The 570717-nt window shown below is 44.1% G+C and overlaps 3 protein-coding genes across 6 annotated transcripts; 1 reads left to right on the top strand and 2 right to left on the bottom strand.

The window, feature by feature from the left end:
* Window positions 1–24791: 24791 nt before the first annotated feature.
* On the top strand, window positions 24792–182301 carry PRIMPOL (primase and DNA directed polymerase). Its single transcript, XM_030191501.1, is given in 14 exon segments — window positions 24792–24989; window positions 26133–26317; window positions 56552–56578; window positions 56581–56648; window positions 84382–84520; window positions 114595–114742; window positions 128693–128929; window positions 143762–143924; window positions 148090–148178; window positions 162009–162098; window positions 165335–165443; window positions 168779–168861; window positions 168958–169004; window positions 181227–182301. Coding segments are annotated over 14 exon segments (1716 nt in total). The 5' UTR covers window positions 24792–24982; the 3' UTR covers window positions 181551–182301.
* A 27517-nt stretch (window positions 182302–209818) lies between these two features.
* Window positions 209819–351778, bottom strand: CENPU (centromere protein U). 3 transcript variants are annotated; one of them, XM_030192655.1, is made up of 12 exons: window positions 351744–351778; window positions 341315–341457; window positions 333830–333950; window positions 324390–324483; window positions 314919–315200; window positions 305078–305165; window positions 293074–293194; window positions 270636–270714; window positions 255645–255692; window positions 243355–243416; window positions 224006–224162; window positions 209819–210558 (listed from the first exon to the last, which is right to left on the bottom strand). In XM_030192655.1, exons 1-12 carry the CDS (start codon window positions 351752–351754, stop codon window positions 210415–210417), a joined length of 1350 nt encoding a protein of 449 aa, XP_030048515.1. In that variant the 5' UTR covers window positions 351755–351778; the 3' UTR covers window positions 209819–210414. The 3 variants fall into 3 exon arrangements, with proteins under 3 accessions (XP_030048515.1, XP_030048513.1, XP_030048514.1); XM_030192653.1 differs by lacking the exon at window positions 351744–351778 and adding an exon at window positions 350004–350389; XM_030192654.1 differs by lacking the exon at window positions 351744–351778 and adding an exon at window positions 350004–350389 and having other exon boundaries at window positions 305078–305162.
* Window positions 351779–355626: 3848 nt separating this feature from the next.
* On the bottom strand, window positions 355627–539475 carry LOC115461577 (long-chain-fatty-acid--CoA ligase 1-like). 2 transcript variants are annotated; one of them, XM_030191500.1, is made up of 21 exons: window positions 539379–539475; window positions 508951–509168; window positions 492335–492449; window positions 492093–492157; window positions 488238–488339; window positions 485735–485834; window positions 474290–474468; window positions 461310–461342; window positions 461120–461171; window positions 458794–458867; window positions 454289–454366; window positions 446498–446632; window positions 436414–436548; window positions 414597–414692; window positions 403703–403775; window positions 393248–393336; window positions 390156–390272; window positions 384663–384806; window positions 372877–372978; window positions 372634–372705; window positions 355627–356912 (listed from the first exon to the last, which is right to left on the bottom strand). In XM_030191500.1, exons 2-21 carry the CDS (start codon window positions 509146–509148, stop codon window positions 356769–356771), a joined length of 2103 nt encoding a protein of 700 aa, XP_030047360.1. In that variant the 5' UTR covers window positions 509149–509168; window positions 539379–539475; the 3' UTR covers window positions 355627–356768. The 2 variants fall into 2 exon arrangements, with proteins under 2 accessions (XP_030047360.1, XP_030047359.1); XM_030191499.1 differs by lacking the exon at window positions 454289–454366 and adding an exon at window positions 454411–454488 and having other exon boundaries at window positions 539379–539474.
* Between the last annotated feature and the right edge of the window lie 31242 nt (window positions 539476–570717).

Here is a 570717-nt window from a genome sequence, read left to right as displayed (position 1 = left end):
TCCTCCCCAAGCCGGGAAAGGATGTTGATCTTGTGGGATCTTATAGGCTTATCTCATTGCTAAATGAGGATGTTAAGATTCTGGCGGCGGCCCTGGCGTCTAGACTCAATTCGTTTCTGCCCCTCCTAGTCCACAAAGATCAGGTGAGGTTTGTCCCGGGAAGGTATGCTTCCGCCAATATACTGAAAGTGAGCCGTATTTTGCTAGAGGGGAGTCATAAGTCAGGGGATGCCATCTTGGCCAATCTGGATGCGGAAAAAGTCTTCGATAAGGTGATTTGGGAGTATTTGTTCTGGGTGCTACAGCGATTTGGTATTCGAGGGACATTTTTAGACTAGATTCGTGCACTCTATAGTAACCCCTCAGCTCAGATTATTATCAATGACAGTCAGACTGAGAAGTTTTCATTGCATGGGGGAACCAGGCAGGGTTGCCCGCTATACCCCCTTTTATTTATACTGACTTTGGAGCCTCTTGCAGCGCGGATTCGTCAGGAACCTGCCCTGTCTGCGGTGTCCATGGGGGGTAGGGAGTATTGAATTAATTTGTTTGCGGATGATATGCTCCTAGTGCTAGACAATGCGTCCTCTGGCTTACCGCAAGTTATGGCCATCATACAGCAGTTTGGCGCATTCTCTGGCCTTAGTATAAATTTTGGGAAGTCGGAGGCGTTACCCATCAGTAGTCCTTGTGTGAGCTTCTCTCTGTCCAGGGCCAGGGGAGGTCTCAAGTATCTTGTGGTATACTTGGGGGCGGATTCAGCCTGGGTCTACAAGAAAAATGTCTTGGAAAAGCTAGACGGGATAAAACAATTGTGTCACTGTTGGAAAGACCTCCCTGTAAACTTTCTGGGTCGTGTTGCATTAGTTAAAATGGTCCTCTTGCCTAAAATATTGTATCCTTTGCAAATGCTTCCACTCTGGGTACGTGGGCCAGAGGATCATCTATTTCGAAGCATCATCAGCACCTTTATTTGGCATGCTAAGAGACCTAGGATATCCTTCACTATGTTAACTTTTGGCAAGGCCCAGGGGAGGGTTCGGCTTCCTGATCTGAGGATGTATAATGTTTCAGCGCTTCTGCGTTGGGTGCATGAGATCCATTCGGGAGTCCATTTCTTCGCTCCAGCTGGCTTTTGGGAAAGCTGGAGTGCCCCTTATCATCCTGTTGCAGTGCTCGGTCTTCAACAGCTACGGGGTTTGGCAGTTTTGCAGGGAAACCCTAATTTGGGTGCTCTGAGGCAGGCGTGGGAGTTGTGGCGAGCTCGAGTTGGAGGAGGAGGTAGCCCCTTTTCCACCTTGGTAGGTAATCCCAACGTTCCTGCTGGTTGTGGTTCCCCCGTGTTTAAGCGCTGGGCTGAGAGTTGATGTCGATACTTGGGGCATCTGAGGCAGTTGGGGGGCAAGGACTTCCCATCTTTTGATTAAATCCGACGTGCATGGAGTGTCCCGAATCCTCATTTTTTTGCGTATCTCCAGGTGCGGGACTATGTTCTGACCCTTGAGCGGCGCTGTGGGAGGCCAGTGGTTTTCCAACTTGCGGACCTGTTTTTTTTAAACCTGCCATCCAAATCAAACTGGCTTTCCCAGTGATACCAGTTTATTCAGGATTCCAGTAAGGCCCGTTATTTGGAAAAATTAGCGGGAGAGTGGAGCCAGGATGTGGTGGAATGTGTTTCAGAGGCTCAGCTGGGGGGCTGTATTTGAATGTGTTAGTAAAGTGACACCTAATGCAGCATTGCAAGATATTCAGTTCCGGGTCCTACATAGATTGCACATTACTAAGCAGAGGGGGAAGGCCATGGGGTTGTGGGAGAGTGATTTGTGTGTTAAATGCAAGGCAAGCATTGGCACCTTCCTGCATTCCTTTATGGAATGTCCGGCGTTGTCTGAATTCTGGGTCGGTGCACTGAGAGTCATTGAAGACACTTTCAGGCTTATTTACGAAAGAGAAGGGCGCCCATCTTTCGACACAAATCGGGAGATGGGCGTCCTCTCAGGGTCGCCCAAATCGGCATAATCGAAAGCTTTCCGTTGCGGGGATGACCAAAGTTTCCGGGGCGTGTCGGAGGTGTAGCGAAGGCGGGACTGGGGCGTGCCTAACAGTTGGGCGTCCTTGAGTGATAATGGAAAAAAGAAGGGCGTCCCTGACGAGCACTTGGGCGACTTTACTTGGTCCATATTTCTTACGACCAAGCCTCAAAAAGGTGCCCGAACTGACCAGATGACCACCAGAGGGAATCGGGGATGACCTCCCCTGACTACCCCAGTGGTCACTAACCACCTCCCACCCCAAAAAAAACAACTTTAAAAACTTTTTTGCCAGCCAGAAATGTTATACTCAGGTCCATCGCAGCAGTATGCAGGTCCCGGGGGGGGGGGAGGTATGTGTATATCAGCAGAGGCCTCCCCCCAACAGGGATGGCCAAATTTCAAAGGAGTGGAGGAGCACTGGTCTTGCAATCCAGAGGTGGCCGGTTCAAATCCCACTGCTGCTAATTGTGATCAAAAATCCAAATAAATAAAGGGTGTCAGAGGCATAGCAAAGGCATGGACGTCCTTCTCACAGAAACATCCACATTTTGGACATCCTCAACTCCCGTCGCAGGGACGGAGGCATAGCAAAGGACGTCCTTCACCCATACTCTTAAAAAAAAAAAAGACGTCCCTGATGAGCACTTGGACGTTTTCACCAGGACTTGTATTTTTCTAAGGTTGTAGATGGCAATTTATTTAAGGTTGTAGACGGCTATTATACACACAGCTTCTCTCGTATTAGAAGCCGTCTTTTGCATGCGCAGAGCAGCCATGCATAATGCTTGGCTGCTCTGCACTGGCTTCCCCTCCTTAGGAAGGAAATCATGTGCAAATGAGCTAACAGTGAGCAGCTCATTTGCATGCGATTTCCTTCATGCATGCCTGTTCCTTTCCGAATCGCTAAGGGATCGGTAAGGGAAGGGCTTTTTCCGTTCAGTTAGTGCATCAGTCCACTGCAGTGCCCTCTAGGGTGCCCGGTTGGTGTCCTGGCACGTCAGGGGGACCAGTGCACTACGAATGCTGGCTCCTCCCATGACCAAATGAGTTAATTTGGTCATTTTTGAGATGGGCGTCCTCGGTTTCCACTATCGCCAAAAACCGGGGACGACCATCTCTAAGGTCGACCATCTGAACATTTATGTCAACCATCTCTAATGTCGACCTATATGTTGAGATTTGGGCGTCCCTGACCGTATTATCGAAACGAAAGATGGACACCCATCTTGTTTTGATAATACAGGTTTCCCTGCCCCTTTTCGGGGACGTCATGCGAGGATGCCCTCAGGAAAACTTGGGTGCCCCGTTCGATTATGCCCCTCTTTGAGTTTGTGCATTTGATTGGTCTTACTCGGTAGTGCTGATGGGTAGTGCGGCACACTTGTCACAGAAGGGCCTTGGGGAGGCGCAGTGTAAGTTTGTGTTATTAACGACATTTCTTATCAAAAAAGTGCATTTTACAGTCCTGGGCTGACCAGGCTCCCTCCTCAATAGCTGCCTGGCATGGTTTTATGCAGGAAATGGCAAGCTGGCTGCTTCTCTTAAGTTTTCCGTTTCAGTGGGGCATCGTCAGTACTGAGATATTTGGAGCAGATATGTTTGTATGTATCAGAGACTGCTGCGGGAGACCTACTTCTTTGAGTGTTCGTGTGGTGGGAGGGGAGGTGAGGTGAGGGGATAAAATTAAGAAACTATGAATGAGAGGGGGGGAAGTTGATGTCTGTTTTTGGCACCTAGAAAGATGGGGACGAGTTTGTTAAGTTTGAATTTTGCCTTTGTGCATTCTGTTCTGATTTGTAATGTGCTTTGTTGGAGCGCTTTTGATGCACTTTGTTGTATGCATTTTTGTGATTCTCTGATTCAATAAAGGTATTTTCCAAAAAAATGCTTTGAAACTTTAATCATATAAATTGCAGTAATTGTTTACATAAAAATGAAGTAAATAGTGATCACTTATCTGTGAATCACAGGATCAACACTGAAACAAAAGTGTTCACACTCGACACCCACAAGCCATAGTATAGCTTTTCGGTTCCAAAAACCTGCATCTGGTGTAATTAACCAGATTGCCAGAAGTTCAGCTTAAAAAGCCAACAATTGTTTCTTTTGCTCTTACGGCAAACCACTCCCTACAACAATAAGAACCTCTCACTTTCAGAGGTAAAACACCTTCAACTCAGGGCTCCTTTTACTAAGCGGCGGTAACCGCTCGCTGTACAGGAAGTACCATCGGGCTACCACAGCAACCCGGTGGTACTTCCTACCCCTAGCGCACCATCATTTCCGGCACTACAAAAATAAATAAACCCTTGCCACTAGCTCAGTGGGTGGCGGTAAGGGCTCCCCCCGAAATGGCCATGCAGCAAGTGCTTTATTTGCCGCCTGCCCGGCCATTTCCAGCTGTGGTAAAAGGGGGCCTCGGCAGCCAGCGCCGGCCCCCTTTTGCTGCAGCATGGTAAAAGGGGCCCTCACATCCCGAGTCAAGGAATTTGTTGGTGCAATCAACTTAATATTTAATAATCAGCCTGACTGTGCTCAGAGGGATTTTCAAGTAATTTACAACTTTCTTTATACCCATTCCCTGATGTGTGCCTTTTCACAACTTTGTACCAGAGTTCCTTTGCCAGCTCCTTGCTTCTCACGCTTTCTTGGCTTTGAAACACACTACCCAACAAAGGACACTTAACAGGAATGGCTAAATTTATCTTGTCAATTGACACAATTTAACACACTCGGAACCAAGGCATTTACCCTTCTACAGAGGTCCAATTATTGCTTGTTAATGACTTGTTAACCAATTAAGTTACATGCACATCTCAGGATCTACTTCATTTTCTAAAGATGTCTGGAATGTATTTTTCACTTGGTTGTGTAGGATAGAATGTACAGATACATGGAACGAGCATTGTTCTAATGCATTTTACATCCGGGTCATAAGATAACAAAAGGCAAATATTTCGGAAGGAGATGCACTTTCCTTTCCTATAGAAATGTTAAGGACAGCTGAAAATTATCTCTGGAGGAATTACAAATGATACCTACAATTAAAGCCAAAATGTGGGAGCAAAAGGAAAGAAGCTGGTGAGTTGGTAGTATTACAGCCTGAATAAAAGCTTTGTGTGTGTGTGTGTTTCTACAAACAAGTGGTTCATCGTTAAGTACAGCTCCTTTGGCAATAACTTGTTTAAACAGAGATTGCTTGCTATGTGGAATGTGCAGCAGTGGCATTATTAACGTTATGCTAACATTGCAGGCAAAAGTACCATAGCAGTCAGAGCTTATCTGTTCAGCATAATTCTCTCCCTCCATGCTATGGGGGAAGGGTTTGGAGACCTTCCAACCAGACAATCTCTGTATCAAAGAATAAAATAAAAGAGGCAAAATGGCTTTAATTTCAAGTATGTTTTTTCTATGTATGCAAATTTTCAATCTTTAACCACGTATATACACTTGTACAGAGAATGAGAATACATACTATATAACAAATAAAGAAAATATGTAAATCTTCTTAATTTCCAAAAGGTAAATTCTCAAGTCCAAAACATTAATGCAGATAGGTTGAAGGTTCCTGCAAACCTGAAATGAAGGCACAGGCAATTGACATATTGGAAACTTAAGGGATATTTTCAAGAGTCCACATGGAGTCTTCTAGTCAAAAACTCAATTGAGAAAATATAAAAAATATATGCTTCTAAGGATGGTATTTAATTACATAGTAACATAGTTGATGACAGCAGAAAAAAGACCTGCACGGTCCATCCAGTCTGCCCAACAAGACAACTCATGTGTGCTACTTTTTGTGTATACCCTACTTTGATTTGTACCTATGCTCTTCAGGGCACAGACTGTATAAGTCTGCCCAGCACTATCCCCGCCTCCCACCACCGGCTCTGGCATAGACCGTATAAGTCTGGCCAGCACTATCCCTGTCTCCCACCATCGGCTCTGGCACAGACCGTATAAGTCTGCCCAGCACTATCCCCACCTCCCACCACCGGCTCTGGCATAGACCGTATAAGTCTGCCCAGCATTATTCCTGCCTCCCACCACTGGCTCTGGCACAGACCGTATAAGTCTGCCCAGCACTATCCCTGTCTCCCACCACTGGCTCTGGCACAGACCGTATAAGTCTGCCCAGCACTATCCCTGTCTCCCACCATCGGCTCTGGCACAGACCGTATAAGTCTGCTCAGCACTATCCCTGTCTCCCACCATCGGCTCTGGCACAGACCGTATAAGTCTGCTCAGCACTATCCCCTCCTCCCAACCACCAGCCCCGCCTCCCAACCACTGGCTCTGGCACAGACCATATAAGTCTGCCCAGCACTATCCCCGCTTCCCAACCACCAGTCCCGTCTCCCACCACCGGCTCTGGCACAGACTGTATAAGTCTGCCCAGCACTATCCCTGCCTCCCAACCACCGGCTCTGGCACAGACAATTACACGCTTGCAGGGAAATTTAAAAAAAAACCCAACAACACATGCTCCCAGTTGCAATACTTTTCTTTGACTTTCTTTTAAAACATCCAGAACTACCCAGATTTTTAAATTATAAACCAATCACTGATGATTGTGAAAATATATTCTTAATAGCCATTCTCAGTCTGCAGACGTAGCACATTTTTTTATATATGTTTTGTTTTATGGGCATGGGAAGGATATGAAGGAGGGGCTGGACTTGGGAGTGTGAGGGTAGATTTTGAATGTAAGGGAAGATGCCTGGAGTAGTTTGGATATCATGCAAAATTAAGTAATTTATGGAAGTATAGTTTGTAATCCATAGAGGGGCATAATCAAATGCGAACGCCCATCTCCATGGGCGTTTATCTTCGAGGACGGGTCTGTGAAGGGGCGGGACAGACTGTATTTTCGAAAAAGATGGGAGTCCATCTTTTGTTTCGATAATACGGTTGGTGCCGGGCAAATGCATCGCATTTGGGCGGATTTGAGCTGGGCGGTATCGGTTTTCAGCGATAATGGAAACTGAAGGCGCCCAACTCAAAAACTAACAAATCCAAGGCATTTGGTCACGGGAGGGGCCAGGATTCGTAGTGCACTGGTCCCCCTCACATACCAGGAGACCAACTGGGCACCCTAGGGGGCACTTGTAACAATTAAAAAAAAATTATAATACCTCCCAAGTCCATAGCTCCCTTACCTTGGGTGCTGAGCCCCACAAATCCCACTGCCCACAACTCTACACCATTACCATAGCACTTATGGCTGAAGGGGGGCACCTAGATGTGGGTACAGTGGGTTTTGGGGGCAGTTTGGAGGGCTCCCATTTACCAGCACAAGTGTAACAGGTAGGGGGGATGGGCCTGGGTCCACCTGCCTGAAGTCCACTGCACCCACTAACAACTGCTCCAGGGACCTGCATACTGCTGTGATGGAGCTGGGTATGATATTTGAGGCTGGCATATAGGCTGGAAAAAAAGTTTTTAAAGTTCTTTTTTTTTTGTGGGCGGGGTTAGTGACCACTGGGAGAGTCAGGGGAGATCATCCCCGATTCCCTCCGGTGGTCATATGGGCAGTTGGGTCACTTTTTGGGGACTTGTTCGTAAAAAAAAAAAAGGGTCCAGAAAAATTGACCCAAATTCTCGCTTCTGGCGCCCTTCTTTTTTCCATTATCGGCTGAGCGCGCCCATCTCTCCTCAGCCGATAAACACGCCCCAGTCCCGCCTTCACCACGCCCCCATCAACTTTGTCTGTTCCTGCGACAGACTGCAGTTGGAGGCGCTCAACATTGGCTTTCGATTATACCGATTTGGGCGCCCATGAGAGAAAGGCGCCCATCTCCCGATTTGGGTCGAAATATGGGCATCTTTCTCTTTCGAAAATAAGCCTGTCACCTTTTGTCTTGTCCACAAGGAAGGTGAGCCCTTAAGTCCCGCAAGGCCCCGAAGGACCTCAAAGGACAGCCGTGCAACCCCAAGTCTTCACCCCGCGGCGACCGCCGTTCACCAAGGGTTGAGCCCCAGCTGCAGGCGGTCAACGGGACTTCTGGAACCGCGGGGTTGATGAACTGACCCAGACTGGAACCAGGAGAGAAGAGGGCAGAAGGAAGTGGAGACGTCCAAGAACAGGCAACAGTTCAGGGCAGGCAGCTAACAGCGTAGTCAGAATCAGGCAAAATGTCAAGGCAGGCAGCTAGCAGAGTAACCAGGAACAGTCCCAAAAGTCAAAACCAGAAGCACAAGGAAACCAACTGAGCACAGGAACAAGCGGAGACTGGCCTCGGGAAACAGAACCTGAAGCAATGTCCTATCTCTGGCCCGCTCCTTAAGTACTGTCAGCATTCAACCGCCCAGCCCCCGTAGACATAGCCGGCCAATCAGAACCTGGTTATAGACAGAACCCTTCTGACTGGCTCTGTCCGACCTCCCAGGCGGGACTACACCTTTATCATTTTAGCTGTCTTTCTCTGTACCTTTTATAATTCTGCTATATCTTTTTTGAGATGTGGTGACCAGAATTGCAACAATATTAAAGGTGCAGCTGAACCATGAAGCAAGAGGACTTCTTAACATTCTGTTTGCTTTCTTGACCAACCTTCACACACTGAGCAGATTTCAACATGTTGTCCACAATAATGCCTAGATCAGTTTCCTAGGTGGTAACTGTTAATATGGAACTTTGCATCGTGTAGCTATATAGTTTGGGTTGTTCTTCCCTATGTGCATAACTTTGTAGTTGTCTATATTAAATTGTACCTGCCATTTGGATACCTAGCTTTCCCAGCTTTGCACGGTCTACAATTTCACACAATCTTCTTGTGATTTAATAACTAAATCATTTTGTGTCATCTGCAAATTTGATCACTTCATTTGTTCCCATTTTCAGATTGTTTATAAATCATGCGACCCTCAGGGGGAGGAATGCTGGCTTCGGCCTAACCCCTGGTAAGCCTTTCCTTGGCTAAGAAGTGCCCAGCTCTACCATCGGCTGCCTTTCAGGTGCTGTGGAGGACTTGCAGCTCATCTGCATATCCTTTACAGCCTTCTCCGGGGTGACTCCCAGGTCCTCTCCGACCAACTTAGGGCCTCCGCTCTAGGTGCTGCGCACTGTCTGCATTTTTCTCTTTACATTTATTTTTCTTCCAGTTACTACTTATGGCTCCAGTACACTTTCTCTTCTTGATACTGTCCCTTCCTAATCTGTTTCTCCATCTGAAACCACTGTACACTGCAGGAACACATTGTCCACCCTCTGTATTCATCATCTCACCATCTTTTTTCCTCTTCCTTTTTCTCAGCTCTCAACCTTCAACATTTCCTTCCTTCCATTCATCCATCTTCTTTCTATCTGAGTATATCTCGCCTTCGTCGCTGTCGTCATACCTCTCCCACTCTTCTCTGTACTCTCTTGCTCCTTCTCCTGCTCTCCGCTGGGGACATTAATCCCAATCCTGGTCCTCCACATCAGCTCTCATCCTATTTGTGCAGGTCACACCGTGATATCTCCAATCTAATTTCTGTTTCTCTCCTCCCCCTTCTTCCCTGCCTTTCTCTTGCGCTCTGTGGAATGCCCGCTCTGTCTGTAACAAACTTTCCTACATCCATGACCTCTTTATCTCTCGTACTCTCCATCTGCTTGCCCTAACTGAAACTTGGCTTTACCCTGAAGACTCTGCTTCAGTCGCGGCCCTATGCCATGGAGGTTATCTTTTCTCCCATACTCCTCGCCCGGTTGGCCGCGGAGGTGGTGTCGGGCTACTATTCTCACCCTCTTGTAGATTTCAACCTCTTCTTCTACCTCAGTCTCACTGTTTTTCTTCATTCGAAGTCCACTCCATCCGTCTATTTGCTCCTCTGCCTCTCCGAGTAGCAGTCATTTATCGACCCCCTGATAAGTCCCTTTCTTCCTTTCTCACTGACTTTGATGCCTGGCTTTCCTTCTTTCTTGAACCTTAATCTCCTTCCCTCATTCTTGAGGATTTTAATATTCATGCTAATGATCCCTCTGACTCTTATGCCTCTCAGTTTCTTGCTTTAACATCCTCTTTCAATCTTCAACTGTGCTCCACTGCCCCCACTCACCAGAATGGCCATTGTCTTGATCTTATCCTCTTCTCAAACTGCTCACTCTCCAGTTTCTGTGCCTCAACTCTTCCCCTCTCTGACCATCATCTGATAACTTTCACACTTAAACACCCTCCTCCCCAGTCCCGTCCAATCTTAACCAAAACATTTAGGAATCTTCAGGCTATTGACCCTTCTACTCTGTCCATCAGTGTTTCAAATCTCTTCTCTACCACAATGTTATCCAAGTCTGTCAATGAGGCTGTCTCTTCCTATAATACTATTCTCTCCTCTGCTCTGGATACTCTCGCTCCTCCCATTCCCCGTTCTGTAAAACGTACCAAACCCCAGCCTTGGCTGACCTCTAGAATCCGCTACCTACGTTCCTGTGCCCGCTCTGCCGAACACCTTTGGCTGAAATCCCGTGCCCATGCTGACTTCATACATTTCAAATTCTTGCTGACCTCCTTCCAGTCTGCTCTTTTACTTGCCAAACAGGACTATTACATCCAGTTGACAAATTCTCTTGGCTCAAACCCTCGACGTCCCTTTGCCACACTGAACTCTCTCCTCAAAGTGCCTTCACCTCCAACACCCCCTTCACTTTCCCCCCCAGACTCTGGCTGAGTAGTTTCATGATAAGGTTCACAAGATTAAACTTGAATTCTCAACCAGGTCTGCTCCACCTCTCCTTCCCTTAGTCCATTCTCTCAACCCTCCAACCCCTGCCTCCTTTTCTTCCTTTTCTGAAATCACCGAAGAGGAAACTACACATCTTCTTTCCTCCTCGAAACTACCTACCTGTTCCTCTGATCCTATTCCCACTCATCTACTTAACACTATCTCTCCTACTGTCATCCCTTTTATCTGTCATATCCCCAGATACTATGCTAGAAGAGCACCTCCCCTTCATCCCCAATCCCCCATATCTTAACATCTTCATGCATCCCAGAATCCAATCACACAAAATATCATACATACACAAACCTGTATCACCACCACCAGCCCAAATTTATACAGACCCAAAAACTGCCCCTCCCCTCCAAAGAAACATACTAAGCAATTGAAACTACATTGTCCTCTGCACATTAAAGTCAGAAAGCACAGCCAAACTCTGGCTAGAACAAAAAAAAGAAGCAGGTTGCAGTCCAGCAAGAGAGACCGTTGGCAAAGATACTAATGTACGTTCGCAGTCACCTGACAAAGAAGCCAGTTCACCACTTAGTCTTCTGTGCTAGGGTGGCTAAGGCCTGCCCGAAACAGCGGAGCACAGCAAGGACAGGAGTCCAGAAAAAAACAAACCCCCAAAGCAACAGTAGGGCTGCAGAGAACTACAGCAGCATTGACATCATGCCCCTGTGCACTGAAACAACATCCACCTCCCAGACAATACAACATAAAATCCGATACAAAGCCACAGCAGTCAAACTCCCCACATTGAAGGAAACTAATGGGGATCCATAGAAAGGAAAGAAAAAGGAAAACTATTGCCCCATATTAGGGCAGTCTCACTCCAATGTGGGATAGCTGTCCAAAACCGACTGAAGCGCTACCAGGTCGGCCAAGGTCAGCGATTTGTTATCATGCAGAATTTGTACTTTGGCTGGTTATTGAAGGGCAAACTTGATATCCTGCTGAAATAACTGTGTGCAATAGGGAGACAAAAGCCTCTGCTGCTCCAAGACTTTTAGTGTGCGCTAAAATGTTAGCTCGCCTACAGCGCGGCTTAGTAAACAGGGCCCAAAATATTTATTTTTATTATTTTGACTTATAAAACCCTTGTCCCTGAAACATGCTCAAAACAGAATCCGTTTGTGTATCTAAAATGTAAACTTATACAAAACAGACAAGGTGACGATGTGATTCCATGTCATGTGCCCCAATGAAATGAGAGCTTAATTTTACTTCCAATCTTTATAACACCAGGCTTCCCAAGGCAGATTACAACAACAGTTAAGATGAATCCATCAGTAAACAGGATATCCTCACTGAAATTTGGCCATGTATTACTATATTGTATAGAACAGTGTAGAAAAATGAGCACAAAATACAGCCTTTATTAGTGTTGTTTCCACTAGCTACAATAATTTTTAAGCTGTTTTAATGGCATTCAGTTCTGATTTAATGATATTTATATTTACACTAGTAAAAAAGGCCCGTTTCTCACACAAATGAAAGGGCACTAGCAAGGTTATCATGTAATGGCGATTATGTTTTTAAGGGAACCGTTAGGAGAAATGTTCTGTCATGATAAGTAATAATTGGGAAGGGTGTATAATGAGTAATATGCTCCAGGGGTATGAGTTACGGATTGTTTTATCTATGTTTTTTTTTTTGTTTGAATCTTTCTTTTTTTTTAATGATTTTTATTTATAGTATTTTTTAAAAGATAAACAGACTCCATCCATGTCCAGAATTTCTCCTCTCTTCCCTCCCCTCCATCCATGTGCATCTCCTTCCTGACTTCCCTCCCCTCCATCCATCCATGTCCAGCAACTCTCCATTCTCCCCTGCCCTCTCCTCCATTCACCCATATCCAGCAAATTTCCTCTCTCCCCTGCCCCTTCCATTCATCCATCCATGTCCAGGAACTCTCCATTCTCCCCTGCCCTCTCCTCCATCCACCCATGTCCAGCAACTCTCCATTCTCCCCTGCCCTCTCCTCCGTCCATCCACATCCAGCAAATTTGCTCTCTCCCCTGCCCCCTCTATCCATCCATGTCCAGCAATTCTCCTCTCTCCCCTGCCCCTTCCATTCATCCATCCATGTCCAGCAACTCTCCATTCTCCCCTGCCCTCTCCTCCATCCATCCATATCCAGCAATTCTTCTCTCTCCCCTGCCCTCCCCTCCATCCATCCACGTCCAGCAATTCTCCTCTCTCCCCTGCCCTCCTCTCCTGTCCAGCGATCTCTTCTCTCCCCCTGCCCTCCCCTCCTCTCCAGCGTTCTCTTCTCCCCCTGCCCTCCTCTCCAATTCCAGCCATCTCTTCTCTCCCCCTGCCCTCCCATCCATGTCCAGCAATTCTCCCTGCCCTCCCTCAGCTCCCTGACAGCCCTCCTCTCCGTTCCTTCCCCCCCCTCAAGCGTTTAACTCTTTTACATTCAGGCGCAGCGACGGCAGTGAAGAGGACAACACAGCTTCTCCCTTCCCTCACACAGTGTCCCGCCCTCACAGAAAAAGGAAATGCATCATCGCAGAAGGCGGGACACTGTGTGAGGGAAGGGAGAAGCTGGAGGCGAGCCCGATGTGTTGTCCTCTTCACTGCCGTCGCTGCGCCTAAAAGTAAAAGGGTTAAACACGCACAAGGGGGGAGGAACGGAGAACAGGGCTGTTGATTGGGGATCTGAGGGCGGGAAGGAGCAGAGGGACTGTCCGAGAGCTGCCTGGCTGCAGCACTGCTGCGCCAGGCAGCCCTGTGTTTGGGGAGGGGCAGCAGCCAGGGGAAAGTCACGGTTGGGCTGGGGAGGCTTAGTCTCCCCAAGCCTCTTATACGGGACACCTATGACTGTCCTCCCATCACATTGATGTCCATCAATTCTCCTCTGCCCTGCCCTCCCCCCTCCTCTCGATGGCCCACGATTCTCTCCTCCTGACATCATCTCGCCTCTAGCGTTACCTTCCCTCTCATTGTTCCGCTCTCTGATGTCATCAAGTTTTGACGCGAGGGCGGGGCAATGAGTGGGAATGGATGTTACGAACCCAGGCATCCAGACGTAGAACGTTGGAGGTGCAAATTATTATACAGGATATAGGAAACCTTTCAACTAAATTAAAAAGCTGTAAAAAAATTTCTTTTGTCCTCCATCTTTTAAGGCACTACCTATCCAACTGGAACAGCTTTTGACTGTTTACAGATGGACCATGCATAGGCAGTCCATTATTTCTAATAATCTTTTACTATTGCTTTCAACAGTGTTTTAAATTTTTTTGGGTGAACCAGTGACTCTGCCTACTGCCTTCAATCCATATAATGGGCAAGATAGCCTTGTACCCAAGCAGGTTAGATAAAACAGGAGACAAAGTGACGTCAAAACGTTTCCACTCCCCTGTGCAGCTGTCATCCCCGTACACACAAAACAAAGCATAGGAACATAGAAACATGACGGTAGATAAGGGACAAATGGCCCATCAAGTTTGCCCTTCCTCATTAACCACTAGCTCCTCCTTTTCCTAAGGGATCCCACATGCCTGTCTCACGCTTTCTTAAATTCCGACACAGTCCTCATCTCCACGACCTCCACCGGGAGGCCATTCTACGCATCCACCACTGTGAAGAAACAGTGTGTTTCAAGCATATAAAATGTATTGAATATGTTCCTGCATTATGTTCTGAGGTGTATTTATCCTGTTTGGCCAGCAGATGGTGCATGTTTATGATTAAAGCTGTTACAGAGGACTGACATCTTTCTTTATTTGGCACACAGATAATAGGAAGTGTCTGTAGTGTTGTAATCAATTTTTCTTCATAGACAGTGTGATCATCTAGCCACACAGCTGAAGTGACGTCTGGGTGACGTTACCGACCCGGGCTTTCAATAGCACAGAAAACTCTAAGAGCTCTCTGCGATTGTGCAAGTATTCCCGCCCCTACAATAGTATAAGTAGTGGACACCCGCCCCCCCCGGTCAAATCAGTTTTATTTTGTTCTAGTCATAAAATTTATTTAGTCAGTATTTCTTATTTTCTTTATTTTGACAGCCTTCTTCAGAGATGTCACAGAAACCGGGTTTTAAAAACTGTTCTTTTTGTTCTAAAAAGATGTCAGTCACAGACCCGCATACTCAATGTCTCCGCTGTCTTGGACAGCAGCATGTACCAGCAGATTGTGCTGACTGTCAAAAAAATGTCGGATAAATCTTTGATGATTTGACTCTTAAAATTAAAGGATCTTTCCCGGTCTACCTCTGCCTCTGACATTTCTGCTTCGACTAAAAAGAAGGCAAAGACTAAGTATATAATCAAGCCGGTAGAGCTATCAGCTGTTTCTCTCTCTAATATGCCTGCAGATTCTGTATTTCCCCCTGTTGCTATGCCCAGGGGACAGGATCAGGGTATTCCCGACAGTCAAAATCTGATGCTTCTGTGGGCTCCGATAGTACTGCAGGGACCCAGCAGAGTAACCGGCAAGAAACACAACAACTGTCAGCTGATTCCATCACTGCTCCACTTCGACGGTTGGAGTCAGCGATGTCGACTCAAAGCAATCTCTCGGCACCAAGCCAGCATTAGCTGAGTAACAGCTCAATATCGTCGACTTCATCTACTTCTCAAAGCTGTTCTCCTTTTCCTAGAGGAAGAAAGAGACGTCACTGTTCTTCAGTCTCTAGAAGCAGTGCATCTTTTTTACAGAACAAAAGACGGCATAAGAGTCTTCATAAGAGTAATCGATGCCGTGGATGCTGATCCTCTTGCAGCAGTTACTGGAGATCGAGACGCTTGACTTTGGTTACTGCTCCACCTTTGAATACTAGCTCTTCTTCTCTTCAAGCAGTTCCTGTGCCTTCAGTTTCAGCTCAGAATTCAGTCTCTTCAGATTTTTTCCAATTAATGGCTCAGTTCTTGAAACAGCATATGACAGCTGCACCAGTTACTTCAATGTCTCTTAATGAGGGACAGTCCTCTACTAATCAGCAGACTTCTCTCAGATCCCATTGCACCACTCCATCTAGAAAGAGACCATGGTCAGTCTCTCCTTCCACTTCTCCAATAGTGGAATCACAATCCAGACAAGATGCTAGATCCTGCTCCAGAGTCTCTTCTCCTAACTCACCTAGTTCCATAGGGAAAAAGTCTTGCCTTACAGATTTAAATGCTGATGTTTCTCACAAGGAATCTACAAAGGAGGATTGTGCATATCCTCAATTTCTGCTCAGAATGGTCAAGGCACTTCAGTTACCACACACCTCTCACTCGGCATCTACAGAGCCGGAGAAGAGGTCCGTTTTAAAATATCTCTCTAATGACAAGGAGACAGTAGTTCTCCCAATTGACAACGTATTGCAGGAGCATCATAAACAGATTTGGTCTAACCCATTTACTGTTCGAGCTACAAATCAACTATTAGATAACAGAGTCCAATCTCTTTTAGGTCATGGACTCCACCAACTCCCACACCAGTCTGTGGTAGTGAAATCAGCCATGAGAAAACATAAGACAGGGAAAGAGAGCACGTCTCATCCACTTAATAAAGATCTAAAGTGTATGGATCTTCTGGGAAAGAAATCCTATCAGAATACAATGCTGCAGGCCAGGATAGCAGTACATTCCTTCCACTATGTTCAATACTTATACAGTGATGGATAAGATTGCTAAGTTACAGGAAATGTCAGATCCAACCTCTCTTGCTTCGCTGCCATCTATAATGCAAGGTTTAGAACTTTGTTCCCAGTTTATGATTCGTGCAGCATTTGACAATTATGAAACAGCAGTACGAGGTTCAGCAATTGCCATCTCCACAAGACGTAAGGCTTGGCTACGTTCTTCAGTTCTAGCTGATGATTTATTTGAAAAGGTAGCAGACCTCCCTTGCGTAGGAGATAGCCTGTTTGGTCCCAAAGTGGCAGAGATGATTACATCAGTCAAAGATGAGTTCATGACACTGGATACTTTGGAAGATGATCACTCAAAAAGCTCAAGGGCTGTATATATGCGTCTTCCATATTATCAATCTAAATCACATTTTCAGGGAAGGAGACCTTACTCATCTCAGAAACCTGCCTATTTTAATAAACAACATAGACAACGACAATATGTCCCATCTAAATTTCCTCGTGACAAGAAACAGGTGCGCAGTAGTACCATCCAACAACAGAAGACAAATCCCAGTTTTTGACAAACAAGATCACCTAAGTCTTCCAGTAGGAGGGCGTTTGTCTGTTTTCAGCAATGTGTGGAAAACTGTAACAACAGATTCATGGGTGCTGCAAGTGATACAAAATGGGTATCAAATCAATTTTCTCCATTATTCACTATCCAATTCTCCGATACAATCTGAAACACTAGATTCACAAGCTCTTCTCCTACAAGCAGAAGTACACAGATTGCTTCAGGCTCAAGCTATAGAGCTAGTACCACAAGAGCAAATGGGGAGTGGATTTTATTCCAAGTATTTCCTAATGCCAAAGAAACTATGATGATTTTGAGCCATCCTAGATCTCAGACTCCTCAACAAATTTATCAGAAAGGAACAATTCCGCATGTGTACTCCAGCAAGCATCCTTCCATTTCTGCAGAAGGATGCTTGGCTAGCGTCGTTGGACCTCAGAGACACATATCTACAGATCCCCATACACCCAAGCTCACGTTGGTACCTTCGATTCACACTACGAAGCATTCATTATCAATACAGGGTTCTCCTGCTCGGCCTCACTTCAGCACCCAGAGTCTTTACCAAGTGTGTAATTGTGGTCATAGCCTATCTTCGTCAACAGGTTTGCATTATTTTTTCCTTACCTGGACGACTGGCTCATTGTAGGTCCCACTCAGCAGATCATTCCCACTCAGCAGATCATTCTCTAGACATTGCACAAGACAATCACCCTCCTAACTTCCCTCAGGTTTCTAATAAATTACAAAAAGTCACTTTTGCAACCGACACAGAGTTTGGAATTCATAGGAGTGTGTCTCATCACACCCATTGCCTTGGCACGACTACCTTCATCCAGAATACAGACTCTTATTCAACTGGTACAGAACTTGTTAGACACTCAAATAATGACAGCCAGAACTCTCTTAGTATTGTTGGGTCACATGGCTGCGATTGTCCATGTTATACCACAAGCACGGTTAAGAATGTGTCCTCTTCAGTGCTTTTTAAGAGATCATTGGTCTCAATATCACCAACCGCTATCCACCAATATAACACTGCAACAGTACATCAAACTCCAATTAACATGGTGGACGCATCTACCTCACCTCACAGAGGGAGCACCTTTTCAAACTCCAAAGTCGACAATACTAGTGGCAACAGATGCCTCCTAGAATGGCTGGGGTGCGCATTGTCAGAATCAATCAACTCAAGGGCTCTGGTCGCAGGAAGAGAAGACCTGCAGTATCAATCTTCTGGAGCTCAGAGCAATTCGTCTGTCAGTGCTAGCATTTGCTCACCTCCTTCACAGACAAAATATTCAGATCCAGACAATCAAGTGGCAATGTATTATGTCAACAAACAAGGGGGAATCGGATCCCGTACCTTATGTCAAGAAGCGATCCAACTCTGGGATTTTGTTCTAAAGATGGGATCAGCTATAACAGCCACTTATCTCCCAGGCCATTTAAATTGCGTAGCAGATTCACTCAGCCGCAAATTAAAGCCGCACAAATGGTCTTTGAAGACCATAGTTACTCAACAGCTATTCCAGAAGTGGGGATGCCCTGTAATAGACCTATTTGCGTCCCCTCTGAACAGAAAGTGCCAAAGATATTGCTCAAAGTGGCCCAGTCGCACCAGGGTAGCATCCGGTGCATTCGTCATCAAATGGGACCAGGGACTGATATATGCCTATCCTCCCATTCCTGTCATTGCGAAGTTGCATAAAGTGATCACAGACTCAGCTCGCATGATCCTGATTGCTCCTCACTGGCCAAGACAGTTGTGGTTTCCAATACTTCTGTCTCTTTATCCATACTGCCAGATCTAATTACTCAGAACAAGGGCACACTTCATCATCAAAACCTTCAATCCCTGAAACTTACAGCATGGCTCATTCAAAAAATGTGACCAACTCTAAACTATTTTTGTCACAAGTCCTACAAATCCTTCAGGCAGCACGTAAAGAATCGACCACACGTTCATATGCTTCTAAATGGCACCATTTTGAGCTATGGTGCACAAGGAATTTTCACCATCCATATAGCTGATCTATTTCTACTATTCTTGACTATTTATTGCATCTTTCCGATGCAGGTTTATCATTTCCATCGGTCAAGGTGCATTTAGTGGCCTTATCTGTGTTACATGATCCAGTTGACGAGACCACTCTTATTCGTCATCCAGGAACCAAAAGATTTATGAAGGGCTTACTACATTCTAGGTCTCCAATAAAGACTCCAGTAACTGCATGGGATCTCAATCTTATTTTACATAATCTCATGAGTTCACCATTTGAGCCATTGCAGACTGCGGATTTTAAATATCTCTCATGGAAGATTTTATTTCTGATTGCCATAACCTCTGCCTGGAGGATAGAGGAGATTCAAGCATTGGTGCATTATTCTCCATACCTACAAGTCCTACATGATAAGGTTTTGTTAAGGATACACCCAAACTTTTTACCTAAGGTTGTGTCGCCCTTCCACTTTAATCAGACCATTGTACTGCCTGCATTTCATCCCCCTCCTCACAACTCAGATCATGACAGATTGTTACACACTCTTGACTGTGTTCGAGCTTTTACCATATACAGTGGGGGAAATAAGTATTTGATCCCTTGCTGATTTTGTAAGTTTGCCCACTGACAAAGACATGAGCAGCCCATAATTGAAGGGTAGGTTATTGGTAACAGTGAGAGATAGCACATCACAAATTAAATCCGGAAAATCACATTGTGGAAAGTATATGAATTTATTTGCATTCTGCAGAGGGAAATAAGTATTTGATCCCCCACCAACCAGTAAGAGATCTGGCCCCTACAGACCAGGTAGATGCTCCAAATCAACTCGTTACCTGCATGACAGACAGCTGTCGGCAATGGTCACCTGTATGAAAGACACCTGTCCACAGACTCAGTGAATCAGTCAGACTCTAACCTCTACAAAATGGCCAAGAGCAAGGAGCTGTCTAAGGATGTCAGGGACAAGATCATACACCTGCACAAGGCTGGAATGGGCTACAAAACCATCAGTAAGACGCTGGGCGAGAAGGAGACAACTGTTGGTGCCATAGTAAGAAAATGGAAGAAGTACAAAATGACTGTCAATCGACAAAGATCTGGGGCTCCACGCAAAATCTCACCTCGTGGGGTATCCTTGATCTTGAGGAAGGTTAGAAATCAGCCTACAACTACAAGGGGGGAACTTGTCAATGATCTCAAGGCAGCTGGGACCGCTGTCACCACGAAAACCATTGGTAACACATTACGACATAACGGATTGCAATCCTGCAGTGCCCGCAAGGTCCCCCTGCTCCGGAAGGCACATGTGACGGCCCGTCTGAAGTTTGCCAGTGAACACCTGGATGATGCCGAGAGTGATTGGGAGAAGGTGCTGTGGTCAGATGAGACAAAAATTGAGCTCTTTGGCATGAACTCAACTCGCCGTGTTTGGAGGAAGAGAAATGCTGCCTATGACCCAAAGAACACCGTCCCCACTGTCAAGCATGGAGGTGGAAATGTTATGTTTTGGGGGTGTTTCTCTGCTAAGGGCACAGGACTACTTCACCGCATCAATGGGAGAATGGATGGGGCCATGTACCGTACAATTCTGAGTGACAACCTCCTTCCCTCCGCCAGGGCCTTAAAAATGGGTCGTGGCTGGGTCTTCCAGCACGACAATGACCCAAAACATACAGCCAAGGCAACAAAGGAGTGGCTCAGGAAGAAGCACATTAGGGTCATGGAGTGGCCTAGCCAGTCACCAGACCTTAATCCCATTGAAAACTTATGGAGGGAGCTGAAGCTGCGAGTTGCCAAGCGACAGCCCAGAACTCTTAATGATTTAGAGATGATCTGCAAAGAGGAGTGGACCAAAATTCCTCCTGACATGTGTGCAAACCTCATCATCAACTACAGAAGACGTCTGACCGCTGTGCTTGCCAACAAGGGTTTTGCCACCAAGTATTAGGTCTTGTTTGCCAGAGGGATTAAATACTTATTTCCCTCTGCAGAATGCAAATAAATTCATATACTTTCCACAATGTGATTTTCCGGATTTAATTTGTGATGTGCTATCTCTCACTGTTACCAATAACCTACCCTTCAATTATGGGCTGCTCATGTCTTTGTCAGTGGGCAAACTTACAAAATCAGCAAGGGATCAAATACTTATTTCCCCCACTGTATCTGCAGAGGACAAATTTTTTGAATTGTCCTTCACAGCTTTTTCTTTCAATCCAGTCAGTGCACCAACCCAAAACCAGTAAAGAAATCCACTTTATCTCGCTGGATATCTGACTGCATCTCTTTCTGCTATAAACAGACTTTTCAGTTACCAAGTGAAGACGTTCCTCATGTCACGGCACACCAATCACGAGCTGTGGCAACTTCTTCAGCGTGCTTCTCCGATGGATATCTGCCGAGCTGCAACTTGGACAACCATGCATACTTTTACAAAGCACTATTGTATTGACGATGCATCAGCAGCTGATGCTCTGTTTGGCAGATTGGTTCTGACCTCGTCCTTGTGAGGCACCAACTCACCTCCTCCACCAACTCAGGTAACAGTTGCATACTTTATATTTTACTTCTGTATTTAACTGTTACAATGTTTTCAAGTTTTAGCTTGGGAGTCTTCAGCTGTGTGGCTAGATGATCACACTGTCCATGGAGAAATAAAAGTTGCTTACCTGTAACGGTAGTTCTCCTTGGACAATTGATCATCTAGCCACACAGACCCGCCCTCCCACCCTGAGTTGTTGCCAGCTTGAATATCAACTGATTTGACAGGGGGGCGTGTCCACTACTTATACTATTGTAGGGGCGGGAATACTTGCACATGCGCAGAGAGCTCTTAGAGTTTTCTGTGCTATTGGAAGCCCGGGTTGGTAACGTCACCCAGATGTCACTTCAGCTGTGTGGCTAGATGATCAACTGTCCAAGGAGAACTACTGTTACAGGTAAGCAACTTTTATTTATTTGAAACTTGACTGTTCTAGGCTCTGATTGGCCTGGAGTTTTGAAAATTACCCAGTAGTGCTGACTGTTGCTTCAGTCAGCCTGGAAGAAGAGGGAGACAGAACTGGAAACAGACGTTGTGTCCGTTTCCATTTCTGAATACGTTTCCTTCTCTTTACATACTTACATTGTTCGATCTTATCACCAGTTTGTGTGCCTTCTCCAACACATTTTCAGCATCACAAGGTGTTTTTACCTCCCCCTACAGTCACAGATGGCGTTTTTCACTGGGTCTGTTTACTTTTAGTATATGTGATGCTCATTCCGTTTTTTTAGTCTTCACTTTACAGCCCATGTCTTTCACTTTTGTGCCCCCCCCTAAGATAAGTTTGTATTTCACTTTCTTTACACATTTTCCACTTTACAGTCCACGTCTTTCATCTTTGTGCCGCCTCCATAGCCACAATTCATGTCCTTCACTGACTTTGCAGGCCATGGAATATGAATGTCACGTTTTATTTTTATCCATTACTTACAATCCATGCCCCTCACTATTTTGTCACCTCTAGCATATGCTTCACTTCATAGTCTACATTCTTTCCTCTCTATTTTTCCTAGCCATACTTCTTGCACCTCTTCCATTACAGTTTTAATACACCTAGCACACATCACATGCTCTACTATTTGAAGCGCTTTCATTGTCTTTCACCACATACTGTACCACTATTTCTTTTCAGACCACAACGGTTTTTAAAGATTTATTTCAGAAGATGTTATCCATAAGGATTCTTTATACACTTTTACCGAGGTTAGTCCTCATACTACTTTTCATACATTTATATATACACCCATGCTTTTGAACATATATACATTCTCAAACTTATTTCTTTATATCTAATTGATTCTTTCCTTAAGAACATCATCTATATATCTTTTTAGTCCTTTCCAAACAATGTTACACATTAGCTTGTTCTTGTTAACCTTTCTTGCTAATATATTTTTTAACTGAATGTCTGATCCTGTAGTCTTTTTTCCTTTGTTATATTTCCTGATGTCCACATTTATTTATTTATTTATTGCATTTGTACCCCACATTTTCCCACTTTTGTAAATGTGTTTTTAATAATTGTTTAATCTGATAGCCTATTTTATAATTTTATTATTATTGTATGACTTTATATCTATTTATTTATTTATTTTATAGCATTTATACACCGCTCTTTCCCGCTTGATAGCAGGTTCAGTGCGGCTTACAAAGTATGGTACAAAGTATCACAGAGATAGCACAAAGTATGGTACAAAGTTTCACAGAGTTAACATGGTTAAATAGAGTAGGACGATAGTAAGAGATGTGGGGAAAGGATTGGAGTGTGGGTAACATAGAGGCATATTTTCAAAGCACAACCTTCCAAAGTTCCATAGGTTTCTATGGAACTTTGGAAGGCTAAGTGCTTTGAAAATGACCAAGATAGTAACATAGTAGATGACGGCAGAAAAAGACCTGCAAGGTCCATCCAGTCTGCCCAACAAGATAAACTCATATGTGCTAGTTTTGGTGTATACCTTACCTTGATTTGTACCTGTCTTTTTCAGGGCACAGACCATATAAGTCCGCCCAGTACTATCCCCGCCTCCCAACCACCAGCCCCGCCTCCCACTACCGGCTCTGTTATCCAATCTCGGTTAAGCTCCTGAGGATCCATTTCTTCTGAACCGGATTCCTTTATGTTTATCCCACACATGTTTGAATTCCGTTACTGTTTTCATCTCCACCACCTCCCGCGGGAGGGCATTCCAAGCATTCACCACTCTCTCTGTGAAAAAATACTTCCTGACATTTTTCTTGAGTCTGCCCCCCTTCAATCTCATTTCATATCCTCTCGTTCTACTGCCTTCGTATCTCCGGAAAAGGTTCGTTTGCGGATTAATACCTTTCAAATATTTGAACGTCTGTATCATATCACCCCTGTTTCTCCTTTCCTCCAGGGTATACATGTTCAGGTCAGCAAGTCTCTCCTCATACGTCTTGTAACGCAAATCCCATACCATCCTCGGAGCTTTTCTTTGCACCGCTTCAATTCTTTTTACATCCTTAGCAAGATAGTAGTACTAGTGGTGTGGATTACTACTATTTAGATGTCTATTTTTGTAAATGTTTTAATTCGTACTCAAGATGTTTATATGTGTCTCTCAATGTATTTGTGCAGACTCCTGAAGAAGGCACTTCCGGTGGGGAAAAATGGTACCGTGTTGAGTCATCTCTTAATAAATGTTACATCTACGTTGAATGTCCTTGGTCTGTTTCTTGAAGAGCCTGTTTTTGTTCCTATTCTTCTCCAAAAAGAGAATAATCCATTTGTGTATCTAACAAGTCAAATTCTATAAAACAGATGAAAATGTGATTCCATGTGCAGGAGAGTTTAATTTTACTTCAATTTAATTTCAATATATTCCATCTTTATAACACCAGGCTTCCCATGGCAGATTACAACAGTTAAGATGAATCCATCAGGAAATAGGATAGCCTCATTTTTCCCCTCTGTATTGTACAGAACAGTGTAGAAAAATGTGCACACAACAGAAGAGTTTATAACTGCTTTTGCTACAATATTTTTTACGCTGTTTTGGTGATATTCAATTTTGATTTAATGATATTGATATCTAGATATGGGAAGTTTTCAAATAAATTAAAAAGCTGTCCAATAAGTTAAAAAACAAAACCCTTTTCTCCTCCAGCTTTTAAGGCACTGCCTATCCAACTGAAACAGCTTTACACTTGTTACAGACGGACCACGCACAGGCAGTCCCTTATTTCTAACAATCGTTTGCTATTGTTTTGAATAACGTTTGCTATTGTTTTGGGTGTACTTTAAAAACGCTGCAAGCTCCGCCTACTGGCTTCAGCTCGTACAGTGGACTAGATAGGCTCTTCTGTTTTAAAGAACCTCCTTGCTCGTACTGTTTTCTGTTCTCAATCTAACCTCCTTGAACTCCCCAGTAGCAAGTTGGCTTTCCTGTTCCTCTGTACTGCAGTCCTTCTGGGCTCGACTATTCATTTGAACCTCGCGCACGCCGCAGGGATACAACCGACGGGGACCAAGCCGGCAGAGGAGTATGAAGCGTCGATGTGCAGTTGGTTGCTCCGCCTCTTCCCGCGATGGAGGGTGAGTATACGGTGAGGGAGAGGGAGGCAGCCGGAAAGCAGATCTGGCTTTTACACCGTCCTCCCCCCCCCCCCCCCATCTGTGTGTGCTGTGGGTGTTGCAGCACGCCGTGCTGTAGGGCAAAAAAAAAAGCGGTAGGCATAGGCAGCACAGAACTCTGCGCGGGAAAATCTGAATTCTATCTATTCAGTGTGGCTCCTAGTCCATATTTCCCCTGTTTTAGAGACCTTTTCCAAACAACAATTCAGTTACCCAGCCCCCACTGCCCTCTTCAACTGGACAAATTTGTATGTCATCATCAAACGGTAATAAGCGCAGCCTTATTCTTTCAACACATCGCACAGGTCTTGTATTCAGATTAAATAGCGCAGTGGAGCGCAGAAATCCTTGTGGAACTCCCCTTGACAGGTCCCACCTCAAGAGCTGTTTCCTCTACCCTTTTTCAGATCTGGCTGATACTTTTTCCTATTACCTCGCTGGGGGTGGGGGGGTAGAGCCCAAGATGGGGGGCACTGTTTAGCCGCCCTTCCCAGCCGCCACATTGAACCCCCCTGCCGGCCTGCCGACCTGCCGACGACCCCCTTGAACCCCCCCTCTCGCCACCAACCCTCCCCCGCCGTCGCATCAGATACCTTTTTTGCTGGCGGGGGTCCCCGAACCCTGCCAGTGCCAGCCGAAGAGAGTCTTCTTCAGCGTCGGAGTAGCGCCTTCGTTCAACAAAGTTCCTGGTGCGATCAGCTGTTTCGACGCCTAGGCAGGAACTTTGTTGAACAAAGGCGCTACTCCGGCTGGACCCCCACCAGCAAAAAAGGTATCTGATGCGGCGGCGACTGCGGGGGAGGTTTGGTGGCAGGAGGGGGTTTCAAGGGGATCGTCGGCAGGGAGGCCATATCCAGAAAAGAAGAATAAGGATTGTACATGTTTTAATAAGGCACATAATATATTTTGCTACAGTGAATGATCAGCATATGACCTCCTTTATGCCTCTGTTCAGAACCCAAGAAACCAGTTTTCAAATTTCAGGAAAGCAAATAAGAATTTCACACTATGCTGAATAGCTATTTACCACCATCACAATACCAATGAACTCCTAAAATATGTTCAAATAATTTCCAAAGAAATGATCATTTGTTTGTGTTTTAGAACAAAAGAAAAGAAAATGGGAAACGAAACTGAAACAGGTCGAAGAATTAGCATTGCAGTATGAAAGAAAACCACTCTGCACAGTTTACAAACCAAGGTTATCCAATTCACAGCATCCATCTTCTGTATGGAGGCTCTTCTATCGTCAAACTCAAGCTTTCAGCTTTGCCAGAAGCTGTAAAGAGGTGAGGTGGTGCAGTGTTTAGACACTTTCAGTGATTCTTTTCCTCAATAATTCTACAATTGATATATTCAAAACGTCAGCTGCTGTTTTGATAAGATGCATATGTTTGTTTACAATGTGGCTTGCCTTGTCCCTGGTTTCATTGACACTATAAAACTCTGAATAAATGTAGAATGTTATTTTTTACAGTTCTCTATATTCTATTTGGTTACAAGTTACAGGTATTGGAGGTACCTTGTGCTTATTCATGGCCTTTTACAATTTTCAGTGGGAACTCAAAACGTTACATGGTACTCTTTAAAGGACACTAGTTGTGCATCTGTCATCTCTCTCTCTCTCTCTCTGGTTATCTCAGCACTTCTAGCTGAATCTTTTAGAAACAGATCTTTTCTACTCTCCTGTTTTAAATTCTTCTTAGGCAAGCAATTTATGTTCATTACACATTTAACGTTTTATACTTATTTTACTTGTGTTTTGCATGTTTGTTTTATTACCATTATTTGGTTTTATTTCATAGACTCCTGAAGAAGGCGCCTGTAGCGCCGAAACACGGCTGTGTTGAGTCGAGTGTATATTTAAATAGAGATTGTTCCTAACCTACGTCGCCTACTGGTGTTGTTCAAGAGCCGCCTACTCCTACTCCCCCTTTCCTTAAATTCTTCTTAGGATCAGGTTCACTAAGCTTTTGTTTTTGATTCAGAATTTAAGGTGAAGCTGAAAACCTATTATTGTCAGAAGGCTTTTATGGTTAATTTACCTGAGAGTGTGTCCTGTGACAAGTCTGGAAAGGTTTGTATCTTCTTACCCCTTTCTCTCCTCCCTAATACCTTTTTACCTCTCTCTTTCCTTTTACTCTCAATTTATAGTAATGTATGACTGCATTCTTTTCTATCATTTTGTGGCGTCTCTTTCACATGTATTTTTTTTAATTGATGTTTGTTAGCTGCTTTGGCCTTGGTTGAAGTAAAGGCGGTATATCATATTCTTTATAAACATAAATATAAATGTAAACTTAAGGTAACCATGATTCTACTAGATATACTGCCTTTGGCAAAAAGGGACTCACTTGCATGTAATTCCTCTTATCATCATGTGGGTTACCAAATGGCTCCATCATGTCACTTAGTACAATTGCAGGCCTTTCCTCCCCCCTTCTGTTTTAGAAGATACAAATGAGTACCATTGACAGGCCTGCGGAAGGGTGGGGGGGGGGGGGGGCAAGTTCCCTGGGCCTAGCCTCCAAGTTTGACACTGTCATGGAAACATTTGCCAACAAAAAAGCTCACAAAATATACCTTTACTAGAATACAACCTCAACCTTTCTTCAGATATGTAAGTAGCTTGTCTAAGTATTCTATATAATTATTACAAAGTATCAAAAGTAAAGTTTTGATAATATTTACAATTTAACTGTGACTCATGGTGTGGTGGGGAGGGAGGACCTTAAGATTGTTTGCCCCGGGCCGAGCTTTGTCTCTTGGCGGTCCTAATCCGATGCTGTGTACATGTGCTGTGTAGACCCATCCTTCCTCACTCAATCATTTGTCTCCCATAGGCTAGACCACATTATTTTTCTTCACTCTTTCAACATATGCAAATTTTAGTGTTCTTTTCTATTGATTTGTTGGTCAGTTTCATGAATGGGTTGTATTTTTCAAAAACTCATTACACCAAATGAGACACCTGTCAAAGGTCCAATGTGTATTTTGGTCCAGGAACTAATTCTAAAGCTATAGTTGAAAACAAATGAAATTACATAATTTAAGAGGTCCTTTTACCAAGTTTCGGGAAAAGTTGGCCTTAGTGAATTTTTCCTGCGAGCTAAGACCATTTTTCCTGCAGCTGGAAAATAGCCAATTTTTCTTACGGGCTCACATGCTAATCAGTTATTGCACAGTAATATAGCTGCACTAACTGATCAGTACAGAAATGCCACTCTGTGAAAAATAATACTTTAGTTCATGGTTTGCACATGCAACTCTCAGGATTAAACTCTCCTCAGGATGCCTAAGTGTGTCCTTAGGTAAGCCATTTTAAGCTGAAGTAAGCTTGTGCTAGCTCTTACCGCAGCTTAGTAAAAGGAGCCCTAAGTGTGAATGAAAACTCTATAAACTATCTTTAAGTTTAAAATCTTCTTTCTTTAAACAGAGATTCAAACCAAGCTTTTTTTTTTTTAATGTCTTTGGCTGTCATGCCATGTCGGCAACTCTGGTTGCAGCATTACATAAGAACATAAGAGTAGCCATACTGGGTCAGACCAATGGTCAATCTAGCCCAGTATCCTGTTTTCCAAACAGTGGCCAAGTCCCAAATCGTGGCAACACCCCATACTACAAATCCCAGGGCAAGCAGTTGCTTCCCATGTCTGCCTCAATAGCAGACTATTCCTCCAGGAATTTGTCCAAACCTTTTTTTTAAACCCAGATACGCTAACCGCTGTTGCCACCTCCTACAGCAAAGAGTTCCAGAGCTTAACTATTTGTTGAGTGAAAAAATATTGCCTCCTATTTGTTTTAAAACTATTTCCATGTGACTTCCTCAAGTGTCCCCTAGTCTTTGTACTTTTGGAATGAGTAAAAAATTGATTTACTTCTATTTGTTCTACACCACTCAGGATTTTGTAGACCTCAATCATATCTCCCCTCATCTGTCTCTTTTCCAAGCTGAAGAGCCCTAACCTCTTTAGCATTTTCTCATACGAGAAGAGTTCCATCCCCTTTATCATATTGGTCGCTCTTCTTTGAACCTTTCTGATTCCACTATATCTTGTTTGAGAAACGGTGACCAGAACTGAATGCAATACTTAAGCATTATAGTGTTTTCGGTCTTATTCACCATCCCTTTCTAATAATTCCTAGCATCCTATTTGCTTTTTTGTCTGTTGCCACACACTGAGCAGAAGATTTCAGCGTATTATCTATAACGACACCCAGATCTTTTTCTTGAGCGCTGACCCCCCCCCATGGTAGACCCTAGCTGCAGGTAACTCTGATTTGGATTATTCTTTCCAATGTGCATCACCTTGCATTTGTCCACATTAAATTTCATCTGCCATTTGGACGCCCAGTCTTCCAATTTCCTAAGGTCTTCCTGCAATATTTCACCGTATGCACGTGTTTTAACAACCTTGCAGAGAAGGATGATGAAAATGATAAAGGGGATGGGACAACTTCCCTATGAGGAAAGGCTAAAGTGGCTAGGGCTCTTCAGCTCGGAGAAAAGGCGGCTGAGAGGAGATATGATAGAGGCCTATAAAATAATGAGTGGAGATGTGAAGCGTCTGTTTACGCTTTCCAAAAATACTAGGACTAGGGGGCATGCGATGAAGCTACAATGTAGTAAATTTGAAATGAATCGGAGAAAATGTTTCTTCACTCAACGTGTAATTAAAATCTGGAATTCATTGCCAGAGAATGTGGTAAAGGCGGTTAGCTTAGCGGAGTTTAAAAAAGGTTTGGACGGCTTCCTAAAGGAAAAGTCCGTAGACATTATTAAATGGACTTAAGGAAAATCCATTATTTCTGGGATAAGCAGTATAAAATGTTTTGTACTTTTTTGGGATCTTGCCAGATATTTGTGACCTGGATTAGCCACTGTTGGAAACAGGATGCTGGGCTTGATGGACCTTTGGTCTTTCCCAGTATGGCAATACTTATGTACTTTGTATCATCTGCAAAGTTGATCACCTCACTTATCGTTCTGATTTCCATATCATTTATAAATATGTTAAATAGTGCAGATCCTTGCAACACTCCACTGTTTACCCTCTTCCATTGAGAGAAATGACCATTTAACCCTACCCTCTGTTTTCTGTCAGATAACCAATTCCTAATCCACACCAGAACCTTGCCTCCTATCCCATGACTCTTTTTAATTTTCTCAGAAGTCTCATGAGGAACTTTATCAAAAGCTTTCTGAAAAACTAGATACACTACATCAACCGGCTCACCTTTAGCCACATGTTTATTCACTTCTTCAAAGAAATGAAGCAAAATGGTGAGGCAAGACTTCCCTCGGCTGAACCCATGCTGATTCTGTCTCATTAAACCATGTTTGTCTGCGTGTTCTGTAATTTTATCTTTCATAATAAGTTTCCACTATTTTGCCTGGCACTGATGTCAGGCTTACCGGTCTGTAATTTCCCAGATCACCCCTAAAACCCTTTAAAAAAATCGGTGTCACATTGGCCACCTTCCAATCCTCAGGTACTACAGACGATTTTATCAACAAGATACATATTACTAACAACAGATCAGCAATTTCATGCTTGAGTTTTTTTGAGTACCTTTTGGATGTATGCCATTCGGTCCAGGTGATTTACTACTCTTTAGTTTGTCAATTTGGCTGAGTACATCTTCTAGGTTCACCGAGATTTCTTTCAGTTCCTCTGCATCATCACCCTTGAAAACCAATTCTGGTACAGGCAGATCTCTTACATCTTCTTCCGTAAAGACAAAAGCAAAGAATTAATTTAGTTTCTCCGCTATGGCCTTGTCCTCCCTGAGCGCCCCTTTTGCTCCTTCGTGATCTAACAGTCCCAATAGATTCCCTTGCAGGTTTTCTACTTCTGATGTACCTGAAAAAGTTGTTACTGTGAGTTTTAGCCTCTGCGACAAGTTTCTTTTCATATTCTCTTTATTAATGCTTTGCATCTGACTTGCCAGTGCTTATGTTGCTTCTTATTTTCTTCATTTGGGTCCTTTTTCCATTCTTTGAAGGACAAGCTTTCGGCTGTAATGCAATGGATGCAGTGTCAGTCACATCTAGTTAAACTGGCCTTTCAGTGCAGGTGTCTATTTGGAGACGATCTCAGTAACTTGGTGAAAGACATGGGGGAAACTAAGCCATTGCAGTTTCTACAGGATTTTCATTTAATGTATTTAAATTTCAATTAGCAGAATGGGAACAGCTGAAGGATGTAGAACAGCAATGGACAAGATGAAAGGAGCTATATGAAAGGCAACTAACCTTTATGTTAGAAAATTACATAAAAGAGGAAAAGAAGGCCACTCTGGTATTCAAATATAGTAGCTGAAAAGATAAGGGTAAGGAGATTAGCCTTTGCATGTTATAAGACAAGACGACTCAGAAAGATGAAGACAGGAGAGAATACCTGAATAAGCAAAGAGAAGCTGGAAAAGCTATCGGGAAAACGAAGCGGCAAATGGTGGAAAAGATAGTTAATACGGTAAAATTGGGGGATAAGATCTTTTACAGATATGTAAGTGACAAGAGGAATTGCCATAATAGCATTGTGAGGCTCAAAGCCGAGGGACAGAAATATATGGTAGATGATGAGGATAAAGCTGAACTGCTTAACAATTATTTTAGCTCTGCGTTTATGGATGAAAGACCCGGGGGGGGGGGGGGGGTAGGGCTACAGAAAACAAAGGTTAAAGGGGATGGATGTATGGTAGACCAAGACCCGTTTACGGAGGACTGTGTTCGTGAGGAGCTAGCCAAACTAAAAGTAGATAGAGTGTAAGCCCGCAGGGGTGCTTTCTGGTGTGCAGTGGCCCTCTAGTGGCTCCTGCCCGGCCTGACCAGCCCTTTGCTTCAGGGAAGAACCTTGAAACAAGACTTCTCTGGAACTCTGGTGACTCTGGCCTCTATGTTTGGGGCTCCCCTTTCCCTCAGGGTGACCTCTTCGTTAATCTCCGGTCCTGGACCGGCCTCCCCGCTGTATCTCCTGGTAACCGACCCCCTTACCAGTTCTTCTGGTGGAGCCCCCTGGTCACCCTCCTCTGGAAGATAGCATGGATTCCTCTGCTTTCAGAAATATGCAAATTAGCTGAGTACATGTAAATTCAGTTTATTAGAACTGTGCTTCAGTCTTGTGGGAACCTTTCTTTCCAACTATTATTCGGTTACCACAAATTCACTCCCTGAGCCCATTTACTGTGGGACACCTGGGTCTCAGGGTATAACAGCCACCACCCCTGGATAGGACCTTCTTTACTCTCATTAACCTTACGGTCCTATCCTCCACCCCACGGCTGTTAGTTCATCTTAAACAATTCACAGTTTCAACATCAATGCTTCAGGGACTTCTCTCACCCCAGGACTTTCAGCCTGCTTATACTTCTCTCACACAATTCCAACATCTGTACTTTGGGGACTTCTTACCCCAGGATTTTCAGCCTGCTTTTCAGTACTTGGGACACAGTCCAGGGACACCCAATCCACCCTCCTCAGTACTTGGGACACACAGTCCTGGGACACACAATCCACCCTCCTCAGTACTTGGGACACACAGTCCAGACTTTTGGTCTCCAGGTTCCCATCTCTTCTCCTTCGGGCAAAACTCCCTCCACTACTGAGAGGAAGCTATTTATGAGATGTCCAATAAACCTCCACACCTCTTGAGACCTCGCCCCTCTGGTTCCAGAAAGATCTGGGCCTAGAAGTCTCTTCTCACTCCCCCAGCTATCTCTCTGGAGCTCCCTCTACTGACCCATGCAAGTCAATACTCATCTAGATCCCTGGAGCTCCCTCTAGTGACCCGAATGGGCATTTTCACGGTTTTCAGTGGGAGAGCGCCCTCTGGCGGCCTCCTCAAGTAAGGGCAGACACTGTGTTTATCACAAGAGTGATGGGGCCAGATGGGATACACCCGAGGGTGCTCAAGAAAATCGGAGAAGTTCTGTCTGTTCCGCTGATGCACCTCTTCAGTGCTTCCTTAGAAACTGGAGTGGTCCCGGTGGACTGGAGAAGGGCGGATATGGTTTCTTTGCACAAGAGTGGAAGTAAGAAGAAGGTTGGGAATTATAAGCCTGTCAGTCTGACCTTGGTGTTGAGTAAGCTAATGGAAACACTTCTATAGAGGAGCATTGTGAGATTTCTTGAACTAAATGGAATGCAGGACCCTAGGCAACATGCCTTCACTAGTGGCAGGTCGTGTCAGACGAATCTGACTGTCTTCTTCGACTGGGTGACCAAACAGTTGGACGCGGGAGGGGCGCTTGATGTGGTATACTTGGATTTCAGCAAAGCCTTTGACATGGTTCCGCACTGGCAACTTATAAATAAATTGTGTGTTCTCGGTATGGGACCTAGAGTAACTGATTGGGTTAAACATTGGTTGAATGGAAGGAGACAGAGGGTAGTGGTAAATGGAGCTTTCTCTGAAGAAAAGGATGTCGTTAGTGGAGTACCGCAGAGATTGGTCCTAGGGCCGGCTCTTTTTAACATCTTTGTGAGCGATATTGTGGAAGGGCTGTCTGGTAAGGTTTGTCTCTTTGCGGATGATACCAAACTCTGCAACAGGGTGGACACCCTAGAGGGCGTGAATGACATGAGGAAGGACCTAGTGAAGCTGGAGGAATGGACCGATATTTGGCAACTAAGGTTTAATCCCAAATAATGCACTTGGGTCGCAAGAATCCGAGGGAATGGTACTGTATAGGGGGTGAAGTGCTTCAGTGTATGAAGGAAGGGCGGGACTTGGGGGTGATTGTGTCTGATGACCTTAAGGCTTCCAAATGGGTAGACAAAGCGACAGTCAAAGCCAGAAGGATGCTTGGGTGCATAAAGAGAGGCATGACCAGCAGGAAAAAGGAGGTGATAGTGCCATTGTATAAGTCTCTAGTGAGGCCCCATTTGGAGTACTGTGTGCAGTTCTGGAGACCGCACCTACGGAAAGATATAAACAGGATGGAGTCAGTCCAGAGGGTGACTACAAAATTAGTAAGCGGTCTTGAATGCAGAAATTATAGGGACAGGCTTATAAACCTCAACATGTATACGCTGGGAGAGAGGAGACATGATAGAGACGTTTAACTACCTCAAGGGAATTTATGTACAGGAAGAGAACCTTTTTCAACTAAAGGAGAGCTCTGGAATGAGGGGGCATATGACGAAGTTAAGAGGGAATAGGCTTAGGAGTAATCTAAGGAAGTACTCTTTCACGGAAAGGGTGGTGGAGGCATGGAATGGCCTCCTGGTGGAGGTTGTGGAGTCGATGACTTTTCCAGAATTTAAAAAGGCATAGGATAAGCATGTGGGATTGCTTAGGAAAAGGTAAGAGTTAGGATTATAGAGGATGGGCGGATTGGATGGGTCATATGGCCTTTATCTGCCGTCATGTTTCTATGTTTCTATATTCTGTTTTTGTCCAAAGCAGAGTACAAAATAACATACATAATAAAACATATTCCATAAGAAAATCAGACCATAGATAAGTCAAAAGCCTCTGGTCATCTGTCTTTGACTTCAGGAGGCTCTTTATCTTGATTTCAAGACAGCAGACGGTACCGGCCTCATCATCAGCGATATGGACAGAAGTCCCATTTTCATGCATGCCAATCTTCCTTTCTTGCGTACAGGAAGTCCTCCTCTCGGTCAGCTGGTGCGCCCAGTGCCTCCCGAGCTTTGCAATAATGCAAGGCTGATTTACTATTCTCTTCCTCTGATGGGAGGATATCTTCAGGAGTTTCGAAAGGAGTGGGCTAAAATCACATCAGACCAGTGAGTTCTGGGTATTCTTATGAAAGGTTACAAGTTGGAGTTTTCCCGCCTGGTCGCTCCTCTTTTCTTGCAGTTTCCTTGTCGAAAGGGAACCAAGGTGGTCAAGATTCAGGCCACTGTAGATTCCTTGTTGGTGCTCTGGGCCATTGTTCCAGTTCCCCAGGCCAAACAGGGACAAGGCAGATACTCTGTCTACTTCATTATCTCAAAGAAGGAAGGCATCTTTCATCCAGTCTTAGATCTCAAAGGTCTAAACTGCTGTCTCCGAGTATCTTGCTTTTGCATGGAGACATGAAAAGCAGTCATAGCCTCTGTTCAAGAAAGAGAATTTCTCACTGCTCTTGATTTCAAGGAGGCATATTTGCATACCGATATGGCTACTGCATCAGAGGTTTCTATGTTTTGCAATCCTGGGGCATCACTTCTAGTTCAGGGTTTTGCCCTTCGGTCTCGCCACAGCTCCAAGAATGTTTATCAAGGTTATAGTTGTGTTAGTGGCTGCTGCCTTCCTTCAGTGCCAGGGAATCAGAATTCACCCATATATCGATGACTGGCTCATTTGTTCATCATCCTGTTTTGGACAGCGTGGCAGTGGTGGACAAAGTTATCGTCTTCTGCAGTCGTTGGTTTGGGTGATCAATTTTGAGAAAAGCAGAGTAACTCCATTGCAGATGTTGGAGTATCTGGACATTCTATTCAACATAGCATGGGAAAGGATCTTCCTCACAGAGTGCAGGAGGTTGAAGCTGTTTGAACAGATTTGCCTTCTCCTCAGTCAAGGCAGGCCCAGGGTCTGGGACTACGTCCAGATTCTGGAGTCAATGACAACAGCGATGGAAGTGGTGCCATGGGCAAGGGCTCATATGCTACCATTACAGGAATCTTCTCAGCCGCTGGTATCCATTGTCACAGAAGTACGATCTTCATCTTCCTTGGATGCTGGTTGCCAGATGGAGTATACAGTGGTGGTTGTCTTCCAGGAATTTGACCGCCGGAGCTCCCTTTCTGATAAAACGGATGCCAGCAAGTCGGGTTGGGTAGCTCATTACAAGTTCTGTCTGGCACAGGGCACCTGGATGGAACTGGAATCTCAGTGGCCAGTAAATCACTTGGAGCTCAGGGAAATGTGGAATGTCTTAAGTGACTTCACTCCCTTTCTTGCTGGGGCTCTGGTCTGAGTTTTCTCCGACATGCGACGGCAATGGCTTATATCAACAAGTAAGGCAGGACCCGCTGCTGTCCGATGGCGGTGGAGGCAACTTTCTTTATGAGTTGGGCAGAGAAATTTTTTTTCTGCACTTAAGCATTGCACGTGGAGGCGGACTTTCTTCACAGGCACTTTTGGACCTGGGAGAGTGGGAACTATCCTGCCAGTGTTTTCAGCTGATAGTGGACCAATGGATTTCTCCACTTCTGGACTTGATGGCGACGAAAAGGAATGCAAAATATTCAGCTATTGGAAAGAATCGGGCTCGATTGGGATCAGTGCCCTACTGCAGCCCTGACCAGACACACACATACGTGTGTCTTCCCTTCTTGGCTCATGGTAGGCCCCATGTTGAAAAGGGTCGCGTTGCACGGGGGTTGAATAATTCTCATAGCCCCAGATTGACCGCAGAGAACGTGGTGTGCGGACCTGATTTGACTGCTGGGCAGGGGTCACATCTGTTTTCCACAGGTACACGGCCTATTGAAGCAAGGTCCGGTGCTCATGGAGGATCCGTGCCCCTCTGGTCTTACAGCTTGACCATTGAAAGGGGCTCAGATTATTCTGATTTGGTCATTGCTATCTTGCTTCAGGCTCGGAAACGCTCTACTCCAAGGTGTATTCGAGGGTGTGGAGGACATTTGAGGCTGGTGTTTTGAGTTTGAACTTTCTCCCTTCTCTGCTCAGATTGCTCATATCATAGCGAACTGCTACCCTGAAGAAGATTTGAAACTTGTGATAGCAGCATTATTAAGCTAAGTACACAGCTTTGAATTGAAGTAATTTACATATAAGTACATAAGTAGTGAACTAGCCCCGATCCAAGATGGCCGCGGTATGATCGGCGTCAGCGGACGCGTTGCAACCTACCTCTAGCAAACGCTGGAACGAGACTCTTGCCTGCCGATTACGATGGGTAAGAGACGGGGGAAGGTCAGGGAGACTCCCTCTCTCCCTGGAAGTAGACCCTCGCTCCAACAGCCGACGCTTGAGCGGTTTGGAATTGCCTCCGGTTCAGAAGTGACTTCTACCCCTGCTGCTGGAGCCAGCGTATCAGAGCTGGCCGACAGTGTTAACGGGGCTTCCTTGAGCCCTGTTTTGCGTGCAGCGCCCCCTCAACCAGGAAGTGAGCGCTTCGTGATGAGTCCTGCTGCTCAAACCCCGTTCGGAGAAGAGAGCATTCAGGGAGGGAACCTACACGAAATTGGAACAAACGCTGCCAGCTTGAGTATTCCAGAGGATAGTTCTGCTCCTGTAGTTTCTACTACACTTGTGAGTATCCTGGAACAAACTGCTAGAGCACCCCAACTGGTTTTTGAGGGAAAAGAAAAACCTGCTGTAGTGACATTAGAGTCACTTTGGGAACTGAATTCTTCCACTCTCAATGCTTTACAGACTTTGATAGCAAAGAATACTGAAAGTATCAAGGTTATAGCCGAAACTGCATTAAAACAGTTACAAATTAATGATTACCAAGCCAAGGAGGTCAAAACTCTATCCGAAAAATTTGCAAAAATGGAACTTGTGGAACAATCTTTGATTAAGGACAGGTGTTTTGCCTCTAAGCGCTTGGAGTATTTGGAGAACCAGTCAAAGAAACTTAACCTGCGTATTATAAACTTTCCAAAATCGCCACTTATTACTTCTGTACAAATGGTTAAGAAATATTTAGTGGAGGTTCTGGGAATGACTGATAGTTCACTACCACCTATTACAAGAGCATATTATTTACAGAGTACTGGTAAAGTACTTGATAACTTAAATCCTACAGGTGGAATGAATCTAACTGAGTTCCTAGAATCTTCTTTGGAGGTGGTCACCCAAAGGTTAACTTTGTTGGTGACATTCGCTCTAGAGATAGATAGAGATGCAGTGCTTAGGCTGTCCTTGAGACATCTTAATTCTTTATTTTTGGGCTCCAAAGTAAGGGTTTTCCCGGATCTTGCCAGGGAAACCCAGAAGAGACGAAAGTTATTCTTACTACTCCGTTCAAGGGTAGTAGCAATTGGTGCAAATTTTCAATTAAAGTTTCCTTGTGTTTGTAGAATTTTATACCAAACAAAACAATTTCAGTTTTTTGAGCCTAGTCAATTGGAGGACTTTTTGAAAAGCAAAGAGGGTGTGATTGTGAGAATTTAGAACCAAATGAAACACTGTATAGCAGCTTGGAGTAGGTCATTCTGAATATGACGCAATCTGTTGATTAATATTTTGATTGAGCTTTGTTAAATTAGCTTATAAATATATATTTTTTCCCTCTTGGGTCAATTACATTTATTTGTGGACGATAGTTATTATACCCCTTTTTTTTCTTAGAATTTTGATTTTGTAAGTAAAGATGATATTATTATTGCATGTATCGTGTTATATTCAAGATTGATTGAATATAGTATAATGGAAAATTTTGAAAAAAAAAAAAAAAAAAATAAGTACATAAGTAGTGCCATACTGGGAAAGACCAAAGGTCCATCTAGCCCAGCATCCTGTCACCGACAGTGGCCAATCCAGGTCAAGGGCACCTGGCACGCTCCCCAAACGTAAAAACATTCCAGACAAGTTATACCTAAAAATGCGGAATTTTTCCAAGTCCATTTAATAGCGGTCTATGGACTTGTCCTTTAGGAATCTATCTAACCCCTTTTTAAACTCCGTCAAGCTAACCGCCCGTACCACGTTCGCCGGCAACGAATTCCAGAGTCTAATTACACGTTGGGTGAAGAAAAATTTTCTCCGATTCGTTTTAAATTTACCACACTGTAGCTTCAACTCATGCCCTCTAGTCCTAGTATTTTTGGATAGCGTGAACAGTCGCTTCACATCCACCCGATCCATTCCACTAATTATTTTATACACTTCTATCATATCTCCCCTCAGCCGTCTCTTCTCCAAGCTGAAAAGCCCTAGCCTTCTCAGCCTCTCTTCATAGGAAAGTCGTCCCATCCCCACTATCATTTTCGTCGCCCTTCGCTGTACCTTTTCCAATTCTACTATATCTTTTTTGAGATACGGAGACCAGTACTGAACACAATACTCCAGGTGCGGTCGCACCATGGAGCGATACAACGGCATTATAACATCCGCACACCTGGACTCCATACCCTTCCTAATAACACCCAACATTCTATTCGCTTTCCTAGCCGCAGCAGCACACTGAGCAGAAGGTTTCAGCGTATCATCGACGACGACACCCAGATCCCTTTCTTGATCCGTAACTCCTAACGCGGAACCTTGCAAGACGTAGCTATAATTCGGGTTCCTCTTACCCACATGCATCACTTTGCACTTGTCAACATTGAACTTCATCTGCCACTTGCACGCCCATTCTCCCAGTCTCGCAAGGTCCTCCTGTAATCGTTCACATTCCTCCTGCGACTTGACAACCCTGAATAATTTTGTGTCATCGGCGAATTTAATTACCTCACTAGTTATTCCCATCTCTAGGTCATTTATAAATACATTAAAAAGCAACGGACCCAGCACAGACCCCTGCGGGACCCCACTAACTACCCTCCTCCACTGAGAATACTGGCCACGCAATCCTACTCTCTGCTTCCTATCTTTCAACCAGTTCTTAATCCATAATAATACCCTACCTCCGATTCCATGACTCTGCAATTTCTTCAGGAGTCTTTCGTGCGGCACTTTGTCAAACGCCTTCTGAAAATCCAGATATACAATATCAACCGGCTCCCCATTGTCCACATGTTTGCTTACCCCCTCAAAAAAATGCATTAGATTGGTGAGGCAAGACTTCCCTTCACTAAATCCGTGCTGACTTTGTCTCATCAGTCCATGTTTTTGTATATGCTCTGCAATTTTATTCTTAATAATAGCCTCCACCATCTTGCCCGGCACCGACGTCAGACTCACCGGTCTATAATTTCCCGGATCTCCTCTGGAACCCTTCTTAAAAATCGGAGTAACATTGGCTACCCTCCAGTCTTCCGGTACTACACTCGATTTTAGGGACAGATTGCATATTTCTAACAGTAGCTCCGCAAGTTCATTTTTTAGTTCTATTAATACTCTGGGATGAATACCATCAGGTCCCGGTGATTTACTACTCTTCAGCTTGCTGAACTGACCCATTACATCCTCCAAGGTTACAGAGAATTTGTTTAGTTTCTCCGACTCCCCCGCTTCAAATATTCTTTCCGGCACCGGTGTCCCCCCCAAATCCTCCTCGGTGAAGACCGAAGCAAAGAATTCATTTAATTTCTCCGCTACGGCTTTGTCCTCCTTGATCGCCCCTTTAACACCATTTTCGTCCAGCGGCCCAACCGACTCTTTGGCCGGTTTCCTGCTTTTAATGTATCTAAAAAAATTTTTACTATGTATTTTTGCTTCCAACGCTAATTTCTTCTCAAAGTCCTTTTTTGCCCTCCTTATCTCCGCTTTGCATTTGGCTTGGCATTCCTTATGATCTATCCTGTTACTTTCAGTTGGTTCTCTTCTCCACTTTCTGAAGGATTGTTTTTTGGCTCTAATTGTTGCAGGAACGGAGGCATGAATTTATGATTGATTTCTCATCTATAGCTTAAACTGGGTTCCCTTAGAGACTAAGAGGCCCAACCTGACATTGGTTATTCTCATATTCCTAGTCAGCTTCATACTACCTGCTAGCTGAACTCTGGCATTCATTAAAGGGGTCAAGGGCCAGTCTTACTTAATGGCATACGGCTATGGTCTGTTATTACTTTCAGGAGGCCAGTCCTACACTTAGCTATAATTAATCAAGGAGAAGAGAGCTGACTAGTCCTGACCTTTTTCACCTATCAGCTTATACATTGAACCAGCCAGAACTATGGCTAAGTCAAACCACATGTTGATCTCTTCACTGCAGCCCTACTCAGAACGTCAGACAGAGAGTTGAACAAACATTCCACACAGAATTATTAATTTACACAGAATACAGCATATTCTAAAGTAAGCATCCTTATAAAACATATTCTAAATATCAAGCACTTCTAAAATAGTATTTCAGCCTATTCCTTAAACTACAATGTGTCATATGTCTGGCTCATGCCTGCTTACAAAGGCTGCTCAGCATGCCTAATAGCATACAAATGTTGAGCTAGCCTTCATTATTCACAAGGGTGAAAGAAATTCCTGTCTCTGACCTTTCTAACCTTTGGCTCAGCCAAGCCAGACATTGAAATAATATGAACCATCTGGCATTTCTTCACTGTACTTGCAAAACTGAGAATTTAAAATAGTTAAACAGAATTAACCCTTCTTATATATATTATGCCCATGGCTGCCTCATTCCCCCCTTTGAGACTAAAATCAGCTTATGCAGAGATAAGTCTCACAACTCAAACTCTGGAGATTATGGTGGTCCTAACTAGGAATAGACTTATGAACCACCATTACCCTACTTGTTAAGGTTCGACGGCATACTGCCGAAGCACATGAGGCCAGGAAACAAAACAAAAACCCTGCTAAAACTAAAACTATTAGGGAAATGCACAAGGGACGTATCCAGGAGGTCAATGACCACCACCAGGAGGTAAGGTCTAATCCTCCTCGGTAATCCTCCACATTAAGGCTGGCCAACTGTAGGACTTTATCCATGGCATGCCTAACTACATGCGTCCTATTTATGACAATAGTACAGCACTCTGAAGAATTTAGCACTGTGCAGAGACCACCTTGGGCTGCAAAGAGATAATCAAGACCCATACGGTTATATCGAGAAACTATACTTAATTCATTAATTTGATCCTGCAATGCATTGACTACCACGTTCAGCTCATGAACTAAAACATGGAGTAGGGACTGAAGTCTCCGGGTAGCCATACCTAGTTCAGTAATACCCGCTACCGGGCCCCCAATTGGAATCCAGGCCGTGGCAGAAAGGGCTACAAGTCTCTTTTTAGTCAGAGGATAAGTAGAGTTAATATACTGAAGGGCTAATTCAATCGCCTCATCCTCTGTGGCAACGGAGGAAGGTAAGGACAAGGCCTCTCGCTTAGAGCGGTGCGGGGATGGTGGTTTGAGAAGAGGAATAACTTTAGGAAAATAATTCAAGGTTACCAATACACAAAAATCATATGTGGGAGGAAGAATCATATGAAGGACATTATCACAGAGCCAGTAATGACCAAGGAGAGGGCGACGAAAGTTCCCAATAAATGTAGGCACAGGATGGAGATTAGGATGCCCATAATGCGAGCCCCTATCCCAGGGGGAACGAAGAAGAAATGGAGACTTTGTACACCATAGGTGCCAATCCCCAATTGTAACAGACCGCTCATATGATGCAACCCCTTCATACCCCGGGGACTTATGAAAGTAGAAAATAGGATGGGACACTATAGTCTTCTCAGTAGTAAGGTTAGGAGCCAGGTAATCACCTTGGTCATAATCTACAGGTATGGTAGTAGGGCACATAGGAGTACCTGGAGAAACTACCCACACAGGTTCCTCCTTTTCTGGAAGAACATTAGTATAGTTACAGGGAATGGGAAGAACAGTTGAGATGTCTCTTGTTAAACAAAACACTCCAGAAGCTGGATAGGGAGACGTAAAAACTGGCCTTAGAGAAGAATCAGAGGGGGAAGTAGCATTATAAAAGGACCACCAAGTATAATCCTGGCTCCAAGGGCCTGAACTCGAAAAGTAGGGAGGTATAAGAGCTGGGAGCTGCACAGGGACAGGAACAGCTGGGACATCTGTGGTATAAGGAGAAAATCGGGAACACACAATACAAGGGGAAGTAATCTTTGCCTGGCTAATTAGTTCCTGGACAGAGTGTAACCAAAGGTTGGAACGAGTTGGGGTTTTAGGAACAAGGAGGCAAGGAGTAGAAAACAACAAAAGCATCCAAATTACTAACATTTTCTTTCTTCCTAATCTAAAACAAATACAGCAAACTAATTAAGCAATAATATTTCAACAGTCTGTGCTAATCACAGATTACTCTCATATAATGTTCTCAGTCTTTGAGTTCTTATACCAGTTGGGATAGACCCTCAACTGACAAGGATCAAGCTTTCAAATTCCAAGAAAGCCAGAATCTGGACAGAAAGAGTCTCAGTGTGAAGCCGAAGTTCAGCAGCTCCTGCAGTATGCAGTTGACCCTTCTTTTCAGCTAGTAGATTCTTTGGTTCGGGTCAGGCGCAACTTCAATGGCTCCGCTGGATCACTTTCTGCTCTCCACTGTTTAGGCTCCGTCTGATCCGTGCTGGGCTCAGTCTGGTCAGCAGACTTAATTCGAGACCAATGGACCCATGGAGTAATCCCTGCGACCTTCACAACTGCAGGGGTAGAAAGCAAAACAGTAAAAGGTCCTTTCCATCGGGGCCCCAAAGGCTGGAGCCTCCAGTCTTTCACCCAAACTCTATCCCCTGGCAGGAAGGAATGTACCTGAGCCTGGAAGGGGACAGGGTTTATTTCTCTCACATAAGACTGAAGCTCAGAAATTATCTTGCCCAAGAGGGCTACCTGCTCCTGTACCTGGGCAGACCCTAAAATCCCTATGTCTCCCTTAATTCCCTGCAAAATGGCTGGGGGCTTCCCATACACAATTTCAAAGGGAGAGAGGGCTGTTCCTTTAGTTGGGGTGCATCGGAGGCGGAAGAGGGCTAGTGGCAGTGCCTGTGGCCATTTCAATTGGGTTTCCTGACAAATCTTTGCTAGGCTATTTTTCAAGGTTCTGTTTGCCCGCTCAACCTGCCCTGAACTCTGGGGACGATAGGCACAATGCAATTTCCAGGTAATGCGCAATGCGCGGAACAGGGCCTGAAGTGTAGCTTCAACAAAGGCGGGACCATTATCTGAACCTATGGCAAGGGGCAATCCATACCTGGGGATGACATCCCTAAGGAGGGCTCGAGCTACTTCTGTGGCTTTCTCAGTAACTGTAGGATATGCTTCCACCCACCCAGAAAAGGTACAGACCATAACCAAGAGGTATCGGAGCCTACCGCTCCTGGGCATTTCTGTGAAGTCTATAACTAGGGACTCAAAGGGTGTTAGTCCTCTAGACTGAACTCCTGGTGGAATACGGGGTCCCTGACGGGCATTATTCTGGGCACAGAGAGTACATCGGGCAGAGGCAGTGGCAACCAGACTATCCAATCCTTCCAGCACCACTACTCGACTGAGTAGGCGGGCTAGTGCTGTTTTCCCTAAGTGTGATAGGTCATGAGCTTGAGACACTACAGGCCAAGCTAGGTGGCGTGGCACCAGAACTCTGGTATCAGGGAGATGTAACCAGCCATCAGGTCTCCTTACTGCACCTTCCTCTTGAGCCCATTTCTCTTCCATTTGGGTATACATAGGCGTCCATTCTTGCAGTCGAATTTGGAACAGGGGAGTCACAGTACTTGCTGGGGGTCCTCGAGCAGCTTCCTTGGCCACCCGATCAGCATGGCGGTTCCCTCGGGCCACTGGAGTATCTATTCTTTGGTGTCCCCTACAGTGAATGACAGCTACCTTCTTAGGGGCCCAAACAGCCTCTAACAGCTGAAGTATTTCAGGTCCATACTTAACAGGTTGGCCTGCAGCATTTATGAGTCCCTTTTCCTTATACAAAGCTCCATGAGCATGTAGGGTTGTGAAGGCATACTTAGAATCAGTATAAATGTTGGTCACCAGTCCTGCTGCTAGCTCCAGAGCTCGTATGAGGGCCACAAGTTCTGCTTTCTGGGCTGAAGTTCCTTGGGGCAGGGCTCTTGCTTCTATCACCTTGTCTTCTGTCACCACAGCATAGCCTGCCAATCGCTTGGAGTTCTCCACATAACTGCTTCCATCTGTGAAATAAATTACATCTGGGTCCCTCCACGGAACATCTTTAAGATCTGGTCGACTGGAGTACACTTCATCCATGGTTTGGATACAATCATGATCCGGTGGTCCCTCAGACGCTGGCAAAAGAGTGGCGGGATTGAATGTAGCCACTGTTTCCAGGTGTATCCGTGGATTCTCACACAAGCTAGCTTGGTACTTAACCATGCGGTTATTTGTAAACCAGTGGTTGCCCTTATACTCCATGAGGGTAAGAACTGCGTGGGGGACTTTAACAACCAGTTCTTGCCCCAAGGTCAGCTTATCAGCTTCCTGGACCAGTAAGGCTGTTGCTGCAATGGCCCTCATGCAGGCTGGCCATCCTTTAGCCACTCCATTCAGCTGTTTAGACAGGTATGCAACAGGCCTCTGCCAGGATCCCATCATCTGGGTCAGCACACCCAGAGCAACCCCCTGTCGCTCATGGACATACAGTGAGAAAGGTTTCTCCACATCAGGAAGGCCTAACGCAGGGGCTTGGAGTAGGGCTTTCTTTATGGCAATGAAGGATTGTTGAGCTGTAGGTCCCCATTCAAATGGTTCCTTTTCACCCCCCTTTGTGGTTTGGTAAAGGGGTTTCGCCATCAATGCAAAATTTGGAATCCAAATTCTGCAGAATCCGGCTGCTCCCAGAAATTCCCTAACTTCTCTTCTGGACTTGGGTTGGGGAATTGCAGCAACTGTTTGCTTCCTACTAGCATCCAGTCTCCGACTTCCCTGGGAAATACAGAAGCCCAGATACTTCACTTCTGACTGACAAAGTTGGGCCTTTGAGCGTGAGACCTTATAGCCTGCATCCAAGAGTAGCTCCAGCAATTCTCTGGTAGCCTCAAAACACTCTTCCTGAGTCACTGCTGCAATCAGGAGGTCATCTACATACTGGAGTAAAACTCGCCTGGAAGGCTCAGATTTAAAAGTCTTAAGGTCTTGCCCTAAGGCTGTCCCAAAAATGGTGGGGGAGTTCTTGAACCCCTGTGGCAGGCGGGTCCATGTATACTGAAGCTTCCTTCCTGTTACTGGGTTTTCCCATTGAAAGGCGAAAAGCAGTTGACTGGCGGGGGCCACCCGAATACAAAAGAAGGCATCTTTTAGATCTAGTGTCGTGAAATGGGTAGCTCCAGAAGGTATCAATCCTAGCAGGACATATGGATTAGGCACTACAGGGTGTAATGAGATAGTGGATTTGTTGACCACTCGTAAGTCTTGGACTGGCCGGTAGTCCTCAGTCCCTGGCTTCTGAACTGGCAATAGTGGCGTATTCCATGGAGACTGGCAAGGTCGAATAATTCCATGGGATAACAAACGATTCAGGTGTGCTTGGATCCCTTCCAGAGCCTTTCGGGGAATTGGGTATTGGCGAAGATGGATTGGCCGGGCACTTGGAAGTAAGTCTACATGGACAGGAGGAATATTTCGGGCCAACCCTGGGGATTATCTTCTGCCCATACCCCACTGACCTGAAAGCTGTCTGCCAGGGGTAGGTCAACTTGGCCATGCGACTGATGCAGCCGCCATTCTTCTTCAAGAGGGCAACAGAAACTCAATATACCCTTAGGGCTGGATGTCAGGGGCCGAAAGGAGACTGAAGTCTGGCCATCAGAGTCAAAAGAATTTGGGCCCTAAGCTTGGACAGCAGGTCTCGGCCTAACAAAGGGATGGACAGTCTGGCATATACAGGAATTCATGAGTGACTATGTGTGAGCCTAATTGGCATCTACGGGTTGTCAGGAAGGGCCTCCGGTTCTGCACCCCCGTGGCTCCCACCACTCGGACAGTTTTTCCAGACACAGGCGCTAATCGCTCCGTCACAACAGAATGTTCAGCTCCTGTATCAATCATGAATGGAATTGAGCGGCTCCCTATAGTTAACTTGACCATAGGTTCCTGGGAGCCCAGTTTGTAGGAACCCGGTCTGTCCTATTCGTCCCATTCTGCCATCTCGGCTATCCCGATGATGTCAGATTCAGGAGGCTCATATCTTCCCTCTCGAACTCGGCCTCGGCTTCCTCGATCTCCTGGTCCCCTTCTCAATCCCTGGCGCCTCTGGGGGCATTCATCTTTCCAGTGCCCTCTTTCCTTACAGTAGGCACACTGGTCCCTCTCCAATCTTGGTCTGGGATTCTCCCCCCTTGGCCGGGATTGATTGAAGGAATCTCGGGCCTGGCTGGTGGTTCCGGGGTCCCACTTGGCTTCCCATTAGCTAGAGGTCGACCTCGGTTAAGGGTGGAATTAGTAATGGCTGCCGCTAAAAGGTCGGCCTTCTTCTGCATCTTCCGGTCAGCCTCTCGGCGCACCTCCTGATCTCTATTAATGAAAACCTTGGTTGCGATCTCAATTAGCTGGGTGGTATTCATCCCTGCGAATCCCTCCTGACGCTGCAACTTCTTCCGGATATCTGGCATACTCTGGGCCACTAATGCGCTATTCACCATTCTCTGGTTTTCTAGGGCTTCAGGATCAAATGGGGTGTATGTTCTGTAGGCTTCAATTAGTCGCTCTAAAAAGGCCCCAGGGGATTCAGCTGCCCCTTGGAGAATTTCAGAGACCTTTGCCAGATTAATGGGCCTCTTTATGCCTTTCCTCATACCTTCCAGCAAGTCCCGGCAATAGCCAGACAACAGTTCATAGTGCTGCCCATTATTTGGATCCCAAACTGGAGCTGCGCGAGGAAACCGAGCTCTAACCCATTCCTCTAGGTTCTGTGTCCCCTCGGGGGCACGCGCTCGCGTGATGGCCTCAGCATTTTGCAAAATCTTCCGCCTCTCCTCAGTTGTGAAGAGGGTCAGGAGAAGTTGTTGACAATCAGTCCAGGTTGGGTTATGGGTGGCCATAATGCTAGCCACTAGGTCCACCACTGCCTGAGGCTTTTCAGTATAAGAGGGGTAATGCGTCTTCCAATTCAGGAGATCGGTGGTTGTGAAGGGTACATACTGATAGGCCTGTGCCTGTATAACCTGACCCTCATTATTAGGATCCGGTCGAGTGGTAGTTACCTGTCGGAGTGGCAGAACTCTCGAGGAGGTGGGAATGGAATCTGAGGTAGAGCTAGGAGCTATCCTCCTATCATGCTCAAAAGTGATTGCAGCAGGTCTAACCCATTCAGTGAAGGTATGTTGAACCCCTGAGGGATGGGGGAGGGGTACTCATAGACTGAGAGGTGGTCACAGGTGATTCAGTCCATTGAAAGGAATGCCGGGCCCCTAATGAGTGGGTAGGGGTACTAGAGGGAAAGGCTGGGCTGTCAGGAGTTGAGGAGTCAGGGGGTGGAGCCCAAAGCGGGTCTTCGGAGGTTAACAGGGAAGGATGTGGCAGAGGAGGGTAGAGACTGGCTGAAAAGTCCAACCTAGGATGTGGTGGGGTTCGCACAGTAGGGGAGGAACTATCCGGAGAAGCCTGTACTGGAGAAGCTTGGGCTGGGCGGCGTGGATCTCTAGGGGCGGCACGGAACCCCAACAATGGGCCATAAGGTGGTGGCTCAAGATCTGAGGGGTCATCAGAAAGTATGGGTTTCTCAGACAGGGTAGGGGCGGAAGCCACCGATTGGGTGGTAGGCTTCCTGGGGCTCTTTCCCTCTTCTAATTTAGATTTTCTAATCTTTCTTTGAGCACGACCTAACATGAATTTTACTGGGGAACCCATATAAATTTTCAACCAAGAGGGAGGGTCAGTCACAAGGCTGTCCCAGGAATCTATATAGGGGAGTTGTTCAGAATATTCTGGTTCTCCTACAACTATGCTGTAAACCTTCCGGATTACTTCAATATCTAAGCTGCCACTAGGGGGCCACCCCACTCCCATAGATGGCCACTCAACTTCACACAAGGTTCTTAGAGTACTTGAGCTTAAAGTCTGTCCATAATCATTAATTAAAAATCCTTTCTTGAAGTTCTTAAGCATACAGTCTAGGGGAGTATCAATTTGTCTAGACGATTTCCCTCCCATAATGCTTACAGTTACAACACACAAAAGGGAGGGAGTTTTTGAAAATGCAGTAAGGGGTCCGCACTCTCGAGACACTAGGTAGACAGACAGCAATCGCTTCCTTCCGTCACTGGCCAATTGAACTCGCGTTAATTGGAAACGCAGTTATAAGAAGTCCGCACTCATTTAGCATTCACGCATCACACATTCATTCAATACAAAAAATCCCACCCAACAATTTCAAATTTCTCAGATACAGATAAGCTCAAGCGTTTTCGCTTCTAGTCCCCACGACTAGAAGGTACTAGGGCCTTCGCTGAGAGTTGATCAGGCTCTCCTTCCCTCAATGTTTGAGGGGCTGGTTTACAATTTCCTAGCTAGGACTACAATACAGAATACAGAATACATACCCGGCGAATGTTCTCCAGTCAGTTGGGTGCTGGGATTAATGCAGGATTCATCCCACCGCTGCCACCAAGAATTGTTGCAGGAACGGAGGCATGAATTTATGATTGATTTCTCATCTATAGCTTAAACTGGGTTCCCTTAGAGACTAAGAGGCCCAACCTGACATTGGTTATTCTCATATTCCTAGTCAGCTTCATACTACCTGCTAGCTGAACTCTGGCATTCATTAAAGGGGTCAAGGGCCAGTCTTACTTAATGGCATACGGCTATGGTCTGTTATTACTTTCAGGAGGCCAGTCCTACACTTAGCTATAATTAATCAAGGAGAAGAGAGCTGACTAGTCCTGACCTTTTTCACCTATCAGCTTATACATTGAACCAGCCAGAACTATGGCTAAGTCAAACCACATGTTGATCTCTTCACTGCAGCCCTACTCAGAACGTCAGACAGAGAGTTGAACAAACATTCCACACAGAATTATTAATTTACACAGAATACAGCATATTCTAAAGTAAGCATCCTTATAAAACATATTCTAAATATCAAGCACTTCTAAAATAGTATTTCAGCCTATTCCTTAACTACAATGTGTCATATGTCTGGCTCATGCCTGCTTACAAAGGCTGCTCAGCATGCCTAATAGCATACAAATGTTGAGCTAGCCTTCATTATTCACAAGGGTGAAAGAAATTCCTGTCTCTGACCTTTCTAACCTTTGGCTCAGCCAAGCCAGACATTGAAATAATATGAACCATCTGGCATTTCTTCACTGTACTTGCAAAACTGAGAATTTAAAATAGTTAAACAGAATTAACCCTTCTTATATATATTATGCCCATGGCTGCCTCATAATGATTTCCTTTATCTTACTGTTTAGCCACGCCGGCTGACGTTTAGTCTTTTTTCCCTTTTTTCTAATACGTGGAATATATTTGTCCTGAACCTCCAGGATGGTGTTTTTAAACAGCATCCACGCCTGATGCAAGTTTTTTACTCTGCGAGCTGCTCCTTTCAGTCTTTTTTTCAGCTATTGCATATAAAAAAAGAGAAATGTTCTATATTCTGAAGCTCTACAAAAAATGTTGCTTAAGATGAGATGATTGAATATACAGTGACACATTAGAAGTGATTTAAAACTTTGAGAATTTGTTGTTGCTGGGATTTGTATATTATAGTTCTACTGATAGAAGCAGTCTTCCTCCTCCACCAGCTTGCTGCCCATATTTTTAAAATGATTTTTTAAAATTTTGCCATTGAAAGTTGATTGAGTGGGAGTACTTTCAGGCCTGTAGAGGTAGCAAGTGTGGGAGGAGCATAGTTACTGCTCCTATGTTGTCAGCTGCTCTGGCTTGGTGTGTGTGGGGGGAGGGTTGGAGGATGAGGGTTGGAATGAATAATGGTAGTTGCAAAGGACAGTAGCCACAAACCATGAAGTGTAAGCCAGGTCTCGATGCAAAGACAGCTGCTCCGATGACAAAATAAAGAGAAGCACCAGAGACGACAGGAAGAGAAAAACAAAATGAGCATTCAGACAGCTTGTGTCACTGCATCAGGTGCCCACAGAAGATAATGGAAATGATGCCCAAAGAAGTGGCCCTGAGAGTGTGCAAGCACAGGTTAACAGCAATCTGCTGAAGTTGGAGGGGGGGAGGGGGCAGCCCCTAGCTTGGGGCAGCTTAAGAGCAGGAAGAGCTGGTGGAGGCTACCAGCATTGCTTCTGGGCTGCTCCCATTCATATTAATCTCAGCTGGAGTGGGGACCGTTGATGGGGGTGGTGCTCATTGGGGTCTTGGTGCTGCTGTAATAACGTCTGAAAGCATGCGTGAGCTAGGTGCACGTACATATGTTAATACCAGTGAACCTTCCCTGTGACTTCTGCTTGCATATGCTATAGGAATTGTGCATGAGAAACCCAATTCCTTCCCCATGGACTGCAGTATTAGGGAAGGGAAACTTCCCCTCCTCTTTCCCCTTCTATGCCATTTCCCAAGTATATTGTTAAAACACATATCTGCCCCTTTCAATGAAATGTATTACATCCCTGTGCTAGGTCTCTCTATTCTACACCTGAGATAGCCAGGAAACCAACTCATTCTATAATGAAGCTAGTTTGCCATAGTATAATATTTCTTCTCTGATAAATGCTGTTTCCTTAGCACAGGCAGCAAATGAATCCATCAACTGGTGGGTTGTATCCATCTACCAGCAGATGGAGATAGAGATCACTGACTTAAGTGAGTGGTATTGGGCGACCAGCCCCTCTGTAAGCCAGTATATCTCTATCTCCAGCAGGTGGTGGACATCTCCTTGCCAGCTGCTGGATTCTTCTGCTTGGGACTCCTCCTGGGCTAGTTTTGGCTAGCCAGTTGAGTGTAGGGGCGATTGGCTCTTGTGCCATCCTTGGGGGCATACTTCTTTGGGGGTCCCTACCTCACCCTGTGTCCCCTTGTAATTCCCTGTCTGCCTGATTGCTGTTTCCTTCCTCACTATTTAAAAAAAAAAAAAAAAAAAGAGAAACAGCTTCAGTACTTGTGCTGCAGCTTTTGCTGTTTAAAAAAAGAAAGACCTAAGGGAAGACTATTTTGATCTTGGCTGAAGGGAGCAGGAACACAGACGCTGTGTTTTGATCAGCTGTTCTCTTGTGTTATTCTATTGGCAGATGCTGGGTGAGTGCCTTTAAATTTTTTTTATTGTGGAGAGTGAGTTGGGATGGCAGCTTGAAGCAGCTAAGCGCTGCTCCTGATGCAGTAAAAAGAGATCCGCATTGGGTCTGTGTATGGCAGGCTGTTCTAAGTTGGGGCTGGCTGAGGCGGCTCCCATCGCGGAACCTTCGGTTTCCCGCGCTGCTACGCACGCCATTTTGTCTTCGCCCAACGTGGCTCCTGCCAGTCAGCTGATGGCGGTTTCGTAGCCTTTGTCAGCGGTGGATTCGGAGTGTTTTTCTCCCGCGTCAGCACGTCTGTCTGGGGAAACTTTCGGTGCCTGGGGGATCAGGGGATATGTTCTCCCCAGAATTTGTTCTTTTATTATATCAGGCATATCTTTTAAAGAAGACTTCCTCACTGCCTTCTTCCCAGGGGCCTTTGCCGACGTTAAATCCTTCAGGAGCAGGGTTTGAGCACATTCTCTCCTCAGCTCCTGATTTCTCTTCCTCCTAAGAGAAGAAGAACGGTCTCTGTGTCTGAGGGGGCATCTTTGGGCCCCGGTTCCCCGTTGCCTTCTCTTGCTGCTTTGTCAGGGGATTCTCTCTGCCCTTCTAGGGCAGATGATTTTGAAGAGGGTGATTTGAAGCAGGATGAGCCTGATGACCCCACTGCTGTCCGGGTTTCCATAAGGATGAGCTTACCTCTCTGACTGCTAATGCATTGGCAGCATTAGATATTGCAGATCCGGAACTTCAGGCTTCCTTGGTCAATCTTAAGATGACCAGTACGCTGAAGTCTTCTAAGGCATTTCCAGTTCATGAGGCTATTCAAGAGCTGATCTCAGCTCAGTGGTCCGATCCTGAAGGGACTTTTAAAGTGGCCAAGGTAATGTCTTGCCTTTATCCAGTTGTTTCGGATCAGGCGGACAAGTATGTTCTCCCTACTGTAGATGCTTTGGTAACTGCAGTTACCAAAAAGATGACCCTTCCGGTAGAAGGTGGGGGTAGTGCTCAGGGATATGCAGGACCGTCGCCTTGAGGCCTCTTTGAAATGTTCCTTTGCAGTGTCAGTTTTGACCCTTCAGACATCAATTTGTAGCTCGTATTCAGCCAGGGCATGTCTTAGTTGGCTTCATCAGGCATGACCTGGATGAGGGTCCGAGTTTGCAATCCGTTTCTGCTCTTTTGGAATCAGGATTAGCTTATTTAGCTGATTCTCTTTATGACCTACGTCGCTCGTCAGCTAAGCTTATGGCTCTTTCAGTTTCTTCCTGCCGTTTGTTGTGGTTACGCCATTGGGCAGCCGATTTGGCATCTAAGCAAAGACTTACTCGGCTTCGTTTCTGAGGCAAGCTTCTCTTTGGGGAAGATTTGGAAAAGATTGTTAAAGACTTAGGTGACTCTAAGGGTCAACGCTTGCCAGAGGACAGGGCTCGGTCGACTCTGAGGACTTGTGCGTCTTCTGCTTCTCGGCCTCGTTTTAGAGAGGTTCGGCGTTATTGGCCAGGTCGGTCTTCTGCTAACTTCCAGCGAAACCGCTTCCAGCAGCGTTCTTCCTTTCGGAATGATAAACATCCCGCGGCCTCCTCTACACGCACAGGTGTTTCAGGGCGTCCTTCGCAATGATGGGGTGAAGGTCCACTCTTCAGTTTCAGAGATTGGCGGTCGGCTGACCCTTTTTTACGAAGATTGGGCCAAACTTACTTCAGACCAGTGGGTCTTGGATATTATCAGAGAAGGTTACAAGCTAGAATTTTATTCTCCCATTGGAGACGCTTTTGTGGAATCCTGTTGTGTCTCCATGTCCAAACAGGTAGCAGTCGAAGCCACTATCCGTTCTCTTCTGGAGCTCAGGGCAGTGGTTCCTATTCCGCTTTCTGAAATTCAAACGGGGTTGTTATTCCATTTATTTTGTGGTTCCTCGAAAAGGAGGTTCTTTTCGGCCCATTCTCGATCTCTGCAGGATAAATCAGTTCTTGAGGGTTCAGCATTTTCGCATGGAAACTTTGCGGTCAGTGATAGCTGCGGTTCAGCCAGGAGAATTTCTCACGGCCCTGGATCTCAAGGAGGCATATCTTCATATCCCCATTTGGCAGCAACATTAGCGTTTTCTCCACTTTGCCATTTTAGGACGTCATTTCCAATTCCGAGCACTTCCCTTTGGCCTGGCCACTGCTCCTCGAACGTTCTCCCTTGGCTCTCCAGGGCGCGACACAGTTTGACGTGGTGGCTCCACAGTCTCCACTTGCGGAAGGGAATTTCTCTGGCAGTTCCGCAGTGGATTATAGTAGTCTCAGATGCCAGCCTCTCGGGTTGGGGGGGCTCTTTGTTTACACTGTTATGCCCAGGGGACTTGGTCAGCGACCGAGGTCAGTTGGCCGATCAATCGCCTAGAACTCAGAGCAGTGTTCAGTGCCCTCCTGCGGTTTCAGACCTTGTTGGAGGGGAAGGAGGTTCATGTATTTTCGGAAACACGGCAGCGGTGGCTTATATCAATCGCCAGGGTGGCACTCGGATTTCAGCTTTGGCGACAGAGGCGGATCGACTCCGGTGGGCGGTGGCTCACATTGAGGGTATCAACAATGTACAAGCGAATTTCCTCAGTCAACACACCCTAGATCCAGCGGAGTGGGAGTCATCAGCGGAGGTGTTTCAATTGATCTGTCGGAAGTGGGGGAACTCCAACCATGGACCTCATGGCGACACAGAAAAACTACAAGGTACTCCTTTTCTTCAGCAGAAGGAAGGAACCCAAGTCTGCAGGCCTTGACGCTCTTCAACAATTTTGGCCGGAGAACGCGCTTCTTTATGTGTTTCCTCCTTGGCGTTTGATCGGAACGGCTCTTCTCAGGATTGCTCGACACCTCGGCCGGGTCATTCTGGTGGCTCCAGATTGGCCTTGGCGTCCCTGGTATGCAGATCTGGTGCGGCTCCTAGTGGAGTCACCTTTCCGACTGCCAGTCTTGTCGGATCTTCTTCATCAGGGGCCGATAAACATGGAGGATCCTTACCACTTTGGTCTTACGACCTGGCTATTGAACGGTTATGGTTGATAAAAAAGGGCTATTCTGATGTCATAGCTACTCTTTTGCAAGCTCGTAAGCGGTCCACTTCAACAGCGTATGCCCGTGTTTGGCGCACCTTCGTGGCATGGTGTGAGGCTCGCGCATGGTCTCCCTTTCAGGTGTCTGTGGCTCAGCTCTTTAGCATTTTTGCAAGATGGTCTACAGAAAGGTTTGGCCTATGGCTTGTTTCGGGTTCAGTTGGCAGCCCTAGTGTGTTTTCAGGGGAGGGGTCAGGCTCCTCCTTAGCGGCGCATCCAGATGTGGTACGTTTTTTGCGTGGGGCAGGCTCTTCATCTCCACCCCCCCCCCCCCCCCCCTTTGCGGCAACCTTGTTCATCTTGCAACCTTAATTTGGTTCTTAGGGCGTTGCAAGGCTCTCCTTTTGACCTGTTATGTAGGGCTTCCGATAAAGATCTCACTCTGAAGGTTGTGTTTTTGGTAGCTATTGCTTCAACGAGAAGAATCTCCTAGATTCAAGCCCTTTCATGTCGGGATCCTTTTTTGCAGTTTTCAGAGGCGGGAGTCACGTTGCGAACTTTGCCTTCCTTTTTGCCGAAGGTTGTTTCGGCTTTTCATCTCAATCATCCTCTTTTCCTCCCTCCCTTCCTTCCTTTAGGGTAGAGGATTTTCCTGTGGCTTTTCGGGGTGTTCATCTTTTGGATTTGTGTCGTGTTCTTATTCGCTATTGGCAAATGTCTAATGACTTCCGGAAGACAGATAATTGTTTGTTCTCGTCGTGGCGAGGGCGGCTTCAAAACCGACTATTGTGAAATGGCTTAAGGAAGCTATTTCTTTAGCGTGCTTATTGGCTGGTCGCAGCTTGCCGGAACCTTTATGTGCTCATTCTACTAGAGCGCAGATGACTTCATGGGCGGAGTCTTCGGTCTTGTCCTTACAAGAAATTTGTCGGGCGGCTACTTGGGCCTCTGTTCATTCCTTACCAAGCATTTTAGAGTGGACGTAGCTGCCGAATCTGATGCTGTCTTTTGGTACGGTGGTCTTGTCAGGTGGCGGGGGGGCGACGGTGTCCCGCCCTATCTAGAGACTGCTTTGGTACATCCCACCAGTTGATGGATTCATCTGCTGCCTATGCTAAGGAAGGTAAAATTATGTTCTTGATAATTTTTTTTCCTTTAGCTGCAGCAGATTAATTCCTCCCTATCTTACCGTCGCTTTGTTTCTCTTGTTCATTCTCTGTGTTTGTGTTGTTGTCCTATTTGTTCCAGTTCTTTTGTATTTTGCAGTTTCAAAACACAAGTTTGCAAAATTAGACAGAGTTTCAAATCATATTATTCGAATATACGCTGGTTCTGTTGTTGTTTCTCTTCCTATGGTGAGGAAGGTTTTTCTACTTCATGGGCCTACCTTTGCTTTGTGATGAGCCATATACGTAGCTTACAGAGGGGCTTATCGTCCAATACCACTCACTTAAGTCATGATGTCTATCTCCACCTGCTGGGAGATGGATACAACCCACCAGTTGATGGTTCATCTTGCTGCAGCTAAAGGAAAGAAAAATGATCAGGTAAGAGCATAATTTTAAACCATAAGAAGGACAGTGGGTTGTGGGAAGAACTTCAGTTATATTCAAGAAGTTTGCTATGCAAGAGACTTCTGTAACTATTCCCATACTTGGAATAAATTCATTCATACGCTTTACATTTTGGAAATATTGCTATTATAGTTGATGTGAAAAATACATTGGTGTTTCTTTTTTTTTGGCTTTTGTAAAGGATGTACATGTATTTGCACTGGAAAGGGGAAAAAAAAAGAAGATGGACAAAGAGTTTTACCTTGTGACACATATACGGAACTGTGGTTTTAGTATAAGTAATGTATTCCATTTGAGGTTCTGTTTAAAATACAATTTGTAATCACATAATGCAAATCTGAATAAAAAATTAGGAGTCTAGAGATGAGATAGATGTCTCATTGGTGATTAAAACCCACCACAAGGTTGACCATCCTTTAGGATTACTTAGATTTTCAGCAATTAGTTAAAGGAATTCCTTTCGTGGCCTATAATGCTGATTATCGAGAGTGTCAATTTCAGATTATTCCACAGGGCTTATTTGTTCGGCAACTGCATGCATTTAAATCCAAGATTGTGACTTCTCTTTATTTGTATGAAATATGGGGCAGTGGAGGGAACCTGTTTCAATGCTTTCTGTGCTTGTCTTACAGTTTCATCTTTTGAGGGGAGATGGTCGCAGCATTTGAAATCATTTTCTGGATTCTAGAATCCAGCCTTAATTTGAATGGGGTAGGTGACTTGGGTACCTGGGGTAAAGGTCGTAAATAATTTGTCCCAAGGCTGCCTTGGTGGGGAAAAAATGTATACTTCAACAATGGATTCAGCCTGTAGGCCCCTCTTATTGATAATGGAGGAACCAGCTACACACTTTTATGATGTGGGAAGCTAAGGAGGCACGTCTTACTAGTAAACTTATCAGCATTTTTGGATATTTAGGGGTCCTTATCTCCAGTCCTCTTCATGGATTATAAGCATTATTATAAATAAGCTACAGTTATAAGGTGTTACCAATTTTTTGTTGCTTAGGCTTCTTTGATCTCTGTTACACATCTGGTTACTCTCTAGGCCTGGTGGGGTTGCTTGGGAGGAAGGGGCTAATCAGGCATTGGGTGTGAGGGATCTGACATAGTGGTCGGAGGCAATAAGTTTTAAGGTCTCTGACCAGTTTGGGTAGGTTGGCTTCAGTTGGGGTGGGGGTGTGGGGGTTAAAAATAATGGATGACGGAGTGTCCATTACTATTGTCTGTACACTTGCTACTTCCTTTATTGTACAGCGTATGTGTTGGATGAACTTTCTTATATCTTGTCTTCAATAAAAAATTGAAAAAAATACTACCAGCATAGCTGACTCACGTTAACATATAGTATTTTTCCACACTTGCAGTGCTGGATCAGCCACTAGTCAGATTAGGTGGTTACTTAGAGCAGCAGCTCCTGGGGGCAGTAAGTAGCTTCAATGAAGCAAAACAATTGGTCTTGACAGGAATACAAACTTAAAGAACAATCGGGGTGTACTTTCACACTTTTTTTGTGCGTTTTTCCAGGATTGTTTTAGGAATTGGAGTGAATATACTTCTTAATGTTTAATTAACAAAATATTGGAGGGGGGAGATGGGAAGAACCTAGGGAGCCTACAAGTTAATTGAGGGGACAGAAGGCTAAACATTTGCCTAGGGCACCTAATACCCTTGTACTGGCCTTGAAGAAGTGTATAGCTCTATATTAAAGAGTTGCTTTTTTGCCAGGCAAACTTAATTACAACGCAAAGTTGTTTGCTACGATATTTCGAGGATAATGTGTTAACTTTATATTCTAACTTGTCAAAAGAGCTCCCCTCATGGATTCTACAAGGGGTTCCGAATGTGGCCTGAAGAAGTCCTAGAAATGCAAATTGAACTGCTACTGACCTGAATTAGATGTTAATTAAGGTGTGAGGAACTAGAATATTTGCAAAGGTTACTGAGGGAAATCTGATTACCAAGTTAGCTTCAAAGGGTTTGTTTGAAGCAGTCCCCTTAGAATCAAAACTATACAAAGAGTAAAGGTTCCACATATCTTTCTTCCTGAGAAGTAATGAGAGACGAGGACATTTCTTTGGTAAGAGAGCATTATTTTGCTCTGTGCTTTGGGAACTTAAAGATTGGGGTTTAAAGGAGGAATTGTAGGTTATTGATAGGCAGAATAAAAAAATAAAATAAAAATCTAACTTTATCAACTAGTCTCTATATCCTTTTCCCCCTAGTTATAAAACTTGAACTTTGTACGACAGCATTAACAGCCTCTAACAGGCAAAGCAGAACCTAGTTCAATCTTCATTCCTTAGCATCCCTCCGGACCGGACCAGGATTGGACTGTTGGGGTTGTGCCCGCCTACCAGCAGGTGGAGACTGAGAAAAACTCTGACTCTAGAGAGCCAATAGGAGCCCTGGCCATGTGACCTTAGCCCCAGTATTTTCTCATTCTCTCAGCAGGTAGGAAGTGAGCCCATTAGTCTCTCTCTCTCTCTCTTTTTCTCTATAAGATATTACAGATATATTTATAATACTTCTTCTGTGCCTGGAATCGTAATTAGAGGCTTGACAGGGTTTCTTTTCTTTCTTTGACAGCCTCTGGGGTGTTAAACTCGGGTGTCTCGAGTCCACCCCCCTTCCTCCTCATCTCCCTGGCTTAGCAGGGAAGGGCCGTCCCTTTCTCTGGAAAGGTGTACCGTCTTTGGGAGAGGCAGCCACTTTTAATAGTCAGCTGTTTTTAAAGATTAAATCAAGTAAAAGAAATTAAAAGAATTAATTCATTGAAAGGAATTTAAAGGAAGTATTTTTGCTTTCCCAGGCTTATAACGAGCAGGTAGCTCTTCTGTCTTATTCTGTTTGAAGAGTCTTTATTTTCTTTTCTGGCGGAGCTATTTGAAAAAAAAAAAAAGTGATAAGTCAGCGTCTGTGACTTTAATCGGCGGTTTTTTGTTATCTTAATTATTTTTCCTCTGCTACCCGGCGTTGTTAGCGGCGGTAGTTGTAAAAAAAAAAAAAAAGAGGCGCGAACTGTTAAGCGCGTGCTCGCTCTTGGACGGGTCTGTATAGCTTGGGAGCTGTATTGACGGTTCCTGTTCGGGGCCAGAGGCTAAACCATGTTTTGTGCGGCATCGGAGGTCTATCTGTTTTTCGGCGGCACAGATTCCTGCTTCTTCGTCGGTCCGGTCATTGGTTTTCTCTCCCCCGAACTTTATTCTTCTCATTTTGGGCGCGCTTGGCCGCCATTGTTTTGCTTGCAGCTGCAATTTCCCTTGACACGGCAGCGTTTTTCTGCTTTTACTGTGTTTGGCTGTTTGTGCAATGGAAAGGAGATATTGTTTCTCCGGTAGCTGGGGCAATTGGTAGTATATTTGCCCCGAAATTAATTTTTACATGTATTTTTCAAGCTATTAAAAAAAAAAAAAAAGAAATGCTACGATGCGAATGGCGCTCAATTTGTTTTTCCCTCTGTTTTTTTTCTCCGTCGGGGACTTTTTGGTTGCTAGCAATGTTGTGAATTAAAGTGCAGCTCAGTTGGCGATTTCTTTGTTCTTGGCAAGACTCCGATTCAAAGTGCAGCTCAGTCAGGAATTCTCTGTTTTTGACAATGGGGCGAATTAAATTGTATCTCAGCTCCAAAATAACCATTTTTCTATTCCTTTCCTTTGTGTGTGATGTTTGGAGGAAAGGTCTTCGCTATTGTCTAGCGCAGTTTTTATGGGGGTCCAGTGTACGTCACTCTGTGTCTTTCTCATTTCCTGGTGAATAGGACTACATTTTCTAATAGTCAATTGATTAGTACTTTACAAATCTGGCCATAATATCTTAGTTCCTTTCAAGCATTTCCCTTCATGGCTATGATGTTATACAGTGTTTTAAAGAACGTAACAAACATTTTCTATGGCATAGGCTATCTGGTTCAGGTGCCATGAGGATAGAACTACATTGCCGGATAGTCTATTGTTTGGTACTTTACAATGCTGGATATAAGATCTTAATTCCTTTCAGGAAATTTTCCTCCATGGCTGTGTTCTTATACAGTGTTTTAAGATCTTAACAAACGTTCTCTAGAGCGTAGGCTGTATGGTTCAGATGCCATGTGCAATGAAATACATTGTCTGATACTCAATTGTTGCGTACTTTGCAATTCTGGACATAAGGTCTTACTTCCTTTCAACAATTTTCTTTCATGGCTATGCTTTCTCTTTGGCATAGCAGATGACAGCTGCATAGGCTACAAGGTTCAGATGGTTCTCATATTCTAGGAGACTCAGTCCTGTCTACTGAGCACCCAGTTTTCTCAGTTGCTTTAGAAGGCATGTTTTATTCACGTTTTCTCTACTTTCCAACTGTCTTGGAGTTTCTCATGTGTTATCTTAGTTTTCTTCTAGGATTTACAAGATATATGTCCACTTAGGGAGTAAAGTTATCCGGTCAATTTGCATTTTCTCCCACTTAAGGATATTGGGAGGTCCTCACGCCATCTATTTGTATTTTTGTTTCCTCTATCTATTCAGCCTGGGCACATGGTAAACATTCTGGTTTTGTCCAGTATGACCATCCATAATATCTGCTATCCCTTTCTCTTCCTTACAGATTTTAGGGTCTTGTTTCAAGCTTTCTTGACATCAGGTACAGTCTTGTCTCCTGTGGCACAAATTCACCACCTTTTCCGTAATAGGTATTTTCCAAGTCTGTTCCTTTTCATTTTCATTTTATTCTTCCTCTCTCCAGAGTTTTTTTTCTCTTGGAAGGAGATTCACTCATTTTCTGTGCATTTTTTGCCATAAGGGCATAAGTGTTGCCATAATGGGAAAGGCCAAGAGGCCCCATCCTGTTTTCAGATGGGGTCAATCCAGATTGCAAATACCACATTCATATCTCGTGAGTGTGCGTCTGTTCATCTCTGTACATCTCAGTGAGGAAGGAGGCATGACATGATACGAGGTTTGGGGAGATCCGGTAAAATTAAAGACCAGTGTGTCTCAGTCCATGCTCAACATATGGTGATCCTTTCATTTTCATTCTATACGTCCTCACTCCAGACCTTCCTTTCAATTGGAAGGGGATTCTTTCACTTCCTGTGCATTTTTGCTATTAGTATATGAGTATTGTCATACGGGGAAAGTCTAAGAGTCCATTAAGCCCAGCATCCTGTCCTCAGTTGTGGTCAATCCAGGTTGCAAGTACCACATTCATTTCTTATGGGTGTGGGTCGGTACATCTTAGTACATCTCAGTATAGGAGGAGTAATGTCCACGATACGAGGATGATGAGAAGGTCCTCATTACCAGTTTTCTTGCCCTGCTCTTTGGTCTCACGTCGGCTCCGCGCACTTTTTTCTTAAGTTATGGTCGTAGTAGCAGCGGCGCTCATGAAACAACGTCTCCTCGTTTCATCCTTTCCTAGATGTCTGGTTCATTACAGACAGTCTTATTGGCAGAGTTGTCAGGTCAAGCAACGGGTGGTGCATTTCGGGCACACTCTAGGTTACGGGGTGCATGTAGCCAGGTCTCTCATTTGATCTCTCTTTTGAGCTCTTGTGTGATCTCATTAGATTTCGTAGCATGTCTCTCTTTTTTTCTCTCTTTGTTTAGTCAAGTTGACGCAGACTGTTTTTGTCTTCTCTACAAGCGTCCCACTTTCTGTTTTCTCTGGATGTTCTTGGGCCTTCGGCCATTACCTTTCTCTATTTTGTAGAGTAAAATTTTACTTTCTATTTCCCAAGAAGGAATTTTTTCTTCATTCTCTTTGGAGTCTCGGTAGTCTTTTTTGGCAGCTTTTCACTCCGTCAATTTCGTGACCATTGAAAAAAAAAAAAAAAAACTTTTGGGAGTTCTCAATGGATAGTACCTTAAGGGGAGGTCCCAGTTCTAGAACTACTTCTTTTCGCTCTGACCTTCCATGTGCCTCGCTTACTCTCTTGCTAAAAAGACTTGTCAGCGGCAGAGATAGATGCCCTCTCGTATCCAGATATTTATCTCGGATGGAATTCCCTCCGCTCAGTTGGCCTCTGTATTCTCACTAGTGCAGCACTTGGGTCTGGTGGTTGAGATTGAGCATTCTTCCTGCAAGTATGCCGGGAGCATATACACAGTGAGCAGTTTTTTGATGGCTGCATCTGTGAAAATATATATGTATATTTATAGTTCTACTACATAAGTACATATTTAATTCCACACTGGGAAAAGCTCAAAGGTCCTATCGAGCCCACCTTTCGGTCCACAGCCAATCCAGACCATGAGCACCTGGCTAGATTCCTAAACGTACAAACATTCTATACATGTTATTCCTGGAACTGTGTAGTGTTTTATGGACTTCTATATGTATCTAACAGATGAAAGGTACTAACAAGTGTCTACTGTGATTTATTCCTGTTTTCACTAATTGGGGTCTACGACAAGAGTCTCAGGTGATCTGCTTACAGAGGCAACAGCTACAGATGATTCTTTCTCTCTCATTTGAAATGCGCTCTGAGATATGTTTTCTTCATGTTGGGTAACTGCAGTGGCTGTCAGTTTATTTGGACCTTCAGTCTAGTTTGCAGCAGGGATTTAGGTACCTTCTTCTGCATTCTTGTTTTTACCTATTTAGCTTCTAGTGATCAGGTACTTTCTCACTGACAGGCTTTACATACTTCCAATCTGTTGCTAGGTCAGCAATAGTCTACGATATCTGGAGTATTGTACTTCAGGATCTCGGTTTCCACTTTCTCAGCTGAGGTAGATTCATTGCAGTTTTTTGTTTCCAGGCGGCTCTGCTTCTACCTTTGCCATCTTTCTTTCAGTCGTTTTTTTTTTCTCGAGTCTCTCTGTCCTTTGCGCTGCACTGAACTTTTCAGCTTTTTTGCTTTGTAGTCATTCTATTTAGTTTATTGGCGGTTCTTGGATCGTCAAGCTTTTGGCTTCGTATTCATCCTAGTTTGGGTGTTTTCAGGGACTCTACCGCATTCTCAATGTCTGTCCCTCCCGTAAGATTACTGCTTTGGTACTTCCCAACAGTCCAATCCTGGTCCGGTCCGGAGGGACGCTAAGGATGGAGAAATTAGATCTTACCTGCTAATTTGCTTTCCTTTAGTCCCTCCGGACCGGACCAGGCCCCTCCCATGTTCTATCAACTCTTTAGATTCTTTTATTAAGTTTGGAAGTGGAATGTTTAAAAAAAAAAAAAAACAGATGATACTGTATATATATATATATATATATATATATAAAAAAAAAAAAATGACTTCGCGTGGTCCATACCACTTCTCTGGTGGTTGCTGGTGAGCTCGGTTGCTGGAATATATACAAAACCTTAATGGGTCATACCACTTCTCTGGTGAGAGTTGCTGGTGAGCTCAGTTGCTGGAATATATATAAAACCTTAATGGGTCATACCACTTCTCTGGTGAGAGTTGCTGGTGAGCTCAGTTGCTGGAATATATATATATATAAAACCTTAATAGCACTTCTTTGGTGAGAGTTGCTGGTGAGCTCAGTTGCTGGAATATATATAAAGCCTTGAATATGTTATGCCACTTCTCTGTTGAGAGTTGCTGGTGAGCTCAGTTGATGGAATATATATAAAACCTTAACAGGCATATTTTCAAAGCACTTTGGGAGGCCAAGTTCCATAGGTTTCTATGGAACTTTGGAAGGCTAAGTGCTTTGAAAATATGCCTCTAAGTGAGTCATACTACTTCTCTGGTGAGAGTTGCTGGTGAGCTCTAAAATGAATGGGCCATGCCACTTCTCTGGTGAGAGTTGCTGGCGAGCTCTAAAATGAATGGGCCATGCCACTTCTCTGGTGAGAGTTGCTGGCGAGCTCTAGTACTCGGTTTTGCCGAGGAATTTGTGGCTGCTAGGATTCCATACGGCACAGAAGTTCTTTCTTTCTTTCCTGCTTTGTTATTCAAATACTGAGGCTAAGGTCACATGGCCAGGGTTCCTATTGGCTCTCTAGAGTCAGAGTTTTTCTCAGTCTCCACCTGCTGGTAGGCGGGCACAACCCCAACAGTCCAATCCTGGTCCAGTCCGGAGGGACTAAAGGAAAGCAAATTAGCAGGTAAGATCTAATTTCTCCTTCCTGCTCCCGTCCCCAGGTCCCACCCTAGCACAACTCTTCATTTGTAGTAATTATTCTAATTAGGATAACAAGAGGAGTGTTTTCATTAGACATTTAACTACATGTTCATTAGTTTTAATTACATTTAGTTTCTGGGAAGCAAACACTAAATAGATTACACATTATACCATTTAATCTTAAAGGTTCTTTATATTCATCTTATATCTCTAGTACTTGAAAAAGTTTTAATTAAGCATTATAATATTAAGATGCAGTGAGAGGTGTGCTGTCCAGTCTTTTGCACTGAGTGTCACATGTATGATTATCTCCCAGTTGGTGAGAGGTTGTATGTGTTTGCTCGATGCAAAGAGCTCCTAGCTCTCGGAGAACGAGTCTGTTCTCTTGAGGCTAGAGTAGCAGACTTGGGGGGGGGGGGGGGGCTGAGGGAGCAGAGAGGTACATAGAGGAGGCCTTCAGGGACGTTGTAGAGAAGTCCCACCTCCAGTCTGGCAGCCCCTTTGCTGCCTTGGAGGAGAGCATCACTCTGGTGAAGTTGGAAATAATCCTGTAGCCAGGACCAGCCCACCAAGGGATGCAATATCCACTCGTACCGAGGATGTGTCTCCAGGAGCTTTTGCCCAGGGGGGAAGGGTTAGGACTGCTATTGTAGTTGGTGATTCGATTATTAGGCATGTAGATAGCTGGGTGGCTGGTGGACATGAGGCTTGCCTGGTGACTTGCCTGCCTGTTGTGAAGGTGGCAGAACCCATGTGTCACCTAGATAGGATTTTAGATAGTGCTGGGGAGGAGTTGGCTGTCTTTGTACATGTAGGTACCAATGACATAGGAAAATGTGGGAGGGAGGTCCTGGAAGCCAAATTTAGGCTTCTAGTTAGAAAGCTGAAATCCAGATCCTTCCGGGTAGCATTTTCAGAAATGAATCCAGTTGCACTCGCAAGGCCCAAGAGACAGGCAGAGCTCTGGATTCTCAGTGCTTGGATGAGGCGGTTCAGGGAGGAGGGTTTTAGATTTATTAGGAACTGGGCAACATTCTGGGCAAGGGGGAGCTTATTCCGGAAGGATGGGCTCCACCTTAACCAGGGTGGGACCAGGCTGCTGGCATTGGCGCTTAAAAGGGAGATAGAGCAGCTTTTAAACTAGAAACTGGGGGAAGGCCGACAGTTGCTCAAAAGCGCATGGTTCAGAATAAGGTATCTTTCAAAGATATCACCAAAACGGGGAAGATTGGGCATACCGATAGTGAGGTTGCAATAAAGAGCATAGTAGATCAGATGTCTTTAAATAAAAAGCAGATTTTCAAGATTGTTCAGTATCACTGTCAACTGCTGAGCAAGATGTAAATATTAACAATAAACATAGTTTGAAATGTCTATATGTGATTGCCAGAAGACTAAGAAATAAAATGTGAGAGTTAGAATATATTGTACTAAATGAAAAAATAGATATAATAGGCATTTCTGAGACCTGGTGGAAGGAGGATAACCAATGGGACACTGTCATACCAGAGTACAAATTATATCGCAGTGACAGGTTTGATCGAGGAATAGCTTTGTATGTTAAGGAGGGCCTTGAATCAAATAGACTAAAAATTCTGCAGGACACGAAACATATCTTGGAATCCTTATGGATTGAAATTCCTTGTGTAAATTATTTATTTATTTTGTTACATTTGTATCCCACATTTTCCCAGGGCTGTGGAGTCGGTACAAAAATCCTTCGACTCCGACTCCTCAGTTTATGGTACCTCCGATTCCTCAGTTTTTAATATGTATTTTTTTTGCATGTTGACTGAAAGAGTGCAGCATGCAAGGCTGCATGTTAATGTTTGGGTTTAAAATCTATGTCATTGTGACTTTTTATTTTATTTATTAAAGAAACTATAAATATTCATTAATCCTAAAGTTTAAACAAAAAAACACACATAAAAAAACAAGGTTATGTTTGTTGTTTTTTTTATCAAGTATAAAGTCATCATAGCATTAGCAAGTATAAAAATCTGGAACAACCACATCCTTTGGAAATTCTAGAACAACATCCTTTGGAAATTAGAACAAAATCAAAGTTAACCTACATAAACCAAAAACATTTAGAAAACCTAAAACAACTTATATATTATTTAAACTTGGCATATATAGCTGTTAAACATAATCCAAAATTAACTAATATATTGTTCTTAGAAACAGAATTGCTTCTGCTAGATCCTCCTTCATAGAAGCCCTTAAATCTGATTTGATTATTTTCAGTGCTGAAAACAGTCTTTCAACACTGACTTGGGTGGGTGGCATTGCTGTTACGGTTCTAGCTGCATCACTGACAATCTCTGGATAAACAATGATGGCTTCTTCTTTAGTCAGTTTTGATGAGCGGTCAAACTTTTCCACTTCTTTTAATCCTTTAAAAAACTCTTGCATGAATTTCTTTATATGGACATTTACAGGTTGCTTTTCCATGCTTAACCAACATCGCTTTGCTTTTGAAGCTTCCATTTTGTCCAAATAGGCTTGAAAATTCTCTTCTTCATTTGAAGAGGATGAACCTGAGTTACCATTACCACCAGTATTTATAGCTTTAGCTTCATCCAGTGGTTTATGAGTTTCAGGTAGCAACCCTTTCATGCGAACTGCTATGTCATAGAGTGCCTGTTTTCCTGTAGCAATTTGGTCACTGCTCAACAAAATTCGGCTCATTGGATCAACATAAATAGCAGCTAAGAGAATTTGATTATCCAGCAAGAGCTCCTCTCTCTTCCTCATTGAAGATACAATGCCATCAGCAATTAACCCCCCACTTTTGTAAAGGTTATATATCAAGCCCTTCCATTCCAAGAAGAATTTACCTGGTGTTAAATCTTCATATTGCAGCTTCTTGGTAACAGCAAAAGGGTAAGAAAGTAGCCTTTCTAATTCTGTAACTTGAGCCCACTGGTTTTCTTTTAATGAAACATTTACATTGTCCAGTTCTTCAAGAAAGTCTTTTAGTTCAAGCAAACGCTTTATCATCAAGTAAGTGCTTCCCCAGCGCGTTGCTTGATCCAAAATGGCTCCTTTTCCAGCATGTCTCTTCAGAATAGCATCTGTTTTAGGGATCCTGGCTGCAACAGCTACTTGCCTCAACTTGCTAATTAGTGTAGCCGCATGACGATCCTTCAATCCATCTCTTATTGCTAGTTGCAGAGTATGAACAGCACAACGCATATGTTGAATGGTGGTAAGCTTAGATGCTTCTTCAGCAATATCATCCAAACTTTCACAGCTTTCTTGAATTGCAGAACTGTCATCTTCTGATATTTGTATGCTGCTTTCTTCATCAACTTCCTTCATTTTTTCAATTGTACTTAACATATTTGAAGCATTATCAGTTACAATACATAGAATGTGTTTCTTTTTAATTTCAAACACACCTTCCACTAACTTCTGCAGATACTCACTGGTATGATGTGCCTGAGTGTCCTTTACTCCTAATGTCCGGGTTATTGTTTTTTTGTTTTCATCAGCAAATCTAACATTAATTGCAAAATAATTGACTCTGTGACATGTGCATGCATCCATTTTAATAAAGACAAAACGTCCCTTCAGACTTTTTTTTAGTTCTTCCTTCTTACATTTGGCCTCTTCAGGTATAAGTTTCCTTATACTTTCTCGTTCCAGAGAAACGCCAAGCTTTTTAGCCATTTCTCCATTTAAGCCTAAAAAGTCTGGTTGTGAAAAAAAAGATGGTGGTATACTATTCTTTACTGCCATTTCAATGATGTGGTTTTTGAATTTTTCTGGTGTCATTGTTATAGTAACTTTGTCAGCTGTAAAAAATCTTGATAGTTGTGTCTGGCCTCCAGTAGATTTCTGATCTTTTATTGACCCTGAAGTAGATGGAATGTTTTCATTGCTATCTTTCTCATTCACAGCTTCTAACACTTTAGGATGGAAATGCTGCAAGTATCTTTTTAAATTTGATGCTCTTGTAGGTGCATTTTTTTCATAACCACTGAAACTGCTAATTTTTGCATCACATGCTTTTTCACCATCATCATCTCTCTATATAAAAGGCAACACCAACGTTCTGTGAAGCCTCCAGCCGGAAGTGTGAAGGGGGCGAGATATCCGGTTTCCTTATGAGTGTCTGCCCCTCCCTCTCTGTAACACAGTCAGTGAAGGAAAACAGCAGAGCATGAAATCAAATCGCTGGCTCTGTAACAGTGAAGGACTCAGAGGGGGAGGGGAGAGAGGCCAGAGGGCAGGGACACACACACTCCCACATGCACACAGAAGAAAACATTGCTAGCCCCCGTTTCATTTGCATCAGAAACGGGGCTTTTTTACTAGTTTTCTATAATACATTGACATACATAATGTTTCCCATCTGTTGATATTGTAAAGTGTTCATAAACAGCAGACTTTGTCATGTTTCCTGACATTCTTTTTGCCATTGTGAATGGTGTGCCACTTCCACTAAAATATAAAGCTCTTCTTGCAGAGAGAGAGGAAGTTGGGTGGAGTCTCTCTGCTGCCTTATCTGTGTGTGCTGAATGATCTTCTCTTGGAGCTTAAGTTCACTGTGGGGTCAGAGAGGAGGTGCTCTACAGCAGGTCAGTAAATGCAAAGGGAGACTGAGCAGAGGTGTTATGATTGGGGTCAGAACCCCTCTCAAACTTATCTCTTTCCTGGGGGTCAGCTTCTTAGCTGGCTTCTGTTTCTTTTGTCTGTCCTTTCTGAGCCGGCTCTGTCTCTCTGTGCTGGCAGCTTCCAGCAGCATGGGGTTAATTGTTTCACTTTACTACAGCTGTGTGGGTGGACTGAGTTAGCTCTACCTCTTTTTGAGTGTACTGGCTTCAAGTGCTTCACGGTGTTGCATTGGTGTAGGTTGTGCCTCTATGGGTTTCAGTGTGCTCTCTGGGTCAGTGTGCTGTTGCCTGGGTCTAGGGAGTGTGACATCATCAGGGAGGGCCTTGATAAGGAAGTGGTGGTGTTTCCTTCAGAGCCTTTGCAACGGTGGTGTTTGCTTTAGGTAGGGTGGTGCAGTGTGCACTTCTGACTTTGTGTCTATTTTCCCTGCTTGCTTTTGCTAAGGTCCAGGTTAGTGTTAGTGCAGTGTGCACTGGTGTTTGTGTGTTTAGCTTTCCTGCTTTTCCCTTATTGTTCCCCTGCTTTTCCCTCTTGGTTTTGGAAGCATTGCTGTGTGTAGGACTTTGGAAGCTCTGTTACTGTTAGAAGTACTTCAGGTGTTGTTAGGAACACTACAGATTTTGCTGTTAGAAGTACTCCTGGTGTTTGTGCTATTGGGAGCATTGCAGTCTTTGCTGTTTGGGTTTTGGTGCTGTAGGAAGCACCTTGTTAGTTTGGTGTCTAGCTTGCCAGATTAGTGCTTAGGAAGCACCTTGTTAGTTTTGTGTCTCGCTTGCTAGGGTAGGGCTTAGGAAACTCCTTGTTAGTTTTGTATCTAGCTTGCTAGAGCAGTGCTTAGGTAGCTTGTTAGTTTAGTGTTTAGCTTGTTAGTGTAGAGCTCTGCTTGTAGCTTGGTGCTTAGTAGCACCTGTGTTAGCTTTGTGTTTAGTTCCCTGCTCTGTTAGTTTAGGGCTTAGGAAGTCCCTTGTTGAGCAGGACTTAGGAGCTCCTGTTTAGTATAGAGCTTAGGAAGTCCTTTTGTTAGTGTAGGCCTAGGAGTGCCCTGGTTAGTCCAGTTCCTTGGAGCACTGCTTTCTCTTCTGTTTCCAGTCCTGGTCCCTGTGTCATCCGGTATCCGGTAAGTCCTGCCGGCCACTCGAACCCAAGGGCTCAACCCTTGGGGGGAGTAGTGGCCAATTGCAGGTGAAGCTGTACGGACCAGTCCAGTGTGCTCCAGTCCAGTGTGTTCTGGTCCGGTGTGTGTTCCAGTCTGGTGCGCTCCAGTCCAGTGTGTTCCGGTCCGGTGTGTGTTCCAGTCCTATGTCCTCCAGTTCGGGGGATTGCAGTCCCGTGTTCCAGTCCTGTGTCCTCCAGTCCAGGGGATTCCAGTCCGTGTGTTCCGGCTCGCTGGGCGGTGCCTGCAGTCCCTGCCGGTGTGTTTGCCCAGCGTTGATTGGTGGGTTTTGCCTGCTGCTGTCGCTCCTCGTCAGCAGCCCAAGGGCTCACGTTTGCTCCAGAGCCCGGCCACGCGGGCTCTGAACCTGAGAACCTGACAAGAGGGAAGCTCTCCAGCAAAATAGTTCAGCTGGACTTCACACTAGTGAAACAACTAGGTACTAAGCTTTATTCACAGCAGAGAAGTACTTTATTCAAATGTATGAGGAGTCGGTACATTTTTGCTGACTCCAACTCCGACTCAATGTACCCAAAATTGCTGCCGACTCCACGACTCTGACTCCACAGCCCTGCATTTTCCCACCTATTTGCAGGCGCAGTGTGGCTTACATAGTACCGTAAAGGCATTTGCCAATTCTGGTATGAATAAAATACAGTAATGTTTTGGTAGAGTAAGGTTCCTGTGTAACAGACATATTAGGGAATTGTAGAGAGGAAGAGAATCATAGAGAGGAAGAGTTCTTATATATCCATTACGAGTTTGAAAATTCTACAGGAAGCAAAACACATCTTGGAATCCCTATGGATTGAAATTCCATACGGGGAAAAGGATAGTGATAGGAGTGTATAACTGTCCACCTGGCCCAGATGAAGAGGGATGTAGAAATGTTATCTGAAATTAGGTAGGCTAACAAATTGGGGGAACACAAAAATAATTAGTGATTTCAATTATCCCGATATTGACTGGATAAATGTAACATTAGTGTATACTACAGAGGTAAAATTCCTTGATGGAATCAAGGACTACTTTATGGAGCAGCTGGTTCAGGTGCCAACAAGAGGAGGAACAAATCTATACCTAGTCCTTAATGGAGTGGATGATCTGCTGCAGGAGGTAATGGTGCTGGGGCCTCTTGATAACAATGATCATAACATGATCAGAATTGATATAAGCTCTGGAGTAAGTACAGACAGGAAATCCAATACGTTAGCATTTAACTTTCAAAAAGCAGACTATGATAAAATGAGAAGAACTTTGAAAAAAAAAAAAAAAGAGGTGCAGCTGTGAAGGTCAAAAATTTACATCCGGCGTGGATGCTGTTCAAAAATACCATCCTGGAAGCCCAGGCCAAATATATTCTGTGTTTTAAAAAAGGAGGAAGGAAGACCAAGTTACAGCCGGCATGGTTAAAATTGAGGTGAAGGAAGCTATTAGAGCTAATAGAAAATCCTTCAGAACATGGAAGAAGGATCCAACTGAAAATAATAGGAAACTGCATAAACAATGGCAAGACAAATGCAAAGCACTAATGAGGAAGGCAAAGAGAGACTTTGAAAAGACGATTGCGTTGGAGGCAAAAACGCATAGTAAAAACGTTTTTAGGTATATAGAAACCAGCAAAAGAATTGGTTGGATTGCTTGATGACCAAGGGGTGAAAGGTGCAATCAGGGAAGACAAGGCCATAGCGAAGCGATTAAATGAATTATTTGCTTCGGTCTTCACCAAGGAAGATTTGGGAGAGATACTGGTGCCAGATACGGTATTCAGTGCTGAGCTCTGTAAACCTGGAAGATATGATGGGGCAGTTTGACAAATTGAAGAGTAGCAAATCGTCAGGACCGGATGGTATGCATGCCAGAGTATTGATAGAATTGAAAAATGAACTTGCAGAACTATTGTTAGTAATATGTAATTTATCTTTAAAATCAAGCATGGTACTGGAAGATTGGAGGGTGGCCAATGTAACGTTGACTTTTAAAAAGGGTTCCAGAGGTGATCCGGGAAATTTCAGACCGGTGAGCCTGACCTTGGTGCCGGGCAAAATGGTAAAGAACAAAATTACAGAGCATATTCAAAAGCATGGATTAGTGAGACAAAGCCAACATGGATTTAGTGAAGGGAAATCTTGCCTCATCAATCTATTACATTTCTTTGAAGGGGTGAACAAACATGTGGATAAATGTGAGCTGGTCGATATTGTGTATTTGGATTTTCAAAAGACATTTAGCAAAGTACCTCATGAAAGACTCCAGAGGAAATTGGAAAGTCATGGGGTATGAGGTAGTGTACTATTATGGATTAAAAACTGTTTAAAGGATAGAAAACAGAGTAGGGGTCAATAGTCAGTATTCTCAATGGAGAAGGGTAGATAGTGGGGTTCCGCTGGCATCTGTGTTGGGACCGCTGCTTTTTAAATTATTTATAAATGATCTAGAGATGGGAATGACTAGTGAGGTCATTAAATTTGCTGACGACACAAAGTTATTCAAAGTTGTTAAATCGCAAGAGGATTGTGAAAAATTGGAAGCCGACCTTATGAGACTGGCAGACTGGGCATCCAAATGGCAGATGATGTTTAATGTGAGCAAGTGCAAAGTGATGCATATGGGAAGAGGAACCTGAACTATAGCTATGCTATAGCTATGTGGTGCAAGGTTTCGCGTTAGGAGTCACCGACCAGGAAAAGGATCTAGGAGTCATTGTTGACGATACTTTGAAACCCTCTGCTCAGTGTGCTGCGGCGGCAAAGAAAGCAACTAAAATGTTAAGTATTATTAGGAAAGGAGTGGAAAATAAAAATGAGGATGCTATAATGCCTTTGTATTTCTCAATGGTGCAACCACATCTTGAATACTGTGTGCAATTCTGGCCACCGCATCTCATAAAAGATAGTGGAATTAGAAAAGGTACAGAGAAGGGGACGAAAATGATAAAGGGGATGGGATGACTTCCTTATGAGGAAAGGCTTAACGGCTAGGGCTCTTCAGCTTGGAAAAATGATGCCCGAGGCAGATATGATAGAGGTATATAAAATAATGAGTGGAGTGGAATGGGTAGACGTGAATCACTTGTTTACTCTTTCCAAAAATACTAGGACTAGAGGGCATGCAATGAAGCTACAAAGTAGTGTAGTATAACACAAATCAGAGAAAATATTTCTTCACTCAACGTGTAATTAAACTCTGGAATTCGTTTGGCAGAGAATGTGGTAAAGGCAGTTAGCTTAGCGGGGTTTTGAAAAGGTTTGGATAGCTTCCTAAAAGAAAAGTCCATAAACCATTATTAAAATTGAGTTGGAAAATCCACTGTTTATTTCTAGGATAAGCAGCATAAAATGTATTGTATTGTTTTGAGATCTTGCCAGGTACTTGTGACCTGGATTAGCTTCTGTTGGAAACAGGATACTGGGCTTTAAGGGCCTCTGCTCTGTCTCAGTATGGCCACACGTATGTGCTTATGTACTTAACTAGTTTTGAGGGTTTTTTTTTCTCTTCTGTACAATGCTACAGATTACTGAAAAAGGTGCGAGTAAAATCTAAATAAATAAAATAAATCAAAGGAGCAAGCATCAATGGCATCTCTTGACAGATAAATGGGGGGGGGGGGGGGAGGGGATGGCAAAGGGAACAAGTTAAAGCGATATTTGCACACTTCATACCTACCTTATTACAGACTTTTGTCCATCTTTAAATTATCTATAAACAAGTGTAGAAAGCATGTAGAACATGGCTTATGGAGTTCATTCTAAATCTCTGTGTCTATATAGCTGTGTTGTCTGTGCCTTAGTGGAGAAAGCGGAGGAGGCTGTTTTGTTCTTGGAAGGCTGGGGTTTGCAGGGTTGATGGGCAGTTGTGGGAATAGTTTTGGGAGGCGGGGGAGGGGGTAGTGTTGAGCAGGGTTGTTGTGGGGGTGCATTTGGGGGGTGTGTGGGGGTGAGTAGAAGATAGGGCAGAGGCAATTTGAAAGAAGGAATTTCCTAGCTGCTATGTCTCACTGTATGTATGTAAGAAGCTGGAACTGCTTTTCCTATAGAAATGCATTAAGCCATTTTTTAGGGGGAGGGAGGAGCTTATTTCTGTGGAATCCCTGGTTCAGTCTGGCCCATTTCTGAATATGAAGTGCCTTTTCACTAGTTTTTCTCTTCTTCCAAGTTACACCCATTCTGTTAAATTTTCAGAGAGTATTGTTTTGCCCATTTTGCATAACTATTTCCAACTCCCATTGTCCTTTTATGCATAATAAAGGACTCAGTTTCAGTCACTCTGTTAAAACTACCATAATTATTTGAGAGTACCATTCATAAAAACATACGAATTGCCACATGGGGTCAAACTTGAGGTCCATCACACTTAGGGCCCTGTTTACTAAGCTGCGCTAGAGGCATGTTAATGTTTTTAGCGCATGGCTAAGCATTAGCGGGTGCTAACTGTGTAGACTCCCATAATATTCCTATGGGCGTCTACACGGTTAGCGCGTGCTAATGTTTAGCACACGCTAAGAATGCTAGTGCACTTTAGTAAAGAGGGCCCTTAGTATTCTGTTTCTAGTAGTGGCCAGTTGAGGTCTCGAGTTCCTGGAAAGATCACAGAAAGTAGCTATATTCCATGCTGATAACTCTCACAAATAAGCAGTGGGTTTTCCAAAGTCTACCTTAAAAACATTCTATTGACTTTTCTCCAGGAACTTGTCCAAACCCTTTTTCTTACACTCAGCTACACTAACTACTTTTACCACATATCTTCCCGCCTCTCTTTTTTGAGTTGGTTTCATTAAGCTGTAATCTAGCACTGAGGGGCTCAACACAATGGCAGAAGAGAGGGAAAATTATGCACAGGTCTAGCCAAGCCTTTAGGCTTTTCTACAATTATGAAAAGCCACACTCTATGTTGGTGCTATTGGATGTCCTCACTCATTTGTATTTTTTGGTTGTTTTGCTGGCCAGGGATATTGCATGTAAAGTAAGCATCCCACTTTTAGGAGAAGTGGTATAGTGGTTAGAGCAATGATTTTCAACCTTTTTCTTTTTTTCTTTATTTATTTATGAATTTTTATTGAAACAGCATCTGAACTTACAACATAGACTCCGGCTCTCTAACCTAATACAACATATAGCTTAATTCTTAGCTTTACATTGCCGTTTTCCCCCCATTATCCCCCCTCCCCTCCTCTCCTTTCCCTTCCCAACGGTCCGAGTCACCCCAACTCTTTAGTTCCCCCCTCCCTTGCTCAATAAGTCTTTTACATGCATCCACTCTGGCGCTTCAGAATTATATCTGCCCTTTCGTCTGTCTGTCAGTTTTTTCCAGCTCTAATACAGCTTTAAATGTTTCCATCCAGTTGTGGATTGTCGGCCCTTTGTTCTGCTTCAGTACAATGCTATTGTAGTTTTTGCTGCAGCCAGGCCCATTCTTTTACATCTCTGTTGCCATCTCTGCCCCCTCTGGTTTCCCCACCCCAATAGGCACCACTTAGGATCGCATGGAAATAAGACTTCAAGGACCTTTGACAACTTGTCAGATATTTCCCTCCAGTAAGGTTGTATCTGGTTACATTCCCACCAAATGTGGTAGAAAGTTCCCGTCTCCTTTCCACACCTCCAACATTCATCTGAGGCTCTGGGATACATTTTTAAAACTCTTTCGGGCGTATAGTACCATCTACTCAGTACTTTATATGCATTTTCCTTAATATACACATCGAGGCCTTCTTGACCTCCAAGCATACCCGCCTCCATTCCGCCTCATTTATTCCTTGTTTCATATCCTTTTCCCATGCCTCCATATAGGGAAGTTTCATGAACCCCTGACCCCTTAGGTGGCCATATATTCTGGAGATCCCTTTCCCCACTTATCTATATCCCCCCATACATTTTCAAATACCTCATGTTCCGTTATGTCAGCCCTTGTCCACTTCTCTGTTGTAATGAAGTGTTTAACCTGTAAATATGCTTATAAGTCAGACTCCTGTATCCCATACATTTCTTGTAATTCTCCAAATGTTCTGAGTCTTCCCTCCTCTAGAAAGTCTCAAAATCTAATTAACCCCTTTTGAAACCATGTTTGAAAGACCCCACTCTCCCTTCCCCCCCGGAAACCCTGGCTCTTGTGTGAGCCATGCGTATGTGGATCTATTCCTCGTGCCCCTCAGCTTATTTTTTAACGTTCCCCACACTGTCATTAGATGCGATACAAAGGGGTTCAGCGTTAATCCCTTATATGTCTGTTCTGGAATAGAGGCCCACAACAATCCCTCTAGCTTCCCCTCTTTGATAAGAACTTGCTCCAACCTGCTTACTGGTGACAAGTCCACCTTGCTCCACTCCGCTATTTGCTTTAGTTGTGTTGCCCAATAATACCATTGCACATTTGGCATACCCCTCCCCCACTCTTCGACTTTCCCCCACATGATCCTCCGTGACAGCCTTGCTGGTCTTCCCTCCCACACAAACCCCCCTAATTCCGATTGTAACTTTAATATTTCCGTTTTGGGAACTTGTATCGGCAGTGTCTGAAACAGGAAAATCAGCCTAGGCAAAATATTCATTTTTACCGCCGCTATTCGCCCCCACCATGATATCCAACCTTTCTTCCATCTATTCAAATCTCTTCGCACTTCCCTGAAGAGGGGTATATAATTCAAGGAATATAGATCATTCAAGTCTTTAGGGATCATTATGCCCAAGTATCGGAAACTTTTGTCCGTCACTTTGAAAGGAAAGGCCTGTTTCAATTGTTCAATCTCTAATTCTGTAGTTGTGATCCCCATTATCTCTGATTTGTCATAGTTTACTGAAAAGCCTGCTACCTTCCCAAATACACTAAGTTCCCTTATTATAATGGGCAGCGTTAGTACTGGATTGGAGACATAGAAAAGGATGTCATCAGCGAACAAGGCGATTTTATGTTCTTGTCATCCCAGTCTGACCCCTCTTATATCCCTTAGAGATCTTATTCTCTGGGCTAATGGCTCAATCGATATTGCAAAAAGCAGGGGGGAGAGTGGGCACCCCTGTCGTGTTCCCCTTTTGGATATGAAAATATTCTGAATAGCCCCCATTAACCTTTATTCTGGCCACTGGTGATGTATATATACCCTTCACCCACTCTGTAAATGCCTCTCCCATTCCCATGGCCCTCATTACTTCCCACAGATATTCCCAGTCCACTCTATCAAATGCCTTCTCCGCATCCACCGCAAGAAGCGTCAATGAGTCCCCCCCTTCTTTGTGCTCCCCATGTTATGTTCAAAGTACGGCGAATATTATCTGCTACATGTCTATGGGCTATGAACCCTGATTGGTCTTCGTGAATCAGGTGGAGCATTGCTGTACCCAAGCGGTCCGCCATGACCTTAGCTAGAATTTTAACATCTATATTCAACAGAGATATCGGCCTGTATGTTCCACACACTGCTGGATCTCTCCCTGGTTTTATTAAGACCGAGATCCCTGCTGCTCGCATACTCGGAGGCATGCCGTTTCCCCCAAAGCTTGCATTGCCCATCCTCACTAACAAAGGGGCCAGTTCCTTCCTGAAAATTTTATAGTATTTTCCCATATACCCATATAAACCTGGTGCCTTCCCTACTTTTAACCCTTTAGTGACCTTAAGGACCTCTTGTACTGATATCTCCACTTCCATTTCAGCCCTTTGGGCAGCTGTGACTCTCTGTAAGCCTAGGTCTTGTAAATATTTTTGCATCTCTCCCTGAAAGGCCACCTCTCCTTTAGAATAAAGTTTTGTGGGCTATCTCATCCCCCAAGGTTTTAATTTTTGTAATCGTGTTCCTTATCTGTCTTTGTCGCAAGTTTCTTGCTAGCATAGCCCTCGCTTTATTGCTAAATTCAAAATTTTTTTGTTGCATCTGTCTCCTATTATATTCCATCCTTCTCAGCTGTATTTTTTGTAATTCCGCTCTACATTCCAGCAACTCCATAAGGGTATGTGGATCCCCTTTTTCCTGATGGTGCGCCTCTAGCTGTGTTAGTTTCTGTCTAGTTAGCAATTCGTGTGCCTCCCTTTCCCTCTTGTTTTGAGCCCCCTTTCGTATTAAATGTCCCCTGACTACAGCCTTTAGGGCGTCCCACAGGATTCCCTCTGAGACTTCCCCATTATCATTAAACTTCAAATATTCTTTTATTATATTGCGCACCTCTTGACAATTCTTCTCCTCCTCTATCAGTGTTTCATTTAGCCTCCATACGTTTCCCTGCCCCTCTTTTCCCAGTTCTCCCACTGCTGCCCACACCGGGGCATGGTCTGATGCGTGTATACTTCCAGTTCCTAAATACTTTACTTCCCCCCACAATGATCAACTGCACCATACTGCATTTATCCTAGTGTATATCTGTTGTGAGTGCGAGTAAAAGGAGAAAGTCTTCTGTCCTGGATGTTGTAATCTCCAGACATCTACCATATCTAGCTCTGTCATTAGGGAATTTACCTCTATTTTGCCGTGTTCCTGCAGCACGTCCTGTCGGGTGGTCTATATTTGAGGCCGGGAAATAAGGTCACCCCCCATGATTATCTGTCCCCTCACAAATAAGCTTAAATCTGGCCTTATGGTTTCAAAAAAGGCTCCTTGCCCTCGGGCTGCTCACCGATTTTTCCCTTTAACTGCTAGACATCTACCCTCCCTCCCCTTATACACTTCTTCCTGTACAAATCTCAAGTGTTATTTTACATATATCACCAGCCCCCTCCCCCCCCCCCCCCCGTTTTGCCCCCTTTGGGGTCTGCCAGGGCGAAACTCTCTCCCAATCTTTTATATCTTATCAATGATTCGTCCTGTCTCCTAATGTGGGTTTCCTGTAACATTATCACATCCCACTTCAGTCGTTGTAATTCTTTAAGTATAATGCTCCACTTCCTGGGGTTATTCAGACCATTGACATTCCATGTCCCTACCCGTAATCCCCTCCTTCCCCCCTGCAACCGGTCTAGATCTCTCTTTGCCAGTTCTGTCCCTGAAGAAGTAAGCCCCCGCCAGAGACCCGCCCTCCAATTACAACTCCCCAGTTTCTTCCCCCTGTCTCCAATGTCTCCATCTCTCCCAGTTACCAACAGTCAGTCTTAAGCGGCGTTGTCATCAAAGTATCCCTGTTGTTTTTTCAACCGCTGTTCTCAGTCCACTCCGCTCCCTTCAAGTCCAGAGCGGGACGCCTTCGGGGACCCGCGCCCCTTCGCTCCTCTCTCTTTAATCCATCCCTCTTTGTCTGCCCTTGAGGTTGTTTGCCTCTGCAGATGTTCCGCTTCCATCGCTCCAGGTAGATCTGTGCAGCCCATATCCCTCAATGTCTTCCAGGCCCCCTCTGATGATTGGAGCCTCCGGGTTTTCCTGCCCACTGTGACTTGCATTCCAAATGGGTATAACCATCTATATCTCAGTCCCGCGTTTTGCAAGTATGCAGTTATCTCCTTAAAGTCTCTCCTTCTCTGCAGCGTCTTTCTGGCCAGGTCTTGGAACCCATGAGGATTACAGTTTTTCCATGCAGTCTCGCCCAAGCTCCGGGCTTTTCTCCAGACTGCATCTTTAGTTCCAAACTCGTGGAAGCAGGCCACGATGTCTCTGGGCTGGCCTTCCATCTGGGGACCTAGACTTCGATGTGCCCTATCAATTTTATAGCTTATATGGTTTTGGTTCTCACCTCCATTGTCTCCTGATCCCATTATAAAGTCACATATCTCCTGAACAACTTTTCATTGAGTCTTTTGAATTCCTCCTCCTCTGGGATCCCTTTATGTTTCAACAATTTTTATTGATGAGATAACAGAATTAACAGGCAACAATCTCAGTATATATCCATTTGAAAACAAGACAAACTGAGTACAAGCATGGTGATAATTTCATCATCAAAGTTTTAACATTACTCCCCCCCCTCCAACTTCACCCCCCCCCCCCCCCTTCAGAGTTTATATTTAGCGGTTCTTATTATGGAACATTCATGTAACACAATAACCAATGTAGTACAGATTCAGCAGAGAGCCAATCAGACCTCCTCTGAAGGTCCTATACCCTAAAGCCTCTAGTGTTCCCATATCAATAGCCATAATTACATTATAGAACTTCTCTTCCCTCCGCCCCCTCCCTCCTTCCAATACACTCAGAACTGATAACAGTAACCACACGAATAACTAGTAATAAATTCTGCAAACTCTTCCGCCTAGGGACTTCTTCATTTAACTGATAACGCTCATACTAATACATCATGAATCTAGTTATCTAGGCTGATTCCACACTCTACAGTTCAACCTTCCCCCCCCCCCCCCCCATGCACTCCACATTCAACCACATTCATCCTAATGCGTTCAACACTTGGCTACACGCTCTAGGCGAATGCCTTTTAAATACGCGCCCCAGACTCTAATGAAAAGTTGCCGCCTTTTTGCTGTGTATCGGGCCTTACGCGCCTCCCACAGCATAAGCTCGTGCAATTTATTTCTCCAATACCAGGAGGATGGTGCTTTACCAAGTGACATCTAACTCGACTACTTCAGCCACATGGATAGCTGAATGCGGAGTTCCACAGGGATCCCCCCTCTCACCGAACTTATTCAACCTAATGATGATACTCTTGGCCAAATTATTATCAAACCAAAACCTCAACTCATATATATACGCAGACGATGTAACGATTTACATCTCATTTAAACAAGATTTAAAGGAAATTTCCAATGATATCAACCAAAGCCTACATATCATGCATTCATGGGTGGATGCATTTCAACTGAAACTCAATGCAGAAAAAACCCAATGCCTAATCCTCACCTCTCAACACAACACGAACAAATTCACAACCATTACCACATCAAAACTGAACCTTCCAATATCGGATACCCTAAAAATTCTTGGAGTTACCATTGATCGACACCTAACTCTTGAGAGTCACGCGAAAAATACAACTAAGAAGATGTTCCACTCAATGTGGAAACTAAAAAGAGTAAGACCTTTCTTCCCAAGGACCGTCTTCCGCAGTCTGGTACAATCAATGGTACTCGGTCATCTAGACTACTGCAACGCACTCTATGCTGGCTGCAAGGAGCAAATAATCAAGAAACTTCAGACAGCTCAGAACACAGCAGCTAGACTCGTATTCGGTAAAACAAAATATGAAAGTGCGAAACCCCTACGAGAAAAGCTACACTGGCTCCCACTTAAAGAACACATTACGTTCAAAATATGTACCCTAGCTCACAAAATCATTCACGGAGTTGCCCCAGCCTACATGTCAGACCTGATAGACTTACCACCCAGGAATGCTAAAAAATCATCCCGCACATTCCTCAATTTTTACTTCCCCAACTGTAAAGGTCTAAAATACAAACTAACGCATGCCTCTACCTTTTCCTACTTGAGCACACAATTCTGGAACGCAGAAGACCCATCTCTTTAACAAGGCATACCACAAAGATCAACAAATGTGAACTCCTACAAATATACCCGGAATTGTCTTACAGCATTTGCTTGTCACTCTACTATCTTATTTCATCATTATCATGTTAAACAAGATCCTTATGTAATACTAAATGTATATTCTCTCATACATTTTCAACATTCATGATGTATTGTTAGCCACATTGAGCCTGCAAAGAGGTGGGAAAATATGGGATACAAATGCAATAAATAAATAATAAATAAATATCATTGACCCAGTAATTAAGGATACATTTTTTCCCCAGGATGCAGGATTTACTCAAGAATAATTTCTCTTCCCTTGTCCCTCTGTCCCACACTCCCACCGCACTAAATAATACCTTTTCAAAAGACATATTAATTCAACCCTCTAAGATCCTAGAAAGAAAACGGGAGAGAGCTGACCAGAACATCCGGATGGTCCTACATTGCCAGAGCCCATGCGTTAGCGTTGCAGTCTTCACTCTGCTCTGGGATCCCTTTAAAGCGCAGGTTACATCTGCGGGATCTATTTTCCAGGTCCTCCAACTGAAGTTCTAATTCTTGCTTGTTGCTCGTTTTTTAGGGCCTTCTGTAGACCATGTACCTCCTCCGCCATGGTGTCCACCCTTTCTTCCGTCTCAGCTACGCGGTTGCCAATCTCTTTCATTTCTTCATGCAGTGCTCCCACTGCCATTTGTATGCTTTTCCTGGTTGCTATCGTCTCTTCTTTTAGTTCTTTGAACCATCTGATGAAATTTGTCTTGCCGATATCAGCTTCCTGTTCCGATTGTTCCTCGGGTTCTGGATCTGACTCCGAGTCGCCGCCCGCCATTTTGGCTCCTCGCGACGCCACTCTGGAGCCCGCACTCTTCCCTGTTCCCGACGTTTCAGAGATATTTGAACTTTGCCAGCCGTTTTCTCGCCGCCATACTCTTGGATGCTTATAATTCTGCACTGGAAGTACGCTAGTTTTATTTTTCGGGAGATAAGTCACTTTGTTACTCTGGCTATGTCAGAGCTCCGCTCTCAGGCAGCCATCTCCTAGTGCTGATGTCACTTCCTCTACGGTTTTCAACTGTTTTCATCTCATGGCATACTTACAAGGCGTAAAAATTTGTCAAAGGCACACCATCACTGTAAGGATATATATATTATCATTTAAGAAATGAGTAGTAAGATTGCGTTTAAAGTACAATAATTAAGGGCCTCTTTTTTTTTTTTTTTTACCAAAGTGCGCTAATGATTCCCACGTAGCAATGCCAACAAAGCCCATTCAAAGTGAATAGGCTTGTGCCGGGATTGCTAGTGTAGTTTGGTAAAAGAGGCCCTAAAATTATAAACATTGTGTTATCTTTATAGCCACAAATAGCATGCATTCAAAACCAACAATTTTAAAGCTTCTCACCCATCTACCTCTTTTTCAGGCCCCTTCCCTGCTCACACACACCATCCATATTTACTCCAGCCCCCTCCCTTCACCCACAATCCATCCATCTTTTTTCCAGGCCCTCCCTCCGCACACATAACACCATCCACTTTTTTCAAGCCCTCTCCCTGCATCACACGCCATCCACCGTTTTCTAATCCATCTGCACAAACACACTATCCTCCTTTTTTCTAGCTCCTCTTCTGCATATACACACCATCCACCTTTTTTTCCCAGGCCCCCCTCACTGCACACACACACACATGCATCCGTATTTTGTCCAGCCCCCCTCCCTGCACCCTCACACCATTCACATTTTTGAGGCCTCCCTTCAAATACACACCAACCATCCTTTTCCATCTCCCTTCCCACACACGAACACAGCCCCCTCCTTCACCCACACTCCTATTAGTCCTCATCTGTGACTCAAAACATCAAACACTTACCGCTTTTGTGACAAATCATGGTTAACTGCCACTGCGCAAGTCCTCCCTTCAGTAATTCAGCACTATACTTGCTCTCTGGCCAGGCTGATGCAGCATGGCTGACTCTGACACATGAACGGGCCAACTGCACATGGAGGTCACTGCATGCATGTGCCAGTAGATCAGGTGACCTCTGACATTGCTGGCCCTTGCATGTGTCTTTGAGCCTTGCTGCATCAGTCCGGGCAGAGATCAAGTGCGGCTGTGCTGAATTATTGAAGGGAGGAGGTGTTACTTGGACATCATGAAGGATCCTGGGTTTGTGGGTGGTCTCTGAGAGGCTCATACACTCCCATAGGAGGTGGAGCAGGAAGCGGGCATCCTCTGTGCTAAATTGCAGCTTCCTCCTTGCCTCAGGGCCGCAGTGTTACCCCTGCCCTCAGCACCTGTCCACACCTCTGGCAGTGGCACCAACAATCCCTGCTGCACACCAAGAGGAGTTCCAGCTGCCTGGAGCTGCAAAGAGAAGAAAACAGGGAGTGTACACAACTGCAGAGCCAGGGAAGGGCAAGACAGAGGAGATTCTAGTAGGATCGCCACTCAACTGTGGCACACCTGGAGAGCTGCTGTGGCACATCAGTGTGCCATGGCACACCATTTGAAAAATGCTGGGTTAGAACAATCAGAATCTTGAGCTCAGAATGCCTTGTTCCCTGATTGTGCTCTTTATGACTCTGGGTAAGGTGATCATCTCCCATTGCCTCAGGTACCCACTTAATAATTTGTAAGCAGGATTTATTGTACATGAAAATACTAATACTGTAAACCACTTTGAACATTATTTGAAAAGGCCAGATAAAGCTCCAAATTATTACTGTTTTTACTTTAACATATTAAGTGGCAGCATATTAATGATTGTCTCTTTAAATGCAGAGGGCATCGTAACAATCTCAAGCATTGTTATGAAGTTATTCCTGAAAATTCAGTTTGCAAACTTTATTTTGATTTGGAGTTCTATAAACCAGCTAATCCAGAGGCTGATGGGAAGAAGATGGTTGCAAAACTTATTGAGGTTAGTATAAAATAATTGCAATAAAAACAGAACACATTTTCTGAAGCAATGAATAAATAAATGCAGTCCTACATTATTTGATAATTTTTATTTTTATTTTATTTTTATTTTTTGTTACATTTGTACCCCGCGCTTTCCCACTCATGGCAGGCTCAATGCGGCTTACATATACAGGTACTTATTTGTGACTTGCCCAGAGTCACAAGGAGCTGCCTATGCCTGAAGTGGGAATTGAACTCAGTTCCCCAGGACCAGAGTCCACCACCCTAACCACTAGGCCACTCCTCCAGTAAAAAAAATACGTAGTGCTTCTCAAACTTTCCAACATGACCCCGTTATAACAGCTGAATATTCATGTGACCCCAGATGATGATGAAAACAAAAGAGCAGGTTTTCATCCTCACCCTCTCCCCTCCCCTCCCTAACCCAGCAGTGTTAGCAGTAGTAGAAGAAGACAGCACAGGGGCCATGGGTTTGTGTGTGCTCACAGAACACACTAATCTGCATGGGTTTCCAGTTTAACAGGAAGCCTACCTGTTAGGGGCCAGAACCTCTAAATGTTCCGACTCACAGGCCCCATAATCATTGATACCACTGGGCATAGGTCACAGTGGAAGTTCAGAGAGTGAGAGGAAGTGGACCTGTTTCTGTGACTTCATCCACTGATGATGTGACCCTATTTGGGGTAGTACTGATTAACACTTTAGCATCTCAGAACCTGCTGAAAAGTTACTGGACCCTTTCTTTCCATGGAGAAGGATAATGTGTTTTTCCTTGTCATCAGCAGCAGATGAATCCATTAACTGATGGGTTGTATTCGCCTACCAGCAGGTGGAGATAGAGAACACTGAAAAACCATAGTGCCTCTTGGACGGCTAGCCCCCAACTGCCTTCAGTATTTCTCTATCTCCCAGCAGGTGTGGATGTAGCTTGATCAGCTCCTGGATTTCAGACTGCCTGGGGTGAGTCCTGTGCTTTGCCAGTTGAGCAGGGGTGTTGTGGCTGGTGGTGCCCACTTTGAAGGCATATAGATTCGCCCTTTCCCTGCCTTACTCATTCCCCCCGCCTCCTGGAGTCCCTCTGTTGCTGCCTGCCTCCAACTTTCCTCACAGCGTTAAAAGAAAAAAATGAGAGAGCGCGCTTTTACTGAGTGGCTGTTCTGAGGCTTTTTCCAGTGATTCTGGTTCTGTGAAGCTTGACCGGAGCTCGTTGACTAGGTCCTTTGAGGTGAGAGTGGTGCCTGGCTCCTCCAGGGAGGTCCCACGGACGCCGTTCCGATCGGGGTAAGTTTTGGCGCGAAGCCGCCATTTTATCGCTATATTCCCGTCCTGTTGGGCGATGGCTGCTGAAGGAGTTAAGCGTTGCTCCCATTGTGGTAAACGCAGATCAGCAGCGGGGCTGTGTAAAACGTGCTCCTTAAACGCTCACGCTAGTTTGAGCATGCCGAGTGATGTTTCTTCCTGCTCGATGGAGCTGGCAGCGGGTGCCATTTTGGAAGCGCCGCATGTCTTGACCCTTGCGGTTGCGGAGGAGTCTGAGTGCAGGGGGACGCCTCGTTTAGAGGCTGCCAGAGGAGCTCCTACATCTGTTTCTCCTAATTCGGAGGCGGAGGGTCAGGGTGAGATTTTCTCCCCTAAGTTTGTGCTTTTAATGCATAAGGCTTTTATGCTGAAAAGAGCTCTGCCGCAGGTGTCTGACATTGCATTGCCTCCTGGCTTCCCTCCGGGTGTTGATGCCCCGGGGATGACTTCAGAGGTTATTTCCTCCCCCGAGCGTTGGAAACATGCTAAACATAGATGGGTAAATTCCCCATCTGAAAGTGGCGCATATCCTTCCCCCCCCCCCCGTGGTTGGGCTGTGGAGAGTCTGAGGGATCTGGCAGGCCCTCAAGGACGGATGATCCAGAGGAGGGTGCCTGTTTGCCACTAGATTTGGATGATCCCAATGCGGTCCGGATTTTCCACCGTGACGAGCTGCCAGCTCTCATTACTGACGACTTGCAGGCCCTCTCGATTGATGATCCTGCTGAAGGCGACGCCTCCTCTGTTAATCTTAGGATGGCGAGTACTAAGAAGCCTGCTCGGGCCTTTCCTGTGCATGACTCCATCCAGGAGCTTATTTCAGCTCAATGGTCTGACCCCGATGGGCCTTTGAAAGTGGTCAGGGTTATGTGTCAGCTTTACCCTCTGCGTGAGGAGCAGTTGGCCCCTTTGGGGATGCCTAAAGTGGATGCATTAGTCACGGCGGTGACAAAAAAAGACCACCCTCCCAGTAGAGGGAGGGGTCGCTTTAAAGGACATGCAGGACTGGCGGCTGGAGTCCGTGCTGAAGCGGTCCTTTGAAATTGTGGGCCTTGCTTTGAGGGCGTCTATTTGCAGTTCCTGTGCAGCCCGGGCATGTCTTTTCTGGCTACAGCAGGCGGTGGAACAGCCCGCCGATGGTGCGGGCCCCCTTTCTGAGGTTGCCCCGCGGATGGAGTCGGCCCTGTCATTTTTGGCTGATGCCCTTTATGATCTGGTCAGAGCTTCGGCTAAACAGATGTCTGTGGCGGTGTCCGCCCGCCGCCTTCTTTGGCTACGGCATTGGGCGGCTGACATGGCTTCTAAGCAAAGGCTGGTGAAGGGTCTCCTGTTATTTGGAGAGGAATTGGAGAAGATTGTGAAAGACCTGGGTGAATCTAAACCCCAGCGGTTACCTGAGGATAGGCTGAGGCCGCCTTCCACGGGTTCTGTGTTTACCTTCTCTTCCAGACCTCGCTTCCGTGAAGCTCGCAGGTATCGCCCGGGGCGCTCTACTGGGTTTTCTCAATGTGCCCGTTTTCAGCAGAGTAACTCCTTTCGCTCGGACAAACGTTCCGCAGGGGCCGGTTCAAGGCCAGGAGTTCAGGGGCCTCCTCCACAATGATGGGACACCGGTCCACTCCTCATTGCCTGCAATAGGAGGACGTCTTTCCCTCCTAGAGGAGTGGACCAAGATTACCTCAGATCAGTGGGTCTTGGACCTGATCAGAGAAGGTTACTGACTGGAATTCGGTGCCCTGGTGAGAGACGTGTTTGTGGAGTCCCGATGCGGCACTGCTGTAAAACGGGCAGCGGTAGAGGAGACCTTACAAGTCTTGCCGCACCTTGGAGCGGTGATCCCGGTGCCTCCTGCCAAACGCGGTTGTGCCGCTATTCCATTAATTTTGTCGTGCCTCGAAAAGGTGGGTCTTTCAGACCGATCCTCGACTTACGGAGAGTCAACGAGGCTCTCAGAGTACGACATTTCCGCATGTAAACCCTGCGCTCCGTCATTGCTGCGGTACAGCCAGGAGAGTTTCTCACGTCTCTGGACCTAAAAGAAGCTTATTTGCACATTCCTATCTGGCCTCCACACCAGCGGTTCCTCCGCTTTGCAGTGTTGGGAAAGCATTTCCAGTTGCAGGCCTTGCCTTTCGGCCTAGCCACAGCTCCCCGTACCTTTTCCAAGGTAATGATGGTTGTAGCTGCCTGTCTCAGGCGAGAGGGTATCAGAGTTCACCCTTATCTCGACGACTGGCTCAACAGAGCGGATTCAGCAACCGAAAGTTGTCTTGCCACGGCCAGCGTGGTGACAGTCCTGCAGGCGCTAGGCTGGGTGGTCAATATACCCAAAAGTCACCTGACCCCCTCTCAATCTCTCAAGTATTTGGGGGTCTGGTTTGACACGGCCTCGGGGTTTGTCTTTCTCCCCGACCAAAGGTGGTGCAAGCTTCAGAATCAGGTCCGTCTGCTCCTGCAGATGCCTCGCCTGCGAGCTTTGGACTTTGTCCAGCTACTGGGGTCGATGACGGCCACCTTGGAGGTGATTCCTTGAGCGACAGTGCATATGAGGCCTCTGCAGATTGCCCTGCTTCAACAATGGTCTCCAATGTCCCAGGAATATCAACGCAGACTAACATTGCTCCCTGCGGCCCGGCTCAGTCTGGAGTGGTGGCTCTCCGAAAGGATGATGCGCCAAGGAATGCCTCTTGCGCTTCTTTCTTTGTGCCTGGTGATAACAGATGCCAGCCTTGTCGGCTGGGGAGCGCGTTGCCAGGGAAGCTATGCTCAGGGTCTGTGGACACCCGTGGAAGCGGGGTGGTCCATCAATCACTTGGAACTGAGAGTGATATTTCAGGCTCTAATGGCCTTTCAAAAGACTCTGAAGAGGCTTGCTGTCCGGGTTCTGTCAGACAACACAACAGCGGTGGCATACATAAATTGTCAGGGAGGCACTCAGTGCAGGGCCCTGGCCGCGGAGGCCGCTCAGATTTGCCACTGGGCCGAGCTACACCTGCAGCTTTTGTCGGCTGCCCACATAGCAGGTCAAAGCAACGTGCAAGCTGATTTTCTCAGCAGGCACCAAATCGACCCTGTGGAATGGGAACTGGCAAAAGAAGTTTTTCTTCAGATTTGTGCCAAATGGGGGACTCCCAGAATGGATCTAATGGCGTCAAGTGCAAACGCCAAAGTACCTCGCTTTTTCAGCAGAAGGAGAGATCCTCACTCAGCGGGGTTGGATGCTCTGGCTCAACCCTGGCCCTCGGGCCTCCTGTATGTGTTCCCTCCTTGGCCCTTGATAGGGCGAGTCCTACTGCGGATTCGTCAGCACCGAGGTCTAGTGATTTTCATTGCTCCAGATTGGCCAAGGCATCCGTGGTATGCGGATCTCTGCCGGATGTTGGTGGACGCTCCGGTGCATTTGCCCCTAGTGCCAAACCAGTTGGTTCAGGGTCCGGTGTTTTTGCAGGATCCCTGCCGATTTGGTCTTATGGCCTGGCTATTGAGAGGGTGCAATTGAGAGACAAGGGCTACTCTAACAAGGTCATCTGCACTCTCTTGCAGGCCTGCAAGTGGTCCACCTCCGCAGCTTATGTTCGGATCTGGCACAAATTTGAGGCGTGGGGTGTTTAAAAGGTTATCACACCCACGCGGGCTACAGTCTCGACAGTGCTGGACTTTTTGCAGGAAGGCTTACAAAAAGGCCTGGCTTACAATTCCCTGCGGGTGCAAGTGGCAGCATTATCATGCTATCGAGGGAAAGCCGCTGGCTTGTCCCTGGCTGTTCATCCGGACATTGCCCGAGTTCTCAGAGGGGTGCTTTGGCTCCGTCCTCCGGTCCGGTTGCCCTGTCCGACCTGGAACCTGGGGCTGGTGTTGAAGGCTCTCCAGTGTTCGCCCTTTGAGCCGCTTAAGCGAGCTTCAGAGAAGGATGTGACTCTCAAGACAATCTTTTTGGTGGCCATTACATTGGCTAGACGCGTGTCTGAACTGCAGGCGCTGCCCTGTTGGGACCCCTTTCTGCAGTTCTCGGAGTCCGGAGTGACGGTACATACGGTGCCTTCCTTCCTGCCTAAAGTGGTTTCAGCGTTTCACCTGAACCAGCCGATTTTTCTTCCTTCCTTTTCTAGGGAAGAGTTCCCGGACTCCTTTGGGCAGTTGCCTCTTTTGGATGTCCGCAGAGCGCTGTTGCAGGACTTCTGATCACCTTTTTGTCTTCTTGTCAGGTCCTCGGTGTGGAAATCCAGCGTCTAAGGCCACTATAGCCCGTTGGCTCAAGGAAGTCATTTTTTCTGCTTATCTGCTTTCAGGTTGGTCTCCGCCTGAAGCGTTTAAGGCGCATTCCACGAGAGCAATTTCCTCCTTGTGGGCTGAAACGGGTGCACTCTCTCTTCAAGAGATATGTAGTGCTTCTCAGCTCTTTTGCCTGGCATTACAGGCTGGATGTAGCAGCAAAGCAGGACGCTATTTTTGGAGCTCAAGTATTGGCTCGTGGTGTGGCCTGTTCCCACCCTAAGTAGGGATTGCTTTTGTACATCCCATCAGTTAATGGATTCATCTGCTGCTGATGACAAGGAAGGGAAAATTAGGTTCTTACCTTGGTAATTTTCTTTCCTTTAGTCACAGCAGATGAATCCATGATCCCTCCCTGTCTGACTTTGTTTTTTTGTTCAGATCTTTCATGAAGATATAAATCGCATTGGGAGAAGTTGGAAAACAGTTCTCAGAATTTCTACATGCTGTTCTACTACAGGAGGTTGAGATCGTCCCTCCTTTGTTGCTCCTGTTCTGGGGCGTTTGTTTGCTGTGAGGAAAGTTTGTGTTACTATACCTTTATGGTTCACTATGCTTTGGAAATCTCAAATACTGAAGGCAGTTGGGGGCTAGCCGTCCAAGAGGCACTACGGTTTTTCAGTGTTCTCTATCTCCACCAGCTGGTAGGCGGATACAACCCACCAGTTAATGGATTCATCTGCTGTGACTAAAGGAAAGAAAATTACCTAGGTAAGAACCTAATTTTCCCATATAAAGTTATTATGAGCTTTCTAGAAAGGGTGATTGACAGATGTTAAGTACAGATGATGATTATGAATTATTTGCAATCGAGGATTCAGAAGCCTTCTTGTCATTCTTCTTTTTTTAATAAAAATCTGTCCCTTTGATAGCAAAATTAGTTGAAATCTGTTTTTGTTGATAAAACACAGAACATGAAACAACACTATCCAAGACAAATACTTAGACAAACTTTAAGCCAAACATGTTCCTTCTTTTGAAAGAGCATACCACAAATTTTATGTTTAATGATCACCTTAACCTAACTAAAAAATTAGGTGGGAAGCCTTCAGGCTTATTATTAAAAGAGAAGGGCGCCCATCTTTCGACACAAATCGGGAGATGGGCGTCCTCCCAGGGTCGCCTAAATCGGCATAATCGAAAGCCAATTTTGGGTGTCCCCAACTGCTTTCCGTCGCGGGTACGACCAAAGTTCACGGGGGCGTGTCGGAGGCATAGCGAAGGCGGGACGGGCGTGCCTAACACATGGGCGTCCTCGTCCCATAATGGAAAAAAGAAGGGCGTCCCTGATGAGCACTTGGGACGACTTTACCTGGTCCTGTTTTTCTTACGACCAAGCCTCAAAAAGCTGCCCCAACTGACCAGATGACCACCAGAGGGAATCAGGGATGACCTCCCCTTACTCCCCCAATGGTCACTAACCCCCTCCCACCCTCAAAAAAAACAATTTTAAAAATATTTTGTGCCAGCCTCAGATTTCATACTCTGGTCCATTGCAGCAGTGTGCAGGTCCCTGGAGCAGTTTTAGTGGGTACAGTGCACTTCAGGCAGGCCCAGGCCCATCCCCCCCTACCTGTTACACTTGTGGTGGTAAATGCGAGCCCTTCAAAACCCACCAGAAACCCACTGTGCCCACATCTAGGTGCCTCCCTTCACCCCTAAGGGCTATGGCAGTGGTGTACAGTTGTGGGTAGTGGGTTTTGGGGGGGGCTCAGCACACAAGATAAGGGAGCTATGCACTTGGGAGCAATTTGTGAAGTCCACTGCAGTGCCCCCTAGGTTGCCCAGTTGATGTCCTGGCATGGGAGGGGGACCAGTGCAGTACGAATGCTGGTTCCTCCCACGATTTTTTTTTTGTCTACATTTTTATTAGTTTATAATCGGTCTTCAGGGTTCTTGTTTTGGGCCTAGGGACTTGTGTACTATTTTCAATGCTACATTTTTATATGCTCCATGGCTAGTAAAATGGATGGGGCTAATGTGGGGGTGTGGCTACTATGGGGGTGGAGGGACTTGCTATCTAAACTTTTGTAGACTCTTTAGCAGCTTATGAAGTGTTGGGAAGATAGTGTTTAGTCGGATAAGTACCGAGTTAGCTGGCTATGTTGTCTGGGGTGAAACTTGTACCGAACATACTAGCTAAAAATACCTGTGTGCTTTCATAAAGTTAAGCTGGAGATCTGCACAATGCAAGGCATACCCTCTCTGATGTCCCCCTCCCTGCACCCCTGTCTGCCATACGAGTGGCATCACATTTCACCCCCCCCCCCCATCTCCAATTCCTTCTTGTTTGAGCACTAGCAGGACAGGTCAGAGGGTGCTTTCTGGAGCAGACCTCAAGCAGTGCATCTTTGCAGTACTAGTGCTGTAAGGAAAATAGTTGAGAATTGGGGACACTGCTAAATTTTTTATTTTGCTTCTAATAGGTGTTACCCTTAGGTAAGATAACTCCGGGTTTTTAAAGGGTTTTTATTTTAACCTAAATTTCTTGACTGTTTAGTTGAAAATATACGGTAAGCCAGATTTGTAGTAGGGAAATACTACTACCAGTATTGTGTTCTGCCCTTTGGCAATTGCTTTAGCTCTATGAGTATTCACAAAATGCCTAGACGTGGTAGTAGCACACCTACACAGGCTACAAGTGCATGTGCTTCTTATCTGGACGATTAACTGGTCAAGATCACATCTCGGGAAGGAGCCCAAAGATCCATAGGCAAAATGATACATTTGCTAGCGTTGCTAGGGTTCTTCATAAATTACCCAAAATCTAATTTAAGCTTATCACCTCAGTTGAAATTCATAGGAGCTCCGCTAGACAGTGCTCAGGCGAAAGCCTTCTATTAGAAAGCATTATCAACCTGGTGTTTGTTGTGGGAGACATACAAATGAGTCAGAAGATGTCAGAATGGGGCATGTTGAGAAATAGCACAACGTGGAAGACAGTGCACATGACTCCCTTGGCATATCTCAAAATGAGGCAAGTTCAGTGGACCCTGAGCACTCAGTGGTGTCAGGCCACTGAAAAGCTCTGAGGTATACTCTGTCCTGGTGGATGGATCAAGCCAGTCTGGCAAAAGGAATACCCTTTCGAATTCCTCCAATACTGATTGTCAACACAGATGCACCCAAACTAGGTTGGGAGCCTATATAGACGGGCTTAATACTTAGGGCCTGTGGCCTCCTCATAAGAAACTTTATCAGAAAACTTTTAAGAGCAGTATGGAACATGTTAAATGTGTTTGGAAATTGGTTGGCCAATAAAATAATTGTAGTCCAAACAGGCAAGCAAGTTGCCATGTAGTACATCTATAAAAAAGGAACAAATCTCAATTCCTGTGTTGAACTGTCAGAATGCAGAACTGGGCCATCTCTCATGGGATGGCTCTGACAGCCACTCGCCTGGCAGGAAAGAGCAGTGTTCTGGTGGCTGAACTGAGTCATATGCTCCAACCACACAAGTGGTCTCCAAACTCAGAAGTATCTCAGACGATCTGTTTGTGTGTGGGGTAATGGAGAGGTACTACATTCTGCTCTGTGATAGAGACACATGGCAAATTAGCTTAGGGCACCTTCCTTCAAGATTGGGGGGGGGGGGGGGGGGAGGATCTTCATATGCATGTTGTCCAGTTCCCTGAAGACTCTCATGAAACTCAGGTGGGATCAGGAAATCCCATGATTTTCATAGCCTCCTACTGGCCAAAGCAGGTGTGGTTCCCTCTTCTGGGACTTTCCAAAAGAAGTTCCATTAAACTGGAATATTCCCCATTGCTGATCATGCAGACCAAGGGGATGCTGTTTCCCAGCATCCAAGTCCTTTTTCCTCACAGCTTGGATGTTGAGGTAACCTTGGCTGTCCTGAATCTGCCTGACAGCATATCGCAGGTTGTTCTGGCATCTAGGAGAGATTCTACTAGAAGGTCTTACAGTTTTAGATGGAAGAGGTTTGCACAGTGTGTGGTGGTGGCAAAAAAAGCAAACAGGATGCTAGGAATTATTAAGAAAAGGATGGTAAATAAGACCAAGAATATTATAATGCCTCTGTATTGCTCTATGGTACGATATCACCTTGAGTATTGCGTTCAATTCTGGTCCTATATTGCAAAAAAATATATATATATATTTTTAATAGCAGAATTAGGTTCAAAGAAGAGTGATCAAAATGATAAATAGGATGGACCTTCTTTCATATGAGGAAAGGCTAAAGAGTTTAGGGCGCTTCAGCTTGGAAAAGAGATGGCTGAGAAGGGGAAATGATTGAGGTTTACAAAATCCTGAGTGGCGTAGAATGGGTAAAAGTGAATAGATTTTTCAGTCTTTCAAAAAGTACAAAGACCAGGGGACGCTCAATGAAATTGAGAGAAGAGGACATCTCTGTGGGTAAGTGACATTGTTTTATTCTGAGCTTGGTAACTTAAAGATTAGGATTTAAAAGAGGAATTGTAGGATATTGATAAACACAGAATTTTAAAATAAAAAAGAAAGCTAGCAAACTTTATTAGCTAGTTTCCATACCCTTTTCCCCATAGTTTTAAAACTTGTTTTTTGCCACAGTTTAAAAATTAGGGTTTAAAAGAGGAATTGTTGGATACTGATAAACACAGAATTTTAAAATAAAAAAAAGTAAGCAAACTTTATTAGCTAGTCGCCATACCCTTTTCTCCATAATTTTAAAACTTTATGTTTCTGCCACAGCATTAACAGATAGTCAGTAGAAGGCACAGAAGGTCCTAGTTCAGACCTCATTCCCACCCACCCCTAGCTCAACTCTTCATTTATAGTCAATTATTCTAATTAAGACAACAAGAAGGGAATTTTCAATTTTCATTAGAGTTTTAATTACAATTAGCTTCTAAGAAGCAAACACTAAATAAATTACAAATGACACCAGTCATAAGGATCATTGTATTCATATGATATCCCTAGTACCTTAAGAAGTTTTAATTAAACAACTCTATAATACTAAGATGCAGACAGTACTCCAGCAGCGAGAGGAGTGCTATCCAGTCTTTTGCATTGAGTGTCAGATGTATGATTATCTCCCATTTGGTGAGATGTTATATGTGTGTGCTCGATGCAAAGAGCTCCTAGCTCTCAGAGAACGAGTCCGTTCTCTTGAGGCTAGAGTACTAGACTTGAAGGAGCTGAGGGAGACATAGAGGTACGTAGAGGAGGCCTACAGGGATGTTGTAGAGAAGTCCCACCTCCAAGCTGGCAGCCCCTGTGCTGCCTTGGATGAGGGAGGCCATCCAAAAGGAGAGTGTCACCCTGGTGCAGCTGGAAGTACTCCTGTAATCAGGACCAGCACACCAGGGAATTTAATATCCTCTCATACTGAGGATGTGTCTTTAGCAGCTACTGCCCAGGTTGGAAGGGTGTTGTAGTTGGTGATTCCATTATTAGGCATGTAGATAGCTGGGTGGCTGGTGGACGTGAGGATCGCCTGGTGACTTTACCTGCCTGCTGTGAAGGTGGCAGACCTCGTGCATCACCTGGATAAGATTTTAGATAGTGCTGGGGAAGAGCCGGCTGTCTTGGTACATGTGGGTACCAATGAGATAGGAAAATATGGGAGAGAGGTACTGGAAGCCAAATTTAGGCTCTTAGGTAGAAAGCTCAAATCCAGAACCTCTAGGGTAGCATTTTATGAAGTGTTACCCGTTCCACGCACAGGGCCCAAGAGACAGGCAGAGCTCTGGAGTCTCAATGCGTGGATGAGACGATGGTACAGGGAGTAGGGTTTTAGATTTGTTAGAAACTGGGTAATGTTCTGGGGAAGGGGGAGCCTATTCCAAAAGGATGGGCTCCAACTTAACCAGGGTGGGACCAGGCTGCTGGCATCTGCATTTAAAAAGGAGATAGAACAGCTTTTAAACTAAAAACTGGGAGAAGGCTGACAGTCGCTCAAAAGTGCATGGTTTGGAATAAGGTATCTTTCAAAGATTTCACCAAAACAGGGAAGATAGGGTATCCCGATAGTGAGGTTGCAAAACAGACAATAGGAGATCAGGTGTCACATAAAAATAAAAATCAGACAAAAGGTTGCAAATTAATACTGTCAAGTCCTGAGCATGATGTAAATAGGAACAACAAACATAGTTTGAAATGTCTGCATGTGAATGCCAGAAGCCTAAGAAATAAGATGTGAGAGTTAGAATATATTGTACTAAATGAAAAATTAGATATAATGGGCATCTCTGAGACCTGGTGGAAGGAGGATAACCAGTGGGACACTGTTTTACCGGGGTACAAATTATATTGTAGTGATAGATTGGATCGAATTGGTGGAGGGGTAGCACTGTATGTTAAGGAGGGACTTGAATCAAATATATTGAAAATTCTGCAGGAAGCAAAACATCTTGGAATCCTTATGGATTGAAATTCCATGTACAAAGGGGAAAAGGATAGTGATAGGAGTGTACTACTGTCCACCTAGTCAGGATGAACAGACGGATGTAGAAATGTTATCGGAAAGGGAGGCTAACAAACTGGGCAACACAATAATAATGGGTGATTTCAATTACCCTGATATTGACTGGGTAAATGTAACATCAGGGCATGCTAGGGAGGTAAAATTCCTTGAAGAAATCAAGGACTGCTTTATGGAGCAGCTGGTACAGGAGCCAACAAGAGAAGGAAAAAATCTAGACCTAGTCCTTAGTGGAGTGTAACATAGTAGATGACGGCAGAAAAAGACCTGCACGGTCCATCTAGTCTGCCCACGATAAACTCATATGTGTATACCTTACCTTGATTTGTACCTGTCTTTTTCAGGGCACAGACCGTATAAGTCTGTCCAGCAGTATTTCCCGCCTCCCATCACCGGCTCTGGCACAGACCCCGTATAAGTCTGCCCTCCCCTATCCTAGCCTCTCAACCACCAACCCCTCTTCCCCCCGCCACCCAATTTCAGCTAAGCTTCTGTGGATCCATTCCTTCTGCACAGGATTCCTTTATGCCTATCCCACGCATGTTTGAATTCCGTTACCGTTTTCATGTCCACCACCTCCCGCGGGAGGGCATTCCAAGCGTTCACCACCCTCTCCGTGAAGAAATACTTCCTGACATCTTTCCTGAGTCTGCCCCCCTTCAATCTCATTTCATGTCCTCTCGTTCTACCGCCTTCCCATCTCCGGAAAAAATTCGTTTGCTGATTAATACCTTTCAAATATTTGAACGTCTGTATCATATCACCCCTGTTCCTCCTTTCCTCCAGAGTATACATGTTCAGGTCAGCAAGTCTCTCTTCATACGTCTTGGAACGCAACTCCCTTACCATCCTCGTAGCTTTTCTTTGTACTGCTTCCATTTTTTTAACATCCTTCGCAAGGTACGGCCTCCAAAACTGAACACAATACTCCAGGTGGGGCCTCACCAACGTCTTATACAGGGGCATTAAAACCTCCTTTCTTCTGCTGGTCACACCTCTCTCTATACAGCCTAGCAACCTTCTCGCTACGGCCACTGCCTTGTCGCACTGTTTCATCGCCTTCAGGTCCTCAGATACTATCACCACAAGATCCCTCTCCCCGTCCGTGTCTATCAGGCTCTCCCCACCTAACACATACGCCTCCCTTGGATTTCTACTCCCTAAGTGCATCACTTTGCATTTCTTCGCATTGAATTTTAATTGCCAAATGTTAGACCATTCTTCCAGTTTCTTCAGATCTTTTTTCATGTTTTTCACTCCCTCCGGGGTGTCCACTCTGTTGCAAATCTTGGTGTCATCCGCAAAAAGGCAAACTTTACCTTGTAACCCTTCGGCAATGTCACTCACAAACATATTGAACAGAATGGGCCCCAGCACCAATCCCTGAGGCACTCCACTACTCACCTTTCCCTCCTCCGAGCGAACTCCATTTACCACCACCCTCTGGCGTCTGCCCATCAACCAGTTCCTAATCCAGTTCACCACTTCGGGTCCTATCTTCAGCCCTTCTAGTTTATTCAAGAGCCTCCTGTGGGGAACCATGTCAAAAGCCTTGCTGAAATCTAAGTAGATGACGTCCATAGCACGTCCTTGATTTAATTCTTCTGTCACCCAGTCAAAGAATTCAATGAGATTCGTTTGGCACGATTTCCCTTTGGTGAAACCATGTTGTCTCGGATCTTGCAACTTATTGGCTTCCAGGAAATTCACTATCCTTTCCTTCAGCATGGCTTCCATTACTTTTCCAATAACTGAAGTGAGGCTTACCGGCCTGTAGTTTCCAGCTTCTTCCCTATCACCACTTCTGTGAAGAGGGACCACCTCCACCGTTCTCCAATCCCTCGGAACCTCTCCCGTCTCTAAGGATTTCTTAAACAAATCTTTAAGAGGACCCGCCAGAACCTCTCTGAGCTCCCTCAGTATTCTGGGGTGGATCCCGTCCGGCCCCATGGCTTTGTCCACCTTTAGCTTTCCAAGTTGTTCATATACACTCTCTTCCGTGAACGGTGCTCTATCCACTTCATTCTCAGGTGTACTTTTGCCAGTCCCTCTCAGTCCTTCCCCAGGATTTTCTTCAGTGAAAACAGAACAAAAGTATCTATTTAGCAAATTGGCTTTTTCTTCATCAATTTCTACATAGTGTTTTGCTGTATCTTTTAGTCTCAGAGTGTATGATCTGGTGGGGGAGGTAGTGGTGATGGGGCTGCTTGATAGCAGTAATCATAATATAATCAGATTTGATATTAGCTTTGGAGTAAGTATACACAGGAAATCCAGTGTGTTAGCGTTTAACTTTCAAAAGGAGACTATGATAAAATGAGAAGAACGGTTAAAAAAAAAACTTAGAGGAGCAGCTGCGAGTGTCAGAAATGTACATCAGCCAAGGATGCTGTTTAAAAATACCATCCTGGCTGCCCAGGCCAAATATATCCCGTGTATTAAAAAATGAAGGAGGAAGACCAAACGACAGCCGACACGGTTAAAAAGTGAGGTGAAGGAAGCTATTGGAGCTAAAAGAAAATCCTTTAGAAAATGGAAGAAGGAACCGACTGAAAATAATAAGAAACAGCATAAGGAATGCGAAGTCAAATACAAAACGTTGATAAGGAAGGCAAAGAGGGACTTTGAAAAAAAGATGGCGTTGAAGGCAAAAACACATAGCAAAATTTTTTTTTAGGTATATTAAAAGCAAGAAGCCAGCAAAAGAATTGGTTGGACTGCTACATGACCGAGGGGTAAAAGGGGCAATCAGGGAAGACAAAGCCATAGCGGAGAGATTAAATGAATTCTTTGCTTCGGTCTTCACCGAGGAAGATTTGGGAGAGATACTAGTACCAGAAATAGTATTCAAAGCTGACTAGTCGGAGAAACTGAATGAAATCCCTATAAACCTGGAGGATGTAATTTGACAAATTGAAGAGTAGCAAATCTCCTGGACTGGATGTTATTCATCCCAGAGTATTGATAGAATTGAAAAATGAATTTGCGGAGCCATTGTTAGTAATATGTAATTTATCTTTAAAATCGAGCGTCGTAGCGTAAGATTGGAGGGTGGCCAGTGTAACGCTGATTAAAAAAAAAAAAAAAGGGTCCAGAGGAGATCCGGAAATTATAGACCAGTGAGCTTGATGTCAGTGCCGGGCAAAATGGTAGAGACTATTATAAAGAACAAAATTACTAAACATTTATTCAAAGCATGGATTAATAAGACAAAGCCAACGTGGATTTAGTGACAGGAAATTTTGCCTCACCAATCCATTACATTTCTTTGACGGGGTGAACGAACATGTGGATAAAGGTGAGCAGGTTGATATTGTGTATTTGGATTTTCAAAAGGCATTTGACAAAGTATCTCATGAAAGACTCCAGGGGAAACTGGAGAGTCATGGGTTAGGAGGTAGTGTACTATTGTGGATTAAAAACTGGTAAAAATATAGGAAACAGAGAGTAGGGTTACATGGAGGGGCATAATCGAAAGGTATGCCCAAGTTTTGCTGAGGACGTCCTCGCAAAACTTCCCGATGGAGGGGTGGGGAAACCCGTATTATTGAAACAAGATGGAAGTCTATCTTTTGTTTCGATAATACGGTCGGGGACACCCAAATCTTGAAATTTAGGTTGTCCTTAGAGATGGTCGTCCCTAGACTTGGACGCTTTTGATTTTCGGCGATAATGGAAACCATGGACGGCCATCTCAGAAACGACCAAATGTAAGCCCTTTGGTCATGGGAGGAGCCAGCATTTGTAGTGCACTGGTCCCCCTCACATGCCAGGACACCAACTGGGCACCCTAAGGGGCACTGCAGTGGACTTCAGAAATTGCTCCCAGGTACATAGCTCTCTTACCTTGTGTGCTGAGCCCCCCCCCCCCCCAAACCCACTACCCACAACTGTACACCATTACCATAATCCATATGGGTGAAGGGGGCACCTAGATGTGGGTACAGTGGGTTTCTGGTGGGTTTTGAAGGACTCACATTTACCACCACAAGTGTAACAGGTAGGGGGGGGGGGATGGGCCTGGGTCCGCCTGCCTGAAATGCACTGCACCCACTAAAACTGCTCCAGGGACCTGCATACTGCTGTGATGGACCTGAGTATGACATCTGAGGCTGGCAAAAAATACTTTGAAAGATGTTTTTTGAGGGTGGGAGGGGGTTATTGACCACTGGGAGAGTAAGGGGAGGTCATCCCTGATTCCCTCCAGTGGTCATCTGGTCAGTTCGGGCACCTGTTTGAGGCTTGGGTGTAAGAAAAACAGGACCAGGTAAAGTCGTCCCAAATGCTCATCAGGGACGCCCTTCTTTTTTTCCATTATGGGTTGAGGACGTCCATGTGTTAGGCACGCCCAAGTCTCACCTTCGCTACGCCTCCGACATGCCCCCGTGAACTTTGGTTGTCTCCGCGACGGAAAGCAGTTGGGGAAGCCCAAAATCAGCTTTCGATTATACCGATTTGGGCGACCCTGGGAGAAGGACGCCCATCTTCCGATTTGTGTCGAAAGATGGGCATCCTTTTCTTTCGAAAATGAGCCTGCTGGTCCGTATTCTCAAAGGAGAAGGGTAGATAGTGATGTTCCAGAGAACTGAAAAACAGCCAAACACAATCCAAAGGGTTGTGTAAAATGAATGTGAAGAAATGAGTAAAGTGGGAAATACCCTCAGAAACCAAGGCTCCCGCCAAGGTCTGGTCAACATGACACTATTATCTATAAAAGACTTTGTGCCCGTGATCTAGTTTCTTTCATGGGGTAATATTCCCTGCTTCACTCATTCAAGATTGCCCATATAGGAGCATCATACAAAATTGCCCATAATAGAGCACAAATTTAAAGAGTAACTGAGTAACAAAAACTGTTCAAGCTACAGCATAACATGCATCAACTTAGCTTAATGAATGCTGTCTTGACAACCCCACACTTCAACTGCTGATTTTCAACAGGGCCCAACTCGTTTCACCCATAACAGGGCTTCATCAGGAACCACTCAGTTGGATCATACTATCAGGGGTATCGGTCTCAAGCTGACTAAACTTCTCTTACGACCAACGGGGAGAGTAAGGGGAGGTCATCCCCGATTCTCTCCAGTGGTCATCTGGTCAGTTCGGGCACCTGTTTGAGGCTTGGTTGTAAGAAAAACAGGACCAGGTAAAGTCGTCCAAGTGCTCGTCAGGGACACCCTTCTTTTTTTCCATTATGGGTCGAGGACGTCCATGTGTTAGGCACGCCCAAGTCCCACCTTCGCTACGCCTCCGATATGCCCCCGTGAACTTTGGTTGTCCCCGCGACGGAAAGCAGTTGGGGACGCCCAAAATCAGCTTTCGATTATATCAATTTGGGCGACCCTGTGTGAGAAGGGCGCCCAACTTCTGATTTGTGTCGAAAGATGGGCATCCTTTTCTTTCGAAAATGAGCCTGCTGGTCAGTATTCTCAAAGGAGAAGGGTAGATAGTGATGTTCCCCAGGGGGTCTATGCTTTTTGACATATTTATAAACGAGCTAGAGATGGGAGTAACTAGTGAGGTAATTAAATTTGCTGATGACACAAAGTTATTCAAAGTTGTTAAATCGCGAGAGGATTGTGAAAAATTACAAGAGGACCTTACGAGACTGGGAGACTGGGCGTCTAAATGGCAGATGACGTTTAATGTGAGCAAGTGCAAAGAGGAACCCGAATTATAGCTATGTAATGCAAAGTTCCACGTTAGGAGTCACCAACCAAGAAAGGGATTTAGGCGTCATTGATAAAACGTTGATACCCTCTGCTCCATTGTGCCATGGCATTATTAGGAAAGGAATGGAAAACAAAAATTAGGACAGTATAATGACTTTGTATCGGTCCATGGTGTGACCATACTTCGAATATTGTGTTCAAATCTGGTTGCTGCATCTCAAAAAAGATATAGTGGAATTAGAAAAGGAACAGAGAAGGATGACAAAGATGATAAAGGGGATGGGACGACTTCCCTATGAAGAAGGCTGAAGTGGCTTGAGCTCTTCTGCTTGGAGAAAAGACGACTTAGGGCAGATATGATAGAGGTCTTTAAAATAATGAGTGGAGTGGAATGGGTAGACGTGAATCGTTTGTTTACTCTTTCCAAAAATTCTAGGACTAGGGGGCATGCGATGAAGCTACAAAGTAGTAAATTTAAAATGAATCTGAGAAAATGTTTCTTCACTCAACATGTAATTAAACTCTGGAATTCGTTGCCAGAGAATGTGGTAAAGGCGGTTAGCTTAGTGGGACTTAAAAATAATTTTGGACAGCTTCCTAAAATGACTTGGGGAAAATCCACTGCTTATTTCTGGGATAAGTAGCATAAAATGTACTGAACGTTTTGGGGATCTTGCCAGGTATTTGTGACCTGGATTGGCCACTGTTTGAAACAGAATGCTGGGCTTGATGGACCTTTGGTCTGTCCCAGTGTGACAATACTTATGTACATGGAAATACTTTTATTTTTTTTTTATTAAAAATTAATAATATGGGAAAAAAGGTAATAACTATAGAAATTACAAAAAAAAACCCCTCCAAGAACCAAACAGAAAACAAATAAAATCTCCAAGTCCACATCAAGAGGAACATCCAGATTACATGACTGACGATCAAATAAAACAAAAAATTGTAAAAAAGAAAAACACTTCCACTCTGTCTTTCCCTTACCTTACAGGCATAACTAAACGTAATTCAAATTAGCACCCTATACTCCAGATCTATACTCCAGCCTTCAAACTTGATCTCTAAGTACTGGTTTATTAACCAGAAAGTCTCCAATTGAACAGGATTTCCCCCCCCCCCCCCCCCAAAAAAAAAAAACCACAAAAAACCCATAATGGTTGTTCTTGAAGTCTATCAGGCATTTATAGGGGAATTTCAAGAAAAAACCAGAAACTCAAGCAGATCACCACACTCTTATTTAAGTCTCTGCCACCCTAGTTGCAAAGGACTCAAATACAAATCAGTTCATGGATCCAGCTTCTCATATATAAGTACACAACTCTGGAATGCACTCCCCAAAACCATGAAAACTATGTACGACCACCTCAACTTCCGGAAATCACTAAAGACTTACCTGTTCGAAAAGGCATATCCTAATGACCCAACTTAATTACGTGAATCCAGCAACTCAAAGAAACCCAAACTTGTTATGAACTTATTGAACTTTATATAACCTCCCTCTCTGTTTCCCTAATGTCTATTTCATTTAAAATAACATATCTATTTCATTTAAAATATCATCACTCTATATTTGCCTTATGCAATTGAGTTGGCCTGGAGATGACAGTGAATAACTGTATAGTTTGTCCACAAAAAAGTAAATTCTTTTTTGGAAAATATGCTCCAAGAAATTTTAATTTAAGTTCCTCTGACTGCAGTACTACTAACAATGGCATGCTTACTAATAGTATCCGGAGAAGATTCCAGAAATTTGGATAAATCCAGACTGTCAGGGGAGTTAATCACATCCATCGCACTTTCTTCCTTAAGCTCTTTAGAACCCCTAGGTAAATAATAAATATTAACTACTTCCACTGAATCAGAAACCTGCAAAATATCTTAAAGTGAACAGTCTCAAATTACGTGCACATTGAGAATTCTCAAAAGCCTCTAATTGTAGATATATTAAAAAATTATCTGTGATATTGATGTCAGAACAACTTGAGCTGCTTTACCTAAGAGTCAACCTTTGGCATTGATTGTTCAAGGGTAACTAAATGAGTCTCGTGTTTAGTCAATTTAGAGGACGCATCTACAGAAAATGTAGGGGTCCTTTTACTAATCTGCAGGAAAAAAGGCCCAGTGGCAGCGACGGGGACCATTTCTCCTGAGCACCAGGGCCCTTTTTACCACAGTGGGTAAAAAGCCTCTAAAAAAATGGCCATGTACTAAGATTACTCTTACTGCCCATTGAGGTGGCAGTAAGAGCTCCCATAGTAACCCAGTGGTAACTGGGCAGCAGTTCTTTCAGTTTCATCCGGTATTCCTCCCCGTGTTCCACTTCTTGAGATTTTCTATATTTCTGGAACACTAACTCTTTAGCCTTTATTTTCTCAGTCACTTGCTTGGAGAACCATATCGGTTTCCTTTTTCTCTTGCTTTTATTTACTCTCCTTACATAAAGGTCTGTGGCCCTATTTATTACTTCTTTCAGCCTGGACCACTGTCCTTCCACTTCTTGTACGTCCTTCCAGCCCATCAGCTCCTTCCTCAGGTATTCCCCCATTTTACTAAAGTCAGCACGCTTGAAATCCAGGACTTTGAGTTTAGAGTGGCCGCCCTCCACTTCAGCCTTCATATCAAACCAAACCGTTTGATGGTCACTGCTTCCCAGGTGTGCACCCACTCAGACATTTGACACACTGTCCCCATTTGTGAGCACCAGATCCAGCATCGCTCCCTCCCTCGTGGATTCCGTCACCATTTGTCTGAGCAGAGCACTTTGGAAAGCATCCACGATCTCTCTACTTCTTTCCGATTTTACAGACGGAACCTTCCAATCTACGTCTGGCAGATTGAAATCTCCCATCAACAGAACCTCTTTTTTTCTTTCCTAATTTTTGAATATCTGCGATCAGATCTTTATCTAGTTCCTCTAATTGTGTCAGGGGTCTGTAGACAACACCCACATGGACAGAGGTTCTATCATCTCTTTTTAAGGTGATCCATATCGCTTCTTCCTTTCCCCAGGTCTCTGTCATTTCAGTTGCCGTGATATCATTCTTTACATACAGAGCTACTCCTCCACCTTTTCGACCCTCTCTATCCTTCCTAAATAGATTATAGCCTGGTATGTTTGCATCCCATTCATGGGAACCATTGAGGCACGTCTCCTTGATTGCAACAACATGTAAGTCTGCCTCCAACATCAGGGCTTGAAGGTCATGAACTTTATTGCTTAGACTACGAGCATTTGTGGCCATCGCTTTCCATCTATATTTTCTGGTATGTGTTTCAACATTTGTGAATCTTCAGGGAAGTCACCCTCACAAGGGCCTCCCTTGTGCTTACAGTATGTCTGCGCAATTTCTGTCAATTCTTTAATATCAAATGCATCCATATTTGAGACTGCAGAAAACACTGAAATTTGTACAGGGGCCTGACTTCATTCATTCATTCATTCATTCATTCATGTCTTGAACAATCTATATGTGCAACCTTGGATTTAGAAATGCTCCAGAGAGACTGGAGAGAGAGGCAGAAAAATGGAGGCTAAATGCGTTCGGCAAGGGTTACCAGCATAAAGACCGTGCCTAAGGCTTACACTTTCAAAAAAAAAAAAGAGTACCACCTTTAACAGGGTGGTAGTTTAGATTAGAAATATATTCAATGAGAGGGTTGTTAGAACATTAAAGTTGGTCAGGAATCATTTCCAGTAAACTGTTAGCCTGCATTCACCAAGATTCATACTGACTGGAATAATAGGGAACAAAAGGGGAAAGGGAAATGAGACTGTGGTTTTTGCAACTCCATTCAAAGTGGTTTACATAGTATATACAGGTACATATTTGTACCTGGGGCAATGGGTTAAGTGACTTGCCCAGAGTCACAAGGAGCTGCAGTGGAAAACGTTTACAGTGACAGTATATTTAGTTGGGTTACCAGGGAAAGATGTGTGATGTATTATGAGGGACTGTTTCACTTAGTACCATTTCCAAAACAAGGTTGGAATATCTATTGGTCTTTTCTTAGCAACTCAAACCCATGACACAATTATTGTGACTTTTAATCCACCCTAACAAGCGAGTCTTTTCATTAGTTTACATGTCATCCAGCCTATAAGAGGTTCAGAAAGTCTTTTGATTTTTTTTTTCTCTCACCCTGTCTATAATCCACAATTACAAAGGTGCACAAGGACTTTTGATATAATCTCACCCTGTCTATGCAGCAAAAGTCTACCTAGTTTACAATGCAACAACAAAAAATTAAAGTGTACTTACCCAGCTGGAGATCCCCCTAAGAAACCAAAACGAGCTCCCCAAGATGTAAGAGATCCCCCCAAAGGTCAGATGTCAGCCTGTGGCTTTGTCGGGTTCTGAGTTTCTTTCCTTGGTTCTGGATTCACTTCTTAGGGGCAGGAGGGTTTGTAGCACAATAATACAACACACAAGTTTGGCTTGGCAAAAGGTAGTTTATCTAGAAGTCAGCTTACAGCGTTTAGGGTAGAAAGATAATTCAGCTGTTCTTCGGTGTGTCTCAGGGTCTGTCTGATGCCTTTCAGTGGATGAGAGTCCGTGTGGATGTGGAATGGATACAGGTGGGAGGGGTGTGTGAATGTGTGCTTCTATTTGCCTCTCTCTGGGGTTTTAAATACTGAATTCTTTTTCCACACACTGGCCTAATATTTGGCTTGCTTTGATCCTATGTCTCCTGATTCACCATAGAATTGTGAATTCCTGTGAACTAGCACAGTGGTATATTTTTATTGTTTTCCTATGCAGATTCTGGTTTGTTTTATTGCTCGGAAACACAGGTGTTTGTAGACATCCTTTCTTTCACTGACATTCCCAGGGGATCAGATTATGAGGGGAGGGGGGAATGTCAGAGCTGCTCTCCCAGAGGTCTTAGGTTGATATAGAGTAGGCCCTGAAGCCTCTGTTAGGTTAACTGTTAGGGGCTTGCACAGCATAAGTGAATGCTGACACCTACATCCTTCCTTCCTTCCTTGAGAACTCTGTTCATTAGGTGTGTCACTGTTATCTGTACCTTCTCCTCCAACTCCACACTCTGTTCCTTAAATCTTGCTGCACAGTGTATCTGGAATACACTTCCTGAGTTGGTACCTCATGCTCTGTCCCTGGCCCTTTTTGAGGCTGCTTTTAACTCATCGCTTTTTCACCTGTTCAGTACCCATGTGTTAAATCATTCCCATAATGAATGTAACTCACTAATCCCTTATTCGTCTTGAAAAGATTATAAACTCTGTTGAGAGGATCACGTGATGAGCTGAGGGGAGCAGATGTGACATAGCTCTCCTCTGAGGACTCGCCCGCTCTCCCGCGCCTGGGATACGGGGCCACAGTTCCTAATCACCACCACAAGCGGAGGAGAGTGCAAAGGACTTTATGGACCAATTTGTCACACGTCCAGAGCCAAGCATGCCTCCAAAAAGTGGGAAAAAAGACGAGAAAACTCGTCCTCTGGATAACAAGATGGCCGCGAGCCCGGAACCAGAGAAAGTTTCTACGGAGTTTACTGACACGCAATTACGGCAACTGTCCTTCGTAGTGAAAACTGCAATGGAACCTCAACTTCAACAGCTGCAACAACTCTCGGGTCAACTCACCCCCCTTGAATCGTTACTAGCTGAAACCACGAAACGAACTGGGGAGCTAGAACAGAGGATGTCGGCGGTGGAAGACGAGGAGGCCGGAATGGCGACGCCGTTGACAGAACTTACAAAATTGGTGCAAAAAAATACTCAGCTGGTAGGTGAATTGGAAAATAGATCGAGGAGGGACAATCTGCGGATCATTGGGTTCCCGGAATCCACGCCGGACCATTTACTATCGGAAGTGCTGGAGAAATGGTTAAAAATGGAATTTGCCCTGTCTGATAGTGTGGAGCCATTATGCGCCCATCGGGTGGGGCGTAAGCCGGGCCCAAATCAGCGATCGAGGGTAATAATGATAAAAGTACACAACTACATCCATAAAGTGGAAATTTTACGAGGGTTGCGGCAGAAGCGAGATTCTCTAGCCTTTGAAGGGACACCTGTTAAAATATTCCAGGACTTCTCAGCCGCACTGCAGGAGCGGCGTCGAGCATTTGGGCCTGTATGCAAATCCCTAGCTCTTACAAAACAAAGATTTGCTTTGATATACCCTGCGATTCTAAAAGTGTTTCATCAGGAGAAATGGCAGGTTTGCAGAGCGCCGCAGGAGGTCCCAGCAGATTTACTTCAACCCCCCTCCACCTTGAGGATTTCACATCTTATACTCAGAGAGTTCTGGGTTGATAAAGTGACTTAAAATGTTGAGGTTGTGAGTATAATTCCGGAACTGGCCAGAAATGCTAGTTGTTCTAAGTATCTTTTGTACCAGGGTGGCGGGAGAGTGTGGGGACCACCATCATTGATCTCAGTTAGTTAAAGTTTGGTTCATGGGTAGGAATAGGTTTGATAAGGAATTGGGGCAAATAAGGGGGGTGGACGGGAGGGTTGGGGAGGGGGGTGGGTTGAGATACACGATTTATGCACATTTTGCGGGTGTGATTGGGTCCACACGGGATTGGCATAACTTGGGGTGGCGATCTAGGCCACAGGATCCCTTGGGCGAGGCTGGGCGCCCGAGGAATGGAATTAACTTCTTACCATCTGCATTAGATATTCTATATCCACCCCAAAATTAAGTCCCTTCGCTTTACCATGTGGAACGTAGGGGGCATTTCGACTCCGATTAAAAGGGCGAAAATTCTAGCAGCTCTGAATAGACATAAAACAGATTTTGGTTGTTTACAGGAAACCAAACTCACAGCAGCGGAGCATGCAAAGTTACAACGACAGTGGGTGGGCGAGGTCTATTCATCTGCCTCTGGTGATCGTAAGGGAGGGGTGGCAATATTAATCCGGAAAGGATTGGCGGCTAAGTCAGAGGTAGTCGAATCGGACCAGGGAGGGCAATATATTTTGATTCGGGTGTGGGTACAAGGCAGAGAAATTATGATCCTGGGTTTGTATGGCCCAAATACTTATGATCCTAAATTTCTAGCTCGGTTAACACGATTGTGTATGCCCTACCACTCGAAACAGCTCATGGTGATGGGGGATTTTAATCTGGTGTCCCATCCACAATATGATTGTTCTAATCCACACTCTGCACATAGGGGAGGACCGAGGTCGCACGCTCTCTCCCATTTTATGCAAACACTCAACTTGGTGGATTCATGGCGTGGCCTTCACCCCACTGAGCGAGACTACACTCATGAATCTCGAGCCCATGGGACTTTTTCCCGATTGGATTATATATTAGTCTCTCACTCTATGTTCCCATGGGTGTTGAATGTAGAGATTGGCTCGGAGGAGGTCTCGGACCACTCCCTAGTGTGGATGGATATGGAGTCTCCTGGCTTCTACCAGCAGGCCGGGAAGTGGAGGTTTCCCACCCACCTTTATCAAGACAAAGATTTTAGAGTGCACTTAAATCAGAAGTGGGAAGAATTCTCTCAAAATAATGACCAACATAGAACCCAACCTGGCCTGTTTTGGGCAACTGCTAAAGCAGTGTTGCGAGGCGATATCATAGCCTATGTATCAGCTTATAATAAAAAAATTGCCTCAGCAATCCTGAAATTAGAAAAAGATCTTAAAAGAGCAAAAACACAACATCTTAAATTCCCTACCCCTGCCACTAAGGAACAGCTCCACACAACTCAACTCTTTGTTGCATCAACGAGCCCGACGTTACATGGCATACCAAAAATATAGATTTCAGCGATATGGGGACCGGTCAGGGACCTTTTTAACTAGATTGGTTAAATCCTGGGGCCCGCGAAGTCCGATCGTCACTATTAGGGATAATAAAGGGAACCTCCACAACAAGAGTGAGAAAATAGCGGAAGTTTTTTAAAAAAAATTTTAGCTCTCTTTATGAGTCATCCCAGACCTCGGGCAGCACAGAGATCATCAATTTTTTAGATCAAGTAGGTCTACCGCATTTGACAGAACAGGAAAAGAGCTCCCTCGGGCTTCCAGTCAATCTCAAAGAAATACAAGAAGTAATTAAATCTTTACTCACGGGATCTGCTCCCGGGCCAGATGGATTTTCGGGGGAGTTCTATAAGCTGTTGCCCCCATCTTTCTATCCCAGTATTCATGACTTTTATGAACAGATCATAGAGAATGGTAAATTTCCACCATACTTCAACCAGGCGTACGTTAATTCACAAACCAGATAAACCGGAGGATCAGGCTAATTCTTTTAGAACTATCTCCCTAATTAACGTCGATTTAAAAATCCTGGCCAAAATCATAGCGAATCGGTTATCCAATCTGTTGCCTAGATTGGTGGGGGAGGAGCAGGTAGGCTTTGTAAAATCTAGACAAGCTGCTAGCAATGTTCGAAGGCTGCTACTGGCCATGGCACATAGCCAACATCAGCGGATTCCAACCTGTCTATATTCCCTCGATGCTGAAAAAGCATTTGACAAGCTAGAATGGGAATATATGTTCACCGTGTTAACTCATATGGGATTTGGTGGGTGGTCTCTTGGGGCTATCAGAGCCCTGTATTCTGGACCAGAGGCAGCAGTACTAATCAATGGAATGCAGTCACAAATATTCCCAATAAACAAGGGGACTAGGCAGGAATGTCCTCTCTCCCCATCGCTTTTTATATTAGCCATGGAACCCCTCTTACGAGCAGTCAAACAGTCGGAGGAGATTCCGGGGGTGAGAGTCGGGGGAGAAACAATTAAGGCCTTATCCTTTGCAGATGATCTCCTGATTATCACGACTCAGCCACAGGCTGCATTGGGAAAATTGTTGGATATGATTCAAGAGTTCGGGAGACTATCAGGTTTTACTCTAAATGTGCATAAATCTATAGACCTCAGGGTTTTTCCTACCACAAAGGGCACATGGGAATCGGGCACCCCTCTATCCTGGGCAGAAAATAAAATTAGATACCTTGGCACGTGTATAACCCAGGATATGTCAAGATTATACTATGAGAATGTAACTCCCTTGATGGAAATGACATGTTATAAACTGAGATTATGGACAGATTACCCCCTATCCTTACTGGGCAGAATAGCTTTGTACAACATTCTCCTGGTGCCGAAATGGATTTACACTTTTCAGACATTGCCACTCTTCCTCAAACCAGAAGACGAGAAAAAATTGAATAAACATCTACAAAGCTTCCTATGGAGGAGGAAAAGGGCTCGACTCTCTGTTAATACCTTGTGCGTTCCAGTGGAGCATGGAGGGTTGGGTTTGCTGAGCATTCGCTACCTTACCATAGCTAGTGGCATGCGTCATATATCAGACTGGTTCTGAGCCACTTCGAACTTTTCAGCTACCTCAATAGAAACAATTCTTACTCGGAACACTCATTTCAGTTGTTTGCTTCATGTGGGAAGCGGGCCACTTCCTCCCATACTGACTGATTCACACATTCTACCTACAGCAAAGGCAACATGGAGATGGATCTGTCGCCACCACCAGTTTTCAGCGCGAACGACTCCATTTATGTCAATTTGTGGTAATCCTAAGTTCCCCCCAGGAAACCTTTATCCTGCATTCCTTAGATGGCAGAGACATGGGCTAATCTATTTAGTTCACGTTCTAACGGAGGAGGGTCAGATGCGAACGTTTGAGGAGCTACGAAAACAATTTAAGTTGTTGCCCTCTGATCGTTTCCATTATTACCAGCTGCAACACTATGTTCGGAGCATTCCTTGGGTAACTCTAACTGAAGATGTCTAGGAGGAATTGTCCTCCGCCTTCTCCTTGCAAGCACAAATGAAAGTTCCAATGCGGATGCATCACAGACAAATTAGAGACTCAGTACAGGAACCTAATTTTACAGCATTGGCGGCAAGTTGGAGAGAGGAGTTGGCAGCGCCCGTGTCAAGGGCAACTTTTCAAGACTTTGTTCTGCGCATCAAAAGCACCTCTAGGCTGGTGTCGTATCAAGAGATGGACTATAAGTTTGCAATGCGGATGCATATGCCGCCTCGACGGGCATTCTATGTGGGAGTGTCCCCGGATGGCGCATGTCCTAAATGTTTGGCCCCGGGTGTCTCCTTGGGTCATATGTTTTGGTCCTGTCCGAAGATAATAGCCTTTTGGACTGCTCTTTTACATTACATATCTGAACTGTGGCACTCTACATGGAGGCGTACCCCCCTCCTATTGTTTGGACTTCCGTCTTTGATAGGCCCTCTACCATCAGGGTTTAAGGGATTTGTGCGCCGATCCACAATGAGGCATATTTTCAAAGCACTTTGGGAGGCTAAGTTCCATAGGTTTCTATGGAACTTTGGGAGGCTAAGTGCTTTGAAAATATGCCTCAAAAGCAGCTAAATCAGTCATTTTGAAAGAATGGATTTCACCCAAAAAGCCTACAGTCCAACAATGGCGCAGCAAAATGATTGAATTTATGAAGTTTGAGTGGAGAGTGGCTGGGTCTGATCCGAAATTCCTAGAATCTGCTTTTTTCCGGGTTTGGACTCCATTTTGGCAAACTGTTACCCCGGCGGGGAAAGGACATCTCATGAACATGTGAAATCCCGTGTTAGACCTAGAGTATTTAGTGGTAATCGTGTATCTTCTTTCTCTGGGGGGGGAGGGGGAAGGGGGGAGTTTGGGGAAAAGGGCTCTTAATTCTGTACCCTGTTTTTGCTGTACCATGTTTACTTTGTTGTTCTTGCTTGCACGACTTACAATAAACAGAAATTGAGAGAAGAAGTTTTAACGGAGAGATAGAGAGGGCTCTTCACAGAGCCTCATGTACTGGGAATAAAGGGAAACACTGAAAAGGAGACATGTAAATATATTCTAAGAGCCTCTATACTACTACTGTCTCTGCCTTAATAGTCTCTGTTTACTCTTGCCTATTTTTGAAGTAAATTATTATTGTGGTTCGGAGCACATCAATTGTGTTTTCTGCTTTTATTCTGAGAACTGACAAGCCTGATGCTCAGAAGCAGAGACTGTCTCTTACATGGTTGTGTACAGTGCTGTGTACATCTGGTAGCGCTAGAAATAACTAGTAGTAGGTATCTCAGCATTGTTCTAACCCAGCTTCTTTTGAGTCACTAAACGTCTGTGATTTAAAATTCCTTACTTGGAAGGTCTTATTTTCATTGTTAGTAACTTTGGTACATAGAGTTGGTGAGCGTCAGATTCTAGTGATTGATCCAGCCTACACTAAGTTTTTCAACGTGAGTGGTTCTGCTCACCTATCTGAAGTTTCTTCCTAAGGTGATGTCAGATTTCTGCTTAAATCTGTTGATCATTCTGCCAGTGTTTTACCCTTGGCCTCAAAGGTTGAAAATGCCATGCACACTTTGAATTCCGAAAGAGCTTTTGGAAGTTTATTTGTGACATTTATATCCCACATTATCCCAAACAAGTTTGAGTTCAATGTAGCTTAAGTTGACTAAAGCCCTTAGAACGTCCACTCAGCTTTTTAATTCTTTTGATTCTGATTAAACTGAGCCTACTGTTGTCAAATGCACTTTATTCAGTTGGCTAGCAGAGCACATTTCCTTCACTTCTGCCCAAGCAGACCTGACCCCTAAAAGTCTTGGCAAGGCTCATAATGTGAGCCATGGCTGCATTAGTAACTGACTTGAGGTCAGCCTCCATGGAAGACATTTGTGACATGGATTTCAGTCCATACCGTCCACTATTTGGAAAGGGACTCCTACTGTTACAGTAGGTTTGGCCACTCAGTTCTCTAGAACCTCTTTGGGGATTAGAATTCAACTCTATCCTCTAGGTCCATTTCTTTTTTTCCAACTACCACACACACAAAAAAAGATAGCTTTTAAAATGACTAGGAACCACCAAAGATGGATGTCGTATGCTTATTGCAGCCCTCTTTTTGTTCATCAGTTTCTCTTTTTCTGTTGAAGACAGCCTATTGCTAGGGAATCCCATCTATGAGGACATACTTTGCTTGTCCTTAGAGAAAACCAAGTTTATCTCTAGTAGGTTTTCTCTGTGGAATGCAGGATTCCAGTTGTCACATACCTATCAACCTCCCATAAGAGCTGTTGACTACTCTGTTTTATTAAAGCCTGAGTGATGTCCTGCACTATAGTGCTGAGTGGGAATTTATGCACGTGCACAGTAGGATTTCGCCAAAGCTACCAGACAAATCTCAGCTCAGGAAGCTTCTCCACTTGAGATCTATTGAGTGATGTCACTTACCCATGTGTTAGGTGTTGTAACCTGCTGTCCATGGAGAACTCTTGCTACAGATAAGTAACCTTGTTTTCTTCATATTCTCTTTGTTCCCCTCTACTTGCTCCACTCTTCCCTCCCCTTATTTTTCTTTCTTTCAATCCTAGCCTTTACATATTGCTACTATTTTTGTGAATTATAGCTGTGATACCTTTATTTTTCAGTACATAATTAAGAAACTGGAAGAGATTCATGGAATCAAGTGCTCAGCAGAAGACGTTTTAAATTTAGATTCTAGTACAAATGAAAAATTTAGCCGTCATTTAATATTCCTGCTCCAAAATGCAGCATTTAAAGATAATAATCATGTTGGTAAGTTTTTTTTTTGTTTTTGTTTTTTTCCCTATATATAAATATTTGGAATCTTTTATGGTACAATTATGTATTTTCTAACAATTAAGGGGCTCCTTTTACAAAGTGGTGCTACTGATTAGCGGCACACACTGAATGTAAAGAAGCCCATTCAATTCCCATGGGCTTCTTTGCATTCATCACATGCTAATCGGTAGCATTGCTTTGTAAAAGAAGCCCAAGGTAAATAATTGTGGTGTTATACTTTCCCTTTTATGTATTGTTTATAGACATAAGGGGGGTTGTTTAAATTTAGCTCCAGTTATCTGCAGCAGGGCCCATAGGAACAAAATGGGTCCTGCTGCAGATAACTTGAGCTAAGCTTTAGTAAATAGGGGGGAAGGTGAGGTATTGACTTATGTAGTAAATATGGTCTTATTTTTATATTTTGTACTTTAATGATTTGCTATGTATTTTATTTTACATTTTTGTTATTAATATAATCTATTTGTGATTTATTATGGAAGACATGATATTGTAAGAAGATCTATTGAATGTTTACTAACTTTGGGCTAAGTTTACTAAGCGGCACTATGGGCGTGTTAGCGTTTTTAATGCGTGTAAATGGTGTACGCGTGTTAAACGCTAACGCGCCCATAGAAATGTATAGGCGCGTTGGCATTTAACATGCCTTAAATTTACAGGTGTGTTAAAAACGCTAACACACCTTAGTAAACATACCCCTTTGGTTTTAAAACACCAATTTTTCTTTGGTTTTTTTTTTTATGAGTAAAAGTAGTTCTCCTTTCTGAAAAACTGGCCCCAACTGAACTGAGCAGCCTTTCACTTGGCAAACTTTGGGGGGGGGGGGGGGGGTGAGGAGAAGGTATTACGTGCTCTGTATTGTTCTGTGCTGCTGCTATATTTTACTTTTGTGCTTTCCTCCTTTCTGTTACAGAGACACTGAACTTCATTGGGTCCTCCTCTGAACCTTGCTTCTCAAATCCGTCTTGGGTCTGCCTGTTGCACTGACATGCTGGAAGCATCAAACTTGATTGGGTCCCCCACTGTGCCCAGTTTTTCATTTTGAAAGAATGTGACCAATGTGGCTCATATTTCATTTTCCTCATTTTCTGCCTTGCTTTCGTTTCATGACTAGACATCTCTTTAGAACTCAGCTTTGAACTCTGCCTTTGATTTAATTGCACCTCTTTGCCCTGTCCCTTCAAATATATCATCATTCAAACTTGCGTTTAGTCAAACACCAGACATCACACAGAGCAACAGTGGAGAAAATGTGATTTTTGCCTCTCTGGCCTTTCTTCAAGAACTTGCATTGTCTTTACCAGAAGGAAAAGTCAGACACATAGAGACAATTTTACATCTCAGAAAATTAGTAAAGCTATCAACCATTCCAAAAGGATCATCTTCCCTATTAGTTGACCTGACTTCTTTAAGCAAGAGAGGTTCTGCTGCTGGTGCCCTATCAGCATATGAGGTGGCTCATTTCTTTAGCTCCAAAGTCAAGGCTCTTTGTGACGGTCTCCCTTCTGTATCCACTTCTCATACCCCTGCTGTGCCTTCTCACATCTGGTCCACTTTTAATCTAACACATACTCTTCCCTTCTCCACAATAACTACTTCTCTGGATCCCATTCCTTCCAGTTGGATTCAGCTTACCCATTATGGTCTCATTGCTTTAGCCATCCTTTTATTTAACAATAGCCTGAGTACTGATGGGTTCCTAGCCATTGGAAACAGGCTGTTATCCATTCAATTTTATTCTTTTCCAAGCTACCATGTGTACCGTCCAATCTGTACTCGCCAATTATAACCCAATTTCTAATCTTGGCTTCATCTCTAAAATTGCAGAAAGTGTTTTTAATCAACTCGCTGAACACATCGAAGCATCCAAAGTTATTCATCCTCACCTAGACAATGTCATAGTACAGTAATCTCGATTATGCGATGTAAATGGGACCGACCCATTGTCGGATAAGTGAAAAGCCAGATAATATGGAAAACACTGCTTAAACCCCTCAAACAATGCATAAACAAAGGCATAGAGTTCCCGATTTTCAAAAAAAGTTCTAATTCAAAAATTTGTAATAGAAATAAATGCAATGACTTCACTAGGGGGAGGGGTTGTCTTTCAGATATGTTAGATGGTCAGATTAACAAAGGACGGATAATAGGAGGAGGAGGAGTGACCTAGTGGTTAGAGCACTGGTCTTAAACTAAATAATATTTTAGAGGGGAAGATACCCAATCAACAAATCATACAAAATATACAGGGTTCTCTTCTAAATCATAAGCAAACATGGAGAGTGTTACAGGAGGAAAAGCCTCAAGAAGCTCCTAGATATACTTTACAATCTTACAGGAGCAGGACTTCTTCATCATCAGCAAAAACCTCCTTTATTTACAAAAACAGCCCAAAATCCATTCATAGAACTTAGCTTTGGCTGCCGGGTCTCTTCTCTTCTCTTTCTTCAGACAATCTATTCAAACCGACCTTGATCAACGGTGGCCAGCGTTTCAAATACCTGCTTCAGGATCACAGGCCAGAAGAATTTCAGTTCCGTTCAAACAAGAGACCTCTGCAGCCTCCGTCCGGCTTGTTTGAATGGAATTGAAATTCTTCTGGCCTATGATCCTGAAGCAGGTATTTGAAATGCTGGCCGCTGTTGATTAGACAGTCCTGCGGTCCAGAGACTATGTCCTTTCACTGCTTTTTCTTCAACATAAAATTGCATAAACTTAGTTGACTTTCCAGGGTCTTATTTGCACTTCAAACAGGCAGAATTTTAGTTTCAGCAGCATGCTTTTATATTTGTTACCATTTTTGTGCTTTAAATGTTATTTAAAGTGGAGGTTGTAAAGTTTTATTGTCTGGCCTGTGCTGCAGGAATTCATGTACTTGGTGCATATAGCTGTGCTTGGATCTTCGTCCATTACTATAAAGTTCTTCTGTATGTGACTTTTCATATTTTCTTTAAAAGTAAGATTTAACAGCACTCTTTTATCCTATATAATAATTCTCACCTCCAACGTTCTATCTGTCTTGCTGCCTGTGCCCGTGGCTTTCTTCGGCATTGGTCTGCTAGGTTCCGTACATCAGGCTGATGTCACACGCAGCACTGACCAACCGAACGACAGCAGCACGAGGCCCTGTCCTCGCTGCCACGCCCCTCCCCCAAGGTCGCCGCTGACCCCTCCACCCCCCCAAAGGTCGCCATTGCTCCCCGCTCCACCCCTCCCGAGGTCGCCGCAGCTACTGCTTTCCCCTTCACCCCCCCCCCGAGGTCGCCTCTCTCCCCCTGCTCCCCGCTCCACCCCTCCCGAGGTCGCCACCCCCCTCCGAGGTCGCCGCAGCCACTGCTTCCCCCTTCACACCCCCCCCCCCCCCGAGGTCGCCTCTCTCCCCTGCCCCCCTCCAGCCACCCAGGTTGTCCAGCGAATTCTTCGGGGCAGGCAGGAAAGATCCCCAGTCTTGCCTGCCCGCGGCCGGCGCTGACCCTCCCCCTCTTCCGAATCGCTCTTCAAAATGGCCGCCGAGACTTCAGCTGGAAGTCTCGGTGGCCATTTTGAAGAGCGATCCGGCAACGAGGGAGGGTCAGCGCCAGCAGCGGGCAGGCAAGACTTGGGATCTTTCCTGCCTGCCCCGAAGCATTCACTGGACAACCTGGGTGGCTGGAGGGGGGGCAGGGGAGAGAGGAGAGTCGCTGGACATGGGTGGCTGGAGGGGGGGGGGCAGGGGGAGAGGAGGGTCGCAGGACATGGGTGGCTGGAGGGGGGCAGGGGAGAGTGGAGAGTCACTGGACATGGGTGGCTGGAGGGGGGCAGGGAAGAGAGGAGAGTCGCTGGACATGAGTGGCTGGAGGGGGACAGGGCAGAGAGGAGGGTCGCTGGACATGGGTGGCTGGAGGGAGGGCAGGGGAGAGAGGAGAGTCGTTGGACATGGGTGGTTGGGGGGGCAGGGGAAAGAGGAGGGTCGCTGGACATGGGTGGGTGCTCACAGAGAGTCTGTGTATCGCACACATACTCTCTCACACTCTCTGTCTCACACTCACACTGTCTCAGATACGCAGTCGCACACATTTTCATTCTCACACACACACACACTCTCACAGACACACTCGCAACCAGTCTCACTCTCTGTCACACACACACACTCGCACATTCACTCTCTCTCTCTCTCTCTCTCTCAGTCACTCTCACACACACTCAAACATACACACTCCGAGGGAAAACCTTGCTAGCGCCCGTTTCATTTGTGTCAGAAATGGGCCTTTTTTACTAGTGATCAAATAAATGAAAGATCACTCCATGGTGCACCTTGAATACTGTGTTCAAGTCTGATCACCACATCTCAAAAAACAGATATAGTGGAATTAGAAAACGTACAGAGAAGGGCGATGAAAATGATAAAAGGGATGGGACGACTTCCCTATGAGGAAAGGCTGAAACAGCTTGGGCTCTTCAGCTTCATCATTTTTATTGTTATTCATTGTTATTTATAAGGAATCTTTATTTGTTCATTTGTGATAATAGATCGGACAGTCACACAATCATGGAAGAGTGGTTTTATAATTTTGGATAGTCACATTTCTCCGAGGACAAGCAGGCTCTAATATTCTTACATGTGGGTCGTCGTCCACGATGGCCCAGGAGACGGAAAAACTTCAAGCTGGAGAACCTTTGCGAACATTCCGCCAAGCGGGCCAACCCACCATGCATGCGTGGGCGGCTTCCTGCCCGCGACGCGAACGTGCAGCAGTTAGTTTTCTTTCCTCCGCGGTCCTACACGGTCTGCTTTTTTTCTACCGCTGTAGTTTCGGCTCTGGGAGACGACGACAGTGTTTAGCGCTGTATTCTTTGTTTTTTCTTTTATTCATCGCCTTTTTCCTGTAGTTTTTTCCTTTTCTTAGAATTTTCTTCATCCTTTTTAAGTTTCGTTTATTTTCGTCACGGCCGCTTTTTAGGCCGCTCAGCCGGGTCTTTTTCCCTTTTTTTGTGCCCTCTTGATAGGCATCATCGAGCCTTTTGATTTGCCAATGCTATTTTTCCACCCATGTCATCGAAGACTCCCAGCGGCTTCAAGCGTTGTACTTGCTGCAACTGGACCATCTCGAGCACCGACCCTCACGTTTGGTGTCTTTTTTTGTTATTTTTGTACCCCGCGCTTTCCCACTCATGGCAGGCTGAATGCGGCTTACATGGGGCAATGGAGGGTTAAGTGACTTGCCCAGTCACAAGGAGCTCTTCAGTGTCTAGGGCTCGACTATCTTCCAGTTTCTTGTAAATTGTGTAAGTTAATGAAGAAACGGACCCAAGTGGCTCGGGAGGCTCAGCGTGAGAGACTTATTCCTGACCGGTCCGGTCCGGTCCTTCGACCTCGATACCGAGGGCATCGGCGTCGACGTCGAGGGAAGCAGCGACACTGAGAGCGCAGGTAATGGCTGCCAAGAGACTGCATCGAGCTGGGCACAGTGAGGCATCGAGTGGGTCTCCACCCATCTTGAGTCCTCCTATGCAGGCCCCTGGGACCGACCTTTGTTGGACCCGGACCAGAGGAGGCGTGAGGATTCCACGTCATCCTCATCGGTACCGAGGAGTGTCGATGACGGACGTCCAGTGAAGGTGAAGAAGCACCGTCATCGATCTCCTTCCAGACACGGTACCGAGAGCTCCGGGAAGCATCGGCGCCGGGAGGACCGCTCACTCTCCATTCAGGAGGTGCTGAAGCGTCAGTCATCTGGCGGCAGCCAGGTACCAGCTCTCGAGCCCCAGCAGATTCTGGCACTGACACCTGCACCGGCCCCACAGCCTTTTCCGATGGAAGCTCTCAATGAGTGTAATCGGGCCCTTCTTCCAGAGCTTCTGGAAGGGTTGCTTTGTTAGTCTGCCTCGGTGTCGGGGGTACTTGCGCCTCCCGTACCGATTGTAGAAGAGGCATCTGGGCCATCACTACTATTACTACTACTACTACTATTTAGCATTTCTATAGTGCTACAAGGCGTACGCAGCGCTGCACAAACATAGAAGAAAGACAGTCCCTGCTCAAAGAGCTTACAATCTAATAGACAAAAAAAAAATAAAGTAATCAAATCAATTAATATGAACGGGAAGGAAGAGAGGAGGGTAGGTGGAGGTGAGTGGTTATAAGTGATTACGAGTCAAAAGCAATGTTAAAGAGGTGGGCTTTCAGTCTAGATTTAAAGGTGGCCAAGGATGGGGCAAGACGTAGGGGCTCTGGAAGTTTATTCCAGGTGTAGGGTGCAGCGAGACAGAAGGCACGAAGTCTGGAGTTGGCAGTAGTGGAGAAGGGAACAGATAAGAAGGATTTATCCATGGAGCGGAGTGCACGGGAAGGGGTGTAGGGAAGGACGAGTGTGGAGAGATACTGGGGAGCAGCAGAGTGAGTACATTTATAGGTTAGTAGAAGAAGTTTGAACAGGATGCGAAAACTGTGAGGAGGTCCCTGCCCTCGGTGTCGCTTGCCACCCGGGTCGACTCCCCCTCGAGGTCGGTGGAGGAAGCTTCATCGGAGTCCAGGCAGGGGTCGACTTCTCGACATCCCCCAAGAGGTCGTTGATCCTCGAAGTCGAGGCAGGTTCGGGCTGCTGTTAGGGAGCTTTTGTCCGATACCGAAGAGGAGCGCTCATGGGGAGAGGAGGAAGACCCCAGGTACTTTTCGTAGGAAGAGTCCTGCGGGCTTCCCTCTGATCCTACTCCACCGATTGAAGTAAGGATGTCTCCACCTGAGAGTCTTACTTTCTCATCCTTTTTGCGGGAAATGTCTAAGGACATTCCATTCCCTATGGAGGTTATGGATGAGCCCAGGGCTGAGATGCTCGAGGTCCTGGATTATCCTTCTCCACCTGCAGAGGTTGCAACGGCCCCCCTGCACAATACACTCAGGGAAGTGCTGATGCGGAATTGGTCTTGCCCTCTCTCAAATCCTGTGGCCCCCAAGAAGTCCGAGTCCCAGTACAGAGTCCATGGAGAGCCTGTAATGGTGAAGGCCCAACTTTCTCACGATTCCATGGTGGTGGACTCTGCTCTCAGAAGAGCCAAGAGTACTAGAGACTATGCCTCGGCACCCCCCAGGCTGAGAATGTAGGACCTTGGATTCTTTTGGGAGGCATACGTATCAGGCCGCAATGCTCGCTGCCAAGATCCAAACATACCAGCTCTACACGAGCATTCACTTACGAACTCGGTGAGGCAACTGTCTAGTTTAGTTGAAGCACTTCCTGCGGAGCTTGCTGAACCTTTTCACCAGGTGGTCAGGCAGCAGAAGGTGTGTTGCAAATTCCTGGCCAGGGGGTTTTATGACACTTTTGATGTAGCATCCCGAGTAGCTCAGTAGATCAGGCGACCCTCAGGGGGAGGAATGCTGGCTTCGGCCTTCGGCCTAACCCCTGGTAAGCCTTCCTCAGCTGAGAGGTGCCCAGCTCTACCACCGGCTGCCTTTCAGGTGCTGTGGAGGACTTGCAGTCATCTGCATATCCTTTACAGCCTTCTCCGGGGTGACTCCCAGGTTTACTCCGATCCACTCAGGGCCTCCGCTCTTGGTGCCGCGGGCCTAACGGCGCGCGGGGCATTTTTCTCTTTACATCTATTTTCTCCCAGTCACTACTGACCTCACCCAATTATACCTAATTCTGAATCACACTATGGCCCCTATACACATTCTCTTCCTTGCCCTGTCCCTTCCTAATCTTTTCCCTCACCCCCTACTTCTCTCCACTACAGGAACTCACTGCCCATCCATCGACTTCATCACCTCACCTTCTCCCCAACCTTCTTCCTCCCTCTTAGCTTTTAATCTTCATCTCTTTCTTCCTTCCATTTTGCCTTCCCCATTCCACCTAAATACCTCTCGCCTTCAACACCTTCATGGCCACACCTCTCCTACTCTCCTCCGCTCTCTTTTACTCCTTCTCTTACTCTCAGCCGGTGACATCAATCCCAATCCTGGCCCTCCTCACCAACTATTATCTCAACTCTACAGATCTCACCATGACCTCTCTAACCTCATCACTATTCCTCTACTATACTACTACTACTATTTAGCATTTCTATAGCGCTACAAGGCATACGCAGAGCTGCACAAACATAGAAGAAAGACAGTCCCTGCTCAAAGAGCTTACAATCTAATAGACAAAAAATAAAGTAAGCAAATCAAATCAATTAATGTGAATGGGAAGGAAGAGAGGGAGGGTAGGTGGAGGCGAGTGGTTACAAGTGGTTACGAGTCAAAAGCAATGTTAAAGAGGTGGGCTTTCAGTCTAGATTTAAAGGTGGCCAAGGATGGGGCAAGACGTAGGGCCTCAGGAAGTTTATTCCAGGCGTAGGGTGCAGCGAGACAGAAGGCGCGAAGTCTGGAGTTGGCAGTAGTGGAGAAAGGAACAGATAAGAAGGATTTATCCATGGAGCGGAGTGCACGGGAAGGGGTGTAGGGAAGGACGAGTGTGGAGAGATACTGGGGAGCAGCAGAGTGAGTACGTTTATAGGTTAGTAGAAGAAGTTTGTACAGGATGTGAAAACGGATAGGGAGCCAGTGAAGGGTCTTGAGGAGAGGGGTAGTATGAGTAAAGCGACCCTGGCGGAAGATGAGACGGGCAGCAGAGTTTTGAACCGACTGGAGAGGGGAGAGGTGACTAAGTGGGAGGCCAGCAAAAAGCAGATTGCAGTAGTCTAAATGAGAGGTGACAAGGGTGTGGATGAGGGTTTTGGTAGAGTGCTCAGAAAGAAAGGGGCGGATTTTACGGATGTTGTAAAGAAAGAAACGACAGGTCTTTGCAATCTGCTGGATATAAGCAGAGAAGGAGAGAGAAGAGTCAAAGATGACCCCAAGGTTTCGAGCTGAGGAGACAGGGAGAATGAGAGAGCCATCAACAGAAATTGAAAACGGGGGGAGCGGGGAGGTGGGTTTGGGGGGGAAAATGAGAAGCTCGGTTTTGGTCATATTTAATTTCAGGTGGCGTTGAGACATCCAGACAGCAATGTCAGACAAGCATGCTGAAACTTTGGTTTGGATGCAAGGTGAGATATCAGGGGTAGAAAGGTAGATTTGGGAATCATCAGCATAGAGATGGTAGGAAAAGCCATGGGATGAGATTAATGAACCAAGGGAAGAAGTGTAGATAGAAAAGAGGAGGGGACCAAGAACAGAACCCTGAGGTACGCCGACAGGCAGAGGGATAGAAGTAGAAGAGGATCCACCAGAGTGAACACTAAAGGTGCGGAGGGAGAGGTAGGAAGAGAACCAGGAAAGGACAGAGCCCTGGAATCCAAGTGAGGACAGGGTATCGAGAAGTATGCTGTGATCGACAGTGTCAAAAGCAGCGGAAAGATCAAGAAGAATGAGGATGGAATATTGACCTCTGGATTTAGCCAGTAATAGGTCATTGGAGACTTTAGTAAGCACAGTTTCGGTTGAGTGGAGAGGGCGAAAACCAGATTGTAGTGGGTCAAGAATAGCATGTGAGGAGAGAAAATCAAGGCAGCGGCGGTGAACAGCACGCTCAAGTAATTTGGAGAGAAAAGGAAGGAGGGAGATAGGTCGGTAATTAGAGGGACAAGTAGGGTCGAGTGAAGGCTTCTTAAGGAGAGGTGTGACCACAGCATGTTTAAAGGCAGCAGGGACAGTCGCAGTGGAAAGTGAGAGGTTGAGAATGTGACAGATAAAAGGAATAAGAGCAGGAGAGATGGCATTAAGAAGGTGGGTGGGAATGGGATCAGAGGAACAGGTGGTACATTTTGAGGAAGAAAGGAGAAGTGTAGTTTTTTCAATAGTAACTTCAGGAAAGGAGGAAAGGGAATGAGGGGAAGGAGAGAGAGGGGAACGGACTAGTGGAGGGAGAGGTGGTGAGGTAGAGAAAGCAAGGTTTATCTTTTGAACCTTGTTGTGAAAGAATTCAGCAAGGGTCTGAGGAGATAATGAAGGGGAAGTTGGGGGAGGGGGCACCTTGAGGAGAGAGTTCAATGTGGTGAAGAGAAGTCGAGGATTAGAGCCAAGAGAGTTGGTCAGTTGGATATAATAATCCTGTTTGGCACATAAAAGAGCAGATTGGAAGGAGGACAGCATGAACTTAAAGTGTAAGAAATCAGCAAGGGCCCGAGATTTCCGCCAGAGGTATTCGGCGGAGCAGGTACAGGAACGTAGGTAGCGGATATTAGAAGTCATCCAAGGTTGGGGTTTTGTACGCCTTACAGGGCGGGTCATCAAAGGTGCAAGAGTGTCTAAGGCAGAGGATTGTTGTAAGAAGAAACAGCCTCGTTGACAGATGTGGATGGTGCCACAGTAGAGAGGAGGTTTGAAACATGGGAGGATAGAGATGAAGGGTCAATATCGTGAAGATTCCTAGATAAATTAGATAAGATAGGACGGGACTGGGAGGGAGGAGATTTAAGTGTGAAAGTTATAAGATGGTGATCAGAGGAGGGAAGATCAGAGGCAAGGAAACTAGAGGGTGAACAGTTGGAGGAGAAGATGAGATCAAGACAGTGACCATTTTGATTAGTGGGGGAGGTGGAGCATAGTTGGAGATTAAAGGAGGACGTTAAAGCGAGTAACTTGGAAATATAAGAGTTGGAAGGATCATTAGCAGGAATATTAAAGTCACCAAGGATGAGAGAGGGGGAGGAAGGATCATGAAAGAAGGCAAGCCAGGCGTCAAAGTCACTGAGAAAGGATGAAAGGGACTTATGAGGGGGACGATAAATGACCGCTATTCGAAGAGGCAGAGGAGAGAAAAGGCGGATAGAGAGGACTTCAAAGGAGGAAAAACAGTGAGATTGAGGTGGAAGAAGGGGTTGTCCATTCCAAATTCCTCAGCCACAAAAAGTGCTGACGACGGATGCATACCTCCTGGGATGGGGAGCTCATGTAGATGGACTTCACACTTAAGGAGTTTGGTCCTTCCAGGAAAAGGGTCTTCAGATCAACCTCCTGGAATTGTGAGTGATCTGGAACGCTCTCAAGGCTTTCAGAGATCGGCTGTCCAACCAGATCATCCTAATTCAGACAGACAGGTTGCTATGTATTACACCAGCAAGCAGGGGAGCACTGGATCTCGCCCTCTGTGTCAAGAGGCTGTCCGGATGTGGCTTTGGACTCACCATCACGATATGTTTCTCCAGGCCACATATCTGGCAGCTGTAAACAACAGTCTGGCTGACAGGTTGAGCAGGATTATGCAACCTCACGAGTGGTCACTGAACATGAACGTTGTCCGCAAAATCTTCCGAGCGTGGGGCACCCCCTCGGTGGAACTTTTTGCCACTCAAACCAATCACAAGGTCCCTCAATTCTGTTCCAGACTTCAGGCACACGACAGACTAGCATCAGATGCCTTTCTCCTACATTGGGGGAACAGGCCTTCTGTATACGTATCCTCCCATACCTCTAGTAGGGAAAACTCTGCTGAAACTCAGGCAAGACCACGGAACCATGATTCTGATTGCACCTTTCTGGCCCCATCAGATCTGGTTTGCTCTTCTTCTGGAGTTGTCCTCCGAGGAACCGTGGAGATTGGAGTGTTTTCCGACCCTCATCACTCAGAACGAGGGGTCGCTTCTACATCCCAACCTCTAGACTCTGACTCTCACGGCCTGGATGTTGAGAACTTAGAAGTTGCCTCTTTAGGCCTTTCAGAGGGTGTCTCCCGAGTCCTGCTTGCTTCCAGAAAAGATTCCATGAAAAAGTGTTATTCTTTTAAATGGAGGAGGTTTGCCGTCTGTTGTGACAGCAAGGCCCTAGATCCCTTTTGTTGTCCTACACAGACCCTGCTTGAATACCTTCTACACTTATCAGAGTCTGGTCTTAAGATCAACTCCGTAAGAGTTCACTTTAGTGCAGTTAGTGCTTACCATCAACGTGTAGAAGGTCAGTCTATCTCTGGACAGCCTTTAGTTGTTCGCTTCATGAGAGGTTTGCTTTTGTCAGAGCCCCCTGTTAAACCTCTACCGGTGTCATGGGATCTCAACGTCGTCCTCACCCAGCTGATGAAAGCTCCTTTTGAGCCACTGAATTCCTGCCATCTGAAGTACTTGACCTGGAAGGTCATTTTCTTGGTGGCTGTTACTTCAGCTCAAAGAGTCAGTGAGCTCCAAGCCTTAGTAGTCCATGCACTTTATATTAAATTTCATCATAACAGAGTAGTCCTCCGCACTCACCCTAAGTTCTTGCAGACAGTCTGCCCAGCTGTTTGTTTCTTTTAATCCCAACAGGATGGAAGTTGCCATTGGAAAACGCACCATCTCCAGTTGGCTAGCAGATTGCATTTCCTTCACTTATGCCCAAGCTGGGCTGACTTTAGAGGGCCATGTCACGGCTCACAATATTAGAGCCATGGCTGCATCAGTAGCTCACTTGAAGTCAGGCTGCAACATGGTCATCGGTCCACACATTCACATCTCACTACTGCCTTCAGCAGGATACCCGATGCAACAGTTGGTTTGGTCAGTCGGTGCTGTAGAATCTGTTCGGGGTTTAGAATCCAACTCCACCCTCCTAGGCCCATTTCTGTTTTGTTCCAGGCTGCACTCTCAATTAGCTGTGTTTCTTTTCAGGTCAATCTAAGTTATGTCCTCGCCATTGCGAGGCCCAATTGACCAATGTTCTTTGTTTTGAGTGAGTCTGGGGGCTAGGGATACCCCACACGTAAGAATATTAGAGCCTGCTTGTCCTCGGAGAAAATGAAGATACATACCCTTAGCAGGTATTCTCCGAGGACAGCAGGCTCAATATTCTTACAACCCTCCCTCCTCCCCGTTGGAGTTGTTCCTTATATGTTTTTGCTTTTTATTGAACTAAGTGCTGCACGTTCGCGTCGCGGGCGGGAAGCTGCCCACGCACGCGCGTTGGGTTGGCCCGCACGGCGGAAAGTTCGCGAAGGTTCTTCAGCTTTGAAGTTTTTCCGTCTCCTGGGCCGTCGCAGGCGACGACCCACATGTAAGAATATTGAGCCTGCTGTCCTCGGAGAATACCTGCTACAGGTATGTATCTTCATTTTATTGTCAATACTTGAATAAACCAGCAATCCAACAATGCTGAAAAATGTTAGTTTGTATATATCTTAGTAAGTCTGGGCAATAAATTAAAGCAAATTGCAAATTTTCTTTTAGAAATATATCAGTGAAGTATGGAAATATGAAATATTTCCTGATATTTTCTTATTTAAGTATGATCTATCATGTTTTTTTGATACAGGTTTTAGCCCTGATTATAATTAAAGCAGGTTGCAGTGAATTATTTGTACAGTAAAAGTTCTGAAGGAAGCCACCTTTTCATTGTTAATGGCCATTAATTTTAATAATTAGATGTCTTTCATTTTAATTCCTTACAAAATTCTTCCATATATCTGAAGCAAGTTGGTTGATACAGAAAATAACGTAAGCGGCAAAGAATCTTTGTGATTGAAGTAGATCTTTACCATTAGACCTTGTTTTATTTGATTATCTGACAAAAATCTGAGTATTAAAATTAATATCCCTAGGAGCAGATTTTAGGTTCCTCCACAGTGTGCAGGAGATATGAATTTGGTGTGCAGTGGCAGGTAATTTAGTGCTAATGAAGGCTGTAGTCTGGAAGGAATGTTCCTGCCCAGTCCTTGGACAGCAGAGATCAGTATGGGCAGTCATCCTGAGTACCTAAAGAAGGAGAAGAAATTGAAATGCAAAATGCCTGTTAGTAGTAACTTAGTTAAAAGGAAAAAATGTACTGTTTCAAATTGTTAGTGCATTCCACTTTGGTTATAGAACAATCTTCTTACATGCAACATTACTGTCCTGAGAGTAATCTCAAACTTGACACTTCCAGTTGTAGCAGACTGGCACATCTGTGATCTCAAAAAAAAGAAACAAAGTGAATTTGAAAAGATTGTTTCAAGTGTTTTTAGCATCTTTATTGAGTTTACTGTTTTAAAAGAAACCCAATTTTTTTGTTGTTGCTTCTAGGTTATTTTATTCATAGTGTTTTACAACCAGCACTTTCCTTAGTCGACAGTAAAACTAATGTGATGCAAGAGAAAGAAGCAGACAGTGCCGCCTTCTCTGCTTTCAGAGAAACACTTGAGACCAGTATCTGCCCAGTAAAGGATAGCAGAAGAATATGGGTGCCTGCGGAGAGCTCTGATCTATCTTTCTTAATAGTAAAAGATGAAGAAGGTGGCAAGAAATTATTTGTAGATTTGGGTATGTATAAGATTGCCAGGGATACTTGTAAACTGGACAGAAAGTCTAACTACATGCTTTTTTTTTTTTCAGAGTTTTTATTGAACATTTTCAAATTGTACCAGAGGTAAAATAAATAAACAAACCAAGAGAACAAGCTGGCTGTTAACACAATATTCTCCGAGGACAAGCAGGCTGCTTGTTCTCACATGTGGGTCGACGTCCGTGTTGGCCCAGGAAGCGGCAAATTTTTGCAAGCAAAAAAGAAAAGTTTTGCCAGTCTTCTGGTGCGCGAACGACTTCCCGCCCGTCATGCGAGCGTGCCCCTTCAGTTTTTTCTTGTCTGCAGACGAGGTGACGGGGGTTTTTTTCTGTGCTTCTCGTAAGGCCCAGGAAAAGAGTCTGACGACTTGAATTCTATTTTTCTTTATTTGTCTTATTTTTTCTTTAAAAAAAACAACAACTCCTGTAGCTAACTCTTAGTTTAGCCCCCTTTTAAAGTTTACTTTCTTTTTCGATGCGGCCGGTTCTCCCTTTCTTTTATGCCCTTTTTCTTTTAGTAGGCACAATAGCGTCTTTTGATTTCGCCGAAGCCGTTTTTCCTTTCATGTCATCGAAGACACCCAGCGGCTTCAAAAGTTGTACTCAGTGCAACTGGACCATCTCAGGTACCGATACCAATGCCCGGTGTATCCAGTGCCTTGGGCCCGACCATAGCCCAGCTGCTTGAAGTCTGTATCTTCGTATGAAGAAACAGACCCAAGCGTCTTGAGAAGCCCAACAAGAAAAGCTTTTTGGGACTTGGTCTGGTCCCTTGACAAAGGCGTCGACATCGAGAGGAGCATCGACGTTGGGAGCTAAGGTAATGGCTGCTGAGAGACCAACTTGCACTGGGAGCAGTGAGGTGTCGAGTGGGTCTCCACCTGCCTCGAGGCCTACTGTTATGCAGGCCCCGCGGGACTGACCTAAATCGGCCCCGGCCCCAAGGAGATGTGAGGATTCCACGTCCTCCTCATTGGTACCGAGGAGTCTCAATGATGGGTGTCGAGCGAAGGCGAAGAAGCACCATCATCGTTCTCCGACACACGGTGCCGGGAGTTCTGGGGCGTCGAGAGGATCGCTCCATCTCTATACAGGAGGTGCTGATGCATCGGTCTTCTAGCAGCCTGGTACCTGCTCCCGAGCCTCGACAGATTCTGACACCACCTGCTCCACCGACCCCGCAGCCTTCTCTGATGGCGGCTCTTGACGAGCGCATGCGGGCCTTGCTTCCACAACTTCTGGAAGGACTGCTATGTCAGTCAGCTTCAGTGTCGGGGGTGCTTGCGCCTTCCATACCATCTGCTGCAGCGGTGGCTTGCACCTTCCGTACCATCTGCTGCAGCGGTGTCTGGCCCTTCTTCTGCGGTGAGGTCCATGGCCCCGGTTCTGCCTAGGCATCGGCGTCGGCTGCCACCCAGATCGACTCCCCTTCGATGTCAGTGGAGGAAACTTCGCGGCAGGCCGAGCAGGCGTTGGCCTCTTGACATAGCCATCGAGGACATCGTTCCTCGGCGTCGAGGCAGGCTCAGTCTCAGAGTACCTTAAGAGAGGTCTTATCCGATACTGAACAGGAGCATTCGTGGGAGTCAGAGGAACATCCCAGGTGCTTTTCTTCTGATGAGTTCTATGGGATTCCTTCTGAACCTTCCCCTCCACCAGAGAGGAGACTATCTCCACCGGAGAGTCTATCCTTTTCCTCTCTTGTCCGGGAAATGGCTACGACTATTCCCTTCCCTGTGGAAGTTGAGGAAGTTCTTCAAATAGTACGGTTAGGTTCTTCAAATAGTACGGTTAGGATACACCCTCAATCTGGAATCCAAACCTCCAAATTGCCCACCAGGAGCTCATTCTTACAGCTCCCAGCACAAACAGGTACTTGCAGACGAGCTCTCAGCCCTTCTAGAGGCCCAAGCGGTCAAACCCGTTCCACCAGGGGAAGAAGGGCTGGGATTCTATTCCAGGTACTTCCTTGTGCAAAAGAAAACAGGGGGGATGCGCCCCATCCTAGACCTAAGGGCCCTGAACAAATTTCTTGTCCGAGAAAAGTTCAGGATGGTTTCCCTGGGCACCCTTCTTCCCATGATTCAGGAAAATGATTGGCTATGCTCTCTGGACTTAAAGGATGCTTACACACACTTCTTGATACTTCCAGCTCACAGAATCTTCGATTTCGGCTGGGAACACAGCACTTTCAGTACCGTGTACTGCTCTTTGGTCTGGCGTCTGCGCCCAGAGTGTTTACTAAGTGTCCAGCGGTAGTCGCAGCATTGCTACGCAGACTGGGAGTGCATGTGTTCCCTTATCTCGACGATTGGCTGGTGAAGAGCACATCGGAGACGGGCGCTCTACAGTCCATGTGAATGACTGTTCAGGTGCTAGAGCTACTGGGGTTCGTGATCAATTACTCCAAGTCCCATCTCATCCCAGTTCAAAAGTTGGAATTTATTGGAGCTCTGTTGAACACGAAGACAGCTCGAGCTTATCTTCCCGAGGCAAGGGCAGACAACCTTCTGTCCCTGGTGCCCATAGTTCGAGAATCTAAACAGATCACGGCTTGGCAGATGTTGCGACTCCTGGGGCACATGCCCTCCATAGTTCATGTAACTCCCATGGCATGTCTACATATGAGATCAGCTCAATGGACCCTAGCTTCCCAATGGTATCAAGCTGTCCACCGACTTCTGGAATTCCCTTCACTTGTGGACAATTTGATCCAATTTGACCTTGGGACATCCATTCCAAATTCCTCAGCCACAAAAAGTGCTGACGACGGATGCATCCCTCCTGGATGCATCCAGGAGACGACAGATACATCCCTCATGTAGATGGGCTTCACACTCAACTCAAGGAGCCTGGTCCTTTCAGGAAAAAGGTCTCCAGATCAACCTCCTGGAGTTACAAGTGATCTGGAATGCTCTAAAGGCTTTCAGAGATCGGCTGTTCAGTCAAATCATCTTGATTCAAACAATCAGGTTGCCATGTATTACACCAACAAACAGGGGGGCACTGGATCTCGCCCTCTGTGTCAGAAAGCCATCCAGATGTGGCTTTGGTTCGTCATCACGGCATGTTTCTCCAAGTCACTTATCTGGCAGGCGTAAACAACAGTCTGGCCGACAGACTGAGCAGGATAATGCAACCTCACGAGTAGTCTCTGAACATGGGCGTAGCCCGCAAGATCTTCCGAGAGTGGGGCACCCCCTCGGTGGATCTTTTTGCCACTCAAATCATTCACAAGGTCCCTCTGTTCTGTTCCAGGCTTCAGGCCCACAACAAACTAGCATCAGATGCCTTTCTCCTACATTGGGGAACAGGCCTTCTGTATGCGTATCCTCCCATACCTCTAGTAGGGAAGAGTTTCACTCAAGCAAGACTGTGGAACCATGATTCTCATTGCTCCCTTCTGGCCGCGTCAGATTTGGTTCCCTCTTCTTCTGGAGTTGTCCTCCAAGGAACCATGGAGATGGGAGTGTTTTCCAACTCTCATCGCCCAGAACGAGGGGTCGCTACTACATCCCAACCCCCAGTCTCTGGCTCTCATGGCTTAGAATTCATCTCCTTGGGTCTTTCAGAGGGTGTCTCCCGAGTCTTGCTTGCTTCCAGGAAAGATTCCACGAAGAGGTGTTACTCTTTCAAATGGAGGAGGTTTGCCGTCTGGTGTGACAGCAAGGCCCTAGATCCTCTTTTTTGTCCTACACAGACACTGCTTGAATACCTTCTGCACTTGTCAGAGTCTGGTCTCAAGACGAACTCCATAAGGGTTCACCTCAGTGCAATTAGTGCTTCTCGGCGTGTAGAGGGTAAGTTTATCTCTGGACAGCCTTTAGTTGTTTGCTTCATGAGAGGTTTGCTTTTGTCAAAGCCCCCAGTCAAACCTCCACCGGTGTCATGGGATCTCAACATCATTCTCACCCAGCTGATGAAATCTCCTTTTGAGCCAGTGAATTCCTGCCGTCTGAAGTACTTGACCTGGAAGGTCATTTTCTTGGTGGTTGTTACTTCAGCTCGTAGGGTCAGTGAGCTTTCAGGCCTTAGTAGTGCATGCACCTTATACCAAGTTTCATCACAACAGAGTAGTCCTCCGCATGCACCCTAAGTTCCTGCCAAAGATGGTGTCGGAGTTCCATCTGAACCAGCAAATTGTCTTGCCAACATTCTCCCCCCGTTCTCATTCTCACCCTGGCAAAAGCAGTTTGCATACCTTGGACTGCAAGAGAGCATTGGCCTTTTACGTGGAGCGGACGAAGCCCTTCATACAGTTCGCCCAATTGTTTCTTTCTTTCGATCCCAACAGGAGGGGAGTCGCCATTGGAAAATGCACTATCTCCTATTGCTAGCAGATTGCATTTCCTTCACTGATGCCCCAGCTGGGCTGATTCTTGAGGGCCATGTCACGGCTCATAATGTTAGAGCCATGACTGCGTTAGTGGCTCACTTGAAGTCAGCTTCCATCGAAGAGATTTGCAAGGCTGCATCGTGGTCATCAATCCACACATTCACATCTCACTACTGCCTTCAGCAGGATACCCGACGCGACAGTCGGTTTGGGCAATCAGTGTTGCAGAATCTGTTCAGGGTTTAGAATCCAACTCCACCCCCCTAGACCCATTTTTGTTCTGTTCCAGGCTGCACTCTCAGTTAGTTGTTTATGGTTTCAGGTCAATCTATGTTATGTTCTCACTGTTGCAAGGCCCAATTGACCAGTGTTCATTGTTTTGAGTGAGCCTGGTTGCTAGGGATACCCCACACGTGAGAACAAGCAGCCTGCTTGTCCTCGGCGAAAGCAAAGATACTTACCTGTAGCAGGTATTCTCCGAGGACAGCAGGCTGATTGTTCTCACAAACCCGCCCACCTCCCCTTTGGAGTTGTTATTAGTTAATTTCTATGCTTTTTGATTTAACTGAAGGGGCACGGTCGCACAACGGGTGGGAAGTTATGCGCGCACGCGCGCTGTTCGCACGCCAGAAGACTCTGGCAAAACTTTTTTTTTTTTTGCTTGCAAAAATTTGCCGCTTCCTGTGCCGATGTGGACGTCGACCCACATGTGAGAACAATCAGCCTGCTGTCCTCTGAGAATACCTGCTACAGGTAAGTATCTTTGCTTTATCTAAAAGGCAGAGTGCATCCCCATGTACCATCACAAATTGAAAGACATAAAGATAATAAGCAGAAAAACTAAAGCAATACGATTATGGACAATTAGAGCAAAAAGAGTCAAGAAGTGCTCAAATGCGCATCATAGAACAAACAGTCGACTGTTTATGAGCAATCAAAGATTCATATTTCTTAATCATACAAACATAATTCCACCATTCAGTGAAGTTTAGAAATGAATTATCTTTCCATTTACAAATGATTATGGGGTCCTTTTACTAAGGTGCACTAAAAAAAATGTGCGTGTTTTGGACGCGCGCAGATCCAATTTTCAGCGCACCTGTAAAAAAAAATGCTTTTTTAATATTTTGGCCGAAAATGGACGTGCGTCAAAATGAAAATTGGCGCTTGTCCATTTTGGGTCTGAGACCTTACCGCCACCCATTGACTTAGCAGTAAGGTCTCGCACATTAACCGGGCGATAATTGTGTATGTGCATACAATGCCTTTTACTGCCCGGTTAGCGCCGCACACCGGAAAAAAAAAATTATTTTCTGGTGCACGGAAAAAATGAAATTACCACCTGGGCCACGCGGTAGCCAGCTAGTAATTCCAAATTGATATGCATTGGGTGCTCATAGGCGCCTATGTAGCTTAGTAAAATGGCCCCTAAATGTGAAGCAATAAAAGTAAAGTATTGGAGTTTATGAGAAGGTTCTGGTAGAAGGATATCTGTTCTGTAAGTAAGTGACAAATCTGGAGGAAGATGAAAAATAGTAATAATTCTAGACAGATAAAATTCCAGTATGTACATACATTTTTGCAATAAACAATCATATGTGAAAGTGTGCCATCTGCAGACTTGACAGGACCAGCAGGTTGTTGTGGAGGACCAGCAGGTTGTTGTGGCCAATCTCATGGGAGTCCAGTAAGCCTGATGCATGATGAAAAAGAGGATTGAGATATAGCTGCAGACTTAGTAGGACGGAGGGTTTAGACCAGAAGTTAGACCAGTTAAAATCTGTGGCGGTGAAATCAAGATCCTGTTCCCACAATGATTCTACTTGAGTGACATAATTATTAGGATAAGTTGTAAGCTTTTTGTACAGAATGGAGGCCTTTTTATGACCAATGGTTAATTCTTGACAGTATGAGGAGAATTCTGAGTGAGTGTATGTGAGAGATGATAAAATTTGTGTGGAGGTGATGTATGAGGAGACCTGTTTCCAAGAAAATGGATGGATTAATGGAACTTTATACAACATAGAAAAAGCATCAGGTGATAAGTTACCCATAAGAAATAGTTGTAACAGAGACATTGGATTTCCATTCATGTTCTTGCTGGCCTAAAAGAGTTGAATCAAACAGACAGCTACTAACTATATGAGTTTAATAGGAAAAAGTTCTAGGGGCCTGATATTCAAAGTTAATTATGTATTCATCAACAGCCAGCAAATATCTAATCAGCCTGTCTGATTTTTTTAAAATATATAGGTAATATCTGGCTGTTTAGATCATTAAGGGGGGGGGGGATTCATCAAGTGGTGTTAGGGCCATAATACACGTTATTTGGCCCTAATGCCGCTTGTCTTAAAATACCGTCAAATAATACAGCAAAATTTAAGTTCCTGCCAAATAATACAGCAAAATTTAAGTTGCCGTAGGTTAGGCAATAAAGAGATGCACAATATGCAAATGCATATTTTGCATCTCATTATTATGGAAATACCCAAATGTGACTTGCAGTGATACACAGTAAGTTGCATTAGGGCCAAAAAAAAGCACAGTAAATTAACCCCAGTTTATATGGAAATCTGACCCCTAGCAGTAGTCACGTGAAACTACCACTACGGGCACCATTTGGAGAGTGATGCTGGATAGGGCAGTCCAAAGAACCCTTGGACCCCCCTGGAACCTCCCCACCATTGTAGCACCAGTGCTGTTACAGGTAAGCCCTGTGGGGATGAAGGCAGGGGGTTCTTGCTCAAGGGGGTTCCAAGGCCAGAGGAGGGGGTCATACTTGGGAATTGGGGGGAGGATTGGGTCACGGCTTTGATAAAATGAGAAGAATTTTGAAAAAACAACTTAGAGGAGCAGCCGCGAAGGTCAAAAATTTACATCAGGCTTGGATGCTGTTCAAAAATACCATCCTGGAAGCCCATGCCAAATATATTCCATGTATTAAAAAAGGAGGAAGGAAGACCAAACAACAGCTGGCATGGTTAAAAAGTGAGGTGAAGGAAGCTATTAGAGCTAAAAGAAAATCCTTCAGAAAATAAGGAACCGACTGAAAATAATAAGAAACAGCATAAGGAATGGCAAGTCAAATGCAAAGCGTTGATAAGGAAGTCAAAGAGAGACTTTGAAAAAAAGATTGTGTTGTAGGCAAAAACATATAGTAAAAAGTTTTTAGGTGTATTAAAAGCAAGAAGCCAGCAAAAGAATCAGTTGGACTGCCAGATGACCGAGGGGTACAAGGAACAATCAGGGAACACAAAGCCATAGTGGAGAGATTAAATGAATTCTTTGCTTCAGTCTTTACTGAGGAAGATTTGGGAGAGAGACCGGTGCCAGAAATTGTATTCAAAGCTGACGAGTCAGAGAACCTGAATGAAATCTCTATAAACCTGGAGAATGTAAAGGCGCAATTTGACAAATTAAAGAGTAGCAAATCTGGACCAGATTGTATTCATCCCCGAGTACAGATAGAATTGAAAAAAAACTTGTGGAACTATTGTTAGTAATATGTAATTTATCTTTAAAATCAAGTGTGGTTCCGGAAGATTGCAAGGTGGCCAGTGTAACGCCGATTTTAAAAAAAGGTTCCAGGGGTGATCCAGGAAATTATAGACCGGTTAGCCTGACGTCAGTGCTGGGGCAGTATGGTAGAGACTGTTTCAGAGCATATTCAGAAGCATGGATTAATGAGACAAAGCCAACATGGATTTAGTGAAGAGAAATCTTGCCTCATCAATCTATTACATTTCTTTGAAGGGGTGAACAAATGTGGATAAAGGTGATCCTGTTGATATTGTGAATCTGGATTTTCAAAAGTTGTTTGACAAAGTACCTCATGAAAGACTTCAGAGGAAATTGGAAAGTCATTGGATAGGAGGTTGTGTCCTATTGTGGATTACAAAGTAAGGTTAAATGGTCGGTATTCTCAATGGAGAAGGGTAGATAGTGGGGTTCCCCAGGGGTCTGTGCTGGGACCGCTGCTTTTTAACATATTTATAAATGATCTAGAGATGGGATTAACTAGTGAGGTAATTAAATTTGCTGACAACACAAAGTTATTCAAAGTTGTTAAATCACAAGAGGATTGTGAGAAATTACAAGAGGACCTTACGAGACTGGGAGACTGGGCATCTAAATGGCAGATGACATTTAATATGAGGAACCCAAATTATAGTTATGTAATGCAAGGTTACACATTAGAAGTCACCGACCGGGAAATGGATCTAGGCATCATCGTTGATGATACGTTGAAACCCTCTGCTCAGTGTGCGGTGACCGCTAAGAAAGCAAATAGAATGTTAGATATTATTAGGAAACGAATGGAAAACAAAAATGAGGATGTTTTAATGCCTTTGTATCGCTCCATGATGCGACAGCACCTCGAATATTGTGTTCAATTCTGGTCACTATATTTCAAGAACGATATAGTGGAATTAGAAAAGGTACAGAGAAGGGCAATGAAAATGATAAAGGGAATGGGACGACTTCCCTGTGAGAAAAGGCTAAAGTGGCTAGGGTTCTTCAGCTTGGAGAAAAGATGGCTGAGGAGTGATATAATAGAGATCTACAAAATAATGAATGGAATGGAACGGGTAGACGTGAATCGCTTGTTTACTCTGTCCAAAAATACTAGGACTAGGGAGCATGCAATGAAGCTAGAAAGTAGTAAATTTAAGACGAATCGGAGAAAATATTTCCTCACTCAACGTGTAATGAAACTCTGGAATTCATTGAGAATGTAGTAAAAGTGGTTATCTTAGCGGGGTTTAAAAAAAGGTTTGGATGGCCTCCTAAAGAAAAAATCCATAGACCATTATTAAAATGGACTTTGGGAAAATCCACTGCTTATTTCTAGAATAAGCAGCTTAAAATGTATTATACTATTTTGGAATCTTGCCAGGTACTTGTAACCTGGATTGTCCACTGTTGGAAACAGGATGCAGGACTTGATGGACCTTTGGTGTGTCCCAGGATGGCAATACTTGTGTACTTATTGTGCCTTTTTATATGGGATTCAGCCTCCTGTGGTACCAGATGAAAGGTGAACCTTTACAGCATGTTGATGAATCTCTCCCTAAATGGCAAGATTTTTGTATATTTATATGTCGTATTAGGAGAGGATTAAGGGTGGGCCAAATATTAATCTGGATAGTTGTGATATTCAGACACTGTCTGAATAAGTTGTAGATTTAATTTAGGCTTACAGATAACAGACCTAAACTAAATGGATAGAGCCGGCATTTCACTGTTTGTTTATCATTGCTATGTAAAGGGATAGTTGCACTGAATATACAGATTATGTTGAATGCCAGTCCTGATGTTTAACATAATGTAGGGGCCCTTGGCAGAGTGGTGGTAAGCCAACATGTGCTTACCGCTCGCTCTTTCGGGACTAACTGGTGGTAGCCCCACTTGAGGACACGTCATTTACGGGGAAAAAGGAACCCCCCCGGAAATGGCTTACACAGCGGTAACCTAATCGGGCAGGTTACCGCCAGGTTAGTGCGGGAGCCCTTGTCGCCTCCGCAATGGGTGACGGTAAGGGCTCCCCATTGCATGACCATTCTCATGCCACATGGCTATGTGTGCCTGGGGTCTTTTTACCTTCTGTGGTATAAAGGGCCCTGGCATGCGGGAAAAATGGCCCCTGCCGCCAGTGCAGGGCTGTTTTCCCCTCAGCTTGGTAAAAAGGCCCCGTAGTGACCACAATAGCTGTAAATTGGTCCAAAATAATATTGGGTTTGGCTATGGAGCTTTTTCTACTACTACTACTACTACTTCTACTACTACTTATCATTTCTATAATGCTACTAGATGTATGTAACACTGTACACAAAACATGTACAGTCCCTGGTTGACAGAGCTTACGATCTATTCAAGACAGACAACAGAACAAATAAGGATTAGGGAGTTATTTATTGTGGGAATGATTAAAACAGATGTGGTTACTGAACAGGTGAATAGGTATTAAACGTTAAAACGCAGCCTCAGAAAGGTGGACTTTTAGTCTAGATTTGAATACTGCTAGAGATTGAGCTTGATGTACTATCTCATGAAGTCTGTTTCAGGCATACTATGCAACAAGATAAAAGGAATGGAATTTGGATTTGGCAGTGGAAGAAACTTACCTGATCAAAGTAGTTCCCAGGGAGGGTTGTAGTGAGAGCTAAGAGAGCTGCAGAATGAATGCAATTGTAAGTCATTAAGAGGAGTTTGAACTGTATACGGAAACAGATAGGGAGCCAAGGGGTCATGTGAGTGTAGCAACACTGGTGGAAGATAAGTCATACAGCAGAATTTTGAACGGATTGAAAGGGAGAGGGGGTTTAGTGAGAGACTTGTAAGATGCAAATTATAGTAATCTAAGTGTGAGCTAATGAGAGTGTGGATAAGGGTTTTGGTAGTGTGTTCCGAAAGGAAGGGACAAATTCTGATGATATAGAGAAAAAAAAATGACAGGTTTTAGCAGTCTGTTGGATATGTGCAGAGAGATGAATCAAAGATGACCCCAACAAGGTTATGAGTCGCCTCTTAAAAATTTGTTTTTAAATAACATTTCTCATAATTCTTTGGTTGCACCTTTGTTGTCTTCAAGTTTTCAGCAATTTAGGAGTAAAGCAGTTTCTTATTTGTAATGGGGGGGTTCCCTATAGAAAGCTGGTTAAATTTGAGAGACAAAGATTTATTATTCCTAACAGGAAATGATGCAAAGTTATCTCACTAAACTACAAAGGTAATGACACTCTGGATTAGCCTTGATATGGCTGTGGTTTGACGATGATGCTTGCTTCAGGAGTCATGCAGTCCATTACTGATATCACACAGATGATTTAGTGAACTGCTTTTCTGTAGTGATCCAAACAACACAACACACACACACACACACACACTCTCTCTCTCTCTCTCTCTGCAATAAACTGTGCTCTCAGCGTGTAGCCTGTTGGCAGTTCTTTCTATCAAATCACAGCCGTGTCCAGTCTAATTCTGTGTGTTACTATCTTTGTAGTTGAGTGGTTTGCATGATTCTCTGTTGGGAATAATACATTTTTACAGCACATGATTCTTCACTTCCATTTTGGTATTTTATCCTCACTATTCTGTTCCCCGGAAGATCTTGTAAGGATAGTTTTCTTCTTCGTCTTCCACTAAATTAGATGCAAAAAGCTTTCAGATCATTCGTGGGCTTTCCACACAACTACTACCTCTTGAGCCTTCTTAGTATAATGCAGGAATCAACTCCCCAGAAAGATAGGTGGGTACGTGCGTTTAATTTACATTATTATAGGTAAGCAGCTTTTCTTTCTATGTTGAAACACAGGATGAATGAGCCGCACAAGTGGGGAATCTCATAAATGAGGGTTGTCTTTTTCATTTAATTTTGGATTCTTAGTGCAGCCCTGGATTGATATATTGGGGGAGGGGGTATTAACTAAAAAGACCTTGTAGAGTTGTTTTTCAAAGTCTGTTGCCTCTTTTGAGACATTTTGAGCAGCATTTTAAAAAGGACATACAAAGTGCAATTGAGAGGTCTAGATTGAGATGTCTCAAGTTGTGTTAGTATTTTAGAACAGGATCTGCCAACGCAGTGCCTGTTAAGAAATACATAGAGGAATAGACACGTATACACACCAGTTAAGTGGGGCCAGAGTATCCATTTCACAAGCATCAACATCCAAAATGTTTAAAATTTTAGATTTGTATATCTTGGCTCTGTTTAGACATGTATGCAACTTATGCATCTAAATTATGTTTATGCATGTGTAAAATGTACATAGGGCTTCTCAAATAAGCACTTTTACATAACCAAGAGGTAGCCAAACTAAAGCCTATAGAACAAAACTGACCTAGGAGACCATATTGTCTGATCCACTGGTCATTAGGAAATGATTAATTAAACTACCATTACCGGTCTGCCAACATAGACTCAAGGTTGTGTCCATTTATAAAATGTGGATAATTTTTGATGTTTGGTAACATGGAGAGGGCAGCCACAGAGTATTATCGTTTCCTGCTTTTGCCACTGTTGTCCTCTACTCTTAACTGTCACTATCAGTCTGAGGTTACTGCTGCTGACTAGATTAGCCTAAGGCTGTTATAACTGCTCTAGTTTTTGTTGCCTGGGGTTTATTTTAGTTTGCATTTCAAAGCCTTTATTAAAAAATATCAGAGACTATCACTGGCTGCGAGGAGCCTAGAAAAGCAGGTTAGACTTCATTTTTAATTTGTTTAGTCTAGGGAGATTATCAGTCCTTTAGGGAAAGGGGATGCGGTTTGATATACCACTGTTCTGTGGTTACAATCAAAGCAGTTTATTTTGTGTCTGGGGCAATAAAGGTCAAGTGACTTGCAGTGGGAAATAACCTTTATTTGTACGATTAATTGTGATTAAAATTTTAATCGAAATGCAGCCCTATACTTAAGGAAAGCAAAACTTCTACCATTGACTAGGCCTAATAATGGAAAAGACCCCCCTATCTGCTTTGCTATACTTGAATATTATTTATTTATTTATTTATTCATTTATTATTTATTTCCTTAGCATCAGCTCCACTGCTCTGAACCATTGGGTGTTATCCCTTCCTACCAGCAGGTAGAGGTAGAGAAAACTGAATTCAGCCAGTGACATCACCAGCATAAGCTATGGTGCTCCCTAGAAAAATCCAGTATTTCTCTACCTTCCACTTGTGGGAGGTTGTGCTTACAGTGCTACTATCCCTGGCCTAGCTCCCTATTCTGCTGGCTGCAGCTGCTCAGCATAGTGGAGCCTAATGGCCACTCTGAGGTCATAGTCTCAGGACCATACTTGGTTGAGGTTGGATCTTGGCTCCAAAGCCCCCAGTCACATTTCTTAATGCCATCTTGGAGTGATTGAGTGTGCGACAGCTTTTATCCCCTGAAGCCACTATGTTGTGGTGAAACTTGGATCCAAGTTGGGACAATGTATACTAATTGATGCCGTTTGTGATCCTGCATCAATCTATATGAAACTGCTCTTGTGAGCGAGTAGCAGAAGCCTGATATGGTAGAACAGTGTTTCAACATATATGTTCTCAGTTTTGAATTAATCTACAATTTCAATTGGGTTTTCAGCTGCCTTTTTGAAATGTTATGGTAGGTGCAATGATAGATGGCAGTGACTGGCAGATGTGAATTTTCACATTTATAGAAGTCACATATAAGTTCTGAGCACAAAAATATTTTATGTAATTAGTTTTTATACCCTGTATGGGTTGGTTGAACATATTTCCTTGGCTATTTGTTATTAAATCTTAGCAATCAGGACAGTGCATTTCTCTGGATCTGTGTACAGTTTTCACTGTCTGTCCCTGGTAAAACTGACTGTGCTGCACAATTATGCAGCATCTGTAATTATTTAAAAGTTTTAGTAGGAAGGTCAACCGGGAATTTAGTCTAAGTATGATATAACCAGTACTTGCTTGACCACTTGGAGGGAGCTAATGTAAGGCTTCAATCAAGTGTACAGGTTAATGCCTATTTTTGACACGTTTAGAATTTTTTGTCCTGTTTTAGAAAAGGATCCAGAATTATCCCTAAAATTCAAATGTTATCTTTTGAATATAATTACAAGTTTTCTAATTTTGAGAATGGCAGTTTCAGTACAGTTATTTTTCTTGCCCATGTCCCTTCTGTTTTTGGAGGCTTAACTTTGTGTGTTTTCCCTCATCCAACTGGAAAGGTCCATGAGATATTTACCCCCCTGTTTACTAAGCCTTGTGCTAATGCTGATATAGCCCATTCAAAAAACAAACAAAATGGACTGTTATGGCACCCTCCACATGTAATCAGCCAATTTGTTGAAAGCACTCATCCAAAAGTAGTTTTTGAAAACATTTAAATGTAAAAGAGCTAAAGTGGTTAAACACTTTTTGCTTGAGGCTTAGCTTTTGCTTCACTCAACGTGTAATTAAACTCTAGAATTTGTTGTCAGAGAATGTGGTAAAGGCAGTTAGCTTAGCGGGGTTTAAAAAGGGTCTGGACAGCTTCCTAAAGGAAAAGTCCATAGACCATTATTAAATTGACTTTGGAAAGTCCACTGCTTATTTCTGGGGTAAGCATCTTAAAATGTATTGAGCTTTTCTGGGATCTTTTCAGGTATTTGTGACCTGGATTGGCCACTGTTGGAAACAGGATACTGGGCTTGATGGACCTTTGGTCTGTCCCGGTGTGGCAATATTTATGTACTTACTGATAAGTAAAGCAACACCAATAGTGCAGAGTTGCCCCTATCCAGAATTTGATAGAAGCACTGTTAGGACAAGTAGAACCATTTCATTTCCATACCCTCTAAAATCACAGCTCTTATAAATCTAACCGTTCTGTAGTAAGTAGAAAGTCTAATCACTGAGCTGCTATCAAATTTTGAAAAATCTTGCTCAGAAAGGATAAATTTGAAATGAGCCTGTAGTTCATAGAGTCATATAAAAACATTTGAAATACAATTTTGTCTCTTCCTGCAGGTGTATATACAAAAAACAGAAACTTCCGTTTATACAAGTCTTCAAAACTTGGGAAGAATGTCTTTCTTGAGATAGCTGAAGATAATAAGTTTGTTCCTAAACCTCAGAAGAATATTTCTCTAGAACAGCAATTTTTCCTTTCTTCCTTTGTCAGCAATATAAGGTAAGAAAAATAACTTCCTAAGGACCCTGCACACTGGACTGTAGATATTAATAAGATTATTTAGTAACACAATAATTTCTCTTACACATACACCTCTAGAATCATGAGAAAAAGTACATCAATGTGGCATTAAGTAGCCAGAATATACTTAAAGTTTATGAGAAATTTATTTACAAGGGTATTGCAGGGATGTTGGTAGCAAGCACTTGGTGGACTGAAACTTCACATGTGGATGGGAACACAAATGTAGCACTTCAGACATTGACGCTCACAGAAGCTTATAGACACAGTGTAAGTAATACAATTCAGATTTGTTTACTGTATAGAATGCAGTTAGAAAGGATACAGTGTAGCCCATGTTGTGGTGTACAGTATGTATTGTATGTGTTCTCAATATGCATCACATACTCCCCTTTCTAGTTTGGATTAATTATGTTTTGACCAGGGGCGAAATCCTCCACAATGTTCTGTTCTCAAATGGTGGTGTCTTCATGTCAGCATTGTCTTCTGGATTCTCTGGTGAAGTCTGAAGATCTGCTTTTATGAATCGTCTTTTTGAAATTTATAACATGACCATGATGAAGCAAACAGCCTGTACAGAAAAAGTGCCATAAAAGAAAACATAAACTAGGGCTGCACGTTAATTACGATAAAAAATGTAATTGTGATTAAATAATCACATGCTGCCTATCTTTTCCCTCCATACCACTCTCCCCCCCCCCCCCCCCCATTCATGGTCCAGCGTATCTTCCTCCACTCCTGGACCTGCACACTGAGCAGAGGGTTGCAACGTATCATCAACGATAACACCTAGATCCCTTTCCTGGTCGGTGAGGTAACTAAATTTGCTGACAACACAAAGTTATTCAAAGGTGTTACCGTATTTTTCGGACTATAAGACGCACCGGACCATAAGACGCACCTAGGTTTTCCTCCCAAATTTGGAGGAAAAAAAAAGTGCATCTTATAGTCCGAAAAATAGTTACAGGCCCCCCTCCCTGTTCCAGGCACCCTCCCTCCGTTACAGGCTCTCTCCCTCCCTCCCTCCGTTACAGGCGTGCACGTCGCTCTTCACTCAGCCTGAGAGAGAGAAGGCTGGCCGAGTGAAGAGCGACGTGCACGCTGAAGCGCTGCTGCTACCACGAGTCACACCAACAAGGTGAGGAGTTTTAAAATTCCAACGGAGGGAGAGAGGGGTGCCTGTAACGGAGGAAGGGAGATGCCTGTAACGGAGGGAGGGAGGTGCCTGTAACGGAGGGAGGGAGGCTACATTCGGACTATAAGACGCACCCCCCATTTTTCTCCCAAATTTGGGAGGAAAAAAGTGCGTCTTATAGTCCTAAAAATACGGTAAATCACAAGAGGATTGTGAAAAATTACAAGAGGACCTTACGAGACTGGGCATTCAAATGGCAGTTGACGTTTAATGTGAGCATGTGCAAAGTGATGCATGTGGGAAAGAGAAACCTGAACCATAGATAGCTACGTAATGCAAGGTTTAATATTAGGAGTCACTGACCAGGAAAGGGATCTAGGTGTCATCGTTGATGATACGTTGCAATCCTCTGCTCAGTGTGCGGCAGCAGCTAAGAAAGCAAACAGAACGTTAGGTATTATTAGGAAAGGAATGGAAAACAAAAATGAGGACATTATAATGCCTTTGTATCGCTTCATGGTGTGACCGCAACTCGAATATTGTATGCAGTTCTGGTCACCGCATCTCAAAAAAGATATGATGGAATTAGAAAAGAAACAGAGAAGGGCGAGAAAAGTGATAAAGGGGGTAGGACTAATTCTCTATGAGGAAAGGCTAAAGTGGCTAGGGCTCTTCAGCTTGGAGAAGAGATGGCTGAGGAGAGATATGATAGAGGTCTATTTAAAAAAATGAGTGAAGTGGAACGGGTAGACGTGACTCAATTATTTACTCTTTCCAAAAATACTAGGTCTAGGGGGCACGCAATGAATCTACAGAGTAGTAAATTTAAATGAATCAGAGAAAATATTTCTTCACTCAACGTGTAATTAAACACTGGAATTCGTTGCCAAAAAATGTAGTAAAGGCAGTTAGCTTAGCGGGATATAAAAAAGGTTTGGATAGTTTCCTAAAAGAAAAGTTCATAAGCCATTTTCAAAATGGACTTAGGGAAAATCCACTGCTTATTTTTAGGATAAACAGCATAAAATGTATTGTACTATTTTGGGATCTTGCCCCAGGTACTTGTGACCTGGATTGTCCACTGTTGGAAACAAGATCCTGGGCTTGATGGACCTTCGGTCTGTCCCAGTATAACAATACTTGTGTACCCCAAAATTAAAGTTAATAATAAATCCATAATTTGGTTGGATTGGTTTAAATTTAGGCATTTGATCGCTTGAACAAATTTTTGACTCTAGTAGGATTATGCCTTTCTCTGTGCTTCAGTTACATTTTTCACTATTTTAATCTAAATTCTTCAAGTGGCTCCAATTAAAACACAGTAGTAAAGACAGTAATATATTGGAAAATGTAACTACATGTTTACCATCTATTATTCAATTTATTCAATGTCTCTTTCACAAAGGTCACATTGCTTCACCGTGAGATAAGATGCTCATTCTTAAGAATAGCTCACATGAATTGAGCATTAATCGTACATGGGAAAGGATTCTCAGTATCATTTATCTAACAAATAATGGATGTACTTCTGGTCCAAATACAATAGGCCTATATCATCAGCCTCTACTATAGAATCTCTGTTCTTCCTTCAAATTACAGCCTTGTGGACTTCTCATAAGAAATCAATAGCTGGTCTTTCCCAAGATAATTTATGATAGTTATGTAAAAAGGAGAAAGGTACTTTCTTACATATTTTCTATCAGTGTGAAAAGGCTAACGATTTTTGGACTCAAATTTGGAATATTATACTGCAAATTTTTAATATTCAAGATCAATTATCAAAAGTAATTGTTTTTGGTTCCTTAGCCTTACATTCATTCTTATCTAAGGAGGACACCAAATTGCTCCATATACTTCTCTCTGTAGCCAAAAAGGCGGACCTTTTAAATTGGAAAAATAACAATTTTTTGAATGTGCACTTCTGGTGGCAAAATATATTACAAATTCATAAGTTTGATCTTACTTAAGTGGACAAATTGAGCCCAGTCGTTAATGTAACAAAAACAGGGTCCAGCTTGGATAATATCAGTCTAACATCTCATAATGACAGCACTATTACTTGACTCATGTATATTTAAGCATCAATTCCATGACAGCAGTATGCAGGTCCCTGGAGCAGTTTTAGTGGGTGGGTGCAGTGCACTTCAGGCAGGCAGACCCAGGCCCACCCCCCCCCCTACCTGTTACACTTGTGGTGGTAAATGTGAGCCTTCCAAAACCCACCCGAAACCCACTGTACCCACATGTAGGTGCCCCCCCTTCACCCCTTAGGGCTATGGTAGTGGTGTACAGTTGTGGGGAGTGGGTTTTGGGCTTTTTTTTGGGGGGGGGGGGGCTCAGCACCCAAGGTAAGAGAGTTATGCACCTGGGAGCAATTTGTGAAGTCCACTGCAGTGCCCCCTAGGGTGCACGGTTGGTGTCCTGGCATGTCAGGGGAACCAGTGCACTACGAATTCTGGTTCCTCCCATGACCAAAGGGCTTGGATTTGGTCGTTTTTGAGATGGGCGTCCTTGGTTTCCATTATTGCCGAAAATCAAGGATGACCGACCATCTCTAAGGTCAACCTAAATGTTGAGATTTGGGCGTCCCTGACCGTATTATCGAAACGAAAGATGGATGCCCATCTTGTTTCGAATAATACGGTTTTCCCCTCCCCTTCGCGGGGCCGGCCTGAGAGGATGCCCTCATGAAAACTTGGACGCCCCGTTCGATTATGCCCCTCCACGTATACAGTTTAATAGTTCTCTTGTTTTTGTATTGTTACAAATATTTTAATAAAACATCTTTGTAAAAAAAAAAAAATAAACACTGGTGCTTAAATTAAGTACTGTCACCATGCCAGCTAAATATTGATCTTAAAATTTCTAAATATAATGAATGAATACCTGAATATTTTAAACATTTTTAATGAGTAATATATTTTTTCACATTTTGATTGATCCTCAAATAACCAGGAAATGTTAGGTGTAGTATCCAACAATGTTATCATCCATCTTCTTTATCATCAGGTTTTCAGATGCATTAAAAATTCTAGCTTCTGATATCCCAGAGAAGGAAAAATCTACTTGTCTAGACCATCAAAAGTGCAAATTTTCAGGTAAGCATTTCCACTAGAAATTAGAACATAGATGCCGATTGGAAATAAAGCCTTAATGAATCAACACCGAAGGGCCCTTTTACTAATTTGAAACTACTGCCCGGCTGCTGCGTGGCCCGGGTGGTAATTTCATTTTTTACGTGCGCAGGAAATTTTCTGCTGCGTAGCGCAGTAATCAGCATTGACGGTATGCTGATGATTACTACCCGTTTAATGTGTGAGACCTTACCGCTAAGTCAGTGGGTGGCGGTAAGGTCTGAGGCCCAAAATGGACATATGACAATGTTCATTTTGCTGCACGTTCATTTTTGGCCCCCCAAAAAAGGCCTTTTTTTGTAGGTGCACTGAAAAATGAACCTGCGCACGTCCTATACATGCGTCTACACCAGTGCAGGCCACTTTTCGGCGCAGCTTAGTAAAAGGACCCCCTAATTGTTAAGAAAACTGTTCTTCAGCAATAAAAAAGTAGATTGAGAGAAAGGGAAACACAGAGGGGGAATTGGAGAGATCAAGAGGGAAGCAGGCTACTAACATTCCTGCTGGCTAGCATTTTTCTCTTGTGGACTCGCTGCTGGTTTTTATTGCTGCTTCTCATTGCTAAGCATTGGCTCCCCATTTTCTTTTGTATTGCTTTCAAAATCCTATTCATTGCCTATCAGCCTATATGCACTGATTCCCCTTCCTTTCGTCTAAGTCATTTGACTCCTTATGCTCCACTGCACAGTCTCCATTCAGCTCGTCAACACCTACTGATTGTTCCCACCCTTTTCTATACTTATATTTTATTTATTTATTTAATTTCTTAGGATTTATTTGCTGCCTTTTTGAAGGAATTCACTCAAGTCAGTGTACAGTGAAAATAAGTCAATTGTCAAATCTTTCACTTTAGTGTTACTGTTCCAGCTCTATGGAATACTATTTCCTTCACAATAAGATCTGAACCTTCTCTTATAAAATGTAAAGCTTTGCTCAATACTAATTACTTTTCTCTGGTTTTCCCACTACCTCAACTTAATTTTCTTCTGCCTCCATTGTTGTCATCATTATCTTACCATAGCAACTCATTCGTCTCCTGTTCCTCTCCCTCCCTTCCCTCACATCGTATCTTTAAATTTTATTTCCTTATGTTTACAAGATGGAATGTGTTTTTGTTCTGATGAGTCATCAATAAAAATATTGAAACATAAATTTTATTTCCTAATTTTATTTGTCTCTCGATTTATTTAAACTTGTGTGTCTTCCCTAAACTAAATTTCTCCCCTTTGACTATATAAGCCGCTTAGATATTTTTATTATTTGTGGTATATCAATTAAAGGTGAAATGTAAAATGAGACTTGACCCTTCTTCTAGTGTGTTGCTAGCCATGCCAGCAATGTGTCCAGTGGACCTTTTTTGTTTCTGTTTTAGAAGTGGTCCAGAGTTATCTCAAATTGGCTGGTTACCTGAACTTAGTTTCCACATTTGCTGATGTTTTTTTCAGTCTCAAGGCATGGGCTGCCCCACTACTGCAAGTTGAGGAGTTTGAGCTTTGGCTTTTCCTTCCAACTTTTTCCGGACGGGGTGAACAATGAGAGGTGGGGAAGTGGAGTTATCAGACTGGCTGAAGAGCTTTGGGAAATCAGAGTATGACATAATTTAACTACAGAGCCCTGAGGAAGAGACCAAGGTTGGACTTTCACAGGTTCTTGTCAGCGTGCACTTTTCTCCTGCAGAAACAGAGGAGGCAATACTTGGTTTTCTAAAGTTATCTTCAGAGGAAACAGATGAATAAAAAGTAGCTACTTTGGCTGAGTGCAGATATTCTTGTACAGCCACAGTCATGTGAGCCACCTTAGTCATTATTCTGTCTATGCAGGTGAACAGATCCACAATTTATTTTCCCGTCAGTCATTCCAACAGTTTCACTAATTAGGTATTTTAAAATTTTCTCTGTTTTGTTTTCTTTTTGGATGCTGTCACTGCATAGGACCCTTTTTTACCTTGACTCTGTAGAGCATTAGAGGCTGTGTATTACCTTGTCAATTTCATTTTTATTTCACCTTTATTTTCCCCCTCTTGCACAATGGGAAATAAGCTAAGATGTTGCCTGGGCCATAAGGCTCCAAAGAATTTAGCTAACATCTTCAACTCAACATCCAAGTCGTAAACCATGTTGGCACATAAAATATGGGTTCCAAAAGACAAGGGAGCTATGGTTGCTAGTAGTTCATCTGCATCAAAGGATTAGTTATATTACACAGAGACAAAAAGAGGTCCAGCAGCAGGGTAATCTTCCTCTTCTTCCCACTCATCCAGGGAAAAGGCTTTCTCTACCGAGTTTATCTTCAAAATGTTTTGCTGCTGGGTATCATGTGGAGGCGCAATAGCTAAGGCACATTCTCCTTAACCTCTTTTAGCACTCAAAGCTGAGAGACTGAAGATAGGAGTTGCAGCCATTTCTGCTCCAAAGCAGCAACAACAACAGTGCCAGGAAATAAGGCCAATCTCTATTGTCAAAATACAAACAGTTTCAAGACATCCATGCCTTAGCATAAAGTTTCTCCCTTCTAAACAGTCGGGAGGATGTCCCCTTTCCTCTTTTCTCACCATTGTAGGCATCTGAAATCTTTGACCAGGAGCTAGACTAGAGAATCCTTGATGTTTCCTCTCATAAGTCAGTTGAGCTGTGTTCTTCACTCCAAGTTTCCCACCCCTGATTGTGGCACCAATAGAAGTAGTCCTTGAGAACCATGCTCTAATGCTGGATGAATTGGCTTTTACTTCTCTAGAGTGAGAGACATCGCAATTTGTTTGAAGCAAGGAAAGGAATGTTGAAATAATCTGTTCTGTTTTTGAAACTGTATCAAGAGCCTTAGCCATGGCTTTGGGAGCATGCAGATTCTCATGGCTGTGAGCATCAGGCCTTTAGAAGGATGTGCATGATGGACTTGAATACGTACTATTCACCAGGGAGAACCTCTTGGGAAAGAAGTTAAAAAACCCCCAAAACAAAACAGTAAATCTGATAAAAGACCATTACTTTAGACCCTCACCATTGCCACTTCAGTTCATGCTCTACAACTAGAAAATACTTAGTTCTTCAACAAGGAAATATTTTTGACAATCTCTGTGGTTTTGTCTCCATCATAATCGAGGGATTATCTAAAAAAAACTGTTTATGTCTCTATTTTCATATCAGGCAGCTTATGGAATTCTTTTCCATCAATGTTAAAGAATGCATCTGGTTTTATTAATTTTAAAAACAGATTAAAAACCTGTCTGTTTTCTAAATTTGTCTTAAGGAACTGAGTCATGGTAGTCATAATTTGGTCAATGTGTGATAATTTATGACAATTTTCTGAGCTTAGGAGTATTAAGTAATATGCAAACTGTCTTTTGTTACATCCTATACTGATATGTAATCTAGTTTTTCTTGGTTGTAACCTGCTTTGAACTCATTTTTGGTATTAGCGGGCTATAATTCAAATAACTAACTGTAAAAGGCCTTGGTAGTGCAACTGTAGAAGCTCAAAGGCAATACCTAGAATAAGGTTTTGACTGGATCAGTCCTCGTGCAAGAGAATCTGGCTGTTGGGGTAAAACTGAGATTTTACATACACCTTTGGCCCCTCATCAACTCAAATAGGTGGGTATGGAGCATGGAGTTGTGATCACTTAGAACATTTACATTCTCATCGGTAAAAAGCTAGATGCAAGAAAACTAGACCTAACAGTAAAGGAAAAAAGCCCAAGAACAATATTACTTAAAATAACAGGGTTTAATTTCAGGGGGGGAAAAAAGCCTAGAACACAGTTCCACCACTTCTTTTCAGACTCCAGAACAGCCAGGGGTGTTCTATATTCTTCTCTTCTACGCAGTCTGCAGAAAAGAGAAGAGGAAGGGAGGGAGTAAACTTGGAGCACAGCAGAGAAAAGTCAGTCTATTCCATGATCAGCCCCCTGTGTTGCAGCTACTTTTCCTGCTCACATCCTCCTCAAGCTCTGCAGTTCTTCTTTTCTGTCTACAAATTAAGCCCTGTTGATAAGTGTCAGTACCATGTGATTATTTTATATTACATGTGGGAAAAGAGAAGATCCTCAAATACCAATAAATGTAATCAGAACAAGAAAATATGACTGAAAGGCACAGAAATTGTCTGAATTGAATTGGGCACCACTGGCCTGATTAAAAAGAATTTCCAAGCATGTACTTATGTTGCTTATATAAATTATGCCTTATGAACTCCATAAGGAGAGTGTTTTTGGAACAAGACAGTTGTTGAGACAAACATTGGCAATAAATCTTGGTGACTGAGATCATCTCTGACATATCCTAGGATAGGAATGAGATTCATTCCAGTCCTGATATGTGCAAAAGTAGCCCATTTTGAGACATTACCCCAAATGGATTCTTCGGATAATAATGGAAAGCTGCAAATTAAGGTTGCTATAAATCCCATCAGATTATCCTTGGAAAGAACTTTTCTATTCCTCTTTTCACAGACTTCTGTTTCTAATTTAGTGTGGTTGAGCCTGTTCCACCACAGGTGTGTATTGATTCCACTTATGTACTTCAGGGGCTCTTTTACTAAGCCACGTAGGCATGTACACATATCAATTTTGAACTACCGCCCAGCTACCACGTGGCTTGGGTGGTAATTTCATTTTTTATGAGCTTCTGCTATGCATGCCGGAAAGGTTTCTGGCATGCAGCACTATCCGGGCAGTAATTGGCATTGTATGTGCGCTGATGATTACTGCCTGGTTAACGCGTGAGACCTTACCGCTAAGTCAATGGGTGGTGGTAAGGTCTCAGGCTCAAAATGGACGTGTGCCAATTTTCATTTGGCCACACGTCCATTTTAGGGCAAAATAAAAGAGGTCTTTTTTGCAGGTGCACTGAAAAATGGACCTGTGTGCGTCCAATATACTCATCTACACCAGCACAGGCCATTTTTCTGCGCACCTTAGTAAAATGACCCTTCAGTAAATGGAGATTCTACCAGGTAGTCTTATGGGTTAAAATGGAGGTCATTTACTCTTTGCATAAGAAAAACAAGACTACCAATCTGGGCATGTAGTAGAGTAAAACCAGGACTGGATCAGGTCCTGATAATTTTGATTCAATTCGTAAACCTAGTCCCAAACAAAAACTGTTCAGCTACTTTCTGGAGGAGTAGCCTAGTGGTTAGTGCAGCGGACTTTGATCCTGGGGAACTGGGTTCAATTCCCACTACAGCTCCTTGTGACTCTGGGCAAGTCACAACCCTCCATTGCCCCTGGTACAAATAAGTACCTGTATATACTATGTAAACTGCTTTGAATGTAGTTGCAAGATCCACAGAAAGGTGGTATGTTTATTTATTGCATTTGTATCCCACATTTTCCCACCTATTTGCAAGCGCAATGTGGCTTACATAATAACCGTGATGGCGATCGCCAATTCCGGTATAACAGATACAGAGTGACAATGTAGAAGGTTTGTGTAGGACAGACACATCAGAGAATAAGGAGGAAGGGTTGAGTTGTGACCAGTTTGAGACTTTACTTCAAGCAGATGATGTTGGGGATTGGTTTTCTTTTTGATATTGCTGATAGTTAATAAGGGGATTTATTGCTTGTCATTAGATCTAATAAAAGGCATTGGTTAGGTGGAAGAATTATTTTATTCATTATTTCCCAGTTTGTTTCCAGATCTTATCTTTGACTCTCCATTAATGTGGGCTAGTATCAGCAGAATTATGATTCCCCCCCCCCCCCCCCCCCACAGTATTATTAGATATGAATTCTTCTTATGATGGTTTCTTTCTTGTTAATGTTGATCATTCCTTATGGTTATAACATAGTAACGTGGTAACATAAGAACATAAGTGTAGCCATACTGGGTCAGACCACTGGTCCATCTAGTCCAGTATCCTGTTTCCAACAGTGGCCAAGGGAGGTTACAAGTACCTATTAGAAACCCAAATCATGGCAACAGTCCATGCTACCAATCTCAGGGCAAGCAGTTGCTTCCCCATGTCTGTCTCAATAGCAGGTACCTGATAAAACCTTTTTTAAACCCAGATACGCTAACCGCTGTTACTACATCCTCTGGCAGTGTTCCAGAGCTTAACTATTCATTGAGTGAAAAAATATTTTCTCCTATTTGTTTTAAAAGTATTTCTATGTAACTTCCTTGAGTATCCCCTAATCTTTGTACTTTTGGTTACACGAAAAAAGTTGATTTACTTCTTCTCGTTTTACACCACTCAGGATTTTGTAGACCTCAATCATATCTCCCCTCATCCATCTCTTTTTCAAGCTGAAGAGACGTGGAGGGGCATAATTGAACGGGGATGCCCATCTCTGAGGACATCCCGGCGAAGGGGCAGGGAAACCGCTATTATCGAAACAAGATGGGTGTCCCATTTCCTTTTCTCCTTTCTGCATCTCTAGGAGTGTGAGTTAAAAACCAAGTCTGCCATGGTTCACCTCCATGTATTTGGCAGTTATCGCTGCAAAGTAGAAGATATCCCCCCCTTTCTACAACCCTGATTTTCCAAATTTATGTAGGTTTGCTTTGACTGCAGCATCCCATTAAGCCAAGCACAATTTCTTGGGACTTCACTCAACTGATAAAATCCCCTTTCAAGCCTCTGGACACCTGCTAATTCAAGAACTTGACCAGGAAAGTCATATTTTTAACGGTGATTAATTCAGTACACAGTGATAGTGAGCTCTAGATCCTTGTGAAATATTTATCTTATACTAAATTTATCATAATAGTAGTGCTGCCCACTCTCCTTAAGTTCTTGCCTAAAGTAATATTGGACTTTCACGTTCATCAGTCAAGTGTTCTATAAACATTTTTCCGAGGCCCCATGTTCACAAATGAACAAACCCTTTCAGAATCTGGATTGCAAAAGAGCTTTTATCTTCTGTCTGGAGTGAGCTCAAATCCTTAGAAAGCCCACCTAGCCTTTTCTTTCTTTTGATGGAAACTGGGCTGGGATTGCTGCAGTAAGTGCATGCAAATCTTTCTTATGAATATTCATTGTGGATATCCTGAAAACCTGACTGGCTGGGGTTCTCCCAGGATAGGTTTGGGAACCACTGCTTGAAAGCTTCCAGTTTTCTATTAATCAATAAATTGTCTTTTATTATAACTACATCGATAGACTCCAATTTTGATTCTCTCACATCGAGATCCTGTACTTTCTTTTCATGATCTCTCAGTTGCACAGCATATGTAGGCTTCCACTCTCTTCAGCAACTCTGATGACTCACAGGTAGGTGTGTCACTTGTGAATTCCTCAACTTATCTTCCGATGTCACTGCAGAACTCTCTGCAGGACAGAGAAGTATTCTTTGCTCCTCTGGACTAAGGGTGGTATCCTGGGCGAAGAGAGGCTCCAGTTCTCCCTTCTTGGGAACCATTCCTAGTGGCACACCACCTGGAGCCATAGTCAGGGCAGAACTCTGCTGACAAAAGGTATCAATTGGACCAGTTGTTTTCGCTGGGGCAACAGTTGCCTTAGCTCTCTGCTGTCAACCTTTCCTTTTTTCCTTCATGGTTAAGTGAAAATAAATTAGTGAGGATTTCAAACTGCCTGCAAACTTACGGTTGCCATCTTGCTCCATTACTGTATTAAATGTAACTATAGTATGTAATTGTTATTTGTACCTGTTCCGTGAGTGCAAAAGAAGCCTTATTTATTTTACATTATTCATTTTGCATTATCTGTTTGTCATTCTATTCTATATTCTCTTGTCTTCACACAATTTTTTTTTAACATAACCTTTGTCTCCTATTGCCTTTGATATGTTTTCATTTTCATTTATAACATGTTTTTAAATTTATATATTTTAAATATTTATCTTAAATAATTCATAGTTAATGATCTGATTCATAATCCTTTACAAGTGTAACCCCTAAGGGGTTAAATTAAATAAATGTGTGTGGTTTTTTTTACCTGGAACGGTGCTGGAGTGGCGATCCTGGGAGGACAAAGGGCGTTCTGGCGGCGGTGCGATACCATGGCGGTGCAGGGGCTGAGAGGCGGTCTGGGGAGAGTGGAGCATCGGAAGCAGCAGCGGAGCGTCGGCACCAGTAAGAAAAACAATAGTCCTTGGGCTTCTCCGGCGGTAGTAATAAGAAAGAAGGATGGAACTTTAAGGTTTTGCTGTGACTGTAGAAGATTAAACGCAGTAAGAATCAAAGACGCATAGCCTCTCCCAAGGATAGATGAATCCTTAGATGCTTTAGGGAAAGCTGTATGGTGTTCATGTTTGGATCTGACCTCTGGATACTTCCAATTAGATATGGACCCTTCTGCTATTCATAAGACAGCAGTAACAACACCTTTTGGATTGTTCGAGTGGATGAGTATGCCTTTTGGCCTATGCAACGCCCCAGCCAGCTTTCAAAGGTTAATGGAGACAGTACTGGAAGAGCATGTTTTCCAGATATTACTCTTGTACCTAGATGACATTTTGGTATATGCCTCTACATTTGAAGAACATCTTCAGAGGTTGGAATTGGTCTTCAGAAGATTAAAACAATGTGAGTTGAAACTTAAACCAGCCAAATGTAAGTTACTTAGTAAAGAAGTGAAGTTCCTTGGCTATGTAATATCGGAGAAAGGAATTGCTACAGATCCAGAAAAGACTAAAGTGTTAGAAAATTAGGCTGTTCCACAAACCAAGTCTGAATTGAGAAATTTCTTAGGGTTTGTTAGCTTCTATAGACGCTTTGTTAAAGACTTTGCTCAATTAGTAGCACCTCTGCATCATCTGACCAGAAAGGCTAAGAAGCATAGAGCCGATGTTCCTTTTGTGTGGGACGAGTCATGTCAAACAGCTTTCTAAAGAATAAAAGAGAGACTTATATCAGCTCCTGTGTTAACGTTCCCTGTGTTTGACACTCCGTTTATATTAACTACCGATGCAAATTTTAAAGGGTTAGGAGCTATTTTAAGTCAAGTACAAAATGGAGAGGAAAGGGTATTAGCTTATGCTAGCAGGGGACTGAGGAAATCTGAGCGGAATGACAAAAACTACTCCACCTTCAAGTTGGAACTCATGGCTTTGAAGTGGGCTGCCACAGAAAAGTACAGAGAATATTTACTTTACAAAAGATTCATAGTGAGGTCTGATCATAACCCCTTGAAATATCTACAGTGAGCAAAAGTACAAGCTGTTGAATAGAGATGGTTAGCCTAGTTGGCAGAATTGGACTTTGCTTCTTCGACTTATATTCTACATCAATCAGAATGTGGATTTGTTATCTAGATTACCATCAGAGGAGGAAATGGGAAAATCAGAAGAAGAACACAATAAATATTTTTGGGATTTCTCCAACAAATTAAAATGTAATTCAGTTACAAACTCCAAGATGGTAGCAAAGGTACAATCCCTGTATACAGATTTGGAAATCATACAGGCACAGAGAGAAGACCCTACATGAGTTCACTGATGCCCTTGAACATAGAATTCAGCCTACTCTGTACCACTCTTCTCCCAAATTTAAGTGTTTGTGGGGACAAAGGAGATATCTAGTTATGAAGAACCGTATCTTATAAAGGCAAATTGAAGACCTGAGAAATAGGGAGCAAGTTTTATCAATTAGTGGTCCCTAAAGTTCATCGTAATGAAGAGACCCAAGTATACCATGATAATAGTAGGCATTTTGGAAGTGAGCTTGTGTTAAAAACTTTAAGGCAGAAATTTTATTGGGCAAAAATGGCTCGTGATGTGGAAGTCTGGATAAAAAAAATGCACACTCTGTACCATGGCTAAAGAATGTTGCCCTAAGGAACATGCTCAAATGTCATGTTTCCGTGTAACTAAACCGTTGGAAGTGGTAGCGGTAGATTACACTGTTGGACAGATATGAAAACATATTAGTGATATGTGACATGTTTTCCCATTTTACAGTGGCTATTCCAGCAAAGAATCAATCTGCGAGAACCATGGCAAAGTGCTTAATTAAACATTGGATTGCTGTGTATGGAGTTCCTGAGCTATACATTCCGATCAGGGATCGTGTTTCGAGGCTGATATCATCAGGAAATGTGCAGATGATAAGACATTCGAAAGTCAAGAACTATACCCTACCACCCAAATGGAAACAGTTGTTGTGAAAGATTCAACAAAACCCTGAGTCAACTAATCAAAACCCTTGCTTCAGAAAAGAAAAGGTGTTGGTCGGATTACCTTTGTGAAATTAAGCAAATATATAACATCACAGTACATGGGTCAACGGGCTATGCGCCAGCTTATCTATTTCTAGGAAGAGAATCCTTGATGCCATCAACCTTGTTTGATATATCAGAAAGTGAGAATGACCTGGATGTGAATGAGCGGATTCTTGAGAGACGGTGACGTATGGAGGAGGCTCAAGTGATAGCAAATTTAACATCTGAGAAGGCCATATTGAAAAACAAGAGAATCCATGACAGGAAAAGCCAAGGCGAAATTCTGGACCCTGGGGATTGGGTTCTAGTTAGGAAGCAAGGTTTTAAAGCTAGACACAAATTTGAGGATGTTTGGAATCCAGTTCTATTTCTTGTAATTACTGCATTTGGGTCAAATGTTTTTAAAATCAGAAATAAGGAGAGGTTGGAAAAAGTCTTACATAGGGATCAACTTAGGAAAATGTCATCAGAATTGGTTACTGATATAGAAAATACTTATAATAATAAGATAACTCAAAAGGCAAACGATACATTTATTGGTTCAACTAATAGTGTGTCTCCAAAGAAAAGTGAGTGGTATATCATCCAAACCACTACTAATGTAGAATCAAAGGTTGCTGACACAGTTGTAACTGCTCCTTCTGGTGCGGGGGAAGAAATCTTCCTCGCGAGCAACCAAAGGGAAGAGACCCACGTTTTTGACAGAAAATTATTGCATGTAATAGTATAATCTTGTTATTATGAGTTTTTCAAACTTTTGGTTGGATGTCTTTGAGTATTAAGATAGTTTATGGAAAATTTAAGTTATAAATTTTAGGGGAAAAATGTTATGTTAAACATTTTTTTATTGAGCCCGCATGAATGTAACCCCTAAGGGGTTAAATGAAATCTTTTTTTTTTTAACCTGGAACAGTGCTGGAGTGGCGATTCTGGGAGGAGAAAGGGCGTTCTGGCTGTGGCGCGGTACCATGGCGGTGCAGGGGCTGAGTGGCGGTCTGTGGAGAGTGGAATTGTTGGCAGCAGTAATGGTGTTTGTGCACCGCTGTGGTGAAGGGGAGAGGCGTTGATAACAGGCTTGAAGAGAGGGTCCGACGTCTGCAGTAGCCAGCGTTTCTTTCTGGGCCGGGGTGGTGCAGAAGAGAGAGGCAGTGCAGGGCCAGAGCAGAGCCACGGCAATAGTGAAGGGGAAGCCCCGGAGAGCTGGGAGCGCTGCGTCGATGTCTGACGTCATCGGGAATGTCAGATGGCCGCACAGCATTCTGGAACAGGATCGCTCAGTTCTTGGGTAGCAGCGCCAGTGCGGAGGTGGGGAAAGCCCTGATTGGCCCTGCGTCTGACGTCAGACACCCGCCCAGACACAGGAAAGTGGGGAATCCCAGCCTTAAAGGAGCCCGCTCATTTTAATGGGCAGAGCTGGTTCCTGAAGAGGAGACAGACTGGCGTGGGACAGAGACAAGTGGGAGAAGTGCTCCGGTGCACTATCCCGGCGTGTTAAATGTTTTAAATTGTAATCGTGCATGTGGTTGGGTGGCACGTGCTATAGAAGTGTCGCGAGGGAGAAGAACGGTGACAGTACGAGCCAGATGCCGGCTCATGGCAGAGCCGTGCAGCGGGCGCATGCAGAACAGAAAAATGAAAATAACATGCTGGGGGTACACAAGGTATGGAAAATGTGTTTAATGTTGTTTAAGAACCGTGTAATTGTGAAATGTTTTAATTTGTTATAAAACTGTGTTTTTGAGCTGTTTTGTGGAGTTTGTGTTAGTGCAGGGGCTCGCATCAGGATATTACATATTAAAAGTTCTAAATTGTATTTTGAGGCAGTTGGAAGGTAGGTTTAATGCTGAATGGATCTGTATTGTTGGTCTCTGGTCAGCTGAGAAAAAAAATCCATTAAAAAAACGGATTGAGGATTTTAGGAGTTTAATGAGTATTGTGACTGTGACTGAATTAATTTAAGAAGCCTTGCAGGTCTTTTAGGCTTCTAGAGGTGTGTCTGAGAGCTGAAGTGAAAAGCTCCTGTTTTAAAGGAAAATAATTTAAAATATCAAATTGTTATTATTAATAGTTTGATTATCTGATGTGGCTTAATCAGCTTATAACATGTCACATTGAGAACTGCCATGCTAAAGTGAGATCTGTGAGAAACAATTAATTGATAAATTGATAAATCTCCACAAAAGCTCAGAGTAAATTACTTTGAAAAAGAAAAGTAATTAAATTGACTTAAATATATATTGGAATTTAGAGCAGCTGTGTGCTATTCTGTGTCAGAGGACTTTAAAGTCTCTGAGTCTTGTATCATAAGCTCAGTAGTTTTATAATTGTAAGAAAATTATATTGAGATTTAAAATCCTTTTGAAAAGTTATTTGTGGATGGGATAGCATAGGGTTAAATAATTATAAATTCTTTTTATGGGGAAAGCTAGATAGGAAAATAATATACGAATTAAGCAAAATTCTTTGGTTGAGGAAACTAGTTAGGGTTCAGGTTTCTTCCCTTTAAGTTCTTAAAGATTAGCGTAGTAGGTACCCCCAGACCTGGTTACTGGTTCCAGTTATCATCACATCTAAGGTACCCAACGATAAAAGAAAGACCAAGACCAGAAGACTTGAAGAAACTGCTAAGTTATTTAATTCAGCTACACAAGTATGTAGAGAACTGAGATACATAAAGAGACTTGCTAAAATATATATATATATATATATATATATATATATATATATATATATATATATATATATATATAATACCTGCTTGATCGATGAGGAACCTGAAGAATAAATAAAACAAAGAATCAATTCCTACAAATTAGAGTAATTTAGAGCAAATTATTGATGTTAAATCGGTGTTAAAATACAAATTTTGTTTATTCAAAGATGATACTTACCTGATAGGTCTTCTATAAGTGTTTAGGAAATCAGTGATTTGGTAGTCTATAGAAGAACAAAAATATTGTTAAATATAGTAAAAATGTAATGTTAAATTAACAGTTTTAAATACATTTATTTTGCTTTAAAGGTAAAGCATCTGCTTAATTGAGTTACTTATTTTGGATTTATTCCTCTCCTATTTTTGAAATAGGACAGCGAAGCTAGTGACAATATTTGGGCCCTTACCTCCGTTTTGATGAAGTATATCTGAGGTATAAATCTGGGTATAGTAGGATATACTTTTCCTCCTTGAAGGTGGGGTCACACATATATGTTTTGATTTCTTTACTACTGATATATGATTTTGTATTAAGCATGATTTAACTTTTATATGTACTTTTATACAGACCTCTGATACAGGCAAGTTTGCTGAAACATGGCCCTTCAATAAAGCTGCTTCCTTTGTTCCACCCTTGGCAGTCTTCATTGTTTTTGCTGTTCTACTCATATAACAAATTTTGACTTTTTGTGTAGAATTGAGACCCCTGGCATTTGTGATTTTCTGTTTGATTGCTCTGTTTTCTTCCATTAGAAGTTGTGTTTTATCCATACTTACAACAGTATGTTCCTTTCTGTATGCTTGCATTTGGAGCATTATGTCCTTTGGGGGATTTTGTGCTATTCTAGCTCATTTGTTTCAGTTTATTGTTGTTTTTAGAGTAGTGGTTGTTAAATGATCACACATTAGGGGTTTCCTAATGGCGACCAAGTAGTTTTTTTTGTTATTTTCTATTACAGCAGTCACTATAGAAGGATATAATTTCTCACCATATCCAGAAATCGATTGTTTTATCCTCTCTCTGGTGAGCAAGGATGGTGTTCAAGGAGGTATGTTCTATTCTGAATCCTATTTCCTCTTTTCTCTTGTTATATATTTTATGTTTCTTGTTTGTGTTTTGCTTTTTGCACAGCAGAAGTCAGCTTAAGGCATCATTCCTTGAGGAGAACTGAATTTTCTCTTAAGGACATACAGGATGCTGCATCCTTACAACTGAGTGATGTCATCCAACAGACTCCACTTATTTATTTATTTATTACACTTGTACCCTGCGCTTTCCCACATACAGCAGGTTCAATGCGGCTTACATACCGAAGAAGAAAAAAAAAAGCATTACAGAGTCCTGACAAACTACAATAACATAACATAACAGCGGTCTGAATTTTATCTTAACAGATAAACAGCAGACTGAGCAAGAATAATTCATAACGCAAATAACATGGGAGTATAGCTTGAACATTGTAAGATAGGATGACTGAGAGCTACAACGGAACGATTTCCCTGACGAAGCCTGAGTAAATAGAATGGTGAAACGGGTTCCGTTGGTCGAAACCATCAAGGAAGATTGAAGATAAGTTGATAGTTTATGTTCAGTCAAAACTGTTGAGAATTTCGATATAAGTATACCGCTTAGGTTGTATGCAGAAGCTCATAGAACTTATTGCCTCAGCTATACCGCTGTTAAAAATATGTAAAGGAAAGAGATAAAAAACAAAAAAGAAATATAAAGAGAAAGAGATATAAGGAAATTGAAGTTTTTTTTGCCAATGAAGAGTGGCTGTTCAGTGAATCTGTTAAGATAAAATTTAAAATTCAGACCGCTGACTGACAGAGGCATTTTCCTTCTTTTAAATCTCATCTCTTATCATACACATAAAATCTGGTTTTGCATGGGGGGAAAATATCAGACGTTCATACATGATGATGTTAACTTTTCTTCTTAAGTTTTGAATAAAAATGATTGAAACATAAAATCTGGTTTTGAATAATGTAAAAGGTTTAATAATAATTGAAAAATCATAAAATTAAATAAAACAATATTAAATAAGTGGAGTCACATAGCATCATTAAGTAACCACTATAGATTGGGATTAATGTTCATTTTTTGAGTGGTTAAGTTCTAGCAGTTTGGAAAGTAATGTCATCCAAAAGAGCCTGGCACAGTGCTGTGAGTAACAAGCTCTAGACTTCTACTTAGTTTCCGGCATGGACTACTGTGCATTTGCAGGGCTTCTGGCATTGACATTGTTGTGCAGAGCACCATAGTTCTTTTTCTCTGGAGTCTTTATATGCTGTCATTTACTAGGTTACTAAGTTAAGTGCTCTTGACCAATCATCCAGATGGGAAAGTGCATAGGTACATGGCAACCAAGGCTATGGGTAGGTGTTTTGTAAAGACTCCTGGAGGGGATTGTAGATCAAATTGCAGGACATGATTCTGAAAGTGCTGCTCCTTTATTATGAATCTGAAATACTTCCTTGGATATAGTTCTGTGAGGGTGTAAGCTTCCTTTAGATCCAGTAAGCACAGTCAGTCTCCTTCTTGAAGTAATGGAACTGTGGTGGCCAGGGAAACGTGTGGAATATTTCTCTTACCAGAAACTTGTTCAAGACCCCGTAGGTCTAGGATGGAATTACCTCTTTTTGGGGCTCAGGAGCTACTTGAGAGTAAAACCGTTTTCTTTCCCTTAGTGGAACAGGTTTGACTATATTGGCCTTCAAGCGGGAGGAGAGATCTTGAAGTTTGACCATGTGGCTCTTAGTGGGAAACATGGCAGGGTTTTCAACAAGCTTAATTTACACTCATTTCTTAGTATGCTAAGAATCCTCAAGTGTAAGGTTTTAGAAGGTTAACAGTTTACATAAATCTTCAGCCTTCAGCTTTTACTAGACTGACATGGATACTGTGATTCTGGCTATGTCCTGGATCCAGTTAAAACTCTGTCCCAGGTTTTGAATGGGTGATTGTCTATTATTTTTGAGCCTTCTGTTGTCTGGGTAAGAGTGAGGTCCCTGTTGCTGTTTTTGGGGTCAAGAGAGCAGAAGTAATATCTCTTCTAAGGATAGAAATTTTTCCTCTGTGCCCTACACAAAAGCCTTCTAGAATCAAAGATAATGGATCTGAGGTGTGGAACAAGTGTCCTTTTATTTGAGCCTCCATCTCCTTAGCCGTGCCACCAAAGAGATTCAGAATTTTATTATTTGTTTATGTTTATTAAAATACTTGATATACCATAATTTCCAGCAGAAGGATCAAAGTGGTGTACAATCAGTTAAAATAACAGATAACAAATAATACAAAAAGAAAGGTAGCGCCAACTGAATAAAGAGAAGCAAGGCACAGAAAGAAAGTTACCTACAATACAAAAATGGGATTCTCATCCATCCCAGAGCTGCCAAACCTCTGGTGAAGACCAAATGCACATTGAACAAATCTCAGAGGGGAGATCATTCCAGAGTTTTGGGCCACAAAATAAAAAGCTGGAGCAGAAATTCTGTGTGGGAATCAGTTGGACTGTTAGATCATCAAAGAGTTAAAGGAGCACTTACAGAGGATAAGACCATAGGAGAGAGACTAAATGAATTATTTGCTTCAGTCTGTTCTGAGGAGGATGTAAAGGAGATGTGCCAGAAATGGTATTTAAGGATGACGTTGTTGAGGAACTGAAAGAAATCTTGGTGAACCTGGAAAATGTAATAAGCCAAATCGATAAATTGAAGAGTGGCAAATCACCTGGACTGGATGATATACACCCCAGGGTACTGAAAGAATTCAAAATGAAATTGCAGATCTACTATTGATAGTCACTGCCCTTAAGATATTTTAATCCACACAGTAAATTAGGGTTTTTCTTTTTCACCAGTGCCTTGAGGTATAATTGATATGTGGATGGTAGGAGAAATATGAAAAGAGAGATGAAGTAAAAAGCATCAAGCTTCAGTATAGGATTTTGAAAAGTCATTCTTCCTCCATCCCTCAAAACAAACCTCTCTAGCCCCAGAAACCACTTTCAAACAGGGGTTCCACTACGCCTATATTCCAACTCTTTACCTTAGCCTAGAACTAGGGTGACCCAGTGGGACAATGCCAGCATGGGAAATCCTGTATATATGTGGTGGTCGATGCTAAAATAGTCTGTAAAAGTCTCAACAGCTCAGTGTCGGGCAGTGTCTGATGACATCTCTCATTAGTAAGGACTTGTATCCTGCTGTTTTTAGTGACTGCCTATTGTAGGTAAGCAGCTTTGCTTTATGTATAATATAATTAATAATTTGTGTTTTCTAGGAATACGTCGATGGAATTATTTTTCCCTTGAAGAACTTCTTGTTTATGATATTTCCAATTATCGTTGGTGTGAAAATATTGGAAGACCACACAAAAGCAATAACATCATGTATGTAACTAATATTTATAAATATGTTTGAGGAAATATACTTAACCTAGGCTTCATTTAATTAAGAATTTGAAGACCTTTCAGTTTATTGAATTATCTATTCGTAAATTTGTTTAATGTTTTGCTTGCTTATTCTGATCAAAATTCAGCAGCATCAGTGTAAGGTGGGTGCAGTATTATTTTAAGTAACTTATTTTACAATACATTTTTCTGATTAATAGGAATATGTAAGATAAATTAATGATATTAAACAGGATTCTTATGGGTTGTGACATTATCAGGCTCATTTTCTAAAGAGATGGACGTCCATCTTTCGACATAAATCGGAACATGGACGTCCATCTCTGTATAATCGAAACCCGATTTTGGACGTCTCCAAATGCAGTCTGTGGCAAGGACATCCAAATTTCAAGGGGGCGTGTCGGAGGCATGGTGAAGGCGGGACTTTGGCGTGCCTAACACTTTGGACGTCTTTGAGCCATAATCGAAAAAAGCAAGGACGTCCTAAAGTAAAACTTGGATGTTTTCACCCGGACATGTTTTTTTAATGAATAAGGCACAAAAAGGTGCTTGAAATGACCAGATGACCACCGTAGGGAATCGGGGATGACCTCCCGTTATTCCCCCAGTGGTCACTAACCTCCTCCCACCCTCAAAAAACATCTTTAAAAGTTTTAGTGGGTTCTACAGTGCACTTCAGACAGGCGGACCGAGGCCCATACCCCCCCCCCCCCCACCTGTTACATTTGTGGAGGAAACAGCGAACCCTCCAAAACCCAGCACAACCCACTATACCCATATATAAGTACATAAGTAATGCCATACTGGGAAAAGACCAAGGGTCCATCGAGCCCAGCATCCTGTCCACGACAGCGGCCAATCCAGGCCAAGGGCACCTGGCAAGCTTCCCAAACGTACAAACATTCTATACATGTTATTCCTGGAATTTTGGAGTTTTCCAAGTCCGTTTAGTAGCGGTTTATGGACTTGTCCTTTAGGAAACCGTCCAACCCCTTTTTAAACTCTGCTAAGCTAACTGCCTTCACCACTTTCTCCGGCAACGAATTCCAGAGTTTAATTACACTTTGGGTGAAGAAAAATTTTCTCTGATTTGTTTTAAATTTACTACACTGTAGTTTCATCGCATGCCCCCTAGTCCTAGTATTTTTGGAAAGTGTGAACAGACGCTTCACATCCACCTGTTCCACTCCACTCATTATTTTATATACCTCTATCATGTCTCCCCTCAGCCGTCTCTTCTCCAAGCTGTATAGCCCTAGCCTCCTTAGTCTTTCTTCATAGGGAAGTCGTCCCATCCCCGCTATCATTTTAGTCGCCCTTCGCTGCACCTTTTCCAATTCTACTATATCTTTCTTGAGATGCGGCGACCAGAATTGAACACAATACTCAAGGTGCGGTCGCACCATGGAGCGATACACCGGCATTATAACATCCTCACACCTGTTTTCCATACCTTTCCTGATAATACCCAACATTCTATTCGCTTTCTTAGCCGCAGCAGCACACTGAGCAGAAGGTTTCAGTGTGTTATCGACGACGACACCCAGATCCCTTTCTTGGTCCGTAACTCCTAACATGGAACCTTGCATGACGTAGCTATAATTCGGGTTCTTTTTTCCCACATGCATCACCTTGCACTTGCTCACATTAAACATCATCTGCCATTTAGCCGCCCAGTCTCCCAGTCTCGTAAGGTCCTCTTGTAATTTTTCACAATCCTGTCGCGATTTAACGACTTTGAATAACTTTGTGTCATCAGCAAATTTAATTACCTCGCTAGTTACTCCCATCTCTAAATCATTTATAAATATATTAAAAAGCAGCGGTCCTAGCACGGACCCCTGAGGAACCCCACTAACTACCCTTCTCCATTGTGAATACTGCCCATTTAACCCCACTCTCTGTTTCCTATCCTTCAACCAGTTTTTAATCCACAATAGGACATTTCCTCCTATCCCATGACCCTCCAATTTCCTCTGTAGCCTTTCATGAGGTACCTTGTCAAACGCCTTTTGAAAATCCAGATACACAATATCAACCGACTCCCCTTTGTCCACATGTTTGTTCACTCCTTCAAAGAATTGAAGTAAATTGGTCAGGCAAGATTTCCCCACACAAAAGCCATGCTGACTTGGTCTCAGTAATCCATGTCCTCGGATGTGCTCTGTAATTTTGTTTTTGATAATAGCCTCTACCATTTTCCCCGGCACCGACATCAGACTCACCGGTCTATAATTTCCCGGATCTCCCCTGGAGCCTTTTTTAAAAATGGGCGTTACATTGGCCACCCTCCAATCTTCCGATACCATGCTCGATTTTAAGGATAAGTTGCATATCACTAGCAGTAGCTCCGCAAGCTCGTTTTTCAGTTCTATCAGTACTCTAGGATGAATACCATCCGGTCCAGGAGATTTGCTACTCTTCAGTTTGCCGAACTGCCCCATTACGTCCTCCAGGTTTACCGTGAAGTCAGTAAGTTTCTCCAACTCGTCCGCTTGAAATACCATTTCCGACACCGGTATCCCACCCAAATCTTCCTCGGTGAAGACCAAAGCAAAGAATTCATTCAGTCTCTCCGCTACGTCTTTGTCTTCCTTGATCGCCCCTTTTACCCCTCGGTCATCCAGCGGCCCAACCGTAAGGGCTATGGTAGTGGTGTACAGTTGTGGGTAGTGGGTTTTGGGTGGCTCAGTACACAAGGTAAGGGAGCTATGTACCTGGGAGCATTTTATGAAGTCCAATGCAGTGCCCCCTAGGGTGCCTGGTTGGTAGCCTGGCATGTCAGGGGAACCAGTGCACTAGAAATGCTGGCGCCTCCCACGACATTTGGTCCATCTGCCATCCTCCGGGCTTCCTGAGGGAGGGGGCAGTTATCAGAAGCCGGTTTCATATTAATCCTAAGTATGTCCAGCAATCCTGACAATGATAGTACAAAATATAGCAAAATAAAATTTAAACAACGGTTCCCGTCTGACAATTTCCATTTCAACTCATCAAATTGCTAGATTAAAATAAGTTAGTTTTAACAGCCTTAAGAAATCCCAAAAGATCATTAATAAATATCACAGAGGGAGGAACCTTGTTCCACAAACAGGTCATAAAATAAGAGTAAGCTCGAGAGCGAGCACACTAACTGAAAGGATCTGGCAGTTCCTTTTCCAAAAGATGGACAAGTAAGCATTAAACTTATGTACATTTTTTTGTAATAAATGCAAACAGAAGTATGAATTGCTAGTTTACACCATGTAAATACAAATGTTTGAGACAATCCTAAAATGTTTCCTTTCATTAACATATGTTTTTTTGATGTGAAGGCTTCTTGTAGATCTGAAAAAGGAAATTTGGTATCAGAAATGTCATGACCCTGTCTGCAAAGCAAATAACTTCAAGTCAAAGTGTAAGACTTTTCCTATGGATAAAATATATATTATTTATAAAAATATCCCACTGCATTTACACACATGATAAAAAACCTTTTTTGTTGTTGTTGTAGGTTTTCCGTTGCCTCCTGACATATGCCTTTCATTCCTATTTAAAGAGGTATGCTGTTTTCCTCCCCCCCTAAAAAAAAAATATTGATGCTAAAGGCCCAATGTAAATACCTTTATTATCTTTAAGAAGTGTAGCAAAAGATTCTAAAGGATAACTTTTCACGGATTCTAATTTGTTTTTTTACATTCTTGCTTTCTGATATGTTACCATCTTTCCATTTTGACATTGTGTTGTGTGCTATGTTCACGTGCTAAAGCCTTAATTTTACTATGAAAATCTTCACCAGAAAGATAAACAACAGTAGCTGAATACACATCATTGATTCAATGTTTGGTATATTAAATAAATAGAAGTTTCAAGTTTATTTGAAGCAGCTTACAAGATAAGATGGGGGAATATGAGAGGCATAGACTAAGACAGAGGACAAACCTGATAAGCAACAGGGAGAGAACAGAAGGCAAAGTTACAATATTACGAAGGAAAGGGCATAGGAGAGAGGGATCAAAAGAAGATCAGAGTGCAAGAATTAATACGTAATGCTGATGGGCTAGAGAAGAGATGGGAGCATCCTTTATGCCTGTGAAGGGAGGGCTTATATTTTTTTAAAGGAAGACTAGGCTCTAATGTCTAGAGGAATGTTAGTCCAAAGAAGCTAGTACGCCAAAGACATGTCTATTAGAATCAAAGTAAATATGTTTTTTTGGCGGACAAGATGGCCGATCAGAGCAGACGTATGAGTTTGAGCTCCTGACTTACCAGATTGTAAGTGGAGAAGTTGGGTTCGTACCCTGTGCTGGTCATGGGGAAACGTTCTGCAATGGTATCAGTGGAAAACAGCGCGGAGGCAATCTCTTTGAGTCCGCCGGGGAACACAATCCCTCCACAACCTGGATGCAGTATGACTGACGGAGAGGGTGGAAGGAACGCCCGAAGTGGAGAAGAACCTACCGCCCCCCAGGAGGCCTCGTCACTGATCTTTCCCCATTTGGAATGGAACAACAGAGGGTTTTGACAACTTCTACCCCCATACCAATGGGAGCTATGTCAGCGCTGCAGGAGGTGAAAAGACCAAATGTGGTGACTTTAGACTCTTTATGGGATGCCATTCAGGGTATGAATTCTCTGCTTTCTCAGGTAACTCATTCCTTTGCTCAAGATATGGATAATTTGAAACAGACTCAAAAACAATTATCAGAGAAATTTCAAACCCAAGAAGGTCAAATGGAATCTTTAAGGACTGAACTTTCTACTCTTCAGAATTTTGCAGGGACTGTAGTTAAGGATAGAGAAATTCTAGCAAGGAAGCTAGAATTCCTTGAAAATCAAGGGAGGAAAAATAACTTGCGGTTTATTAATTTTCCCAAATCGCCTCTAATCCCAGCTATGGATATGCTACGTAAATACTTTAAAGAAATTTTGGGACTCCCAGCAGAGGGATTCCCTCCTATAGTACGAATTCAATACATAACTGAGAGAAAGTTAAATCCTTTGAATCCTCAACCACAACAACCTGAACTTAACAGAGTTTTTAGAAAACTCTGTGGAACTAGTAACAGAAAGGACTACCCTTATAGTTTCTTTTGCACTCGAAATGGATAAGACTAATACTTTCAAACTATACTTTAAACATTTGAATGATAAATTTCTAGGGGAAACTGTCCGAATATTTCCTGATTTAAACAGGGAAACTCAAGCCCGCTGGCGAGAGTTCCTGTGTTTAGAAACAAGAACTCTTGCAATAGGGGGATTATTTAAGTTAGTATTTCCATGTCGTTGTATAATATCCTTGAATTCAGTCAATTATATGTTCATGGAACCTAAGAAATTGAGGGATTTTTTAATTTCCAAAGAAAGTAGTGAAAGATCAACCCAGGATGCCCAATAGAGAGAGAACGTGCTGAGAAGTCTGGCTGTGGGTTTCCTACATGTTTCCGCTCTATTTTCTCTTATAATTTTGTTAAAGATTTTTCCTTGTATCTTGTCCTTAAGTTGTGGTCTAAATGGTATGTAAATTTACTTATGTAAAATCTAAGATTCTAATTTTTTCTTATATTCAACATTTATTATTAATAGATGGAAGTTAAATTAAAATGAAAAAAAAAAGAATCAAGGTGATGATGAGAACAAACAGCCATAAGATTTTGCTGAGAGGAGTGGTGTTTTCTATGGGGAATATAGGATGAGGAGACTAGAAAAAATTGGTGAACCCGTATAGAGGACCTGGTGGGATCTTAAAGGGAGCCCTATGGCCATAGAGAGCCAATGCTCAGATTGAAAAAGTGGGGAGATGTAATATTTGTTTTCATGCTGAAAAGTTGTCTAATAGCTGTATTTTGCACTAACTGCAGTCTTCTCAGCTGTGTAATCTGTAGACCAGGGGTATTCAATGTCGGTCCTCAAGGGCCACAGCCTAGTTGGGTTTTCAGGATTTCCACAATGAATATGCGAGATCTATTTGCATACAGTGGAAGCAGTGCATGGAAATAGATTTCATTCATATTCATTGGAGAAATCCTGAAAACCCAACTGGATTGTGGTCTTTGAGGACTGACATTGAATACCCCTGCTGTACACCATTATATCAGAGCTTTACTATAATCCAGGTGAGAGATAATAAGGGCTAGAAGGAGACTACAGAGAGAGGTAGATTTAAGAATAGAGCAGATGGAGCATATTTGCGTGGATGTGAATTAACATTTAGTGACCACACTGGAGATTTGGATGTGGAATATGAGTACAAGGAGTACAAGATGAAATGTGATCCCAAGTACCTTTCAGATTCTGTAAGGGGAGAGTTGTGTTCCATGTGCACTGGGTGTGGGGGAAACAACAGATGAAGTTTGTAAAGATAAAATAATGGCATCAGCCTTGATTGTATTGAGCTTCATTTCATTTTTCATACAACCCAATCAGCAATCTTGTTCAGATTAGAAGATGGAGGGGCATAATCGAAAGGGGTGCCCAAGTTTTCCTGAGGACGTCCTCGCAGGACATCCCGGCGAAGGGGCGGGGAAACCTGTATTATCGAAACAAGATGGGCGTCCATCTTTCATTTCGATAATACGGTCGGGGACGCCCAAATTGCAAAATTTAGGTCGACTTTAGAGATGGACGTCCCCGATTTTCAGCGATAATGGAAACCGAGGACACCCATCTCATACACGACCAAATCCAAACCCATTGGTCATGGGAGGAGTCAGCATTCGTAGTGCACTGGTCCCCCTGACATGCCAAGACACCAACTGGGCACCCTAGGGGGCACTATAGTGGACTTCAGAAATTGCTCCCAGGTGCATAGGTCCCTTACCTTGTGTGCTGGGCCCTCCAAAAACCCACTCCCCATAACTGTACACCACTACCATAGCCCTTATGGGTGAAGGGGGGCACCTACATGTGGGTACAGTGGGTTTGTGGTGGATTTTGAAGGGCTCACATTTACCACCACAAGTGTGTATCAGGTAGGGGGGGATGGGCCTGGGTCCGCCTGCCTGAAGTGCATTGCACCCACTAAAAGTGCTCCAGGGACCTGCATACTGCTGTCATGGAGCTGGGTATGATATTTGAGGCTGGCATAGAGGCTCGAAAAAATATTTTAAAAAAATTTTGAGGGTGGGAGGGGGTTAGTGACCACTGGGGGAGTAAGGGGAGGTCATCCCCGATTCCCTTTGGTGGTCATCTGGTCATTTAGGGCACATTTTTGTGGCTTGGTCATAAGAAAAAAAGGACCAGGTAAAGTCATCCAAGTGTTCGTCAGGGATGCCCTTCTTTTTTCCATTATTGGTCGAGGTCGCCCATGTGTTAGGCACGCCCCAGACTCACCTTCACTACGCCTCTGACATGCCCCTGTGAACTTTGGTCGTCTCCGCGACGGAAAGTAGTTGATTACGCCCAAAATTGGCTTTCGATTATGCCAATTTGGGCGACCCTGTGAGAAGGATGCCCATCTTGTGATTTGTGTGGAAAAATGGGTGCCCTTCTCTTTTGAAAATAAGCCTGATAGTATCCATAATGAAAGGATAATGTGGAGCAAGGGGAGCATGAATATGAATATCAGTGTAGATGAAAAACATAAAGCCAAGTGTTTTGAGTAAGTAATGCAAGCAGCACAAGTAAAATGTTGAAGAGAATCTGTCCTGGATCAGAACCATAAGGGACCCCAGAAGCAAGAGGCTTGGGTAAAGATGATGTCTGAAATCAGTGTCCTATTAGTAAGAACCAGATCAAAAGCAGCAGGTAAGTTGAGGGAGAACAGGAGTATATCTCTGCCAATATCTAAGATCATCTTAATGTAATTAGTGAGAACAAGAAGAGTCTGTTTAGTTGAGTGATGGGTGTGCAAGCTAGTTTGGCAGGGGTGTAGAGTGTTGGTTTTATCAAGGAAATCTGTGAATTGTGTTGTGACCCATTTTTCAACTACTTTGGATAGAAGTAAGACATTAGAAATGGGACGAAAGTTAGATGGATGAAGGACACAAAATACAAGGGCAACTGGTAAAATCACAGAAAGAATCATGTACCATGGAAAAACAGTTACAAATTTATCAGGAATAAAGATATCACTTCCAGGGAAGGACCAAGAGAGCAGAGCCAAACTGTCACTTCCATATCATCATGCTGATCAATCCATAGACTGGTGGGTTGTGTCCATCTACCAGCAGGTGGAGATAGAGAGCAATCCTTTTGCCTCCCTATATGTGGTCATGTGCTGCCGGAAACTCCTCAGTATGTTCTCTATCTCAGCAGGTGGTGGTCACACACAGCAGCAGCTCTGGCTAGGCCTCCAAGCCTAATTTTTAGGTTTTGTTGAGTTCCTGGGGTTGAGGGCTCTTCTTGAGCAAGTGCAAACCTGGTGGCGCCAGGTCCCTCCTTTTCTCCCCCCTCCCGCTGGCTCCGTTTAAAAAAAAAAAAATTTTGGACGTCCTTAAAGGCGTTTATTTCGACGTTTATTTAAACGTTTATTGCAGCTACTCACTGGGACACCAGGTCGTTACAGCTCGGAGCGAGAAGCAGGTAATTTTTACCTTTTTTATAGCGGGCAGGGGGTTCCCCGATTGATCTCCACGTGGCCTATGGCGTCGGAGGGCGAGGGCGCGAAGAATCGCTCCCCGGACCGCGTGTGCGCTCCTAGCGGGGATGCGGGGGTATTAAAGTCTGATTCGCCCTTGTTGGATGTCAGTTCGGAGGCCGGTCAGTGTCCCGGGTCTTCCTCCGGTGCGGCGGTTTTTCCCGCCATAAACGCCCATCCCCCGCTGCTCGCCTCCGCCATCTTGGCCGGCCACTCTGCTCGGACGGCTTCTTCTTGGGCCGCCCTTGAGCTGGGAGACGTTCATGCCATGGCCGCCCTTGATTTGGGCGACGGCAAAAAAGCGGCTAAAGTTAAGCGCCGTTCTTCCCGCGCGGCTCCTTCGCGGAGTGTCGCGCCGGACGCCATCTTGGATGCGCAGCATGTTTCTCCCCCGCTCTTACGAGTGCCGGTTGAGGGTGCGTCTAGGGCTGTGGCCCAGGCTGCTGAAGTGCACAGTCTGGGGGGTTTCTCCCCCGAGTTTATTTTGCTGCTGCATCAGGCCTTCCTTATGCAGAACGCTGCCCCTTCTCCCTTGTCCGATAAAGGGGTTGAGGCCCCCGGAAGTAAACGCCCTCGGGTAGATTCCCAGGCCTTAGAGGACGCTGTTTCCTCTGATGTAGATGAGGGCAGCGTATCTGAGTTCTCCCAACGGTCCTTTGGGGATTCCTTGGAGGAGACGGATTCCCGCTCGGATGGAGCGGATGACCCCTCTGCAGCACGGATCTTTCGCTCAGAGGATTTGCCCAACCTGTTAATGCAGGCCATGAGCATTTTAAAGATTTCCTCTCCGGAGGACGTCTCTCCCTCAGCCCCTGTTGGCTCCGCCATTATGCTGGGGATGAAGCGCCCGCCTAGAACCTTCCACGTGCATGATGCCATGCACACCTTAATTTCGGCTCAATGGGATGTCCCGGAAGCGAGCCTCAAAGTGGCTAGGGCTATGTCCCGCCTCTATCCTTTGCCTGAAAGTGAACGTGAGGCCTTTCTTTGGCCTACCGTGGATTCTTTAATCACTGCGGTGACTAAGAAAACGGCGTTGCCGGTGGAAGGTGGCACGGCCCTAAAGGACGCCCAAGACAGAAGATTGGAGGCGGCCTTAAGGTCGTCCTTCGAGGCGGCTGCCTTAAGTTTGCAGGCCTCAGTTTGTGGCTCCTACGTGGCCAGGGCGTGCCTGACGATTGTGCAGCGGGCTTCCCCCTCGGATCCTTCCTTGAGGGCTGATTGGCCGGCCCTGGAATCGGGCTTGGCTTATTTGGCAGACTTGCTGTATGATGTCTTGAGAGCCTCGGCTAAAGGTATGGCTCAGACAGTCTCTGCGCGGCGGTGGCTTTGGCTGAAACATTGGTCTGCGGACCACGCCTCTAAGTCCCGCCTGGCTAAGTTGCCTTTTAAAGGCAAGCTGCTCTTTGGGGTCGAGCTGGACAAAATTGTGACTGATCTCGGCACGTCTAAGGGCAAGAAGTTACCAGAGGTCAGGGCTCGGGCCAGTGCTCGCCCCGGTATCTCCAGAGGACGGTTTCAGGAAGCCCGTCGGTACCGCCCCCTCTTCCTTCAAGAGGAACTTCTCCCCCAAGCAGCATTCCTTTCGCAGAGACCGCCGTCCCGGAGGTGTGCCCTCCGGTCCTCCCCCAGGGTCTCGTACCCAATGACGGGGTCCTGGTCCATGGCCCAGTGCAAATTGGAGGACGCCTGTCCTCGTTTCTGGGCGAGTGGACCAGGGTAACTTCAGACGCTTGGGTGCTGGAAGTCATCAGAGACGGCTACAAGCTAGAGTTCTGCCGACCCTTAAGAGACGGGTTTGTACTCTCTCCCTGCAAGTCTCCGGTCAAAGCTGTGGCAGTGCAGCAGACCTTGGACAATCTGATCCGCCTGGGTGCGGTCGTTCCGGTACCAGAAAATCAGCTTGGCAAGGGACGTTACTCCATTTACTTTGTGGTACCAAAGAAAGGAGGTTCTGTACGGCCTATCCTCGACCTCAAAGGGGTCAATCGGGCCTTGAAAGTTCGGCACTTTCGCATGGAGACCCTCCGCTCTGTTATAGCGGCAGTGAAGGCAGGGGAGTTCCTGGCATCCTTGGACATCAAGGAAGCGTACTTGCATATTCCCATCTGGCCTCCTCATCAACGCTTTCTGCGTTTTGCAGTCCTGGGCCGACACTTCCAGTTCAGAGCCCTCCCGTTCGGGTTGGCTACGGCTCCGCGGACCTTCTCCAAAGTAATGGTGGTCATCGCGGCCTTCCTGAGAAAGGAAGGAGTACAAGTCCATCCTTATCTGGACGACTGGTTGATCCGAGCCCCCTCTTATGCAGAGTGCGGCAAAGCTGTGGACCGGGTGATTGCTCTTTTGAGCTCCCTGGGGTGGATCATCAACTGGGAGAAAAGCCAGCTGCGTCCGACTCAGTCCCTGGAGTATCTGGGAGTTCGATTCGACACCCAATTAGGCAGAGTGTTCCTGCCGGACAATTGGATTGTCAAACTTCAGGCTCAGGTGGACCAGTTCCTAGTAGCCTCTCCGCTCCGGGCTTGGGACTATGTGCAGCTGTTGGGCTCTATGACGGCCACGATGGAAGTAGTGCCCTGGGCCAGGGCTCATATGAGACCACTACAACACTCTCTGCTGCAGCGCTGGACTCCGGTGTCTGAGGATTATGCTGTGCGCCTTCCCTTGGACCCAACAGTGCGCAAGGTGCTGAGCTGGTGGCTGCAGACAGACAAGTTGTCTGCAGGGACGCCTCTTGTGACCCCGGAGTGGATTGTCGTCACGACGGACGCCTCTTTGACAGGCTGGGGAGCCCACTGCTTGGGAAGGACAGCGCAGGGGCTCTGGTCTCCTGCAGAGGCAAAGTGGTCTATCAACCTCCTGCAACTCAGAGCCATTCGGTTGGCGCTTTTGGAGTTCCTCCCGGTACTGGCATTGAAGCCAGTACGGGTCCTGTCGGACAATGCCACGGCTGTGGCCTATGTCAACCGCCAGGGAGGTACCAAGAGCGCCCCTCTAGCCAAGGAGGCCATGAATCTATGCCAGTGGGCGGAAGCGAACCTGGAACAGCTGTCAGCGGCCCACATTGCCGGAGTCATGAATGTCAAGGCGGACTTTCTCAGTCGCCATACCTTGGATCCCGGAGAGTGGCAGCTATCTGCTCAGGCGTTCTTGGACATCACGAAGCGCTGGGGCCAGCCGAGCCTAGATCTGATGGCGTCATCGGCCAATTGCCAAGTGCCGCGCTTTTTCAGCAGAGGACGGGACCCTCGATCCCTGGGAGTAGATGCTCTTCTCCAACAGTGGCCGACACAGGAGCTTCTCTATGTGTTCCCGCCCTGGCCCATGTTGGGCAGAGTGCTAGACCGGGTGGCAAAGCATCTGGGCCAGATAATCCTGGTGGGTCCGGACTGGCCCAGACGTCCCTGGTATGCGGACTTGATCAGGCTCTCAGTGGACGATCCTCTGCGGCTGCCAGTGGAGCAGGGCCTGTTGCATCAGGGTCCCGTGGTGATGGAGGATCCCTCCCCCTTTGGTCTTACGGCCTGGCTATTGAGCGGCAGCGTCTGAGAAAGAAGGGCTTCTCAGACAAGGTCATCGCCACTATGCTGGGAGCGAGGAAGCGCTCTACTTCTACTGCTTACGCCAGGGTTTGGCGTACCTTTGCAGCATGGTGTGAAGCAGGCTCACTTTCTCCCTTCACTGCTCCAATTTCTTCAGTGTTGGCGTTCCTGCAGGAAGGTCTGGAGAAAGGCCTGTTGCTCAGTTCCCTTAAAGTCCAGGTAGCGGCTCTGGCTTGCTTCAGGGGCCGCCTGAAGGGCGCTTCCCTGGCTTCGCAGCCAGATGTGGTGCGCTTTCTCAAGGGAGTTAATCACCTGCGCCCTCCTCTGCACTCAGTGGTGCCTGCGTGGAATCTCAACCTGGTGCTAAGAGCCTTGCAGAAGCCGCCTTTTGAACCCTTGTCAAGGGCATCTCTGAAAGACCTGACGTTGAAAGCAGTCTTTTTGGTGGCTATCACTTCAGCCAGAAGAGTTTCCGAGCTCCAGGCACTCTCATGTCGAGAGCCCTTTCTGCAGTTCACTGAGGCAGGAGTGTCTATTCGCACAGTGCCTTCCTTCCTGCCCAAGGTTGTTTCTCGCTTCCATGTGAATCAGCAGCTCTGTCTCCCTTCCTTTCGTAGGGAGGACTACCCAGAGGAATACTCTGCTCTCAAATATCTGGATGTGAGACGAGTCATCATCAGATACTTGGAAGTGACCAATGATTTCCGGAAGTCGGATCATCTGTTTGTCCTGTTTGCAGGTCCTCGTAAGGGTCTGCAGGCTGCTAAGCCTACAGTGGCAAGATGGGTCAAGGAAGCCATTGCAGCAGCTTATGTGGCCGCGGGGAAGGTGCCGCCTATCCAGCTGAAGGCTCACTCCACTAGAGCTCAGGCGGCCTCGATGGCAGAGGCCGGGTCCGTCTCCTTGGAGGAGATTTGCAAGGCGGCAACTTGGGCATCGGCCCATACCTTCTCCAGGCATTACCGCTTGACTGTGGCTGCTTGGGCGGAGGCCCGGTTCGGAGCTTCAGTGTTGCGGTCAGGGATTTCTATGTCCCGTCCTGGGTGAGTACTGCTTCGGTACATCCCACCAGTCTATGGATTGATCAGCATGATGATATGGATGGTAAAATTATGTATCATACCTGATAATTTTCTTTCCATTAATCATAGCTGATCAATCCATAGCCCCTCCCAGATATCTGTATTGTTTATATTCTGGTTGCATTTCAGGTTCAAGTTTAGTCTTCAGTTCCTGTTCAGGAGGACTTCGTGTTCAAGTTTTCAATGGATTCTTCAAGAGTTGAGACGAATTTGTGTTACAGTGAGCTGCTGCATTCCTCTCCCCTCCGTTTTACGGGGCTGGATTGAGACTTAAATTCTGCCGGCGCTCCCTCCCGCTTCGTGCGGCAGTAGGGCAGCTTTGTACCCCTCCCGCTTCGGCGGTGTTAGGGTCAGTCAGCTCCTCCCGCGGTTGCGGTTGCAGGATAAGCCAGATCCTCCCGCATCGGTGGGTGTGGTGTCCCTCCCCCGCTCCGCGGGGATGAGCTGGACGGATTCCCCTCCCCCACTTGTGTGGGGATGAGCTGGGTTAATTCCCCTCCCCCGTTTCGGCGGTGGTGAGCTGGGCAGAGTGTCCCTTTGTGGGTGTAATTCTCTAAGTGCTGAGTCCTGCGGATGGAGCTTGGATATCGACATACTGAGGAGTTTCCAGCAGCACATGACCACATATAGGGAGGCAAAAGGATTGCTCTCTATCTCCACCTGCTGGTAGATAGACACAACCCACCAGTCTATGGATTGATCAGCTATGATTAATGGAAAGAAAATTATCAGGTATGTTACATAATTTTACCTTTCATGGCACACAGCAAGAAAGCCAGGTCAGGAAGGAGAGGAGCGGAGCCATTATAGGAAGCTCCTATCATGTATGATCCCAAGAAGATATTGATGGTCCTTCTCTTAATTGTGATTTGTCTAATTTGTATGAGGAGTATGTATTATTTTACACAAAGACTTAAAAACATAAGTTGAGCCCTATTTCTAGTTTAGAGAACCAGTCAAAATCAAGTTTTAAAATGTTGTATGGCAATAAAGGCAAATAAAAGTATGTATGTATACTGTATATAAGGTGATATTTTCTTTTTTGACTAGTAATGCATTTCTTAGCTAGCTTTCAGGAGCTATACTTCCTCTTTTCAGCTAAAAAAAATAGGTCAGAGTGAAAGGTGATATTAGCCACCTGCCTGGGGTTATCCCGTGGGCACTTAGAGGGTCTATCCCTAGCACAGCTCAGGTCCATCTGCACCTGCTGCTTATGCTCTACACTAGCACCCTCCCCCCACTGACTGGGTCACAATCGCCTCTGGGCGAGTCTCCCGCTCTCAAATTATCTCCAGTGATTTCTAGGTTACTGGGGCCACACTCCCAGTGGTCCCACAGTTCCCAGAAAGCACTCATAGACCCAACACAGACCAGCAGGATTCTTTATTGGTCCAGATAGGCAGAGTCAACAAACTAAGGTTTATTGTCACACTGGAACAATGAACAAAAAAAATGTGCAGTCAGCAAACAATAACAGGTAACTGAAATATGGATCAATTATGACATTAACTAAACATTTGTATACTGTCTCAACAGTACCTGGGAAGATCAGGATATATAACTGTTCACAGAGCCTTAGCAAAGAGATCTGTCTCTCTCTTCTCCCGGGTTAAGACTAAAGCAACAGCCAGTACTACTGGGCAATTTCAAACTCCAGGACAATCAGAGCCTAGTCAACAAGTTTTAAAAGTATACTGCTCATAGTACTGTAGATTCACTTCCTCACTGAGTGAAACTAAAAGAGGGCATGCACTTTACTATAACAGCTTTAACATAAAACATGCACCACCTGCTGGCCAAACTAGAGAAATACACTTCAAGGTTTAATAAAGGCAATTTTACAGGTTAAAACACTCTGTTCTGTCACAACCTGCTAGAAGTAAACAACTATGCTTTTCTCTCATGGCTTTTGTCATAGAAAGGGAAAGGATTCTAGACTTAGTTCATGGCTTTTCTGTAGTTAGTTCAAGGATTAGTTTCTGTTGCATTTAAGCCTCACATTGTTATACACTTACCTCATACTCCTGGGCAGAAATGACTACAACTTTAGGAAGTAGGCACCAATATCTTCTCACTGATGACAATATGATCTTAGGTTAGGGGATTTGGCAATCACTTTTTAGGGACAAAAGAGAACAATCCAGATGTCCTGTGTGCACTGAAACTATAACCCATGTACAAGTGAAAGGTGCCAGTGTTTGTGAATCTTCTAGTTGTGACAGTGATACTGTGTATACATCCATGGTTCTTGTTTAATGTAATGTTAGGCTTTCACCTTAATTAGTTAAAGCAGAACATGAAAAGTCAATACTGTAATCATAAGGAAGTCTATTTATACAATAAGTCACTTTGAGGCCCTTTTACTAAGCTGTGTAAGCATCTACACATGCCAGAATGGGGTTACTGCCCAGCTACCACATGGCTCTTGCAGTAATTTCATTTTTGGCACGCATCTTGGTTAGAGTATTTTGATTTTATTTGTAAACAGCTTTTTAACTTGTGATGTTTTGTTTATATTATTGATTGGATGCTATTAAAAATAACTTCATATATATAAACAGTAATGCAATTTCCTTTAAAGGAAGAAGAAGACTATATGGATATAGCCGGAAGCATTGACGAAAGCAACATTACACACTGTTCTCATCATGCACAGCTACCAGAAAATAAGCCAATGCCTTTACTGAAAGAAGTTACAGAGTATTCTGAAAGTCCGTGCTCAGATAAAGAGTGGATGAATGGAATTGAGGACAAATATTGTCTGGAAGCTGCTGAGGATGCTGAACTGGTAGAAGCTGCAGAGAATGATGTGCTGATGGGGGACTATGGGCCAGAAATATCTGATAAGCTCTTAGGGGAAGCTTTACAAGAATATGAAGCTTCTGAAAGCAAAACACACAAATAGATACAACCACATGGTGTCAAGTACTAGTATCCAAACTTTGTTTTAATAAATGTTTGTGCACACTGGCTTTGATATGTATGAGTCAATCAGAATCTTGTGCATAGTAAAGTCTACAAATCAACATGTAAATATGCTTAAAGAATTACTATTTTAATCAAAACGTAAGTATATGTTAGGGAACAGTCTGTTTAATTTGCTGAATATGAACAAACAATCCATGGTAAAGTTTCTTAAAAATTTTAACTAAATTTTATTGCTTTTTCAGTTTGTTCAAGGTATTACTTTAAGCCATTCAGCGGAGGAATTCTTTTTTTTGTCTTAAATTATTGTGGTTATTCATGACTAAGAAAATTCAATTCTCTTTTCAGTTAAACTATTTACAGATTCATTAAATTTAACACAATACTCAAGTTATTTTATTATTTATCTAAATCTTGGGAGAATATCTTCAAATGTGTTTTTGGAGCTACCATTACAGGAATGATCCTCACCACCCCCAGTGTCAGGGTATGTTGGAGATTGTCTCTGGTTTCACCACCCTGAGTGAATTTCTTCAAAAAGACGGTAAATAAATCCTAATAAATAAATAAATCATCTTGTCTGACTATAAGTGGATGGCTAAATTGTGGGCAAATTATACATGCAGCTGAATAAGGAAGTGGATTCTTAGTTACAGAGTGTGCAGCAAGTTAGTCCATGTGTGATATGAGTGGATAGTCAGTCGCCACAGCCACTAAAGGTTTGGGAGAAGAGTCAGTTTTTCATTTGCTTCCTGAAGTAGCGGTAGTCTTCAGTTAGGCATGGCTTTTCTGGGAAGTGAGTTAGTGTGTGTATGTGGGGGGGGGGGGGGGGGGCTAGATGTTGCATTGTGTGATTTCTTTTGATGAGGGTACAGTTAGGGATGCTCCTTCAGGGGACCTTAAAGGCTTCAAGTCTATCTTATTCTTTAGGTACTCTGACCTATTTCCTTTAAGGGCCTTAAAAATCAGAGAGAGGTTTTTAAATTTGGTTCTGTAAAGTACTGGTAGTCTACCAGTCAAACTTCAGCATTCTGAAGTAATTGGAGCTGGTTCAAATTCTGTGGTCTGACCAAAGTGCATTACAGTAATCTAGCCATGATGCTATTGTGGCATGGATAACTGTGATCAGACTTGTCTTTATGTAGGAAGAGAGTTTTAGTTATTGCGGTAAACAGAAGCAGTTTTTAAAGGTTGCCTGAATTTGTGGGATCAAATGATGAGACCAGCAGTATCCCAAGATTCCTGAGCTCTGATTTTAAAATACGTCAACTGAGAATGATTAGATCCATATCCTGATCATTTTAGAATGATTGTACGTGCTATCATTTTGCCTCAGTTAATGTGTTGTATGTTGGTTTACATTCCTAATTTAGTTGGTAGGCTACAGCTTCTTCAGAAGTTGCAGCAAAGTTGTTACTTAGTTGCTCAAGATATGATCATGCAACTCCTCTGTTGAGGAGTTTGCATTGGTTGCCATTTCGTGCGCAGGTTGAATTTAAGATGGTTTGTATGATATTTAAAATCATGCATGGTTACTGCTTTTTTCCATACTCAATTATTAACGTATCCAGCCTTTCGTGAGAATTTTCGCTTCTACTGTGTTATTGTTTTCTGACATCTAAGAAAGTCTGTTTTAAAAGTTTTAGACAGTTCATTTGGATATCAATTCAGTAAGATTTAGAATTCAATTCCAGAGCAAATTCGCATTCTTTCTGGATATTTTCTGTTTCGTAAAGCATTGAAAACTTATCTGACAAATATTTGAATATGGGATTTATTTTGTTCTTTTGTATATCTCATGTTTTGTAATCAGCTTAGATTTTTTAAGATTGAAGTGAGATATAAATGCATAGAATAGGGAGTTCATAGTTCCCAAAAGGGATTCTTATGTCAAGTACCTGCCTTGCTAGAGTGTAAGGAACTCGGAGAATCTCTTTTTCACGTGGTTCAGGCCAGAGTGGGTTGTTTCATTTTTTGCTGTTAGGCAGTCAGTTTATTCAAAGCTGTGGGTATATATGGCTTCAACAGATATATCATTAGCATAGATAAAGAATTTTGGACCAAATTCTATAAATGGCAACTTATAAATTGGCACCAAAAAAACTGTTTTTAATGCAATTGTATAAACCTCGCCTAAAGTTAGGCATGGTTTATAGACTAAATGTAGTGCCTGTCCCCGTGACTAAAAATTTAGGCGTGACCATTTACACTAACTAAAACCAGGTGTAAATGCTCACGCTTAGTTGTAAGTAGATTAGAACATTTTAAATAAATAAAAATAAAAGACATCAAGTATATTCTATAACAGTGCACGTAATTTTAGGATTACCTATGACATGCCCATCCTATAGCCATGCCCCCTTTTGTGATCTGCACATGCGCACCATTTTACAGAATGTATATAGAAAGTTGTGCACATAAGTTCTAATTAGTGCCGATAATTGCTTGTGAGTAGAAAATTGTCAGCACTGATGAGCTTCTTAAGCAATTAAGTTGTATGTGCACAATGCCTATGCTCACTGATTTGCATACACAGCTTGAGTTATAAAATCCTTAAGTTTGTATTCAACTGAAGCAGTTCAGCTAGAGACAGATATTAAATAAAATAGGTCATTGGTTTCCAAGCCTGTCCTGAGAGCTCATCCATCCAGATTTTCAGGATATTCACAATAAATATTCAGGAGAGAGATTTGTATGCATTGCTTCCACTGCATGCAAATCTCTCATGACTATGCATTGTGGATATCCTGCAAACCCGACTGGCTGGGAAGCCCCCAGGACAAGTTTGGGAACCACTGAAATAGGTGACAATATGGATCCTTGTGGTACCCTGTGCTTTAGTGCCCAAGGTAATGACTGGTGTTCTGCCATCATATTCATGGAACTAGGGTAGATTGTTATGTATATTTAATATGAGTACTATTTACATTCAGTTGTATCGTCTGTGTAATAGATAACACTGTGTACAGGGCTACTATCCTTTTAGTTTGCAGTTTCCTGTGACCTGACTCCTTCTGAGCACGTGTCCCTGCTCCCTGTGTATTGTGGGCATTCCCTGTTGCCTCTTAGTTCTGGGCAAAGGCCAGCCCTCTCTCTTCCCCTAGGGGCTATAGAAGGGAGTCCCAGTCTTCCTAGCATATCTTTGTGATCAGCCGCTATTCTAGGGGCTGATCCCTCTCTTAATCTACTGTGATTCCATTGGACAAGCTCTGGTTTAAGGTGGAGCAAGAAATGTTTCATTTCAATTGCAAGCCATCCATAACCAGTACCAGCAAAAGTCACAAGAATATTGCCAATTTCTAAGCAGAACAAATTCAGTAGATAGCTTGGCACAGAGAGACAGCAAGCCACCAACCTTACATGCCAGGTCAGGTGGCAGAGGCAATTAAAGGCACACCAGCTCAAACAGATCCAGCAGGAGAAAATCAGTCCCAATACTGAACTTCTAAAACTCCCAGCTCTCTAAAATCACATAGGACAAGTCATTCCAGCAGGTCCGCCAGGGGCTCTATTGCATTTAAATTGCAGATGGATGCAGAGACTGCCAAATCATGAGTTCTTTGTAGTTAGCAAAAAGCAGCTTTAAAATTTGAGAAACTCCGACTAGAAGAAGAGGAAAAGAAAGCAGCAGCTGAGGCTGCTGATGCCACAGCGGAAGCCACTGTCGCCACCTCTGAATGCAAGAAGGCAGAGTTAGACATTGCCTTAGAGGTGCTCCAGCAAGAGAAAGAAGCAGCTGCCATCGAGGCCCAAGTTAAAGTACTTGAAGAAGCCACAAGGCAGGATGGTGGGACAGCCAGCTTAGTGACATTATCACAGAAGATTCTGCCCAGCAAACTGCTGCCTATGTGAAGTCTCATACCCTGGCACACAAAAGTGAATAGTTACAGTCTGACTCAGAAGAGTCACCAGATTCTGAGAAGCACGTTCCTCTACATCAGAGTTTTGCTCACCTAAAAGAAGCAAGCCTAAGGCAAAGCACACCACAGAAGCAAGCCACCACCACAGTGATTCACATGCATACGGATGCACTACCATTAGCTCTCGCTCCAGGAAAGCGTACCAAGGGAAATGCTTCATTTTAACCAGAGACTCTAGCACCAACCAGGAACTGGGCTCAGATAAGTTGAGCAGTTAAACCCAGCAAAACATTCTGTGATTACGCAAGAACCACCTGACCAGCCACACTCCAGCCAGCATGCTAGAAACTTGAGAGAGAGAGGTATGACAACATATATGGTTTGTAAAAAGATGGTGAATATGGGTCTTACCCAGTTCAATGACTGCTCTGAAAAGTTTAGAGAGTGGAAATCTAACTTTAAGGATGCCACAGCAATTATGAAGCTCACCCTGAAGCAAGAGATGAATGTGATAATAAAATGGCTGGGACCTGTGTCAGCCACTCATGTAAAGGGACTGCCAGATGCATATTTGCACAACCCCTCCAGAGGTTTGAATGAAGCATGGGAGGGGAGAGATTTGACCAGTGCTATAGCAGACCAGAAGCTATCCAACAGGCACTGATGAAAAGAATAAGAAGTTACCCAAAGGTTATAAATAAGATAATGATAAGTTACAAGAATTAGGGGATCTCCTCCAGGAACTGGAAGCACTCAAAGATCACCCAACCTCCTGGGCGTATGCTATCTGGATATTGCTTGGGGCGGAGGTTTAGCGTGGATGGAAAAGTGCTGCCAAAGTTAAGTACTTTTACTACTACTAAGTACTATATATAAGCTGATGAGCCCTAACCTCTTTAGCTTTTCCTCATATGAGAGGAGTTCCATCCCCTTTATCATTTTGGTTGCTCTTCTCTGAACCTTTTCTAATTCCACTATTAGGCATATTTTCAAAGCACTTAGCCTTCCAAAGTTCCATAGAAACCTATGGAACTTTGGAAGGCTAAGTGCTTTGAAAATATGCCTCTATATCTTTTTGAGATACAGCGACCAAAACTGAACACAATACTCAAGGTAAGGTCGCACCATGGAGCGACACAGAAACATTATAGTACTTTCTATCTTAATCACCATCCCTTTCCTAATAATTCCTAGCATCCTGTTTGCTTTTTTGACAGCCACCACACACTGAGCAGAAGATTTCAGCATATTATCTTGAGGCATGGGGCTCTGTTTGGTTCTGCTGTCTTGATTTCTGCCTTGTCTTGACTGGAGAAGACAACTCAAGTGAGGCTGCACATGCATTGATCTTGAGAAATGGGGCTCTGCTTGGTTTTGTATTTCTGTGCATGCAATTGCTAAATATGGTTTCCCTTGCTTAGTTCCGTACCTGTACTGCCTTTCTGTGGTTTTATGCAACTACTTTCAAAGTGGTTTACATAGTATATACAGGTACTTATTTGTACCTGGGGCAGTGGAGGGTCATAAGGATCTGCAGTGGGAATCAAACCCAGTTCCCCAGGATCAAAGTCCACTGCACTAACCACTAGGCTACTTCTCCATTCCATATGTCATAATGGTGCCATATGGCTGGACAAGGTTTGGTTAAAGTTGTGGACTTGGCATGGTGGCTCGTCCATGAGAACAGCGAGAGAATGAATAGCGGAACATCAGTTGGACTGTATTTTTAATAACAAGAGAAGATAAGTGACATTTAATTGTTTAAGAACCTCGCAAGACAAGTTCCAGGATGATTTGTTTAAAGAACTGGTAACGATTTTAGAATGTGCCATTGGATATTGGTGTTGGAAGGTCTATTTAGTCTTCATGTGAATGAATAGTGATGGATGAATGAATTGTTGGGTTGTATATTGAATAATTATTTGTAATAAAAAAATATATATTTTTCCAAAATATCTAGTGTACTTATTTGTTGGGCTTAGGTTATTTAACTCTTAATTTAGATTGTCCCCAGGTTTGGTAATAATTAAATTTTAACTTCCAGACACCTGAATATTCTTCCAACATGTGAAGATCCCTTCTCATGGTATTCTACTCCCTCCAGGGTGTCCACTGTATTGGCTATCTTTGTGTCATCTGCAAAAAAGGCAAACTTTTCCTTCTAACCCTTCAGCAATGTCTCTCACAAATATATTAAACAGAATCGGGCCCAGCACCAACCCCTGAGGCACCCACTTGTCACTTTCCTTTCCTCCAAGCAGATTCCATTCACCACCACCCTCTGCCACCTGTCAGTCAGCCAGTTTCCAATCCATTTCACTACTTTGGGCCCTGAATTCATCCCTCTCAGCTTATTCAGGAGTCTTCTGTGAGAAACCATATCAAAGGCTTTGCTGAAATCAAAGTAGATTACATCTAGCTCACGTCCTTCATCCAGTTCTTTGGTCACCCAGTCAAAGAAGTCAATCAGATTAGTTTGGCAGGATTTTCCTTTGGTAAAGCCATGTTGCCTTGGATCCTGCAACCGGTTGGCTTCTAGAAAGTCAGCTATCCTTTCCTTCAGCATCGACTCCATTATTTTTCCTACTACCAACGTGAAGCTTACCAGTCTGTAGTTTCCCACTTCTTCCCTGTCTGTGCTTTTGTGAAGAGGGACCACATCAGCTTGTCTCCAATCCAACAGAATCTCTCCCATCTCTAAAGATCCATTGAATAAATCCTTAAGCAGTCCTGCCAGGACTTCTCTGAGCTCTGTCATTACCTTTGAATATATCCCCTCCAGCCCCATAGCTTTGTCCACTGTCAGATTTTCAAGCTGTTTATAAACACTTTCATCCTTGAACAGCACAATATCCAGTCCATTCCCAGAATTTCCGTTGGCAGCCGACTGTGGTCCTTCTCCAGGATTTTCTTCCATGAACACTGAAGAGAAGTATTTGTTTAGCACATTCACTCTGTCCTCATCACTCTCCATATAGCTATTCTCAGCATCTTTCAGTCTTACAACTCAATTTCTATCTTTCTCCTTTTCCCAATATATCTGAAAAAGGTCTTGTCACCTCTTGTTACATCTTTAGCCATTTTATCTGCTTGTGCTTTCGCTAGCTGTTTTTCCCTTCTTTGAGTTTAATCCGGTAATCTTTTTTGTGTTCCTGTTGTTGCGTTCTTCTATATTTCTTGAACGAAGCCTCTTTTTGCTCTTATTTTTTCAGCCGCTTGTTTGGAGAACCATATAGGCTTCATATTTCTCATGTCTTTGTTTACTTTCCTTGTGTAAAGATCAGTTGCCATACTTATAGCAGCTTTCAGCTTGGACTACTGCACTTCCACTTCACCTATGCCTACCCATGCCATTGGCTCCTTATTCAGGTATTCCCCCCATTTTAGCAAAATCAGCACATCTGAAATCCAGTACTTTGCGTTCTGTGCGGCTGCACTCCGCTTTTGCCCTTATATCAAACCATATCGTGTGATTTTCACTGTTGCCTAGGTGGGCACCCATTCGGACATTGGAAACACTGCCTCTATTCAGGAACACTAGATCCAGCGTTGACCCTTCCCTCATGGGTTCCGTCACCATTAATCTGAGCAAGGCACTTTGACAGGCATCCACGATTTCTCTACTTCTTTCCGATTCTGCCAACGGGACATTCCAGTCTACATCAGGCAAGTTCAGATTTTCCAAATATAGTGCCTTTCCTTTCATACCAAGCTTATGAATATCTTCTATCAAATCCTTGTCTAGCTTCTCCATTTGTGCCGGAGGTCTATAGATAACACCCGTGTGGATACAGGTTCCATCTTCTCTTTCTAGGACAATCCATATAGCCTCTTCCTTTCCCCAGGTTTCCTGCATTTCAGCTGCTCTGATATTGTTTTTCACTTATAGCGCTACTTCACCTCTTCAGCCCTCCGTATTTTCCTAAAACAATTATATTCCAGTACGGTCACATCCCATTCATGGAAATCATTGAACCATGTCTCTGTAATAGCAACAATATCCATGTTTTCCTCAAACAGGGCTTGCAAATCTTGAAGCTTTTTACTTAGACTACGGGCATTTATGCTCATTGCTTTCCATGTGCTCTATGAGTTTGGATGGTTTTCTTTATTTATATGACCTTTCCCTGTGCCATCATGTTTTTTTTATTCAGGGAATGACTTTCTGAATTCCCTTGTTTCCTTTTATCCCTCCCTACCCTTTAGTTTAAATGTCTAGAAACATGTCTAAATTTGTCCCCAAGGATGCTTTTTTTCTGGTACAGAAAGATGTAGCCCCTCATTACAGTACAGCCTATCATTTTTCCCATGTACTACCCCATCTTCCTATGTATCTAAAACCTTCCTCTTTACAGCAAGCTTTGAGCCACTTATTGAATTCATCTGTTTTATGTGATCTTTCCTCTCCTATCCCACATGTAAGAATTACTGCAGCAAAAGCTTTTTCCCTCCCCAAGCTTCTGGAATGCTATTTGTGCTCTAAGCTTGCTATTGTTGGCCAGTTCATTTGTCCCTAGATGGATTACAACATCAGTATTAGAATCCTTACTCTCCTTTTGGATCATGTTCAGTATTTGGTTGATACTTCTTATGGCTGAGGATCCTAGAAGGCATTTCAATAGGTTGGGTCCTTTGAACTGTGTTCCTAAGTTAATGCCTCTAATAATAGTCTCCTAGCTGTAAAACTTTTCTGGTTTGTATCAATCTGTCATTGTCTCTGGTTTGCACCAATCTGTCATAGTTTTGGGGATTGTTCACCATGACATCATCCCCCCATTACTACCCAAATACCCACACAACACCCACTCCCTTACAAAGCAACAACATCCTTAGAAACCCTCCAATGTCCAGGATACCACCTTGAATACAAAAGTAAATCCCCGTAACACCAAAACACAGAAAAGAAGACAACTTATCAAAACCCACCCATCACCACTTACCACTGATCCACGTCTATCTGTCCGAATAGGATACATTAATGCAAGATCAGTGGTAAATAAAAGCGAAATCATAACAGATTGGATCACCTCTGAGAACCTAGATCTTCTCTTCATCACAGAAACCTGGATTCGTCAACCAGAAGATCCTATCATAAACGAACTATGTCCTCCGGACTACAAAATATCACACTGGCCTAGGAGAGACAAAAGAGGAGGAATTGCACTCATCTACAGATCATACTTCTCCGCAGAACCCACCTCAGAGACCATCTCAACTCCACTCGAAATTGCCTCTATAAAACTATACAGCCCCATGTTATACAAACATTTAACCTGCATACTGCTCTACAGACCTCCCAATAACTGGAACCATAACCAAACCACATTCATGGACTTTATATCAAATGCATGTGTCAACAACTCCAATATACTACTACTAGGGGACCTAAACCTCCATTTAGAAGACTCCAACTCTGCTCACACCCGGGACTGTTTAGACTTCCTCCAACTATGTGATTTCAACCTTCCTCCAATAGTACCAACTCACAATAAAGGCTACTCACTCGATATCATCACACACATTCTACAGATCAAAACTTCCTCTTATCAGACATCCACTGGGTCGCCTCTCCCTGGTCCGACCACCACAAAGCAACCCTATCTGTACAATGGCGGACAAAAGACCAACCCAAACCACCGGAACCCACAACAATTAAAACCAGAGGACGAATCGAAAAGGATACCTTCTGGCAACTTATCTATGACAACAATTGGTTGATAGACCCAAACTCAAACCACTTCTTCGCAGACTGGGACCTCAGATACAAATTCATTCTAGATGAAATTGCTCCGCTACACTCAAAAACCCTACACACACAAAAAAAAACCTCTCCATGGTTCAATGAGGAACTAAAAATACTAAAAAAAAGAAACCAGAAAACTAGAAAAAACTTGGAGCAAATCAAAAGATGATCTCACCCTGAATGTGTGGAAACAAACACAAAAGAAATACAAGAACGACATCAAACGAGCCAAAAGAACATACTACACAAAACAAATCACAACCACTGGAACAGACATAAAAAAACAATACAAAATCATAAAGAAACTTCTTAACACAAACCCAGTAACAACTTCACCTTCAAACTGTCCATCTGCTGACCAACTGGCCAAATACTTCAACGATAAAATCACCAATCTGTGCAACACAGTTCCCCATAACGATACCAATATAGACACTTTCCTTGACGAACTGGACCCCGACTCTGAAGAGATCCCAGCAGATCGCTACTGGACAAATTTCACCCCCCTCAGCACTAAGGAAATCTCCTCGGCACTATCCAAACTCTCCAAGTCTCACTGCCAGCTGGACCCATGCCCCAATTATCTTATGAAAAATCCCCCAGAACGATTCATTATAGAACTCACCACCCACTTAAACTTCCTACTTCAACAAGGCTCCTTCCCCTCCGAACACGGCACTATTCTTCTTACACCAATACCGAAAAACCCCAAGAAACCAGCGAATGACATCACCAATTATTGACCTGTGGCCTCCATCCCTCTCCTAACCAAACTGATGGAAAATAGAGTGACCTCCCAACTTAACGACTTCATACAAAAGTTCTCCATTTTACATGAATTACAATCAGGTTTTCGACCTGCACACAGCACAGAAACAGTATTACTCACCCTGATATCCAAGTTCAAACAAGAAATTTCAATTGGCAACAAAATACTTCTACAGTTCGATCTATCCAGCGCATTTGACATGGTAGACTACAGTATTCTCACAAAATTACTGGACAAACTAGGGATCGGTGGAAACATCATTAAGTGGATAAAAAGTTTTATCACCACCAGATCATATCAGGTCAAATCAACCTCATCAATATTGCCTGCGTGGTCATCAAAATACGAAGTCCCTCAAGGCTCACCTCTATCCCCGATCCTCTTCAACCTCATGATGATTCCTCTGGCCAAATCCCTATCCAAATCTGGCCTCAACCCCTTCATAAATGCTAATGATGTCACAATATTCACCCCTTTCCAATCAAACCTTACAGAAATCTCGGAGAAAATAATCACTGCCATGAACATCCTAGCATCCTGGGCCAACGCTTTCAAGATGAAAATTAACAAAGAAAAAAACTCAATGTCTAATCCTTTCATCACAACACGCTTCTCTGCCCCCAACCACCCTGACCACCCCCGACGTTACAATCCCAATATCTGACAATTTAAAAATCCTAGGAGTAACATTAGACAACCACCTAACTTTGGATACTGATGCAAAAGCCACGACGAAGAAGATGTTCAGCATAATGTGGGTACTGAAAAGAGTAAAACCATTCCTCCCACAGAAAACTTTCCGCACTCTAGTACAATCCACAGTACTCACCCATGCCGACTACTGCAACAGCATCTTCATCGGTTGCAAAGCCCAAATCATGAAAAAACTTCAAACCGCCCAAAACACAGCAGCCAGACTCATTTTTGGCAAATCACGATTTGAAAGTGCAACACCACTTCGCGAAAAACTTCACTGGCTCCCTATCAAGGAACGCATAAACTTCAAAGCACACACAATGATCCACAAGATCCTCCATGGCGAATCTCCAAGCTACATGTCCAACTTGTTCGATCTCCCAGCCAGAAACGGGTCCAAATCTTCTTGAACATATCTCAATCTTCATCTTCCCAATTGCAAAGGCCTCAAATACAAAACCCACTACGCCTCCTGAAGTTACTATTGAGGAAACTACACTTCTCCTTTCTTCCTCAAAATGTACCACCTATTCCTCTGATCCCATTCCCACCCACCTTCTTAATGCCATCTCTCCTACTCTTACTCCTTTTATCTGTCACATTCTCAACCTCTCACTTTCCACTGCGACTGTCCCTGCTGCCTTTAAACATGCTGTGGTCACACCTCTCCTTAAGAAGCCTTCACTTGACCCTACTTGTCCCTCTAATTACCGACCCATCTCCCTCCTTCCTTTTCTCTCCAAATTACTTGAGCGTGCTGTTCACCACCGCTGCCTTGATTTTCTCTCCTCACATGCTATTCTTGACCCATTACAATCTGGTTTTCGCCCTCTCCACTCAACCGAAACTGCGCTTACTAAAGTCTTCAATGACCTATTACTGGCTAAATCCAGAGGTCAATATTCCATCCTCATTCTTCTTGATCTTTCCGCTGCTTTTGACACTGTCGATCACAGCATACTTCTCGATACCCTGTCCTCACTTGGATTCCAGGGCTCTGTCCTTTCCTGGTTCTCTTCCTACCTCTCCCTCCGCACCTTTAGTGTTCACTCTGGTGGATCCTCTTCTACTTCTATCCCTCTGCCTGTCGGCGTACCTCAGGGTTCTGTTCTTGGTCCCCTCTTTTCTATCTACACTTCTTCCCTTGGTTCATTAATCTCATCCCATGGCTTTTCCTACCATCTCTATTCTGATGACTCCCAAATCTACCTTTCTACCCCTGATATCTCACCTTGCATCCAAACCAAAGTTTCAGCGTGCTTGTCTGACATTGCTGTCTGGATGTCTCAATGCCACCTGAAATTAAATATGACCAAAACCGAGCTTCTCATTTTCCCCCCCCCAACCCACCTCCCCGCTCCCCCCGTTTTCTATTTCTGTTGATGGCTCTCTCATTCTCCCTGTCTCCTCAGCTCGAAACCTTGGGGTCATCTTTGACTCTTCTCTCTCCTTCTCTGCTCATATCCAGCAGACCGCCAAGACCTGTCGTTTCTTCTTTACAACATCCGTAAAATCCGCCCCTTTCTTTCGAGCACTCTACCAAAACCCTCATCCACACCCTTGTCACCTCTCGTTTAGACTACTGCAATCTGCTTCTTGCTGGCCTCCCACTTAGTCACCTCTCCCCTCTCCAGTCGGTTTAAAACTCTGCTGCCCGTCTCATCTTCCGCCAGGGTCGCTTTACTCATACTACCCCTCTCCTCAAGACCCTTCACTGGCTCCCTATCCGTTTTCGCATCCTGTTCAAACTTCTTCTACTAACCTATAAATGTATTCACTCTGCTGCTCCCCAGTATCTCTCCACACTTGTCCTTCCCTACACCCCTTCCCGTGCACTCCGCTCCATGGATAAATCCTTCTTATCTGTTCCCTTCTCCACTACTGCCAACTCCAGACTTCGCGCCTTCTGTCTCGCTGCACCCTACGCCTGGAATAAACTTCCTGAGCCCCTACGTCTTGCCCCATCCTTGGCCACCTTTAAATCTAGACTGAAAGCCCACCTCTTTAACATTGCTTTTGACTCGTAACCACTTGTAACCACTCGCCTCCACCTACCCTCCTCTCTTCCTTCCCGTTCACATTAATCGATTTGATTTGCTTACTTTATTTATTTTTTGTCTATTAGATTGTAAGCTCTTTAAGCAGGGACTGTCTTTCTTCTATGTTTGTGCAGCGCTGCGTATGCCTTGTAGCGCTATAGAAATGCTAAATAGTAGTAGTAGTAGCCTCCAACTTCTCCGTTATAGCCAGCCAACTCTGGAACACCTTACCTCGACACATCCGATCAACCAATGAACACCTACCCTTCCGAAAGCTGCTGAAAACTTACCTCTTCAAACAAGCTTACCCAAACAACCAACTTAATTCTCCACCAGCACTATCCATACTCCTACCCTCTCCCCCACGTCTCTACCTATTGTCCTACTCTTTATACCAGGGTTACCTCTGTGATACTTTGTACCAAACTTTATGTTCTCTACCTCTATGATACTTTGTACCATACTTTATGTTACCTCCGTGATACTTTGTACTATACTTTGGGTCATCTCTGTGATACTTTGTACCATACGTTGTAAACCGCACTGAACCTGCTATCGAGCGGGGTATAAATGCTATAAATAAATAAAATACATTCTATTGCCTCGGGTTCCACATAAGTGCTTCTTTTCTCAGCATCATAATGCACTAATTGAGCAAAGGAATTGTATAAGGGCAAAAGTTGGAATGGTGAATGCCTCTTGTGTCACAGGTCATAACCCACCCCAGCCTACTGTGACTCATCTATTCCTCTGCTGCTTTTTTCTTTGTGAACAAAAGTACAAACCAAGGTTCTGTGGAACTTGCTAAAAAACTTTTTTAAAGGGTATAGATATTTTGTGTGAAAAGGAGAAATCCTCAGAGGCTAGACTCACCCAAGCAGACAGCCTGTTTTAGGCTGTTCCTAGAGGGTGGATGAGTTTCTGTATCATAGAAAATCTGCAGATGTTCAAATGAACACCAGTGAGCCAACACATGCTCCCAATGCAATACAATGATGGCCACAATAATAATGTCTTAATCCTAATAGGGGATATATATATATATAGTAGGAGGTACCTAAAACATTAACAACAAACAGTACTCCTGTTCTGTATAAATTACAAAATCTTTATTAGTGAAAACAAACCAGTGCATTAACAGAATTACCAAAGAGTATCCCTGCAACTCACTCACACTGCCATCCACGCCAGACTTATACCTTGATCACATATGTAAATCCCACAAAGAACATTGAACATAAACCCTAAATTGCAGTTTCTTCAGTCTCTGTGTATCATCAGAGCACAGTCTCAATAAAGACCAGTCAGTGAGCCCTAAAAAAAAAAAAACACAAGGGCACACAAAACCCAGTTCTTAATAATTGTAGCAGATATTGAACATTGCTGATCTTTGTATCCAACAAGTTCACAAGTGAAGAAAGAAAAAAACTCCACTGCAATATAAAGCCACTGTTCTTATCCCTGTGATAAAAAAAACCCACAGAGAAACCCTGGGAATTGCAGAGTCACACAAATCTTCTGTGATTCTCCTGCACACAGTCAAACCTTTCAATTAAAGGCAGCCAAAGAATGCTTCAGGTAAGTGGGAGGCTTCCAGGGATAGGTAAATTAAACCCACATAGTTGGTATACTCCAAAGTTCCCCAATGCGAGACCGCATTTTGTAGCTCTTCCTCAGGGGGAACCACCCCTTATCACCAACGGGACTAACGTCCAGGCAGGGAATCCCAGCCCCACCTCCAAGCTTCCAGCTCATCTGCAATCTGCAAACCTTAAACTGCAATTTATGTTCAATGTTCTTTGTGGGATTTACATATGTGATCAGGGTAGGATGGCAGTGTGAGTGAGTTGCAGGGATACTATTTGGTAATTCTTTTAATGCACTGGTTTGTTTTCACTAATAAAGATTTTATAATTTATATAGAACAGGAGTACTGTTTGTTGTTAACATAATAATAATGTGCCAAACGTGGTACCTATAAAGAAAAACTCTCTATCTATATCCTACAAAATAATAAGAAAAACTTCCCTACTCTTATACATCACATAAACATTCGCATTACACCCCTTATTGAACAATTTTTACTTGTTTCCTTCTTTCTTCTTGTTTGAACACAACATGGATAATGGATACACGTGTCACTGCTTAATCACATAAATATTCCACTGTATTGCCACCATATGAGGCTAATTTCTCCATGTATCCTTTATCTAAACAATGTATATATTTTTTTAAGTAAGGAAGAACTCATATGAAAAATATTCTTAAAGACAATATTGCTGAAGACAATGTTCTTAAAGATAGGCGCACTTAGCTTTGTGCTGCCTAGTGTGTGCACTACACCTGACAGCTGCTATTTGTTCCAGTGTTTGTAATGTCTTCTTCGCCGCTGCTTCCAACATGGATTAGCAGAATCCATCTGTGTCCGACACTGCAGGGTTTCTAGATGACTTTCGTCAGGGACCCGGAATTCAACTGCCTCTTTCTGTATACACCTCGCCACAGTCTTGAAAATCCACCTTTTAACCAGAACATCAAGCAGTTCCTGTTTTTAAGCTCTTATGGTCGGAAGTAACGCAGCATACATAAAACTACATCTGATGTCATCTCTACGCCGGAAATAAACTTTCCAGCAATTTTTACACACTATCAAGAAAGATATACTATAAAGAAGAAACAGAACATCTACTGCCAAGTAATATGTATTGTGATGGCAGTGCTGGTGGTAAATTGGCTGGGAATTAGGCAATCTTGGATGCTTCCTTAATTGTAGCCAATTCCTTCTTCAGGTTGTTAATTTCATCTTTCAAAGCTGATATCTGGAGATAAATGGGGCAAGCTCTGAGGTTCCAGATGGTTTACCTTAGGACTAAATACAACGTGTATTGCATTGAATGAAGGTCATGTTAATGTGTTTCACAAATGTGAACTGTGTTAAGGGATTTAAATGAGTAGAAATTGACTAATATAGTGCTTATTGAGGATACTTGGATCCTGATTTGCCTATATACAGAGAGTTAATGCAGGGGTGGGTAGGAAGGGAATATAAAGTCAGAATGAAGATGGATTTGGAAACTTTTCAGAGGCTAGAACCTCTGCAAGTGAAAAGAAAGGGAAAGTTTTTGCTTTGTTTTTTGTTTATAGGATAGATGTAGGTAAAGTCAGCAGATTATCAAGGAGATATTAAGGGGACACAAGTAAGTCAGAGTGGACACCCGGGAGGGAGTGGAAAACATGAAAAAAGATCTGAAGAAGCTAGAAGAATGGTCTAACGTATGGCAATTAAAATTCAATGCGAAGAAATGCAAAGTGATGCACTTAGGGAGTAGAAATCCAAGGGAGACGTATGTGTTAGGCGGGGAGAGTCTGATAGGCACGGACGGGGAGAGGGATCTTGGGGTAACAGTATCTGAGGACCTGAAGGCGACGAAACAGTGCGACAAGGCGGTGGCTGTAGCTAGAAGATTGCTAGGCTGTATAGAGAGAGGAGTGACCAGCAGAAGAAAGGAGGTTTTAATGCCCCTGTATAAGACGTTGGTGAGGCCCCACCTGGAGTATTGTGTTCAGTTTTGGAGGCCGTATCTTGCGAAGGATGTTAAAAAAATGGAAGCGGTGCAAAGAAAAGCTACGAGGATGGTATGGGATTTGCGTTCCAAGACGTATGAAGAGAGACTTGCTGACCTGAACATGTATACCCTGGAGGAAAGGAGGAACAGGGGCGATATTATACAGACGTTCAAATATTTGAAAGGTATTAATCCGCAAACGAATCTTTTCCGGAGATGGGAAGGCGGTATAACGAGAGGACATGAAATGAGATTGAAGGGGGGGCAGACTCAGGAAAGATGTCAGGAAGTATTTTTTCACGGAGAGGGTGGTGGACACTTGGAATGCCCTCCCGCGGGAGGTGGTGGAGATGAAAACGGTAACGGAGTTCAAACATGCGTGGGATATGCATAAAGGAATCCTGTGCATAAGGAATGGATCCTCAGAAGCTTAGCTGAAATTGGGTGGCGGAGCAGGTGGGGGAAGAGGGGTTGGTGGTTGGGAGGCTAGGATAGGGGAGGGCAGACTTATACGGTCTGTACCAGAGCCGATGATGGGAGGCGGGACTGGTGGTTGGGAGGCGGGAAATACTGCTGGGCAGACTTATACGGTCTGTGCCCTGAAAAGGACAGGTACAAATTCAAGGTAAGGTATACACATATGAGTTTGTCTTGGGCAGACTGGATGGACCATGCAGGTCTTTTTCTGCCGTCATCTACTATGTTACTATGTAAGTGCAGATTCAAATCTATGAATTAACCCCCAAACTACATTCTGAAATTTTAATGCTTAGCTCTCTGGCAGGCACCAATCCAAAGCAAAAGTGGGGAACTAGGTGTACCAAGTCACCAAGGATGATAACAAATCAACACTTTCAGTAGTCGGAGGAGAGTTCTTGAAAATCATGGATAAGAAATTGTACAAGGATGAGTCAAACAGTTGGATAGCTCCTCTACCATTTTGGATGCCCAGATCACGACTCCCTAACAACAGAGAGCAAGCTCTCTCATCTCACTTCATTGCAAAAGACTGTAAAAAAGAAACCAGAGACAAAACAGTACTTTACAACATTCATGCAAAACGTGCTGGATAATGGCGATGCCATTAAAAGACAACGAAGAATGTTGGTATTTCCAATCTTTGGTGTGTATCACCCACAAAAACCAGGCCAGATCAGGATTGTGTTTGATTCCAGTGCTCAATTTCAAGGAATCTCACTCAATAATGTGCTGCTTTCTGGGCCTGACATGATCAAAGTCTAGTAGGAGTCTTGAGTCGTTTCAGAAAGGAACTCATTGCCATAGCAGTGGGTATCCAGCAAATGTTCTATTTCTTTGACATACACTCAATCTACAGAAAAAACCTGAGATTCCTGTGGTACTGTGCATCAACTAGGAGATCATAGAACACAGAATGAGAGTTTACGTCTTTGGTAACAGTCCATCACCAGCAGTGGCTACTTAAGGGTTTAGGAGAGTGGCCCAAGAAGGAGAAAAAGTATGGTGTAGATGCCAAACACTTTGTAGAAAGAGACTTTTATGTAGATGATGGGTTGAAGGCCTTACCTACCATAAAGGAAGCCATTGACTTGTTAAAGAGAACACAAACAATGCCAGCAGAAGCTAATCTAAGACTTCACAAAATCACTTCAAACAGTGCAGAAGTGATGAAAGCATTTCCTACAGAGGATCATGCAAAAGATGTGAAAGATTTAGATCTAAGAGTAGCTTTGGGTTACACTGGGATCTAGAAAGAGATGTCTTTACCTTTCAAGTCTCAACCGAAGAGAAACCCTGTACCCATCGAGGTGTCTTATCCACAGTCAACAGTCTATACGATCCACTGGGAATTGTGTGGAGCAGTGCTGGAAGTAGAGATGATACTAAGTGAAATGGACATTCAAATAGGGCTACATCTACAACCAAACCAGGAGACTTTACATATACATTAGCAACCGAGTTGAGCATATACGAAAGTCAACATGACCAGAACAATGGCATTATATGCCAACTAACCAAAATCCAGCAGATTGTACTACCAGAACTGTGCCAGTGTCCTATCTGATGGAAACCATGTGGTTGTCAGGACCAGAGTTTCTTCTAAAACCTGACCACACATCTCCAGCAATGGAAAACTCCTTTAAACTTACAGACCCGGACTCTGATGCAGAGATCCATCCAGAGATGACCATTCTTACATTGTGTCTGAAAGGAACTTCAGAGCACATCTTTTCTCTTGTTTCTTTCAAGTTGGGTATTGCTTAGAAGAACCATAGTGCACCTTATTCATGTTGTGACTTCATCTCATCAGTCAGCTGGGGAAGACCCAGCATTTGTCACTACTGGCACATCTGTCCAAAGCCTCTCTCAGTGAGGTTATTCAAGCAGAGTACCATTCTACATTGCATACAACAAGAAACGAATGCCTTAGTAAAGGCATGAACCTTCCAAAGAGTAGCCTATTTTTCAAGTTGAACCACTTTATTAGCAAGGAAGACATGCTTAGAATCAGTGGCAAATTCACCCAAGCAGAACTAGAGAAGGGTGAAAAGAATCCTCTAATTGTACCAGGTCAGCACCGTACATCAACATTGCTTGTGCCTCATTAAACATCAAGGAAGACATTTCACAGTGGGAGCTATCAGAGCCACTGGATTATGGATTGTGGGAGCAAAACACAGCATTACCTGTGTAATACACCAGTGTGTCAAATGTCAGACTACGGGGCAAGCATCAAGAACAAAGAATGGCAGATTTGCCAACAGAATGGCTCAGTACAGAACCATCATTCATCTATGTGGGTGTAGACATCTTCGGACTCTGGTCAGTTGTGGTATGACGCACAAGAGGTGACATGTCCAGCATTGGGTTGTGATATTTACATGAGCATCTGAGTTCATATTGAAATTATTGAGTCAATGGACACTTCAAGTTTTATTAATGCCTTGCAAAGATTCCTCTCCATCAGAAGTCCAGCTAAGCAAATACATTCTGTTTGTGGAACCAACTTTGTGGGCGCTTGCAGTGAGTTGAACATTACATCTACTGTATTGAACCATTCTGCTGAAATCTTCTGCCCAGTGTGCGGCAGCAACCAAAAAAGCCAACAAGATGATAGGAATTATTAGAAAAGGGATGCAAAATAAGAACAAGACTATACCTCTGTATGACTACATGGGTCCAACCTCACCTTGGGTATTGTGTTCAATTGTCCCTATATATCAAAAAAGATATTGCGGAATTAGAAAAGGTTCAAAGAAGAACGACCAAAATGATAAAGGGGATTGAACTCCTCCCATATGAGAAAAGGCTAAAGAGGTTAGGGCTCTTCAAGTTGGAAAAGACAGCTGAGGGGGGGATATGATTGAAGTTTATAAAATCCTCAATGATGTAGAAGGGTAAAAGTGAATCAATTTTTCACTCTTTCAAAAATTACAAAGACTAGGGGACACTCAATGAAATTACATGGAAATACTTTTAAAACAAGAGGAAATATTTTTTCATGCAAAGAATATTTAAGCTCTAGAACTCGCTGCCGGAGGATGTGGTAACAGCGGTTAACGTATCTGGGTTTAAAAAAGGTTTGAACAAGTTCCTGGAGGAAAAGCCTATAGTCCGCTATTGAGATAGACATGGGAGAAGCCACTGCTTGCCTTGGGTTTGGTAGCAAGGAATGTTGCTGCTATCTGGGTTTTTGCTAGGTATTTATGACCTGGATTGGCCACTGCTGGAAGCAGATTACTGGGCTAGATGGACCATTGGTCTGATCCAGTATGGCTATTCTTATGTTCTTAAAGGTACCTATGTGACCAAAGGTGTACCTGGATCTTCAATCCTCACTCTTCACTTATGGGGGGAGCATGGGAGTGAATGATTGGAATAGCTTGTCATATCCTTGACACCATGCTGTTGAAAACTGATCACCTTCAAATAACATACAAAACTCTGGCAACCTTTCTTACAGAGGCCACTGCTATCATAAACGCCAGACCCCTGATACCAGTATCTTCAGACCCAGAGTTGCCATTGATTTTAACACTATCCATACTTCTAACATAAAAGACTAATGCCATTCCTTCTCCACCAGATTTCAAAGGTAGCAACATCTACAAGCTTCACTGGCATCAAGTTCATTACCTCTCAGCTATCTTTTGGAAATGTTGTGAGAGAATAACTTCTTACACCGTAATACTGAAATAAGTGGCAGAATAACCAGCCTAACCTACAAGAAGGCGACCTGATGTTGCTGAAAGACAGCCAAGCATAGCGCAACAGTTGGCCATTGAGGTTAATCACTAAAGCCTTTCCAAATGAGGATGGGAAAGTCTGCAAGCTGGACATCAAGACCATGAATCAAGGGACGGTGAAGACCTTCATCTGACCAGTCACCGAAGTGGTACTTCTTTTACATCATGAGGAGACATGAACTCTGTGGACCACTGTCCACTCCGAAGACTCAGAGACATTTCTCTCTTCTTTGTGGTGTTTGTGTTGTCTGTCTCTAGTTTCAGCTTTTGCAAGAAGTCGCCAGAGCAACAGTGAATAGGAGACAAGCAAGAAGTTGCCAAGTTTTAAAATCCAGATATAAGTGGACTTTTACATGCTTATAATGTTTATAGTTTAAGAAGTTAAATAGTGGTATCTACCGATACTAGGTGGGGAGTGTCTGCCCCCTTCATGGAAGCAGGGTACATTTTTATGTATATTTAGTATGAGTACTATTTGTATTCAATTGCATTGTGTGTGTGTTGATAGCACTGTGTACCAGGGCTACTATCCTTATACTTTGTGATTGATTCCTTCTGAGCATGTGTCCCTGCTCCCTGCGTATTGTGGGCATTACCTATTAGCTCTGTGCCAGGGCCATCCCTCTGTTCCCCTGGGGGCTGTAGAAGAGAGTCTCAGACTTCCTAGCATACATTTGTGATCAGCAGCTGTTCTAGGGGCTGATCCCTCTTTTAATGTACTATGATTCCATCAAGATTCTTTACCACTTATTCCCCTTTGAGTATTACAGCTTTTCATCTCAGTTGGGCTGAGGTTCTGGTCATCTCCTTGCTTCTGAGGTAGCTAGATACAGACTCTGTTTGCAGAAGACGACATTCTTTTTCCAAGCAACTGAACAATGAGTTATTTTTGCTTTGTTTTCTATGATTACTACATTAAAAAACAGTTAGATTAAGAATTGGTAGTCTGCTAGTAAAGTTTGTACTTGAGGATGGTTTATGCTGGCTGTTGAAGCTTTGTAACCACACCTTGCCTAGAACAGCACAATGGGGTGAACAGAGCTTGATTGCTGTCTGACAGGATGTGAGCTATACAAATACTGTGCCTGTTTCTGCCAGTAGTGTAAGTATTATATTGTCTACAGTGCTGAAGGCTACTGAGAACTCAAGCAGCATTAGTATTGAGGAAGATCTTCTGTTAACAGGTTTTGTGGAACTGGTCAAGCAGAAATACAAGAACTATCTCTGTTCCATATCCACATCTGAAGCCAGATTGACTTAAGTTTGCTAGCTTCTTTCTTTTAGCCAATCATTAAGATGGATGCAAGTTTTCCCAGAAAAAGTATGGTAGGTACTGTACGGAAGATTTCTAGCTTGTAAAAGGAGCTCTTATTTTGTAGGGGCTGCACAACCACCCTTAGTGCTGTTGGCAGCTGGCTTTCCATAAGAGAATTAACCAATTTTAGTGGACCCTTTAATGAGGCCTTTGCTAGTCAGGTGAAGGGGGAGGCAGAATGTTGGCCTTTCAGTATTTTGAAAAGCCGCCTGTTACCTGATATAATAAGTTCCCGATGTGTATTTTTTTTTTTTTTTTTGGGGGGGGGGGGGGGGGGGGGGGAGGGAAATAAGGAAGTGTTCTTTTTATTAGCAATCAGTGGAATTGCATATAGGTGCTGATGGAGATCCTTAAATTTTCTGGCAAAGAATGTGGCAAAGTCATGCTGGTCAGTTGTGCTGAGAAGGCTGGTTTTCTTTCTGGGGTGGCAGTAAACCATTAACTATTTTGATTGCTTGGTTGAATTTGCAGCCTGTTCAATACAATGAGAGAATTCAAGTTTTTTCGTTATTGGTAAAGCATTGCCACATGTATCCTACAGTTTTGCGTGACCTTTTCTATAGGAAGATTTATGCCATTTCCTTTCCAGTTTACATCCTTGGTGGTTAAGGACTTGTTCTGGGGAGAACCAAAGTGGGTGTTTATAAATAGGATATAGGAACTTCTTTTCTTGGACTGTTTTTTTAAGGCCATTGCTAAGGGTGCATTCCAGATGTCAGCCTTCTCTGACCCTATACTCATCTTTTCACCCACACAGGGGTAGGACAGGGCCTCCAGGAAACTCTCAGCAATCAAACATCTTGTTAATTTCCTTCCAAACTCTGGTATGGCCTTTCTGTATTAGATTGTTCTTTATAGAAAAATTAGAAAATATCTGCTTATGATAGGACTATATCTTGTCATCACCAGCCTCATGTCCCATCTAATCTGTCTAGCAAGAAGGCTACAGTTTTCCATGGAGGAGCAGGTTACCTCTGTTATGCCTTTGTTTAGGGTTGTACCTGTCCCTTCATGCAGGTTCTACCCCTCAATGCCATTTCTGAAATGTGAAAATCATTTGTTTTGATTCCTTCTTTTGCTACATAGGGATGCTCTGTATTTATCCCATGCCTTTTTGAAGTCCATCACTGGTTTTGTTTCCACCATCTCCTCCAAGATGGCATTCCAGGTATCCACACCCTTTCCATGAAAAAGTTTTTCCTAATGCTGCTTTTAAGTTTGTCCTTGAAGCTTCATGTTCTGTACCTCTCCACATTTTTGAAAAGATGTTTGTTTCATTAATACCTTTTACATGTTCAAGGATGCCTACCCCTGACTGCATTATTGGCACTTGAGAATCTTTTTCCCCACACTAGAATAGTCAATTGACAATAACGTGTTCTTGTGCTTTTCTCCTTTACCATGACTGGATTTCTTGAATTGAACTGAGCTTTTAATTGGTGAGAATAGGAATGTCTTGGATGCTCACAACTCCTTCACCCTCTACAGTTTGCCAGGGTCATGATCCCAGTGTTTGTCATGTTAGTGCTGTCTTATTGTGCCTTTGTATATACAGCTGTTCTGACCTCAGCATTTCACAGCCAGGGCTGAGATGTATGACCATTTCCAGTTCACTGCTACTCAATCTGCTTTTGTTAGTTTTATCAGCCTTTTCTGTTCTGGCTGTGAACCATCTTGTTCTTAGTCCACTATCCTGTGTTGCAGTTATCATTTTCTCATTTTTTAGGTTTATATCAACCTCTGCTTGTGTCAGCTTTTGGTCTATTTTGATTACTAACAGGCTTTATTTTTAAAAGAGAAAGACGCCCATTTCGACCCAAATCGGGAGATGGGCGCCCAAATCGGTATAATCGAAAGCCAATTTTGGGCGCCTCCAACTGCAGTCTGTCGCGGGAACGGACAAAGTTGACGGGGGTGTGCTGGAGGCGTGACTGGGGTGTGTTTATCGGCTGAGGAGAGATGGGCGCACTCGACCGATAATGGAGAAAAGAAGGGCGGCAGAAGCGAGAATTTGGGCCACTTTTTTTGGACCCTTTTTTTTTTCACGAACAAGTCCCCAAAAAGTGCCCCAACTGCCCAGATGACCACTGGAGGGAATCGGGGATGACCTCCCCTTACTCCACCAGTGGTCAATAACCCCCTCCCACCAAAAATAATAGAACTTTAAAACCTTTTTTTTTTTTTACAGCCTGTATGCCAGCCTCAGATGTCATACCCAGCTCCATCACAGCAGTATGCAGGTGCCTGGAGCAGTTGTTAGTGGGTGCAGTGGACTTCAGGCAGGTGGACCCAGGCCCATCCCCCCCTACCTGTTACACTTGTGCTGGTAAATGGGAGCCCTCAAAACTGCCCCCAAAACCCACATCTAGGTGCCCCCCCCTTCACCCATAAGTGCTATGGTAATGGTGTAGAGTTCTGGGGAGTGGGTTTTGGGGGGCTCAGCACCCAAGGTAAGGGAGCTATGGACTTGGGAGGTATTTTAATTTTTTTTTGTTACAAGTGCCCCCTAGGGTGCCTGGTTGGTGTCCTGGCATGTGAGGGGGACCAGTGCACTACGAATCCTGGCCCCTCCCACGACCAAATGCCTTGGAGTTGTTCGTTTTTGAGCTGGGCGCCTTCGGTTTCCATTATCGCTGAAAACCGATACTGCCCAGCTCAAATCTGCCCAAATCCGATGCATTTGCCCGGCACCAACTGTATTATCGAAACAAAAGATGGACGCCCATCTTTTTCGAAAATACGGTCTGGCCCGCCTCTTCACGGACCCGTCCTTGGAGATAGACGCCCATGGAGATGGGCATATTCGCGGTTCGATTATGCCCCTCAAAGTAACTCACTATATCTGTGTATTAGCCAGGTTTTACTTTCTGCTAATCTAATTCTTTGAAGAGCTTTTCTCCTTTTTTGTATATTCTGTTACCTTTTCATGTGCTGATTCTTGTTTGTGGGAACGCTTGTCTGAGTTAAAGATATTTGCATCTGGCTATTTGCATCTTACCTATGACCGTATCAATGGATGGGCTTGGCCACACTAAACCAGCATCGCTGCACAAGCATTTGATAGGCCTGCAACAAGTGGGAAAGGGGATGAGTTATGGCAGTCAACATTTTAGGTATTTGGTGATGAGCTTTTTAAAACACTTTATTCAACCTATTCAAGCTAAGTGCTAAGTTTGCAGTTTGATTCTTGTGGTGGTATTGACAAGTGTATCTTGATCAAAAATATTTGTATTTTTCATTTTTCTCTGCTGCTATGTTCTAACTCATAAATAGAAGAAACATTTTTTTTGGTCAAGACAGATCTGTCTATAACCTTACAATAATCAAACTGCAGACTTAGCATTTAGCTTGAATAGGATGGATAAGGAGTTGTACAAAATAGTATTGTATGTGTAACCTTTTTCCTTATTTCACATATTTTCATATTAACTCCATAATCTTTGTACAAGAAACTATAATTAGTAATCAAAGAAAGGATACTTAGTCATACTATTATGGAGCTAACAAAAGCTTATAGCCATGAGATTGATAGTTATAGGAGTAGTAGCTATCAGTGTGACACCATACTACCAAGTTGCCTCTATTTGGAATTCGTTACAGATCCGCGTTTTGTCAAATTATTTAATCTTTCAGAAGACACTTAATGTTTTGTGAACATTTATGATTTAAACATTGGGTTGTAGGTGTGGTTTGTAGCTCTCAGATTGCTTTCTGGTTATCTTGATTTTGTGATCTGCATTGAATTAATTCTGGTATCTACAGACTATAAGCCTTGTATAACACATAACGTACATAAATGTTACATCTCTATCAGTTTAAGAACATAAGCATTGTCATACTAGGACAGACTGAAGATTCATCAAGGCCAGTGCCCTTTTTCCAACAGGTCCTAGTACCTGGAAACATCCCAAAAGAATAAAACAGATTTTATGCTGCTTATCCAAGAAGTAAGCAATGGATTTCCCCAGGTCCATTATAGACTTTTCTTTTAGGAAATGGTCCAAACCTTTTAAACCCTGCTAACTGCTTTGTGTTGGTTACTCCTAATGTGGAATGTTGTTATCATGTAGCTATAAGCTTCTTTGATATTGTTTCCTAATACTGGAAAAACCACAACACTGACTGACTAAGATGAGTTCTGCTTGCATTATAACAAGACATCATTTTATGCATAGTTTTTAGACATGATTTAAATTCTGGACCATTTCTACAACTGTCAATATATCCTTTACATTATGGGATTTAACTTGGCTTTTGATACAGATAAATTTACCCATTTTAGGGTTACCCTTGTATAATTCAAAGGTGTGCAAAATCTATGTACATAGAAATTCTGCAGGCCAGAACAGGCAAGTCCCTGCAGCAAACTGAAAGCAAATACTTCCACCTATTTAACCACTGATGCAGTTCACAAATTTAGCAACGTGGAGGATTTAACATTAACGGCAGTGCTTATCACTCCTCTTCTGGAGATACACCTAATTATTCTGGTTTTCAGTGAATATGCATGAGATAGGTAATCCTGAAAACCCAACTGGCTGGGTGTGCCTCCAAAAGGGTGAGACGTACTGTGTGAGTAGTCTGCCACAACCCCAATCTTGTCATATTAGCTTAGCGAGATTTAAAAAAGGTTTGAAAAGCTTCCTAAAAGTCCATAAGCCATTATTAAAATGGAGTTGGGGAAAATCCACTGCTTATTTCTAGGATAAGCAGCATATAATGTATTGTACTGTTTTGGGATCTTGCCAGGTACTTGTGACCTGGATTGGCCACTGTTGGAAACAGGATACTGGGCTTGTTAGACCTTCCATCTGTCCCAGTATGGCAACACTTGTGTACACCCTCTGACAGAGTGGTCTGGTTGCCAATGTTTGTTAATTCTATTCCAAGTACTGGGAGTTACCCCCTTGCTTTGGCATATATTATGCTGACTCCTATTCCTAAACCAATAGGTGCTGATTTGCCTAAGCCTGAAAATTATAGGCCAGTGGCAAGCATACCATGGCTTGCTAAACTTATTGAATCTGTTGTGAATACTCAATTATGAAGAATTTCAAATTTGCTCAAATAGTCACATATTTCACAATACCATTTCAGCTATCTACATAGTATTTTTGAAACTTTGTTGCTGGAAACGGTAACTGATATCAGACTGGCTCTTAGTAAGGGACAGCAAATGATTTTGCTACAATTTGATATAGCAGCCGCCTTTGATGCAATGAACCACGATCAAGTGTTGAATAGACTTAGTCAGATTAGAGTGAGTGGTAATGTTTTGAAATGGTTTAGTGAGTTTTTACAGAGGAGAATCGATAGTGTAAGAAAGGATTCTAAGGTATCCTTGCAGTGGAATGCAGATTGGGTATCCTGAACACCTGCCTGACTGGGTGTGGATCAAGGACAGAATTGGGAACACACTGGCTTCTTTTGTGCTGGATTGGTCCAAACCTCTCTTCCCAGTCTATAAGACTTGGGTCTACAATATGAAATAACTGAAAGGAAACTCCAAATCCACTCCCTATTAGACCAAGGTCCCACTCCAGGGTGTCCCAGCCAGTCAGGTCTTCAGGATAGCCATAATGAATACGTATGAGAGAGATCTGCAAACAATGGACGCAGTGCATGCAACTTTATCTCATGACTATTCATTGTGGAAATCTTGAAAACTCAACTGGTCTAGTGTGGCCCAAGGACTGGGTTGAGAACCCCTGCCCTAGAGCAGTGGCTAGGCCGTAACAGGTCAGGTTTTCAAGCCATCACTAATACATATTCATTAGCAATAAAATCTGACCTGCTGGTGGCCTTTGTGGACTAAGATTTCTTAGACCTGTTCTAGGGACTCCCAACCAGTAAGGTTTTCAGGCTCTCTCTAATGAATATGCATGAGAAATTTAAATGCCTTCTATCTCCATTATAGGCAAATCTCTCATACATATTCATCAAACACTATTACCACAACTCTAACATATTATAAAATATTTATTCCATATTACAAATATTTCAATAAAATCTTGTAAAAACCCTATACAATTAGTGCTGTTACCCACATGTGGGTAACAGATCTAATTAGCAAGCTCTGATAGGGATGCTCAAGTCCTAGGGCCCCTTCCCTATTTTCAAATGTTCAATGTGGATCTTCTCTTGAAAAATTTAAAGACCCTGATCTTATTAACAAGATCAAACAGTCACCCCCTATTCATATTTTCTTTTTAATTTTTCACTTTGCTTACACCATACCACTGCCACTTGCAGAATTCAAGGACCTTGATATGCTCTGCTGAAAAAAATACTTACAAGAAGCCATCTGTACAGATAATATACAGTAAACTGCCGATCTCAAGCAACTTCAGAAAACTCTTGCAGGTATTAACAGTTTCAGGAAAGGAAGGTCAAACTTGGTTGTAAAACAAAAATAGCTGTAGGCAATAATTTATTGGACTAACAATTGATGCCTAAGCTTTTGAAAATTAGGTTACTTTTTCTTTCACTGAAAGCTTGTCAGATTTTAGGCCAATAAAAAAAAGTATTAGCCTACAATTTATTTGTTGACTTCTATATCCACATATTCATGTGGACTAACAAAGCAATCATGCTATTTTATTTGAAAGACAAATTGTAAAAAGAATGCATTTAAACTTTCTGGATCAGGTTTTCTGATTCTTTCTCCAGGTTAAGCCAGTGCTGAAGCTTTTTGTTGATATTCTGCAAATGTTTTTCAGCTTCCAAAACTGATCTTGCTTCCAAAAGAAGGGCGGGCAGGCTAGAAATTCCATACTGTCAAAAAATAGATATAAAAATATTTATAACATATAACCATTTAGCGATTACCTAAACAAGGTTAATAGCCAAACAAATCCACATCAATGTCACACTACATTCTGAGGCAAATCTCTCTCATGAATACTGAATGAATGCATATCGCCTGAAAACTCCAGGGGCTGGGGGTACCCAAGGACATGTTTGGGTGACTTAACCCTTCATTGCCTCATATACACTTAGATTGTAAACCCTTCAGGGACAGAAAAATAAAATACCTACTGTAACTGAATAACTTGCCTTGAATTATTGAGAAAGAATAGTTAAATATAAATACAAACCAAAAAACAATCCTGCTGGACACTAGTTGGTTGTTCCTGATCATCAAATGGGGTTGAGTAGTGTTAAACCAAAGCTAGAGATACTGAGTATTGTTTTATTGAACATCAGATTGGTTAATCATAAGGAACATTTTGGGGTATGTCTACTAAAGTTTGCTAGTAAGTGGGCTTAGCACTTACTAACGTAGGACTTTCCTGCACATTAAGCCCATTTCTAGCAAGCCCACACAATAGGGCAATTTCCAATATTTCTATTTCAGGTTGTGCACTAATATTCACATTAGCAAGTGTAACCTGAAAAACAATTGACTATTTAGGAGTGGAGGGGCAGCCCAATGCTTAATGCAGTGGGCTGAAATCGTGAGGAACTGGGCTCAATTCCCACTGCAGTTCCTTGTGACCCTCGGCAAGTCATTTAACCCTGCATTGCCCCAGGTACAAAAAACATCTTAGATCATGAGCCCACTAGGGACAGATAAAGTAACTTCATATAAAGCGAATGCTACATACCTGTAGAAGGTATTCTCCGAGGACAGCAGGCTGATTGTTCTCACTGATGGGTGACGTCCAAGGCAGCCCCTCCAATCGGAACACTTTCTAGCAAAGTCCTTTGCTAGTCCTCGCGCGCCGATGCGCACCGCGCATGCGCGGCCGTCTTCCCGCCCGAACTGGCTCGTGCCGGCCAGTCTCATATGTAGCAAGACAAAGAGAGGGAAGACACAACTCCAAAGGGGAGGCGGGCGGGTTGGTGAGAACAATCAGCCTGCTGTCCTCGGAGAATACCTTCTACAGGTATGTAGCATTCGCTTTCTCCGAGGACAAGCAGGCTGCTTGTTCTCACTGATGGGGTATCCCTAGCCCCCAGGCTCACTCAAAACAACAACCATGGTCAATTGGGCCTCACACGGCGAGGACATAACTGAGGTTGACCTAAAAAATTTACCAACTAACTGAGAGTGCAGCCTGGAACAGACAAACATGGGCCTAGGGGGTGGAGTTGGATTCTAAACCCCGAACAGATTCTGAAGCACTGACTGCCCGAACAGACTGTCGCGTCGGGTATCCTGCTGCAGGCAGTAATGAGATGTGAATGTGTGGACAGATGACCACGTCGCAGCTTTGCAAATCTCTTCAATAGTGGCTGACTTCAAGTGGGCTACCGACGCTGCCATGGCTCTAACATTATGAGCCGTGACATGACCCTCCAGAGCCAGCCCAGCCTGGGCGTAAGTGAAGGAAATGCAATCTGCTAGCCAATTGGATATGGTGCGTTTTCCCACAGCCACTCCCCTCCTGTTGGGATCAAAAGAAACAAACAATTGGGCGGACTGTCTGTTGGGCTGTGTCCGCTCCAGATAGAAGGCCAATGCTCTCTTGCAGTCCAATGTGTGCAGCTGACGTTCAGCAGGGCAGGAATGAGGACGGGGAAAGAATGTTGGCAAGACAATTGACTGGTTCAGATGGAACTCCGACACAACCTTTGGCAAGAACTTAGGGTGAGTGCGGAGGACTACTCTGTTGTGATGAAATTTGGTGTAAGGAGCCTGGGCTACCAGGGCCTGAAGCTCACTGACTCTACGAGCTGAAGTAACTGCCACCAAGAAAATGACCTTCCAGGTCAAGTACTTCAGATGGCAGGAGTTCAGTGGCTCAAAATGAGGTTTCATCAGCTGGGTGAGAACGACATTGAGATCCCATGACACTGTAGGAGGCTTGACAGGGGGCTTTGACAAAAGCAAACCTCTCATGAAGCGAACAACTAAAGGCTGTCCTGAGATCGGCTTACCTTCCACACGGTAATGGTATGCACTGATTGCACTAAGGTGAACCCTTACAGAGTTAGTCTTGAGACCAGACTCAGACAAGTGCAGAAGGTATTCAAGCAGGGTCTGTGTAGGACAAGATCGAGGATCTAGGGCCTTGCTGTCACACCAGACGGCAAACCTCCTCCATAGAAAGAAGTAACTCCTCTTAGTGGAATCTTTCCTGGAAGCAAGCAAGATGCGGGAGACACCCTCTGACAGACCCAAAGAGGCAAAGTCTACGCTCTCAACATCCAGGCCGTGAGAGCCAGGGACCGGAGGCTGGGATGCAGAAGCGCCCCTTCGTCCTGCGTGATGAGGGTCGGAAAACACTCCAATCTCCACGGTTCTTCGGAGGACAACTCCAGAAGAAGAGGGAACCAGATCTGACGCGGCCAAAAAGGAGCAATCAGAATCATGGTGCCTCGGTCTTGCTTGAGTTTCAACAAAGTCTTCCCCACCAGAGGAATGGGAGGATAAGCATACAGCAGACCCTCCCCCCAGTCCAGGAGGAATGCATCCGATGCCAGTCTGCCGTGGGCCTGAAGCCTGGAATAGAACTGAGGGACTTTGTGGTTGGCTCGAGATGCGAAGAGATCTACCAAGGGGGTGCCCCACACCTGGAAGATCTGTCACACTACACGGGAACTGAGCGACCACTCGTGAGGTTGCATAATCCTGCTCAACCTGTCGGCCAGACTGTTGTTTACGCCTGCCAGACATGTGGCTTGGAGCACCATGCCGTGACGGCGAGCCCAGAGCCACATGCTGACGGCTTCCTGACACAGGGGGCGAGATCCGGTGCCCCCCTGCTTGTTGACGTAGTACATGGCAACCTGGTTGTCTGTCTGAATTTGGATAATTTGGTGGGACAGCCGATCTCTGAAAGCCTTCAGAGCGTTCCAGATCGCTCGTAACTCCAGAAGATTGATCTGCAGATCGCGTTCCTGGAGGGACCAGCTTCCTTGGGTGTGAAGCCCATCGACATGAGCTCCCCACCCCAGGAGAGACGCATCCATGGTCAGCCCTTTTTGTGGCTGAGGAACTTGAAAAGGACGTCCCAGAGTCAAATTGGACCAAATCGTCCACCAATACAGGGATTTGAGAAAACTCGTGGACAGGTGGATCACGTCTTCTAGATCCCCAGCAGCCTGAAACCACTGGGAAGCAAGGGTCCATTGGGCAGATCTCATGTGAAGGCGGGCCATGGGAGTCACATGAACTGTGGAGGCCATGTGGCCCAGCAATCTCAACATCTGCCGAGCTGTGATCTGCTGGGACGCTCGCACCCGCGAGACGAGGGACAACAAGTTGTTGGCTCTCGTCTCTGGGAGATAGGCGCGAGCCGTCCGAGAGTCCAGCAGAGCTCCTATGAATTCGAGTTTCTGCACTGGGAGAAGATGGGACTTTGGATAATTTGTCACAAACCCCAGTAGCTCCAGGAGGCGAATAGTCATCTGCATGGACTGCAGGGCTCCTGCCTCGGATGTGTTCTTCACCAGCCAATCGTCGAGATATGGGAACACGTGCACCCCCAGCCTGCGAAGTGCCGCTGCTACTACAGCTAAGCACTTTGTGAACACTCTGGGCGCAGAGGCGAGCCCAAAGGGTAGCACACAGTACTGGAAGTGACGTGTGCCCAGCTGAAATCGCAGATACTGTCTGTGAGCTGGCAGTATCGGGATGTGCGTATAGGCGTCCTTCAAGTCCAGAGAGCATAGCCAATCGTTTTCCTGAATCATGGGGAGAAGGGTGCCCAGGGAAAGCATCCTGAACTTTTCTTTGACCAGATATTTGTTCAGGGCCCTTAGGTCTAGGATGGGACGCATCCCCCCTGTTTTCTTTTCCACAAGGAAGTACCTGGAATAGAATCTCAGCCCTTCCTGCCCGGATGGCACGGGCTCGACCGCATTGGCGCTGAGAAGGGCGGAGAGTTCCTCTGCAAGTACCTGCTTGTGCTGGAAGCTGTAAGACTGAGCTCCCGGTGGACAATTTGGAGGTTTTGAGGCCAAATTGAGGGTATATCCTTGCCGGACTATTTGAAGAACCCACTGATCGGAGGTTATGAGAGGCCACCTTTGGTGAAAAGCTTTCAACCTCCCTCCGACTGGCAGGTCGCCCGGCACTGACACTTGGGTGTCGGCTATGCTCTGCTGGAGCCAGTCAAAAGCTCGTCCCTTGCTTTTGCTGGGGAGCCGAGGGGCCTTGCTGAGGCGCACGCTGCTGACGAGAGCGAGCGCGCTGGGGCTTAGCCTGGGCCGCAGGCTGTCGAGGAGGATTGTACCTACGCTTACCAGAAGAGTAGGGAACAGTCTTCCTTCCCCCAAAAAATCTTCTACCTGTAGAGGTAGAGGCTGAAGGCTGCCGGCGGGAGAACTTGTCGAATGCGGTGTCCCGCTGGTGGAGTTGCTCTACCACCTGTTCGACTTTTTCTCCAAAAATATTGTCCGCACGGCAAGGCGAGTCCGCAATCCGCTGCTGGATTCTATTCTCCAGGTCGGAGGCACGCAGCCATGAGAGTCTGCGCATCACCACACCTTGAGCAGCGGCCCTGGACGCAACATCAAAGGTGTCATACACCCCTCTGGCCAGGAATTTTCTGCATGCCTTCAGCTGCCTGACCACCTCCTGAAATGGCTTGGCTTGCTCATGGGGGAGCTTGTCCACCAAGCCCGCCAACTGCCGCACATTGTTCCGCATGTGTATGCTCGTGTAGAGCTGGTACGACTGAATTTTGGCCACGAGCATAGAGGAATGGTAGGCCTTCCTCCCAAAGGAGTCCAAGGTTCTAGAGTCCTTGCCCGGGGGCGCCGAAGCATGCTCCCTAGAACTCTTGGCCTTCTTTAGGGCCAAATCCACAACTCCAGAGTCATGAGGCAACTGAGTGCGCATCAGCTCTGGGTCCCCATGGATTCGGTACTGGGACTCAATCTTCTTGGGAATGTGGGGATTACTTAGCGGCTTGGTCCAGTTCGCCAGCAATGTCTTTTTGAGGACATGATGCATGGGTACTGTGGACGCTTCCTTAGGTGGAGAAGGATAGTCCAGGAGCTCAAACATTTCAGCCCTGGGCTCGTCCTCCACAACCACCGGGAAGGGGATGGCCGTAGACATCTCCCGGACAAAGGAAGCGAAAGACAGACTCTCGGGAGGAGAAAGCTGCCTTTCAGGAGAGGGAGTGGGATCAGAAGGAAGACCCTCAGACTCCTCGTCAGAGAAATATCTGATGTCTTCTTCTTCTTCCCACGAGGCCTCACCATCGGTGTCAGACACAAGTTCACGGACCTGTGTCTGCAACCGTGCCCGGCTCGACTCCGTGGAACCACGGCCACGGTGGGAGCGTTGAGAGGTAGACTCCCTCGCCCGCACCGGCGAAGCTCCCTCCGCCGACGTAGTCGGGGAGCCTTCCTGGGAGGCTACCGCAGTCGGTACTGCACACGGTACCGTTGCCGGAGACCTCACCCCGGGCAATGGGCCAGCCGGCGCCTCACTCGACAGTACCGGAGGCGCAAGCACCCCCGGTACCGGAGGGGTAGGCGCAACAGCTCTCCCAGGATCTCTGGGAGAACGGCCCGGAGGCTCTCGTTCAGAGCGGCTGCAGAAAAAGGCATGGAAGTCGATGCAGGCGTCGATGTCAGAGTCTGTTCCGGGCGTGGAGGCTGTTCCGGGCTGTCCAAAGGGGAGCGCATCGACACCTCTTGAACAGAGGGCGAGCGGTCCTCTCGGTGCCGATGCCTACTGGGTGCCGACTCCCTCGGCGACCCAGAGCTCTCGGTGCCGACACGGTGACGATGCTTCTTTGACTTCTTGGAACGAAGCATGTCACCGGAGCTTCCCGGCACCGACGAGGAGGACGTAGAATCCAGCCGTCTCTTCCTCGGAGCCGAGGCCGAAGGAGGTCGGTCTCGGGGGGGGCTGTACCGCAGGAGCCCTCAGGGTGGGGGGAGACCCACCCGAAGGCTCACCGCCACCAGCAGGGAATGGACAGCCCTCACCTGCACTCCAGACGAAGCACCACCGTCCGACGACATCAGCAGACGAGGAGGTCTCGATACCACCGACGCCGACGCAGCCTTCCGATGTCGCCCCGATGCAGAGGGCCGATGCCTCGATGCAATCGGGGACGAAGATGAAGGTCCAGGCACCGACGACGTCGATGCAGTCGATGCTCCCGGTGCCGATGCCGACGAAGAGCCCGAGAACAAAACGTTCCACTGGGCTAATCTCGCTACCTGTGTCCGCTTTTGTAAAAGGGAACACAGACTACAGGCCTGCGGGCGTTGCCCAGCCCCCAGACACTGAAGACACGACGCGTGCCTGTCAGTGAGCGAGATTACCCGGGCGCACTGGGTGCACTTCTTGAAGCCGCTGGAAGACTTCGATGTCATGGGCGGAAAAATCGCGCCGGCGAGATCAAAACTCGAAATGGCGAAAATGGCACCGCAAAAATAGGGGGAAGAAAAACTTCGACAGAGGCCTAAATAGGGCCTACCCCAACAACGAAAGAAAACTTACCAGGGCAAAGACTGGAAGTATGGGAAGGGAGAAAACCATAAAGGTCTCCTTCTGACACCTTTTTTTTTTTTTTTGTAAAGACAAAGTCGATAAACGACGTGCGAGGTCAACTTTGGGGCGCGAACGGCGAAACACGACCGTACCGAGCGCGGACAAAAGAAGACTGGCCGGCACGAGCCGGTTCGGGCGGGAAGACGGCCGCGCATGCGCGGTGCGCATCGGCGCGCGAGGACTAGCAAAGGACTTTGCTAGAAAGTGTTCCGATTGGAGGGGCTGCCGTGGACGTCACCCATCAGTGAGAACAAGCAGCCTGCTTGTCCTCGGAGAATGTGTACTGCGCTGCATATGTCTAGTAGTGCTATAGAAATGATAAGTAGTAGCACTAAGAGCTCCTGCATTATAGATTCCTTAACCAGTTAGTGCACACTAATTGGAACACACCCATTCTCTCTCAGAAATGCCCCTTCCAGAAAATAAATACTGTACACATAGCACATACAAACACATTAGTTACCACAAAACACTAAAGCACATTGCAGTAATTGTTTTCATACACACTAAGCACACTTAAGGGCATAATACCCTTTAGTAGACATACCTGTATGTGTGATCTTGTACAGGACATGAAATTGGATTCATTGATTTTAACAGAGATTTGGTTAAAAGATAATTAAGGTGTGGATTTAAAGTCCATATATCCACTTGGATTTCATGCTTTGGCTAGCTCTAGGAAAGGGTCTAGAGGGAATGGTATAGCTGTTCGCCGAAGCAAGCAGGCCCACTATAGTCTCGTGTGGGTGATGTCATAATGCAGAGCCTGGTGCAGGTGCTGTCTAGCACACATAGTGTTAAGAATGTGCCTGATGCATGAGTGCGGGTACTACAGTCTCTACTGTAGAGCTGGGAATATGTGTTTTTGCGGTCTCCCTTCACGTAATTTGTTTGCTTTTTCAGTGCCTTCCATGCAGGTTTAGCACTTATTTGCAGTAGTTTTCCTCAGTATTTCCCAAAAAGCAGCTGGACTGCAGGATATATCTGGTCAGGGATACCTATGATACTTTTGACATTGCATCCAGACTCTCTGCCATGGGTGTAGGAATGCTTAGACTCTCATGAGTATGTATTTCTGACCTAGAACCAGTGGTTCAAGAGAAGTTAGTGGACATTCCCTGCTGAGGAGACAATCTTTTTGGGGACAAGGTGGAGGAGGTCGCTGACCTCATTAAGCAGAATACTTACACCATCCATTTCCCTCTCTCAGAAACCTCCAGCTGCAAACTCCTCTAATAGGAGGTTCCTGAGTTGGTTGAACTACAGATCCTACTATTCTTAAAGGCATAGGTATCTGCCACCTTCCTGCTCATCCCAGCCCCAACAGTCCTACCCCTGTCTGCCTAGGACCCAAAAGTCTCAGCCAGCGCCCCAGTCAAAGCAGAGGAGAAGCTTTTGACTGGCTTCAGGAGAGCATAACTGCAGTCAAAGTAACCACCTGGACAACATTCAGGTGGGCGGGAGGCTGACTTTTTTTCCATCAAAGATGACTCATTGTAACTGAGTTCTTCAAATAATCCGTCTCGTTTACACTCTGCATTGGCAACAGAGACCACCAAATTGCCCACCAAGAGCATCATGCATCAGCTCTCAGCACAAGTAGGTACTTTGCAGAGGAAATCTCTGCCCTTCTACTGGCCAATACAGTTGAACCCATGCCATGAAGGAAAGCAGGGAAGGGATTCTATTTCAACTACTTCCTTGTGCCCAAAAAGACAGAGTGATATTGACCCATCCTAGACCTAAGAGCCCTGAAGAAATTACTGGTCAAAGAAAAGGCCAGGATGATTTTTCTGGGCACCTTTCTCAGCATGATTCAGGCAATGCTCTCTGGGCTTCTTTCTGCATATGTAGGTAATCCAACAGTGATAGATTATGAGCCAGTTCAACAGCACGTTTATCCTTGCCAGTCTGGTCATCCATAACATTAATCAGACGATGTCGCACAACAGCCCGATAATGTTTTTTAAAATTGGCTATTATGCCCTGATCCAAAGGTTGGATCAGAGAGGTAGTGTTTGGTGGCAGGAAGACCACCTTGACGTTAGACAGCCTGACATCACTGTGTGCAGCACAATTATCACAAAGCAACAAAATCTGATGCTTTTGTGCCCGCATTCTAGTGTCTAACTTCTTTAGCCACTGCTTCCAAATTTCCCCAGTCATCCATGAATTTGAGTTAGCCTCGTATGACACAGGAAGTCGCTTAACATTCTTGGAGCTACAGGGCTGTTTGCTCTTTCCAATGATGAGTGGTTCCAACTTCTCACTCCCATCCATATTACAGCAAAGGAGGATCATCAGTCGGTCCTTCGACGTTTTACTTCCTGTAGTTTCGGCTTGTTTGAATGGAAGTGTTCCATCAGGAATCGCTCGTCAGTAGAGACCGTTTTCGTCAGCATTGACAATGTCACGAGGTGCAAACTCATTCAAGATGGTAGGAAGAACTGAAACAACCCAATTTTCAGCAACAAAATCATCAGCATCTTGTTTTTTCACCATGCTGTTTCTTGAATTTTATGTTGTTCCTCTCCTTCCATCTTTCCAACCATCCAACAGTGGCTTTGAATTCAGTTAGTCCAAGACTTTCAGCTAGCTGATTAGCTTTCTCCATAAGCAGTGGACCACTGACAGGAAACTGTCTGCTCCTGACTTGAGAAAACCACCGAAGAAGAGCATCTTCTACATCCTCAGCTTTTCCAGCCTGTTTACGTTTTCTGTTTGGATTTGTATTGTTTTGCTAGTCTTCCAGAAGCTGATCTTTCTGCTTCAAGGTATGTGAAATTTGACTGGAATTGACACCATATTCTTTTGCAATAGATGCTTGACTTTGTTTGTTTTCTAATTTTTTAAGAACTTCTATTCGTTCAGCCAGTGTTAAAGTCTTACAGTTGCGCGATGACGACAACTCCAGTGCACACTCTAACAACTTTCTTTCTCTTATTCTGCCTGTGGCAGTTAACCAATGAGATTTCAAGTTTATCGCCCCTTTGTTATGTGCCAATCGGCTTCCATATTCCGTGCGTGCACTTATGTGAAGTCTTTCCAAGCATATAAGCGAATCTTGCACTTATCAGTGGTGCGCTAAACCGAAGTTTGTCCCCATAGAAATTGATGGCGCCAAAAATGGGACCGAAGTACAGCATGCGCTTATCCGACTTGCACTTAAATGGAGTGCACTATATATAGATAGATAATTTGTAATATATTATTTTTTCTTATGTTTTAAGTTTTAGATTTGATATATGATTTGTAATATGTTATTTTGTTTTTCTATGCTATTTTTTTTTTTAATTATGTGCGTTTGCTCCACACCTACCCCCCATTTAGTAAGCCGCACTAGCAGCTGCTGTGTGCTAATACTGACAGCCCATTCACTTTGAATGTAATGTGTCAACATTGCTGTGCAGCTTAGTAAATAAGGAGGTTAGTTAATAGGGAGGTTATAAATTAAATAAAAGATTAGACATTTGGAAGGATAAAGGTGAGCCAATTGATATTGTGTATTGGATTTTCAAAAGGCGTTTGACAAAGTACCTCATGAAAGACTTCAGAAGAGTCATCAGATAGGACTTGGGGAAAATCCACTGCTTATTTCTGGGTTCAGAAAAAAATAAAATAAAAAATAAACCCAAAAAAACAAAACATAATGCTGAGACAGTGCTGTCTTCTACTGTGCGTGAATTTTGGTATTATTTGGATAAAAGTGTATATGCATTTTTGTTTGATCTCTCTTTTCCACACATTCCTTTGAAATGCTAGACCACAACATTCTTTTATGCTGCTTAGGAAGTAAAGTGGTAAAGTATTGAGCTGGTTCGACTTATTTTTAACAAGAAGGTCAAAGAGTGTAGTGGTAGATGGCGTTATGTCTCATAGCTTGCCTCTTCAGTATGGTGTTCTGCAGGAAGCATTGCTTTTGCCTTTTGTTTTTAACCTCTATATGCCCCCACCAGCAGCTGTAATCAAGAGTTTTGGAGTGAAAGTTTAGATTTTTACAGCCTATATTCAGTTATATGCTTCTCAGGGAGGAGAAAAGGATTGGCACATCGAATAAGTGGTTTCTTGTTCGCACACTATCAAAGACTGGACAGCTAGTAATCATCTAAAATTGAATTTGAGCAAGACAGATTTGGGTGCTTCATGTCCAATTTTGGTGTGGGAGGGAAATATCTCAATATCTAAAAGTTATGTTCAGAGGTTGGGGGTAGAATTAGATTCAGGTTTCACTATGGATAATCAAGTGTCCAGAGTAGTTACGAGGAGCTACTTCTTTTTAAGGCAGCTTCATAAAATTCATCAACATTTTGCAGCAACAGTTCATTATCATGCCTGGATTATTGTAATACCATTGCATAACAAGGGCCCTACTTATGTTGCTGAGGAACAAAAAATGCTATGTGAAGCTCTGCTTTGTGCTCGCAAGGGGCATGTTTACTTGCCTGTTCCTCAACTTTGGTTTTAGTTCACGCCAACACAAGTGCCTTTTCTAATTTCATTGCCTTGTTTATGGAATAATCTGCCATCATCCTAGTGAATATCTGATGATCTGGGTAAATTTTTTTAATTATTTATTTTAAATTTCACAATTTAAATACAAGCACTTACATCTTGCAACGGAAAGTCAGAGTAAATATTATTTAAAGAATTCAACATAAAGATATATAACTCTTTCTCAGACCACCTAATTCAAACAACAGAAAAAGAAAATAGAAATAGGGGCGTTAGGAAACATCGGTGGTATATTTTTTAAAAAAGAAATGGAATGACAACAAAGAAGGCCTGGAGATATCCACGTATTAACATAATAAATCCAAGTTTTTACTTCTCAGAATACTAACTGGTAACCTTTTTCATTTGCAAAAATTCTTTCAGTTGCACTGGTTCAAAGAAAACATATTTCTTATCAAGGTAATTTACTAAGCATTTACAAGGATAAGAAAGAAGAAATTTAGCCCCCAAACTTCGTGTCTCTTCTCTAAGTGATAGAAAAGCTTTACGTCTATCCTGAGTGGTTCTCACCACATCAGGGTAGATCCAGATTCTGTCACCAAGAAACATTTTTGTTGAATTTCTGAAAAATATTTTCATTAAGGAGTTCAAGTCTTGTTCAAACACCATCGAGACTAGTAAAGTTTTCCTTTCCAGAGCTATAGTTTCAGTCTGTTCAAGAAAATCAGTCAAATTTTGTAAACCATCAGGTTCTTTCGATTTTTCTCCAAGCTTTAAGTCAGGAAGGTAATATACTTTGCTAAAAGGAGGAATCAGGTCTGGGGAATATTGAAGCACTTCAATCAAATATCTTTTAAACATTGCAGCCGCTGTTAATTCTAAAGCTCTTGGAAAGTTCAGAAGGCGTAGGTTTATACGCCTATTGTAATTTTCGAATTGTTCAATCTTTCGGTGTATCATTAATTTGTCCTTGATAAGCATATCTGTTTTTACTTTTAGGTTAGAGATATCCGTTTGGACAGCTATGTTCACCTTTTCCGAATCTTTCTTAAAAGTCTCAAAGGCAGTAGTCAATAAGTCTAATTTACTCACGATTGGTGCAACTGTTGCTGTGAGTGTTTGTATCGCAGCCCAGATAGATTCTAAGGTTATCGCCTCGTGAGCTTGCTGCTCGATGTTAATAATTTTCCCCAACGTTTCAGTGTGAGCTCCGGCAGAAAGAGTTCCCCTCATGCCAACTTCGGACACTTCCGGGAGATCAAGCTCACTTCTGAGACCAGCTGGGCAAGGCGGAGGATTTAATTCCGGCGAGGACAATGTTGTTGCGCTTCCCTGTGAGAACGGCGTTCCACCCACGTCTCTCACCGCGGGAACACTCGAGCCGGTAAATCGTGGGGTGCTGGTGGCGTACCTGTCGAGCGTCGTCTGACACAGAGCGGCCTCCGGAGCCGCTGCCGGTAAGCTCTTGACCGCTCCTTTCCGCTTAGTGTGCGGCATTTGAAGCAAAAAAGAAAACTGCAGAGCAAGAAAAAAACGTTGCACCACGGAAAAGTTCAGGAGCTAGAGAGGCAACCTCCAGTCAATCCACCATCTTGACACGCCCTCTGATCTGGGTAAATTTAAGAAGGTTCTTAAATTTATTTCCAGTTATATAATATGGTTCTGATGACCGGACATATGTTTGTGTCATAGTATGTTCTAGGTTGGGGTTGCACTGTTTTATTCCTATGGTGATACTGCGACTAAATAGTTTTGTTTTTATGAATATTCTTATGAAACCTGCCCTGAGCTTTTTGGAAGAACAGGCTAAATCATAGGTGAGCAACTTCAGTCCTCAAAGGCCGCAACCCAGTCGAGTTTTCAGGATTTTCTCAATGTATATACATGAGATTTTTTTTTGTATGCACTGCCTCCATTATATGTAAACAGATGTCATGTATATTAATTGGGAAATCTTGAAAACCCCACTGGATTGCGGCCCTCAAGATTGAGGTTGCTCAACCCTGAGTAAAATAATGAAATGAAACAAAAGAACTATTGTGTAGTACCTATTGAGAATGCAATAAACATGACTAAACTAAGTAGTAGAATTAGTATGTAAAACACTGCTTCTCAGCCATTTCCTAGAGGATTACCACAATGAATATACATGATAAATCTGTATATACTAGAAGACCACTGTATGTAAACTCTCCAATTTATGCTTACTTATCTTATAAATATACGGAGAAGGCTGAGTAACACTGTAAGGGATAGGTAGGTGTTAGTACCCAACTGAAAGAACATTATAATGTATAGAGTTACTTCTTCCTTTTCTTCTTTGTTTTGCTCCTTGTAGTTTAAATAGGTTCTCTGCAGCTCCTGCAAATCATGCAAGAACTGTGTTGCATTCCTGAAGGATGACATCTTCTGTTCTAAGTCATTGTATTCTCTTAGCAGCTGCTGCTGCTTCAATTCATTTCTGAAAAAGAACAAATTAAAAAAATGGCATGGATATAGACAGACTATCTTCAAAGTAGATGGAAAAATCAGCTTTCAAAATCATCACCTACAATATTTTAAATTATTATTATTAGCATTTGTATAGCGCTACCAGACGCACACAGCGCTGAACACCTGACATAAAGAGACAGTCCCTGCTCAAAAGAGCTTACAATCTAAATAATACAGAAGACAAGACAGTTACGGGTGAGGGAAGTAATGGGTGAGAAGGAAGGAAGGGACAAGGGGAGGGCAATTGAGTATTGGCTAGGAGCTAAAGGCAGCAGTGAAAAGGTGGGTTTTCAGCATAGATTTGAAAACAGGTAGAGATGGAGCTAGACGTATAGGTCCAGGAAATTTATTCTAGGCATAAGGTGCCACGAGAGAAAAGGAGCGAAGCCTGGAGTTAGCAGTGGAGGAGAAGGGGGACGACAAGAGAGATTTGTCCAGTGAACGGAGTTCACAGGGAGGAATGTAGGGAGAGATGAGAGTGGAGAGGTAATGGGGGGCAGCAGAGTGGATGCATTTAAAGGTCAGTAGAAGAAGTTTAAACTGTATGCAGAATCGGACAGGGAGCCAGTGAAGTGACCTGAGGAGTGGGTTAGTGTGGGTAAAACGATTCTGGCGGAAAATAAGTCGTGCCGCAGAATTTTGGACAGATTGGAGAGGAGAGAGATGGTTGAGTGGAAGACCAGTGAGAAGTAAATTGCAATAGTCCAAGCGAGAGGTGACAAGGGTGTGGACAAGGGTTCTGGTAGCGTATTCAGAAAGGAAGGGACAAATTTTGCTAATGTTGTAGATAAAGAAACGACAGGTTTTGGCGATCTGTTGAATATATGCAGAGAAGGAGAGACAGGAGTCAAAGATGACTCCAAGGTTACGGGCCGAGGAGATAGGGAGGATGTGAGAGCCATTAACAGAGTTAGAGAAAGGGGGAAGAGGGGAGGAGGGTTTAGGGGGGAAAATGAGAAGTTCAGTTTTGGTCATGTTTAGTTTTAGATGGCGTTGAGACATCCAAGCAGCAATGTCGGACAAGCATGCTGAAATTTTGTCCTGGATTGAGGTTGAGATTTCAGGGGTGGAGAGGTAGATCTGAGAGTCATCAGCGTAAAGATGGTATTGAAAGCCATGGGATGAAATCAGACTGGTGCCTAGTTAATGTCACCACATAGAGTCAGGGCAACCTTTTTCCTGTCCTAACTTTTTGCGATCACCTAGCTGGTTAGCGGACTGAATATCACCGCTATCTGCTCCCAGACCACCCCCTAAGATTGCCAGTTAGTGAAAGGCAGATTAGAGGGCATACTCAGTGGCACTGTGCAGTTTAAGTGCTGCTAAATATTACCGGTTGACTGAAACTGCTTTTTCAGTTTTGGCCGACACCAAAACTGCTACCAAAACTGTCTAAACACTTTTGGCTGAAACTGAAGCCGAAACTTATCACCTGGATTCAGCCGAAACCTAAACCTAAAGTTGGTTGTGTAAATATGAACCAATGAGGCCCACTGGGATTGTCAGAGCTGGCAGTCGGCAGCTTTCTGCTAAACCCACAGGAGATGATCACTCTTTGCGTGAAAAAATATTTCTTCCTATTTGTTTTTAAAGTATTTCCATGTAATTTCATTGAGTGTCCCCTGGTCTTTGTACTTTTTTTAAAGAGTGAAAATTCGATTCTCTTTTTCCCATTCTACACCACTCAGGATTTTACAGACCTCAATCATATCCCACCTCAGCCCTCTCTTTTCCAAGCTGAAGAAGCCTACTCTCTTTAGCATTTCCTCATATGGGAGGAGTTCAATCTAACATTTTGGTCGCGCTTCTTTGAACCTTTTCTAATTTCACTATATCTTTTTTGAGATACAGTGACCAGAAATGAACTCAATACTCAAGGTGAGGTCACACCATGGAGCGATACAGAGGCATTATAGTATTCTTGGTCTTATTTACCACCCCTCTCCTAATAATTCCTAGCATCCTGTTGACTTTTTTTGACTGCCGCCACACTGGGTAATAGATCCCGACAACAATGTGACTCTTCTTGTCAAAGCATGATCATAGTAAAATAGTAAATGACAGCAGGTAAAGTTTACCTCTGTGCTCTATCTAGCCTGCCCAATGAAATGGTTAGAGTTGTTAAAAATCACACAAGGCTCATGAGGAGCCCTTACAAGACTGGGCATCCAAATAGCCGGTGAAATTTATTATGAGCAATTACAAAGTGATACACCTAGGGCAGGGGTAGGCAACTCCGGTCCTCAAGAGCCGCAGGCAGGTCAGGTTTTCAGGATATCCACAATGAATATGCAGGAGATAGATTTGCAAGCACTGCCTCCATGGTATGCAAATCTATCTCCTGCATATTTCATTGTGGATATCCTGAAAACCTGACCTGCGGGTCTCGAGGATCGGAGTTGCCTACCCCTGACCTAGGGAAAAGCAACTCAAATTATAGCTACTTGATGCAGCATTCCACAGTCACCAACCTGGAAAAGGATCTAGGTGTCATTATTGTTATATTGAAATACTCTGCTCAGTGTGTAACAGCAGCCAAGAAATCAAATGGTATGTTAAGATTTATTAAGACAAGGAATGGAGAATAAACAGAATATCATAAGGCCTTTGTTTTGCTCCTAGAGGAGGTAGCATCAGTTTCCTATGCACTGGACTGTAAGTTTCTATCTTACAGAAGCTGAAACTCCTTCTTCCTTAGAAATGCATTGGGTCTTTTTTATTCGAGGGTGGGAGGAGGTCTTTTCTCTGGAACCTCCAGTCCTAATTTGGTCCATTTTTAAACTCAATGTGTCTTCTTCCTCATTACAAGTTTTATCCCAATCTGTTAAATTTATTCTGCCTCTAGACACACATTTCTTAACTCCTCTTCTATAATTCTTTCCAACTTCCATTGGAATGGAAAGAAGGACATTCTCCACTAAAAAGTCTATGCAGCTTTTCCTCTCCTTCAGCCCCATTAACTTGGTACTCCTGTAGCAAAATGAGCACTAGTTAACTGGCTGGCATTTGCATTCAATTCTATTATGGTCAAAGTGATATTCCCTTAACCAGTACAGTCAAACTTTATTAAATCAGAGCCATGTTTCTACCATAGCTCTCTTGAAATCCATTTTGCTAGAAACCATCTGCAAAGCATCTGCTTTGCCTTGCTCCATATCTTCATTCCACATCAATGTCTGGACCAGAGACAGTATATTTGGTCAAGCAGTACTGTTTTTGTGATCCATTCAACGCCTGCATTATGTTAACAAGCTGCTCCCCAACATTAGAACAATCATTTAAGATACTGAATCAACACTGACCTTGGGATTCACCCAATTGTATGTCTGATTCAACCCTGCTTATTGACCAAAAAAAAATCAAAGCTGCTTATCTATGATAAGTGTTCTCCACAGACAGCACATTTAATCAGGCATACTATCACACCTGCCTCCCAAGAATTGATTGACAGCTTTAAACTAAGGACATTGAGGACACTGCCATCTGAACTTACTCAAAACATTACAGTACTTTTGATGTTGCACGTACAAAAAGTCATCATAGACTCAAAAACAATGCCTGACAAGAATTGGATTTTCCGTCTTTTTTTCCGTAATAAGGAAAAACCCTTTTGGGTTTTAAAATTTCCTTATTTCCTGATGTCTCGAAAGAGACACGACGGCGGAGGAAACAATTTTTACTCCTCAAACCCGAAATAATACACTTAGGGGGTGCCTTTTTTTTAAGGTACCCCTGCAAGTGTATAGTAAGGCTGGGGGGCAAGAAATATGTATTTACTGAACCTGAACCTCTGTCATCATTAGTTACCTCAGTTAAAACGGAGAAGCATTAGAAAATGTATAACTTCCTAGCAGAAAATGTTATACCTTATAACTAAATTCCTTTGATATATTTTCTCCCTTTAATTACCTTAATCTTGGATCTCCAATTATGGACTTAAGTGTCTTATAATTTTGAAAGCGTAAAGAATTATTTGCCCTTTCTATGTATTTTCCTTGTAACAGTTCCTAGTTAATTGACACTTTCTTAAACAAGAGGTTTCTTGTTCATATTGACTAAATGAATAAATAATAAAATTAAAAAAAAAAAAAAAGAGAAGAGCAAATGTGGTCCTTCTTCACAAAAGTGGCAACAGGGAAGTTGTTGGAAACTACAGGCTGGTAAGCCTCGCTGTGGTGGTTGCAAAAATAATGGAGGCTCTGCTGAAGGAAAGCATAGTGGACTTCCTGAAATCTAATGGGCTGCAAGATCTGAGACGACAGTTTTACCAAGGAAAAATCATGCCAAATGAATGATTGATTTCTCTGACTAGGTGACCAGAGAAATGGATCAAGGACATGTGCTAGATGTAGTCTACCTGGATTTCAGCAAAGCCTTTGACAAAGTTCCTCCATAGAAGGCTCATTAACAAACTTGGTCTGAATTTAGGACCCAGAGTGGTGAACTTTACCAAAGTAATATTTTAACCAATTTTTACTACTTGTACTTAGTTACTTCTGATACTAGCAGTTAAAAGTAAAAGCGGAAGGGAGACCTAAACGATGATTTCTCAGTAAACCAAATGAACTAGCATTTTGCTATTGTAAACCTTGTCACGCAAACAGTGAATAATCTCACCTAAACGCTTGCTGTTGAGGAAGTAGCTGTTCAGTGGAGTTGCCTGTGTTGTTGAATTGGTTACTGGTCTCCAGCCAAACAGAACAGTGATGAATTTGGTCACTTTGAAGCAGAGATGAAGCTGAAACTGGTTGCAATTCTTGGTGAATAGATATACATCTGTACCACAACAGATTGCTGGACAGCCCATGAAAAATTTTACACTGGGGTAACTGTCCACTGGATTGATAGAGCCTTTAGAGAGAGGTCTGCTTGTCTGGTCTTAACACTGAAGAGTTCCCATACATTTGACATTCTACTACTACTACTACTACTACTACTTAGCATTTCTATAGCGCTACAAGGCGTACACAGCGCTGCACAAACATAGAAGAAACACAGTCCCTGCTCAAAGAGCTTACAATCTAATAGACAAAAAATATATAAAGTAAGCAAATCAAATCAATTAATGTGAACGGGAAGGAAGAGAGGAGGGTAGGTGGAGGCGAGTGGTTACAAGTGGTTACGAGCAATGTTAAAGAGGTGGGCTTTCAGTCTAGATTTAAAGGTGGCCAAGGATGGGGCAAGACGTATGGGCTCAGGAAGTTTATTCCAGGCGTAGGGTGCAGCGAGACAGAAGGCGTGAAGTCTGGAGTTGGCAGTAGTGGAGAAGGGAACAGATAAGAAGGATTTATCCATGGAGCGGAGTGCACGGGAAGGGGTGTAGGGAAGGACGAGTGTGGAGAGATACTGGGGAGCAGCAGAGTGAGTATATTTATAGGTTAGTAGAAGAAATTTGAACAGGATGCGAAAACGGATAGGGAGCCAGTGAAGGGTCTTGAGGAGAGGGGTAGTATGAGTAAAGCGACCCTGGTGGAAGATGAGATGGGCAGCAGAGGTTTGAACCGACTGGAGAGGGGAGAGGTGACTAAGTGGGAGGCCAGCAAGAAGCAGATTGCAGTAGTCTAAACGAGAGGTGACAAGGGTGTGGATGAGGGTTTTGGTAGAGTGCTCGGAAAGAAAGGGGCAGATTTTACGGATGTTGTAAAGAAAGAAACGACAGGTCTTGGCAATCTGCTGGATATGAGCAGAGAAGATATTCAAACGCAGTTTGTCATCATATGAAACATTGTTAGAACAGACAGTGATTCTAACTTTGTGAAAGCCTTCTCTGTAATTAGATAGCATGACAATAACAAAGATGAAGATGCAAGTGATGAATCAGACAGCACTACTTCTAATTTGGTTGATAATGACGATGATGATAAAGCATTCTTTTCTATAAGGAAGTCAAATGTTTCAGACAGACTCCCTTGATCTATAACTGCAGACCCAGTCAAAAAGCATCAATAATAATAATGAAGCCTGCCCTGAATTGAAGAATTTTTTATCAGACTGAATAATTCACTTCCTACTTGTGCAGTTGTTGAACACATTTTTAGCAGTGCTGGATTAATGACTCACATGAATGACAATCATTTTCAAAATTTAGTTTTACTAAAACAAAGTGGATTGAATTGTAGATAATAAAGTTGTTGGAATAAAAATGTTAATAATAGTTGCATCCATTGCAGTTGTAGTACTTTGTGCAATCCTGTCCCTAGCCCCTGGGGAGGGGAAAACACTTCAGCCCTAGAGGCTGGAATAAGAGACAATCAGACTTAGATATAGGCGCAACCAGTAAAATTCTTTATTGGTATCTCACTAAGCCAATACAAAATAATTGTTCTCTCTGGAGCAGGTTGTCACCCAGTATCCAGACGCACAGACTGAATAACAAAACTGCTCAGCAAAAACTTTCTTAGCCATCACATATATACTATTGTAAGTTTCGTTTCTCCTAAATCATGTGATTTCTCCTAAACTAATTTATGGTCATATATGGATTTTCCTGTTTCCTTCCATCACACAATATAGTAATATACAACAATGGCAATTTCCTGTATTCTACCATCCTCTCCTACTTGTGTACACATGCACACTTTGTGACAATTGGCAAATTCCTTATCAGTAACACGTGATCGCAGCATGCCAAAAAAACATGTAGCAAGCAAGTAGATATTATAAAACACCTGGTGTTCTTCTATCTGACAGGAACAACTCCTTCGTCCTCAGTCTCTCATCACCACCAAGGTTATATCCAATTGTATCTGCCATATATGGGCCGCATAGCCTCATTTCCTCCCAAGTGTCACCTTGACATGTAACATGTACTTTCCATTTCCTGAGAAAGCACTGTAACTTACATGCACAGCTGCAGGAAGAAACTAAAAATATGCTGAAGACAGCAAGGCTAGGAAAGCTGAGGGCTAGCAGAGCCATATTACAGGCCTAGTACTATATGATAAAGGGGATGGGATTATGTCCCTATGAGGAAAGGCTAAAGTGGCTAGGGCTCTTCAGCTTGGAGAAAAGATGGCTGAGGGGAGATATGATAGAGGTCTATAAAATAAAGAGTGGAGTGGAACGGGTAGACGTGATGCATCTGTTTACTCTTCCCAAAAATACTATAACTAGGGGGCATACGATAAAGCTACAAACTAGTAAATTTAAAATGAATCTGAGAAAATATTTCTTCACTCAACGTGTAATTAAACTCTAGAATTTGTTGCCAAAGAATGTGGTAAAGGCAGTTAGCTTAGCAGAGTTTAAAAAAAAGTTTGAACTACTTCCTAAAGGAAAAGTCTATAGACCATTATTAAAATGGACTTGGGGAAAATCTACTACTTATTTCTGGGATAAGCAGCATAAAATGTTTTGTACTTTTTTGGGATCTTGCCAGGTACTTGTAACCTGGATTGGCCACTGCTGGAAACAGGATGCTGGGCTTGATGGACCTTTGGTCTGTCCCAGTATGGCAATACTTATGTACTATCTCTCATGAGGAATTTTATCAATAGCTTTCTGAAAATGTAGATACACTACATCAACCAGCTCACCTTTATCCACATGTTTATTTGCACCTTCAAAGAAGTGAAGCAAATTGGTGAGGCAAGACTTCCCTTGGCTGAGCCCATGCTGACTCTGTCCCATTAAACCATGTTTGTCTATGTGTTCTGTAATTTTAATCTTTATAATTTCCACTATTTTTTCTGGCACTGACGTGTGGTTTACCGGTCTGTAATTTCCTGGATCATCCCTAGAACCCTTTTTAAAAATCAGCGTCACACTGGCCACCCATTTGAGTCCTTTGAAGGATAATCTTTTGGCTGTAATAGCCTCTTTTACTTCACCTTTTAACCATGCTGGCTGACATTTTCTCTTCTTTCCACCTTTGCAAATACGTAGAATGCATCTGGTCTGGGCTTCTATGTTTGAATATCGTCCACACCTGATTTAGTGTTCTAACCTTAGCAGCCGATCCTTTTTAGTTTCTTTTTAACCATTTTCCTCATTTTATTATAGTCGTCCCTTCTAAAATTAAATGCAGCTACAGTAGATTTCTTTTGTGGGATCATCCCAGATAGTAGCTCAAACTTGATCATGTTATGATCACTGTTTACCAGAGGACCCAACACTGCCACCTCTTGCACTAGGTCATGCACGCCACCAAGGACCAGATCCAAAATGGCTCCCCCTCTTGTTTGTTCCTGGACCAGTTGCTCCAAGAAGCAGTCGTTTTATTACATCTAGAAATTTTATCTCCCTGATGTAACGTTTATCCAGTCATTATTGGGGTAATTAAAATCAACTGAATTATAAGGAATCTGTAGAACTCAATATCACACAATAAGGATTACTTCTACAATAATGTATTCTGTATCTGGAGGTACGTCTTGTATTACTTAATGAAAAAATAGTGGAGAAAAAAAGACCTCAGTATGAATCAGACACACCCCAGTTTGAAAGATAAATCTTCATATACCTTCATCAGTCTAAAAAATACAAAATGCAACTGTCGCACTAATGCAGTTGTTAGGATGATTAAGAAACATATCCCTATGTTGAAAGTTCACCCTTGTTTTCCAAAATTGAGAATTTTGTTTGCATTCCAACTGAATAATAATTTGAAAGATATGTTATCTACATCTGAACCATGGATTCGTGATGAGAGGTGCACAACAGTACAAGGTCATCATAAAGCATACGGATCCTGCACAACGTTTAATATTATGTTGCATTCTAACCAATTTATTGACATGCATACTGGGAAGTCCTATCCTCTTACTGCTCAAACGTCTTGTGTGTCTGAAAATGTTATATAGCTTTTGATATGTCCATGTAATTTATATTATATTGGTCAAACATCTCGTTCCCTGAAGACGCACCTTATAGAACATAGGCACTGTATACATTCCCAAAAGACACATGAACCTTTGGTATCTCACTTTTTGGAGAAACAACATAGGTTTTCAGAAATACAATGCATTGTGCTAGAGCAAGTAAAGGTTACAGAACGGAGAGGTGATATAAAACGTTTACTTAGAGAGGGAACAAAGATGGATCTTTATTTTTCAGGCAGTAATTCCTAAAGGATTAAACATTTCCATTGAATGGAAGGAGTTCCTATAACCTTGTTCTACCGACATGTACGACGCTCTGATGTAATCTTATGACGTGAGGATTTAAAGTTCTCGGCGTCTCTCAGGAAGCCATCCGCCATTTTGTGAAAGGCCAGGAGAGATGGGCAGTGAAAAATTGAGTTTTTGCTTTTTTTGGAAGTGTCCCGTTAAAATTGTTTTTTTTCCACTGAAGCAGCCAAATGAAGGTGGAACAGGGAACCCCTGTTGGGAGTTAGAGATATCGGGACTCTGATAACAGATGGCTGATGGCAGAATTATTGAAAGCTGCATCCAAGATAAGTACATAACCTTAATGAATACCAGCAATAAAGAAGTGGAAAGTCTCTTCTCATTTCTGTATTATTGAGAGGTAGTCTTGTTTCTTGTTTCATGAATTATGCATAAGTAAAAGTGGAGTTTTTTTTTTTTAGACTGATGATTAAAAGGAGCCCTCTTTGTATATGAAGGTATATCTTTCAAATTGGGGTGTCTCTGATTCATACTGAGGTCTTTTTTCTCCACTACTTTTTCATTAAGTAATACAAGACGTACCTCCAGATACAGAATACTTTATTGTAGAGGTAATTAAAATCACCCATTATTTTAGCATTGCCAATTTGCCAGCTTTCCTAATCTCTGTAAACTTTTCTGCATCTGTCTGTTCGCTCTGTCCTGGCGGATGGTATTGTATGGCATTGTGCACATAAATGCACTTAGTCTCTATTCTGTAATGTTAATTTGTGAGTCCTATTGCTTGCAGTTGGGGTGGGGAGCTAAAATTTATGTGCTAACGTTATAGAAAATTGACTTGGTGTAAATGCTTGCACATAAATGCCGACTTGAGCATGTAAAGCGAATGCTACATACCTGTAGAAGGTATTCTCCGAGGACAGCAGGCTGATTGTTCTCACTGATGGGTGACGTCCACGGCAGCCCCTCCAATCGGAATCTTCACTAGCAAAGTCCTTTGCTAGCCCTCGCGCGCCCGCGCGCATGCGCGGCCGTCTTCCCGCCCGAAACCGGCTCGAGCCGGCCAGTCCAGTATGTAGCAAGACAATACTCTTAAGGGAAGACACAACTCCAAAGGGGAGGCGGGCGGGTTTGTGAGAACAATCAGCCTGCTGTCCTCGGAGAATACCTTCTACAGGTATGTAGCATTCGCTTTCTCCGAGGACAAGCAGGCTGCTTGTTCTCACTGATGGGGTATCCCTAGCCCCCAGGCTCACTCAAAACAACAACCATGGTCAATTGGGCCTCGCAACGGCGAGGACATAACAGAGATTGACCTAAAAAATTTTACCAACTAACTGAGAGTGTAGCCTGGAACAGAACAAACAGGGCCCTCGGGGGGTGGAGTTGGATCCTAAAGCCCAAACAGGTTCTGAAGAACTGACTGCCCGAACCGACTGTCGCGTCGGGTATCCTGCTGCAGGCAGTAATGGGATGTGAATGTGTGGACAGAAGCCCACGTCGCAGCTTTGCAAATTTCTTCAATGGAGGCTGACTTCAAGTGGGCTACCGACGCAGCCATGGCTCTAACATTATGAGCCGTGACATGACCCTCAAGAGCCAGCCCCGCCTGGGCGTAAGTGAAGGAAATGCAATCTGCTAGCCAATTGGATATGGTGCGTTTCCCTACAGCCACTCCCCTCCTATTGGGATCAAAAGAAACAAACAATTGGGCGGACTGTCTGTGGGGCTCTGTCCGCTCCAAGTAGAAGGCCAATGCTCTCTTGCAGTCCAATGTGTGCAGCTGACGTTCAGCAGGGCAGGAATGAGGACGGGGAAAGAATGTTGGCAAGACAATTGACTGGTTCAGATGGAACTCCGACACGACCTTTGGCAAGAACTTAGGGTGAGTGCGGAGGACTACTCTGTTATGATGAAATTTGGTGTAAGGGGCCTGGGCTACCAGGGCCTGAAGCTCACTGACTCTACGAGCTGAAGTAACTGCCACCAAGAAAATGACCTTCCAGGTCAAGTACTTCGAATGGCAGGAATTCAGTGGCTCAAACGGAGGTTTCATCAGCTGGGTGAGAACGACATTGAGATCCCATGACACTGTAGGAGGCTTGACAGGGGGCTTTGACAAAAGCAAACCTCTCATGAAGCGAACAACTAAAGGCTGTCCTGAGATCGGCTTACCTTCCACATGGTAATGGTATGCACTGATTGCACTAAGATGAACTCTTACAGAGTTGGTCTTGAGACCAGACTCAGACAAGTGCAGAAGGTATTCAAGCAGGGTCTGTGTAGGACAAGAGCGAGGATCTAGGGCCTTGCTGTCACACCAGACGGCAAACCTCCGCCAATGAAAGAAGTAACTTCTCTTAGTGGAGTCTTTCCTGGAAGCAAGCAAGATGCGGGAGACACCCTCTGGCAGACCCAAAGAGGCAAAATCTACGCCCTCAACATCCAGGCCGTGAGAGCCAGAGACTGGAGGTTGGGATGCAGAAGAGCCCCTTCGTCCTGCGTGATGAGGGTCGGAAAACACTCCAATCTCCACGGTTCTTCGGAGGATAACTCCAGAAGAAGAGGGAACCAGATCTGACGCGGCCAAAAAGGAGCAATCAGGATCATGGTGCCTCGGTCTTGCTTGAGTTTCAACAAAGTCTTCCCCACCAGAGGAATGGGAGGATAAGCATACAGCAGACCCTCCCCCCAGTCCAGGAGGAAGGCATCCGATGCCAGTCTGCCGTGGGCCTGAAGCCTGGAACAGAACTGAGGGACTTTGTGGTTCACTCGAGATGCGAAGAGATCCACCAAGGGGGTGCCCCACGCTTGGAAGATCTGGCGCACCACTTTGGAATTGAGCGACCACTCGTGAGGTTGCATAATCCTGCTCAGTCTGTCGGCCAGACTGTTGTTTACGCCTGCCAGATATGTGGCTTGGAGCACCATGCCGTTCCGGCGAGCCCAGGTCCACATGCTGACGGCTTCCTGACACAGGGGGCGAGATCCGGTGCCCCCCTGCTTGTTTACATAATACATGGCAACCTGGTTGTCTGTCTGAATTTGGATAATTTGGTGGGACAGCCGATCTCTGAAAGCCTTCAGAGCGTTCCAGATCGCTCGTAACTCCAGAAGATTGATCTGTAGATCGCGTTCTTGGAGGGACCAGCTTCCTTGGGTGTGAAGCCCATCGACATGAGCTCCCCATCCCAGGAGAGACGCATCCGTGGTCAGCACTTTTTGTGGCTGAGGAATTTGGAAGGGACGTCCCAGAGTCAAATTGGTCCAAATCGTCCACCAATACAGGGATTCGAGAAAACTCGTGGACAGGTGGATCACGTCCTCTAGTCCCCCAGCGGCCTGATACCACTGGGAGGCTAGGGTCCATTGAGCAGATCTCATGTGAAGGCGGGCCATGGGAGTCACATGAACTGTGGAGGCCATGTGGCCCAGCAATCTCAACATCTGCCGAGCTGTGATCTGCTGGGACGCCCGCACCCGGGAGACGAGGGACAACAAGTTGTTGGCTCTCGTCTCTGGGAGATAGGCGCGAGCCGTCCGAGAATCCAGCAGGGCTCCTATGAATTCGAGGTTCTGCACTGGAAGAAGATGGGACTTTGGGTAATTTATCACAAACCCCAGTAGCTCCAGAAGGCGAATAGTCATCTGCATGGACTGCAGGGCTCCTGCCTCGGATGTGTTCTTCACCAGCCAATCGTCGAGATATGGGAACACGTGCACTCCCAGCCTGCGAAGTGCCGCTGCTACCACAGCTAGGCACTTTGTGAACACCCTGGGCGCAGAGGCGAGCCCAAAGGGTAGCACACAGTACTGGAAGTGGCGGGTGCCCAACTGAAATCGCAGATACTGTCTGTGAGCTGGCAGTATCGGGATGTGTGTATAGGCATCCTTCAAGTCCAGAGAGCATAGCCAATCGTTTTGCTGAATCATGGGGAGAAGGGTGCCCAGGGAAAGCATCCTGAACTTTTCTTTTACGAGATATTTGTTCAGGGCCCTTAGGTCTAGGATGGGACGCATCCCCCCTGTTTTCTTTTCCACAAGGAAGTACCTGGAATAGAATCCCAGCCCTTCTTGCCCGGATGGCACGGGCTCGACCGCATTGGCGCTGAGAAGGGCGGAGAGTTCCTCTGCAAGTACCCTCTTGTGCTGGAAGCTGTAAGACTGAGCTCCCGGTGGACAATTTGGAGGGTTTGATGCCAAATTGAGGGTGTATCCTTGCCGGACTATTTGCAGAACCCACTGATCGGAGGTTATGAGAGGCCACCTTTGGTGAAAAGCTTTCAACCTCCCTCCGACTGGCAGGTCGCCCGGCACGGACACTTGGATGTCGGCTATGCTCTGCTGGAGCCAGTCAAAAGCTCGCCCCTTGCTTTTGCTGGGGAGCCGCGGGGCCTTGCTGAGTCGCACGCTGCTGACGAGAGCGAGCGCGCTGGGGCTTAGCCTGGGCCGCAGGCTGTCGGGAAGGAGGATTGTACCTACGCCTGCCAGAAGAGTAGGGAACAGTCTTCCTTCCCCCGAAAAATCGTCTACCTGTAGAGGTAGAAGCTGAAGGCTTCGGCGGGCGAATTTGTCGAATGCGGTGTCCCGCTGGTGGAGAGACTCTACCACCTGTTCGACTTTTTCGCCAAAAATGTTGTCCGCACGGCAAGGCGAGTCCGCAATCCGCTGCTGGATTCTATTCTCCAGGTCGGCGGCGCGCAGCCATGAGAGCCTGCGCATCACCACACCTTGAGCAGCGGCCCTGGACGCAACATCAAAAGTGTCAAACTCCTCTGGCCAGGAATTTTCTGCACGCCTTCAGCTGCCTGACCACCTCCTGAAAAGGCTTGGCTTGCTCAGGGGGGAAGAGCATCAACCAAGCCCGCCAACTGCCGCACATTGTTCCGCATGTGCATGCTCGTGTAGAGCTGGTAAGACTGGATCTTGGACACGAGCATAGAGGAATGGTAGGCCTTCCTCCCAAAGGAGTCTAAGGTTCTAGCGTCCTTGCCCGGGGGCGCCGAAGCATGTTCCCTAGAACTCTTAGCCTTCTTTAGGGCCAAATCCACAACTCCAGAGTCGTGAGGCAACTGAGTGCCGCATCAGCTCTGGGTCCCCATGGATCCGGTACTGGGACTCGATCTTCTTGGGAATGTGGGGATTACTTAATGGCTTGGTCCAGTTCGCAAGCAATGTCTTTTTCAGGACATGGTGCAAGGGAACGTGGACGCTTCCTTAGGTGGAGAAGGATAGTCCAGGAGCTCAAACATTTCAGCCCTGGGCTCGTCCTCCACAACCACCGGGAAGGGGATGGCCGTAGACATCTCCCGGACAAAGGAAGCAAAAGACAGACTCTCGGGAGGAGAAAGCTGTCTTTCAGGAGAGGGAGTGGGATCAGAAGGAAGACCCTCAGACTCCTCGTCAGAGAAATATCGAGGATCTTCCTCTTCCTCCCACGAGGCCTCACCCTCGGTGTCAGACACAAGTTCACGAACCTGTGTCTGCAACCTCGCCCTGCTCGACTCAGTGGAGCCACGTCCACGATGGGGGCGTCGAGAGGTAGACTCCCTCGCCCGCATCGGCGAAGCTCCCTCCGCCGACGTAGTCGGGGAGCCTTCCTGGGAGGTGGCCGCGGTCGGTACCGCACGCGGTACCGACGTCGGGGACCTCAACCTGGGCGATGGGCCAGCCGGCGCCACGCTCGACGGTACCGGAGGCGCAAGCACCGCCGGTACCGGAGGGGTAGGGCGCAACAGCTCTCCCAGAATCTCTGGGAGAACGGCCCGGAGGCTCTCGTTTAGAGCGGCTGTAGAGAAAGGCTGTGAGGTCGATGCAGGCGTCGACGTCAGTACCTGTTCCGGGCGTGGAGGCTGTACCGGGCTGTCCAGAGCGGAGCGCATCGACACCTCCTGAACAGAGGGTGAGCGGTCCTCTCGGTGCCGATGCCTGCTGGGTGCCGAATCCCTCGGCGACCCAGAGCTCTCGGTGCCGACATGGGGAGGAGACCGGTGTCGATGCTTCTTCGATTTCTTCCGAAGCATGTCACTGGAGCTCCCCGGCACCGACGAGGAGGACGTCGAATCCATCCGTCGCTTCCTCGGGGCCGAGACTGAAGAAGGTCGATCTCGGGGGGGCTGTACCGCAGGAGCCCTCAGGGTAGGAGGAGACCCACCCGAGGGCTCACCGCCAGCAGCAGGGGAATGGACAGCCCTCACCTGCACTCCACCCGATGCACCACCGTCCGACGACATCAGCAGACGAGGTCCTGGTACCACCGACGTCGATGCAGCTATCCGATGTCTCGGCGCCGATGCAGAGGCCCGATGCCTCGATGCACTCGATGCAGGGGCGGCCGAGGAAGATGGTCTGGACGCTGACGACGTCGATGCACTCGAAGATCCCGGTGCCGATGCCGACGAAGAGCCCGAGAACAACACGTTCCACTGGGCTAGTCTCGCTACCTGAGTCCGCCTTTGAAGAAGGGAACACAGACTACAGTTCTGAGGGCGGTGCTCGGCCCCCAGACACTGAAGACACGACGAGTGTCGATCAGTGAGCGAGATAACCCGGGCGCACTGGGTGCACTTCTTGAAGCCGCTGGAAGGCTTCGATGTCATGGGCGGAAAAATCACGCCGGCGAAATCAAAAGCCGAAATGGCGAAAATTGAAGCACCAAAAATTTAGAGGGAGAAAAAATCTCGACCGAGGCCGAAAAGAGGCCTACCCCGACGACGAAAGAAAACTTACCGGGGCAAAAAGCTGGAAGTACGGGGAGGATTGACACGAAACCCGGTCGAAGGGTTTCCGGAGCACTTTCCGACTAACAAAGCTTTCCCGAAGGAAAAAAAACACGCTCAAACAGAATTTGGACGCGCGAGGTCGACTTTCCGGGGCTCGACACGGCGAAAACACGACCGTACCGAGTGCGGACAAAAGAAGACTGGCCGGCTCGAGCCGGTTTCGGGCGGGAAGACGGCCGCGCATGCGCGGTGCGCGCGAGGGCTAGCAAAGGACTTTGCTAGTGAAGATTCCGATTGGAGGGGCTGCCGTGGACGTCACCCATCAGTGAGAACAAGCAGCCTGCTTGTCCTCGGAGAATGGCTGTTCTAAAATACTAGTGTAATTACCATTTTAGAATTTGTGCTTAGTGCAAGATAGTCTGGTGCCTAACTTTGACCATTCTTGAATTGACCTCTATGTGTACACTTTTCCTTTAAAATTTAACCCATAGAAAGTATCCCACACATTTACACCACTATTTAGTGTTCAAAAGTTCTCCTACTTATTTGTGGAAGGGCAATATCGCTAGATAACATAAATCAAATTTTAACCCACTATCGGTTACAGACCCACTAAGACTTTTCAATAAATTATATTGTACTGGAAGGAAAAAGGCCTCAAAGAGCTCTCTAATGTACCATTCTTAGCAGAGCTTAGCAGATTCTACTACTACTACTTATCATTTCTATAGCACTACAAGGCATACGCAGCGCTGTACACTATACACAAAGACAGTCCCTGCTCAAAGAGCTTACAATCTAGATAAGACAGTTAAACAGACAGAACAATTAAGGATAAGGGAATAAAGAGGTGAGGATAAAAGGAGAGGGCAAGTGAGTAGTGGTTAGGAGTCAAAAGCAGTGGTAAAGAGGTGGGCTTTAAGTTTGGACTTGAAGACGGCCAAAGACAGGGCTAAACGTACAGGCTCGGGAAGTCTATTCCAGGCGTGAGGTGCAGCAAGATAAAAAGTGTATCAGCGTACCTGCTAAGCATTAAAACCAAAGAAAATAAGAAAATGTCAAGAACATTTTAATAGGTTCATTTTTTGAACATTAAAATATTAGGAAGGTTTTTTAGGCCGATGATGAAGAAAGGATTAAATGAATCCGCTAAGCTCTGCTAAGAATGGTACATTAGAGAGTTCTTTGAGGCCTTTTTCCTTCCAGTACAATATAATTTATTGAAAAGTCTTAGTGGGTCTGTAACCGATAGTGGGTTAAAATTTGATTTATAATTTATAAAATACACGTGTAAGCACTAACCCCCTGCCTTAGGAATGCCTCCATTCAGGTTAAATAAACTTATGTGCTTACATGTAGTATGTGCACAAGTTCACACACATACAAACCAAGCAATTTTATGATAAGGTTATTTTTATGCATAAAACAGTTTTTATGTATTAGAGCTGTACTGAATAGCATATTTTATTTATTAGGATTTATTTACTGCCTTTTTGAAGGAATTCACTGAAGGCGGTGTACAATAAGAATAAATCAAGCAAGCAAGCAACAGACAATTACAGCAGTAAAAATATTCAAACAACAATACAACGTAGAGCATAGTATACTACTTACAATGTCAACACAATACACAATAGAACATTTTAACTGACAGTGTAGGGTATAAGCAAAGATGGAACATATAGATGGGTAAGAGAATAAGAGGAGTTAGAAAGCAAGGTGACCAATTTAAAGAAAGGTGCACATAAGGTCAGAGAAATGGTTAAATATTATCTCCGCTAGGGTAGGAGTGGATAAACATGCTCTGCTGCAGTATGTGCAGACCGTGTCACTCCTTCTGTGTGTGAGTGAGACTAACAACTTAGTTACTTCTTCCATTAAAGGAAGAAAATGAATAATGGAAAATATTATTCTGCTGAATATGACTAATGGGCATTCAGCTTTAACATAACAAATAATCATCCAAATCATAGTTAGTTGATGCCAAGATTCACCTTGGGAGTCAGTACCCAAGAAGATTATCTAGATGTCATTGTAGACAATATGATGAAATTTTCTACCCAGTGGGTGGCGGTGGCCAAAAAAACAAACACAATGCTAGGAATGATTAGGAAAGGGAAAGAAAATAAGATGAAGAATGCCTCTATCACTTCATGGTGCGACCACACCTTGAGTATTGTGTGCAATTCTGGTCAACATATCTTAAAGAAAGATGTGGAACTCCTCTCATATGTGGAAAGGTTTAAAAGGTTAGGACTCTTCAACTTGGAAAAGAGATGACTGAGGGGAGATATGATAGAGGTCTACAAAATACTTACAAGTGTAGAAGGGGTAAATGTAAATCAATTTTTTGCTCTTTCAAAAAGTACAAAGACTAGGGGACACTCAAGGAAGTTGCATGGTACTACTTTTAAAACAAACAGGAGGAAATATTTTTTCAGTCAATGAATAGTTAAGCTCTGGAACTCACTGCCGGAGGACGTGGTATCATCAGTTAGTATTTCTGGGTTAAGAAAAGGTTTGGACAAGTTCCCGGAGGAAAAGTTCATAGTCTGCTATTGAGATAGAAATGGGGAATTGGAATTCTGTCAGGTACTTGTGACCTGAATTGACCACTGCTGGAAGCAAGATACTGGGCTAGATGGACAACTGGTCTGACCCAATATGTCTGTTCTTAAATAATAAAAGAAGCAACATGAAATCAGAGATCAAGTGTTTTCAATAGGATTTAGCACAGTAGAGCCCTGGATTATTCTTATTTGAATTTAAATCACTAGTTGGCTGAATACAAATGTATTTGGGGCACAATTCAGGGCTGAATCGAACTGAATATTCGGTACTGTCCTATTAGGTACAGAAATGCCTTTTGAAACTACTCTCTTGAAGGGAATTTAATAAAGCATTTTCCATGACTAAAGCTTATTTTACTTATGGAAAATGGACAATATAAACTTGCACAGCCAAATATATGTATACAAGTATGTCCACAGACAAGATCATTCATATTCTTATGTATACCACTAAGACATTCATGGAGGTAGAATCTGGGTTGAATTGCAAGGTATGCGTGTACTTTGTAAGATACATGAACATATTTATACTTCTTTGGAGCAAATATAAATTTGTGTGAGAGAATTTGTGCACTCTTGGAGATAGTTCTAAGAGCAATTTTATAAAGACACTTAAGCACCTTTATAAAATAGACACTTTTGGTATTTCACATAGACACTTTGTTATGAAATTACCCTCTGTATGACTGGGTACATAGAGTACACTGGCCTTCAGTCTTCTTATATTAAAAGAAAAGAAAAGAAAAAGAAAACACCAGTTAATATATTTTCAATCAATTTTTCAGAATATGGAAACTTACACAATTAGTTCTTCTTTCACATCAATCAAACGTCGCCTCTTCTTATTGATTTCTATGTGCATCTATAACAAATAATAAATGCAAGTTGCCTCCTAGTCAGAGAAAGAAGTTACTTAACTATAGCAGGTGTTCTCCATTGACACAAAGATTAAAAAAAAAAGTCTTCAACTAGATAACATCTTTTAATAGAACCCATGCAGAAAAGATTCCATCTCAGAAAAGATTTGGAAGCTTTTGAGTGTTATTACCGTGCATGTGCATGATTTCCTGCCTGGTATTGTGCAGGTCCTCCTAATATATTTAATTGTAAAGGAGAGAATGCCCAGGTGAGATGGGTAGGTAATTAACTTGGCTTTCTCCAAAGACAAGTAGGACAGCAAATCCTTACATCTGGGACTCCCAAGCTGTAGGCTGTCTTCAACATAAAAAGGCAAGAAAACAAAAGGCACTGCCAATGGGCACACAGACTTTGTGGCAACAAGTTCTTTTTAGATTTACAAGCCGTTAAGCCCATTAAAACGGGCAATATTTTTTATTTCTGACATATAATGTAAAATTTGATGAAAGCAATGTGTACTGCTTGAAAGGGTGCGGGGAAAAGTTGGGGGTACAGAGAGAGTATGTGTGTGTGAGAGAGAGAGAGCTGCTAAGAGTCCCTATGACAGTGGAGGGTCATTTGCTCCTCAGCCAGTTGTTTGAGGCAGCAAAGCAGGGCTCGTGCCTGCCCCCCCTCCCCCATACATCTTCCTGTAACCTATATGGGGTATGGTGCGGTATTGTTGGACTTCAATGAGCGACGTGCCTGGGAGTGTGTGTGTGGGAGTGTGTGTGAGTGTGTGTGTGTGTCTCCGAGTTCCAGGCCCTCCTCACTCCCAGTTTTAGAGGCCCCTTCCACCCAGTTTCAGGCCGTCTCCCTCCTTCCGAGTTTGGCGCCCCCCCCCCCCCCCCGAGGTTGCCGCCAGCCCTCTCCATTGAAATCACAGCGCCTCACCTCCGAAAGCGCAGCAGAGAGCTGCAGATCACCTCCCTTCGGGTTTCCTTCGCTCCGTATGCCGCCCCCGTGTGACATAACTTCGGCGAGGGCGGGACACAGGGAGGGAAGGAAGGGCAAAGAGAGGCGATCTGCCGCTGTCTGCTGCGCATTTGGAGGTGAAGCGCTGTAAGTTCAACAGAGAGCCCGGGTGGAGGGGGGCCGGTGGTGACCTCGGGGGGGGGGGGGGGGGGGGGGGGGGGGGAGTGGTAGCGACCTCGGCGGGACAGGGGGGCGATTCCGGCCGGTGGGGCGGTTGGTAACTGGCTTTCTGGCCCCCTTTGTTCGCATTGTAAAAGTGCCGTCCAGGGCTGCAGGCGTAGGAAGTAGGTGAGGTTAGGACTAAGGCCTCTACGTGCTTCATACTGCTTCTAACAATGTAGGGAGAGAACATCTACCATTTCAGAGAGATCTGCATCTAAACGTTGATAAACCATAGAATCCGATAATTGACAATAAACTTTAGACTTATAAGTGGAAATATCTTGTATAACTATGGCCCCCCTTTTGTCAGCTCTTCTGATGACTACAGATAAATCTTTACTCAAAATCGATTATAGCTCAGTATTGCTCTTTGGAAATATTAAAGGGGCACCAGGGAAGTTCTACCTCAAATTCTTCCACGCCATTCAAAATTAGGGATTAACAGTATGTAATAACGGATCAAGAAGACCAGAACAAGTCCAAGTCGATTGCTCCATAACCATAGATCTGTCAATAACATTACACTGGTTACCACTAAAATGTAGTCAAAGTTATAATCTGTGAAAAGGCTTTTCGACATCAAAATGAAACTGGAACTGGTCATGAACCCTAGATAGTATAAAAGACAATCCTTTAGTCAAAACTTGAAATTCAAAATCAGTCAGTGCATGTGAGGAAAGATTCACCACTGTTGATTCCTCTGTTGTTGGGAGCAAATCTTCAGTCTCTGTACATTGCCTCTGGGTGGCCGATTCCTCGATTGCCATGCTCCTCCACGAAATGCATACTCTGAGAAAGTCCTTAGACCCAGAAACTTTACCTTCATCTCCACTACTCAAGCTGTCAGATGAAAATTGGAATCTAGTAGTCTGCTTCCCCTTTGATTGATCAGGATCCTTCCACATCCATGGACAAACAAAGCCAACTTTATAGTCCAGTTCATCCCTATGAAACTTTTTGATCTTTTAAATCCTCAAATCTTTACAAAATTCATCAATCCTATTTTTAAGATCTTGAAATCAAATCTCCAAAATCTACTACCGAGCTTCTCCTCTTTCCCCCTAAACCTGCCTCTCCTCTCCCCCCATTCTCTATTTCGGTAGATAACACTCTCATCCTCCCTGTCCTGTCTGCGCGCAACCTTGGAGTCATCTTTGACTCCGCTCTCTCCTTCTCTGCTCATATTCAGCAGATTGCCAAAACCTGTCGTTTCTCTCTCTATAATATTAACAAAATTCGCCCTTACCTCTCCGAGGACGCTACCAAAACGCTTACCCACACCATTATCACCTCTCGCCTAGACTACTGCAATTTGCTTCTCGCTGGTCTCCCGCTCAGCCATCTATCTCCTCTTCAATCTGTCCAAAACTCTGCTGCGCGTCTTATATTCTGCCAGAGTCGCTATACTCAAGTTAGCCCTCTCCTCAAGTTGCTTCACTGGCTCCCTATCTGCTTCTGCATACGGTTCAAACTTCTCCTTTTGACCTACAAGTGCATCCACTCCGCAGCGCCTCAGTACCTTTCCGCTCTCATCTCTCCCTACACTCCTCCCCGTGAACTCCGTTCGCTGGGTAAATGTCTCCTGTCGTCCCCCTTCTCCCTCGCTGCTAACTCCCGGCTCCGTTCCTTCTATCTCACTGCTCCCTATGCCTGGAATAGACTCCCTGAGCCAGTACGTCAGGTTCAGTCTCTGGCTTTCTTCAAGTCTAGGCTACTGCTTTCGACTCCTAACCATGACTCTCTTACTCAACACCCTCACTTATCACCCCTACCACTGCAATTTCCCCACCCCTAGCAGGGACTGTCTTTTCATGTTAATTTGTACAGCGCTGCGTAAGTCTAGTAGTGCTATAGAAATGTTTAATAGTAGTAGTAGTAGTTATTGAAATGAAAAGTGCTGAATTGAGTGACACTAGACTGTATTAAACAATTTCTGATTCCAACATTATGAAATGGAGTTTTTTTTTGATCAATGATGAAAGTGAGCAGTCCCATAATATGGTCTGTTGGTGAACCCTGCTCTATGTATTGGGGTCGTTTTTCTCCATAATTTTATAAGTTTTGTTCTGAATGTCAGTCTGGTGCCTCATTCAGTACTTGTCTGTCTGTCCTAATTAGGTTGTAAGGCTCTGTCGAGCAGGGACTGTCTCTTCATGTTCATATGTACAGTGCTGCGTACATCTAGTAGCGCTATAGAAATGATAAGTAGCAGCAGTAGTAGTACTTGATATTGGTGGGATTGTTTGATGGTAATTTCTTTGTTTATTCCCATCTGTCTCTCATTATTATTTAGGTAACTGAAATCAAACAACACTTATAAAGGCTAATAACTTATCATACCAAAAACGTTCAAACCAATATATCTAAGTCCACTCACAACAACTGATATTTTAATTGGGAGGAGGAAAAGACTTCAGTGATAACATTGCTTTAAATTTGTTTAGCAACTATTTGCTAAAAAATTTAAAGCAACAGTATCACTGAAGTCTTTTTCTCTTCCCAATTAAAATATCAGTTGTTGTGAGTGGATTTTGATATAGTGGTTTGGTAATTGAAATTACCCATTATTATACTGTTGCCCAATTTGCCAGCTTTCCTCATTTCTGTAAACATTTTTTCATCTGTTTGTTTGTTTTGTCCTGGCATACGGTAGTATAGCCCTACCAGAATACTCTTTCCCTTCACACATGGAATTTCTATCCATAAGGATTCCATGCTGCTATCTGTTTCAAGTAGAATGTTTATTTTGTTTGACTCAATTCCCTCTTTAATATATAGCGTAATCCTTCCAATTTGATCCACTCTATTATTGCAATATAATTTGTACCCTGATAACAATGTCCCATTGATTGTCCTCCTTCTACCAGGTCTCTGAGATGGTAAAATTATGTATCATACCTGATAATTTTCTTTCCATTAATCATAGCTGATCAATCCATAGACTGGTGGGTTGTGTCCATCTACCAGCAGGTGGAGATAGAGAGCAATCCTTTTGCCTCCCTATATGTGGTCATGTGCTGCCAGAAACTCCTCAGTATGTCGATATCCAAGCTCCATCCGCAGGACTCAGCACTTAGAGAATTACACCCACAAAGGGACACTCTGCCCAGCTCACCACCGCCGAAACGGGGGAGGGGAATTAACCCAGCTCATCCCCACACAAGTGGGGGAGGGGAATCCGTCCAGCTCATCCCCGCTGAGCAGGGGAGGGATACCACACCCGCCGATGTGGGGGGATCTGGCTTATCCTGCAACCGCGGGAGGAGCTGACTGACCCTAACACCGCCGAAGCGGGAGGGGTACAAAGCTGCCCTACTGCCGCACGAAGCGGGAGGGAGCGCCGGCAGAATTTAAGTCTCAATCCAGCCCCGTAAAACGGAGGGGAGAGGAATGCAGCAGCTCACTGTAACACAAATTCGTCTCAACTCTTGAAGAATCCATTAAAAAACTTGAACACGAAGTCCTCCTGAACAGGAACTGAAGACTAAACTTGAACCTGAAATGCAACCAGAATATAAACAATACAGATATCTGGGAGGGGCTATGGATTGATCAGCTATGATTAATGGAAAGAAAATTATCAGGTATGATACATAATTTTACCTTCCATATCATCATGCTGATCAATCCATAGACTGGTGGGATGTACCGAAGCAGTACTCACCCAGGGCGGGACATAGAAATCCCTGACCGCAACACTGAAGCTCCGAACCGGGCCTCCGCCCGAGCAGCCACAGTCAAGCGGTAATGCCTGGAGAAGGTATGGGCCGATGCCCAAGTTGCCGCCTTGCAAATCTCTTCCAAGGAGACGGACCCGGCCTCTGCCATCGAGGTCGCCTGAGCTCTAGTGGAGTGAGCCTTCAGCTGGATAGGCGGCACCTTCCCCGCGGCCACATAAGCCGCTGCAATGGCTTCCTTGACCCATCTTGCCACTGTAGGCTTAGCAGCCTGCAGACCCTTACGAGGACCTGCAAACAGGACAAACAGATGATCCGATTTCCGGAAATCATTGGTCACTTCCAAGTATCTGATGATGACTCGTCTCACATCCAGATATTTGAGAGCAGAGTATTCCTCTGGGTAGTCCTCCCTACGAAAGGAAGGGAGACAGAGCTGCTGATTCACATGGAAGCAAGAAACAATCTTGGGCAGGAAGGAAGGCACTGTGCGAATAGTCACTCCTGCCTCAGTGAACTGCAGAAAAGGCTCTCGACATGAGAGTGCCTGGAGCTCGGAAACTCTTCTGGCTGAAGTGATAGCCACCAAAAAGACTGCTTTCAACGTCAGGTCTTTCAGAGATGCCCTCGACAAGGGTTCAAAAGGCGGCTTCTGCAAGGCTCTTAGCACCAGGTTGAGATTCCACGCAGGCACCACTGAGCGCAGAGGAGGGCGCAGGTGATTAACTCCCTTGAGAAAACGTACCACATCTGGCTGCGAAGCCAGGGAAGCACCCTTCAGGCGGCCCCTGAAACAAGCCAGAGCCGCTACCTGGACTTTAAGGGAACTGAGCGACAGGCCTTTCTCCAGACCTTCTTGCAGGAACGCCAGCACTGAAGAAATTGGAGCAGTGAAGGGAGAAAGTGAGCCTGCTTCACACCACGCTGCAAAGGTACGCCAAACCCTGGCGTAAGCAGTAGAAGTAGAGCGCTTCCTCGCTCTCAGCATAGTGGTGATGACTTTGTCTGAGAAGCCCTTCTTCCTCAGACGCTGCCGCTCAATAGCCAGGCCGTAAGACCAAAGGGGGAGGGATCCTCCATCACCACGGGACCCTGATGCAACAGGCCCTGCTCCACTGGCAGCCGCAGAGGGTCGTCCACTGAGAGCCTGATCAAGTCCGCATACCAGGGACGTCTGGGCCAGTCCGGACCCACCAGGATTATCCGGCCCGGATGCTTTGCCACCCGGTCTTGTACCCTGCCCAACATGGGCCAGGGCGGGAACACATAGAGAAGCTCTTGTGTCGGCCACTGTTGGAGAAGAGCATCTACTCCCAGAGATCGAGGGTCCCGTCCTCTGCTGAAAAAGCGCGGCACTTGGCAATTGGCCGATGACGCCATCAGATCTAGGCTCGGCTGGCCCCAGCGCTTCGTGATGTCCAAGAACGCCTGAGCCGATAACTGCCACTCTCCGGGATCCAAGGTATGGCGACTGAGAAAGTCCGCCTTGACATTCATGACTCCGGCAATGTGGGCCGCTGACAGCTGTTCCAGGTTCGCTTCCGCCCACTGGCATAGATTCATGGCTTCCTTGGCTAGAGGGGCGCTCTTGGTACCTCCCTGGCGGTTGACATAGGCCACAGCCGTGGCATTGTCCGACAGGACCCGTACTGGCTTCAACGCCAGTACTAGGAGGAACTCCAAAAGCGCCAACCGAATGGCTCTGAGTTCCAGGAGGTTGATAGACCACTTTGCCTCTGCAGGAGACCAGAGCCCCTGCGCTGTCCTTCCCAAGCAGTGGGCTCCCCAGCCCGTCAAAGAGGCGTCCGTCGTGACGACAATCCACTCCGGGGTCACAAGAGGCATCCCTGCAGACAACTTGTCTGTCTGCAGCCACCAGCTCAGCGCCTTGCGCACTGCTGGGTCCAAGGGAAGGCGCACAGCATAATCCTCCGACACCGGAGTCCAGCGCTGCGGCAGAGAGTGTTGTAGTGGTCTCATATGAGCCCTGGCCCAGGGCACTACTTCCATCGTGGCCGTCATAGAGCTCAACAGCTGCACATAGTCCCAAGCCCGGAGCGGAGAGGCTACTAGGAACTGGTGCACCTGAGCCTGAAGTTTGACAATCCGATTGTCCGGCAGGAACACTCTGCCTAATTGGGTGTCGAATCGAACTCCCAGATACTCCAGGGACTGAGTCGGGCGCAGCTGGCTTTTCTCCCAGTTGATGATCCACCCCAGGGAGCTCAAAAGAGCAATCACCCGGTCCACAGCTTTGCCACACTCTGCATAAGAGGGGGCTCGGATCAACCAGTCGTCCAGATAAGGATGGACTTGTACTCCTTCCTTTCTCAAGAAGGCCGCGATGACCACCATTACTTTGGAGAAGGTCCGCGGAGCCGTAGCCAACCCGAACGGGAGGGCTCTGAACTGGAAGTGTCGGCCCAGGACTGCAAAACGCAGAAAGCGTTGATGAGGAGGCCAGATGGGAATATGCAAGTACGCTTCCTTGATGTCCAAGGATGCCAGGAACTCCCCTGCCTTCACTGCCGCTATAACAGAGCGGAGGGTCTCCATGCGAAAGTGCCGAACTTTCAAGGCCCGATTGACCCCTTTGAGGTCGAGGATAGGCCGTACAGAACCTCCTTTCTTTGGTACCACAAAGTAAATGGAGTAACGTCCCTTGCCAAGCTGATTTTCTGGCACCGGAACGACCACACCCAGGCGGATCAGATTGTCCAAGGTTTGCTGCACTGCCACAGCTTTGACCGGAGACTGCAGGGAGAGAGTACAAACCCGTCTCTTAAGGGTCGGCAGAACTCTAGCTTGTAGCCGTCTCTGATGACTTCCAGCACCCAAGCGTCTGAAGTTACCCTGGTCCACTCGCCCAGAAACGAGGACAGGCGTCCTCCAATTTGCACTGGGCCATGGACCAGGACCCCGTCATTGGGTACGAGACCCTGGGGGAGGACCGGAGGGCGCACCTCCGGGACGGCGGTCTCTGCGAAAGGAATGCTGCTTGGGGGAGAAGTTCCTCTTGAAGGAAGAGGGGGCAGAGGAGCCCGACTTGCCCGGGCGGTACCGACGGGCTTCCTGAAACCGTCCTCTGGAGATACCGGGGCGAGCACTGGCCCGAGCCCTGACCTCTGGTAACCTCTTGCCCTTAGACGTGCCGAGATCGGTCACAATTTTGTCCAGCTCGACCCCAAAGAGCAGCTTGCCTTTAAAAGGCAACTTAGCCAGGCAGGACTTAGAGGCGTGGTCCGCAGACCAATGTTTCAGCCAAAGCCACCGCTGCACAGAGACTGTCTGAGCCATAACTTTAGCCGAGGCTCTCAAGACATCATACAGCAAGTCTGCCAAATAAGCCAAGCCCGATTCCAGGGCCGGCCAATCAGCCCTCAAGGAAGGATCCGAGGGGGAAGTCCGCTGCACAATCGTCAGGCACGCCCTGGCCACGTAGGAGCCACAAACTGAGGCCTGCAAACTTAAGGCAGCCGCCTCGAAGGACGACCTTAAGGCCGCCTCCAATCTTCTGTCTTGGGCGTCCTTTAGGGCCGTGCCACCTTCCACCGGCAACGCTGTTTTCTTAGTCACCGCAGTGATTAAAGAATCCACGGTAGGCCAAAGAAAGGCCTCACGTTCACCTTCAGGCAAAGGATAGAGGCGGGACATAGCCCTAGCCACTTTGAGGCTCGCTTCCGGGACATCCCATTGAGCCGAAATTAAGGTGTGCATGGCATCATGCACGTGGAAGGTTCTAGGCGGGTGCTTCGTCCCCAGCATAATGGCGGAGCCAACAGGGGCTGAGGGAGAGACGTCCTCCGGAGAGGAAATCTTTAAAATGCTCATGGCCTGCATTAACAGGTTGGGCAAATCCTCTGAGCGAAAGATCCGTGCTGCAGAGGGGTCATCCGCTCCATCCGAGCAGGAATCCGTCTCCTCCAAGGAATCCCCAAAGGACCGTTGGGAGAACTCAGATACGCTGCCCTCATCTACATCAGAGGAAACAGCGTCCTCTAAGGCCTGGGAATCCAGCCGAGGGCGTTTACTTCCGGGGGCCTCAACCCCTTTATCAGATAAGGGAGAAGGGGCAGCGTTCTGCATAAGGAAGGCCTGATACAGCAGCAAAATAAACTCGGGGGAGAAACCCCCCAGACTGTGCACTTCAGCAGCCTGGGCCACAGCCCTAGACGCACCCTCAACCGGCGCTCGTAAGAGCGGGGGAGAAACATGCTGCGCATCCAAGATGGCGTCCGGCGCGACACTCCGCGAAGGAGCCGCGCGGGAAGAACGGCGCTTAACTTTAGCCGCTTTTTTGCCGTCGCCCAAATCAAGGGCGGCCCAAGAAGAAGCCGTCCGAGCAGAGTGGCCGGCCAAGATGGCGGAGGCGAGCAGCGGGGGATGGGCGTTTATGGCGGGAAAAAATCGCCGCACCGGAGGAAGACCCGGGACACTGACCGGCCTCCGAACTGACACCCAACAAGGGCGAATCAGACTTTAATACCCCCGCATCCCCGCTAGGAGCGCACACACGGTCCGGGGAGCGATTCTTCGCGCCCTCGCCCTCCGACGCCATAGGCCACGTGGAGATCAATCGGGGAACCCCCTGCCCGCTATAAAAAAGGTAAAAATTACCTGCTTCTCGCTCCGAGCTGTAACGACCTGGTGTCCCAGTGAGTAGCTGCAATAAACGTTTAAATAAACGTCGAAATAAACGCCTTTAAGGACGTCCAAAAAAATTTTTTTTTTTTTTTTTTTTAACGGAGCCAGCGGGAGGGGGGAGAAAAGGAGGGACCTGGCGCCACCAGGTTTGCACTTGCTCAAGAAGAGCCCTCAACCCCAGGCACTCAACAAAATCTAAAAATTAGGCTTGGAGGCCTAGCCAGAGCTGCTGCTGTATGTGACCACCACCTGCTGAGATAGAGAACATACTGAGGAGTTTCCGGCAGCACATGACCACATATAGGGAGGCAAAAGGATTGCTCTCTATCTCCACCTGCTGGTAGATGGACACAACCCACCAGTCTATGGATTGATCAGCATGATGATATGGAAGTCTATTATATCTACCTCTTTAGTGCTATATACTCCAACTCTCCCATTTTATTTTTTAGGCTTCTGTGGTTTCTCTTTGCATCTACAAGCTGCTTAGAAGCTGATGGAAATAATTTGCATCCTTTACTCTGCTCTCCCCTTAAACACTCCTGACTTTTTTTTTCACAATTGTTGAAATCTCTATTCAGATTCCTTAAATAGCCTGTTTCAATAAGATCCTTCAAGGACACTCTGCACCGAACCATGAGCTCCAGGGCAACTGTTGCTTTCCCCACCGTTTTAGTTTATGTTTAAACAATTTTTTATTGAAAGTGACGGAAACAATCAACAACAACATTTCTATGTTTTATGATACAAAAGAGAAATACGCTCTGAGAGATGAATGATGGGAAGGTCTTATTGGCTCTGTGGAAAATTGAAGAATGAAGGAGTCCTGTGTAATGAAAGGTGAAAGTCATGCACATGCACAGTAGTGCCTCTCAAAAACTTCCAGATATTTTATGAGCTAGACTCTTTTTACATGACTCTGTTGGATGTCATCACCTAGGTGTGAAGGCTTACTATCTGGCTTCTCCTATGTTATTAACAATAGCAAATGGCTTCCACAGTAACCAAATTGTATTTTTTTATTTTATTAGTGCTGGCTCACCATTCTCCACACCTAAATTTACAGTACCATTTAGGAGAGGCATGGAGATGGCCAATGACAGTCATCCGTGACTGTTAAAGCTGCAGTTCTCACATTTTTATCCAATATGACCCATTTTAACACTTGAAATCACATGACCGCAAACTATGAACAAAACAAGACAGCACACCACCCACCCCTTCCCTCACCCATCCTATTCTTCCATTTATCCACAGCAAAAAGGCAGTGGCAACAGCAGCACCAAGCAAGGGACCTGCAAGTCTGTCACTTTTCCATTCTAACAGGAGGAGGAGTCAGGACCTATGAACATGCTCCAGCTGCTGTTGGTTGCAGATTGGAGTGCACACCTGAAGAGATGGAACAGCTCTATTTCCTGTACTCCATTCATTGAGTTTGAAACCTTTTTGTGTCACAACCCAGTTAGGGAAGAGATGCACTAAAGATTTTCTCCAAATTAGGCTCTTTCAGTGCTCTTCTTAACCATAAATCTTTCTGTTAATCATCTGGGAACATAAATAGTATTAAGAGAGTTTATGATCAGGTTGAAGGCACTACAAACACCAGATAACTTGATATACCTCTATAATCCAACTCAGTTTTTGTGGTGACAGAATCAAATGGGACCTCAGCTGTGTGTTGCTATTGGGCGATAGCTGAGACTCACCCCTCCCTCCACTGAGTTAGAAATGCTACTTCTGAAGCATCCCTGGCTTAAGGTTACACATCTACCGGATGTATTTTTGTTTATGATTGCACCTCACTTTGGACCTATCTTTTTATATATAGAAAAATAATGGATGAAACATGGGAAATCAAAGATCTAAAAAACAAGAGCAGCACAGTATCAACCAGTGGTCATAGATATAAATAACTTTATTGAGAAAGCAACCTCTGACAGCGGTGTGAATCTATGTTGTCCTAACATTTAGATGCCAAATAAATGCCCAACATGTTTCGGAATATACAATGCCTGCATTAAGGGCACATTAAATGTTGCTTTAAAGACAGGTCACACCTAAACCAAAAATGTTTATACAACATACATTCACACCGCTATCAGAGGTTGCTCTCTCAGAATTATTTATATCTACGGCCACTGGTTGATACTGTGCTGCTCCTCTTGTTGGATCTATGATTCGCTGCAGCTACTCACTGCCTCTCCTTGCTGGTAAATGGGAAATCAAACCCGGGTCTTTTGTACAGCTGTGCTATGGTGTCAGGCCAGCCTCACAATTGCATTTTTGAACAGTGATAGTCCAATTCATTTATTATACTGTATCTATGACAAGACACATGTAACTGATATGCAGTGAGAAAACAGATAAATGAGGTTGCTAGCAATGTTCTTACCAATGAGCTCATGACTGTGACTACTGAACAAACAGAATGCATTTCATTTCACAGGAATTTAACCATTCCTCCGTACACTACCAACTTTATTTACCGACCTCAGACAAATTAGACCATACAGGCTTCAGTTTACAATAAATACAGGCAGAGGCAAACATAGGTGATGGGTTTTTTTTCTAGACAAGTACTAATATTGGATAAACAATACATTAATAATATGGTACCAAACAGACAAATCCATAAGCAGAGTAGTGTATGGATCATTTTAGTATATTTATTTGTGGTCAATTTCCCCAACTAAAAGGAGGAGAAAAAAAAGCAGTTGCCAGATTTCACTACTTACCTTTGCATTTTTCTTTTTCAGGTTTTTTAATCTATGAACATCTTCTGACTATAACAGACAGAAAGGAAACATCAATCGGTGTGACAAATCAAGAAGGAAAATTACAGCAGAAAGGTAAAGGGAAAACAAAATCACCTCATTTCCATTTTCTAGAAGTCAAAAGCTCAATATGTTCTGTGGTGCTCAATAATATTCAGCGATGTATAAACTTTTAGGTATTCACTAAACTGCTATCAAATATGTAGCACTCCAAGTTTTTCCTAGACCATGGTTTATTACATATGAATATTCTACAAGTCTCCAGAATACTAGTGTAATTGGCTATAATAAGTAGTACCTATACCAGGTTTATTAAAAAAAAAAAATAAAGATTGTGTTTTCAAATGAAGTATTATTACAAACTTCATGTCCTTGTCTTGGATCATGGTAAAGTGACGTTACAGTGATTTAGTGAACAGGATATTGTTTGGGGGGGGGGGGGGGGGGGGGAAGAGAGAGCGGCAGACTTATCCGCACTCTAGACCAGGGATTCTCAACCCAGTCCTCGGGACACACCTAGCCAGACTGGTTTTCAGGATACCCACAATGAATACATAAGTATTGCCATACTGGGACAGACCGAAGGTCCATCAAGCCCAGCACCCTTTTTCAAACAGTGGCCAATCCATGTTACAAGTACCTGGCAAGATACCAAAAGAGTACAATAGATTTTATGCTGCTTATCCTAGAAATAAGCAGTGGCTTTTCCCCCAAGTCCATTTTAATATTGGCTTATGGACTTTTCTTTTAGGAAGATTTCCAAACATTTTTAAACCCCGCTAAGCAAACTACTTTTACTACATTCTTTGGCAACAAATTCCAGAGTTTAATTACATGTTGAGTGAAAAAATATTTTCTCAGATTCATTTTAAATTTACTATTTTGTAGCTTCATTGTGTGCCCCCTAGTCCTAGTATTTTTGGAAAAAGTAAACAAGAGATTCATGTCTACCCTTTCCACTCCACTCACTATTTTCACTATCATACCTCCCCTAGATCCCTTTCCTGGTTGGTGACTCCTAATGTGGAACCTTGCATAATATAGCTATAGTTTGGGTTCCTCTTTCAAAAATGCTTCACTTTGCACTTGCTCACATTAAATGTCATCTGCCATTTGGATGCCCAGTCTCGTAAGGTCCTCTTGTAATTTCTCACAATCCTCTAGTGATTTAACAACTTTGAATAACTTTATGTTATCAGCAAATTTAATTACCTCACTAGTTACTCCTATCTCTAGAGCATTTGTAAATATATAAAAAAGCTGCGGTCCCAGCACAGACCCCTGGAGAACCCCACTATCTACTCTTCTTCGCCAAGAATAGTGACCATTTAACCCTACTCTCTGTTTTCTATCTTTTAACCAATTTTTAATCCATAATAGAACACTACCTCCTATCCCAGGACTCTCCAATTTCCTCTGGAGTCTTTCATGAGGTACTTTGTCAAATGCTTTTTGAAAATCCAGATACATAATATCGACCATAATATCCACATGTTGTTCATCCCTTCAAAGAAATGTAATAGATTAGTGAGACAAGATTTCCCTTCACTAAATCCATGTTGGCTTTGCCTCATTAATACACGAGTAAACCTGCATGCATTGCTTCCTTTATATGCAAATCTCTCTCATACATATTCGTTGTGGGTATCCTGAAAACCTGACTGATTGAATGTGTCCAGAGGACTGGGTCGACAACCCCTTCTCTAAACTGTTTAATAAAGCAAGACATCATAGGAGTAAGACAGCTGCTATAAACTGAATGAGAAAATGGTTAAAACTGCAGAACAAGAGAGGATGTTGTAGCAGAAAAAGGTAATAAGAGGTTAGCATTCACAAAGTACAAGAGATTACAGAAAGAGGAAAACAAGCAACAATGACTGAAGAAGCTAAAAGGCACTGGAAAGTAGTCAGAAAGACAAATATGCAAATGGAAGAAAAATAGCTACTATGCAGTGCCCCGCAGGATCAGTTCTTGATCTAGTTCTTTCAACATTTTTTAAATCTAATACAAAACTTGTACACTGCACAAATCCCAGCAGGAGGTTCAAAGAGGTTAACGCCAAAGAAGCCCAAACAATAAAGGGAATTACATAAACATAAAATAAAGATGATAAAAACTAAATAAGAATATTAAAATGTATCAAACAAGAAGATTTTCAACTTCCTAGGCAATCTCATATAATTTAACTCTAATCTGATATTTAAAGAACGGAAAGATTTGCTTCTTTGCAGATGATACCAAAATATGCAACAGGGTAAGACACCATAGGTGTCAATAACATGAGCTCAAAGAACGATCTAGAATATGGCAGCTAAGATTTATTGCTAAAAAATGTAGTCATACATCTGAGATGCAAAACTCCAAGAAACTGACACAGTATAAAGGGTGCAGTGCTTCTACAGTTACAATTAGTTGGCTTATCGCACACTAATAACTATCTGAATTCATAGCAGGTTACAACTAAGAAGCTAGATAAAACAAATCTAGGATGTAACAAAATTGATTTAGAATTATTACAAACCGCAATTACACAAATACTGTATTTCACTTCCTTGCCACATATTATAAAAGAGCAAAGTTTTTAATCCTTTTTTGAAACTTGCATAAGGGCCCTGTTTACTAAGTTACGCTAGCATTTTTAACACTAGAGACACCCATATACTCCTATCGGTGTCTCCAGCACCGCCGAGAGACTGAGCTGGGCCCAGGCAGGGCTGGTCTTAGGCCGAGGTGACCACATAGGGTCTCGCGCTTAAGGGGGCCCCGCGCGTCGCACCTCAACTCCGCCTCCTCCATCCTGCTCCAGCCTCCGGGTGCTGCCTTCAACAGTTCCGTGGCGCTCCGAGTCCCACCACTGGCCGCCACCAGACCCAGCACGGCTCTGTGCCTCTCCGTGGTGTGAGCCTCCTGGTGCCTGACTTCTGCGGCGCGCTCCCAGCGCCACGATGCACTCTCACCCCGTGACCTCCTGACCGCTGATGTGACACGCAGCCCGCCCACCCCCACGACGCGCAGCCCGCTGCGACACAACTTCCTTCCTCAAGGGTGGGCCGCGTTGTAGTGGAGGGCACTTCAGGAAGACCACTCTCCTTCCATTTCCATTGTATGCATCACAGATTCACAGGCATCTGTTTCCATCTTCCAGTAGTTCCAGCACATCCACAGCCTGGTTCTGCTGCACTGGTGGTCTGGTGAGCTAAAGGGAAAATATCAGCAGCAGCAGCCGGTAAGTCCTAATTTCTCAGTGATTTTGACCATGTATAGAAGGAAGAGAGAGAAAGACTGGACCAGGGGGAGAGAGATACTGGGGAAACAGAGGGAAGGAAACAAGAGACCTGCTGGAGCAAAGGGGAGGTGGAAGATGTGGAGAAATGCTGGTCTGGGGGGATTGGTGGCAGGAAGAGACAGACTAGATCAGGAGGAGAGATGCTGGACTATGAGTAAGGGAGCTGGACCAAGGGTGGGGGTACAGGGGGTAGGGAAGAGAGAAGGGAGAAGCTGGACATGGAAAGGAACAGGAACATAGACAGGAACTGCAGACCATGGAAGGGAGCATAGGACAAGCGAAGATATATGGACACTAAAGAGGACAGTTGCTGAATATGGAGGGAGGATAAAGACAGGGACACTGAGACACTGGTGGACAGGGTGAATAAGGAGAGAGAGAGACAGGGGAGAGACCGAAGGATAAAGAGAGAGAGAAAACGCTGAATGGAAGGGGGAGGGAGTGGGAGATATTGGATGGAGGGAAGAAAGAGAGAAACACTGGATGAAAGATCATGAGATAGAGGGGAGAGAGGGGACATGCTGGTTGAAAGGGGGAGACAAAGAGGACATGCTGGATGGAAGAGGGAGAGAGGGGGCATGCTGGATGGAAGATGGGAGAGGTGGGAAAAGCTGGATGTAAGTAGAGATAGAGAAGGGGAGAAGCTGAATGGAGGAGAGGGGACATGCTGGATGGAAGGGGAGGAGTGGGGACATGCTAGATGGAAGGGGGAGCGGGAGACAGAGAAAGGGAAGGGGGAGAGAGGAGACACACTGGTTGGAATGGGAGAGTGGGGGGGCACTGGATGAATGGGGAGAGGGGGATACGCTAGATGGAAGGGGGAAAGAGAAAATGCCTTATTTCCATTTTTTTGCTTTATTTTTATTTGTTAATTTGTAATGTGATTGGAATATGTCATATTTTAAAATTTACATCTGCTATCTTTACATTTGGCATATATTTTAGTGTTGCATTCATTGGATAGTCTGGTTTCTTGGGGTTTGGTTTAATTTCAGAAGTTCTTAAAATCATAATCATCCATGATCCTTACCTGATTAAGAGAGGATGGTTATTTATTTTTATTTTTGTTACATTTGTACCCCGCGCTTTCCCACTCATGGCAGACTCAATGCGGCTTACAGGGGGCAATGGAGGGTTAAGTGACTTGCCCAGAGTCACAAGGAGCTGCCTGTGCCGGGAATTGAACTCAGTTCCTCAGTTCCCCAGGACCAAAGTCCACCACCCTAACCACTAGGCCACTCCTCCTCTGCGTCTATCATGATATTAAATAGTTTGGAGAGAGGGATTGCTACTTCCTCACCTATATTTTTATAAAATCCTGCCCGAAACCATCTGCTCCTGTCGCTTTCATCAAGGGACTGTGCCTGATAACACCCAATAGTTCATCTAGGCCAACTGGCACATTTAAAAGAACGAGGTCAGATGGTTGAATAGAGGGCAGAGTCAAGACATCAAGATACAACTTTGCAGGCAAACCTTCATCCTGCGGTGCCGTGTACAACTGTTAATAATAGGCTGCAAAAATATTGCTAATGTCTCTTTCATCAGTGATTTGTTTACCATTTTTGCCCGATGTGGACCAGCTCTACGGGAAACTAATTTAGCCAACAATTTACAACTTTTATTCCTGTGTTTATATAACTGAAATTTATAATAGACCAATGACTTCTCTGCCCACTGATTCATCAGTTCACTTAAGATAATTTGAGTATCCAAAAGCTGCTTATACACTTGGTTATGTGTGCTTCCAAAACAGTGGCGCAAGATTTGCAACTAATCTCAGTATTTCATGGCTCTAGCCTTTTTGCGATGACCAACATTGCTGATAATCTCGCACCACAGAACCACTATTGCAGCCTCCCGGTAAAGCACCGGATCATTCTCATGGGGGACATATTACGTGTCTTATAATCTTTCCAACATTGTAACTAACGTTCCTGAAATTGGACATCTTTGTACAAATCCAAAGGGAACATCCATCTAGCGAGCCTCGAACCTCCCCGCAGACTCCAGTACATCCAAACCTAAGCATGATTGGAAATTTCATACAGCTCTATCTCTGAGCAGTGAATTTCAGGAAACAGAGAATCGGAGATCAATAAATAATTGATGGAGAACCTGCCGAACATCCACTTACGGGGTCAGCTGGAGGAGGGGGTACCTGGGTATTAATCAAACCTTTGGGTTTAAAAAAGGTTTGGACAGATTCTTGGAGGAAAAGTCCATAGTCTGCTATAGAAGCATACATGGGAAGCAACTTCTTGCCCTGGGATTCGTACTATGGAGTGTTGCTACGATTTGGGTTTCTGCCAGGTACTTGTGACAAGGCTTGGCCACTGTTTGGAAAACAGGATACTGGGCTAGATGGACCATTGGTCTGACCCAGTATGGCTACTCTTATATATTGATATTAGTGTATTTTTAAGAATATGGGTTGAAGAAAATTTAAATACTTTACATATGACTGTACATCTGAGGTATGCTTAGTTATATTGCTGTAAATTAATCCATAAGCATTTGTATTTTTGTCTACATATTTCTATTTTTAGTTCATGGTTACTTATTCTATACCTGGTAAGGGTCTATCCGTGTTCTTTATGTGTGAAAGACCAGGTATTCTGTTAACACTGAATGTCTATGTAGGGCTGATCTGTTCTAATCCGGCTTGTTTAGTTTTCCAATATTGATATTGCATTGTTTACGCTGCTGCCCTTGCTGTGTGACTCCTGGAAGTTAGTGCTATTAAGGTATTGTAGAATTGTTCTTTAGGTCCTAAGGACATTTTTTGTGTTTTATATCACTTTATTATGTGTGGTACTAGTCTTTGGGATGTGATTTTAGATCACGCCTTTCTCAGCAGTAGCTCAAGGCGAGTTACATTCAGATACAAAAGTCAATCCTTCCTTCTTCATGGAAGCTTCACGGCAGCAGGGGGAGCAGATTTCCAATCAGCACACCCAGGAGCAGGAGGACTAGATTTAGGACAGTCAGTCTATTTCCAATATAGCTGATTTATGGAAAAAATTGCTACTCTAAATGTGTTGTGGTTTTGTCTTTAATGGGAACCTATGCACTTACATATTTTTTGGCTACTTGGGGATCTCAGTGTTGCCTCTCTGGTTTGATGGGTTACAGAGTAATAGGGGAATCTGAAAGTACTGGATCTTTTCTTAATTAATATTTTTCCTTTATCCTCCATTGTTATGAGAATTGGAACTACTAATTGTAGTGGACTTGAACTGAATAATTTCGGGGGGGGGGGGGGGGGGGAGGGGTTCATGATAGCATTATGCTTATTTCAATCAGTTTTTCTGTACAAGTTTAGCTTCATTTGTCTTTATTTGAAATTTCATAAATAAAAAAAGTTTCTAAAAATTGAATAATCTTATTAATGGGGTGGAGTTAGGGTGGGGGTGGGGCTAGGGCAGGGGCTAGGATGGGGCCCCACCAAATTGGTCTGCACAGGGCCCCACACTTGCTAACACCGGCCCTGGGCTCAGGGCAAGGCTGCGTCCCCCCAGGATTGCTGCAGCCCCACCCCCAAGGATCGCTCCCCCACCCCTCAATCGCTACTGCTGTCGCCTCCCTCTCCTGCTCCCAAGGCTGCCAACGCCGCAGTTCCCAGTCTTCACCTACCTACCCCTCTGCTCCCTTCTGCCTGCCATTTGACCCCCTTCATTTAAATTAAAAAAAAAAAATCTCTAAAGCAGCAGGCGCAACACCTTCTGTGAAAAGTGGCAGATCGCCTCGGGCAGGCCTTCCCTCACTGTGTCCCGACCTCACGGAAATAGGAAGTTACATCAGAGCAGGGCAGGACACAGTGAGGAAAGGCCCGCCCGAGGCTATCTGCTGCTTTCGCAGAGAAGGCGCTTCGCTGCTGCTTTAGACATTTTCTTTAAATGCAGAGGGTTGGACGACAGACAGAAGGGAGCTGAGGGTAGGCAGATGGAGACGGGACTGCAGCGCCAGCGGCCTGGGAGCAGGAGAGGGCCTGGGGAATTCTGCCCCCCCCCCCGGGTGTCTCTAGTGTTAGCACGCGTATAGCATGGCTTAGTAAACAGGGCTCTAAATGTATGCCTTAATCTAGATGGAAGAAAATTCCATAAATTAGTTGCCTGATATGCAAATAAGCAGGTAAAAAACCTCTGAAGTAATCCCTTGAGGACTAGGAAAAAAAATGAGGATAAACTGCAAGTATTGTAAAACTGTCCTAATATCGATAAACATACGAGATAAATCATATATTGAGGAATTGAACCAAATAAGATCTTAAATAGGAGATAACCTACTTTAAACAACGCCCTAGCATCTATAGGAATAAAATACGGTGGCCGTAGCTAGAAGGTTGTTAGGTTGTATAGAGAGAGGTGTGACCAGCAGAAGAAAGGGGGTGTTGATGCCCCTGTATAAATCGTTGGTGAGGCCCCACCTGGAGTATTGTGTTCAGTTTTGGAGGCCGTATCTTGCTAAGAATGTAAAAAGAATTGAAGCGGTGCAAAGAAAAGCTACGAGAATGGTATGGGATTTGCGTTACAAGACGTATGAGGAGAGACTTGCTGACCTGAACATGTATACTCTGGAGAAAAGGAGAAACAGGGGTGATATGATACAGACGTTCAAATATTTGAAAGGTATTAATCCGCAAACGAACCTTTTCCGGAGATGCGAAGGCGGCAGAACGAGAGGACATGAAATGAGATTGAAGGGGGGCAGACTCAAGAAAAATGTCAGGAAGTATTTTTTCACGGAGAGAGTAGTGGATGCTTGGAATGCCCTCCCGCGGGAGGTGGTGGAAATGAAAATGGTAACGGAATTCAAACATGCGTGGGATAAACATAAAGGAATCCTGTTCAGAAGGAATGGATCCTAAGGAGCTTAGCCGAGATTGGGTGGCAGAGCCGGTGGTGGGAGGCGGGGATGGTGCTGGGCAGACTTATACGGTCTATGCCAGAGCGGGTGGTAGGAGGCGGGACTGGTGGTTGGGAGGTGGGGATGGTGCTGGGCAGACTTATATGGTCTGTACCCTGACAAGGACAGGTACAAATCAAGGTAAGGTATACACAAAAAGTAGCACATATGAGTTTATCTTGCTGGGCAGACTGGATGGACCGTGCAGGTCTTTTTCTGCCGTCATCTACTATGTTACTATGTATATAGGAATAAAATAAAATGTAATCCATGCTGATTTTTTGAGAGAGAAAAATCAAACGTACAGCCACATCCTGAATGGTCTGAATTCTTCTCAATAATATATACAATATTACAATAGTCTAATTTACTAAGCACCAAAGATTGTACCACTAATTTAAATAATCTTCCAACAGATATTTTCAAATACTTCTTAACTTTCTCATAACATAGAAAGAATTTCTAATAAGAGAACTGACCTGATCTTCCATAGTTAATTTATCATCCAGCACAACAGCCAGGATTTAAATTGAATGGTCTAAAGAATAAGATTCTCCATCAATAATAAGATTTGAATCCATAGTTTGGCTCTGCCTAACAGAAATTTTGTTTTCTCTCTGTTTAGCTTAATATAATGGGCAGCCATCCACTTAGTAATGATTGAGAAACAATGAGAAATAGTAATATAAATATCCTTTAAATCAGCAGTATCAGGAAAAAATATAGTTATATCATCTGTATATATATAAGTGGAATAACCTTCCCTTTCCATATATCTGCCCAGAGAAGATATAAGCACATTAAATAGCACTGTCGATAGGGGTGAACCCTGAGGTACACCTGAAGATGGAAACCAACTTTCTGATAACATACCCTGCATCTTAACTCGATAGGATCTAAAAACCAAAAATCCCCTAAACCATGAAAGAACCCTGCCGGTTACACCAAAACCATCAAGAACATAAGTACATAAGTAGTGCCATACTGGGAAAGACCAAAGGTCCATCTAGCCCAGCATCCTGTCACCGACAGTGGCCAATCCAGGTCAAGGGCACCTGGCACGCTCCCCAAACGTAAAAACATTTCAGACAAGTTATACCTAAAAATGCGGAATTTTTCCAAGTCCATTTAATAGCGGTCTATGGACTTGTCCTTTAGGAACCTATCTAACCCCTTTTTAAACTCCGTCAAGCTAACCGCCCGTACCACGTTCTCCGGCAACGAATTCCAGAGTCTAATTACACGTTGGGTGAAGAAAAATTTTCTCCGATTCGTTTTAAATTTACCACACTGTAGCTTCAACTCATGCCCTCTAGTCCTAGTATTTTTGGATAGCGTGAACAGTCGCTTCACATCCACCTGATCCATTCCACTCATTATTTTATACACTTCTATCATATCTCCCCTCAGCCGTCTCTTCTCCAAGCTGAAAAGCCCTAGCCTTCTCAGCCTCTCTTCATAGGAAAGTCGTCCCATCCCCACTATCATTTTCGTCGCCCTTCGCTGTACCTTTTCCAATTCTACTATATCTTTTTTGAGATACGGAGACCAGTACTGAACACAATACTCCAGGTGCGGTCGCACCATGGAGCGATACAACGGCATTATAACATCCGCACACCTGGACTCCATACCCTTCCTAATAAGAAAATTACGTAAAACTTCATGATCAACTAAATCAAATGCCCTGGAAAGATCCAGTTGCATGACAGGGGCTCTATGGCCCTTGCTCATAAGATATCTATTATTATTCATTAGTGTAACCAACAAGGTTTCTGTACTATGTTCAGCACGGAACCCATACTGAGAAATGTGCAATAGCTCAAAATGATCCAAATAAGCTACCAACTGAAAGAAGAACAGAATCTGGGAATGATGATATCAAAGTGGCCTAACAGGTAGAAAAGGTGAGGACAAACCCAGAAGGATGGCTGGATGCATTGGGGGGGCTGGGAAGAAGTGATGGTGCCTCTAACACAGTCTTTGGTGAGACCTCATTTGGAATACTGTGTGCAGTTCTAGAGACCACACCTTCAGAAGGATAAACTGAATGCCCAGAGGGCGCCTACTAAATTTCTCAGTGGTTTTCAGTATAAAGCATATGGGAATAGACTTATAGATCTAAATACGCACACTTTTCCAGAAAGGCAAGAGAGGAGATATGAGAGCTATTTAAATATCTCCAAGATAATAGCAATTCACGAAAGATGGGCCCATTTCATTTGAAAGGAAGTTGGGGAAAGAAGGGGCATAGAATTAAGGTGAAAAGGGATAGTCTCAGGAGTTATCTAAGGAAATAGAGTATTTTTTTTTAAAGAAAAGGGTAATAGTCAGTGCTAGACTGGGAATAAATCTAAATTCAAAAACGCATGGGATCTGGGAAATTATAGACTAGTACCAGGCAAAATGGTAGAGACTATTATAAAGAACCTTCAATGACATGGAGGGGAAAATAGCTATGGCCAAGTCAAATGGCTCGATGGTGACTGAAAAAAGGGACACGCACAAGAAAAATAGAGCCTGACCAAAATTCAGGCCTAACGAGCGTGGTAAAAATAAAGAAAACTTAAAAGTGGGAAAAAACAAACAAAACTATAAAGGAAGGGTGAGGGAATATTTTCTAAAGAAAACGAAACAAAAATCTAGGCAAAATACCCTGAAGGGAAGGCATAAAATGCTCAAAACCAGACTCACACATCAGACACTGTGAGGAGCATGGGACAATGCGTTCTCTTCACTGTGGATGAACAGAGACTGCTGGTGCTGCGCTCTCACAGCAGGTAAGAAGGCACTTGTGTGGTACAGACGCTGCATGTGCTCTTACAGCTGTATTAGCTAATTCAAGCTCCACACCAGGCAACGTGGATGATGTCACCCACATGTGAGAATATGGTCTGCTTGTCCTGGAAAAATAGGAAATTACCCTCATTAACATCCATTTGACTAAATTAGCATGCTATCTGCGCTAATCTTTGGCATACTTGTCCTGTGCTACAGCCTCTGAGCATTCTGCGCACACTAATGTGGATGCTAATTGCCTCTAGCACCTGCGTTTGGTTCTGAGCATCGGCCCATAGGAAAGACATGTCCTGAGTTGATTTAGTTACAGTTAAGTTCAAATCCTGAATTGCCTTCCATATAATATCCAATGTATTTATTTATTTATTTAACAAAACTCTCAGTCTGCCCATCCAACCATCTGAGCATAGCTAATGCATATCAGTTTAGTTAGAAGTAGCAGATAAGTGGACCCCTGAAGAAGGCCTCCTTGGCCGAAACACGGACCGTGTAGGGTCTTAATAAATGAATTTGGCTTTTTTACATCTGTGATTTTAGTTTCGTCACAAAAGAACTACCTTCATCTTCCTTGGACACTGGTTGCCAGATGTTGTACAGTGGTGGCTGTGAACCAGGAATTTGACTGTTGGAGCTTCCTTTCCGATAATACAGTGGGAGGTGGTGATAACAGATACCAGCAAGTCGGGTTGGGGAGCTCATTACAAGTTACATCTGGCACAGGGCACCTGGATAGAAAAGGAGTCTCAGTGGTTGACATGGCGCTCAGTGTAGTGTGGAATGCTTTACTCAACTTTGTTCCATTTCTGGCAGGGGCCTTGGTGTGAGATTTCTCAAACGGTGGTGGCTTATATCAGTAAGCAAGGGTGAGACCTGAAGTCCAATGGTGGTTGAGGTGGTCTCCCTAATGAGTCGAGCAGAGAAAAATCTCTGCTTATCGGGAGCTCATATCACGGGGTCCTTGAATGTAGAAGTGGACTTTCTCAGCAGGCACTCCTTGGACCCAGGGGAATGGGAACTATCCAGCCAGGAAGTTCAGCTGATGGTGGACTGATGGGGTTCTGGACTTGATGGCAACGACAAGGAATGCAAAGTGCCCAGGTCCTTCTGCAGTTGGAAAGAACTTGGCTCAATGGGTTTGATGCCCTACTGTAGCTCTGGCCAGAGGGCACATCTACTGTATGGCTTCCCTCCTTGGTCCATGTTAGGCCATGTGGTAAAAAAGTTGGAAATACACCGAGGTCAAATAATTCTTGGATTCGCCCCAGAGGCCGTGGTATGCAGACCTGATTCGAATGCTGGACAGGGGGGTCCTCTCCATCTTCAGCAGGTATACGGTCTACTGAAGCAAGGCCACACAAAAAACTTCCACAAAAAGTCAAAAGACAAACCAAAGGTGAAAGTCACCAAAAGCACAAATGTCCAAGATCATAAATGAAAGTCAATAGTTTAGTGATAATAACGTCCATAATAGTTATGGTTATGATAATAGTTTAGTGATAATAGTGATAAGAGCTCCCGTGGAGGAGTGGCCTAGTGGTTAGGGTGGTGGACTTTGGTCCTGGGGAACTGAGGAACTGAGTTCGATTCCCGGCACAGGCAGCTCCTTGTGACTCTGGGCAAGTCACTTAACCCTCCATTGCCCGCCGCATTGAGCCTGCCATGAGTGGGAAAAAGTGCGGGGTACAAATGTAACAAAACAAAAAAAAATGTATTCATCCATAATGGTTAAACCTCAATCCAACTAAGATCTGACATGAGCTGTGTTTCGGCGCACAAGCCTTCCTCAGGGGTCCTATATATGTCATGAGTATGGGTAATAGGAAGTCAAAACCAAAATGAGGGCAGTCTAATACCCTACTAGACTGTAGTATACAGCGACGTGCTAATTCAGCATAACCAGAGGCCTGCCTGAGGTTTATGAGATGTTTGTTTAGTCATTGCAAAGTAATGGGTCGAATAATGACTGTCGCCTTGCATGGTGCTTCCTGCGTCTTCTCGACAGGCTGTCCAGAGATGAGAGGTCCACACATGTTTGTTCGTCTGATTAGTGTTAGGTTAGCAAGTTGTTTAAGGTTGTTGTGTTTATTTTGAGTTTCTACTTACTGCTTGTCTACATAAATACTGAGGAGCTGGACGGGATGCCAAGACAGATATATCTCAGCTCAGTTTTCAGTTCTCTATCTCCACTTGTTGTTTTATGGACACAACTATCCTACAGGTTCTGGAATAGTGGTAAGGACTAATAGAATGAAAATTATCAGGTAAGATCTAATTTCTCCATCCTGAAGTCCAGACCAGAATTATTCCATATATTAAAAAAGGCACAATTATAGCTAAATGACAGCCAGCATGGTTAAAAAGTGAAGTGAAGGCTATTAGAGCTAAAAGAACATTCTTCAGAAAACAGAAAAAGAATCCAAATGAAGATAACAGGGAACAGCATAAGAATGGCAAGTTAGATGCAAAGCACTGATAAAGTATAGAAAGAGAATTTGAAAAGAAACTTGTCAGAGTCAAAACATATAATAAAAATTAAGTACATTCAATGCAAGAAGCCGGTATAAGATAATCAGTTGGACCAAGAGCCTGAGAAGACGAAGGAGCCAAATCAGTGGTCTGGTCCCGGGTCCAAGGAGGCTGTTGCGGCAACTCTGACTCCATGGAGGGAAGCAGCCCTCTCGGTGTTGATGCTGGTGTCCTGGAGCTCCTGGCACCATATTTTGAAGAGGCCTGTTGCTGGTGCTTCTTTGCCTCCATTCGATGTCCAACACTGGGGTCTCTCTGTGCCAGTGAAAACAACGGCAAATCCTTGTGCCTCCTTGGTGTTGGGTCCAAAGATGCTCGGCCTGGACAGGTGCCATCACCCCCATTGTTGAAGCAGAGGAGACCTCCTTGGAGCTGGAGCATTCCTAGTGTCTGACAAATCTCTGCAAGCCATAGGGACAGATGCCTCCGATGCCGATTGACCAGACTTGGATGCGCCAAAAATCTCTCACGCAGGGTCTAATGATTTTTTTTTGGTTCTTCTCTGTATTGTAAGAGTTTACAATTAGAGGCCTTATGTTTGGGTCTAAGGCACGGCAATTACCAGTTGTGAGGGGCAGTCACAGAGATGACCTTGCCACACCAAGAACACTTCTTAAAACGACTGAGAGTTTTAAGGGATAATGGAGGAACAGCAGCCAAATTGAAATCAAAAAGCTCAATATGTGTTTTTTATTTGGTGGGGGGGAGGGGGGGGGGGCGGGGAGTTAAAAAAAGTAAAAAAGGAATCGACTGGGAAGCTCAGACCTAAGCTGGCTGTAGAGCTGCAGAAAAGCAAAGAAAACTTAATAAGGCTGACAAACACTACAGGAAGCAAAAAAAAAGAGAAAGCTGAGAAAAAAAGTCAAAGGCAGGGAAGGCCACAAGAAAAAAAAAAAACCCCCATGCTCAAGGCAGCACAAACAAAACGTCCTCTCAGCTCTGCAGTAAGAAAGGAACTGCTAGTCCTGTGAGATTGAGATGGGTGGGAAGGCATGTGCACATGTACGGTCGGTAGTACCAAGGGCTTCTCGAAAACTAGACTACTACTACTCCTAATGATTTCTATAGCTCTACTAGACATACGAAGTGCTGTACACATTATATGCAGGTACTTTCTCTGTCCCTAGAGGGCTCACAATCTAAGTTTTTGTACCTGGGGCAATAGAGGGTTAAGTGACTTGCTCAAAGTCACAGTGGGAATCGAATCCAAATTGCCAGGATCAAAGCCCACTGTACTAACCATTAGGCTACTCCTCCTCTGGGCAGCCTCTAGACCGGGGCTCCTTTGGTAACATCACCCACACATGTTAGTATAGTTATCCTGCTTGTCCTCTGATAAAAGCAACTTACACTGTGATGATTATTTCATAAATTTATATGTAGAATATGTAGAAACATATAAATAAGTTATTATACGACTTATTTTACTTACAGTTCTATTTAGTTGTTTCTTCATAGTTGAGAAGAACAGATCAATTGCTTTCCTGACAGAACTGGATTTTTCTGTCTGTCTGAGAAAAAGATATTGGGTTCAGTATCTTTGTGAAGCAATGATTTTAAAGTGCTCAATTTGTAAAATTCTCTCTCTAGCACATTTCAAAAACTTAAGTGTGCCACTAATTCTATGTAAACAAAAAACAAGACTAATCGCTGCTACATAAGTATGACTAACAGCAATACAGACCCGAACCTTTCTGTTATATGCATAAAGATGGTACTTAACAATTTCTACTAATTGCTTTTCTCCTTTCTTTTTTATTATTTATTATTACTTTTTTGTATATTAAAGAGAGCCCTCAGCAAAAAACCACTTTTTTTAGGCAATACATTTCTTTGCCAGGTGGTATAGCACTTCTTTCATCGGGCAGCTCTTAATTTTCTGTACGTGCTATTGCCTATCTCAATAGTGCTCCAATTCCAAATAATTAAGTCAAAACATGAACTTATCTCTAAAAGGTTTTTTTTTTAAATGCCGCTTCACTCTCCTGAAATGGCTATCTTCGACCGATTGACTGGCTTCCCCTAGAAACTCCCTCCCTTCCTTGAATTATTCCAGAGCATTTCTAGGGGAAGCCAGTCAATCGGTCAAAGATAGCAATTTCAGGAGAGTGAAGCATCCATCTGTCCATATGTCTGTCACAGTAATTTTCTAGAACATGGTGCTAAAAAGCAGTGAAATACCTGTATTTGGATATGAAAATTTGTCTTTGAAACCTCCCCCCCCCCCTTTTTTTTTTTTTTAAATCGAAACTTACCATACAGAGTGCCTCCTCTGTGTAGTCATCTGGCCCTGGTCTCTGGAATAATTCAAGGAAGGGAGGGAGTGTTCGCATGCACTCCATATGTGCCCAGTTCTTGATGCCTTAACTATGGATCCTCAAAATGGGCCTATCCTGTTTCATACAGGAAATAAAAACTCCTTGCAGTGATTGACTGCCAGCAACAGCCCTAGCCATTCCCTGGCTGACTAGGCTAATCCCTGGCTGATTAGGCTATTCCCCTAAGCACTGTTTTTTTTCTGTTTTGTTTTTTTAAACTTACTGAAGCACCAGTTCAGGGGTTTTGCGGAAGGAAGAAGTTGAACCAACTTTGTTTCGATTCCATCTGGTCCAGATCCATTACTATAATTGCCCCTACCTCTGTGTTCCTTGACCAATCATTTCACATGGCCCTTAAAAACTTTTCTTTTCAAGGATGCTCTTAATCATTTCGATAACCCCTAGGAATTTCACCACTGTGGACTCTAGACCGGGAAGGGCTGGCAACTCTGTACAGACAGTACATGACCTTTTTCCCCTCCATCTTCGAATCCTTTTTTCTATTGACAAAATGGAGTTCTTCCCCTCCCCTTCTGCCTCTTTTCCATTTCTTTCTTTCTCCTTTCTCCTTATAGCTTTTAATGCAATCTTTTAAAAATTTGTAAACCACCCTGAAGGCCTCACCATAGGGTGGTATATCAAACTGTTAATAAACTTAAAATTTGAAAGGGCATACGAACACTATTGGGTTGGGGAGGTGCCGCTCCATAGAACTGACTGCTCACCCCAGGCCAAAGACAACAGTAACCCAACCATCCCTACACGTTCAATCCCCAAAACGCCACTGGTGGTGAAGGATCCCTCACAACCTATTAGCCCAGAACACTTTCTGCCAGACTAAACCATGCAGCTTTGTACCTGCTGGAGACAGAGAATACTGGTTCAGTGAAAGCAGCAAAAAATTCTTTATCTCCATGTTCTGGCAAAAGGACACAAACCCCCATGTCAGCACTGGTCTAGGAGGACAACAAGGAACCTAGAAATGTTACAGACACTACTCTTGTTTATCACATTCCAAAGAACCTAAGCTCTCTGCTTTCCCTCTTTCCCCACTTCTCACTCAGTAAAGCCCAGACTCTTGATGATAAATTTGAAATGTTCTATGTAGCTCTTTCCTTTATTTCATAATGTATTCAGCAACTCATGCAATCTCTCAGTTGTGAGTTTTGAAATGCTCCTTTTCCGGAGATGTGAAGGCAGTAGAACGAGAGGACATGAAATGAGATTGAAGGGGGGCAGACTCAAGAAAAATGTCAGGAAGTATTTTTTCACAGAGAGTACTGGATGCTTGGAATGCCCTCCCGCGGGAGGTGGTGGAAATGAAAACGGTAACGGAATTCAAACATGCGTGGGATAAACATAAAGGAATCCTGTTCAGGAATGGATCCTAAGGAGCTTAGCCGAGATTGGGTGGCAGAGTCAGTGGCGGGAGGCGGGGATGGTGCTGGGCAGACTTATACGGTCTGTGCCAGAACCGGTGGTGGGAGGCGGGGCTGGTGGTTGGGAGGCGGGGATAGTGCTGGGCAGACTTATACGGTCTGTGCCCTGAAAAGGACAGGTACAAATCAAGGTAAGGTATACACAAAAAGTAGCACATGAGTTTATCTTTTTGGCAGACTGGATGGACGTGCAGGTCTTTTTCTGCCGTCATCTACTATGTTACTATGTTATCACAATACTCAGCCCAAAGTTTTGAAAGCTTGTAAATAACTTTTCCGGAAAATAAAGTTAGATCAGTTTGGGAGTTTTCTCCCACTATATCATATTCTTCTTAAAGCGAATTATGCTGCCACATAGGAGAGACTATCTTCAGAATACTTTCACACAAGATCCACTATACAAGCTAAACAATAAAAATTTGAAAGAACCCTAAGATCTCCTCCCCACTATCAAGTTAAATGCAACAAAAAGAGTCAAATATACATTCCCTGTTATTATAAACCACATATTATGGTCTTTATTTTAGAAGCACTCTCACTTTTAAATAGCACGTGAATAAATTTGAAGATTGGTACACGTGTACAAAACTTAAGATTGTGAGCCCTCTAGGGACAGAGAAAATGCCTGAATAAAATGCATACAGCACTGCATAAGCCTAGCAGCACTATAGAAATGATTAGTAGTAAAAGGAAAAGTATCTTACCTGATCATTTTATCTTCTTTAATCACAACAGATGGGTCTAGAAATTGAGGGTTATGCCCATTTACCAACAGGTGGAAAAAGAGGGAAACAAACTGAGCTCTGCCTTTTAGGATGGTGAGCATCTAGTTCAGTCACTATTTCACTAACAAAGCAGAAACACACAGATAACAAGAAAAGGGTAAAGGGTAATGGACTAATGGACTTGATATACCATCTTTCTGTGGTACAACCAAAGCAGTTTACATTTTCTATGCAGGTACTTTCTCTGTCCCTGCTGGAATCACAATCTGTTTCTGTACCTGGGACAATGGAGGGTTAAGCAACTTGCCCAGGGTCACAAGGAGCTGCAGTGAGCATTGAACCCAGTTCCCCAGGTTCTCAGCCCACTGCACTACCCATTAGGCTACTCCTCCACAATTCTCCTTCCTCAAACAATGAATTAAAACATTCAACAATTGAAGAACCCCATAGCCAAACTGGAGAAACATTTCTGCATTCATTTGTTATGATTAAAGGAAAGAAAATTAATCAGGTTAAGACAATTTTTTCCTTCCTTAGCATCACCAACAAATAAGTAGGGTGGGAAACAAAAACTACCACCAAAAGAACAGAGGCCCCAAAGGAGGATTCTGACCTAGTTCAAATATCTAGCCTGAATGTTTGGAAAAAATATAAAAAGAAACAAACAACCAAGTAGCCAATCTACAAATGTCATCAAAAGTAGATAGAGCTCTTGTAGAGTGAGCCCTCAACAAACCAGGTGGCTGCTTTCTGGATGAATGTAAGTCAAAGAAATGGTTTCTTTGAGCCAATGAGTGATGGTAGGCTTAGAAGCAGGGGATCCCATATTAGAAACTGCAAATGATGAAAAGATGATCAGAGCAATAGAAATCATTAGTGACCCGAAGATACCTAATCAGAGCCCGGCGAACATCTAGGAATCTCAGAGAGTCATAAAGCGAAGATACTTACCTGTAGCAGGTATTCTCCAAGAACAGCAGGCTGATTGTTCTCACATGTGGGTCGACGTCTGCATCGGCCCAGGAATCAGCACTTTCAAGCAAAATATAAAAAGTTTTGCCAGAATGTTCTGGTGCGCGTGCAGCGATTTCCCACCCGTCGCGTGAACACGTTCCTCAGTTAAATAAAAAAACATAAAAAGAAACAAATAACTCCAAAGGGGAGGTAAGCGGGTTTGTGAGAACAATCAGCCTGCTGTCCTTGGAGAAAGTGAATGCTACATACCTGTAGAAGGTATTCTCCGAGGACAGCAGGCTGATTGTTCTCACTGATGGGTTGACGTCCTCGGCAGCCCCCTCCATCGGAAAGTTTACTAGCAAAGGCCTTTGCTAGTCCTCGCGCGCCCATGCGCACCGCGCATGCGCGGCCGTCTTCCCGCCCGAAACCGGCTCGAGCCGGCCAGTCCAGTATGTAGCAAGACAATACACTTCAAGGGAAGACAACTCCAAAGGGGAGGCGGGCGGGTTTGTGAGAACAATCAGCCTGCTGTCCTCGGAGAATACCTTCTACAGGTATGTAGCATTCGCTTTCTCCGAGGACAAGCAGGCTGCTTGTTCTCACTGATGGGGTATCCCTAGCCCCCAGGCTCACTCAAAACAACAACCATGGTCAATTGGGCCTCGCAACGGCGAGGACATAACTGAGATTGACCTAAAAAATTTACCAACTAACTGAGAGTGCAGCCTGGAACAGAACAAACAGGGCCCTCGGGGGGTGGAGTTGGATCCTAAAGCCCAAACAGGTTCTGAAGAACTGACTGCCCGAACCGACTGTCGCGTCGGGTATCCTGCTGCAGGCAGTAATGAGATGTGAATGTGTGGACAGATGACCACGTTGCAGCTTTGCAAATTTCTTCAATGGAGGCTGACTTCAAGTGGGCTACCGACGCAGCCATGGCTCTAACATTATGAGCCGTGACATGACCCTCAAGAGCCAGCCCCGCCTGGGCGTAAGTGAAGGAAATGCAATCTGCTAGCCAATTGGATATGGTGCGTTTCCCTACAGCCACTCCCCTCCTATTGGGATCAAAAGAAACAAACAATTGGGCGGACTGTCTGTGGGGCTGTGTCCGCTCCAGATAGAAGGCCAATGCTCTCTTGCAGTCCAATGTGTGCAGCTGACGTTCAGCAGGGCAGGAATGAGGACGGGGAAAGAATGTTGGCAAGACAATTGACTGGTTCAGATGGAACTCCGACACGACCTTTGGCAAGAACTTAGGGTGAGTGCGGAGGACTATTCTGTTATGATGAAATTTGGTGTAAGGGGCCTGGGCTACCAGGGCCTGAAGCTCACTGACTCTACGAGCTGAAGTAACTGCCACCAAGAAAATGACCTTCCAGGTCAAGTACTTCAGATGGCAGGAATTCAGTGGCTCAAAAGGAGGTTTCATCAGCTGGGTGAGAACGACATTGAGATCCCATGACACTGTAGGAGGCTTGACAGGGGGCTTTGACAAAAGCAAACCTCTCATGAAGCGAACAACTAAAGGCTGTCCTGAGATCGGCTTACCTTCCACACGGCAATGGTATGCACTGATTGCACTAAGGTGAACCCTTACAGAGTTGGTCTTGAGACCAGACTCAGACAAGTGCAGAAGGTATTCAAGCAGGGTCTGTGTAGGACAAGAGCGAGGATCTAGGGCCTTGCTGTCACACCAGACGGCAAACCTCCTCCAATGGAAGAAGTAACTTCTCTTAGTGGAGTCTTTCCTGGAAGTAAGCAAGATGCGGGAGACACCCTCTGACAGACCCAAAGAGGCAAAGTCTACGCCCTCAACATCCAGGCCGTGAGAGCCAGAGACTGGAGGTTGGGATGCAGAAGCGACCCCTCGTCCTGTGTGATGAGGGTCGGAAAACACTCCAATCTCCACGGTTCTTCGGAGGATAACTCCAGAAGAAGGGGGAACCAGATCTGACGCGGCCAAAAAGGAGCAATCAGAATCATGGTGCCTCGGTCTTGCTTGAGTTTCAACAAAGTCTTCCCCACCAGAGGGATGGGAGGATAAGCATACAGCAGGCCCTCCCCCCAATCCAGGAGAAAGGCATCCGATGCTAGTCTGCCGGAGGCCTGAAGCCTGGAACAGAACTGAGGGACTTTGTGGTTCGCTCGAGATGCGAAGAGATCCACCAAGGGGGTGCCCCACGCTTGGAAGATCTGGCGCACCACTCTGGAGTTGAGCGACCACTCGTGAGGTTGCATAATCCTGCTCAGTCTGTCGGCCAGACTGTTGTTTACGCCAGCCAGATATGTGGCTTGGAGCACCATGCCTTGACGGCGAGCCCAGAGCCACATGCTGACGGCTTCCTGACACAGGGGGCGAGATCCGGTGCCCCCCTGCTTGTTGACATAGTACATGGCAACCTGGTTGTCTGTCTGAATTTGGATAATTTGGTGGGACAGCCGATCTCTGAAAGCCTTCAGAGCGTTCCAGATCGCTTGCAACTCCAGAAGATTGATCTGTAGATCGCGTTCTTGGAGGGACCAACTTCCTTGGGTGTGAAACCCATCGACATGAGCTCCCCATCCCAGGAGAGACGCATCCATGGTCAGCACTTTTTGTGGCTGAGGAATTTGGAAGGGACGTCCCAGAGTCAAATTGGAGCAAATCGTCCACCAATACAGGGATTTGAGAAAACTCGTGGACAGGTGGATCACGTCCTCTAGACCCCCAGCGGCCTGATACCACTGGGAGGCTAGGGTCCATTAAGCAGATCTCATGTGAAGGCGGGCCATGGGAGTCACATGAACTGTGGAGGCCATGTGGCCCAGCAATCTCAACATCTGCCGAGCTGTGATCTGCTGGGACGCACGCACCCGCGAGACGAGGGACAACAAATTGTTGGCTCTCGCCTCTGGGAGATAGGCGCGAGCCGTCCGAGAATCCAGCAGGGCTCCTATGAATTCGAGTTTCTGCACTGGGAGAAGATGGGACTTTGGGTAATTTATCACAAACCCCAGTAGCTCCAGGAGGCGAATAGTCATCTGCATGGACTGCAGGGCTCCTGCCTCGGATGTGTTCTTCACCAGCCAATCGTCGAGATATGGGAACACGTGCACCCCCAGCCTGCGAAGTGCCGCTGCTACCACAGCTAGGCACTTTGTGAACACCCTGGGCGCAGAGGCGAGCCCAAAGGGTAGCACACAGTACTGGAAGTGGCGTGCGCCCAACTGAAATCGCAGATACTGTCTGTGAGCTGGCAGTATCGGGATGTGTGTGTAGGCATCCTTCAAGTCCAGAGAGCATAGCCAATCGTTTTGCTGAATCATGGGGAGAAGGGTGCCCAGGGAAAGCATCCTGAACTTTTCTTTTACGAGATATTTGTTCAGGGCCCTTAGGTCTAGGATGGGACGCATCCCCCCTGTTTTCTTTTCCACAAGGAAGTACCTGGAATAGAATCCCAGCCCTTCTTGCCCGGATGGCACGGGCTCGACCGCATTGGCGCTGAGAAGGGCGGAGAGTTCCTCTACAAATACCTGCTTGTGTTGGAAGCTGTAAGACTGAGCCCTCGGTGGACAATTTGGAGGTTTTGATGCCAAATTGAGGGTGTAACCCTGCCGGACTATTTGGAGAACCCACTGATCGGAGGTTATGAGAGGCCACCTTTGGTGAAAAGCTTTCAACCTCCCCCCGACCGGCAGGTCGCCCGGCACTGACACTTGGATGTCGGCTATGCTCTGCTGGAGCCAGTCAAAAGCTCGCCCCTTGCTTTTGCTGGGGAGCCGCGGGGCCTTGCTGAGGCGCACGCTGCTGACGAGAGCAAGCGCGCTGGGGCTTAGCCTGGGCCGCAGGCTGTCGGGAAGGAGGATTGTACCTACGCTTACCAGAAGCATAGGGACCAGTCTTCCTTCCCCCGAAAAATCGTCTACCTGTAGAGGTAGAGGCTGAAGGCTGCCGGCGGGAGAACTTGTCGAATGCGGTGTCCCGCTGGTGGAGAGACTCTACCACCTGCTCGACTTTCTCCAAAAATGTTGTCCGCACGGCAAGGCAAGTCCGCAATCCGCTGCTGGAGTCTATTCTCCAGGTCGGCGGCACGCAGCCATGAGAGCCTGCGCATCACCACACCTTGAGCAGCGGCCCTGGACGCAACATCAAAAGTGTCATAAACTCCTCTGGCCAGGAATTTTCTGCACGCCTTCAGCTGCCTGACCACCTCCTGAAAAGGCTTGGCTTGCTCAGGGGGAAGAGCATCAACCAAGCCCGCCAACTGCCGCACATTGTTCTGCATGTGTATGCTCGTGTAGAGCTGGTAAGACTGGATCTTGGCCACGAGCATAGAAGAATGGTAGGCCTTCCTCCCAAAGGAGTCCAAGGTTCTAGGGTCTTTACCCGGGGGCGCCGAAGCATGCTCCCTAGAACTCTTAGCCTTCTTTAGGGCCAGATCCACAACTCCAGAGTCATGAGGCAACTGAGTGCGCATCAGCTCTGGGTCCCCATGGATCCGGTACTGGGACTCAATCTTCTTGGGAATGTGGGGATTAGTTAGTGGCTTGGTCCAGTTCGCAAGCAATGTCTTTTTCAGGACATGGTGCAAGGGAACAGTGGACGCTTCCTTAGGTGGAGAAGGATAGTCCAGGAGCTCAAACATTTCAGCCCTGGGCTCGTCCTCCACAACCACCGGGAAGGGGATGGCCGTAGACATCTCCCGGACAAAGGAAGCAAAAGACAGACTCTCGGGAGGAGAAAGCTGTCTCTCAGGAGAGGGAGTGGGATCAGAAGGAAGACCCTCAGACTCCTCGTCAGAGAAATATCTGGGGTCCTCCTCTTCCTCCCACGAGGCCTCACCCTCGGTGTCAGACACAAGTTCACGAACCTGTGTCTGCAACCTCGCCCTGCTCGACTCGGTGGAACCCCGTCCACGGTGGGGGCGTCGAGAGGTAGACTCCCTCGCCCGCATCGGCGAAGCTCCCTCCGCCGACGTAGTCGGGGAGCCTTCCTGGGAGGTGGCCGCGGTCGGCACCGCATGCGGTACCGACGTCGGGGACCTCAACCTGGGCGATGGGCCAGCCGGCGCCACGCTCGACGGTACCGGAGGCGTAAGCACCGCCGGTACCGGAGGGGTAGGGCGCAACAGCTCTCCCAGAATCTCTGGGAGAACGGCCCGGAGGCTCTCGTTTAGAGCGGCTGCAGAGAAAGGCTGAGAGGCCGATGCAGGCGTCGACGTCAGAACCTGTTCCGGGCGAGGAGGCTGTTCCGGGCTGTCCAGAGTGGAGCGCATCGACACCTCCTGAACAGAGGGTGAGCGGTCCTCTCGGTGCCGATGCCTGCTGGGTGCCGAATCCCTCGGCGACCCAGAGCTCTCGGTGCCGACATGGGGAGGAGACCGGTGTCGATGCTTCTTCGACTTCTTCCGAAGCATGTCACTGGAGCTCCCCGGCACCGACGAGGAGGACGTAGAATCCATCCGTCGCTTCCTCGGGGCCGAGACCGAAGAGGGTCGATCCCGGGGGGGCTGTACCGCAGGAGCCCTCAGGGTAGGAGGAGACCCACCCGAAGGCTCACCGCCACCAGCAGGGGAATGGACAGCCCTCACCTGCACTCCTGACGATGCACCTCTGTCCGACGACATCAGCAGACGAAGTCTCGGTACCACCGACGTCGATACAGTCGCCCGATGCCTCGGCGCCGATGCAGAGGTCCGATGCCTCGATGCAGTCGATGGAGCGGCAGCCAAGGAAGATGGTCCGGACGCTGACGACGTCGATGCACTCGATGCCTCCGGTGCCGATGCTGACGAAGAGCCCGAGAACAAAACGTTCCACTGGGCTAATCTCGCTACCTGAGTCCGCCTTTGTAACAGGGAACACAGACTGCAGTTCTGAGGGCGGTGCTGGGCCCCTAGACACTGAAGACACGCAGAGTGCCTATCAGTGAGCGAGATTACCCGGGCGCACTGGGTGCACTTCTTGAAGCCGCTGGAAGGCTTCGATGTCATGGGTGGAAAAATCACGCCGGCGAAATCAAAAGCCGAAATGGCGAAAATTGAAGCACCAAAATTTAGAGGGAGAAAAATCTCGACCGAGGCCAAAAGAGGCCTACCCCGACAACGAAAGAAAACTTACGGGGCAAAAACTGAGAAATACGGGAAGGGCAGAAAACCCGAAAGGGTCTTCCGGAACACTACCGGAGCGCTTCCCGAACTTTTTCAAGGAAAAAAAGGACAAAAACACATCGAAAAGGACGCGCGAGGTCGACTCTCTGGGGCACGAACGGCGTAACACAACCGTACCGAGTGCGGACGAAAGAAGACTGGCCGGCTCGAGCCGGTTTCGGGCGGGAAGACGGCCGCGCATGCGCGGTGCGCATGGGCGCGCGAGGACTAGCAAAGGCCTTTGCTAGTAAACTTTCCGATGGAGGGGGCTGCCGAGGACGTCAACCCATCAGTGAGAACAAGCAGCCTGCTTGGCCTCGGAGAATACCTGCTACAGGTAAGTATCTTCGCTTTCTCCGAGGACAAGCAGGCTGCTTGTTCTCACATGTGGGGTATCCCTAGCAACCAGGCTCACTCAAAACAGTGAACATTGGTCAATTGGGCCTCGCAACGGCGAGGATATAACTTAGATTGACCTGAAACCATAAACTAACTGAGAGTGCAGCCTGGAACAGAACAAAAATGGATCTAGGGGGGTGGAGTTGAATTCTAAACCCCGAACAGATTCTGCAGCATTGACTGCCCAAACCGACTGACCACATTGCAGCCTTGCAAATCTCTTCAATGGAGGCTGACTAAGTGGGCCACTGACGCAGTCATGGCTCTGACATTGTGATCCATGACATGGCCCTCTAGAGTCAACCCAGCTTGGGCATAAGTGAAGGAAATGCAATCTGCTAGCCAATTTGAGATTGTGCATTTTCCTGATGGCGACTCCCCTCCTGTTGGGATCGAAAGAAACAAACAGCTGGGCGGACTTTCTAAAGGGCTTTGTCCGCTCCACGTAAAAGGTCAATGCTCACTTGCAGTCCATGGTGTGCAAACTGCTTTCGCCAGGACGGGTATGAGGACGGGGAAAGAATGTTGGCAAGACAACTGACTGGTTCAGATGGAACTCTGACACCACCTTTGGCAGGAACTTGGGTGCATGCGGAGGACTACTCTGTTGTGATGAAATTTGATATAAGGTGCATGTACTACTAAGGCCTGAAGCTCACTGACCCTACGAGCTGAAGTAACAGCCACCAAGAAAATGACCTTCCAGGTCAAGAACTTCAGATGGCAGGCATTCAGTGGCTCAAAAGGAGCTTTCATCAGCTGGGTGAGAATGACGCTGAGATCCCGGGGGCTTTGACAAAAGCAAACCTCTCATGAAGCAAACAACTAAAGGCTGTCCAGAGATAGGCTTACCCTCTACACAGCAATGATAAGCAATATTTGCACTAAGGTGAACTCTTACGGAGTTAGTCTTGAGACCAGACTCTGACAAGTGTAGAAGGTATTCGAGCAGGGTCTGTGTAGGACAAGAAAGAGGATCTAGGCCCTTGCTGTCACACCAGACGGCAAACCTCCTCCATTTGAAAAAGTAACACTTCTTCGTGGAATCTTTTCTGGAAGCAACCAAGACTCAGGAGACACCCTCTGAAAGACCCAAGGAGATGAATTCTAAGCCATGAGAGCCAGAGACTGGGGGTTGGGATGTAGAAGTGACCCCTCGTTCTGGGCGATGAGCGTTGGAAAACACTCCAATCTCCATGGTTCCTTGGAGGACAACTCCAGAAGAAGAGGGAACCAAATCTGACGCGGCCAGAAGGGAGCAATGAGAATCATGGTTCCGCAGTCTTGCTTGAGTTTCAGCAAAGTCTTCCCTACTAGAGGCATGGGAGGATATGCATACAGAAGGCCTGTCCCCCAATGTAGGAGAAAGGCATCTGACGCTAGTGTGTCATGGGCCTGAAGCCTGGAACAGAACTGAGGGACCTTGTGATTGATCTGAGTGGCAAAAAGATCCACCGAGGGGGTGCCCCACGCTCAGAAGATCTTGTGGACTACGCCCATGTTCAGTGATCACTCGTGAGGTTGCATAATCCTGCTCAACCTGTTGGCCAGACTGTTGTTTACGCCTGCCAGATAAGTGGCTTGGAGAAACATGCCGTGACGACAAGCCCAAAGCCACATCTGGACGGCTTCCTGACACAGAGGGTGAGATCCGGTGCCCCCCTGCTTGTTGGTGTAAAACATGGCAACCTGATTGTCTGTCTGAATTAAGATCACTTGGTTGGACAGCTGATCTCTGAAAGCCTTTAGAGCATTCCAGATCGCTCTTAATTCCAGGAGGTTGATCTGCAGACCTCTTTCCTGAAAGGACCAGGCTCCCTGAGTGTGGAGCCCATCTACATGAGCTCCCTATCCCAGGAGAGATGCATCCGTCGTCAGCACTTTCCGTGGCTGAGGAACTTGGAATGGTCGCTCCATGGTCAAATTGAATCGAATCGTCCACCACTGAAGAGAACTCCGAAAGTCGGTGGACAGTTGGATTACATCCTCTAGATCCCCCGCAGCTTGAAGCCACTGGGAAGCTAGGGTCCATTGAGCTGATCTCATATGTAGACGTGCCATGGGCATGACATGAACTGTGGAGGCTATGTGCCCCAGAAGTCTCAACATCTGCCGAGCCGTGACCTGCTGAGATGCTCGAACCCTGGACACCAGGGACAGAAGGTTGTCCGCCCTTGTCTTGGGAAGATAAGCTTGAGCTGTCTGAGTGTTCAACAGGGCTTCAATAAATTCCAATTTTTGGACTGGGGTGAGATGGGACTTGGGATAATTTATGACAAACCCCAGTAGCTCTAGCACCTGAATAGTCATTCGCATGGACTCCAGAGCACCCTCCTTGGAGGTGCTCTTCACCAGCCAATGGTCGAGATAAGGAAACACGTGCACTCCCAGTCTGCGTAGCGATGCTGCAACTACAGCTAGGCATTTGGTAAATACTCTGGGCACAGACGCCAGGCCAAAAGGCAGTACACGGTACTGAAAGTGCTGTGTTCCCAGCCGAAATCGAAGATACTTTCTGTGAGCTGGAAGTATCGAGATGTGTGTATAAGCATCCTTTAAGTCCACAGAGCATAGCCAATCGTTTTCCTGAATCATGGGAAGAAGGGTGTCTAAGGAAACCATCCTGAACTTTTCTCTGACAAGAAATTTGTTCAGGGCCCTTATGTCTAGGATGGGACGCATCCCCCGTTTTCTTTTGCACAAGGAAGTACCTGGGATAGAATCCCAGCCCTTCTTCCCCTGGTGGAACGGGTTTTGACCGCTTGGGCCTGTAGAAGGGCGGAGAGTTCTTCTGCAAGTACCTGCTTGTGCTGGGAGCTGTAGGACTGAGCTCCCGGTGGGCAATTTGGAGGTTTGGATTCCACATTGAGGGTGTATCCTAACCGGACAATTTGAAGAACCCACCAGTCGGAGGCTATAAGAGGCCACCTTTGGTGAAAAAACATTAACCTTAACCTCCCCCCAACCGGCAAGTCGTCCGGTACGGACACGTTTACAGAGGCTATGCTGAACTGGAGCCAGTCAAAAGCCCGTCCCTTGCTTTTGCTGGGGAGCTGCAGTGGCTTTAGGCACATGCTGTTGACAAGAATGAGCACACTGGGACTGAACCTGGGCAGGCTGCCGAGAAGCAGGAGTGTACCTACGCCTAGCATAGGATTAGGGAGCACTCCTCTTCCCTGCAAAAAATCTCCTAGATGAGGAGGTAGTAACAGAAGACGCCCGGCGGGAGAGAGAATCCATAGCATCACTGTGCTTCTTGAGCTGGTCACCAGATCCTCTACTTTCTCACCAAAAAGGTTATCCATCCGCCATCCGCTGCTGGACCGAATGATCCAGGTCAGAGACACGCAGCCATGAGAGTTCCGCAAGTGGATGCTCGTGAAGAGCTGGTATGTCTGGATTTTGGCAGCGAGCATAGCGGCCTGATACGCCTTCCTCCTGAATTGATTTGCACTTTTCTGACCACTGACAGGTCAGTTATGACCCGTGAACTGCATAAGCTAAAGGCTCTAAAATGCCTGAAAGCTGCATCTTTACTTTCTGCTGAGAGCTGCGAATTCGAGGTCATGCTGATCCAGCAAGGAGCGCTCTTCCCCTCCATGACAGAGTTGGTGCCACTGACTCAGACATCACAAGGACACTAAGAGAATGTACACAGTTTGAAAGCGAAGATGTGTCAAGGTTACTAGACAAAAACAATGATAAGACCTGGGTCCAGGAGAGATTCCTGTAGCAAAACAGCTACTACAATCTCCTGTAAGAGAAACCTTGGACTTGTTATAAGATGCTGTGTTGAGATGGTCCGGTTGCACCGAGTACAACGTTTGAAGCCGCTGGGTGTCTTCGATGACATGGAAGGAAAAATGGCTTCAGCGAAATCAAAAGACGCGATTGTGCCTGTTAAAAAAAAAAAAAGGGCACAAAAGAAGGGAACAACCCGACCGTGTGGCTGGCAAAGGAAACTTTAAAAGGGACAAAAAATATAAAGGAAACTACAGGTACCTTTTTTTTTTTTTTTTTTTTAAACGGTAAATTGTTAAAACATAAGAAAAATAAGGCAAAAAAGCCACGGAACAGACAAAGACTCTTCCCGGGCCTGAGAGGAGCGCAGAAAAAAAAAAAAACCCTCTACTGCACCTCAACATGGAGAAAAGAAAACTGAGAGGCACGCTCACACGCCAGGCAGGAAATCAGTGCGCGCTGCACGCGCGCCAGAAGACTCTGGCAAAACGTTTTATATTTTGCTTGCAAAATGCCGTCCGATTCCCGGGCCGACGCAGACGTCGACCCACATGTGAGAAGAAGCAGCCTGCTTGTCCTCAGAGAAAAATATTTACATAAAACTTGAGAACCCCAAGAAACATGAACTATAACCGATGGAGGAATAAAAATAGAAATGCATTTCCTTTTCTACTGAACACAATGCAAAAACATTTGCTATGCACATTTCCCAAAGCTAACATATTCCATTTAAAACATTCAAAAATGCTTTTTTTTTTTCTACCTTTGTTGTCTGGATGTTTTATTTTTTTTATTATGTTGGTTCCAATTTCCTGTCCGTCTACTAATTCTCCTTCAAGAAGCTGCTGTCCATTTCTCTTTTCTCTTCTCTGCCGCCCGATCTCTCACTACACCTATTTCTAACATACTGATCATTTCTTTTTAGCTCTGTCCTCTTTTTTTCTTTTCCGCCAGTCAATTCAAATTTCACCCTCTTTCTCACCCTTCTCCTCCTTTTTACTTTACAGCTACCTATCAGATTTCCATCTTCTCTCACCCACTAGCTCTACCATTCCCTTTCATCTTTAATCTACTCCCCATTACCATATTTCTATCCTCTGTAATCACTATCCTCTCATCCATTTCCTGCCATCTTCCTCTTGGCCTCTCCCACATGGTTCCCCATTCCCAGCATCTTCCTCCCTCCACTCTTCTAGCACAGTATCTGCTCCCTCTTTCTTTCTTCACTCCCTGCCTAACATCTCCCTGTCTCTTCTCTCATCCCTCCTGCCCTGACCCCCACAGTCCAGCATTTCTCCCTCTTTCCTCACTCCCATTATCCGGCATTTCTCCATCACTCCCATCTGCTCCTGGGTCCAACATCTCCTTCTCTCCCCTCTCCACCCCCTGTGCATCTCTCCCTGTCTCTTATCCAAACCCATGTCCTATATCTCCCCCTCTCTTTCACTGTCCACCACCATCTCTCTCTCCCCCTCCCTTGTACCCCAGATCAGATATCTCTTCTCCCCTTCCATGCAACATTCTCTCCCTTCCTCCATCATGTCCAACACTTCTGCCTCTCTCCCACTGTCCACCATCTCTCTCTCCCCCTCCCTTGTGCCCCAGGTCCAATATCTCTTCCCCCTCCCCCATGCAGCATCTTTCCCTTCCTCCCCTCCACTGTCATGTCAAGCATCTCTCTCTCCCCTTCACCCCTATGTCCAACATTCTCCCTCTCTCACCCTTCCCCCTCCACGTATTTCTCACTTCCCATCCACCCCTATATCTCTCGCCCCATCCCCTCCATACAGCATTTCTCCTTCCCCTGCATTCTCATATACAAGATTTCTTCCTATCTCACCCCTCTCCTCCATGCAGCCTCTCTCACCCCTCTCTCTCCCCCCCCCCCCACGGGAAGCATCTCTCGCCCCGCTCTCCTCTGCCCCGTGCAGCATCTCTCGCCCCTCTCACCCCCGCCCAGGGGAGCATCTCTTGCCCTTCTCACCCCCACCCCAGGGAGCATCTCTTGCCCCTCTCACCCCCACCTGGGGAGCATCTCTCGCCCACCCGGGGAGCATCTCTCGCCCCCTCTCTCCCCCCATGCAGCATCACTTGCCTCTTTCTCCCCCCTTCAGCATCTCTTGCCCCTCTCCCCCACCTCGTGCAGCATCTCTCACCCCTCTCCCCCACCCCGTACAGCATCTGCCTTGAAAACTACTGCCGAAATAACGAAATTTCGTAAATCTCTGAAGACACATCTCTTCAACAAGGCAAAGAGAACCCATAACCCACAAAATACCTACGAATCCACCAGCTTTGACAGTCCAGTCCGCCTTCTATACTATCCTTCCTAAACCTTCCTTATCTTTTCATGTACTTAACCCTGACTTACCTATAATGAATATGCCATAACAAAACTCTGTACACTACCAATCTGACCTCTTGTAATGACTATGATATAACAAAACTCTGTAAGCAACATTGAGCCTGCAAATAGGTGGGAAAATGTGGGATACAAATGCAACAACAACAAAAAAAAAATCTCTCACCCCTCTCCCCCACCTCCATGCAGCATCTCTCACCCCTCAATCCCTACCCCGTGTAGCATCTCTCATCCCTCTCCCCGCCTGGGAAGCATCTCTTGCCCCTATCTCTTCCTCCCCCCCCCCCCCCCGTGCAGCATCTCTTGCCCCCTATGGGTTAGTGGCAGCGAGTCCTACAGGCTGCCTGCTGCTAACCCAGAAATCTCCCCTTTGCCGTGTCCTGCCCAGGCACAAACAGGAAATTGCAACAAAGGGGGCGGGACATGGCAGAGGGGAAACTTCCGGATTACCGACAGGTAGCATGTGGGAATTGCTGCCACAGACCAATAGAAGACAGCTTGCAACTGAACCCAGTCTGCTCCTTCCCACACCAGTGCTGTCATGGGCCAGGGGTGCACCAAAACCTTGGTGTCCCAGCACCATGCATCGAGGAAGACCGATGCTTAAGCTTCTTGGGCTTCCCCGATGCACAGAACTTCGGTCACCTAGTGCCGATGAGGAAGCCACCAAATCTGAGCATCTCCTCGGTGTCAAGTCCAATGTTGACCGGTCCCAGGGCCTGTTAACAGTACCCAGAGTCAAGACAGGTGGAGACCCACTCGATAATGGTGCACTCCCAGGCAACAATCCATAATGTTTGGCAGCAACTCATCACCACCATGGGCCCTGACCTGTGGGGTACCACAGGGATTGATACTGTCACCTATTCTGTTCAGTATCTACCTCACGCCACTAGCTGAGCTGATTCGGTCAATGGATACTTAGTTCTACGTCTACGCGGATGATGTGCAGCTACTCATACCCACTGAACCTGACTTACCTACAGCCCTGTATAAACTGATTACCTGTCTAACATCAATTCAAGAATGGGCTAAACACACAAACTTTGCCTGAACCCAAGTAAGGAACCTTGGAATACAGTTAGATTCAACACTTACTATGATTCCCCAAATCCAAGCAACCTTCAAGAGCTGCTTCTACTATTTGCTGTCTCTCTCCTTACATCGAGAAGGTAAATCTTATCCCAGTTGTGCATGCCATGATAACATCACACAACTAGATTGCTGTAATGCACTCCACTACATCCTGAATACAAAGGGCCTGCACCAGCTCCAACTGATTTAGAATGCTGCAGTAAGAATGCTAATAGAAAGTTGCAAGCGATGTGACCACATCACAGTATTTTTGCAAAAACTTCACTGGTTACCAGTACAATACAAGGCCAAATTTAAAACTAGCTGATCGTCAAGGCCCTCGAAGGAAATGGTCCCAAATACTTGGAATAGGATGATCCTCTACATACCTCCAAGGATACTAAGGTCCTCTCAAGGACTAATCACTATCCACAATCTGTCCAAAAGGCATTACACATAAGTACATAAGTATTGCCATACTGGGAAAGACCAAAGGTCCATCAAGTCCAGCATCCTGTTTCCAACAGTGGCCAATCCAGGTCACAAATACCTGGCAAGATCCCAAAAAAGTACAAAACATTTTATACTGCTTATCCCAGGAATAGTGGATTTTCTCCAAGTCCATTTAATAATGGTCTATGGACTTTTCCTTTAGGAAGCCGTCCAAACCTTTTTTAAACTCCACTAAGCTAACTGCCTTTACCACATTCTCTGGCAACGGATTCCAGAGTTTAATTACACGTTGAGTAAAGATACATTTTTTCCGATTCGTTTTAAATTTACTACATTGTAGCTTCATCGCATGCCCCCTAGTCCTAGTATTTTTGGAAAGCTTAAACAGACGCTTCACATCTATCTGTTTAACTCCACTCATTATTTTATAGACCTCTATCATATCTCCTCTCAGCCGCCTTTTCTCCAAGCTGAAGAGACCTAGCCGCTTTAGCCTTTCCTCATAGGGAAGTCATCCCATCCCCTTTATCATTTTCGTCGCCCTTCTCTGCACCTTTTCTAATTCCACTATATCTTTTATGAGATGCAGCGACCAGAATTGAACACAATATTTGAGGTGCGGTTGCACCATGGAGCGATACAAAGGCATTATAACGTCCTCATTTTTGTTTTCCATTCCTTTCCTAATAATACCTAACATTCTATTTGCTTTCTTAGCCGCAGCAGCACACTGAGCAGAAGGTTTCAACGTATCATCAATGACACCTAGATCCCTTTCTTGGTCCGTGACTCCTAACGTGGAACCTTGCATGGCGTAGCTATAATTCGGGTTCCTTTTTCTCACATGCATCACTTTGCACTTGTTCACATTATGAAGCTGCTAATGCTTGGTCCACTCTACTTAATGAGAATATTCTTAGCTTTTTTAAAAATAACATAGCTACATATCAAAACTATTTCGTTTCAAAATTCTATTCTACTAAGACAGCATTAGGTTTGCTATTAGTATGTCTTATCTTGTATTAATCTGTACCTTGCGTCTTATTTGTAATTCACTTAGAAACACTGATTGGAATTAGTGGAATAGATACCTTTATGCCTTTTATAACTGTATAGCTGTAGGGCTGGCGAGGTGCTGTGGCCCTCCAGGAGACATTTTACAAACATTAAAAGGATACCACAGAATTGGAGACCAGTGGTGTCTTAGCTAGTAATTTTCAAAACTAAAACCAAGTCATGTTCCCAAAAAACCTCCCTCTTATCATCCCAGGATTACATTATCTACATTTTTCATGCAATGTGGGACAACAGCAAAAAGGCCAAAATCCTGGGCAATCTAGAATGTGACAAAGACTCTCCAAACATGCATTGGAGAAACACAAAGGAATCCTGTTTAGAAGGAATGGATCCACGGAATCTCAGAAGAGATTGGGTGGCAACACTGGTAATTGGGAAGCCAAACCTGTGCTGGTCAGACTTCTGCAGTCTACACCCTGATCGTGATTGAATAGATATGGAAGGGCTTGAGTGATACCCGCAAGCAAGCCTTCTCCGCATAGCTCCCACACTCTGGAATGCACTCCCTGAAAGGCTCCACTTGACACAAGACTATCTCTTCATCCAGGCCATTTGCCTGGCGGTCATAAAGAATGTCTGGTAAATAAGCTAAACTTGTCTCCATGGAAGGTAAATCAAAGGAAAGTGAGGAACTGGGGTCCCCCAGGGAATTAGCAATTTGTTGTAACCAACTAAGGCAAGAGCTAGCTGTGTATGAGCAATATATTGAAGCCTAAAGAGATAAAGCAGCAACTTCAAAGGCAAGCTTGAGGGCAGATTTTCCTATCTTGAAAATCCTTAAGGGTAATGCCCCCTTCAACCACAATAGTCATTTTCCTAGTGACTGCTGTCACAAAGCATTGGGTTTTGGCAATTTCAGCTTCTCCAATCCTCTGCAAGAAGAGGGAACAAATGAGGCATAGCCCAAGCCATCGTAAAATAACCTTTTGCATAGCTTTGTACTGTTATAAGAAAAAACACCTTCACACCTAGAAGGTGAATAAAGACTCGGTGTTCAAATCTGGTATGATGTCTAACCTCTTTTTCTTTGCAACAGGATCCAGCTGGAATCAGCAGCAGACTGAGTTTGCTTAACAAATAAGCCTGATAAAGCAGAATAAATATCGGAGAAAAAGGCATGAGAGGCTGAGGAAAAGGGAACAGAAGACTCTGATGGCCGAACAGACCAAAGATCCGATAGCGAATTTTCTGCGGTTATGTGAGACATACAGGAAACCAAAATGGCTACCGTTCCTGTGGTCTCTGAAAAAACTGATATCAGCACCTGAGGAGACCACGGGGAGTCTTCCTCCATGTGAGCTGACCGAGAGCCAGAGGAGCCCATCCAAGAACCCAGCAATTCTGCAGCCATCTAGGAAGATCTAGCACAGCAGACATATTGCCCCCACCACTGCCCTTTGTGCTCCACAGCAGAAGCAGTGCTTAGCTGCCTCTGCCACCATAGGAGTGCTGCAAACTGCCAGGAGCCTGACAAGTGGAGCAAAGTGAAGAAAAAAAAAACCCATTAAAAGCAGTTCTCACCAGCACACAGTAGTACAGGCAACCTTACCCCCGGCAATAAAAGAAGTTGTAGTTTTCCTGATAGAACTGCAACTGCAGTAATCACCTCCACAGTAAAGTAAAAGCTGCTGACATTTGAAGAACAGTTTTCCAAAACTCACTCGGTCCCTTTTTTTTTTTTTTGGCCAGTTTTGAGCTATGTGATTAATTTTGTTCATGGCAAGATTCATGTACTTATTCCTCTGCCAAAACTCATGGACTTAGTGAGCTTTGGTATAGGAATAAGCTACAGTAAGTGAATCTTGCCTTGATGAACAAAACTAATCACACAGCACAAAACTAACAAAAAATGGACTGAGTGAGTTTTGGAAATGTGCTCTTCACTTTTTTTTTTTTTTTTTTGCAAGGAAGGGGGGGGGGGGGGGGGGAGAAACCTGGCACCATCATGTATACTCCAAAAGGGATCAAATTTGGTCTAACACTCCCAATCTCAACTGAACCAGGGAACCCAGAACAGGAGCTAATATCCAGGAATGAGACCAGGAGCTGCTGAGAGCACCGTCCACCACCTGTTGGAGATAAAGGAATATTGATTGCTTACTGTCCTATAAGGCACAGCTCTGTTTGTTTCCCTCCATCTCCAACTGCTGGTAGACTAACATAAACCACAATTTCTAGACTCATCTGCTGTTGATGCTAAGGAAGCCACTTTAGAAAGGGGGCTATTTGGACATGGTGATTCTCAGCATTTTACATTGTCAGGAGTGTGGCTGGGGTTAAAAGAGAGAGTGGCCTAGATGGGCTTACCATAATCAATGTGGATTCCCCAGATTACCAGAGGATTCTATGTAGGAAAAAAATCTAGATGTCAGTATTTATACCTGCCCCCAAGCACCCATAAAGTGCCTGTTCTAAAGACCAGGTGTCAATGCCAAGGTCCAGCTCCCTCTTCCTCACGAATCATTTTCCCAGACATGGAATCCCCCCTCCCATTACAGATGTGAACCACCAATACCTTCCCCATTCTCCAATCCCATCCCCAAACTTACCAGGGGCCCCTGATGTCTAGCTGGAGCAATGCCGGCGAGCCCTAGAAATAATCTCACATTATCACCATTACAAACTGGCAACAAAGACCAGTACTTGGCAAGCTGATCCCTAGTGGTAATACTACAAGATTACAACTAGGGGTCATGGTGACCATTTTTGGAACCCAGGGCTGTCAGCATGCATGAGCAGGCATCACTCCTGCTCTGACTGAACACCAGTGACTCCCAAGCAAGGCCAGGAATGGGATAGGATGGAGGGGGGTCTTCTGTCCAGTGTGGGGCACCTGGGAGAAATCAGAAGTAATTGCCTATTTCAAAAGGCTGCTCCCATGCACATGAAGGGGTGTTGCACATGCATTTTCTGTACTTTTAACTTTTTGGAAATAATCACTCCCCCAGTCATGCACCTATTTAACAAGCGCCTCTTGTAAGATACTGTGGGAATTCTCCATGTTCCAACCTGAACGTCTTATTTCCCATGTCCTTTCTAAAACAGGGCTCTACATTAGTTACCGACTTACATTCATTCAGGAAACTCTGAATTAAAGGAGATTACATATTCAACTGAACCAATAATTGCACCAATTTTATGAAGTGGACACAACCTGTAATTTGCATATATGTACAGAAAAGTGAGATATTTACTTGTAGTTTGTGATTACTGTCTCAAATCTATCCAGGACAACATCCAACTCTGTCAGGTATTTGGAAGATCTCTGTATACCTTCTGGACTCAAAATCGTTGTGTAGGATGAGCCAGCATCATCTAAAATAAGAACAATGGTAGAACACAGTCATGATAAATGTATAGCTTGAAGCATACTCAACAATTAGGGGCCATTTTATTAAGCTGTGGTAAGCAATAACACGTGCTTACTGCATGCTAAAAAGCACTACTACAGAGCGAGTTCAGAAATCCTGCAGTAGTTTTTGGATCAGCTGGCCCTTCCCACATGCTAAAAAATATTAATTCTTTTAGCGCTTGGGGCGTGTTTGGGAGTGGAGAGTAGGCGTGTTCTGTGGTAATCGGTTAGCACAGGTACATCAGGGCATGACTAGTGCGAGAGCCCTTACTGCCTAGAAAATAGGCTTTGGTAAGGGCTCCTGCGATAATGGCCAAGCTCTAATGGGGAAATTAGCGTGTGGCCATTAACTGAGAAAATGGGAAATGTGGCTATTTTACAGCCACACTAAAAGTGGCCTCAGCAGAATTTAGTAAAAGGGCCCCTTAATGTGTTATTCCAGAGTTTAATTACATGTTGAGTGAAGAAATATTTTCTCCGATTTGTTCTAAGTTTATTTATTTGTTACATTTGTATCCCACATTTTCCCACCTATTTGCAGACTCAATGTGGCTTACATAGCACCGTACAGGCGTTCGCCAATATCGGTATGAACAAATACAGAGTTTACTACTTAGTAGCTTCATTGTGTACCCACTAGTCCTTGTATTTCTAGAAAGAGTAAGCAAGTGATTCACATCTACCTGTTCCACTCCACTTGGAATTTTGTAGACCTCTATCATTATTTCCCCATAGCTATCTCTTCTCCAAGCTGAAGAGCCGTAGCCTCTTTAGTCTTTTCTTAAAGGTAAGTTGTCCCATTCCCTTTATCATTTTTGTCGTCCTTCTCTGTACCTTTTCTAATTCCACTATATATATATATTTTTTTGAGATGCGGTGACCAGAATTGCACACAGTATTTGAGGTGCACTATGGAGAAATACAGAGGCATTATAATATTCTCATTTTTGTTTTCCACACCTTTCCTATTAATTCCTAACATTCTATATGCTTTCTTAGCTGCTGCTGCTGCACACTGAGCAGAAGGTTTCAACATATCAATGATGACACCTAAATCCTTTTCCTGGGCAGAGACTCCTAATGTGGAACCTTGCATCATCTAAATATAGTTTGGGTTCCTTTTTCCTACGTGCATCACTTTGCAGCTGTCCATATTAAATGTCAACTGCCATTTATTTAACAAATTTATATTCCGCTCCATCCAAAGTTCTCATAAGGTCCTCTTGCAACTTTTCACAATCCTCTTGTGAATTAACAATTCTGAATAAGTGTCATCAGCAATGTCATCAGCTGAGACCTCATCAATCCAGGCTCCCCGTGGATCCGATATTGGGATTCAGTCTTTTTCGGGATCATGGGATTAGACAACTAAGTGGCTGCCCTAACTATACGAAGTTACACATAAACTTCATATGTACAAAAGACAAAAGATATACTTTCCAAGTGGAGGAGTGGTTAGGGTGGTGGACTCTGGTCCTGGGGAACTGAGTTCGATTCCCACTTCAGGCACAGGCAGCTCCTTGTGACTCTGGGCAAGTCACTTAACCCTCCATTGCCCCAGGTACAAATAAGTATCTGTATATGTAAGCTCGATTGAGCCTGCCATGAGTGGGAAAGCGCAGGGTACAAATGTAACAAAACAAAACAAAAAAAAAGTAACAAAAGTACTGACTTTAAAGCTGAAACAATTGGTGCAACACAAACACCAAGGCTTAGCACTTTTCCCAATTACCAATAGCTTTTGTTTATCAGTTCCTGACATGTTTGAACAGCACAACACAGTCATATGATCCTTTGTTTTCTTTGTGCCAGTGTTGCATGGTTTGCAGCTCAGGAAAAGATCCAGCGTGGCACGCTAAAATAAGCCTGTTTCATCTGTATTTTAGATGTCATCTGTGTAAACTTTCTAAAGCAAGTTTGGCAGTTTAGTGTATTTCCATTGATCAGTACTTACATTTTTGAAGTGATTTAACATTAAAAAACAATAAAATAAACTCACTACACACATAACAGTACTACAGTACTCGCAAACGCACTCACTGCAAGACAGAGCAACAGTAGCTAGGTGTTCACTTCACTTCATCCTCGCTCAGTATAAATGATCACAAGTGTACCATTTGACAGTTACTGATCCAATTAAATGGTATGGTGCCACAAATAAGCAAACCAAATTCTAGTTATATTCAATGTGTTTGTTTTTGTTCTTTAGCCTTTGCCCCAAATACACTGCTGTCTCAAATAACTGGTGACCCTACGAGCCAGAATCCACTGTACATGAAAATAATAAACATAGGGACTGTGAGAATGCTAGATTTTGCCTTCCTGTTCATGTTCTTCAAGCTAACACTTTGATTCAGGAAAGTTTTGTTTTATTCTGTAATCGTGAAATGAGCCTACAAAAGGGCACTGCATGCGCATAAAGAGTGGATGTTTGCGGAATGCTCACAAAAGCGAGAAATACCTTTGGGTTGTCTGCTCCCTTATTCTATACGAGCACACATGGTTTGCTCTATTAAACAAAAATACTGGCATGTTTTGAGTGTTCACACAGACGTTAAGGAGGAACTCAGATTTGCTTATAAGTGGAGTTCTAATGTCGGTGAGATCTTGGCTCATCCAAAATCTGCAGCAGTTGACCCTAGAGCTCACTGTGTGTGGCAATTGTATATATTGTCAATATGCTATACAAACAGACTATTATTCCTGTTAATGAACAGAACTTCTATTTGCAAAATAGAAAGGACTGCATCAGTGAATGCATTGTTTATTGAATAATTTGCCCTTGTAGACTGTATTATATTGGCCAGACCAGATGGACCATCAAATTGCGTACAGGTGAACATTTGAGCAATATAAGACATGGAAGACTTGAAGCACCAATGGTAGCCCATTGAGTGGAAAAAAAAACCCATACAGCACAGGACTTAGGATTTTTAGTTTTATTGCAAATCCACTTCTCATAGGGCAGTAATGTCACAGAAGTCCTTTTGTGTAAGGAACACTGATTTATTTTCTGTTGGGATACTGCGAGACCCAAAGGTCTAAATAAAGAGGTAGAATGGTTGTAAACTGTGCGAGCCATCTGATTTTTCATTGGTAGTACACTATGACATCATCAGCTGTGGCTGGTGGTATTTAAATCTCAGGATTTTTTTGCCAGTTAGTATGGCTGATGATTCTCCACTATGGAAGTTCTGGGGTTCCTCTTTAAGTATGCAGCCAAGTTATTTAGTTTAATTAAGAGTTTTGACTTTATTTTGAAGAAATGCAGAATGCAGCAGCAAGACTCATAGAAGGTTGCAAGCGATATGACCACATCACACCATTTTTGTAAAAACATCATTGGCTACCAGCACAATACAGCACAATACAGGGCTAAATTTAAAATTTTATGTCTGATCTTCAAGGCCCTCAAAGGAAATGGCCCTGAGTACTGCCTGAAAGGCTCCACTTAACACAAGACTATCTCTACTTCAGGAAGCAGGTGAAAGCTTAGCTCTTCAACCAGGCCATTAATGGAAGTAACTAACTAACTTGTTAGTCTCACTCACACACACAAAGAGTGACATGGGCTGCACATACTGCAGCAGGAGATGTTTAGCCACTCCTACCCTAGCTGAGTTAACATTTAACCATCAGTCTGGCCTCATGTGCAACTTTCTTTAAATTAGTAACCTTACTTTCTAACTCTTCTTACTCTCTTACTTATCTATATGTTCCATCTTTGCTTTACCCTTCACTATCAATTAAAATGTTCTATTACGTATTGTGTTGACATTGTTAATAGTATACTAGGCTATATTTTGGATTGTTATTTGAATATTTTTACTGTTGTAACTGCTTATTGCTCATGTTTGATCTATTCTTACTGCACACTGCCTTGAGTGAATTCCTTTAAAAAAGGAAGTAAATAAATCCTAATAAATAAATAAATATATGAGAATGTGGTAGAGACGTGAGCCTGAATATAGTTGAACTAGGAGTGAATTTGAGAATGTTTTAAGATGATTTATAGTTATTTATATTGGTTGTAGTTGTTTCCTCCTGAAGAAGACTTTTGAAACTCAGGACTGGGTAGAGGGAACACGAGGACGTAATATAAGAGAATTATTGGAATTACACATTTGATTTATGATTACAGTTTGTGTATGCATGGTATATTTTGTCTAGACTGAGAACAGACTTTTTTTGATCTTTGGCGAACCTGCAATCTTTAATAGTAGAGTGGTCTATGGAGTGACAACTTTGACACTGGACAATGAAGAGCTATAGAAGGGTGACGCTGCTGGAAAAACCCAGCTCACTGACAAAAAGGTCAGAACAAAAAGGGACTTTTGCACCTAGTGACAGTTGACCTGTTTTTCTGAAATATGAGACATAACATTTGACAGTTGAGATACTGAGGTGATGGAACAGTGCAAAAGGTACAAGTGTATAATAGGAGAGAGCATGCAGTGGAAAATGTGATGATATAGGTCTGATGGAAAAGATGGTTAGAAGCAGTAGTTAGGGGAACTCCAGTGTAATGGTTGAACATCTGAACAGATGCCATGTAAACATATTTTTCAGCCAGTCCTTAGCCAGTATAAATATAACATCAGCAGAAAAAGGGGGTCAGATTTCTCTAACTGGTGGACCAGGTAGCTGCAGTCTACCCCCACCCACCAACTAACCTTTTCTCTTTGCATTTGCCTGGCTTAGCTTTTGGATTTCTAGTCTGTTTTATTCTTGCTTCTATCATAATAAATCAATTGCTTATCCCAGCTTTGTATTATTTACTTTTTATTTCTAAGTAATTTTGGTATAGTAATTGGTAAGTAAGATATTTGTATTCCCCAGTGGATAGGTTTTTACATGTAAGAGAGGGAAGCAGTGTGGCTCCCTGCAGGGGTCTGAACTACTGCCCCTATTGCTCACAGTGTGGTAGCAGAGGATGGTTCATTAGTCTACCCGGATAACCATGCATATAATTCGCCTAGTACTGAACCCAGGTGAATAGTCCAGTCTCCGGCCCACTGGGAAGAAATGGTTTTCTGGACCTCATTAGGTCTGAAGAGTGAATTGACACATAGTAGTGGTTTTCTAGACCTCATTAGGACTGAACAGTGCAACGGCCATTACTGATTTTTGGTTTATAATTTTATTGTTTATGTAATGGTTTTTCCCTGTGTTTCCCCTTCTGTTCCTTTTTATGAAAAGCAGGTTAGAAATTTCTGAAGAAAAATGGTCTAAGGCTACTCACTACCTTACAAATGCATGACTTAATATGCCAGAGAGAGCTAATCCTTCTCTATATCATAAACCTATGATGCTGCCGACAATGATTCTGCCCAAAAGGAGAAGCAGTTAGTGGCCATAGGATATAACATCCCCACATTCAAGTCCCCTAAGGGAAAGAGCAACAAGCAACAACAACAACAACAACAAAAAACCTTCCCTCAGCACCACTGGATCCTACCCCAAAACAACTGTATCCCCCATTTCCAGGGGCAGAAGAATCAGCATAGGTGGTAGCCACAGGAATAATTTTTATTTTTGTTACATTTGTACCCCGCGCTTTTCCCACTCATGGCAGGCTCAATGCGGCAGGCAATGGAGGGTTAAGTGACTTGCCCAGAGTCACAAGGAGCTGCCTGTGCCGGGAATCAAACTCAGTTCCTCAGTTCCCCAGGATCAAAGTCCACCACCCTAACCACTAGGCCACTCCTCCTCCTTTATATACAGCCTTTAAAAAGATGACATTAGGGAAGCAGAGACATGGGTACAGATCAAAAGGGCTTAAGGAGTCCTGGAACAAGAGGAGCAGGAATATAATGGGATTAAAGGTCTGGGAGAAACATGAAAATAAACCAATTCTTAGCTGTTCATTAGTTTTTGCCGCTGCTACAAATGGGGCAGTAGTAAAGTATGCTCCATGGACTTTTACTGGTTTGGAACAGCTACACATAACCTTGCACTTGGGGATATAAAAACACTTTTGGCAAAAATAATTGGCACCAAAACAGATACAATTTTCACCAATACAGTTTTACCCCACGTCACTTTAAATTATCTAAAGATATTAATAGCTGCCCTAACCAAGGAACTCTGTGCACTGTTAAGCTGTTACAAGTATTATAATGTGGCTGCTGCCACCTGGAACGAGAAAGAATTGCAGCTATAAAATAGGTATCCATCCCGGCAACAGTTACTGAGCTCCGTGGTTTTCTCAGGCTCCTTAACTTTTGCAGAGAATGGATTACAAATTACACTTCTATAGTCCTACCTTTACAAATGGAAAATGCCCAGTGCATTTATTCCCTACAGATATTTGTGCTATACAAGAAGTGCTTAAGAGTTTAGAAACTGTCACCCCTTTGGCAGTCCCTGATTACTCCACTCCCTTTTTGCTTTACACTGTGACTGATGCTACAGCTATGTCTGCAGTGTTGGCTCAGAAACACCCAGAAACTGGTAGATAAGTTCCTTTTGGTCAACTACATTGTCCCCCGGAGAGCAGGGTTTTACAGACCGCGAGCGTGTATTGCTGGCAGCTGCTACCGCCTTATAGAAGGTGAAAAGTTTGGTAATGGGTCACCCAATTCAGATTTTCTCACCCCAGGAAGTCCTGGCAGTTTTAAAGTTACCTCGGACTTCTCTGTCACACTCAAGAGTGTCACAAACTACTGCCTTGTTGACACAATCACATGTAACCATGAGCACCTATCTGAAAATAAACCCCGCAGTGGGCTCGATGCCCTTTACCAGAAGTCCCAAATTTGAGAATACTTCCCACAATTGTATTGTGTCACCTCCTTTGGTGTTAGCTATTACAATCCCATTGCAGAAAGATAGAATTTTGTGTATAGATTTACATGATTCTCTTACCTCTTATACAGAACAGTGGGCTTGCAGAGGCTTCTTCTCAGGTACTGGTGTAGTGCTATCTTTAAATATCTCCAGCATCATACCCAATTAAATATTCCAAACTGCCATGGTTAAGTGTAAAGCTCACACTAAACAGACAGACTGGGTGTCCACGCAAAAATTCTTTGTGTGATGCGTTGGCAAAAGAGGCTTGTAATCAAGCCCCCACCACCCCTATAATGTGTGAATTGTCTCTTAGATATGGCACAAACATACAGCAAAAGAAGGCCCTTTCTGTGATTTGCAATTTGATTTCACAGATAAGCTGAAGCCCTGTACAGGAAAAAGTTACCTTCTGTTGTTTGTGTCCATATTCACAATGGCTTGAAGCATTCCCATGTGCATCTGAAACTGCTGCAGTTGTAGTTCATGCTTTAACATCTGAAATTTTTCCTAGGTATGGCTTCCCAGTCTGGATCCACACAGATGATGGCTCACACTTTTGCAATGACCTTGTATCAATATTAACTTAAATTTTTAATTGTTAACATCATTTGTTTACAGGCCCCAAGCAAAGGGGATTGTGGAGAGATATAATGGCATTTTGAAATCAACCCTGTGCACGACTGTTAACTTTTCTGCTTTCTCTTGGTTACAGGCACTGCAACTGGCTCTCTTTTCTGTTTTGCCACAGCCTTCACAAGCAAACTGGATTAACTCCACATCAAATTGTTACTGGACACTTGATCCATTTCCCCAACATCTCCTAGGGGATAGCAACGAGTTCTGATAACCTGTCTCTTTACCCTTCTGCTTTACAGGTTGCATGTGATCTTATCACTGATGCTTTTGAATGCGCTGGTATCTTGTCCTTGGACCCTCCTTTTGTGCAGTATCAGCCTGGCTACTTGATCTACTGGCAGGTCTACCGTCCATAATCCTGGACTAACTCAATTCCTGGGTCCTTCCTCCATTGAAGCAGCCGCCCCTTTTGCTGTCAAGTTGCCCAACACTCTTGTTTGGCATCATCTGTCAGCCATTCGACCTTGCCCTTCAACCACTTTTTTTTTTTTTTTTGGCAATGCCATACTGGGCCAGACCAAAGGTCCATCAAGCCCAGTATCCTGTTTCCAACAGTGGCCAATCCAGGTCACAAGTACCTGGCAAGATCCCAAAAGAGTACAATACATTTTATGCTGCTTATCCTAGAAATAAGCAGTGGATTTTCCCAAGTCCATCTTAATAATGGCTTATGGACTTTTCTTTTAGGAAGATAGCCAAACCTTATTTAAACCCTCTAAGCTAAACCACTTTTACCACATTCTCTGGAAACAAATTCCAATCAAGTTGTTAAACTACAATATCAGTTTTATTTTTCTGATAATCCACTGTACGCCAAAGGCTATGTGAGCAAGGAAATTTTAAAATTGTGGCCATATGCCTGGAGAAAACAGTTTTGGGTTGAGCTGGAAAGTGGACACCATCCTAGGAAAGAACTTAGGAAGCAAGTGTAGAACCCCTTGTGCAGATAGTGAAGGTCACTGGACTAGATCTTGCTGACTGTATACCAAGGTGACTACCACCAAAAACAGACCTTCTAAATCAGGCACTTCAGCTTGCATGAGTCTAGGGAGCTGTCAAGCTCATCTTATTTGGAATGAACTTGTTAGAAATCAGGTCATTGCGAAGTTATTTTCATTTTAAGAAAGCCCTGAAAACTTATGTTTTTAAACAATTTTTATCTGGTTGTTAGATTTATGACTTTTATTGATTGGCACCATTATATCCTATAATGTTTGTTCTTGGTTGTTATTCTCCAGATATTGCTGGATCTCTTAATATGTAATCTGCATAAAACCTGATTGGGTATCTGCGAAATATAAGAATGCATGTAATGTAATGTAACCAGCTGGATCAGAATCATAGTAAGGGCCCAGGGCACTGCCTGTTTTCAACAGAAACAAGCCCTGAATAAATAAAACAACTATGGGCTGTAAAGAGATGACTTTGCCTGCTATACTGTGGTATTAAGCACCAAGAGAGGAATTCTAAACAGGAACACCTATCAGGAGCCTATTCCATGATGAAAACTAAGCAATTACTTTGGTTTATAAAATACTAGTTTAACTTGTAATGCCAGCCATAGAGCTGGTGTAAATGCTGGCACCTAGACTGCTGAAAAACTATGCACCCTGCCCACACTCTAATCATATGTACACATACCTTTAAACTAGGCACCACTCTACCTTAAAGGGTATTCCGTCCCTCATGGTGGATGAGAGACTGTGGGAATGTGGGTATAGAGGGATCATGAGAGCTTATATGACTAGACAACAACTAGCACACATGGACACCAGACTTGATGACAGTTGTGTCAAATGCAACTATGCACCCCATACAATGTACCATGCTTTTTGGGGTTGCCCAAACGTTGGAGCCTTTTGGGGACAAATTCGGGGCTATATGGCTACAATTCTAAGGGGTGCAATAGATGGAACCTGGGACCACTATATCTTAGACACACACAAACAGCTTTTCGTAAACAGGATAAAGGAGCAAGGTTCTGGTGTCGTAAGTTGTGCCTAGTGGCTAGGAAAACTATACTACAAAACTGGGTTTTCCCGGACCCACCAGCCTTTTGGCAATGGAGAAACCAAGTACACTTATTAGCAACTTGGGAGGCCAGAGAGGCGAGGGGATCCCTAAAGAGGAAAAAGAATTTTATGCAAATTTGGAATGGATACATATACAACCTAAGCCCTCAAGGACGTAGTATGCTATTTAACCTATTGTGAAGGGTTATAAGGGCATTGCTGGGGTTCCGGTATCCTTGAGTAACGATTTGATTGAGCTCCCTGGGGGGGGGGAACCAACCGGGACTATAAGAACACAAGCCCCGGGAAGTGAAAAGGGGGGGAGGGGTTAAAGGCTAACTTTGATGACATAGAGCCATCAGCCAATAATGGAAAAAAGAAGAGCGTCCCTGACGAGCACGTGGCCGACTTTACTTGGTCCATTTTTTTCTTGCGACCAAGCCTCAAAAAGGTACCCGAACTGACCAGATGACCACCGGAGGGTATCGGGGGTGACCTCCCCTTACTCCCCCCCAGTGGTCACTAACCCCCTCCCACCCTAAAAAAAAAACAAAAAAAAAAACTTTAAAAATATTTTTTGCCAGCCTCAATTGTCATACCCAGCTCCCTGACAGCAGTATGCAGGTCCCTGGAGCAGTTTTAGTGAGTGCAGTGCACTTCAGGCAGGTGGACCCAGGCCCATCCCCCCCCTACCTGTTACACTTGTGGTGGTAAACGTAAGCCCTTCAAAACCCACCACAAACCCAGTGTACCCACATCTAGGTGCCCCCCTTCACCCCTTATGGTAGTGTTGTACAGTTGTGGGTAGTGGGCTTTGGGGGGCTCAGCACACAGAGACGCCATAGCATCTGTAAAACACCATAAAGGTATTTATCAAGACCATCCGATATTGAGATCGCTTTCGAGTAGTAAGGACCTCTGAAGACTCCTGAGGCAGGCCTGTGGCCGAAACACAGTACTGTCGAGTCTGTGAATAAAGTACTATCTTTTACACTAGTATCCCGTTTCCCTGGAGTCATTGGTCCACTTCCCACTTTCTTTTGACTGTTGTGTTTTCGTGGGAGTTACTGTTCATCCACCTAGCTGGATTATCCCTTCCTAGAGATTAATTTACCCTGAATACAGATTTTTTTTTTTTGCATTTCCTTCCTTTGATTCCTCAACCAAGATAATAAATTTAAATGCTGTTTATGCTTCACTTAGCTTCAAGAAACTGTTAAAAGAATTTTCTACATGACATTGATTTTCAGTGGGAGATTTATCTCTGCGATGTTACTTTCCATAAAATAACACTATTTAAACAGTACATTAAATAAAATAGCCTCTATGTTTACCCTCAATCATATTAATAGCAGCACAAATTGATCTGAACACTGTAGAAACTAAAGTATACACAAAATTGAGAGGTCTGAGAATCACAGTGAAACAGGTAACCATGGAAATCATGCACTAAGGAGCCCATTTACAAAGCTGTGGGAGGGCTAACATGCGGGTAGCGCGTGCTAAATTGGCACTACTGCCAAGGTAGCATGTGCGCCCGGTGGTAATTCCGAGTTTGGTGCGCGCCGAATCCTGCACTAGAAAATATTTTTCTATTTTCTACTGAAGGGGAGGGGGCGTTCCTGGCGGTAATCGGCAGCGCAGCCATGTTGGCGCACGCTGCATGGTTACCACGCGGGTAGTGCGTGAGTCCTTACCGTCAAGTCAATGACTAGGTTTAAGGGCTCAAGCCATAAACAGGCACATGCTAGTTTTAATTTTTGTGCACACCCATTTCCTGGCCCATTAAAAAATGGCCTTTTTCCAAGCCGTGGTAAAAAGAGGCCCAGTGCGTGACACCTACACTCAGGGCCCATGAGAGAGGGGGCGGGGCAAAATTCCAGGAACCTGGCACCAGGGTATCTCTCTCTCTCTCTCTCCTGTCGCGACTCGGGTGATTGCATCCCGACAGGAGCAGGAGAGAGAAAACTTCGGAGCAGGGTCCCCCTTGGAGGCTGGGGAGGTCGGAGGAGCAGACACTGGTCTTCCTCCAGCGCTGCGCTTCACTCTGCCCATTGCTTGCTAAGCAGCTGCTTTTCCTCTCAGGCGCGCATGCTTAGTTTTGAAAATGAGCATGTCCTGAGAGAAAAAGAAGCTGCAGGGGCAGGCAATTAGCAAAGTGAAGAGCAGCGCTAGGGGAAGACCTCTTCTGCTGGCGGGGCCTCAAGAACCTCGCCAGCCAAGGTATTTCAATTGCAGTTGTGGCAGCAATCCAAGTGTGTGTGTGTGTGGGGGGGGGGGGGGGGGGGGTGCCGCGGCCCTGCCCCGGTTCAGTCTCTCTGCGGCCCTGCCACACTACCACAGGCCACTTTTTACTGCCGCTTTGTAAAAGGACCCCTTAGAAAACAAAACAGCATTTATCTGTACCTGTAGAGTCCGATGATTTGTTGCGAGTAGATTTCTTCCTTTTTTTCCCTTTGGACTTGACATTCATTCTTGGACTGGAGCTCTCCTGCTAAGAAACACAAAACGTGTTTATTTTTGGAAGTCCAGCTTCTTCTTGTCCTTTGGGTTTGTAGTTCAATCAGAACCTGATCCTACTAGAGCTATATGCCTTCATATGTGTGACAAGCGGGGAAATTCCCCATTTGTCCAGTTACTATAGCACAAAATGGTGGCTCCCTTCAGAGTTAGTTTTGCACTGTGAAATATTAGTAACAGCAGACAGAGCCTCCCAGAGGCCCAGTAAGCTGAACGAGAGCAAAATTTTTTAGATCTTGACAAAACTGAATACTAGAAACAGAAAGACTGTGCACAGAATTATGCTTTTTTGTGTGTGTGGAACTGAGCAAAATGGCACACAGTATAATAGAGGCCACGGCGACGGCAGTGAACAGGACAACACAGCTTCTCCCTTCCCTCACACAGTGTCCCGCCCTCGCAGAAACAGGAAATGCATCATCGCAGAAGGCAGGACACTTGTAAGGGAAGGGAGAAGCTGGAGGCGAGCCCGATGTGTTGCCCTCTTCACTGCCGTCGCTGCACCTGAAAGTAAAAGGGCTAAACACGCGCAAGGGGGGAGGAACGGAGAGGAGGGCTGTCGAGCTGAGGGCGGGAAGGAGCGGAGGGACCGTCCGAGAGCTGCCTGGCTGCAGCGCTAATGCGCCAGGCAGCCCTGCGTTTGGGGGGGGGGGGGGGAGGGCAGCAGCCAGGGGAAGGTCACGGTTGGGCTGGGGAGGCTTAGCCTCCCCAAGCCTCTTATACGGGGTGCCTATGTCCTCCCATCCCATCCATGTCCACCAAGTCTCCTCTGCCCTGCCCTCCCCTTGATGTCCCGCGATTCTTTCCTCCTGACATCATCTCGCATCCAGCGTTCCCTTCCCCCTCATTGTTCTGCCCTCTGACATCATTACGTTTTGACGCGAGGGTGGGGCAATGAGTGGAAATGGATGTTACGAACCCAGGCATCCAGACGTAGAATGTTGCAGGTGCAAATTATTATATAGGATGTGCATCTTATTTAGCATGTACTACATCTGTTAGCGCACCTCAGTAAAAGGACCACTTTGTGAGATGGCCAGTTCATATATTCCTTCCTATCCTTGACCCCAATGTACCTGAATATACCAACCTTACCCACCCTATTATCATATTATATTTGTTTCCCCTACTGGACTTGGCGATCGCCTTTAAGGTACTATGTAAGCCACATTGAGCCTGCAAATAGGTGGGAAAATGTGGGATACAAATGTAACAAATAAATAAATAAATATGCTATGAATTATTTGGTACATTTTAGAAAACCATGCAAAAGGGACATAGTTCAATCTACACCAAAAGAGATCATCACAAAAAGGTATATCCACATCTACTACAAAGAATGTAGGCATTTCTTGAACACTGCGCTCCCTTTAATTCTTTGCCGATAATCTCTGAAAATATTTAGATGTGTCACTCCCACACCCACGGAAATGACATCTTCAGCAAACTAGCGTGAATTATTCTAGTCAGTCATTGACATTTCTGAAGTGTAATTATGGTACATTTTAAAGTTTCTCACCCCACCTAGCGCTGGTCTTTATATCAAAGGCAAAAGGAGTATATTTTTGCCTTTAGTTTACTACCTCCTGGGATTACATTGGACAAGCTGATACCCTACTACCCTATAGTTTGCTTCCTTGATTTCCCTAATTAATATTCTAATATTTCCGTTATTATTTTAAATGATATATATAGTGCTCAGTGTATGTTGAAGTGCTAAACCACCATGTGTAACGGATCCAGTTTTCAGCGAGAGAACCACAATATTTAAGGAAGCATGTCACGGTTGCACAACGGTAGCCAGCCAGCACCACAAGATTGCACACCAAACTCTACATGTTGACCAATTACTAGAATAATTCACCAGCTATAAGATACAAGATAAGTAACATTTTTATGTGAAGTTCAAGAACTGATAGCAAACAGACTGGTAACATCTTGAATTAGTATTTGATTGTACTACGAGGAGGGTCAGAAAGGGTTTGGTGCAATGATATTAAAATAACTGTTATGCTATAAGCTGGATCCGTTACACACAGTGGTTTAGCACTTCAACTCACACTGAGCACTAAAAATTTTAAATAATATATATATACTAGGAAAAAATGCCCGTTTCTGAGCGGAATGAAACGGACGCTAGCAAGGGGCCCCCTCCCTCCGAGCTACTTGCCTTGTTCGCTGCGTGTGGCGTTTCCGTTTCGGCCCTCGTCGAGTGTCATAGCTCCGCCCTCGACATCATGACATTTTGACGTGAGGGCGGTGCAGACACTCCAGTGCACACCGGATATCTCGGGCGCCTCAACTTCCGTGGAGGCTTCAGAACGTTGGGGTTGCCTTTTATATAGAGAGACTAGTAAAAGAGGCCCGTTTCGTACATGAATGAAACAGGCGCTAGCAAGGTTCCACGCCCCTCCCTACCTCCCTCTCTGTCGTCCGAGTTCCAGCCCCCTCCCCTCTGAGTTCCAGCCCCCCTCCCTCCCTCCGTCTCCTCCGAGTTACAGGCCCCCCTCCCCTTTGAGTTACAGGCCCCCCTTCCCCTTCAAGCTGCAGGACGCCCCCTCCCTCGCTCCACTCCCCTCCAAGTTCCACGCCCCCCTCTCCTCTGAGGTCAACGCCCCCGTGCCTCCCTCCCTCGAAGTGCAAGCAGGACCTGTCCTCTGGCAGCCCGCCTTCCTGCGTGCCGGCTGTAATTTAAAAATTGTTACCTCATGGTCCGGCGTCAGCATTGAAGGCCAGCGGCGCTACAGCCTGCCTTCCCATCTGTCTGAGCTCTGCCTCTGGTCCTGCTCTCATTTCCTGTTTCCGGAAGGGCGAATGGAAGGAGGGAGGGAGGGGGACGTCCTGCAACTCGGAAGGGGAGGGCAGGGGGGAGCCAGACTGCTTAACTGGGAGGGGATGGAGATGGTGGTGCGAACTCGTAGCGCCCATGCTTGAGACGCATCGCGGTTTCCCAGGCAACACGGTGACGTCACCGGAAGGCTTCAGACATTACGAACTGGGCTTCAACTTCCTGGCAGTCAGCTTCAGAACGTTGGAGGTGCAAATTATTATAGTAGATATATATAGATAATGGAGCAATTTGAAATTAATGATTTAAGAAGATAAGGACTGGTATGAATTCATGAATGTTATAATATAAATGGATACCAGATAAAAACAAGTAGAACCCTAATAAATTATATTGAGTTAAAATTTAATGCCAAGAAGTGTAGAATGATGCACTTGGGGTGCAGAAACCCAAAAGAGAAATACTGGATAGGAGCGGAGAGATTAATAAACTCGACTCAGGAGAGAGATCTTGGGGTGTTGCTGTCCGAGGATCTGAAACTTAAGAAACAATGCAACACAAAGACAGCCATGGCCACAAGGATGCTAGGCTGCATACAGAGGGGTATAACCAGCAGAAGTAAGGCGGTGTTGATGCCCCTCTACAAGTAGTTGGTGAGGCCCCACTTGGAATATTGTGTTCAGTTTTGAAGGCCGAATCTTACTAAAGATGTAAAAAGACTGGAAGCGGTGCAAAGAAAAGCTACAAAAATGGTATGGGATTTGTGATGCAAACCGTACAAGGAGAGACTTGCCGACCTGAACATGTATACCTTGGAGGAAAGGAGAAACAGGGGTGACATGATGCAGATGTTCAAATATTTGAGAGGTATAAATCTGAAACAAACCTTTTCTGGGGAAGGCGGTAGAACTAGAGGACATGATTTCAGGTTGAAGGGGGGCAGACTCAGGAGTAATGTCAGGAAGTATTTTTTCACAGAGTGTGGTAGATACATAGATTGCCCTCCCACAGGAGGTGGTGGAGATGAAAATGGTAATGGAATTCAAACGTGTGGGATAAACACAAAGGAATCCTGTTTAGAAGGAATGGATCCACAGAATTTTAGCGGAGATTGGGTGGCACCACCAGTAATTGGGAAGCAAAACCAGTGCTGGGCAGACTTCTACGGTCTGTGCCCTGATTGTGACTGAATAGATATGGATGGGCTGGAGTGTAAATTTTAAGGGGCTTCGACATTAGCTTCAGAACGTTTAGCACAAGAACAGTGCTGGGCAGACTTCTACGGTCTGTACACTGAAAATGGCAAGGATAAATCAAACTCGGGTATATATAAGTATCGCATACCATGTAAAATGAATTTATCTTGTTGGGCAGACTGGATGGACCGTACAGGTCTTTATCTGCCATCATTTACTATGTTACTATATGTTACTATGGGTCACACCAATAGTCCATCTAGCCTAGTATCCTGTTTCCAACAGTGGCCAATCTAGGTCGCAAGTACCTGGCAGAAACCACTCATTCATCACCTTTCAACCACCACTCACCCTATATACTAGTTATCTAAAATGTTTTTAGAAATTTAAATATCAAACCATTATACATGAAAAAAATCCTGCTTCATCACATTGATGAGGCAGACAGTTCATAGCACTCAATAATGTCCACTGCTGTAATATGCTGTAAAACCATCAAGTTGTTTGTAACTACCCTGTAGAGGGCTTGCCCATTCACCCGATACTTGTGAAACCTATACAATGAAAGCCACAGGACAATGTGGTGGTTTGTAAACAGCAGTGCTGACAATTTCTGTGTGCAATAGTTCCTATATGCCAAGGAGGAGCGATGTAATCAGCTGCTGAAAATTGACTAACAAAAGGTCACACAGTGGATGTCGTTATGATGGTTTTACAGCATATTACAGCAGTGGACATTATTGAGTGCTATGAACTGTCTGCCTCATCAATGTGATGAAGCAGGCTTTTTTTCATGTATAATGGTTTGATATTTAAATTTCTAAAGACATTTTAGATAACTAGTATATAGGGTGAGTGGTGGCTGAAAGGTGATGAATGAGTGGTTTAATGTTTAAAGTTAATAGCTGGTATAAGGCATAAGTATTTATAATAAAGAGAAATTTGCATATATAAGTTGGAGTTTAGTGTGGTGTAATGTTTATATACTCCAACTGAATTGGTTCTTCTTCCCCTTTTTTGTAAGATTGTAGACCACCAGGTGTACACCAGAAGCTACAAACAGCCACTCAACCCCTGATTGTGCTAAACTAGGCCCAACGGACACCAGCAGCCAGATCAAACCAGAGCTGCACAGAGATGTCCCTCTACCTGCTAGATAGAGAGAATACTGAGGTTTACTTGGCTGCACAGGTCCACATATAGCAAACCTCGGAGGTTCTATCTCCACCTGCTGATAGAGGGACACAACCTACAAGTGTCTGGATTGATCTGTGGGACACTATGGAAGTTTTGTTGCATGAGGTCTCAGAGAGAATTTAGGTAATCAGCTATGGAGTCCATGTGTTCTGGCGGTAGTGGCGCAAGTGAGGCCTTTATCAGGAGAGATAAGCTCACTTTTAAGTCTTTTAGAAGCTGACTGAGTCAGTGATGCATTTTCAGCTTTTAAGGATCTGTGCACCATAGTTTTAGTGGCATGCAGTAGATCGTTAGAATGAAGAGGACGGCTGTGAGCAAAAATACAACAAACACCAACAGGAGCAGAGGTCCTAAGCAGACATCGTGGAGCTGGCCTTGTGATTCCCCTCTATTTAATTCTTTTTAATTTGGTAATGTACCCTCTGAGGACCCATTTATTACTTTTTAAAATATTTTTCACACCATCTCTAGTAATTTTTCCACTTTTTATTTATGAAGTGTGTACTATGTACAGAGTATACATGAACATAGTGGGGCTCATTTTCAAAGCACTTAGACTTACAAAGTTCCATAGGTTCCTATCAGGCTCATTTTCGAAAGATATGGACATCCATCTTTCCACATAAATCGGCACTTGGACGTCCATCTCTGAGAGATGTCCAAATCAGTATAATCGAAACCCGATTTTGGACGTCTCTTTCGGAAGTCCGTCGCAAGGACGTCCAAATCTGAAGAAGGCGTATCAAAGGCGAGACTTGGGCATTCAAGACTAGGATGTTTTTCAGTCATAATGGAAAAAAGCAGAGACGTCCAAGACTAAAACTTGGACGTTTTCACCCGGACCTGTTTTTATTACGAATAAGGCACAAAAAGGTGCCCGAAATGACCAGATGACCACTGGAGGGAATCGGGGATGACCTCCCGTTACTCCCCCAGTGGTCACTAACCCCCTTCCCACCCTCAAAAAACATGATTAAAAATATTATGTGCCAGTCTCTATGCCAGACTCAGGTCCATGACACCGCATGCAGGTCCCTGGAGCAGTTTTAGTGGGTGCAGTGCACTTCAGACAGGTGGACCCAGGCCCATACCCCTCCTACTTGTTACATTTGTGGAGGAAACAGCGAGCCCTCCAAAACCCACCAGAAACCCTCTGTACCCACATATAGGTAACTCCCTTTTGCCCATAAGGGCTATGGTAGTGGTGTACAGTTGGGAGTAGTGGGTTTGGGGGGGGGGGGGGGGGGGTTGAGCACACAAGGTAAGGGAGCTATGTACCTGGGAGCATTTCATGAAGTCCACTACAGTGCCCCCTAGGGTGCCCGATTGCTGTCCTGGCACGTCAGGGGGACCAGTGTACTACAAATTCTGGCTCCTCCCACGTCCAAATGGCTTGCATTTGGACGTTTTAGACTTGGACGTCTTCGGTTTCGAAAATTGCCAAAAATCAAAGACGTCCAAATCTAAGGACGTCCTTGGTATTTTCGAAACCGAAAATGGATGTCCATCTTTTTTCGAAAATGACCTTTTCCCCGCCTCCAAATTTGGACGTTTTACTAAGACGTCCAGATTCCAACTTAGACATTTCTTTCGAAAATGCCCCTCTATGTAACTTTGTAAGTCTAAGTGCTTTGAAAATACACCTCAGTGTGTACTATGATGCCCCTGTATAAGTCGTTGGTGAGGCCCCACCTAGAGTATTGTGTTCAGTTTTGGAGGCCGTACCTTGCGAAGGATGTAAAAAGAATTGAAGCGGTGCAAATAAAAGCTACGAGAATGGTAAGGGATTTGCGTCACAAGACGTATGAGGAGAGACTTGATGACCTGAACATGTATACTCTGGAAGAAAGGAGAAACAGGGGTGATATGATACAGACGTTCAAATATTTGAAAAGTATTAATCCGCAAACAAACCTTTTCCGGAGGTGCGAAGGAGGTAGAACGAGAGGACATGAAATGAGATTGAAGGGGGGCAGACTCAAGAAAAATGTCAGGAAGTATTTTTTCACGGAGAGAGTAATGGATGCTTGGAATGCCCTCCCGCGGGAGGTGGTGGAAATGAAAACGCTAACAGAATTCAAACACGCGTGGGACAAACATAAAGGAATCCTGTTCAGAAGGAATGGATCCTAAGGAGCTTAGCCGAGATTGGGTGGCAGAGCCGGTGGCGGGAGGTGGGGATAGTGCTGGGCAGACTTATACGGTCTGTGCCAGAGCCGGTGGTGGGAGGAGGGGCTGGTGGTTGGGAGTCGGGGATAGTGCTGGGCAGACTTACACGGTCTGTGCCCTGAAAAGGACAGGTACAAATCAAGGTAAGGTATACACAAAAAGTAGCACATATGAGTTTATCTTGTTGGGCAGACTGGATGGACCATGCAGGTCTTTTTCTGCCGTCATCTACTATGTTACTATATGCTCTTACATACAATTCCACATACATTAAAATGCAAACCGGTCAGTCCCAATGACTGAAATTAAAAGGAAAGAGATCTAATCCATGAATGGTTCCATTTTAAAACATATTTTTTTTTAGCTACTGCTCTTATAAATATGTCCAAGTAAGGGTCATATTTTTGTAGGTATCTTTCTTCTGCAACAAGTATATGAGGTTTTTCTACCATAGCAATTTGTACCTGATAGCCTATCATTAAAAGTCAAAGATTTAAATGGTAAATTGCCAGCTCATGAAACTATTGACTGGTATTTTATTTTGGAAGACTAATTTCACCAACACTAGAAGTTAATGATGGCATGAGTGAAATCTGTGCCCTTGTCATCCTGCTATGCTTGTAATGCTGCTATTGCTATCAAAAAAGTCCCCTGTACAGTAAAGGAAAAAAGGGAAGATAATTAATTCTTATGTCTTAAGTGGCAGGGGATCATGAAACACAGGATACACCAGGGAAAGAAGAATTAAGCTGGCCTGGGGTAGGAGGGGAATGGAGAAGAGGTTACCAGTGCATAGGATGTTGTGCAAGGAAAGAGCTAGCAAATAGAAGAGCCCTGCAAGATGAGCCTACCTGGATTTGCAGGCAATACATAATGGCTCCCAGTAGATCTCAAAAGGGGGAGATCTTAGTGAGACCTAAGGAGTTTAAGGAACCCACCCCTATGAAGAAGAAGTCCCTAAGATACATGAAGAGGACCAAATGTCTGATGATGAATTTAAAGACTTCTCTGATGCAAATAATTTCATAGAACCACAAGCAATGGAAATATGTAAAAAACAGAGGGAATTCCTTTATACAGGAAAGACTCACCTATAACCTTTTGGTTGACAGCTATGGGGTGGGAGGGGAGGGCGGATAGTGCCTAGTGTGTAAAACTATCCCAAGGTCGGAGCTGTCAGGGATCCCAAAACTCTTAGAGCTGGGAGATTCCAAACCAAGGAAGGTAGGTACTAGAGCTTTCCAGATCCTTATTTGCATATGACTTGTGGACTGTTATAATCCCTGGATTACAAGTTGTTGGGAGAGGAATTCAGGGCTAGAACTTACCATATGGACGTCTACAAACTGATCTCTATACAGTGGTTTTGCTGATGTTTGAATTTAAACAGAATTGTTCACCCCGAGTGAACTAGGACCCTTCTGGTTGAACAAAGGACCTTTTTTTTTGGCGGAGTGCAGCATTGTCCTCTGCAATTATTGCATGAACCTTAATTGTTGGCAAAAGACCCATACTTCAACACAAACAGCACATACTAATATCCACCCTGTGACTGCATACACCAAGAATGAGCAAGTGACACACAGTGAAGACAAATGTTTCAAAACATGAAGGCAGATATAAACAGGAAGGAGTCAATCTAGAGAACTGCTACTAAAATGGTTGGTGGTCTTCATTATAAAGTGTACAGGGACAGACAGCGAATATCTTTCAATTGAAAGGAAGCTCTGGATAGGGGTTATTTACAACTGTTAGCAAAATGTTATTTGCTGTAGGGTCCACAAGATAGTATGTATTAACCATCAATAATTGACCATTAGCAATGTGAGATACCTTTTAAAAAAAATGTTAAACCTTTTGTGAGACTATGTTTCATTGTAATCATAGGTCTGGTATTGGTGAAAAAGTATTCCTTCAGCTCCTCAGTAAATAAATTTATCTTATGTAAAACATAATAAAAGCATATTACTGGTACTTAGTGACCCTGTGGTCATTTATGGTTCTATTTTTTTTTTCTTTTGAGGTTTTGAGACATGAAATCCAAAGGTACAAAAAGACCCCAATATAGTATTAATAGAGAGCTAATTTTGATAATAGTTTTATAGTGATTTTGTTAAACATAATTAAAATTAAACAACTGGAACTAGGATTATCACTTTCCTGCACATAGGCACTGAACACCTTTAAGATGATAATGGATTTAGTCATTATTGGTCTAAGTCAGATTTGAGCCAGTGACCTAAAGATGAAAAAAATCTGTATTTCTGCAGCAATTTTTTAACTTAAATTTGACACAGCTACTCTACTTGTATATCTGCTAGTACAGACTTTTTCTGGTAAGAGAAAAAACACACAAAGAAATACCAAAAACAATTACCCCAGTTCCTTCCAGATGCAAGTCCTTCTTAGACAAATGGGATTTCCTCTCCTGGTGTCCATCTTCACTTACAGATGCACCAGTGTCTGCTGGTGTCTCTGAAAGATTTTTAGAATTTGGAGTTGGATCATCTGTGCTCTGCCCAGGATTGCCAGATTCCACAGGCCCATCATTTTTTGATCCAGAGTCCAAAATATTGTCATTACTTCCTGGACCTATGCTTCTAGTTTTCAGTGATGTGAATGGTGATTCTTCTACCTTAGCCTTAGTTTTTCTATGGCTCTAAAACAGATATAGAATAAAATTAAGGCAGCTACTTCTATAAACATCAAAAAATGTACTACCAATGTCATCAGTAAAATTGAAGTGTCAGCCAAGAGGTCAAAAGTTAACAAATCTTTTCTGATGAAACACAAAACTGTTCTTAAGTATACATGTTCCAATCAGTAGGGAAGACACATCAGTGAATATGCCTGACCCACTCCAGACATTACTTCTTCCTTCATGTTTTCCTGGAAGAATTCTGTGGCATACATTTTGCATATATTTTTAAAATTCTTCAAATTATATTTTTGCTCCAGCAATGTTCTCCTGCTATGCTGTGTTTCTAGCTCAAATTAAACTGCTTATAGCTGGTTAGTGTCATGCACTTTTATTCACAACTGCTACCACTTTAAGGTTTAATGGTTTTTATTCAGGATCAAAAAAAATCTAACATACAGCTGAAAAACAAATCTATACAAACGCATCAAGCATTTACATAGCAACGAACAAGCATGACAGAACAATAAGCAAGAACAACTGTCAAAAATAACCCAACACACGATCCTTTTTTATATATACGATAACCCTCCCATTATCTCCCACCCCTCGACCCCATCATCCATTCAATGTTAGCAAATATTCAGAGTCACCCCTCTACCTCCTTCCAACCAATACCTTTGCCTTGTCAGATTTTTAAGTTGCCCAGCGTTTGGACTCTTATAACCCCAGGCCATCTTGGGAAAGATAACATCCAATACTCCAAGTCCTCCCTCCCCTACCCAATCTAAGAACCCCAAAACAATCCTTTCTAGAACTATACCCACTCATGTAACACTCTTAAACGTATTCAGTACAGCACTTCTAGCTTTATAGGAGATAGTATGCAAATAACAGTTCCAGATAGCAATGAAAGCCCTTCGCCCCTTTGGAGAACTCCTTGCAGCCCTCGCCTCCCATAACATGAGAGCAATCAATCTTTCTCCAATTCCAGAATGAGGGAGGCTCTTCATGTACCCAATGCTTGAGTATACACATCTTCCCCAATGCATAAGCCTCACTAAGAAATAAATGGGAATTTTTATCCAAAATAACTGCTACTACTTAAAAAAAAACTGGTTAATGTACAATGCATACTTTTTGGATTATTCCAGGGACAAAGTACTGCTTTAAACATGGACTGCTGCATACAGACATAAGCAGGATAAAAAGCCAAGGGATCTGTGAAATTACCATATTACTAGTTTCAAAGCCATGAGTTAAACAGTTTACCTTACAAATTTGGGAGCCAAGATGGCATCTGTGTGAATCTTACCCTCAGACACACTGTTCTACTGTGGTGTTTCTGCTGGCTTCTGCAGTTCTCTTCCGATCCAGCAATGGGGGGAGAAGAGAAAGGAAAGGACCAGGAACTTCCCTCTGCAACCACCCCGACTATACTGCTGTACCAAATAGAGTTTTTGAGCTCCAGTGATGCCTGCTGCAATTACTTCAGCCCGCTGGAACACCAGAGGCAGTGTTGGTGGAGCTTCATTGAGCCCCATCAAAAAAACAGTGCCCTAGCAACCAGTGGGTGTTTTCACATGAGACAGGCAAAGTTTGGAGACAGCTGAAGGCAGGCTATTCTCCCCTTTGGTAGAGGATACTGCAGTTTCTCCCCCCTTGGAATTTTCATCAAAAGAAAGAGGCGCAAGATCAACGAATTGTGAATGACCAACAGTATGTTAGAGAAATGCTAACACCCAGCATTTAATTGTGGGAGTTGCTGAGGCCTCCTTTTGCTACATTAGAATCTTTGTGGGATGCAATACAGTCCCTTAATGCCTCCATTCACATATCAATTTTTATCTTTATTGGGAACTACTGGGATTCAAGCTCAAGTTTTAGACCAGCACTCCAATAGGCTATGCTCTCTTAAGGTTACAATATTGGCGATGCAGATGGTGAATGAGAGACTTTTATGAAGGGTAAGATAAGATAAGATATTTGGGCCCAATATTCAACCAGCAGTAATCAGCATTTTGCTTACCGTCACTAAACCTGGAAAATTCAATATTGGGCCATGTCTGGGCACCAGCACTGAATTTCCAGGGTTGCGGTGCCAGCGAATGCATAGCCAATTAAGAGTGATATTCAGCACTTAGACTATGACAGGTCCTGTGGATCCTGATCCCACTCCCAAGAGAGATCAGAGTCTGACTCTTCAAAGTACTCCTCTTGGTGGGTACATGGAAGAGTTTGACAAATAGTGGGTCAGCCTTGCATGGAAGAATGTTGAGACAGATGTGTCTCCAAACCTCTGCAAACATCAATGAATGCCTTGGTTGAGTGCGTGCTGTCCCCAACAATAGATGCTGAGCCGATGTGAGAAAATTAAAGTCATGGGATAGGAGGCAAGGTTCTGGTGTGGATTAGGAGTTATTGGACAGAAAACAGAAGGTAGGGTTAAATGATCATTTATTTTAGTAGAGGAAGGTCAACAGTGGAGTGTCGCAGGGATCGGAACTGGGACCGGTGCTATTTAACATATTTACAAATGATATGGAAATCGGAACGAGTGACGTGATTAAATTTGCAGATGATAGCAAACTATTCAAGGTTGTTAAAACACGTGCAGACTGTATATAGTTATCAATCATCCTCCTGATAATTTTGAGGCTTCAAGTAGGTCTAGGTGTGACTCTTGCATCCACACCCGATGTAAATTTTTGACATTTGCAGCTGCTACTCTTTTTTTTTTCCCCCTTTAGTTGGCCACTCTCATTTTATCATAGTTTCCTTTTTGAAAGTTAAATGCCAATGTATGGATTTCTTGTGTACCAACTCCAGAGATTATATCAAATCTGATCATGTTATGATCACTTATCAAGTGGCCCTAGTATCATTACCTCCTGCACCAAATCATGTGCTCCACTAAGGACTAGGTCTAAATTGTTCCCCCTCTTGTTGGTTCCTTAACCAGCTGCTCTATAAAACAGTCCTCAATTTCATCAAGGCATTTTACCTCCCTAGCATGCCCTGATGTTACATTTAAACAGTCAATATCAAGGTAATTGAAAATCACCCATTATGATGTTCCTGTTTGTTAGCCTCCATAACTTCTGATAACATTTCTGCATCTGTCTGTAATCCTGACCAGGATGATGGTAGTACACTCCTATCATTATTCTTTTTCCTTTTACATATGAATTTCTATCCATAGGAATTCCAAGATATGTTTTGTATCCTGCAGAAATTTTAATCTATTCAATTTGAGGTCCTCCTTAACATATAATGCTACTCCCTCCACTAATTCAATCCACCCTATCACTGTGATATAATTTGTACCCTGGTAGGACAGTGTCCCAATGAATTCCTTACTTTGGTTTTTATTGAAGTGTCACGCATCCCACCCGTTTCCAGGAGTCTTCAAACGTCCAGCAGCCTCCCGCGTCTCCTTCCTGGAACTCTACACTTCCTTTTTCTAGCCCTGCATCTGGTACTGACTGATGACATCACATCCTGCCTAGGTATATAAGGAAGTTCCCTATTCTCAATCAGTGCCTCGGAAACAGGCTTCCTGGTGTCCTGGGTGTTCCAGTCCTGCCTTGCTGTAGTGTGCTCCTGCCAGCTGGATCCTGCCCTGCCTTGTGCTGGGTTTTCCTGCTTGCCCATCCCTGACTATACTTGTTTGGCCTGCCTAGTCTTCTGACCTGTTCTGGACTTTTGTCCACAGCTGGCCCTGGCCTTTGTCACTTCCAGCTACTACTGTGTCCTGGACTCTGTCAAGTGTCTTTGTTAGCAGCCATTAGCGAGGACCTATGCTCCACTTGCGTCTCACAGGTGGATCAAATCTCGCTATGGCCCAAGGACTCACTTTCCTCATACCTTGACACGAAGAGGATGTGCCAGAAATGGTTTTCAATGGTGACAACATGGAAGAACTGAAACACATCTCAGTGAACCTGAAGACGTGGAGGGGCATAATCGAACAGGGCGGCCAAGGTTTTGCGAGGACGTCCCAGCAAAGGGGCGGGGAAAACCGTATTATCGAAACAATAACAGTAGGGGACGCCCAAATCTCCACATTTAGGTCGACCTTAGAGATGGTCGACCCCAATTTTCGGCGATAATGGAAACCGAGGATGCCCAGCTCAGAAACGACCCAAGCCATTTGGTTGTGTGAGGAGCCAGCATTAGTGCACTGGTCCCCCTCATATGCCAGGACACCAACCGGGCACCCTAAGGGGCACTGCAGTGGACTTCAGAAAAAGCTTCCAGGTGCATAGCTCCCTTACCTTGGATGCCGAGACCCCCAACCCCCCCCCCTCAAAAAGCCACTCCCCACAACTGTACACCACTACCATAGCCCTAAGGGGTGAAGGGGGGCACCTACATGTGGGTACAGTGGATTTCTGGTGGGTTTTGAAGGGCTCACATTTACCACCACAAGTGTAACAGGTGGGGGGGGGGGGGGGGGGAATGGGCCTGGGTCCGCCCGCCTGAAATGCACTGCACCCACTAAAACTGCTCCAGGGACCTGCCTGCATACTGCTGTCATGGACCTGGGTATAACATTTGAGGCTGGCAAAAAAAGTTTTTAAAGTTTTTTTTTTTTTAGGGTGGGAGGCGGTTGGTGACCACTGGGGGAGTAAGGGGAGGTCATCCCCGATTCCCTCCGGTGATCATCTGGTCAGTTTGGGCACCTTTTTGAGGCCTGGTCGCAAGAAAAAAAGGGACCAAGTAAAGTTGGCCAAGTGCTCGTCAGGGACGCCCTTCTTTTTTCCATTATCGGCCGAGGACGCCTATGTGTTAGGCAGGCCCCTGCCCCACCTTCGCTACGCTGCCGACACGCCCCTGTGAACTTTGGTCGTCCCCGTGACGGAAAGCAGTTGAGGGCGCCCAAAATCGACTTTTGATTATGCCAATTTGGGCGCCCCTGAGAGAAGGATGCCCATCTCCCGATTTGTGTCGGAAGTGGGCGCCCTTCTCTTTCGAAAATAAGCCTGATACTAAGCCACATCAACAAGTTGCATAGTAAATCACCTGGACCAGATGGTATATACCCCAGGATACTGAAAAAACTCAAACATGAAACTACTGATCTATTAGTGATCTGTAACCTATTATTAAAAATCATCCATGGTACTTGAAGATTGGAGACTGGCTAATGTAACACCAATTTTAAAAAAGGGTTCCGAGATGATATGGGAAATTACAGACCGGTAATCCTGATATTAGTGCTAGGCAAAATTATAGAAATTATTATAAAGAATAATCCTTTTCAAAGCCACTATAATACCTATCACTGACAATCTTGATTCTGGGTGTTCTATTTGATGATGCCTTAACCTTCATTCCTCAAATCTCTTTAGTGATGCGCCGAGCCTTTTCTCAACTTAAGCGTATCAGGTCTATTCGGCCATTCCTATTCCCCGATGCAGTGAACTAGTTCGGTTTTATTGCATAGATCAGAGACGCTGCTCCGATCTTTTCCGCTCAACTTCGTTTCGAGTACAATTGAGCGCTATAGCTTCAATTTATTGGTAAGACACACATACTGTATTGTTTTTACATTTGGATAGAATAAATAATCAACATACGGCAGAGAAGACTCCTGATGCAGGCTAGTACAGCCGAAACACAGCTGTGTCGAGTCCCTTTCTCCCTGCTACAGTTTGGCTAATAAAGTTGATTCTTCATTTTTACATCCAAAGTGTCATCTTTTTTATGTAATTTTTGATTTGGATGGATTTATCTTTTAAATACATATTTTATGATTAATTTTAAATTTTGACGTTTTTAATATATATTTTTTATTTTTATATTTTTTTTGGTTTTTTGTTTGTCATCTTCGCTGTTTTGTTTCTTGTCTCATTCTTTTATTATATCACAACGACTACTGCAACTCTCTTCATATAGATCTTCCTCAATGCAAACTATATTGATTACAACTTATACAGAATACAGCTATTAAACTTCCCAAACGTCATAAGAAATATGACCATGTCATGCCCCTCTTGGAAAATGCACATTGGTTATCTATTCCCTATCGTATCAAATTTAAAGTATTTTTTTGGTTTGTAAGATTCGTGCTACAGAGGAACCGGCATTTCTTCACTCATTTCTTCTCCCGTACAAGCCTCAGCATCTTACGCTCTTCTGAAAAACATCTTTTGATTGTTCCACCCCCCCCCCCCCCCCATGCTCTCTCTTCAGTACGAGCCCATCGCTCTCTCTTCTCAGTGCAAACCCCACAGAGTGTCTCCAGATGATCAGACATATGATCGGTTTTTCCGGATGTGCTGGTTTTCTTTTATGAACATTACAATTATTCCTATTGCAAGTTTTCTATTTTAGTGTAAAGGATATAAAAAAATGTAAAATAAAAGTGTGTCCCCTTTAAAAGGGGTTTTACCTGGGTTTAGAGTGTTGGAGGCTCGTGCTGGTGGCTTGAGCTGGGAAGTGGGTTCTAAACCTTACAGTTGGGAGGTGAGTAAGAGCTGGACAGATGTGTAGTTTGAATCTCTGTCCAGTCTAGTAAAGAGATTAACTTTAAACGAATCTCAGGGATTTTCTGAGTTAAATAAGAGTTTTGGAAGTGTGACTGTAGTGAGGTAATCTATTGGAAAAGCCACTCGCGGTTTTAGAAGGCTTTATAGGAGTGATTGATAGGTGAAAGGGGTTGTTTCTGGGAAAGACTTAAAATATTTAATGTAGGTGGGAGGCGATAGAGACAGAAGGACACTGTAAAAAGAAAATAGGGTTTCTTAAAATATGGGGATGCTACCTAGAAAAAATGACACAGAAAGGCCGAAGTCTGGTTGTTAATACCCTATAACTGTGCAATGTTTAATCATAATACTGTGTTGTGTCAGACATGAGTTAATCGAGGGGGGAGGGACCAAGAGGAAGTAGAGGGGGGGGGGGGAGGTTGAGGGAGAAGGGAATGGGGAGTAGGGTAGGTAATTAGGTACGGGACTTTATATTTTCTTGGGGATGTTAGCTGTTCACTCTGTACTACATCAGAATACTGGTTGTTTTATAATTGTACACCTATCAGTTATGAAGTTTCTTTTGTATTGTTATGCTTTAATTATAATAAATCGCTGAAATATAAAAAGTTATAAGGAGGGGAGGGGGGCAGGGGGGGAGAAAATGGGAAAAAAAGTGATTGACGATGTTGAGTATGTTGTTGGAAGGTCGATTTTGTATACTGATCTATGTTGTATGAATAGTCCAAGTTGAATTGTATTATACATATCGTCAATAAAAGTTTAAACATAAAAATATTTAACGTAGCGTGGGACAGCTGGTGCTGCTTTAAAATACCAAATGTCTGTCACACTGAAGATATTAAACCTGTGGGAGATCTGTTGTGAACTTTTGGAAACAGCACTGCTAGAAGTTTACCTTGTGTAAGGGACTTAACAGAGTATTCTTTACAAGTCCTTCTATTTTATAAAAAAAAAAAAAGGGTTTAGGGAATCCCACTTGATCCTGAATTAAAGGATAAATTTTAAAGCCTCTTGCGTGGGTTTATGGGCTTTTAGAGGGACGACAAGAGCTGGGACGTAGTGACAGCTGTAACACTACAGCAAATTAATAGCTCAGACAACAGTAAGGGTCCGTTAAGCTGGTGAGGTTTGCTCCTGTAAATATTGGTCACACTGAGTATAGATGGTTAAAGTGTCAGTTTAAGTGCACATGCACTGCTAAAGTGTAAACAGGGGGTTTTGAAAAACTGGTATAAGTGAAAAACCCTGCATATTCTATAATAAATTACTTTGGGAAGAGAAAAAAATAAATATTTGGTTTAAAATTCTGGGGAGCATTATTGATGGGAGGGACCAGAATAGGGCTGAATGATTATATATTTCTTTATTTGGGGAAGCTAGTTAGGGAAATAAGTTAAATATCATATCAAATGGTAATGGATTTGCTGAATTAGGCAGGGATAGGGTTTTGCCTTTTTGATTTCTTTAAAGCTCAGAGTAGTAGATTCACCAAAATGGACTCCTGCTTCCTGCGGCATCAGTATTAAGGTACCCAACGTAAAGAAAGGCGAAGAAAAGAAGGTTTGCAAGAAAGCGGGAAGAAAATTAAGTGAACTAAGGTTACCATTCAGTACTATACCCAAAACCAACTTACAAGAGAGTAATTTAAGTAAAAAGAACTAGAATAACCACTTACCTGTTTGATAGGTGAGGAACCTGTCTAGAAAATAGGAGCAAAGAATCAATCCTTACAAAATGGAGGGGGTGTTGAACACCATTTGGAGATGAAATGCTAAATTAAATGTTAATGTTTTACCAATGTTCTAAGTGCTAATCTGATTTGGTGGTGAATGGAATTGGTTTACTGAAGGTGCACACATTGTCTGGGATCTAAGGGAAAGAATTTCTGTAAATCGCATGTATTTGTTTTTGTAATGTAGTGCTTATTTGATTGCATTTGATCATTTGCATGTTTACTCATTTATTGCCAATATTGATTGAAATTTTAGGTACAAAATTAACTTGTGCAATAAACTATTCCATTTTAATTCAATATTTAGTGTGCAACATTGTTATTATTGAAATTCTGAACATCAAGGGAAATTCGACTAACATTCAAAGTTGCACACTCTATAGTTTAAAGAATTTCCAAATTTTTCTGTAACATCCAGTCACCCTATTTGCACCTCATCATTTGTAGCAGTTCTACATTAGCCCCTGACGCAGCCCTTTTGGGCGAAACACGGCCTGTGTTGGGCATTATTCTGGTTTCATTAATAAAATCTTTGGATGTCATTAAAAAAAAAAAAGTTTGGACAAGTTCCGGGAGGAAAAGTCCATAGTCTGTTATTGAGATTAACATGGGGGAAGCCACTGCTTGCCCTAGGATTGGTAGCATGGAATGGTGCTACTAATTGGGTTTCTGCCAGGTACTTGTGACCGGGATTGGCCACTGAAGGAAGCAAGATAGTGGGCTAGATGGACCATTGGTCTGACCCGGTATGGCTATTCTTATGTTATATTCTTACCAGGAGAAAAACAACTATTTTCATTTCATTAACTAATATTAAGTAAAGATTACCAAGTTGCAAATTCAGTGAGGTAGCCAAGTTTGGAGTAAGTTATGCTATTGTCAGAATGTAAAAACCAAATAAAATTGTGAAAAATGACATGAATACTTGAGCAAAATCATATAATAAATAGATAGATAGATCAGTGAGCTGATTCAACTTACATTTCTGGCTTCTTGCATAGTAGGCTCAATTAAAGCCTTTCTGCTTAGTTTTCTTTCAGATGTGTCAGATTTTTGCAAGTGTTTACTGATTTTACTGAAAGACAAACACAGACCACTCAGTCACTCTCCAAAACAAAAATATATAGTTCATAGCTGCCTACACTACTTATAAGGATCTCAGTTCTAAGCAAAAAGAATAAACAATTACATGCATAGCTATGGGGCATGCAATTTTCAGAGACTAATACTGCAACCAAAGTACATAGATAAAAATATACATCTATGAAAAGGAGTTTCTGGTTCACAGAAGAAGAAACCCCCTATAGTTTGCTTTCTTTAGAGATGCTACCAAACTTTTCACAAAAAAGGGCCATATAGTGCATTTCAAATCACAAAAGAGGGGCATTGGTGGTAAGGGAGTTTTCTGAACAGGTTGAGGGACCACATCTGATCTGGGGAATGAGGTAGCGACAGGGAGCATGGACACCAAGGACAAGGTATGTAGCACAGTCTATTCTCCTCAACCCTCTCAGTCTCTCAGTATGCTCCCTTTTCCCCTCATTCCACTCTCTTGCACTTTTCTTCTTTTCCCTTCCTTCTGTTTCCTTTTACCCATCCTTTTCACACCTCCACCCTTTTCTTCCAGTTCTGAAGTCTCAGAGCAGGGCACATGCATGCACACATCCCTCTGGGTCCTGTAGCTTCAGAAGCCAAAAGGTATGCACCCCCACCCCCACCCAATGCTCCTTTGGCCATTGCTGCTAATTTACATATGTATCATCCTACAAGGCTGTTTCAATCAGGTGAGAAGGGGTTATTGGATATACCTTCATTTCATGTTGTTAGATTAGATGAATACAGATATCTATGCTTTTAATTGTGGGTCCCAAACTTTGGAACTCTATGTTTTAACTACATATTTCTCAGAATTATATTTTTAAAAAGGCCATTTGAATAGAATTTATATTTTAAAAACTTTTGTTTTATATAAGCATTATGCAAGAATGATTGATTTCTTTTATTGAAAATATTTACATATGTTTATTTTGTCTATATTTTAGTTTGATATTTATTTATACATTTTATGTACGTTTGCTTGTAAGCCACCAAGAATGGCAAAATCATGCAGGATTGAAATCCTACATAATAATTCTCACCACCAACGTTCTAATCGGGAACTGCCTGTGTCCGTGCCTCCTTCTTGAGCTAGGCTCCGTAGCCAGGCTGACGTCACTAACAGCTGATTCCAAGTGGCAGGGAGCGGAGCATCAAACAACGACCCTCCTCTCCCCTGCCCCCCCTCCTGCCACCCTGCAGGGGGGGGAAGGGAGGGTCGCAGGACATGGGTGGCTGATGTCCTGCGACCCTCCCCTCCCCCCCTGCAGCCACCCATGTCCAGCAGCGATCCTCCTCTCCCCCTGCCCCCCTGCAGCCACCCATGTCCAGCGACCCTGCTCTCTCACCTGCCCCTCCTTCATCCACCCATGTTGTGTAATGAATTTTTCGGGGCAGGCAGGAAAGATCTCCAGCCCTGCCTGCCCGCTGCTGGCGCTCCCCCACTGCCAGATCGCTGTTCAAAATGGCCTCCGATACTTACAAGGGTGGCCTCCAAGACTTCAGCACAAGTCTCGGCGGACATTTTCAACAGCGATCCGGCAGCGGGGGAGTGTCAGCGCCAGCAGCGGGCAAGCAGGACCGTGGATCTTTCCTGCCTGCCCCGAAGATTTTGTTACAGGATGAAGGAGGGGCAGGTGAGAGAGCTGGGTCGCTGGACATGGGTGGCTGGGGGGGGCAGGGGGAGAGCAGGGTCGCTGGGCATGGGTGGCTGCAGGGGGGGGGGGGGCCGGGTGAGAGCAGGGTCGTCGTTTGATGCTCCGCTCCCTGCAACACAACAAAACCAAAGCTCGTAATGGACATATAATAACTCTTCCTCTCTACGATTCTCCTCCTCTCTACGATTCTCTAATGTCTGTACACACAAACCTTATTCTACCACAACATTACTGTATTTGTTCATACCGGAATTGGCGAACACCTTTACGGTACTATGTAAGCCACATTGAGCCTGCAAATAGGTAGGAAAATGTGGGACACAAATGTAACAACTAAAAAATAAAAAAAATAGAATAATGCAAAAGACTGGATAGTACTCCTCTCGCTGCTGGACTGCTGACTCCATCTTAGTATTTTTGAGTTTTTCAATAATTTAAAACTTGCTAAAGTATTAAGGATATTAGCCTAATATGAAAATGTCTTTTAGTTTATATGATATATTGTGTGATTTATTTAGTGTTTCCTTCTGAGACAGTAATGAAATGTTTTTAAAACTCTGCGAAGAGCACTCCTTGCTTGTTATCCTAATTACAATAACTGACTATAAATGAAGAGTTGTGCTAGGGGTGGGCAGGATGAAGACTAAACTAGGTCCTACAGTGCCTGCTAGACTGTTAATGGTGTTGTACAAAGTTTTAAAACTAGGGGGAAAAAGAGTATGGAGATTAGTTGATAAAGTTTGCTGTTTTATATTTTTATTCTGCCTATGACTAATCTACAATTCCTCCTTTAAACCCCAATCTTTGTTCCCAAACCAAAATAGTGTTCACTTACCAGAGAAATGCCCTCTTCTATCTGAACTTCTCAGAAATGGTGCAAATTGTGTATTATAAAGACTGAGACAGAACAAGCAACAAAAAACTAGTGACAGGAATACAATCTATCGTATCTAGGGGGCTCTGAAGTCGATCGGAGCAGGGCACAGAGACCATGAAAAAAAGAGAATGTTTGCTTCCCTGTAATTAGGTAAGGTTTCTCTTTCAGACTGCCATTCTTCCATAGTCAGTCATGCAGCTGTGAAGAGAGGGTTTAGAGTGGGCTACAGGCCACAATGTAGCTCTCATGTTCATGGATTTGACAATTTCCATAGTTTGCTGTTTGAAGGAAGGTTAGAAATGCAGACAGTTCTCTTCTTCAAGTTGCTGGCTTGGAGTTACTTCAAGCAATGGAGAGGGGAGGGGGAGGCGAGCTGAACAGGATAGGTATTTGTAAGACTATCTGCTACCACATTTCCTTATTTCCGATCTGACGAAGAAGGGCAACCTTCGAAAGCTAATCAAGAAATGAATTAAGTTATGTCCAATAAAAAAGGTATCATCTTATTTTCTTTTCCATGTTTTATTTTGTTTGATTTCTATTGATAACCTATTTGTAAGACAAAAGGAAAGAAATTAACAGGGGAGTGTTAATTTCACAGACAGTGCTAGATGAGGGTCTGTGTCTTTTTGAAGTAGGAATGTTGAGATTCTCTGATACATATGTATTCATTCAGTAGAACTGATTATTCTATTTATATTTTGTACTTTTATATCTTGAAACAAAATAAAATAGTTTTTAAGTCCATTATCTGATATCTAGCAGGCACTTCTGTTCACTAGAGACATTGATCTGAAGACTATTTCACAAATGCGCCCTTACCGCCTTCGGCAGGAAACGACCTTCAACAATGTACGCCGACACCATCGCCTCCTTCAGACAGAGAGCTATAGTGGCCTTGGAGGCCGCATGTCCCTCCCTGGGCCCCATCAGTACAAAGAGATGATCTGAACAATGGAAATCATTCGACTTCAGCAGATACCGCATAAGGGTTTGCTGAACATCCAACAGTCGCAGCTGTGCGAAGTTGTCCAAAAGTTCTCCTTCCGAAATGAAAGAAGTAAAAGGGGCCAATTGAGATGAAAAGCCAATATAACTTTTGGCAGAAAGGAGGACATTGTTCTCAGGGTAACACCTGACTCTGAAAATTGCAGAAAGGGATCCCGACACAACAATGCTTCTCAGAGACCAGATACATGGACACCACAGCCACCAGGAAAATGGTCTTCAGGGTTAGATCTTTATTGGAAGCCAATCGCAACGGTTCGAATGATGGCTTCTGTAGCACCCGCAACACCAAGTTCAAATTCCAAGACAGACAAGGACAACAAAGCAGCGAACGAAGATGAAGCAAACTTGGAGAAAACATGCCACATCAGGATGAGCCGCCAGGGAAGTATCGGACACTCGCCCCCTGAAACAAGCGATGGCCACGACCTGAACTCTAAGCGAGTTGTACGCCAAACCCTTCTGCAGACCCTCCTGCAAAAAGGTTAACATCTGAGATACCAATGCCCACATGCGCACCATACTTCAAACGCTTACCACACACGAGCATATGCAGTCGTAGTGGAGTGCTTCTGAGCCTGGAGCAACATGGCTATTATCACATCTGAATAGCTCTTTTAAGAGCCAAGCTGTAAAACCAAAGCAGAGGGATCCTCCAGAAGAACTGAACCCTTATATAGCAGATTCGACAACACTGGAAGCCAAAAATGTACCTCCACCAGGAACTACACCAAGTCTGAATACCAAAAGTGATGCAGCCGATCCGGAGCCACCAGAATGACCAGCTCCTGGTGATGAGCGATCCAGTGAAGGACCAGTCTGATCAAGGGCCAGGGAGAAAAGACGTATAAAAGATTGTAAGCTCTTTGAGCAGGGACTGTCTTTCTTCCATGTTTGTGCAGCGCTGCGTATGCCTTGTAGCGCTATAGAAATGCTAAATAGTAGTAGTAGTAGTAGTAGTAGTAGTAGTAGTAGTAGTAAAAGTGACTCTTCCGGTCACGGCTGTAACACGGCATCCAGCCCTGAGGATCCAAGTTCTCTTCTTCTGCTGAAGAGCTTGTCCACCTTGGCATTTGCCCTGGTCGCCATCAGATCAGTCTGCAGAGTCCCCCATGTGCGGCAGATGAGAAGAAAGACTTCCAATACTAGCTTCCATTCCACTGCATTGAAGTGATCGCTGAGAAAATCTGCCGCTATATTGCTCTGACCCGCAATGTGCGCCACCGACAATAGCAGAACGCGGGTCGCCACCCACTCTAGCAGAATGGCCGCCTCTGCAGCCAAGGACCTGCTCTGCATTGCCTCTGGTGGTTGATGTAGGCCACCACTATAGTGTCATCCAAGAGGACCTGGAACACCTGACCCTCTAGCAATCTCTGAAAGGCCATCAAGGCTTTGAACACTACTCACAGCTCCAGCCGATTGGTAGGCCATGCTACTTCCATCAACATCCATCACCTTTGTGCATATCGGTGGAGACAATGAGCCTCCCAACCCAAAAGACCGGTATCTGTAACCACAACCACTCACTACGGCATCCCCTGCTGTAGGTTGGCTTCGCACAGCCACCAGCTCAAGCTGTGTCTTGCCCGTGGAATCCACAGTAGATGGCGATACTCCCAAGAAACCAGAGACCACTTGTCCAATAGCGACTGCTTCAGAGCACGCATGTGGACCCTTGCCCATGGCACCACTTCCAGAGTTTCCTTCAATTGAGCCCAACACCTGCACAAAATCCCAGGTGTGAGGACACAGAACCAACAGCAGCCCGCATATCTGCGACAGAAGTTTGCTCTTCCTGCCCTCTGGCAGGAACACACGGCCCTGTAGTGTGTTGAACTGCACTCCCAGATACTCCAACGTCTGAGAGGGAGTAAGATGACTTTTTGGGTAGTTGATCACCCAGCCCAGGGATTGCAACAGGTCTAGGACCTGTTGGGAACCCAACAACTTTCCTGCTCCGAATCTGCCCTGATCAGCCTAACATCGAGATAAGGATGCACCCCGACACCTTCCCTTTGGAGCAACGCTGCTGCTACCACAGTCACTTTGGAAAAGGTGTGTGGCGCCGTAGCCAGCCCAAAAGCAGAGCCCAGAACTGAAAAGTGCTATCCCAGCACAGCAAAGAAACCACTGATGCGGTGGTCAAATAGGGATGTGCAGATCAGGCCTCTTTTAGGTCCAGCACCATAAGGAATTATCTTGGCTGTACAACAGCCACCACAGATCTCAAGGTTTCCATGCGGCAATTCCGCACCCGCAGCAACTTGTTCACCTTCCAAAGGTTGAGCACTGGTCGGAAGGAATCCCCTTTTGGGGGTACACAAAGTCGAGTACTGACCTGTGCGTACCTCGGATTCCGAACAGGTGCCACAACCCCAATATCCAGTAAGGTGGCATCGAGCGCTTCCCATTTGGTGGCTGTGGTACACAGAGACTCCATAAATTCGAACTTGTAACTGTCTCCGATAAGCTTTTGTATTAAAGTTTGCATGTAGATGTCTAGTATCCTTAAATTTGATTAATTATGTTTTTTTTGATCCGAAGAAAATGCAGGAATTCATAATATCTAAAGAAGGGGGTGGTGGGTTTACCCTGAATGCTCAAACAGGTTAACTAGGCTGAAAATCGCTTGCAAGTGTTTAGAATTCCCCCTCTCTGATTGATTTCTGTTAAAAGTTCCTTAATTTTATTTCCTTGTAACTTGTCTGAGTAATGTGGACAAATTTAGAAGTTTATTTTCCTCACCTTGATTAAAGGGAAAAATTATCTTATTTAATTTTTATCTTTATTTCAATGCATTTATGTAACGTGAATGTAATAATGACACTTATAAATAAATAATTAAAGAAGTTCGAGGACCCACTTGTCCGAAGTGATCCTGACCCATACTTCGGCAAAATGTGCCAGTCCACTTCCTATCTGTAATGAGTGGGCCGGCTTCCCATCATTGCACGGGACGGCCCAGAACACTCTGGCGTGCCATCACCCCGGGGTTTCATTTCTCAGAATGAAACAAAGAGCATGGCTGGAATCTAGGCCACTGAAAGGTGGCCAAAGGCCGGCTGGGACAGTACCGCCAGGCCTCAAAAAACCGAGACATAGAGGGGCTGACCTTGGAAATCGATTTGGGCCTATCCTCTGGAAGCCGCTGGGATTTGGAGTCTCCCAAATCCTTGACTATGTTCTCCAGATCTTCACCAAATAGTTTAGTGAGATGCTGTTTTGATGCCATGTCCACTGAGACCAATGCCGCTGCCATAGCAAGTGCCAAGAGGCCACCACCAGAGCCATCTGTTTGGCAGACGTCCCAACCAGATCATAAGAGGGCTTCAGTCAAATAGGCAAGGCCACTCTCCATACGGGGGTGGGGGGCACGACCAGTAAGGAAGAGATCGACTCCTGTTTCTAGTCTAGTACCTGGTGGAGCCAAGAAAGGAACCCTCTGGCAGCATAAGAGCTGCAAATGGCAGCCTGCAAATCCAGCGCCGACAACTCAAAAGAATGCTTAACAAAGAAGACTCAATCCGCCAGTCTTGCATATCTATCAGTGCTACCCCTCCCTCAACGGGGAGAGTGGTCCGCTTGGTGACTGCCATCACCAGTGCATCAACTTTCGGATGAGCAAAATTGTCAAGGCGAGACTGCCCCACAGGGTTGAGCCAGTCCATAGCCTTCAACACCCTAAGCCTCCCAACTGGATCAGACCACTGGGCCAAGTTCCTGAATGGCCTCGTGCACGGGAAAGGCCTTAGCGGACTTCTTAGTGCTGGCCATTTTCAATTTGACCGCCGTGGCCGATGGAACCTCCAGGTCTGCAATATTCAAAGCTTCCAAGGCGGCCAAAATCAGGGACAACAGCTCAACCCAGTGAAAAATCCAGACTGCCATAAGACCATAGAGCTTGTCTTAGAGGAGCTCACCCTCTTTCACCTCTTCTAAATGCGAAGGCCTAGCAGAATCCCCTGAACCTACATAGAGAGATTTTGGGAGGGGAATGGGGGGAATGGGCCCCCCCCAAGGACCCAATCTCCGATATGGAGGTCAAGCACCTGTGCTTCTGCGCTGGATCTTCCAAATTGGCAAATCAGCAAAGGTTTGCCTCCCCCTCTACCCCACACATTAGCTATGTTGTGAGACAGGCCAAAACACCTTCAGTCACACACCCCTTGGCTCAATTGGCAAGGCCCAGGAGCTCCCCACCACACAGAATCCAGGAACTGAAGGGAATATGTCCACCACCTGATGGAGATAAGAGATATACATATACTGAAGGGCTGGACATCCAGGGTCAATGCCATCATTTCAGTGTTGTCTATCTCCACCTGTTGGTAGGCAGATACAACCCATCAGTTTCTGGATTCATCTGCTGCAGAGGCTAAGGAAGTGCAATCAGCAGCGCTGATTGGCTTGTTAAGCTAATTACACTGCACGCGCAAATCCACGATACAACTGGATTTGCACAAACACAACTTAAGTCGCACTATATAGAATCCAGGGGTGAATGTCTATCAGGTGGCTACTCTCTTTAGTTGGTCATTCTAGACCAAAACTGGCACAGAAAATGCTGCCACAGTAATGCCTTAAAAAAAAAAAAAAGTTTTTCAAAATACAACTCTGAAATGTGACCATTTTCCAAACTCTCTTTCCTAAGATTTTATTTCTGATTTCATGCCAAATGAATCAAAGAAGAAAAAATTGTGGCATGTGCCAACTCACATGATTCTTCATGGGAAGAAATTAAAATAAAAACTAAAAAGTGGTTTTCGTATAAACATGGGAGCACACAGGCATTAAATGTTCACCAGATCTATTTTTGCTGTGAGGAGTAAACTTTTTGGGGTTAGAGGGTTTGGGGAGGTGAATAGATGCTGCATACGTAAAAGGGTCAATAGCATGTGGAGCTCTGGAACTGAGGGCAAAGAATAATAAACCGTATAGATAGGTCTCACTTTCTGTTTCCTCCCATTGGCTTCTTTGAAAAAACCCCCCAAAAAGTTTTGAAGTGTTTCAGAACTGCAAACATGCAGAGGTTCCTAGTTTGACTGCCAAGTTTTGTCAGCCTGGGGCTTTGGGGGTACTTGTGGTAACTCTGAGAGCAATGCCTAGATGGAAAGAAGCAGGGGCTACAGTTGTAAGGTTAAAACGAAAACAGGTCAAGGATGGCTTTCTGCAATGACCTTATTCGAGTAGGTTTCGGCTGGGAGAGGGTTGGGGGCAGAAAATATAAAAAGGAGAAAAGGAATCTGTAGGTAGCATGAATGACAGTTCACAGAGCCAGGTTCCAACTGAGTTGGAGAGAAAGGAGCACAACCGAACTTTTGGATTAAAAAAAAAAAAATCTGCACCAAGGTCAGCCTCTAGTTAAAGTTCAAACCTTTGGAAGTGAATTAAATACACTGGGTCCAATATTCAGCCAGCGGCGGGTACTGCAATTGCTATCTGCCGCTGGCATTAAACCCGGATATCCAATGCCAGGCGTTTCTGGCAACTGGCTTTTAATATCCGGGTTTATTTTGGCTGCTAAAAGGTTAACTGGCTATGCCGATATTCAGCACTAACCAGTTAACTATTTTAGCGGTCAAAGATAGGCCTGCTATTTAGGCGGCCTATTTTGGCCACTCAACATAGTTGATTTGGCACTGAATATCCACACCTAATCGGGATATTCAGCGGGAGATAACCGATTATCTGCAGCTGAATATCTGCAGTTAAGTGCTTAAACGCTATTTAATATCATAATACTGAAGGATATACACACTTTCTTAAATGTAGGATATTACCTGTTCTCAGCTCCTGGCGCTTGAGACCAAGATTTAGATACGATGTTTGGTGACATGTTACACTGTGTACGTTCTCTGTCTTGATGATCATCAACAACAGCAGTGCTGTGCAAAGGATGATCTGTAAAACCAGGACGAATGAAAGGAAAAGTCACAAATCACACTCTACTTTTCAATTGCTCATCTTATTTGCAGTGAAAATAAAGTGAAGAAAGAAAAAACAACAGCTCATTAGTTAAAAAAAAATAATCAGGTGACTATGCCCAGTACTAGACGAACATGCTACAGCCCTGCTGCTTTCTTCCATCCCACTAACAGAACTTTGACTGGAGGAGAGAAACTCTAAAATGGAAGTGGATGGGTTTGTGTGACTGGTGAACACAGAACATCTGTTACAGGTAAACTATTTTGCTTTCTGTAAAAGACAAGAGGTTCACTGTAGTCACATAACTGACTTCCTAGCTAAGGGTTGCCTTCAACAAAATAAAAGAGGGAAATATCAACAAAACTGCTTAGCATATGAGAAAAGCAAGTTTTAGTTAAGCAAAATACCTTTTCTGTTTTTATAATTTTTAAAACATTTCAACTAGACAGACAACTAAAATATAAAGAGCTATGAGAATGAAGGAGCTGAGCTTTATCATTCAGTGAAGCCATGGAAAACACAGTCCAAACCTACCAGGCAACCGAGAGGCCATATCTGAAATAAAGAAAATGACACAAGTAATGTGGAATGAATCCCACTCCACATTCTTGCAAATTTTCTGAAATAGAAACAGAAGATTGTGCAAACAAAATAACCAAAGCCCTGCCAATGCATACATGAGGTAAATCTGGATTCAGGGAACAACACAGAACTGAAAGTGTATTATGTCTCTAATTAGCTAACTTCATTTGATACTTGACCAAGGTGATGTAGAAATTAGACCTTACCTGCTAATTTGCTTTCCTTTAATCCCTCCGGACCGGACCGGCCCAGGTCCCTCCCGTATTCTATATTTCTGTCTATGTTCTTTTGGGTTCAGACGTTCACATGTTCAATTGTTTGCAGACCTATTTTATTTGCTAGTTAGCATATATAATATTAAAAAAAAAAAGGTAGATGTTTACAAATGTTTACTTTAAGGCCATACCGCTGCTCTGGTGAGGGTTGTCGGTGAGCCACTATACTAAGGCCATACCGCTGCTCTGGTGAGAGTTGTTGGTGAGCCTTTGTTTAAGCACGTTTTTACTAGTGCTTCCTGGTTGCTTGAATTCCTTGGGGCACAGGCTGTGTTCTTCTTTCTGCTTTGTTATTCAAATACTGAGGCTAGGATCACATGGCCAGGGCTCCTATTGGCTCTCTAGAGTCACAGTTTTTTCTCAGTCTCCACCTGCTGGAAGGCGAGCCCAACCCATCAGTCCAATCCTGGGCCGGTCCGGAGGGATGCTAAGGAAATTGCTCTTATTGCTTCTCTAGACCTATCAGCAGCGTTCCAACCTCATTGATCACTCTCTTCTAAAGCGCTTAGAGGATATCGGTCTCTCAGGAGTGGTTTATAAACCAGAAGAAAACTGAAAACCCATTGTTTGACAAACTAACTTTTACGTATCCCTTCCCCATTTCTCACTCTCCCCTCCTTACCTTCCCTCTCCACCAATGTAGACCCCTGCTCTGTAAACCACATTGAACCTCTCGTTGGGATCTGCGCGGTATATAAGCAATGGATTAGATTAGATTTATAAATGGTTTCTCTCCTTCTTCCATGATCATGCCTTTTCACTCGGTTTTTCAGGTACATTTTCTACCAATCCCTTGCCTCAGGTGTCCTTCAGGATTCTGTTGTATCCCCTCTAACATTTTCATAAGACCGCTTGCTACTCTCGTTCAATCTCACATTAGTTTTTTTTTATCTACACTGATGTCACCCTTCTAGTCTTCCCTACATCCCCAGTTAAAATTGATTTTCAGCCCCTTCAGAATTGTGTACTTGCACCGACAGATTGGCTCCCCCCCCCCACCACAAACTTGTCCTTAACCCCCCAGGAAACCATTATCTGATGAGTTAAAAGGACACTATCAAGCCTTCAATACCTCTAGTTTTGTTTAACATAGCTGTTCCCTCAGGCACTTCATTTTGTTACTTAGGAATAATACTACATTCCTCGTTATGTTTCCAACAACACATGTCTTTCTGTAGTCAAGGCAGGCTTTGCTGTTCTCCATTCTCTCCTCTTCTTACATAATATCTTGGACCACCCTCTTTATTCGATTACATTGGCTACCCATCCCTTTTCGGAGTCTTTTCATCTCACAATGCCTCCTATTTAGGTAGTCCTCCTTATTTGGCTTCTCTCATGATTCTGTACACCCCCACTGTTTAGTTCTCCCCAGTCTCAAGATAGCCCACTTAGAATCCACAAGACATACTGTAAACTATTTTATTGCTCAATAACTTTGGAATGAACTGCAGCATCATTTGTGATCAGAGCAATCCTTTCCCAAAATTAAGAAGTTGCTTAAAACGTATTTCTTTCAATGGGCATTTGAGTTACAGCCATTGAGTGAATAGCTAATCTCGTTTGAAATGGTTTTAACCACCTACTGTCTCTTCTTGGATGTCTGCGATTGATCCTGTGAACTTACGTCGCTTCTTTCCTATTTTTATTTATTTTTTATTGGTGTTTTATTATTAACTGCTTAGACCTGCATGTCAGTACAAGCAGCATATTAAATATAATAAACAATAAAGATCACCCAAACTTGGCAGCTAAAATGCAAAGCACTGAGAGCCAATTCCATAACAGCACCTGGGAGCCCAGGTTCCATTATTTATTTATTTATAGAATGCTAACATAAGTTGGCATTTGGGTGCCGAAGTTTAGGCACTTTCATTTATGTAATGTAAAAAGCAGCGCATGTTACATTTCAACACATAATTGATAGTATTCTGTAAGTTATACATGTATAGGACCCACCTATTCCCCCATATGCCCCTGCCCACATGGACGCCCCTCACCCTTGTAGTTGTGCACTATGCAGGCTGCATGTTAAGACTGTAGAATACCGCTTAGCATCCAACCAGAATTCACACCCGTAAATGCTAGTACAGTGCACAAATTTAGGTACTAAGATTATAGAATTAGGGGGACAGTGCCTTAGAAAAGTCTTCACACCCTTATACATTTATGTTTTGTGGTAAGGTATTTTTTGTTTGTTTGATTGATTTTTTTTACATTCTGCTGTTTGAAAAGTTCACTTCAAAATGCGTTAAGGTAGGAGTTCCATGTGTACAGAGGAAACATACCAAAACAAATTTCTTCCCTGGTTCTCTCTACACATTTGTTTCCAGGGGTGAATTCTTTAATGGAAAATATCTCCCTCAGAATACCTCACCCAAACTCGCTAACACCATATAGTTCTTTGTGGAATGCTCCAACTTATCCTTATGCCAAACTTGTGCAAAGTAGAAAGTTGCTGTGAGGTAAATATATAATGTCCCATAGCTGTATTAAAGTGCCTGAATGTCAGAAACTCTTCTAATCAAAGCAATAGCTGCTAAAAAGAATGTTTTAAAGTTGAGATTCTTTAAAGTAGCTTTTCAGATGGGCTCAAAGGGAGCTTTCTGGAGCGATTTCAGAACTACATTAAGTTTCCATTTTGGACAAAGCGTGCAAAGCAGAAGACAAAGGTGACCAAACTCCCTTTAAGAAATGGGTCACATTCAGATAAGCTGCCAGGGAAGAGTTCTGCAACTGCCTTCTAAAACAAGCGAGCGCCACCACTTTAACTTTCAAGGATCCAAGCCAAACCTTTTTGAAGCCCAGAATGAAGAAAGACCAGAATTTTGGAAATAGAAAAAGAAAATAGCACTATAGATCCGATGGAACACTAGCTTTCAAACATCCTCCAAACCCTGACATACACTGTGGAAGTCAATCGCTTCCCCGCATGAAGAAGAATAGCGATCATGTCTTGCATCTCAGCCTTGACTACTCAAGAGCCAGGCAGTAAGACCAAAGGTGGATGGATCCTCCATCAGAATGAGACCCTGATGAATAAGAATGTCTTTAAGGTGAGTTTCCAAGTTTATTTAAAAGACTTTCTATCCTGCCTACCAAAACACTGTGAGCAGCTTACAATCTAATATAGGGTAAGGAAACAGAAAGGAAGATTAAAAACACAACAGAAAAGCCAAGTGAGGAGAGGTGGAACTACAAATTTCATAGTAAAGCTGGGGGAAAATATGTAAGGGGAAGGCTATGTAGTCCAGCCTCGCTCCCATAACACTCCACCACGAGAATCAACTACAGGCAGAAGAGATGTTTTCAAATCTATTTATTGTTTCAGGGATGATGTAGATCTAAGATGTTGTGGGAGCTTATTCCATAGCTTGGAACCTTGAACAGATAAGGCTGAACAACAAGTAGTGTCAGAATTTCATGCAATGAGGGGTCAATTAGATGGTTTTGTTGGGATGATCAAAGTGATCTGGTCAGGCAGTAGAGGATCAAGAGTCATGATAGGAATAGAAGTTCGCTGGACTTACGTACTTTATATACAAGTAGTAAGATTTTGTACGTTAAGAAGTGGGAGTGGCAGCCAATGGGCTGCTTTGAAAAGGGGTGTTATATGATCATACTTTCTATGTCCAGTAAAAGGTTTGATGGCAGAAGGCCTCTGGACTGAGGAAGCTTAAGCAGTCAATTGAGGTGGAAACAAACCAGACTGGTACACCAAGGACTCCTCAACCAATCAAAAGCGATGAGAATAGGGTTGGATGCAGAGCAATGCGCTGAAGATGGCCGATCAGGGGTCACAGAGGGAACATCGAGGATACCTTCTCAAGGCCAATGTTGAATCAGTGTCCAAACCCTGCAATCCTGCTTCCTTCCAATGACTGAAGAAGCAGTTGACCTTCACATTTTTTCTGGTTGCCATGATCAGATGGTCCCATCATTGCACAATAAGCTGAAAGGCCAGACTGGACGGTTTCCACTTGACCACATCTAGAAGTATCTGCTGAGAAAGTCTGCCTGAATGTTCTGGAGACCTACTGTGTGAGCCGCTGAGAGACAGACAAGATGCTTCTCTGGCCAACTGACAAGAAGGTGAGACTCAAATTGGAGATGAATGCTCAGAGTCCCTCCTTATTTGTTGACATAAGGAACTCCTAATGTGGAGGCCAAATCAGAATATGAAAGTAAGCCTCTCTGAGGTCCAAATAAGTTAAAACTCTCCTACTCGAACCAAAGCAATTACCAAACATAAGGTTTCCATCTTGAAGTGAGATATTCCGAGAAAAAGATTCAATTTTTTGAAATCCAGAACAGGCCAAAAGTTTCCATCCTTCTTTGGATGACAAAGTAAATAGAATACCTGCCCTGATTGTACTGCTCCAGAGGAAAAAGAGACGATCGCTCCCAGATATGTGCAATGTCTCCTTTACTGTGTCTCTTTTGGCCTGTGAGGTATAAGAGGATTCCAAGAAGAAATCTGCAGCTGGGCAAGACAGTTCTAATTTGTATCCTTCCTTGATGATATCTAAGACCCACTAATTCAATGTTATATTTGTCCATTTCTCCTGCAAGTGAAAGAAGACCTTTCTCTTTCTAGGCAGAATAGACATGTGACCCATCATTGAGAGTTATGTGCAGGGTCATTCCATGCCAAGTAGTCTAAAATTTAAAAAAGTTCCCACCATCATGTTCTCCAAATTTGTTCAAATTTTATCTGTTGCGCGAGTCAGGTGTTAAACGAAGTTTCCCAAAATTTGAGGTCTCTAACTGCAATAGTTGCAGTTAGAGACCTCAAATTTCTGAAAGGTTGTCAGTCCATGAGCGCGCGACATTTACCAAAATGCCATTTTTGAGGTCTAATAAAATCCAAACACATTTATAAGTATGCCTAAAAAATTCAAATCCTGTACAGTTTTTGATGCTAATTCCGATGAAATACATTTTAACATTATGGATGCAAAATCCAGTCAAACAAGTTGACTCAAAGTGTGCATCAAAATTGGTCGCGACTCATCGGAACATATTTGGACCAATATTCAGACCGCAACAACTTCCATGCAAACAAAGATACAGACTTGAAATTTTGAACAAGCATTATGCTTGTACTGGACATAATACTGCCAGATTTGCAACTAATCAGCATCTATAACCGCCCTGCAGGATCTCTTCAAAGTTGGCACTGTCAGCGCAAATGGTAAAATGTACCAAAGTTCAAAGCCAATTTTTTAAAAAACAGTCTACCTGAATCAGCTTGTGAACAGTATCATCTGAAAGAGAAAATTGTGCTCTACAACACTGATATGTTTTTGTTTTGCAATGCCACCATTAAGTAGCATGGTTTTATTAGAGGAAGTTCTTGTCAGAAAAATGTGATTAATTTCTTTGACTAGGTAATCAGAGTTTTGGATCAAGGAAGAGCTAGATATGGTGTACTTAGATTTCAGCACAGCCTTTTACACAATTCCATATATATAATTTGTAAATAAACTGAGCACCCTTGGTATCTGCCATAAAGTGACTTACTGGGCAGCAACAATGGTTAGTGGTAAACAGATCACTTCAAGGAAAAAGGTAATCCAGGAAAAGGTACCGCACTTACCTCTGATGACTTGTTTGCTACCATGCTGAATCTTTACTCAAGCCCTCAGCTGGAGTAAAGATTTGGTGCTACAAGAAAAATAAAATTGCCCTAAAATTTAGTATTTTGTTTAAACATTGGTAGCAATTTAAAATGCAGCTTTCTATATGAAAACGGTAATGGAATTCAAACATGCATGGGATAAACACAAAGGAATCTTGTTTAGAAGGAATGATCTACGGAATCTTAGCGGAGATTGGGTAGCAACGCCAGTAATTGGGAAGCAAAAACCAGTGCTGGGCAGATTTCTACAGTCTAAGCCCTAATCATAACTGAATAGATATGGATGGGCTGGAGTGTAAATTTTAAGGTGCTTCAACGTTAGCTTCAGAACTTTTAACACAAGAACAGTGCTGGGCAGACTTCTACAGTCTGTGAACTGCGAATGGCAAGGACAAATCAAACTCGGGTATACATATAAAGTATCAGATACCATGTAATATGAATTTATCTTGTTGGGCAGACTGAATGGACCATTCAGGTCTTTATCTGCCACATATGTTACTATGTTACATGCCCTTAACACTACCATCTAGTGACTGCTGATTTCCATGTGCAAAGAATTTTGTTGCATCTGCAGTAAGATTACCTTGTGAAAATCAAAAGTAAGCGCTGCTCTACAGGATAGCTTGCTACACTGTCCCCTCAGAGAGAAAATTTCCCACAGACTTATGATAAACTAGGGCTAGAACCCCTGGAAAGTTTTTGGTAAGGCCCACTGTATATTGCCAGTATTAGCTAAGCTTATGCCAGGGGTCCAGAATGTGACACCCAATCTTCTTCTGATATCAGCAGGACACAGAATCCCACCCTAACCCATTCCCAGGAGAGATCATAGAGCTACTCACCATAGAACTCCTCAGGTTCCCCATCCTCTGGAATCCGCAGGATTCTTGAGACATCTGGACTAAGCAGCATTTTTCTAGACTGAGGTGCCTTTCCTGTGTCATTCTGGATACGTGCTGGAATGTGTCTTGCTCCTTTTTGAAGGCTAAAATAAAGTAAAATTGAATTCCAACATTAGATACTTCAAGCTTCTGGTCAAATATGTTGTAGCAATAAGAATGCATATGTGTATAAAATAAAGCCTCTAAGCTAGCCTGATAGCCCAACAGCAGCACACAAACACAGTCTCAGTGTCCTGACTTGAGTGAGGCTTCTTGAGTCTGCAGGGGTTACAGATGTTGCAGAAATAGTATTAGCATACACTAGGAAGGACAGAGTTCCAATCACTGTACAGCATTGACACCTGGCTGAAAGGGCCACTACTTGCTTTATTTACCTAGGAAACCAATTTTGGAGACTACAGTTCTTTTAAATAAAAACCGTAGAAAAGTAGGAAAATATTTAGATATCTTGGGAATTTTAGGAATTAATAGGAAAGGGAATGAAAAACAAACTGAGATTATTATAATGCCTTTGTATTGCTCCATAATTCAACTGCACCTCAAACTGTGTGTGCAAACCTAGTCACCACATCTCAAAAAAGATATAGCAGAATTATAAAAAGTACAGACAAGGACGACAAAAGTGATAAAGGAGATGGGACAACTTCCCTATGAGAAAAGGCTAAACAGGCTAGGTTTCTTAAGCTTGGAGAAGAGATGTCTAAAGAGAGATATGACAGAGGTCTATAAAATATTGAGTGTAGCAGAACAGTAGACATGAATCACTTGTTTACTCTTTCAAAAAATACAAGTACTAGAGGGCATGAAATAAAACCACTAAGTAGTAAATTTAAAACAAACCAGAGAATGTGCTAAAAGCAGTTAGTTTAGAAGGTTTAAAAAAGGTTTGGACAGGTTCCTAAAAGAAAAGTTCATATCTTAAGATGGACTCGACAAAATCCACTGCTTATTGCTGGGAAAAGCAACATAAATGAAAAATGGATTTCTTAGTTGATAATTTTCTTTCCTTTAGTCACAGCAGATGAATCCAGAGACTTGTGGGTTATGACCATCTACCAGTAGGTGGAGATGGAGAACTGTACTGTCTTATAGGATAGGATAGAATGCTCCTTGGTCAGTCAGTATTTCTCATAACAAAGCAGAAGAAAACAGAATTATAACATTTCTCCTTCCCCAAAGGGAAATAAACCAATAACTGCAAGCATGTAAACTGAATACAACAGTCCATCTAAAATACAAAAATGCAGCAACAAGTTCCATCAGAGAGAACTAACCAATAGGAACCACTGGAAAAACAGGGTGGGCCTCTGGATTCATCTGCTGCAACTAAAAGAAAGAAAATTATCAGGTAAGAAATAATTTTTCATTCCTTAGCGTCAGCACAGATGAATCCAAAGACCTGTGGGAAGTAGCAAAGCAGTCCTAAAGTAGGATGAAAACTGAAGCGTCTGCGGATAGCACTGATACTTGAAAAGATGCATCCGGCCGAGAGGAGACATCCAAACAGTAGTGTCTGGAGAAGGTATGCAATGAAGACCATGTCATCACCCTACATATTTCCACCAGGGAGAACAGATGGGCTTCCGCCCAGGAAGTCATGACAGCTTGGGTAGAATGCACCAAGAATCTGGTCGGAAGTGGTTTAACTGCTAGTAAATATGCAGATGCGACAGCCTCCTCTTACCCAGCGAGCTAGTGTGGCTGGAAGCTGCATTACCTTTCCAAAGTTCTGAGCAAAGCACGACCAAATGATCTGGCCAACGGAACAGGCTGGTCACTTCCAAAGAGTGTAGGAGTACATGGCAAACATCAAGGAAGCAGGAAGAAACAAAGGTTGGTTGAGATGAAAGGCAGAAACCACCTTAAGAAGAAAAGATGTGACAGTGCGCCCCATCACTCCTTCAGGAGAAATCCAGAGGATCTTGACAGGACAAAGTCTGGAGTTCCAAAACTCTGCTTGGACTGATACCTGGATGTCTGATTAAAACTAGGCTGCCACGGACGATAGCACCTGGTATCTTTAAAACGAGGGTGAGCCTGACCCAATCAGAAAAAATATTTAGACATGTCTTCAGGATGACGCTGAGTCTTTGAGTCGCCCAGATCTTTCACCAACTTCACTAAGTCCTCACCAAACAACAGCTTGTCCTTAAAAGGAAGCTTAACCAGCCACAGTTTGAAGCTGCATCTGCCGCCCAGTGGCAGAACCACAGCAAACGACAGGCTGTGACCGCCAAAGACATCTGCTTGGTCAATGCCCAAATCAAGTCATATAAGGACTCTGCCAAACATGCAAACCCTGTCTCCACATCTGGCAATTCAGGAGGTTGACTGTCGGACTTCTGGAAGAAATCTGAAATCTGTTGCATCTAGCTAAGGTATGCCTTAGCAGCATACGAGCTGTAGATAGCCACCTGCAGAGAGCGAGAGAACTTCTGAATTGTCAGAGGAAGGCTGCACTGAATCCACCAGTTGAGGCCGAGTTTAGTTTGGAGGGTCCAAGAGAGATAGAGACCAACAGCTGAGAAGGTGATGATATTAAGGATGTATTATGAAAATGATAGCACCCCAGTTCAGAAGGGAATATTAAGAGTTAAGCATTAAAAATTTGAAACTGAGATCATTTTAAGACAGAGCAGGACAGATGCATTTAAACTAGCTACAGATTGCTGACACGTGCTGAATTAACATTTTCAACAAGTTTAAGTAATGAATGTTTTGTTCAGATTCTGGGAAGTCACTAAGAACATGCATGTTTGAAAGGAAATAGGGAAGTAAGAGAGAAATATGCAGATGTCTGAGCATGAAGATGTAATATGGAATAATCTATATATATATAAAAGGCACCTGCAACGTTCCAATGAAGCCTCAAGCCGGAAACTTGAGGCGCCAGAGATATCCAGTTTGGCCTGCAGTCAGTGTACCTCCGCCCTCGCGTCAAAATGCGATGACGTAGAGGGCGGGGAAGGCACAATGCACGAGTTCCACAGATTCAGTGACAGCAGTGGGGAGAGCGCTGCGAACTTTAATCACAAACTCGCAACCAAGTGACTGAGGGACGGAGGGAGGGAGAGGGGGGTGTGGAAATCGGAAGGGAGGGACGGAGGGGGAGTCTGGAACTCGGGAGGAAGGATGGTGGGGGGATTACCTTGCTAGCGCCCATTTCATTTTTATCTGAAACGGGCATTTCTCACTAGTGTAATATATTAGTTCCGTATTTCTATAAATGTTAATGATCTTTATCAAAATAGCTAGCAGCTGTTGACCTTTGCTCTTTAGAATGCTGATAGAAGTTGAATATAATCTAGCTAGTGCATTTTTTTCAAAGTTTGTGTCCCATGATTTGTGATGTAACCAGTTAATTTAGGACAATGCATTATTAATAAAAGAGCAGAGGACCTGAGGGATTTTGAGACCGTTCTGGGTGGCCTCACTGCCTTTATGTGAGACCCTCCGTTCTCTTTCCCAAAGGCCTTTGATCTGTATTTTTTTTTAATTGGTGGTGTGTGTGTTTCTTTCCCTTGGTCTCCTACAGCTTGAAGTAAAAGAGCCAGGTTTTTGTCCTGCCCCAATGGGGTCTTAGGCAAACAAAGGAACCCCTGAAATGGACTGATGTGGATTCTGGCCCATGGAAGAATGTCTAAGATAAAGGCCACTGAACCATAACTTGAACATATTCCTAGACCCCAGGATCTGGTAGGGAAAGTAGAACCTGACATGGGTGTGAATCTATTGCTGATGAGCAACAGGAAGAAATGACTTCCCTAAGCCTATGTCAAATATCAGTCCCAGATACTCCAAGATTTGTGTTGGAAACAACCAACTTTTGGTGAATTGAATACTAATCCTAAGGACTGAAGAAGAGAGCTATCTTGGATGAAACTTGCAGACTCTCTCGATAGGAAGACTCGCAAAATGCCAATCTCGAGGTATAGATGAACCTGCAATCCATCCTTGCAAAAGAAGGCTGCCACTACTATCATGACCTTGAAAAAATGTCCTTGGTGATGGGGCAAGGCTGAATGACATGGTCATTAATTGATAATGTTCTCCAAGGATTGCAAATGAGAATATGAAAGCACGCTTCCTTGAGATCCAGGGAGGTTAGACACTCTCTCTACTGGACAGAAATTATTACACACTGCAATGTTCCCATTCTGACATGTTGAACCTTTAACACTCTGACTCTTTTGAAGTCCAAACTCAGATGGAAGGACGCTCCCTTTTATGGAACTACAAAATAAATAGAATAACTTCCTGTTCCCCAATTGCAACTGGGGGCAGTCTCAACTGTGCCTCAATGAAGAAGGGTTTGCAAGATGGCTTGAACTGCTTGATATCTGGGCTGGATCTTGCATGGAGATTCCAAGAAAAAAATCTGCAGTAAAATTGGAGAACTCCAGTTTGTTACCTTGCTTTAGTATTTCCAAGACACATTGGTCTGAGGTAATTTTGGTCCACTCCTCATGGAACCTGGAGAGGAATCCTGCTATTATGAAACCAGAGGAGTGAACTGAGACTCCATCATTGGAAGACGCAGAAAGCAGTGGTAGACCTACAGTTTGAAGCCAAGTTCTTTCTGTCAGCATGAAAGGTGGCTTGTCTTTGTTGATGTGGGAACCCTGAAAGTTAGATTTGCCTGGCCTGTAACACTTGGCCTCACAAAACCTGAGAGGATTTAAAAGAATCTTTAGAATTGTCCTCTAGCAATCTCTGAGACTTGGAGTTCCCTAGGTCTTTACCCAACTTCTCTAGATCTTCTCCAAACAAAAGTTTGCCTCTAAAAGGTAACTTTCCTAAATGTGACTTAGAAGCCACATCAGCTGTCCAATGCCTAAGCCAGAACTGTCTTCTTGCCAAGAGGGTCAAGAATTGGCTGGTGTGGCTGTGCATTGGAGCTAACTTGTGTGCCCGAGAGCCAGACCTAGATGGGGTAGCAGAATATGGCTGTTTGTACCATTCTGCACTATTGAAGGCAAGCTGCAGTGGGACTTGGACCAGCAACCTCTAGATCTCTGTGCTCAGATTTAGCTGGTTGTTTAACCATTAAGCTATTCTTCTACACTGAAGTAGCTCTGTAACAACTGTTAGCTGCCTAATACAATTAAAAGGTGCAAATTTGCAATTGAAGCATTTAGGGACTCTGACATACAGCTAGTAATGCTGCTCATACAGTGGTGGCTGGAACTAGTATGCAATAGTTTTGGCCAGTGTCAGTGTGCAATATTAGAGAGCAGAGTTGCCGTGGACAACCAACACAGCTAACCTTTGGCACTTTAGCATAGTGTTAGCTGTTCTAGTCATGCAATGAAGTGCTTGTCAAAGCAAGCAGTATGGGAGAATGAAATAAAATATGCCACATTGAAACGGAGCCGAGTTCCACAGCTTCTAATATGATTCACAAACCAGCCTTGAACCTGTGACCTTCAGGCTGAAAGCCAGCCACCTTCCAGAATAAAACTATTTTGTTGTAAACACTGCACCTGGAGAAAATGCCACCATGGCAGCACCGAGGTTCCATGGAGACCAAGAAAGACATGGGAAGAGTATACTGCCTCAGAAAATAAATATGTAACATTTCTCACAGAAACATGGAGCCAACAGCACTAAGACTGACTCTAAACTAAGCTCCATTGTAAAGATGATGAAAAACAGAATACTTGTACTGCCAATAGAAATAGAGTTCTGGTAACAAAAAGAAGATACACAAAAGAAGTGAGGAAAACTTTCAGGATGTTTAAGTAACTGCCCTCTGTGAAAAAAACTGAGGGGACTCAAAGCTCTCTAAATGAAAAGTATCTAAGAATATGAGAACACTAAATAGGCCCTTTCAGAGGACCTAACACACATGGTACACTGCCCTAATGCTGTTCACCGGCTCCCACATTACGAACAGCATTTAACCAACTTTGGAACCATAAGTAAAATAATTCACCACAATGTGGCCTTTTAGTGACTGCTGCCACCAACAAATTCAGTTTAGGCCAACATAGCTTTTCCAGCTCAGGCGTGGAAATGGGGTAAAGACGCGACATAGCCGCCGCCACGCGAAGGGCAATGTCTGGGGTGAGAGACCCACTGAGCAAAAATGACTTCCTGCATAAACTCATGCACTGGAAAAGACTGAAGCGTTATTCTAGTGCTTGCCACTTTAAAATTAGCAGGTGCAGGTGGAACAGGATCAGAATAAATATTAAGAACTTGGAGAACCTTAGGTATAATGGAAGGCAACTCCTCTTTATGAAACACCCACACTGCAGTGGAATCATAAGATTCCTCTGTAAATAGCTCCCATGCAGAAAGGGACTGCCCTGAAATGACTCAGAATAGGGAGACAGGGGAGCAATAAACCCTACTTCTGGAGTGAAACATCTCCTCTTTGGGGCAGGGTCCATCAGTGAAGACTGGGGCAGGGAACAAGCCAGAAAGCTCCAAAGGCTGAGATAAAAAGGATCTGTCAGTTCCCCTACCAGCAGAATGAACTCTGGGGGGTGGGGTCAGAAGACCCCCATCCCTGGAGAAACCCCCAGAGTGGCCGACGTATGTAAGGACCTCTGAAGCAGTGCCAGGTAAAGGAGTCGCTGACAGCGCTGCTCCCAAATCACACCGCTATAAAAAAGGCTGCCGGATCACTTTCAGCCCCATGAGGAGAATGAGCCCACATCGCTCTCACACGGGAAGCTATAGAGGTCTCCCCAAATGGACTAAAGTGGAAGCAATTGCAGTATATGATTACATTTGTTTAGATATACTGGATTACATATTGGCAATAGTGTGTAGGGGGCTTGATAGTGATATGAAAGGCTTGAATGAGTGAGTTCCTTAGATATCAGGATTGTTTAAAGATGTATGTATCTATGTATGTATATGTTATAATGATGATTAAAACATCATTGTGATAAGAATAAAAAACGAGTAAGGTGGTATTGTAGAGTGCATCTTTCAGTATGCCAAAGTGGTTTTACGCTACTATTCTATAAAAGCTTAGTCGCGTCCCAAAGCCATTGAGGCACCAAGTTATAGAATTGCCTCTTTGCTGTGTCAGTGGCTCTTCTGTCCCCAAGAAAGGTGAGGACTTTGTACAACTTCTATAGAAGTCTACCAGTCAGTGCCGTCAACCACACAGAGACAGACTTACCTACCCACAGTGAAAAATGTAGTATAAAAAAGATCATCAACTAAAAAGATGTTTTACTGCATGTGGAAACTGAAAAGGATAAGACCATTCTTCCCAAGATCCGTCTTTCGCAGCTTAGTACAATCCCTCGTACTCAGCCATCTGGATTACTGCAACTCACTATACGCAGGTTGCAAAGAGCAAACACTGAGGAAACTTCAAACGGCCCAAAATACGGCAGCCAGACTCATCTTTGGAAAGCCAAAATATGAAAGTGCAAAACCACTACGAGAGAAACTGCACTGACTTCCACTCAAAGAACGCGTCACTTTTAAAGTATGCACATTAGTCCACAAAATCATTCATGGCGAAGCTCCAGCCTACATGTCTGAGTTAATAGACTTACCACCCAGAAACGCCAAAAGATCATCCCGAACCTTCCTCAACCTCCACTTCCCCAATTGCAAGGGCTTGAAATACAAGACGCTACACGCGTCAACCTTTTCTCACATGAGCACGCAGTTTTGGAATACACTGCCGCGCAACTTAAGAACGATCCACGAGCAAGCTTCCTTCCGCAGATTATTGAAGACCCATCTTTTTGAAAAAATTTACGGAAAGAGCCAAAACACAAAGTCCACACTCACTGTTCACTAATGCATCATACATCCACTTCTGAACTCTCATCCCCCGTAATCTCACATCACTCATACCTTTACTCACAGAGCTATGCATACCATATGTCTTTATGCCTTATTATCGCCCTTTAAGCTCTCATTGTCTCCTTCCAACGTTTGTGTTCCATTGTTACATTCCTTAACGACACTTCGATTGTCTCGCATAACTCTGCACAATGTAATCCATAACCAATTTGTAACAAACTGTATTTCTATCATTCATCTCATATTGTAAGCCACACTGAACCCGCAAAAAGGTGGGAAAATGTGGGATACAAATGCAATAAATAAATAAATCATGGGATTTTCTAATTAACAGAGTGCCTATGACAAACCAATGTTATTTGGAAAGTGACAAAAACCTACAGCAGCACAGTCGTTCTGTAGACTCTAACTTAAGAACAGCAGAGTTCCCCATTAGAGCGTGCAGCAGCATTGGACATCCTAGTTAACTTTCAGGCTCCTTAATCTACCCTCCCTCAGGAAGACATGCATTTAAATATTGTATTTTGGAGTGTATGCGTGCGCTGCGTATGCGAGCAGTGAAGTGATGATAAATAACTGCCACATTAGCATGTGTTTTTATCTAATAGCAGGGACAACTGTTTGAGGTCCTTTTTCCTCCTTTAATTACTTTGTACTAATATTTAATGTATTTTAAATTTTTTTCTTGGGGGGGGGGGGGAGAGGTTGTTATAGTAACCAAATGGCAGAGCAGATTCTAGGCAGGACAGGGAGGAATGGATACAAGGAGGAGAACTAAAGAAAATGTGAGCAAGGAACAAGGTACAGATGTATAGCAGCTAGCAACAGAAGAGACATTTCATTCGTATACCTTGTTGTCTTGCTTCCAAACTTCATTTCTGGGTGGCTAGCTGCAGTCATCGCACTGTTGAAGAACAGCAATCATCACAAAGCGCTCTGATACAGCAGCAGAAAGAACAAAAAGTACACAGGAACTCCAAAGTGAAATACGGAACGCACTGAGTGCAGACTGTGAAGTGGGAGAAATTATTGCAGCAGCACCAGAATGTGGCTTTGAGCCTACAACGAAAAAGGCTATTTGAGTACCAGAATGAGGCTACCATCAAGGCAACACTTTCCCGCCAGCCAGCCTTCTAAACTATTCAAATTCGGGGGGAAACCAGCCTAACTGGCAACAGTGGCCAGATGTGAGAAAATAAAAAATGATTAAAAAAAACCCCAGTCACTCACAGCAGAAGAAGAACACACAGTTTGAAACAGGCGGGCTCCCAGCATGCCCCGCGTTGGCCCAGTTACATCTATGCATGCACGGAAAAAAAAAAAAAAAAGAAGGTCCGAGTAAGGGCGGAGCCGCGGAGATCTTCATCTGACATTAGCGGGTTAGCGCCGCCAGAGACTGTAGGAGGGCGCGGGAGTATACAGTATTCCGTCCTCCTGTCCTGTCCCTCCATCAAAGAGGTTGGATTAACAGGAGAAGACGGCATAGTGTTATCTAGCCGATTATATGGGCTGAAGCCAGTGGGGCAGAGCTTGCCGCCATACAGGTTTGTCCAAAACATTCGCAAACGCCAAATGCTATTGAAAATAATAGCAAACGTTTATTAGAAATAACGGACTGCCTGCGCGTGATCCTTCTGTAAAGTCTAGAGCTGTTCCTTAAAAGGTGGAGGATAAAGGATTTTGATTATTTCGTTTTTTCATTGCCGCAGCCTGAGGGCAACCGGCTTCAACTTTTTTACGTCATATCGGCTCCTGCCCTCCACCACCGCTTATTTATGTTGTTGTATGTAGACAGTGTCACTACATCTACTGTCCCGGTCAGCAGGTAGGTATACGCAGTTGTGTGAGAGCGGACAACCAGGGCGTTCTCGGAGGCACGAGTTATTCAACGGTCCAAAAGCTTCGGTGCTGCGGGAGTTTGCAGATAACCTACCAAGTTTACTCGTCCAAATCTGGAGCAGATATGCTTGCAAGCTCCTGTCTGGAGATGGAGAAATGCGTTTTGTTCTCTCTGTTGGAGTACCAGCAATAAGGCAAAGGAAGTTAGAAAAAATTATACAAAAGGGATTAAGAACATCTGGCTGGCTGGGGCCAACATAACCCTCCAAAAATTTTATAGAATGGGATAAAGGTGGTGTGGTAGCAGTGTTAGTCCACTTTTAAAGGTAATAAATAAATAGAAATAAATAAATAGAATAAATAATAAATAAATAAGTAATAAATAAATAGAAGTAAAACAGAGAAAACAAAATAAGATGGTACCATTTTTATTGGACTAACAATCTTTTGATTAGCTTTCGAACGTAACCCATCTTCAAATCGGAAGTAAGCAAATGTTGACAAACATCAGACTATGTAAATGAAACAAAAACATTCTAATGATAGTCTCACAGGAAGAGGGAGGGGTGGGTTAGGTGAGAAACAGAGAGCTGGATGGATGAGAGTCTGGACTCAGAGATGGATAGTAGATGAGAGTGATAAAGCAGTAGGTTCCATATGGGCTAGGAAACCCAGATCTTTGTTGAGTCCTGTCTACTGTGTCAAGATCATTTTGACGTCAAAGGTCTTACATTCCTTTTAGTATTCTTACCATAAGATCATTGATGCAGTGTTCTGGTTTTGTAAATTTCTGTCCCACAGAGGTTGGCATTGGAATGTTTAATTTTTTTGTTTGTTGCATTTGTATCCCACATTTTCCCACCTATTTGCAGGCTCAGGGTGGCTTACATTTTTCCGTAATGGCGATCGCCGTTTCCTGCATGAAGAAATACAAATTGGTATTGCATTAAAGTTCATAAGTGACAGAGTAGACCGGCCAAGGAAAAAGTGGGCAGGTCAGGCTTGGTGTTTGGGAAGAGTAGGGAGGGTTATGCGGCTGCTGGGACTATGCACTGGCAAGATCCACATAGTTAAGTGGGTGAATTTAGGAGAGCTTTGGCATAATAGCTAGAACCCACATACTTGTATTTTCTTTTAAATTCCCTGAGCATTCTCCTTCCATCTCGTCCCCAAAGCCTGCTAGCATCAAAAACCCCTGGTGCGCCCCCCCCCCCCCCCCAAAAAAATCTTGGTGGACACTCCTGGCCTGCTTCGGGGGGGGGGGGGGGGGGTAAGTTATGCAGTTCCCAACTAATAGTCAGTCAGGGCTCACAACTCTCTTCCTTGTCATCGGAGCAGATGAATCCAGAAACTGATTGGTTATGACCAAGGAGGTTGGATTAAACAGAAGACACGATAAGCCTATCTAACCCATTACACAAGCCAGTTGGTGGAGTTTGCTGCCATATTAGTCTGTCCAAAATATTTGCAAACAGTATTGAAAATAAAACAATAACAAACTTGTGCAGTTTATACAAGGTAGTTTTTGTTTTGCATTCTTTTTGTTAAGGGGGGGGGGGGGGTTGGAAAGGTTTCAAGCAGTCTGTGAAGGGGGAGGGTTATTTCAATATGTTATTTGCAGTGCTGTATTATATTTCAGTGCTATGCTATACGACTTTAGTTTTGCTTATGACAAGATATTTCTTTGAAAAAAAATATATATATCCTCATGCTGCTGCAGCTGCAGCAGCAGCTCAGACAACGGCCCACAGGCCCCTGCGGTCCAGCCAGGCTCGGTGACAGCTATGGCGTGGGCAGCTGCTTGTATTTCTTTCAGATATCCACAGAACTTTAAAATATTTAAGTCCACATAAATGTCCACATAAATATTCACAGAACATAACATTCTTCCCGCAACATTTCCTTGGATTAGCCGACATACCATGACACTATTCAGATTAGCCAGATGCCTACCCCATAGTTGCTCTATGTACATCTGTATGCTGCACAAGTCGACATGTTTCTAACTGACTGAGATAAAACAATGCACAACATGGATGCAGCAGCTGAGAGTTTGTTTTGGACAAACTAAGATGGCAGCTGCTGGGGGAATCAGCTTCAACTTTTTGATGGCATGCCATCTCCTATTAATCCAACCTCCTTAGTTATGATCATCCACCAGGAGGTGCAGCCCTATAATAGGTCAACTGGAGGCAGAGGCCTCATCTGGCACATTAGAGAAAGTGACATCACAAAGACCACCCTCGCCCCCACAGGTAGTCCAACATCTTTTCTTCTTCTCTAACCCCTCCTCCCTTCCACCCCCGCTTTACCTCCATATTAAAAGCTTAAAGTTAACAAATGTTAAATATTAAAAAAAAAAAATACATCATAAAAGGAAATCGGGGGGGGGGGGGGGGGGGTTATTGACAATGCCAGTGGGATTGCTACCTCACATTTGTCTGTCTTGCTTTTTCCACATCACTTTGCTGAATGGCACCTACTACTACTTGACATTTCTAAAGCGCTACTAGGGTTACGCAGCGCTGTACAATTTAACATAGACAGTCCCTGCTCAAAGGAGCTTACAATCTAAAGGACAAATGTACAGTCAGTCAAATAGGGACAGTCTACCAGCACTGACTAGGATTTTTTTTTTTTTTTTTTTTTTTTTAATAGTGAGGGGGTTCACACTGTAACTTGGTTTGACTTCTGAATACAGTTCCTGATATCCCTCCCATTTGCTGGTAGGCTACTTTAGGCCTTGATTACAAGCTTTTGGTTCTTTCAAGAACTACACACTTATTCCCATGACCTCTCCCGTACGGTTTCATAATTTGCCCAGCCATAAAAATTAATACTACTATTGTCCCAAACATCTTGCTACCTCATGTTAGGGTTAACCACCAGGGCTGGTTGAGGTAGGCTTCCCCAACTATATCACACTGCTTGATTTAGCTAGGTATAGGGGAATCATCTTTAAAACAAATGGTTCCACCTCTGTCCATTGTCCAGTTTCTGTAAACTGTCTGCATCTGTGAGGGAGCAAGGGTACTTTGCTTTAGAGAGAGTTATGCAAACCACCTCTTCCATGCTGGAGACTTTCAGCTTATAAACCATCTTGAATCACATGTTTATTTAATCAGTAATATTTTGACCACTTCCATACTGCCAGTATACAAAGCATTTATGGAGGCTCATACTGGAACAAAATTTAAATATATTGAGCCAAATCAAAATTAGTTGTACAATAAAAACAGGTTAGTAAAAACTTGGGGCTCCTTTTATAAAGTGGCACTACCAATTAGCATGCACTGAATGCAAAGCTGTCCATAGGAACTGATTGGGCTTCTTCACACTCAGCATGCTGCTAATTGGTAGTGCTACTTTGTAAAAGGAGCCCTTGGTGTGGAGAACCAAGTATGAAATTTTATATTACAGACTATAGATAACCAGAGAAAAAGCAAGGTAGACAAGTGATCTAGACTGTAGTCTATGCACATTTGTCATCTAAAAATACAAAAGAGCGCACAAGGTACAAACTCACATTTACCCAGGAAATATGATACGATACCTTTAATATGCTGCCAGCAGAATAATTAGCTCACACTGCTTCTGGTTACATATGGATGGAATTCATGGCTGTCTCTAATCTCCTGTGCACAGGGAGGGGGCAATGAAGGATCTGGCCTGCAGAGATTTGCAACTATATCTCCACAGTGCAGAGAGATGAAATACCAGAGCAAAAAGACAAAATAAAACTTTAAAAAATGCTCTAAGGAAGTTCCCCTCAAAAAAAGTGTATAATGCTATTATACTCCTGCTCTGCCCAGCCCAGTGGGGCAGGATCAGACTAGGATGACCAATTGGAACATGTATGCATTCAGAAAAAGAAATGTTTGTCCCTCTGTTACTAACTGATAAAGGCTCAGGTGAAGGTCTCTGGCTGTGGCAGGGGGGATGCAGAGAAAGCAGTGTAAGCATGGGCAGGTCAGATAAGAAAAACAGATGTGAAGCTAAAAGTTGAGGCCTTGGATACCTAGGGGAGAAGCCTCTAGAAAAAACAATTCACAGCCATGTGAGCCCAAAGCAGGTTTGCACTATTTTGCATCAACGGGATGGATCCTTGGTCCTTACACTGCTCATCTATATTAGTATGAACTATTAGACATCAACCTAGAACACAACACATTTTATGCCCTCAGTACTGTCATACTTTACTAATTGTGGATTAAGGCAATGCAATAGGACATACTTTAAATACAGGGCTGGATGTGATCCTTGTATCAGCATTCAGACATTAAAGCCCTCTACATTTCAACACACTTCCCCCTGTAGGAAGGTTACCTTCTAGTTGGATGTTATAACAAACAAGTGGGAAAAGCACACAGAGCATGGCTCATAGAATTCTTTCCAACACCTCTGGCTCTCATGCTTGTAGTGCATAGTCATGTTTCATCTGTGCATGAGACATTAGCTTATATATGAATGTGTGTTGATTCTGTGTCTGACCAGGAGATAACATTTAAATTTGTAATTTACTAGCACTATACCGACTACTTAATAGGTAAATCACTGATGGCACTGCCCTAAGCGTTTTATCAAATAAAGACTTGTAGACGTGGGATTTGTAGATTTAAAAATACATTCAGCCACACATTGAATATACATTTTTATTTTGGTTTCCTTCATTTTTGGAAATTCAGTTCTGGTTTATACACACAGAAAATGTCAAGCGACATTGCAGGATTAACAAATTACAATAAATGTCCCTCAGTAAAACTAACTTTTGTGCACTTTACACAATGATGTTCCTGAGTACATTATATAATTTACAGAAAATTAGTGCAAACCTTGTATTCGTTTTTTAAATTTCCATCTTTCCAAAACAAACAGTAGCAACTCTAAAGGACACCTTACTATAAGATGTTCTTGAAAGAAAGCTTAGGTACTATTGCCCATTTTCCAAATGCATGAGTTAATTGGATACTGCATTTTTTCTCAGTATATCAGTATCCTGTGGCCATGTGTACTTGCTGCTAGTCTCATGAAATAGGCCCCAAAAAGTTTTTGCTACATGAATTGCTCCTGTTTTTCTAAATCTGTCCCACTACACTATTCTGCAGGAGATCACAAAAGGGAGTTGCTGTAATACCAAGTGACAATTTTTTTTAACCAATGCACATAAGTCCAGCATTCCTGTCAATGCATATTTGGAATGAAGCTCGATAGAGCTGGCATGTTAGTGCATTATATCAACCTTAGTGCAGCTCATTTCAGCATGTTTAACATATCCTGTTGCACAGTTATTACCATGCCTGTAAAAGTGAATTTAATGGCTAAGTTTGGAATTTAAAGTTATGCATCCACACAAATTAAACTACATAACTCTGCCTTTGCCAAATCACATGTTTTAGTCTTCGACCACAGCTGAATAAACTTCATTTTTTGTACTATTAAAAGCAACCTCATTTGACTTGTGTAATACATATTGAAGCTGCTAGTACTAATGTGTTTAGCACCTAGAAATTCAAGGTAACAGGCATGAAATATGGAGGAAAACCTTGGCAGGGAGTTCTGAAGTATACAAAAAGCCACCCTTCATGATTTAAGGTTTAATTTTGGAATGATGATCTGCAGCACACACTAGGGCTGTTTTGTGGTTTACAATATTCCTATGACAAGTACATATTCTATGCAGACTTGAAATGCTGTTCAACTTTTTCCTTTACAAACAGTTTGTGGTGGAGTTCCTGAGCTAAAGTCCATGTTATGTGCTGTCCTCTGATGTTCTCCTTTAGGTGTTGGAATTGTTGGCATACAGTTCTTCTATCTCAGACTGGAAAAACTTCCGCAGCTCTGGTCTCTTTGCCTTCATTGTTGGTGTTAATAGGCCATTCTGAACACTGAACATTTCTGGGTGCAAAGCAATGTCTTTGATCTAGTAAAAGACCAGATTCACATATCAAAAATGAGATAAAACACAATTGTATTTCAGTACAAAGATCCAGAGCAACATGAAATGTGAACATTTGGAAACCAGAGAAGCCACAACTAGATAATTCTGTACTAATAACCAAGCTTCATGCTTTCTAGTTTGCCTCAGCATTCCATATTTTGTCTGTTCTATGAATCTTTCATCCTGCTTGTCAGAGAAAATGTAAACGTGTCTAATCGGCTTACTAGGTGATTTTGAAAAAAAATGTTTTAAATCAGCTCTGACCTGACAGCAGAGTTGCTTACCTCAAAGTATTCTATAGATAGAGAAACAACTGTGGTTCAACACAAGCTTATTTACCTCTCGCACATCAGTACTCCTGTGCCCACAGTGGCTATCCCATACCAGTTTACATCCATTTTTAATACTCTATGTAGTGGGACTGAGGGGGTGGGGGGAGGTTTTCCATAGATAGTAGGGAAATGCAGCCACAAACAGTGCCCAAAACAGCATGCAATATGTACTTATAGATGCAAAGTAAGCAAGGAGAAATAGGGTGGCTGTTCATTTGAAGTTTGAAAGAGATTATCTAAATTCACTATCCTGTCTTCACAAAGCACTTTCTGGTGCTTGAGAATGTAGACTGAGGACCAGGTTGTAGCTTTGCAAATGCCCTCAAAGTAGCATGCAGATTAGTCACATGCTTTTGCTAAGTTGATGCATTATGATCCAACCTGGAGAATGAAAGTTGCTATACTATAGCCAAACTGTGCAGTCTGAAACCCAAGTGTGAGCACTTGCTGATGCACTAGGATTCCTTGGGATGAAGAATATTTTAAGATTTCTTAAGATGTTTTCTACCATCAAGATAGCAATGCATGTCTGAAGTACTTCTCCCTCATGAGTGAACTGGGGAACAATACTGGTAAAAATGTAATGAAATTCCACCACCACTCAGGTAGGAAAGAATTGAATATATGTGAGGATAATATACAAAGGCATGAAGTTACACAGTTATTGCAACTAGGAATAGTGTCTTCCAAGTATTTGAGAGGCATCTGTGCTAGTGGTTCAAAGGACAGCTGTCCTAATTTAGTGTCAAGGTTATGGGAAAGGCTGTTTGGCAGAATTATGTTCATGGTTACATGGATACAGGTTTCCTCATGTTTTTTTTAGCTGAAATAGCCGAGTGGAACTGTACCAAAAACCATCCTGAATTAGGTATAAAGAGTATGTTATAATTGGGCTTAACATTAGGGTACAGTAGCTAGTGTCACACCACTTTACAAGCAAGTCCATTTAGAAGGTTCCATGCACTACCTTAATTGTATGCAAATCTAATGCATATACATTTAAGGCAGGGGTCCTCAAATATAGTCCTTGAGGTCCAGAACCTTCCTGGCTTCAGGGTTTCCACAATTAACAAGGTATTTGCATGCAATAGAAGTAGTAAATGCAAATCAATTTCATGTGGAAATCTTCCAAACCAGGCTGGATTTTGGACCTCCAGGACTGGATTTGAGGACCTGTGCATTAATGGTATCTTGAAAATTTGACTGGTTGGGTTATGTTCTGAGGACTGGGCTGAATCCCTGGAGTAGGCCAATGCTGTAGAGCAGTGTTTTTCAACTGATGTGCCGTGGACAGGGGTGGAGTAACTTTAGGCAACCGAGCACTACCTGAGGACCCAGTGTACCAGGGAGCTTAGTGCCCCCCCCCCCCTTCATGAGCCAGCATTTCTCCCACTCTCCTCCCATCCCCTGACCTGGTCTACCTTAAAGTGTCTTCCAAGGATGTTCCCTGGCAGCAGCAGTAATTCACAGCCACTGCTTGCAGCTTGCTCAGAGTCTCTCTTCTGCTGTGACCTGCCCCTTCTGAAAACTTCCCGTTTACATGAAGCAGACCAAACAGAAGAGAAGCTCCAAACAGTGGCTGTGAATTATTGCCGCTGCCCTGGAACCTCCTCGAAGATGTTTGTGGGGGGGGGGGGGGGGAAGGAAAAAAAAATGTTGGGCCTGAGGAAGGGGGAGGGAGTTAGGGAAGAGAGAAGCCATGGACCAGAGGTGTGGAGGGAAGAAAACATGCCGATGTCAGATTACAAGCAAGGGAGGGCAGAGTGAAGAAACTGGGAATGGAGGAACAATGAAGAGAGGTCACAAGAGGTTATCAAGGAGGTAAGTGGGAGGAGGATGTGTGCAGGAAAGTAAAAATGCAGTAATGGGGAGGAAAGAAAAGGGATTAGGAGGCAAGGGAAGGAATGAGACGAGAACTTGGAAAACTAGGGGGTGCAGAGGATATGGAAAGTTGATAGTTGAAAAGTAAATGGAGGACTATGGGGTGAGAAAGTGGTTGAAATCTGCATTGAAAGGCAGAAAAAGGGAGGAAACAGCTAAAACAAAGATCAATGTCAGAGACGGGAATGGAACAAGACGAGAGACGTGAGACATGGACAGCAGCCCCTGGAAAGAGCAGAAGACAGAAAAGCAGAAAAGTTAGGATCAACACTATGGGAAAAATGTCCAAAGGAATTAAAAAGTTTTATTTTGAATTTATTAACTATGTTAGTTTGGAAGTGTACATCACGGATGTCTTTGTATTATGTTCCATATAAGAGGAAAATGTAAATTTTTTAAAAATTTAATTCTGTTTAGCCCATCCTCCCGACAGCGCCCAGAACGGGTTACAGAATTACATTAATATAACAGTACAACATTAAATAAAACCAAATGGTTCCACCCTGAATTTCCATTTCAACTCAAATTGTTAGATTTAAACAAGTTATTAACAGCCTTATGAAATCCCAAAAGATCATTAGATCTCAGGAGGGAGGGATCCTATTCCACAACCAGGTCATAAAATTAAGAGTAAACTCAACAGTGAGCACACTAACTGAAATGATCTGGCAGGAAATAAAAAAAACCTCTCACTGAGAATGTAATGATCACTGACGAATATAAATTGGCAGCTTATTGGAAACTTACCTTGGTACCATGCCATGAAACATTTAAATGCTAAAACCAGAATTCTGAAAAATAGTGTTTGATTGGAAGCCAATGCAAAGAGAACAGACAATATCTCAAACCCAAATGCTTAAAAAGTACAACAGCTGCATTTTGAACACATTGTAGTCTTTTAAACTCTTTATCAGGTAACCCCACAAACAATGCATTCTAATCTATGCATATTACATAAGCATAGAGAAATAGAGCAAAATCTGACTGTAAAATAAGTACAGATCCTGCATTTGACCTAGATAGTAAAATTAAGATACTAACAGAACTATAGTTATCAAAAGTTAGTCCAGCATCTAGCAAAACTCCCAGTCTATGCACTTGGTCTTTCACCACTATATCTGACCCTTCCCATGATAAAGGTGGATGAGAAAACAGAATTACCTCTACAAAGCCATAAGAATTCGGTTTTGGATAAGTTGCAGTTCAATGTGTCCAATTTATGTACCGTGGAACTTAAGAATGGACAAAATCAGAGAAACCCATTTCTCAAAAAGCAAAAAAAAAAAAAAAAGCCAAGCAGTTGTGTTAAAACCACCTTTTCTAGAAACTTTAGAAGGCATACTGATACAGGCCTAAATACGACGCAGATCTGCCAAGTAACATAGGTTTCGAACTATTGTGGTCTTCCATGCCTTAGGTACAATCCCCACTCTAGATTCATTAATCAAAAGGTATAAACAGACTTACACGTTACATCTTTCACAGCCAGTAGTAAAGTTGGAGGACATGGATTAAAAAAAAAAAAAAAAAGTCCAACTTCCTAGATTACTCAACAAAGCTGCCTGAAATTGACCAAAAGTTTTACATTTAGGCCTCTTATGAACAAAAATCAGACTGATCTAGCACTAAACCTCCAATATCTGTAGGTTAAGCCCCTAAATCCAAGATAGAACAAATTTGTCTTCTCATGGAAAAAAAAAATTTCACAAAATTTGACTAAACTAACTATTCGACAAACGTTCTGTACCTTGGGAGGCAATAAAATTCTACTATTTGGGATTTTGTCAGGTATTTGTGACCTGAATGTTCTTATGTTAAGCAAAAATACTCTTCAATCTATTAGGAGTTTTCAACTGAGAAAAATAGACTTCTCATAACACATTTATACTCTGTCTTTTCCAAACACATCTGTCATCAGTAGTTTGTGTCCTGCACCAAATCCTCCCAGTCTTCCTCACCCTTCTTTTTAAGATTCTAAGTTAAACCAGAGAGAGGGAAAACTTATGGGAATTAGATTTAACAGTTTTAATAGAGGCCAGGCATTCATAAAGTTGATGAACAGCTGAATTTCAAGACAATTTCATCAAAAGAAGTTCGAACAGTCAATCAAGTTCTCCTGTAGCCAAGACACACCATGGGCTAAAACCTCGAGATCTACTGAATGATGATTCACTAACAAAGGATTTGGTCTGCACATTAGTTAATTCACTCCCAAAAGATTATGGTAAACCAACAATATGAAGAATCAGATTTAATAAGCTCCGAGAGAAGGATTAGATTTAACAAGCTCCGAGAGAAGACCATTTTTTTTTTGGATAGTGAACATTTTTTGTACTCTACTTTGGTGATTTAAAAGGTTGGAGTTTAAAAGAGGTAAGTTAAGTTTATTGATCAAGACAGAATAAAAAAAAAATTTACTAGTCTTTTTAACTACCCTTTTCCCCATAGTTTCTAAAACTTGAACCACAGCATACAGCTTTAACAGATAGCCTCTAGAAGGCACATGAAGGCCCAAGTTCAGTCTCCATTTATAGTTTTAAACGTAGTCAAATTATTCTAATTAGGGTAACAAGAGGGGAGTTTTCATGGGAGTTTTAATTACATTGAGAAAAAAAAAAACACTAAATAAATCACAACATACCATATAATCTTAAGGTTCTTTATACTCAAATATCCCTAGTACCTTAAGAAGTTTAAACAATACTACTAAGATGCAGACAACAGTCCAGCAGCAAGAGAGGTGCTATCCAGTTTTTTGCATTGTGTCACATGTATGATTATCAGTTGGCAAGAGGTTATGTGTGTGTACTCAATGCAGAGAGCTCCTAGCTCTCAGAGAATGAGTCCATTCTCTTGAGGATGGAGTAGCAGAGTGAGACAGAAGTACATAGAGATCTACAAGGACATTGTAGAGAAGTCCCACTTCCAGTTTTGCAGCACCTGTGCTGCCTTGGCAGAGGGAGGTCTCCTAGAAGGAAAAAAAAATCACCCTGGAAAGTAGAAAGTAATCCTGTACCCAGAACCTGCCCACCAGGGGATACAATATCCTCTCACACCAAGAATGTGTGTCCAGGAGGGAAGGGGTTAGGGACAGCTGTTTGGTGATTTGATCATTAGGCATGTAGATAACTGGATGGGTGGTGGGCATGAGGATCACCTAGTCACTTGCTTGCCTGGTGCGAAGGTGGCAGACCTCACACGTCACATAGGTAAGATTTTAGATAGTGCTGGGAAGGAGCCTGCTGTCTTGGTACATGTGCGTGCCAATGATGAGTACATAAGTAATGCCACACTGGGAAAAGACCAAGAGTCCATCGAGCCCAGTATCGTGTCCACAACAGTGGCCAATCCAGGCCAAGGGCACCTGGCAAGCTTCCCAAACGTACAAACATTCTATACATGTTATTCCTGGAATTGTGGATTTTCCCCAAGTCCATTTAGTAGTGGTTTATGGACTTGTCCTTTAGGAAACAGTCTAACCCCTTTTTAAACTCTGCTAAGCTAACCGCCTTCAACGAATTCCAGAGTTTAATTATGCGTTGGGTGAAGAAACATTTTCCCAGATTTGTTTTAAATTTACTACACTGTAGTTTCATCGCATGCCCCCTAGTCATAGTATTTTTGGAAAGCATGAACAGGCGCTTCACATCCACCTGTTCCACTCCACTCATTTTATACACCTCTATCATGTCTCCCCTCAGCCGTCTCTTCTCCAAGCTGAAAAGCCCTTGCCTCTTTAGTCTTTCATAGGGAAGTCGTCCCATCCCCGCTATCATTTTAGTCGCCCTTCGCTGCACCTTTTCCAATTCCACTATATCTTTGAGATGCGGCGACCAGAATTGAACACAATACTCAAGGTGCGGTCGCACCATGGAGCGATACAACGGTATTATAACATCCTCACCTGTTTTCCATACCTTTCCTAATACCACCCAACATTCTATTCGCTTTCCTAGCTGCAGCAGCACACTGAGCAGAAGGTTTCAGTGTATTATCGACGACGATGACACCCAGATCCCTTTCTTGGTCCGTAACTCCTAACATGGAACCTTGCATGACGTAGCTATAATTTAGGTTCTTTTTCCCACATGCATCACCTTGCACTTGCTCACATTAAATGTGATCTGCCATTTAGCCGCCCTGTATCCCAGTCTCGTAAGGTCCTCTTGTAATTTTTCACAATCCTGTCGCGAGTTAACGACTTTGAATAACTCATCAGCAAATTTAATTACCTCACTAGTCACTCCCATCTCTAAATCTTGTATAAATATATTAAAAAGCAGCGGTCCTAGCACAGACCCCTGAGGAACTTCACTAACTACCCTTCTCCATTGTGAATACTGCCCATTTAACCCTGCTCTGTTTCCTATCCTTCAACCAGTTTTTAATCCACAATAGGACATTTCTGCCTATCCCATGACCCTCCAATTTCCTCTGTAGCCTTTCATGAGGTACCTTGTCAAACGCCTTTTGAAAATCCAGATACACAATATCAACTGGCTCCCCTTTGTCCATATGTTTGTTTACTCCTTCAAAGAATTGAAGTAAATTGGTCAGGCAAGATTTCCCCACACAAAAGCCGTGCTGACTTGGTCTCAGTAATCCATGTCCTTGTATGTGCTCTGTAATTTTGTTTTTGATAATAGCCTCTACCATTTTCCCCGGCACCGACATCAGACTCACCGGTGGAGGAGTGGCCTAGTGGTGGACTTTGGTCCTGGGGAACTGGGTTCGATTCCCACTGCAGGCACAGGCAGCTCCTTGTGACTCTGGGCAAGTCACTTAACCCTCCATTACCCCAGGTACAAATAAGTACCTGTATATAATATGTAAGCCACATTGAGCCTGCCATGAGTGGGAAAGCACGGGGTACAAATATAATAAAAAAAAAATAATTTCCCGGATCTCCCCGGAACCTTTAAAAAAAAAAAATTGGTGTTACATTGGCCACCCTCCAATCTTCCGGTACCACGCTCAATTTTAAGGATAAATTGCATATCACGAACAGTAGCTCCGCAAGCTCATTTTTCAGTTCTATCAGTACTCTAGGATGAATACTGTTCTGTCCCCCCGAAAGCCTCACACTAGTTTATAACATGATCCTAAAATGTGTGTAATGCTTTTACTGTTATTCTCAGTTCTAAGGACTATCATTGCTGCAGAACTGTTACCACTGGTTGTGAGGCTGCCCAGACCTCTTCTCTCTCTCTGCCAAGCTTGGCTGTTTTCCTGCTATCATTTCCTGGTCATTCTCACTATCTCTGTCCTGGGCGGTCAGCCAGGTATGACCTCAAGAGCCGTCCTCTAGGACCACCCCTTGCTACCCGATGGTAGGCTCTGTCCCCATTGGTCTCTATCTGCTCCTCCCTGAGCCTGTGTGAAGCCTCAACACCTCTTTGTCCTTTCAGCCATGAGGCTTTCTGACCACCTAGCCAGAGACATGGAGCATGTACCATCTCATTCCAGACAGTTCTGTCCTGCTGAAACTCCCTGTAACGAACCTGTTTTTTTTTACCTTGAAAATATCTCCTCTCTAATGAGATATTGCACATTCCAGTCACCCAGCTTTGGACCATTTCTACCTGTTCAACTATCTTTCCCCCCCTGCAATATCTCTCTCTTCAGATCTCCACCCCAACAGCTCTCAGATTAAGGAGTCTGTGTCCTGGAGCAGCACCTCTGAACATCTATCTGTGAGTAAATTATCTGTGATTTATTCAATAAAAGAGACTTCAAAAAAATAATGACTTCAGGTGATTTGGAGTATAACCTTGGCACACCAGATATTGGGGCCTCATTATCAAGCCTCAAGAGTCTTGACAAATACCATCCGGTCCAGGAAAATGTGGGAGAGGTTCTGGAAGTCAAATTTAGGCTCTTAGGTAGAAAGCTGAAATCTAAATCCTCCAGGGTAGTATTTTCAGAAATGCTCCCTGTTCCACTTGCAGGATCCAAGAGGCAGGTAGATGACATGCAAGGCTGAGGGATTTAGATTTGTTAGGAACCGACAATTCTGGAAAAGGGAGGAGCCTATTCTGAAAAGGATGGACTCCACCTTACCTGGGATGGAACCAGGCTGCTGGTGCTAACTTGGGGGAAAAAAAAAAAAGTAGTGTTCCGATGGTATACATTGGCATTGTTTAGCAGGTATCTGACATTGCAGTTATGTGTACAGTGTTTTCTAGACAGTTTATAGATAACTTTGTGCCTAATCTTATCCCTGTAATCTGGTAGGTTGCCGCCAGACATGCTCAAAAGGGCTAAGCAAATCCATGTGAGCTACTTCATGGCTGTAGCTTTTGGAGTTAAGTCAGTTGGGTTTAGCATTCTCAGTCCTAAATGTGCGCTGTTAAAGACTTCACAGTCCTCCCTGAGGGTAGAAGCCACTGATGGTGAGTAGTGTCTCAGGAGCTCAAAATGTAGAGGTGTTGATGTGCTGTTGTGGCAGACTCCAAAATGATGCTATGACTGCCAAGCTGCCATTCCTCCATAGTCAGTCATGCAGCAGTAAGTTTAGAACTTGCAAGAGGCCACAGTGTAGCTCATGTTCTAGAATTGTCAATTTCCTTAGTTTGCTGATTTATGGCTACAAGTACAGAGCTGAGCAGGACAGGTATTTGTATGCCAAGGAGAGTAATTGACCTTAAGCACTCCTTGGGTTTCTCTTTCAAGCTGCTGTTCTTCCATAGCCAGTTGCAGTGGTGTAGCCAGACTTGACATTTTGGGTGGGCCCAGAGTTAATATGGGTGGGCACTATGTATATAGGTAGTGGGATACTACAAAATAAGGCCTTAGAATGTACTTGATGATGGATTTCTAAGTAGTCTGCCTAACAGCTGCATCAGCATAAACCACATATATAAACAGAAACCAATATTTTTAAATATAATTACATTTTCCCATATCTTAAAATTGACCAGACATAAGTTTACTACAGTGGCAAACCTCTCAACACACGACAGGATCTTGCAATACAAATACACAGGAAATATGTATTCAAATTCTGGTAGCACCTCAGTAATAGCAATACAAAATCCCTTAACTGTCAGGTACTTTGTGAAGTAACACTAAATCCTGCAAAGAAACTTCTTAGAGCCTATGTTGCAAATCTCAACACCAATTCTGAACACGAATACCAATAACAGTACTTTTATAAATGCAGCAGTGCATATACATAACAGCAATACACTTCCCATTGGAAAAGTCAGACAAGTCAGACTCATACAACCCGACACAAACTACATGCCCGCAGAATCTCACCTTGGTCACATGCAGAGCACATACCAACTCATCAATTACAGAATAGAGGACCATACATTAGCAATTGTCCTGTAGCCTGGCATCAGTTCATCCCTGCCCTTCAGCCTGGCATCAGCTTTTCCCTTCCCTACCCCAACATCCATCTCCATAGCCGAGCATCAGCCCTTCCTTTCTCTACCTTACCCTCTTCCCCATTTATCCCCGTAGCACTGTATCAGCCCATCCCTTCCCAACCATTCATCCCATAGATAAGCCCTACCCTAGCCCCCCACTCCGTCCTTTAGCCTAGCATTAGCCTTGTCCTACCCCCCTACCCATCCTCCCATGGTCTACTACTACTAAACATTTCTAGAGCGCTACTAGGGTTACGCAGCGCTGTACAAATTAACAAATAAGGACTGTCCCTGCTCAGAAGAGCTTACAATCTAAAGGACGAAATGTCAAGTTGGGGTAGTTGAAATTTCCTGAGAAGAGGTGTAGTGATTAGGTGCCGAAGGCGACATTGAAGAGGTGGGCTTTGAGCAATGATTTGAAGATGGGTAGGGAGGGGGCCTGGCATATGGGCTCAGGGAGTTTGTTCCAAGCATGGGGTCTGGGATCTGTTCCCCCCACCATGGACAGCAGCATTAAATGTAAGACTTTTTTTTATGTCCTGGAACTGCAGAGCCCACCTCCACCCAGAAACCTGCCTATATTAAATTAAAATTTTTTAAAAATGTGTAACCAGGGCACTGCAGAGAACATCCCCCCAAAACCCATCAACATGAAAAATACAACCTTTTTTAGACTGTAACCTGAGCATTATAAAAATTTATTGTTGGTGGGCTTTTCACTGCCTAGTGAAAAAAAGGTATATTAAATATACCTTTTTTTGTTTTTGTTTTTTGTTTTACCTAGGCAGTGAAGAGCACACCCCCACCCACCATTACACTGTACACAATGTTAAAATTTAAAAAAATATATATTTTACCTGGCCTGGGCAGCTGGGCTTCGGTGGTGATAGCAGATAGTGGTGCAGACTCAGAGCGCAATCATTGTGCTCTGCTCCATGTGTGCTGTTGTGGGGCCACGGGGGAGTGCTGAGGCCTGGGTGGAATCAACAAAATAAGGCTGATCTTCATTCAGAAGCAGGGCAGAGTGGAGGAACCGCGACCGTGATGGTAGCCGGCACAGTTTCCCCTCCCATGCAACACTGCAGTGCTGTAGTGCATGAGGGGGAGGAGCAAAGCAAAACAGCAGAGTCCAGAAACTTCAGATTAAAACTGAATGGGGACTCGGAGTGAGCGACGGAGTAGCGGCACCGTGTAACAGTACAATGGCTACACTAAAAACAAAATTAGGCAGAGGAGGACCGGACAGCTGCCTGGGTGGGCCTGGCCAGTTGTACAGCAGTGAAAGGAGAGTTAAGGGCGGGTGACAGGCCACAGTGTAGCTCATGGTTCCAAACTGAGATAATTCTCTCTTTATGCAAGTTGCAGGCTTGGAATTACTGCAGGCAATGGAGAGGGGAAGAGGGGGGGAGCTGAGCAGTTCAGGTAATGGGAGACTAATTAACTAAGCACTCATTGGAATGCAGCTAAGAGCAATGCTAACAGTACAGTTTTTAGATCTCTAAACTTGATAATTATCCTTAGATATCTTTATTCTGTTAAAAATGTTGCTTCAATATACTTTCAGCTCTTTCTAAATTCACTTACAGTTTTTGTCAGAAATTTTTTTTTTTTGGTTAAGAATTCACTGCATGCAGACAGAATATACCAAAAGAATTCACTGCATGCAGACAGAATATACCAAAAGACAAGTTTGTCTTTGGCAGCAGTTATCAATGGTCTGTTAATTATGCACAACGTAGAAACCCACTAAGATCAACTTCACTGATATGAGATAGCTCAAATGAAAAATGAAGAAAACAGTTAACGGAGGAAAGATCTCGTAATACTGTGGCAATACCACCACACTATTTTTCATGGTTTTTTTTTAACTGCTCACAGTTAAGTGAATCAATCAAAAAACCTCCCGAAAATGTTTCTTCCACAATTGACTCAAAACTTTGCTCAGTGACAAAAAATCTCATTGGATATTGTCCCAAAACGCATCACAAAGGATTAAACAATGGACTTGTTTGAATAGTGTAGCGTTCATGTGGACTATGGCTCAACCCCAGCTGTAAAGCTCAAATCAGTGTGGTCCCGATGGACCCGTTTCACAATAGTTTCATCAGGAAACCCACTGGTGGTGGCTATAATGCTGATTTGCTTGTGATCCACAGGGGAGCAACCATTTTCCAGCAGCATTATAGCCACCATCAATGGGTTTCCTGATGAAGCTATTGTGAAACAGGTCCATCGGGACCACACTGATTTGAGCTTTACAGCTGGGGTTGAGCCATAGTCCACACTATTCAGATATGTCCATTGTTTAATCCTTAGCGATGTGTTTTTGGGACAATATATAAGATTTTTATCACTGAGCAAAGTTTGAGTCAACAATTGAGCAAAAAAATTAATTTTCAGGAGGTATTTTGATCCATGATTACTTTAACTGTGAGCAATAAAGAATCCATGAAAAGTACGGTGTGCTATTGAAACAATTTATTTTTAATTTGCTGCATTTGTATCCCACATTTTCCCACCTATTTGCAGGCTCAATGTGGCTTACATTATATAGCAATGGCATCACCATTAACAGAGTAAGAGGTTCAGCATATTGTTAATTATGAGATCTTTCCTCCATTAAGAGCGTTGTGTTTTCGTCACTTTTCATTTATCGTGTTAATTATGCAGACAGTGTTTGCTGAGGGTCTGAGTCCCACTGAAGTATCAGCGTCCTAGGAAGAGGGGCTCTGTTGCTTCAATAAAAACTTATTTTACAACTAGTAAAAAAGGCCCGTTTCTGGAGCAAATGAAACGGGCGCTAGCAAGGTTTTCCTCCCCAACCCTCCCTCCCTATCCGTTCATCGTTGTGAAGCCACTGACGCCATTGCTCTGCACCTCGTCAACGCACCTTCCTCACCTTCGTTCTGAAGCCACTGACACCACTGCTACGCCCTCGATGTGTGACGCCACTGCTCCGCCCTCAACGTCATCACATTTGACGCGAGGGCTGGGCCCAGAGACTGATTTCGGTGGCTTCACCACCACGAACCCTTCATTCAGGAAGTGACGTCAGTGTCTTCAGAATGTTGAGGGTGAGTTATTATATAGATGAGATATGAAGTCAGCTAATTCTACCTATATTTTGTACTTAAAAAACAAAACAAAACTTGAAACAAGGTAATTTGTTATTAAAGTCCAGTATCTAATATTTAACAGACATTTCCGTTCACTAGAGACATACAAATGGCTGTGTTTCACGTCCGTGAAATTGTTGAAGTTTTAATGCTGAGGAAGCTTCAGCAGGATTATAAGTTATAGATATGAACTTTAACTCAAGTTGTAGTGATGGTTTCAATTTGCAGTTTCTGTTTCTGATGTCCTTTGTTCCAATTGATGGAAATCTCTGAAGGCTATTTAAGTGGTAGATCCAGCTCATATCACAAGCAAAGATAAAGGGTGCTTGCTTGAAAAATGCAGGGAGGCAAAAAGTTGCATTTACCCAAACAAAACAAATTATATTAACTAAGTGAAGGAAGGAAACTAAATAAAAATAGCACTTGGGACTGGTTCCCCGATGTAGACAGAGCTAAGTATGTAAACTTTGGGCAGTAAATAAGTAAATAGTACATTTAACCTGGAATGTAGGAGCTTGAATCAGAAGGCTGTGTGATAGAAGACAGAAGCTTTTTGTGGCTACTAGGCAATTTGAAAATATTGCCTTTGTTTGCTAATGAACTTGTTGGTTTGGTATCATCTTTTGATGTCTCTTGGGGAAAAAAAAAAAAAAACCTTAAATGGTGTCAAACCATTTCTACTGAAGCAGGTGAGGTTTAAGCATTTGTTTTGTTACAACAGTAATTACAGAATGTGCTTCTTTGGAATGCTAGTCCTGACTCCAGGTGCCCTGAAATGTTGCTTCCCCTCTGTTCGGAATGAACCCCAGGGCTGCAGAGAGTTGCATCTGGTCTGGGCAGCCTCCAGCACAACACCCCTCCCCCCCACCTTTAAACAGGAGGACATGGGCTAGAGCCAGTGTGTTCCTAGCCCTCTGGCATGACAAATGTATTTAGGCCCAGATGCATCAACCAAACGTTAAAAAATAAGAATCGTAAAAGTGCTTAACGATTTTTTAAAAAACGAGGAATGCGTTACAAAAACACTCCAGAAATGTTCGGATCGGTATTGCAAAGTAGGATGTATCACAGAATCGTTAAACCCGTTGTTAATCAGCGCCTAAAGCATGCGCAGAGCAGCCCAAGCGTTATGCTGGCTGCTCTGCGCATGCCACAAAGGCCCAGCTGTCAAAAAAAAAAAAAAAAAAAAAAAAAAACCCAACACGTGTGTTTTGGGAGGGGGCAAAGGCACTAGTCATGAGCGTCCTGTATGGATGCCTTGCCCCCCCCCCCCCCCCCCCGAAAAATCTCCAATTTTAGCAGCCCCGGGCCAGCCCTCCTCCCTTCCTGTATTCTCCCACACTAGCTCCGCCTCCTGCCATGCTCCGGTCCCGTGCCATGCTCCGGTCCCGTGCCCCGCCCCCCCTTTGGTCGTGGCTGCCGCTCCCCCCCCCCTCCAACGACCCCCCCCCTTTGCCTTACCGGCCCGTGCAGCGCCTGTCACCTCTGCTGCACGGGCAAGAACAGCTGATCGGCGAGTCAGAAGGCCTCCTCAGACGTCCCTTCTTTCTTCCTGGGCCCGCCCTCCTCTGACGTAGTTACAGGGGAGGGGAGGGGTGGGGGCAGATGCCTATCCTCAGTCCTGTCCTACCCACTTACCCATAACCCTCTAGTATGGCATCCCCTGCCCCCCTCCCCCCCCCCCCCCCCCCCAAAGCACACGAGCATTAAACAAAACTTTTTTTTTTAATCTCCTGGGCACTGCAGAGCTCATCCCCACCCAGAAACCTACCCACATTAAATATAAAGCTTTTAAATATTATTTTAACTTGGGCACTGCAGAGACCATCCCCACCCAAAAACCCACCAACATAAAAAATACAATGTTTTATGTATTTAATTTTTAAAACTTGGGTATCGAGCCCACCCCCACCCAAAAACATTAAAATTTGTTGGTGGGTTTCTGGGTGGGCTCTTCACTGTATGGGGGGGGGGGGGGAGAGATGGTATATTTAGTGATTAAAAATATACTTTTTTCCCTCTAGGCAGTGAATAACCCACATCCACCAAGCCACCAGCATTACACTGTACATTAAAAACAAGGTTTTCTTTTTTCCATGTGTTAGTTTGCAAAATGGAAGTTGTCTCTTCAATAAAATATATTTAAACATAAAAACAAGGTGTGTGGTGTGTGTTTTACCTGGGCAGTTGGGCCTGAGTTTTCAAAATTTGTGTTCACACGGTGGCAGGTATCTCAGACAGCACTGCAGACTGTGCTGTGCTGTGTGTGCTGGCTAGGTCCTGTGCCTGTTTGGGGCCACAAAGGAGTGCTGAAGTCTTGAGGGCTCTCAACTAAAGTTTAAGTGAGCTCTGCACAGGCCCAACATCTTCTCCAGCCCCTCTAGCACCACACTGCCACTGAAGCTGTTGAGTGCTCTGCTGCTCTCACCCCAATGCCAACGGTCACTCAGGATGCCAGCCTTGCCTTAACCCCCCCCACCTTGGCAGGCCCAGCGCCACAAAAAAATTCTGCCGCCAGTGCTGCAGTACAGCCAGGTCTCCTCCAGCCGAGCTGCAGCACTGGCCGCAGGACATGGGGGTAAGGCAAGGTAGGCATCCTGACCGACGGTCTGCGTTGGGGCGAAAGTAGAGTACTCAACAGCTTCAGTGGTGCAGTGCTAGAGGGGCTGATTTTCCGATCCACAAACAAAATTAGGCTGGTTACTGGCCACAGGTAGTTGAACTAGAGAGGAGAGCTGGGGGGTTTTGCTGCAGACTGCATGTGTGGCTGTGAGCTGAGCCAATGATGTTGGAGAAGTGGCAATTTCCTGAAAGGCTGTGCACTCCCACTGCAGCCTAAGACAGCATCGATTGGAGGATCAGGAGAAACTAGGAGGGCCCTGGCCCACCCCTAGCTATGCCCCTGCATACGAGATTGTTCAAAAAAAAGCTTCAAGTACAAAGAACTGTTGGGGACAGACTATTACAATGAAAAAAGCAGGGCAATACAATTTGGCCTTACCTGCTCAAATGTTTTTAAACCACTCTCTTTTCCCAGCCTCAGTAGGTCTTCTAGAATAGCATTTTTGAGCTCCTGTTGAGACATTTTAAAACAGTACTGTCACATTAATATGCATGCTCACTAATTAAGAATTCACATTTAAAGGTTCCTGCACTCAGGTGCTCTATATGGCTCCCCTTCCCTACCTACTTCAATGAAAAGTGGCAAAGAACATCCAGTGACTTTGTAAAGCCAACATCTTACCTTGTTTTTACACAGCCCTTCAAATGTGCCATTGAATTTCCTCTTTTTGGCCCAACTGGGCAGAACTTCCGGATCTGGTATCACAATGCCCACTAGGAAAGCCTAGAAAGAAGCACGATTGACCATGTTTCAGAACATAAAGTAGAAGTTTATCCAGGAATATCCTATAAGCCCCTTCATTGGGCCTGCTGTGCCTCCTTAACTAGCTCCAAGCCTATCCATGCAAATTTAGACAAGACCCATGGTTGCATGCCTGCCTACCTCCAGCCAAGGTCACAGCCTATGAGCTACAGTCTTCATTATGAGGTCCCATTTGAAGTGTTGCAAGCCTTAGAACTCATACTACTACAGGAGAAGATTTTCTTGTGCGATACAAAAATCATGTGCAGGTGAGTTAAGGCCAAGCGCATGCTTTACAACAGAAAAAAATATGGCCACCTGCTGTGTTTCTTCTATTGTGAATCTAAACAGAGTTTATCCTGGTGAGAGCAGAAGTAGCATTTGTTTCTTGAGGTGGCGGGGACGCCAGAAGAAAAAAAAAAAAAAAAAGTGTGCCTGCTGCTCATTCTCTATCTCCACTCCCTCACTTGCTTCCAGGCTTGCCTGTGGTACTACAGTTTGCTCTACTCATCTCATGAATTCTGCTAAGTACGTGAGATCTAGATTAGCAACTGTTAGAAGCAGGATACTGGGCTAGATGGACCTTTGGTCTGTCCCAATATGGCTAGCCTTATGTTCTTATAATCATTGCTTCAGGTGGTCCCTGTGCTCAGCACAAACTGCAGGCGGCTGCTGCTTCCTCATCAAACGGTGGTGCGCACTAATGCTGTAATTAATTAACCCCCCCCCCCCCAAGTTAAGAAATATTGCACCAATCAGCCTTACTTGTTTACTTTTCTATTGCATTTTACTAGATGTATTTTGATATATGCCATGCCACGCCACGCCACCCCACCCCCTCATACTGAAATGTAGTTCTGAAGTTGACATCTCAGCCCTCAGTGCAGGCAACAGCCACTAACATACCCAATGTAGAAATTTACCCACCCCTGGTAAGAATCCTGTAGGATAGGCAGCATTTAGAAAACACAGGATTTCACTCAATGTATTGCCACCAATTTAAGAAATTTTCTTCCAGTTGCTCATTGACCTGTACTGTACAAGCACATCCTAATAGGACGATTTTGAACCCCTCCCCCCAATTTTAGGTACCAGTGTACTCAACCAATGCCCTATGGCCTCAATTAAATTTGATTTGTGAGGACCTTTATCCCTCCAAGTTTTGAAAACAAAGTTTTCAAGTGTACAGGGTACAGCTGTAACTTTGGCTTCCTAATCTGGCACAAACACATTTGGTTTCTTAAATCCTACCAGACACTCAAATTAGGTTATTTGAGAAATTGTGCTTTGACAGTTGCACTCAATATAGCGTATTCCAATGCTTTAAACCATCACATTGACTATGGGGAAGTTAAGGGAAGTGTAGAATCTGTATAAAATGTTTGTAGCCTTCAACTTCTATTTTTCACGAAAGCCCCATTGGTAATACTTAAATAATCATGACTAGTCTTCAAGTGTCTTCACAGCCTTGTACATAAATTTCATATCCTGCTGTGTATAAAAATTGAATTCAAAATGCATTAGACAGTTTGACCATATACAGTTTGTAGATCAATGAAGCTATGTGAAAGTACTCCAACAAGAAATACTTGGTAAATCTGCTTTTGCACCAGTTAGCCATGAATTGCTTACAGTAAGCAACCACCAACGTTGCACCATCCCACTATGCAGACAGACTACTGAAAAGTGTAGCCCCATCAGTTTGGGATAACAAGATGTACAACTGACCTTTGGAGTGGCATGATCTAGTCAATTTGCTGTTTTGTGTACCCAAAGCACATCAGTTTTTAGAATTAAAGCTTTAGTTTATTGCTTCACATCTACCGAATCCAACATCATTTTCCATATTTAAGTGGATTTATTGGAAAAATCCAAAATGTTATGTGAAACACTACCTCCTATCCCATGACTCTCCAATTTCCTCTGGAGTGTCTCATAAGGTAGTCACATTTGAAAATCCAGACACACAATATTGACCCAGCTCACCTTTATCCACATGTTCGTTCACCCCTTCAAAAGAAATGTAAGATTGGCAAGGCAAGATTTTCCTTCACTAAATCCATGCTTTTGAATATGCCCTGTAATTTTGTTCTTTATAATGGTAATATCATTTTGACCAGCACAGATGTCAGGCTCACTGGTCTATAGTTTCCAGGGCCGTGGGGGGCAAAATTCCTGGGGCCTGGTGCCAGGGTCTCTCTCTCTCCTGCTCCTGATGGGACCCAGGTGATTGTATCCCGACAGGAGCAGGAGAGAGAAAACTCCAGTGTCGGGTCCCACTTGCAGAATGGGGAGGACCTGGAGGACTTGAGAAAAAGCAGCCACAGGGGAAGGCCATGCGGCAGAAGGAAGAAAAGCAGTGCTGGAGGACGAACTCTTCTTCTGGTAGGGCCTTGGGATCCCCGCCAGCCAAGGTACTTAACAGTTACGGCAAGTGGGTGGCAGCAGCGATTGGGGAGCGTGGTGTGGCAACAATCAGTGAGGGAGCCAGGGTGGCGACGACGACAACAATCTGGGGGAGGGGGGGCTGAAAGTTTCCCATCTCCTCTGGAACCTTTTTAAAAAATTGGCATTACATTGGCCACCCTCCAATCCTCCGGTACATAAGTACACAAGTATTACCATACTGGGACAAACCGAAAGTCCATCAAGCCCAGCATCCTGTTTCCAATAGTGGCCAATCCAGGTTACAAGTACCTGGCAAGATCTCAAAACAGTACAGTACATTTTATGCTGCTTATCCTAGAAGCAAGCAGTGAATTTTCCCCAATTCCATTTTAATAATGGACTTTTCCTTTAGAAAGCCATCCAAACCTTTAAACCCCGCTAACTGCTTTTACTACATTCTCTAGCAATGAATTCCAGAGTTTAGTTAAACGCTGAGTGACGACAATTTTCCTCCGATTCGTTTTAAAATGTATTACTTTGTAGCTTGTGTGCCCCCTAGTCCTAGTATTTTTGGAAAGAGTAAACAAGCAATTCGCATCGACCCGTTCCACTCCACTCATTTTATAGACCTCTATCATATCTCCCCTCAGCTATCTTTTCTCCAAGCTGAAGAGCCTTAGCTGCTTCAGCCTTTCCTCATAGGGAAGTCGCCCCATCCCCTTTATCATTTTTGTGGCTCTTCTCTGTACCTTTTCCAGTTCCTCTATATCTTTATTACATTTGTATCCCACATTTTCCCACCAATTTGCAGGCTCAATGTGGCTTACATAGTACCGTAAAAGGAGTACGCCAAGTCCGGTAGAGGAACAAATACAAGATGATGTTGTGGTCGAATAAGGTACGTGTGTTTCAGGCACAATAGGGGTCAAATATAGGTAAGGTTATATAGTGTCCAATACGATCTTTGGTTTTGCTGTGTTGCAGAGTTTAGGCATTTATGTTGGGTCGGTAGGGTATGCCTTTTTGAACAGGTTGGTTTTTAGTGATTTCCTGAAGTTTAGATGGTCGTACATTGTTTTCACAGCTTTTGGTAGTACGTTCCATAGTTGTGTGCTTATATAGGAGAAGCTGGATGCATAGGTTGCTTTGTATTCGAGTCCTTTGCAGTTTGAGTAGTGGAGGTTTAGGTATGTTCGTGATGATCCAGTTCTGTTTCTGGTTGGTAGATCTATGAGGTCTGTCATGTATCCTGGGACTTTGCCATAGATAATCTTGTGGACCAGGGTGCAGATTTTGAAGGTAATATGTTCTTTGATTGGTAGCCAATGTAGTTTTCCTCAGAGGTGTTTGGCACTTCCGAATCGTGTTTTGCCGAATATCAACCTGGTTGCTGTGTTTTGGGCGGTCTGGAGGTTTTGTGAGTTGTTTACATCCTGCATAGATTCCATTGCAGTAGTCTGCATGGCTTAGTACCATTGATAGTATTAGGTTTCAAAATATTTCCCTCGGGAAGAAGGGTTTTATACGTTTAAGTTTCCACATTGAGTGGAACATTTTTTGTAGTGGAGTTTACTTGGCTCTCAAGTGTAAGATTGCGGTCGATTGTAACGCAGAGTATTTTTAGGCTATCTAGGGAGGGTGTGGTCTGGGGTGTTTATGGTTGTGGGTTTGTACTTATTGTGTTGGGATGAGAGGATGAGGCAGTGTGTTTTTTCAGTGTTCAGTTGAAATGAATTTGCCCATGAGTTCATGGTGTTCAGACAGAGCTTGATTTCATTGCTGATTTCTGTCAGTCAGATTGTGTCTGAAGGGGATGTAAATTGTGACATTGTCTGCATAGATGAACTGGTTGAGGCCTTGGCCAGTGGGATCATCATTATGTTGAAGAGTATGGGTGATAATGGTGATCCTTGAGGTACTCTGCAGTCTGCTTTCCAAGGCGGTGATATGTTTGAATTTGATTTTACTTGGTATGTTCTGGTGGTTAGAAAACCCTTGATCCAGCTAATTATATTTCCACTAATCCCAAAGTGGTCTAGGAGTCGTAGTATATTGTAGTTTACCATGTCGAATACGCTCAACATGTCAAATTGGAGGGGAAGTATGCTTTTACCTGTAGCTATTTCGTGCTTGAATTTGGCCAGGAGATGCTGCAACCAGAATTGAACACAATATTCCAGGTGCGGTCGAACCATTGAGCGATACACAGGCATCATAACATGATTGATTTGAGAGATAAATTACATATTACTAATAGTTTCACAAGTTCGTTTTTCAATTCTATCAGTACTCTGGGATGAATACCATTCGGTCCAAAAGATTTGCTACTTCAATTTGTCAAATTGAGGCATTACATCTTCCAGGTTTATAGATTCTATTCAGTTTTTCTGACAACTTTGAATATCATTTCTGGCCCCAATCTCTCCCAAATCTTCCTCAGTGAAGACTAAAGCAAAGAATTTGTCTCTGCTATGGCTTTGTCTTCCCTGAGTGCCCCTTTTACCCCTCGGTCATCTAGCTGTCTGATTCTTTTGCCGGCTTCTTGTTTTAAATATACCCCCCCCCCCAAAAAAAAAAAAAAAAAAAAAAAAAAAAAAATTTAATACGCATTTCTGCCTCAAACACAAGTCCATCTTTGCCTTCCTTATCAGCGCTTTGCATTTGACTTGACATTGCTTATGCTGTTTCTTCAGTTGGATCCTAATTCCATTTTCTGAAGGTTTTTCTTTTAGCTCTAATAGTTCCTTCACCTCACTTTTTAACCATGTTGGCTGTTTGGTCTTCCTTCCTCCTTGAATTAATACACAGAATATATTTGGCATGAGCTTCCAGGATGTCATTTTTGACCAGCATCCGTGCCAGACAAGTTTTTGACCTTCACAGCTGCTCAAGATTTTTTTTTCCACTGTTCTCATAAGAGTAGCCATACTGGGTCAGACCAATGGTCCATCTAGCCCAGTATCCTGTTTTCCAAACAGTGGTCAAGCCAGGTCACAAGTACCTGGAAGAAACCCAAATCATGACAATGCTCATATTACAAATCCCAGGGCAAGCAGTTGCTTCCCATGTGTCAATAGCAGACTACAGACTTTTCTTAAAGGAATTTGTCCAAACCTTTTTTATACACAGATACTCTAACTGCTGTTACCACATCCTCCAGCGAAGAGTTCCAGAGCTTCTATTTGTTGAGTGAAAAGAAAAAAATTCTCTTGTTTTAAAAGTATTTCCATGTAACTTGAGTGTTCCCTAGTCTTTGTACTTTTGAAGTAAAAATCAATTTACTTCTGCAAAATTCTGACTGGTGTAAAACAAGTAGATCTCAATCCTATCTCCCCTCATCTGTCTTTCAAGCTGAAAAGCCCTAACTTCTTTAACCTTTCCTCATACAGGAGTTACATCCCTTTTATCATTTTGGGGACTCTGAGCCTTTTCTAATTCTGCTATATCTTTGAGATTTTCAGTCTTATTCACCATCCCCTTCCTAAATTCCTAGCATTGCGTTTGCTTTTTTTGCCCGCTGCCGGACACTGAGCAGAAGATTTCGGCATTATCTCTTACCAACTACATCTTTCTTGTGTGCTGACTCCCAAGGTGGATCCTAGCATCAGGTAACCGATTCGGATTATTCTTTCCAATGTGCACCACTTTGCATTTGTCCACATTAAATTTCATCTACATATGAATGCCGAGTCTTCCAATTTCTTAAGGTCTGCTACAAAATTTCACAGTTGCACGTTGTTTTAACAACCTTGAATAGTTTTCTATCTGCAAATTTGATCACCTCTCTCGTCGTTTCAATTTCCATATCATTTAAAAATGTTAAATAGTACTGGTCCCAGTACTGATCCCTGTGGCACTCTGTTCACCCTCCTCAATTGAGAGAAACAACCATTTAACCCTACCCTCTGTTTTCTGTACAATAAACCAATTCCTAATCTACACTAGTGCCTTGCCTCCTATCCCATGACTAATTTTCTCAGGAGTCTCATGAGGAACTTTGTTAAAAGCTTTCTGAAAGTCTAGATACACTACAACTGGCTCACCTTTATCCACGTGTATTCACGCCTTTAAAGAAATGAAGCAAATTGGTGAGGCAAGACTTCCCTCGGCTGAACCCATGTCGACTGTCTCATTAAACCAAGTTTGTCTACGTGTACTATAATTTATAATAGTTTCCACTATTTTGCCCGGCACAGATGTCAGGCTTGCTGGTCTAATTTCTCGGATCACCCTTAGATTCCTTTAATAATCAGCGTCACATTGGCCACCCTCCAATCTTCAGGTACTGTGGACGTTTTTAACGACAGGCTACATATTACTATCAGCAATTTCATTCTTGAGTTTTGAGTACCCTTGGCTGTATGCCATCTGGTCCAAGTGATTTACTATTCTTTGTCAGTTTGGCTCAGTACATCTTCCAGGTTCACTGATGTTTTCAGTTCCTCTGCATCACCCTTGAAAACTATTTCTGGTACAGGCAGATCTTTTACAAATTCTGTAAAGACAGAAGCAAAGAATTCATTCAGTTTCTCCAATATGGCCTTGTCCTCCCTGAGTGCCCCTTTTGCTTCTTCGTGATCTAACAGTCCCATGATTCCCTCGCAGGCTCTCTGCTTTTGATGTACCTGAAAAAGAAGTTAGTGAGTTTTAGCCTCTGCGGCAACTTTGTCTTCATATTCTTTTTTTTTTTTTAGCCTTCTTTATTAATGCTTTGCATCCGACTTGCCAGTGCTTATGTTGCCTCTTATTTTCTTCATTTGGGTCCTTTTTCCATTCTTTGAAAGATAGTCTTTTGGCTGTAATGGCCAGCATGGTTAAAAGGTGAAGTAAAAGGCCATTACAGCCAAAAGACTATCTTTCAAAGATAGAAGCTTTCTACCTTTGCAAATACATGGAATGCATCTGGACTGGGCTTCCAAGATGGTATTTTTGAATATGCACACCTAATTTAGTGTCCTAACCTTTGCAGCTGATCCTTTTAGTTTAACCATTTTCCTTATTTTATTACAGTTGCCCTTTTAAAAATTAAATGCAGCTACAGTAGATTTCCTTTGCGGGTTCATCCCAGAGACAGCTCAAACTTGATCATGTTATGATCACTGTTTCCCAGGGGACCCAATACCGCCACCTCTTGCACTATGCCCTGTACACCAAGGACCAGATGCAAAATGGCTCCCCCTCGTCAGTTCCTGGACCAGCTGCTCCAAGAAACAGTCGTTTATTACATATCTCTGGCACTCCCTGCGTATGCCTTGTAGCGCTATAGAAATGCTAAATAGTAGTAGTAGTAATTTAATATTTATCCAGTCAATATTTGGGTAATTGAAATCACCATTATAGCGTTGCCCAATTTGCCAGCTTTCCTAATCTCTAAACATTTCTTCATCTGTTTGCTCTGTCCTGACAGTAGTACAGCACAATACCCCTTCCCTTCACACATGGAATTTCTATGCATAATGATTCTACGCTGCTGTCTCATGCGGAATATTTATAACTATTTGACTCAATTCCCTAACATAGTGCAACCCCCCTCCAATTTGATCCTTATTGCAATACAATTTGCACCTTAACACACAGTCCCAATGATTGTTCTCTTTCCACCAAGTCACAGATGCCTATTAGATCTACCTCATCATTTAGTGCTATATACTCTTAACTCTCCCATCTTATTTTTTAGGCTTCTAGCATTTGTATACAGGCACTTCAAATTGTGTTTTTTTTTCCCCTTATCTACAAGCTGCTTAAAAGTTGAAGGGGATAATGAGCATCCTTTATCCTGCTCTCTCATTAAGTATACCTGGCTTACTTTCAGCAGCATTGAAACCTCTCTACTGGGATTCCCTAAGAGTCTTTTTACAATAGTATCCTTTAAGGATACTCCACACCGAACCATATGCTCCTGGGCGACTGTCTGCTCCCTCCTATTCTAGTTTAAAAGCTGCTCTCTCCCCTCTTTAAAGGTTAGTGCCAGAGCTTGGTTTCATCCCAGTTAAGGTGGAGCCCATCCATTTGCAACAGTCTCCCCCCTCCCCCTTTGTGAAAGTTAAATGCTTTGAGTACCCTTGGATGTATGCCATCTGGCCCATGATTTACTACTCAATTTGGGTTGGTACGTCTTCCAGGTTCACTGAAGTTTTTCAGTTCCTCTGCATCACCCTTGAAAACTATTTCCGGTACAGGCAGATCCCCCACCCTCCCTTTCTCCTTTTTGAAAGTTAAATGCTAGCATATTAGATTTCCTGTGTGTACTTACTCCATAGCTGATCATGTTATGATCAAGTGGCTCCAGCACCATTACCTCCTGTACCAGATCATGTGCTCTACAGACTAGGTCTATAATTTTTTCTTTTGTTGGCTCCTATACCAGCTTCTCCATAAAGCAGTCCTGGATTTTGTCAAGGAATATTACCTCCCTAGCATTCCCTGATGTTACATTTACCCAGTCAATAGCAGGGGAATTGAAATCACCATTATTTTGTTCAGTTTGTTAGCCTCCCTAATTTCTGATAACATTTCTACATCAGTCTTTTCATCCTAGCCAGGTAGATGGTAGTACACTATCAATATCCTTTTCCCCCCTTTATGGAATTTCAATCCAAGATGAAGGGATTCCAAGATGTGTTTTTGCATCCTGCAGAATTTTCAATCTATTTGATTCAAGGCCCTCTAACATACAGTGCTACCCCTCCACCAATTCGATCCACCCTATCACTACGATATAGTTTGTACCCTAGTATCAGTGTCCCACTGGTTAGCCTCCTTCTACCAGGTCTCAGATACCCATATAGCTAATTTTTCATTTAATACAATGTTAACTCCCATCTTATTTCTTAGGCTTCTGGCATTTGCATATAGATATTCCAAACTATGTTAGTTGTTCCTATTTACATGTTGCTTAGTAGCTGAGAATGTTAATTTGCAATCTTTTGTCTGGTTTTTATTTAAGGACACCTGATCTACTATGGTCTCTTTTGCAACCTCACTATCGGGATACCCTAACTTCCCTGTTTTGGCGATACCTTTGAAAGATACCTTATTCCAAACCATGCGCTATTCAATGACTGTCAGCCTTTCCCCAGGTTCTAGTTTAACAGCTGCTCCATCACCTTTTTAAATGCCAATGCCATCAGCCTGGTCCCACCCTGGTTAAGGTGGAGCCCATCCTTCCAGAATAGGCTCCCCCTTCCCCAGAATGTTACACAGTTCCTTACAAATCTAAAAACCCTCCTCCCTACACTATCACCTCTCATCCACACATTGAGACTCCGGAGCTCTGCCTGTCTCTTGGGCCCTGCGTGTGGAACAGGTAGCACTTCAGAAAATTCTACCCTAGAAGTTCTGGATTTCAGCTTTCTACTAACTGTCTTCCAGAACCTCTCCCACATTTTCCTATGTAATTGGTACCCACATGTACCAAGACAGCTGGCTTCCCCCCCCCCCCCCCCAGCACTATCTAAAATCCCACTTGTTACGCAAGAGATCTGCCACCTTTGCACCAGGCAGGCAAGTGACCAAGCAATCCTCACATCCAACCACCCATCTACCTACATGCCTGATACTCAAATCAACTACAACAGTTGTCCTAATCCTTCCTGCGTGGGTAGTAGCTCCTGGAGACATCCTCAGTGTGAGAGGATAATGCATCCGCTGGTGTGCTGGTCCCAGCTACAGGATTACTTCCAGCTGCACTAGGTTGATGCTCTCCTTTTAGAAGATCTCCCTCCTCCAAAGCACCACAGTGGCTGCCAGATTGGAGGTGGGACTTCTCTACAACATCCCTGTGGGCCTCCATGTACCTGTCTCACTCAGCTCCTCTAAGTCTGCTACTCTAGCCTCAAGAGAATGGACTCATTCGCTGAGAGCTAGGAGCTCTTTGCATTGAGCACACATGACATCAACTGGGAGATAATCAAATATGCGACTCATTGCAAAGACTGACTAGCACCCCTCTCACTGCTGGACTACTGTCTGCATCTTAGTATTATAGAGTTGTTTAATACTTAACGCACTAGGGATATCAGATGAATAAAAATAGCCTTATGAATTTTAGTGTTTGCTTCTCAGAAACTAATTAAATGTAATTAAAACTAATGAAAACGCCCCTCTTTAATTAGAAGAGTACAGCAAGGGGTGGGTGGGAATGAGGACCTAACTAGGCCCTACTGTGCCTTCTAGACAATGCTCTGGCAGACAATTCAAGATTTAAAACTATGGGGAAACGGGTATGGAGACTAGCTAATAAAGTTCCTCTATTTTTATTCAAGTACACATACTCCAACTGGCATTGGATGGGAACTGGGTGTGAACCAGCCACAAAGTTTTGTAATGATCTGAATAACCACCAATACAAGTGACTGCTACCTAAACATCCAGCTTCCCAGCTGTTAACATGTGATCAAATGCATTTCCACCAAGACTTTAGATATTTAAAACCTTACAAGATCCCCCTCCTTAATCCAGACCTTGCCCTTCCTGCTTTGACCTCTTATCTTACGTATGCTCTTTTGCTTTAAGTTGCTTTGTTCAGATCATGCAGCACATGTGAGATCACTGTGCTCAGAAGGAAACCCAGAAAAGGAATTAAGGAAGGCATGCTCATCTGGGTCATTGCTGGCTGACCCAGACAGGCAGGATGTGAATGAGGAAGAGGCATTATTTAATTAGGTTGCAAAGTTCCAGAAGCTGAAGTTCATCTCCTAGGCAGAATCAGAATTCCCATTAACATCACTCCTGGATTTGTGCTGATCCGAAGACTTCCAACTTAAGCTGAAGTGACTGAACCAGGATATTGCCGTTATTTGTAGTGGTGATGCGTTATTAGCTGTAAATATATACATTTACTTTTATATATTCAGATATATACATTGCATTTGCTTTTAAAACTTGGGGCCAATTATAAGTAATCTGTATCATCTTCTGAAAACGGTGTGCTTACTCCTTTGCTTGGCATTGTTCCAGGTCAAAAACAAGTTTCCTAGCTCCATCACTAAACTCTTTTCTGGGTGCTATAGCATGCAGTCACTAGAAAAACTACCTCCTAACCCCTCTGCATTATCATGCAGATATGCTATGCCAAGATACATCCAGATGCACAGCATCACTCTCCAATGCCCAAATACTAGGCCTAAGCTTAGCCCGAGACAGCTGCCAACCCTAAGATTTCTTTTAGACTATCTGTAAAGATGGCTTTTGCTTCTGATACTATAATTTGCCACTTTAGTTTTTGTATAAGTTAGCAGGATTATATGCAAGAAAAAAACAAAATCCAACCTAATTACCTGTAAGCTGTCCCCATGAACAAATATCTGAGCCACAGGCTCACTCCTCAAATAAACGTTTTCTATTTTCTCTGGTGCTATGTACTCTCCTTGAGCAAGTTTGAATATATGCTTTTTTCGGTCAATGATCTTCAGAGAACCATTCTGTAAGAAAAGGAATTTATGCATTTTTATAGCAGAGACGTACAACCCCTATGCAAATGTAACTTATGGGGATGGAGGGTACTAAAAGTTTTAGTCAAATCACTACTTCATGTAACCAGAGTGTTATCTGCAAGCAAAGCAATGCTCAGGATCTAGTAGATAAAAAGCTTTCATCTCTAAAAATCCAAGTTATCAACCTCAAGACTAAACCTGGAGATGTAATACAGTAGGTGGTGAATGGTTCACAAGCCACTTATTTCTATCCTGAAAAATGAAAGGCTATACTGAATTACACAGTACTTACTAGTTAATTCCAAGGCAGTGCTGAGTGCATATTCAGCACACAAAACCCACATCTTGAAGCATCAAGCTTTTATCTAGTACCATGGCCAGTACTAGGGATATTAGGTGCTCCAGATAAACGCCAGCCTTGTTCCCCCTTCAGTTTTTACTCCTAGCAACCCAAGCCCCCCCCCCCCAGTACTTTGATCATGAATGCATTTAAACACTATCCTCTCAACTAGAACAATTTGTGTTATCAAAACATCATACTTGAATATTACACTTTGTAAGTGTATACATGAGGGCATCTTCAAGGACAAATGAGCTATTTGAAATATGCCCATTCTTCCTACAGGTGAAAGTTCATGCAGATTGTTATCAAAGTGCAGCCCCACCCCCCCCCTCAACAAAGCTGCTGCCCTATGCTTACACCTGGTTTGCCTAATGGTTGGACCAGCTCTGTCTGGTACACAACCCAAAGAGTTAAGTCCAGAAAACCAAGCATTCAAAAGATTTTATTCTTCCTCCTGCAGACCACAAGCAAAAAATGCTCAATACATAAAAATTCACTGCTTCAGTTCTGTACTTCCTGTGCAAATTTTTCCTGCTCCTTTACTCTCTTCCCTATTTCTGTACCTTATCCCATGCAGAGGGAAGCATGGGTACTTCCATAATTCTTCCTGAATCCCATTGATCCAACTCTGCCTATAGCCTCCCAGAACAGCACTCCCCCCCCCCCCCCCCCCCCCCCCAAAAATAAAAAAATAAAAAGCCAACCACTGCCCAGGATATGGGCGTGTAGCTTGGTAGAAGGCTACATTCACAAGCAGACTATTTGAAGCTTTTCCTCTGGTACCTATACTCATGCTTGGGGGTGAGGGTAGGAGATCACAGAATGTATTGTTACTCTCCTTAAGACAGGATGAGTTAATTCCTTCAAAAAAGTCAGTAAATACTAATAAATAGGGCTAGTTAAAAGTAAAAAGGAGGCACGTACACAAGCTGGTGTACTGGTTCCTGAAGTTATTTCCTACCTGCTTTGGTCCCAGAGCACACTTCCCATCTTACTGGATTATGAACATAAGATGTGCCATTCTACATCCACTGAGCCCAGCATCCTTGCTTGACAGTAGCTAATCTGGGTCACAAGGACCTGGCATATCCCAAATGTTTGATCCACTATTGCTCAATCCCAGGAGTGGAGTAGCCACCTAAGAGCAGTGGGCTGAGAACCAGGGAAGCCAGTTTTAAGACCCACTGCTGCACCTTGTGATCTTCGGCAAGTCACTTAACCTTCATTTATGCTGGACTCCCTGATCTCCCTCCATAAGCTTCAATAGGTACCAAATACTGCTCTTTGTATTCTATACCACACACATTATGACTGTTACTCCTCTTATGAAAGATCATTGGCTTCCTATCAAGTTTCAGATTGTTCATTAAGTTGATACTCACTTTAAAAGGCCTTCCACTTAGGCACCCCTCATTTGGCAAATCTCATTACTCCATACTGTCCACATCTCTTGACCTTCGCTCTGCATCTGAATATCATCTTACCATGCCACCTGTTCATTGTGCTGGTTTGAATTTTACACGTGCCTTCTTTTGTTTGGCCTCTTCTTTGGAACTCTACCGCTTGCCCTGAAAACTGAAATTTCACTCTCTTGCTTCCGCTGTCTCCTTAAGGCCTATTTACACAGGCCTTTCCTTAGTCCCTATTGTTCAGGACTGGTTTTAGTTGACAGGGTCTGACCAGCATCCAGCTGTCTATTCCCCCTCCTGTTTCTTTATCTAAACCCTTTTCTACCCTGGTATGTTCTTTAATGTCTCCTGTTCTATTGGAAATTGGTGTTCCTTTCCTATTTTTTTTTGTTATTGTACACTGCTTTGATTTGTTGTGAAAGGTGGTGTATCAAGTCTAAAACAAACATTGCCTCAGGTTTAAGACAGCACTCTGGGGACAGGAAAAATATCTGCTAGGCTTGAATGTAACGTGCCTTAAACTACTTATATAAGTACATAAGTACTGCCATACTGGGACAGATTGAAAGTCCATCAAGCCTAGTATCCTGTGGCCAATCCAGGTCACAAATACCTGGCAAGATCCCAAAACAGTACAATACATTTTATGCTGCTTATCCTAGAAATGAGCAGTGAATTTTCCTCAAGTCCATTTTATTAATGGTGTATGGACTTTTCCTTTAGGAAGCCATACAAACCTTTTTTTAAACTCCGCTAAGCTAACTGATTTTACTACATTCTCTGGCAATGAATTCCAGAGTTTAGTTAAATGAAGAAATTTTCTTTTAAGTTTACTACTTGTAGCTTCATCACATGCTGCCCCTTCGTCCTAGTATTTTTAGAACGAGTAAAAAAGCAACTCATATCTACCTGCTCCACTCCACTCATTTTTATAGACCCCAGTCATATCTCCCTTCAGCTGTCTTCTCCAAGCTAAAGAGATCTAGCCCTGTGCATCTACTTGGCTGCTGGACTTTACAAAACCCTTCAACACCACTCTGCTAGATGTCTTGAATCACACCCTCTAGAAAAATTCCATAGCTTGAAGTGCAGCATGAAAAACACCTTAGTTTTATGATCATCCTCTTAATCTTTATATACTAACAAATTTAAGTCTAAGGTGTAAACTGTCCTACCCTCATGATTTAAAAACCTTTACTCCAAGCTGATCAGCCTTAGCCTGTTTATCAAGTCACTATTCCACTCTGCATCTTTGTACTTCTGCTGTATTTCTTTGAGATAGGTGACCAGAGGTGAGATGTACCCAAAACTCAAGGTAGTACTAAAGCAGAAGATACTGCCTTCCACATCCACAATGCTCCCCTCCCCTGACACTTTCTAATGCACGTTTGTCCAACCCACAGAACTTGGCCTGCCAAACTTCATTTCCTTGGCCTGCAGAAGCTCTGAGGTTCTGAGGGGATCCCTTCTTCCCTGCTGTGACTGGTCTAACAGCATTGTGCTGGAAGTTGAGGCTGTTCCCAGTTTTGAGACTTGATACTGTGAGACTAGTCTCAACTTCTGGCACAGCACAGCTCAACGTTTAGCCTAGTTGTGGCAGGGAAGCAGGGATACCCTCAGAGAGCTTTACATACTTGTGGCCAGGAGCTAGAGATCTTGTCAGAGGAATTGCTGAAGCCAGGTGAGAGGAATACAAGGTGAAGGTGGTGGTGGTATTAGTAATGAAGGGGAATATAGAAAAGTGTGGAGTGTCAGTATGACATTGGGGAAAGGCAAATGGGGAGACAGAAGTGTTAAAAATTTATATACCCAGTGCAGGCAAAAAGTTGTGGGCCGGTCAGAGGAATTTAGGAAAACTGCCATTTTAGTCATTACTGAGATAGTGGGGCACCCATAGGCGCCTCTGTACAAGAGGCTTGGTAGGTTAAGCCTTTCCAGCCCCTACTGCAACCTTCCTAACCTGCAGACTCACAGCTTCTCCCCCCTGTTGTACCTTTTCCAGGTCCGCACTAACCACCAAGAAAAGAGCAAGACCATGCCTCTTCGCAGTCCTCGCTACTTCCTGTTCTGGAAGTTCAGAGGAGTTGGAAACAGCACAAGAAGCAGTAGTGGTATGGAGGGAGACATGGTTCTGGGCAACATTCTTGGGTATTTGTGCAGATCCATGGGAGGTGCAATGGGAAGGAGGGCAATTGTGCTGTATGAAAGAGGAACCGGTCAATACTGTATAGGAGAAAGAGGCAATGCTGGATGGCAGTGGAGAAGACAGGCAATGGTAAATGTGGGGAGAGAAATGAGGTAAATGGTGAATGCTGCAGATGTGGAGAGAGGCAGAGAGAGGCAATGGTGAATGGCACAGAAGTGAGGGCAAGCTGTAGAAGAGAAAGAAAATGGCCAGACAGCAAATGTAGGGGGGGGGGGGGGGGGGGGGAGCAGGAAGGATGGAAGATTAGTCGACACTTTTTTATAGGACTAAATCTGACTAGCTTTCAGAGGCCAAAACCACCTCCTTCCGGTCTGGACAATATAGTGTTATAGTATATGCTTGTCCTGTCTTAAGGAGGCTCTGGCCTCCAAAAACCAGTGAAAAATGTAATAAAAGTTCAGTAAAAAAATTATCACCTTATTTTCCAGAGTGTGTGAGTGCATGTGTGTTTTGGTCCTCTGAATGTTAAGCTCTGGAGCTTGTTGCTGGAGGATCCGGTATCAGATTAGTGTATTTGGGTTTAAAAAGATTCAGACAAGTTCCTGGTGGAAAAGTCCTTAATGGACATGGGGAAGTCACTGCTTGTCCCATCAGTAGCATGAATCTTGCTATTTGTGATACTGTCAGGTATGTGTGGCCTTAATTGGCCACTATTGTAAGCAGGATACTGGGCTAGATCACAGGCCTGACTTAGTATGGCTATTCTTATGTTAAATATCTTAGACAGCAATAAAGGGTAAGTAGAGGTGGAACAGACAAGATCAGAGTAACAGTAATTTCATAGGTTATAAATTAAAATGTTTCATTTTGGACATAATTTTAACAGGGTGCTAGTGCCTTCATGAAAGTGCAGCAGCACTGGGGAGGGAGCAACAAGTTACATCTGCTGTAAAGCAGATTTGTGCATGTGGAAGTAGGCAGCTACTATACAGACTAAAATTGCCCTACGCCAATTTTCTGCAGCATTACCTAGGCCATGCTGCTGTATACTTATGCCAGGGTAGAGTATGGGCATTCTGACCAAACAGCTAATATCCAGATGCTCTCCATGTGGCCAATATGGTTTAATTTAGGCCATCAAAAGGCTGTCCTGAAACTGCAGTGACTCAGCCACTGTCCATATAGTGATCTGTAGACCCAGTGGCAGTCACTGATCTCCACTTACATTCAGCATCCTTTGTTACCTTGCTAGTGATGCTCAATATACAAAATAGATTTAAATTTAATTGCAGTGGCCAGCATTTAAACATACTGACAGTGGCATATGAACATTGTCCTGTTTGTATATATTAAAGAAATTCAATTTAGTGAAATGGAAATTTGAGCAGGTCTCCCAGTATTTTACATCTGTTAAATATGAAAACAGAGTGTCAACTTACCGGTAACCATTTCCCGATATCACCTGTGTGCAGCCAACCATCTTTATCAAGAGCTTCTGCTGTTTTTTCAGGGTCTTTCCAATAGCCTAAGAATACATTTGGCCCTTTGATGCACACCTGGAATTAAAGGTTAGAGTCAATTAAATATGCGGTAATCTACAGCAGCATCCAAAATTACTTGCTCAAAAGCTTTTCATTTTTAAACATCTTATGGAACTAGAGCATGTGTAGGAAGGCAGCTTCTGCTGAGAAATGGTGGAGGGGGGAAGAGAGGGAGAGTTATTATAATATTAAAGTTTACTGAACACAAAATAGTGTTACTAACATTCAGAATACAACTTCAGTCCTATTTATTCTGCTCCACAGCTGTCATCTTGCAACTTTTTCTTCTGTCACGGTCCAGTTCCAGCTATCACACTGCCTCAGTATAGAATTAGATGCTCAAGCTGCAGTTTCTACAATGTCCACCTCACCATACTGTGTTAATCTCAGGGCCCCAATTCCACACACTCATCTCAAGCAAGTTACTTCAATCTCCATTGCTTAACATGGAAATTGTGAGCCCTCTATTAACGTTCAGGTATGTGGGAAAAAGTGGCCCTATAGTAGGCACTATTCTGTACTGTGAACCTGAATTTCAAGTTACAGACTAAGGCCAATGCCGGCTCATGTTAAGGCACGATGCCTTCATAGGCCCCAAGCCCATTGAACAGTGGAAAGAATGTTGATGACTAGCCAGACAAGGAGGTGAAAAGAACTTTAAAAACCACCTTGTTTACAGAAACTGGGATCTCAGGATCAGAACAAAAATTGCTCTTGGCACCTGTGGCTCTGTTTGGACCTTTAAGCCACAATGGAAAAATCCCAGATTTGTTATTTTGGACAGCAAGGCTCCCTGAAACAAGGAAATGTAAGAAGCCTTTCCTTAAGCATCTCTGGGGGTTATCTGGAGCAGTTCACATGAGAGCTGCCATCCGGGAGGCAGATGACAAACCCGGTACAGACTGCCTATCCCCAGCTTTTGAGTGGGAGAGCCTTTCCATCTGTCAGGTTCAACTCTTTCCTTTGTGCCTTGGGAGTTAAGTGTCCTAATCACTTCAGAACCAGGACTCCAGGTACCCAAATACTCATGCTAATATACCCAAAAAGTATGGTGAAGTACTAAATACACTCTGATTTTCACTGCTTTTACTACAGTCACAATATATATATATATTTTTTTAAATAACCGAGCCTTGCGTCTATCAGTACTTTAAGCTATAAGAAACTGGATCTGCCCTCAGTGGGACGTCATTCTAACCAGAGAATTTTTTCATATTTTTCCACTCACCTGTTCTGTCATTAACACTTTCTTTTTGAACAGATTAACCCTAAACCCCGACAGGTGCTCATAATCTATCATTTCATTTCAATTCTCAAGGCCTCTTGTCCTCCCACTGGGGAACTCAAGGCCTCTTGTCCTCCCACTGGGGAACTCAAGACTAGGAGGGAGAAGCATTGAGCATTTGATCTGTTTGCAGTGTAAGTAGCCCATTTATAGGATCTGACTGAAGTCCAGTGTCCACCCAGCATGCAAACGAAATAGGGGTTCTCAACCCAGTCCTCAGGATAGCTACAATGAATGTGTGTGAATATTCAATACAAGACTGACGGTGTATCCCGAGGACTGGGTTGAGAACCCCTATATTAGAAGATTGCAATTACTGTTAAAGGCCAAAGAAGAGGTTGAGCGAAGACCAATTTCTAACTGTTTCTAAAGTTGAGGAGAAAGGTCTGTTATTTCTTGAAGTCACTACAGTGCACCCTAACTTAGTTGCCATCAAGAGCACTTTAAATATCACTGAGCAGGGAAGACAAAACTGTGCAGTCTACTTATATGGTCCATTAAGTGGTCCCCACAACTTTAGAAAAAAAGTAGGCTAGGTATTGATTTATAAATTTCCAGGATCATATTCCTGTGTATCAAAAGCCCTGCCCAAGTACAAAAAATGACTACCTATCTATCCAGCCACCTTTTTGTTGACAAAAAGCCACCTTAAATGAAATTGTCATCAAAACCTGACCTTTGGCCAGGGGTGTGCTGGTAAATTTTTAACAGGCTCTTTCTCCGGACGTAGCCAGCTCTGCAGTTGAAAGGACCTGGGGTGGCTGGGGGGGGGAGCAACACTTGCCTCGCTCTCCTCCCTCCCTTCGGGCACGCTAGGCATACCTTTGCTGGCAGCCAATAAATGGACTGCCACCACTCCCAACGTCTTGCTCTGAGCAGCATGCTGGAACTTCTCTCATGCTCGAGAAGTCCCAGTCTGCTGCCCAGAGCTGGAAACATGGAGCGGGGAGCAGCAGTCGTCTATTTACTTGGCTGGCAGGGCTCAGCAACCTCACCAGCAAAGTAAAAGATAATTCAGCAGGGGGACCAAGCCCATATTTTGGGAGCCAGTTGTTAAGTAGCCATGGAGGGCCCTACTTTAACAACCGGCTCTCGCGAGCCTGAGAGCGCCTGCTTCAGCACACCACTGCCTTTGGCTCTTACTAGCAGTAATCTGCATTAACCAATTTTTTTTGAGACCCTATTATGTTATGGGTGCAGAGATTAATGTTGACTCAAGTACTACAACTTACATTAAATTGCACAAGTGTACACAGCAAAACAATCACTTAGTCTAACAGTTATGTCATCTACGACACTGTTCCATACGTTGTGTCATCCATGCGATACTTTGTACCATACTTTGTAATCCGCACTGAACCTACTTTATGTAATTATGTCATCTCATTGATACATTGTTTCCAAACCTGTATTACCTCCGTGATACGCTATACCACACTTTGTAAGCCGCACTGGTGTGTACTTCATAGAATAATGCCTAACACTTACACACATAGTAATATAGTAACACAGTAAATGACGGCAGAAAAAGACCTGCACGGTCCATCCAGTCTGCCCAACAACATAAAAACCAATTATTAATGCCAAAGACACAAGTACTAATTTCTATAACCTACTTGAATATTTGGTGTCTATTAGGTGCCAGCTTATAGAATTGCCCTGTTAGTATACATGAACTAGTTACTTCTTACGCATTAAGACTTACCTCACCCTCCCCTTCTGCAGCAAAATAATTCATGTCCTCCACATCAACTAGTTTAATAATATTGCAGGGCAGTGGCGCTCCAACATGACCTGCCAAGATGAAAAATGAATTGAGTAGACATGCATGTCATAGGACAAAGCAACAGTGAAACGGGCACCTTTAAATTTTTCATTCTCTTCCTCCAGGTGAGTTACATTCTATTCCTGTTTAGAAGGGTTGGCATTCTCGGGCCCATCTGTTTTACATTCTTGTTTTTTTGGTATGGTCACTTGCCTTCCCCTCTGTCCCTTTAACCTCCCCTACTGCTCTGATGGACTCTTGAATTGCTAAGCTCAGACAATTTAGGCCTTTGATCTTTTCTCTCACCACTTTGGCCCAGATGCATCAACCATAAAACGTTGAAGTCCGAACCGAATTAAAAAAAACGAACAATGCTCAAAAAACAATTTGCACAAGTTCGGTGCGGATTTAAAAAGTACAATGTATCAAAGCTGTTCAGTAATCGGCCCTTAAATCATGCGCAGAGCAGCCAAGCGTTATGCTGGCTGCTCTGCGCATGCCAGAACCATCAGAACAACAACAACAACAAAACCCCCACAAACACGTGGCTCCCCACTGCATCCCTGAAAAATAAATCTACCTTAAAAAAGGATCGGGAGGGGGCAAAGGCGCTCTTCAGAAGTGTCCTGTATGGACGGCCTTGCCCCCCCCCCCCCCCCCCCCCCCCGATCGCCGCTGTTCCATGCTTCCGCCCTTCACTAAATTAAAAACTGAAAATAAAAGTTAAACTTTAGCAGCGCCGGGCCCCCCTCCCTTCCTGTGTTCATCATCTTCTTTTCCCCAACACTGCTCCGCCTCCCGCCCTCCGCCCCTTGCTCCGCCCCCCCCCCCCCCCCCAGTTCGTCGCCGCCGTTCCCCCCCTCCGCCTTACCGGCCGTGCAGCGCCTCTCACCTTTGTGTGAAGGCGCTGCTCGAGATGAAACAGATCATCACTCCCTTTTGCCTCCACCGACGTCTCTCTCCTTCTTCCTCATATGCACGCCCTCCTCTGACGTAAGTTTCCTACGTCAGAGGAGGGCATGCACAGGAAGAAGGAGAGAGACGTCGGTGGAGGCAGAAGGGAGTGACGATCCGTTGTTTCATCTCGTGCAGCGTCTTCACACAAAGGTGAGAGGCGCTGCATGGCCGGTAAGGCGGATGGGGTCCTTTGGAGGGGGGGGAACGGCGGCAACGAACTCGAGGGGGGGGGGGTGGAGCAGTGCTGGGAAAAGAAGATGAACACAGGAAGGGAGGGGGGCCCGGCGCTGCTAAAGTTTAACTTTTATTTTCAGTTTTTAATTTAGTGAAGGGCGGAAGCGTGGAACAGCGGCGATCTGGGGGGGGGCAAGGCCGTCCATACAGGACGCTTCTGAAGAGCGCCTTTGCCCCCTCCCGATCCTTTAAGGTATGTTAATTTTTTTAGTAATGCAGGGGAAAGCGGGGAGCCAGTGTTTGTGGTGTTTTTATTTTTTTTCTCACTTTTCATGTTTAAACATGCCAGCTTTGATTTTTCTGGTACGGGGGCAGCGGGGAGATGACAGCTCAGGCCTTTACGACTGGTCTGACCACACGTTAAATATGTTGCGGAAAATGATTCGGTGTAATCGTCGGTATTGTTAGTGCATCCCGAATCGCCCACATTACAATGTGGGTTACTCCGTTTTCATTAGCTGCTTGCTTCGTTGGAAAAAGGCCTTTAATGCAATGGTTGGGAATTTCGTTCGTTAAAAGGGTTGTTAGAGGGTCGTTAAGGTTTAGTGCATCTAGCCCTTTGTCTTGCAAAGATGTGGCTCAGGGAAGGGGAAGAATCTTATCTTTATCAAAGCATTCCTCCCAACTTTACAGCATTTAATTCTGCCTGTTGGGATGGCGGTTTGGCAGACTTCCAGCTCACTGTATGTAGTTTCTGAACTTTCTCCTCATAAGTTTACCTACCCTGAAATTTTAGGTCTAAAAGCTAAAAGCCCACCTTTCTGATGCAGCTTTTAACTTCTAACCCTTATTCACTTGTTCAGAACCCTTATTCTCACTTTAATATTTCCTTATCTCTTGCTTGTCCTAATTAGATTGTAAGCTCTGTCGAGCAGGGACTGTCTCTTCATGTTCAAGTGAACAGCGCTGCATACATCTACTAGCGCTATAGAAATAAGTAGTAGTAGGTCTCTGTATATCAGCCCCTTTTTCCTTTACTGTTCTGTTATTTTCCCCCTTCATTCCCAGTCAGCTTGGGATGCTCTTCAATCCCTGGCAGATACTTTTGTGTGCTACAGAGATTTAATTGTTGGCAATTTTAATACTCAAGACATTCCTTCCCATCCACAATCTTCTGGGTTTTCTTGATGCTGACTTGTTCGTTTTCCTACGTGTTCTGCTGACCATACCTTAGATCTAATTTTATTGCAGCAACTTTCTTCACTGTTTCGTACCACCTTGCCTTTTCCATGGGCAAAATCCTTTTCCACTGTTTTCTTGTCCCTCACTTCAAGCTCATGCCAGTTCCTGTCCATGATTATAGCCCTCCTGTTTTCCTTACTGTGATCTAACTACCTTTTACCCCATTTACGTTTCTACCTGATAATTTCATGGATCAGTCTAGCTGATGCACCTGACTGCTGGAACTATGCTCTCTTCCCATTTTATTGTATCCTCTCAATAGTCTTCACATGCAAGTAGTTCTCCTTGCAATCCCTGGTACCACAATGGATTGTTTCTTCAGTGCCAGTCCCACAGGGCTGAGTATACATGGCACAAACCTTGTACCCCTGATTCTAAGGATTTACAAGGCTGCTTATCACTACTCGGTCCAAGTTAAACTTGTTTAAGAGATCTTACTTTGCTAAGCTACTCGCTAAATCCAATCTGTCCAAATCCTTGTTTTCCATTTTTTTCTATTCCATTGGGCCCCTTGTGTAATCAGTGTCTTTACCCAATGTCGATTCTTTAGCTACTTTTTCTAATAAAAAGTTTCTACATTTCAGGCTTCACTACTCCCTCAATCTGCCACTCCTTTGCCATCATCTAATAATTTGCTCTGAGAGAAGACATTTCTCTGCGACTGTCTTGGGCCACCCCCGAGTGTGACATGTATGATACATTCCAGTTGGTGAGAGGTTATACATCTGTACTCAATGTAAAGAGCTCCTAGCTCTCAAAGAACGAATCTTCTCTTGAGGCTAGAGTAGCAGACTTGGAAGATACAAGTACATAGAGACCTACAGGGATGTTGTAGGGAAGTCCCACTTCAAGTCTAGTCACCTCTGTGCTGCTTTGGAGGAAGGAGGTTTCAAGATCACTTTGGTGAAGTAGGAAGTAATCCTGTAGCCAGGATCTGCCCACGACTGGATGCAATATCCTCTCACACAGACTGTCTGCAGGAGCTTCTGCCCAGTAGGGAAGGGCTAGGACAACTATTGTAGTTGGCAATGATTGATCATTAGGCAGGTAGATAGCTAGGTGGGCATAAGGATCACCTGGTCACTTGCCTACCTGGTGCAAAGGTGGCAGACCCTCAGTAGTTCCCAAACCTGGTCCTGGAGGCACCCCAGGCAGTCAGGTTTTCAGGATACCCACAATGAATATTCAAGAGAGATTTGCATGCAAGTCTCATGAATATTCATTGTGGAAATACTGAAAACATGACTGGCTGGGGTGCCTCCAGTATCAGGTTTGGAAACCTCTGCTTTAGATAGTGCTGAGGAGGAACATGCTGCACTGGGTACCAATCACATAGGAAAAATGTGGGAAGAAGGTTCTGGCCAAAATTTAGGCTTCTAGGTAGAAAGCAAATCCAGATCCTCCAGGGTAGCATTTTTGGAAATTCTTCCCCATTCCATGTGCAAGACCAGAGATATGCAGAGCTCTGAGGTCTCAATGCGTGGTTGAGACGACATGCAAGGATGAGGGATTTAGATTTGTTAGGAACTGGACAACATTTGGGGGAAGGGGGGCCTGTTCTGAAAGGATGGACTCCCCCTTAACCAGGATGGAACCAGGCTGCTGGTGCCAACTTAGAGCAGCTTTAAACTATAGGGGGGGGGGGGGGGGAAGTAGTCATCCAGGAATGTATGTTTTGGTGTGGCATATCCTTGAAGGATATTATTGAAAGAGGACATTTAGGGTATCCCAACAGAGAGGTTTCAATAATGGTGAAAAAGCCAGGGGTGTTTAACGAAAGAACAGAGTAAAGGGTGCAAATTATCCTCTGTCAACTTATAGCAGCTTATAAAGTTTGAAATGTTTATATACAAACTAGTATAAAAGGCCCGTTTTGGTAGGCAATGAAACTGGCGCTAGCAAGGTAATCCCCCCCCCCCCCTTGCAGCGTCCTTCCTGTCTCCCCTGCCCCCCCTGCAGCCACCCATCTGGTCTCAGGACCCCCTCCCCACCAACCCTCCTCTACCCCTGCAGCCATGCATGTGCAGCGGCCCTCTCCCCTCATCCCCCTGCAGCCACCCATGTCCAGCAACTCTCCTCTCCCCCTGCAGCTACCCATGTCCAGAGACCCTCCTCTCCCCTTCCCCCTACAGCCACCCATGTCCAACGACCCTCCTCTCCTTTCCCCTTGCCCCCCCTGTAGCAACCCATGTCCAGCGACCCACCTCTCTCCCCTGCCCCCCCTGTCCAGTGACCCTCCTCTCCCCCTGCAGCCACCCATCTGGTCTCAGGACCCCCTTCCCACCTCCCTTTTCCCTGCCCCCCCACAGCCATCCATGTCCAGCGACCCTCCCCTCCCCCTTCGGCGCATTACCCAAACCCCTACCCCCCCCCCCCCCTCAGGCACATCAACCCCCTCGCCACCCGCAGCCGCCAATACTGATGCTCTCCGGCCGCTGCTGCATCTCCTGTTGAGCAGCAGCAGCCGGTACAAAAAAAAAAAAAAAAAAAAAAAAAGAAGATTTTAAACCTGAAACACGGCTCCATAGACAGCCATCTGGCATTGGCTGTCATCTCTGCAGCCGCTCCTCCTCTCCCCTCTGATGTCGCTGCGCTCCTCCGGGGTCTTCCTGCAGGGGCAGTGATGTAGTATTGGCGGCTGCGGGTGGCGAAGGAGTTGATGTGCCTGGGGGGGGGGGGGGGGGTAGGGGCTTTGGTGATGCGCCGGGGGGAGGGTCGGGTGATGTGTAGAGGAGAGGGGGCACTGAGAGCTGATTGGTAGGCAGGAGGAGGAGGGACACACCCAGAGCGTGTTTCCCTACTCCTCCCCCTGCCTGGCTCGCGCTTTTGCAGGGCAGGGGCTTGGGTGTTGCGCCGAGGGGGAGGCACTGACAGCTGTTTCCCAGGCAGGGGAATCAGCTGTCAGTGACATCACTGACGTCAGTGTATTCTAAACTGCCTAGCAGACCACCTCCGAGGGAGCCACGGTACCAGGCACATTAGAACGTTGGAGGTGAGAATTATTATATAGGATGCTAGAAGCCTAAAAAATGAGATGGGCAAGTTAAAGAGTATATAGTATATAATAGGCATCTCAGAGACCTGGTGGAAGGAGGACAATCAATGGGACACTTAAGTGCATCAAGTTTGAGGGGGTATTGCATTATATGTTAGAGGGAATTGAGTCAAACAAAAACATACATGAAAGTGTGGAATCCTTGTGGACAGAAATTCAATGTGTGAAGGAAAGGTGTTTACTGGTAGGGCTGTACTACTGTCTGCCAGGACAGAATGAACAGATGAACAAAATGTTTACAGAAATTAGGAAAGCTGGCAAACTGGGCAACATTATAATAATGGATGATTTCAATTATCCATATGGACTGGATAAATGCTACATCAAGGAGTGTTAGGGAGGTAAAAGTTTTAGACAAAATAAGACTGCTTCTTGGAGTAACTTGTCCAAGAACAGACAATAAGGGGAACTATTTTAGATCTACTCCTTAATGGAATGAAGGCATGGTACGAGAGGTAACTGTGCATGATCAAATTTGACCCGATATCTAGAGTGAAGTCACTAAAGAAATCTACTGTAGTAGCATTCAATTTTTGTAAGGGTGACTGACAAAATGAGGAAAATGGCTAAGAAGCTGAAAGGGTGGGCCACAAAAGGTTAGGATTTTAAATTGGGCATGGGCATTGTTTAAAAATACCATTGTGGAAGCCCAGACTAGATTATTCCACATATTAAAAGGTAGAAAGAAGAGCAAACACAAGTGTGGTTAAAATGAGACATGAAAGAGGCTAGTAGAGCCAAAAGAACATCCTTTAAAGAATGGAAAGGATCCAAATGAAGAAAAGCAACATAAGTAGTGTCAAGCTAGATGCAAAGCACTGATAAAGAAGGCTAAAAGAATATGAATAAAAACTTGCTGCCGAGACACTCATAGTAACTTTCAGGTACATCAGAAGCAGAAAGCCTGCGAGGGAATCCCGTGGGACCGTTAGATCACGAAGGAGTAAGAGGGGCACTCAGGGAGGACAAGGCCATAGCAGAGAGACAATTGATTTTTTGCTTCAGTCTTTACAGAAGATATAAGATCTACCTGTACCAGAAATGGTTTTCTAGGGTGATGCATAGGAACTGAATGACCCTGGAAGATGTACTTAGCCAGATTGACAAATTAAGAGAGTGAAATCACCTGGACTGGTTGGCATACATCCCAGGGTACTGAAAGAATTCAAACATGAAATTGCTGATCTGTAACCAGTTAAAATAATCCGTAGTAAAGATTGGAGGGTAGCCAATCTAATATCGATTTTTAAAAAGGGTTCTGAGGTGACCTGGGAAAGTTATAGACCGGGTAAGAATTACTTCACTGCCAGGGAAAATAGTGGAAGCTATTAAAGAATGAAATTACAGAACACAGACAAACATGGTTTAATGGGACCAAGTCAGCATGGAAGTCTTACCTCACCAATTCGCTTAATTTCTTTGAAGGTGTAAACATTTGGATCAAGGTGAGCCAGTTGTAGTATATAAAGATTTTTAAAAAGCTTTTGACAAAGTTCCTCATGGGAGACTCCTGAGAAAATTTTAAAAGTCACAGGACAGGAAACTGTCTTGGATTAGGAATTGTTAGGGGATAGAAAACAGAGGGTAGGGTTAAACAGCCATTTTTCTCAGTGGAGGGTTAATAGTGTACTGCAGGGATCTGTACTGGGACTGGCGCTGTTTAACATTTATAAATCTGGAAAACTGAACTATGAATGAGGTGATTGCAAGTTTAAAGTTGTCAAAACACATGGATTTTGAAAAATTGCTCTAAGACCTTAGAAAATTGCAAAGGGGCATCCAAACTGCATTTGTCCACATTAAAATTTCATCTGCAAAGTGATGCACATTTGGAAGAATAATCTGAAATCCTAGTTACCTGATGCTAGGATTCACCTTAGGAGTCAGCACTCAAGATAATACACTGAAATCGTCTGCCCAGCGTATAGCAGTGGCCAAAAAAGCACACAGGATGCTAGAAATTATTAGGAACCGGATGCAAAATAAGACCAAGAATATTATGCCTATCACTCTATGGTGTGACCTCACCTTGAGTACTGTGCTGCCATACCTCAAAAGATTAGCAGAATTAGAAAAGGTTCACAGAAGCATAACCAAAGTGATAAAAGATGGAATTCCTCCCATAAAGGCTAAAGTGGTTAGGGCTGGTGGAGGATATATGATTGAGGTCTAAAATTCTGTGTGGTGTAGAACGTGTAGACGTTTAATTTTTCACTCTTTCAAAAGTACAAAGACCAGGGGACACTTGAAATTATATGGAAATAAATTTTAACACAAATAGGACTTTTCCCTCAAAGGATAGTTAAGCTCTGGAACTCACTGCCAGAGGATGTGGTAACAGCGGTCAGGAAAAGTTTAGTCTTATTGAGATGGACATGGGGGATGCCACTGCTTGCCCCAGGATTGGTAGTATGAAATGTTTACTACTAATTGGGTTTCTTCCAGGTACTTGTTAGATTGTCTAGATTGTTAGAAGCAGGATACTGGGCTAGATGGACCATTGGTCTGACCCACTATGGCTATTCTTATGCTATAACAACTCTGTTTCTGATCTCCTTGGTCTTTGTTCAGTTCCACAGCTCAATATTTATTGTTCCATCTTCCATGTGGTTTACTATTTCACTCCTGGACCCTTTCCGTTCTTTGATAAAAATCTTTAGACATGGCATTCTTCTGCTGCTCTTACACTCAGTTTCAGCCTATTGGTTCCGTGCCTGTACTCTGGGGAAAAAAGCAATAGTTAAGCCCTGAAAAACCCTGCATCTGATCCCTCTTCCTGAAGATTACCAACATATCTCAAATCTTACCATGCTTTCCAAGAACAGAGAAAGTTTTATTTAACAATTGTTACAGTTTCTGGACAATCATTTCATCCTACATCAGGATTTTGGGCATTGCCCAGTACTGTAACCACTAACAGCATTGAATAGCTAGTTCCATTCTCTCTTAGATGCCGGTCAGGTTGACCTTCTGTTCTTTGGATCTTTCCGCTGCCTTTGACCTAGTGATCACTACTTCTGGCTCATCTTCATTCTCTGGGAATTTTGGGCACTAAGTGGTTCTCATCATTTCTTTCTCATAGGTGTTTTGCAATGTCTACCTCTTCTACTATGTCTCAACTGTGGTGTATCTCAGGGTTCTAACTTTATCCCCTTTAACATTTGAGCCCCTTAACACTCCTTATTTAGAATTGCAATATCAAAGTTCTCTTATACACAGATATTCTTCTGACTGATCCCATATATGTCCACACCTGATTTATTGCCCTTGCAATTATGTTTACTCACTTACAGATTGGCAGTTACAGGAAGAGATGATTTTCAATCCTTCAAAAGGATGTTGGCTGTCAGGTTTACATTCCTCTGTCTATCCCACTCAATCTTTTAAATATTAAAATTAACCCAGTCACATCTTCAGCATCTTGGAGTCATTTTCGACTGTTTGACCATCAGGTCTCTTAGGTCATCAAAAAGGGCTTTTATTGGATTTGCAGAATTCTAAGTGATTCCTTGATTTCCCTGCACTTCATGCCTTAACAATCGTTATCTACCCACTATGGCATTTCAGGTATTCTCATCACCTACAAACACTTCATAATTCTGCTGTTTGCTTTCTGTGTAATGCCAAAATGTTGGACTCATGTTTGCCCACTACTTTCCCAGTTACACTGGTTGCCTAGTTGTTTCAAATGCTGGTTTAAGGTTCTTTGTCTAACATACAAGGCTTTACATCTGGGTTCACCATTATACCTTTCCTGTGTCACTATCTGTTAGTCCTGTCACCTAGAAACACTCACTACAAATCTACCTGGGACTCAGCATTTTTTTTTTTTTTTTTTTTTTTTTTTTTTTTTTTTAACTTCAATCCCTCTGCAATAGCTTGCCCCCTTATCTCCGGTCAGATTTCCTAAAATTTAAGATCCTTTTAAAGGCCTACATTAAAAAAAAATTTTTTTGAACAAGCATTTGTCTTTCAATTGAACTGGTGGGTCTGCATTACCTCAATAGTTGGTATGTGGGTTGTGAAGCTAGGATCTTATGTTGCTGTATGATTGTTTTAACCTAACCTGTGTATTTTATTTAAACTTAATTTTTTAACCCGTGGTTTTTTTTTTTTAATCTGCATTCCTTTCAACTGTATGATTTTAATTTTATTGTAAGATGTCTTGGCCTGGTTTCAGATTTGGAGACTACCAAATTTGCAACACAGATTGTTAAAGGTGGTCAGTATTTGCCTCAAAACAAAAATTGGCAAATACTTTCAAAAATTTGAAATATTCATATGTGTGTGGACCGATTATGGATTTTTATCCCCTTCAAAAACACATTCTTATTTTATCTTTTATTGTATCTTTGTGTACTATTCCTATTGACTAGTGTTGGTCCTGCATGGATTACAAATCAAGAATCAGAAATAGCACCAAACATCACATTTAGTTGAAAATGCTTATCTGAAGTTGGAATGTTACTGGTGGATTGAAGTTCTATAGAAAGTTGAAAATTAAACATACTGGCCACCACAGACTTTATACCTGATATTCACACAGTTAACTGGATATTGGTGCCAATAGCCAGTTCTCTTCAATGGTGGCTAGCCCTCATCTTAGAGTCAATGATATTCAGACCTGTACCCAAGCAGAGTTGGGGCAGACTTGTTGCCCGATATTCAGTCCCTAACCAGATAACTATCACCAGTAAAGGGGTCCTGGCTCTGTCCAGAGTACCGAGGTGCCCTACACCTGGCTTTTATCCTACATGGATAAATCCTATCAGACCTAAACTGGAAAATCAGGGAAACATCGCTCTAGACGTGCCAAAATATTTATGGAAAAATGCTGACCAAGAAAAAAAAAAAAAAAAAAAGATTCATGTCCCTGGTTTAACACTTAGGGAAATATATATATTATGCCCACTATCAGTTTAAAAGATGAACATTAAATTTTAAAAATAAAGGTATAAAAAGCTTACCTGCTGTCCAATCACCCGGTACACTTATTGTGCTGCCAGCCGAGCTTTCTGTCTGTCCATAACCTTCATAAAACTATTTTTAAAAAATAATGAATTATAGAGGAATACACAAGAGAAAATATTGTAAGATATGACCTCTGTACAGTTCCTTTGATAAATATACCACAGCTCGGTAATACTGTAACATTTGGTGGCTGAAAAATGCAGGACTCTTGCTAAGTGGGAGTAGGTTGGGACTCCCTTTTGACTGCTTTGGCACCCCAATGGTGATGGACTGTTTTCCACAGTTGGGGGGGGGGGGGTGTTTTCACCGCTATATACAAGTAGCACACCACATTGTGGAAGTTTCAGTGGATACTTTTTTTTTGGATTCTCTTGGCATCATGCAGTTCTTTATGCCATTCTTTGTACTGGTATTGTACTAGTGCCAATTGTTTGAAAATCAGCAAACTTTTTTTTTTTTTTTTTTAAAGGACCTTTGTAGAACACCTTATGCAATGTACAACCGTACATTGCTATTTCTATGTGGTTGTGGCTAGACCATCCTATTTACAGGGTCTTTTAAAAAGTATTAGTAAGGAATATCCTCAAAGTACTTTTGCACACTGGTCAACAGTAGATTAGATATGCAATAAAAAAAACCAAAAAACCTTATAACCTTACTTTAGCCACCTTAGTTTTTCCTAAAATTGCACCACCTTATAAAACCCTCCACGATTTTCATAACCCTCAATTTCATGACCATTTATTTTGTTCAAATCTTTAATACCTCTAAGGTAAATCAGTGATTTACAAGACAACATGCTTGCTGTTTTTGTATCATGATCAAACCTATGGCCAAGGAACTTAAGCCACATTTGAACTTGGTTAGGGAGGATTCAACTCCATGGAACTTGGAAAGTGATTTCACAGTATGGAGCAATATTTAAAAAAATTGAAATTAAAAGATAATTCAAGTGGAGCTCAGTCTGTCAAGGTGGCCTGTATCGTGTAAAATGAAGATATCTAAAAGCCAAGTACCTTGACAGATGTGGCAAAACTAAGGTTATTTGGAAACTCCCTATCTTAAGTGCATTCCATCCTTTTTGCTAGGTTACGCTGCAACATAAATGGCCAGGTCAACCAACTACTCTAGTCTCAGCCTCTTTCAACCATATTTTAGATATCCTTTAAATTAATGTGTTTGCTGGTCAGATTATTTTTTAAATATTTACTGATCCAGCATTAACTATCTGCTTTCACTCGCATCAGTATTTCCTCTGATTTCAATTCTTGTGCCCTTTCTTTCCCTTGGTAGGACCATCCGTCTTTGCAGCCTCTCCCGCATATCCTCTGCACCCCTCTTCCCAAATCAGCCTCTAGCATTCTTGCCTCAGTAAGCCCAGAGTATATAATGGTGATTAACTCATCCAAAAAAAAAAAAAAAATCCCTTTAGATACCATGAAAGAGCTTATGTGCCTTAAGGGGTGCACAAAGTTACACTCCTTTGTTAGCATGCTGTAGAACCAGTGCTTTTGCAAGCAGAGATGTCACCTGCTAATGACTTCAGCTTGTGATCTTACCTTACCCCCAGGTATTCTAAAGTGCCCTGTACAATAAGCTGGTTAAAGAATCCCAAAACAACTTAAAACTCTAGACATTTCCTTCACAAGTGAAGGAAATTTTGATATTAATCCAAACACAATAGGTCCTCACCTACTTTATAGTTTTGGCTATGTCCTTCCATTAACTAGGTTCTGCTCTTGTCAGTGGGTTCCCAAGACAATTCATGCCAGGAGGCATGAGAACCCAAGTGTTTTTAGGAATTATAGGTCCTCAGACCCTGAAGCAGATTAGCTGTTACTCCAAGTGGAAACTTCAAGGGACGGAAGACATGTCACTGCAAGTCTCTTAACCCACCCCCCCCCCCCAACACACACACTTCCTCAGTAGCCATGGTCTTCAGTGGGCAAGCTCAATGCTTCCCATCATCAGGCCCTTCTCCCTCAAAGGCTGTCATAGCACGAGGGTGGAGAGGGGTGATAAGTGCAGGAGGCAGGATTCACCATAAGGACCTGCTGAAATACTTGGTTAGAAAGCAAGACCACACTCCCAACAGCTAGATAAATTTAACCAAAAGACAGGATTTATGTACTGTCTTATCTTTCTAGTCTTGTACTCAGGGGTAACTAATCCTCAAGCACAAGAATGCTCCTTCCTGCAGATCATGACAGTTGTAAATGTAGTACAAAGTCAGATCTGAAGAGATTTCAGCTAAGAGGGACAGCAATATGGTACAAGTCAGCTAGGGAAGTATATTTAGAGCATCTCCCATGCTAGAAAGCTCTACTTCTACCACTGTACACAAGGTGGGGCTCAAAGAAAGCATAGCTACAGCCTGAGGCCCACCTATTAGTACCCCATCAGAAGATGGCAGTTTCCAGAAGCTGGTGTTTAGCATCCAGAAGTCTTCTGGTAAGGGAGGGGGTGTAACTGGCCTGAGCCCTAGGGAACTCTTTCCTTCAAGCCAGGAACAGCCTTAATAGCAGGGCAGGATCCAAATAATACATCCTTATTGCCTATTGGCAGAATGAATATTATGAGCTGTGAAAGCTTAAGGATTGGGAGAAGGATGAAGAATGGCCCAATTAAAAGAGGTGTTGGTGAAATCTATTTTATTTTTGTTACATTTGTACCCCGCGCTTTCCCCACTCGTGGCAGGTTCAATGTGGCTTACATGGGGCAATGGAGGGTTAAGTGACTTGCCCAGAGTCATAAGGAGCTGCCTGTACTTGAAGTGGGAATCAAACTCAGTTCCTCAGTTCCCCAGGACCAAAGTCCACCACCCTAACCACTAGGCCACTCCAATCTATGGCAGAGAAGGCAGCAAATGGAAGAGAACCCATGTGGTACTGGTTTTGTACTTTTAAATCTGTCACTATTCTCTCTAGAGCTTATTTAAGGGGCAATTTCTGATTGAGTTTTGATCAGCTAGAGAACTGGGGGCAGGTGAGGGTGTCTAAAGTGTACTGGATGTTATGAAAACGGGAGAGCAGCACATTTGAATGGTCTAGGGGCAAGTGGGCTTGGTACTGAGGATGGGAGACATGCAAGTGGATATGATGTGGTTTGCTAGAATATGGAGTGGTCACATCTGTAGGATTGAGAGTTGCAATTGAAGTTGCTGCATAATGCCTCTCAAATATGAGCTTATAAATCTAAACAGACCAGGACTGATACAGTGGGGGAAATAAGTATTTGATCCCTTGCTGATTTTGTAAGTTTGCCCACTGACAAAGACATGAGCAGCCCATAATTGAAGGGTAGGTTATTGGTAACAGTGAGAGATAGCACATCACAAATTAAATCCGGAAAATCACATTGTGGAAAGTATATGAATTTATTTGCATTCTGCAGAGGGAAATAAGTATTTGATCCCCCACCAACCAGTAAGAGATCTGGCCCCTACAGACCAGGTAGATGCTCCAAATCAACTCGTTACCTGCATGACAGACAGCTGTCGGCAATGGTCACCTGTATGAAAGACACCTGTCCACAGACTCAGTGAATCAGTCAGACTCTAACCTCTACAAAATGGCCAAGAGCAAGGAGCTGTCTAAGGATGTCAGGGACAAGATCATACACCTGCACAAGGCTGGAATGGGCTACAAAACCATCAGTAAGACGCTGGGCGAGAAGGAGACAACTGTTGGTGCCATAGTAAGAAAATGGAAGAAGTACAAAATGACTGTCAATCGACAAAGATCTGGGGCTCCACGCAAAATCTCACCTCGTGGGGTATCCTTGATCATGAGGAAGGTTAGAAATCAGCCTACAACTACAAGGGGGGAACTTGTCAATGATCTCAAGGCAGCTGGGACCACTGTCACCACGAAAACCATTGGTAACACATTACGACATAACGGATTGCAATCCTGCAGTGCCCGCAAGGTCCCCCTGCTCCGGAAGGCACATGTGACGGCCCGTCTGAAGTTTGCCAGTGAACACCTGGATGATGTCGAGAGTGATTGGGAGAAGGTGCTGTGGTCAGATGAGACAAAAATTGAGCTCTTTGGCATGAACTCAACTCGCCGTGTTTGGAGGAAGAGAAATGCTGCCTATGACCCAAAGAACACCGTCCCCACTGTCAAGCATGGAGGTGGAAATGTTATGTTTTGGGGTGTTTCTCTGCTAAGGGCACAGGACTACTTCACCGCATCAATGGGAGAATGGATGGGGCCATGTACCGTACAATTCTGAGTGACAACCTCCTTCCCTCTGCCAGGGCCTTAAAAATGGGTCGTGGCTGGGTCTTCCAGCACGACAATGACCCAAAACATACAGCCAAGGCAACAAAGGAGTGGCTCAGGAAGAAGCACATTAGGGTCATGGAGTGGCCTAGCCAGTCACCAGACCTTAATCCCATTGAAAACTTATGGAGGGAGCTGAAGATGCGAGTTGCCAAGCGACAGCCCAGAACTCTTAATGATTTAGAGATGATCTGCAAAGAGGAGTGGACCAAAATTCCTCCTGACATGTGTGCAAACCTCATCATCAACTACAGAAGACGTCTGACCGCTGTGCTTGCCAACAAGGGTTTTGCCACCAAGTATTAGGTCTTGTTTGCCAGAGGGATTAAATACTTATTTCCCTCTGCAGAATGCAAATAAATTCATATACTTTCCACAATGTGATTTTCCGGATTTAATTTGTGATGTGCTATCTCTCACTGTTACCAATAACCTACCCTTCAATTATGGGCTGCTCATGTCTTTGTCAGTGGGCAAACTTACAAAATCAGCAAGGGATCAAATACTTATTTCCCCCACTGTATGTGCCTAAACAGAAGCCGGGACCCTGGGGCATTAGAACTGAAGTTAGGAAGTTCTGTAGAAAATAATTACCTGGGAGAAACTAGGCCACGAGTTTTAGGACTTTCCAGAGGGGTTCATGTTGGATCTTCATCTAGTCCTACAGGTGAAAGGGAAAATCAGCTAAGTTTGTGCAAAGGCCAGTTTGGTGGCAAAGAAAGTGAGTAGATTATGTACAGTGTTAAAAGGAGTGTGGTGATCTGCTGAATCACTTTTTTAGAATTGGCAAAATCCTCCAGGGTAGCATTTTCAGAAATGCTTTGTTCAATGTGCAGGACCCAAGAGGCAGGCAGAGCTCTGAAGTCTCAATGTGTGGTTGAGACGATGGTGCCGAGATGAGGATTTAGATTTGTTAGGAACTGGGTAACATTCTGTGAAAGGGAGAGCCTCTTCTGGAAGGATGACTCCATTGGGATGAAACCAGGCTGCTGGCGTTAACACTTAAAGATTGTGTGTCAAATGATTTTTTTTTTTTTAATGTGAAGTGTGCTCAGAACCTAGTGCAACCTAGACACAGCAGATAACAGTGAACATTCACCATGGAGCTCCCATCCATCGATGAATAATCCATTCATTGAAGAACTTCAGTCTTACGGATAAGTTGATTTGAGATACAAGTGGGTTTTATACAACATTTGAAGAATATCAGTTGAGACCATAGGTGCTGACTCTGTGGGTGCTCGAGCACCCCCAATATTCCACCCACCGAAAGTTCGTTTCCTCCCTTCGAGTTCCAGACCCCCTCCCTCCAAATTTTTTAAAAGTCATCTATCTTACCTCATCGGGGTTAGGGCAGCAGCAGCGATTAAAAGCATGCAGGCTCGGTGCTTTAGTTCAGCTTTCCCTTCTCCCTGTCTCTCAGCTCTGGTCCCGCCCTTGCAGAAACCGGAAATGAGGGCAGGACCAGATCCGAGAGACAGGGAGAAGGGAAAGCTGAACTAAGAACCGAGCCTGCATGCTTTTGGAGGGAGGGGGCTTGGAACTCGAAGGGCGGGAAGAAGGGAGGGAGGATGACGACCCTGGAACTGAGAAGGAAGGATCCTGGAACTGGGAAGGGGATGAGGGGGAAATGCATCACCTGTTAAAAAAAAAAAAAAAAAAAAAAAAATTCAGCACCCCCCAATCATTTTGAAAAGTTGGCTCCTATGGTTGAGACTGGTTATATCCAGCACCTTTGGGTGCATTTGGTTCAGAAGACTGTTAATGGCCTATTTTCTTTCATCACTCTCTCGTGTGCAATAATGGGAATTGTGGGTGTTACCCACTCAACATTTAAAAAAAAAAAAAAAAAAAAAAAAGAGCAGCTTCTAAACTAAAATTGGGGGGTGGTGAGGAGAGTTGAAAGTTGTCCAGGAGCACATGGTTCAGTGTGGATTATCCTCAAAGGATACTACTAAAACAGAATCTTTAGGGAATCCCAATATCAATAGAGAGGTTTCAATAATGGTGAAAAGAAAGCCAGGAGTGTTTAAGGGGAGAACAGAGTAAAGGATGCAAGTTATCCCCCCTATCAACTAGCAGCTTGTAGATGCTAGGAAAACAAAATTTGAATTGTCTATATACAAATGCTACAAATCCTTTAAAAAGATGGGAGCGTTGGCATATATAGCACTAAATAAAGAGGTAGATACAATAGGTGTCTCAGATGTGGTGACAGGGAAGACAATCAGTGGATCAAATTGGAGGAGGGGCAGTTGCACTTATGTTAAAGAGGGAAATGAGTCAAACAAAATAAACATACATAAAACAGATACCATGGAATCCTTGTGGACAGAAATTCCACGTGTGAATGGAAGGAGTATACTGGTAGGGCTATACTACCATCTGACAGGACAGGACGAACATTAACAAATGTTTATAGAAATTAGGCAAGGGGCGATAGGGAGGTAAAGTTCTTAGATGTAATAAATGACTGCTTCTTGGAGCAACTTGCTCAAGAACAGACAAGAGGGGAGCTATTTTAGATCAAGACCTTAGTGGAATTCAAAGCAATGTATGACAGGTAATGGTGATGGATCCACTGGGAAAAGTGTTCATAACAAAATTTGAGCCAATATCTAGAGTAAAGTCACAAGAAATCTACTGTAGCAGCATTTAGTTTTTCAAAAGGGCAACTACAACAAAATGAGGAAAATGATTAAGAAGCTAAAAGGATTAGCTGCAAAGGCTAGAACTTATCAGGTATGAACGTGGTTTACAAATACCATCGTGGAAGCCCAGATTAGATGTATTCCATAGGTGGAAAGAAGAGCAAATGACAGCCAGCAAGGTTAAAAGGTGACATGAAAGAGGCTATTAGAGCCAAATGAACATCTTTCAAAGAATGGAAAAAGGAACTGAACGACGAAAATAAGCAACATAAGCACTGTGAAGCTAGATGAAAAGCACTGATAAAGAAGGCAAATAAGAAAAACTTGCAGCAGAGACAAACACCTTTTTCAGGTACATCAGAAGCAGAAAGCCTGCAAGGGAATCCATGGGACTATCACAAAGGAGCAAAAGGGACACTCAGGGAGGGCAAAGTCAGAGACTGAACAAATTCTTTGCTTCTGTCTCTACGGAAGACGAAGAAAGTTCTACTTGTCCCAGAAGTGGTAGAAGGGTGGCTATGTGGAAGAACTGAAAGAAATCTCATGAGCCTGGAAGACGTACTGATCCAAAATCAACAAGTTATATCACCTGGACTGGATGGTATACACCCCAGAGTACAGAAAGGAACTCAAAACACAAAATTCCTGATTTGATCTGTAACCTCATTAAAATAGTCTGTAGTACTTGGTTGGAGAGTGGCCAAATTAATGCCAATTTTTAAAAAGTGTTCTGGGGTGATCTGGGAAGTTACAGACCAGTAAGCCAAACTTCAGTGCAAGACAAAAATAGTAGAAAATAAAGGGGAAAAAAGTTACAGAACACAAACATGGCTTAAATGGTACAGAGTCAGAATTGGTTCAGCCAAGGGAAGTCTTACCTCAATTTGCCTTATTTCTTTAAGTAGAGGAGTGTGGTAGCCGTGTTAGTCCACTCTTAAGGTTATCAATAGAAATCAAACAAAATAAAACAGGATACCTTTTTTAATTGGACATAACTTAATACATTTCTTGATTAGCTTTCGAAGGTTGCCCTTCTTCGTCAGATCGGAAATAAGCAAATGTGCTAGCTGACAGTGTATATAAGTGAAAACACTGTCAGCTAGCACATTTGCTTATTTCCGATCTGACGAAGGGCAACCTTCGAAAGCTAATCAAGAAATGTATTAAGTTATGTCCAATAAAAAAGGTATATTTTCTTTTCAATGTTTTATTTTGATTTCTATTGATAACCTTATTTCTTTGAAGGCGAACAAACATGTGGATAAAGGTGAAACGGTTGATGTAGTGTATCTAGATTTTCAGAAAGCTGTTGATAAAGATCTTCATGAGACTCCTGAGAAAATTAAAAAATCATGGGATAGGAAGCAATGTTCATTTGTGGATTAGAAATTGGTTGCTGAATAGAAAGAGGGTACTGTTAAATGGCCATTTTTCTCAATGGAAGAGTGGAGTGCCACAGGGATCTATACTGAGACTGGTGCTGTTTAAGATTTATAAAAAATTTGGTAATCAGAACGACAAGCGAGGTGATTGAATTTGCAAATGACAAACTATTGTCAAAACACAAGCGGATAGTGAAAAATTGCAGAAGACCTCAGGAAACTGGAAGACTAAGAATCTAAAATGGTAGATGAAATTTAATATGGACAAATGCAAAGTGATGCACATTGGGAAGTTACCTGATGCTGGGGTCCACCTTAGGAGTCGGTACTCAGAAACAGATCTAGATGTTCTTGTAGACAATATGCTGAAACCTTCTGCCCAGTGTGTGGCAGCGGTCAAAAAAGCAACAGGATGCTAGGAATTAGGTAAGGGATAGTAAATAAGACCAAGATTATTATAATGCCTCTGTATTGCTCCATGGTGCAACCTTGCCTTGACTATTGCATTTAGTTCTTCTCACCTCTCTCAAAGACATAGTGGAATCAGAAAAGGTTCAAAGTAACCAAAATGATAAAGGGGGATGGAACTCCTACATGAGGAAAGGCTAAAGAGGTTAGGGCTCTTCAGCTTGGAAAGAGGGACTGCTGAGTGGGGATAAGATTAAGGTCTACAAAATCCTGAGTGGTGTAGAATGTGTGAAAGTGAATTGATTTTTCACTCTTTCAAAAAGTACAAAGACCAGGGAACACTCAGTGAAATTACATGGAAATACTTTTTAACACAAGTAGAAGAAATGTTTTCATTCAATGAATGCCTTGGAACCTGTTGAAGGATGTGGTAACAGTGATTAGTGTATCTGTGTTTAGAAAAGGTTTGGATAAACATGGAGGAAGCCACTGCTTGCACTGGGATTGGTAGCATAGAACATTGCTACTATTTGGGTTTCTTTGGCCACTGTTAGAAGCAGGATGCTGCGCTAGAGAGACCATTGGTCTGACCCAGTATGGCTATTCTTATGTGCTGCATAATCTGATATTAGAGAAATAAGACATGCTGGGTTCTCTGGGTTGGAAACAATGCATATATTGAGGGAGGTGGGAGATTACATGCATGCCTTCAACCAGCATGTGCAGTATGATCTTAAACCCTTTGCATAACAGCAAGGAGTATTTGAGATGGTCAGGTAAGGATTTAAGAGCAGCACTGGTGATCCTAATGCAGAGGTTCCCAACACATGGTACATGGTAGCCCACATGTCTCCTACCCTCCTTCCTTCTCCCCCTAGTCCCCCTGGGGGTTACCCTGCAGCCACTTGAGGGTCTATCCCTAGCACAGTTCAGGTCCGCCTGCTGCACATGCTCTACAGTAGCATCCTCTTCCCACCAACTGGAGCACAACCACCTCTGGGTGAAGTCTCCCGCTCTGAAATTATCCCCAGTGATTTCTAGGTTACTGGAGCCACACTCCCAGAAAGCACTCACAGACCCAAACACAGAAACCACCAAGATTCTTTCAGTCCAGGCAGGACTAAAATGTGTTTATTCTCAGAACTTGGAACAGTGGACAAAAAGGTGCAAAATCACAAAAAGTAGCAAGTAACTGAAAAAATGGATCAATTAGAAAACTAAACATTTGCGTACTTCCTAGAAAGTACCTGGGGAGATCAGGATATATATATATATATATATATATATATATATATATATATATATATATATCTCCCTCCTGCTTAAAGTTTGCAAGACAGATGTGTCAAGTTGATTTTAATTCATCATGCTAATTTAACCCACTTTTCCCATTACTCACTGAAGAAACAGTGTGTTTTTAAGATCACTGATCTCCCCAGGTAGTTTCTAGGAAGTATGCACATGTTTAGTTTTCTAAGAGAGAAAGAGAGAATACTAAACATGTGCATACTTCCTAGAAAGTACCTGGGGAGAGCCGTTATCAAATATAACTTTTTTTTTTTACAAGGCTTTAGCAAAGAGCACTCTTCTCCCAGGCTGAAACTGAAGCAACAGCCAGCATCTGCTGTGTAATTTCAAACTTCCGGCCAATCAGAGCCCAGAACAGTCTAGTTTCAAATAAAAAAAAACTGGTTACATCACTACAGGCACTTTCTATTATCTGTGTGCCAACTAAAGGAAAGAAGTCAGCCCCCTGTAACAGCTTTAAGCACAAACATGCACCATCTGCTGGCCAAACAGGAGAAATACACTTCTGACATGTTTAAGACAGGAAAATAGTCAATACATTTTACAGGCTAATTTAAAAAGTGGGTTAAATTAGTATGATGCGTTAAAAATCAACTGACATATCTATCTTGCAAACTTTAGTTAAGCAGGAGGGATTTGTAAAGATGCTGCCAATAAAATGCTTTTAAAATTAAAGTTAGGTAAAATAGCTTACAATATTCCACTTTAATCACACAGCATTTTGCATTTGTCACAAGATCAAGTATTCCTATAGCTTTATGCATGGCCATGATGTGCTGTTCAGGAGATTTAGTGTCAGATATTCATGCCAAGTTCTACGATTAGGGAAAAAAAAAACCTCTGAAGGCAACTCACCTGACATCCAAGAGCTGCTCTCAGGAAAGTCAGCACATTAGCAGAGACCGGAGCTGCTCCAGTTATCATTAGTTTCAGTTTCCCTCCTAGATTCCCCTAAAAGAAAGGAGATGCTTTATTTCATTCAATTTGTCTTTGAAATGCTGTCCTTCTCCCAATATGCGAGGAAGAGTGCAGGTACTAGTGACAGCATCTATAAATATACCTGTGATAAGAATTTTATGATACATATACATATTATATTACACTAGTAAAAAAAGGCCTGTTTCTGAAACCAATGAAACGGGCGCTAGCATGTGGCTTTTTTTGTGTGTGTGTGTATGTGTCACAGAGTTATTTTGTGTGTGAGTGTGTGAGGGTGCGGTGTGTGTGCAGGTTGTTGATGTGTGTCTTTTTTGCTTGGGGTTTGGGGGGATGTGCTGTGCTGTGCTGGCAAAGTGGGTTGGATTGGTGTGTGGCTTTGAGGGTGTGTTTCTGTTGTATTGTGTGTGTGTGGTTTTGTCTGTCAAGGAGGTTTGTGGAGGGGGGGTCTTTCTGTTGGTGAAATGTAAATGTGGTTGTAGGGGGGTCAGCCTTTGCTGAGTTTTTTTTTTTTCCAGATTTTTTTTTTGTGTTGTGATGAGGCAGCAGTGTTTTAGATGGGCGGAAGTTAGAGGAGCACGTTCTTTGTCGGTATTTTTTGGCCGTTTCAGGGCTGCTGTAGGGGAATGCTGGAAGAGAAATGTGCTGTTGGAAGCAGCGCCATCTTTTTCCATTGGGCTGGGGTTCTGGGCATCCTGGAGGTGGGTGACGGCTTGCCTGAGGACGGGGATGGTTGTTTTAAGTTGGTGAAAGGGAGAAGAGCACGGTCTCGGGCCGTCGGGGGGGGGTGATCCGGTATGTTTGGTCCATTTCAGGCCGGCTGCAGGGGAATGCTGGAACATTTATGCGCTGCAGGAATCAGCGCTGTCTTTTTCCGTGTGCTCGGGGAATCCCAGGGGTGGGAGACAGCTTGCCTGAGGCTGGGGATGGTTGGGCACGTCCTTGGCCGCTTCGGCAAAAGGGGAAGAGGAAGGGGGTGGGGAGTTACCTGTAGCCGCCTGAGAAACCATGTATTCTTTGTTTTGTATTAGTTTGCATTTCTGTTGAAGAAAGAGTGGATGCCTTTCGAATGATGGAGGTGGTGCGTCGATGTGCGGTTGTTTCATTAGTTTGGCAGCCAGTCTCCAGCGATTCCTAGGCAAGGAAGGAGTACTCCTCCCCCTTCCTTGGTCGCTGTTTGCTGCTGGCTGGGTCGCGGGTAATCCTTCCAGCTAGGCCGCAGCTTGTCCTGTTCGCCCACGTCCCAGATGGTGATGGGCAAGTTGTTATCCGGCTCCTCTGACTCCATGTCTAGCGATCCCAAATATAGTCTGTGCTATAGGCCCTCTGGCACTCTTCAGTACTGGCAATAGGCAGTTATAAATTTCTCCCCTCCCCCGGTCTATTTTTGCACATACCCACAGCAGGAATATTCTTCTCTCGTTCCAGCAGTGGTTCTTTGCTCTCCTGTGCTGCACAGATAATGAGCCATTCTGCTCCTCCCTTATTGTCACGTAGTTTCCTCTGATTGGTCCGTCTTACATTGCCTAGTGTTGCCTGGGAACGGTGTTGTGATGGTCCTTTGTGTTTCAGAATGTTGAGGGTGTTTTTTCTGATTGGTCCGTCATGCGAGGGCGGGGCAGAGAGACATGGTCAGTGTTGTGGCTTCACCACCATGAATCCATGAACCCTTCAGGAAGTGACTGAGTGACTTCAGAACGTTGTCTTCAGAGCGTTGAGGGTGAGTTTTATTATAGTAGATGTATCTGGGCATATAATGAATCCCTTTGGACTTGTTCTTTGCACTATAGCTGAGGGTGTGGTTCATATACCCTACTGCCTTTGGTTGTGATTGCATATAGGAAAAAGCGATATTGATGTCATATGTATTCATCTCATGTCCACTGAAGTTCCACAAGATTAACAACTTTCACCCCCTTCAAACACAAATATCAATCTTCCAGAACACTAGCAATGTTAAGAGATCAAGAAAACAAAACCCAGATAGCTGTCTTGACAACTCATCTTCCATTCCAGACACAGAACATCCAAGGTTGCCAAATGACTCCATGTCCTCAATAGGCTAATTCAGTCCTGTTTTACCCTACTGCAATTATTGCAAGCCATGTCCTTGAAGGCTACTAGGCTGATTTTCATAGTATGTTCATTGCATATTAAACAATGCCTTACAGGGTCAGACCAAAAGTCCCATCAAGCCCAGAATCCTTTGTGACAGTGGCCAACCCAGATCCTAAGTACCACACAAGTTCCAATCCCAAGTACTCTAAGATTCCAACCCCCATAAAACCTAAATCCAATCTATCCTGCTCATACCCTGGCAGCGACTTTCCAACTCCACATGGCTAATGTCTGAATTTTACCTCCAAGAACTTGCCTTTTAAACCCAACTTTCACCACATCTTTTGGCAAATGGCCTAGTAAATGAGGATAAACAGCTGATTTTACAAGTTCCACCTGTTAGTGCTTGGAGTATCCTAGTCTTAGACCTATTAAATGGTTATTTACATGGAATTACCTGTTTTATAGACCTTCACACCTTCTGTCAGCCATCTCAATGCCAAAAAGCCCTAATCTTTCCTCATGGGGGAGCCATTCCATCCTCTATCACTATCATTGTTCTTTTTTTTTTTTGAGTCTGTCATTGAGATGTGACCCCAACTGAACACAGTACTCAGTGTGGTTGTGGTGATCTTGCAGAACTTACTATCCTAGTTTCAGCATTTTTCCATTCCTAGATATGTTAAATATGAGAGTCCATTATTCCCTATTTTAGCCACTGCCACACTACATCAGTTTCAGCATATTTTCTATGACCCCAGTTTCCCTACTTTGGATTATTTCTCTCTAATATTGATAAATACATGACAACTCATTTAAATTTCATCTGCTATTTAGATAGATGCCCAGTCACCTGGCAGCTCCTGATTGGCTGAACATACGAGATCAGAAAATTAGTCATGGGATAAGTATTGTCTTGTAAACAAGGGACTTAGCACCCAAACACCTCACCCTTGTACATATTCGACCTTCAAAAAAAAAAATGAAGGGAAGGCAAGATGTTCCTTTACTTAATCCTAGTTTGATGTACTCCATTGTTAGGCTTCTTCCCTGGAAGCACTGGGTTTGTGAGCCCTTGGACCACTACCGTGGAGTGGCAGTGGCAGGCAAGGTCACCTTCAAAGCAGAGAAGGGGCAAGGCTGGACTGGAACCCCGGACTGGAGTTCTGCACTGGAACATACAGGACTGGAATCCACTGGACTGGAGCCCGCTGGACAGGAACACACTGGACCTAGGTTTCACCTACCCTTAGCCACTGTTTCCTGAGGGTTGAGCCCTCAGGTTCAGGCAGCCGGCAGGGCTTACAGGAAAACTGGAACCAGCAAGCAGGAACAACAGGAATCAGGATACAGAAGTGCCCCCCAGGCACCTAGGCAAAAGCAAGGCAGACAGGCAAGGAATGTCCGGGTTCCGGCAATAGTCAGGTCAGGCAGCAGGCAGAGAGTAGTCAGATACAGGCAATGGTCAGGTCAAGTAGCAAGACTATGGCTGGAGCTCCAGTAGCAAGGAGTACTGGCAGCGGACAGGACTAGGGCTGAAGCTCCAGAAGCAAAGGAAAACACACACGGGAAAACCAGTAAGCTAAACACAAGAAAACTAGTAAAGCTGTATACAAGCCAACAAGAAAGCTATGCCCAAGCTAACTAGTCACAAGCTAGAAACTCACACTAAGCAAAACATAGGAGAACTAGTAAAGCTGTACACAAGCCAAGAAAAGCTATGCCCAAGCTACTAGTAACAAGCTAGAAACTCACACTGAACTGGACAAGGTAGCAGTGCACAGAGCACAAACATACCAGGGACCTTAGACGATGCAAAGGCTGCAGTCTCTAAGTGATTAATAAAGCCCTTCAACACCTGAGGAGCAGCTGCAGCCATCAGTAAGCAACTACGGAGGCTGTCCAGGCACAAACGAAAGACAAGCCCGGCAGCCTGGAAGAACCGGACTGGGCTAAAGTCTGGAACGGGTAGGAACAGCAAGAAACTATGGCAGCCATAACTGCAAGTTAGTTAAATTTAGGAGCAATTCCAATTGGTGGTCCCAATTAACATGAGTGTCATAGCCAGTATCCCAACACCTACATGTGCATTTTTGCATACCAAGCACAAAAGTGTGCACAGAATTATAGAATTAGGCTGTTAAGCATTTTGTTCTAGTCTTTATACGTTTATTTGTACTCCACATTTTCCCACCTTTAGAGCAGAACATGAAAAAATGGACAAAAACCACACATTAAGTTGTTGCCTACACATACTTTCAATCTGAAAATTCTACAAATACTCAAATGTTAACCAAAAAAAACTTGCTGGCATAAGTTGCACATCCCTTTATACTTGAAGTCCCCATAATCTTTGCACAAAGACAATGGTGCAGTTTTTGCTCACTTATCAAATCACCTCAAGCTATTTTGAGTTAGCTAGGGATTGTCTTTGGTCAAGTCTTACCACAGGTTCTTATGGAACTGGGTGTTTTTTTGCACCTTCACTTCAATATTGCTAAAATTATATATTGTATAGATTGTAACTTCCTCTTGAGTTGTCATTGAGTTCCGACTTTGCTGTTTTGCCTTATTGTAAACTTAGATGTTAACATTTTTTATTCAGTATCCAAAGAACCATACAGCAAAACTGAACAAGGCAAAGTCAAAACAACAAACGATATAACAGTAAACAAGCACCCTAATGCAGGAGGCAAAAAAGCTTACGATTCCAATTTTTGTGAACATGCTACCTTCCATCCTCAGTACCCTTTGGGAATGCAACTTTAACATCTGGATTCTTATGACTCCAGGCCATCTTTGATGTGTGCCCAAGATTTCTTAACTTCCTCCTAACCCCAGGCTGCCCCCCCCCCCCCCCACCCAGGGAGAGAATCCTGTGGCAGCCTATTAGGCGACAACCAAATTGTGATACAATCTGGAATTTATTCTTACATTGTGTGAGTTTGTAGGTAATTCCAAACAGATCAAAAAGCCTTTCGTCTTCTTTGGGTACCATCAGCAGCTTGTACCTCCTATAACATTAAGGCATACAATCTGTTTCTCCAACAAAAAGAGGGTAGCCGATCCTGCAACCAATGATTAAGTATGCACTACTCTTCTCCAATGCATATGCTTTGCTAAGAAATACATAAATAAATAGGAAGCTTGATCAGAATCCCATAAGCTTCCCACTTAGCCAATAGAACTCCCTTCCAGGAAAAAAGATAAATTAAGGCATGAAAAAGTATTATCCCTTTGCTGACACTTGGAACACAACCTGCTTTAGAGGCCTGTAGCTGTGATATATGTTGTATGACATTATGTGGTATTAACTCTTGTGAGTTCGGTGCTAAAAACCTGCTTCGGGATACTTTGTCAATTTGGAAAGTCCACCCCCTCCTAGTCATATCCAAGATCTCTACTCCATGCTTCCTTAAGAGGACCAGAGTCATGTGGCAGGAGAAGAGAGTCCAAAACTTTATGTAACCCAGATACTGAGATCTGTCCAAAAACATCTCTTCTCTAAGCTTCAGACCTAAACCTGTGTTTTAAGGCAGACTGATCCAAGCTGGCGGTAAGCAAAATAGTCCGTGTAAAATGAAGTCTGCTGTAATTCTATAATTCTAAGAGTAGAATTTGCCTTCCTCATTGAGGATATTTCAAGCAAAGTGATTTCCAAGTCTGACCATCTCCGGAACAGTCCAGAGTCCATATCTGGTAGGAAATCACTAACATGAGGATTTTGGTTCCAAAAATACAAAAGCTCTCCAGATAGTTCTCAAGGATTGCAGCAGAATAATGTTGTGGCAATCAATGGCAAACTCCTAGCCTGCGACTGCAGAAGAAAATTTAAATGCCACAGGGCAAACAATGCCTGCTCCTAACATACTGATTTAAATTGATAAAGAAATATCCAGTCTCAAAGATTCCTCAACAGGCTTGGTTGTACCACTAAGACAGGATAAACTGAGACCTCCCTGTGACCAACTGTCAAAGATACTCCATACGCCTTTTTGACTTTCCCATATGTCACCAAAGGATCATTTCAGACTAATAGGTTATGCCCATCTGCCAGCAGATGGAGATATGCACAGCTCATTAGTGCTCTTCTAGGGACATATGCAGACTAGCTCAGCAAGTATTCTCCACCTCCAGCAGGTGGATAGGATGTCCTATGCAGCTCTGACTTGTGGTCTCCTCTCCTAGTGGTTCTACGTCATTCCCTGCTCCCCCACTTCCCTAGCTAATTTTCTTCTACATCTTAAAAAAAAAAAAAAAAAAAAAACCCTACTAGCTATTCTGAGCATTTCGGTCATTTAGGGAAAGATTGGGCTTGACTGTGCCTTTGATTTAAACAGGCTGGCAGTGATTTTTCAGACTACGTAGTACTTTATATACTATGTCCGACCCTCCTGTTCCCATTGTGGCAGTTGACTTTCGCCATCAGCCATGTGTAGTATGTAAAAACTGGCAGATTGTCAGTTCAAATTTGGGGATGGGGACTGCATCTAAAGGAGTGCAGGATAGTGTCAACCACACTGGTTTTGGTGGGCTCATATGCACTAACCACAGTGATGCTACTGCCAGCCATTTTAAATGGAGTCCTCGCTTCGGCATTTCAGGAGCCAATTTCCACAGGTCAGGGGACTGCCTCTACCTTCTTGCCAGAATTTGTTCACCAGGCTTTTGTTTTAAAATGCTCAGTTTGGCAGTCACTCCTTCACACTGTTTCTGAAAAGTGTCTCAGAAGCAGAAGGAAAAAAAATTGTCATTTTGAGGGATTAGAGAGAAGTTTCCCCTAATTCTCCTCAGGATTCAGAGGACAGATTTTTCAGTGGCTTCTGAGTATTCAGTTTCTCAGGACCTCCCAAATTGAAATACCTAGTGCTGAAAGTGGAGACGATCCTACAGTGGCTAGGTTCTTAAATAGGAGTTACCTTTATTAATATCCAAAAAACTAGATTGAGCAACTGGGGAGGAAATATTCAAAACAATCTGCCTCCACAGTTCCTATTATGGCTGGAACTAAAAAGCCCTCTAAACCTTTTGTGAGTCCATGCAAGAACCCCCCCCCCCCCCCCCCCCCGACTCTAGTGTCAAAATGGCAAGGGCAATGACTAAGCTCTACCAACTGTTTATCCTAAAGTAGATGCCCTACCCATGGCAGGTCACCAAACAGACTACTATTCGTGCGAGGCACTGCACTTAAGATGTGCACGATCGCACACATGAATCCTCAAAAAAAATAAAAAAAAACACAAACCTGGCCTTCCAGGTAGTGGCACTAAGTTCAAGCAGCAGTTTGAAGCTCCTTTGTTGCCAGAACTTCTTTAACTTGGGTCCAGCAGTTGTTCACTTGACTCACCCCCTGACATTTTGCCTTCTTTACAGGCAGGAGGATTATCCTGACAGATACTTTGTATGACATCCTCTGAGCTTCGGCCAAATGTATGTCCCTAGCTGTCTCTGCAAAGAGGTGGTTATGGCTCAGACAATGGACAGCTAAGTTGCCAGAGGCAAGCTCCTCTTTGGGGTGGATGTTGAAGATTGTTAAAGATTTGGGGGATGTTCAGTGTCTTCCTGACGACAGGTTAAGTCTCAATTCAGGACAATTATAGAGAAGCCAAATGATACAGACCAGGGAAATCTGGAGCTTCTACTCAGAAGCTGCGTTTCCAACAATCTCAGTCTTACTTTCCTGGAGGAATAATCAATGTCAACCTCTTCTAGACCCTCCACTTCTAACCCCTCACAATGATGGGGCCAAGATTCACTCCTTGTCACACATTACAGGAGTGCATCTATCCTTCTTTTACAAGGAGTGGGCCAACATCACGTCAGACTAATGGGTCTTAGACATCAGTCATAGCTACAAGTAGGAGTTTTGCAGACCAATTGCAGATCTATTCTTCGTCTCACCTTGTATCAAGCCAAGCAAATGTCAGGTGGTACGGGAGATGTCATTGTTACAGCTTGGCACAATTCAGCCTGTCCTGCAAGGGTAAAAAGGAATGGGAAAACTAGTCAATCTATTTTGTTGTGTTAAAGAAAGGATATTCCTTTCATCCTGTCCTAGATCAAGAGAATCAACTGGTCCCTCAAGATACAGCATTTCAGAATGGAAACCCTAAGGTCTGTCGGACACAGTCCAGGAGAGTTTACCTCTCTGGATCTGAAAGAGGTTCATTTCCATATACCAATTTGGCCTCCTCATAAAATGTTCCGCAGGTTTGCAATCCTAGGTAGTCTTTGAATTCACAGCAATGCTGTTTGGCCTAGCAACTGCTCCCCACAACTTTTCCCAAGGTCATAGTAGCAGTAGTTGCTATTTTGCAAACAGAGATACAGGTCCACCCTTACCTGATTAGCTCATTCAGGTTTCATCATATCTGAAGAATCCTTGCAATACCACTACAGTAATCTCCAACTTCTCTAGGTTGGGTGGTGAACCACAGCAAGTCATTTAATACAGATTCATGCAAATATCTAGGTATGCGGTTCAATAAAAGGGAGTTTCTACCTTTCCCGTCAGCAGAAGTTGCTGAATCAGATTGTAAGTCTATCCTTTCCCTGCCCAAGAGCTTGAGTTTATGTTCAAGTTCTTGGCCCAAGGGAGAATACCAGCTTGGCTGCCAATGATCTAAGTTCCATACGAGACCTCTTCAGTCTTCTCTGTTGAGTCGCTGGTCTCTGCAAACTCTTCTTGACCTGAGTTGTCCAAGGTACTAACTTGTCAATTCTCAATGGTGGCTCCATACCAAACATTCAGGTGGGAGTTCCTTTGTACACTCCAAATTGGTGTGTACTCACTTCCAATGCCAGCCTGTTGGGCAGGGGGGGGGGGGGCATTGTCACCAAATAGTGAACAGAGGCATCTTGGTCCACCAAGCTCTGAGAAGTTTGGAAAGCTCTACAGGCCTTTGCCCCTCTTTTGCAAGGCAAACCAGCGAGGACCTTCTTGGATACGACAGTTTCATACATCAACAAGTAGGGGGAACGAACAGTGTCCCTAGCCAGGGAACCTCAGCTTCAATAGACAGAGGTGAACATTCCTCCGATAGCAGCAACCCATACTGCAGATCTCTAAATACTCAGGTAGACTGAGCAGAGCATCTAGATCCAGGGGAATGACAACTCAAAAGCAGCAATTCATCTCATCACAACCCACTGGTGAGCTCCAATTATGAATCTCATGGCATCCAGTTGCAATGTGCAGATAAGACAGCTTCAGTTGTCAGGCATGTAAACACTGTGCGCCTTCAGATAGCACCTCATCAGCAGAAAGAAAGAAAGACTGTTGCAGCAAGGTCCCATTCTCATGGGAGATCCCTCCCCTTTGGTCTTATGGCTTGGCTACTAAGTGGGTGTGGCTAAAGAAAAAAAAAAAAAAAAAAAAAAGTTATTCAGAAGGTTGTCAAAGGAGACTACAATGCCTCCATTTAAAGCTTCTTTACATCACATACTAGATTTCTTACAGGAGGGCTTCAAGAAAGGATTAGCCCTCAATTCCCTTCAATTCTCTCAACGTACAAGTTGTGACCCTGGCATGTATAGAGGCTGTATCCACAATCTCTTGCAGCATATCCAGATATTGTACAATGTTTGAAAGAAGTTAATTCGCAACCTCCTTCAGAAGGTTTGTCCACAAATGGAGTCTCCCTTTAGTTCTCAAAGCACTTCAAGACTGTTTGAGCCTCTCTAAGGTTACCTTTAAAGATTGAGCTGCTAATATGGGGATGGGGGGCAAGATTCCCTGGGCCAAGCCTCCAAGGGGGACCCCCTACTACTACTACTACTTAGCATTTCTATAGCGCTACAAAGCATACGCAGCGCTGTACAAACATAGAAGAAAGACAGTCCCTGCTCAAAGAGCTTACAATCCCAGTGCCAGCAAGGCTTCCAGGCAGGTAAAATATTCTGCTCCCTCAGTCTGTCTCTCCTGCTCGTGACTTGGGTGATTATGTTAACACAATCACCCAGGTCCCAGCACACAGGAACATATGAGAGAGACCAAATGTGGAGCACATGCAGGAAGGTAAGGGGGTGGCTGCAACAGCAGATTGAGTGGGCCACGCACTAGTCAGCACCTAGATGAAAGTCCTCCCCCTTGCATCAGACTTACTGGCTCCTTACCATCCCACATAGGTTTTGGGGTTTTTTTTGGCATAAACATTTTTTGTTGTCAGAGATCTACATAGTTATTTTAAAAGTGAACTTGGGCCTCCGTGACCTTCCTCAAATGTCTTGCCTGAACCAGGCCATCCTCCAGAAGTCTACAGCTATGGACTAGTCTTGATAGTGCCAAAGCCATTTCCACTTTACAGTTAGTTAAATATTCCTTGGTCCATTGTCAGGTTAACACTGGGTAAGGCCATAAAAGCATTTGAATCTGTTTTCAAATAGAGTTCACTACAGAACTTGGCAACTCCCATGTATGAAATGAATGGATGGGAAGGTTTAAAGTCAGCTTGCTTCATTTAGGATTACTTACTCGTCAGCTTAACTATTGTGAGATAAGACAGGTCAGCTCTATTAAGGTAATGGCAATCTTTGGAACCAGAGCTAAATTTGGGTTTAATAAGACAGTATATGAAGCCTTAACTGAGTCAGACCAATGGTCCATCTAGCCCAGTATCCTGTTTTCCAACCAGTGGCCAAGCCAGGTCAAAAGTACCTGGCAGAAACCCAAATTGTGGCAACACCATACTACAAATCCCAGGGCAAGCAGTTGCTTCCCATGTCTGTCTCAGGTCTCTTAGGGCAACCTGAAAACCTTCTAGCCAGTGGGTCAATGCTGTTGGTGTAGACATCTATAGTCAATTCCTCTGTTCTGCAGACATGGCCAAGCCAGCAGAGGCACAACTTTTCTTCCACTGTAAATCAGTATCACTGCTTGACCACTGGTACAGTGAATCATGAGAAGTCTGAAACAATCATGTGCAAGCATTTCATCTGGAATTACAGCTTGACAATGTCTTGATGTCATGGCATTTTTTGTTGTTGTTCCTGTAACCCCAGTTCTGCTCGATATCAGCTCCTGGACCATGGATTCTAGTTACTCCATAATATATTTTCAGACTTGGTTTGATTGGTAACTGAGGTTACCTGTGTCCTGCTCTTAATATCTCCCTGGTAAACTATTGATTCCTTTATTCTATTTCATCCCCTTTTTATTCTATCCTATTAACACAAAACAAAAAAACAACAACTTGTCTTCACTTGCAGAGGGTCTGACCTCTATAAGTTCCTTATCTGTCTGTATCCTATTGCCTATATTACATTGCGATTTTATATTTTTATACTGGTATTGTCAAAGGGATTTTTAGAGAATTGCGCTTTGGGAAGCTTGCCAGGTGCCCTTGACCTGGATTGGCCGCTGTCGGGGACAGGATGCTGGGCTCGATGAGCCTTTGGTCTTTTCCCAGTATGGCATTACTTATGTACTTATGTAATATTTGTGCTAGTGATTTCATCTTTTTATGCTGGAATTGTCTTAAAATGTGTTTTCATTGGAACTGTGTTTTAACCTTTGCCAAGTGTTTTAAACCTGTGACAATCTGGTGACATTGAATCTGGTGTTTTCATTAGAATTGTGTGTTGAATCTACACTGCCAGAGACTTAATTCAATCAATTTTGGTTACATAGCATCTGGTGACTCATAGCTCTGGAGGAGTGGCACATAAGCACCGCCATACTGGGAAAAGACCAAGGGTCCATCAAGCTCAGCATTCTGTCTCTGACAGCAGCCAATCCAGGCTTCAAGAACCCAGCAACACTCCCCCCCCCAAAAAAAAAAAAAAAAAAAAAAACTAATAATGTTCAATGGACTTTTCCTTCAGGAATCTGTCCACACTCCCCTTAAACTCGTAAGGCCAGCCGCTGCCACCACATTCTCCAGCAAGGAGTCCAACTACATGATGAATAAAGAAAAAAAATTTTTGTTTTAAATCTACCATATTCTAGCTTCATCTTGTGTCCCCTGGTTCTATTATTGTTTGAAAGTGTAAAACAAATGCTTCACATCTGTCCGCTCTACTCCGCTCATTATTTTGTAGACTTCTATCATAATCACCCCTCAGCCGCCTTTTCTCCAAGCTGAAGAGCCCTAACCTTCTTAGCCTATCCTCATAGGGAAGTCGTTTCATCCCTTTCATCATTTTCGTCGTCCTTCTCTGCACCTTCTCCAATTCCTTTATATCTTTGAGATGCGGCGACCAGAACTGGACACAATATTTGAGGTGCGGTCGCACCATGGAGCGATACAACGGCATTATAACACCCTCGTGTAAGTTTTCCATCCCTTTCCTAATACTCAACATTCTGTGCACTCTTAGCCGCTGCAGCACACTAAGCAGAAGTTTAACATCTTGTCAACGATGAATCCCAGATCCCTTTCTAGGTCTGTGACTCCTAACCCGGAACCTTGCATGACAACTGTAATTCGGGTTCCTCTTACCCACATGCATCACTTTGCACTTGACATTGAACACATCTGCCACTTGGACGCCCAATCCCCCAGTCTCACGAGGTCCTCCTGTAATCTTTCACACTCCTCCTGCGACTTGATGACCCTGAATAACTAGTGAGGTAATTAAATTCGCAGATGACAGTTACTCCCATCTCCAAGTCATTTATAAATGTTAAAAAGCAGCAGTCCCAGCACAGACCCCTGAAGGACCCCATTAACTACCCTTCTCCATTGAGAATACTGACCATTCAATCCTACTCTCTACTTCCTATCTTTCATCCAGCTCTTAATCCATAGTAATACCCTACCTCCGATCCCATGACTCTCCAGTTTCCTCAGGAGTCTTTCATGAGGCACTTTGTCAAACGCCTTCTGAAAATCTACATACACAATATCCACCAGCTCCCCATTGTCCACATGTTTATTCACCCCCTCAAAAAAATGCAGTATATTGGTGAGGCAAGACTTCCCTTCACTAAATCTGTGCTGTCTCAATCAGCCCGTGTTTTTGTATGTGCTCTGTAACTTTATTCTCAATAGCCTCTACCATTTTGTCTGGTACCGACGTCAAGACTCACTGGTCTATAATTTCCCGGATCTCCTCTGGAACTCAAAAAAAAAAAAATCGGTGTAACATTGGCTACCCTCCAGTCTTCTGGTACCACACCTGATTTTAGGGATAGATTGAATATTACTAACATCCTGGTGATTTACTACTCTTCAGTTTGCAGAACTGACCCATTACATCCTCCAAGATTACAGTGAATTTGTTTCTCCGACTCGCTTGCTTCAAATACCCTTTCCGGCACCAGTATCCCTCCCAATCCTCCTCAGTGAAGACCGAAGCAAAAAATTCATTTAATTTCTCCACTACGGCTTTGTCCTTCCTGATTGCCCCTTTAAACACCACTTTCGTCCAGCGGCCCAACCAATTCTTTAACCGGCTTCCTGCTTTTAATGTATCTAAAAAATATATTTACTATGTTATTTTCGCTTCTAACGCTAACTTTTTTTCAAAGTCCGTTTTAGCCCTACTTATCTCCGCTTTGCATTTGGCTTGGCATTCCTAGGTTTTATCTTATTTTCAGTCAGTTCTCGTCTCAATTTTCTGACGGATTGTTTTTTGGCTTTAATGGCTTCCTTTACCTTGCTGTTTAGTAATGCGTGGAATTTGTTACATTTGTATCCCACCTTTTCCCACTTATTAGTAGGCTCAAAGTGGCTTACATAGTTCCAGAGAGGTGGTTACAGGCTCCGGTGTGAATACAGTATAGGGGTACTATTACAGTGGCAAATACAGTAAAGAAGTATCAGTAAATAGGTTGGGGTGATTCAGACAAAATGTTAGGGTGTGATCATGCGTCGGGGTTGAAAACTTGTCTGTTTCCTGATTAAAATGTCCTGTACCTCTAGGATGGTGTTTTTGAACAGCATCCACGCCTGATGCAAGTTTTTTACCCTGCGAGCTGCTCCTTTTAGTCTTTTCTTCACTGTTTCTCATTTTATTGTAAATCACCTTTTCTAAAGTTAAACGCTAGTGTATTTGATTTCCTAAGTTCACTTCTTTCAATGCCAATTTCAAAACTGATCATATTGTGATAGCTGTTATCAAGCGGCCCTCGCACCGTTACCCCCCGCACTAGATCATGAGCTCCACTAAGGACTAAGTCTACTATTTTTCCTTCTCTTGTCAGCTCCTGAACCAGCTGTTCCATGAAACTGTCCTTGATTTCATCAAGAAATTCTCTCCCTGGCGTGTACAGATGTTACATTAACCCAGTCTATATCCGGATAATTGAAATCACCCATTATATTATTATTACATTGCCCTAATTTCCTTTGACATTGCTGCGTCCGTCTGCTCGTCCTGGCCAGGCAGACGATAGTACACTATCATTTTTTTTTCCCCTTTTCATGTGGAAATTCTATCCACAAAGATTCCAATAGGGGGTTTGTATCCTGCAATATTTGCAGCCTGAGTCAAGGTTCTCATTAATATACAGAGCTACCCCTCCTCCAATCCTATCTACCCTATCACTACAATATAATTTGTAGCCCGGTATGACTGTGTCCCACTGGTTATCTTCCTTCCACCAGGTCTCAGCGATGCCTATATCATCCAATTTTTCATTGTGTGCAATGTATTCCAGCTCTCCCATCTTATGTCTCAGGCTCCTTGCATTTGTGTATAGACATTTCAATGCATGCTTGTTGCTCAGTTTTATATCTCGTTTAATACATGGCATTATTAATATGTTATCTTGTGTCTGGTTATTATTAATTTTACTTAAGGCCATCTGATCCACTAAGGTTTCTTTGACATCCTTACTTAAAAAGAACTTTTTCTTCCCTGTTTGGGTGATATCCTCAAAAGATACCTTATCCTGAACCATGCGCTTTTGAGTGACTGTCGGCCTTCCCCCCCCGTTTCTAGTTTAAAAGCTATTCTAGTTCCTTTTTAAATGTTGACGCCAGCAGCCTGGTCCCACTCTGGTTTAAGGTGAAGCCCATCAGATCGGAATAGGCTCTCCCTTCCCCAGAATGCTGCCCAGTTCCTCACAAATCCAAAAGCCTCATCCCCGCACCATCATCTCATCCACACATTGAGACTCCGGATCTCTGCTTGTCGCTTGGGCCCTGCGCGTGGAACAGGTAGTATTTCAGAAAATGCTACCCTAGAGGATCTGGATTTGAGCTTCCTTCCTAAAAGCCTAAGTTTGGCTTCCAGAACCTCTCTCCCACATTTTCCTACGTCGTCGGTACCCACGTGCACCAAGACAGCTGGCTCCTCCCCAGCACTATCTAAAATCTTTGTCTAGGTGCCGCGTAAGGTCTGCCACCTTCGCAAGCAGCAGGCAAGTCACCAGCCACCCAGCTATCTACAAGCTTGCTTGAGTCTCCAACTACAACAACGGTCCTATCTTTTCCCATCGGCTGTAATCGGAGGCATATCCTCGGTGCGAGAGGATAATACATCCTCTGGTGGGCAGGTCCTGGGTACAGGAGTACTTCCTACTTCATCAGGGCAATGCTCTCCTTCTAGGAGACCTCTCCTCTGAAGTAGCACATCGGCTACCCAGCTGGAGGTGGGACCTCTCTACAGGTCTCATCTATGTACTGTTCTCTCTCTCTCATCTCTGTTCTCTCTCTCTCATCTCTACCAAAGTCTTGTACTCTTATCTCCCAGTTGGTGTGAAGTCATGTGTGTGCCCGGTGCAAACTCTTAGCTCTCAGAGAGCAGGTCTGTTCTCTTGAGGCTAATCATACATGTGACACTCAGTGCAAAAGACTGGGTAGCACCCCTCTCGCTGCTGGACTACCGACTCTCTCTCATTAATATACGAGTATTTCAATATATTAAAACAAGCTACAAAATTAAGGATGTTAGTGTCTTTAGGATTTTAATGATGTATTTTGTTGTTTTGTGATTACTGCTTGGATATACTGAATATATTTAAACTTTGTGGGAGCAGCACTTGCTTATTACCTTAATTAGAACACTGACTATAAATGAAGAGCTGCCTTAGGGGCAAGTGGGCAGAGCAAAACTAGATCCCTCCTGGGGCAATTTTGTTTTGAGCTGGGTAGTAGAACCTAAATTTGCCTTGTGAGCTGGGAGCTACTCTGGGCATTTTCAGACTTGGTTTGATTGGTAACTGAGGTTACCTGTGTCCTAGTCTCATCTACCCCTAGGTAAACTCCCTTTATATAGGGCAATTAAGGGACAAGTATCTTCATTACACTTAGTTGGTCAATCCTAATTGTTATTCCCTCTCATAGTTCACCTTTTCACACTTGTGAATCACATCATTATGACCTTCATTCAGTGCAATATATGTTCTGCTTTAATCCTAAAGGCAAACTATCTGGAACCTTAGAGCTTGTCCTGTCTCCAAATATCAGCCTTGAAAGAAGAGATCAACAAACTCAAGAAGGAATTAACTACAATTAAAGAAGCGTCCAGGATTACTCATTTCCCAGCATTTACCATCACCACTGCCCCAGAGAATAAAACATCAGAGGCATAGATGGGTCACAGTAGGCTCTGGTAGAGTAAGATCTGTGACACTCGCCCTTCCAAGCTTTGCCACGTCAAATTCTTTTGCAGCATTGCATCATTATGTGAAAAAGGAAGTACTGTGGTAGAACCAGGGGCAATGAAAATAGCACAACCCCAGAAACATCCCCCAACTGACAGAATTGTGAAAAGCAGAAAATTATTAATGCTCGGAGACTCCATTATCAGAGGCATTAACTTAGGAGCACAATTCATGGGTTCAAACGTAGTGAAATGTCTTCCAGGATCTTCAGCTACAAGATGTCAAATACTGAAAGTGATCCGAGAAGAGAGCAAGGCTTCTAACGCTGTTGTAATTCACCTGGGGACAAATGACCTGGTCAACAATAGTAAGTTTACAGCACAGAGCGTTCCAGAAGTTTGGGGAGGGACTGAAATCTTTGGTTCGGACTGTGGCTTTTTCTGAATTCCTACATTGGGGAGGGGAGAGGAAAGACTACGCAACAGAGGAAATCAATAAGTGGCTTGAGTCTGTGTAAAGAAGCTTTCAGATACATAGGAGAATGGGGTAATATGTGGAAAAATAACAGGCTGTACTGTAATGATGGGCTACATCTTTCTGTGATGGGAAAAAGGATCCTTGGGGAGAAATTAAGACAGTATGTTTGTAGACATTTAAACCAGAGGGTGGGGGGGTGACAAAATGAAAGAGGGGATTTCAAACTCACAAAGCACATGGAAAGCTATGTGCACAAATGCTTGTAATCTAAGTAAAAAGGTTCAAGCCTGGCAGGCCCTGATGTTTGACGAAAACTTGGATATTGTTATTACGGAGACATGGTTCAATGATTCTCATGAATGGGATGTGACCGTACTGGGCTATATTTTTAGGAAGGATAGAGAGGGCCACAAGAGGTGGAGAAGTGGCTCTGTATGTGAATATCAGAGCAGCTGAAATGCGGGGAACCTGGGGAAAAGCAGCTTTATGGATCGTCCTGGAAAGAGAAGACTGAACCTATATCCACACGGGGTTATCTATAGACCTCCTGGGCAAACGAAGAAGTAGACAAGGATCTGATAGAAGATATTCAAAAAGATTGGTATGAAAGGGGAGGTATTACTGTTGGGAGATTTCAAGTTGTCTGACGTGGATTGGAAGTCCCGTCTGCAGAATCGGAAAGTAGGGAGATTGTGGATGCCTGTAAAAGTGCCTTGCTCAGACAAATGGTGACGGAACCCACGAGAGAAGAGTTGATGCTGGATCTAGTGCTCACTAATGGAGGTTGTTTCTGATATCTGGGTGGGTGCCCACCTATGTAATAGTGATCATCACACTGTATGGTTTGATATAAAGGCAAAGAGAGTGCGGATGCACAAAACTCGGATTTCAGACGTACTGATTTTGATAAAATGGGTGAATACCTGAAGGAGCTGTTGGTGTGGGAAAGAGTAGGAGAAGTGGAAAAACAGTGGTCCAAGCTAAAGGCTGCTATAACTATGGCTAATGATTTTTTTGAGAAAGTAAACAAAAACAAGAGAATCAGGAAGCCTATATGGTTCTCCAAACAAGTAGCTGAAAAAAAAAATGGCAAAAGAGGCTTTGTTCAAGAAATACAAAGAACGCAACGAGGGGATCACGGAAAAGATTATTGGATTAAACAAAGAATCAAAGGAGGGAAATACGGCTATCGAAAGCGCTAGCGGAAGAAAAAATGGCTAAAGATGTAAAGAGGTGACAAGACCTTTCAGATATATTGGAGAAAGAAGAGATAGGAATGGAATTGCGAGACTGAGAATGGCTATGTGGAGAGTGATGGAAGATAAAGCGAACGTGCTAAACAATTATTTCTCTTCAGTGTTCACGGAGGAAAATCCTTGAGAAGGACCGCGGTTGGCTGCCGAGGGAATATCTGGGAATGGAGTGGATACTGCGCCGTTTACGGAAGAAAGTTTATAAACAGCTGGAGAATCTGAAGGTGAACAAAGCTATGGGGCTGGATGGGATACTGAAGCTCAGAGAGGTCCTGGCGGGAACTCAAAGATTTAATAGATCTTTAGAGATGGGAGAGGTTCCATGAGAGTGGAGATGAGTGGATGTGGTCCCTCTTCACAAAAGTGGAGACAGGGAAGAAGTGGGAAAGTACAGACTGGTAAGTCTCACGTCGGTGGTAGGAAAAATAATGGAGTCGCTGCTGAAAGAAAGGATAGTTAACTTTCTAGAAACCGATGGGTTACAGGACCAGAGTCAACATGGCTTTACAAAAGGAAAAGCCTGCCAAACAAATCTTGATTTTTTTGACTGGGTGACCAAAGAACTGGATGAGGGACATACGCTAGATGTAATCTACTTGGACTTCTGCTAAGCCTTTGATACGGTCCCCCCCACAGAAGACTCGTGAATAAGCTGAAAGGGTTGAACTTAGGACCAAAAACGGTGAACTGGATAAGAAACTGGTTGACCAACAGGTGGCAGAGGGTGGTAGTAAATGGAATCTGCTCAGAGGAAAGGAAGGTGAGCAGTGGAATTCCTCAGGGGTCGGTGCTGGGGCCTATTCTGTTTAATATATTTGTGGAAGATATTGCTGAAGGGTTGGAAGGAAAGGTGTGCATTTTTGCGGACGACACGAAAACAGCTAATACAGTGGATACTCTGGAGGGAGTAGAAACGATGAGAAGGGCTCTCAGAACTTTAGAAGAATGGTCGAGGGTCTGGCAGTAAGCGAAACATGCCAGCATGTAGGGAGCCAAGGATAATACACAGTGCTGGAAATCCACCCCCCTTTTTTAGGGATTTGATACCACGGCTGTTTTTAAGTCGCACCACAAGACTGGGACTCCTACAGGATTAACTCATCTACGACCACAACCACTTCAGCATAAGTTAAGTAGAGAGCTCACTATTTTTTTGAAGCTAGGTTATGGTATTAGTAACCACAATGGAAGTTGGATAACAAACCTTATATTCATTAAGACTAACATATGGCATCATTAGATCTGCAGCACCATCAGCACAGGGAGGTTGGAGTGCCATGATGTTGAAATGGGTTATTTGAAGCAGTGTTATACTGCAAGAGAGTCCTGTGGGACACGCCCCAGTTACTGAGCACTATTAGCATATAAAAAAAAGAAAATATATGATCACTTTAACTATAATTTATTTAGGTTTCCGATCAGAAGGTTTTTGTTTGTAGTATTTTCAGTTAAAATTTAATGCCAAGAAGTGTAGAGTGATGCACTTGGGGTGCGGAAACCCAAGAGATACACCGGATAGGAGAGAGACCTTGGGGTTAGAGGATCTGAAGGTGAAGAAACAATGCGACGGCCGTGGCCAGAAAGATGCTAGGCTGTGTAGAGAGGGGGCATAACCAGCAGAAGAAAGGAGGTGTTGATGCCCCTCTACAAGTTGTTGGTGAGGCCCCACGGAGTATTGTGTTCAGTTTTGGAGGCCGTATCTTACTAACGATGTAAAAAGACTGGAAGCAGTGTAATGAAAAGCTACGAAAATGGTATGGGATTTGCATTGCAAACCATACGAGAGACTTGCTGACCTGAACATGTATACCTTGGAGGAAAGGAGAGACGGGGTGATATAATACAGACGTTCAAATATTTGAAAGGTATTAATCCGCAAACGAACCTTTTCCGGAGATGGGAAGGTGGTAGAACTAGAGGACATGAATGGATGGACCATACAGGTCTTTATCTGCCGTCATTTACTATGTTACTATATCAGCCGATACTGCATCACTATATGCCAAGGGTTCTTAACCCAGTTCTCAAGATACCCACAATGAGTATGCATGAGGTTAAGTGTGTAAGGACTAGGTTGAGAACGCCTGCATATGCAGATATGTACCATGGTAATTTAGTAACTGTACTGTTTGAGTAAAAAAAAAGATGCTGCAGAACCAGTTCAAAAATCTGACCTACAATTTACATGTTGGAAACTAGATTGTGTAGGAAAATTTGATTTTTCTGGTGCACAATTTTCTTGTATTCAACAAAGCTGGTGGATTTATCAGGCATGGGAAAAGAAAATCCATGTAACCATATTCTATAAGTATAATTTTGAGAGCAGAATGCTACCATGTTCCATGGAGACATTCGATGGACTTCTTACACAGCTTTCAAGGGAGCCAACTTTTTCACAGTGGGAGATTTAAGGCACACAGACAGCCTGCCCAGAGCTCTACCCAACCCCGCCCACAGTTCCACCCTTGGTACACTCCAATGACAGCACCAGTCACTTCCCCTTCCAGCTGCAAAAGGAGATGCCTTAAAACATTTCCTGCTGCTGCAGGACCAGTCCCATAGCTCATCACAAGTCTGGTCCTGTGGCAGCAGGAGAGATGACTTAAGGTGTCTCCTGCTGCCACTGGAATAGGAATCTGCTCAGCAGATCCTCACTCCCTAGTGGGAGCATGGGAGACTATCTGCTGAAAAGCACAAGACTTGGCAGATCTGTACTGTCAGCAAGAAGTTTATTTTGACATGGGGGTGGTAAGAGCAGAGAATCAATGTCTTAGCTACTAGAAAAGTCAGTAAACTATATTCTCCCTCTTTCCCACTGACCAGAGAGCAGCGCTTCATGTGCGTCTTCTCTGCCAGCTTCAATCTGACATTGCATAGAAATGTAATTTCACAGGATGCATTGCACTATGTTCACATGCCAGACTGAAGCCAAACATGGGAAAAAATATTGTCAGTAGGAAGAACTGGGGAAAGGATCACAATTTGTGTCCTGTGAGGACTGAGTAACTTCAAATGTACCACAAAAAAAAAAAAAAAAAAAAAAAAAAAAAGTTGTGGCATACTGCCTTATATAGTAGCTAGAACATTCATGATCACTCCAACATCTCTTCACCCCCACACTTTTTTTTTTTTTTTTTTTTTACTTTCCTTTACATTGTTCCAGTTTAAAACTTGTTAATTTTGTTTTCCCCAAATTTCAACCCCTTAAAAAGTAGTATCAAGTCAGTGACTGCAACATTCCCTGTCACCCTGTCAAACATCCATACCTTGAAAATTTCTCCACTAGAAATGAGATTCTTGAAAAATGACAGTCACTGTTAGCTAATAGCTCTATTCTGCTTTAATGATGCACTGGTGACATGCCAAATATCTTACATTTTTCATTTGTATCATTTTCCACAAAGCAATACACAGGAATTAGAAATCTAAGATTGAAACATAAGCCACACCACACTACCTGTACTTTACGAAAGACCAGTCTATCCCACAGGCTGTTTCTTCTGACAATGCCATTTTTAAGTTCAGCTTCCTTCTTCCTGTAAGCTAGATTCAAGATCCACCTTTTAAAGGGTGAACTAGCTTGGGCAAATATCTGTTAAAAATAAAAGGTTACATCATGAAAAGAACAAGACATTTGAGCAGTGTGATAGCATCACTTACCACCCTGGACAGGAAAGGGAGTCATTTAGAAAAAGCAAAAATGTGGGCTGTGATTGTCTGGATACTTTTACACTGAAAAATGTCAATCCTCCACCAACCTATTGCAGAGGCCTTGGTCAGGGGCCACATGTGAAGGCTCTTACTGGAACCCTGTAGGCATGAGGTTTTAAATCCAGGCATTAAGTGTCACCATTTTACAAAGACAGGCTTCCTCCAAGGGCTACAAATGGTCTCCAGAGCTTCTCCAGCCTCCAAGTGGAAAATCTGGCTCAGAAATTGTTTTAATTCCTTCACAAGATGCACAGTATTGGCACAGAGCCACCAGGCTGGCCAGTGATTAATTTACTTTATTGAACACAACTGAAAGCCTGCTTGAGAAATCTGTTGGAATGATTAAAAATTTGTAACTCTTGGATTTTTGACTAACAAAGTATGGTCAATTCTCAGCATTCACCGGGGATAGGTTCCTAGAAGATCCTGCAAATACTGAAAATGCAAATATGAAACCACTGATCCTATGGGGAAGGGATAGGTCCTGGAGACCTGTTCACCATACACATTTGCTACCTAGCAACATAAAATTATGCATTAAAAATCAAAAATAGAAGACTACAAAAACATGGCTTAAAGGATGCTTCACAAACATATCGGTGATATCTACGAGAACAAGGAGGCAGTGTTACTTTGCTGAACCCTATCCCAATGCTGCATCTTAAACCTCAAGCATTTTTGCATAATGTACATGGCTGCAAACAGTGAAAAATGTGTTACTCTATTTCACATGAATAAGCAAATCCACAAAATGTGGAACAGATGAACACAGAATTATCTGTATGGTAGGGGGCTTTACAATTCAGAAAACATAAAACATACTATATGTAATTGAGTTGTGTGTTACACTAGCTACCACTCTAGGAGTGATACTGTGAGAAAAGTACAGGCATGGGGGGGGGGGGGGGGGGGGGGGAACCACATTCCTGCCTCATCTCCACTGAGATGGGCATCTGCTGGCGGCATCTTCCAGACAGTGCAATAGTACCCATGCATGCTGAGAGGCCCTATCGCTCAAAGAATCTTCTCCCTCCTCCCTTTTAAGAGTATATTGCATCTAACTGGCCCCTCCCCCTCAGCCTCTGTTGGAACAAAACATGGACACTAGCTTTTATTAAAAAAAAAAAAAAAAGTTTGTATGGAAGAGCCTCATGGCTACAATACCTGTAGGAACAAAACACCTGACACCTTCAGTCTCCCCCACAACTTCAGAAGCAGTCAAAAAGTCTGGCCAACGGTGTTGTGCTCACACAGACACCACAGATGCAGAGCTTGCAGACTGAAGGACTGATTTACTTCCACAAATTGTCATTAAGCTCCTCCCTCCATAGGAGTCAGCTCTGTGTGTGCTTCAGCACTCCCAATATTCAGCAAATGCCTTCATTCTGTCCAAGAAAGGGTAGCTCATGTGTTTAGCACCTGTAAACATTCTGAAGCTCCTATGCCTCAGACAAGGGCCATTAAAAACAAAGCACCTTGGCTAAATGACCTTGTGGCTGAAAATACCAGGTCCTACACTCTCAAGGTGTGGGAGGAGCAAAGCTCTGCTGCCCATAAGCCTAACAAAGAGGTAGACAAGTCAGTGGGCAAACAGTAGGCCTCACATTCCAATTATCTATGCTCTGGTAAGAGACCAACTAGAGGGCTCCCCTCACTAAGCAGGCTACTAGAAGTCAGCCTCTCCTCTTGGTCTTATGCCCTGAACTAGCACTAAACTTCAAGCTGCAGGGAACCTAATGCCATGGTCCTTCCTCAGTGGTTCTCAAACTTGTCCTAGGAGCTCCCCAGCCAGTCAGGTTTGCAGATATCCACAATGAATACCCATGGTGTCTTGTATGCACTACTTTCACTGTATGCAAATCTCATGAATATTCATCGTGGTATAGTAGTGCTGTCCAATTCGCTTCCCCATTTTTTTAACTTGCCACCTGCACTGCATAAAAGCTCAGCTTATCGCACACCCTCCTTCCCATCTTAATCTGTTGTGCCCCTCCCCCACACTAGTGCTGCTGCAGCTTAGACTGAAAAACCAAATACCCAACACTGAAGAAACTAAGGATACCTTATACCAAATCCTTGCTTAAGTTCGGGAAGATTGCAGAGTCTTGGTGGCCCCAGGACAAAAGGAGATTTCCAGTCTGTCCTCAAGGCCATGAGAATACCTACAGACTTGCTAGCATTGAGTTGATCAGATGCTCCAAGATCAGTAACAGATTTATGGAAAATACAGTTCTCATTCAGGCATTTTCCAAATAGCTGGAATTAAATATATTTTTAAGATATGCCTGCACTGGACATAGCCACACAAGACTTCAAATTCCAAGTCCACAAAATCTAGTCCATTTCCTTGGGGGGAGGGGGTGCAAAACCCTTGGGCTATTTCTCCATGTCTTCCTCTGACTTCAAACTTGTTTGCTGCCTTCGCTATCAAGGGTAGATCATTTTTTGTTTATACCTCCAGTACATGGAAGTGAACATTTATACCGACAGTGCCTATACTCTGGAGGTTCTTTGGGCCCAGCTAGTAAAATTTTGACTTCTGCCAATAAACCAACTGAGCACTTGACATATCTATCGTCTACCTCAGGCTATTACCTGCCATTGTTGCTGTCCTCAAGGACAAGGGACACTCAAACTATCCAAGCCCGAGGGACCTTCCGCAAACCCTATCCAAGACCAAGGAAATACCTATGTGGACACAATGGCTATGGAGGTTGCCCTGGGCCCACACCTGGTCCCTGCCTTATCTACTGCATCTACCCAATCTCTACAGTCCCTCACTTTCTGGAACTTAACCAACATTCACAGGCCTCCTTGCAGGACCAGCTGCTGTAGGGTACTGTCTGGTGTTGGTGACTGCTACATTTGTCCATCTCTACTTTACTCTATTGCTCTGTATTTACGCCAATTAACTGATGCCTCTGTAGCCACCATGTGTACTATGTTTAAATCCAGGCATTAAGTGTCACCATTTTACAAAGACAGGCTTCCTCCAAGGGCTATATTCAGAGCACACTTACTTCAGGTGCAACCCTTGCCACTTGTTTCATTGGGGTATCACATTTCTTCTTAGGAAGCTACCAGTCTTAATGCATTATCTAATTGTGAGGATTTAATATTTCCTAATCTAGGGACTGTTAAGACCTTAAAAATTTGTCTTCTAGCATTCAGCACTCCTGAAAGAACAAGCTTCGAATGAGCCAATCATCCAAGTGGACATGAATCCCCTCCTGATGCAAAAGTCACCACTACCATAACCTTGGAAAAGGTTCAGGGAGCCATCGCTAGCCCAAATGACAGCACGTGGAATTTGTAGTGCTTGCCCAGGACAGCAAAAAGCAAGAAGCACCTGTGTGGCAGCCAGATCAGAATGCGGAAGTACACCTCCATGAGGTCCAGGGATGCGAGATTCTCTCCCCCCCCCCCCCCCCCCCAATGAACCACTGCAATGACTGAAATCAGAGTCTCCAAACTAAAGTGGAGAACCTTGGAGGGACCGTTCACCCTTTTGAAATTCTAACTTCCTTTCTTGGGGCCCATAAAATAGATGGAATAATGGTCCCTTTCCCTATCTGGAGCAGAAAGCTGGCTGAAAACGACATTGATCCAGACTCATCTCCCACCTTACCTTCCTCTATCACCTGTCTCTACCTATCTATCCATCCTATTATGTTACACAATTTCCTACTTTACATAACAAAATTCTGTGTTACCTATTACTATGTAAGCCACATTGAGCCTGCTTTTAGTGGGAAAGTGGGACCGGTACAGGAAACAGTAGCACACTCCATGCGGCTATTCCACCCATTGCCACTCAGAGTGGCAGTCATTTACCGCCCCCCCTAATAAATCCCTCTCCTCCTTCCTCACCGACTTTGATGCCCGGCTTTCCGTTTTTCTTGAACCCTCATCTCCGTCCCTCATTCTCGGAGACTTTAACATACACGTTGATGACCTATCCGACCCTCACGCTTCCCAGTTCCTCACTCTAATATCCTCCTTCAACCTCCAACTATGCTCCACCACCCCTACTCACCGAGACGGCCATTGTCTTGACCTCGTCCTCTCCTCTTCTGGCTCTCCCTCCAACTTCAACGCTTCAGCTCTTCCTCTCTCCAATCATCATCTGATCACCTTCACACTTCTTCACCCCCCCTCAGCCCCGTCCAACTATTACCACGACCTCCAGGAATCTGCAGGCTATTGACCCTCCCACCTTATCCTCTAGTATTTCTAATCTCCTCCCCTCCATCATGTCCTCCGAGTCTGTCGACAAGGCCGTCTCCGCTTACAATACCACTCTCTCCTCTGCTCTGGATACCCTCGCACCATCCACCTCCCGTCCCACAAAGCGAACTATTCCTCAGCCTTGGCTGACCCCTTGCATCCGCTACCTTCGTTCCTGCACCCGATCTGCCGAACGCCTCTGGAGGAAATCTCGCACCCATTCAGATTTCCTTCACTACAAATTCATGCTATCCTCCTTCCACTCCTCCCTATTCCTTGCCAAACAGGACTATTACACCCAATTGACCAACTCTCTCAGCTCCAACCCCCGTCGTCTCTTTGCCACCCTTAACTCCCTCCTCAAAGTGCCCCCTGCTCCCACCCCCCCCCCCCCTTGCTCTCTCCTCAATCACTGGCTGATTACTTCCGCGACAAGGTGCAAAAGATCAACCTTGAGTTCACTAGCAAGCCACCTCCGCCTCTTCACCCTTCAACCCTCTCCCTCAACCAACCATCCCAGACCTCTTTCTCCTCCTTTCCTGACATCACCGAGGAGGAAACCGCTCGCCTTCTTTCCTCCTCAAAATGCACCGTTCCTCTGATCCCATCCCCACCAACTTACTTACCACCATCTCTCATACTGTCACCCCCTCCATCTGTCATATCCTCAACCTCTTCTCTCCACGGCAACTGTCCCTGACACCTTCAAGCACGCCGTAGTCACACCCCTCCTCAAAAAACCATCACTTGACCCTACCTGTCCCTCCAACTATCGCCCCATCTCCCTCCTACCCTTCCTCTCCAAAATACTTGAGCATGCCGTTCACAGCCGCTGCATTGATTTTCTCTCCTCTCATGCCATCCTCGATCCACTTCAATCCGGTTTTCGCCCCCTTCACTCGACAGAAACAGCACTCTAAAGTCTGTAATGACCTATTCCTTGCCAAATCCAGAGGCCACTACTCCATCCTCATCCTCCTCGATCTATCCGCTGCTTTTGACACTGTCAATCATGATTTACTCCTTGCCACACTGTCCTCAATTGGGTTCCGAGGCTCTGTCCTCTCCTGGTTCTCCTCCTATCTCTCCCACCGCACCTTCAGAGTTCACTCTCATGGATCTTCCTCCACCCCCATTCCGCTATCTGTTGGTGTTCCCCAGGGATCTGTCCTTGGACCCCTTCTCTTCTCAATCTACACCTCTTCCCTGGGCTCCCTGATCTCATCTCATGGCTTCCAGTATCATCTCTATGCTGATGACACCCAGCTGTATCTCTCCACACCAAACATCACCGCGGAGACCCAGGCAAAGATATCGGCCTGCCTATCCGACATTGCTGCCTGGATGTCCAACCGCCACCTGAATCTGAACATGTCCAAGACCGAGCTCATCGTCTTTCCACCAAAACCCACTTCTCCTCTTCCTCCACTTTCCATCTCAGTTGATAACACCCTCATCCTCCCCGTCTCATCTGCCCGCAACCTCGGAGTCATCTTCAACTCCTCCCTCTCCTTCTCGGCACACATCCAGCAGATAGCCAAGACCTGTCGCTTCTTCCTCTTCAACATCAGCAAAATTCGCCCTTTCCTCTCGGAACACACCACCCAAACTCTCGTCCACGCTCTCATTACCTCCCGACTTGACTACTGCAACTTACTCCTCACTGGACTCCCACTTAGCCATCTATCCCCCCTTCAATCTGTCCAGAACTCTGCTGCACGTCTTATATTCCGCCAGAACCGATCTACTCATATCACCCCTCTCCTCAGGTCACTTCACTGGCTTCCAATCAGATACCGCACACAGTTCAAGCTTCTCCTCCTTACCTACAAATGCATTCAGTCTGCTGCACCTCCACTACCTCTCTACCCTCATCTCCCCTTACGTTCCAGCCCGAAACCTCCGTTCACAGGACAAATCCCTCCTCTCGGTACCCTTCTCCACCACCGCCAACTCCAGGCTCCGCTCATTCTGCCTCGCCTCACCTCACCCTATGCCTGGAACAACCTTCCTGAGCCCTTACGCCAAGCCCCCTCCCTGCCCATCTTCAAGTCTTTGCTCAAAGACTTCAATGCTTCAATGCTGCCTTCGGCACCTAACTCTCACCTCTCAGGAAATCCAGACTGCCCCAATTTGACTACCCCTATTGGACTGACTGTCTTTAGATTGTAAGCTCTTTGAGCAGGGACTGTCCTTTATGTTAAATTGTACAGCGCTGCGTAACCCTAGTAGCGCTTTAGAAATGTTAAATAGTAGTAGTAGTAGAACCTTGGAGGGACCGTTCACCCTTTTGGAATTCTAACTTCCTTTCTTGGGGCCCATAAAATAGATGGAATAATGGTCCCTTTCCCTATCTGGAGCAGAAAGCTGGCTGAAAACGACATTGATCCAGACTCATCTCCCACCTTACCTTCCTCTATCACCTGTCTCTACCTATCTATCCATCCTATTATGTTACACAATTTCCTACTTTACATAACAAAATTCTGTGTTACCTATTACTATGTAAGCCACATTGAGCCTGCTTTTAGTGGGAAAGTGCAGGATACAAATATAAATAAATGAATCATCCCCAGATAGAATAAGGTCTTGGAGCCTATAGGCCACCACTTCAAAACGGTGTTGCACAGGAAGATCAAGGAAAAAAAAAAAGTTGACACGGGGGAAAGAACTAACTTGCAACCACCTCTGAATGCCCATTAGTCTGACACTATCTTGGTTCACTCTGAGAAGTTGGAAAGAAACCCCCTAAAACAGGAGGAAGAGTGAACCAAACCCCATAATTCAGAACTGTGGGCTGTAGGTGTCACTCAGGAGTTGCACTGAGGTGGCCACTTATCTCCATGAAAAGGAGGATGTTGTGCCTAAATTTTGGCTCTTTGAAAAAAAGGCGCTCTGCCAGGCCTATATTGCTTGGCATTCTTGAGACGAGGGCATGACAGGCTGGTGACGAGAGAGAGGCCTATCTTCAGGCAAAATGCTGGCCCTTGCAGTCTGAGACCCTTCACCAGCTTATCAAGGTCCTCCCTGAACAGCAGTTTCCCCTGAAAGGGGGAGTTTGGGTCAGGTGCTGTTGAGACCGCATCTGCCAACCAGTGCTAGAGCCACAAAAAGTCGTGGGCTGCAACTGCCAACATGAGCTGCAATGCCCTGAGCAAGTCTGAGAAAAAAAAATCTGCCCAAGTATTCCAGCTCTGTCTCAAAAACAGGAAACCCCAGAGAAGCCACTGTATCTGCGTCCCAAGTGTTTCAGCACCCGCTGCACCCAGGCTAAACAAGCCTAACCTGTATAAGAACTGTAGATGAGGCCTAGAGAGAAATACGAAATCTCAAAGGAAAGCTTGAGAACAGCTGTCTATCCTGGTGTCCTTGACAGCAATGCCACCTTCCACCAGAAGCATAGTCTTCTCGGTAACCACTGCCATCAGGAGTCCACCTTCAGCAGCTATGTTTTCCTCCCATCAAGCCAAATTATTTCAACTAAACCCATTTAGAAATGTCATCTCATTTTGCCATTATAAGTATCACCTATTTAAAGGTCAGACTCCAAAACCTGAATGAGTGGGAGCCACAATAGATGAGTACATGCTCAACACTCATCAAAAGTGACAACTTGTTTCACATGAGCATGCAGCCCATGACTCGCCTTAATCTTCATCGCCACACAAATTTTTAAACCATAATTGCGCTTATACATTTAACTTCATTATCATTTACTGCTTTAATTGTATGCAAGTAACTTTTTTTGAAAGCATCCTTAGGCAGCGGACCTAGATAAGGATGCGTTCAAAAGTGAAGTTAAACATTTCTTATAAATTACTAAAGCAGTAAAATAATGAAGTTAACGTATGTAGATACAAGTGCAATTATGGGTTTAAAAATCTGTGTGACCAATGAAGATTAAGGCGAGTCATGGGCTGAACACTCATGTAAAACAAGTCATCATGGACGTCACTTTTGATGACTCGAATTATAAGTGCCTACATATACCAAGTTCTTTTGCACCAAGTACTATGGTGCTCCCAGTGGAAAGCAGAGAGCTGAGTGTAGACTGACAGTCATCTTGCTATGGTACTCTCCTCCAGAAGGAACTGCAACAGTATGCCCAAGGTTTGTGCGTGTCCATAAGATTCCAAATTGATGTGAAGCTGTCAGGAGAGGAAAATCTCAGACTACTAGGCCTGGAATGGAGTAGGAAAGGGCAAAAAAAAAAAAAAAGACGTCCTCCATTTTTTTTTTTTTTTTTTAAAAGTCTTTGGAGTGAGAATTGGCCTGCCTTTAGTGTCCTTCGGTTCCTGTGTGTTGGTGCTTCTGATATCCAGTGACTGTTTCCCCGAGGGATCCAGTGTGAAATTTGGGTACCAACTGGTAATTAATCCAGTGAGTCTACTGGGGTCTAGAAAAGGAGAGGTGGTATACCAAAGAGTCCTTAGGAAATCCAGTATATATTCAAGAGGGAATATGAGGGTCAGTTGACTAATCAAACCTACTCTTATTTGCTTAGAATAAGGCAATGAATATGTATGCACTGCCTCCATTCTATGCAGATATCCACAATGAATATGCATGATATATCTTGAAAACCAGACTGGCTTGGAGTTCCCCCAAAGACTAGGTTGAGAACTCTTGGCTTAGAAGCTGTGATCACACAGTGCCAAGTTCAATTTGAAGAAACCATTTCAGTAAATATATATTATTCGGAATTCTGTTCTCCTGTTCAAGTGTTTCCTTAACTTTATTAAAATATACCAGGCCTTGAAGTGCAGCATCCACACCAAGTTTTACAGGTTGTGTGGGCTGGGTCAGCTCCTAGTGCAACATGCAGGAGATAGAAAGGTTTGATTAAACCAATAGGGTAGCCCATAATCACATTTTAAAGTTACTTCAAATTAGGTACCACATTGCTCATGTGGGAGAACTTCTAGTGACAATGTAGACAAGCCTGTTGTGGCTAGTAATTCCAACACGAGGTGATCAAGCACCTTAACATCTGGTGCAAGTTCTGCTAAATAGCTGACAATGTTCTTATGAGTTCAAAGTTAACATGTTAACTAAAAGCAGTCCCCTGGCCCCAATCTGCCTGTTATATTACTTGTCAGTTTGACTTAACTGCCAAAGACACCTCTGCAGTTATCCTATTCTAACAGCTAATGAAGCTTCACAATAAGCCCCCAATAAGCTGCCCCACTGCTAGTGAATAACGATCTTACAATAGGAGTTAGCACGGTCACCACATTTGGCTCCCAAGCTAGCAAGTCATTCATAATACCGCTACTATTATTGTACCTTGTACACCCTGATAATTTTAGATGACCAGTCTACTAATGCATGAGTTATTCTAAATCTTAATTTTCTAAAAATACTTAAGAGGTATAACATACTCCAGCTCCAAGCTGAATCTTTCATTCCTCTCATGAGCAATGAAGTAGTACTTGTATACAAGCAACCACAAATGTTAAAAATGGTGTCCAAGCAGGGTTTGTGCGAAGAGGCACTAGGACCACACCTTCAGAAAGTTAAATGGTACCTGGCATATGTCATAGCAAAGATTCAGATTAACAAAATGGGTAGACCTCATTCTAACAGTTCACTGTAGTGTATACCTTATCATACATCCTGTTCAGCAATCGTGGTACCACAGGCATAATTGTGGGCTTCAAGGTTTTGATGTCATCTGGAAGTGTTTTAATGTCTCCCTGGAAGAACCCTATCCGAGCACCATGGGTCAGTATTGAACACTGTTTAAGAAACAGGAAGAAGGAAATTGAGACATAAGAACTTCATTCTACATCATTTATGTAGTCCTATAGGCAATCTTCAAAAGCCCATTAAATCTTGGAAACTAACCATTCTTGGGCTAACAGCTTACATTACAGGTATCCAACAAGACCCAGACAAGCATCCAAATTGTTCTTCCCCAACATCTGTAAATGAGCATGCTGATTTTGAGGAGTCCATGCATGGACTCCACACAGCCACTTTCTGTGGTACATTTGGATGAGAAGGGCACAAGGCATAACATGTTCTACAAAATCCAAAAGTTCAGAACAAGCATCAAAAAGCTACAGATCTTGAATGTTACAAACAAGACTTCTGTCCTCCCATAGCCTTCCATCTATCAGCTCAGCTATGGCATCTTAACCTTTATTACATTTGCCTAGAATTAACCATTACAAAAATGAGCTCTTAGCAGCATGTTCCATGCCTTAACTGGGTCAGCCTCAACTGCCTGCCACTTCAAAGAAAATGGAGGTGTGTGTGTGTGGTGGTGGGGGGAGGGAGGTTAAGTAAAGTCTGGGCCAATCTAATTGGAACATAAGCATTGCCGTACCAGGACAGACCAAGGTCTATCAAGCCCAATATCATGTTTCCAACAGTGGACAATTCAGGTCATAAGTACCTGGCAAGGTCCTAAAACCGTTAAAAAAAAAAAAAAAAAAGCCAGTAAAACTGATACTGCTTATCTTGGAAGCAATAATTTTCCCCAAGTCTATCTTAATAGCTTATGGATGTCTTTTAAAAATAATCCAAACCTGTGTTTAGTCTCTGGAATTCATTTCCAGGGAATAAGGTAATCACATGTCCGTTTTGTTTTAAGTTTCACTGCCAGCTCTGAACAATCTTTTAGCAATAAGGCTACTAAGTGTGTATCATTGTTTAAGGAGATCTGCTGTTTGTTGGATTTTAAAATTTGTAAGTTGGAGGCAATGGTGGCATGCTGGGCTAGTGTACATAGTGGCATAATAAAGGAGGTTTTGAGAGTCATTCAGCAAGTGTCAAAGATGGACGTTTTGACAGCCAGAGAAAATTTATTGTAGTTTGCAGCAAGTACTAAACATTTTTATAATTTTTTTTTTTTTTTTTTGGGGGGGGGGAAGCAACTTGATGCTATAGCAGCAGAAAACATGTGCTTGCTAAGCTCCTGCCCCCCCCCCCCCACACCCCCCCACCACCATTGCAATTGATAGTACTTTGGCAACTTACTGCAGCCTCAAGCTTTTTTTTCATTCTTTAAATTTGTTGAGCCTATGGACAAATTTTTGGAGTGAATGATCGATCCTAAAACTTGTAAAGTCAGCCCGAGCAGACGCATTTGTGGCCAGCAGGGAGAAGAGAAGATGGTGGCACTTCTGGTGGGAGCAGTCACACAATTTACAGCATCTGCGCTGTTGGACTTGCAACAAGTCATTGAGCAAGCACTGGTCCTGCAATTAGAGACTGTTCTCCCAAATTGCACACTTTGAAACTTTCACGGCAGACATTACCAAGTGTACTACAGAGATAAAATTCCTCGCGTCTGATATGGAAGACACCGCAGGGGCACAGTGACAGAAACAGCAGCGCTAAAAATGCTGATCCAGCAACAAGCGGTAAACTAGAGGACCTAAAAAAACCACTCGTGACAATTTGCATTTCTGGGGGATACCAGAATCAATACCTATGTCTGTCTGCTTTCAGAGTTAGAATCATGGCATGGCTTGGACAAAACTTATCACTGAGGGCCCAGGCCCAGTGAGCCTGGAGCAGGCACACCATTTAGGGAAAAGGCAGACCTAGAATAGAATATTTTATTACTAAGTTCCATAATTACTTGTAGAAAACAGACCTTGAGACAGTAAAAACTCCGCCACGACTCCCTATGCGCTACCCTTTGCTTTACGTCCTTTACCCAGTGGTCCTCAAAAAGTGTTTCACCAAGGGGTCTGGAATGCTTATGATACTTTTGAAGCAGCTCGTGATGTTACTACCACCATCTGTGGAGACTTATCAGATGCCCCCGAAATGTCCTAGCCATTGGTGTGGGGTCTTTCCACTCAGTTTTTCAGGGCAAGAGATGCCTCTATAGCTTTGAGATCCGTACGGCTGAGGTTCCACATGCCTGAATTGACACCCTTCTTGGAACTCAGGTTGTATGCTGATGGCAGATTGACTAATATACGAATTTCTTCCATTCCTTGTGATATCTTGCTCTGGTGACTGATTCACATTCCTATCTACTTCATGGATTGGTTGACGTTCTGAACATTCTGAATTTTGAGGCCCAAATTAGTATAGACAACTATTTGCAGGGTGTTGCCCAGGGGGCATCATAGGCGTGACTAGCTACCTCACCTTTAATGTTTGGATGCAATGTTGGCATTACTAGTTTGGAATTGGGGAGTTGATATGCAGAATTTTGAGGATGTTCCCCCCCCCCCCAGCCCCGCCTGCTTTATCATTGCTGTAGCAGTCGCTCAGTGTGGTACTGCACTGCTTAGATTATGCCTATAGAAATGACTGAGCTCTGGGGGTGGGCACCCTGGGAGCATTTGGTATAAATGTAATTTCACAACTATTTAACCCCACTGGTGATACATGACAGGGAGACAGACCTTGTCAGTGTGGGTGGTCTCCTGGAATGAATCTGGCATCACATCCTCTGTGAAAAGTAAAATTCTAGCACAACTTAGTTACCATGCAGACATCACATGCCTGCAGGAGCCAAAATTAAACAGGTGCATTACTCCTTTGCTCCTAATTGCAGGGCTGGAGTGGAAGTACTCATTCAAAAGTCCTTAATGTGCACTATTGAACCTGTACTTCATGAATATGGTTGCTCTCTCAAAGATCACCTTGCCTGGCACTACATTTCATTTATTGGCAGTGTATGTGTCCAACAAATATGAACATTTTTTTTTTAATAAAAAAAAAAAAAAGACATCCATCTGGGACCCTTCCTTACTAATGATAGTGGAGGATTTTAACTAAGTGATGGATCCTTTGGTGGATCATTCATCAGGAACTGGAGCACACTGCAAAGAAATGGCATGCCCCTGTCAGGCCAGTGTGTTGGGGTACACAATGCTTGGAGGTTGTTAACCCTGGCGAGGGACTACACGCATGTGTCCAAAGTGCATGGTACCCTCTCACGCACCAATTATATATTGCTTTCCACTTCTACAATAAGGTGGTGATCAGCCCCACTATGGTGGTAGACCATATGTTGATTTGGGTCGACCTCTGTGAGCATGGGTAGTAGGAGTGAAACTGCTTGGCATTTCCCCTCATCTTGGTTCCGACCAACACTTGAGTGTACCTCCATGGAGATGTGGGCAGAGTTTGATAAGTTCAATACGATCCATGTGGATTCCCTGGCCCTTTATTGGGAGATGGCAAGACAAGTTTTGAGCGGTGACATCTGTTCTCTCAAGCTCACTGCGTTGCTCAGGGGATAGTCCACCTAGAGTGGAAGTTGACATGTAAAGTGTGCCTATGCATATTCAACCACATCCCATGTTAAAAATTGCTCATGGCAACACAAGCAGCCCTCAACGTTTTGATACATCAATACATAAAAAGTGCTTCATAGAAGATATAGATTTTGTAGAAAATTGATCTGGGAAACTGCTAGTGCATATTACAAAAAAACTGGTCCAGCTCTCGTCTCTCTGGTATGTGGGACTCCCAGGAAGAGTTGCATACGAATTCCTTGGAAATAGTAGATGTCTGTGGGATATTTAAGGATTTTTATATGCCGTGGACTACTACCCCTGGTGTATAGCCCCACCCAGCACATCCCAAGATATACTGGGCAGGGCGCAGCCATTTTGCGGCATCGCAGGAAGAGGAGGGAGGCAGGCTAACCTCCCTCCAACACACAAGGTAGGGGGGACGACCACTGTGGACCTCCAGCCCCCCTGTCGCTGGAGGAGGGAGTTGGTTGGTTGCCCGCCCACTAGGGACCTTTTGCTGGGCGAGTTGGGGGGCTGAGGGGGGGGGGGGGGGGAGGACCAGAGGTCTGCTAGACCTCAGGACCCTGTTGCTCAGGGCAGGGGTAGTTGAGGCCTGGTGGTCCCATGCACCTCCAAGCCTCTGTGACAGGTTTGGGCTTTTGACAGCCCAGACCTGTCAAACAAGTGCGGGAGGATTGTGCTGAGCGTATGCTCAGGCACAATTCTCCCGCACTTCTACCCCATGATCAGAGATAATTGCGTGCTTAAATTTGCACTGGACGTTTGACAAATTTTCCTGTTAATCTGTTTTTTGGCTGAACCTCTCTAAATCTGGGTACTGCCCCTGCAGGACTCAGTTCGCAGGACGTGGGGAGGGGAATTCCTATTACAGTGGGCTAACACTAGCATAAAATACCCTGGAGTTACTATTACCAGAAATCTTAAAGACCTAAATCTCCTCAAATTTACAGCCCCTGTTCACCCAAACCAAAAATACCTTAAACACAAGGCAGGCTTATCTGCTTTCTGTGCTGGGCAGGGTGGCTTTTTGCCATCGCTGAGCGATTCCCATCTGACCATTTTTTTCCCTTTAGGGAACACACATTTCCTAGGTGGTTTGGGGGGGGGGGGGGGGGGGGGGGTAGGTGACATTCTCCCTGTTGTCAATATTGTTCATTTTTTTCCCATGATATCACTATACGCCGAGAATTTTTGTTAATTGTTGCCCCATTTGAAACAAAAAAAAGTTTTTAGATGGATTATGTGTTAATTGAGTATCAGCTTCTACAGCAATGGTTCTGATCAGTAAGCCAGTCTTAGGATAAAACAACTCAAGTATCTGAGCACTTTGAGTGCAAGATTTTATTACAATTGTCAACAGAAGTATGAGCATTGATTAAGCCAATTTTAACTATGGTATTTCAATGAGAACATGGTGAATTTTCCAGTCCAATGTTTTGAGGTTCATATGTCCCCTGAGGTTTATTATGAGGTAGTTGATACAGCAAATCCCGATTTATTAGATGATATGCTACAGAAATGAAAAGCACAATAGCATTGAGGAATGTGACCTACATAAATGGTTAGAGATAATTTAAAACTAACATGTATGATTTAATGAGCGATGAGCAATTCAAAATGACTTATAGGTACAATAGAGAGCATGTGATGAGTGAATATTCTGGTTAGTGTCACAGTTGCCCTGTATCTGTCTCCTGATGAAGCCATCGTGTGAAACAGCAAGGTCCAGGGGCGTAGCTACGGGTGGGCCTGGGTGGGCCCAGGCCCACCCAATTTCAGCCCAGGCCCGCCCAGCGCCAGCCCCCACTGCCGGCCACTGCTGCTTTTCCTGTTGAGCAGCAGGGCCGGCGCTACAAAAAGAAGAAGCGCTAACGGCGCTAAGGACAAGAAATGTTAAAAAAAAAAAAAAAAAAGCGCGGCACCGGCAGGCACTGTCTCGGCAGCCTTGAGGCATTGGCTGCCGGCTCGCAGGCTCCTCCCGCAGACGGGAGCAGCCAATGCCTCAAGGCTGCCGCGCTTTTTTTTTTTTTTTTTTTTAAACATTTCTCGTCCTTAGCGCTTCTTTTTTGTAGCGCTGGCCCTGCTGCTCAACAGGAAAAGCAGCAGTGGCCGGCAATGGGGGCTGGCGCTGGCATGCAGGGCGGGCCTCGTCGAAAAAAAGAGGGGAAAACAGATGGAAGGATGGGGAGAAAGAGGGAAAACAGATGGAAGGATGGGGAGAATGAGGGAAAACAGATGGAAGGATGGCAGAGAATGAGGGAAAACATGGAAGGATGGGGAGAAGAGATAGAAAACGGATGGATGGGGAGAGAGACTCTGGATGGAAGGATGGGGAGAGAAAGGGGAGAGACTGGAAGGATGCAGAGAAAGAAGGGACACTGAACAGAAAAGGGTAGAGTGATACAGAGACACTGGTTAGAAAGAGGAAGAGAGACAGATGGAAGGATCAGGAGAGAGGATAGATGGATGGAAGGATGGGGAGTGAAAGAGGGAAGACGCTGGATGGAAGGGTAGGGAGAAAGGTGACACTGGACGGAAGGATGCAGAAAGAAAGAGGGGAGACTACTGGAAGGATGGGGAGAGAAAGAAGAGAGCTGCTGGATGGAAAAGGAGAGTAGTGAAAGACTGGAGAATAAGAGGAAGGGGCATGGGGAGAACAAGGGTGAGAAAAAGATGAAAAGCCATAAGCAGATGAAGGAAATTAAAGAATGGATAGTAAGAATGAATTAAATCAGGACAGAGAGAGAGGCAGAAAAATATTGAAGAACGCAAAGAAAAAGGAGAGAAAAATGAGAAATGGCCAGGAAACCGTGGCAGAAGAGTTAAGCGAAAACAAAGGAAAGCAGAATCTAGAGACTGGGAGCGACAATGAGAAAAAGTAAATGGCCATACAAGAAAGGTAAAGAAAATAATTTTATTTTTAATTTAGGATAAAGTAATATGGTACCTGTGTTAATGAAGTTTCAGAGACCAATACTTCCTTCCTTAGGTCAGGCGAGGATACTGTAACAGCATTATACTGACCTGAGGCAGGAGGTTTTGGCCTCTGAAAGCTCATTGAAAAGGGTGTTAGGCTATTAAATAAATTTTCTGAAATCTGATGCACTGAAAAGCAGCACTTTACCCTGTGTGACAAATGCATCTGATTAGCGTGACTAAATTTTGCTGGGGGAGGGGGGTAGAGAGAAAATTTTGTGCCCACCCACTTTGGGTTCAGGCCCATCCAAAACTGGCAGTCTGGCTACGCCACTGAAGGTCACTGTAAGGGTATGGGATTGAAAGATCTACAGTTATAATCCAATATGACATTTTGAAGAGGAATTTTGTATACCCTGCATGGGGGAGGTTTTTCAGCCCAATGTTTGAAAGAGTGAGCGGCACTTAAGACACCCTTGTATATATTGTTTAAGAAGGTAGGCTGGCTGCTACTGAGGTCTCTTCCTCCAACCTAAAAAGTTGTTTTGTGAACTTATTTCGTTGAAACCCTGTGGTTGGATATGTGAGGGCCAGTGAAGTCTCCCCTCAGAACCCAGTATAAACACTTGTAGGTGGCAGCTGACTAGCAAATCCCCAAAAAGCTGTGAGCATGTCCTCCTGAGCATCCTCTGGCATTATAGCAGGAAGCAATATCCCTCAAATTCTTCCTACAGATATTAGGTCAGACCATTATCACGGCTTCAAAAAAATAAAATTAAAAAATAAAACAAGCTTTTAATGAATGCCATAGTAAAAAGGTAAGGTTGGCTTTGACGAGTAGTTTGCAGCTTGACTTCCCTTTTCCTTGACCTTCATGACCCCCACTTTCACCTGTCCCATCTATTGAACTGTAGTTTTATTTTCCTTAATTGTAAAACCACATTGATCCTGGTTCTAAAGGCTATTATAAAAAAGTCTTGATATACCAATAGTATGCTTAGATAGCCAAGTCCCTTTGTGTGTGTGTGTGTGGGGGGGGGGTGGGGGGGGTGGGGGGAGAAAGAGAGTCAGCAGCTCAGTGCTACTGGCAAGCAGGGCACCATGAGGTTATTTCAGTCCCAACTACTGGTGTATATGAAGTCATGAAACCTGAACTGCAATGCATGCAGTGCAACACAAATTAGGATGAATTAAACAGGTCAGGCAATGTACAAACACCTGTGGCACTCAGATCCTTCTGCTTACCTCCACCACTCTCTCAAGCATATGAACAAGGGGCAAATAGGAAATGAGTGTGTCACTGGGGTAGATGGGGCATGAGCTCTGTAAAAAACAAAGGAGACAAGCTGAGCAAAGTTGGCTCCTACCTCAACAACTCTCTCAAACATATGGGCCAGAGGCAAGAAAGATATCAGCACATCATCCTTGGTCATTTTAACAACTTTCTGCATGAGAAAAAGAAAAAAAAAGACAAAGGCAAAAGCAAAAGCAAGCAGATGCTGTTAGTCAAGCTGCATTACTGAACCTAGAATACCACTGCTTTTCAGCCCACATATACAGTTTAAAATTACTAAATTGATTTGGAAACACTTGCCTTAAGGGTAGGTTTAAACAGACTACTAGCAGTTAAGTAGTAAAAGGAAAAACCTGGATTCTAAGCAGTGTGACAGGCTATGTGGCCAAACCAAACAAGTCCTGTTATTGGAAGCTGCTGCTGCCATGCTGGGCCAGACAATTAGCAAAGGCCACCACAAAGAGGAAGGGTGAACAGCAAAGCAAAACTCAGATGATAGGGCATGATCATCGAGTGAGAGGGAAGCAGCTAGACATGTCATGGGTGCACAATAGTAGGTAGTGCAAGATGGGAGTAGTCACCCTATCTGCACTTCAAATAACTATTTTGCATCAATGGGACAAGAGGAAGTTGGTAAAGCCTGAATCGGAAAACCACAACAGCACACTAATTTTCTGCAACTACTACAAAGACCCTACCACTATGCTGGCTGGCCCTTACAAGTTAAATATCTACCCTTCCCCACCTCTTCAGTCACCAGTTAACCAGATATATGTATTCATTTGCCTTTCAGTGAGGGGGGGAAGGCGGTCTGCCTCAATTCCTTATACCAAAAAAGCAAGATGAATGACCTTTGCTCTTAACAGCTGCAATATATCAGGCTTGATAACTAGGTAAAAAGGTTTACAAGTTTACAAAGCCTGCTGTGTAACTAATGCATAAGGTATATGTGCCTTAAGCTATCCAGGGCTTTTTTTGTTATGAAGCAATGGCACTAACATGCTCCTGTCAGTCTGACCTGCCATTTACCAAGGCATTGGATAGGCTGCACAGCAGTGTTTAACAAGCAAGCCTCTAGCAGCAGCAGTTCTGACCTGCTCTCTTCCCTATATACCTTTCATCATAACAGGGGCAAACTGTGTTGGCAGCTTAATAGAAAATGGACGGGTAGGATAAGAGATTAGTAACCATGCCCTTTTCACCCCCATGATCCAGAGGGGCAGAGCCTTAGTGACCCCACCCCCAAGGTTGCCCTGTATGAGTACTAGTACCTTTTTTCGTAAAAAGCAGCAGCACTGAAGCTACCAAGCACCAAAGTAGCAACATGCTGGCCTGTCACCACAATCCACTTCCCTCCAGACTGTAGCATAGGTGCCTTTTAAGACAGGCAGCCATGGCATTAAGCACCAATTTGCCACAATCACCCTTCCCGACCCCCTCAAAATAAATTGTATGTTAACACTTCAAAGAAAATGTCTATTGTTAATATCCCTTGTATCTTCCCATCCTGGATTTCTAAAGACACCTCACTAACCTCTTGATAATCTTACCTTACTGGTGGAAAATGTCAGATATCAATCTCAATCTGAAAGCACCAGTTACCAGGCAACTAACCCTTCCTTTAGATCAGCTAAGATTGATTTCTCCCCAGGACTTTCACATCTCAAAGCCATACAGCTGAAGTGGCTCATGTTACTGACCTGGTCTTTTAAAGCTCAGAAAGCTCCAATAGAACTTCCTACGCATGTCCCTGGGCTCATGCTGTACTTCCCACCTCAGGTAAGTCCACGGTTGCGACTAGACCCATGCTGCCTTTCAGTCCCACACAAAATTGTGACCTCTCTCATTCCATTTACTTTTATACATCCTCTATACAGAGCAAGTTTTGATGTCGACATGCATAGACATCATGGAGATCAACCCTATGGACACCAACTGCTTCAGTGCCGATACTGGCCAGTATTCTTTGGTAGTGAGTTTGGAGGTGCCACCAGGACAAGGCTGCAAGGCAAGTTTGTCTTAGAAGTGTTCCACTGTCACATCTATTAGCTTTACGCTGCGCTTGCTCCCGAGGCCAATCTCGCTCTTTACTCACTTTTGATCCTGATCTCCATCTGAGCCGACACTGGCATCAACATAAGCACCACAGAAACAGCTATACTGCTCTTCTAGATGTACAGTGTCATCTAGGTCAGTATGTCTTCCCTTTTAATCGTCACTCTATTTCATAGCAGACAACTGGGACAATCTGATTTTCTAATTTCACCATTCATGATGTACTGTAAGCCAACATTGAGCCTGCAAAGCGGTGGGAAAATGTGGGATACAAATGCAATAAATAAAAATAATTTACTGCAGTTGCTTTCCCAATTCGTTAACTAGCAACAGCACAGTTCTGTACCTGCATTACATGCTCCTAACTCTTAGCAACGAATCTCAGTCACCTCAGTATTCTGTTCATCTCTTCAAGTTCTTAGGCAGTGTCTCATTCAGATTAGTCTATGTCAGGCACTGAGTTGCTTTCCCAATCTTGCACTGCAGTACACAATCATTATGTACAGTGAGCATGCAACATCAACTTGCTGGAGTTATTCCACCAGAGTGAAATATCAACCAGGAAAGATGAACACCCTGGATGACTACTTGACCAGAAACCTTTATCCTCACAAAGCCTTACAAGACCACAATTATACATCTCATTCAGAAAGTGGGGCTTTCCAATGCATCCCCGTCACAACATGACATACCACAGCTTTTGTGCAAGGAGATCCACTGGAAACAGTGTAGTAAGCGACGTGTTTCATAGCTCGGAGTCAAGATCTACTGTATCCATGCCCTCCATTGCAGAAGGCACACACAAAACAAGGCTCACATGTTAATCACACCTTACTGGTGTGACAATCTTGGTAGCCAATAGTTCTGAACACATCTGTCTACCCATGGAGTTCCATCCACAAGTTCTGGATTTGATCACCGAGAACCAATGTTGTCTTCATCCAAACCTTTAGTATCAACCTTGTCTGGCTTATTTATTCTTCCCATTGAACAATGGGATTTTTCCCTTGTATACTGGAGGTTCTCCTTGCCTCTAGGGTAGATTCCACCAACCCCCCCCCCCCCCCCCCAAAAAAAAAAAAACCCTTCTAAATGGCATAGATACATTGTATGATATTCTCATCTGTGGGATGGTCAAGGTTTTAGACTATTAAGCCTCTTGGACAGCAGCTTATTCTCAGTTCAGGCTCATCTTGCTGTGTTTCACAATACAATAGGTAATACTCATCCAACATAATATCATGAAAAGATTTTTCAAAGGCCTTCATCCTTGTTCTCCTATTCAGCCACCTCCAGTGGCATGGAACTTACCTCTGAGCCTTTACCAACTGCTGAGTGTAAATTCCTAACATAGAAAACTTTTCTGGCTGCCATTACTTCAGTTTCATGTATTGGAGAGCTCCAGACATTGGTTTACTATCAACTGTATACCCAAAATTTGCATAAGGTGCTACTTCATAGCCACCCTAAGTTTCTCCCTAAGGTGGTGTCTCCTTTCCATCTCAATAAGGCCATCATACTTTTGTCTTCTCACCTCTTCCACATACGTCCAAATCTCAGATCAAGTTGCATACACTGGACAGTGCTAGAACGTTAATTTACCTAGCATATATTCATTCTGCATATAGAACATTTTTCACTGGGTTTCTCACGTCATCCTCAACCTGTTACTAAGGTAACCATGTCTCACTGGATAGCTGCTTGTGTTCAGTTTTCCCGGACTGTATGCTACATTGAGCATTCCTCATGTAATGGCTCACTGTCTTCAAGCTATGGCCACTACTACACCTAACCTGCAGAGATCTCCGGAGGACATCATAAAAGCAGCAACATGGACATATTTGCATTTTTCATGCAACACTCTTTATAGATGCTGCTTCATCAGTGATTCCCACCTTTAATCAAGCTGTTAGTCTTCCCTATGAAGCATCAACTCTCCTCCTCCAATACCAGGTTATAGTCACAATAATTTCTAAGTTTTATAGCTTGCTTAAAACTCTTACCCATGTTAGCTTGGGTAATTTTGGGCAAGTGTACAGCACTGCGTACGTCTAGTAGCACTATAGAAATGATTAGTAGTAGCAGCTTGGGAGTCTTCAGCCGTGTGACCGAGGAGCTTCAAAAAGCTGGGTCAGTAATGTTATCATGATGTCACTTCAGCTGTGTGGCTATGAGATCTTCAATCTTTGGAGAAATACCGCTACAGGTAACTAATTTATAGCAAACGGAAGCAGGACATGACATGCATGGTTAAACCCATAAAACCAGACATGCATGGTTAAACCCATAAAACCAACTCCCAATAAACGCACAGCAATACATTTTTACCACTGCTGAACACGGCACTTTTTGCTGGTCTAATAGGCCAGAGTGCAGTCATAGGTTTGCATGAAAATGTTACCTCCGTCACTTTCAAAAAAGCTGAACAATCACTGATCACATTTTTATGAGTCATCATTGCTCCTTTGGGGTCTCCTGTAAGATGTAGACATACATTGCAAATAGATGAGAATTAAAACATGGCAACAGAATATAACAAAGGGCTGGATTCAGTTAAGTAGTTACCAGCACTATTCTATAAAGGGCACTCTAGGATGAGTGCTCTTTATAGAACAGCATTGGTCACCAAAATCCACATTCAACTTTGGGCATGAGGACTTACACCAACTGAAGACAGGTGTAAATCCTGGCATGCAGCTTTCTGCAAGGTCCCTGATCCAGGGCTGGCTCAAGCCAATCTGCTGCCTAAGGTGAGGGATGAGATGGTGCCCCCCAGCCCATTGAAGTCCCACCCCCCTTCCACATCAGAGCTACAATCATGGAGTAGGGAGGTTGGGTGTGATAGAAGACAGCAAATTGACAGGTGCCAAGCAATTGAATTTATTACAAAATAATGAAAAAAAACCCACAATATATTATATGCATATAAAACCAAAGTTGAACAACCTAATGGAGGAGTCAAGCCACAAAAAAAAAAAAAAATGTCCAGTTCATTCCACCAGGGTTGAGCCCTCTGGTGCTGGTGGCTGCCAAGACCTAGCTGCACACCTCCAAGGCCTGAGGTGAGAAGCATAAGTACTCAGAAGTCAATTGTAAGTAATTATTCACATGGGTATTCCCAACCAAGAAAAACTGCCAAGACGTACAGAGCAGAAATACAATGCTTCGCTTTACAATTCAAACACAAACTCATGTCAAATCAATGATAGCAACACAAACCATTGCAAGGTTTTGTCTTACAACACACGAGTAAAGAGACCTCAAGAAGCTTACTATACCTTACCAGCAATAAACTCAAACCACCAACCCTACCTATGAAAGATTAGCATTGCAAATGTTCTAGAACACCAGTTTTTGTGTGTGTGTTTTTTTTTTTTTTTTTTTTTTTTTTTAATTAAAATGTAGGTGTGAAGAGCTCGGCAGCAGTGTGTTTTCCAGCCAAAAGAGATTCCTATACAAAACCTATCAATTGACTTATCCCTATTAAACAAGGATCAATAGAACACTCATTCCATGTTCACCATCATTACTGTATCCCCTGCCACCCACACTTACTGCACACCAAGGTTTCCCCCTAGTCTCTTCCTAGATAGTATTCCCCCAGTCACCCCCCCCCCCCCCCCACCACATGTTGCTCCTACCTGGCTCTATGGCTGTAGTCTTCCTGCATTGCCCCAGAATAGATACTGTATTGTTTCTAATAGCCCATTCCTTCGTTTCAGCAAACAAAATCCTGTAAAGTTTAGTCTTAGAGCCAAATTTAGATTCCTCTAGTAATAGCCCACCACTCAGAATGCACAGTGACTTGTATTGCTGTCCACCTTCTCCTTCCTCCCCCCCCCCCCCCCTCCAAATAATTGGATCCCTCTTCAGTTCTGGCACTGGGTTGGTGCAGGACCTTGAGTGTGCAGATACTCAAGTGTTTGTGCAAGTGATCAAAGCCCTGCACCAGCCAAAGTGCCATAAATGGAGAGCTAAAGAAGAGATGCAGTCATTTGGGGGGGGGGGGGGGGCAATGATGTAAATGCGAGGAGCAGGCTGGAGGACAGTAGTGCCTCCAAAAACAGCCTACCCTAGACTTCAGAAAAAAAAAAAACCCTTGTTTTTAATAGCCTGGCCGATTAGAGAATATGGCATGTTCTGACACCATGCTGCTTTGTGGTGTTTTGAGCCATTTGGTGCCTGTATTTGTTCTGAGCTCACCTGAATACTATCAGTATACAGGCACCATGCAATAAAAATCCAGCATGACAAAGCATCACCGGTTCCAGAGCAGTGCTATAATATAGGCACAGCTGGTGAGGAGCCCTATACCTTCCTTCTGTGCAAAGCTGGCAATATAACTCTCCCAACAGTGAAGTGGTGCCAGTATGGTGGGGAGTATCAGTGTGTGCCTCCAGCCCTTGCACTGCCATGAGTGAAGTACATTCTTTGCCAAAACAATCGTGACACAGTAGGGGGAGGGGGGGGGGGGGGGAATACACAGTAGAGCTAGCCCTCAAATCAAACCAGCTTTGGATTTTGTGGTTGTATTGCATAACCATTAAGATTGAGAAACATTTGGTCACATCTTCCTGTCCAGAATACAAATTTGAGGGTCTAAATGGTGTTCTCCTTAAATGACTACAGAACCAGTCTATACAGCCCAAGTTCTTTGTCTAGTCAATTACCAATTGTCAAGGGGGGGGGGGGGGGGGGGGGAGGCATGACATTTCTGCCATGTTTACCTGTTGTTCCACTGGTGAAACAGATAACAGACAGGTCTTCTGTTCTTGGAGGCTGAAACACAGTAGATTAGTGTGTAAAGAACTGCCAGTGATACCAAAAAGGAAAATCACTGCCTAATGAGTCTAACAAGGTGGAAAGTGGTATAGTTTGATTTGAGCTAAAGCATGTATAGCAAATCTCAGCCCTTACCTTAGGATTCTGTAAGTTGTCCTTTCCCAAAACCTAGATTACAGAAGAAAAAAAGAAATATAGAATGAGCACAGAACTATTTTACAGCCAAAATTCTAAACCAAGACAAAGCCAATTAAAAGATTTTCTTCTTTTAAATTTGCCACCTGACTCAAGTCCACTTACAGATTTATTCCGATTGTGTTATATTTATGGCTTTAGAACCAATTTTTCCTAGGAGCAGAATGACAAAATCAGCCAAGTGGTGACCTGAACACCTCTACACTAAATTAATCATCTCTTTAGCCTACTACTACTAATCACTTCTATAGCGCTACAAGGCATACGCAGCGCTGTACACCATACACAAAAAGACAGTCCCTGCTCAAAGAGCTCACAATTTAAATAAGACAGGTAACAGACAGAACAACTAAGAGGTAAGGGGAATTAAAGAGGGGAGAAAAAAGGTACAGGGCAAGTGAGCAGTGGTTAGGAGTGAAAAGCAGCGTCAAAGAGGTGGGCTTTTAGCTTGGACTTGAAAACTGCCAAAGACGGGGCTAGACGTACATGCTCGGCCAAGTCTATTCCAGGCGTAAGGTGCTGCACAGCGAGATAAAAGGAACGGAGTCTGGAATTAGCAGTAGAGAAAGGGACAGACCAGAGTGCTCGAGGTGGGGTGTAGGGAGGGACAAGAGTGGAGAGATACTGGGGAGCAGAGTGAATACACTTATAGGTCAGTAAGAGAAGTTTGAATTGAATGCGGAACCTGATAAGAAGCCAGTGAAGTGACTTGAGAGGGCTAATGTGAGCATAGCGATTTTGGCAGAAAATGAGTCGTGCAGCAGAGTTTTGGACTGATTGAAGAGGAAAGAGATGGCTAAGTGGGAGGCCGGTGAGAAGCAGGTTGCACTAATCTAGGCGAGAGGTGATAAGAGTGTGGATGAGGTTCCGGTAGAGTGGTCAGATATGAAGGGATGGATTTTGCTGATTAAGTTAAAGAGAAAGAAACGACAGGTTTTGGCAATCTGCTGAATGTGAGCAGAGAAGGAAAGAGGAGTCTAAGATGACCCCAAGGTTATGAGCTGATGAGACAGAGAAAGAGTGCCATCTACAGAAACAGAGAAAGGGGGAAGAGGACAGGTGGGTTTAGGGGGGAAAGATAAGCAGCTCAGTCTTGGCCATGTTAAGCGTCAGATGACGTTGAGACATCCAGGCAGCAATATCCGCCTAGCCACTGAAGCTTCCAGTCTCTCCTGTATAGAGGAGAACATTGTATTGCAGAGGCTGGGAGCAGATATTCTATAGATCCAGGGTTAAGAGCATAAATGGCATCATGGCCACACTAAATCCACGCCAAACATTGTGGCATTGGCTTTCAATGTTGCAAAAATATGAGGACCACATCAAAAGAATGTTAGTATTCAAGCCGAGTTTAAAGGTGCATCCGTCTAGAATCATTACAGAATATTAGTATTCAAACCGAGTTTAAAGGTGCATCCATCTAGAATCATTACAGAATATTAGTATTCAAACCGAGTTTAAAGGTGCATCCATCTAGAATCATTAAAGAATATTAAGTGGATAGAGCACCGTTCACGGAAGAGAGTGTGTATCAACAACTTGAAAAGCTAAAAGGTGGACAAAGCCATGGGACCAGATGGGATCCATCCCAGGATATTGAGGGAGCTCAGGGAGGTTCTGGCTGGTCCTCTTAAAGATTTGTTTAATAAATCCTTGCAGACGGGAGAGGTTCCGAGGGACTGGAGAACGGCAGATGTGGTCCCTCTTCACAAAAGTGGTGATAGGGAAGTAGCTGGAAAACTACAGGCCAGTAAGCCTCACTTCAGTTATTGGAAGTGTAATGGAAGCGATGGTGAAGGAAAGGATAGTGAATTTCCTGGAAACCAATAAGTTGCAAGATCCGAGACAACATGGTTTTACCAAAGGAAAATCGTGCCAAACGAATCTCATTGAGTTCTTTGATTGGGTGACAGGAGAATTAAATCAGGGACGAGCTATAGACGTAATCTACTTAGATTTCAGCAAAGCTTTTGACACGGTTCCCCACAGGAGGCTCTTAAATAAACTGGATGGGCTGAAGATAGGACCCGAAGTGGTGAACTGGATTAAGAACTGGTTGACGGACAGACGCCAGAAGGTGGTGGTTAATGGAATTCGCTCGGAGGGAAGGGTGAGTAGTGGAGTGCCTCAAGGACCGGTGCTGGGGCCGATTCTGTTCAATATATTTGTGAGTGACATTCCCGAAGGGTTAGAAGGTAAAGTTTGCCTATTTGCAGTCGATACTAAGATTTGTAACAGAGTGGACACCCGGGAGGGAGTGGAAAACATGAAAGGATCTGCGGAAGCTTGAAGAATGGTCTAAGGTTTGGCAATTAAAATTCAATGCGAAAAAATGCAAAGTGATGCACTTAGGGAAGAGAAATCCACGGGAGACGTTAAGCGGTGAGAGTCTGATAGGTACGGATGGGGAGAGGGATCTTGGGGTGATAGTATCTGAGGATCTGAAGGCGACAAACAGTGTGACAAGGCGGTGGCCGTAGCGAGAAGGTTGCTAGGCTGTATAGAGAGAGGTGTGACCAGCAGAAGAAAGGAGGAGTTGATGCCCCTGTACAAGTCGTTGGTGAGGCCCCACCTGGAGTATTGTGTTCCGTTTTGGAAACCTATCTTGCTAAGGATGTAAAAAGAATTGAAGCGGTGCAAAGGAAAGATACGAGAATGTTATGGGATTTGTGTTACAAGACACATGAGGGGAGACTTGCGGACCTGAACATGTATACTCAAAGTCTGGAGGAAAGGAGAAACAGGGGTGATATGATACAGACGTTCAAATATTTGAAAGGTATTAATCCGCAAATGAATCTTTTCCGGAGATGCGAAGGCGGTAGAATGAGAGGACATGAAATGAGATTGAAGGGGGGCAAACTCAGGAAAAGTGTCAGGAAGTACTTTTTCCACGGAGAGAGTGGTGGATACTTGGTATGCCCTCCCGCGGGAGGTGGTGATGAAAACGGTAACAGAATTCAAACATGCGTGGGATAAACAAAGGAATCCTGTTCAGAAGGAATGTATCCTTGGGAGCTTAGCCGAGTTTAGGTGGCAGAGCCGGTGGTGGGAGGTGGGGCTAGTGCTGGCCAGACTTATACGGTCTGTGCCCTGAAGAGGACAGGTACAAATAAAAGTAGCACATACGAATTTAGCTTGTTGGGCAGACTGGATGGACCGTGCAGGTCTTTTTCTGCCGTCATCTACTATGTTACTATTAAACAAGATTACTTAGGAACCTTACACTTGCCTTAAAAGGCCTAGTGAACTGTACCACTGCAAAGAAACAGGCTGAAGAATAAAAGATGAAATCTCGGTGACTGATGTAGAAGACTGCTTGCTTCTCAGACCTGGACAGGGCTGGAAGACTGATCTCCATCATTACCATTACCAACACCTGTAAAGCTTACAAATTACACACAGAAGTTAGGCTGAATACTGTGGTCCACATCCAAAGGCTACCATTATAGTATACCTGAACTTACCTTGGGCAACTACTGAAAAGTAGTGAGCTAAAAATCTAAAAGGTTGGGACAGGGGTGGAGATTAAGCTTTTCTATTGTAACATGCATAGTTATAAAGTGGCTCAATTTCAACTTTAAGCTGAGTTTCAGGTCATATCTACTCAGGCAAGAATTAGATTCCTTAACACTTCACACCAGTCTTTGGTTTCTGAGAATGTGAAAAAGTCCAATACAGCCAGCCTGAGATGTAGTTTGAATTTATATAAAAGTTTAGGATTCCCTGAAGCTAATATTCTTGAAAGTTGAAGCTGTGATATAGTGGTGTGGAACAGCCCTGTTTCATGTTACTGTGTAGGTCAGGACACTGGTACTTTTGCCTAACTTACTTCCAGACTCATAGGTGTTGGTGATTAAGCTGTTTAGGGAGGATGAAGTGGGTGGACTAGGGTCAGGGTATGTGACAGGAACAGAAAAAAAATCCTTGGATGGGGCAACACATGTCAGCAGTAAAAGATAGTGGAACACAAAAAAGCCCTTCACTGTGAGGCTCTAATTGTTTATGATTATATTACAATTGGATGTTTGCAACATAGCCAATTGTGGATCTTTAGACTGGCAACAACGGTATTGTCAATATCATGTTAAATGAGTCAGTATACATCTTCTCGCATGACAGGCTAATGTATGGTAGTATATCAGACCCAACTTTCCCACAGAAAAATACCAATTGGCTTGGAATAATCCCTTATGTTATAACCCTTGTCCAAGAACCAGTAGACTGTACAAATTGTGAAGAGGGAAAATGTAACCTTGTACTTTTTTTTCGTTTCAATAAGTTTTTATTAAACTAGTCAACAAATCATACACACATTAATATTTGTATTCATTGCCAGACTCGCACGTCGGATAAGCAACCCAAAATAACCCCCTCTATAACCATAAGCTTTCAATAAAGCACCTCAATCGCCAATTTTTTTAGTTTATCTTCCCATCTAACACTTCCCCAACCCGAACAACAAAGTCTGGAACCCCAACACAGATGCAAAGAAACCCCTCAACTTATTCACACCCTTCTGACCAGTTACATTACGCCCCACCTCCTTACCCACCCCCCCCCCTTTGCCCTTTAAGCCAAAGAACTTGCCCTCCAACAGATCCCACCCTCTTTGATGATTCCAAAAACAATCCCTTCTTACAGCTGTTGTCTCTCCAAGTGAAATAGATACCACACCTTCTCCCTCCATTGACCCATACTAGGCAGAAGAGAAGATCTCCAAGAGGCCGCAATCAAACATTTCATTGCCGCTAATCCCCACCTGAACAACTTCTCTTGCCACCACTTCAATTTGGTTGGACAAAGCCCTAATAAGCAAACTTGAGGAGACAAAGGTTTACTTACTTGAAGCACTGCAGAAAGTACCCCACCCACTGATTCCCACACAGAAAATAACCCCTCACATTCCCACCAAACATGCAAAAACGAACCCCGTACCTCCAACAAATATCAGATACCAATGGAAACATTTTATGCAGCCTGTCCGGCGTATAATACCACCGGGTAATTATTTTATATGCGTTCTCCTGAACAAGCACACACACTGAGCTCGCTCACACCCCCCCCCCCCCCCAAATCCTTTCCCAATCCTCCTCAGTACAGGTCTTCCCCAAATCCCTTTCCCAAGCCTGCATAAACTTATGCTTAACCCATTTACATCCCCTCATATACTTATACAAGATCGATATGGGCCTGGGATGTTTCCTCACTAACAACCAAAGGTTCTCCAAGCACTCCCCTTTAATCGGATCTCCCTGTAGCCAACCCTGTTGTATAGCAAAGTGCCTTATTTGCATATAAGCAAAAAAATCCCCTTCAGGTAATCCAAACCTATCCCTAAGACATTCAAAAGAGGCCCATTTCCCCCCTGAAAACCATCCTGAAATCTAACCAATCCCCTTGAGCCCACCTAGTGAAGGTTCTATCCCATTGCCCCACTCTAAACAACCTCCCAATTCAGCGAAGCCAATGTAGAAACCCTGATCCCCCCCTCCCCACCGCTTTCTAGCCACCTGCCAAATTTTGAGCAAATTACTCAAAGGGATTGGCTACCCCTCCTCCCCCCTCCCTTCCTCCCTGTGAATCCCAGAGCAACATACCCAGGGGTTGCAACCCAGAAAGCTCCTGTTCAATTACTACCCCCGCCTTTCCCTGTGCTACATCCCAATCCAAAATTATCCTCAATTGTGCAGCCAGATAATACCATTCTACGTTCGGCTCTGCCCTGCCTCCCTGCTCTAGAGCACCCCACAAGACCTCTCGGCTTATACGGGGCCTTCTCCCTCCCCAAATGAAATTATAAATCATACCTTGAATTTTACTCAGTACCTTTCTATGGATAGGCACTGGCAGGGTCTGAAACAAGAACAGCCTCGGCAAGACATTCATTTTCACCACCGCAAGTTTTCGCCACCAAGACAACCAAAGCCCTCTCCACCTCATCAAATCACCCTTAATCTGCTGCACCACCGGTTCATAATTCACTTTAAACAAATCCTGAACCTCTCTGGGTATCCGAATCCCCAAATATCTAAATTTGTTATTCACCCAACGAATAGAAATATTTCTTGCAACCTAGTTCTCTCTACATCAGAAATATTAACCCCCATTAATTCACTCTTGTCCATATTAATTTTTAATCCCGCTACCCGTCCAAAATCACAGAAGATCTCCATCACTACCCCCAACGTATTCCCCGGATTCCTAAGATACAATAGCACATAGTCTGCAAATAATGCCACCTGATGCTCCAACCCCCCAACCTGCAAACCCTGCACCGCCCTATGTTCCCGAAGACAAATTGCCAAGGGCTCCATATACATCGCAAATAAGGGCGAGAGAGGACACCCCTGGCGAGTTCCCCTCTCAATCTCAAAGAATGAGGTAAATTTATTATTAACCCTTATACACGCCCTTGGTTTTGTGTAAAATGCTGATATCCACGCACTAAAATTTCCCCCCAACCCCATCCGTTGCAACACTTCCTCCAAATACATCCATTTCACCCTATCAAAAGCCTTCTCAGCATCTAATGCTAAAAAGGCCACTTGATCTGTCCTCTGATGGGCTAACCACAATAAATGGATAGTGTGTCGAATATTATCACCCATAGTCCTCCTAGACACAAACCCAGATTGATCATTGTGAACAAGATTCGGTAACACCCGTCTCAGTCTATTAGCCAACACTTTGGCCAAAACTTTTGCGTCCACATTGAGAGAAATGGGCCTATAAGCCCCACACAAAGTGGGGTCCTTCCCAGGTTTCCTCAAAACCGTAATGCCAGCTTCCACCATGGCCTGTGGCAAGTTTTCCCCTTTTAACACCCCATTCCCCACCTGAACTAAAAGATCCACCACTTCCCCCTGAAATAACTTATAAAATTTCCCCAAAAACCCATCCAATCCCGGAGCCTTCCCGTTCAAGTTCTTTATAACCCCTATAACTTCCACTCCCCTAATACCCTCACTCAATTGCCCCTGCTCTGCATCAGTGAGCCTAGGCAACTGAATTCTATCCAAAAAAATGCCCACTCAATCCTTGAAATCCCTCCCTCCTCCCTGTATAACTGCCTATAATAATGAAGAAAACAATCCTGAATTGCCGAATCCGTATAACACTCCCCCATCCCATTTTTCATCTTTTGTACATTCAATCTAATTCTCCTCCCCCTCAAATATCTTGCTAACTTTGCTCCTCCCTTATTAGCAAATTCAAAAAATCCTTGTCTCAGTTTTGCAATCGCAAACTCCACCTCCCTCATCTGCAACCCAGAGAGTTCCTGCCTAACCTTACATAGATCTCACCAAACCCCTGGATCCTGCGACCTTATGTCGATTCTCCAATTCCACTAAACGCCGCCGCAGATCCAAATCTAACCTGGCCCTCTCCCTCCGAGACCACCATTGAACAAAACCCCCCCTAATCACCGCCTTCATTGCATCCCAAGGAGTTCCATCCCTCACTTCTCCAATATCATTAAACTCCTTATATTCCGCAATAGCCTTCCTGACCGCTTCCACTACCTGCATATCCCCCAGCAATGATTCATTCAATCTCCAAAACCCCTTCTTTACTCCCATTAAGGAACCCTCCAAAGTAACCCAAGTTGCTGCATGATCCGATATCTGAATATGCTCTCTGCCTTACGCAGGGCTCCTCACAGATTACGATGCACCCATATACCATCAATACGAGTATACGCATTACTAGCATGCGAATAAAACGTATAATTACGTTGCGATGAATGCATCAGTCGCCAGCTATCAACCACCTCCAATCCACGAAAAAACTTCTTCCAACGCTCTCCTACTTCTACTACAGTAACCACCCCCCAAGGAGTGATCCAACCGCACATTGGGCGTAACATTGAAATCAGCTCCTACCACAACCGACCCCTGCACAAAATCTTGTAGTTCCAAGAGCTTTCGAAAAAAACCCGCCTGACCAAAATTGGGAGCATACACATTAACCAGCGTGATTCCCGTACCTTGCCATTCCCCTCGAACCGCCACACACCTCCCAGTCAAATCCTTAAAAACTGTTTAACCACCCACCCAAACCCCTCCCTCACTAAAATGGCCACCCCCCCCTACCCACCTTCCATCCCTCCCTTGATGGGCTGCCACTAATTCAAATGCCTTCCTATTTAGCATCGGGAGGTCTCGTGGTCGCAAATGAGCCTCTTGGAGAAATACAATATCCCACTTGAGTCTGCCCAATTCTTTAAAAACTATACTTCTCTTCCCCTGATTGTTCAGTCCATTAACATTCCAGGACCCTACTACCATGGACTCTGGCTCAACTCACCCCCCCTCCTCCCTTCTGCCTCCTCATACCCACCCCCCCCACCCTGACCCCCTCTTCCCTCCCATCCACCCACCCCCCCATTCCAACTGACTGACCCATCTCCATTTGAGCCTGCCATCTCGTGAGGAAACAATATCTCCCAAACGGCTCAAAACCCCTCTATCGAGTCATCCTTAACCCCCCCCTCCCCCAAACACACACGCACCCCCAATCAACCTTCACAATCATCCAAAGGCTACCCCACCCCCCTCCCAATCTCCACACGTCACAAACCTTAACTCACCTCCCCTCCCCCCCCCCAAACAAACCAATGCATATACATGAACTTCAAACAGCGCCAATTCTAAAAGCTCCCCAATTGGCTACACCCCCATGTCCATTCTTAATCACCTCATGAAACATTGTCCCTTCAGGTAGCATTCTGGTCGTTTGCGTCCATCAGCCCCCACTGTGCGCCACTGAGAAGCCGATCTCAACTCCTTTCCTTGGGAAGTGGGCTCTCCCATCAGTGGCAGATCTTTACATCCCATCTCCTTCAGAGCCACCCATGCCTCAGATACTGATTTCACTTTCCTTGATTTTCCATCCGACATCCATACTGCAAATGGAAACATCCAGCGATAGCGCAGCCCCCTGCCTTGCATAAATCTCGTGACCTCCTGGAAGGCCCGCCGCTTCTGTAATGTTGCCCATGCCAAATCCTGAAATACGCTGACTTTACAGTTCTGCCATTCCCATGTTTGCTGCTGTCGTGCTTTGACCAATATGCGCTCCTTAGTTGGGAAATCAGCAAAGCAGACAATAATATCTCACAGCACCCTCTCTCATAGGGCCCAGACTCCTATGAGCCCGCTGAATCTGCCACGTGGTGGACTCGTTCTCATCACCAGGCCCCATCACAAAATTACAAAAGTCCTCCACCACCTTAGCACAGTCTCAGGAATACCTTTAAAGCGAAGGTTATTCCTCCTAGACCGGTTCTCAAGCTCTTCCAGCTAATCTTTTACCTCCTGCAGGGCCTCTGCATGCATGGTACAAGTTCCTTTCACTGTAGACAACTCCTCCTGGACCGCCTCTACCGATTCCTCCACAGCCGCTACTCGCGTTCCCAGCTCAGTTTTAATATCACGCAAGGACTTTCACATCGCTCCTGACGCCTGCCATGTCTTCCCGAAGCTCTTTAAGCCACTGCACCAGCTCGTGCTTTGTCACCTCTTCTTCCAGCGCACGTTCTTGCCCGCCCGCGCTCTCCTCTTCTGATTGCACCGCCGCCATGTTCCCGCTCTCCTCCGCCTTGTCCACACTTCCAGCTCCCATTTTCTCCTGCCTGCGTGCCGAAAAGCGGAACTTATCAACTTTCTGGGCGGCATCAGCTCTCTTTCAAGGTATTTTCACAACACAGAGGCTAGAAACGGCGAATCGCTTACTTTATAGTCCTTAATGGAGTTATTCATTCAAGCTGCCATTTGTTCGGATGACGTCACTTCCTCCTGTAACCTTGTACTTATCTAATACTGGTTCACTTAATCCCTTACTACCACACTTTCTCAGCCTATTGTTCCCCAACTTACCTAACGGAGCAAAAACACCCCCAGTATTCAGACCACCAGTCCCTGGGACAATTTTTGAGATCTGTCCAACTCAATTGTTAACCTTTCACTATGTAAGTGTACCTTAACCTCTACCAATGACCTTGACTTTCCAACTTTGATAACAGAATTTATAGTGACTCTAGGTGTACCAAAGGGGGTGCCAGATGAATTCAAGGCCCACAACCAAATTGCTGCAGGTTTTGAATTCTCTGTTTTGGTCCACTATTAACAAGAAGGTTGATTGGATTAACTACATTATAATCAACAGCGCTTCATTAATTACACTCGAGATGCAGTTAAAGGTATTGCTGCTCAATTAGATGCCACATGAACTTGCTGAAAATTCTGGACTGGGTGTATGGACAATTGAAAAAAAAAAAAAACTTTCATAGTATCTAGTTTAATCACAATCAATCATTATTGCTTTATAACCCTGTATCAGAAGTTTAGTGCAACAATTAATTGAAACTGTTTTTAAGTAAGAAAGAACCTATAGGACATAAATATGTACTGTATGAAACACTACACATTAGAACAGAAGAAAGTGTTTAAGAAATGTTACTATAATCACTATAATTACTATAATCACATTTTTGTCACACTTATAGCCCAATACCTGTAAAAAGGTTTGGACATTGTGACTCACACCTACAATCTCCCTACCTAAATTGACGGGAACCTATTAGGGGCTATCCCTTAAGCGGAAAAATGAGAGATCTATTAGTGCTCATGAGGTCATATGGTAATGACAGGTAAGATAGGACAGCCTGCAACCTAAGACAGCATGTGGTCTGGGCACTAAGAAACTTGAGGGAGCCTGATACCAGGGTTCAAGATAAGTGAAGCCCTTATTTACTAAGGCCTTCAAGGGGGGACATGTATATTATGGGTGCAGTTATGAACTATGAAATTATGAACCATGGTTAAGACCTGTAAGAGCTAAGGCTTAATAGAACATATAGGCTGATAGGCCTAAGTATTTGAGTGTCTTAGTTGACCTCTTTGCTGAATCAGAGCTCATGGTCTGCTGGCACCCGAGTAAAATAAACTTAGTTGTGCACCCTAGAGCAGAGTCAAAAGGGGCAAAGGCCATAAATTGTGAGGCCCAGGAATGATCTGATAAGACATTATGTGCAAACTGGCCTGGGAAAGGTGCAATTATGAACAGAAGAATGTGCGATTTAGTGACGTGGATAGATGGTGTGAACAGAAAACAGAATAATCTCTCAGGAAAAATAAGTGCTGAAGTAACGTGAAACACAAGTGTGTAAAAGTAGCCAACTCAGTTCTGTACTTTGGAGTGATAGATACAGAGAGCATGGGTATGCAGCAGTTCTATCCTCCCATGAGAAACTAGCATTTGTATTTGATCTTGCTAAGAAATTAAAGAATTGTCTCATATGCTGGCCCTCCTAGTCTTCTCTCTAAATGGCAGGTGGTTGGTGAGTACTAATTTGACAGGTGATACCAGCAGCCTTACTTTCCTAAAAACAATGTTGTTCCTTGTTACCTCTAAATATTCACACTGAATACACTCAAGGATTTGTGCCAAAAAATGAACAGTGCACCAAAATAAAAAACCCAAATAGAATATTTGCAATATTCTGGAAACAAGTATTTAGCACAGATTTGTAAGCCCTCCAGAGACCAGAAAATACCTGTATCTTAATATAACTCGCTGTTACAATTGAAAGACCTGAACTAAATCAAAATCCACTACTAGGCATACTGAGGTAATATAAAACCATCACTCAGGAAGTATAAAAATTCTACCATGCCGTTAGCTTCCAGGCGTAAAAAAAAAAAAAAAACCGAACTAGACCACACTGTATACTGCAGTGGGTGGAAGATGATCAATATACCTATTGGGAAAACTAAAACTGGATTGATACAGATCAGTCCCACACAGACACTTGATACTAACAGAATATTAGGTCTTTTTCACACAAACTACATCCTCCAATATAAAAGTAACCACAAACTAAAAATAGAATTAGACAAAAATTAAACAACCCTGAGCAGCCATACTCTCTATACAGTGCAAAACCAAATAGAAATGGACATGTCCCTTTCTACTGTGCAAAATAAAGAGATGTAGGTAACTGACTATTCCAATCAGACAGAAAATAAGGCGATGCCTTGTTGAACCAACATTACATTTGACTAGTTTATGGAGGCCAAAAGCTTCTTTTGAGTCAGGACAAGCATACTACTACAGCAGTATCCTGAAGGCTTTGACAAGCTAATCACAAAATGTATTTAGTAAAAAAAAAAAAAAACAAAAAAAAAAAAACCAGCCATATTTAAAAAAGTAAACATGGTGATTACTTAATCCTAATTTTATAAAAAATAAAATTGTACTTTTGCTGTCTGGCCATTTAATTTTCTAATTGTATTGGTCCTGGCTGCTGATTAGCTTTCCTGTCTTAACTCTTTCAAAGAGGCTTGTCCATATGTCCTTTCACCTCCACAACTAACCAACGCCAATAACTAATTGGTTCATTTTGGATTTCTTCCTCTACTTATCCATTCAGATTTTAATTTCTCTCTTTACTGTGTGTCTACCTACAGCTTTTCATCTCTCCCTCACTCTGGCCCTCCCATTTTATTCCCCAGGTTCTATCTTTCCTCTCCCACCAACATCACCTCTCATCTCTACCTGCCATCAAGCATCCCCTCCAGTATCTCCTCTTTCCCTACCCCCACCATTCAGCAACTCATCCCCATGTCATCTAGCATTCCGCCCCCCCCCCCCCCAGGATGCAGCAATGCCCTTCTCAGTCGCCTCTGCTCAATACACTATTCAGCATTGCCCCTGCCCATCTCTTCCTCATCCAGCACTGCCACTATATTCCCTACCTCTGTCTCATTCTGTACAGCTCATAGCTGAGTAAGTTCTACATGGACAGTCTGGCACATGGTATCCTCAGGAAACATGATACAGCTTATGATTAACTAGTTTCTACAACAGGAGAGGACTGCATAATAAGTTATTCATATGGAGACAGGGACTCTTACCTCAAATTCCTTCAGACTGAAAAGTTTCACCCCACAGTTCTTTGCCTGCTCCACAAGATCAGGGTCAAAGGGATCCATGATAACTATGGTATTAAGTGATTTGATGTTTCCCTTTTCCACACTTGTTAGCAAGATTTTGACCTTCTCCAATGCATCGCAAAAAATCAGTTGCAATTCAACTAATAGCAAGGGAAAGGAAGCAGGTTACATAGATGCCATTAACCCAGTAAAAGTGTGCAGTACATTTCTAGTTTTATTTAGGATACCTGTGATGTTTGTCAAGTTGCCCAGAAAAGATTCTCTTTTGCAACACTATTCCTGTTTTGTGCCCATTTCAGTTTATATAGTATAATTCTGTAAAATGAAAGTTCTGCTCTGGAAACTACATTAGACTAGATTCAAGTACAATTGGTCTCATACCCTACTCCTTTCCCAATCCCCATCTGCTGGCATTTGCCATAAGTATTCAGTTTCAATTATACCAGCAGGTAAGAACACAACAGGTCCGACAGGAGATATACCTGTAGCAGGTGTTCTCCAAGGATAGTACGCTGATAAACAATGGGAGCACTGACTGGTGAGTAACATAGAAGCTTCTAGCAGTGTCCCACCACACATACACTGGTGCCTTGCTGCCTGACAGGAGCATGGGTCCTCCAATCAGATGAAAGAGCAAAAAATCAAAATAGCACACAACTAAATTCAACTCCTAGGGGAGGAGGGAGGGTATGAATAATCAGCCTCCTGTCCTTGGAGAACATCTGCTACAGATAAGTATCTGCTCTCTCCAAGGACAAGCAGGCCTTCATATTTCACACCTAGGAATACCTAGCTACCAGGCTCACTGAAAACAAAAGCTAGAAGAACAGAGTCTCAAAACATCAAGACCAAGACGTCAACCAACTTTAAACTATATACATACTCTGCGTAGGTGCAGCCTAGAGCAGAATAAAACGGGGCCTAGGAAGGTGAAATTGGATTCTAGACACCGAACAAATTCTGCAGAACTGCCTGTCAGAACCAAAGACCATGTTGCAGCCTTGCAAATCTCTATGGAGGCTGATCTCAAGTGGGCTATCAACACAGCCATTGCTCCGACTCGGCCTTAAGAATCAGCCCAGCCAGGGCATAAGCAAAAGAGATGCAATCTGCTGTCCAATTTGAAAATGTTTGCCAATGGCCATCCCCATACTGTTGGAAGTCCAAAAGAAACAAAAAGCTGGGTAGACTGTATGGGTTTGAGTCTACTTCAGATAGAAGGCTAAGGCTCACTTGCAGTATAGGGTATGCAGTACACTTCTGCCAACTTTTCCTGAAACACATGCCCATCCTGGCAAACAATTGACTGGTTAAGATGGTAGGTAAGAACTTCAGGTGCAAGCTGAGAACTACTCGTGTTGACGTTTAGTGTACAGTAGACGAGCTACCAAGGCCTAGAGCTGGTGTCCCACCAGAAACAACTTTCCAGGTCAAATACTTGACCTGACAGGAATTTAGGGGCTCAAAAGGAGCATCCATCAGCTGGGTGAGGACAATGTTGAGATCCCATGACATAGGAGGGTTGGTAGGGGGCTTTGTCAAAGCCCTCAGGAAGTGCACCAAAGGTGTATAGAAAGGGACTTTTGACAGTGATAAGCACCAACTGTATTGAGGTGGACTCTTACAAAGTTGGTTTTCAAACCAGACTCAGAGAGGTGTACAAGATACTCAAGCAGTTTGTGTAGGGCAAGTAAAAGAACTAGGGCCTTGCCCTCATACCAGACAGCAAACCTCAAAACTTAGTGGAATCTTTCTTGGAAGCCATCAAGATATGGGCAACAGCCTCAGGCAAGCCCAGGGATTCAAGTTCTACACTCAACATCTAAGCTATGAGAGCTGGGATGCAGAAGGGAACCCTCATTCTGCACGGTGAGGGTCAGAAAGTCCTATCTACATGAGATCTTTAACCCAGGTTGGTTGCATCTGTTAACACCTGACACGTGGAATTTGGGATTGGGGGTCCCAGGTTCAAATTGGGCCTAACTACCCACCAGAGAAGTGCTGAAGACTCTGGGGGCATGCAGAGGACATCCATTACGTTCCCTGTCACCTGAGACCACTGGGAACCTAAAGGTCCAATGGACTGTTCCCAAGTGGAGACATGCCATGAGAAAAGACCTGCACTGTGGAGGCCAAGCAGCCCAATCAATCTCAAAATTTGCTCAAGCTGAGACATGCTGGCTGCTGCGGACCTGTGAGGTTAAGTGTTACTAAGGTATCAGCTCTCACCTGGGGAAGAGGTCTGAGCTTGCACTGTCAAGCAGGCCTCCTATGTATTCCAACTGGTGACCTAGATGGAGATGTGACTTGGGGTGTCAACTACCTCAGCTGCTCCAGCACCTGAATAGTTAGGTACATGGACTGTTGCCCCTTCCTGAGATGCCCTTGACCAGTCTGCTCAGGTAAGGAAACACACTCCCAGCCTGCGTAGATACACTGACTACCAGACAGTGAAAACTCTGGGGCAGATGTCAGGCTAAACAGAAGAATGCAATACTGGAAGTGGCGTTTCCCCACCTGAAATCTGGAAGCCAATAGTTTTCCTGCATCAGAGGGAGAAGGGTGCTCAAGGAATTTTGACCAGAAATTTGTTCAGGCCCTTGTCTAGCATGGGCCAGAATCTCCTCCCCCCCCCCCCCCCTATTTTCTTTGGTACAAGTATCTGGAATAGAAATCTCTTCCCTTCCTCCCCTGGTGGTATGAGTTCAACTGCTTGGGCCTATGATTTCCTCTACAAGTGCTTTCTTGTGCTGAGAGCTAATGAAATATGCTATTGGTGGGCAATTTTGTGGCCCAACACCAATTCAGTGTGTACCCAAGAGACTATTTGAAGAACCCACATGTTTGAGGTTACAGGGGGTAATCTATGTTGATAAAACATGAGCCTCCCTCCAACTGGTATGCTGTCTGGGATGGTTACTTTGAGTGGCTGTACTCTGCAGGAGACGGTCAAAAACCTGTGTTCTGCTTTGACTGGGAAGCTGGCTGGAAATTCTGAAGACAGGGATGCGGGAACCTACGCCTTGAAAGTAATAGGGTCAATGCCTATGCCTGCTTGAAAATCTTGATGCAAATGGAGGATGCCGAGACAGCATGGATGGTGTTTCTTAATGAGGTCAGCAATCTTCTCCACTTTCTCTCAAAACAAGCTGTCCCTTTGGCACAGCACTTCACTAATTTCTTGAACTGCTGGTTTGAAGTCAGACACAGCCAAGAGTGTCTATCTCCACTCATGTCAGTCTGGACACATCAAAAGTATTGTAAGCACCACTGGCCAGATAATGCCTACAACTCCAAATGCTGGGCCAGCTGGTGAAGCTTAACAGTCTGCTCTGGAGAGAGAGAAAATCCAATAGAGTATTGTTTACCAGAGACTACAAGTAAAGGCTCATATATAGAGCTGGTAGGACAGGATGTAGGCAAGCAAGCATCAAGGTCTGAAAAGGTCTTCCTCAAAAATGAATCCAAAGTCCTGGCCTCTCATCCTGGGGGCAGAGGCAGGAGACCAAACTCTTGGTCCATTTGAGAGCAGATTTGAAAATCATGGAGTGGTGCAGCAGTTGTGCCCTCTTGAATCTGGGAGCCTTCTGGATACTGTATTGCATCCTGCTCTGTGGGCCATCTTCCAGCGTGTTCTGCCTGTGCCGTTTGCCACCCAGTTTTGCTGCGGGACAGGGGTCATCACCTATGCTGCCAGTTACCAGCTGCTGGGCATTTGCAGCTGCTTTGCATTGGGAAGTCAACATGGAGTATACTGCACATTGTGGGGGTATTGCTTCCTTCAAGGCCGCCAATTCCAATCATTGGTTACCACCTGCATTCGTGGCCTTGTTCGACAGGATCCGCTTTCCGGTCAGCTGTTTTGACGAAGATCATGAGAGAGGGATCAGTCGCCACTACCTGTCTTGGGGGTCGGCGGCTCAGCTACTACAACCTGTCACAGCGAGTCAAGACCTTTTCACCCTTTGGAGCTCAGTTCAGGCTCTAACTTACTATCTTAAGTGCTTTAACAGCATTTGAGTGGACCATTTTGGACTCCTTATTTCTATTCTTTTATTTCTCTCTTCACTGATGACTTATCTAAATATTGTATTACCACTGGATTGACGTTTGCCTTTTCAGTCTATTGTAAGCCACTTTGAGCCTGCATCCTGTGGGAAAAGGTGGGGTATAAATGTGATAAATATCCACCTTATGTGTGACCTGAGGGGAGCTCCCCAGTTCAACAGTGCATCGGAAATGTAGCGACTCCTTCCTCAGGAGGATCCTAGGCTCCTTCTCCAAACTTAAAAATGAGATGGCTGCTGTTCTCTCAAAAAAAAAAAAAAAAAAAAAGTGAAAGCAAAATATCCACCTGATGTGCTCCGAGAGGGATCCAATGATATTCCATACAACTCCTCTGAGAAGTAATTGCGGATCCTTATCTGAATCTCAAGAGTGGTCCCAGACTCCTCTGTATATTCAGTCTTCTGCACTGACCTCAGCCTATTGAAGTGAGATCTGAGCCCCAAGATACAGCCCTACTCAGACTAGGGAAGGCTTCTTCACTGATGGTCGAGCAGTACTGCATACACAGATACAGGTAGACACCCTGTGGGGCACCAGTGAAGATCTGGCTACTGGCACCAATGGAGTCTGAGGGCAGTGCAATTGTCTTCGATGCCTGAACAGGAGGCCCCTGCAGTAACTGTGCCAGCTCCTCACAGCATGCCCCAGAAAAGCTCATTGAAGGTGGGCAAGGAGGGGGAAGAGGCAGCTTGAGAAGGTGTCTGTGCTGAACTGGCAATGGGGACTGGGCTGCTCGGCAATTTGTGCACTGGCACTGCTGCTTCTTGGGTATTGGGAAATCCAATGTGCCAGTGCTCCTGGCACTGTGCATCTTGGGCTTCACCGGATGCTGAACCTGTGCACACCATATATCAGGTCTCATGCCAAGACAGGTGGAAACCTCCTCAATGCTAGTGTGCTCCCTCAGTGGATGTTGGAAGTCTGAGCAGCCATGGAGGTTTATGCTGCCAATGCCAAAGTTGATGCAACCATTGAGGAGCCAAATAGTTGCTCTTTTGAGCCAGTCACACCCACTGAGTTCTCACCTGCATTTGTGAACAGAGGTCATGATCAGGCCCAAGGCACCTGATGCACCAAGAGTGCAGGTCTGATAGGAGAGAAGAGGAAAAAAAAAAAAAAAAGTTGCCCAATTACACTGGGCACACCTCTTGAAGCCACTGTATCAAAAAACTCAGCCAAATTAAATTGCTCTCAAAAAGCATTCAAACTGAGGCCAGGGCTGCAACCTAAACTGGGAAGCCACACCCCAAAACAAAGAAAAACGTAAGGCCAAGAAACCCTAAGATAAAAAGAGGGAGACTGAAGAAAAGCAAAAATACTTAACTAAAAAGAAAGAATAAACTCAAGGGAAGGTAAAACTGCACAGCATGAGGAAGAGATGACCGTGTCTCCTCAACTCTGCAGAAAAAATAGAGGACCTGCACTCACATGTCAGGCAGGAAGGCACCAGTGCATGCAGTGGGATGATGAGCTTACTTGCTAGTCGGCATCCACACTGGGCTCCAGATGGTATCACCAGATATGAAGGCCTGCTTATCCTTGGAGAAATCTAGGTTACTTATTCCTCCCTGTTTTGCTAATCCCTCCTAGGATTATACTCAGAGGGAATTGTGCAAAGGATTTTGAAAATTCTGCAAGTTCACTATTTGTAGTAACATAGTAAATGACGGCAGATTAAAACCTGTATGGTCCATCTAGTCTGCCCAACAAGATACTCATACATGGTATGTGATAGTGTTTCTGCACAGAATTCCATCATAATGCCTACTGTTTTGGGATCTTGTAAACTGGATTGGCCACTGCTGTAAACAGGATTTGGGTTTGATGGACCTTCGTCTATCCCAATATGGCAACACGTAGCTGAGACCCCCTCCTGCCTTACTAGTTCCTTCATTCTAACTGCAGTTAGAAAACTACCAAGGACCACCACCCCCAAATTCTGTGTGCTCCAAAACGTCTCCCACATACAATAACCCCCACCTCTTATTCTTTCTTCCCATGGCACACAGCCACTAGCATCAACTGCTCTTCTCCCCTTCCTCTGCAGAGATCACACAAGAGCAGAAAGTGAACTGATGCACATCAGGCTGCTTCTCTGCCTTTCTAGAGCCAGCTGTTCATTTGAACCACAGGGCTGTACAGAGTCCTGTGCACATAACAATCAAATCTAATCCAGAGGCAGAGAAGTGGCCCAATGAGCAGTGGTTCACTTTCTGCTCTGGCATGTAATCGGGAGGGGGTGGGGAAGTGAGGAGAGCAGCTGATCCAAATCTGGGCAGAATTCAGCACAAAAAATTTCTGCATTAATAATTCTCTAGGAGTTAGCTAGGTGTGGTGTTATATCAAGTATCAAAGCAAGGGTCAGAGAAAGTAGAATCCTTATTAGTGTTCGAAAAATGGCATTTCCATCTACATAAGTACATAAGTAATGCTACACTGGGAAAAGACCAAGGGTCCATCGAGCCCAGCATCCTGTCCATGACAGCGGCCAATCCAGGGCACCTGACAAGCTTCCCAAACGTACATTCTATACATGTTATTCCTGGAATTGTGGATTTTTCCCAAGTCCATTTAGTAGTGGTTTATGGACTTGTCCTTTAGGAAACAGTCTAACCCCTTTTAAACTCTTGTCAAGCTAACTGCCTTCACCACGTTCTCTGGCAACGAATTAATTATGCGTTGGGTGAAGAAACATTTTCTCCGATTTGTTTTAAATTTACTACACTGTAGTTTTCATCGCATGTCCCCTAGTCCTAGTATTTTTGGAAAGTGTGAACAGGTGCTTCACATCCACCTGTGCCACTCATTTTATATACCACTATCATGTCTCCCCTCAGTCGTCTCTTCTCCAAGCTGAAAAGCCCTAGCCTCCTTAGTCTTTCTTCATAGGGTGTGTAGAGTCTAGAATGCACATGAAAACTCTGGAAGACTAGACACCCTACTAGAATGTCTGGAGAACCCACAGTCACTAATCTAGTGCTCAAGAGTAAATGATAAATCACATATATTCAATATCAAGGCAGAGTCCATTCACCCCACACAAATCCTGATTTCAAGCATGACGACTTTCAGTAAAATGAGGAAGTAGCCAGAGGAGCTTGCAGAGTAGATAAGTGGAAACAAACGGCAGATTAAGGAAAATAAAACCTATAAGTGAGCAAGTGCAAAGCAATTCATGTAGGAAAGACTACTAATCATTTCTATAGCGCTACAGCTACCTGATGCACTAGGAGTCACCACCCAGGAAAGAGACCTAGGTTTCATCGATATGTTGAAACCCTCTGCTTAGTGTGCAGTGGCAGCTAGAAGCAAATAGCATGTTAGGCATCATGAAATGAATGGAAAACAAAACAAGTAATGCCTTTGTATTGGTCTATGGTGTGACTGCGCCTTGAATACCATGTACAATTCTGGTCACTGCATCTCAAAAAGTGATAGAATTGGAACAGAGAAGGGTGGCAAAAGATAAAGGGGATGGGACAGTTTCTCTATGAGGAAAGGCAGAGGCTGAGGGGAAATATTGCCTAAGGTCTATAAAAACTGAGTGGAGAGGTATGGTGAATCACTGTTTACTCTTCCCAAAAATACTAAGTAGTAACTTTAAAACAAATGGAGAAAGTATTTCTTCATGTATAATTAAACTCTGGAATTTGTTGCCAGAGAAGTGGTAAAAGCAGTTAGCTTAGCAGGGTTTAAAAGGTTTGGATAATTTCATAAGGCCATAAGCCACTTGGCAAGATCAAGAGAAACAGGTTTTATCATTTTCCTAGAAATAAGCAGTGGATTTTCCCAGGTACTTGTGACCTGGACTGGCAATTATTGGAAACAGGATACTGGGCTTGGACTTTAGGTCTGTCCCAGTATGACAACGCTTATGTTAGTTATGTTCTCATGGTCTCTAAAAAGGGCAAAAAAAAAAAAGTAGTGTTCATGAAACGCACGAGAGGAAAAAAAAAATCAAGATTAAAAAAATGGCTAAAAATGTAAAGTGAGGTGACCAGACTTCAGGTGTATTGGAGAGGGCAGGTCAGAGGCCGAGCTGTAAAAGGTTTTGAGGACTGATGGGTCGAGAATGAACACTTTAGCAGGTTTTTCTTCAAGGACGAATCCTGGAGAAGAACCAAAGATTTTGACACATGTATGGGACTGGGGCAGATAACCACATTCACAAAAGTGTATATGAAGTAGCAAAGCTAAAGTGAACAAATCCATAGGACTGGATAATATACATCCCCAACATACTGATGAATGCTCAGAAGTTCTGGTGGCTCATCTAAAGGATGTGTTTAGCAGATCCTAGAGACAAGAGGTTCCATGTGAGTGGATAAGGACAGATGTGGTCCCTTTTAATGGAGTGGGAACAGAAAAGGTGGAAAAAACGACATGCCAGTAAGCCTTACACAGTGGTAAATGTGTTGCATAGATGAGTTTTACCAAAGAAAGCCTTCCCAAATTAACCCGATTTCTTTGGGTGACCAGAGCAATGGCTCCCACACCTGGTCCTGGAGGCACTCCAGCCAGAAATTTGCATGCACTGTCTCTACTGTACACAACGCATGAATATTTACTGCCGATATCCTGAAAACTTGACTGGCTGGGTTGCCTCCAGGACCAGGTTTGGCAGCCAATGGGCCAGAGAACTAAATTGGGAGTACACACAATGTTAATTTGTAACACTATCCAAAGCTTTGCTGAAGTCTCAGGCTTATAAATACCAGTCATCCTGGGGATGGGTCAGTAATCTGGATCAGAAACTGGTTGGTTGAGATGGTAGTGGTAAATGGCATCCACAAACGCCCCAGGGCTCAGTCCTGGGACTGAATATTACTTAAGGGGTTAGAGGAAAACCATTGTCTATTCTGCAAATCATATCACTCACAAAGATTCTGTAAATAACATCCCATGTTCACTCACTCCAAGTTGGAAGTGTGGGCTAATGCTTGGTACTTAAGCTTTGATATGAAGAAATGCATTCTGGGTGCACAAGTCCAAAGATGTTACGAGACTAAAACAAACTAAAATGGCCAGAGAATACTAGGCTGCATAGAGGCATAAGGGAGGTGGTGATAAAATGCTCATGGGAAAATAGATGGATTGCTTTATCCTTAGGTAAGAAAGCAAAAAAGTGGTACAGGGTCTGTCAGAAGATAAAGATCTTAAATACATATGCCTTGGAGAAGGAGGTGGTACAGCGATGAAGCATATTATTGTAAAGTGTATTGTCCAAGTAGAAAGGGAAGCTGCTGAACTAGAGGACCTGAAAAAGCTAACTTCAGGAAGCTTCAGAAATGGTGGTAGATGCCTGGAAGGAAATTGTGGGGACAAACTGATGAATTAAAGGCATCTACTATAATAAAAATCACCCTCAACATTCTGAAGTCACTCAGTCACTCCCTGAAGGGTTCGTCAGTTCATGGTGGTGAAGCCACAACACTGACCATGTCTCTGCCCCACCCTCGCATGACAGACCAATCAGAAAAAACACCCTCAACGTTCTGAAACACAAAGGACCATCACAAAACTGTTCCCAGGCAACGCAAGACAGACCTATCAGAGGAAACTATGTTGCAATAAGGGAGGAGCATTCACCAACAGAATGGCACATTATCTGTGCAGCACGGAGAGCACAGAACCACCGCTTGAACTAGAAAAGAACATTCCTGCTGTGGGTATGTGCAAAAATAGATCGGGGGGGGGGGGGGGGGGGGAGGGGGGAATTTTTAAATGCCTAATGCCGGTACTGAAGAGTGCCAGAGGACCTATAGCACAGACTATATTTGGGTTCGCTTGACGTGGAGTCGGTGGAGCCGGAGAACAGCGCGCCCCTCACCATCTGGGACGTGGGTGAACAGGACAAGCTGCGGCCCAGCTGGAAGGATTACCCACGACCCAGCCAGCAGCAAACAGTGACCAAGGAAGGGGGAGGAGTAGGGAAACATGTGGAGCGTACTCCTTCCCTGCCTAGGAATCGCTGGAGACTGGCTGCCAAACTAACGAAACAACCGCACACCAACGCACCACCTCCATCATTCGAAAGGCATCCACTCTTTCTTCAACAGAAATGCAAATACAAAAGAATACCCGGTTTCTCACGCGGCTGCAGGTAACTCCCCACCCCTTCCTCTTCCCCTTTTGCCGAAGCAGCCAAGGACGTGCCCAACCATCCCCAGCCTCAGGCAAGCCGTCTCCCACCTCGGGGATTCCCCGAGCACCCAGAAAAAAAAAAAAAAAAAAAAAAAAGACGGCACTGCTTCCCGCAGCGCATAAAATGTTCCAGCATTCCCCTGCAGCCGGCCTGAAATGGACCGAATATACTGGATCACCCCCCCCGATGGCCCGAGACCATGCTCCTCTCCCTTCCGCCAACTTAAAACAACCATCCCCATCCTCAGGCAAGCCGTCTCCCATCTCCAGGATGCCCAGAATCCCAGCCCAACGGAAAAAGACGCTGCTTCCCACAGCACATTTCTCTTCCAGCGTGCCCCTACAGCAGCCCTGAAACGGCCAAAAAATACTGACAGACCCAGAACGTGCTCCTCTACCTTCCGCCCATCTAAAACACTGCTGCCTCAGCACAACACAAAAAAAACCCGGAAAAAAATCCACTCAGCAAAGGCTGACCCCCCCCCCCCCCCACAACCACATTTACATTTCACCAACAGAAAGACCCCCCCTCCACAAACCCACACACACAATACAACAGAAAACACCCTCAAAGCCACACACCAATCCATCCCACTTTGCCAGCACATCCCCCAACCCCCCCCCCAAGCAAAAAAAAAAAAAGACAGACAACAACCTGCACACACACAAAAGAGCCACATGCTAGCGCCCATTTCATTGGTTTCGGAAACGGGCCTTTTTTTACTAGTTTATAAATACAAGATTCACTATATAGCAATAGCATGGAGATCTAAGCAAGATTTAAATGACCTACTTCACACAAATGCAAAGCAGCAGGTACAACTAGCCACCTTACTGGGCCAACATCCTGCTGGTCTTACCCTGCCATTATGTTACTCTGATTTGTACTTTTATCCCACACAAGTATTTGCTATAACTGGCATTCATGTATCTACAGAGCCATCTTTCTGGTGAAGCTTTCCACCAGGAGTGGCCTAGTGGTTAGGGTGGTGGACTTTGGTCCTGGGGAACTGATTTCGATTCCCACTTCAGGCACAGGCAGCTCCTTGTGACTCTGGGCAAGTCACTTAACCCTCCAATCGCCCCAGGTACACATAAGTACCTGTATATAATATGTAAGCTGCATTGAGCGGGAAAACGCAGGGTACAAATGTAAAAAATAAAAATCATAAAATTGCATAACAAATGGAATACCTTTGTTTATGACATAGTCAATTGCATCTGATCCCAAGGTATCGTAGAGTGGAACAGTCACCATGGAGTAAGTATAGCAGCCCAGCTCAGCAATTATCCACTGTGCAGAGAATATAAGTTCAATATTAGCTCAAACTGCAATTTAAGTTCAGCAACAACTCCTCTGTTCCTCAAAAAGCACTAAAAGGAAGCACTAGCAAATTGAGGGGGGGGGGGGGGACAGAGGGGGAGTGGGACTACTATGGTTCAAAGAGTAATGGAAGAGTACAAATAAAACCACATGCACTAGTATTCAGTAGAGGGCTAAATGAGGCAGCTGAATGCTCAAACTGAGATGCATGCTGTGCATTCACTACAGGCAGGAAAAGTAACATAGCTCTAAGAAAAAAAGATCAGACTTGTAGATTCAGCCTAGTATAGCAATAGGCTGGGAACCACAGAAGCCCGGAATCAATTTTCTAGAACTATCCTTGTTGACCTTTGGCAAGTTATTCGCATTGCCTCAGGTACCCCATTGAGTTTTTGAAGTGTTCGTGTTTAAAACAGTTGACCACTTGATGCCGTATAAGAGTACTTCATACAGACTCAAAGGTAAACTGGGTCTAAGAAACAGGATAACATCCCAGAGAATGTGAAATAAGCAGGAAGTCTGTCCTACAGTTTCACATAAGGCACTTTGATTATTAAAATGAGAGCAGTTATGTTAAAGTTAAGCCAGCTACCATCATACTTATGGCTCAACTTGGAAGGCAGTAAATGTATTTATATCTATATTGCTGGAACATATTACTATACCATTGTTATCCAATGACCATCACTGTAAACACTTCTGTAAGGGCTAATTCATCTGTTGCATCTGCCTTTTTTGGCAGCAAGAGAAGCCATGCCTTTTTTCAGGGTTTGTACCATTGAGATCTAGGTTTTATCTGGCAGCGTGCATACCAATATTAACTCCAGCCTCTAGAAAGTTCGATAATAGGTATACTAACCAACAGGCAGATGCTCAGCAGAACTGCGGCATACTTAGAGTAATGAGCAAGTTAATGCCATGATGAAATCATGGTATTAGCTGCTCACTATATTCTGTGCCTGAGCCAATCATGCACCACTAGGAAAGTTTTGATTTTTTTTTTTTTTTTTTTTTTAAAGAAATGAGACATGCCACAGTTTCCCTTACCTTAACCTTCCCAATTCTAATTAAAAATACCCTGACCTGGCTGAGCATTGCACCCCTTCCCCAACTTTTTAAAAAGGTTTAGTCCAGTGGACCTCCTCCCAGCCCTCTCAAGGTTCTGGTGGTCCAGTGGAACCCCTGGCCTAGTGCCCCCCCCCCCCCCCCCAGATGCACTGGTTGGAGTGCTGCCATTTTAATGACTTGCCAGAGCAGGAAGTAGGCGGCATCCTTCCCTTGTCAAGGAATTGGGGGGGGGGGGGGGAACAGGACAGGCCAGGGGTTCCACTGGACCACCAGGGCCTTTGAGGGCTGGGAGAGGAGAGGTCCACAGGGTTTTGTTTTGTTTTTTTTAAGTCAGGCTGATCCTTAGAAAGGGGGCCACCTAACAGCACAACCAGCCCAGATGCTGCCCTGGACCTGGCGTTTCTGGTGCTAAATGCACCTCAGGTTTTAGGATACTAAATCTGCACTAATGGTGTCGGCATCCCTGCTGCAACCACTATAGCACTGAGTGGTATGCTAATGCCTGTGCTAATCTTATAGTGCGGTGTTAGGTTTTAAGCATTGGCCCATAACTTAAGTTGATTTTTTTAATAGGCAAGCCATCCTGTTCAGATATTAGCTGCTTATGCAATGTGGTGCAAACAGAAGTCTCCCTGATCTTAATGTTTCATTATCTTCCCCTGCCTGTGTGTTGTACAGGTGGTCCAAAAAGTACCAAAAAAACACACCCAGATAGAGTTTATGAACAGAGGAATTGAATTTGAGTCACGTACAACTGTTTAGCTATGCAAGTATACAGAGCAGTTCTTCCCATATTTGTCCTGGGGGAGCCCCAGCCAGTCAGGTTGAGGACATTCATAATATTCATCAGATCAATTTGCATACACTGAGGCATATTTTCAAAGCACTTAGCCTTACAAAGTTCCATAGGCTACTATGGAACTTTGTAAGGCTAAGTATTTTGAAAATGAGCCCCACTGTCTCCTAGGTATTCAAGTCTCATACAATCATTCTGGATATCAAGAAGGTGACTGGCCAGGGTTCCCCCAGAACATGTTTGAGAACCCCAATAGATGTTGGCTGGTTCTCAGCTTTCAGGGACCCTGTAAAGCCTTGGGACATTTTGGTTTGTGAAAAACAACCAGTAGCTGACATATTAAAGGTCCTTTTACTAATTTGTGCTAATGGATTTAGTACATGCTAAATAAAATGGCCATTACATTTAAAGGTGTCTTTAGCATGTGCTAAATCTTGTTAGCTCATCTTAATAAAAAGGACTCCTAAGTGCAGCCCAACTGATCACTGCTCTCCCAATTCAAGACTTACCTCAGGTCTATTCTGTGCAAAGATGCCGATAAGTTGATTGGGTGAAGGTTTGAAGCCTTGCTGGATCAACGCAGAGCCTATGCACTGTGCACGATCTGCAACCTGAAACAGCAACAGGTCCTCTGAAACATGTACCACTGCTACACCACAAGCAATGATATTCAGGATTATATGACACCTAGATTGAGTTTGTGCGTAGAGATTTGTTTGCAACTTAAGTATAAAGCTCCCTTGTGCTGAAATTGGAAAGACCATCTATAAATAGAGAAAATTTAACAGTGATGCAACAGGATAGGTAAAGTCTGATACCTCAGTATTTCTGCTGTTAAGATTCCTGTATGAGTTTTGTACTGTTGACAGCTACCTTGTTCTTAAAGCTCTCAAACCCAGTTTTCTTCAAGTGTTGACATTTTAGAATGGAAGGTCTGAGGCAGTTAAAAAAAAAAAAAGTCCATGTCCTACTTCAGGTTTTGAAGATTTTGCATTCAGTCCATCAGTCCAGATAATTGTCACTGTTAACACATCTGTTTGAAATGGCTTCATTGAAACTTTAGTGTACGGATGCCTTACACTACGTTTGTAATTTAAGAACTAATTTAAAAATTGTTTGAGTGCTCTGTAATGGTTCAGTGCAATGATTAAAACTTGAGGCTTTCTTCTGACCCACTAATGAGCACCAGAGGCATAGCCAGGTTTTGACATCAGGGGGAGTAAACTTGTTAATTAGGTGCTAGTCAGTGTCGGACAGGCGGCAGTGCCAGTATTGTCACTCAGGTGCAGTGACTGTGGCCAGCAATGATTAACATAGGCTGCCTGCTGCATCCCACTTACAAGGAAACTGGAAGTTACATTAGGAGGCGGGAGGTAGCAGAGGTCTCGGGACTGGCCAGAGCAGGCAACCTGTCTTAATTGCAAGTAAAAATATTCAAATTGTGTCCATCGCCTCAGGAACACTCCTTCCACTAGTAGAAACTGTTTAAAATCAGATGGGCTTTTGTTTATGTGGTGACTACAGGATGTGGAGCCCATTAGTCCTGAGCATTTTTATTTTTGGTGACAAGGGTCGCCAAAGGCAGCCCTTGCTCCAGAGCCTACTTTCAAATAGAGCCAGACAGTTCATGAAACAAAACCCTGTAAAAAGGCACTAAAACATACAGAAAACTTACACCATATCAATCCTAATTCACCTATGAAAAGCTAGTACTATAAATATTACACAGAGCCCTAGAACACCAATGCACCTACTACTGGTAAAACAGAACAAGTGAGACTGTTAAACAGTTCTACGCAGAAACTACACCTTGGTCACACACCAAATACAGAAGGGATCACAAATTAGAAATAAAGATAATTGAACTGGGAACCCCAAGAATTCAAACTACAACATAGGCGAAATGAAAACAAGTATTTTCTCTTGTACTGTATTTTCCCAAAGCTAAAATATTCTACCAAATAAATCACTACCTTTGTTGTCTGGATATTTTATTTTTTCAAGTATGTTGGTCCCAGTTTCTTCTTTTCTGTTTTCCTGTCTTCTGCTCTCTTTCCAGTGGGTGCAGTCCATATGTCCTTATTTCCCTCTTATCTATTTCCTCACTTTATCTGTCTGACATTTCCTTTCACTGTTTTCTGTCTCCCCCATCAGATTTTATCTTCTCACTCTTCAGTCCTTCACCTATATTTCACTTACCAGTGAAACGTTCAACAAGTTAAGCCATTAAAAAGCAATGAAATTATTAAGACCAAAAGGCACACAAGGATAAATAGGAAGGCAATACGAGCCATTGTAGAAAGCAATGGCTCCACTATATATTCCACCTGAACAAGTCACAGCCCCAGCAGGAAAACAGAAGGGTAGATGGAAATATTAAACTTAACTGAGCCTTACAGCTCAATCTGCTGCAGCAACAGCAGATGGGAGGGTGACTGGCGGTCACCATTTTTGACCTCCATGATACCATCTCTGGATAGTGGGTATCCAAGACATAGGCTTATGTCTGGACTAGTGTGATTCATTTGACCACAAACTGGCCTCTGTAAGAGGTGTTGTGCTTCCACTGGTTTTGTTATGGTCACTTTTTGTTATTTACCACAAAGGAGAGGCCAAAAGGATGCCAGCGATAGCTGTTTTTGCAGTGCAAGACAATGTGATAACTTCATGGAATCCTTGTCTCAGTTGTAGGGTAATAGATAAATCTTTCTGCCTTAGGGTAATCTGCAAACAGTTCAACCTTTGCGCCCTCCAGTAAGATGAGACCCACTTAGTGAGCTGCTTACAGCACATGCTTTTTGAGGAAAGCAGGTGATTATATTGCATGGGCAATCTGGTGCACTCAAACTGAAATGACTGTTGGTCAAGGCCTGATGTGCTGCTTGCAAAAAAAGATTACCTATCTTTTGCATCAAAGCAGCCACATCCTCATCCTTGGCACTTGCAGGTACACCTTGTGCCTTTTAAAGTTATTCCTTCATGTCTGAAAATCTTGAGGTCCAGACACACCTTTCTGCTAACCATCAGAATGTAGCTTGACATATGTAAAAATAGTAGAGCCACCTAGTCTGGAATGCTTATTGTAGCAAAAGTAAGCTAGTCAGCTGGATGAAGTCACTTCCTCCTCTGCACGGTTAACTCCACGAGAATGTTGGCAATGAGACTGGCTGAGATGGAGAAATTTATGGACAAGTAAAGGTCATCTGGACAGGATGTGATTGGACTAAGTTACAGGAACTAGTGGGATAGGAAGGTAGGGAGTATTCTGGGAGTGGAGATAGACACTGAAGAAACCATGCTGTACACCTGCATTAGTGGGGTCAAGGTGGTTTAAGTGGAGGGTGTATTTGGACAAGGTGAGAAGGTTTTATGTTCTTCAGTATGCAGAGTCACTAGACCATGATTTACATTTATTGGTCTAATCAGTGCAATGTTAAGTTTGTACTGTTTAGAAATAAAACAAACTGTTGAAGTACAGAGGCGCTACATTCCTGCATATAAGAACAAACAAAAGTAATCCTCTTCCACATGTTCCTGTTCTGCTGGTTTATCATCCTCCCTCTTATGCCCTTTGACCCCCATCCTGACATCTCCCAGGTACTCACTTTCCTTCCTGCAATCTGATATCAGGGTAGATGCAGTAGCAACACTGCTTCAGACCCCTGAAAATATTCAAATTTACTAAAAAAAAACAAACAAAAAAAAAACGTATGTGCAGTTGATTTTTTCCAACCATGGTTTGAAGGTCAATGCCAGGTAATACTCATTTGCCTTACCAATAAAATGACAAGTCTAAGCCAATTTAAAACCACTAATACATAACAAAAAATACTTGCCCTGTTTCAGCTCACAATTGTCAGTCCAAATTTCTTCACTTAAAGGATTCCCTTACTGGGCTTCCTGTCCACAGGCACCCATCTATGCATAATGCTTCATAGTCTTGGCAGTGAAAAGGCAAAGTGAAGGAATCTGAAGAGCTTTCACTTATTTGCCCCCAACAGGCTTGAGCTAAAACATAGCCCAGGTGGCTTTTGTCTTATTTTGACTATAATTAAGAAGGCTGTTATTAAATTGGTTTATGGTGTAGGGACTTGAATTCAATACCTGGCCTCTTTTTGCCCTTATTACCAAGGTTGACAACTAGCTTATGACTACAGTGACAAATATATTTGAACTATTTAGTGGAATTTATAAGAAACAGGCCACTCAGTCAAAACAACTTTACAGTAACTTTTTCAAAAGCCACACAATGACAAGATTTTGGTCCTTTTCTACTTGCTTACACCTTGAATCTGTTAAGAACCTTAATTCAAATACCCAGAAAATTTGTGCAGGGCCAGAAAGGTCTGCATGTGGTACATTACCTGTTGGTATGTTATCCATTCATAGGACTTATTTTTCTTCCTAGAACCTAAGCAGGGAGCGTTTTCTATAAAACAAACAAATGTTTGCAGGTAAGAGGCAGACAGTACACAATGGATTTTTGTCAACTATGGCAAGTATTTTGCCATCTGTTCTATTCTGTATTAGTTAAGGTCTCCCCAAACTAGGCCACTAGCACCACTGAAGAATTCTAAAAATTAAAGAGCTCGCACAGGCTACTTACTTGATAAGTTCAGTCCCCTCTGGAAACCCTCATACACTGTTCTTACATCATCGTAGTAGTATACTAACGGCTCATCGTTGGCTAGAAGCGCAGATCTGCGAGCACGTTGGCCACCCTGTCACGAAATCCATAATAGAAATATCCAATTTAGGACTTAAAATGCAAGTTCACTTCAAAACCAGTGACATTACCAAACTGCACACATTTATATTCTGTAGCATTTCTTCCTAATTCTCATGCTGCTTCCAGGTCTAAGTATTAGCATCATCTGCTATGTTAAATATTTCAGAACTATAGGGGGGGAGGGGGTGTTAAGCTGGCTATTTGTAGAATACAATATTTAAAGTTGCCAAAACTCTGGTTAATGTTTTCTGTGTATACTTACCATTGTATCATGGGTTGCACCTGTCACCTGAACCTGCTGTAGGGAGGGGGATCTGTCCTAATCAAACAATGCTAATCCTACCTAAAGCACCACCCTGCCAATGGAGGATAAAGGAACACAGCAGCTGCCTCCAAGCAAAAAGAGTTTAGAGCCTATTTTACTAACCACACATGCACGAGGTAGAAGATATCCTCAAACTCAAAACACTAGTTCATGCTTGCTGCTACTCAACACAGAAATCTATGCATTCTTATCTTCAGAATGTGGTTCAGTGAACTGTGCTACTGTGATGGAAAATATTAAAAATTGCTTTTCAGTCTTGCTTTAATACATTTTTAAAATCCCCTGTCTGACCCAAAAGTGACTTTTCTGGTATATCTCAAAGAACAGGCTGGTATAAGATAAGGCACACTCAAGAACAATGTACGAGAACTCATCTCCAGAACAGGTTGAAATGTCCCTGAAGTCAGCTTGTGCAGAAGGGGGGGGGGGGGGGGGGGGGGGGGGGCAGGTACTCTTGTGGTTCAGTAAATTATTCACCTGGCCTGTGGTTTGTTTTCTTGAACTAAGAGAGTATGACGGCATCCCCATGCATATTTCTGGATAAGTTTTAGCTTAAAAAGGGGGCTTGTTGCGGTGGAACTCTGGGGCTCATTCTGTGGATGGACGCATCATGCAGAAAAAAAAAAAAAAAAAAAAAAAAAAAAAAAACAGACTTGTTCCTGATCTGGACGCTTCAGGCTTTTGCTACAACAGGCCTCCCAGCTGATGAGATAAGGGCCTGAATGATGTAATTCCTGACCAGTGATGTATGTATATAAAATATATTTTACTTTTCTATAGCCTTCCTTTAGTAATGTACTCGATTAAAGCGAATGCTACATACCTGTAGAAAGTATTCTCCGAGGACAGCAGGCTGATTGTTCTCACTGATGGGTGACTCCCACGGCAGCCCCCTCCAATCGGAATCTACACTAGCAAAGGCCTTTGCTAGCCCTCGCGCGCCCATGCACACCGCGAATGCGAAGCCGTCTTCCCGCCCGAACCGGCTCGTGTTCGTCAGTCCCGTATATAGCAAGACAAAGACAAGGTAAAACAACTCCAAAGGGAAGGCGGGCGGGTATGTGAGAACAATCAGCCTGCTGTCCTCGGAGAATACCTTCTACAGGTATGCAGCATTCGCTTTCTCCGAGGACAAGCAGGCTGCTTGTTCTCACTGATGGGGTATCCCTAGCCCCCAGGCTCACTCAAAACAACATGGTCAATTGGGCCTCGCAACGGCGAGGACATAACAGATTGACCTAACAACTTATCCAACTGAGAATGTAGCCTGGAACAGAATAAACATGGGCCTAGGGAGGTGGAGTTGGATTCTAAACCCCAAACAGATTCTGAAGCACTGACTGCCCGAACCGACTGTCGCGTCGGGTATCCTGCTGCAGGCAGTAATGAGATGTGAATGTGTGGACAGATGACCACGTCGCAGCCTTGCAAATCTCTTCAATAGTGGCTGACTTCAAGTGGGCCACTGACACTGCCATGACATGCCCCTCAAGAGCCAGCCCAGCCTGGGCGTAAGTGAAGGAAATGCAATCTGCTAGCCAATTTGAAATGGTGCGTTTCCCCACAGCCACTCCCCTCCTGTTGGGATCAAAAGAAACAATTGGGCGGACTGTCTGTTGGGCTGTGTCCGCTCCAGATAGAAGGCCAATGCTCTTTTGCAGTCCAATGTGTGCAGCTGACGTTCAGCAGGGCAGGAATGCGGACGGGGAAAGAATGTTGGCAAGACAATTGACTGGTTCAGATGGAACTCAGACACTACGTTCGGCAAGAACTTAGGGTGAGTGCGGAGGACTACTCTGTTATGATGAAATTTGGTGTAAGGGGCCTGGGCTACCAGGGCCTGAAGCTCACTGACTCTACGAGCTGAAGTAACTGCCACCAAGAAAATGACCTTCCAGGTCAAGTACTTCAGATGGCAGGAGTTCAGTGGCTCAAAAGGAGGTTTCATCAGCTGGGTGAGAACGACATTGAGATCCCATGACACTGTAGGAGGTTTGACGGGGGGCTTTGACAAAAGCAAACCTCTCATGAAGCGAACAACTAAAGGCTGTCCTGAGATCAGCTTACCTTCCACATGGTAATGGTATGCACGGATTGCGCTAAGGTGAACCCTTACAGAGTTGGTCTTGAGACCAGACTCAGACAAGTGCAGAAGGTATTCAAGCAGGGTCTGTGTAGGACAGGAGCGAGGATCTAAGGCCTTGCTGTCACACCAGATGGCAAACCTCCTCTATAAAAAGTAGTAACTCCTCTTAGTGGAATCTTTTCTGGAAGTAAGCAAGACACAGGAGACACCCTCCGACAGACCCAAAGAGGCAAAGTCTACGCTCTCAACATCCAGGCCGTGAGAGCCAGAGACTGGAGGTTGGGATGCAGAAGCGCCCCTTCGTTCTGGGTAATGAGGGTCGGAAAACACTCCAATCTCCACGGTTCTTCGGAGGACAACTCCAGAAGAAGAGGGAACCAGATCTGACGCGGCCAAAAAAGGAGCAATCAGAATCATGGTGCCTCGGTCTTGCTTGAGTTTCAACAAAGTCTTCCCCACCAGAGGTATGGGAGGATAAGCATACAGCAGGCCTTCCCCCCCCCAATCCAGGAGGAAGGCATCCATGCCAGTTGGCCGTGGGCCTGAAGTCTGGAACAGAACTGAGGGACCTTGTGGTTGGCTCGAGATGCGAAGAGATCTACCAAGGGGGTGCCCCACACCTGTAAGATCCGGCGCACTACTCTGGAGTTGAGCGACCACTCGTGAGGTTGCATAATCCTGCTCAACCTGTCGGCCAGACTGTTGACGCCTGCCAGATGTGGCTTGGAGCAACATGCTGTAACGGCGAGCCCACAGCCACATGCTGACGGCTTCCTGACACAGGGGGCGAGATCCGGTGACCCCCTGCTTGTTGATGTAATACATGGCAACCTGGTTGTCTGTCTGATTTTGGATAATTTGGTGAGACAGCCAATCTCTGAAAGCCGGGAGACGAAGGACAGCAGATTGTTGACCCTTGTCTCCGGAATATAGGCATGAGCCGTCCGAGAATCCAGCAGAGCTCCTATGAATTCGAGTCTCTGTATTGGGAGAAGATGGGACTTTGGGTAATTTATCACAAACCCCAGTAGCTCCAGGAGTCAAAGTCATCTGCATGAACTGTAGAGCTCCTGCCTCGGAATTGTTCTTCACCAGCCAATCGTCGAGATAAGGGAACATGTGCACTCCCAGCCTGCGAAGCGCTGCTGCTACTACAGCCAGGCACTTCGTGAACACTCTGGGCGCAGAGGCAAGCCCAAAGGGTAGCACACAGTACTGGAAGTGACGTGTGCCCAGACGAAATTGCAGATACTGCCTGTGAGCTGGCAATATCGGGATGTGCGTGAAGGCGTCCAAGTCCAGAGAGCATAGCCAATCGTTTTGCTGAATCATGGGGAGAAGGGTGCCCAGGGAAAGCATCCTGAACTTTTTTTGACCAGATATTTGTTCAGGGCCCTTAGGGGGGATGCATCCCATCCTAGACCTGTTTTCTTTTCCACAAGGAAGTACCTGGAATAGAATCCCAGCCCTTCTTGCCCGGATGGCACGGGCTCGACCGCATTGGCGCTGAGAAGGGCGGAGAGTTCCTCTGCAAGTACCTGCTTGTGCTGGAAGCTGTAGGACTGAGCTCCCGGTGGGCAATTTGGAGGCTTCGAGGCCAAATTGAGGGTGTACCCTTGCCGGACTATTTGAAGAACCCAACTGTCAGAGGTTATAAGAGGCCACCTTTGCTGAAAAACTTTCAACCTCCCCCCGACCGGCAGATCGCCCGGCCCTGACACGTTGATGTTGGCTATGCTCTGCTGGAGCCAGTCAAAAGCTCGTCCCCTGTTTTTGCTGGGGAGCCATGGGGCCTTGCTGAGGCGCACGCTGCTGACGAGAGCGAGCGCACTGGGGCTTAGCCTGGGCCGCAGGCTAGCGAGAAGGAGGATTGTACCTACGCTTACCAGAAGAGTAGGGAGCAGCCCTCCGTCCCCCATAAAAACGTCTACCTGATGAGATAGATGAAGGCTGCCGGCGGGAGAATTTGTCAAAAGCGTTATCCCGCTGGTGGAGCTGTTCTACCACCTCTTCGACCTTTTCTCCAAAAATGTCCGCTCGGCAAGGGGAGTCCGCAATCCGCTGCTGGATCCTATTCTCCAGGTCGGAGGCACGCAGCCATGAGAGTCTGCGCATCACCACACCTTGAGCAGCGGCCCTGGACGCAACATCAAAAGGTATCATATACCCCTCTGGCCAGGAAATTTCTGCACGCCTTCAGCTGCCTGACCACCTCCTGAAAAGGCTTGGCTTGCTCAGAAGGGAGCTTGTCCACCAAGCCCGCCAACTGTCGCACATTGTTCCGCATATGGATGCTCGTGTAGAGCTGGTAGGACTGAATCTTGGCTACGAGCATAGAGGAATGATAGGCCTTCCTCCCAAAGGAGTCTAAGGTTCTGGAGTCTCTGCCCGTGGGCGCCGAAGCATGCTCTCTAGAACTCAGCCTTCTTTAGGGCCAGATCCACCACACCAGAGTCGTGAGGCAACTGAGTGCGCATCAGCTCTGGGTCCCCATGGATCCGATACTGGGATTCGATCTTCTTGGGAATGTGGGGATTAGTTAATGGCTTGGTCCAGTTCGCCAGCAATGTCTTTTTTAGGACATGATGCATGGGTACTGTGGACGCTTCTTAGGTGGAGAAGGATAGTCCAAGAGCTCAAACATCTCAGCCCTGGGCTCATCCTCCACGACCACCGGGAAGGGGATGGCCATAGATATCTCCCGGACAAAGGCCGCGAAAGACAGACTCTCGGGAGGAGAAAGCTGCCTTTCAGGGGAGGAAGTGGGGTCAGAAGGAAGGCCATCAGACTCCTCGTCAGAGAAATATCTGATGTCCTCCTCCTCCTCCCACGAGGCCTCACCATCGGTATCAGACAAGTTCACGGACCTGCGTCTGAAGCCGTGCCCAACTCGACTCCGTGGGAACACGGCCACGGTAGGAGCGTCGAGAGGTGGACTCCTTCGCCAGCACCGGTGAAGCTCCCTCCGCCGACGTCATCGGGGAGTCTGCCTGGGAGGCGGCCGTAGCCAGTACCGCAAGCGGTACCGATACCGGAGACCTCACATCGGGCAAAGGGCCAGCTGTCGCCTCACCTGATGGTACTGGTGGCGCAAGCACCCCCGATACCGGAGAAGGGAGCAACAGCTCTCCCAGAATCTCTGGAAGAATGGCCCAGAGACTCTCGTGCAGAGCGGCTGTGGAGAAAGACTGAGAAGCCAATGCAGGCGTCGAAGTCAGAGTCTATTCCGGGCGTGGAGGCGGTTCCGGGCTGTCCAAGGGGGAGTGCATCGACACCTCCTGAATAGAGGGTGAGCTGTCCTCCCGATGCCGACTCCCTCGGCGACCCAGAGCTCTCGGTACCGAGACGGGAAGGAGACCGGTGTCGATGCTTCAACTTCAAGCGAAGCATGTCACCGGAGCTTCCCGGTACCGACTAGGAGCACATAGAATCCAACCATCCCTTCCTTGGGGCTGAGGCCGAAGAAGGTCGATCTCGGGGGGGGGGGGGGGGCTGTACCACAGGGCAGGAGGAGACCCACCCGAAGGCTCACCGCCACCAGCAGGGGAATGGACAGCCCTCACCTGCACTCCAGACGAAGCACCACCGTCCGATGACATCAGCAATAGCGGAGGTCCCGGTACCACCGACGTCGACGCAGCCTTTTGATGTCTCGGTACCGACGATGCAGGAGGTAGAAGCCTTGATGCAGAGGTCGAAGACTTCGATGCTGTCGACGTCGATTCACTCGACGAGTCCCGTGCTGTTGAAGAGCCCGAGAACAATGCGTTCCACTGGGCTAATCTCGCTACCTGAGTTCTCTTTTTCAAAAGAGCACAAAGACTGCAGGCCTGCGGGCGGTGCCCAGCCCAGAGACACTGAAGACACGAAGCGTGCCTATCAGTGAGCGAGATTACCCGGGTGCACTTCTTGAAGCCGCTGGAAGACTTCGATGACATGGGCGGAAAAATCACGCCGGCGAAATCAAAGTTTGCGATGACGAAAGGCACCAAAAAGAAGGGAGAAAACCCGTACCGAGGCCAAATAGGCTGGTCCCGAAAGCAAACTTATGCGGGGAAAAAGCTGGAAACACGGGAAAGGGGTAAAGACCGGATCGGTCTTTTTTTTTATTTTTATTTTTATTTTTTTTAAAGCGAACATCGAAGACGCGCGAGGTCAACTTGAGGGGCACGAAACGGCGGCAAAACATGACCGTCCCGAGCGCGGACAAAAGAAGACTAACATGAGCCAGTTTGGGCGGGAAGACGGTCGCGCATGCGCGGTGCGCGAGGGCTAGCAAAGCCCTTTGCTAGTGAAGATTCCGATCGGAGGGGGCTGCCGTGGGCGTCACCCATCATTAAGAACAAGCAGCCTGCTTGTCCTCGGAGAATTGTGTATTTCTTAATCATTGTGATGCAGTAACAATAATGACTTATACACTCTCCAATTAAAGTGCAAATAAAGAGTTTCATTTACCCAATACGAATCTAAAAAGAATCTGTAGTATTTTATTCTGTGAGCAGTCTGTGGTGATCAAGTGAGCAGGCTGCAATACAGCTACCTATGCCAAGACAGATTCAGGAAGTAGAGTTACCAGTTGGCTCCAGATTTGTCCAAGCGTGTCTTGCTTTTTAAGGAAGCCAGTTCAAAAATCAGAACTACAAATTCCAGCATGCAATAGGGTAAAACCAGGACTGGATCAACCCTGTTGGACAAGTTTGAAGCCAACTGGCAATCCTCCTTGGAAAGAAGAGCTCACAGCCCTGCCAACCAGGGAATGAGGGGTGCCAAAATCCTGAGCTGGGAATTACACACACAAGTTCTTCTAAATGGTATACTGTACTGCTAATAAATCAATGGGTTGGTCAAAACATGTTCTGAAAGTGATTAAGTTGAGGTTGAGGGGCAGTGATGCCTATGCTATACTTAAGAATGCCATTTCATTTCAGAACATTTCTTGTTCATAAAAATCCAGTTTAGGACGGACTTTAGACAGTGCTTGAAATTCAAACCACCTCAAGTTAATACAGTGCATGGTCTTGTTTAACTGCATGCTGTTCTTCGGTCCCGTTTTTGGCGCCATCAATTTCTATGGGGCCAAACTTCGGTTTAGCACACCACTAAACTGCAAGATTCGCTTATATGCATGGGTATGACCGCTCCTCTGCAGGAAAGACTCTGCATACGTGCATGGAATATGGAAGCCAATTGACGCGTGACAACCAATGATATTTCAAAATTTATCACCCCTTTAACTGCCACAGGTAGAATAAGAGAAAATGTTAAGAGTGTACACTGGAGTCGTCGTCACTGTGGAACTGTAAGACAAAACTAGCTAAACAAATTTCTTAAAAAATTAGAAAAACAGTCAAGCATCTATTGCTAATTATATGGTGTCAATCCCAGTCAAATTTGACAGTCTTGAAGCAGAAAGATCAGCTTTTGGAAGACTGGCAAAATACAAATCCAAACAGGAAACGTAAAAGGGCGGGAAAAGCTGAGGAGGTAGAAGATGCTCTTCTGTGGTTCTCAAGGTCAGGAGCAGTTTCCCCGTCAGTGGTCCACTGCTTATGGAGAAAGCTAATCAGCTAGCTGAAAGTCTTGGACTACCTGAATTCAAAGCCACTGTTGGATGGTTGGAAAGATGGAAGGGCAGGAACAACAAGTCAAGAAACAGCATGGTGAAAAACAAGACGCTGATGATTTTGGTGCTGAAAATTGGGTTTTCAGTTCTTCCTACCATCTTGAATGAGTTTGCACCTTGAGACATTTTCAATGCTGACGAAAAAGGTCTACTGGCGAGCTATTCCTGATGGAACACTTGCATTCAAACAAGCCGAAACTACAGAAAGTAAAACGAAGGACCGACTGACGATCCGCCTTTGCTGCAATATGGATGGAGTAAGAAGTTGGAACCCCTCATCGTTGGAAAGAGCAATCAGCCCCGTTGCTTCAAGAAAGTTAAGCGACTTCCTGTGTCATAACGAGGACAACGCAAATTCATGGACGACGGGGGAAATTTGGAAGCAGTGGCTAAAGTTAGACGCTAGAATGTGGGCACAAAAATGTCAGATTTTGTTGCTTTGTGATAATTGTGCTGCACACAGTGATGTCAGGCTGTCTAACGTCAAGGTGGTCTTTGTGCCACCAAACACAACCCCTCTGATCCAACCTATGGATCAGGGCGTAATAGCCAATTTCAAACGTTATCGGGCTCTTGTGCTACGACGTCTGATGAGCGTTATGGATGACCATACTGGCAAAGATAAACGTGCTGTTGAACTGGCTCGTAATCTTTCACTGTTGGATTCCCACATATGCTGAAAGAAACCTGGAATCATGTTACAAAGGCAGCCATTGTGAACTGCTACAAGCGGGCAAGCTTTAAGGATGTGGAGAGGGACAAAACAGATGCAGCTGTTGCAAACATGTCAGATGAACAGGTTATTGACATCCCAGCCGGCCTTACTGAAGGAGTTTCATCGCTACGTAGCTGTTGATTACGATCTACAAACAGCCGACGACAGCACTGATGTCGAGATATGTGCCTACAGGCAACAGCTGATGAAGCAGATGAAATGAGCAGCGAGGCACATGCTGATGAAATTCAACAACCTGTCACTTTTGCAAGAGCGCTGGAGAGTCAACACCGTGCGGGCCTATCTGGAGGCCACTGGATGTCAGTTTTTAACCGTCTGGCAGATGTAGTCCATGGAAGTCACAGACAAGAGTGTACAGAGGACTAACTGATTACTTCACGTAAGCCTAACGTCAGTTAATGGAGACTATACTGTATGTATAATAAACAGCACTGTACATATATCAGATGTCAAGCTTCTTTGGGTCACAACGGTTAAGTGCACGCTCCAGTTAACTGCATACATTTCCTTGGTCCCAGACCCTTGCACCCTTCATAACAGGCACCACCTTCTGTGGGTGCCAGAGCACCAATATTCTTCCTAGCATTACATTTGAAAGCTTTTGTATGGAGAGTTCCAGGAAGGATTGCTATGTCTCTGCAACAGCTCCTGTCTCCCCATACAGCCTATTGGTTGGCCAAGGAATGTGACCAATGGGCTGGTATCAAAAAAGCTGAATCCAATAAGGTTTGTCTCCCTTTCCCTCTTCTCTGCACAGCCATCATCCCTGTTCACACAAAAAGCAAGCTATGAGCTGCTCTTTCCATGTTCTCTGTTGGTAGCATTTTTATTTGATCTCATTTAACATGCTGGCTTTGCAGCATACAGATGTACACAAAGTATTGGTTTAATCAGTTAAAATTAGTTCTGGATTTTAAATCATTGTGTTATTAGATTGTAAGCTCTTTGAGCAGGGACAGTCTCTTTGTGATATTGTACAGCGCTGCGTAACCCTGGTAGCGCTTTAGAAATGTTGTTAAGTAGTAGTACTATTTGGAGGGGCTGGTTATAGGGACTCCCTGTATTTGTGCAGAGATGTTTTCACCTAGAAAGGGCCACCAAAAACGGACATGTTATGAGAATCTGATGCTTACTACCCAAGTACAATATTTAAAAATAATTGGGATCATTTAACATTTTTTTTCCTGTGCCTACAGATAGCATATGGGAGCTTGCTCCTTTTGTTTTGTGGAATGCAGTGGTATATTATAAAAATACACTTTTTACTGCTATGTCACAGAAAGTTATTGAATGAGAGAAGGGCTTCCTTCATGCAGAAGCCCAGTTCAGCACCAGTCTAAATGTGAATGAAGCCCAGTTCAGCACACTATAAGCTGCCAGTTCATACAAAGTTAACGTTCACTGGAAAATAAATCTTGTTGGCTCAGGCTGCTTCCTATGTGAATATTCCATCACTATTTCATTATTGCGACAGTAACTGAATATGAAAGGAAACTCTCGACAATGTCTAAATTCAATTCAAAATACAGAGTGAGAAATCAACTTTATTGGGATGGTGGGGGGAAAAGACCTCAGATGACTGTGGTACCCTTAGAACGTTGCTGTAATTATATAATTATTGCTACCAATTACATTTTAAGGGTATTTGTATTTATTCAGTCCTTACATGCTTATGTTTTTGCTTTTTAAAACCAAAGGTGAATCTTGTGTGGTTGAATAGTAGGTTATAAACTGACTTGTTTTGGGTCCTACTGATCTGTACATCTGTTGTCTGGAATTTTGGAAGATGAAATGAGAAGTTTGATTTACTCTGTAGTAAGGCAATTGTTTACTTTTGTATGTACAGATGCCTGTTCAGGTGTATGCATGTGATATTTGAATAACTGTCTATACTTATGGCTACGAGTTCTGAACATGACAACATTAAAGGACAGACTTAAAATGCCTAGTTGGGTATATATGCTAATATCAACTTTCCCTACTTGCTCCCATGATAACCATTTTCGGTCAAATCATAGCACGGAAACTGTACTAGTGTCTGTAATGAACTCAAACAATTGCTACTGGAAACATACTCCTACAATTCGACATGTCCAGTGCTTTTGATATGGTTGATCATGGAATACTATTACATATACTAGAATACTTCGGAGTCGGAGGTAAAGTTCTTAACTGGTTCAAAGGATTCCTGACCACAAGATCATACCAAGTAACAACGAACGCAGATTTATCAGCCCCATGGACACCTGAATGTGGAGTACCTCAAGGATCCCCCCTCTCACCAACCCTCTTCAACCTGATACCCTTAGCTAAATCACTAGCTAACCAAAACCTTAACCCCTACATATATGCAGACGATGTCATGATTTACATCCCGTTTAAACATGACCTAAATGAAATCACCAACGAGATCAACCAAAGCCTTCAAATCATGCAGTCCTGGGCAGACGCATTCCAGTTAAAACTGATTGTAGAAAAAAAACATCTTGTACTCCCCTCACAATACAATCCAAACAACTTCACCTCTATAATCACACCAAACTTTTCTCTTCCTATTTCAAACAATCTGAAAATTCTTGGAGTCACCATTGACAGAAAACCCACGTGAAGAACAATGAAAAAAAAATGTTCCACGCCATGTGGATACTCAAGAGTAAAACCCTTTTTCCCTAGATCCATCTTCCGGATCCTGATACAGTCACTGGTATTAAGTCACCTGAACTATTGCAACGCACTTTACGCTGGCTGCAAAGAACAAACCATCAAGAAACTCCGAACAGCCCAGAATACCGCCGCCAGACTCGTATTCGGAAAACCAAAATTTGAAACTGCAAAACCCCTAAGAAAAACTTCACTGGCTCCCACTTAACGTACCACATTCAAGATCGTACACAAAATCATCCACGGAGACTCCCCGACTTACATGCTAAACCTTGTGGACCTGCCTCCCAGAAATGCCAAAAGATCTCCTCGAAAATTTCTGAATCTACATTTCCCCAACTGCAAAGGACTAAAATATAAGCTTATACATGCGACTTCCTTCTCCTACATGAGTATGCAGCTTTGGAACGCTTTACTTGCTGACCTGAAAACAAATCGAAGAACTACCTAACTTTCGTAAATCCCTGAAGACGTCTCTCTTCAACAAAGCCTACAAAGAGGACCCATAGCTTAACTTTACAACCACACTAATCCTCACCAGTCTGAAACTCTAATAACTATTTTCTTAGAACTCTTTCCCATTCTCTACATCACCAATTGTATCTGACTCACTGGAATGGCAATGCCATAACAGACCTCTGTAAGCCACATTGAGCCTGCAAATAGGTGGGAAAATGTGGGATACAAGTGCAATAAATAAAGTGATAAGTGTTTTAAAAAATTCTTATCCTCCACCTTTTAAGATGCTGCTTACGACAAGGAAAGCATGGTCCAATGAAAACAAAAAACTAACCTTAGCTGGGCTCTAGTATTACCATATTGAAAATGTGACCATACCAAGCCTATGTGGTTATGTTCCACTAATAAGTTAAACAATTAACTGGCTTTCTTGAAAGGATTATATAACCTTTGGATGCATGACTAGGAAGAACACTTATTTATTCAATATCATAATTCCTCATGTACAGCTGGAAAACAACCTTTTAGGGTGGATAGTGTTCACAATGAGCTCTATTATCACAAGAACAAAATAAGAAAACCAATGGATTGCATCAGGAGCTTATAAGACCATTTAGTTATGTTTAAAGAAGGAAAAAATTAGTTTATTACCTGATAATTTTCTTTCCATTAGTCCCGACAGATCAATCCAGAGACGAGTGGGTTTTGTCCCCCTACCAGCAGGTGGAGATAGAGATAACTTCAGAGTCTTGGTATATTTAGACCTGTGCTGCCAGCCTAGTCTCAGTATTGTCGATACCAAAGCAGCCGAGAAAGAAAAACAATCCAATATTAATTTCCACTCCTGCCTTCAGAGAACCCTTGCAGACTCTCTCTCTACCACAATTCCAGGAGGGCAACCAGCTAACTGGAGATTGTAACTGGGAAAGAATTCCATCCTATGTAGTTTACCGTTAGCTCCCAGCAGTCCATGCGAAAAAGGAATGAACCCTGAGAGCCATGTCCCCTGATATCAAGGGAAATTATAGAAGGAACAGAAAACGTGCAAACCATCACAGCAAAGGGCGGGCCTCTGGATTGATCTGTTGGGACTAATGGAAAGAAAATTAGGTAACAATTTTTCCCTTCCATAGCGTCCCACAGATCAATCCAGAGACGAGTGGGATGTAGAAAAGCAGTCCCAAGTGTAGGGAGAGATCACCAAATAGACAAAGACCCCCAAAACATACTTGCCCTAATCTCCAAACCAGAGGTCGGATCAGAAAAAAGTTGCAAGAGGACTCCCAACACTAGATGAAATGAAAGATATTCCCCCGAACTTGCAAACCAGGCCCCAACTCTCCACACAGAACTCGAACCTCAAGCCTGAGGCAAAGCCAAATTCAGCAAGAAGGGGAGAAACACCCCCCAACGCCTGAAAGAATATCAACCTGCAAGCTGTAACCCCCAACTATGGAGCTACAGTGACCCTGCAACTGAGAAACTGCGTTCAGAATGCAGCGATGGAACCGAGCCCTACACAGAACGACGGAACTGATACAAGTTAAAAAACAAAACAAAACACAACCAGTCAGGAAGTCTCCCTTCCAGAGCTGAGTAGCATGGCAGCTCTGCAGCAGTGGGCTGAGAACAAGGGAAGCTGATCAAGTAATTCACTATTGCCTCTGATATAGACCAGAGATTCCAAGGATGGCCTGCCAGAAAGTGTGAGATTTAAGGGCAATGTGCCCAAGATATACAAAAGTTTTAGATATGAAAAAGGAGGTTCACTGGAAAAAAAAAAAAAACTAAAATTTTAGTTTTGATGTTTCTGAAGAGAAATCTAGGCACCGTGAAGGCAGCATTATAGCGTTCAAAGGAATTTCCCAGGTTTAATAGTTAACAGGGTAAATTCCCTGGGCTGAAAGTTCAGTTCTCCATTCCAGCCCAGATTTTCAAAGGGAAGCTTTATTTTATGAGACTGTCCCTATCAGGCAGACATCCACAAGTACTGTACTTTTTCTAGTGCTGTTCTGCTGCTCATTCAGATAATGCTCCACCCCCCCCCCCCCCCCGTCATGTAAAATTCTGGAACTTGCTGCCAGGTCTTCCTCAGCTGACAGCAGACCCTTCATACTACCCATATTTCAGTCCTACTCCTTTTCAACAATCTCCTCCCCTCAGCCCCAGAACACTCATTGGTTCTCTCCAAAGACCCTGTGCAGGGTTCAGCTGCCCCCACATCTCTTGCAGCGCAGCCACTCCTTCCCATTACAAGATGCCTTCCCACTGGCAGGATTCTTTCTACCACAGCTTCTGCACTGGAAGTGGGAATATTGGAGAGCTATAGTTCCCAAACTCAGGCAATGGCACCCTAGGCTACACATTTCATCTGGCTCTCCCCTCCCCCCCCCCCCCCCCCCCCCCCAAACAGCAGAGAGGCCTACCTTTGCTGGCAGAGAAGCCCAAGCCTGTAAGCTGAACAGGTTCACTGCCCAAGGCCTGAGCTCCATGCTGCTTGAGCAGTGAGCAAATCAGTGGCATGCTTCAGCTACCAATGCCTGTATTCCAATACATGCCCTCCTCTTCCCCCTTTCCATCCAGTGTCTGCCCTCTACCCCTTCTATCCAGCCTAAGCCTCCTGTTTCTTCCCCTAATCCAGCATCTGCCTCCTGTCCTTTTACCCACACCCCCCAACCCTGCCACTTCTCTAGACTTGCAGCAGTGTTGGCAGCAAAGCAAGCTATGGCCACCACTAGACGGGACTTGTGGGGCACACAGCCAGCAGCCATGTGAATGAACAGAAGTGTTGTCCAAGGGGTAGGACCATCAGCCACATGTATGGAGATTCCAGCCCTGTGGTGGTTGCAGCTGTTTCTTGTTATCTAGAGAAGCAGAAGTAGCAGCTTGTGGGGGGGGGGGGGGGGGGGGGGTGGCAGGAGGAAGTGGGGAAAAGATATGCCACAGCACCCCTGCTAGTTCACTGCAGCACATAGTTAGGGAACCGCTAAGCTAAACGAAGAAAAAATTATTCACACATTTAACCATCCTTCTGACTTTTGAGACCGTGTCTACAATTTTAAGAATCCTGCAAAAACCACCTAGGACTACACCGATGGCAATCCTAGCCTCCTGAATCCTGAGTACATCAACAGGGGTCCCCCCTCCAAACTTTTGGGCCCAAGGCATGAGCCTAGTTACCTATGCCTTAGTCCAGCTCTGGCATTGGAGCTTCCTGGAGCGCTGAAGGAAACAGAAGGCTGGGCCAAGGGGAAATGAGAAGCAGAGCAGGCAGAGAGCTAGTAAACTGTTCCTGAATATATATCAAAATTATACCTGTGAAGGTGGAGAAAAGTAGGGAGGGGAAAATGACCAGTAGAGATGAGGAAGAGAAAAAAAATTTGGAGGAAAAGTGTGGTCGTAGATGGGCTAAGAGGGACTAGTTGGGAAGTGCTGTGTATGGCAAGAAACAGTTGACTTGGCCACATGAATCTTCCCCATGCCCTGCTCTTGACATTTATATACAGGCTAGTAACACTGCCAGATGTACTTGTTTTTCCTTTCTTTGCTGGATGCGACAAACCTGTGAGTTATGTTCAGCATCCAAAATCATTTTCAAAAGTTGGCTCCTGTGCTTTATAGCACTAACCATACCTGCAGGGCACAGTTGACTCAGGAGGCCTCAAAGTATTTGTCCAAGGAGCCTCCTGTCAAGTTATGGTACAAAGCAAATGTCACTGGATCGGCAGGTAGAAGGCAGAAAGAGTGCTTTAAACATGTTTTACCTCAATAACGGAACTCAGGAAACATTACAGATAATCAATCTGAATTTGACTCACAGGCATATTCCATCAACCAAACACTTTTGTTCTACTTTATCAAGTTACAGATAGAAATCTATGAGATAACCTTCATGCTGTGTAAAATATGTTTATGATAAAGGGAATGAGAAGCCTTTATCTTACCTTTTTTCCTGCCTACATAATATTCTACAGGAAAATCAGTTAGCTTTATCAGATCAAGAGCTGTGGCACCGTTCTTGCTAATAGGAATGGAAGAAAACTCAAAGATCCTTACATGTAGGATTCCTTTCACAAGTCAGAGTCTTAACCAAGATCTGCACTTATTACACAAACCTTAATACCCAAAGCTCAGTACTATTAACCATGCATATTCCAAACATTATTACACAGCCAATGCACATTCATGATGGTGTACCAAGTCCAATAGCTACATGAAGGCTACGTTTTTGACAAAAAGGAAGATGGAACCCCCTTCCATGTTATGTTCTACTTCATGCTACTTGTAGGTAGATTAATATCACCGACTGATGCAGTGACCATATGTTCTTGCAAATGTCTAGACACCATGTTTTGCCAATATGCAGCCAGAACACCAATCTGAATGTAGCATTAAAATCAACTTAACTTGGAGAAAATTGCAGTTTTGAAAGTTTTGGTATAAAATCCAACTATTTTACTACAGGAAAAAAGGGTGAAAACTGGGAATGTGCCCTGCCACAATTAAATTTACACATGGTTATTTTGATAATGCAGAGATAGCAATTGGATCATGTACTGTACATATGTGCAAGCTTTTAAGGGAAGACAGGAAAGCTATTTACCTCAATTTCCACAGACTGCATGGTTACATCAAATGCAGACTTCAAAGCTTGGGGTCTAGTGGCATACCAAAACGCGAAGGCTGCAACAGCACCAATGCCCATCAGCGTGTTGACTGGAAGATTATGCATATAATGGCGAACATCGTCAAATTCTGGAAGCTTCAGATTTTTCAACAAGTCCTGAGAGTCCAGATTCATCACGCCTTATGGAAACAGATCTAAGAAACAAAAATTTAAAGTCCATCACCCATTCAGGAGAGGCTGTTTAGGAGCAATGTTTGTTTTGCTTGTACAGAGTACGTTTTTCTATACACCTCCTAGGTGCTTTAACCCCACAGTGACATGAAGCTTACATGCTTTACTTTTCAAAGTATGCAACTATCTTCAGAACAAATTTGTTTCCTGTATTCAATAAACAGGCTATAAATTAAGTAGGTTCCATCAACACAAAACAATTTTACTCAAAATGCTAACCAGAACTGGAAAAAGCACTTCACAAGGCACGTCAGCAGGTACTACTGCAGATCTAAGTTCTACTATTGCAAATCCTGACTTAAAGTACTCAAGAACATGCAGTTACCTTACAACGGAGACAGAAGGTAATGGCAATTTATACTGACTGGAGTAACAGCCATGCGAAAATATGCATACCTGAATGAAGCTAGCTTACTATTCCAGTTTTAAAGATAAAGGAGACAATTATAAACACTATAATGGAGGTAGGGCAGAACCAAGCATTGTTAGCAACATATGAAAATCTTCATGAAACAGATAAATGTTCCAGGCCTATAGACAAGATAAGTCAATACTTACATCACCAAAAATAAAATTTAGTGAAAGCTGTTGCCCTTCATCAGAAAGATGCAGCCTGTCTTGTATCATAATTTATTCTCTATGGCTTTGGCACTGGAGAAAGCATTTTTATAAAGTGCTTTCATGTCCCACCTAACACCAGCCAGAGTAGAAGTGAGGTATATGTGCTCTTTAGAGTACTAACATGCCTCAGTTCTCAAACCTATGAAGGTAAACAGACTAGACACATTTGAATCCAGCCTGAATAGCAAGCAGGTGCTAGTGTGTATTGAGCTAAGCACACTTTCACACAGTAACAAAAGGCTGCAGAAAAATTACAGCACTTCTAAAGCTCTGTGGAAGCCAGGTGGTAAGTAGTACAGTAGATTGGCAGTTTCTGACACTGCTTGTTGCCTGCTCACATCTACACAAAGTTAACCAAGCTAGCTGCGGGATTAAGAAAATGCAATCTTACAGTTTCAATATTTTTATTGAAGGATTCAAGTGTGTACAGTGTAACCCACAGGCCAGTTTTTAAATGTGTTTAATTCTGCTGGGAACTTGGTTAACAAAAAGCATACAATGGTGCCTACACCCTTTTAGGCTGTTACAGAGCACCTTATGAACCAGAGAGAACATTTCACCAGGCATTCATTGACAAAGCAGAATTTTGCCATTCTGAAAAATGTGTAGCTAACCCCATAAGAATATCAACTTGTCTCCTTTTGAGCAAGGATAAAGCTAACTGATCACATATCTGTTCTTTAAATTTAATTCAAACACCCAGCACAGTTGTAATCCCTTCCACAAACTGAAGGCCCAAGAATGTAAATTCAAACAGGCAAATATTAAAAAAGTACCTACAGCTGACTTGCAAGACCAATACAGAACCATGCTCAATTGCAACACAAAGAAGTCCATAATGTTCTATGAGCAACATAGAACAAAGATTGCAAAACTGAGGCTTAAAAAGGCAGCATACACACCCCAACCTAAAATGACCCCATACTAAAAAGGGGGGGCACCCCAATCCTCCCCCCTCTGTCATACTACCAGATTTGTTCCAATGCAACATGAAAAATATGCTTTGTCCTTCAGTCCTGAATCCCCACCAGTCCCCTGCATAACCTGCAACCTAATAACTCTCTACTTAGATAATCTCCCCCCCCCCCCCCCCCTCCGGAGAAGCTGGTAAACAAGTCAAATATCCTTATCCTGCCAACCAGACCAACTAACTACGCTATCTTGTATTCTAATACGAGGATTAGTCCAGATAAAAATGAACCGAAGTCATGTCAAACCCAAAACACTACATTTTAATAGCTGTGTCACAACAGAACAAGGCACTACCTTAAACCTGCGCTTTAAAGTAGACCACAAAGGATCTGCATATGCTGTCTGCTGCTAAAGGCAAACCATGAAGTCAGGAGGGGAGGGGGGGGGGGGGGGGAGTTGCAAGTGGAATGGGGAAGATGTGTGAGGGAGACTTGTTGGGCATAGGGGTGGAAAGGAGTAAGGGATGGATAGATTCTGCACTCGGAGCACAAGGGAGAGGGATATGCTGGACAGATGCCAGACAATAAGAGTGAGGAAGAGAAGGGGGAGCAAGGAAATGATAGTGATTACAGAGGGTAGAAATATAGTAAAGATGAAAGGGAATGTAGGGCTGAGGAAGGAGATACGGAACAAAAGATCTAGTGGGTGAAAGAGATGGACATTTGATAGGTAGTTGAAAAGTAAAGAGGAGAATGATGAGAGAGGCTGAAATATGTCAGAGGCAGATGTAGTGAGGGAACAGAAAGGAAAGGGAAAATGGACAGCAGCTGCTTAAAAGGAGAATTTGCAGAGACAGGAAAAGCAGAAGAGAACTAACCAAAGTGTCCAGACAACGATAGGAAAAAAAAAAAAGCATTTTATTTTTATTTTAAATGGAATGTTAGCTTTTGCAAATATGCATAGTAAATGTCTATTATGTTCAGTAGAAGAAAATGAAGTGTTATCCCCATTGCTGCTGTAATGCTAAGTTTAACTTCTTGGGGTTTCCAGTGTAAATATTTTTATTTCTAATTTGTGACCCTTTTTCTATATTTGGTGAGGGTCTGTTGGTATGATAATGACAGGTGGGGAAATCAAGAGAGGGAGTTCCTTGTTCCTGACCCTTACTGTAGCTGGTGGGGACCCCCCCCCCCCAAGCATTCCTAGCTAAGGACCGCCTCCAAAAAGATATACAGAACTCCCTTCTACCAAACTCTGCAGTAAATAGCATCCTTGAGCCACTGACAACTAAGCCTGTGTGGGATGCTGGCATAGTGGCCATTCAGTTCTGGCTGTTTTGGAGGGGAATCTTCAGCTGACTTTGGGTATTAGCTAAAGTATTGATTTTGAGTTGGAAGGCGCTGGGGGGGGGGGGGGTGAGGGAGGAGGCGGAGAGAGTTGTGCCTGTTTTGAGCTCAGACCCACCCCATAACTGGCCATCTAGCTATACCACTCAATTACTGCACCTGTAACCCAAACCAGCAACAGCAGCCAAACAAGCAAAATGATAAAAATCAGGGAAGTTACTTAAAAAAGGAATCTTGAAAAGGGATTGGTAACATACTTGGAATTATTTTTGAAACAAGAAAAACATCTTAAATTGCATCCACAGCTATCTACTATATTCAGCTTGGTGGGACCACTAGAAGTAAAACATCAACCAACCCTAAAAGGACTTTCCTATTAAGCTCAGCATGCTCTATTGTATTACCAAACCATACTCTTCGAGTTATCTAGTACCCACAAAAGATGAAAACCTGCCATTTATAAAAAACAGACTAAGGAGCATAGTCACAGACTTGCCCCAATTTTAAAAATTCCCTAGATCAAGCAAGCTAGATTAAGACAGTTTCTACATGAAAACTAAGTCTGCAAATGCTGACAACTTAACCTCCCTCTGACTGCAAGAGGTTCCAGGGCTAGATTAAAACAGCAAAGGAAATACAAGCACCCCTGCTTTACACCTGTATGGAGAGGGAAACACCACAAACTCCATTTACAAAGACCTAGCTCAAGGAACAGAACAAATCTATGAAATTGTGGGCCCAACAAAAATTCTACTCTGATCAGAGGCCTTTCCAGCAAACAATGCCAATGAATCAGGTTGCTGCTTTGTTCTTTTGTTTGCTGCCTGGAGCAGTGGCGTAGCCAAGGGTGGGCCCAAGCCCACCCACTTAGGGTTCAGGCCCACCCAGTAGTAGCTGGCAGGGATTCCCAAGCCCCACCAACTGAAAACTCCCAACAATTGTCCCTCCTGCATATCTTGTAAATAGCAGATCTTCGCCCGCAGCAAGCAGTGACTGATACATACTGCTTGCTTCAATCCCACAGCCTTCCCTCTGATGTATTCCCACCTATGGGGAAATAGGAAGTTGCATCAGTGGGAAGGTTGTAGGGGGCAACAAGAGCAGTGTGTATTAGTTGCTGCTCGCTGACAGTGAAAATCTGCTATTTAAGAAGTATGTGTGTGTGGGGGTGGGGGCATGCAGGTGAGAGAAGGAGAGACCAAATCACCTGTGGGATGAGGCAGGATTCCTCTGCCCAACCATTTTGGTCCCAGACCCCAAAATTAGGTGTCTGACTACACCCCTGGCCTGGAGTGGGAGCTAGTGCAGGATAGATTTAAACACAAGTATCCTGGGCCTTGTTCAGTAGGCTATGGGGGGGGGGGGGGGGGGGGGAGAATACATGGTGCTCAAGTGTTCATGATATCCCTAGTTAACTTTGGGATAGAAGGATCAGTACTTTCTCCCCCCCCCCCCCCCATCCCCAAAAAGGACCAATACGATCCATCGCTGCTTCCTAGCTTTCAGACACCTGGGGGTGGGGAGGAAGGGATGAGGAGGATTTTCCAGAAGACAGCAAATGCCGTCCCACTGCAAAATTCCTAGAGTACTACTAAACATTTCTAGAGCGCTACTAGGGTTACGCTGCGCTGTACAATTTAACATAGGACAGTCCCTGCTCAAAGAGCTTACAATCTAATGGATTGTAGTCTAGTAGAGACTAGAAAGTAACCCAGTGGCGTACCAAGGGGGGGGCGGTCCGCCCAAGGTGCACGTCGCGGCACGCGCCTGTCAGCTAACTTCGCTGCAGCTCCCTCTGCCCCGGAACAGGTTACTTCCTGTTCTGGCCGGGGCAGAGGGAGCTGCAGCGAAGTTAGTGAAGTCAGCGAACTCAGTTGACAGGCGCACGCCGTGGCACCCCCCCCCCCCCCCCCCCCCCCCCCCCGCCCCGGGTGTCATGCAGGCTAGGATCGCCACTGAACAACATATCCAGCACCCTCATATTCAGGATACTGTTTGGAATGGCACCTGAATACATGCAAGCCCAGAAACTAGAGGTTACTTAAACCCACCAACACAAACAAAACCTATCTGGGTTCCAAATGGTTAAAATACCAAAAGCCACAAAGTATCAGAAAAAAAAAAAAATCAGCATAGTTATGAAATATTTTGTGCTCATTCATTATAGAGCAACATGCGCTGAATCAATTTTATGTTAATACAACTGATCTGTTTAGCCTATATGGATCATCAACATGTAATTCATATTTTACACAGCTCTGTTTTATCATCACTTGTTTGTATTTTAGTATTGCTCTGATTTACATTTTTATGTACGTGTAATACAGACCCCTGACACAGGCACTGTGAGCCAAAACACGGCCCATGTCAGGCCAACATTGGAAAATTGACATGTATAAATGAACTGTGCCACGAGGGCTCTTGGTGCCTCGGTTATATTTAAGCCAATCCTGTGGCATAACAGGTATCCCATGGATTGCTAAACTTTTAGAGTTTGTGGTTAATGAACAATTAAATTTCCTCAGTTGCACTCAGCATTGTGCTGCAGCATAGCAGAGATTTTGGCTCCAACAACTGAGGTTAGGTTAGAAGTTGCCAGAGTAGGGGTAAGCAGGTCATTCTTCTCCCAATTTGATATTTCAGCAGTATTTGAAGCTGTTTATCATTCTATATTACTGTTCAGATTTAGTGAATTGGGGGTTACTAGCGGAGCATTAAATTGGGTATCTCTTCTTGTAGAGTGCCACAGGGCTTACTCTCCCTTTACTATTTAAATGTTTAATTTTTGTCTTTTGAGTAAGTTATCCGAACTGGGTATATCCAACATGCTGACGACATTGTCTTTCCTGAATTAGGCTCTTTTGAAAAACCTTTATAAAATCTGATCTGAATTGTTTCCCTGACTGAACGGTGGTCTCAAACTTTTTGAAACTGAATAAAATTAAAGACCAAAATCTGGAAATTTTTTTTTTATTACATTTGTACCCCGCGCTTTCCCACTCATGGCAGGCTCAATGCGGCTTACATGGGGCAATGGAGGGTTAAGTGACTTGCCCAGAGTCACAAGGAGCTGCCTGAAGTGGGAATTGAACTCAGTTCCTCAGGACCAAGTCCACCACCCTAACCACTAGGCCACTCCTCCTCAATTTTGAGTCCTGCCAGCCAAAGAACACTGAAGACGGGTGAATTGTTAAAAAATGGAGAATGACTAGTGTTTTTCTGGACTCCAGATAAATTCTGATTCATATGATAATTGAAGATATTTTTCTTTAAAATTATGTCAGAGAGCTATTAGGTCATTATTTAAAGAGTGCACGTTACCAGTAAATATTTCAGACCCTTAACTGCACAGCACATTGTGTAAGCAAAACCTATACATTTGCACTTTTTACCATGTGCAAGGGGCAAGTAGATACACAAAGAGGTGAGACCAAGCATATTAAAAGAGATTAGTTGCCTGCTGTGGGCAAATTACCCCACTAATACCCGACTGCTAGAGGCAGAGACCTCTGGGACAAAGCATGGAATGCAACAGTAAACAAGGACATTTGCTGATGACCTTCACATTCAAGGCTGAATAAGGCCAGTTCAGTGAAGCCTCCCATAACGGAAAACAAAAGTTCAACTCTTATGAAAGACTGTAGATGGTTTGGCTCTTCAGCACAGTCTCAGTTTAAGCATTAGCTCTTGGTAATTATGTAGGATGCTTGCCAAAACAATTTAATAGGTATAGTAATGGTGAACATAAGGTCATAATTGGTCAGTGTACTATGTTACTTTATACCTATTCCAGCAGAGCACATTGTGCACTAGATTTTTTTCTTCCCTTCCTCAGAGATGAATAAAATCAATTTGGTTTCAGTATAGTATACTGAAGTTTAATCTTGGCTCAGATCAAAGCAATGCGATACCTAGAGGGATTTGTGCAGTTACATCCTACAAGTCTCAATCTTCCTCCTTACAAGATTAGAGATGCCAAGTTATCAAGTCTGGTACAACTTTGACACAATAAGGTTTAACTAGAAGCCATTCTCCAGCATTAGGTTACGCACAAACATGTATTGCACAGTGCAGAGCCCAAAATTTGGACAGTAGTGGTGCTAAGAACACGGAACAAACTGGCTAAAAGCACAATGCCTAGCTAGTAATTAAGTATGCCAACAAGCAGGACAAACCATTCCCCAAGATCTATTAAGCAGATGTGGGCTCCTTGTAATCTTGGGCAAGTCACTTTACCCTCCACTACCTCAGTTACAGATTGAGCCATCCGGGGACAAAAATACCTACTGTACCTGAATGCACAGAATTTGTGTCCCTCCTAGTTCCCCAACACTACTATTTTTGAAAAATCAGCCAATTGCTATAATAGGAACTACATGTTCCTTCTCTTCAGCGTGCGACATTTGTCAGCAAAATCACAGTGCACCTTATAAAGAAATTGCATGGCTTCATTAGTACAACCCACACCTCCCTCTTCAACCAAGCTCTGAAGTTAGAGAATTATAGCCAAAAGCATTCGCAGCTACTCTCTCTCAAGCCAAAGGAGGGAGTGAAGAAGGTAGAGTGGCCACTCCAGGCTCCTGCTCCATTAAATACATGGTATGCATGCACTGCGCAGTGAGCTGGATAAATACCAGATGCTGGTTCCTAGAATTCTCCTAAACATTTAGTTTTGTTTTAGGTAGGCGATGAGAGGGGCATAGACAGAATCATTGTTCACCTGAAGGTGTGTGCCTGATCAATCCTGTCTATAAAACAAGTAAGGGGTATGATGTTGTCAATAGTAAAGTTATATGTGGTATGGTCCTAGAGGTTAGTAACCACAAGAAATTTAGTTCTCTAACAAATCCAGATGCCTGGGATTCCAACAAATCCAGACCGAGTCTGCCAAAGGATTTAGATTGTGGCATCTGCTTAAGTGCAGAACCCTCTGGCCTTTAACCTAATGGAGCCATCATAAAATTGAATAGGATTGGAGAAAGCAGCGAGCCCTGTGGCACCCCAGTCAGGAGGTGAGAACCTGACAACTTCACCCGATTCTAGACAATCTAGATTTAAGCTGGGGAACCATTGGTGTGGACCTTCCCACACAATCCAAAACTGACCACCAGGCCTAAAAGCAACTTACAAGGTCAAAAGGAACTTCACATATCTTCTAATTGCATCACTAAAAAGTCTAGACCGACTGCTTGCCTGAAAATCAGATATTAAGATGATCAAGACTATCTTGGTACTAACAAGGCCTAAAGCCTGACTGGGATTTAAGCAAGAGGGAGAAAGGAAATGTGAGTGATAAGCTGAGTACCAACTACTCCCTTCATTCTCATAGTCAATGGGATAGAAGCAACAGGTCTGCAATTAGTAATGTCTCACAATGAAGCCAAGGTGCTCTTAGAGATTGGGGTTAAGTATTATGGAACCTTTCCACTGAGGAAAAGCCCCTTGAATCAGCATAAATATACAAGATTGAAGGTAAATGAATCCTGCTGATGCAGGTTTTAATAACTCTGACAAGGATCCAGAACACAATGTAAGGAACACTATTTTGTTAAAGAGTATTAGTCTCATTGAGTGGTAACAAATGAGGACCACAGTTGGTCAGCTACAATACCAGCATTTGGACTAGGCTGCTTGAAGACTGAACATAAATGACCAGTTGCAACATAGCTAATTGATTATAGCTACAGTTACTGATGTTAGTCGATACAATAGACAGCAGGTGGAGAGAGAAACTAAAGGCAGTGATGTCAGACGGCCAGCTCCTTCCTCAGTTAGTATGTCATTCGTAAGCATTTACCAAGGCCAAAAATATGAAAACCAGAAACCATCCTCACTATGAAAAACAGAGCCAAATAAGAACTTCAAAATAACTGCAACTTGATCCAGAAAATCGGAATCCTTTCCTTGTTCCCATATCTGTCAACTCTGCAAAAGAGAACCCGGAAGGAAAAATAGCCACACTGCACGGAAAATGGAAAAAAAAAAAAAAAAAAAAAAGTCAGCTGAACTAGGGAAGGATCCTGGATTCATCTGCTGCGTTAAAGGAAAAAAAAAAATCAGGTAAGAATTTTACTCCTTGTCACTTGCAGCAGATGAATCCAGGAACTAGTGGGATGTACCAAAGCATTCCTTAAGTAGTGTGGGAAGCCGACGCTCCCCACGCCCAACACTCCCGCCCCAAAATTCGCATCCTCCCGAGCAGACACACCTAGCCTATAATGTTTTGCAAAAGTATGATGGGACGCCCAAGTAGTCCGCCCAACAAATCTCTTCCAGAGATAAGGCCGATGCCTCCACTCAAGAAGCCGCCTGTGCCCGAGTAGCATGCGCCTTCAGGGCCACTGGAGACGCCCGCCCTTGTAGCAGATATGCCGCTCCAATGGCTTCCCTAATCCAGCGAGCAATGGAAGCCTTAGAAGCCGCCTCACCTCTTTTTGATCCCGACAAGAGCACAGATGATCCGAGCATTGAAACTCGTTGAGATCTGCAAGTACCAAAACACGTTTCCACACGTCCAGGAAACGTAGCGAGGCAAACTCCCCCGAATAATCCTCTTCGAAAAGATGGAAGATAAAACCGCCTGATTGACATGGAAAGCCAAAACCACTTTAGGTAGAACGACACAGGGCCGTGCCTAGGGTCTCTGGCGCCCCCCTGCAGACTATCAGTTGGCACCCCCCCCCCCCCCCCCCCCGGTGAAAATGATCGCTCACCACTTGCCACACTGACAGGAATTGTCAGCAATATTCTTAGAAACAAATTGCTATACATTGCAAAATAAGATAGCAGATGTAAATTCTCAAAGTGGACATATTCCAAACGCTAAAATGAAAATAAAATGATTTTTTTCTACCTTTGTTGTCTGGTGACTTTCTTTTTCCGATCATGCTGGCCCAGTATCTGAGTCTGCTGCTATCTGTCCTCTTAACTCCATTTCCAGGGCTAATTTATTTCTTTACTTTCCTCCTTTCTTCTTCATTTCTTGCTCTATATCCATTTCCAGCAATTTCTTCTCTCTCCCTGGGTCCTGCCCTCCCATCCATGTCCATTCTTGTCCCTCTCTGCCCTTCCCTCCTCCATCCATAGCTAGCAATCCTCCTCTCTCCCCTCCCCTCCATTTCCAGCAATTTGTCCTCTCCCTGGGCCCCCATGTCCATCCTTGTCCCTCTCTGCCCTTCCCTCCTCCATCCATAGCCAGCAATCCTCCTCTCTCCCCTCCCCTCCATTTCCAGCAAATTGTCCTCTCCCTGGGCCCCATGTCCATCCTTGTCCCTCTCTGCCCTTCCCTGCTGCATCCATAGCTAGCAATCCTCCTCTCTCCCCTCCACTTCCAGCAATTTGTCCTCTCCCTGGGCCCTGCTGCTGCCCTCCCATCCATGCCTGCCATAGGCGGTCGGTGGCCCAACTGTTTGGGGAGGCTAAAGGGGGTGGGGTTAGGGGTGGGCCAGGGGCGGAGCTTACCTCCATAAGTGTTTGACACACAGAAAAAAAATAAGTAAAAATAAAAGTCACAGTTAATACCTTTTATTAAATTTAGATATTAGATATGTATCATATGTCAAAGAATAAAGTGGTTGCTCAAAGCATATACTAAACACAATCGCTCAACTGCAAAACACTAGGCACAACTGTGCAAAAACACACTCAGAACCTTACTGTACCATAAATATTACACTGGGCAGAACCTAATACACCAATATACCACCCATACGGAAAATGCAGACCGTCAACAATATGAAACAAGGGATCATAATATCATGATACGTGTAGAGCCAAAAAACACCCTTTTAGGGTGGCTAGTGTTCACAATGAGCTCCTTTTATTAACGACCATATGTAGATCCTTCAAGAGGTAGTGTGTCATGATTTACGCTGTACACCCTTTCTGGTGTTTTGGTGCCAACTTAGTAAGGCCAACACACAATCTCTCCACTGCAAAACACTATATACAAACTTGTGCAAAACACACTCATAGCCTTACCAAACCATAACAGCACTAATTCCAAGGACAGGACGAGCTACAACCTTTATGTGTGGAAAGGCAGCACTATAATTACACCGGGCTCTAAAACACCAGTACACAACCTAGTGAAACCAAAATAAAACAAAAAGGGCTGCAAATACTTCACGCTAGCAGAATACTGCATCTTGATCACACATGAAAAACACATGGCTTAACAGATATGAAGGCAAAATACAAGAAGTCAGACTCAGCATGCAGCAATACTAGAAACATTGAAACTTACATGCAAAATATCACAGATGTACATTTCCAAAAGCTGACATTCCAATTAATAAATTTTGAATAAAAAATGTTTTCTACCTTTGCTGTCAGAGCATTTAGTTTTTCTATTAGCTTTGGTCCCAGTGTCTTCTTTCCATTTGATATTTTTTTCTCTCATCATGTCCACCATCTTTCTGTGTCCTTATGCGTCCTGTCTACCACCCTATCCTTTCTCCAGTTTCAACATCTGCCCTCAAAGTGTTCCAATCCAGCCTTTAAATTCAGCAATTTCCCCTCCATCCATATAAAGCATTTCTTCTCACTCCCCTCCATCCATGTGCATCTACAACCTTTGTCTTCTCTTCCCTCCATCCATGTCCAGCATTTCTCCTCTCTCCCTTCCACTCCATCCGTGTGCATCTCCTTCCTTTATCTTTCCTTCCCCCCATCCTTGTCCAACATTTCTCCTCTCTTCCCTGCCCTCCACTCCATCCATGTCCAGCATTTCTCCTCTCTTCCCTCCCCTCCATCCATGTGCATCTCCTTCCTGACGTCCCTCCCCTCCATCCATGTCCAACAACTCTCCATTCTCCCCTTCCCTCTCCTCCATCCATCCATCCACCCATATCCTGCAAATTTCCTCTCTCCCCTGTCCCCATTCATCCATCCATGTCCAGAATTCTCCTCTCTCCCTTGCCCTCCCCTCCATCCATCCATCCATGTCCAGGAACTCTCCGTTCTCCCCTGCCCTCTCCTCCATCCATCTCCAGAAAATTTCCTCTCTCCCCTGTCCCCATTCATAGTAACATAGTAGATGACGGCAGAAAAAGACCTGCATGGTCCATCTAGTCTGCCCAAGATATGAGTTTATATTGAATTTGTACCTGTCTTTTTCATGGCACAGACCGTATAAGTCTGCCCAGCAGTATTTCCCGCCTCCCAACCACCAGTCCCGTCTCCCATCACCGGCTCTGGTACAGACCGTATAAGTCTGCCCTCCCCTATCCTAGCCTCCCAACCACCAACCCCTCTTCCCCCCACCTGCTCCGCAACCCAATTTCAGCTAAGCTTCTGAGGATCCATTCCTGCTGCACAGGATTCCTTTATGCATATCCCACGCATGTTTGAATTCCGTTACCGTTTTCATCTCCACCACCTCCCACGGGAGGGCATTCCAAGCGTCCACCACCCTCTCCGTGAAAAAATACTTCCTGACTTTTTTTTTTTTTTTTAATTATTTTATTTATAAGTTTTAACAAATTATTACAAGAACACTTGGTTCCTGACATCTTTTTTGAGTCTGCCCCCCTTCAATCTCATTTCATGTCCTCTTGTTCTACCGCCTTCCCATCTCAGGATCCCATCTTCCCATCTCCCATCATCCATGTCCAGAATTCTCCTCTCTCCCCTGCCCTCTCCTCCATCTATCTCCAGATAATTTCCTCTCTCCCCTCGATCTATGCCCAGCAATTCTCCTCTCTTCCCTGCCCTCCCCTCCATCCATGTCCAGGAACTCTCCGTTCTCCCCTGCCCTCTCCTCCATCTATCTCCAGATAATTTCCTCTCTCCCCTGTCCCCTCGATCTATGCCCAGCAATTCTCCTCTCTTCCCTGCCCTCCCCTCCATCCATCCATGTCAGCAATTCTCTCCCCTGCTCTGCCCTCTCCCCTCCTGTCCAGTGATTTCTTCTCTCTCCCTGCCCTGCATCCATACATGGCCAACAATTCTCCTCTCCCCTGCATGTGGCAGGCTGCAGCGTTTTTGCGAGGCAGCTCTGGCTCTCCCTCCTTCCTTCCTTGGTTCCCGCTCTGGCTCCCCGATCGGCAGCCCCCCCCCCCCCCCGCGTGTTTTAACCTTTACTCTCCGACGTGGCAGCGATGTCAATCAATGAAGAACGTAGAACAGACTCGCTTCCAACTTCTCTCTTCACACAGTGTCCCGCCCTCGCGGGAACAGGAAGTGCATCATCGCTGACGCTGAAGGGGGACACTGTGAAGAGAGAAGCTGGAAGCGAGTCTGTTCTACGTTCTTCATTGATTGACATCGCTGCCACGTCGGAGAGTAAAGGTTAAAACACGCGGGGGGGGGGGGGGCTGCCGATCGGGGAGCCAGAGCGGGAACCAAGTAAGGAAGGAGGGAGAGCCCGAGCTGCCTCACAAAAGTGCTACGCTTGTGAGGGCAGCAGGGAAGTCTGAAGAAGTCCACGATTGGGCTGGGGTGCCGGGGCGAGGGTAAGCACCGCGGCGGCGCCCTCCAGAGGTGGGCGCCCCCCTGCGGCGCTTACCTCGCTTACCGCATCGGCACGGCCCTGGAACGACAGCACTGTCTGGATAGACACCCCTGCTTCAGAAAACTGCAAAAAAGGATCTTGAAGACCAAGCCTGAATTTCAGAAATCCTCCTAGCTGAAGCAATGGCCACCAAAAAAAAAACTTGTCTTAAGTGTTAGATCCTTCTCAGAAACCTTATTCAACGGCTCAAACGGTGGGGCCTGGAGGGCTTGCAGTACCACATTCAAATGCCATGCCGGGCATGGCTGCCGCAGAGGAAGCCAAAGCCGAAGAGCCCCACGTAGGAAATGGACCACATCAGAGTGAGCTGCTAAAGAGGAACTGTCCAGTTTGCCCCTAAAACAAGCTAGCGCAACCACCTGCAAAGGGAATTATATGCCAATCCCTTTTGAAGACCATCCTGAAGGAACTCCAGAATAACCAGATTGCCCGCCAGAAAAGACGCTTCAGCACGCAAAGCGCACCACACCGAGAAAGCTTTCCACACTCTCGCGTATGCTACTGAAGTAGACTGCTTCCGTGCCCCCAAAAGAGTGCCAATAACTGGTCCTGAAAATCCCTTCTTCCTCAGCTGCTGCCTCTCAATAGCCAGGCCATAAGAACAAAGCAGGAGGGATTTTCCATCTGAACTGGCCCTTGATACAGCAGATTGGGAGTCACCGAAGTCACAATGGTGGCTCAAGAGTGCTCGAACGAGATCCACATACCACGGCCGTCTGGGGCCACTAGAACGACCAGCCCCCGATGCCACCCTGTGGTAAAGAACTCTCCCTATCAGAGGCCATGGAGGAAAAACCGTAGCTGTTCCAGCCGTGGTTGGAGAAGAGCGGCTGAAGAACTGGGGAACTTTGGCATTGCAAGCCATGGCCATGAGATCCATTGCTCGTCTTCCCCAATGTTGACAGATCAGCCGAATAGCCGAGTCAGACAGCGTCCATTCCGCTGCGTCCAAAAGAGTCCGGCTGAGAAAATCCGCTTGAACATTGTCTTGACCTGCAATGTGCACTGCAGACTCTGAACATGCTCTTCCACCCATACTAGAAGACGCTTCCACTGCCAAGGGAAGACTGAGTGCCCCCCTGCCAATTGACGTAGGCCACAGTCGTGGTTGTCTGAGAATACACAAACCGCCTGCCCCTGCAGAAGGTCCTGAAAACGCCACAGCGCATTCACGACTGCTCACAACTCCAGACGATTTAATCGGACAAGTTGCTTTGAGAGGGGTCCACGATCCCTAGGCTACTTGAAGACAATGGGCTCCCCAGCCTGTAAGGCTGCCATCCGTCACAACTACCACCCAATTGAGAAACCACCTTCTGCAAATTGGCTGACTGGAGCCACCACACGAGACTGTCCCTGGCCCGGCTCAACCAAGGAAGGCATTGTTGATAATCCAGCGACATCGGCGACCATCTGCACAAAAGGAAATTCTGAAGAGGCTGCATGTGAGCCCTTGACCATGGAATGACCTCTAAGGTTGCCGCCATGGAACCAAGGAGCTGAACATTGTGGGAGCACGACAACTCAATAAAGGTCTGTACCTGAGAAAGCAATTTGATCCTTTGCCCCGCCTCTGCTTCGTATCAAACTGCACTCCCAAGATTCTCCACACTGAGTAGGAACCAGATGACTTGTCCATATTGGACCACCCAACCTAAGGATTGCAACACCGCAATCACTCGGTCATTGACCACTCGACTCTCCTCTGCTGTCACCCAAATCAGCCAGAAGATATGGATGCACACGAATCCCCTCCTTCCGCAGGAACGCCACCGCCACAACCTTGGAAAAAGCGTGTGGGGCAGTGGCCATTCCGAAAGGAAGGGCCCGAAACTGGAAGTGCTGACCCAGCACCGCAAATCTGAGAAATCTGATGGGGCTGCCAAATGGGAATGTGCAGGTAAACTTCCCTCAAGTCGAGAGCCGTCAAAATCTCTCCTGGTTCACAGCAGCAATAACTGCCCTTAAGGTCTCCATGTGGACGTGACGAACCCGTAAAAACCGTTTACTTTTCCGAGATCAAGAATAGGCCGAAAAGCACCTCCCTTCTTTGGAACCACAAAGAAGATGAGTACCGACCTGTGCGCCTTTCGAGAGGAGGAACAGGCATGATAGCCCCTATCCTTAGGGGGTCTCAAACACTGCAGAACTGCTGTCCTCTTGGCCCGCGATACACAGCAGGACTCCAGGAAAAAAAAAAAAGTCTTGACTGGAGAGAAGAACTCTAGCTTGGAACCTTCTGGCACCACAATGAGGACCCACTGGTCCGAAGTAATTCTGGCCCACTCTGGAAGAAACAGAGAAAGCCGACCATCAATCTGCTCTCCTCCCGAGTGGACCTGCACCCCATCATTGGGAGGCCCGAGGAGCCCCCTGACGAGAGGGGGGTCCAGCCAGACGCTTCTCATTGCGAAAAGAACGCTGAAAGGCTGTGTTGGACTGCCCCGGGCGATACAGTCATGTCTCTGAAACGTGACCGAGGCTCCCTGCCTGGAAGTAAACTTGGGTCTATCCTCCGGAAGACACAGATTTGGAATCCCCCAAATCTTTAACAATCTTTTCTAGGTCTTCCCCAAAAAGCAATTTCCCTCGGAAAGGCAATTTAATGAGCCACTGCTTAGAGGCCATATCTGCGGCCCAATGACGGAGCCACAGAAGACACCGAGAGGAAACTGTCAAGGCCATGAGTTTGGCCGAAGCACAGACCAAATCATACAAGGCATCCGTCCAAGTACACCAGCCCAATTTCAATCAGCAACATCCGAGTTCCCGGCATATCAGACTCCGAAATTGAATCCATGACAGAATGTAGCCAACAGACAAGCTCTAGCCGCATAAGAACTACAAACAGAAGCTTGAAGTGTCAAAGCGGCCACCTCAAAGGCACATTTTAAAGAGGCCTCTAGCTGTCTTGTCTTGCATATCCTAAGTGCCACACCACCTTCCACTGGAAGAGTAGTCCTTAGTGACCGCCGTCACCAGGGCATCCACCCTAGGTAGAGCAAACTGCTCTAAACAGTCTGCTGAAACCAGATAGAGCCTTGCCATAGCCCTAGCTACTTTCAGCCCCCTGCCCCATCTGGATCTGCCCACTGGCCCAAAATCAACTCTTCAATAGCTTCATGTGCCGGAAAGGCCTTAGAAAGTCGTCTGGTACTAGCCATCTTGGGGTTGACCGCCTGAGAAGCTGCAACCTCAGGGTCCTCTATATTCAGGTCTTCCAGCGCCTGAGAGATAGGACAACTCGTTATGGAAAATCCTCACGGTGGAAGAGTCCTCCACCCCCGTCTGCTCCAAGAGAGCCACCACGGAGGAAGCTGCAGGCGACCGTATGCAGGACCACTCCTCAGACCCCAAAGCAAGCCTAGGCTTTTTAAGGGAAGAAAAATCCTCTGGGGAAAAAAACAAAATCTCTTGGTTACCCCCAGGAAGAATCAAAGGCCGAAGCTGTTGCAGCCGCGGGAGAGGGGGCAAGGCCCTTTTCAACATAAACACCTGGAGTAGCAAAATAAACTCTGGCAAAAACCCCTCCCCCGCAACAGAGGAGGTCACAGCCATGGCACCTGCACCACTGCCCACAGTGCCTGACGCCCCCCCCCCCCCCCAACTCCCCTACTAGCAGAGAAGCTTTGCCCAAAACCGCTACTGGAGCCGGCTCCGCGACTGAAAAATGGCACAAGAATCATCAGGCTTTGGGCAGGAAAGCACGCTCTGTCAAGTCCCACCAAATTAGCGCACCCCGTGCTGCAAAGGCCTGCTGCCAAACGCCATTTCCTGCATCGGGCACAGCATTTACTGCCTCCGCTGCCCTTGCCCGTACCCAAACAAGAACCCAGCAGGACTTATCCCGGACCGGGAAAGCACGGGAACTGACAACTGAGCTGAAGGAAAAAAAAAAAAAAAAAAAAGACTCCACTTCGAGGCAGGCTCAGACAAGCAGGCAACAGAAAACAGGACTCTAACACAAACTTCCCTGTGCTTCTCTGTTTCTCTTTCAAATTAAAAAAAAAAAAAAAAAGTCCATAGAATTTGTGAGGCAGAAAAACAGGGAAGGCAAGGAACAGCAAAAGCCTGTTCAGAGGGAATCTGAGGTGCAGCAGGGACCCCACAACTGCATATGCTGCCAAAGGGGACACCACCAGTCCACCACCTCCAGCTCAAACTGGCCACCAACCCAGGAGCACCCTCAGAGGCCTTGGGCCCAGCAGCTGGAGAAAAAGCCGTCCCACCACCTGCTGAGATAGAGACATACTGAGGAAGGAGCTGGCCATCTGGCATCACTGCCTTTAGTTTGTTTCTCTTTATCGCCACCTGCTGGTAGGTGGACTTAACGCACTAGTTCCTGGATTCATCTGCTGCAAGTGACAAGGAAGGGTGTTTAAGTGGTTGTGACCAGTTTGCTCTTTGTAGAAGGTTTTAGCTTCTAATAATTCCGATACCTTTCGTCCAAAGCATTTTATTTGGATCAGATTTATGCCTAGACCACTTCCTCTTTAATTTCCTACACTGCCCCTTCAGGAGAAGAATAGAAGATCCTGTTTGTACCAGGGAGACACCTTATGGGTGAGTTTGGGCAAAACTGATGGCAGCTATACTATCCAGGGTAAAACTACGTAACACATTCCACTTACAAAAGAAATCCCTGCTGTCTGAAAGTTGTAGACTCAGATTCCAGACCAGGATTTTACAGGATCAATTCTGCCTCTCGATTTAAAAGGTGACAGTGGACTGAAAAGATGTAAAGAGTGAGCTCCAAAGTCTTATGGTCTGACCAAGGGACATGACACCATGATGGGTTTCCCCCAAGTAGAAATTCTCCATATGCATAGTTCTATAAGTCAGCAGAAACCTCTAATGTGGGAGGATTGCCAGGAGACAAGAAAATCAAGTAAGCTTTGTATTGACATCCATAGTGTTATCAAGATGGAAGCTATATCACCTACTAATAAAGCATTAGCATATTTAACACATTCGAGAGGAATTCACCACCCAAACACACCTCTCACACGACCTACCTAACACCTTCCATCTAAATCCTCTTTCACCTCTGCTTAGATTGACTGCTTTTAAATCATGTGACGTTATAGCTACACTCTGTTTTAGCTTGCAAAAAGGTGGGAAAATGTGGGGTACAAATACAATAAATAAATTCAACAAGACAGACAAGCTTCTTGGAGGGCAATAGAACAGAAGGAATAAGGGCTCCAGCAATGCAGGATTGCTCAATTTGCAGGCAAAAATAGCAAGAGCAGAAGCGTTCAGTTGCGACAATACTTCTACTTTGAAGGCCTTATAAATGATGGCAAATTCCACCCCCTCTGTTTAGCTCTAGTTTGGACCTTGTAAGCTGGGGAACAAAGCATTGAGTAAATGGATCTTCTGTTGAATGAAACCACATTTCAGAAAGCATAAACAACCCAAATTGTTTCTCCCATCAATCAGCCCCTGTTATCAGTTTTATTGACCATTTGACCTAGCATTTACATATCCAATTGAAACGGAGGTAGGAGATGGACACCTAACTAAATAAAATTTAAGGTGCTTAAGTGGCATTTGGAGAAGTGCCTTGCACGAGTGTAAGAAGCTCAACGGAACAAGGTTGTATGGGCAGGGACTGAGCGACTAGTCCTACGAGAGATAATAGGGATCAAACATGCAACCTCCAGTGCACAGATCAAGCAACAAAGTTCATTTGACGCAGCATGGTATAAAACTCATTTACAAACTGTCCAGGGCAGATGAAGGACCAGGGAGCTACCCTACTCTAACAAGCCACGCACAAGGCTACCCGAAGGGATGCACAAATGTGCCCCTTTGGTAAGGCACCTCAGAGCAAGGGATTACTTCAAGGAAGTGCTGTCTGGATGGGAAGTTGAAAATCAGTAGGCAAGTCTGAAATGAGTTAAAAGTGTAAAGAAAGTGCGTCTCAAGCCTGTAAAATGTATTGGATATTTTCTCTGTCTTAAATATGTCTGAAAAGTATTTCTCCTGTTTAGCCAGCAGAGGGTGCATGCTTAAAAGCTGTTACAGAGGACTGATTTCTTTGGCACACAAATAATAGGAAGTGCCTGTACTGATGTAACAGGTTTATTTTTATTTTTAATTTGAAAATAGATTGTTCTGGGCTCTGATTGGCCTGGAGTTTGAAATTACCCAGCAGATGCTGCTGTTGCATCAGTTTCAGCCTGGGAGAAGAGAATCTCTTTGCTGAAGCTCTGTGAACAGGTATATGCCCCGATCTCTCCATGTACTTTCTAGGAAGTATTAAAGTGTTTAGTGTTATAATTGATCCATATTTCAGTTACCTGTTTGCCAGTTCCACTTTGTTTTTTTAAACATTGAAGAGAATTGTTTGTTCACCCTGTTTGCCTGGATCGATACAGAATCCTGGTGGTTTGTGCACGCTTTCTGGGAACTGTGGGACCACTGGGAGTCTGGCTCCAGCAACCTAGAAGTCACTGGAGATAGTATGATAGCAGGGGACTTGCCCAGAGAAAGTTGTGACCCAGTCAGTGGGAGGAGGGTGCTAGGTATGAGCAGAATGCGCAGGCAGACCTGAGCTATGTTGGGATATTTTATTTTTATTATATTTGTACACCGCGCTTTCCCACTCATGGCAGGCTCAATGCAGCTTACATATTGTATACAGGTACTTATTTGTACCTGGGGCAATGGAGGGTTAAGTGACTTGCCCAGAGTCACAAGGAGCTGCCTGTGCCTGAAGTGGGAATTAAACTCAGTTCCCCAGGACCAAAGTCCACCACCCTAACTACTAGGCCACTAAGTGGCTGTGGGGTAACCCCAGGCAGGTGGCTAGGCACTGTGACAAGGAAAAGGAGGACACTTTGGCTCAAAAGTAGTAGCTGAAAGATTAGCCATAAAACTGCAATACTAATCATTTCTAGTGGTACTGGATGTATGCAGCATTGTATATTTGAACATGAAGACAGTCCCTGCTTGACAGCTTACAATCTAAATCAAGGCAAAATGGTAGACTATTTTTGTTCTTATTCAAAAGCATGGATTAATGAAAAACTCATCATGGATTTAGTGAAGGGAAATCTTGCTTCACCAATCTAGTACATTTCTTTGAAGGGGTGAACAAACATGTGGATAAAGGGGAGCCAGTTGATATCTGGATTTTCAGAAGGCGTTTGACAAAGTGCCTCATGAAAGACTCCAGAGGAAATTGGAGAGTCATGGGATAGGAGGTAGTGTTCTCTTGTGAATTAAAAACTGGTTAAAAGATAGAAAACAGTAGGGTTAAATGGTCAGTATTCTCAATGGAGAAGGGTAGTTAGTGGGGTTCCCCAGGGCTCTCTGCTGGGACCACTGCTTTTTTAACATTTATAAATTTATTTTTCTTTATAATTTTTTGTTACATTTGTACCTTGCGCTTTCCCACTCATGGCAGGCTCAATGCGGCTTACATATTGTATACAGGTACTTATTTGTACCTGGGGCAATGGAGGGTTAAGTGACTTGCCCAGAGTCACAAGGAGCTGCCTGTGCCTGAAGTGGGAATCGAACTCAGCTCCACCTACAGATGGGAGTAACTATTGAGGTAATTAAATTTGCTGACGACACAAAGCTATTCAAAGTCATTAAATCGCAGGATGATTGTGAAAAATTACAAGCGGACCTTACGAGACTGGGCATCTAAATGGCAGATGACGTTTAATGTGAGCAAGTGCAAAGTGATGCATGTGGGAAAGAGGAACCCGAATTATAGCTATGTCATGCAAGGTTCCACATTATGAGTCATGGACCAAGAAAGGGATCTAGGTGTCAATGATATGTTGAAACCTCTGCTCAGTGTGCTGCTGCAGCTAAGAAAGCAAATAGAATGTTGGGTATTAGGAAAGGAATGGAAAACAAAAATGAGGATGTTATAATGCCTTTGTATCACTCCATGGTGCGACCGCACCGCGAATATTGTGTTCAATTCTGGTCGCCGCATCTCAAAAAAAAGATATAGTGGAATTAGAAAAGGTGCAGAGAAGGGTGACGAAAGTGATAAAGGGGATGGGATGACTTCCCTATGAGCAAAGGCTAAAGCGGCTAGGGCTCTTCAGCTTGGAGAAAAGGTGGCTGAGGGGAGATATGATCCTACTATATAAAGAGAGTGACCGACGTGCTGCACATGCGCAGAACAGCTCGTCACAGATCACTCCTGACGTGGTGGTTAGAGGCAGGACGGACCAGCGCCACTACACAAATCCAGAATGGCCGGGCAGCGTTCGCGCAGAACAGTCTGCGCATGTGTAGCACGTCAAGATCACTCCCGATGTGGTTAGAGGCAGGTCGTAACAGCGCCACTACAGAAATCCAGAACGCCCGGGCAGCGGAGAGAACGCGAGCGAGCACGAGAGCCTTCAAAGGGATGCAGTTGCAAAGGAATGTAACAGAATATCGTTAGGAGGGGGTTCTTTGAATCTGTTGCCTTGGCGAAGAAAGCTGGTGATGTGATTGGGGGGGGGGGGGGGGATCAGCGGGTCTGGACCGCAGCTGCAGGGACAGGAATCTAGACGGCTCTGGCCGCAGGCGCTGGGTCTAGCTGGCTAGGGTTGGAGGGGTTGGGAAAAAGGTGATAGAGGAGGGATACAGGATTCATGTGCTTCTCTCTCCGCCCCTGAGCAGGCTGAGCTCCAGGAGCCAAACCCACCTGCTGCGATCAGAGGGAGATAGAGGCAGGGGGAGCCCAGAAAAAGCCCCAGAAGGAACTAGAGGGCTGATACAGACAGCGAGCAGGGGCCACACATTTACCAGTACAGAGGATGTCACATCTGTGGGGCTATGACAGTCACAACAGTGAGTGATTAGCAGGGGAGTTGTGGCTTAGCTCCTGGGGCCAGGGACCCGGGACTCCTTAAAGTGCAATACTGGGCTCCCTCTCCGCACTCACAGACAAAACTGGCAACAAGACCCATTAATTACAGTACTAATATCACAACACTATCCTATTCCATCCATCTCTCTCACACACACACACACACACACTCCCCTCAACATTTCAGAAATAAAAAAAATCTTGCCCGTTTTAATCAGACACACACACGGGACATGGAGGGGAGGAAAGAATCCTGCACGCACACACACACACTTAACTGGCTATAAGGAGCGACTGACCCTCCACTGTCACAGGGACTCCTAGCACCTCTCACATACACAGGACACTGAGGGGATGGAAGGAAAATCGCTGGACATGGAGGGCAGGGCAGAGGAAAACTCACTTACGAGAGCCTTCCTAGGTGGCTCCACTAGTCGAGGTCTATAAACTAATGAGGAGTTGAACGGGTAGATGTGAAGCATCTGTTCACGCTTTCCAAAAATACTAGGACTAGGGGGCATGTGATGAAGCTACAATGTAGTAAATTTAAAACAAATTGGAGAATTGTTTCTTCACTCAACATGTAATTAAACTCTGGAATTCGTTGCCAGAGAATGTGGTAAATGCAGTTAGCTTAGCGGAGTTTAAAAAAGGTTTGGACGGTTTCCTAAAGGAAAAGTTCATAGACCATTATTAAATGGACTTGGGGAAAATCCACTATTTCTGGGGTAAGCAGTATAAAATGTTTTGTACTTTTTTGGGATCTTGCCAGGTATTTGTGACCTGGATTGGCCACTGTTGGAAACGGGATGCTGGGCTTGATGGACCTTTGGTCTTTCCCAGTATGGCAATACTTATGTACTTATATAGCAAACCTTAATGCCAGTTCCGAGCTGGCATAAGATTTGCAGTGGTAGCAGCACCCTTGTTTGGCATTCTGCCCACTGATCATGAGGGACGAATGCAGGAGACCTTGTTTGCATGCAATAAGCATTCAGAGCTGGCAAGCGCATTATTCCACGTGCTCACTGGCTCTAATCATTGGCGGGAGCAAACACAGGTGCTAGTATGGCACTATTGGCCTCTAGTGCCTGTGTTTTGCCCCATCTACTAAGGACTAGATCTAAAATAGCTCCCCCTATTGTTGGTTCCTGGACCAGTTGCTCCAAGCAGAATTTACTACTTCTAGGACTTTTACCTCCCTAGCACTCCCCTATGTAACATTCAGTCAGTATTAGGGTAAATGAAATTGCCCATTATACTGTTACCCAATTCGCCAGCTTTCCTAATTTCTGTAAATATTTCATCTGTCTGTTCTGTCCTGGCAGATGGTAGTACAGCTCTACAAGAGTATTCCTTCCCTTCACACATGGAATTCATGCTGCTATTTCATACAGAATGAGTCAAACAAAACACCTACAACAAATAGCACCCCCCCCCAACTGTAATATACTACTACTATACATTTCTAGAGCACTACTAGGGTTACGCAGCGCTGTACAAATTAACAAATAAGGACAGTCCCTGCTCAGAAGAGCTTACAATCTAAAGGACGAAATGTCAAGTTGGGGTAGTTTAGATTTCCTGAGAAAAGGTGTAGTGATTAGGTGCCAAAGGCGACATTGAAGAGGTGGGCTTTGAGCAATGATTTGAAGATGGGTAGGGAGGGGGCCTGGCATATGGGCTCAGGGAGTTTGTTCCAAGCATGGGGTGAAGCGAGGCAGAAAGGGCGAAGCCTAGAGTTGACGGTGGTGGAGAAGGGTACTGAAAGGAGGGATTTGTCAAGAGAGCGGAGGTTACGGGTGGGGACATAAGGGGATATGAGAGTAGAGAGATAAGGAGGGGCTGCAGATCGAGTGCATTTGTAGGTGAGTAGGAGAAGCTTGAACTGTATGCGGTATCTGATCGGAAGCCAGTGAAGTGACTTGAGGAGAGGGGTGATATGAGTATATCGGTTGAGGCGGAAGATAAGACGTGCGGCCGAGTTATGGATGGACTGAAGGGGGGATAGATGGCTAAGTGGGAGGCCGGTGAGGAGTAGGTTGCAGTAGTCAAGGCGAGAGGTAATGAGAGAGTGGATGAGAGTTAGAGTGGTGTGCAGCTGCTTAGAAGTTGACAAGGATCATGTACATCCTTTAACTCTGCTCCAACACGCCTGGCTTTTTCACCATTATTGAAACCTCTATTGGGATTCCCCAGATGTCCTGTTTTTGACTAGTATCCTTCAAGAATACTTTACAGTGAACCATGTGCCCCTGTCAGCTCTCCTTCCCCCACCATTTTAGTTTAAAAGCTACACAGTCCAGAGCCATTTACATGGTCACTTGGAGCAAGTTTCAACTTGGTGACAGTTAGCAGGTGATAGATTAAGACCTGTACAGTTTATCCAGTCTGCCCAAAATAAGCAGTTAAACACCAATGACTATAAAGGCATAATGCTATATATGCCTTTATTTTGATTTGTCCTAGCCATTTTCATGGCAGACTGTTGAAGTCTGCCTGGCACTGGCCCTGTTCTCCAGCGAGTCCAGCCCACCCAAATTTGTCCAGCTATGATCAGGGCCAGTCTGCCCAGCACTGGCCTTGTCATCTAAGCACTGCCAAATTTGGTTCCATTCTTTCCATACAGGATTCCTTTGTATTTATCCACACATTTATGTTTCTCTCTACCACATCTTGCAGTAGAGCACTCCAGGCATTCACTACCTTCTCTGTGAAACTTGAATTACATTACTGTGCTAAGTTAACTTGTTTAGTACATAGTTTGTGGCCTCTATATATGGTTAAAAAATAAAATAACTTCAGTGCTAACCTTTACTGTTGCTTTTAGTTGTACTAACCTTACATGCTGATTTAATGAGCATGCTATAAGGGCATTTTCTGACCCCTTTTATTGTTTTACTATTTCATGTAGTTAACAGAATTGTACTGTTGATACCAGACATGGTTCACTTATCTGAATTTGCAAAGCCCATAGTTGCATAAGAATCACAATCCATTAACCAAAAACCCCTACTAGCTGGATTTTCCAGTATACAGACCAATGCTAGATCAAACAGCTAAAAATGAGACAACTATACAGGAAGAAGAGGTGCTATGTCACAGCACTCCCCTATTACAGAGGACCCTTTGCCCTTGGCAATAAGTTGCTGCAACCCAGTTAGTGTAATGTTAAATTCAGGAATAAAAGCAGCCACCAAGGCTAGTACCATTGGCCAATCAGTACTAATTTCCCTCTGGTCAAGTTTAACCATGATCCTTCCATGCAAATTTCAGACTTTGCTGAAGTACTTAGTCACAGAGTAGAGTAGTTTCCCCAAACTGTGGGTCAGGATCCCAAATGGGGTCACAAAATTGCATTTGGGGTAATGGTTTGGATCGGCTTTCCCTTGGTGCACCATTACTCTGTACCATTGGGGAAGAGGGTCAATTTTATTTGGTTGAAGTCTTGGGGGGGGGGGGGGTCACAGCCACAAAGACCGAAAAGTACTGGAACAGGGCATAATTAGCTATGTAAAGATAGCTGGAAGGCATGATTACAACAGCTGAATATGAACCAACAGGAGATATTCTACTGGGCTGCTGGCTGGCTATTCAGGGTAAAGACCAGAAACCAGTATGGTTTAGTGTTAAAGACCTGTATGTCCAAAGGATTAAAATTTATTGTTGTTAGCCAACAACAGTGGGATGGAGGGAGGGAAGGCTATTGTTGCCAGGGTTAGATTATCCAGACTATGAATGTAGAATAGAGTAAGCAGACAAAGAAGTGCATAGACATACAACTAACTAGAGTGGAGAGCTGCGGCTCAAATTACTTGGCTGCAAACACCTTTTAGCTTCAGGTATGTCAGAAGATTGCTCGTTTTTAAACTTTGAACAGCAGACTTCCAGAGCATGATATAACCTTACCTCTTGACACATGGCCCAAAAGACCTTCCAGTCAGCAGGTCTGACAGATAGCTAGCTGTATGCTTAGTCCCAGGAGAGACCAGGCGTTTCAGGGCTACAGAGGATCCAAAGAATAATAATCCAGCAGTGACAGGATAAGCACACCAAGAAAGGTGGCAAGAAAGTCTTTACAGATCTAAACATACCCTCATGCTTTTTCATGATCTCCACCTCAGAAGTGAGTGGCAGCGTTAGTCAGACCACTACTACTACTTGACATTTCTAAAGCGCTACTCGGGTTATGCAGCGCTGTACAATTTAACATAGGACAGTCCCTGCTCAAAGGAGCTTACAATCTAAAGGACAAATGTACAGTCAGTCAAATAGGGGCAGTCTAGATTTCCTGAAAGGTATAAAGGTTAGGTGCCGAAAGCAACATTGACGAAGTGGGCTTTGAGCAAGGATTTGAAGATGGGTAGGGAGGGGGCTTGGCGTAAGGGCTCAGGAAGTTTATTCCAAGCACAGGGTGAGGCGACGCAGAATGAGCGGAGCAGGGTACTGAGAGGAGGGATTTGTCCTGTGAGCAGAGGTTACGGGCGGGAACGTAAGGGGAAATGAGGGTAGAGAGGTAATGAGGGGCTTCAGACAGTGCATTTGTAGGTAAGAAGGAGAAGCTTGAACTGTATGCGGTATCTGATTGGAAGCCAGTGAAGTGACCTGAGAAGAGGGGTGATACGAGTATATCGGTTCAGGCGGAATATAAGACGTGCAGCAGAGTTCTGAACAGATTGAAGGCAAGTTCATTCAGCCATAACCAGTAGGGACTTACAGAAGAGCCTCACTGTACAGAGAAGCTGAGAACTACTCTAATAAGTTATTACTAAGACAGAAATATTTCAATGATGATTATTTGTCTGAAGAGAGCAATAGCTGCAATACCAGCAATGGTCACAAGGTGGCACTGGTGATCAGAAGTTGTCAAAACACATTCATAGATAAGTCCACATCAGAGCATCAGTAACTATTGAATAGTGATGCCACGGCCGACTGCATCAGTGGCAACATCAGTTAATAGGCAGGCAGCATCAGGTGTCATTAAGAGCCACCTTGTCAGATGGGCTACAGCAAGTTTGGTTCAGTGAAGACTAACCTGTTCCTTAGTTGGGTTCTAGTATTACCATAGTGAAAATGCAACCATACCGTGCCTCTGGTTAAGTTCCACTAATAAACGATTAACTGACTTTCTTGAAAGGACTATATATACTTTGGATGCATGACTAGGGATACAGACGTGTACTTATTTATTCAATATCACAATTCCTCATGTACAGCAACAAAACAACCTTTTAAGGATGATAGTGTTTGCAATGAGCTCCTTTTATTACTGACCAGAGTTTTCATTTTTGGCACAGTACATGTCATCACAGGAATAAAATATAAGAAAACCAATGGACTGCATTAACGGCTTATAGCCTGTTTAGTTATGATTAAACAGAAGAAATCTGCATGAAACAAAATATTTATTTTTATTTTGACTTATAAAACCAGTTGTCCCTGAAACATGCCTCAAAACGGAATAATCCATTTGTGTATCTACAATGTAAACTTCTACAAAACAGATGAAGTTAAGATGTGATTCCATATGCCCCAATGAAAGAAGAGTTGAATTTAATTTTACTTCCATTTAAATTCAGTATATTCCATCTTTATAACACCAGCTCTGGAACTCTTTGCCAGAGGATGTGGTAACAGCAGTTAGCGTAAAGACTGACTCATGGAACATGGGGGGAAAAAAAAAAAAAAAAAAAAAAAAAAAAAGACAGGGACCAATCCAATTAGAAAATTAAATTCCCAGACAACAAAGGTAGAAAAGAAAAAAATATATTTTTATGTAATACTTTGTAAGGACTGAGATGTACCTGCTTTGTAAAATGTAATTTTTTTCCTTTTTTCTAATTTTATTTTGCAAAGTACAGGAGAAAATTCATTGTTTCTCTTTTACCTGTATTGCACTGAGTCTGGCTTTCTTGGGCAGAGTGGAAGGGGGGGGGGGTCTCTATTTCAACTTTTGCATGTTTTTTTTGTGGCTCCCTATTCTGTATTAGATGAGATAAGGGTCTGTCCATGTTCTATATGTGTGACTGAGATGAAGGATTCTACTAGCATGTAGTGTCTATGTAGGAATGTGTAAGTGTAGCATGTTCTAGTTTCCCAACCATAGGTATATTGGTGCTCTAGTGTCCAGTGTAATATATATAGCACTGTCTTTACATTGGTGGGTTAGAGCTGTTATGGTGTGGTAAGCTTGGTATTCTAGGGCAGTGTTTTGTAAGTTGGACCTAGCGTACCCCCTTGCCAGTCAGGTTTTCAGGCTATCCACAATAAATATGCATGAAATTGATTTGCATAAACTGCCTCCATTACATGCAGATTCATTGTGGATAGCCTGAAAACCTGAATGGCAAGGGGGTAATCCAGGACCACCTAGGGAAACACTGCTCTAGGGCCCAGTATAATATTTGTAGCACCGTTTTCTCATAGGTGGTTTAGGGCTATTATGGTGTTGTAAGTTGGGTGTCATTTTGCAGAGTTTTGTGTTATTTCACAAAGTGTCTGGCCCTATTTGAAAGTAGGCTGTGGGGCAAGGGGCACCCTTTGGTGGCCCTTGTCACACAAAACAAAAATGCTCAAGGCTAGTGGTCTCCACATCCTGTAGAGCCCATCTGATTTAAACAAAGTGTCCAGCACTGGAAGAAGTATATGTTCTGTTCCTGAGGTGATCACAATTTTAATATTTTTACTTGTAGTTAAGAAGACAGGTTGCCTGCTCTGACCAGTCCAAGGATCTCTTCTGTGTCCTATCTCCTGATGTAACTTCCTGTTTCCTTGTAGGCAGGATGCAACAGAGACAGCCTGTATTAATCATTACCTGCCAAAACCACTGCTGTCTAGCTGACACCAACTGGCGCCTATTTTATAAAAGTCCGCTCCCCCTGATGTCAAAACCTGGCTACACCTCTGCACACCTGGGAGGACTCTTAGCAAGGACAGCCCTACCAGGCAGACAGCTACTAGATTTAAAGACCCAGGTTGCCAGTTTAACTTCCCTCAGCAGCTAAAGCAGCTTTGCAACTGACTCCGTTCATTGACATTTAAAAAGAATGAGCACGTGGGGCCAAGAGGGAAGCAGTGCAAGTGCTCAACAGGTGGATACAATGTTGTGGGAAGTGCAAGACCTAGTAACAAGGTCCTAGAAGGTCAGAAGCACAAAAGACCGTTAGAACAGAAGAAGCCAATATAAACTGACAGGTCAGACACTTTTTCCTAACCTGAACCTTTTCAGGGCTTAGCTATTTGGAAACACAGTCCAAAGTACCATTACTGAAGAGCCGCGGGTCCCTGACCTCCTCCAGACTGGGAGTCTCCCAATTACGGGGTCGCTGCCCATTATTATCCAGAACCACCAAGGATAGTTTTAGATCAATAGTAAAAACTGGATTTTTTGGGGTTTTTTTTTTTTTTTCTTACAAATGTCTATGCTTACACTTGAAGGTAACTTTTATACAAGAGTAATAGCCTTCTCACCATCTTCTCCGCAAAATGTTAAATCTATGGCTTTTAACATAAACCCCAGGTCACATTCTCCTTTTACAGGATGAGATCACACTAGGACAAAACTCTACTTCTCGTCGATTATCACACTCCACTGTACTTTAGACGTGGGAGCTACACATACCGAAAGCAAAAGCCAGTTAACATATATCCACGCACCGGTGCTCTCCCTATAGGGTGAGGGCGGGAGGAAAACCCCGGGAGCCCCAGGCTACCATCGTACCGACCACGGCACAAGAGAAGGCGTGACAATAGCCCTAGAAAGGGATCGTTAGCAAGGGAGTAAATGGAACACGTGTGTGCAGCACCCCGGCCCGGATCAACACCACCACCTGTACCAAGAGAGGCTTAGGGCACTCTCAGCTCCCCCCCACCAGCAGGCAAACAGCGACCCCGGAGAGATGAGACACCATAGATCGGGCACCGGTGGCATATCCGACTCAACACTTACCTCCCTTGATAGTAGAAATACACTCGTGAGGAGAGAACGATAAAAGTCCAGCGGCTCCCGCACGCCTCTATTTATAGTAGATGCGGCTGCCGGATGCACGCGCCTGCGCACTGCCGCCGCCTCCCTGTATCCAGGGGTTGTTCTCTCCTTCACAGCAGGTTGATCTCGTCCTGGCTTTGTTCCCTAGCATGCATGCATACGTAGTTCTGCTTATCAAGAGAGAGACCTTTGTGATTAAAAAAAAAAAATCAGATCTACAAATATATGCATGTCATGGGGAGCAAACCAGTAGTGGATCAGACCATTCCGTGGATCTGGGATAGGGTTGCAAACTGGATCCAGTTTTTCAGAAGAGGTTGAGCCAGTTCTGATTTTACCCCCATTTCATGGAGTAATAGTTCTGATTTCTCTATTGCAGTGGTTCCCCTGTCCTGTCAGGTTTTCAGGATATCCACAATGAATATTCATGAGAGAGATTTGCATGCAGTGGAGGCAGTGCATGCAAATCTCTCTTATGAATATTCATTGTGGATATCCTGAAAACCTGACTGGCCCAGGGTGCATCCAGGACCAGGTTTGGGAATCACTGCTCTACTGCATCCCGTAAGAAAGGCAAGACAAGATATCTATAGTACGGGTGGGGTAATCCCAGAGTTGGATCAGTTAATGCTGAAAATTTAGAACCACAAGGCAATCTTAATCTGAGGTGAGCTGACAACTGCACCCCAACTACAGTCAGAGCCAGACCCCCTTACAGCATCATAGCACCAGCCTCAATCACCAGTTACCAATGTCAGCCAAGAAGCACCAAGCTCAGGGCCAGCCCTACCACTAGGTGGACTAATCATCTGCTTAGGGTGACACAAATCTGGGGGGGGGGGGATGCTGGTGTGGCAGTTATCAACAACCCTAAAGCTAAGTGAGAGTGACCCTGCATGGGAGTCACCCCACCTCTTTTAATCAGGAAGTTCAGAGGGGGATGGGACATGGCAGGCCATGAGCATGCAAATCTGCTCAAGTTACTGCACCAGCCACTCTCACTTTGCTTTAGAGCTGGCCTGGTGGAGGGCTGCAGCAGCAGCAGCAGTGCATCTCCAACACCAGCGACATCATGGTTGGAATCAGAAGAGGGGAGATGCAGGAAGAAGGGGGGGAAGTGATGGGATGATGCTGGACATTTTAGAGGGGAAGGGAAAGGGTGATGCTGGATATTTGGGGGATAGGAAAGGGAAAGGGCAAGAAAATATTTCTTGATTCAACATATAATTAAACTCGGGAATTCGTTGCCAGAGAATGTAGTAAAAGCAGTTGGCTTAGTAGGGTTTAAAAAAGGTTTGGACCTGTTCCTAAAAGAAAAGTCCTTAAGCCATTATTAAGATGAACTTGGGAAAATCCACTGCTTATACCTGGGATAATGATAAGCAGCATAAAATCTGTTTTACTCTTTTGGGATCCTGCCAGCCAGGTATTGTGACCTGGATTGGCCATTGTTGAAAACAGGATACTAGGCTTGTTGGACCTTTGGTCTGTCCCAGTATGGCAATGCGTATGTTCTTATCCCTAGTCAACTCCAGCATCACATCCAGTATTAAGGCATCAACCACAAATCTACAGCGTTAACCCAGTCATAACCTGGCCCAAGAAGGGCATCCATTTTCATTGGAAGAGTTATTTTCAGAAGCCATTTACCCATGTAAATCGTTAGTTACTCATATAAGCTGGCTGGCTGAAAATTGCTCACCCTTTCACCAGGCAACAGTGCATGCAGTAATCAGTGTGTGAATTTTCACCCATGGGAAAATTAGTTGGGTTGAACAGGAGAGGTAACAACTTACATAGCTTTGCATTCTCATATCTCTGCATATTGTTTAAAACAGAAATCAGTACCCAGGGGAAAAGCAGATGTAAAAACCTCTGCAGTACTTTTTTGTAGGCAGTTTCAAAGGGAAAAATATGCTCAGACGTTTTCTTTGAGAACTAGTTCAAAGTTCAGTGGTAAAAGTGCCAGTGATCTTTGCAATCATCTGCAGACATTTGAAAATTGCCTCATAAAGAGGTTACTATAGGCCAGTTAGTCTGACAGACTTCATTGATAGAATCATCACTAGTGAAGGAAAATGATATGGCATTTCTCAGAATCAGCAGACTGCATCATGGTTTTACCAGAGGAAGATCATGGCAGACAAATGTGATCAATTTCTGTTGCTGGGCAATCAAAAAGATAAAGGTATACTTGGGTTTCAGTAATACGATAAAGGTATACTTGGGTTTCAGTAATACTTTTGACACTATCCCATATTGGAGGCTCACCAGTACACTGAACAGCCTGGGGCTATATCCCCATTCCCCAGGTGGTTGTTCAATTGAGAAACTGGTTGAGAGAGAAGCAATAGAAAGTGCACACTATTTGCAATCCGCCTCAAGGATTGGTCCTGTGACTGGCTCTGTTCAATAATTTCGTAAGTGATACTGTAGAGCAGTGATTCTCAATCCAGTCCTTGGGAAACACTTAGCCAGTCAGGTGTTCAGGATACCCACACTGAATATTTATATGATAGTTTTGCATTTAATGGAGGTAGTGCCTGAAAAGGTATCATGCATATTCATTGTGGATATCTTGAAAACCTAACTTGCTGGTGTGTGTGGGGGGGGGGGGGGTCTTGTACTAAAGTTTAGTTCAAGTTATCTGCGTCAGGGCCCATAGAAATAAAAAGGGCTCTGCTGCAGATAACTCAAGATAAACTTTAGTAAAAGATCCCCTAGGTGTGTCCTGAGGATTGAGCTGAGAATCCCTGCTGGAGAGAGGTTAAAAAGAAAGGATTGAGTTTATGCAGACTTACAACAGAGAAGAAGATTCTGAAGGAATAGACAAATATTCCCATAAAAATATTCAGAGATGGCGAACAGTGGCATTTTTGGGAGGGCCAGTGAGTAGAATGGGTGGGCATGATGCATTTCCTCTCTTCCTCCCGCTCAAGCGTGCACAGGAGGTGCAAGAAGAAAGAAGAGCAGGGGGCAAGCAGCGAACACGGCTGTGCCGGAGACCACGCTGTAGAAGGCTTTGGCTGGTGGGGGTTGGGGACCCCCGCCAGCAAAGGTATTTGTTTGTGAGGGGGCGAGGCACGGCGGTGGGGAGGGGCAAGGAGGCGAGGCGCGGCGGGTGGGGGGGGGGTGGCGGGGCGGCACTCAAAATGTGCCCCTAACCTCGGCTCTGGTCCCCTCCCACCGTGAGGTCTGGCTACGCCCCTGGCTGCAGATATAGCCATTCTGAACAAACAGCAAACAAGTCAGAGGAGTAGCCTAGTGGTTGGTGCAACAGACTGTACACCAAGAGGCACAGGTTAAAATCCCGCTGTAACTGTACTAATTTTTTTTTTCTGGGGCTCCCTCCAGGAGCAGAAAAATATTTACTGTACCTAAACGTATAAGACACCTGCAAGCCTGAAGGCTATTGGTGTACATTCAGGTTCTGTAGATATTTTTCTGTTCATGGAGGGATCACATTTACAAAAAAGAAAAGAGTTACAGTGGGATTTGAACCTGTGTACGTTGGTTTACAGTCCACTGTACTAACTATTAGGTTAATTCCCTGTTCTACAAGGATGCCTGTGTGGCCATTTTCATAAGAATGCTGCCAGACAGACATTCCTGAGCTTTGTTTTCCCTCATTTATAATTTAAATATTTTAGGGCCCTGTTTACTAAGCTACACTGTAGGCGCACTAACTTTTTAGCACATGCTAATGCTAGAGACACCCATTATATTCCTATTGGTGTCTCTAGCATTAGCGTGTGCTAAAAAGTTAGCGCGCATACAGCACAGCTTAGGGGCCCTTTTACTAAGCCGCATAGGCGCTTACGTGCACCCAACACGTGTCAATTTTGAGTTACCACCCAGCCACCACGTGACTCTTGTGGTAATTTCATTTTTGACATGGGTCTGCTACATTACTTCCTCCCGCTCACTGCCCCACTCAACTTATAAATGAAATATAGCAGGCGAGAACCTCCAAGCCCCGCCAGTTGTAGACATCCGCAGCCCACCATAAACTAGGGTTACCATATGGCTCCAGAAAAAGGAGGACACATTGATCCAGTCCAGGTTTTGCTTCCATTGAAAGTATTGGAAGTAAAACCCAGACTGGCATCATTCATGTACTGAGGAAACTCTGTTCCAAAGCAGTCCCGCCACCAAGACCCTGATGCAGTGAGCCGAAATGCTGGCCATCGTCGGCTGGGGGCAAGGGGAGAGAAGGAACGAGTTGGAATGAATGAATTTCCTAGCACGAGCAATTTCAAAAGCTAAGTAGTCTTTTGAATCATATATATATTCACCACACCATCTAATTGAGTAGCTTGTTTGAGCACCACCATGGGACATAAATCTTTAATTTTTCACCCATTTGGAGTATTGTGTGAAGAAGATTAAAATACCACACATTTTTTTGAAGGTTTTGGCCAATGATGAACAGAGGGTCAATATAGACCTGATTTAGCCCCAATATAAATTTACACTCTAGGAGCTCTGTGAGGCCTTTTTTCCATCTTAAAATATAGAGTTGTGTTAAGGTTGAATAACTTTAGTTCTTTAGTAGTGGAGATTTACACAAGTGATTACTCCTTTTTCTGGAGCCATATGGTAACCCTAGCCATAACCCCTATCATAAAAATGTGTAGTCAGCAGCATGCTCATATGCATGGGGTGCCGGCATTGGTGTTTGGAGTGTACCTGCTGACTGCCACAGTTTCTGATGGGGCTTATGTCAGACTATGGATGTCTTCAACTGGTGGGGCCTGGGGATCCCTGCCAGCTACACCAATGGTGTGCCGCTGCTGGCTTGGCCTGAGCCAAAAGTGGACAGGCCCAGGCCCACTTATAGATATGCCCCTGGTGGTGAAGTACTTGGCAGCTAAGATTTAGTACAAAGAGTATAGGGTCATATGTTTTGGGTGCAGAACTTCAAAGTGGCAATACATAATGGGGGTGATGTGCACAAAACAAGAGGGGATCTTGGGGTTATGATATCTGATGATCTCACTGTTGTGAAACAATATGATAAGGCAATAGCCAGAGCCAGAAGAATGCTAAGGTGCATAGAAAGATGTCATCTAATTATAAAGAAGGACCTGATAATGCCTTTGTACAGGTCTTTGGTGAGATGGTATTATGTTCAGTTCAGAAGAATAAATTCTATGTAACTGAGTGCTATTTTTACTACTTTGAATGTTATGGTATAATTATTATAGCTATGTAGTAAGCCTCTGTGTCCTTAGGTGGAGGAGGCCATCCTACAAGGACTAAATTCTATAAATGGTGCCTAAATAAATCGCTGCTGAAAAAAAGCGCTAAGTGCTACTTTAAAACACAACCTGATTTGGCCATGTTTTGCCTCTGTAGAGGCTGCGTCAGGGATTAAGAACAGGGTTCCCAAAGGGCACAAACACCTAATAGTACCGGGAAAAGAGAAGGCACTCTTTTTATCCTGCTGCTAGCTGCTGAAATGTTTTCATAGCTGCATCTACTAACTATTAGGTGTTTCTGCCCTTTGGGATTCTAATAGCTGTTAATCCCTGACGCAGCCACTAGAGAGGTGTTACGTGGCCAAGTCCAGGTTGTGTTTTAAAGTGGCAAGAATAAAAAATCTTTTTAGCTATCAGAAGACATGTGTTCTGCTTTTGTGGAATTTTTTAAAAATAATTTTTATTGTATTTAAACTATAACAAGAAAGAAACACATATCAAGCTGCCAACATCTGTCTTTACAGAGTCCAGCTATTCTCTTTTCTAAATGGGTGCCAAAATACACGGATAAACAAGTAAGTTGCACAAGTAATAACATCCCACACCTACCACCTCCCTATCCCCCCTCCCCCAAAGAAGGATGTTTTTATCTAGACCTGTTTCAGTCACATCCAACTGATTGAGCAGTTCACCACTGGAGGGATTAAGGCATGACCCCTCCTTAATCCTCCAGTGGTTGCTGTCCCCTTTCTTCTCCCCTGAAAGTGAAACCAGGAAAAGAAAACCAGGCGCTATGTCAGCTGCAGACAGGGGCGTAGCTACGGGGGGCCACGGGGGCCTGGGCCCCCACAAATTTCATCCGGGCACCTGGTTTGGCTGGCAGGGGTCCCCAATCCCCGCCAGCCAAAGCCTTCTTCAGCGCGGTGTCCGGTGCAGCCGCATTCGCTGCCTGCCCCCTACTCTTCTTACTTCTTGCTCCTCTTGTGCACGCTGACGCTGAGCGTCAGCGTGCACAGGAGGAGCAAGAAGAAAGAAGAGCAGGGGGCAAGCAGCGAACACGGCTGTGCTGGAGACCATGCTGTAGAAGGCTTTGGCTGGTGGGGGTTGGGGACCCCCGTCAGCAAAGGTATTTGTGAGGGGGCGAGGCACGGCGGTGGGGAGGGGCAAGGAGGCGAGGCGCGGCGGTGGGGGGGTGGCGGGGCAGCACTCAAAATGTGCCCTTAACCTCAGGCTCTGGTCCCCTCCCACCGTGAGGTCTGGCTACGCCCCTGGCTGCAGATATAGCCATTCTGAACAAAGCAGCAAACAAGTCAGAGGAGTAGCCTAGTGGTTGGCGCAGCAGACTGTACACCAAGGGGCACAGGTTAAAATCCTGCTGTAACTGTACTAATTTTTTTTTTCTGGGGCTCCCTCCAGGAGCAGAAAAATATTTACTGTACCTAAACGTATAAGACACCTGCAAGCCTGAAGGCTATTGGTGTACATTCAGGTTCTGTAGATATTTTTCTGTTCATGGAGGGATCACGTTTACAAAAAAGAAAAGAGTTACAGTGGGATTTGAACCTGTGTACGTTGGTTTACAGTCCATTGTACTAACTATTAGGTTAATTCCCTGTTCTACAAGGATGCCTGTGTGGCCATTTTCATAAGAATGCTGCCAGACAGACATTCCTGAGCTTTGTTTTCCCTCATTTATAATTTAAATATTTTAGGGCCCTGTTTACTAAGCTACACTGTAGGCGCACTAACTTTTTAGCACATGCTAATGATAGAGACACCCATTATATTCCTATTGGTGTCTCTAGCATTAGCGTGTGCTAAAAAGTTAGCGCGCATACAGCACAGCTTAGGGGCCCTTTTACTAAGCCGCATAGGCGCCTACGTGCACCCAACACATGTCAATTTTGAGTTACCACCCAGCCACCGCGTGACTCTTGTGGTAATTTCATTTTTGACCTGTGTCTGCTACATGCACTGGAAAATAATTTTTATTTTCTGGCACGTGGCAAAAACCGGGCGGTAATCATCATTCTACGCATGTAGACGATTACCGCACGGTTACCACATGAGACCTTACCGCTAGGTCAATGGCTGGCGGTAAGGTCTCAGACCCAAAATGGACACGTGGCAATTTTCATTTTGCTGCATGTCCATTTTCGGCAAAAACTTTTTAAAAAAGGCATTTTTTACAGGTGTGCTGAAAAATGATTCTGCGCGCGCCCAAAACACGTGTCTACACTACCACAGGCCATTCTTCAGCGCACCTTAGTAAAAGGGCTCCTTAGTAAACAGGGCCCTTAGTTTGTAAAATGATTGTTCAGGATGGACCATGGGTTTAGCAACCATTGAGTGACCCTAGCATAATACCCAGGGCCGCCCAATGGTAGGGGCCATTGGCAACTGAACCATCCCTCTCAAATGCAAGTCAGTCATCCTTCTCTTCCTTTCCTCTGCCCCAGCACCTCTCCTGCAGAAGCAACTTTGAACACAGGCTGCTTGCGAGCTGTTCTCACCAGGGCCTTTCCTGTGCCATGTCCTGCCTCTTTGATACAATTACCTGTGTGCGCTATAGGGGACCTATCTTAATTTTTCAACACAGGGTTCATTCAGTCCTACCTACACCACTGGTATGGATGGCTCCAGCATAAGGACGTTCTTCTCACCTATTTTCAAATGGAAAATCCAGACCGCTTTTCTGTTTGAAAATGGCTGTGAAATGGATGGAAGTTCTTTTTGGACATTGTGAGCAGGATGTCCTGATTCTGGCTTGGATGTTCTTTCAAAAGTGCCCATCCACACGAACACTTTGTGAAGTAACACAAAACTGTACAAAGAAGTCATTTAGAACCTATTCAATAAACATCAAACCAAAGCAGGACTAACTCCCAGGACTGATTCTTGCTATAGGGGAAACAGAATAAATGGGACAGCTAAAGGTCCCTACACAGGAACTTCAGACTAGCAGAATCCTTCACCTCAGTCACACATGCAAAACATGGGCAGACAGTTACCTAATATAGAATAAGGAACTACAAATTAGAAACAGAAAAATGAAGACAAAACCTGAAATAGCCACAGTTCTTTCTCCCTAACAGTCAGATGCAGGCTCCCATGTCCTCTCTGCTGTACCTTCTAAGCATGCCTTTTTCTGTTGGTTCATATCCTCCCCCCCCCCCCCCCAAAGTGGAGTGGAGGAGTGGCCTAGTGGTTAGGGTGGTGGACTTTGGTCCTAGGGAACTGAGTTCAATTCCCACTTCAAACACAGGCAACTCCATGTAACTCTGGGCACATCACTTAACCCTCCATTGCCCCATGTAAGCCACATTGAACCTGCCATGAGTGGGAAAGCACAGGGTATAAATGTAATTTAAAATAAAAAAAATAGAAACACCCAAAAGCCAGAGCAAAAAAAAAAAAATAATACTGGAAAAACAGGAAGAGACATGTATTTCCTTTTGGGTCCAAAAAGAGAGATGGAGATACCCAAACAGTGATCAACCAGATATCCTGGTGTGAAAAATTAGGAGCAGCTCAAAGGAACCAGAAGACTCTGAGACACCAGTATGACGCACAGTGGAAATTTTATTGGACAAACCCAAATTCAATATGGCCACGTTTTGATGGATGCCTGCATTAGGGATATAGGACTAAATTCTATAAATGATGCCTAAAAAATCAGCACCCAAACAAAATAGTGCTTAAAGTTTGGTGAATTTATAGAATAGTGATTAGTGCCGGGAGCCTCAATTACGTTTAGGTATGACCAGGGGCAAACTGACAGTGATCTGGGCCCTCAGACAATTATGATCATTGGGCCCCCTCCCCTCCCTCTCTCTCCCCCCTCCCCCTCCCCCTCCCCATGCTTTTAAGTTGTCACTGATCTTTTCCTTTAATCCGGTTGCTGCAAGTACTGCTCAGCCTCCAAGTACCTTAAAGCCTCGTGTCCTCTGTGCAGGCAGGGGCACCGGCCGCTATACTGGCCATCTGCCACTGATGCCAGAACATCCCTCTGTTGCAGCCCGTCCTTTTGGAAGAAGCAAGTTACATCAGGGTGTTATTAATAATGCTGGTACTTTCCTGTTAAATGGTTGTTTTTTTTTTAAATTCAGGGTATACAATATATTTTCTTTGACCCTAGACAGTTATCTGCGTTTCTGGATAATAAGTTTCCAATTCAAATGGGCTTATCTTCTTAGATGGGTATTTTTACTCTGGAGTCTCTCTAATGGGTAATCAGGAATTTGGAATTTAGTGTTGATGGATGGATGGATGCCTTTTTTTTTTGTGTGAAATCTGTTGTTCTATAAATTTCCTTTTAGATTTCTGTTTGGAATTATCTCCCCTCCCATAGTGGACAAAACTATTATTTTATTTTTTAGTTCATTATACTTATTGTATTGCTTTTGGAGATTTTTTTTCCCAGTTTTTCTGTTATCAAGTATTTTGTTTGTATACCCCTTCTTTTACAAAGCTGCGCTTGAATGGGCTGTGTCGGCATACCGCACCAGCAGCAGCTAGCATGGCTTTGTAAAAGAGGGGGATAATAATTTAAAATGTCAATACATTTAAAATAAGAAAAAATGAAGGGGGAGGGATGGGTTGTAGCCAGTGGCGTAGCCAAGGGTGGGCCTGGGTGGGCCCAGGCCCGCCCACTTTGGGCTCAGGCCCATCCAGTAGCAGCACACCTATGATGTGGCTGGCAGAGATCCCCAAGCCCCATCAGCTGAAAACTCCCAACAACTGTTCCTCCTGCATACGTTGTAAATAGCAGATCTTTGCCTGCAGCGAGCAGTGACTGTTATACTGTTTGCACCGGCCCCACAGCCTTCCATCTAATGTGGGACCTATGCGGAAACAGGAAGTTGTATCGGAGGGAAGGCTGTGGGGCCAACATGAGCAGTGTGTATTTGTTGCTGCTCGCTGAAAGTGAAAATCTGCTATTTAAAAGGTATACGAGGAGGGGAGATGTTTGAGAGACCATATGGCATACAGGCGACAGAGGGAGAGACCAAATCATTTGTGGGACAAGGTGGAGTTCTTCTGCCCACCCATCTTGGGCCCAGGCCCACCCAAAATTGGGTGTCTGGCTACGCCTAAAAAATAGTTGTAGCAGAGAGATGTTCCAGCGTCAGCAGCCGACAACTAATGTAGCTGCCAGTGCTCCTGCCTGCATGGAGGAAAGGGGGGATTCGTAGATGGGACCGTGGGAGGGGGAGAGAGGGGGGGCATCCTGGTCCCAGACCTGGGGACGGAGGAAAGAGGAATGTCAGGCATGTGGGAGGGAAGTACTGGGCCTCCCACTGCCCTGGGCCCTCAGGCAGTGCCCGGTTGTCCGTATGGTCAGGCCATCCCTGGGCACGACCATTTAAACCAATGAAACCTTGGTGTAAATCCCCCCACCTAAATTAGGCGCGGATCCCCTTTATTCTATAACAGTGTGTATAAATTAAAGGAACATCGTCAATCCACCCATTTTTTTCATATCAGGTTATTTTGTTGATCAATGCATTTCTTTCTGTGCTTTGTTAAATACAAAACAAAAAGAGATGCAGAGTTCCCCAAACTGACACACTCTAATCCTAAAACTTGAAAATAAAGTTTTTCTTTTTGATCTTTATTTTTCTAATTGGGTTAGTCCCAATCTCTTTTTTATTTCTTCTTTTCTTGTGTCGGACTTCTCCTAAGTTCTTTTTTGGGGCTACCTTTCATTTCTTCTATTTCCTCCCATCTTTCCTTCCTTCTCTACATGTCTCTGACATCCCTCCTTTTCATGTTTTTTTTCTCCATTTCTCTCTTCTCTGCCTCTCAATCTGCTCCTCTTTATATATTACTGCTCATTCCTCCTTTCTTTCACCCTTCAGTCCTCAAAAATTAAAGAAAAAGGCATGAGTTTTCAAGGACCAGAGCCCACTTCATCAGATGCATTCATTAGTCTCCTTCTTTTCATCTACACAAGTACATAAGTATTGCCATACTGGCTCAGGCCAAAGGTCCATCAAGCCCAGCATCCTGTTTCCAACAGTGGCCAATCCAGGTCAAAAATACTTGGCAAGATCCCAAAAAAGTACAAAAACATTTTATTCTGCTTATCCCAGAAATAGTGGATTTTCCCCAAGTCCAATTTAATAACAGTCTTTGGACTTTTCCTTTAAGGTTATCAATAGAAATCAAAGAAAATAAAACATGGAAAAGAAAATAAGATGATACCTTTTTTATTGGACATAAATTAATACATTTCTTGATTAGCTTTCGAAAGTTGCCCTTCTTCCTCATCCAAACCTTTTTTAAACTCTGCTAAGCTGCCTTTACCACATTCTTTGGCAACAAATTCCAGAGTTTAATTACACATTGAGTGAAGAAAGATTTTCTCCGATTCGTTTTAAATTTACTACTTTGTAGCTTCATCGCATGCTCCCTAGTCCTAGTATTTTTGTAAAGCGTAAACAGACACTTGACGTCTACCTGTTCAACTCCACTCATTATTTTATAGACCTCTATCATATCTCCCCTCAGCTGCCTTTTCGCCAAGCTGAAGAGCCCTAGTCGCTTCAGACTTTCCTATCATCTACCTGCCAGCTTTCCATCTCCCCTGCCCCCCCAGAACTCCAGTTTTCTCTGTCTCTCTCCTTCCCCAGTCTTCTATACAGCCTCTATCTTTCACCCACTCCTTAGTACCCCATTTCCACCCTCTGTACTCATCCCCTCAGTCCTTATCTACCTTCTTCTGCCTCTCAGATCCCTCGCCAGTCTCATCATCTCCTCATTTATTTATTCCTTCTCTGGTCTCCATCTCATTCTTCTGACTCCTTACCCAACCTCCTATTACTCCTCTTTAATCATCTTCCCAGCTCCATTTCCACCCACTCTTATTCACTTCAGAGACCATTCCTTTCCTCTCTTATATCTCGCCAGAGGAAAGGAGTGAATGGGTGCCTGATGTCACGATGGTGACTATTTTCCTTGGCTGTGCTCACCTTGCCCTCTAGTGGCCAGAACCGGTGGCTGCCATAGACTGTCTTGCTGTCTCCCTAAACATTCCAGACTTTCATTCTAGTCCAGTCCAGATATTCTAGCCCTCCAGATTTGGTTGGAAGTTTGGCAGCTAGCCTCACCCTTAGCTGCCTTGAGATTCCTGCATCTGAGCCTCAGCTGCTGATTGCCTTTGTTAGGCACCTGGCCCTTTCAGCAGGGCCTTTGCATTGCCAAGGGTCTTGAGGTAACTGGTGTGCAGTTGCACTCTTGCCTTGTTCTGTTCTGTGCTTAGTTCTTGGTGCCTGTGAGTACTTTAGCCTTGTCCTGTTCTGTGTTTAGATCTTGGTGCCTGTGTGTACTTTAGCCTTTGTGTTCTCTGTTTGTTTGTCTGCTAGGTTCTGCTTTCAATCTAGCTTTATTGCTTGTATGTATGTCTTTCTTCGTGGCTGCTTGGCAGCTTTCAGTCATTGCCCTAGTTTTTGTCTGTGTAGCCTAGCTTTGTGTCCTGTCTAGTCTGTCTAGTTTGGTTCCCTGTTCACCTTGGGCTTCTGCCCTACTCTGGTTAGTCAAGCTTGTCTTAAAGTCCTTTGCCCTGTATAGTATCCGTTCTTCCTCTGTTTGTGGCTGGTTGTCTTCAGCTTCAGTTCCCCTCCTGCTTGTGTCTGCCCTGCTTGCTTTCAGTTTCCTTCCAGTCAAGCCTGTTTGGAAATCCTGAATCCTGATTCCTATCCTGAACCCTGTTTTGGCCATGGTTGTTTAAGAATCTTTTCTAGTGTGAGTTTCTTGGTGTTCCAGCCTGCTTGCTCCAGTACCAGCTTTCCTCTAAGTCCTGCTGGCTGCCTGCACCCAGGGGCTCAACCCCTGGGGAACGGCAGTCAAGTGTAGGTGAAACCTAGTTCCAGTCCATGTGTTCTGGCTTGCTTATCTGCGTCTGCAGTCCCTGCCTTGTTGTTGTGCTAGCCCAGTGCTGGTTGGGGGTTTTTGCCTGCCACAGCCGCTCTACGGCAGTGGTCCAAGGGCTCACAAATCCAGGTTTAGCCTTGAGAGTCCTGACACCTGATGGGGTGGTGGGGTGACTGATAAGGGGAGTCTTGAAAGGGATGAAGGACAGTAGGGGTGCCTGATAGAACAGGAAAGGGCAGGGGAAGGGAGGGGAGGGGAGGGAAGAAGTCCCCAATGAAGGAGGTAAGAGAAAGGATATCTGATGAAAATGGGAAGGAGTGACTAGATGGAGAGGAAGCCCTAGCCTCCTCTGCACAGTATGACCTTTACAGAATATTAGCTTAGCGTGCATTTTGGACTAGATTCAATATGTGGTACTGAAAAAAATCAGTGCTGAAAAATAATGCACCTAGGCGTATTCTAAAAATGTTGCTTAAAGTGAGGTGTGGTTTATAGAATACACCTAAGTTAGGCACAGTTTACAGAATACACCACAGTGCTTGCTCCGGTGACTAAATTTTGGGCACAGCCATTTACACTAAGTAAAATTTGGTGTAAATGCCCACACCTAATTTATGTACAGATGAGGCATATTGTACAGCAGCATGCATAGTTTTTAGGAATGCCCAGGAAATGCCCAGTCCACATTCATGGCCATGCCTTCTTTTCACGTCCGCGTCTTAGAATTTACATGCATCACTTTATAGGCTATGCCTAGCAAGCTGTGCATGTAAATTCTAATTAATGCCAATTAGTGCTGATAATTGCTTGTCACCAATTATTGGCACTGATTGATTGTTATTCAATTAAGTTATGCGTGGAATACAGATTATGCCTGGATTTCCATGCATAGTTTACGGCACCGTGTATAGAATCTGAGAGCTTGTGCCTAATTTGGAGCTGCCAAAGGGTGGTATAAATGCTCATGCCCAACTGATAGCAGTTAGGCGTGCAAATGTAGGTGTTCTATAACATTGCACCTAATTTCGGGGAATAGGCGTCTTTCTTCCGTGGGCGCCCAAATCGGTATAATCGAAAGCCAGTTTTGGGCGTTTCCAACTGCAATCCATCATGGAAACGGGTAAAGTTGACGGGGGGGTGTTGGAGGCGTGGTGAAGGCGGAACTGGGGCGTGGTTATCAGCCGAGGAGAGATGGGAGTCTTTAGCTGATAATCGGAAAAAAAAGGCGTTTTTACCGCGATTTTGGGTCACTTTTTTGGACCCTTTTTTTCACGAACAGGTCCCAAAAAAGTGCCCCAACTGACCAGATGACCACTGGAGGGAATCGGGGATGACCTCCCCGGACTCCCCCAGTGGTCACTAACCCCCTCTCACCAAAAAAACCCCACTTTACAAACTTTTTTTCCAGCCTCTATGCCAGCCTCAAATGCCGTACCCACCTCCATGACAGTAGAATGTATTCTATCCTCTGACAGCCTTTCCCTGGTTCTGATGTGGCTCTCAGGTGAGTGTGACACCTTTTCTGTTATGCGCACTGCAGAGTCACATCAGCAATGCATTGTGGTGGGTGAAAGGTATTGGGCTCCGTGATTCCACTAGCTTGTGGCAAATGCTCACGATGTTGGTAGTTGGTAGGATCTACTCCCATGGTGCTTTTCCCCCTGCTTACTGGGTCAGAGTGTGCCCTGTTTTGTTTCCGGTAGTCCATGAGGTAGTGGCCATTTTTGTAAGCCAGTTTTAGATCCCTTTCACGTGTTAGCCACGTTACAGAACTTAGTTCTTACCTTGAATGTGGCTGAAAGAGGGCATTGTACACCATTCTGCCAGCTCTGACCTACTGCTCATCTCAGTACCAGGGAGACTCGTTGCCAGTGGGGCACAACCTCTGATCTGCAGTTAACTGTGAGTAAGCGTGCTTATTCCAATAAAGGACGTTTTCGGAGAGATTAGTCTTGAGGTGTCAACTGGTGTGCCAATGTTATATAGCAGCAACAAGTCCTAGAGGCCTGCGTGTATGCAGGTCCCTGGAGCACTTTTAGTGGGTACCGCAGTGCACTTCAGCCAGGTGGACCCAGGCCCATCCCCCCCTACCTGTAACACTTGTGCTGGTAAATGGGAGGTCTGCAAAACCCACTGTACCCACATGTAGGTGCCCCCTTCACCCCTAAGAGCTATGGTAGTGTTGTACATTTGTGGGTAGTGGGTTTTGGGGGAGGGGGGTTGGGTGCTCAGCACCCGTGGTAAGGGAGCTATGCATGTGGGAGCATTGTCTGAAGTCCACCGCACTGACCTCTAGGGTGCCCAGTTGGTGTCCTGGCATGTCAGGGGGGCGAGTGTACTATGAATCGTGGCCCCTGCCACGATCAAATGGCTCGGATTAGGACATTTTTGAGCTGGGTGTTTTTAGTTTCCATTATCGCTAAAAAAACCAAACGCCCAGCTGAAAAACGTCCATTTTTTTCGAAAATACGGTCTGTCCCGCCTCTTCACGTACCCGTTTTCAGACATAGACGCCCATGGAGATAGGCGTTCGCGTTCGATTATGTCCCTCCACGAAATTTAGGCATGCAAGTTTACACCAATAATTGATTGTTTTCACTTAATTAGCTAATCAGTTTGCACGCGGATCTCTGATCCATGCCCAAAATTGCTTGCCGAAACTTTCGGCAACCTATACAGAATCCGGAGGTTGGTGTTCATTTTTTTAAATTGTCAACAAGCAAGTACAAAATATTACCAAGAAACAATAGGTCTACATCCTGAGAAGAGGAAGGGAAAGGAAATAAATCCACATATTCATAAAGGAAATATACTCAAAACATCCTACCTGATCAAACATAAGGTGATCTTATAACAGGCCATCACATAGAATTTACTACTTAACGTCCCTATCTAATAACAGTCTTTCCAACTGTTCTGGTTTATAGAAAAAGAAAAAGAAATCAAACACTTGGAAGGAAATGTTAAGAAAAATGTAGCACCTAGGGGCAAAACTAGGTTTAAGCTGAAGAAACTGTCTGTGTCTAGCTTGGGTAGCCCTAGAGACATCAGGATATATCTGCATTTTCCCTCCACAAAATAGGAAGTCTTTCTTTTTAGAGGGTCAGCAAGAGGAAGAGCATGATGGTCTTTCATCTCAGGTTGATGTTATGAAATATCTGACTGCTTTTTTAGAAAATTGTCATACTGGCAAGCATATAACCTTTGCTCAAAGCCTGAAGGTTTGTCAGGGCTTTTTAGGGGGAGAGTAGTATGGAGATGGGGAGTCTGTGTGATATGTGTATGATATTTTAATTTTGGGTAGCTTGAGGACAGAGGTGGACTGACAGTGATATTGGCCCTGGGGCACGAAGGGTCATGGGCTTCTAACCACCTATCAAAAATGATTAAAATAGGTGGAAGATAGGGGAGAAGGGGCCACCCACTGTTGTGGGCCCTCAGGCACTGCCCTATTGTCTCAATGGTCAGTCTGCCCCTGCTTGAGGGAGAGTTAGATGAGTGGTTTTAAGTTAGGATGCTGTTATTTTACTTGTGAGTTTTTATATTATTGTAAACCATTTCATGTCTTCAGATTAACAGTGGTTAGTGGTATATCAAGTAAATCAATCAAAGCTTCAGAGGGAGGCCCCCTGTGCTATTTACTGAATGCCTCCGTTGAGGGGAAAAATGAGAACACATGTTTCAGAAATGATTATTAGTTGGTGTCCTTGGAATTCAGTGTTATTTCATTGTTAATATTGTATGCTATATTTATACGTTATTTTACAGCAGAGAACCTCCTTGCTTTTCACCCCCTGACCACCACCCCTGCCCTTCATCCCAGTCCCTCTCCCATTCTCCTTCCTCCAATCTCTCCTGCTGAATGTCTAGTTATGGTCTGTGGAAAAGTTGAGACCCTGGTTGACCTACACCCTAGTTGGTCTGCAGTGGATTGATGTTAAATGTAGAGAAGACTGAAATTCAATGGCTAAATGGAACTCCTAAAATAGACAGTTTGAGGGTTTCAGCTGGAAATGTTTATGTTTATTAACATTTGCTACACTGCTTGGTTTTAATGGATCACAACAGTTTACAAAATATAATATAAATTACCTTATGGCAGTTACATTCCTACCTCTATTCACAGAACAGTGATGCATCAGTAAGCCTTAGTTCGATGCAGGAGCTGGGTTATGGAATAGTCTGCTGCAGGACTTAAAAATTACATACAATTATCTACATGTTCAACATGCCATACTGAGACAGAATGAAGGTCCATTAAGCCCAGTATTCTGTTTCCAACAGTGGTCAATCCAGGTCACAAGTACCTGGCAAGATCCCAAAACAGTACAATACATTTTATGCCTTTTCAAAAGTTGGCAGTTTGAAAATATTGCTGCCTTAGGACAAATATACTGGATGGGGTTAATCAGAGGTGTGTTTTCATCTTGTTTTATTACTTATGGTTGTAATGTTATTATTATTTTGTATATTGGAATTTTACTATTTTAAAGTTTAACATCTTTATTGAAAAAAATTAACAATATTCTGCAAGGCATTATACACAGTACAGTTTTTATACAATACATAATCCCCTCCCAACCAACCAAACCTCCACCACCTGAAACCCCACTCTCCCTCCCAACCATATCAGAATAACAACCATAGAGGAGTTAGACTCATAGCCCTCCACATCTTCCACGTGCAGTCTTTGTTATTATATTTTATGTGTAAGCAATTGTATGAATGACTCAATAAATCTGCAAGACCAAAAAACAGCTCAACAATTCTGGTTACAATAATACAAACCTCATACAAAAGTTCAGAACTCCTCATGACTCCACTGCCTTAGGAAACCAAAACAAAAAGACAAAATTCCAAACAACAAGAGTTCTAGAACCCTGCTTATTAAGGTGCGCTAGAGTTTTTAATGCATGCTAAAAATTAGTGCGCACTTACCATGTAGACACTCACAGGAATATTATGGGCATCTATACAGTTAGCACATGCTAATGCTAAAAACGCTAGCATGCCTCTAGCACAGCTTAGTAAACAGGGCCCCTAGAGTATTATAAAACCTCATTCCCTGATTATGGTCTCTTCCTCCTCCCTCTTTACACCCCCATCCCCCAATCCTTACCCATTCCCTCCATACCCTATTAACTACATTAGTCCTTGAGAGGTCCCTAATGCCTTAAAATATAGGATCTCCTTTCCTATTAAACCTTCTTATTCAATATCAAACTTCTAGCTCTCAAAGAAAGAGATTGTATGTAAACGTTCCACACCAAAAGGAAATTTTCCTTTTGTTTCATGGTAAAATGTGCTTTCCTAGCTTTCCACACCTTTAAACTATGTAATTTGTTCCTCCAGCCCCAATAGGATGGGGGTTTTTCCCATACCCAAAACTGAAGGATATGTTTTTCCCCACTAGACCCACTTTCTGGACAAATAGTCTTTGGCCCTGAACTTTAATGACAAACTTATCTGCCATCACCCTAATTCCATATACGGTGCTCAAAATTATGTACGCAAATTTGTATATGCACCCAATTTGCATGTGCAATTTGACAAATAAGTCAATTAATGCTAATAATTGGGCACTAATAATCAATTATTGGTGCTAAATGGTATTAATTTCAATTTATATGTGCATCTTGAGGTGCCAGGATCCACATGTAAATTTTACACACTAATCAGAAAAGGGGGCATGGCCATGGGAGGGGCATGACAATGGGCAGATCAGGGGCGTTCCTGGAATTTGCATGCAGTGTTACAGAATAAGGGAGATCCCTGCTTAATTTAGGCATCAACTTAGGAAACACTGCCCTAGAACACAAAACTTACCACACCATAACAGCCCTAACCCACCTATGAAAAGACAGTGCTAAATATATTACACTGGGATCTGGAGCATCAATTAACTTACTATTGGGAAACTGCACTGTTACACATTCCTACAAAGATGCTACATGCTAGCAGAATCCTTCACCTCAGTCACACATGCAGAACATGGACAGACCCTCATCTATATAAAATAAACCAATGGTCCATCTAGCCCAGTATCCTGTTTCCAACAGTGGCCAACCCAGGTCACAAGCACCTGGCAGAAACCCAAATTGTGACAAGATTCCATGCTACCAATCTAATACAGAATAGGGAGCCACAAAAAAAAAAAAGAAAGAAAGAAAAGAAAACAACAAAAATTGAAATAGAGACCCCCCCCCTTCTCTCTGCCCAAGGAAGCCAGACTCTATAAACAATGCAAGGAAAGCAAGTTTGGCCCAGTGATGATTAACTCAAAATAACCTGGTGCCTTAGCTGGGCCCTAGTTTTACCATATTAAAAATGCGACCATACCATGCCTCTGTGGCTATGTTCCACTAATGTTAAACGATTAACTGGATTTCTTGAAAGGATTATATAAATGTAGGATGCATGACTAGGGACACAAACATACACTTATTTATTCAATACCACAATTCCTCGTGTACAGCCACAAAACTATTTTTTAGGGTGGATAATATTCCTATTATCATCGACCAAATAGAGGTAAGAGTTTTTAGTTTTGGCACAGGGTAAGTCATCACAAGAACAAAATATAAGAAAACCAATGGACTGCATTAGGGGCTTATAGCTACAGAGATCTGCATGAAACAAAACATTTAATTTTATTTCAACTTATAAAACCACTTGCCCCTGAAACATGCTCAAAACAAAATAATCCATTTGTGTACCTAAAAGGTAAATTACAAAACAGATGAAGATGTGATTCCATGTGCTCCAATGAAAGGAGAGTTTAATTCCACTTCCATTTAATTTCAATATATTCTATCATCTTTATAACACCAGGCTTCCCAAGGCAGATTACAACAACAGTTAAGATTAACCCATCAGAAAACAGGATATCCTCACTGAAATCTGGACATCTGTATTATATAGAAGAACAGTGAAGAAAAATCAAACTACAGAGTTTATAATTGCAGTTTGTACCAGCTACAATAATTTTTGAAGCTGTTTTAGTGATATTCAATTGTTACTACTTTTCTCCTCCCGCTTTTAAGTCACTGCCTATCCAACTGAAACAGCTTTAGACTTGTTATAAAGAACGACGTGGCTGCAGCAGCTCATATGTTTCTTTGTTTGCTTGCTTTGTTTCACGTGAATGGCAATGACGGCTGCGCGGGTTATTACATTTCCATCAGACTAGGCATATTCTTTGAACACTAACATTACAAAGCAGCATTAGCCATTTACAGAACTTGTAAATTATTAAGTCCTTGAGGACTCTCTCAGCTCCCTCCAAAAATTCCCCTCAATTGTATTCTGGTATCTCTACCCACTAGTATCCCATTCCTAGTAACCCCTCCCCCCAGATCCGAGAGAGTCATCTACAGAGGCACTGTAAAAAGGGTGATGTATGCTCAGGATCCAGATGGACAGGTTATTTCCAAGTTTTTTGATATACCGCTTGTGAAGAACCTGTTTAAGCGGTTTACAGTAACCAAACTAATGAGCATATTAGAGAAAGGAACTACAAAAAAAGATAGAAGAAGGAGATAAAGTAAAAAGGTTGTTGTTAGTTTCTTAGCCAAGTAAGACTTGGGGGACCAAAGACCTTACAGCAAGGGCTCTCCTCAGGCTATAACAAAAGAAGACAGAACAGTAAGGTTCAAACGTTGACCAGGTAGGGTAATCTGTGTTTCTGAGGATCCCTCTTCCGATGCACTATAGACACTGCACCTACAGCAAGGCCACCCAAATCCTTTGCATCCCCATACAAAGGAGAAATAAAAAAAGAATTGCATCTTCATGCACAACAACATTTGTCCACCACACCAACCACAAATTCCTCAACTTGGGTGCTAGGATCCATAAAAATCAGCCCGTTAACAGATGAACCTTCTCAGAGAAACATTCAGGTCTCAGAGATATATCCCGGTAGTTTAGTATGAAAATCTTTAGCATCTGTAGCTTTCTCAAAAATCAAGGTCTGGCCAGCATGTATGGCCTAGAATTTCGCTAGATATAGTCAAGTGAACTTAATTCATTTTTCAAATAGGGCTGAGCACAACGGAGCAAAGGTGCAATGTTGCACTTGAACTGTTGAAAAGTAGTCCTGGAAGCAAAGAATTTTTAAAATTGTTCTGTCAGCACTTTCCTTGAACAGAGATCCAGTAAAATAACTTGCTTGTGTAAAAAATTCAAAAACTTTAAAGATTACTATACAGGGTCAAAGTAACGTGGAGGGGCATAATCGAACGGCGCCGGCCATCTAGATGAGCGGTCATCTATTTGGCCGGTGCCGCAAAGAGGCGGTCCCAACCGTATTATCGAAAAAGATGGGCAGCCATCTTTCGTTTCGATAATACGGTTGGGGCCAGCCCAAATACATTGGATTTGGCCGGGTTTGAGATCGCCGGCATCGGTTTTCGGCCATAATGGAAACTAATGCCGGCGATCTCAAACCCGGCCAAATCCAAGGCATTTGGTCGTGGGAGGAGCCAGCATTTGTAGTGCACTGGTCCCTATGACATGCCAGGACACCAACCGGGCAACCTAGGGGGCACTTGTAAAAATAATAAAAATAAAAATAGCTCCCAGGTGCATAGCTCCCTTACCTTGTGTGCTGAGCCCCCCAAATTCCACTCCCCACAACTCTACACCATTACCATAGCCCTTATGGGTGAAGGGGGGCACTTACATGTGGGTACAGTGGGTTTTGGGGGGGTTGGAGGGCTCCCATTTACCACCACAAGTGTAACAGGTGGGGGGGGGATGGGCCTGGGTCCACCTGACTGAAGTGCATTGCACTCACTAAAAACTGCTCCAGGGAGTTGCATACTGCTGTCAGGGAGCTGGGTATGACATTTGAGGCTGGCATAGAGGCTGGCAAAAAAGGGTTTTTTTTGGGTGGGAGGGGGTTGGTGACCACTGGGGAAGTAAGGGGAGGTGATCCCTGATTCTCTCCGGTGGCCATCTGGTCAATTGGGGCACTTTTTTGAGACTTGTTCCTGAAAATAAATGGATCAAGTGAAGCCGGCGAAATGCTCGTCAGAACCGGCCATCTTTTTTCCATTATCAGGTGAAGCCGGCCATCTCGTAACTACGCCCCGTCCAGCCCCTGTCCCACCTTCGCTACCCTGCCGAAACGCCCCCTTGAAGTTTGGCCGGCTCTGCGACGGAACGCAGTTGGAGCCAGCCAAAATCGCCTTTCCATTATTCCAATTTGGCCAGCTTCAGGAGATCGCAGGCCATCTCCCGATTTGTATCGGAAGATGGCCGGCGATCTCTTTTGAAAATAAGCATGATAATAACATAGTAAGTGACGGCAGGTAAAAACCTGAACAGTCCATCCAGTCTGCCCAACAACTGAGCGTGCGTATAGGTTGAGGCTTAGAACAACTGAAGGAAAGTGATCCTCCCCAACAGGGTTGCTCTCCCTCAATTGTTCTAAGTCCCAGCCTATGCACACGCTCAGTTTGAAATGGCCAAAATTGCTTGCCCAGTTCTCAGCCTGCTGCTCTATTAGGCTGCTACTCCTTTCCAATTATAATTGTGATATCCCACGATGGCCCATAGAATAATCGTTTATTTTTAATCAATAATAAATGTGTTTATTGGGCTAATTGGATAAAAGCTGGAATTTTGTATGTTCATCAATTAATAGAGCAGAACAGTTGGTTATCATTTGAATCTTTACAAAATAAATATAATTTAATTTCTCAGTTTTTTTCCCCAGTGGATTCAATTGTATCTCTTCAAAGTTAAACATTGCAACTTTACACAGAGCTAATCCCAGTTGCTGGGAATCTAGCATTGCTTCCAAATGGTATAAACTGTTGCAGCATTGGCAATTTCACTCTGTTACTAGTTTGGAAGCTGCGTGGGAAAAAGAACTTGATGTCAAGCTAATGCCTGTACAATGGCGTTCTGTATGGTTATTGTCAAGCAAATCTACCAAGTCTGCTGCTTAGTCTCAAATTTTATTTTTCATATTGCACAGAGTGATGTGGACTCCTAATAAACTAAGTTATCAAAAGTTGCAGATAACAAATGTTGGACTTGTAAATCTGATATTGATACAATGGATCATTTAATATATCAATGTCCTTTTTTTAGGTGCTTACTGGTTTCCAAATTGGAAAACAATATCCTCTTTGTTATCAAAGTCAGGGGCCCTTTTACTAAAGCCGCTTAAGCCTCTACGCATGCCCAATGTGTACCAAAATGCAGTTACCGCCCAGTTACCACGTGGTTCTTGCGATAACTTAATTTTTGGTGTGCGTCTGATACACACAGCTGAAAAATTATTTTTATTTTCGGCCGCGCATATTGGATGTGCGCCAAGTGGAATTTGACAAGTGTAAGTCATTACTGCCCGGTTACCACGTGAGACTTTACCGCTAGGTCAATGGCTGGCAGTAAGGTCGCAGACCTAAAATAGATGCACGGCAATTTAGATTTTGCCGAATGTCCATTTTTGGCAAAAGGTTTTAAAAAGGCCTTTTTTACAGGCGTGCTGAAAAATGGATTGACGCGTGCCCAAAACCGACGCCTACACTACAGTAAGCCATTTTTCAATGCATCTAGGTCTTACTACTGCTATAAATAAATATGAGGCTAAACTTTTATGCATTTTATTACATACTAGTAAAAGAGGTCCATTTCGTAGAGGAATGAAACGGGCGCTGGTAAGGTTCCACGCCCCCTCCCTACCTACCTCTGTCCCTCCCTTTCTCCCTGTCTGTCGTCCGAGTTCCATGGCCCCCTCCCTCTGTCCCTCCCTCTGTCCCTCTCTGCCGTCCGAGTTCCTGCCCCCCTCCCTCCATCTCCTCCGAGTTCCAGGTCCCCCTCCCCTTCGAGTTGCAGGACCCCCTCCCCTGCCCTTCGAGTTCCACAGCCCCCTCCCCTTCAAGCTGCAGGACGCCCCTCCCCTTCAAGTTGTAGGACGCCCCCCTCCCCTTCAAGTTGTAGGACGCCCCCCTCCCCTTCAAGTAGCAGGATGCCCTCCTCCCTCCCTCCACTCCCCTCCAAGCTCCACGCCCCCCTCTCCTCCGAGTTTAATGCCGCCGCGCCTCCCCCCCTCGAAGTGCAAGCAGGACCTGTCCTCCGGCAGCCCCTCGCCTTCCTGCATGCCAGCTGTAATTTAAAAATTGTTACCTCGGGGTCTGGAATCAGCATTGAAGGCGAGCAGCGCTACAGACTGCCTTCCCATCTGTCTGAGCTCTGCCTCTGGTCCCGCCCTCATTTCCTGTTTCCGGAAGGGCAGGACCAGAGGCACAGCTCAGACAGATGGGAAGGCAGTGTGATGTGCCGCTCGCCTTCAATGCTGACACCAGACCCCGAGGTAACAATTTTTAAATTAGAGCCAGCACGCAGGAAGACGAGGGGCTGCCGGAGGGCAGGTCCTGCTTGCACTTCGAGGGAGGGAGGCGGGGGGGGCATGGAACTCAGAGGGGAGTGGAAAGAGGGAGGCAGGGGGCATCCTGCAACTTGAAGTGGAGGGGGGCATCCTGCAACTTGAAGGGGAGGGGGGGTGTCCTGCAACTCAGAAAGGGAGGGCAGAGGGGGGCCGGACTGCTGAACTGGGAGGGGATGGAGATGGTGGTGCGAACTCATAGCGCCCGTGCTTGAGATGCGTCATGGTATAAGACGACTCAGAAAGATGAAGACAGGAGAGAATACCTAAATAAGCGAAGAGAAGCTGGAAAAGCTATCAGGAAAGCGAAGCGGAAAATGGAGGAAAAGATAGCTAATACGGTAAAATTGGGGGACAAGACCTTTTTCAGATATGTAAGTGATACAAGGAAGTGCCATAATAGCATTGTGAGGCTCAAAGCTGAGGCAGAGAAATATGTGGAAGATGATAAGGATAAAGCTGAACTGCTTAACGATTATTTTAGCTCTGTGTTCACGAATGAAAGACCGGGGGTAGGGCTGCAGAAAACAAAGGCTAAAGGGGATGGATGTATGGTAGACCAAGACCCGTTTACAGAGGACTGTGTTCGTGAGGAGCTTGCCAAACTAAAAGTAGACAGAGCGATGGGGCCTGATGGGAAACACCCGAGGGTGCTTAAGAAAATCAGAGAAGTTCTGTCGGCTCCGCTGACGGACTTCTTCAATGCTTCCTTAGAAACTGGAGTGGTCCCAGTGGACTGGAGAAGGGCGGATCATGGATGTGGTTCCTGTGCACAAGAGTGGAAGTAAGGAAGAGGTTGGGAATTACAAACCTGTCAGTCTGACATTGGTGGTGAGTAAGCTAATGGAAACGCTTCTAAAGAGGAGGATTGTGACATTTCTTGAACTACATGGAATGCAGGACCAGAGGCAGCATGGGTTCACTAGTGGCAGGTAGTGTCAGACGAATCTGACTGTCTTCTTCGACTGGGTGACGGTGACCAAACAGTTGGATGTGGGAGGGGCGCTTGATGTGGTAGACTTGGATTTCAGCAAAGCCTTTGACACGGTTCCGCACAGGCGACTGATAAATAAATTGAGTGCCCTTGGTATGGGACATAGAGTAACTGACTGGGTTAAAAATTGGTTGAATGGTAGGAGAAAGAGGGTAGTGGTAAATGGAACTTGCTCTGAAGAATAGGATGTCGTCAGTGGAGTACCGCAGGGATCGGTCCGAGGGCTGGCTCTTTTTAACGTCTTTGTGAGCGATATTGCGGAAGGGCTGTCTGGTAAGGTTTGCCTCTTTGCAGATGATACTAAACTCTGCAACAGGGTGGACACCCTGGAGGGTGTAAATGACATGATGAAGGACCTAGCGAAGCTGGAGAAATTGACCGATATTTGGCAACTAAGGTTTAATCCCAAAAAATGCAGGGTCATGCACTTGGGTCGCAAAAATCCGAGCAAATGGTACAGTATAGGGGGTGAAGTGCTTCAGTGTGCGAAGGAAGAGCAGGAGTTGGGGGTGATTGTGTCTGATGACCTTAAAGCTTTCAAACAGGTAGAAAAAGCAACAGCCAAAGCCAGAAGGATGCTTGGGTGCATAAAGAGAGGCATGACCAGCAGGAAAAAGGAGGTGATAGTGCCATTGTATAAGTCTCTGGTGAGGCCCCATTTGGAGTACTGCGTGCAGTTCTGGAGACCGCACCTAAAGAAAGATATAAACAGGATGGAGTTGGTCCAGAGGGTGGCTACGAAATTAGTAAACAGTCTTGAATTCAAAAATGATAGGGACAGGCTTATGAACCTCAACATGTATACGCTGGAAGAGAAGAGGGAGAGAGGAGACATGATAGAAACGTTTAAATATCTCAAGGGCATTTATGTACAGGAAGACAGCTTTTTCCAAATGAAGGAGAGCTCTGGAATGAGGGGGCATATGACAAAGTTAAGAGGAAATAGGCTTAGGAGTAACCTAAGGAAGTATTATTTCACAGAAAGGGTGGTGGAGGTGTGGAATGGCCTCCTGGTGGAGGTGGTGGAGTCGAGGTCTGTTCCAGAATTTAAAAAGGCCTGGGATAAGCATGTGGGATTGCTTAGGAACAGGTAGAATTGGGGGTTACAGAGGATGGGCAGACTGGATGGGTCATATAGAGGGGCATAATCGAATGGGGCCGGCCATCTATAAGGGCGGACATCTCTAATGACAGCCCCGTTAAGCGGCGTACCCGACTGTATTATCGAAACAAGATGGCCGGTCATCTTTCGTTTCGATAATACGGTCGGGGCCGGCCAAATCACAACATTTGGGTCACCCTTAGAGATTGCCGGCGTTAGAGATGGCTGCCATTGGTTTTCGCTAATGGCGGACATGTCAAATCCGGCTAAATCCAAGCCATTTGGTCATGGGAGGAGCCAGCATTTGTAGTGCACTGGTCCCCCTCACATGCCAGGACACCAACCGGGCACCCTAGGGGGCACTGCAGTGGACTTCACAAAATGATCCCAGGTGCTGACCCCCCCCCCCCCCCAAAAAAAAAACCCACTCCCCACAACTGTACAACACTACTGAGGCAGCTTGGGCAAAGAAGTCATATTTGTTAATTCTATTTTAACTCTTCAGTCCTGCAAGTGATGGAAGAATGCCATCTGGTTTTAATTACTCAAATGTCTAACTTTTGCTAGACTAAGAGGTTAGAAAGGTCAGAGAGAAATGAAACTTTCTTTGTCCTTTTTGAGTTAAATGTTAGTTCAAAGGTATTATTTACCACATCTGGATAATCTCGAGGGGATCAGCGAGCCAGGCATACTGTAGTTTTAAAAGGATTCGATTGAATGCTGTTTAGAAGGAGATAGTTTAGAGATAAATAATTCTAGATATTCTTGATGATTTAGATTTTGTCTTATAAGGAATTCTGATTTCTGCTTATTTTAGAATATGTTTTATTCTGTGTAATTAGTAAGTTCTATTTCTATGTAGAATATCTTTTAATCCAGTGTTACATTTCTGACTGACTTTTCAAGTGAAGCTTTGTCTGCCATCATCTGGTTTGAATTATCTACAGTCCTAGCGAGTTCTGTGTAGGAAGCTAATAGGTGAAAGAGGTCAGGGAAAGTCTTGATTAATCATAGCTAAGTGAAGGACTGGTTTTCTGAAAGAAAATAATAAATGTATGTGTACCATTAAGTAAGATTGGCCCTTGACCCCTTAATGAATGCCAGAACCCAGTTAGTATGAAGTTAGCTGGGAACCTGAGAATTTAATCATAATAAAATGCAAGAGATAGGTGCCACATTGTCTAGTGTGAGAGGCCCCAGGTCATAGGTCAGTTTAGGAAATATCTCAAACCTATGTAACTGATATTTTTAAGTAATGTGTAAGTAATAATTAGTTCAAGGCAGGGTAATCAATCTATTCTTTACCATCTGGTGAGAAAGGGGGGCTAGAGAGGTGTAAGACCTGAGAGCAGAAGCAGCTTACGTTAGAAGAGAGACAATAGAAGGAGAGAAGGACAGACAGGAGACGCAGGGTCCAGAGAGCTGAGAAAGAGAAGAAGAGACCTAGTGCTGATGTCCTACTTTGTTTGCTGGCAAATAAAGAAGATTTCTCTCTCATTCTGGTGTGTGCTGTTTGACTTCTGAAGTACCACAGATTCTGCTAACAATAGTGGTAATTCCTGCAACACTACCATAGCCCTTAGGGATGAAGGGGGGCACCTAGATGTGGGTACAGTGGGTTTCGGCAGTGGCATAGCCAAGGGTGGGCTCGGGTGGGTCCAGTCCCATCCACTTTGGGTTCAGGCCCACCCAGTAGCAACACATCTATAATGTGGCTGGCAGGGATTCCCAAGCCCCCACCACCCGGAAACTCCCAACTGTCCCTCCTGCATACCTTTTAAATAGCAGATCTTTGCCTGCAGCAAGCAGCGACTGATACATACTGTTCGCACCGGCCCCGCAGCCTTCCCTGTGATGTATTCCCACCTATGCGGAAACAGGAAGTTGCATCAGAGGAAAGGCTGTGAGGCCAGCATGAGCAGTGTGTATTAGTTGCTGCTCGCTGTTGGTGAAAATCTGCTATTTAAAAGGTATTCAGGGAAGGGCAGATGTTTGAGAGACCATATGGTTGCAGGCAAGAGAGGGAGAGACCAAATCACTTATGGGACAAGGCGGAGTTCTTCTGCCCACCCATCTTGGGCCCAGGCCCACCCAAATTTGGGTGTCTGGCTACGCCCCTGGGTTTCGGGTGGGTTTTGGAGGGCTCCCATTTACCACCACAAGTCTAACAGGTGGGGGGGGGGGGGGGTGGACCTGAGTCTGCCTGCCTGAAGTGCACTGCAGTACTCACTAAAAACTGCTCCAGGGACCTGCATAGAGGCTGGCAAAAAAATGTTTTTTAATTTTTTTTTGGGTGGGAGGGGGTTGGTGACCACTGGGGAAGTAAGGGGAGGTGATCCCCGATTCCCTCCAGTGGTCATCTGGTCAGTTTGGGCACCTTTTCAAGGCTTGGTTGTGAACAAAAAGGGACCAAGTAAAGCCGGCCAAATGCCCCGCCTTCGGTACACTGCCGACACGCCCCCTTGAACTTTGGCCGGCCCTGCGACGGAAAGCAGTTGAAGCCGGCCAAAATCGGCTTTCGATTATACCGATTTGGCCGGCTTCAGAAGAAGGCCGGCCATCTCCCGATTTGTGTTGGAAGATAGCCGCCCTTCTCCTTCGAAAATAAGCAGGATGGTCTTTATCTGCCGTCATGTTTCTATGTTAACCATTTACAACCCGATGCTCAGAACTCCTGCGGTAAGCCAACAGTGCTGAAACTATACCGCCAGAACAGTGTAGAAAATTAGCTCGGCAATGCTCAAAGGAAATGGTATGCAAATCAAATTCATACTGTTAAAGTGAAAGCAAGGAGAAGGATGTGCGTGGCGCATGCGCAGAAGAATTTCGCAGTAAGCCCAGCTCCTTTGTGTATGCATCAGGTAAATCTGAATGTGAAGCACACATTGGTGTCTGTTTTCTGCACTTTTAAATATCAGCTTTTCAATTTTGTAGTTTATTTATTTATTTTTTTTACTTGGAAGGCTTATATTTAAATGCAGGAAACAGGCGCCAATGTGTGCTTTTACTTTCAGGTTTGCTCAGACTCATGCACATTTGTTTCTCATTACTAGTGCTTAGGGGCTTGCATGTGCTTCAAAATTAAAGAAAAAAACAGCGGATTTAAAAGAAAGAATCATGAGAAACCCTCTCTTCAAACACCCTAATGCCTGCTCTAAGCTGGCATTATTTTTTCAGCGATAAGGGTGGTTTTGTGCGCTGTTCTCTGAGTATTGGGAGGGAATAGAAAATTACCTCATTAACATCCCTATGACTACATTAGCATCCTAGTTGCGCTAATCTTTGGTGCTCTCTTGTTTCCCGTTCTTGACCCTCTGATCATTCTGCGCTGACTAATGGCCTCTAGTGCCCGTGTTTGTTTCTGAGCATTGAAGCCCTTGGTGCATGCTGCTGTGTGTGAAAGCTAAGTACACTTCCGGAGGTTCAGGAGTGTGTGAGCCACTGCTCCCAGGTATTTTCTTAAAGGAACCAGTTATTAAATTAAATGGTTTGAGTGGTCCTCACACCCCTGCCACGGACTCATTCTGCATCCCAAAACATTAGCATCAGCCCAGACAGACCTCAACGTAAATACTCATCCATTGAATCAATCAGAAACCATAACATTCTAGAATCAGCCTTGGGCTCCATAGCATCAGCCTCAACTCACAAGACTTTTAGATTCCAGCTCCAAGACACTAGTACTAATCTCTGTCTCCAATTCCAGCACTTCATCCACCCCAAGGCATATTATCAGCTTCATGATCAAACTTAATGTACATTCTTATGAGCCCCAGCCTAAAGCACCAGAACTCCAGCACCTCAGCTCATAGCTCTAATATGAGCGTCATGATCTGTAAATAGTTGTCACAAATTGAATGCAGTGAAAAACAGGTTCAGGCTTTCTAAAGTAAACTAGGCCTCTAAAATCATAGCATCTCTCAGTCCTGATACTTCACTGAAGAAATGTGACAGCCTGCTTAACCTTGGCAGAGTTACAAAGTTGGCAAGGGTTGTGTATAGTTGGACATAGGCATACTAAGAAACTATAAAATTAATTGGGCCAGGTGAAGAAAAGTTCAATTTAAGGGTAAGCGAAGTTTGGAGATAGGAGAGCTGAAACTTGGTCATAATTGGATAAGTGATAAGAAAACTGAGACTTGGTCATGACTGGATAAGAGATAAGCAAACTTGCTAAGGTTGAAACTCGGTCCTAATTGGATGAAAGATAAGAAAAGTTAGAACTTGGGCATAATTGGATATATGTGCCAATTATGACGAAAGTGCAGGTGGGAAAGTGAAATGCTCATAGGGATCTATAGGACCAAAAATGTATAAAAGGTCTGCTACCTAAGCAGTGTTTTCGGAGAAGAAGAGTGAAGCCAGCAACCTTTGAAGGCACATGTCATCAGTCGTGAAGTGTTGTTCTACCATCTGAATGTCTGAACTGCTGGTACTATCTTTGGGTAAGATGCTTTTGCTAATAAACTATCTTATTATATCTTTTGAATACTGGGTTTCCTCCTAATTATTGAATTTGCTACTGCCTAGACTGTAAATCTGACAAAGCAGATACAAGGTTAGAGTAATTAAGTATTTAGAGGGGATATGCAGTTCTTTCCAGGTTAGTACAGAGAGCCCATGGCTTCCGCTGCCCAAACGGGTGAGGCAGACATTATAATAAATAAACAGATCCCACCCGCAAAACATCAGCACCCTCCTCAATCTAAACCTTCTAAAATATCCAC

The sequence above is a fragment of the Microcaecilia unicolor genome, chromosome 2, assembly GCF_901765095.1.
Source record: "Microcaecilia unicolor chromosome 2, aMicUni1.1, whole genome shotgun sequence".
NCBI classification, from domain to species: Eukaryota; Metazoa; Chordata; class Amphibia; order Gymnophiona; family Siphonopidae; genus Microcaecilia; species Microcaecilia unicolor.
Note: the sequence above shows the minus strand (reverse complement) of the source record. Positions and strands in the feature narration are given on the sequence as shown.

Bases quoted from the DNA above. Each gene is read 5' to 3' on its own strand.
- CENPU (XM_030192653.1), bottom strand. From the start codon at position 350,053: ATGACTGCAGCTAGCCACCCAGAAATGAAGTTTGGAAGCAAGACAACA. The intron at 224,163-243,354 runs GTAAGTTTCCAT...GTTCTTTTTCAG, and splicing joins GTGAAAGAAGAACTAATTGT to AAATGAATTGAAGCAGCAGC. The intron at 210,559-224,005 runs GTAACTCTATAC...ATTTTTTGACAG, and splicing joins ACAAAGAAGAAAAGGAAGAA to TATGGAATTTCTAGCCTGCC.
- LOC115461577 (XM_030191500.1), bottom strand. From the start codon at position 509,148: ATGAATCTGGACTCTCAGGACTTGTTGAAAAATCTGAAGCTTCCAGAA. The intron at 461,343-474,289 runs GTAAGAGTCCCT...TCTGTAATCTAG, and splicing joins TCAGTCTGAAGGAATTTGAG to GTTTTGGGAAAGGACAACTT. The intron at 414,693-436,413 runs GTAGTGTGGTGT...CCTTTCTTTTAG, and splicing joins TGGTCTTTCGTAAAGTACAG to GGGAATCTAGGAGGGAAACT.